General features: G+C 39.6%; 9 protein-coding genes and 1 pseudogene across 22 annotated transcripts; 5 read left to right on the top strand and 5 right to left on the bottom strand.

Moving 5' to 3' along the window:
* The first annotated feature begins 16,583 nt into the window (after positions 1-16,583).
* RNFT1 (ring finger protein, transmembrane 1) lies at positions 16,584-28,867 on the top strand. Its single transcript, XM_082860872.1, has 9 exons — positions 16,584-16,710; positions 18,004-18,461; positions 18,661-18,737; positions 19,872-19,972; positions 22,180-22,333; positions 22,959-23,117; positions 23,786-23,851; positions 26,455-26,556; positions 27,437-28,867. The coding sequence occupies exons 2-9, from the start codon at positions 18,059-18,061 to the stop codon at positions 27,569-27,571; spliced, it is 1,197 nt and encodes a 398-aa protein (XP_082716998.1). The 5' UTR covers positions 16,584-16,710; positions 18,004-18,058; the 3' UTR covers positions 27,572-28,867.
* Positions 28,868-29,539: 672 nt separating this feature from the next.
* RPS6KB1 (ribosomal protein S6 kinase B1) lies at positions 29,540-69,252 on the bottom strand. 5 transcript variants are annotated; one of them, XM_082860868.1, is made up of 15 exons: positions 69,063-69,252; positions 61,981-62,030; positions 60,640-60,760; positions 59,373-59,441; positions 49,498-49,645; positions 47,370-47,427; positions 45,815-45,915; positions 43,342-43,432; positions 43,068-43,158; positions 42,455-42,562; positions 42,091-42,153; positions 41,822-41,899; positions 38,222-38,329; positions 34,982-35,094; positions 29,540-34,019 (listed from the first exon to the last, which is right to left on the bottom strand). In XM_082860868.1, exons 1-15 carry the CDS (start codon positions 69,201-69,203, stop codon positions 33,818-33,820), a joined length of 1,542 nt encoding a protein of 513 aa, XP_082716994.1. In that variant the 5' UTR covers positions 69,204-69,252; the 3' UTR covers positions 29,540-33,817. The 5 variants fall into 5 exon arrangements, with proteins under 5 accessions (XP_082716994.1, XP_082716993.1, XP_082716996.1 ...); XM_082860867.1 differs by having other exon boundaries at positions 29,540-34,055; XM_082860870.1 differs by lacking the exon at positions 69,063-69,252 and adding an exon at positions 68,483-68,843 and having other exon boundaries at positions 29,540-34,055.
* A 341-nt stretch (positions 69,253-69,593) lies between these two features.
* On the top strand, positions 69,594-93,525 carry TUBD1 (tubulin delta 1). Of its 6 annotated transcripts, none has more exons than XM_082859923.1 (9): positions 69,594-69,696; positions 70,517-70,732; positions 72,324-72,471; positions 73,262-73,478; positions 74,205-74,436; positions 79,130-79,294; positions 86,284-86,424; positions 87,772-87,955; positions 89,963-93,525. In XM_082859923.1, the coding sequence occupies exons 2-9, from the start codon at positions 70,561-70,563 to the stop codon at positions 90,069-90,071; spliced, it is 1,368 nt and encodes a 455-aa protein (XP_082716049.1). In that variant the 5' UTR covers positions 69,594-69,696; positions 70,517-70,560; the 3' UTR covers positions 90,072-93,525. The 6 variants fall into 6 exon arrangements, with proteins under 6 accessions (XP_082716049.1, XP_082716052.1, XP_082716054.1 ...); XM_082859925.1 differs by having other exon boundaries at positions 69,664-69,692; XM_082859924.1 differs by having other exon boundaries at positions 69,693-69,769.
* Positions 93,526-102,733: 9,208 nt separating this feature from the next.
* On the bottom strand, positions 102,734-232,862 carry VMP1 (vacuole membrane protein 1). 2 transcript variants are annotated; one of them, XM_082860175.1, is made up of 12 exons: positions 232,760-232,862; positions 207,429-207,530; positions 205,402-205,537; positions 203,718-203,808; positions 202,369-202,479; positions 176,430-176,597; positions 161,667-161,798; positions 130,787-130,867; positions 126,778-126,894; positions 121,893-121,954; positions 105,316-105,418; positions 102,734-104,200 (listed from the first exon to the last, which is right to left on the bottom strand). In XM_082860175.1, exons 2-12 carry the CDS (start codon positions 207,502-207,504, stop codon positions 104,057-104,059), a joined length of 1,221 nt encoding a protein of 406 aa, XP_082716301.1. In that variant the 5' UTR covers positions 207,505-207,530; positions 232,760-232,862; the 3' UTR covers positions 102,734-104,056. The 2 variants fall into 2 exon arrangements, with proteins under 2 accessions (XP_082716301.1, XP_082716302.1); XM_082860176.1 differs by having other exon boundaries at positions 232,756-232,823.
* On the top strand, positions 151,599-152,237 carry LOC309975329 (small ribosomal subunit protein eS1-like; annotated as a pseudogene). The gene has a single exon. The product of its transcript is annotated as a small ribosomal subunit protein eS1-like (transcript).
* Positions 232,863-233,070: 208 nt separating the features above from the next.
* Positions 233,071-243,999, top strand: PTRH2 (peptidyl-tRNA hydrolase 2). Of its 2 annotated transcripts, none has more exons than XM_082860120.1 (2): positions 233,071-233,148; positions 243,114-243,999. In XM_082860120.1, exon 2 carries the CDS (start codon positions 243,114-243,116, stop codon positions 243,651-243,653), a length of 540 nt encoding a protein of 179 aa, XP_082716246.1. In that variant the 5' UTR covers positions 233,071-233,148; the 3' UTR covers positions 243,654-243,999. The 2 variants fall into 2 exon arrangements, with proteins under 2 accessions (XP_082716246.1, XP_082716247.1); XM_082860121.1 differs by having other exon boundaries at positions 233,108-233,167.
* A 4,224-nt stretch (positions 244,000-248,223) lies between these two features.
* Positions 248,224-308,867, bottom strand: CLTC (clathrin heavy chain). The gene is made up of 32 exons (XM_082861133.1): positions 308,602-308,867; positions 289,211-289,418; positions 286,246-286,514; positions 285,533-285,694; positions 283,333-283,446; positions 282,734-282,907; positions 279,672-279,869; positions 278,721-278,921; positions 276,155-276,307; positions 275,540-275,662; positions 274,570-274,707; positions 274,160-274,324; positions 273,833-274,013; positions 272,026-272,189; positions 267,641-267,766; positions 266,867-267,009; positions 265,186-265,420; positions 262,553-262,675; positions 261,369-261,514; positions 260,954-261,137; positions 260,564-260,756; positions 259,959-260,116; positions 259,598-259,762; positions 259,363-259,470; positions 259,113-259,280; positions 258,825-258,974; positions 258,602-258,733; positions 258,375-258,485; positions 257,264-257,434; positions 256,666-256,887; positions 251,655-251,730; positions 248,224-249,282 (listed from the first exon to the last, which is right to left on the bottom strand). The coding sequence occupies exons 1-32, from the start codon at positions 308,641-308,643 to the stop codon at positions 249,158-249,160; spliced, it is 5,028 nt and encodes a 1,675-aa protein (XP_082717259.1). The 5' UTR covers positions 308,644-308,867; the 3' UTR covers positions 248,224-249,157.
* Positions 308,868-319,712: 10,845 nt separating this feature from the next.
* On the bottom strand, positions 319,713-371,744 carry DHX40 (DEAH-box helicase 40). Of its 2 annotated transcripts, none has more exons than XM_082860174.1 (18): positions 371,646-371,744; positions 370,580-370,747; positions 369,409-369,554; positions 367,592-367,711; positions 367,165-367,392; positions 366,510-366,576; positions 365,407-365,538; positions 356,332-356,431; positions 354,212-354,298; positions 353,883-354,065; positions 348,801-348,881; positions 347,255-347,412; positions 332,916-333,030; positions 332,207-332,315; positions 331,405-331,499; positions 322,950-323,019; positions 322,416-322,644; positions 319,713-321,016 (listed from the first exon to the last, which is right to left on the bottom strand). In XM_082860174.1, exons 1-18 carry the CDS (start codon positions 371,695-371,697, stop codon positions 320,877-320,879), a joined length of 2,280 nt encoding a protein of 759 aa, XP_082716300.1. In that variant the 5' UTR covers positions 371,698-371,744; the 3' UTR covers positions 319,713-320,876. The 2 variants fall into 2 exon arrangements, with proteins under 2 accessions (XP_082716300.1, XP_082716299.1); XM_082860173.1 differs by having other exon boundaries at positions 371,586-371,744.
* A 29,052-nt stretch (positions 371,745-400,796) lies between these two features.
* LOC309975638 (small ribosomal subunit protein eS27) lies at positions 400,797-401,148 on the top strand. Its single transcript, XM_082860827.1, has one exon. The coding sequence runs from the start codon at positions 400,822-400,824 to the stop codon at positions 401,074-401,076; it is 255 nt and encodes an 84-aa protein (XP_082716953.1). The 5' UTR covers positions 400,797-400,821; the 3' UTR covers positions 401,077-401,148.
* Positions 401,149-499,364: 98,216 nt separating this feature from the next.
* YPEL2 (yippee like 2) lies at positions 499,365-558,127 on the bottom strand. The gene is made up of 5 exons (XM_082861434.1): positions 557,989-558,127; positions 537,326-537,639; positions 505,513-505,556; positions 504,373-504,481; positions 499,365-500,385 (listed from the first exon to the last, which is right to left on the bottom strand). The coding sequence occupies exons 2-5, from the start codon at positions 537,440-537,442 to the stop codon at positions 500,296-500,298; spliced, it is 360 nt and encodes a 119-aa protein (XP_082717560.1). The 5' UTR covers positions 537,443-537,639; positions 557,989-558,127; the 3' UTR covers positions 499,365-500,295.
* Between the last annotated feature and the right edge of the window lie 18,589 nt (positions 558,128-576,716).

Here is a 576,716-nt window from a genome sequence, read left to right on the forward strand (position 1 = left end):
CCTGAATTCCTTAAATTTTAACCATAACCACACCTTACTTTTTTACAATTTTAAAAGTTACATTTTAATTTAAAATACGGATTTATTTTAAATATTTAATTCCTCATACTAAATATTTATTAAGCATCAGCTCTGACAGGCCCAGACTCATTAAGCCACAACAATTTTTAACCTATAGAATGTGTGGAAAGTATTTTTGAACATGGAGAACTTATGGTGCTCCTTCTTTCTCATTCCATGTAAGGTCAATCTCCTACTGCCAATTATTATTCTATCAGGAAATGAAATATATGGGATCAGCTTGCCACTCAAAAATCTAATGTTACTTAGTAGCCAAAAATGCAATCTCCTAACTCCTGCCTTACTTCAGCACTGTCATTTTTTTATAGGGTACATAATATGAAGATACTGAATATCCTAAATCTTTTGTCATTAGTTTACAGGACACCTCTAGTATTATTTGCCCAGCATCCATATTGTTATTGTGTGAGCAAGCATCTTGCAAAATGTAACCTTGCACCCCTGGCCATAATTAATTCTGGAAGTGGGCATCTGGGTGGGTCAGAGCACATCTAAGAATATGTGGACCTTGGATCCAAAGAGTTGAGCCAGTCACTCTCCAGTAGCTGTTAAAGCTATAAGTAAAAAATTCTGGAGCTATCAGCAGTCTTGTTTCCCTTTGGGTGGAATAGGGAAGCAAAGGCAGTCAATCTGCAGAGACAGAAAGAAAAGAGAATTGCTCAGAAAGGAGCAGAGAAGAGATAGAAAGTGAACTCTCATGACTTTTACACCCTTGATGCCAGGTTTTTCAGAGATTGATCTATATCTTTATTCTGCCTTCAGCATTATTTTTCTGTCTGTGACCCCTTTATCTTTCAATAAAAACTTCTTTTACAACTAAAGCCAGTTTAAGTTGGGTTTTTTTTTTAACATACGACCAAATAATTCTAGCAAATACAAAGAAAGACAAATGTATAATGACTGCAGTTGGGTTTTTTTTCCCTACTTTCCATTTGTATTCTAGCATGACATTATACAACTTTCAAAATTTTTATTGAATCTGAAATTTGCCTATTCATGATTGAGGCATTATTGGTTGCATACTGAGCATTCATTCCTCTACTTCCCTTCCTAAAAGAAAACTTATTTGTTCAGGTATTCACTCCTTTCCCCCAAGTAGCACACTAACTGAGGGAAAGATGGTCCATCCTATTGCCATGCATGGCATTTCCCTAGCAACTGTGTATTAAAAGTAATTACACTACAGGGAAAGATTTTTATTCTATGGCTAGAGGAGAGGTTTTTATGTCCTTTGGGACATAACAAGGAAAACTGCAGTTTTAGCTGCTGCTAGAAGCCATCTCACCACCATGAAGAAAGCAGGCATGAGGACAAAGCCGACAAATGGAGGAGGGCAAAGGCCAGAAGAAACACAAAGAAACAGAGCCAGCATCTCAATCAAATATTCCATGAACTCTACCTCTAGAATTCTTATGCAAGATAAGTAAGATAATAAATTCCTAAATTGTTTATGCCACTTTGAGGTGGATTTTCTGTTATTGCAGCTTAAAACATCCTCATCTTCTTCATCAGCAAACATTATTTAATACCCATTATACATGGCCATGAGAAAGAAAGGAGGTATAAACCATTGTTCTTCTCTGAAGGGACTTAGGATCTAATTAAAGAGGACAGATTTATTAAAATATTATGTAATCATTTAGGTAACATGTTAAGTCCTAAATGAGCAATATGGATAAATAAATGGAGAAGATTCAATCCCTTCTATTGAAGTATTATTTTTTAACTTTAATGAAAATGTTTTTCATTTATAGAATACCTGATGCTTTTTTAAAAATCTGCCTGTTCTTTTTTCATAATATCCTATTCTTGCCTTGTGGATTCTTTTCCTTTCAGACCTTGAATAATTTAAGCATAGTTATTTTAAGGCATGGCAATGGGAATTTATGATGGATTCAGAGAAAGATAAGCAGTGCAATTTGGTTGGAAACATTTGCTACTCCATGGATGAGAATCACTGGCATAACCCGGGAGCTTATTAGAAATGCAGAATCTTGGGCTCTACCCCTAACTTACCAAATCATAATTTGCATTTTAACAAGATCCCCTGGTGATTGGGGTTATTCATATAAACATGAAAGTTTGAGAAGTCCTGCTGTAAAGGAAGAGAAAGCAATAAAGTTAGGGAGGTTACTAAGACTCCTCTGCTATTTTAGATTTAAATTTTAGTCCTTTGTGGTAAATGAACACAACTAGTCTTCATAATCTCTAGTATAGGTTACTTAAAGACTCTGAAAAAAAAGCACTTATTTAATTCAGAAAGTACTTCTACATTTACAAAGCTTCCAGATGATTATTACTATATTATTATTATAACAATTATAACTTCAATATAAACAAAAGCCAGTTATCAGAACTTTTTAGTGATATAGATAAGTGGAAATTTACTCATCCACAGGTGAATGTATAAATAAACTGTGGGCAATCCATACAATGGATGCTATACTCAGCAATTAAAAAAAAATGAACTATTGATTCATACAATAGAATGAATGAACCTCAAAGAGTATGAATGAATGAATAGTATGAATGAATCTCAAAAACATTATGCTGAGTGAAATAAGCCTTGCACAAGAGAATAAAGTTCTATAACAACTAAATCCATGGTGAAAAAAAAACCTGATTGCTTTTGGCATGGGTTAGGACAGGAATTGACTGGGAGAGAGCATATAGAATTTTTTGGAGTTACAAAAATATTCTATACCTTGATAAAGGTTAGGGTTACACTGGTGAATATATGTGTCAAACTCACCAGAATGTATACTCGAGATTTGTGCATTTCACTTTACATTAAAAAGTTGTAGAAAAATTGAACCCTAGTTAACAATACATATGCTGAAGTCTTTAAAGGTGAAGTGTACTGATAGCATATGCAATTTGCTTTGAAATGCACAAAATAATAAGATGATTTGATAGATAGATGGACTAGCTGGTTACAGACAGGAATGGTTAGTTATATGATAAAATGAATATACCAAAATGTTACCTATAGAATATAGACTGGGGGGTGGGAGGATATATGGGTGTTCACTGTATGATTCTTTCAACTAATCTCCATATTTAAAATTTTTCATAATAAAATGTTGGGGGAAGGAAGAAAGTTGCAGAAAAACACATCACTGTAATTTTGTTTAAAAGTATAAAATGTCAGCTTCCCTGGTGGCGCAGTGGTTGAGAGTCCGCCTGCCGATGCAGGGGACATGGGTTCGTGCCCCGTCTGGGAAGAGCCCACATGCTGCGGAGCGGCTGGGCCCGTGAGCCATGGCCGCTGGGCCTGCGCGTCCAGAGCCTGTGCTCCACAACGGGAGAGGCCACAACAGTGAGAGGCCCACGTACCGCAAAAAAAAAAAAAAAAAGAAAGTATAAAATGTGTTGAAGAGGAAATATTTGTATATGCATAGATAAAGATATGAAAGCTACATACAATTGCAGAAATTGTCAAGCTGATCCTAAAATTCATATAGAAATGCAAGGGACCCAAAATAGCCAAAACGGTCTTGAAAAAGAACAAAGTTGGAGGACTGACACTTCCTGATTTTAAAACATACCACACAGCTACAGCAATCAGGACAGTGTGTTACTGTATAAAAACAGACATACAGATCAACAGAATAGAATTACAGCCCAGAAAAAAATCCTTACATTTACGGACAACTGATTTTCAACAAAGATGTCAAGAAAATTCAATGGGAAAGAGAGTCTTTCAATAAAATGGATATCCACATGCAAAAAATTAACTTGAGCTCCTACTTCACACCACATATAAAAGTTAACTCATAAAGGACTGCATGGACTTCCCTGGTGGCGCAGTGGTTAAGAATCCGCCTGCCAATGCAGGGGACACAGGTTCGATCCCTGATCCGGGAAGATCCCACATGCCACGGAGCAACTAAGCTCATGCGCCACAACTACTGAAGCCTGCGTGCTTAGAGCCCGTTCTCTGCAACAAGAGAAGCCACCACAATGAGGACCACAAGCACCACAACGACGAGTAGCCCCCTCTTGCCACAACTAGAGAAAGCCCGTGCGCAGCAACGAAAACTAATACAGCCAAAAAAAAAAAAAAAGGATCACAGACCTACATGTAAGATAAAGCTGTAAAACTCTTAGAAAAAAATAGAAGTAAATTTTTGTGAACCTTGAGGAATGGTTTCTAAGATATGACATTAAAAGTATAAGCAACCAAAGGAAAAAAATAAACTGGGCTTCATCAAAATAAAAAATTTTAATGCTTCAAAAATGCCATCAAGAAAGTGAAAGACAACCTACAGAATGGGAGAAAATATTTGCAAGTCATATATCTGATATGGAACTTGTATCCAGAGTATATAAAGAAATTTTAAATTCAGTAACAAGAAGACAAAAACCCCAATTTTTAAAAAGAGCATTTGAAAAGATGTTTCTACAGAAAAGACATGCAAATGAATGATAAGCATATGAAAAAATGCTCAACATCATTAGCCATCAGAGAAATGCAAATCAAAACCACAGTAAGATTCCACTTCACATCTATTAGAATGGTTATAATCAAAAAGACAGATAATAACAAATGTTGGAAAGGATGTGAAGAAATTGGGATACTCATACACTGCTGATGGGAATGTAAAACAGTACAGCCACTTTAGAAAATAGTCTGGCAACTCCTCAAAAAGTTAAGCACAGAGTTACCATGTGACTCAGCAATTCCACTCCCATGTATATACTGAAGAAAAATGAAAACATATGTCCAATATAAAAACTTGTATATGAATGTTAATAGCATCGTTATTCCTAATAGTCAACAAGTGTGAAACTCAAATGTCCATCAGCTGGTGAATGGATAAACATATTGGCATATCCATGTGATAAAATATTACTGGGCAATAAAAAGGAATGAAGTACTGACACAGGCTTCAACATGGATAAACCTTGAAAACATTATGTTAAGTGAAAGAAGCTGTCACAAAAGACCACATATTGTATAATTCCATTTATGTGAAAAGTCTGTAATAGGCAAATCCACAGAGACAGAACATAGATTAGTGGTTGCTAGTGGAAGGGCAGATGGGGGAATGAGGAGTGACTATTAATGGGCACTGGGTTTCTTTTTGGAGTAAAGAATATGTTCTAAATTTATGATGATGATGGTTACTCTGTGAATACACTAAAACCTACTGAATTTTATACTTTAAAAGGGTAAATTTTATGCTACGTGAATAATATCTCAATAAAGCTATTATTTAAGAAACACACTTAGAGTTTGTTGTCTGGTACACAGAGGTGACTTTCAGATCTCTGCCAGTAGCAAGAGGGGGAAAAACTGCAAGCGCAGTAACCGCTGCTAAGAAAACACCAGCAGTTTTTAATTTTATGCTGTCCTATATTTTGCTGTGACTCTCGTAGCTTTCAATAATGCTATACTTGAGGCCAAAACAGAAATGCCTTTCATATTTTATTATAACAGCTAAGCTGGGAAATAAACTCACCAATTGCTTTTTTTAAAAGGAAATGAGCTAAAAACAACATAGATGTAAGTGTAGCTTAAATAAACCTTTGCTCAGTAAGATGAATGTGTTCACAGGGAAAGGAGAGTTTGGTAGTAAAAACAGTTTAAAGTGTTACATTATTTTACTTTATTTTTTAAAAAGCATTTTGTTTCATTTACTGTGGATGGTCAAACATCATTTTTTTCTTTCAAACATCATTTTAAAACAGATGGTAAATCTGTTGGATAGTAAAAAGAAATGACATCTTGTTTCCATTTTCCTATTCCTTCCAGTTCATCTCTTTATTGTAAATCATTTTCCATTGTTGGAAGATACTAAATTTAAATCAAACTGAAAGGAAAAAAAGCATGTGGCTATATTCATAAATTCGTGTTTCTTAGCACTGCTGCCTTTTATAGCCATTTTATGAAGAATATTTCAAATTGATCTATTCTTTCTGGATCTGAACAAATTGAGTTTCTTTTCTTGATCAAACAGATTTTCCAGAAACCTATTTACAAAAAGAAAAAATATGTAATTATGATATATAAACATTTACATAAATTTTAATACTCTTCCATGAGAAAAGATCTGAAACTGGTAAACATTTAAGGAACGGTATTAAGTTTAATTTGTAATGATAAATAAATAAGATGTACAGTGCTTACCATTTTCTTAGACTAAAGTGCTATACATGAGAGTGTGTATTATGTATGCGGACATACATGCATATATGTAAGTGTATAATGCTCACAATTATGTAAATTAATAAATAAAAATTCCTTACAATAGCTCATTACAATGAGGCAACAAAGAAAAAGCAAGGTTAAGCAACTTCTCCAAGCTGAATTCAGGGAGTCTGGCACTACAGATGATGTTGTTTTTTTTTTTTTTTTTTTTGCGGTACGCAGGCCTCTCACTGTTGTGGCCTCTCCCGTTGCGGAGCACAGGCTCCAGACGTGCAGGCTCAGCAGCCATGGCTCACGGGCCCAGCCGCTCCGCAGCATGTGGGATCCTCCCGGACCGGGGCACGAACCCGTGTCCCCTGCATCGGCAGGCGGACTCTCAACCACTGCGCCACCAGGGAAGCCCCCAGGGAAGCCCCCAGATGATGTTTTTGATAATTACTCTAGGTACATATCAAGAGCTCTGAAAACATTAAAGAAACCAATAGACCCTTCCTATCTTCTATTCCGAACTGCCCTTTATAAAACACGAAGAGCTTCCTTTGGACATATGATGCATCTAAAGTTTATTGTAAAGTTCTTCTACTTTAGAAGGTAACTAATTTCTGGTTTTGAACCTTCTTTCATCTGTGACAAAACTCTCTAGGTTTGATAAATCCAAATAATTTTTCCATCTAAACCACATTACTTTAGGATCAAGTATAAATACATTTAAAAAGATGCATTGGAGGGCTTCCTTGGTGACGCAGTGGTTGAGAGTCCACCTGCCGATGCAGGGGACACGGCTTCGTGCCCCGGTCCGGGAAGATCCCACATGCTGTGGAGCGGCTGGGCCCCTGAGCCATGGCCGCTGAGCCTGCGCTGCGTCCGGAGTCTGTGCTCCGCAATGGGAGAGGCCACAACAGTGAGAGGCCTGTGTACTGCAAAAAAAAAAAAAAAAAAAAAAGAGAGATGCATTGGGGATGTCACTGAGGGAAGACTGGGTCTAGAGGTAGGACCAGAAAGCCACAAAGGACTAGGAAGCACAGGACCAGAGTGGCTGGCTGCCCTGGAGGTCCTGCTCTCACGCGTAATGCTACCCTAGCCACCCATCCCCCTCCTGAACAGGGATCTGAGAATGTACCAAGAGTCCCCCCAGCCTTAGTCAGGGGACCCTATATATAGGGTCCATGTGCAATAGGGTGGGATGTCTTCTATTTTATGCTATCCCCTAGCCACCCACTGTTGGAGCAGAGTGAGAAGGTATTTTCAAGACAAAGCACAGGTACCACAAACAGAAGTTGTGAAGTTGCAAAAAAAAAAAATTGAAAATAGGTTAATAAATCCATATCTGGTCTTCCCTGGTGGTGCAGTGGTTGAGAATCTGCCTACCAATGCAGGGGATACGGGTTTGAGCCCTGGTCTAGGAAGATCCCCCATGCCGCAGAGCAACTGGGCCCGTGAGCCACAACTACTGAGCCTGCGCGTCTGGAGCCTGTGCTCCACAACAAGAAAGGCCGCGACAGTGAGAGGCCCGTGCACCGCGATGAAGAGTGGCCCCTGCTTGCCACAACTAGAGAAAGCCCTCGCACAGAAACGAAGACCCAACACAGCCAAAAATAAATAAATTTATTTTTTTTAAATAAATAAAAAATAAAAATTAAAAAATCCATATCTTTATTTTCCTGGAGGTAAAAGAGTGAGCTACATGATGGAAATAAATTTTTATATAAGGAATGTATCTACTTTGATACTTTGGACTTTTAGCTTTAAAAAAGCCAAAGAAAACATACTTTTTAATGTTATAAAGATAATCAACTTCATAAAACTAATTTCCTTGGAACAATTCCCAAAAGATATTTTTATTTTGGGAGAGAGACAAAAATTGCCTCCCTATACACAAGTTCTACAACCAGATTGCTCTATGACATTTTTCCTAAAAGCATTCATTTTAGGAAACATGGCCAACTTGTACCAACTTCAACTGAGTTATAGTTAATGCTTGGAATTTTGTGTTAAGAAGGAATCTTAGGATGAACAAGAATGAGATTGATATAAGAGGTGGCCAAGAGGCTGAAGTAGGAGGAATCTGAACTTACATCCTCCCACAGACACACCAAAATTACAACTACTTACATAACAACTATCTATGAGAACAACCTGAAGACTAGCAAAAAAGATCCTCACAACTAAAGACATAAAGAAGGAAACACAATGAGATGAGTAGGAGGGGCAGAGATACAGTATAGTCAGGACTCACACTCTGGGGGTTAGTGACACACAACTGGGTAGAGTACTACAATTGTAGAGGTACTCCCTAAGGAGTGAGGGGTCGGAGCCCCATAGCAGGCTCCCCAGTCCAGGGGCTCTGCACTGGGAAGGCAAGCCTGCACAACATCTAGCTTTGAAAACCAGGAGGGCTTATGTTCAGGAGAGCCACAGGGCTATAGGAAACAGAGATTTCGCCCTTAAAGGGCACATGCAAAATCTCGCACACTCTGAGTCCCAGTACAGAGGCAGTAGTTTGAAAAAAGCCTGGGTCACACCTACTTTCTGATCTTGAAGAGCCTACCAGAGAGGCAGGAGGCAACTGGGACTCACCCTAGGGCTGGAGACAGTGGCAACACATTTTTGGGAGCTCCTCCTGCCATGATAACACTATGCTGGCAAGTGCCATTTTGGAATCCTTCCTCCAGCCTATTTAGAGCCAGGGGCCCAGCCCCGCCCACCAGCGGCTAGCACCAGCCCTGAAGCCCCCAGGCTGTGCAAACAGCTACACAGGGACCTGGCCCCATCCTCCAGCAGGCCAGTACCAGCCCTGCACCTCCCCAGGCTACACAGTTAACCACACTGGAAGCCTACCTCACCTTCCAGCAGGCCTTGAAGCCACAGCACAAGGGATGACCTCATAGCCAACTGGGGAGGGAGCCCTGCCTACTAGCACGCTTACAGCAGTCAGCCCCACCATAAGAGGAGGGCGCACACAACCCACTAAGGGAGCACTGCTAGAGCATGTAACTCTGGTGACCGAGGAGAGCATGCTGCTGGTACGTCTCTTACATAAAGCCACTTTTTAAAGATCAGGAAATATAACCAACATACCTAACATGTAGAAATGAACAGAGAATTGGGCAAAATGAAGAGACAGAAGAATATGTTCCAAATGAAGAAACAAGATAAAACCCCAGAAAAACTGAGCGAAACGAAGATAAGCAATCGACTAGATAAAGAGTTAAAGGTAATGATCATAAAGATGCTCACCAAACTTCGGAGAAGAATGGATGAACACGAAGAGAATTTCAACAGAGTTAGAAAATGTAGAGAACAACCAAACAAGCTGAGGAATACAATAATTGAAATAAAAATTACACCAGAAGGAATCAAGAGTAGATTAGATAATAAGGAGAAATGGATCAGTGATCTGGAAGACAGAGTAGTGGAAATCACCCAAGCTGAACAGAGAAAAGAAGAAAGAATTTTAAAAATTGATGATAGTTTAAGAGACCTCTGATCAAGTGTACTAACATTTGCATTATAGGGGTCCCAGAAGGAGAAGAGAGACAGAAAGAGGCAGAGAACTTTTCTGAAGAAATAATAGCCGAAAACATCCCTAACCTGGGAAAGGAAACAGACATCCAGATCCAGGAAGTACAGAGAGGCCCAAAAACATGAACCCAGGAGGTCCACACCAAGATACATTATAATTAAAATAGCAAAAATTAAAGATAAAGAAAGAATCTTAAAAGCAGCAAGACAGAAGTAAATAGTTATATACAAGGAAAATCTGACTTTTCAGCAGAAACATTGCAGGCCACAAGGGAGTGGCATATTATATTCAAAGTGATGAAAGGAAAAAAACTACAACCAGGAGTACTCTACTCAGCAAAGAAAAAAACACTACAACCAAGAATATTTTACCCAGCAAGGTTATCATTCAGACTTGAAGGAAAGATAAAGAGTTTTACAGACAAGCAAAGCTAAAAAGAGTTCAGCACCACTAAACTGGCCATATTAAAGGGACTTCTCTAAGCAGAAAAGGAAAGGCCACAGTTAGAAACTTCAAAATTGTGAAACAAAAAAACTCACTGGTAAAGGCAAACACACAGAAAAGGTAGATCAACCACTTATAAAACTACTAGGAAGGTTAAAAGACAAAAGTAGTAAAATCCTCTTTATCTACAATAAATAGTTAAGGGATACACAAAACAAAAAGATGTTGATATGATGTCAAAAACATTAAACATGAGGAAGGGGTAAAAGTAGTGAATTGTTAGAATGTGTTTGAACTTAAGACATCATTAACGTAAAATATTCTCATATGTGTGTGTGTGTGTGTGTGTGTGTGTGTGTGTGTGTGTGTGTGTGTGTGTATGGGGGGAAGAGTTACATATATAAAACTCATGGTAACCACAAACGAAAAATCTATAATAGGTATACACACAAAAAAGAAAAGGAACCCAAACATAACACTAAAGATAATCATCACATCACAAGGGCAGAGAGCAAAAGAAGAAAGGAACAAAAAAGAACTACAAAAACAACACCAAAACAATTAACAAAATGTCAATAAGTACATACCTATTAATAATTACTTTAAATATAAATGGACTAAATGCTCCAATCTAAAGATACAGAGTGGGTAAGTGCCACAACAACTGAGCCCACGTGCTCCGGAGCCTGTGCGCCACAACTAGAGAGCCCACATGCCACAACTACTGAGCCCGTGTGCCATAACTAGAGAGAAGCCTGCACGCTGCAATGAAGAGCCCATGCACTGCAACAAAGATCCTGTGTGCCTCAACTAAGACCCGATGCAGCCAAATAAATAAATAAATATTTTTTAAAAACCAAAAGATACAGAGTGGGTAAATGGATTTTTTTTTAAAGAACCATATATATGCTGCCTACAAAAGACTCACTCGGATTTGAAGACACACACAGACTGAAAGGGAATGGCAAAAGGTATTCCATGCAAATGGAAACGAAAATAAAGCTGGGGTAGCAATACTTATATCAGACAGAATAGACTTTAAAACAAAGATTGTTTTGAGGTAGAGACAAAGATGGACATTACATAATGATAAAGGGAAACAAGAAGATATAACAGTTGTAAATATATATGCATCCAACATAGGAACACCTAAAAACATAAAGCAAATACTAACAAATGTAAAGGGAGAAATTGACAATAACAGTATGGGACTTTAACACCCCACTTACATCAATGGACAGATCATCCAGACAGAAAATCAATAAGGAAGCTCTGGCCTTAAATGACATATCAGACCAACATCAATATAGATATTAATATATCTATTAATGCCATTAATGTAGGTATTAATAGATATATAGAGAACATTTCATCCAAAACAGCAGAATACACATTATTTTCAACTGCACATGAAACATTCTCCAGGATAGATCACATGCGAAGTCACAAAACAAGTCTCAATAAATTTAAGAAGATTGAAATAATATCAAGCATGTTTTCCAACCACATGGAATGAGACTATAAATCAACTACAAGAAAAAAACTGCAAAAAAACAAAAAAAACCAAGTGGAATCTAAACAACATGCTACTAAACAACCAATGAGTCACTGAAGAAATCAAATAGGTAATCAAAAAACACCTGGGGATAAATGAAAATGGAAACAACTATCCAAAATCTATAAGATACAGCAAAAGCAGTTCTAAGAGGGAAGTTTATAGTGAGACAAAGCTACTTCAAGAAACAAGAAACATCTCAAATAAACAACCTAACCTTACACCTAAAGCAATTAGAGAAAGAAGAACAAAAAAAAGCCAAAGTTAGCAGAAGGAAAGAAATCATAAAGATCAGATCAGAAATAAATGAAAAAGAAATGAAGGAAACAATATCAAAGATCAATAAAACTAAAAGCTGGTCCTTTGAGAAGATAACGAAAATTGATAAACCATTAGCCAGACTCATCAAGAAAAAAAGGGAGAAGACTCAAATCAACAGAATTAGAAATGAAAAGGGAGAATAACAGACACTGCAGAAATACAAAGGATCATGAGACATTACTACAAGCAACTATATTCCAATAAAATGGACAACGTGGAAGAAATGGACAAATTCATAGAAAAGCACAACCTTCTGAGACTGAAAAGGAAGAAATAGAAAATATGAACAGACCAATCACGAGCAATGAAATTGAAACTGTGATTAAAAATCTTCAAACAGGGGCTTCCTTGGTGGTGCAGTGGTTGAGAGTCCGCCTGCCGATGCAGGGGACACGGGTTCGTGCCCCGGTCTGGGAAGATCCCACATGCCGCAGAGCGGCTGGGCCTGTGAGCCATGGCCGCTGAGCCTGCGTGTCCAGAGCCTGCGCTCCGCAACGGGAGAGGCCACAACAGTGAGAGGCTTGCGTACCGCAAAAAAAATAAATAAATAAAATAAAATCTTCAAACAAACAAAAGCCCAGGGCCAGATAGCTTCAAAGGCAAATTCTGTCAAACATTTACAGAATAGCTAACACCTATCCTTCTCAAACTCTTCCAAAATATAGCAGAAGGAGGAACGCTCCCAAACTCATTCTACGAGGCCACCATTACCCTGATACCAAACCAGACAAAGATGTCACAAAGAATGAAAACTACAGGCCAATCTCACTGATGAACATAGAGCAAAAATGCTCAACAAAATACTAGCAAACAGAATCCAACAGCACATTAATAGTATCATACACCATGATCAAGTAGGGTTTACTCCAGGAATGCAAGGATTCTTCAATATACGCAAATCAATCAATGTGATACATCATATTAACAAACTGAAGGATAAAAACCATACGATAATTTCAATAGATGTAGAAAAAGCTTTCAACAAAATTTAACACCCATTTATGATAAAAACTCTCCACAAAGTGGGCACAGAAGGAAGCTACCTCAACATAATAAAGGCCATATATGACAAACCCACAGCCAACATCATTCTCAATGGTGAAAAACTGACCATTTCCTCTAAGGTCAGGAACAAGACAAGGTTGCCCACTCTCACTGCTATTATTCAATATAGTTTTGGAAGTTTTAGCCACAGCAAATCAGACAAGAAAAAGAAATAAAAGGAATCCAAATCAGAAAAGAAGTAAAGCTGTCACTGTTTGCAGATGACATGATACTATACATAGAGAATCCCAAAGATGCTACCAGAAAACTACTAGAGCTAATCAATGAATTTGGTAGAGTAGCAGGATACAAAATTAATGCACAGAAATCTCTTGCATTCCTATACACTAATGATGAAAAATATGAAAGAGAAATTAAGGAAACAATCGCATTTACCCCAGCAACAAAAAAAGTAAAATACGTATGAGGAAACCTTCCTGAGGAGACAAAAGACCTGTATGCAGAAAACTATAAGACATTGATGAAAGAAATTAAAGATGATACAAACAGATGGAGAGGTATACCATGTTCTTGGATTGGAAGCATCAACATTCTCAAAATGACTATACTACCCAAAGCAATGTACAGATTCAATGCAATCCTTATCAAACTACCAATGGCATTTTTCACAAAAGTAGAACAAAAAATTTTACAGTTTGTATGGAAACACAAAAGACCTCGAATAGCCAAAGAAATCTTGAGAAAGAAAAATGGAGCTAGAGGAATCAGGCTCCCTGACTTCAGACTATATTACAAAGCTACAGTAATCAAGACAGTATGGTACTGGCACAAAAACAGAAATATAGATCAATGGAACAGGATAGAATGCCCAGAAATAGACCCACGCACATGTGGTCACCTTATCTTTGACAAAGGAGGCAAGAATATACAATGGAGAAAAGACAGCCTCTTCAATAAGTGGTACTGGGAAAACTGGACAGCTACATGTAAAAGAATGAAATTACAACACTTCATAAAACCATACACAAAAATAGACTCAAAATGGATTAAAGACCTAAAAGTAAGGCCAGATACTATAAAACTCTTAAGGAAAACAAAGGCAGAACACTCTATGACATAAGTCACAGCAAGATCCTTTTTGACCCACCTCCTAGAGAAATGGAAATAAAAACAAAAATAAACAAATGGGACCTATTGAAACTTAAAAGCTTTTGCACAGCAAAGGAAACCATAAACAAGATGAAAAGACAACCCTCAGAATAGGAGAAAATATTTGCAAACAAAGCAACTGACAAAGAATTAATCTCCAAATTATACAAGTGGCTCATGCAGCTCAGTATCAAAAAAACAAACAACCCAATCCAAAAATGGGCAGAAGACCTAAACAGACATTTCTCCAAAGAAGATATACAGAAGGCCAACAAACACATGAAAGGATTCCTGGGTCATAAAACTCAGGAAAATATTTAAGGTACATAAATGTACTAAATTTACAAATATACTAAAATTATCAATGTACTAAAACATATTGATGCCTCATTGTGGTGGTAGCTGGATTATGTGAGATTGAGTCTCTTTTTTCTGTTTCTTAAATTCTCATAAATTTTAAAGTTTAAAATAAAAATATCCATGTTGTAGTTGGAATGATAAAATATATCAATATTAAACAAATAAGTCTCCTTGAAAAATTCATTACAGCCCAGATCTTGGCTTCAGCCTTTGCTACAGACCGAATTTTTGTGTCCCCCACAAAATCCATATGTTGAAATTCGACCCCCGATGTGATAGTATAAGCAGGTGGGGGTAGGTGATTAAGGCATTAAGACAGAGCCCTCATGAAGGCGATTAGTGCCCTTATAAAAGTGTTTCCAAAGGGCTCCACCACCCTCCAACCGTGTGAGGACACAGCCGGAGACAACACTGTCTATAAACCAGGAAGCAGGACTCACCAGACACCAAATCTGCTGACACCTTGATCTTGGACTTCCCAGGCTTCTGAACTGTGAGAAATAAATTTGTTGTTTATAAGCCATCCAGGCTATATCTTACTGCAGCCCAAACAGACTAAGACAGACTCACTGACCCAGAAACCTAATTTCTCGGGAAGACTTACATTAGTGAAGCTCATGGAGACATATACACACACACACACACAAAAGCAAGTATCTTGCAATATCTCAAGGGGAAACAGATCTAATACCGGTTGGTGGGGACTGGGAGAGTGCCTTTCTAACCAAGGGAAATGGTTTGGTAATAAAATTAATATGATTTAAGTACAACCTCAAAGTGGTTAATTCAGGTTAAACAGTGGATTCAGTTGTACTCTGAAATAGGAGAAAATAAGGTGCAAACAATTTCATGATTAAGAAGCCTAAAAATTCACACACCAGCAAACTAACTTGCGCAAAGTTGTGAATGGTTTTAAATCAGTGACCAGTAAAAAGACAAAGTATCACTTTTCCCACTAGATATTCAACTCATGACATGTGTGTATATGTATGAAAATTTACCCTCTCTAGTGAGGGAAGATTGCACACCTCAAGCGTGGCACGGATTTTTAATTTCAAGACCTAACCACCAAGAGTTACTTACTTCACGTCAATTTCTAGAAATTAAAGGTAAAAAACTTGAGGTTCAAAATAGAAAGGCTATTGGTGGTGGTGGGAATGGGGCAGACTCATGGAATACAATTATGTATCATTTAGAATATATTTTGGCTAGAGACCAAGAGGCAAGGTTCTTCGTTTCTTTCGTTTAAACTTTTTCTTAATAAATCTTTTATTTTGGAACAGTTTTCGGTTAACAATTATAGCGAAGATAGTACAGAGTCCCCTATACCCCATACAAGATAAGTTTTTTAAACTCTTAACTTCTACTTCCACCCCTCCCACCACCCAAACCGTCCCCCACTTCTCTCCGATTCTATCTCCTCAGGTTTCAGCAGGGCCTTGTTCTCACAGTGCAAAGTTAGGATTGTAACGGAAACCCAGTTCAGTTCAAACTTCACCGTCCAGCCACAACTGGGTCAGCTGAGCTAGCCGACACCAGAACACTCCCGCCCCGCCCAGCTCTTTCAGAGGCGCTCCGACCCCTCGCCAACGTGGCTCCTCCAACTGAGGTCCCGGGAGACGCGAGCCAAGCGGGACCAAAGCGCTGGGCAGCTTCCAGAAGCCAGGCGCGCCGGGAGCAGGACCAGGTGAGCACCCAAGAGCACGCTCCTCCCTCGAGGGGAGGTTCCGAAGGCTAAAACATTTTTAACCTCAAAACTTCCAGACCTTTAACCGGCTTGGGGCGAGTTACACAAACCTACGCACATTCGCTTATTGTTTAACGCAGACGCCTGCGGGCGCTTCTCGGCCACAACCGCCTCTTCACAGCCAACACCCCCAGACGGCCTCTGCCCCGCCCCGTCGCCGCTGCCAGTCCCTCGGCGCGTCGCGCGGGGCCGGGGCGCGCGCGCGTGAGGACGTCCGGGAGCGCGCGCGCCCCCGCCGCTGCCGCCGAGCTGGGCGGGAGTTGTTGGCGGCGGGTCTGAAGGTGATGGCCTTGACTGAAGGCCTCGAGGCGGCATCTCCCGCTATTTCTGCAGTCGCTGCCCGGGACTCGGTGCGCTCATCGTCATGAGAGGTCAGGCCTGGGGGAAGCGGGCGAAGGAGGCGAGGGGCCGCGGCGAAATGGGCTCTGGGGAGAATAACTGAGGCACTCGAAGGTCGAACGTGGGAGGAAAAATCTGTCCTGGAGATTCCGGAAGAGCCCGTTGCGTTTACTTTTCTTCCCTTTTTCTCCCCTTTCTTGCTCGTACTTGGAGGAAAGCGGGAGGGTTCTGTTTTTATTTGTGGAAGAAGACGCTGAAATTCTCCCGTCCAGCGTCGGTCTTCAGAGGTTGGAGGAAATAAATAGCAGTCGTGGCGTTGGAGCATCAGTGAAAGCCTCTAGTGAATGGCACTAAAAACCAAACCGCCCAACAGTAACTGAAAAAAAAAAAAAAAAAAAAAAGAAAAAAAATTCCAAACCTAGGAATGAAATAGAATGACACGGAACATGCCCTGACGTCAACCCCAGCTTCCTCCTACAGAAACGGCAGAAAGGCTCTGCGTTTCGTCAGCTGGATCCACGACGGCTACCCACACTCGTCATTTAGGGATCTTTCCGTGCCAGTGTACTCTTTCCCGACGCCCCTCCCCTCAAAGGTGGCATTTTTAATGTGCAGACTACGTAATTATCCTTATTCAGAATAAAGAGTCACTTAGCAATTACATGGTGACTCCCCAAGTCTTCCTATTTTAAAGGTATTTAGGTAACATCCTTGGGGGGGACAGGAAAAGGTAATACTCTTGGTATTAATTATTGGAAACTTTTTTATTAGCTTTGGGAAAGTGTTTCAGCATAAAACGAAATTTGTAGGTCACCTAAATGAAATGTTTATTATTAGTTCTCCATGATGATACTTAATGAGGAGTTAAGATTTGATGCTTTTTTCTTCCTAACCTTTCCACACATTAAAAAAAATACTCTTATTAGATGTAGAATCTACATCAGAGATGAAACTGTTGCAGTTGAACAAAGTAAATGTACTTAAGTGTTCTAGTATGATTGAGTACTAGTACTCATTAACATCTGCTGAGCACCAATATTTTGACTCTTTTGCCAGTTCCTTCTGTCATTAGAGAACTGGAGGCACCTGAAGCTAAACTTTTTTGGTACCAGATATTCCCTAAAGCATAGTTTGCCTAGGGCAGCAGAGCCTTTGCATAAAGGGAGAAGATGGAGGAGTCTAGTAATAAGCAATAGATAACCTGGAAATAATTCATGTACTGTGACTATCAGCCTCTCCTTTAGTGAATAAATTATTCCTAGTGAGCAATATATTACCTGTACTTAACTGTTCACTTAGAATATTTTCTGCACTTTGATTTTTAGGAGACAGAGCCCTGAAGCAAAGAAATCTGGATCACAGAAAAAGTATTCAGGGGTCATGCAAGCCAACTGTAGCCAACTGCACAGCCCTTCAGGAGCTGCAGGCAGTGAGGATGCCTCAGCCTCCCAGTGTGTCCAAACAAGATTGACAGGAGAAGCTTCCTCTCTTTATTCTGGAGATGTTCATATTCAGATAAACTCCATGCCTAAAGAATGTGCTGAAAATCCAAGCTCCAGAAATATAAGGTCAGGTGTCCACGGCTGTACCCATGGATGTGTACACAGTCGCTTACGGAGTCACTCCCACAATGAAGCAAGGCAACCTGATGATACCGAGATGGAGTCTGGAGATCGTGGTAGTAGCTCCTTCTCAGAATTCCGATATCTCTTCAAGTGGTTGCAAAAAGGTCTTCCATATATTTTGATTCTGGGTGTCAAACTTGTTATGCAGCATATAACAGGTAGGGTATAATAAAACATTGAGCTGTTTCATTACTATATGCAGCTAATTTTCTTTCTTTATTGGTAATCTACTTTAACCTGTGTATTTCAGTTTCTTATTTTCTGTTAGTTTTTAAAATTGTATATGCTTCCTTTAAATTCATGTCATGTTAGCTCTTTTTTTTTCCTTTCAATTAACTGGACCTTATTTTCTAACAGGAATTTCTCTTGGAATTGGGCTGCTTACAACTTTTATATATGCAAACAAAAGCATTGTAAATCAGGTCTTTCTAAGAGTAAGTATAACCAGCAACTAAAAAATTATTAAATGTTTCTCCCTGTAGAATTATATACTCATTTTTGAGAGAAATAGGAATAAAGACAGTTTATTTGATAAATTTAAATAGATATAATGTACCATCCATGATATATTAAATGTTGTTATCTAAATGACCTGGAATAAATGATCTGTCCTAATACAGAATTGATTCACCTTATTTTCTTTGTATATTGGGTTCCTGATAAAGAAAAACTAGACAGAAGGATTAAAGGGTTTAGAACACACTATTTGATCTGATTTGTCAAGTGCTATCATGTTTTAAGTTAGTTTGACCGTACTAAGTAATATAATCATCATTAAAAACTTCAGCTGTTGTACTATAAGATTTAAAATAGTCAAATAAAACGTACACTGAATAAATGGGTATTGAACTATTTATTTAGGTTTCTCTTATTTAAAGAAAACTAAACCCAAGAAGTTTTTCCATAAGAAATTATAAAAGATTCCTATTCATGTAAATTATTGGGAAAACAGGATTAGTTTATAAAATTTCAAGCAACTTTCAAGGGTTATATCTGTGTAAAGGATCATACATTTTGACCTGAAAATTCCTAGTTAGAACCTATCAAACCATAAAAGTTTAATTCAGGGTTTAAAACTAGTAAAATTTTTAATTAAACCAGTAATTAAAACAATTATAAAACTGAGATTAAAAACATTTTATTAAATTCTTATTGAATTGAGAATTTTTAAAATTATATTTATAAACCCTGGTAACATAAATGCAGTTTTTAAAAGTCTGTTTTGTTGGGAAGGCAGAAATAGGAAGCCGCAGAAGTAAAGTTTTTATTTACGTAGGTCCTTTATGTCAGTCTGTAGAAGATTTGGCTTTGAAACATAGGTAATGTTACACAATGAGGAAACTTGTATTTTAAAAATCTGTTTAAGTATGTGTTTTGTTTTTTTCACTAAAGGTATGTAAAATAGAATGTGATGATGTACAATTTAACAAATATTCTGTATTTTTATTAAGATAAATTAATCTATTAAAATGTTCTAAGTTAATAAATTAGTCATTAAAATAGTTTAATGATATTTAAAATTCTGGCATAATTCAAAGTAACAAATTATAAAATTGTTTATTTTTCAGGAAAGGTGCTCAAAGATTCAGTGTGCTTGGTTACTGGTATTCTTAGCAGGATCTTCTGTTCTTTTATATTACACCTTTCATTCTCAGTCACTTTATTACAGGTAATTAGAGGTCCAAGTGCACAATCACATTTTTATGTAATCGTATATTCCATAGCACTTTGCATATATCTTACTTGCACATACTTAGAGTTCAATTTTTACCTATCTGTCTCTTTCCAAGATTGAGAGCTTAAAGTGACTTACTCACATTTTTATACCCAGTGCCTTGCCTCACAGCAAGTGCTCAATAAATACTTAATTTTTGATACTTAAATTTTTACTTATATAATCAGTAGTTACTAAATACCATTAGGTTGTTGTTGGTGATCTTTTTTCGTTTTTCATTTTTGATAAATAAAAATTGTATATATTTAAAATATACAACGTTTTGATATATGTATACATTGTGAAATGATTACCACATCAAGCTAATTAATATATCCATCACCTCCCTTAGTTACCTTCTTGTGTGTATGTGTGATGAGAACACTTGATCTTTGTCTCTAGAAGAAGACTTGCTAAAGGACAGTAGTTGATAAGTTTCCATGTCAGATGGAAGTGTTCTGAATTTTCAGCTTTAATCAGATAATTAGAAGTCCTGGTTTCAGTGGAGTTGGAGAGATGTGGACAAATCTGGGATATAGTTTGTAGGTGTAGCCAGTACTACTCGGATTGGATTGGGTGAGTAGGTAAGGGGGAAGAATCAAGGGTGATACTGGGTTTTTTTAGTCTAAGCAACTGGCTGGATGGTGGTGCCATTTACTGGGCTGGGAAAGACTGGGGAAGGAACTGGTTTTGAGGGAAAATCAGTAATTTTGTTTTGAACATGTTAAGTTTGAGAGGCCATGTAGAACTGTTACAGTGATTATAGATATTTGTCATGAGCTCAGAGTAGAGGTTAGGGCTGTAAATTTTGGTGTTATCAGCATATGGTTGATATTTAAAAACCAAGGAACTTGACAAGACTAGTCAGGGAAAGAAAGTATAGACAGAGGAGAGGGCCCAGGACTGGACATGCCCACAATTAGCCAGAGGAGGAGCAGCAAAGGAGACTTAAGAAGGAACCATCAGGGACTTCCCTGGTGGTGCAGTGGTTAAGAATCCACCTGCCAATGCAAGGGACATGGGTTCGAGCCCTTGTCCAGGAAGATCCCACATGCCGCGGAGCAACTAAGCCCGTGCACCACAACTACTGAGCCTGTGCTCTAGAGCCCGCGAGCCACAACTGCTGAGCCCGTGTACCACAACTACTGAAGCCCTTGCGCTGAGAGCCCGTGCTCCACAACAAGAGAAGCCACCGCAATGAGAAGCCCGCGCACCGCAATGAAGAGTAGCCCCCACTCACTGCAACTAGAGAAAGCCCGTGCACAGCAACGAAGACCCAATGCAGCCAAAAATAATAAATGAATAAATTTTTTTAAAAAAGGAACCATCAGTCACATATGACAACCACTAGAAGAGAGTGGTGTCAGAAGTCTAGGAAGAAAGTATTTCAAGGAGAGAAGAGGGGGAAAAAGTGACCTTCGAATTTAGCAAGAGGGAGGGAGTTGGCGATCTTGACAAAAACAGTTCAGTGGAAAGGAGGGGTTAGATTCCTGACTGGAGTTGATTGAAGACAGATTGGCAGCTACAGAGTATTTGTGAGTTTTTTAGATTATAGGCTAGAAAGATATCAATCATGACAAGTTAGGAAGACTCGTTCTTTATGGAGGGAAGATTTGAAATTCAAACATTTAAGAAGTTTTTAAAATAAATTTATTTTTGGCTGCATTGGGTCTTCATTGCTGCTTGTGAGCTTTCTCTAGTTGTGGTGAGCGGGGCCTGCTCTTCCCTTGCAGTGTGCGGGCTTCTCATGGCAGTGGCTTCTCTTGTTGCAGAGCATGGGCTTTAGGCGTGTGGGCTTCCATAGTTGTGGCACACGGGCTCAGTAGTTGTGGCTCACGGGCTCTAGAGCGCAGGCTCAGTAGTTGTGGTGCACAGGCTTAACTGCTCTGCGGCATGTGGGACCTTCCCAGACCAAGGCTTGAACCCGTGTCCCCTGCGTTGGCAGGCAGATTCTTAACCACTGTGCCACCAGGGAAGTCCCTAAAAGGTCTTTTTAAAATAAGCAAAATGATCTTCCATTCTATTTACATGAACTCTAGCATCTTGCCAAACTCTTATTTTTACACATCAAATTAAATATTTGGTAGCAAATTTAGAACCCCCATCGACACTTTTATCTTTTTATGTTGCTCTGGTAAGTTTTGATGTTTTTCTCTTGGTAGCTTAATTTTTTTTAATCCTACTTTGGACTATTCGAGCTTCTGGGACATACTTTGGATCGTTGGAATTACAGACTTCATTCTGAAATTCCTCTTCATGGGCTTAAAATGCCTTATTTTATTGGTGCCTTCTTTCATCATGCCTTTTAAATCCAAGGTAAGAAAGTAATATGTTTTATTGGAAAGATGTTAGCAGACCATATTAATGCTATTTAGTCTTTGCTTAAATGATTCCTTCTATAATTTTTCAGTTTGCTCAATAACCTAATTTTAATTATCTATATTATCTCAGACTGGCAGCTATTTGGTCAAAGACTTGAACCTAAATATTAATCTATTCCAATAAAATCAATTATATTTGCTTTGGAATAATCTAAAAATGAGTCCCCACATCATTTATGGGAAAATATATATTTATACTTCTGTTTTCCTCCAGGGCATTGTTAATTGATAATTGATAACTGACTTAGGCAGTTATTCAGTGTTTTTTCATATTTAATGAAAACTTTAAATTTTTATAATCAGCAAAATGTTTTATTATACATAAAACATTTTCAGTCACTCTTTAGAAATTCTTTGAAAACAGACCACTCAGTGACTGTAATATCTAAAGAACCAAGTTGAGGTTGTCAGTCATAACCATTATCATTATGAAGATTAATTTTATAGTTGTGTTATTGTGCCATATACCCATGATGTTCTCAGCCCAATATGAAGTATTTGCATTGTGCATGTAAGTACCTTGGGTGGCTCTATTTGTTTTCTTTTTTCTTCCTTTTTAGGGTTATTGGTATATGGTTTTAGAAGAATTATGTCAGTATTACCGAACTTTTGTCCCCGTACCAGTTTGGTTTCGTTACCTTATAAGCTATGGGGAGTTTGGTAATGTAACTGGATGGAGTCTTGGGATATTGCTGGCTTTACTCTACCTCATACTAAAAGTAGGTAACATAATAAATCTTATCATTTATAATGATTCATATAATACTGTTTACATATTTTACACATGACTGCTTTTCTCTTTATATATTTTATAGTTTATCTTCATATCACTAGTTTGAAGTAATGGCAGATTCTGTATCTACTTAGAAATGGAGAAATGGAAATAGGTATCTTAATCCAGTGGTTCTCAGATTTTATTGGGGGAGTGGACCTCTAAGCATGGATTATCTAAGGTGGAGGGGAACAAGTAGAATAGAACATACCCATCCCCTACAGTAGCATCTCTCATACACATAATTCTCAAACTAGTGGAGTATCTTGTCCTGTTCCCTTTATGCCTGTTCCCCTCAGCTTAATCACTTTATGAAACGTTAAATAGGTTAAGGACATGTGAACCAGATAAAATTGCCTTGCCTTTGATTTAGTTGTTTATCTTGACCAAATTGTAACTCAGGGCATTCAGATGTACTTCATTTTGGTTAAGAGTTGGCTGAAACTGATAAATTGAGTAAAATATTCCATAATTGGACTTTAAATATATTTAGAATGAAATGATCAGTTGTGATATGCAATGAGCATAAAATTAATATCAGTATTTGATATTAGCTTTGATCTCTGAGTTTAGCAGGTAAGGCTCTTTGAATAAATGAATTATTTTCTCTTTCAGCTTCTGGACTTTTTTGGACATCTGAGAACTTTCAGACGGGTTTTAAGAATATTTTTTACACGACCAGTAAGTATTTTTTAATCAGAAAAAACACTTTTTATCTTTCTTTCTACATTATAAAAATGTTTTAGTTCAGCAGTTTTACAAATGAAGATTTCATAATTACGTGTTTTAGAAAAACTTCTTGTACTTTGGCACTTGGGGCTGTGATGATATAGAGGTTTTGTTTCTGTGATAAGTTTAACTTGCACATTGACAACCACCTGATAGTTGATGAAGTACTTATATATTTGAGTTTACCTCTTGCCCTTTCAAATCACTTGACATTCTTAAGGGTTTATAAACATTCCCTTAAAAATCTTATGAACTTTTGTTTCTCTTCCTTTATTTAAGCCACAAATAGTAGCTTTGTGTATTTTCATTAACTCCTATTCAACTTCTGTGAAAGTGCTTATACTATAATTTATTGTGTATATGAAGAAAGCTCATTACCAAAAATCATGTCCCTTGAAATTTTCTTACTGGAAAAATTTCCCCAATATGCAGTTCTGTATGCACAAATAAGTTCATGACAATAACAGTAAATTTAACAATAACAAAACAATTTTAACAATAAATTGAGACTCCAATGTCAACTGTAACTTTATTATGTTATTCTACTGATGTAACAAACTGCAGAAAAAGGGTATCATAGCCCAAATGATAAATAGCTCATTTGCTATTTAGTAGCCTCAGAAGTTCTCAGTATATAAGTGTGATCACCAGGTTTCAGAGTTTGATTCTCAGTTTTGCAGTCCATTAGGTACTTAACAATTATGTGGTCAGGACTCAGGGCAATCTGATGTACAAGAATGCCAGTCTAATAATATATGTTTAAAAAAAAACAGGATTATACCAACAAAGTGGAGTAAACTAACTGGCCAGGGCACCCTTTCCTAAAGACAGTAATGTATTAAGTTTTTTTTTTTTTGCGGTACGTGGGCCTCTCACTGCTGTGGCCTCTCCCGTTGCGGAGCACAGGCTCTGGACGCAGCGCAGGCTCAGCGGCCATGGCTCACGGGCCCAGCCGCTCCGCGGCATGTGGGATCTTCCCAGACCAGGGCACAAACCTGCGTCCTCTGCATCGGCAGGCGGACTCTCAACCACTGCATCACCAGGGAAGCCCTGTATTAAGTTTTGCTGCATCCTATTCAGACTTCTTTCTTTAGATAAGATACAATAAAATTGAGACTTCAGCTTTTGAGTTTATTCAGTTGATTATGTATCGGCCACTTTGCTGTAGCAATTAATCTAGTAAGGCTTCAGCTGAAATACTTTTGATATTCTTTCTCTGTGAAGCATAAAGAGACTATCACAGATCACTGTTTTATTCCTGGGATTCTCATGTTCCTTAATGTTGCCCTGAAAATGGCAATCATCATCAGGGTGTCTTCACCTGAAGGGAGTCTGCAAAGTGCCAGACAAGAGTGCTATTTTAAAAGCTTGTCAGCATACATATCTGCAGTGTACTCTGCTAAATGACATTTATTGAAGGGAAACTGGCACCAAGATCATCCGTCAGTATCTCAGTTTGTTTCTGGAATCTTTAACATGACCAATCTCAAAAAAATCTTCATTTTCAATGTTTTCATCCGTTGAGTCTTAGTTTGATTTTGTTAACCCTCGATAACAAGAAGTTTAGGTCACAGCTTCAGGTTGCTGAGTCAAGTCATGCTTTTGCTCTCATTACCATGACTGAAACTTGGGTGTTCTTTCTTTTCCTCAGCCACCTTTTCCACATCATTTCTACAGAAAGCTGATCTCATTTGTAACATTTTGTCACATCTAGTTAATGACTAAATTCTACTGAATTTGGTAAGGAAGTTATTAAGATCTTAAAGAGATCAGAAACTTTTTTTTAGGACTTAAGAAGAAAAGGAAATTCAAAGATTTGTGTTATTATTCAGTTTGACAGTATAACTCTACCCAAGTGACATTTTGCAATTACAGTTCTTCTGTAAAATTTTACCATTCTTTCGTAGTACTAAATGCTCCAACTTTTGTGATAAGTAAGGATGATAATTAAAATTATTTTTAGATTTAGTGGCAGGATACTGTTCAGTGGTCCCCAAACCTCCTTCACATTGAACTCATGTGGAGAGCTTTCAGGAATTAGATTCCTGGGTTACATCCTGGTATGTCTGGACCTACTGAATCAATCACCAGTGTGGAGCACAGAAACCTATTTTTAAAGTAGTCTCTACATGAGTTACATTCAGCCAGCCAAGCTCTGGATTGACTTTTTTGAAAAGTGTCATAGGTAATAAGTGGGCTCAATTTGGCAGTACTGGGTCACATAGTACATGAATATAGATCGCATAATGCTGTATTATATTTCAGATCGCTTAGTCTCTTGAGCCATTTGAATTTGAAGCACTGTCATTATTTGGGAATCCAATGAATCTAACAATCTTCCAGTATCCTATTATGTATTACATAGCAAGTTAACCTTGATGCGATCCATCCAGGCATCATTCTGCATACATAGTTCAGCTCTGAAATGTTTATATCCTCTGGGAGAGTTTTCAAATGCCTAGTTCCTTGGAGATTTGAGAAATACAGTACCATCTATGTATTTAAGGAACAGAAAAGAAAGAAATTTGGAGGAACATAACTTCTTATCTTTATAGAGTCACGGAGTGGCTGCCAGCAAGAGACAGTGTTCAGATGTGGATGATATTTGTTCAATATGTCAAGCTGAATTTCAAAAGCCAATTCTTCTCACCTGTCAGGTAACTGTATTTTTAAGCAACCTCAATACAGCACTTCTCTGTGATCTGCAAACGTCACATTTATGTTACTTATAGGGAAATATACACTATTCAGCAGAAAGTAGCATTCAGGGCACATACTACTAATTTCTTATTTGTGATTAGGGGTTTGGTAGGTTAGTTAAATCTTGCCCCTTAGTTCTAATGATTTTTTTTTTTTTCTTTTTGCGGTACGCGGGCCTCTCACTGTTGTGGCCTCTCCCGTTGCGGAGCACAGGCTCCAGATGCGCAGGCTCAGCGGCCATGGCTCACGGGCCTAGCCGCTCCGCGGCATGTGGGATCTTCCCACACTGGGGCACGAACCCGTGTCCCCTGCATCGGCAGGCGGACTCTCAACCACTGCGCCACCAGGGAAGCCCAGTTCTAATGATTTTTATGTAGAGGAGTGTATAAAGGGGAAAAAAAAATTCAAATGGCATACTGGATACCAAAGTGACTGGGAAACAGACTATTTTTAATAATTGAATACTAGTCTTTTAGAATAATACCAGCATTTGTTACTGGACTGTATAAGGCCCTTTCCTATACTTTATTTCAGTAACCCTCAAAGACTTTTTTAAGCTGTTAGTCATTATACTTGATCTTAAAGTTATCACCTGAGGATAGCTTGTATTTTATTAAAAGTGGTTAAACGGATAGTACAAGTCAGAATAATACTTGTGCCTCTACCACGAACACCGCTGTGTTCTTGAATGTTATACTTTGTTTTCTCACTTGTAAAATAAAGGGATTAGTGTCCTCCAAATTCCCTTTCAGCTCTAGAGTATGATTCTCTGCAATGTGATGAATTTAAAATTGAAATGTTATCAACTATAAAATCTAGTTCTTAATTTCCTTACAGCATATATTTTGTGAAGAGTGCATTACCTTATGGTTTAACAGAGAGAAAACATGTCCGCTGTGCAGAACTGTGATTTCAGACCATATAAACAAATGGCAAGACGGAGCCACTTCATCACACCTTCAAATATATTAAGTTCTAAACTTAATATTAAGGCCACAAAACACTAATTTTATTTGGTTACAGTGACTATTGGTAAAGACATTAGAATGGATTTTCAGGGCTGGAAGTTAAGGAAAATGTTTCCAAATGGTTTTAGAATATTAATAATAAGGCAAGTGTGTAGTCCAGCTTCTCAAAAGATTAAATGAAAGAACCCTATATTTAAATATATATATAAGTAATGTTCAACATAATGCATATGCAACATTTATTCTATCCTATTTGACAGATAATTGCAGTGTTAAATTGTAAATGTGTTTTCTTGTTAATGTTACCAAAATGACAACTGGATAACTAGAACTAGTGGTTTTAGAGGAATTCAGGTATTCTTTCCTGACACTGTTTTCGGAATAAAGAATATTTTTCATAATATTTTAAGATACACATTACCTGAAAGTAGAATTTTCTTTAATATTGACTTTTATAATTACCATTCTAAAATTTCTCATAAAATTTGTATTTTTAAATGAATGCTCTAAATGCTATACTTTACCTGTACAATCAGATTTTTCTAAGGAAGATTAATTTACTGAGGATGAAATATTTTAATATTGTATTATTCTCTGTAGTGTGATTAGCAGTCATTGAGAACAGCTGGTTTAAATTCCTTTTCTTTGTGGACTTCATACATACAATCCTGCCATCAGCTTTAATGTTCATGGTCTTGCTTTTTGGAAAGTGCCACGGACTTTCTTGGATTATTAAAATAATTCACATGGATTACAAACAGCTGGCTTCACTGATGATTTGAATTGAGTGACAAACAAGAGCAACTCAAAACACTTAGAAAAGAATTCCTCAGGACTTCCCTGGCGGTCCAGTGGTTAAGACTCCGCACTTCCAATGCAGGGGACGTGGGTTTGAGCTCTGGTCGGGGAACTAGGCTCCCACATGGTGCATGGCCAAAAAAGAAAAAAAAGGGATTTCCCCGTATTAACTAGCCTTCTCCAGAAGAGTTTTGGAGTCTCATGCTTGAATCACCATTACTTGGGAGGTTAAAGCTTGCACTCAGGCCAACACAAGCTTTGGAGAGTGTGGTTAGTTTGTCTACAGGTATTTGTGCAGGGTGGTGGAAAGAGAATGAGGCACTTTCTCTCTCACTGTGAAACCTCTAAGGGAGGATGGATCTATACCAGAAATCCAAAGGACTGGTTATTATATATATTTAGATGCAAGGCCTCTGCCCATTTTCTCTTTTACCATCTATCAGTTTGCACACAAGAAAAAGATAGTGGTGGGAAGTAGAAGCTACGAGGTAGAGGTAGAAAACAAATTTGCAGTGCTGATAAGACAAAGATTAAACCAACCTGGATTAATAAGGACAGTGACCAACTAGATACAGGTTAAACCACTTTTCATGCCTTATGGCCACCCAAATTGACAAAAGAACATTAGCCTGTACCTTTCTCCCCAGGTGAATATTGCTAGATTATAAGTGCAACTGTTCCTGTTTATTCAGGATGAAATACTTAACTATGTTACGTACTTTGAGAACCACTGCAAATACTAAAAAACAAGCTTACTTGGCCTTAAATCACCTTCCTAACTTGGTGGTGAAGCTAATAGTTGTTATTTAGGTATGCAGCAGGGGATAAGTGAGAAAGACAATCTGAGATTAGAATTTGGGTGTGAAGGATATGCTGACTTCTTGATAAAAACCTAAGAATAACACCTTAAACACATAGGTTACTTCAGCCCTAATACCTACTTACCACACTTACTTACCCTATGGCCATATGGATAGCTTTGTTTCTTAATATGACTGAATAACAAAAGAAGTCCCCGGTGGACAGTGGGGTTTTTTGTTTTTGTTTTCTTAACAAACAAGAAAGCAGTTCACATATGAGTTTAAAAGGAGGAAAATGTAACAGGAGAGCTTTGCCATTCACTAGTAACATTGATGAACTAGAAGCATTTCTCTTATTTTTATTCCTTCACCTCAAAAACAGGAATAGGGATTCAAACCCCATTTATTTTGTGAATTCAGATCACATCCTCTAAAAGACTGTTTTATCAACATCAAGAGTCACTACTATGTTTTATAAAAAAGTAAGTTTGAGAACTTCTGTAGAGAAACCATCTTGGCAAGTGTGATAGAATTACCTCATAAATAAGAGGTGGTTTACACAAAACACCCATCTTACAGTAGATATATTGAGACATTAGTTAAAAACAGATTTGTCCACTATGTTATTTTGTTCATACACATCAGGTAATGTAGTTGACAAATGTGGCTGGAAAAACTGTTGTATGTTAGCACAAGAAAGTCTTCCATTGTTTTTATGTGAAGCTGGCTTTCACATAACTTTTCACATGAACTTTTTTTTTTAAGCAACCAATTCAATTCTACTATTTGACAGAACTTGGAAATCACAGATGTTTAACACCTAATATAAAATCAGTACTAAAACTTGTTATAAATTTAAATTGCTTCAATTTCGCCACAAAAACAGTTTTATGACTGTCATTCTTCACATAAATAGTTTATTAAATATGAGAATCTGAACACATCTGGCATGTTAATGGGAAAAATTATTGAAACCACATGTGTACCTGATAGTTATTTCTTCCTATCTTAGGATAATAATAATTTAAAAAAATCACTTCTATTTTATGTTCATTCAAATTTGCATTTAATTTCTATTTACATTCAATCAATCTGAAATCAAATACTTAATACAGTAAACTAAACAAGATGAAAAGCAGAAAAGGTGTTACCCTCAAAGCACTCCTAATAAGGCAGCTGAAGAATTTACTCTGGTAGATGCAAAGCCAACTTGGGGTAGGAAAAAAAATAATAGTTTAAAGAGCAAACACAGATGAACCCATCTTTCAAATGTTACTTTAGATAATCCACTGATATAATACTTGTGCTATAGTGGTAAATTAAGAATCACACATGAAGAATTTTGTATCAATCAGCAACAGACCACAGGTCATGGTGGAACAAATACTTTATGATTATTTTGTCCAGCTTGCTAGTGTCTACTCCTATGAAAAAAGGTAGATGTTTGGACATTAATGTTTTTATTTGAGGAATTAACCATTTCCACAGCCTCAAAATCCATTCTGCATAAATCGAACATTTCTCATGAGAATAATCTTAGATCTAGCCCTTATAAGCTAGGAACCATATGACTAAGTAACCAAAATAGTTAGGTGTTATATTAAATATAAAATCCAAGGCTTGGGATATTAATACTATTGAAGATGCAGCTTATTTATAATCATTTATTTCTTAAAGAATGTTGAATTTATGGAGTATCATACATGCATTCTTCCCCCCCCAATTACCTTCTATCTCAAAAAATAGTATGGAAGAATCCTTCTTGAAGGATTCAAATTAGTTAAGACCATAAAGGGGAAAAAGAAATAACAGTTTTCCTAAAAATCTGGTTCAAGTTCAATAATTAATACTTTACATTGTTAATCACAGCTGGTTTATAAATCTCAGTTTATTCTGTAATGCTACAAACCTTATAAAATCAAAATTAGTAAACTTCAGTTCTCAATGATTATATTTTAATTAAAAAACAGCATGTATAAAATAAAAAAATATCCTGTAATAGCTGATTTTAAAGAAAATAATCAAGTGATGAAAGAAAAACACTTAATCTCTTTATACACTTACCTGGAATAATCATAAAGAACTTTCTTAGAAACTCAAGACTAGTATTATTGACATATATTTTTAAACTATGCTTGGGTTTTTACAAATAAATATAGGGTAAGCCATATTGCATAGGTGTGTGCTTTCTGTCTGTGACACTAAAGTGGCACTTGACATGTTTTCACAGTCATAGTAGGAATATCCATTTATGAAACAATTTCTCAATAAACTTGCCACAGTGTAGAAAATTAACTTCACTGAATGTTAAGTTTGAAAAACTTATTTGTGTGGATGGTAGGTGTGCAATTAATACTTTTTATGCAGAAAGTTACAGTGTTTGCCACTATTGCTGGCAGTACTAATTATGAAACTGGTTTAACTATGGGGTGGTTATAGCCAGCCAATCACAGTGCAAATGTTACTAGCAAATAGGACTGAGGAGGAATATTTTGGTGTAAAACTTTCACTGGAATTTGGTCAGGCAGTCAACACTATAGTTAGTAAACTCATTTGAAAACAAGTATCAGAGTAGTACAAGCCATTTACAGTCTGAAATGAAGCCTGTACAAATCACCATAGCTTTTTGGGTTCTGTTTTTCAGACATCATAAACTGTCAGAGAACAAAGACCTGCACTTTAAGTACAATTTCTGCCCTTACCATTATTTAGTTTCTAATTTATTAGCTACAGTTATAAAGTTCTCAGTAGACTGCTGCAATAAGGGAAGAGGAGGTCTAGAGGGAGTGATTTAAAAAAAAAAAAAAGGCTTTCTGTCCGAAGATGAGCTGTTATCAATTGTTTCATTTATTGCCACAATTGAAAAGGTATATTTCCAATCATTTTTCATGGTTCTATTTTTGCTTAATGTCATAGGATTTCATCTTATCTCACTCGAACCGCCATTTAAATAAGCAAAGCTTTTTCTGACTGAATTCAACATGCATAAATAATTTTATGGCTTGGATCCTATGGCTCAAAAAGGTTTGGAGAACATAGCAAGCAGCATCTATTTAAAAAAAATCATAGGGTTGCAAAATATTACAAATTGACTTTGCACACTCAGACTGAAGACATTATAAAAGACAAACAAAAAGGTGGTAAGACTCAACTGCAACTGCATGATCATCTATTATACCAGTATGCACTGAAATAATATTTTTATAAAGCTCTGCAGATATTAAACCCTTTCACCAGCTAAAAGTCAGGGAAACGCTCTCTTTAAGGCAGAAGTATTTAAGAAAGGTAAAGTTACCTTTATTTTTATTCTTTGTACCTGTAAATCACTTATGTAGACTTCATTACAATTTTCAAAAACATAGTGTCTTGTTAACATGTTTCCTAAATTAAGCCACTGAGTTTTCTTATTCACTGTGGAAGACATTCATCAAAAGGCCATCAAATACTTTTACAATCAAAAAATGTAGCCCCAATATAGGAAAAAAAAATACCTTTTTTCCTTTTAAAACCGTTGAGGAAAAAATGTAAGGAAGGCAGACACCAAAAACAGTAAAAAGAAGTAAAACTTAAAACCTTACCAATTTGCTGTAAAGAGATTATACATAGAGGGTAGACCGCGGCAACACCCTCTTCCCCTGGATCTCCCTCCTCTCTCTCTCACTTTGCCGCCCTCGATATGCATTTTATCCTCTCTTCTGTCCTTCTTCAGCCATAGGCTGAACACATTTGACGTCTTGAACCAAATACTGGTATAAGGTGGCGATATTTTTCCAGTGCAATGCAGGCCCAGGATAAGGATGAAATGTAGGACATACAACTTATGCCCATTCCAAGGCTTCCAGTTAAGCTTAGCACATAATAGTACTGCAAGTAGAAATGATTAAATAGATTTTTTTTCCCTAGTATTACAGACAGGTATTGCAGCTGGGTTACTGAAAATAAACCCCAAGTCCACCCCAATCCCTCAAACGAGCCACAGCTGTGGTTAACAATGATTCATTTGCATTTTTATTATTTCACCAAGAGAAGAAACAGAAGTTGTCTGGCTTTCTTCACACCAATAATTTCGCATTTTAAAGTTTGGGATGTTTTCCATAATGAGCTGAATCAAAAATCTATTTGAAAAATATATATTTATATAAAAAAAGATTCAGGTTGTTTGCACGTAAAACATCAATTGTTAAGTTTCTTTCGTCTTTGATTCCATGTTGCTGGAAAGTTTGACCAAGCTTGCATGCTAATTTGTCCTTAGTTGCAAGTATTACAGGCAAACTCATACTTTGCCTAATGAAAGGATAACCCCTCTTCGACACAATCAGAACTCAACAGTGATTCAGAAGCAACATCCTACCCTTAATACTGTCAGTTTCGAGCCATCAACATGAAATCCTTGATAGGTTGAGACGATGTTGCTAGGAATCAGTAATTGATGTGCCTAAGAGTTCCGCAGTACTATTTTCACTTAAGTTTTTTTGCACCATTGATTGATTTTTTTAAAATCCATGTTTATTTTTCCTCTGTCCAATGTGTTCTATGTAATGACACTGACTCTTCGAGACTGTCATTTTGAGTCTTCTTGTTTCACCCTGCGGGATGCTCACACATCCCCTCCCCACCTTTTTTGCCTTAAATTCATTAAAAGCATTGCTCTGTCATAGATTCATACGCAGGTGTTCTGGTCGTTTGGAGATCATGGGAAAAGCTTGTTTTTTGTATGGCCCGGAGTTCGGCTGTCGTATTGGAAGTGGTGCTGAAGCTTCCCCACTCGTCGTCACATCCATCTGCTCTATTCCACTTGTTTCCATTGGGTACTCCACAGGCGCCTGAGGATTTGCCGTGCTGGCTGAAGCACCTCTTCCCCAGAAATCCCCAGGAGAAAATTTGACAGGGCTTTAAGACAAGGAAGAGCTATCATTCGTCTCAAGTACTATCTCAACAAGGAACATTTCCCTTACATTTAAAGGGAGTGGGGTAATGTGACCGTTTTTTTTTCATTTAATTTCATTTTTGTGTGGATTAGTACAAAAGCAGAAGTTAAGCCATTTCTCCCCTAGACTAATTGCTAGTTTCCTAACTGGTCTCTTTTACCTCTCTACTTGCCCTCATAAAACTGTCAATGATACTTACTTTTTAAAAAAAATCATTCTCTCCCCCACTTAAAACGGCTGCTCATTGCATTTAGAGTATTTCTCCAAACCTCTGCCATTCTCTTCCTCGCTCACCACACTTCAGGAATGTTGACCTGCCTTTCGTTTCCAAGAAAAAGGCCAAGTTTTTTCCTCCCTTAGGGCTTCTGCATAAGCTGTTCTTCTACCTGTAACATCCTTGTATTTCTGTATTTTGTATGGCTAGCTATTTCTCCATGAATAGGAGTCCCCTTGTTATTTTCTGCATTCTAGTACCACACTCTATATTTTTCGCATAGCATTTGGCGCTACTTGTAATTACATATTTTATTTCCTTCTTTGTTTATTTTGACTCTCTCTCACTAAATTGTAAGCTTCATCAGAACAAGGACAATTCCTGTCTTAATCATGTGTCCCCAGAGTGTAGCACAACCCCTGGTACACAATAAATGCTGAATGAATGGTTAAAGAGTACACTTTCCAGTGCAACGGCTTATTTTCAGGAGGGGAGGTAAACTATATAGCATATTATCATTGATTAGTCACAGACTAGTCACTTGCAATATTAGAAGGTGTAGATGCTGTGCTTATGTCAAAGAGAATGACAGATCTTCCATTTATGTAACTTGGCATAAATTTCTTAAGCAATGCTCTTCCAGGTTAAAAAAAAGAATAACAAAATCTGAATACCTGACAGGTGTTCGTGGGCTGCCAATAAATCTTCGAGGTGACCGGATTTTTGGTTCAAAGGAAAACTTTTCTTTCACGCTTTCAAGTACAGATGGAGCCACATATGTAAAACCCTGAAAGACAGTAACAGTGGACTACAGAATAGGATTTTGTCATGTACATCAAGAAAATGTGGTGGTTCAATCTCTGACACACCAAGACAATGATGTACACCTAAAATCACCAATGTAGATACTATCCAGTCTCCTCAATCTCATTTCACACCCGTTACCTTCTTTCCAGTCATTTCTTGAGGCACAGACCTCCAGAGAGCAGAATTCTATTGAGCCGCATATGCCAGCAAACAGAATTTCACTCTACTGAAAGGAGGAGAACAAAACAGGAAAATGCAGGCTCTACATAAAGATGTTAAATACAGGGCTTCCCCGGTGGCGCAGTGGTTGAGAGTCCGCCTGCCGATGCAGGGGACACGGGTTCGTGCCCCGGTCCGGGAAGATCCCACATGCTGCGGAGCGGCTGGGCCCATGAGCCATGGCCGCTGAGCCTGCGCTCCGCAATGGGAGAGGCCACAACGGTGAGGCCCGCGTACCGCAAAAAAAAAAAAAAGAAAAAAGATGTTAAATACAAAGATAAATGCAAAGAAAATTCTAGTGTTCCTAGCCACATGCATATAAACAACTAAGATTATCACCCCCAAACAGTTTCTCATTATTAGGCCAAAGTCAAAATAGAATTCTCTAACTTGGCACATGTGATCTTTCTGGTTTTATACCAATGAATGGGTAGATTCAGATTTTCCTGATGAATAAGGGTCAGCATTGTGAAAACTTAATTTTAACAGACACTAATGCAATTTTGTTAGCTTTAGTTCTTTCTTGGACCTTGCTATTAGACTACCAGCTATCATTTATCTTGCTGTTCATGTTCATCCCTTTAACAGTTAATCTTATACCTATCTTCCCTTCTGTTTATTCTTGTCACTTATGAGTAGGCATTTGAGTTATAATAAAAAGACTCAGTAAGGCTCTGGGTGAAGTCCTAAAGAGTAAGGTGCAATTCTGTAGAGCATATGCTTTGTTGTGACAGCTACATGTGGACTACGAAGGCCGTTTCCCCGCATGTTCTTGTGGGCTAAAGCTATAACTACCAAGAGGACCAGACTGTGCCTTAATCATCTTTGAATTTCCTTGAATTCTAATAGGAATTGAAATATTAATTGAACTGAAGTTACTACAGCCACAATCTCCAGATAAGTGGGCTGTTACTATTTTAAATTAATTTTAGTGCTCGCTTAAAACAGATACACGTTGTGTACAGAATTCTGGCTACAACCTAACAAATGAATTGTTCTTGTATTCATTAGTTAGCCAATTTAAGTAATTAAGAAAAGCTCAACACGGATTTCCCTGGTGGTCCAGTGGTAAAGAATTTGCCTTCCAATGCAGGGGATAAGGGTTCAACCCCTGGTCAGGGAACTAAGATCCCACATGCTGTCGGGCAACTAAGCCTGTGTGCCATAACTACTGAGCTTGTGCGCCTCAACTACAGAGCCTGCGTGCCACAAACTACAGAGCCCTTGCACTCTGGAACCCACGCACCACAACTATAGAGCCCATGTGCCCTGGAACCCGCGCACCACAACTAGAGAAGAGAAAACTCGCATGCCACAGCTAGAGAAAAGCCTGCATGACACAACGAAGAGCCTGGATGCCACAATGAAAGATCCTGCATGCCTCAACAAAGATACCGCAACTAAGACCCAACACAGCCATAAACAAATAAACAAATAAAAAGATCAGCAATACTTTAACTGGAATGAAAGCTTAGATACATAACTTTTGCCACCACAACTTTGGATTTCTTTGTAGTAAGGTGTTTCTAGACTTTTTTTTTTATGGGGGAGAACAATTGTCAAACTAGCTAAAACTCTATAATGCCCAGTTGAAGAAAAGGTCTGTATGTTAAATCAAAGGTATAAATTCCACATCAGTAGAAAACAAAATTCCACATCATGAAAGAAAAAAAGAAAGCAATGACACAATTAAAATGAATCATGCCTACTTCCCTAACTGATAAGAGATTGTACTAAGGGGGATACAGTAACTTTGCATCATGCTGACATAAATTTAATAACATGCATTCATCTTTCCCTCTTATGTAATTAAAATGCTATAAAATTATATTTTGCATGTATATTCTTATATCACCATATAATCATACATTTATAGAATTATTACTATTCAGTGTTGTTTACTGAAAAGCATACTGTACTATGGTGACTTAAGTGTTATTTTGCCCATACACAATTTTTGTATTCCATGCTAACTTTAGAACTGACCCTCCACCCCCAAAGATACAACACTACTGTGGTGTGTTATACTGAGAGCATTATTATTATTATTATTATTATTTTTACTGAGAGCATTATTTTAAAAAAAAGTTTGAAAATTAAGTTAGCAACAAATCCAGTGAACTCAGAAACAAATAAGGAAGAAAAAAAAACTTCCAAATGATTACTTTCCCCATATTCTATTCTCCCTAGGGATAATCCAAAAAGAAATGACAAAGGATAATGACAAAGGAAACAAATGATATAAAATCATTTGATATAAAATCGGGTAGATATTCACATGACATGTAATTATAGTAATAAAATAAGCACTAGGCAAATAATATGCAATGATGGTCATCAGATATAAACCTATCATTTCTGTTAATCAAAATCTAAAATTTTGTTTTTCTATCTGAGGAGACAAGGTATAAATCAATACAGATACCTCCTCCTTAGGATTAATCTGCTTACAATCACATATGAACCAATATATTTTGATGTCAAATATTCACAATCAACAGGTTAAAAATCCCCTACAGACAAAAATCTTTAGCTGTTTCAGGAATAAAATAGTTACTATGAGCTCTTCTTCTCCTACTGCTATGACTGTGTGGGTTTCAGTTAAGATGCTGAGCCAAACATTTTAAGTCAGTGGACGATTCAAAAAAAGGAATCATATACTCTGACTCTAATTGCTAAAATGGAATGCTGGATTATGAAAATGAATTTTCTAACTTATCAACAAGTTATAAGGGGATAACTCTTTAAAAAAAGCACCTCAGGTTATCTACATAAACTATAAAGCAAGCAAACTGAAATTTTCTTATTAAAAAGGGCGTTTCTTACTGAAAAGGGCCCATCCTCATACTTAAATTTCCCATGGGTACATCAGAAATTCTTTAACTCACCAGAAAGACCTGGTTGGCACTTTCACTGAGAGTTGAGTCATCTGGGCTGTCAACAGGTGTCTGACGTGTAAACTTTGAATCAAACTGACTCACATCCTCTTCAGATTGCTTTATAAAAAACAAAATGATTAGAAAATGGTGAACAGACTACATTATACATATCAATCAAATGCATTACATACATTAGAGAAGACTCTAGATAGATCTCTTTTCTCAGGGTTTGACTGTAATAAAGTTGCAAAATAGCCTTAGCAGGCACAGATTGAAAAATAAATACAGGTGAAAAGTATCAAAGGTCAAACTATATCTTTAGTACACAGTTATCATTCCTATTAAAAATCTGGGGGCTTCCCTGGTGGCGCAGTGGTTGACAGTCCGCCTGCCGATGCAGGGGGCGTGGGTTCGTGCCCCGGTCCGGGAGGATCCCGCGTGCCGCGGAGCAGCTGGGCCCGTGAGCCGTGGCCGCTGAGCCTGCGCGTCCGGAGCCTGTGCTCCGCAGCGGGAGAGGCCACAACAGTGAGAGGCCGGCGTACCACAAAAAAAAAAAAAAAAAAAATCTGGGTCTTCCCTGGTGGCGCAGTGGTTGAGAGTCCGCCTGCCAATGCAGGGGACATGGGTTCGTGCCCCGGTCCGGGAAGATCCCACATGCCGTGGAGCGGCTGGGCCCGTGAGCCATGGCTGCTGAGCCTGCGCATCCGGAGCCTGTGCTCCGCAGCAGGAGAGGCCACAACAGTGAGAGGCCCGCGTACCGCAAAAAAAAAAAAAAAATCTGAATATCTTCCCTTCTCACAAAGCTTCAGTGTGGCTAGCCCACTGGCGAAATCCCTTTTTAGAGACAATTTGCACAGTTGGCAAATTTGTAATAAACTTGAAGCAGAATTTAAACACAAAGCACATAATATGCTCTAGTTGACGTTTCTTCCCATACCTTATTTCATTCCTTTAAATTTCTCAAGGAGCAAAAGTAATATTCTACTCGGCATGAGTATATTTTCTTGTGGAGGAATATTATCACCCAGATCTAACCACCAGCTCTGTTTCTTTAATTTCTTCTCTCTGTTACAACATCAGACCATGTGGTTGTGTCAAAAGAACCCAGCAACCGGGACTTCCCTGGCAGTCCAGTTAAGACTCCACGCTTCCACTGCAGGGGGCACAGGTTCCATCCCCAGTCGGGGAACTAAGATCCCGCATGCTGCGCGGCCCAAAGAAAACAACTCAAGAACCTACACAAAGAAGCACCCAGTGTCTAAAGATGGGAAAAACTGAACATCAATAAAAATAACTGCAATGAATTGAAACACAAATATGTTAAACAGCATGAGTTCATAATTATACTAAAAAAAATCACAATTCATTGGCCAATTTTGGAAGTTAGGGAACTAATTCATTATTTTGCAAACTGGGAAAGAAACATTTATCCTGCCTTTCCTGTATAAACTGCACCTCAGGTAACCAAACAACTGATACAAGAGTATCTTTTCACAGAACAATTCCACCTAATAAAGAATGAATAACAGTATTAGAGTAAGACAATTTTGCAAACCCCTAATGAAATCTTGGAACTAGGCTATGGATTCTCAACCTTGGCTCTACTGACATTTTGGGCCTGATCATTCTTGTTGTAGGATGTTGTCCTGGGCATTATAGGATGTTTAGCAGCATTTCTGGCCTCTATCCCCTAAGTACCAGTGGCAATCCTCCCTAAGTTGTGACAACTTGTCTCTGACATTGCCAAATCAACCCTGGCTGAGAACCACTGATATAGGCAATAATCAATGACCACTAACTTTTTTTTTTTTTTTTTTTTTTGCGGTACGTGGGCTTCTCACTGTTGTGGCCTCTCCCGTTGCGGAGCACAGGCTCCGGACGCGCAGGCTCAGTGGCCATGCCTCACGGGCCCAGCCGCTCCGCGGCATGTGGGATCTTCCCGGACCGGGGCACGAACCTGTGTCCCCTGCATCGGCAGGCGGACTCTCAACCACTGCGCCACCAGGGAAGCCCCCGCTAACATTTTTTTAAAAATGTAAGTACATATTATATCTTCTGATCAAAATATATAGTACCAAAAGTTTAATCTGAATCAGATCTACCAGTTTCCAGAAATACAAGAACAGATGAACATGGCTGAGGACAACATGGGGTTAAAATCAGCAAAATCAATGTGAGGACCCCTACAGGACAAACAGTCCAGTTTCTTCAATAAGTCCTCAAAGGAGGAATTGAGAGAGGATATCTATAGATGGAGAGACCTAAGAGACATAGTAACCGAGCTATATAGGTCTTGACTGAATCCTTACTGAAACAAACCAACAGGGAAAAAAAGAAACAATTGGGGAAACTGTCAGCTTTTTAGTTGTGATGATAGCACGGTGGTTATGTTTACGTTTAAACAAGATGACTTAGTAATTTTTGAAGCTGGAGAGTTGGTATATGAGGGTTAATTATCCTTACAGTTATATATGTTGAAATTTTAAAGCAAGTCACCTTGTGCTCCAGGACCAAATAATCATCATCATTATCCTATTCCTTCTCCTCCACCATCATCTCAAGAAATAGAAAAAGAAACTATCTTTTCTCAAATTTTGAGATGGGAAAAAGACAAGAACTAATACGCTAACTCATTTACTCATAAGCATATTGTTATGGTTTGAAGTATGTCCCTCCAACAGTCATATAATGAAGTTCTAACCCCCAGTACCTCAGAATGTGACCTTATTTGGAATGAAGGCCATTACAGATGTAATTAGTTAAGATAAGGTCATACTGGAGTACGGAGGGATCCTAACCCAATATGACTGGTGTCCTTACAAAAAAGGGAAAATGTGGACACAGATCTACACACAAGGAGAATGCCACATGAACATGAAGGCAGAGATAGGATGATGTTCCTACAAGCCAAGGAATGCCAAAGATTGCCAGCAAACCACCAAAAGCTAGGGGAAAGGCATGAAACAGTCTCTCACAGCCTTCAGAAGTAACCAATCCTGCCAACACCTTGATCCCGAACTTCTAGCCTCTAGAACTGTGACATAATAAATTTCTATTTAAGCCACCTAGTTTGTGATACTTTGTTATAGAAAAGCAAATTCAAAATAGGGTTGGGTTAAGCAAAACAAAACAAAGCAAATAAACACAAAAGTCCTAAGTACTTGAGATATTTAATCATCTTAGGCAACCAACTTTAAACTAGTTAATATAGCCATCAATTGCTGCTGGCAGTAGTTCCTGAAAAGACTGCACAGAGGGACTTCCCTGGTGGCGCAGTGGGTAGGACTCTGCACTCCCAATGCAGGGGACCTGGGTTTGATCCCTGGTCAGGGAACTAGATCCCACATGCATGCCCCCACTAAGAGTTCACATGCCACAACTAAGGAGATGCCTGCCGCAACTAAGGAGCCCACCTCCTGCAACTAAGACCCGGTGCAACCGAATAAATTAATTAAAAAAAAAAACTGCACAGAATAAAGATGCTGAAGAGAGGATAGACCAAAGTTTTTGAACTATTAATAAATATAGAATGTTTCTGAATGGTCTGATATTTTCTTATTGTAAAAAAGTACCAGGTCCCTCAGATTATATGCTTTCATGAATACATACCAACAGAGGTTTAAAGGGGGGCTCTACCTTCCGAGCCAGCAGTTCTTCCCAGTTAATATGTCTGAAGAACGGATGAGCCTGGGGAAGAACAAAACAAAAGAGCAGGAAGAAAGGTTAAGGGGAACAGACTTCACTGGACTGACTAATCAGCCCATTTGAAGTTACCAATCACAAAATAAGCTATACTTATAAGCAACTACATATAACCTTCACAAATACATAAAATAGCATTATCTTCCCCACAAACCACCAAACATGCCAATCCCTACTTGAACTTCTCCAGCGTCCCCAGGACCAGCTCCAAGACGAGAAGCAGCATTTCTTTTCAGCAGCTTTAGGGAGGAAAAGAAACACACTGATGAACCTTACCTAGTCAAATTGATTATTTTTCTTTATAGAATTTGCATGTCTATTTTGCCTTGCAAATGTATGATTTATTAATTACTTCTAAATATCGTTTGGGAGTAAAAAGAAAATCTTTAAACAAACAAATTTGTCCTTTGCCTGCAAAAACTGTAGGCTTTTTTGTCAACACCTGTGTATGATTCTGTAGTCAAAATGTATATTCAGTTCTATCTATTTAAATCCTAGTAGTTGAAGCTTATGGTTTGAGTGCCTATTTTAGAACCCTACCTTTTTAAGCAGATCTCTGGCTTCTTGTGTGAGGTAGGGAGGCAAATTGAGTTTACATTTGAGGATTTTGTCAATTGTTTTCTTTCTATTCTCCCCAGTGAACGGGGGCTAAGAGTAGAAGAGAGTGAGAAAAATCAGCATAGAAAAAATCAAATTTTAAATAACAGAATTATTCATTTCCTGAATTAGTCAGTTACGCATAGAGATCAGAAATGTATGTTGTGATATGGGATGCCTGCTAAAGACCTGTAGTTTTTGAGCAATGGCACAGAGAAAATAGCAACGTCCTGGAAGCAACTGGGTTGCCACCATTAACTTGGTGTGATAATGGGTGATTTTATGCTTCACTTTCTCCATTTCTAAAATAAGGGCAGTATCTGTTTTACCTCTGTTTCACAGGACCACAGGCCATGACATAGATCATCTAAATGAAAATATTTATAAAAGTACAGAGGCCCATAATACTACTAATGAAGCATCAGTAGTGTTAGATTTTTTAAAATAACTTAATTGGTAACATTTTCAAAAAGCACAGGAAAGATCTCTTGCTGTAATGACTTAATAACTACTCAGCACAGACTATAACACATGCAACTTTTAACTGTGCACCTACTGCTCCAGTCAGCATGTCATACATTAATGCTCCCAGACTCCACCAATCCACAGCACGATTGTGGCCACTTCTCATCAAGATTTCAGGGGCCCTACAAGGAGAAAAATAATATGCCTAAAACATTCACTATTTGCCTATCATCTGAATTAAAATTTTTAAAACAATATACAGAACCAAGTGTTGCTACAGAAAATTTAGCACACTATTATTTAAACCAGGTAAAAGTTAGCTATTATCCCCAAACCAGTAATATTTCTTGGAACATGCAGCTCACATGTATTCTATTGTTCCACAAAATGTGTGTGTGACTGTTCCATCATGAATAGATTCTTTGCATAGTCCAAAATCTGTTAGTTTCACATGACCTACAATGGAAGATTATAGATGGTTATTCTGAGAATTCTATGTGCAATATTTGAATGTATCATACAAGACAATAACCTATCCTTCCATTTTACTTTTTCTGCCTTAAATTTATTTTTTGAGACATCAAGAACTAGCAAGGTTCCATCCATAAATGGGATGCTAAATAACCCTTTAAGGGTAGGGCAAAATTATCTTTGCCGGGACTTCCCTGGTGGCCAGTAGTTAAGAATCCGCCTGCCAATGCAGGAGACATGGGTTCAAGCCCTGGTCCGGGAAGATCCCACATGCTGCGGAGCAACTAAGCCCGTGCACCACAACTACTGAGCCTGTGCTCTAGAGCCCACGAGCCACAACTACTGAGCCTGCATGCCACAACTACTGAAGCCCATGTGCCTAGAGCCCATGCTCCGCAACAATAGAAGCCACCGCAATGAGAAGCCCGCGCACCGCAACGAAGGGTAGCCCCCGCTTGCTGCAACTAGAGAAAGACCGTGCGCAGCAACGAACACCCAAAGCAGCCAAACTAAAAAAAATTATCTTTGCCAATGATATAATCTATCTAGTAAAGGTAAAAGAAAGATGAGAAAAAGGTGAAAAACAGCTTGTCTAAGGCTCTAGCTTTAACTATACCAAGAATCCTTTACCATCCTGAGCAAGTAAGTCCTGGGAAAACTTGATGAAGTCTGGATTACGTACACAGACCATAAAAAAGATCTTCTGCGTGTTAAACAAAGGTGTGACACTGTACTTCAAACATATAGTTTTTATCACCATGAACTGTGACCTGACAGTTCTTAAAACAGACTTAGTCACTATAACAGGTTAGCTTATTCTGCCAATGCAGTTTGGAAAAAGAAATGAAATTGCTGTATGGCATGGAACCATCATCTTTGATCCAGAAAATGAAAAACTCATCACCTTGGGGCTTCCCTGGTGGCGCAGTGGTTTAGAGTCCGCCTGCCGATGCAGGAGACACGGGTTCGTGTCACAGTCTGGGAAGATCCCACATGCCGCGGAGCGGCTGGGCCTGTGAGCCATGGCCGCTGAGCCTGCGCGTCCGGAGCTTGTGCTCCGCAACGCAAGAGGCCACAACAGTGAGAGGCCCGCGTAAAAAAAGAAAAAAAAAAAGAAAAAACAAAACAAAACAAAAAAACTCATCACCTTACACAAAGAACATCTCAGTTCATGTTTAGCTTTAATGAACTGTCATTAGCTATCCAGTGGTTCAGCAACCCCAGGGACCCTACTGTTCCAAGTTTATTTCGAGAAAAGAAAAGGCAATGGACTATTAACTCAAATGTAGGTATGTATTTTACTCTGACACAGAAGAAGAAATATGACCTTTATTTTCACAGAGCCACCTGATACACTCAGGTTATGCATCAAAGAAATTAACTAGTCACTTCCCAATTCTATCCCTTGCCTTAGAATTCACAATCAGAATCTAAATTTGTGGCAGTGGGGGCAGAACTGGGAGAGAGAGATACATAGATACCTGTAATGTATGTGGTTAAGTACATTTCTCCAAAAAAAAAAAAAGGGGAAAAGAAAGGAAAGCAAGAAACCCCCCACTATCTGAAACATTTATTCTGGCATCAGTTGTACATAAACCATTTTCTGTACAAGAATTTAAAACCATTAACTACCTCTTGCATCATTCGATAGACATCTAAGGATCAGCAGCTGCCACCAGCCCCCAGATACCCGAGTTGGTTGGTTGCTCCTTTGGGATGTGAGTGAATTGCCAAGTCTAGCCAGCCCAGATTACTCTCACATAAGTTGAACTGTCTGTAGCAGCATGCAGTAATGATCAAGGCTCACTTTGCTGTAGCTATAGCTGCACAGAATATTAGTCTGTCTGATTTTTATGTCTGTTGTTGTTGCAGACAGCAAGAATAAACTGATGCCTACTAAATATTTTACCTCCAAAGTTATATCAAATATTTTGGTCCAATTCTAATCCTTTCCTTTTTTATCACATTAATAAAATTTACCATAAAAATATTGCTTCTAATACTTATGCATTTCATCAGTAAAGAAAACTCAATTTATAAAGTTAAGATTCACTTTCCAATTTAAGGAACCAACCAAAATTAGTATTTGGACTGGCTTCTGGCTCACCACACTTTATGTAAGGATTACAAAAGAATGACAAGCTATAAAGAGTAAGGATTAAACTAGAAAAGGTAGTTGTGGCCAGTTATCCTCAATTCTCTTTAATCTCATCAATCATAAGTACAAGTATCATGATGCTATAAGTTCTGAGGGAGCAATGTATAATAACTGACGCATAAATATGGGGCTCTGAAAATGACCATGACCTGTGTGGGAAGATTTTAAGATGATTATTTACTATAGAATTGTTTACAGTATATCTCCACCTTGGTGATTAAGCATGATATTCTCCGGCTTCAGGTCTCTGTAGATGATCCCCTTTTGATGTAAATGCCCCAAAGCCATGGAGATTTCTGCCAAGTAAAAGCTGGAAACAAAAGTGATTTAATAAAATTAAAAAGAGTAATCTACTCAAAGCAGTTTATGTATGGAGCAAAATTCCTTGAAAGAAATAGACATGCACCAAAGACCAAATTAGTGGGAGTGGGGGTGGGTATGGGGAAAAGAGATGGCATAGGATGCTGCCAAAAGGCATGGAGACATTTACGTTTCACTCGTTTAGTGAAACTATAAAATGTTTTATTTCATCATTAGAACATATTGCTAAAATTGCAAAGAAGTCCAGAATATGCCAAACTGTCAGTGGTCGTGTTTTGTTCTGTCTATGTAGGAACTAGGCCAATAGTCATTCAGATCAAAGCAAATTTCTCCCACCCACCCCCAATTTTTAAATCCCATAGGAAATAGGAACTTTGTTATTCTGAGAGATCAAGTCTTAGTTTCAAAAATACCTTATAACCTGACCCTTAGAAGCCCACGCATCCCTTACTTAATACAGCTGCATATTTATATACAGCTCATGCCCACAGTATCTGCCCTCCCTCTTGCCAGCCAGCCCACAACTATAAACTGTGTGACACTCAAATTTATCTACCTCAAAAGAATAAAGGGCTGAGTCAACCCTGTCTGGATTCGAAAAGCACAAGGCACTGCAATACTGGCTGCATAACAATGTTGCAATCCTGCAGATTACTCCAGGATGGAGAGGGTGTGTCCTAGAGGACTGAGGCAGTTTCACAGCCAGCAGGACCACAAACACAGCCTCCAACATGGCTCAGAGAGCCTCCTCCAAAAAGGGCACTTCATCCCTAAGGCTCTTAAATGCAGCTTCTGTGTTAGAAAAGGCCTGAAATTAAACAATGGAATGCAGTTTGGTAATTAAGGTAGAAAAAAACATTTAAGTGTTTTCTATTCAATTAATGTGTAGGATAAACTGATTTATTGTTACCCAATACTGTCATCTCACAAAAGGGTGTGTATATTTTTAATTTGAAGCAGATGCCATCTTAAGAAATATGAGGGTAGATCCCATCCTGGCCATTGAATCAATCCACAGATGATATGTGCAGGCTTATCACCTCCCTAAGACTGCACCTTGGGAACTGGAAAGTCTACAAAAAAAGAGGAGATGATTTCTGATACTTCCCATTGCTCCACACATAAAGTTTTACTGGAAAACCACATTCACCCAGAGCCAAGGCAGGCAGCTTACCAATTCAAGGAAAGAAAGCCCCAGTGAGAATGGTTCTGTTAGGAACTGGTGTGAAGAACGTTCCACCCGAAGCCTGGAGGCAAAGGAATGATGTGACCTCCAATGGCTGCCAAGTCCCAAAGCTGCTTCTCCCTCTTAGAGTCCTGAGTGACCAACTGGCTCCAGAACAATTTACTGAATCATCTGGCTGCCCACAGTGGGAACAGGACTTTGCTTTTAATTATATGAATTATTACCTGAATCCATACAACCACAAAAATTTCACTTACCAGGCTGTGTCTTCCATAAATATTCCTTCTCTTTCTAACTGCATAAATAATTCTCCTCCTGTAAAGAAAAGAAAAAGACATTAGAAACAAAGCAATCTTTTTTTTCCCAACAATCCATTCTAATGAGAGGGTTTGTGCTTTCCTTTTAGCCATAATTAAAAGACATCAACCCTTTAAAAATAAAAAACAGATCCTAAACATTACAGGTTTAAAACTAAGTCCTCAGTATTCCATTTTTAGCAGTGTTCTTATTCTTATGTGAAATATACAAGTTTTGGAATTCTAGGTTTTACATCTATAAACTTCAAAATATTTACAGATTCCAGGCCTGCGGTTAAAAAAAAAATCTTGATTAAAGCTTCTCTAACATTTTACCAGCATTTAGAAAAATGTTAGTATGTAATTAAACCATCCTTGCAAATTAGTGAATGCCCATATTCCACATTTTTACAACTCTTAAACTGCATGAATTTGGCAATGTCCTTGTAAATAGTATGGTACTGTTTGAATATCAAAATAAACAATGATAACAAAGTGTGATATCCTACTGAAAAATCTTAGAATCCATGAGTCCACAATGATGTAAATCAGTGAATAGATAAATGGAAAGCTCTTCGTTACAGCAGAATGCCAAATAATAAATGAAGAAGCCATGATGGAGTAAGAAAAATCACTTGGCAATCATCATAGTTAATTGTTTCAGGCAAGAATGGATGCTAAAACTGTATGTGAAAGTTCGATGAAAGATGAGATATTTAAATAATTTCAAAGTATCTCCTCAAGATACTTACTAATTACAAAAGGAAAATTTCACCAGAAAAAAAAAAACTGGCAGACATCACCTTATACATATGATCAAAGTTAACGTCAACAGTAATGGAACAAAGATACAAATATCATGTACCTCTTGCTCTGATACACAGAGAAGGATACAATGTCACTTCGATGGTCCTCCCCAAAATGCATAACCTGAATCTAATCCTGAGGAAACACCATATAAGCCCAAACTGATACATTCTACAAAGTAACTAAACTGTACTTTTCAAAAATGTCAAGGTCATGAAAGACAAAGAAAGACTGAGGAACTGTTCCAGATTAAAGGAAACTGAGAGAGATTATTGTATTAATGTTAATTTCCTATTTTGATAATTTTAGTACAGTTATGTAAGATACTGTCTTTAATTTCAGAAAAATATACATTGAAGTATTTAGGGGTAAAGGGAAATCATGTCTGTGACACTCCCTTAAAGAGTTCAGGAAAAAAATTATGAACATATATACACATATGTGTGTGTATATACCCATCTATATACACACACGTACATATACAGAGAGGGAGAGTAAGAGAATGATGAAACAAAACAATGTGGTAAAATGATAACACTTGGGGAATCTAGGTGAAGAGTACTTGGGAATTCTTTGTCCTGTTCTTAGAACTTTTTTGCGGAAATCTGAAACTATGTTAAAATAAAGGTACAAGAAAAAAACAACCGTCACAAAAAAGTGACTAAATTCTGCAACTTTCTGTTCCAGGTTACAGGCTCTTGTGAAATCTGTTTTTCAGAAAACTCAAGTGTGTTTGCTGGAAATAGATACCTGTGATCTTGAAATGCTATGGGGTACCACAAATTCCTAGGAGGGGGTAAGCCCTGGAAAAGGTGGGTGATTTCTAATGTAAAGTGCAAAATCTATCAATAAGACTACATTAAACAAAAAACTCTTCTGTTTAAAGATGCAATACCAAAAATACTCATTACCTTAAACAACACTCTAAGTTTTCCATGTCAGTTTACAAAAAAATAAATCAGTGGTTTATTTGAATTATATTATCTTACCCAAGTGTAGTCAATTTGATGGCTATCAATTAGCTGTTTGCTCTTTTAATTGATTACAATGGGATTAAGATAAAATATTACAGATGGGGAAAAAGACTTAACCTTTAAAGTTTCCTTCACATTTGTCTGCAAAAAGAAACACTTCGTCACATCTGAATTCCTTATGTCAATGTATTTGTCAATTTTAGGAACTATTTGGTCACATTGGGAAAAAGCATTTTTCTATTGGAAAATAATGTTTTGACCAAGTTTCTGGAGCTAATGCAAATAATTACACCAAGCTGTGTACTGACCGCTGAGATACTCAAGGATGAGGTAGAGTTTTCCACCAGTCTGAAAGGCATAAATTAAATCCACAATGAAGGGATGCTTTACTTCCTCCAGAATATTCCGTTCTGCTTTTGTATGAGCTGTATCTTTAGCATTTCTTACTATCATTGCCTAAAGGAAAAGAGATGATCTATAAGAACAAAGTAGTAGACATTTTTATCCTATAGTAACTGGAAAATCTATTTTGTGCTTTTCTTGCCAACATTAAACTATTAATCATAGTTCCCACTGGAGACTGAGATGGGGTAATGGAAGACATTCACTTCTTATATACATCTGCACTGTTTGGATTTTTTGTAGTAAACATGTAAATGAAAACCTAAATAATCTGTTTTAATGTAAATAGATCAAATTTATTCATATATTCACTAACTGTTGAATGTCTACTATTTTATATGCTCTTAACAAGAAAGCAGAACCAACAGAAGGAGTCTCTAGCCCACAGGAGCCCAAAGTCCCAGGGAAGAGAGATGAGTCAATGGAGCTAAGCACAAGGTGCCATGGGAACTACATCTGACCTGGCAAGAAGTCTTCCTGGAGGCGGAGATACCTAAGCTGTATCATAAAAAGTTATTAAGATGAAATGTAGAGGGTATTAAAAAAAAAAAAAAGGCATTCCCAGTGCAAAAGAGGCTTGACAGGACGGGACACGTCTTGAGGATCTAAAAGTAGTTCAGTATGGTTAGAAGTGGTTAGGACATGTATTAGGCTGGACATATAGGAAATGGAAGGCCTGGGCATCTAGGCAAAGGCATCTGAATCTTATTTTAGAGGCAGAGGAGAAATGCTGAGGTAAGGTAAATGAATAACCTTTGGCTTTAAGAAAGACAGTTCTAGTAGCAGTGTGACGTTTTAGGGAAGAAATGACACCAGTTAGAAGGCTAGTAAACTAAGCAAGAAGTAAAACCTGTAACTAAGAAAATGAAGGTGGGGAAAAAAAGGGTAAAAGTGCATCATTAGCACTCGCTGACTAAGGAGATATGAGAAGAAATGATGATACCATGGTTTCTGTGTAAGTAATGGTGTCATTCAATAACAGGAAATGGAAACAAAGAAAAAAGTTTTGGGAAAATGATATATTGCTTTGGACATGCTAAGTCTTAAATTCTAAGTTCTTGTACACCTCTAGTAACATGAAAAAGTGTATATACGTGGCCATTAGTTGCAATATTATTTGTAAAAGTGAAACATTAGAAACAACCTAAATGCCCACACATAGGATACTGCATGAAAACCCTGTGTAAGAAAACTGTAAGAAGAATGAGGAACATCTCTGAAAGCAAGGTGCAAAAGAGCATATATGGCACAGCAGTAACACAGTATGCTACCTTTTGTGTAACAGTGGAAATAAGAATATATATAATAGGTACATGCTTATATCTGCAATAATGAGCACACCTAAATTAAGCCAAAAGCTAATGATACAGGGAATTCCCTGGCGGTCCAGTGGTTAGGACTCGGCACTATCACTGACAAGGGCCCAGGTCTGATCCCTGGTTGGGGAACTAAGATCCCGCATGCCATGTGGCGTGTCCAAAAAAATAACAATAACATAAAACATCCCAACAAGAAACCTATTTTAAAAAAAAAAAAAAGCTAATGATAGTGGAAAGGCAGGAAAGGGAATGGGACCTCTGAGTAAAACCTGAAGGGTTTTATCATTCATTTCTTTTCTTACCTAAATCAAATATCATTATTGTGATTATTAAATTCTGAACCATGTTAATGTTTTATACATTTCAAAAATAAAATTAAATCTGGATGGGGGAGGGAAATAAAATTGAATACAACAGAAATACATAAATTTAATTGACTATTACTTTGATAATTTTACCACAAAAGGAAAAAAAAAGATATTTAAATAACTTTACATTGAACATTCTTAGTGACATATATGTAAGCATAAAAAAAATTGCCAAAAAATCTTAAACCACACTTAGTAGGTTTATAGCTCCTCATAGTATTGGTATTATAATTCTCAAACTATTATGCACGTATTGTACAACTAAGCAAATGAGTAAATGTACTGATGTCGTTACCAGGCTTTTCTCACTGTGGAAAAACAGAGATGCAGATGTAGGCCGAGGAAAGAAGAACCCTACGGAATTGGACTGAAATTAGGAATATCAATATGTAGCCATGATTTAAAACAAAAACAAAACTTCCTAGCTCTGTGTACTGAAAGAGCCAGGAACAGTGAGACTTCAGTAGCAAAAAGTATAGCTTGGCACCCAGATCTTGGTTTCTCTAGCAAAAAAAAACAGGGTTCCATGGAGAATAAGACGGTTCTAGGCCAGGGTCAGGGAAAGTGCAAGGTAAACCTGGAGCACGCTATTATGCAGAAAGTAAGGAACTGCTCAAAAACTAACAGGGATATGTTAAAAGGACACAGAAGCCATCTTAATGGAGCTCTCTCTAGCAAAACCTGGGAAAATTTGCGGACCAAAATTTGAATAATGAAAGAAATGGATAACACACTGATACTAGTTAAAAAAATTAAATTTAAAATTAAAATTAAAATTAAATTTAAAAAAGCAAGTATGAAAAGCTCTTCTTTACAGAAGAATGACAATATAGAAAAAAATGATAAAAATAGAAAAGTCTCCATTTTATAATCACCAGAGTATTATTTGATTTGGCTAAGAGAAAATGGATAATAAAACCATTGGGTGTAGAAGATTATTAGGACAGAATATTAACACAATCTCTAACTTTCATTCCATAGATACTTTTTAATTACAGAGGGAAAAAGGTATCGGTAGAATGGAAAGTTTGGTGGACACCACCTTAACAAAGTGATCAAACTCAGTCTCACCAAATAATGAGACAGACCAACATTATGTGCTTCCTGAGCCCATGCACTGAGAACACAATGCTCCTGTAAAATATTCCTGCAGAAAGCATTTAACCTAAATTTAAAATTTAAGTGTTTTCATGAGGAAACAATGAACCATATCCAAATTAGGGATACTCTGCAAAACAACTGGCCCAGAGTCTTCAAAAAATGTCAATGTCATGAATGACAAAAAAGTAAAGGAAACTAAAGTAAAAGAAACTAAAGACACAGTACTCTACAGTAAAGGAAACTAAAGACACAGGACTACTCAATGCAATGTGTGATCCTTGATTAAATCCTGGATGTTAAAAACAAAACAAAATAGCTATAAAGGAGATTACTGACACAACTGGGGAAGTCTGAGTATGGACGATGTATTAGAAAACAGTATAGTATATCAATGTTAAATTTCCCAAATGTGACAATTACACTGTAGTTATGTATGTAATGCCCTTATTCTTAAGAGATACATACTAAAGAATTTAAGTGCGAAGTGCCATGTCTACAAATAACTTTCAAATTGTATACCAAAAAAATTAAAACTTTGAATATACACACACATACATACTGAGAGAGGAGAAACTGAGGGAGGGGCAGACAAAGAAAATATGGCAAACCTAACAGTTGGTTATCACTGTACTATTCTTGTAACTCTTTGGGAAGTTTGAAAAATTTCAAAGATGCATTATTTTTTAACTGTTCAGAAGGTTTAAATTTTTTAAATAAATAATTTTGAGAAAGTCTGAGAAGAGGCCAAGAAGAGAAGATGAAGAAATAGTAAAGAAGAATCATAGAAGTCAAGGGAGCGGAGTTTCAAAATGCTGTGGTCAATAGCTTCAATATAACAGAGAGGTAAATTAAGGATGAGTTAAGTGAAGACCACTGGATTCAGCAATTAGGAGATCACTGGTGATATAGGGGACAAGCATTTCATCAAAAGAATAGAGTTGTGAAGTCAAAATATAGTGAGTGAAAAAAATAATAAAACATGACTTCTCAAGAAAGTCAGCTATGAAAGGCAGAGACTGGAAGCTACCATAGACCTCGAGTGAAGAAAGGATTTGTTTTCTAAGTATGGCAAAGACATGAATATATTTATATAAAGAAAGAAGTTAGGATAGAGGATGGAAAAAAGAGGCAGAAGTGACAAAGACCCTGAACAGGCAGAAAGTGATGGGATCCAAAACATGAAGAGAGTGTTTAGCCTTGGAAAGAAGGAGGAACACATCTCCCACTAAGCCTGGAGAGAGGGAAGTAAAGACAGGTGAAAACGTAGACAATATGGTACTGGGGACAAGGATTAGAACAGGAAGTTGAAGGGAATCAGATCTGACAGCCTCAAATAGAAAGAGAGGCAGTCTGCTAAAAAAGAATAGTGGGACTGATAGTATAGGCTCTAATAGTTGTAGAGAATGGAAGGAGTTGTCTAGGGACATTTGGTAAGTTCTAAGTGTCCACATGAGTTCGGGACTATGAATTTGTCCCAGTCGCCATTTAAAAGTTTCTGTGATTTCTGCCAGTGATGTTCAGTAACTGAGATACAGGAAAGGAGCATTAACAAATAAACTGATTAAATTAGAACTTTCCTGAACATAAGGTCAATGGGATAGCAGGTGACTGAAGTGGCAGATCATGTTGATTAGGCTAGATTAGGAATAAACTGAAATTAGAACGGGGCTAAGAACTTGAAGAAAAAACAGAAAGATCAAAGCACTAAAAGGGCTTAGGGCCAAAGACCAGGCATTGTGGGAATAAATAAGTGAGAATGTTACTGCTCTATTATAGTCCAGTGTTTCAGGGGTGGAGGACACAGCTATGGGGGCTGGTGAAGTGGAATGGAGGTGAATGCTGACGAGTTGGGATCAACAAGAAATTAGAAGGCTAGGCAATTGATTACTTATTTAGTACAAGGACATGGAAGACACCAGGGCAATAAGACTTGGGAGTGGGGGAAAAAAGACTGATAAAAGATAAGAAAGCAGTATAGACTTAAACCTCAGAGTAGAAAAGGTTTTGACCAGAGTAGAGGAGAAATTGCAAGGCTAAGCTTATCAGTTCTTCCCTTGAATTACACAGTGAGCAGAGCGAGAGGCAGAGACTACATTTGTCTCAAGTGCTAAATCCTAATGTCTAGCAAAATGCCTGGCACACTGGAGAGTCTCAGTTGGTTCAATAAAAGAAGGAATGAAAGAAGTATGACCAATCTGTGAGTTACAAGCCTTTGGCCAAAGGTTCTAAAATTTACAGTGTGAGCTGAACTAATGCCATGGGCAATAGTATTTTGCTTCCAGAGTACATTTTTGTTGCAACTGGTAGGGTAGAGAGATAGTTGTTGGAAATAGTCTTTTCCTCAACTTTCCACCATGAACAAGTACCCAAATGGGGCCATTCTCATAATGAGTAAACAATCCCAGAAGTGCTAAATCCAGACAGATTGTCCAGATGTAAGCAACTCATTTAAGACAAGGGGACATCTGGTTTATTCTGATTTCATCTTTAAGGCTAGAAAGAGGTATATTCTTACCCATACTCAGGTCAAGAGGGTTAGTACTCTGCTTTAAGGATAGCAAAATCAAAAGAAGAAACTCAATGGGAGTACACAGTCATCTTACCTAGCAATTTAGAAATTAAAACCTTGGACCTAACCCTAGCAACCTTTTCACTTTCATTATTTTCTGCTGTAAGCTTGTTTTCAGGAACAGCAAGGAAAGAATGAGACAGTGCTCTTTGCTCAAGGAAAGAACCTAGGCAGGCTTGGGGAAAGCAAAAACCAACAGTGGGAAGGAATGGTAACTAAGCAAAAGGAGAGGCAAGCAAGTTAGGTTTTAGATGCCTGGGCACAAAAAGGAAGCCTGACAATTAGAAGTAATTAGGTGTATGGATTTCCCAATATACCACGCCCACTCACCATCAGTATAAAAAAAAAAAAACCCAACACCCTCTTCTTTCCATTAAAGATACCACCCTCTTCTTTCCATTAAAGATACCAGTGCCAGAAACATACTTCACTTAAGATATAATTATGGGGACTTCCCTGGTGGCGCAGTGGTTAAGAATCCACCTGCCAATGCAGGGGACACGGGCTCAAGCCCCGGTCCGGGAAGATCCCACGTGCGGTGGAGCAACTAAGTCCGTGCGTCACAATGACTGAGCCTGCGCTCTAGAGCCCGAGAGCCACAACTACTGAGCTCATGAGCCACAACTACTGAAGCCCACGCACCTAGAGCCCGTGCTCCCTAGCAAGAGAAATCACGGCAATGAGAAGCCCACGCACCACAACGAAGAGCAGCCCCCGCTCGCCACAACTAGAGAAACCCACATGCAGCAACGAAGACCCAACACAGCCAAAAATTAATTAACTAATTTTAAAAAAAGATAAAATTATGACTATTTTTTGCTCAGCCGTGATTATCAGGCATGTATAAGCAACATATCAAAAGGAATGGATTATTCTAAGAATCTTGACCAGTACTCCTGTCAACATTTCTAGAACAAGCATTATTATACTGTCTTTAATTTTAGACTTAACATATTTTACAGATAAAAAATCATTAATCTCAAATTATTCCAAATGGAAAAGCCAGATAGCAGATTAATTCCAGCTTACTGATATAGAAACTGAAGTTGAGAATACCTAAATTGCTTCTTTAAGACAATCACCAATAATGTTGTGGTCATAGTATTTGTTCCTCAGCTTTTAAATTAGGAAGTCGGGACTTCTCTGGTGGCGCAGTGGTTAAGAATCCGCCTGCCAATGCAGGGGACATGGGTTCGATCCCTGGGCCGGGAAGATCCCACATGCTGCAGAGCATCTAAGCCTGTGCACCACAAGTACTGAGCCTGCGCTCTACAGCCCGTGAGCCACAATTACTGAGCCTGTGTGCCACAACTACTGACCCTGCATGCCACAACTACTGACGCCCACGTGCTCTAGAGCCCATGCTCCGCAACAACAGAAGCCACCATAACGAGAAGCCCGTGGACCGCAGCGAAGAGTAGCCCTCGCTTGCCACAAGTAGAGAAAGCCTGCGTGCAGCAACAAAGACCCAACGCAGCCCCCCAAAAAAAAAAATTAAATTAAATTAGGAAGTCATTTGTACCACTTAAGTAAAAATCAGGAAGAAGATAGGACTAAAATATTACAAATGCCATAATTTTTTTAAAAAGTCATTTTGATTGTCTTTTAATAATAGTTTTCTACTAAGATTTGTTTTAAGACAGTGAGCTCTTTTCAGAAATCAATCCCAAACAAAAAGAACAAGAAACCAAACATACATAATCCATCTTCAATAAAACTAAGAAACACGTGTAACTCCACATCTCAAAAGGTGAAGACAGAATGAGGATAAAGCGATAGTGCATGACTTAGTATACTGGTGTATGATCAAACCTAAATGCCTGCAAAGAGGCATAACAAAAGAAGTTGAATCCATCTACAGAACCCTAGCAGGGTTCAAAAATTAGAAGCAAAAATAAAAGGAAAGAAAGGAAAAAAACTGGAATCATTAGGGACTGCAGAAGGCAGAAGGTGGAGGACTGAAAACAGGGAGATTATCTGAAAATCTCTATAAGGAACAGATAGACCAACAAGATTCCCATCCCCACACTAACCAGCCAGGGAACTACCTCTTAGAGTGATGTAGTGTCCAGAAAAAAAAAAAAAAGAGTGAAGGATCAGACACAGAGTACAGTGCTAAAGTAAAAACGTGACTTCATTACTCAGCCATAAAAAAGAATAAAATAATGCTATTTGCAGCAACATGGATGACCTAGATATTATCATACTAAGCGAAGTAAGTCAGACAAAGACAAACACCATATGATATCACTTGTATGTGGAATCTAAGATATGACACAAATAAACTTATCTATGAAACAGAAAAAGACTCACAGACGTAGAGAACAGACTTGTGGTTGCCAAGGGGGGCAGTGCGGGAGGGATGATTTGGCAGTTTGGGATTAGCAGATACAAACGAGTATATACAGGATGGATAAACAACAAGGTCCTACTGTATATAGCACAGGGAACTCTAATAAATATCCTGTGAAAACAATAATGGATGAGAAAGAATATATATATGTGCTACAATCACTGCTGTACAGCAGAAATTAACATAACATTGTAAATCAACTATACTTCAATAAAATTAAAAACAAAACTAACAAAAAAAGTGACTTCAGTGAAAATCTGGTGTTGAAAGGTGAGATCTCCATCTCCTCTCTGTCATCCAGCTCCAAAATGCTTTTTCTAGGCAAGAGAATAGAAGATCTTTCTCAGTACCCACTGATCCATACCAGAAGAAAGACCTTCAGACACTGATATGTGGAAGTTCTTAGTCAACTGCCAGCTAATCTCATGACTGCGCTACAGAGAAGCCGACACACATGTAACTTTTGATCAGCTTTTCAGAGTTCCACTCTTAAAGGACACCAGCCATCTAAAGAAGGCCTCTGACATGACAAAAAACCACTAAATCAAAGTCAAAGAAAACAGGAACTTAGAAAAGAGACACATGCATGGAACAAAAGAACATTTCAAAGAATTTATAATTAAAACCCTCTGAGGAATAAAAGAAGATACTGTACTCACAAAATAGGTTGCTATGAAAAGAAAAAACAAAAAGAGCTTTGGGGAACCACAAATATGATAGCTTAAAAAAAAAAAAAATCAGTAAGGGAATTCCCTGGCAGTCCAGTGGCTAAGACTCCGTGCTTGCATTGCCAGGGACCCACGTTCGATCCCTGGTCTGGGAACTCAGATCCCACAAGCTGCATGGCACAGCCAAAAAAAAAAATCTGTAAAATGATTAGAAAATAAATTTCTAGAAAACTCTCAGAAAGTTAACAAAAAGATAAAGAAATGGACAAACGGAAAGGTAAGAAAAATAGATGATCAGTCTAGGAGGTCCAACATCCAAGTAAATGCAATTCCAAGAAAAGAAACCAATAGGAGGAAAATTATCAGAGATAAAAGAAAATTTCCTGGAGCTACAAGACTGAAACTTTCAAGATTGAAAGAGTAAAAATAAATAATAAGAATCAAAGCAAGACACATCACTGCAAAATTTTAGAACATTAAAAATAAAAAGAAAATGTTAAATATCTTAAAGAAAAATAGATCTAAGGATTGGGAATCAGATGGCAAGGGACTCCTGAACAGAAATGCTGAAAGCTAGACGAAAATGGAGCAAAATCCTGTGTGAAAATGATTTTCAACTTCAAAACTGCATCCATACAAACAAGTATAAGAATATAATAAGAAAATTTTCAAATATGCAATATTTCCCCAAAAATTTACCTTGATTCAGTTCCTCAGGAACCCACCAGTAAATGGTCACCAAAGCAAGGGAACAAGACACAAACTAAGAAAAAGGAACATATGGAATCCAGGAACCAAAGATCCAACACTGAAGGAGTCAGGAGGATTCCCAGGATTGTGGTGCAGGGAAAGTCCAGTAATGATAGCTATGCCTAGATAACTATCAGTACAGGTGAGAACAGGAGGACAGAGGTTCCTATAGGATGTCTCTAGGAAAATAAATGGAACTAGTAAATTATCTAATAAGTGTGATCATAGAACCATGGCCCGAAAGGTGTTTTACAGAGTTGATGGAAGGTGTGAGAAGACAATAGTAGATAGAAAGAAAATGAAGCAAGATGAGGATGGGAAAAAGGAAGAAAGGAGTAAAAAAGAATAAAATAGGAAGTCAATGCATAATTCTAAAACTACTGAATTAAGTCATAGCAGAACTTGCTTATTACTTAGAAATACAGAGACCAGAACAAAGGGCTAAAAGAGTTACCTCAGAGGAGAACTGAAACAGCTCTCCTCTCCACCCTCACCAAGCAGAATAAAACAAGAATAACAATAATGAAGTGTATCCCACATTCCAAGAAGACTTATAATTGTGTCAGAAACACATTTTTTGACTGAGAATTTTAGACCAAAATATGGATTTTATAGCAATTAAGAATATAGTTGGGGAGGAGGGGAGAAATCACCTTTTTAAGCACCTTCATGGCAAATATTTTCCCGGTATTTGCTCCTGTTACTTTTCGTACTTGAAAAACCTAGATGAAAATTAAAGTGTGCGTTATTAAAAGCTAAATTATGCTAGTCACAATCCCTTAATTCCTACTTATAAAAACAAACGATATAGCAGTCTGTATTCTTACAAAAACTAGTACCATGAATGACTGTGTGCAAAAATGATGAGCGAAGAGATTATATTAAAGATTTAGTAGTGAAAAGTGTTACACAACATGGGACTTTCCTGTCTGGTCTGCTGACATCTGGTGGCAAAGCTGGGCAATGACCATCCTATAACAAGCACTCGGTGTTACTTAAAAAATCCAAGTTTTCATAGAAAAAGCTATAATCAGGTTTCCCAGACACAAAGAAATTATAAAATATTTCATAAATTCTCAGGGATGCTTCACATATAACTATTTAATAATAGTTGACAGCAATTACCTATTCCTTAAAATGACTAGCTACAATACATTTTCATGCAACAGCTAAAATGTCTGATTCACAGTGCATGTGTTACACATTCAAGATGATTAGAACATATTAGAATATGTCCTTAAGCCTAAGAATAAACTACAAATGTCATGTTTTGCAAAAATGAACATTACACGATAGCATAAATAGTTCTCAAGCTTAATCCTAACTCTAAAATGCTATCCAAATTCTGTCTTTTGATAGAGAATGGGAAGGTATAAATTTTCTTGGGCAGAACACACAGAGGTGAGGTCTTAAATTAGAAAGCCTCTGGCAAAAATATGAAACTAAGAGGTTCTCTTCATTTTTCTTCTCCCCTCTTATATTCTTCAGCTTCCCTAACTCTATTGCTCCAAATACTGCAAGTCCAAGAAAACTAATTTAGATTAAGGTCTCAGTAACAGATACCAATTTAATGTGCCATGCCTCTTGAAAGTAAGCAGTAGTTTGTTTTTTTAAAGGATACCAATAGATGGTACCATTTAACCAAAGGAAGGAATGAATCCTCTAATAGCAGACTTTGCCTGGCACAGCTGCCTACTTATTTATTCTACAAATATTGACTGAGTGCCTACAATGTGCCGGGCTTTTATGTGAACGGTGGTAGGAAAAGGAGAACTTCTGTATAGCCCTCAAATAATACCAGGTAAGTGATCATATCCTTTGCTGAGAGCTAACAAAGATTGAAGAGTAGTGCTGGAATCAGGGTATAAAAATTAATCCACACAGGACAGACAACAGCTCTCATTTCAAAATACTTCCTACCTTTCCATAGCCCCCTTTACCAAGTACTCGAAGTAGCTCAAAACATTCTGGTCTGATTTTTTCTGGCCCTCTGTTCACACTAGTTTCTGAGATTTCAAATTTCTCACAATGCTCCATGCCACTGGGAAGAAAAGCAAAACCAAAAGTAAATTTGCAAAAAGTTAAACTACCTTTAGCATACTGTTAGAAAGAGAATTATAATCCAATTAAGTAAAAGGAAAAAGGTGCATGATAACAAATATAGTATCCGTGCTCTAAGTAAGCTAATGATTCAATGACATGGTAGGTCAAGATTAGGGTGGCTTGATAACTGCTTATCTGCTTGTTTACAGAACAGGCTATTGATTATTTATTTCCATAAGCATCAAGCATCCCCAAACTAAGATAAATTAGAACACGTTTATTAAGCTGACAAAGGGAAAAAAGTCTTCTAGTTATTCAAATTTAGTTCATTCAAAATGTCTATGAGATCAGCTGTTATCCAACTTCATTTGGCAACTTCAGAAAATGAGAGCTTTCTAAAGGTACCCAATTAGTTCAAGTCTTTAGCTAAAAATTCTTGCTAATAAATTATATCCATGCATCTTTCCACATCTGCTTAATTTAAAGACTCCAAAAAGGGAGGCAATTTATCTGTCACTTAAATGCTTTCTCTATGAGTGATCTTCTCAGTCTGCCCACAATCCAAGGCCTTTTACTTGAAGATGGGGTACAAAGCAGACTAAACACCATACTCACCTAATGAAGCTTGCCTAAAATGACATAAAATTGAACAGATCTCTGTTTGGATGATGTATTACAAGCAAAATAAGAAGCATCTGAGGGACTTCCCTGGTGGTCCAGTGGCTAAGACCCGTGCTCCCATTGCAGGGGGCCCGGGTTTGATCCCTGGTCAGGGAACATGCCGCAACTAAGAGTTCGCATGCGGCAACTAAAGATCCCACGTGCCAAAATGAAGATCCCGTGTGCCTCAACTAAGACCCAATGAGGCCAAGTAAATAAATAAATAAGTGTTAAAAAAAAAAAAAGCATTTGATTTGGGGAGCATTTCTAAAATTTTTATTTTTTCAGTAGGAAAAGGTGGTTCTCTATATTAAACTAATAAAAGTTCCTTAACACACGCAGACTCATATTCAGTATACTCTAAATTTGAATAATCTTTTTCTCAAAATGCATACATGATCTCAAAACCCCAGATATGTTATGATATTCGTGCCAAACTCAATAAACCAAGTCTGTATATATGACTAAATATTTAAAAACAGGTTATTGAGATCACATGATGGCTATAAACTACATAAAAGAAAGACAGCACAGTGAAACATTTTCATATAAACTTACAGTTCATATGGTCCGACTCCCCCATGGTCCATGCTTTCATTTAACTGACCCTGAAAAATATGTTAAAGTTTTAAAAATAAATAACCTCATAAACAAGAAATTAAAGAACTTACTGCTTCACCCCATTACTGAAGGACAATGAACGAAATAAACCAGCTTAAAATTCTCTATACTTTAATAACAGGTAAATGTGGTGATGAACAAAATAAGGTGCACAAACAATACTATGGGATTTCACTTTAATGTGATAACTAAGCTACAGATGCTACTCATCAAAGATCTACAAACAAAACCAGGAGCTCGGGCTTCCCTGGTGGCGCAGTGGTTAAGAATTTGCCTGCCAATGCAGGGGACACGGGTTCTATCTCTGGTCCGGGAAGATCCCACATGCCACGGAGCAACTAAGTCCGTGCACCACAACAACTGAGCCTGCACTCTAGAACCCTAGAGCCACAACTACTGAGCCCGTGTGCCACAACTACTGAAGCCTGTGCACCTAGAGCCTGTGCTCTGCAACAAGAGAAGCCAGCACAATAAGAAGCCCGTGCACGGCAACGAAGAGTAGCCCCTGCTCGCCACAACTAGAGAAAGCCCGCGCAGCAGCAACGAAGACCCAACACAGCCAAAGGTAAAATAAATAAATTTATTTTTTTTAAAAAAAGGTGACTGTTTTCCTTCAAAAATTACATTTATTCAAAATATGTATTTTGTATATTACAAAACTAAAGGTACTACATTCTAAATATGAGTTAATCAAATGATTTACAAAAAGTGCTATTCTGATATGCTTTTGATAATAAGACTAACATAATGCTATAAACCTTATTTAACTACAGCCTAACTAAGCCTAAAGTAACCACAGCCAGTCCAAGATATTGTAGTGTATGATATGGCTGATCAAAGCAAAACAATTAAGCAACACTCTCATATTGTGAGGAGTCATGCTGGCCAAACATTTATTCTGACCGTAGTATAAATGAGTGCAAAACTTAATTAACCTCTGTACACTAGCAATGAACAATTCAAAAATGAAATTAAGATAACTCCATTCACAGTTGCATCGATAAGAATAAAATACTTAGAAAAAAAATTAACAAAAGAAGTGCAAGCCTTGTATATTTGCTAACTCCAAAACATTGCTGAAAGAAATTTTAAAAGACCTACATAAGTCAAAAGACATTCCATGTTCATGGATCAGACGACTTAACGTTGTTAAGATGGCAATACTAAATAAATTGGTCTACTGATTCAACTCAATCCTATAAAAATCCCAGGTTCCTTTCTTGCAGAAATTGTCAATCTAATCCTAAAATTCACTCAGAAACACAAGGGGCCCAAAATAGTCTTGAAAAAGGAAAACAAAGTTGGGGGACTGACACATCCTGATTTCAAAATGTACTACAAAGCAACAGCAATTAACACAGTGTGGTACGCGCATAAGGACAGAAATATAGATCAATGAAATAGAACTGAGAGCCCAGAAATAAACCCTTCCATTTATGGTCAACTGATTTTTTACAAAGATGCCAAGAAAATTCAATGGGAGACAGTCTTTCAATAAATGGTGTTGGCACAATCAGATATCCACATGCAAAGATTTACTTTGGACCCCTATCTTCACACCATACATCAAAATGGATCACAGACCTAAATGTAAGAACTAAAACTATAAAATTCTTAGAAGAAATCTAGGAGGGAGTAAATCTTCACAATCTTGGGGTAGGCAATGACTTAAGACAGAACACAAAGGGCACAAAAGAGTAATGAAAAAAGTCCATAAAGTGAATTTACTCAAAACTTAAAACTTCTGCACTTCAAAAGGTATTATGAAGTGAAAAGAAAATCCACAGAATAAGAACATATAAAGAACTTCTACAACTCAATAATAAAAAAATAAATAACCAAAGTTTTAAAAAATGGGTTAGGATCTGAATAGGCATTTCTGCAAAGATGACATATAAATGGCCAATAGTCACGAGAAAGTATGTTCAACATCATTAGTCATTAGGGAAGGGCAAGCCAAAACTATACTGAGATACCACTTCATATCAACTAGGATGGTTATAATTAAAAAGACAAAAAATAACAAGTTTGGCAAGGATGTAGAGAAATTGGAACCCTCATACACTGCTGGCAGCAACGTAAAATGGTATAACCACTTTGGAAAACAGGTTGGCAGTTTCTTCAAAAATTAAACATGGACTTACCACATGATCCAGCATATCTACTCCTCGGTATCTACCCAAGAGAAATGAAAATACATGTTCCACAAAGACTTAGGCACAAATGTTCATAGAAGCGTTATTCACAATAGCCAAAAAATGGAAACAACTCAAATGAACATCAACTGGTGAAATGATAAATGTGGTTAATCCTAACAAAGTAGGCTCTAAAAAATTAGAAGTTTAAAGTTTTTATTAAAAATTTTAGAATAATTCAAAAAATATTTAAGTGAACTCATCTTTCTTCAAAGATACCAGCACACAGTCAAGACACACAAAGAAAACTGACAGCATTCTTACACAATGGATGTTCAAATGACCCCTCAAAACAAAAGCTTTTTAGTCAGAACTTGCTCACAGTGTAAACAAGTCAGGATGAAGTCTAACACCAAGGATGTATGTTTCATGATTAGACCTAGGCAAATGGAGGGGGCAGTATCAAGGGGAAAAAATTCTTGCAGTTTCAACTTGATACAGTTTCTTCTGTGTGTGGGGAGGGGCAGATAGGGGTGGTTATGGTTAAAGGGGTTTTTTTTGGTTTCTGGTGCTTCATATAATCACCTATGATGGCTTCACTTTAAAGACAAAAGGTTAACTTCTATAAAACTGATATTATGTAATTGTTTTTTTTTAATATTCGCTTTACTTACTTCTAAATTAAAGACCACAGAGTAGTTAACACTGAACTATGACTTTGAAGCCACCTAGAAAGATAATGACCTGTGGCTATGTTTCATTTCCGGAGGCAGCCAGGCCTGACTTACCACCTGCATCTGGGCTTGTAAACTACCTACCGTTACCTTCTGGAGCAGAAGCATTTTGAGGCACAATTCTTTTCTACTACTCAATGTTATCTTTAGAAGTCTTATAGCAGAAACATCAAGCTACCATATAGGACATACTGACAATTCTCCTTCGCAGGAAACTTTATTCAGATTTTTTTTCTGCCTTAAGCTTTATGACCCATCCAATGTTTTTGGTGTGTGCCACTACGACTGACAAAGTAGAATCCTCCTCATCTAAGGTACTATACAAGATACACTGTTTCAAACTAGCGCATCAGAATGACTATTCACAAAGTTTTAAATTAAAATTGTATATAAATTCAAGTTAATATGCCTTAAGTCCCAATGAAAGAGAGCACATTTTATAAAAACTTAAATAAATTGTTACAGAATGGGTGAAAAATATCCTTAATCCAAACATTTATTAAATCATTTATCTACTTTCCTGGCTGTTCACAGATATTTTCTTATAAAATAAGATTCAGTAATTCAGATACATTGGGAAAAAGGAGTAAACCTGGCCCTAAATCTTGGGCTATTTAAATATACTTAAAGGTAAGTATCTATTAAAACGCAAGATAAGCATTGATAATGAGATATTCACAATCGTGAATATTTGAATACATATTATCTATTGAATATATAGCGCTGTTTTTCAAAACACTTTTTGCTCTATAAAACTTTAATATCCCAATCTGAAATTCGTACTACTAGTAAGCCGCTGTGACTATTTCAAATTTTGAATTAGTAGAGTAAAAATTAAGGATTTTTTGGGTTTCCTTGGTGGCGCAGTGGTTTAGAATCCACCTGCCAATGCAGGGGACACGGGTTCGAGCCCTGGTCCGGGAAGATCCCACATGCTGCAGAGCAACTAAGCCCGTGCGCGCCACAACTACTGAGCCTGCGCTCTAGAGCCCACGAGCCACAAATACTGAAGCCCGCGTGCCTACAGCCTGTGCTCCGCAACAAGAGAAGCCACCACAATGAGAAGCCCGCACCGCAACAGAGAGTAGCCCCCACTCGCTGCAACTAGAGAAAGCCCGTGCCCAGCAACGAAGACCCAACGCAGCCAAAAATAAATAAATAAAATAAATAAATTTATTTTTTAAAAAATTAAGGATTTTTTAAGTTGCATTCACAATTATCTATTACTCTTTTAACCTGTGTCTCCACAGAAAGCAGACGTTTCCAACATTTTCATAATCTAATGAAAATCTCTAGAGGAAAACTTTCCCTTAGTTTCAACTCTGTTCCCAAATTATATTATCACCAATGAAACAGAAAAACAAACAAAAAAATCCTTTCACCCATTGGTTTTAATACAGTATTTAAAATGTATTAAATCTCCTCATCTTTTACTCACTGAAGAATTAACTATTCTATGTAAACACATATATTTACTAATACAGATTCACTCAGTGTAACATACCTAAAAAGGTATATATCTCTAAATAGGACCAATGACAAAAAGAAAGGAAACAAACAAACTACAGTTCTAAAAATGCAGCACCTCTAGTATAACTGTATTTATTAAGTCTCTAGGCATAGATGAGGGTAAATTTAAATGATTGGTTCCTTGGCAATGAGTTAACACTGACAAGCTATATTTCCATAAACTAGCTAACTACATAATGTGCCAGGATATTTTGAGAGTACTTTATATACTTTATCGCGTGTAAGCTTCATTTTATGGAGAAGAAAGAAGTGTCAGGGAGATTAAGCAATTTATTCTAGATCACACAGTCAGTGAGCATGGCTGGAGGGATCAGAATTCACTCTGACAAACCACAAACAGGTACATTACAAACAAAACTAGTAAATGCAATGAAGAAGCTATGCAATGAAGCTTGCTGAATTGAGTCAAGAAAATACTACCACTAGTTATCTCTGTGGTCTTGGGCAATCATCTCTCTGGCCAATGCCTCAGTTTCCTTACTATAAAATGAAGAAGTGAGGCTACTCCGATATGCACCAATGTTTAAAAAGCTTGGATATAAATTCACAAATAGCCAGAATATTAATTATGTTATTATAAATTCACAGTGGTCAGATCTTCCAAGAATCTAAATTTCTCTCATTTTTCAGAATTTTAAATCTTACTTTAGAGAAACCTGGATGTCACTGAATCTCCTTGGGTGGCCAACCCAATTCCACCCCAATTCTTTTTGCTTGTCCAGCTTGCACCTCTTAGAATAACACACTCAAAAGAAACAGTTCAACTCCAAAAGCATTGCTAAGTAGGATATATTTTGCTGAAGGCTCTTCCTCAAAATCCTCTTTAATTACCTTTGCTCTTTCCCCAAAGCTCCTCTCCCCAGGGTGGTGGCCACATTTCTTTTTCTTTCTTATTCCCAACAATTTCTCTGGCCTCTTCCACACCCGTTCAAAATTCTCAAAATCCTATTTGCTTGTACCCAGCAAAACAAATGTCCAGGAGAGGTCCCAGTTAATAACAGGAATCTTAATATAGTATTTTACTTCCAGTTCCTAATAAAACCATGGTCTGGAAATTCTGTAAGTTCAACTGATGAAAATTTTATAAAATACCCTTCCTATCATTTTCTCCCCTGCTCTGCTCCAAAGCCACTGCTATATGGGGCCAATATAATCGATGAGTATGTTATTTGGAATGAAAGTAATCCTACGTTTGTTTCAAATTGTATTCAGTGTTATCACATGTTCCATTAAGAGGCTAACTGGAAAAAAAAAAAAGAGGCTAACTGGAATTCCATATGCAAACATATTAAAAAGTACACATCTCAACACCCACCTTCCGAACTGTCTGATTTTGATTTAGACTCCTTTGATTATGAAAAGGGCAGTATTACTTTAGCCCACTTAGTTTCATGAAGTGTTCAAAATTCTTTATATATAGCATCTCAATCTTTGGTCAACAAGCAGGCAACAACTTACTTGCCAAAGGAGGAAAACAGGGTGAGGAAAAGAAAGGGAAGCCCCTTCTGTAGTTAGAACAAACATCTGACATCAGTCATTAACCCACGTACTCATCTAGGCAATGGAATTTAGAATCTAAATTACCGTGAGGTTATCATTGATGGTCATTTACCCAGAATCAGGGATTTAGCATGACAACACCATTTCTGAACGTCAGGTACAATCTGTGATTTTTCAATAAATTTATCTTGAGAAAAGAATCTTGAATAAAGAATAACAAACTACTAAGGCAGCAAAGGTAAAACCAAGCTATGCATTAGGAAAAACAATTCTAAATTTAACACCCTAAATTACAGAAAGAAAAGCCCTCACACCACCATTCACAAGTTTCAGTGCAACCAATTTATTTTTGGCAAGCCAAATCACAGCTGTCAACGCTGGTTTTTTTCCACCCCTAAATTACATCAAGTATTTTGAAAAAATGTAGACATCGCCAACTGGGGTAAAAGTAAGTTACAAATGCCGTGTGTCGTTATAAATGCTTTAAAAAAAAAAGTCACAAGGAAGGGGTTTTAAAAAAAAAAAAGCAATCAAACAAACCCTGGAAGATGCGGCAGAGCCCCCTTGCTCCCGAAATAAAACTCCTGGTGGCTGTAACAGCAGCGGCAGCGCTACTCCCGACAGAAGTTTTCAGCTGTCACTTCTAACAGCTGAGCGCTTCCTAGGAGAGAAGCGACAGGCCGAGAGAAGTGGTTGTGGGAGGTCTGAAGATGGAACACTTAGGGGAATCCTTCCACACTTCACCTGCACTTACGGGCCACCCAGCAAGCGCAGTCCCCTCCCCCCAACACTCGCGCCCCGCACACTCAAGTCCTGTAGCTCCAGGAATCGACCACGCGCCCTTCCTCGTTCCCTCCACAGACTGCTCCCGGCTGCACCGGTCTGGGGCTATAAGGGCACAAGCCGCACCTGCAAGCGCCGCAGCAGCCTCGCACCTACGGCCAGATCCGCACCGCCTGCCCCCCCGCCCCCCCGCTTCTGGCCGTGCAGCGCCTCGGCTTCTCCTGCAGACTGCTCGCGCCCCGCTGGGTCTCCACGCTCTCGGACGCGCCGCGCTTCCAGGGCGCGGGCCGCCGCCCCGGCCCTGTCACCTCGGGCCCCCCGGGACCCCGGGCCTCACCCCCTCCTCCAGCTCATCCTCAGAGCCCGCGTCCTCTGGCTGGTCCAGGTCTATGTCAAACACTCCTGCCATGTCCTCAGCTTCCCTGTCTCGGAAGTCCGGCGCTGGGTAAAAGCCGTCCCGCCTCCGTCGTCGCCTCATGGGCCCGGACCCGCCGCAGCCACCACCGCAGCTGCCGCCATCACCGGCTGCTTGGGCTCAGTGCGTCTGCGCCTAGGCCCTAGACTGGCTCCTCAAGTTCAGCGCTGGAGCATGCGTACAGGACTCTGTGAAGCCGAACCGTGGGCAATGAACATGCGTAGAACTATCGCTGGGAGCCAGGTACTGGCAGAAACATGCGCAGAAGCCCAGCCGAAGCCTCGCTCGGAAACCAGATCATGCGCATTCTCAGCTAAAGCGTCTGATGGACAGTGAGCATGCGTACCATATCTGAAGTTGATAAATTGAAATTGAACATGCGTAATTAACCTTTCGGAATAGGAAAAATAAAACCCACAACAAATCTCGTCGTCTGTGGAACATGCGCATTCGTTCTCTGTCATGTTTTTGGTATTGAAAGTGAGCATGCGCATAATGAGAAGGTTGCCACTCTGAAGTTTGAACCGGACAGAAACGGCTGATCCTGAGGCTGTCAGTGAGTGGGGTTAATGGGGAACTCCTGGGGCGGTGTAGAAAGGGAGAACTTGGCTTTGCTATTTACTAGTGCAGTGGTCTTGCGAAAGTCGCATAACCTTTCAGAACCTGTTTCCTTCTCTGTAAAATGAAAATAACGATACCTGTTTTTGCAAGGTTGTTTGATAATTGTTAAGTACAGAGTCTGGCTTAAAAGCCACAGCCCTTTCCAGTGCTGCATAGACCCGGTGTGAGGTCGTTACCAAAAATTGTCTCTTTTCAGTGTTAAAAGTAGTGGATACTTCCTCTAATATTTCATCTGGTCTTTTTTTCCCCAAGCTTCGTCTTCCTTGCTGTCCTATCTGAGCTAAATACAAAGACTTTCTTGTGTTACTGTAGTTACCAGAACAGAAAGGCGATTGGTGGAGAAAGTCATTATTTTGAAGAGAGAAAATTAATGTTAATTAAATGTGCTACTGTTGAGCTCACTTCTGCATTCGCTCTGTCCCTGTGGTGTGAACTGTACACTACGAATTCCTTTAACCAGAATTTGTTTTGTTTGTTTTAAATGCATGCTTAGGAAAATAGCGATTACAAATGAGATTTTGGAAACTATTGAGTTGTGTATGAATGGTTTTGGGTACAGTAATCCTGAATCCCGAAACCAACTTCCTTGAATGATTGGCTCCTTAGACAACATAGCTATTGTGTCTATAACACCATAGACATATATAGTACTTACAAATTATATTTTTAGTGATGTATATTCACATATATGGCATTTTATTTGTTCTTTATTGGTAATGTAGTGGCTCTCAAAGACTCTATTTTTTCTATTACAGGTTGCTCACTGTTTTGGGGGAGTAAGCCTGGTTTGTGTCTCAGCATGTCAATAGTAACAGTGCAGCTTGGTCAATGTGGCAATCAGATTGGTTTTGAAGTGTTTGATGCTTTATTTAGTGACTCACACTGTCCCCAGGGACTCTGCTCTAAAAGGGAGAATGAGGCATATCAAGCATCTTGCAAAGAAAGATTCTTCAGTGAGGAGGAAAATGGAGGTATGTGTGGTCCACAGACCTCTCCTTTACTCTGACATAACCAGCCTCTTCAAGGCCAGGCCCTCCACGTGGTGTCTGAACCCCGTCCCCTTCCATCTTACTATGGAATGATTTTGCTCTCAGCCCTTTGTTTCTATGTTAACGTTTGCCTCTCCAGTGACATCTTCTCCTCAGCACGTGAGCATGCTCAGATCATGCCAATCTAAAACCAAACAAACAAACAAAACTTAGCTCTTGACTATAGCTTTTTTCCTTCCTCATCTCTTTGCCTTCTCGTCTAAGATTCTCAAAGGAGAACCCTCTTTAACCAACTGTAATCCTACTTCTGCTCTACAATACCACTGAAGCTGTTCTATGAAAAATTCCCAATGATCTCCTAATTCCTAGAGCCAGTAACTGTTTTTCTTTTCTTAATTCACTTAACTTCTCTACCATATTTGATAACATTAACTATAAAACTCCCTCCTTGAAATTCCTTCTGCTTAGGCTCTGAACTTTTCTTCTCCAGTGGTTGCATCTCAGCCTCTCTTCTGTCCTCACTTGTATAGTTCTCTCTGGGCGATTTCAGTGACTCTCAAATTTTGCTACATCTTTTATACTAGTGACTCTCAAAACCTCTAGCCTAGCATCTCTTCCAAGCTGCAGACTGATTAGTGAACATCACCTGCGTCTCTCATGTGTCCCTCCGACTCAACATCTCCATACCCAAGGGCATTCATTATTTTTCCTTTAAAACTTAGCTCTGACTGCCCACATACCATCAGACATCAAGATCTGCGTAGTTTACCTCCTACTCATCTCTTGAAACTCTTCTCCCTTTTCCATCTTCACTTTCATTGCCTTAGTTCTGGCTCTTGTCCTTTCTCACCTGGACTGTTTCAAGACAATCCTCCTGAGTTTCCCTGCCTGGTCCTTGTGTTTATCACATCTATCGTCCACACTACCGTATTAAAAAAGACATCTTTCCTCCCCTGCTTGAACATTTTCAGTGGTTTCTCATTGCCTAAAAAGTAAATTTCAAGGTTTTTAGCATTGCATACAAGGACTTCCAAGATCTGAGCCCTGCCTGCTTTCTCTCCCCATCCATCACTTCTTATACCCCCTCTTTCTCCATCTTCTGCTTCAATAATCCTGAGATGCTTTTTTTGCCCTTGGTATTTTTATACCTCTGAATAAAAATACTACTCTGTTAGTGTGGATTTGCTGTGGGTCATATCACATCATACTGTGATTAAGTGTTGATGTATTTTATCTCTCCCACTGGTCCTCCTAGGGCTGGATTGATGTTGTCTTTGTCTCTGTGTTCCCAGCACAGTACATAGCACATAGTAAGCACTCAACAGATGTTGGTAGACTTGACCCAGTCATCATTTTAGCCCACGTTTATTCAACCTGCCTAGCACAATGCTAGGCATTATGACACATCTGCATATACCTGCTGCTGCCCAGCTGAATTTCTAAGCAGAAGGAAAGTTCTTCCTATCCTCAATCTTTGATTTTTTTTTTTTTTTGGACCTAGAAGTTTATGCTCTGAGTTAACCCAAATAAGCCACGTGCAATATTTTTCTTTTGATTTTTTTTCCCTCTCTAGTTCCAATTGCTCGTGCTGTACTTGTTGACATGGAACCTAAAGTTATCAATCAAACACTGTCAAAGGCTGCCCATTCTGGCCGATGGAAATATGGCCAGCATTCATGCTTCTGTCAAAAACAAGGTTCTGGAAACAACTGGGCATATGGGTAAGAATAATTCCTCATGATTTTCAGTTTAGATACAGCTGCATAGTTGATTAATAGTATAGTTACAACTGCACAGTTGATATACCAAACACATAATTTTGAAATTGCTGTTTTAAAATGTAGAGTGTGACTTCACCCAGAAGACGCTCATTCTGTCTCGTGTACATCTATGCTTAAGGTTCAGGTAATGATGAAACCAAGGATCTCTTGCAGCAACGTTTTCCACTTCTTCACTGTTGTTCTGCCAGCTAACTTATTGTCAATACAATATCTTTGTCTGGCAGGTATTCCAGTTAATAGGAAATATGCCAAGGCAGTAGTATTGCCTAGTGTTCTTTGGAAAATTCCAATGCCTAGGGCTCACTTCCAGAAATTCTGGTTTAATTGGTTTGGGATGAAGTCTGAATGTTGGGATTTTTCAGAGCTTCCCTAGGTGATTCTAATGTGCAGCAAAGTTAGAACCACTGCTTTAGGAGTATTGTTATGAATACTGAATATTATGTTGTACCGTAAACTTGCAGAACTACCTGGTAATTGAAGTCTCCAGCCTAAAGGAATGGACTATAAAAGAGAATTTTCTACTCTCAGTAAATTTACTCTCCTAGCGGTCCTATTCACCTGTTAAAAATATTTAACTTGTGTATCTTAAATTTCATCAATCAGGTACCTGTACCTTTCTTAAGAGTTAGTTCACTTCCATAGGTTTAAAAAGCCTTTGCTATCCTATATCTTTCTCTGCATTCCATCTCTGGTTAAATTGAAAGGTGTTTGTTTCTTTTGCATTGCATAGATACTCTGTTCATGGACCTAGGCATGAAGAATCTATAATGAACCTAATCCAGAAGGAAGTGGAGAAATGCGATTCTTTGAATGGTTTTTTCATCATAATGAGTATGGCGGGAGGCACAGGATCAGGGCTAGGAGCCTTCGTTACACAGAACTTACAAGATCAGTACTCAAACTCTTTGAAAATGAATCAGATTATATGGCCTTATGGAACTGGTGAGGTATGAACATGTCAGTTGAAAAATTTATATTTTGTATTCTTTGCAGTTAAATGTAGGTAAAAGATTGATCTCACCCTTTCTTTGGAAATGTTAAGTTACTATGTAAGGAATGATTATACAATATGGTACTTTCATGTACAATTCATTTAACTTTGCCAAACAAATGAGGTGTCCTTATTCATAAAAATTCCGAAGAAGACAATTGTGCATCTTCTCTCAGGAACCCATTCCTGGTTCAGTCCCTCTGGCTACAGCATGTAAAGCAGGGACCTTGGCCTCATCGTGCCATTGCCAACCTTCAAAGAATTTTCACTTCTTTCCATTGAAAGGAAATTTCTGTATAGGCCAATTTCCTATTGATCACCCTAGTAGGAGAAATAATTAAACAGAGGTGAAATAAGTCAGTATAGGAAATGATGTAGGAAGAAAGTGTGATAGTAATAGTCATCATTTATTGAGCCCTTACTCAATAAGGGCACTGTTCTTAAGTGCTTTACTTGCATTCTATCATTAATCCTTACAACTCTAGGAGGCTGGTATAATTATTATCCCCATTTTACAAACGAGGAAACTGAGGCATAGAGAGATTAAATAACTTGTCAAAGATCTTATAGCTAGAAAGTGAAAGAGCCAGGCTTTGAACCTAGGCAGGATGCCCTTAGAGTCTACCCTCTTAACCACTGTTCTCTCCTGCCTTTCTTATCTTTGACCTTTTTTTCCCTCCAGGTTATTGTTCAGAACTACAATTCCATTTTGACCCTTTCTCACTTGTACCGATCTTCAGATGCCCTCCTTGTTCATGAGAATGATGCTGTTCATAAGATCTGTGCGAAACTGATGAATATCAAGCAGATCTCCTTCCGTGATATAAATCAAGTCCTCGCACATCAGCTGGGAAGCGTGTTCCAGCCTACTTACTCTGGGGAAGGCTCATTTCACTACAGAAGAAACCCACTAGGTATTTGTCCTCCTGTGTGTTACTCGTAGAGAAGTCTGATGTTCTGAAAGCCTGAAGGTTGTTCTTCTATGGCTCTTCCCCTCTGCCTAAAGATACACTCAGGTCTCCCTCATTTTGAAAACCTTCCCAAAGAGCAGCTTAGCTTTATTGAATTTGTTTCAATATTGCTTCTGTTTTATGTTTTGCTTTTTGGTTGCGAGGCACCTGGGGTCTTAGCTCCCCAACCAGGAATCAAACCCACACCCCCTGCATTGGAGGGCAAAGTCTTAACCGCTGGACCGCCAGGGAAATCCCCTTTTTTTTGTTCTTTAAAAATAACTTTGAGATATAATTCACATACCATACAACTCACCCATCTAAAGTGTACAATTCAGTGTTTTCTAGCATATTCACAAAGTTGCACAACCATCATTTTCATCACTCCGTAAAGAAGTGATTCTTTTTTCAGGTTATTTGTCAAGTGGTGCTTTATCAATTCAAATCATCTAGATGCAGAGAACTCCGTAATCTATACCCCCAGTCCTACTCTCTTTCCCAAATAGTTGCCTATCCCAGTTTTCTTAGTTGCCATCTGCTTCTTCAGATTTAGCATGTTCTGAATGGATTCATCATTTTCTTCCCTGTCTTCACTCCCCAGCCCCCTCTTCCTCAATTCCTGTCACCTGGATTTCTCCCACTGTCCTCGTATCTCATCAGTATGCTCGGACTGTTGGTACCATCTCTGCCAGCTGTCTGCATTCTTCCCTACTTCCCTCTCTCTGATATTGGTTCACTTGGTCAGTATCTCTCAACTAATATTGCATACTCCCCCTGAATACAAAGTTCTCTTTATTCTCCTCTCCCTCTCCCTCTCTCTCCTTTTTTTTTTCCATGAAAACCAAAGCTCACATCTACGTGGACACTCCTGGCTTAAGGTGGTCCTATTACTGCTTTCCTTCCTGTTGCCTGCTTCTTCCCCCTGCAGTCAATCCATCTTGCACACTGGCCCCAAATGAGCCTCCCCAGTGCACAGATCTAATCCTGTACTTTACTTAACCCTTATTGTATGGCTCATGCATTACCTGCCAGATTTGTCATAATTCCTTATGCCTGAATCCTAACTTTGCATTTTCATCACCTTCTGCCGCCTCTGTATAGATTCCCCACCTACTTTTCATCCTGTCTCCACTTTTTTCTTCAATCTGGTACTTCCCTGCCTTGGTCCCTTTGCTCAGTGTTCCTTCTTCTTAGAAATCACTTCCTCCTTCCCTTCTTCACCTCTACTGAAACCTTACTCTTCCTGTAGGGTCCAATTCAAGTGATAATTTTTCCATAAAGCTTTCCTACTGAGACCTTTACCTAAAGTAACCCTTTTTCTCTGAACTCCTGTGGCATTCTGTATCTCTTTTATGTCACTTAATGTTTTCTGCCTTTATTATTTATTTAAGTGTGTTTGCTTATCTTTAAAAGTAACACACACACATTTATTCAAGGAGTACAAAAGAATATGCAATCAAAAGTAAATCTCCCTCTGGCCCCTTCCCAGATGCTGCACCATGTGTTTCCTTAGAGGATCTGTCATATGCATGTTTTATAGTCCCTACTAATTTGTAGCTTCCTTGGGGACATGTGTCTTGTTAATTTCTCTGCATTCCACAGTACTTACCATATTGTACATCTGTTCATTCAACCAGTATTTATTGGCTTCCTGCTATGTGCCAGGCACTATGCTACATGTTGGGGATTCAGTGGGGAACCAATGCAGACATTGTGTTCACATTAAACAAATAATTACACTAAGAACATATAATTAAAAACTGAGTTAAATGCTCTGAAGGAAAGGAGTACAGATCCAAGAGAATGGGTCACGAAGGAACCAGACTTGGCTGACGAGGTGAAAGAAGGCTGCCCTGAGGAAGTAACACTTGAGCAAAAAGCTGGATGAAGACTTGGAGTTGACTAAGCAAAGGGAGGGAGAAGGGAGTAGTCTGTTGGGGGAATAGCATGTGGAAAGACCCTATGGCAGAAGGAAGCGTGGCCCTTTCGGAAGAGAGAAATCCAGTGTCACTGGAGCACAGAGAATGGTGTGGGGGATGATTGAAACCTGAGGCTAGAGCGGTGAGCAGGGGCCGACCTTGCAGGTCCTTGTAAGCCATTTAAAGGCCTCCTCATTAATCTCAGAGCAGGGGAAAGCCACTGAAGGATTTTAAGGAGGTCGTTGGCATAATCACCTTTATTTTTGAAAAATCCATTGCCTGTGGAGAGCTGGTTGGAGGTTGAGTCTGCAGGCTGGTCCAGTTGTTCCTTGGGGAGATTGTGATGAACTCGGTGAACTGCCCTCAGAAAATCCAAGCCATCAGTTCCATGGGCGCTCTTTTGACTCCCACTACCATGTACAAACTATAGGGCACTGGGTCCACACTTGCCCTTCACCTTGTGTCACAGTGGGAGAAGTATCCTGCTTCTATCAAAGGCCAGCCTCTTGCTTGGGTTCTGGGTCCCATTCCCTCTCTCTTCTCAGGGACTTAATTCCTCACTCATCTCTCATCCTCACATGTCATTAACCCTCTTTCCTGGGTCACTGCCATTACAACGGCTCTCTGGCATCTTTCACGCCAAAGAAGCCCTCCCTTGACATCACCTCTCGTGATTTCCCCACTTATCTGTCATTCTTTAGAACAACTGTCCTCAAAGGGGCCTCCATTCTCCCTGTCCTCATTTCTTCACCATCTATTCACTCTTCAACCCACTCTGATCTAGTTTCTCTTCCATCACCTTTCTAAAGCTGCTTTTCTTAATAGGTCGCAAGCATGTTCACATTGTCAAATTCACTGGCCCGTTCACTGTCCTTATTTTATCTCAGTAGAATTTGGAATGGCCGATGCCTTGTCTTCTGAGTCTCCTCTTCGTCTTTTGTGACAGCCCCTCTCCTGATTTCCCTCCTTATCTCAATGACTATTCCTTTTATTCCCATTTTTTTCCTCCTTCTTTGGCTCCTCCGTTTCCTAAGCTCTAAATGCTGGTCTTGAACCCTCTCCGAAGGTGACTGACCCAGTCCCATGGTTTTCAACACCATTTGTTTTCTCCAGCTGGCCAGTTTCTCTCCAACTCTGACCAATTCCCTAAGCTCTAGATTTCTATATCCAGCAGCCTTCCCAACATCTATGTGTACACATTTCATGGTCGTCCCAAACGTAATGTGTCTAAAACAGATCTCTTAGCTTTCCCCCAGAAGAAGCCTGTTTCCTCCTCGATCCTTCAATTGCTCAGTTTTAAAAACTTAGGTCCAGGGAATTGCCTGGCGGTCCAGTGGTTAGGACTCGGCACTTTCACTGCCATGGCCCGGGTTCAATCCCTGGTTGGGGAAGTAAGATCCCGCAAGGTGTGTAGGAATATGCTATAACAAGAATTCCATAGACTGACCAGCTTATAAACAGCACAAGTTTACTTCTCACAGTTCTGGAGGCTCAAAGTCCAAGATCAAGGCACTAGTAGATTCAGTGCCTGGTGAGGGCCTGCTTCCAGGTTCACAGATGGCCGTCTTCTCACTGTGTTCTCACCTGGCACAAGGGACGGGAGACCTCTCTGGGGTCTCTTTTATAGAGACCTCATCTCCCAAAGGCCCCACCTCCTCCTGATGCCATCACCTTGGTGGTAAGGATTTCAATATATGAATTTTGAGGGACACAAACTGTCAGTCCATAACAGGGTTTGACAAAGTCAAGAATGGTTAAGATGAGAGTGGGTAAACAAGAACGCTGGGGGGGAAAGCAGATTTTAACAATTAATTTGTGCGTTAGTCCTCAGGAATTACTTGCTGACTGCTGCTTGTTTATGCATGCTGTGCAATAGAATTCAGCTCTAGGTATTTTGCAGAAGAGGATTCTTATGTTTAGAGGAAACTCCATTAGCCATAGGATCAATTTGTGCAACATTTTGTAGATGTTTGTGTCAAAATTTGTTCTTAACATTAGGACGTAGGATATGAGTTTGCACTCAACGTTATCATAAAATTTAAATTTCATGTTATGGTAGAAGATTTTTCTTTCTCCTCTAGGTATTTTCTATAAAAATATAAAAAATATATAAAATACATAAAATATATGACATATTAAAAAGATAAAAATATTTTAAAAACATATAAAATAAGCTCTGAATGAAAAACAAATTAGCCTTTCTCCTTAATTCTGTTTCATTACAAATACAAGGTTCTAAAAATAGGTGTATTCCTGTGTTCAGGAGTTACTAATCCTGTCTTCTTTCCCAGTAAAGTTTGATGTTAAGAGGTTCTGATTATTATTTAACCAGATAAAATAAATAAGAGATCTAGGAAAATTTCTAAGGGACTATTTAGTGAACACTGAATGACAGACAATAAAAGCATATTACGTCTCATGCTTATTTTGTTTTCCTGGGGTTTAGCTAAATATTTCACTCACATTTCCAGTCTCTTAGCTAAAAAGAAATTCTCGTTTCCTTTTGGCAAAGTGTGTTTTTTTCACTCATGCTAAAATAGGTGCCAAAATCAAGCAAATATGTGGTCTTTAATAGACATCGTCTCTGAAATTGTATTTACATTTTAAATTTTAAGCAATTTTGGCCTTGGAGGAGAAAACACATTTGGTTCCCCCAAGCCATCAAATCATGGCTGTGTATGAGTCAGTGGAAACAACGTGGAATTTAAAAATTTAGTTCAGATTTTTTTTCTTTGCAGGAGACTTAATGGAGAATTTAGTTCCCCATCCAGAATTCAAGATGCTGGGTGTTCGTAACATTCCTCAAATGTCTGAGAATTCACTGGCATACAGCACATTTACTTGGGCTGGCCTCCTCAAGCATTTGAGACAGATGCTCATTTCTAATGCGAAAATGGAAGAAGGTAAAGGGTATTTTAAAAATATGCAGCCCACAAGCTGGGAAAAATGCCTCTACTGGAGTTCTCAATATAAACTGGCTTGATCCAGTTGAAAGAATGGTGCCTTCTTCTGACCAGGGAGGCTCCTGCAAAAAACTCACCAGAACATCCGGGGAGGATTTCTTAATCACTTCACAGTTTCATTTCTCAAAAAAATTTCAGATGAGTGTGACATTTATTTTTATTTTATTTTTATCAAAGTAATATATGAACATAGGTTTTTTTTAAAAAATCACGGAGTCAGAACTCACTTAAGTGTCTATTTAAATCTGTCCATTGCGTTGTGTGTAAATTACATCTCAATTTAAAAAAAAAAGTCAAGTAATTGTCCAGTATGAGTTTATAATGAGGAAGAGAACAGCCTATTCCACACTTCCCCTCAGCCCAGCAGAAACTGCTTTCAGTGTTTTGAGATGTTTCTTCTGGAATTTGCCCCCATATTTCTAAATATCTTGCATATTCCGCTATTTGTTTTATTTTCCAGGTTTAGATATTATCAGTTGCCTTCCTAGCATGAAGTTGAGAACTGAATCTTCTTAACACCCCCTATATACACATCCACACACCTTTCCCTCCCTCCTCCCAATCTAGTTAAAGCATACTTTTGGGTTAGATCAGTTTTCATTGTCTGTGTTATTTTTGCTATGTAGATATTATTCATAGTTGAGCCATGTACTGTATACACAGATTACATTTTATTTCATGTACAGTTTATTTTTTCCTCCTAGAGTTAATAGTTAAATTTATTTGGTCGATATTCTTTGTACCTATTACAAATTTACCCCTAAACTTTTCCATAAAAATGAAACCCTTCTCAGCATGTTCAGACCTATCAGGTAATCTTATTACTTGCATCATCTGCTTGGAGATATCCCTTCCGGAGGACTTCACCCTCCTGTTCCAGTCTGCACTGGTTACTCTCCAGGCTTCATAAGCAGCCAGCACTGGCATCTCTGCCTCCTTCTTTATTCTAGCCCGTTTCCTAGATTTCAGATCTTCCTCTTTCTGGGTTAATTCCCTCATGGATAGTACCCTCCAGGAGCTTCCTAAGAAAGAGTACAGGGAAGGTAAAAATTTTAAGGCTGCAAATGTCATTATCCTACTTTTATATTTGATTGGCCAGGATTCGAGGCTGGGAATCATTTTTACTCAGTGTCTTGAAAGCACTGCTCGATAGCTTCCAGCTTCCAGTGTTACTGCTGAGAAGTCCCACTTCAATCTGATTCCTAATCCTGTTTTATTCTCTCTTATATCTTTTAGGATTTTCTCTTTGTCTCTAGCATTCTGGAAGTCCTTAGTGTGGATCTTTCATTTATCTCAGTACAATGTAAACTTTATGAGGGCAGAGATTTTTGTTTTGTTTACTGCTGTATTTTCACAGCCTCACCGGTTTTTAGCCTTTCCTGAGCAGAAACCTTCTTCTCGGATGGAGGGTGGGGCACTCCCTCTAGTGCAGGAGTGGGGAAGGGTCTGGGGCTCTCACTGCCTCTCATACAGATCTTTAACTACTCCTCCTTTAGAAGCGCCTGGCCTGCTTCCAGGACCTCCACTGTGGGCAGAAAGTTCAGATTTCCCTGGTTGCTAAGTCAGTAACCATTGGTTCACTTGCTTTCCAGCTTCCAAATTTTTGTTGCCATTATTTTCCTTCCATTTTTTTCTTGTTTATGCCTTTTAAAAAAATCCCTGTGTTGTTAGTGAGATTTGGGGAGTAAACTGGTATGTTCAGTCTGTTGCATTTAACTGGAAGTCACTACTATGCACTATTTGGGGAGCATATATTTTACCACAAATTACAGTAAGTTAGGTTTCAATACTATGAAAGTGGATTTCCTCTATATTTACTTGTACTACCTTACAGACTTTAGATCGTAGTGCCTGACGTTTGGACATAAGTAGAAAGTTCACATCTTAAGTAATGCTTCCTGAACTTTTTGGCCACAGGACCTGTTTTTCTGGCAATACCTATTATCAAGGAACACAGTGTTCCTCAGGGTACTGTAAGACGTGGTGCTCTGAGCCCTCTTAGGTCGATAAACCACAGTTTGTTTAGTCATTTTCCCATATAGGAATTCAGAGTGTCACCATTTTTTCACAGTTATAGAGTTTTGAACACTTAAATGTTTTCATATAAATATGAACATATGAATAAATATATTTATGTCACTAACCAGGTTGAAGGATATAGTTTGAAAACTCTTCATATGTTATCAGAATGCTCTCTATGAAGATTGACCCCATTAAGATCATCATCAGCCGTGTATCTGTTTCTACATGTCCTATAGCAACAGGAGGAATGAGTGGCCCAAGGGGGGCAAGGCAGAAGTTACAATGTCTCTTATGACCTAGCTTTGGAAGTCACATACCATCATTTTGCACCATCCTTTTGGTTGTTAAGGTCAGCCCTATCCCATGGGGAGGGGACCACACAAGGGCCTGAATACCGGGTGGCAAGGATCATTGGAGTTCATCTTGGAGGCTGGCTACCACCCTCTGCCCTCTGTCCCCTAAGGAATCATGTCCTCCCATTTGCAGAATGTACTTAACCCTTCCCAAGCACCCCCAGAGTTAGCACATCAGCCTATTAGCACATTCTATTAGCACATCAGCCTAAAGTCCAGAATCTTGTCATCTAAAAGCAGGTGCCGGTGTGGATTTACTTTCCTCAGGTGAGATTTCCTGGGTATAGCTCTTTAAGTACACCCCACCTCCAACAGACCATGGTGGAACAGGTGTAGGATTTTACTTATTTATTTTTAAGTTTAATTTACAACACCTTATTTTTAAAATTTATTAGTTGATTTATTTTTTCTAGTTTGGATCAATTTATTCATGTGAGGACTAGAGATTCAAAGTTCTAAGGGTGTATATAAACAGACTTTAAAAAATAAAACTAGCAGCACATTATATGTATTTTTTGTTCTGCAACTGTCTTTCGTCATAGTATTTTGTAGCCTTCATTCCAATTCATTCATTTAGACATGCCTTATTCTTTTTAGTAGCTACATAGTTTTCTACCATATAGGAGCCTAACTTATTATATCATAGATTAAAGAGTCAGGTAATTCTACGAAGCTGGTTGTTAAAACTTTCAGTCCATAACCTTCTTCTATTGTCTCCTTCCCAGAGGTAACCATTTTTCAAAACTCTTTTGCTATTTCTTTTACTGTTTTTATCTATTGCCATTTACAGATTTTTCAATGATTTAGGTATTACCTATTTACTTCCCACCATGGAGGGTTAGGATTTAGCTTTTTTCCAACACTGGCCCCTAAGCTCTAAAACACACTCTAGACAGGCTCATCCTTCTGATATGGTAGTAAGTGTCATCACTGGGTTAAATCGATATTCAGCTTTTCCTTATCATGACCAAGTAAATGCTATTCACAGCTGAGCAACAAAATATCCTGTGATTACTTTTCCCTTCCTGTATAATTTTTTTGTTTTCTTTGGAGTTAATAATTACCTTGTTTTCTTGTTTGCTTAGTTTTTCTATGTACCTGTCAATTATTCAACACTGTTTCTCTACTTACCTAAATTTTTTCTTGATATACAGGCATACCTTGTTTTATTGCAGTTTGCAGATACTGTGTTCTTTAACAAATTGAAGGTCTGTGGCAACCCTGCATTGAGCAAATCTATTGGCACCATTTTTCCAGCAACATTTGCTCACTTCACATATCTGTGTCACATTTTGGTAATCTCGCAATATTTCAAACTTTTTCTTTATTATTATATTTGTTATGGTGATCTGTGGTCGGTGATCTTTGATGTTACTATTGCAAAAAGTTGCTATTGCTGAAAGTTCAGATGATGGTTAGCATTTTTTAGCCATAAAGTATTTTTTAATTAAGGTATGTACATTTCTTTTTAGACATAATGCTATTGCACAATTAATAGATTACAGTATAGTGTAAACATAACTTTTTTTTTTTGCGGTACGCGGGCCTCTCACTGCCGTGGCCTCTCCCGTTGTGGAGCACAGGATCCAGACGCGCAGGCTCAGTGGCCATGGCTCACAGGCCCAGCCGCTCTGTGGCATGTGGGATCCTCCCGGACCGGGGCACGAACCCGTGTCCCCTGCATCGGCAGGCGGACTCAACCACTGCGCCACCAGGGAAGCCCATAAACATAACTTTTATATGCACTGGGAAGCCAAAAATATTTGTGTGACTCACTTTATTGTGATAATTTACTTTATTGCGGTGGTTGGAACCAAGCACACAAAATCTCCAAGGTCTGCCTGTATCCAAGTATTCTGTCAGTTTCATCTTCTTTAAGAAATCTCCCCTAGAGCCTTCTGACCTGATTCAATCTAGTTTTTTTTGCCCTCTCCAGCCAGTGTACATTTGTCCTTCTGGATATTCTATTTGCCTGTCTGTTGTGTTGGATATTCTGCTCAGAGGGTTTACACAAAGCCCCAGTGATCTGGGGGAAGAGGAGGAAGGGGACATGGTTTTCCTGGTTTGGTATGTTTCCTGCCCTTACCTCTGCCTGGTGTTCTCCAGACTAGAGTCTCTCAGTCATATCCTCTCCAGAAAGTAAACCTTTAGTTTTCTGCTAGGGTGGGGAAGAGGCAGTTGTCATAATAAACAGACAAGTTTAGCAACATTCCTTAAGCAGGAGTCAAAGGTAGATGTGCTTTACATGGTTGCAAAGCCAGTTTAAGAGCCAGTGACTTAGTGTTTTCGTGGATTCCCTTAAGGAATGCCGCACCACCTACTTTCTGGAGGCACAGAGCACAATAATGTGAAAACACATAGGCATCATTAATGCTGAAACAAAGAGTGATAAAGTCACTGAATGTGAAAAAGTTTTAGGAAAACCTTAAGTTATTTCGTTACATATATATTTTTATATATGCTCAAGAATGATATATGAGTTTTAAAAATATAAACTTACTCTAAAAGAACTCTTCAATAAGTGTAAAATTTAATAATCTAAGTGAATAATTTAATTTTTTTTCTAATCAATGGTGACTTGGATGGAAGGAAATATAATATTGTGGATTTATACCCCTTTTTTGTTACATGGATTGTAAATATTTTTGCCCATCACTTTTGTCTTTTGTATGGTATTTTTCACTATATGGAAATTTTACCTTTTTATGTGAGCAGACCTGTAAATCTTCCTTTATAGATTCTGAGCCTTACCTACTCCAAAGATATAAAAATATTCTCTATTATTTCCTAGTATTTTCATAGTTTTATATTTAATATTTAAATTTTAACCCATCTGGGATTTATTTATTTAATTTTTATTTATTTGTTTGTTTATTGGCTGTGCCGTGCAGCATGTGGGATATTAGTTCCCCGACCAGGGATCAAACGTGCCCCCTGCAGTGGAAGCGTGGAGTATTAACCACTGGACCGCCAGGGAAGTCCCTATTTTTGTTTTAATAAATTTATTTATTTATTTATTTTTGGCTGCATTCGGTCTTTGTTGCTGTGCACTCTAGCTGCGGCGAGCAGGGGCTACTCTTTGTTGCGGTGCGCCAGCTTCACATTGCAGTGGCTTCTCTTGTTGTGGAGCACGGGCTCTAGGTGCGCGGGCTTCAGTAGTTGTGGTACACAGGCTTAGTTGCTCTGCGGCATGTGGGATCCTCCCAGAGCAGGGTTCAAACCCATTTCCCCTGCACTGGCAGGCAGATTCTTAACCACTGTGCCACCAGGGAAGTCCCCTCTATTTTTGTTTTTGATCATGTATATTTTTTTTTTTGTGGTATGCGGGCCTCTCACTGTCGTGGCCTCTCCCGTTGCAGAGCACAGGCTCCGGGCCCAGCGGCCATGGCTCACAGGCCGAGCCGCTCCGCGGCACGTGGGATCCTCCCGGACCAGGGCACGAACCCGCGTCCCCTGCATCGGCAGGCGGACTCTCAACCACTGCGCCACCAGGGAAGCCCTTGATCATGTGTATTTTTAAAAAATAAATATATTTATTTTTGGCTGCATTGGGTCTTCGTTGCTGTGCGCAGGCTTTCTCTAGTTGCAGCGAGCGGGGGCTACTCTTTGTTGCGGTGCGCGGGCTCTAGGCATGCGGGCTTCAGTAGTTGTGGCATGTGGTCTCAGTAGTTGTGGCTCACAGGCTCTAGAGCACAGGCTCAGTAGTTGTGGCTTGTGGGCTCGGTAGTTGTGGCTCGCGGGCTCTAGAGCGCAGGCTCAGTAGTTGTGGCTGGTGGGCTTTGTTGCTCCGCGGCATGTGGGATCTTCCCGGACCAGGGATCAAACCTCTTTTCCCTGCATTGGCAGGCGGATTCTCAACCACTGCACAACCAGGGAAGCCCTCCATTTTCAATCCTATTTTTGCTTTGTGTTTCTACATCCCTTAACATTTTTATATGTATTTTGTTTATTTGTTCATAGAGACATACAGAGTGAAGTTCAGTCTTTATAGGTGTATAGTTCTATGAATCTTGACACACTTAAACGGTGTAACCACCACCACAATTGAGACAGAGTGTTTCCATGTTCCAAAAAGTTCCCTCACACCCCTTTGTAGACAGCGTCTTTCCTCCACTCCAAGCCCCAAGCAACTATTGATCTGAACTTTATTCCTATGGTTTTGCCTTTTCCAGAACGTCCTGTAAATGGAATCAAACAGTAATCTTTTCAGTCAGGCTTGCTTCACTTAGCATCAGGCTTCTGATATTGATCCACATTGTTACGTGTGTCAGAAGTTACTTTCTTTTTACTGCGTTGTAGAATTGCATCCTTTGCATCTACCACCATCCTTTAATATTCGATGAAGACTATTTCATGCCTTTCTCAGGACTGAGTAGTTTGAATCACTTTAGGTCAACCAGATAAGAATGTTTAAATTTTTAGAAGAACCCCACCCTGCTACAACTTTTACTTATCAAATGGAAATTTATATAAAATATACATACTATAATACATCTTTCTCTTCTTGTTCAAGGCGACTTGTAAAATCTCTTGCTCTTTTTTTTCTTTTGGTAGGTATTGATTGGCAGGTACGGCCTCCTTTATCAGGACTTCCTACGCGTGGTAAAATGTCTCTCAACAAGGAGTCTCATTTTAACACTTCCATTGCTAACTTGGTCATCCTTCGTGGGAAAGATGTACATAGTGCGGAGCTGGGTAAGCAAAGTTAATTAAGATGTACGTTTTGCACATGTACATGGTATGCATGGTAAAAAAAAAAAAAGAAAAGAGAAAAAAAAAAAGAAGTCCCTGAATTTATTCTTAAAGAAAGGAAAATAATAACTCCATATTTTAGTAACTAAATGTAACCATTGTATCAGTAAGTGTGTGACTGGATACCAAAATAGATGTGGTGTAAACAGGAGGACAAGTTTAATTCTTTCTTCCTGAATCTGGCTGACCTGTCATCCTCACCTCGTGGCTTTGTCCTTAGTGCAAGGCATCTGTTTGAACTTCAGCCATCAAATCACATAGGAATAAGCAAAGAAGGGCAGGGCAGGCCTGGTCCTCTAGGGTCACACACCACACTTGTGTTTCTATCCCTTCGACTGGGACTGAATCATGTGCCACATCTAGCTGCAGGGGTGGCTCTGAGCACAGTTAAAATTTGGTGGTTCTGTTACTAAAGAAGAAGGGGAGAACAGGTATTGCAGGACAACTAATGGTCTCTGTGACAAGCATTGGTACAACGTTTTCAGGAGGTTGAAAGAGCAGTACTCTTCTTAGCTTTCTTTGTGTTTCTATGGCAAGTCTCTGGGATTATATTATCCTTGTCTGATGATTCCAGCAGCATCCAATTGGCTGCTTCTAGCTGTGATATAAAGAAAATCAATCTCATCCCTGTAATACCTCTTAAATAAAAAACTAGTAATAATTAAAAAGAGAGCAAGTCAATCAGATGGTGTACTTTCTTCATTTTAGATTTTAAAATGAGAAAGTTAATAAAAGGATATATGAAGTAATCTAACCTCCAAAAATTTACCCACAGCAAATGATGCAGGTACACAGAGGTGTAAAGATATTCGTTGCAACATCTTTCACACTAACAGAAATGTGGGAACAACCTAAATGCCCAACAATAGGAAATGTGTTAAAGAAATTATGGTATATTCATAGAAGCTTTTTAAAATATGAGTGATATTTACTGACACAGAAAAGAGGTTTACAACATATTGGTGAATGAAAAATGCATATTACATAGGGCATGTATGTAAAATTATAGTACAAAAGCAGGTCAGCAGACTGTTCATAGTCTGTCTCTGGGTGGTAGCATTTCAGCTGTTGAGTTGACTTTTAAATTTTCTTCTTAATAAATACTTTTCTGAATGGTGTGAATTTCTTTTTTATGATGAATATGGATCATTTATCCAAAAGCAATATAAAGCTAGTTTCAAAGAGCAAAACAAAAGATTTCTGGTAAAATGGATACAAAAATATGTTTATTAATTTGTTTCAAAAACTGATGATTTATGATGTAAACAGTGCCTTGTTATTTTACCCTAGGAGCATTTAAAGATCCAGCTCTCTATACTTCCTGGTTAGAGCCTGTTCATGCTTTCAGTGTGTGGAAAACCCAGCGAGCCTTTAGCAAATATGAGAAGTCTGCCGCGTTGGTCAGCAATAGCCAGTTCTTAGTAAAACCACTTGACACGATTGTGGGCAAAGCATGGAATATGTTTGCTTCAAAGTAAGTAAAAAATAAATCTACAAACCTTTCCTAACCTTAAGCAGATAATATAATGTTAAAACACTAGGCAGGATCTGGAGTGTCTTAGTCTGTTTGGGCTGCTATAACAAATAGAGCATAGACTGGGTAGCTTATAAACCAAAGAAATTTCTCGCATTTCTCGAGGCTAGCATGTCCAAGATCAAGGTACTGGCAGATTCAATGTCCAGTGAAGACCAACTTCCTGGTTCATAGGTGGTGTCTTTTTGCTGTGTCCTCAAATGGCAGAGGGGCAAAGGAGCTTTCATGGGCCTCTAATCCCATTCATGAGGGCTCCACTGTCATGACCTAATCACATCCCAAAGGCCTTACCTCCTAATATCACCTTGGGAGTTAGGATTTCAACATATGAATTTTGGGGGAACACAAACATTCAATCTATAGCATGGAGTAAGTACTTTGTAGGTATGAAACTTTGGGCACATTACTTCAGGTTTCATTTCCTTTTCTGTACAATGGACCCAAAAGAGGATATATGTGGTGAGGATTAAATGAGATGATAATGTAAGAAACCCTTAGTACAGTGCATGACTAGTAAATGCTCAATAATTGTTCCATAGTATTATTGTTGTTGTTGACTAAACGAGTAGTTTCTTTTTAAAAAATATTTACTTATTTGGTTGCACCAGGTCTTAGTTGTGACTCCAGGACTCCTTTAGTTGCAGCTTGCTGGCTTCTTAGTTGCAGCATGTGGGCTTCTTAGTTGTGGCTCACCAGCTCCTTAGTTGCGGCCCACAGGCTCCTTAGTTATGGCATGGGAACTCTTAGTTGCGGCATGCATGTGGGATCTCGTTCCCTGACCAGGGGTCAAACCCAGGCCCCCTGCTTTGAGAGCACAGAGTCTCATCCACTGCGCCACCAGGGAAGTCCCTAAATGAGTAGTTTCTAAATGAAATAAAAGTAAAGTAGAAATTTCACTATAAGGCAAGGACAGTAAGATAGTTTTCCAAAATAAGATCCTTGAGAATGGAAGAGATCCTGATCTTGCTCAGTAAGAAACATTGCAAGTTCAACTCTACTTGGTACTAAGAAATGTCTGCTTGATTACTAAGAAATGCGTTTGTTATCCGGTTCCCTGACCTCTGCCACAATTACTTAATGTTAAAGCAGAATTTCTCAAATCATTGGGTAAGCCTGTACTTTGATTAGCTAGGATTCCCAAGGGCCCCCCATCCTGCACATGGCCATTCCATAAACCCCTACTCCTCAGGACTGTGAACTCTGTGTCCTTTGTTGGTATAGTTCTCGTCCCGCTCTCATTAAATGGTAGCAGCTATTGTTTCATCAATTTAGTTCATGTCTGCCCTTGATATTCTTTTTAACATGACTTCTCCTGCCTCAGAACATTTTGGGGGACTGGAGGTATCAACAGGATCGCCTGGCATTAGTGAAAATTAAGTGTTGTCTGAAAAACACTTGGGAGGCTTCACTTCATTCCTAGAACTGGACCAATGTGTTTCTACGGTTTCACGCCTTAGATAAAACTTCTCAGGCACTTCTTAAGAGTTTATATTGAACACAGTCATCTCCTGTAGGGTGTTGAATATGTGCTGGGTAGACAGCCAAATCTGAACATGCTTCTTTTTCCTATGTGCTGCTTCTTTTTTTTTTGGCCATGCCGTGCGGCTTGCAGGATCTTAGTTCCCCGACCAGGGATTGAACCCGGGCCCTGGCTGTGAAAGCACCAAGTCCTAACCACGGGACGGCCAGGGAATTCCCCTCCTATGTGCTTCTTATTGTCACTCTCTTGGACACTAAATAGACAGGGAGCTTGACACAAACTTTGAGAGTTTGCTAACCTTTGGAGTAAACATTGAAGCAAAGGCAAGACTTTTTTTTTTTTAAGACTTTTAAAAGAGTCTGCCATCTGCACGTGTTCATGAGCTAGGAAAGGTCTATTTATTATTTGATTTTGAGTTATTCGTTTGCCTGAGATTTTTATTGCATATTTTCTGTTTCTTTCACCAGAGCCTACATTCATCAGTACACAAAATTTGGAATTGAAGAAGAGGATTTTTTGGACAGTTTCACATTGTTAGAACAGGTTATTGCTAGTTACTGCAACCTCGGATTTTGAACAATGGGGAAAATTTACCTTAAGTCATTTTTGGACTAAAGTACTTGCAATACTACTTTCTCCGTAAGGTTTTTCAAATTCCTATCTGCTAATGTAACAAGGTTAAATGCTGATTCCTTCTCCATACTATAGCCACAGAAAAGGAGAAAAACCTTTCATGTTTTCAATGAAAACATCTACTTGAAATTTTCCTTTGTAAGAAAAAATATTGGTACTTCTTTAAAGAACTTTGGGAATACTTTGCTGAGATGTTAGAACTCTAGAACTATCAGAAAAGGAAACTTCCCTCTTTATTCCAAAAAGCGTTCACTAAGTATGAGCTAAGCTTTCATAGCACAATTTTAAGCTAAGAAATTGCAATTCCGTATTTAAATATATTCATCTTTGAAGTGAATGTTTTGAACCATAAGAGGGAGCTGTTGTCAAAAGCTACAGGGTGAACATCTATTTTTGAATATTTTATTCTAAAACGGTAAGATTTTCCACTTTAAGCAGCTATTTAAAAATAAATGTCAGGACTTTGTTAATAAACGTTATATCATGCTTAAATACAAAAGTAAATAAGCAAATGTTTCCTTTGTTTGCTGTTCTTAAATTTTCTGGGCATCAGAAAATTGGGTTTTTCTTTTAGATCTTAGAATGCCAGAGCAGAGACTGATTTTATTCAACCAGTGCTTTAAAATTACTTACAGGTATTTAGCTGGTGTGGAAGACGGTTATATTCTTTTCAGTAAAAGGGGTAAGAGCTTTCGCCAAAATTTCACTATGTTGAGAAAATTACCACCAAGTAAATATTGTCCTAGATGAAACTGACACATACAGATGTTGGTTTCATTCAGAAGGACAGAACACATTTGGAAATTTGCAACTGAGTTTGAGGGGAATGGGGTAGTTCAATAAAACACATCACATGCAATGTATTAACAAATGTAAAATGGCAAACAAATAGGAACATTTTGCCCTTTCTGCCAAATCTACCAGTGGTTTCTTCCTTTTCTTTCCATATGGAAATGATTACCTTTTTGCTGTTTTTCTTATCAACTGTTGCTATGATTTAAAATACTGAACCATATCTTATTTCTAAGGAATGTAAAAAGTGGTCTGTTCAACTGCTAAAAGGCACACCCACTGCTGTATTTTGTTAAGCCAAGAATACTAGAAAATAATGAGATTGTAATTTTTACAAAATAAAGTTAAAAGTAATAGTTTAGCATTGCAGAGATCCAAAGACTGAAACAGTTTCCCGAACTAAACCAGCATTAATGAAGATCTGTAACCAAATTACCTCACTAGGGGGTAGGCTGATTCTGAGGAACTTTGCTACAAGTTAAGCTTAAAGAAGGTCGTAAGTTGAAATCATTTTATATTTGAGAAAAGCATGCATGAGGTGCCAAATGGGACAAATATATTTCGAATTTGGCAACTCATGGAATCAATGGCAGGTGACTATTGGAAGTAAACTCCAGTTAGACAGAGCCATTCACTTATGTGAGTTGACCCTTTCTTATGCACGTTATTATTTAATGCACAACTGCATTATTTGGTGTGTGTGGATACGTAAATATTTGCAAAATTGTTTTAAATGTTTACATTGAAATTTTTTTCTTGTCTATTTGGAATAATATAAAAATTTTTGCTATTAGAGTTGTGATAACTTAAAAATTAATACAAAGAAGTTGATGCCAAAGCTTCAAAATAAGGGGTGGCATTGGAAATGTACTTTGATTTGTGTGGAGATAATGGCCCATCAGCCAGGACAACATTAGAATCATAACTTCCTGGGCATAGAGAGCCAAAAGCTTTGAACATGTAATTTCTTAGATTACTGGGTAACTGGCGTACTATGTGTCAGACATTATCCCACACAGCCAAGATGCACCCCTATAGGCAGTGAGTACAGTATAAATTCAAACTGTTTCTTATTTTCAAACCTTTTCGTTCTCCCCCATTTGTGCTTTTCTTAAGAGCTCTTTAAGCGGTAGAACCTGTTTCTTCCCATTCATTCCCTCTTGCTTCTAGCTTTGAGTACTCGCCCCGCAACCCCTCACCACTACTATTCAGTCAGCCGACAATCCCTTTTTCCTTTCTTTAACCTGTCACTTAGAACTCAGTAAGTGTGCCCATGATTCACTATTCTCAGTCCCTTCATTCATTCAACCAGTACCTATTCACTGCCAGGCACTGAACAAATGCTAAGTATATGGGGATCAATACCACAAAGTCTAAATGAAGAAGCTTACAATGTACTCAAGTTTCTTTCCATGCCTGGTGCTACGATTCTGGCCTCCTAATTATTGCTTATTATCTTGCCCATGTCCATGTTCAGTTTTTTTCTTTTTTTACAGTAAAGATGTGGTACAAGGTAAAGAACCGTGAACTGGGACCTTTAGTCTAGGCTTTAAATTTGTCTGAAGCCTCCTCACTGGCTCTGTAGACTTTACTGTGCAGTGTACATACCAGTGATTCTTCTCCTGACCACCATGTTTATCACACTTGCATTCCTGTCCAAAATTTTGTTTTAAAACATGCTCCATATGTTCCCATCCCACTGTTCTCTCCGCATGAGCTCAAGGTTTGGCAGTCAACCCTTCCTTGTTCTTCCACCTACCTTCCAAATATGGCTTTGCCCACTAACTTGTCATTTTTGCAAATAATCAGTTATTTAATTTAAGAGATATTTGCTCATGTGTATCAATCACATTGTTTCCTATGGGTTTTAGGAATGTGAGCTAAAAAATCTGGCTTTATATTTTTAACTAAATAACTTCCTACTCCTACACTCTGAAATGTCTCAGACGATGCAATGTCAACCTTATTAATAAATGGAATCCCATTTCCCCTAGCAGGAATGTTAAGATAAACAATGTAAATATTTTAAGTTTCTGGAGAACGCAGTGTTGGGTCAGTGTTGCAGAAGATATGGCATTCAAGGGAGAAGAGGGAAAAGAGAGAAAATCCTAATCATTTAGACTCTAGGGAGCCAGTGAAGCCGGGGAAGAGATGAAAAGGAAGGTCAGGGGAACTGATGATGATCCCAATGAACTGCTAATAGCTTATAAGCATTTAAAAAAAAAAAGAAATACTCGATGGTTTTTGAATTATGGACTTTACCTAATGATAAAAAATCTAAGAATAGCTTACAAGATAACATGAAAAGAAACAAGAAGCTAAATTACATGTCTCTTAGCAAATAATTCTCTGTGTTACCTGAATTTTTCTCCTTTGCCAATGATGGAGCCAATACAATGGATACTTTTATGGCTCTCTTATCCTATGAATTTAATTATTTACATGGTAAGTACACAGAAATTCAAAGAGTTTTGTCCAATCTTTTTGTCCAATATTGGCTGTCCAATAAGGTAGCCATTAGCCACATGTGGTCAGTAAGTGTAAAATACACACTGGATTTTGAAGATAATACAAATAAAATAATGTAAAATATTAATATCTTAAATCGTGGAAATGATATTTTGGACATAATAAGGTAAATAACTTATTCAAATTGGTATAATACCTGTTTGTTTTACATTTTAAAGTATGGCTACTAAAATTTTAAAAATTAGATATATGACTTGCATGATATTTCTATTGGACAGAGCTATTCTAGACACTTCAGGAGCAAAATCCTGGGAATTGTAGAAACTGGAGTTGAACAAAGCTTATCCTTACTAGGTGAGAGTTCATGGGAACATGATAGTAAGAAACATGACATGAGGCAGAAAGATGGAAGTTTTCCTTTTTTAAAAAAAGAAGGGCCTTGCTTAAGCTCAGCTCCTGTGAACAGTATGAAAGAGGCAGGATATGAGCTTAATACCACAAACATCCACTGAACACCTGCAAGTTAAGACACTGTGCAAAGATGGGGAAATAAAAAAACGAGGTAAATCTGGCCCCTGCCCTTTAGGAGTTCACCATTTGGTATATTCCTTGCTGCAGATCATATGCTTGACTCATGTAGAGACTCTCTGTTTGTTGAACAGATTAATATAAACGTCTGAAAAACTGTGGAAGAGACGTAAAGCTGCAAAACTACAGACACACAATAAAGCCTATTAAAGGTCCCATATTAGCAATAGATCTCACAACTATTAGATGAAACTAAGGACCTGGAAATGTAATTAAAAATATTCTGTTTCTGAAGTCATCTTATATAATTAAGAGCCACTTAAGGCAATATAAATTCAAACAATATATTAAAAGAGAGTGTACAACTGCCTTTGTTTGCAAGTCCTTGCCTAAAATCTAAATTCCTTGTCCTGGAATTCTAAGCCTTCTCATATTTGGCCATTTCCCCTCTCCCACTGTTTCTTTTCTGTGTGCTGTAGTAGCCAAAGCTGACAGAAATGACTGTTAAATGTGGTTATGAGAAACACATAGATTCATCTACATGGTTATGTTTAATTTTGTTCAGTAAGGACAGAGGTGGAACTATCACTGACCTGAAGATACAGATGAGAGACACGCCCCAATGATCCTGCCTGCCCCAGCTCTGCCCCCACTGCTAGGATCCCAAGACCAAGAAGAATGGGAGGCTCTGAACATTTTTGAGCAGGACTCAAAGGACACATGCTAGATTTCATAGTAATTTCTTTGGGATAATATCTTAGGGGATTTCCTTCTTTTTTTATATTATGCATTTCTTTGGCTTGCATTTTTTTTTTAAAGCAAAGCCATAAAAAACCAACATAAAGATAAAATAACTCAAAAATGATTTTTCAAAGGACGTTAAGACCTGGAGACAGTTTGAAGAACGGAGGAATAAGTCAAATGAATCAGAAGGCAGCAACAAGGGGTGGAAGTAATAGGCATCCTCATCGTTCTGTAAACTATCACAGAAATAGGGTGTAGGAATTATAGGATGCTCCAGGGGCAGAGGAGGAAGGGAGAAGTTAAAGATAGCTTTGGAGTCCTACTGTCTCAACATGTCCTTCTAATGAACATTGCCTACTGCAGGGAAGACTAGTAAATGTATCAAACACAAAGTCTGGGAGCAGCCTGAAAAGAGGTGTATAAAGTAGGAAATCATTTATGTATGAAAGAACCTTTTATTTCTTCCTTGCAGAGACCAGGGATGTCTTTTATGCTCAGACAGATTATGTTTGAAGAAGAAAATGCAGAACATCTGCAAATTTCTTTGATCTCTACATTTTTCTACAAGCACTATTTTTCAGCTTTTTTTTTTTCCTTCTAAAATTGTGCAAAGTACTCGCACACCTGTGCTTTTACCAGATAGGCATCTTATTTTGTCTGATTCCATCAGAAAGCCAGGAACAGTCACACCCCAATTCTCAAAGGCTTCAAAAACTGTGTACCTTCTTGAGAGTGGAATACTCGAGTTTTGCACCTCTCTTCTCTACCAAAGGATTATTACAGAAGTAAATCTCTCTCCTTCTGAACTCTGGTGCTTCTGGTGAATGATATGATTGTGGTCATATGTCATTTATTCTGAACTCCTATCCAGCCAACTTCAATAAGCGTAACTCACTTACTGAAACATGTAAACAACCCCGGCACCAAAGCAGCCAAATGGAAAGCCGCCTTTACCACATGCTCTAGAAGGTGTAATAAAGCCGTGACTCTGCCTTTTGGCTTGGCAAAGGCAGTTGGGAGGACGCCCTCGTACTTACTTGGGAATACTAATGACATCTGGGTTCTAGGTGGCTGCCACTGCTGTCTAGGCTAGCACTACTGGAATCTTGGACTCTAGTAGAAATATACAGGAAATCACACTGCCAAACTTTTCTCCTTATAAAGACAATCTATCCAGGAATTACCATCCTCCCAGTTCTCAGAGGGAGGAGCCATTGGCAAAGCAGGCAGGATACAACTGTGGAGAGGAATTTTAAAGCAGTTTCCTGTGGCTCCAAGGTCCAGTCACAGTGCCATTCTTCAAGAACAGTGCTACATAACAAGGTGAGGCTTAGATGATCACTTACAGGAAAGTACAGAGGACATACTACTCTAGAGAATTCTCTGAAAAAGTCAGGTTTATTCTCTGACAGGGAGTGGTTTGAGGAGTTAGGAGAACTGACATACACCCCTATACTAGGCCCCACCATTCTATTGGTATCTTCCCTTCATATGTTCAAAACGGAATAGTGACTCTCTCTCTCAAACTTGGTCCTCCTCCTATATTCCTGGCTCAGTGATCAATGATTATTGCTGTCTTCTCAGGGTTCTCTGGTTCCTCCTTCATGTATACTCCACCTCTTTCACTCCACCATTACCTGGACTCTACTTAGGTAGCACCTCCTGCCTGCCTTTGAATCTCTGCTGCTGCTTCACGTGGGCTGTTGCAATATCCATTCAGCAAATACTGTGTGTGACCCCACCCTGTGCTTGGCTCTGAGCATACAAAGGAGAGCACAATAGTGTCTGCCCTTATGTGGCTTAGGTTCTAGTGGAGGAATGAGCAAAAACAAGAAAATTGACTAGTTGTGAATTATATGTAGGTACCTTAAAGGAAACAAAACAAAGCTAGGCAGAGAATAAGAGGTAGAAGGCTCAATGGCCTTGTCTCACAGCTCCCTCACTGGCGCTTTCCTGGTGTCTCTCACAGGGCTTTTCCCTCACCCCAACCCCTACCTGGCAATTCAAGTGCCACATCCTCATGAAAGCTTTTCTGATCCTTCCTAGTCAGCAGTTTTCTTCCTCTTCCCATTTTTTTTTTTCTTATGGCCTTCATCTTACTACTCTACATTGTAGTTACCTGCATATTTGCATAACCCCCAAGAAGACTGTAAGCTCCTGGAGGGAGATCATTTTTCAACAGCTTTGCCTCTTCCCTATAGTACTTTGAACTATTAGAGAACTTTTTTTTTTTTTGCGGTACGCGGGCCTCTCACTGTTGTGGCCTCTCCAGTTGTGGAGCACAGGCTCCGGACGCGCAGGCTCAGCGGCCATGGCTAACGGGCCCAGCCGCTCCGCGGCATGTGGGATCTTCCCGGACCGGGGCACGAACCCGTGTCCCCTGCATCGGCAGGCAGACTCCCAACCACTGCGCCACCAGGGAAGCCCTAAACTATTAGAGATTTAAAAAGTGAATAAAAAAAATTTTTTTTCCCCCAACGTGGCTAATACCACTACTGGCCCTAACTGTTTCATAGGGTTGTTATGAAGATGAAATAAAACTCAAGATGTGACAGTGCTTTAAAAAAGAAAAAAGGTCTGTACCTTTGTACGGATTGCTTTGTAATCATAATTATAGCAAACATCACTCTGGGAACCTGCCCACACAGGATGGCTAAGAGCAGAGCTGGCTTTTCCAACCCTTGGTATAGGGACACACAAAAGCTGTTCATCTGTTTAAATGCAAAACTGTTTTGGCTGTGGCCTTGATTTTCTGCTGTCTCCCTTTTCCCATCACCTACCTTGTGATCACAAGATGAAACAAGTAAGCAGACGCTTGGACTTTTGCACTGGACTTTTCCGCAGAACTGAGTGGCTAAGAGCCAGAAAACCTAGATTTGAATTCTTGCTCTACTTCCTTGCTTCCTCCAGCAAATCACTGAACTTCTCTGCCTTAATTTTCTCATGGGGCTGTTGGAGGATTTAAAGATTAAATACAAAACACACAGAACAACATTAGAAACAGTGCCTGGTACAAAGCAAGCAAGCAATCATCAAAGTTACAGTAAATCCACTGTGCTTCCTGGTACAGGGCACATCAGAGGAGGTTCCTGGGAGCTAATCTTGATTGCTGGTGTTGTGTGATTGTGTACAAAGAACATACTGTGGAGGCGACATGGGAGTGGGAAGGGCCTGGTGCAAGGGACAGGATGGAGCAGTGCAGTCTGAAGAGCGTCAAGAGTGTGGCCAAACCATGTGAGGTTAGGTAGAGAAAGTTTGGCTGCTGTAAGAGGTTTAGGACTGTCAGTCAAGTGAAAGTGATTCTCCAGATACTCCGAGGTGCACTAAAAAAATGAAAGGCAGAGAAGGGCCTCCTCTCGTTATTTTTGGCTTTCATCTTTTTAAGGTGAAAAGAGGTTGAGAACAGCAAGGTTCTCTGGTGACATGGAGCGTTGGGCTTCAGCACTTACTGCCAAGAGAAGTGAACCTGAGCTGCTCTTTGTTTCCAACACCACCTGGTGAGGAGCCAGAGAAAGACAAGAGTAATCTGAATAGTCATTCCCCCACCTTTGGGGAAAGGCGGAACCCATCCCTCTTTTCAAATTCGCTCCACAAAAACAACTTTTCCCTCCATCAGAAACAGACTGGGACACAATTAGGCAAGGCTGCTGGGCTGAGTCAGTCAAAAGTGCCTGAAGGAAAAAGCTGCTCATGCTGCTCCCTAAAGGGGGATAGATGGCAACAAAGGGAAATAACGTTTGGGATTAGGTCGGGGGGGGGGGGGGGGGGGAGGGGGGGGGGAGAGACAGGCCTCCTTGAATAAACAAGGCTTTTCCCCAAAGGGCTTTGGGTGGAAGGCCATCAAAGCAAGCTGTCCATACTCCTCCCTGGAAACTCTCAAAAGGCCATGACTGTTAGCTTAGACAGGTGGCCCAGGGGTCCCTCTCGGCCAAAAATGCCCAGAATAAGCCCGAGCCTTCCCCTCAAGAATTCAGGAATACAGTTTCCAACACAAACAGATACTACATTGCCGAAATAGTGCTGGAGTGTGTCCAAGCCTTCCCTTTATGTCCTTTGAGTCATTTGGAAATGGTTAACAAACGGGTTGAACACCTGGGCTGATTACCCCAGAAGGGGATTTCCAAACAGACTCTATGCTGTAAAATCATCTCTTCCCTTCCAAAAGCAATTCAGTTCCACTTTCTCTGAAGTGTGCCCTAAAGATTCCAAATTTTCTAACTAGGATTGATTCTAGGCTTACTAAATTACAGCAGCAACTGCTGCTGACACAAAGAAACAAGGAGCCAAGCAACTCTGTGCTTTTTAGAAAGGTTTTCTTTAAATTAAGAGGAACAGATGTCCAATGTTTCAAAAAGCCACACATTTGTGGATTTGGCCGACAAACCCTCTAAGCTGCATTTCATTTCTGTTCCCAGAGAGTCAGCCAGCCACTTAGAACTGACTCACTCTCTCTGGGCCACAGTTTGGGCCAGTATCTCAACTACAGAACTAGAATCCCAGATCTCAAATAAATCCAGGGTGTTTGGGTAGATAGTGGGGGCCATATAAAACAACTTTTTTTAAAATTTTATTTTAGTAGTATCAACACCCACACAGCAAACTGTGGAAGGCTAGTAGGTCAAAGAGAATGAGTAAACAGTTGGCACTTGCCTGTCCCAGTGCCACAGTTCTAAAGGCAATGAGTAAGCAGCTATCCAGAACAGGTTCTTGTTATAATCCCTCTTATGAGTACTGGTTAAATATGCAAATACATGTAGGTTATATGCTGCAATTCAAGTCCTCACCCTCAAGGCAAATGCATTACCTTAGGTGAACTCCTGGCCTTGCTGGGAAGGGAGGGACAGGAACCCAAGCCCCTGACTACCAGATACAAATGACTCAACTGCTTCTAGAATTTTAAAGTACACTATGTGCTTTCTTTTCTTGCTGGAGAATAAAGGAACAAAACACTTCACATGCAGCAGTTTTGTGTAGCATTTCATTTACTATGTTTTGTGACTACCAGAGACGCTTTGATCATGTGAGTTAGAGACGGAATGTTACTTGGCTTTCAAAAATGGCTATTAAACTCCTGCTTAGGTTGTCTTAACTTTTTGTGAGCACATTAATAACTAATTATCAATAAAATAAACCAATCTCGTGTGTTTTTGTAACAGGAATGAGACTTTCAGGTCTATTGGGAAAGACCTGGCATGCCACCAAATCAAATTTTTCTTTTACTGTTTAAAACCTCTTTACACCCAGCAAATCTCACTGGATATTCCAGATGGAGCTTTTCCAACAAGGTATTAAAAGCTGATCATTCCTTTTTTCCTCATCTACCTTCTAGTTTTTTTAGTATTAACTGTATAATAAAAATAAATTAGAAAATGTCAACATTTAAAGCTGGTAAGATTAGACAAGTATTTCCAGTTATTCATAGTACATTTTGTGTATCTGTGCTTTGTACCTTAACTAGGCTAGCTGGGAGCCTATTTTTATTTTATTTTTTGATAGGTAAGAAGTGGATTTATTTAGAGATGCACATTCCATAGACAGAACACAGTCCATCTCAGGCTCCAGCGGCCATGGGAGAAACACACTCCACAAAGTGTGGGCCATCTCAGAAGCTGAGAGGCCTGGAGAGCTATTTTTAGAGTTAAGAAGGTTTTAGTCTTACTAATCAAGTCATTAGTTCATTAATTTCTGCTTTTCTTTTTATTAATTTGTATCTTGGATTTAATTAATAACTTCTTTAGACAGAGCATATCTACTCCCAAATGAGGGCATATATGCAGACAGCATTTATTTACTTATTTTTAAATATTTATTTATTCTTTTGGCTGCACTGGGTCTTAGTTGTGGCACACGGGATCTTCCTTGTGGCATGCGGACTCTTAGTTGCGGCATGTGGGAGCTAGTTCCCTGACCAGGGATCAAACCCCCGGCCCGTGCATTGGGAGCACAGTCTTTACCCACTAGACCACCAGGGAAGTCCCTGCAGACAGCATTTTAAATCCTACTTTTTTTTTTTTTTTTTTTTTTGCGGTATGCGGGCCTCTCACTGTTGTGGCCTCTCCCGTTGCGGAGCACAGGCTCTGGACGCGCAAGCTTAGCGGCCATGGCTCACGGGCCCAGCCGCTCCGTGGCATGTGGGATCTTCCCGGACTGGGGCATGAACCCGTGTCCCCCGCATCAGCAGGCGGACTCTCAACCACTGCACCACCAGGGAAGCGCCCTACTTTTGTTTTTGAAGTGAGTAAATGCAATGTTGTAAAATTCTTACATGTGTAGCAAATGCTGTCTTTGGTGAATTAAAAAATTGGTAACATACTAACATTTACAGCTTCTTTACATTTTATCTGATCTAATCCTTAGGACAACCTGGCTATATATCTCTATTTTTATAGATGAAATCTAGGCTCAGTTAAAAACTTTCTCAAGGTCACATTATGTTAGAGGCAGAGATCTAAACCATCATTAACAGACTAATGCATATGGAGGCAAACGGTGGGTTTCAAAATATATGGAAAGGTTTTTTGATGCTAAAAAGGGGACTCCATGAGCTCTTGACACACCGGTCAGTCAAAACACAGTTCACCGCAGTTTGTAAGAGGGCAATCAATTATTTTTTTTAGCTTAATGAGTAATTTGTACTTAAGAAATCACTTTGAGTAACAAGCCTCAAGCTGTCCTACCAAAGCTACAGACAGCACTGAGCACACTGGGAACACTGGCTGAGTTTGTTTGTAAGGAGTACTCGCTACTATATACACTGAATTAACTAGTGTAATTCAGCAATGTCACTTCCAGCCTGTCGTCTTCTGGATTTTTAGAGAATGGAAATAGTGGCCATTGTCCAAATGAAATTAAAATTCTCCCTTCCTTCTAAATTCCACACTCTGGATTATGGTTATACAGAGAATCCAGAAAACACTGCAAGTTCCCACATGGCATTGCTTGAGGGAGGTGCTCCTCAGTACTTTAGTGTATAAACCCTGATGTGTTGCACTGTATTGTGTTGCTTGTCAGTCACTGAGTTGAGACATGATAAAACATTGCAGATATTTAAGGCACAAAATGAGACTTAAACAAAGTAGAGATGGAATCAAAAGAATTCCCAGGCCCTTTCTTTTATTTGCAGTAACATCAAACCATCCATTTACAAATTTTCTGGTCTCCAATCAGCTGGAATTAACTAGGCTTGTCTTTGGGATCATGTTGTTTGCGTCCACTTTGGTGGATAAAAGAAAGGAACAAACCAACTGCAGGAACAGAAGGGTAGCAAACTGCTCCAGCTGGAATCCAGCAGAATCACCTGAACATGTCACACCTGAACACTTAGTGGAGGGAAGGAGGAGAGCTGCTCTTCATTTGTTTTCAAAGCAAATTCATTTGAAAGAGTGAACAAGCCATCATAAGTCAAATGTATTATAAATCACTTAGACCTTCAACCTAAGAAACTAGTCTTTGTTTTTCTTATACTTTACCCTGAAATAAATTTACCAACAAATCCCAAAGATTTAGTACAAACAGTACAAATCATATTTGCTTTCCTCTTTCCTTTCTTCAGACAAACATCAAATAAAATGCAGGTGAAGGAGATGAAACACAACTGGAAGCTGATTTAGAGACTTATACTAACGCTAAAGAATCTAAAAAATTATACTGGTTAATGTGAATCTGTTTAAAATAAAGCATTTGGGTACTGCTTTTCATGTAAGTAACTGTCATACTGCTAGAAAGTTTCTGGGTGGGGGGAAAAAGACTGTTAAGTAACCTTTCCAAAACCTACAAGGCACGTTGCTTGACCTTTATTTATTTAGCTTTGATCACAGAGGCTATCCCAATTTTCCATAGAATCCTCATGATACTGCTACGATATCATGGCATAAAAGATTCAAAGTGCCAGTAGACATAAGGACCAGTTTTTTTAATCGTAAACCATGATGCTCGGTAATGTTTGAATGGGAACATTTGATATGGATGGTCAGATGAAAGATACCAAAATGTCAGACAGCCCATCGACTGCTGTTGCCATGAGATTCAACAGTCAACATCAGTCTGATAAGCTACCCGACAAGGTGGTACAGCCATGGAGATGTCACGACGGTAGGCAAAACAAGCAGACATTCAGGCAGGATTTGATAAAACCAGGCATTTCTGGCCTGTTGAGACTTCAACCCAATTCTACACTCAACATAATGTCAGTACCAATTTTCCTAAAGGAAAAAAGTGAAACTGTTTATTTTTTCCCAAGCAAAACAAAATGACCAAGTTCAACCAGAAACATCCCAAAGGAAAAATCACATAAGAACAAAACACTTACTGAAGAAAGGCAAGAAAATGAGGTTACATATAAAAGTAGATTTCTGTCTGTTAAAATCAGAGTACGTGCTGGGCTAAAAATTAAGATATGAGAAAGCTTGTTTTTTTAAAAAACGAGTCATTTTTCTCTCCATGTCCTGTGATTTGTATACTATCATCCCTCCTGTTTTCACAAGCCAAGAAGTCCCCTTGATATACCAGTCCCTAAGGTGCCATTTCAGCAGTGTGTAGCCAGCTGCCCAATTCCAGCCCAACAAAAAATGCTTCGGTGGTGGCCCTTTCATGCAAATAAATGAAGGCTTAAGAAACTGCGGTTGTAGGTGGATATGGCAAGGTTGTATTTAGTTGGTAGAAGCTAAAAGGAAGTAAAAATATCAAAACGCTCAAGAAAACGGACACAATTTTGGAATGATCAAAGATGTCTTTATAAAGTTTTTTCATGACTTCATTCTAAATATACAGAATAAAAAATGGTGTCAGCTCATTTGTGAGACACCAACAAGATTTTCCTTATACTGTCTCAAAATTGAAAGATCAGTTTCCCAAGAGGGTGTGCAATGCATCATAAAATGGCCTTTTTTCAAAGGTGGGAGAGGAAGGGTTGGGCAGGATGGCATATTAAATTTTACCATGATAGACATGCAAGACTGTTATCCAATCTAGTATAATTTATATACACTTTTGATGACTTAGAAAAACAAAGAAGTCATTTGTGACAAGCCTAAAAAGCTTGACATATTGGACATACTTAGGAACCATTTTTTTTTTTTGGTGTCCGGAATTCTTTAATTGTACCATGTGGGCTTTTGAAAATAACAAGTAGAAGGCCAGTTTTTGTTAAGTTTGCTGCTTAATATCACATTCCACCCTAATAAAATACAATTTGGATTGAATTGACGGTGGATACCTTACCTTAACAAAGGAAGAGTATTGTCAGTGCAAGATATGGACTAAACTGCTTTCACGGGAAAAAAAAAAAATTAAAATTGATGCAGGTTGGAAAAGGGAATTTTCCTTCCTGGTTTGGAGTCCTCCCAATTTAAGGCAGAACCCGTCCATTTAAATTTTTGCAGTTAAAACTTTTCTGCTTATTTAGTTTTCTCCTCTGAGTTCAACCGCTGCTGGATTCGTTTGGCATAACTTTGTGCCATGGAGTTAATGATGGACAGGATGAAGTAACACACCATTACAACAACCAACTTCTCAAACATCCAGGACAACCAGTTTTCTCCCTGCAGGAAGAAAGGCAGAACAATCCACGAGAAATGCTCCATTAGTTCAGTAGTAAAAAGGGGACCACCTACCATGTTTTAACGAAAATAATGAGAACCTGGAGCTTACAACTTATAAAGCCTAAACAATTAAAAATGAAAAGTCTTGTGTCTTCAGCTACTGTGAAATCTACACTCAGGCTTTCTTACACCCAGCTATTAAGATTTCACTTTGTTAGATATAAAGTCAATGTTGAGTCATATAATTTAGAATGGGGTGAGTGTGAAGTCATCTCTTATCTTTCACTACATAATGCCTTTGATTAAATCTTACTATCTGAAGTCACCATGGAGACACTTTCAGAGAGTAGTGTCAAGATAGTTACACGTGTATATATTCTTGTTCCAGGATTAGGAGCAGCTTTTAAAATATAAATGTTATCTCTTTCTGGAGTCATGTTTGGTCAACTGAGGGCAGCAAAGGGCCACGTAAAGAGTGTAAGGCCATCAAAAATCAAAAAACAAAAAAACCCAACCAAACAAGAAAAACACTATGCTTCCTTCAAGTTTCCCATTTCAGGTTATTGCTTACTCATCCTCTTCTAGTCATTTCCTTTGCTGCAGAACTGTTTATAGAAAAGGCAGGCTTAATTTAATTAAGTTTTTAAGTTCAGTTATGTTAACAGCTTTGGTTTATATTAAAAAAATTATTTTCCCATCTGTGAAAAGAAAAATAGAGCAAAAATGAAGTAAGATATTCAAATGAACTCAGTAAGTCCAATACTTTGTTATGCTATAAATTTTAACTTTTTAATTCACTTGGAAAGTATACTTGCTACTTATAAATAAATAATTTAAGATCAAGGTAATAACTCATTCTACATAACAGATCCATTATTTTTCATTAGCCCAAGGCTTGTTTTTGGGAGAAGATGTACAAAATAGAAGTTATCAATACATTTTCTGATCTAGACAAAGGCACATTTGCCAGTAGGGAGTAAACCGAGCCTCAAACTTCTGCTAAGACTGACAAACCTCACTCTATTTGCCTAAAAATGCCAGTGAGTGCTGTGAATGTAACTTCGCCCTGAAACTGTGGGGAGTGGGGGGGAAGAGAAGATAGAGGAAAGTCTCACCTGTGGTGCGCCCGTTTCGCTTTTGTGGTGAAGCTTCTGACGCTGGGCCTCCAGGTATTCCTGGAATGGCTTCTGCAGAGATGGACCTATGCCAGGGACAGCACTGGAAGCAGGGTACAATAACCCAAGGAAAAAGATACATTTGGGAAGAAAAGCAGGAAAAATGTTAAAGAAAAATCCACTTACCGCCTCAACTCAAAAAGCAGGGATTAGATAGAAGGAGGAAAAAACCCAACAACAATCAGCAGAGCTGGCGAAATCCTGTGAACTCTTTTCAATGGATCAGAATTCATCCTTTCACAACCCCATAAAGGAGAAAAAGCTCTCCCTCCAAATGTTTAAGAAGAAAATAGGAGCTGAGAGTCCCTTCTAGTAGAAGAGTTAGTTCTCAGAGTGAGGCCAGCTCTCAGCTGATGCTGCACACTGGTGTGGTACAAAGAATAAAATGAATGACTTCTGAGAAGTCTCACATTTATCACCACCAGTTCCTGTAAGAACTGGTTTGAACCGATTAATAAGGAAATGACTTATGCTTGTGTCATCCCTAGTTGAAAAAGAAACTGCCCGCCCTCTCTCTGACTTGTCCCATCTTCTCAGAGGGGGCGGTCCTTTCTCAATCCAAGTCCTTATTAGGACAATCTGTGCGTCATCCTTATCCAAAAAGAATGCATTAGCAAATTTGGGAGGCACCTCCCACTAGTCAGAAGTCAGTGATTAACAAAGGAACAAAGAAGGAACTGCGAACCTTGAATCACTTCGTGGTTTATGGTAGGTGGTTTGCACAGAAACTACAGTACATTACTAAACAACTTGTTCTGAGATGATTGGGACAGTGATCTCTGATAAGTTTATGTACTCGGAGCTCCCTCTCACCTAGAATATGTTAAACCGGTTTGGCAACTGTAGGTACCAGGCTTCTGTTTTAGAAATGCTTGCAGGCATTTTAAAAAAATGGTAACTTGGGGCAACTTAGAAAACCAAACATCTCTATTTTCTATACCCTTTATTTTCTCATCTGATAATAATAGGGCTAAAAGCTAAATGAGCCCAATCTTTTTCCTGGGGCCAGCAAAAGGTATTTTATGTATTTGCAACAGTGCCTTATGTTCTCCTTTTTAAAGTAAGTATTAAATTAACTTCACTGCCCTTTTTCCAGAACAATTCAGTTGCTGCTTTCTGTAACAAAAAGCAGGAGTAGAGGAAGAGAAATTTCTTGCTACTATATTTACAAGAGGTGAACAAATACATAACTCCTGGCTGACACTTTTCTTTGATCCTTTTAATTATCAACCACCACGCCCTTAATGGAGTCCTTATTTTATATCCAACACTGTAATTGGTACTATGGGGAAAGAAAAAAACTGCAAGAAATAGTCTATGTCCAAGAACTTAAAATCATTACAGGGATTCAAAACACACACACACACACACACACACACACACACACACACACACACACACACGACCTGATTTGCAAACAAAAGAATTTATAAATCAATAATAAATTTCTCAACTTTTTGGTACAGAAGATATATTCCAAAGAAAGTGAAGGGAAAAAAGAGAGATCAGTGTGGGGTGAAGTTGTTTAAAAAGTCCTTTAATGAATACTGAAGGATATGTAAAAAGGCCTGGATAGACACATGTAGTAGAAGCAATGAGTGCATTGATGATTCCAGAAGACCTGTATGACAGACATCAAAGATGGAGAAGTGGGACTTCCCCGGTGGTCCAGTGATTAATACTCTGCACTCCCAATTCAGGGGGCCTGGGTTCAATACCTGGTCGGGGAACTAGATCCCGCATGCTGCAACTAAAAAATGGTCCTGCGTGCTGCAACTAAAGATCCCACATAAATAAGTAAATATTAAAAAAAAAAAAAAAGAAAACGGAGAAGGGAGGGAGACTGTGGGTTAAGTCCTCTCATAGACTTTTACGTGGCCTTACATTAGTACGATAAACCAGAAGAGCTGTCTCTGAGCTCTGTTGCTGTTTATTAGTAATGATTCTTCTACAAAGGAGCAACATAGTACAAACCTTCTCTTTAAAACAGACTTCCCTTGGGTAGTTCTTTATATAATGCATAAAGGAATGCAAATAGCTCATCCACTTACACTTGAACTAAACCACATGAATATAAAAAAAAAAATCCAGTAAAATAAATGCACAAAAAGATTGGCTTTGAAGATTACAGATTTATAAGAACTTTCCTTCAGAAATTCTTTTGGCCACAGGCACAGCTTGCAGGATCTTAGTTCCCCGACTAGGGATTGAACCCAGGTCCATGGCAGTGAAAGTGCCGAGTCCTAACCACTGGACTGCCAGGGAATTCCCAGAAATTGATTCTTTCACCCTTAATAACAATAACTTATGTCATTATTTTAAACTCCCAAGGATGGCTATAGTCAAGCCAGTTTTTTTTTTTGAAAGTTAAAAAAAACTTATTTAGAGAGGCTGAAATGATTGTATGCTTATTTGAACAGCTAGGTTGTACAAGAAATGACTTGAAAATTCCCTTTTTGATGTCCTCCAAGAGTTGGGTTCCATTATGTGTCTTGTTCTTTCTTCAGACCTCTAACCTCAGACTGACGTTAAGCAAAAATATGGCTTACAGTTTTCCTCAAATCATTCTTGGGCTCCAGGGTCAAGCCATTATTTAAAGAGAAAATTAAGAACCAAGACCCAATGGTAGAAAGGTTCTACTTTGCTGTTGTTGTTGAGGGGAATGAGGAAGGGACTGGCAACAATCATTCTAGATTCCTTTCAAAATAACTGGAAACCATAAATGATTTGCCATTGTAAGTCCATTAAGACCTACTTTTTTAGCTGATAGAGAATATATGTCATTACACATTTACATGATGTGTAACTTTCAAAGAATTATCTTGGGCTAATGCAGAGATTAATTTTTCAAGGGGCTATGGTGTTTGTTACATGCTTTAGAGAGTTTTTGGTGGTGGGATGGAAGATTCAGTTTTTCATAAGAGACTAGGAACTGGTGAAAATAGAGAAGTTAAAGTTTTTACAGCAATATATTAACCAAAACTATTATGAAAAAATGCCACATGATCTGAAAAAAATCTAAAAAGTTAACATATTTGAAAACTAGGTATTAAGTGTTACATAATGAATTATGCGTCAGGTCCTCTTACTTTTTTAAATATATTTATCAAAATTTTACTTTACTTTCATTTCTCTATGTCTACAAACCATGGCTTAAGGCCACACATGCCTCAGCTTATACAAAGCACTCTTACACTAAAGTTTTCTTAATTAACACGAAAGTTCTTTAAGTTCTTTAGATAAAAATTGAAATTACAGTTTTCACTCTTAACATACATTTAAGGAAAACAATAGCGCCATCTCACGACTTCATCCCTCAAGTTATTTTCAAGCAGCAGACACAAGTAAGAGTCCATTCTTACATTTAGGATTAATTTAAGGTACACACATGAGGAAGGAATAACTCGCATCACAGTTCAGTGTCTCTTTATAGTTGGCTCAGGAAATAAATGCCATTTTCTGAAAGCCATTGAATTCAGAGTACCTTGTGCACCTGGCTAAGGACCCTCATCTCAACCCATGGTGGGTGGGTGAAGTTCTCCATCTGTCATTAGGTGCTGATTAAGTTCAAAGTATTAGTTACTATTTTCCAGTCAGTGGTTGGATTTAAATATACTTAAACTAGCCATAAACAGCCATTTTCTCTAGGTGAGAAAACCTTAAAGAAGAAAAGAAAAAACAAAGGAAAACAAAAGCAAGAATAAAATTGATCTCATCTACTTTTCCTTGCTGTAGACCTTCAGCACAGTGGGTAAAAAAATTTTTGTGGATAGTAATATCTTGATATTTATTTTCTTGGCACACACATTTTTCAGATAATATAATTCATGAAGAAACAAATTTCCAACAACTTATTCTAATGGCAATTTTTGAACTTTTGTTACTGATTTTAATAAAGAAAGAAACAAACAAACAAAACACCTCAGAAAATGCAAACAAAAGAAGGGAGAAAAAGTAAAGAAAAAATTCCACAGAAGTCTAATAAACCCACTCAGAGCTCAAAAGTGGTTTCATGGGAACAATATTTTGCCATGCTTATATACCTAAGTATGTGTTAAAACAAAAACAAGACAAACTTCTTTGCAAAATTCTGTCAAGGGCCCTGACCATTATGCAAACAAAATCTATTATTTTTCTATGTTTTTTAATGCATCTGTGACTCTGTTTGTGGAATCACTTATCTGATAAGAAATCTGTATTTTAAACTCTCCCCATATTGACTCATTATAAATAAAGGTCTGCATTGTGTTCCCACAAAAAGCCAGAAAATCTACCAGAGGAAGCATCACAATCGGCAGAGGTTGCATAGAGTGGGTGATGTGAGTACTCCAGTTTTTCACAATGCTTAAATTTTCATTTTATGAGCATACACCTATTCCAAAAAATTCATCGGTCATTGTTATTCTGTTTTCAAGGGACTCCTTTCAAATTTTGTAGGTCTCAAACAAATTGGTCCACCAGATATAAAAAACACACCATTTGATTTACTTTGATTCTCTTCTCCATTACAGACATAGTCATCAGTCTAGGACTTGCTATTAAAAGACCCGAAATTTTCCTGTTCATGATTCTGTTTGGATTTTTCCACCCAGATGAGTGTTTTTTATTATTATGTGCCATCATGAAACTGGGGCACAGTGCTTAATGACACAGAAGTAACATAAACTTTTTAAAAATTGATTTGTCTTGTTTAGCCCTATTTACACAGGACCTATATAAGGTTAAGCAGTTGAAATGCCCATGGGAATTAAACAGGTATTAATAAAGTAAATTTTTAATACAGGCTCTGCTTTGTTAACCACTTTTTTTGAAGATCTTAGCATTAATGTGATTGTGTAAGTCATATCATTGGCGTTCCAGAAAACATACTGTCTGACATGGATTCCTAGTAAGGCTATAGGGCAGTAAGCCTTTATCTTTCTTAGAAAAAAAAAGTATGGGCAAAAAAAATTTTTTTTAACCTTCGTTTCACTATTTGTGCAGTACTTTGAGGCTGATTTATTTAACATTCCTCTAATGATTAATCAGAACATGGAAATAACACTCTCAGGGTGTGGTTAGTTAAACCACGGAAAGCTTATGAATGTGAGAAAATGTTTTTAGAAGAAGATTCAGGTCAGGGGTAGTATTAAAAGAAAGGGAAAGGAAAGGTTTAATCAAGTCTACTGCTGCTATAATTCAGAAAGCATAATAGAGATCTTTTGAAGTAGACTACTTTTTGATAGCACCAAAAGCAGCTTTTAAGGGCAGAGGAGCCTAGACCAATGGTCTGCGAACATTTTTGATATCTGTACTTACGCAAATAGTAAAATGTACAAATACAAATTAAAATGGATAAAATATGGATGGAATCTTAAAAATTTTTAAATTGTTACTAAATGTCTTACTAATTATGACAGCTTTCATGCTATCATTAGCAAATATTTCTGATTAATGGGACATAGAAAAAACAATAAATTGCAGCATGCCCACTGTAAGCCCCTTTTGTACCATGGAACTCTTACTCTAACCCTAGCCTATGTTTGTAATCCATGATTTGTGATATTCTGACATGTGGATTGAGGGAGTGCCAATCAGACTGATGGTAAACTATATCCTCCATGTATGTATAGCCATATAAATTATATGTACATATACTACCATAATAATGTTATGTACATTACAAAATACACAAAAAATAACAAAGATGAAAATAAATATAAATAGAAGTTCTATTTTAGTCCCACTCCAATGGTGGAGACCACTGGTTTAGACCAGGAAACTAAACCACAAGGGGTACAGATACTATACCTTGTTCCCAAAAGGTCAAAAATATCTTAAGGCTTAGTTAGCAGAACAACTCAAGGCAAAACTCTTAGGTAACATATTAGAGAAAAGAAAGCTATTTCTACAAAGATCCAGATTAAGTGTCTCTTTTTTGCTCATCCTTCCATCCTTTATAGTGGCTCCTATAAAGAGGGCCTTTAAGAACCTGAATAGCCAAATCTCAAGAGACTGAAATCCTGTGCCCACAGTTAAACTTATATTTATGTTTTAAATGAATATCAGGGTCTTTAGAATTTTCTTGATTGGGTGAGGATCATTGTATGTAAATCAATAAGTCAAATTTGACTCCAGAGAATTCTATCAATTGAGATTTGTCCTGGGAGCTGAGAAGTAAGTACAGCCGTAAACAGACTCTTCTAGACTGAAGCTACAGGCTCTTCTGCTAAAGAGATTAAATTTTACAATTAAGGTACTGGTAGGATATATTTTCAGGGATGAAATAAAAGCCCCTCCCTATCCCACCTCCATTACATGCTGATCTGTCTTCTGAACAAAAGAGGCAATGATAATACGGTAGGTAGAAGTTCAGTGACAAGATGGCCTAGCAAGTCCCCTTCTTGATAACAGTCTTATAAATAATTCTTTGTTTTCAGAAACGTGCACATGTTGGTCAAACACTGTAGAGTTAAACACCACACCACCATAACCAACCCCACCCCCGGCCCTGCCCCCACTGGGCAGGGAGGCCAGGATCTAAACAGGCTTAACGGTTAGTACTTTAATGAGTTGTCATTTCCTGTCTGATAAAGATTCTCACAGTATTTAACCACCAGTTTCCCTGGGGCCCCGACCAATACTAGAACTCTATTCATAGTCACTCAGAATGGATCTCAGACTCCTGACCTGATTCAACAATGATAGATTTCCCTGCAAATGAAACAAAAAGTCTTTCCTCCTTAGGTAGACTGCTCAGGAGAAGAGGCAGGCAAGGCAGAGGGGAAGTAATTTATCAAACAATCTTTCTGAAGAAGCCAAAGGCCATCATGCTAAAATCCATTAATATTTATAGCCTTTAAGTCCTCAGAGATTAGAGAAAGAAAAAAGAAAAAAAGATACAAATTGATCCCTAATTAATCCATGAACCCAGGAATATGACAAGTAAATGAACTGGTGTTGGCTGCAAATAAACATATTTAACCCGGTAAAAATGGGATCCAGTAATCCCATGTGACTGAAATGAAAGAGTTAAAATCTAGGGCTTTATCATATATACAAGTTTGAGTTGATAGTCTCTGGTACCATCTAAAATTCGTTGTGATTCAACCTCAGGATTTGGGATTAAAACATCTTGAATTTCATTCACAGCTGTGCCCCTTTCAAATTATTAAAACCTCTTTTGTACTCAAGTTAGTCCATTGTGCGCTGAGTAGAACTGACACCATGACACCATGGTGATGACACCGTCAGTTTCCTAGTGGCTGTGTAGAAGGAAGACCACTGCTTTATCCAGAAACATCAGGTGTACTGTTTCTACTGCCTCACAGCATATTTCTATCACAGGCGTCTTTCAAAAAAAAGTAACCCTCAATTGCACTTGCTTTCCTTTTTAAAAAAAATTTATTTGTTTATTTTTGGCTGCATTGGGTCTTCGTTGCTGCATGCGGGCTTTCTCTAGTTGCACCGAGCAGGGGTTACTCTTCGTTGCAGTGTGCGGGCTTCTCATTGCAGTGGCTTCTCTTGCTGCCGAGCATGGGCTCTAGGCGCACAGGCTTTAGTAGTTGTGGCACGCAGGCTCAGTAGTTGTGGCTCACAGGCTCCAGAGCGCAGGCTCAGTAGTTGTGAAACAAGGACTTAGTTGCTCCGCAGCATGTGGGATCTTCCCAGACCAGGGCTTGAACCCGTGTCCCCAGCATTGGCAGGCGGATTCTTAACCACTGTGCCACCAGGGAAGCCCTGCACTTGCTTTTGAACATTTGGAATTGTTTTCTATAAGAATCAGGATGAAGGTAAGACCTCCTCACAATTAGCACATACTCTTTGAAATATGCTATCACTAAAGGGCAGCTTTTGAAAACAAAACCTCATTTCAGAATTTTGAGTTGAGCAATAGAAGCCAAACAGGCATTTATGTTAACGAAGGAGGGCAGAGCTAAAGAAGTGGTCTCATATAAGAACCAAGTAAAAGTGATTGGCTGCTAAAACAAAACCCTGTTAAAAATCAACTGCTGCTGGTTGGATGACCCACTGAGTTCTAAGAAAGAAAGAAATCAGCAACAGGGACCCGCAGACCCAAAGGTCAAGAATAAAGAATAGTTTGCGGAATTTCAAATTTAAGGTGAAATAGCACGGAAGCTCACTGGCCTTTATATCATTCAAAGTGGCTTGACTGTGAGTGAAAAAAGTGACAGTACTGAAAATGAATTTAAATTTATCAAGAAAAATCTAGTTACTCCAACCATTAGGCAGAAACTTGCTAAATGCAGTAGATAACCTTAAAAACAAAAGCCAGGATCTCTGCCCTCAATGAACTTAATCTAGAAGGGTGATGAGAGGGAGAGGAAAAAAAAATGCATTTAAACCTACAGTACAAAACCCAGTAGGTTTCTCAAAGTAACACCGGCAGTAACTAGTTTCAGCTGTGCCAGGTCAATACAAGTGTGAACAAGGATAGTAGACAGAAAGAACTCATGCTGACTCCCTATCACATTCACGAGGCAGCCATTTGAAACTAGCACTCTCGTCCACATCTCCAACTTCAAGATTACCTCAGTAGCTGTGGCACGCGGGCTCTAGAGCGCAGGCTCAGTAGTTGTGGGCATGGCGTTAGTTGCTCCAAGGCATGTGGGATCTTCCCAGATCAGGGCTTGAACCCGTGTCCCCTGCATTGGCAGGCGGATTCTTAACCACTGTGCCACCAGGGAAGTCCCTTCATTCCCGTTTTGAAGGAAGAAGTGGTTAAGGAGAATAAATCAAACCACTCAGGCTTTTGATCCTATCCCCTTACAGCTCTTACCATTTACATGAATTTAAATATGTTTCAGTTTCCCCATGAAGACAGTGATAGTAAGTACCTTATAGATTTTATTATGCATATTCATAAAAACAAATGTAAAGCATCTGGCACACTGAGTGCTTACTAAACGTTATATCCAACCCACGTCCTTCCTTTTCTTCATTTGTATTTTCCATCTCTAGCTTTTAACCAGAGTATTTCCCTCAGCCTAAAATACACAGAGGTCTCTCCTAATAATGAATAAATGAATTCAATTAGTCAACAAATATTTATAGAACACTTAAAATGCGTCAGGTATGACCTTGGCCTGACTTTTTCTTTACCCACTATGTAGGTTAATATAATTGGGTTTTAGTTTTCCTCATTCTACAGAAATGCTCTAATTATGGTTAATAGTAACTTCCTAATACAATGTCCATTTCTCACCTTACAGTCTAACTCCAGTGTTCTTGCTTTAACCTTTAACTATCTGCCTCCCAATATCTATAAGAAAAATACAAAGGAGTTAAGAGTCAAAAGAGAAGATAAACTACAGGAAGAGGACACGAAAAAGAAGGAGTTTTCTATCTGAAGTACAGAAGATTATATTAAAATCAGCATGTACAACTGATTCTCAGCAGCTGGGGTCTTAAAACCTCTGTATCCTCCTCCGATTAATACAGTTATTTGTGTTCCACACTTCCATAACTTTTTCTGACAATGATCAAAAAAAGTCAAAGAGAATCAAATACATAAACCAGGTTTGTGTATTTTAAAATGAAAGGGTAGGGACTTCCCTGGTGGTGCAGTGGTTAAGAATCCATCTGCCAATGCAGGGGACACGGGTTCGAGCCCTGGTCCCGGAAGATCCCACATGCTGCGGAGAAACTGAGCCCATGCGCCATAACTACTGAGCCTGTGCTCTGGGCCCCGTGAGCCACAACTACAGAGACCACGTACCACAACCACCGAAGCCCGCGCGCCTAAAGCCTGTGCTCTGCAACAAGAGAAGCCACTGCAGTTAGAAGCCTGCGCACTGCAACAAAGAGTAGCCCCCTCTCGCCGCAACTTAGAGAAAACCCGTGTGCCGCAACGAAGACCCAACACAGCCAAAATAAATAAATAAATAAATAAATAAATAAAAATAATAAAATGAAAGGGTAGATTTTCTTTCTGTAGAAGAAAAAGTCCAGACCAATATGGCTCATTCTGACCACTTACAGAGTGAGGAACAAGAAACAACATTAAGATTCAAGCACTTCATTACTCACTGGTTAAAATGATCTCTCTTGCCACAGGCAAGTCTGACTCTTGAGGTCAAATGTCAAGTTAACTTAGAAATAGGAGACAGCAAAGAAGAGCATGGAACATTCTGTATCTGGTAAAAAAGTCCCTGCTCCAGCCAACCCCATCCCCCGAGTTCAATGACTGAGTTATGGAAATTTTCTTGTGTGGTAAAACTGGGGACTTTGTCTTCCAATAAGACTCTGGCAACCTGACAATGAGCCAATGTTCTGCATATGGTTTGTTACGAGTCATATGCTTAATGTTATTTTCTGGGAATTCTCATCCTCTATTTGGTGAGAATATCAGAACATGTCATTTTAATCATGATTTTAAAGTTAGACTTGGTCATGCTCTTTAAGAAATATGTCCAGGTCTCTCTCATTGGAGAAAATCTAAAATTAAATAAAAATAAGTTTAAAATCAAAGAAAGAAAGAAAGAGAAAGAAAGAAAGAAGAAAGAAAGGAAGGAAGGAAGGAAGAAAGAAAACAAAGAAAGAAAGACTGCAACAAATGTAAGGCCTTAGAAGCTCTAAAGTTCCCTGGTTCTTTGGTTCTGTCCTCTGACTTACTTCAGCTTAGGATATCAGAGAGTGAAAAACTCCATTACATGCCTAATCTTTTTTCAGAACCTTTTCTCTGTCCTCTTGCCAAACATACTATAAACCAAAAGGCTTTTTCAAGGCTATTATCTGTTCTAACCTTTCAGAATATGTAACTGATTCATTACATCTATTCAGATTTTCATATATAACTAGACAGCCCTTTGATTTAGGAATAGGTAATAGGGATACCTTTCCCTAAGCCCAGGAATACTAATGATTACTTTCCAGAACTGTCCAAGAAATAAATCTACAAATAATTATTTCTGGTCAAGGGAGGGGAATTATTTACTCTTAAAATTACAATAAATTTTGGAGGTAGGGCTTATATTCTCTCTGGGACGTTAGGACTGTCATACCATGATAAACTATACTAAAAATACCACAGTCCAAAGGCACACTTATGTAGCTGGGCCATTCCATAGTTACACTGAGACTAGAAGCCGTTTGGGGAAAGGGATATTTCTTTCAGTCATCAGTATAGCATTCAAACCTGTATAAAACTGATCCTAAACCTCACCACCAGAGATGCAATGGTCAACACTAAATAATTCTTTCCCTGACACCTGGGGAGGTGAGTAGCCTGACATGGCAGGCCACAGGCACACCTGCCTAGACAAAATTTGACCCTAGACAAAACTAAGTTAACTTATCACAATGAAGGGTTATCTTGCTTATGTCCAGTCTCTCTTTCATTCACCTTTTCCCTCTTCTATGTTGTCCCTTTTATCATATTCTAGGTTCCACTATGTGCTCATCTATCTTGCACTAAGAAATGCTCACAGAAGCATTGTCCAAAACAGCAAAAAAAGGGACTTCCCTGCTGGCACAGGGGTTAAGAATACGCCTGCTAATGCAGGGGACACGGGTTCGAGCCCTGGTCCGGGAAGATCCCACATGCCGTGGAGCAACTAAGCCCGTATGCCACAACTACTGAGCCTGCGCTCTAGAGCTGGTGAGCCACAACTACTGACCCCATGTGCCACAACTACTGAGCCTGCACTCTAGAGCCCGTGCTCTGCAACAAGAGAAGCCACCGCAATGAGAAGCTCACGCACCACAACGAAGACCCAATGCAGCCAAAGATAAATAAATAAAATAAAAAGTTAAAAAAAAAGAAGTAAATAGTAATAACAATTGCATGTAAAGTGCTCACTATGTTTAATAAATAGTACCCTCAAGAATTATTTGTATAATCTTTGATGAAAAACTTTGTCCTGATAAAAGGTATTTTACTGATCAGAGAGTAAAGAAATGGGAACTTCCTTTAAGGAGAAGTAGGCCTTCCCTCAATCTTCTCTGAGAGCATACAAAGTAGTCACCTAGCATGCTACCTTTCCATTCACAGTCAGTAGAAACTTTGGAAAATGAGATGAGAACACAGGCAACATAAAAATTGAGAGGAAAGGCATTTTAAAAATCCACATGGCTTAGAATTTAAATCACTTGATATGAGTACATTTCAACTACACTCTAAGATATTTTGAGACAGGACATTTTACATTTTGACTGGAAGTTGGAAAGATTACCAGTGGCCTCCTGAACTGGGGAAGAAATGCTACTCAAAGAAAATATATTATTTGAGAGAACAGCAGCTAAAAGTGGATACAGAGAGGAAATAAATAACTGGCCTGTGGCAGAGTTTATATTCAAACATAGATTGGTTTTGTCTAAAGCCTGTGTGTTCTTTTCATATTTCACTCCATAGCTGTGCTTACTCTTGGGATTCATTTTTTCATTCTTCCTTGCCTTAGTATCTCATAATTTTATTTTAAATTTGAACTGTTGCTGACTTTTTCTTGGTCTTTTCTTTTGATTTTTACTCTACCATGGCAATTCACCACCCTCTTAATTGTGGGCACATAGTTTTAAACATCCTTCAAAAGGATTCCAGGACCTCCCTGGTGGCGCAGTGGTTAAGAATCCGCCTGCCAATGCAGGGGACACGGGTTTGATCCCTGGTCTGGGAAGATCCCATATGCCGCGGAGCAACTAAGCTCGTGTGCCACAACTACTGAGCCTGTGCTCTAGGGCCTGCATACCACAACTACTTAGCCCATGTGCTGCAACTGCTGAAGCCTGCATGCATAGAGCCCCTGCTCCACAACAAGAGAAGCCACCGCAATGAGAAGCCCGCGCACCGCAACTAAGAGTAGCCCCCACTTGCTACAACTAGAGAAAGCCCACGTGCAGCAACAAGATCCAACACAGCCCCCCGCAAAAAAAGGCTGTATTCCAAACTTTCTAGTTTAGTTTGATGATTTGCCATATATATATATATATATATATATATATATATATACACACACCATTTATATCAGTAGTTTTTACAGTGTGAAAAGGGAGAACAATCAAAGGAGAATGTTTCTATAGCAAATTACATGTAGTATTTTCAGTTCAACTCAACAATGAGTCTAGGGAATCAATCTGACTGTTCTCCTTCCCTTTTCTGAAATAAATTGCTAAGCTATTTATTATGATATAAAAGAACAAATTTAGGTCTTCTAAAGATTCATTCTCCTGGTTTAACTTAATTTTCAGTCTAGGTTTGGTGATACTATTTATCATCATTTATTATCATCTGAACACTTATATAGCATTTCCTACTTCAAAATGTAGGAAAACAAACCATGTCAAGCTCAATTAGAGAATCTGATTAAAAGATAATTTTATTACAGACTAAGATGAAAAAGATACCCATTAGCATGTGGTAATAAAGAATTATTATTACAGCTAAGTCTAATTATTTATACTGCTTAATAGTTTATCTAGACAAGAAGTTGATGGGTAATCCCTGTAGACAGTACTGGGGAAAAGATGAAGATATCAGGACGTTGCAACATTTGTCTGTTGCAAACAGTTTTTAAAATAAGACACACGCAAAACAAAACAAAACCACCACCCATTCCACTAGGCCTTGAATATCTTAGAATAACTTTATGCAAAACCATCTTTAAGAAGAATCACTGGAATTTCTTTTTTTTTTTTTTGAGGGGCTGTGCTAGAGGAGATAGTTAAGGGGAGGGGCTACTGATTCTTTTTTAAATTAATTAATTAATTAATTAAATTTTGGCTGCATTGGGTCTTCGTTGCCACGTACGGGCCCTCTCTAGTTGCGGCGAGTGGGGGCCACTCTTTGTTACGGTGCGCGGGCCCCTCATTGCAGTGGCCTCTCCTGTTGCAGAGTATGGGCTCTAGGCATGTGGGCTTCAGTAGCTGTGGCACGTGGGCTTAGCTGCTCCATGGCATGTGGGATCTTCCCGGACCAGGGCTCGAACCCGTGTCCCCTGCATTGACAGGAAGACTCTCAACCACTGCGCCACCAGGGAAGCCCAGGACTACTGATTTTGAAAAACATAAGGAATAAGAAATTCTAACTTTAATACATTGGCCTAAGCTTAAAGATACGTTTATTGCTATTTACTGTAGATAATTAATATAATTTCTTAGAAACTCCAAAGGCTGGGGAAACAGAAGAATCTGGGCTCTACAAATGATTTGCTGATTCTTACTGACCAGATCTTTATTTGGACGCCACCTGTTCATTTATTCACCAGATATTTATCAAGCATCTGCTATGCGTCAATCAAGATGCCAGATGCTATGGACACAACAGCGAACAAAAATAGGCATGGCCTCTGCCATTAAGAAGTTTACAGGTTAGTTGTAAAAGGACAGTAATCATACACCCTCAAACATGAATGTAAAAATACAACTGTCAGTGCATGTAGTACATACTGCTGAGAAAAGAGGTCCCTAGGAAAGAGGGTAATTGTGACCTAGTCAGGGAAGGTGTTTTTGTGAATATAGTAGCTGAAATCCAAAGGACATTATCTAGGCCAGTGATTCTCAATGGGATTGGTGGTGACAGTGGCGGTTTACTTGCCATGGAACATTTGGCAATGTTTGGGGACATTTTTGATTGTCACAACTGGGAGACACTATTGGCATCTAGTGAGTAGAGGAAAAGGACGCAGCTAAATATCTTACAATGCACAGGACAGTCCCCCACAACAAAGACATCTTATCTGGCCTAAAATGTCAATAGTGCCAAGGTTGAGAAACCCTGAACAGGACAAAGGGAAAAGCCTGAGCAAAGACCAATGGTGAGAGACTCAAGCAGAGAAAACTATAGGGGATAGCTCATTCAAGGCTATAGAGACCCAGTAAGGAGTTTTAGCTTTATCTTAAGAATGAAGGGGAAAACAAGTGAAGGGTTTCAAGAAGTGGAGGAACTGCGGAGTGAGGACAGTGGTGGTGACAGGCTCAGGTATGATTTTTAAAAGGTTACTAACTGCAGTATGATGAACTGATTGGAAGGAAATGAAACTGGATGTGGGTGTTTGAGATAGGTAGCTAACTAATATAACTTCTTAGAAGCTCCAAAAGCTGGGGAAACAAAAGGTGGTAGTGGCGAGGATGTAGAAGTAGCTGGAAAACTTCCTTCTATAAATGTTCAGCATGGAAAAAGGAGAAAGAAAGAATGTAGGATGCTGCGTGCAAAGCCATTCCTACAATGTGTGGGTCTGTGTGGTTTGTGTGGTAGTCCTACATGTCCCTCAGAATTCTCTCAAGGTGGCACAATAATCTCTAGGAACGGATGAAATGTCTTCTTATTTTAAAAAAAGGGACAAGAATATTCCCTCTTTCTTTTCGAATGTGATATATGGTGACTTATAAACCACTTTGTAAGAATTCAGGCAACAAAAAACTGGAGTAATTAAAATTTAATTTACAAGCCATAATCCATATTTCTAATCAGAAGCTTAGGAAGTAATAAAATCATTAGCCTGCTCCACTGAGTATATTCTCAAGAATATGTTTTTCCTCAATTATTACATTAATACCTAAGTAGAAAATATTAAAAACTATTTTATCATAGAATATATCATACATAGAAAAGAGTAAGATAATATATAGTGCATGGTTCAAAGAATAATAAAACTAATACTCATGAGCTCACTACCAAGTGGCAGTTGTTTAATAGTGAATATTTTCATAAACGTCTTGTTTTATAAATGGCTTTTAAAATAGAGATTTGTGTTAAAACTACATAAAGGGCATTCCAACTTAACACTTTTCCACCATAGGGCAGTTAACGCTATTAAATGAAAAGAAAACCTCTCACCTGTAAACACTGAATAAAAAATCATATATTGAAAAAAAAAAGGGTTCATTTAATATCTGGTAGGATTCACATTCCAGTTGACATTAATTTGATTCACTAAACAGGTCTTTCTTTACTGTTTTATCAAAGTAAACTCCAAAAAATTTGTGACACTGTCATTTAAAACGTATGTTAAAACTGGTCTGACTTCTTTAAACACAAAAATAAATGCTTTGGATAGTTTAGCCTTTTAAAATGGCCTAATTTTTCTCTAGTGAAGTAATAGATTCAGAACACATATTTTGGTAATATCTTATCATGCCTTATTTAATGAAATATTAATATTTTATGTAAGATTTATATATAAATGAAATACAACTGTGTATCTGGCATCCAATTTTGGCTAAAAGTCATAGCATTGTACCAAAGCACCATTAAACTCTAACTATATACACATGTCTTTTACATAAAGAGAATTTCATACTTCTTTGGAGGGGCAAGTCTAAAACTGCAAAGCTTCTTTTAAATCAAGAATTATATGACTTGATACATGTTTGGTTTAAAATTAAACAAGGATAATCTGAGCTTCATCCTTCCCTGCTGTAGGGAACGAGGTTCACCTTCAATTTAAATAATAACAGGGCAAAAGATTTTTCCTTCTCAAAAAATAAAGAGCTATCACAAAAATTCTATACCAACGAAGTCTTTTTTATATATTTCTTCCCATTCAAACCATGATAATATTAGTCCTTAAAGAATTACTCACCCAATGAAAGCCACCATCTGCTCCACTATGTGTTTGCTGAATGTTATGATAACGAAGATTTTCTGTAAAGAAAATGCCAGTTAAAATAAATATTTCTCATCAAAAAAAAAAACACAATATAAATTCACAATTCTGATAATAGTCTAAAAAGGTGACCATGCTGCTGCTAATTGCAATTTAAAAAAATTTTAAGAAACAAAACAAAACACCATTTGACAAATGCTATGTACTTTGTATTTTAAAGATGTTTTTCCTTAAGTACAGTTCTAGTCTTGCCAGGATACGTGACCATGTCTGAGGGAGAAATGTGAGTCATGAAACCCAAGGCTGGGTGGATGTCCCACATGTTCTATGTGTTTTATTTTATTTTATTTATTTATTTTTGGCTGTGTTGGGTCTTCATTGCTGTGCGTGGGCTTTCTCTAGTTGCAGAGAGTGGGGGCTACTCTTCGTTGCAGTGCGCGGGGCTTCTCATTGTGGTGGCTTTTCTTGTTGCAGAGCACAGACTCCTGGCATGCGGGCTTCAGCAGTTGTGGCATGTGGGCTCAGTAATTGTGGCTCACGGGCTTAGCTACTCCGCGGCATATGGGATCTTCCTGGACCAGGGCTTGAACCCGTGTCCCCTGCATTGGCAGGCAGATTCTTAACCACTGCACCACCAGGGAAGCCCGTTCTATGTGTTTTAGAATGGTGTATACAACTAAAGTCATGGGTTCCCACATAGCCTCCACCACTGAAATTAAAGCTTATCAGCCTGATGATAGGTGTCTGGGCTAAATCTAATCAAGAGGATCTTTGAAAAGACTATGTCCTTCCTGGACAGTTCTTATAAAAGTATCATGAAAGTTCCATTCTCAGATCCTGAATGAGCTTGGAATTTCAGGTTTCAGGTACAAGCAAAGGCATCAACAAGTTTTGGGGGATCGTTATCAGAGCTGGGTCATTGTCAATTTGGTATTATTGAGGTATTCTTTATTAATTAAAGATGTTGATACGTAACTTACAAGTAAAGATGCCTTTAGGCTAACAGGTAGCAAATATTTTCAACTCAACAAATGTTACAAAAAGTATTTACTATGGATAATATAAGCATTATTAAGGGCTTTCAGGGAACACTAAGATGGGAAGAATACTTCTTCAATACCCTGAAGAAATTAAAAAATTTTTCTATACATAGTAGAAAGATGGTTAAGTACAAAAGATATAAACTCTAAATGTCATTAGCAGTGAAAACAATGTGTTACAGAAGTTGAGAGAAAGAAAAGGTCATATAAGTACAATTAATTAGAGATTCAAGAAGGTGATATTAAGGTTTAGCTTTAAAGGACTGAGAATAATTCTCTGAATAAATATGACTAATTCTAGATTCTCTCTCCCAGTTCCTGATAACAAACTCTCCAGTGCTTTGTTACTGTTGTTAAATAGTAACTATAGCCTATGTAACCAAATGGGAGGGAAGAGAAATAAAATAAATAACAATAGTCTTCTTTTTAGCCATCCATTATGAATCTCAGGAAAGTGGCTAATTCAGACTAAAGCTCATTATTTCAGGTAGAAGACTAATGAGGCAATGATATTTTCTTAATGTCCTACAGTTAACAAAGACATTGGCAGCTGCACAGCTGGATATGTGTGAGGAAATAAGACTAAAAAAATAAGTTCACAGTCCTTTTTGGTGTTTGTTTATGTATCTATTAATGTGAAAAAGGTATTTACTTATGTCATGAAAAAAGTAAGCACATATAGATATCAAACAATTACAAGATGGATGATGATTTATCAACAATCCTACACAAATGATGTATGAAGATTATGAAACTAATAAGACAATTACAAGAGATCATTTAGGGAGAAAAGCATTAATATATGGGGACTCTTCTAGTATCCATACTAAAAGCCAGTTAATTGGAGCTATAAATCTTTTTTTTTTTTTTTTTTTTTTGCGGGACGCGGACCTCTCACTGTTGTGGCCTCTCCCGTTACGGAGCCCAGGCTCCGGACGCGCAGGCTCAGCGGCCATGGCTCACGGGCCCAGCCACTCCGCGGCATGTGGGATCTTCCCAGACCGGGGCATGAACCCATGTCCCCTGCATGGGCAGGCGGACTCTCAACCACTGCGCCACCAGGAAAGCCCAGGAGCTATAAATCTTTTACTAAGAAACAGAGGTAATGGTTTGCCTCTCAGTGATTTCACCACCACGTGTTCCCTACCGTCATTTCCTAACATTCAAAATAAGCCAATGCCCAGATAATTGCACAATTAGACTTTCTTGAAACAAAACAAGACTTTCTTCTTATATATAACAGCTTGAAAATTCACTGTGCTGGGCAAGACATTTAAGAACATATGTCTCAGAATCATTCAAGCTTGAGGTCTGGGTGGGGATTCTACCAAATAAACAAAAGGCACAGATCCCCAAAGAGCCCAGTCAGCCATGTCAACCATGTGCACAGAGGAAATAAGGGTAGAGTAGGAATAATTAAAAAAATATATATATGGGTGTAGGGAACTAATGGTGCCAGAATGAACAAAGAAGAAACTATATATCTATAAAAGAAGGGTCCTCCAATGGAAAGAAGTATCTTAGACTGATTCATATATTAAATATTTACCGAGCGCCAAGGACATGTCAGATGCTATTCTAGGCACTAGAATACCTTAGGGAGCCAAGAAACAAAAACCTCTGCCCTCATGGAGCTTATATTTCTGTACACGTATGTGTGGCGGTAGGGGGAAAGTTGAAAGGCAATAAATAATACACATGATAAGTAAATTATATGGTACATGAAATATTATATGAGTATGTTGACTCCTTATTTTCTTCATCATTTAGGAGAAAGGAAATATTTCTAAGGGAACTTCTACAGGCTGAGGAATTGAACTTGTCCAGTAGAAAGAGAAATCCTTAATTAACATTATTAGGGGGGCTGATTTCAAACTTTTAGGGGAGGTTTAACAGATAGCACGATTTTGGTTTGAATTCTAGTCCCTCCCATCTATGAAATGGGGATAATAACCACCTCACAGGATTGTTCTGAGATAACCATGCAAACTGCCTGGCACAAGTCCTGATAAACAGCAGGTATTAAACAATTCAGTTTTCGTGATCATATAAATACAGTTAAGAAGGCATTGCAAAAGAGTGGAAAGAACACTGAACTTGAAGCTGACTCTGGTTCAAATTCCAGCTGTTACTTATTCTTTTAGGCAACTATTACCTATTTCCCTCTCTAAGTTTGATAATTACAAAATGGGAGTAGTAATTTCTCTATCCCAGGATTATGAGAATTAAATCGGGTGGCATACACTAAGTACTTTAAAGTGTAAAGTACTATATTAAAACATTAAGCATTATTATGATAACTTGAAAAAATCTACTGAGAATGTTAAAAAAATATACTATTTTTGAATATGCTATAATGAAAAGTCTGATAAGTTACATACCCTATAACTATAGGGTACTTTTAGCATAATATATTTTATTGTATTTTATAGAAAGTTAGTACATAAAGCAGGATACATTAAATTTATGGATTCCTAGAAAAGTTGCTGTTATAAAGGGAATTAAAATAATCTGCTATTGTTCCTTAGGTATTAATACTTTCAAAGGACTTCAAAAAGCTAAATGATTTTATCATTTGAAAAACCCTATTATAGTATTTTAAATCTTTCCCAAAGTAACTAGCATTCCAGTATTTAAAAACCCATCGTCACTGAACAATACACTTAATGTAAGTAGGAGCAATTATATTCCTTGAAGGAGGAAAAATAAAGCCTTGAAATTCTGAGTGATTAGCATGGCCAGAGAGTAGATGACAAGCTCAATAAACTCATCCTAAATGCCCAAGTCTAATATGAGAAACTGGGCAGGTAGAAGCAGCTGAAGTTTTCCTTTTTCATTCTTCTCTTCTAAGAACTGGAGGTAAAGAGGTGGTAAGCAAAAACTTGGGGGATAGATGTGCTTTTAATTATTAAGGAATCAGACCAGGGCATAGACATTACTCACTGTTCTTGCCCTTCCTTTGGTGAATGCTTCCTTCTTGCAAACTTCATTAATGAAGACATTCTTTCCACGTTAATTTTATTTTATTCTAGTAAGATTTGCCTTTTATACCACACCTATTGATTCATATCACAGTCCTAGAAGCATATATCCATTTCCTCTCATTTAAATTATTGGCCTCTTTCCTCTCCCCTATTTACACACACACACACACACACACACACACACACACACAGCCCTATCCTAAAGATTTTGTTAAGAGTGTCTTTGAAGACCAACAGATCCTCACATCTCTAACCAAAACCCACATCTCTTCGCCTCCTCAGGGCCCCTTTCTTCCCCATTGTCCACATTAACATCTGGCTGGTATTTTGTAAAGGATATTTGTGCCTTGAGAGGAAGTGTTATATATAGAACGTGAGAAAGAAAAGTAGAATTAATGAAAGGGACTACTTCCTCAGCCTATGGTCAGTAAGGATAAAACATCTTTGGACTACGTATGTTAATATGGTGTGCATTTTCCTATACAGGAACACTATTTTCGTTTGGTAAAATTCTTGGATAAACAGTTTCACAAGGCAAAAGTGAAATAAAGAAAGAAAGAGAGAAAGGAAGGGAGGGAGGAAAAAAGAAGGAAAGAAATAAAACAAGGAAAAAAAATAATAAAGGGGAACAACTTTCCAATAGGAGTAGGGAAAACCTGCTTGAAATCCACTAACTTCCAAACGATGTTCCGTGGCTGAATACCTAAGCATGCTACCAACCAAGAAGCAGAACCAAAATCTTAACAATTTGCCTTGGAGAGAGCAAGGAGAATATGTTTTCAGTGTCTTTTAAGGGGTTCATCATCATTAAACAGGGAGTCAAAAGGGTATAATTACCTGGATATGCATTTTAATTATTGCTTTTCCAATCAGGGTTGCACCAAAGAAAGTCCAAAAAGGTACAAGAAAGTGTCCACATGTTATTCCAGCCAGATCAAACAGAGGATTTGGAATCTATTTAAAAAAAGAAAAAATTAAAATGGAACGTCCATAAATAATCCAAAAAACAGTTTAATTTTACCACCTATAGGTGTGTGGAATTATGTGTTAAGCCTTGTCTACCACTGGAAAGAGAGGTATGGGTTCCCTGATCAGTACTAGACTGTCTGGATAGTTTGACAAGTATTCTAATGTCTCTATAAGTTGTGTCACATATTCATCCCAGGCAGTTGCTTAATTTGTTCAAAGCAAACACAGCTGTCCTTTTGTTTGCATTACTTATGACTAATGCCCCATAAATATACTTTTTTTCATCACATTAAAACTGGATAAAGCCAATGGATCAACAGGAATTTAATTCCATTCAGTAGATACTTGACCATTTGGTAGCTGTTTTATAAGGTGAGGTATAAATGAAGAAAAAGATTATCTAGAAAGTACTCACATCTACAGAAAACATTCTTGTAAATTCACAAATACATTTATAGGTGGCCGTGCTTTCATTTCTCAACATAAAGTAAAATACAAATAATGAATTTTTTTAATCTATGACAGCCCAAGGCCATGGGGTCATGTGATTCATTCTAGGAAGAAAATCAAGGGTGGAAATACAAGAGCACAAATTCAGATGTTGTGAATACTCAGTCCCAGACAAAGAAGTGATTCACAACAAATACCTTTTCTGAACATTCCCACGTTTCAAGAATGCTAATAGATAATTTCATGTAAAAATGCAAAGAAACCACAAGCTCTTTTTGAGCACTTCATCCATTTTTCTCCCACAGAGGTACTCTTGTCCTGTGTCTGTTGGTGGAACCATTTATAAGCTAATTAATTTATATAATTTTGTGTTTGGACTTTCAAATAAAAGCCCAGTTGTTTAAAAGATATTTGTCACAAATGTTCTTTCAAAAACAATGACATAACTAAATCAGAATTCAAGTATTCTTCTGTTAATAAAACTCAGATTCAATAGCTTAATTTTATTTTTCTTATCCAAATTCAAATGCTTTATGCAATTTCATCTGTCTTATAACCATTTAATAACAATGTCACTTCCACATCCTTACAACTGTCATTTCTTATATTTTCTCATATGACTCTCACAACTCCATGAATTAAAATTTTAATTGTTTTCCTTTATTATCAGGCTCCACAGCATATTGAAATGGAAATTAAAGTACACAAGATATGTAATCAGAGTAGATAAAAATTAGAAGTTTTATGTTGGATACTCTCAGAAGAGCATAATCAATGAATTTGTTGTTACATATGCATGTTACTTTTTTCAATTGTTAACTAAATACACAGAAAGGAAGATTAGAATTAAAAGAACTATTAAGTAGCTTTGAGATTTTCCCTCAATTAAGAGTTTTACCTTAGTTTAAATGTTAACAACAAAATAACTAACTAATAAATAAACTTCTGGGCTTCTCTGGTGGCACAGTGGTTAAGAATCCACCTGCCAATACAGGGGACACAGGTTTGAGCCCTGGTCCGGGAAGATCCCACGTGCTGCGGAGTAACTAAACACGTGTGCCACAACTACTGAGCCTGAGCTCTAGAGCCAGCGAGCCACAACTACTGAGCCCGTGTGCCACAACTACTGAAGCTCGCATGCCTAGAGCCCGTGCTCCGCAACAAGAGAAACCGCGGCAATGAGAAGCCCACGCACCACAATGAAGAGTAGCCCCCACTTGCCTCAATTAGGGAAAGCCCGTGCACAGCAACAAAGACCCAATGCAGCCAAATATAAATAAAATAAATAAATAAATTTATCAAAAACAAACTTCTTCCTACCTTACCCTCTACTTACCTTCTTACCTTAAATCAAGTACACATACTTTTAATACTTTAATATAAGTATTAACAATTTCCTAATAAAAAGTTCTTAGAGGGTCAAATCGATCTGTTAATTTATGTTGGCTATTGACTATTCCTAGTCAAATATAAAGAAGATTGGCTAGTATAGAAAGTGGAATTTTAGCAGGGAAGACACAGGCATAGATGAGTGCCAAAGAATAAATATTTTTTGCTTTAATAAATCAAAGGTTCTTGTATTTTCCCCAGGAATAATGAAAGCTAACTTTTATTGAGTTGTTAGGTACTTTTCTAAGGTTTCTACATCCTCAACTCACTTAATTCCCAAAACAATGCTATATGATATTACATCCATTTTATAGATAGGAAAAGTGAGACAGACAGATTAAGCAATTTGTCCAGCATTAATGGCAGTAGAGCATGATTTCAGGATTTCAACCCAGGCAACATGGCTCTCACACTGTTCTCTTAGCTTCTAAACTAAGGACATTATCGTTCTTTAGTCCTCTCAGCTTAATCCTATTGTGCTGGGCTTCCACAGCACCTTTCACTTATTATTGTATTTAAACTGTCTCCCTCACTAGACTTCAGGATCCTTGAGGAAAGGGAATACAGCTTTCACTTCTTCATCCAAGCAGTCAGGGGTTGATACAAAGCTGATGAATAACAATAAAAAATGGTTGAGCTCTGTCTTAGTTCACCTTCCAGGCACTGTGTTAGTTCATATATATTATCTTAAATCCTCACATCAACCTTTGTAATGAGTGTCTTACTAACTCATTAAAAAAAAAAAATTATTTATTTATTTAGGCTGCACTGGGTCTTAGTTGCGGCACGTGGGATCTTCATTGTGGCATGTGGGATCTTTAGTTGCGGCATACATGCAGGATCTAGTTCCCCGACCAGGGATCGAACCCGGGCCCCCTGCATTGGGAGTGCGGAGTCTTACACACTGGACCACCAGGGAAGTCCCTATTGCCCCATTTTAAACATTAGAAAACTAGGGCTCAAGGAGAGTAAATTGACACTGAGACTACATAGCTAAGAGGCAAACCTGGTTTAGGAACCCAAGTAAGCCTGACTCCAAAACCAATTCTCACCCACTACGTCACACTACAACATACCTACACATTGCTCAAATAGTTGAGATCAATATTGTGATAAAGAGCTTCTACACTGAAAAGAAAAGTTAGATTACAAAAATTTCTTGTATTGCCAGGGTCAAAAGATAGTAATTGAGGCACATGTATAGTTTAGAATATCTCTAGAATGTTGATATCACATTAGAAATTTTGGCACCAAATGTCTTCTCTTTTTGGCCATTTACTTTGCTAAGGTGAGGAAAGGGGTACTCAAGGATATATTCAAGTTCTAATACATAATGGATAAAGTAACTGTGGGTCAGTAGACAATAATTTTCTGAATTTTACTTATAATTGAAGCTTTTATCATACCAACTAGATACATCTAGTTATTCTGGTCAAATCTACCACTGAACTACCAAGAATTGTGTACAGACTACCAAAGAAAACTTTGACCAAAACACCCCATTTCAAATGTAACTGTATCTATTATATTAGAAAAGGACCAGGATAAACACCAACTCATCAAGGAATGCCAATTTCATAAATCTGCAATTTGAGACATTGAGCTATTTTTTTATAGAGTTATTTTTTTTTATTTTTATTTTTTGGTACACAGGCCTCTCACTGTTGTGGCCTCTCCCGTTGCGGAGCACAGGCTCCGGACGCGCAGGCGCAGCGGCCATGGCTCACGGGCTTAGCCGCTCCGCGGCATGTGGGATCTTCCTGGACCGGGGAATGAACCCGCGTCCCCTGCATCGCCAGGCAGACTCTCAACCACTGCGCCACCAAGGGAAGCCCCAGTCATGTACTTTTAAAAACAAATTGGATCGAAATATAAATCTACTATTTTTTTTTTTTTAAAGAAGATGTTGGGGGTAGGAGTTTATTAATTAATTATTTTTGCTGTGTTGGGTCTTCGTTTCTGTGTGAGGGCTTTCTCTAGTTGTGGCAAGCAGGGGCCACTCTTCATTAAATCTACTACTTAAATACAATTCACTTACCGAAGCACAGGCCAAAATTCCAAAAAATCCAACCTTCTGTACTAGGTTTTGAACTGCCAGTTTAGCCCGGGAGGCGAAGTCCTGTATAAAAGGAGGATATCAAAACATTAATGAAAAGTAGAAGGAAGAAAGAAAGATGGCTCTTTACAGAGTTTATAATATCAAATGTCTCATAATCTGAAATCATTGATTCATTTAATAAGATGAATGATTAAAAAAAATCACAGCAGGGTGCACTGAAAAACATGCAAATAAAATCTTGATAAAACATTAACTACACATCCTTAAAGATAAACTTTTATCACATTTCAAGAATAAGCCAAAACACTGTTACTTTCTTTTTGGGTTCTCTCTGGATTAGCTAGGGATGGACAAAATGTTATAAACCAACCATGAACCAACCCATTCTTTTGGAAATGCTAGTCTACCACATATCTCTTTCTCTTTCCTTTAATTAACTCATCAGACTTACTCCCTCATTAATATCAGGGTAGGAAACCACAGGATTTTTCAAGATAGCCAATGAAGATACCTCTACTGATCATTGGCCAAAAGATGGAAAAAAAACAGTTATGTGGCAATAACTAACCATTCATTACCCCACAAAACAAAGAATATCCTACATTTACACAGTTTGTGCTAGTTATATAAAACGGTTTTCACAAACATTTTATTGGAGCCTTTCAATAATTCTCGGGTGTAGGCAGAGTAGATACTTCAGGCTCTAAAATCACCGCTCTTTTTATTTCACTCTTCTACCTCCCAGGCTGAAACATGCATTTGGCTGGCCAATTTATTTCCACGATTTTCTTTTCTAGCATGAGGATGCTGTAATTACATATATTTTTTCTTAAAAGTACCAGTCTGAAATTTGACTTTACCTGTTTTCTGGTTTTGAAATGGTATATACTCCAATCAAAATTTCAATGAAAATAATTGATACAATTAAAAGATATTAGCTAATGTGTGAATGTCTTTTTAGAAGTGTTCACGTCATAGAACACTCCTCTCTCTTTAGCTCAACATACTCTAATAGTCAACAGTCTTATAGAATGGTCATAATATAAGTGATAGAAGGTTCCTTCATAGACCAGGAAGAGGGTTTAAAGCACTTCCCTAATCCACAACAGAAGTTGTAGATTCAAAAAACAAAAAACAAACACACAAAACCACTTTAACCCATAATATTATGTTGAACAGCTGTATCAAAGTACAACCGTGAAGACTGAAATTAAAAAAAAAAAAGACCTTCCACCTACTTACTTGCTGAGGATGGTGAGAAAGTCAAAGGAATTAAACCAATAATATATATTTGAAAAGATATTAACAGGGTTTCCTGGTGGCACAGTGGTTAGGAGTCCGCCTGTCAATGCAGGGGACACGGGTTCGAGCCCTTGTCTGGGAGGATCCCACATGCAGGGGAGCAACTAGGCCCGTGTGCCACGACTACTGAGCCTGCGCTCTAGAGCCCAAGAGCCACAACTACTGAGCCTGTGTGCCATAACTACTGAAGCCCACGTGCCTAGAGCCTGTGTTCAGCAACAAGAGAGGCCACTGCGATGAGAGGCCCATGCACCGCCACAAAGAGTAGCCCCCGCTCACCACAACTAGAGAAAGCCCGTGAGCAGCAACGAAGACCCAGCACAGCCAAAAATAAACAAATAAAATAAATTAAAAAAAGAGATATTAACAGATATCAACAGTTAATACAAATACTTTCAAGTTCAAACATATAGGCTATCAAAGTTAATCATTAACTAAATTCTACAATGCAATTTTGTAATTTTGCAATGTATTTTCAAAGACAGAATTTTTCTTTTTGGGATTAGGCTTACTCGTCTAGTAAATAAAATATATCAGATTTAATATTTTTAAACAACTAAATTACTGCTGCAAAAGGTTCTCTGTATTTTTTTTCATATTTCTAACTGAAGATTTAATTTTTTTTCTTAAATTAACATTGACTGCATTAAGAGTGAAATACTGATTTTATTGATTTAAAAACTGGTTAGGAATATATAATGAAATCAGTTTTCCTATATAACTTATTTAAAACTATACATCCAATTGTCTTGAATAATTTACGTAAGTCACAAATTACTAAATTTGTAATTCATCAGAGCACTAAATAAAAACTGGCCATAATGAATAGAAATGTTTTGAGTTTTAAAAATACCAAATAATACTATTATATTATAAATTAGTTATGAAATTTTAATTAATATAGCCCAAGAGTTAAAAATATAAATTCAGGAAAACGCCTTCCTTCACAGCCCTTGATATCTTCATAGCAAATCTACTTTAGTGAAAGATGGTACTCAATTGTGAAGAAAAAGTAAAACAAAACAAAAATTATACAAATTTTATTTTAAAGACAACAAAACTTTTTATAAACCTATTTGCCAAGTCAGACTAATGTGGGAACATTTTTCTATTGCAGCATTTATGCAGTCTTCAGTATATAAAATTACAAAAAATTAGTTTTTTGCATAAAATAGTGTAGACAAGATCAACAAGGTGTTGTATATAAAAGATATGCTATCCTGTTTTCCTTTATCTTAATTTCAAGGCTTTAGATTCTTATATTTATTTCAACCAAGTGACTATGATAGTGTCATCATTTTAAACTGATGGTATTTTTCTATTATAGAGATACATACACCCATACATTTAAATTGAAAAAGAGGTATGATTATACTAATTGGCTTATATAAAGGAAAAAATGTTTAACATTATGCAGATCAGCTAACATACAAACTAACAAAAATATTTAAGCCTAGAGAAGTTCAAGGAATCATTTTTAAAAACATCCTGAAAGTAAGGAACTATTTTATCCCTTGGCAGAATCTCTTTACTTAACAGAAATTAGACAAGAAAAAAATGAAAATAAACTCCTTGTTCTTTCGGATGCCTGAGTGCCCATCATCAATTATCCTTAACGGTGCTTCAAGAATCTTTGTTTGAAGGAAAAGCGTTACTCTACCCAAATAAGTATAATAGAAAGTTCCCTTTACTCTTTTGTTTTTAATTAATTTTTAGCTGGCATATTTTACAAGGAAAATAAGTTAAGTGCCTTTTTAATGGGGAGTTTTACTTTTTAAAAAGTCTGACAGTCATCTAATGAAAATGGATTTCATAAATCTTACTATGTGTTACACACACACACACACACACACACACACACACCATGAGCATGCTACTTTCACTTCCTATAATTTATTTTCCAGGTCTTTCACAATATTCTTGGAATTAAAATTACATTTATATATTAAATAATTCATAAAAGTTTATTTAAATTAAGCTAATAAGTCTGCACAGTTGCTTTCATCACAAGAAACCAACAGAAGCTGAGTATGCAGCTCGAGGAAGAATTTTCTTGATGTTTTTCCTTGCCAGAGTAATGAAAACAAACTCAAGGCAGCATTACACTTGTATTTGCACCAAATCTGAAATACTTTACAGTGGTAAATTAACTCATGTTTAGATTTCATAAACACAACTATATTTTGTTGTTTTTATTTTAAACTTATTTCACATTTAAAGTCATATTCAAAACTTATTGATATGGGTTTAAAGGCTTTGTTAACATTTATTAAAAACATCATTTTTTAATTGTCTAAAATGTTCTACATCTTAAAGGTAATTATATGTTCCTTGTTTGTTGCTCTGCAATTTTAGAAGTTATTTTTAAACAACTTCAGTACTTCTTCATTATTTGCATTTATTTGACAGCTTTCTAATGATGTAAAGCTAACATTTTCTATGCATTAAAATATTTCTGTTTGTGTTTGCTTTTAAAGTAAAGAGAGAAAAATGTACTATAGGTATAATATCAGACAATAAACACAACTCTCTCTCTCTCACACACACACACACACACACACACACACACACACACACACAAACAGGAAAAAAAACCTTCTTTTACTAAAGTTTAAAAAGAACAATTTCAAACAAAATTTGCTATTCTTTTTAGGCCATCAGATAAAATAAACTAGCCAAGAAAAACTGTGCACCAATAATAATAAACAACAATAATTTAAAGGAAAAGTTTAACAAATTAATATGTGAGATTCAAAATTCAAGTTAAATATCAAATTAATATTTCATTTTAATCGTTTTCTTTTTTTGCGTTTGTGGGAACTGTGTAGCAAGTTCAATTTGATTACTTACTTCCTCAATTGTCATTCTTCATTAAAAAAAAATCTGTACAACTAAAACCAAATTCCTTTTAATAGTTTCATTTCGCTGGATTCACATTTCACAACGCTCAAGTATTTCACAATTTTAAGTGCCTGAGAGGGGTTTCATCCTCTAGCTCTATCTAAATAAGCAACATGCATTTACAACTAGTAATCATATATCATTTTCTACTTTTTAAAAGTAAATAAACAAAATACAAGTAAATAAAATTATCTTTCCCACTCCTACTGATAGTGATTATGTACGTAACCGATCATGCTTCTGAAAGTAAGAATGAGAGACACCAGGAACATTTCTCCAATGACTACAGAAGGCAGATGAAGAAAAGTTACAATAAGTCCTTACTACTGAGATTTCAAGGATTAATAAAGAAAAACAAACAATGCCTTCAAGTATGAATATTCCTGCACTACTTTTGTTTCACATTTCGTCTTCCTAAGAAATATATTTAAGATTAAGAAAAGAGAAACTGTACAGCTAATTATAATAATTAGCTTGCAAAATACTAATTTTTGAACTGAAGAAGTCAACTTAGATCTAAATATATAAAATAATGTTTATCTTCAAATGGTAACAGAAAATCTTTTCATTTTCATGATAAGGGATCACATTAAATTCCAAGATTTCTTTCAAAGCAACAGATAATCCCTAAACATGCAAAACGAATGCATTATTACTGGAGGTAAGTATGTATTCGGTTAATACCTTATGTTAGTTTGAGCTGAACTATCACCATCAGTGTGAGGTAACTGGTCAGCAGTTTTATAAATTAACTGCCTTCTTAACATGTTATATGTTAAAACTTCTTTTCTTTAAAATATATATATATTTTAAAGGATTTTATCTTATTTTTATTTTTTTTGGCTGTGCCGTGTGGCTTGCGGTATCTTAGTTCCCCGACTAGGGATTGAACCTGGGCCCCTGGCACTGAAAGCCTGGAATCCTAACCAATGGACCACCAGGGAATTCCCTATGTTAAAACTTCTGCTAAGCTATTGCTCTTCTTGGGTTTGACACTGAAGTGGCTGCAGGGGCAATACTAAAAACCACAGAGCAACTGTTTCAATAATTTCTTGTGTATAAGAGGAATTTGTGTTAATATCTACTGTATTTGTGAAGTTCTTTTGGCATCTAAAAATGACTTGTTAATTCCTGTGTCCCAGTCAAATATGTTATGTCATATTATTCTCTATTAACCAGAAATGGAGCTAAATAGTAATGATGACTTAATGTTGTAAGCTGTTTCAGCATCATGGACAATCAGTTTGAAATATTAACTTGTTAAGATCCTAATAACCATGTAATTAAGTATTTTCTACAATGACTAATATTTTACACATGGTAAAGAACACAGTTAATGGGTACGATTAATTATTATCTTCACAGAAACTACAATGAAACATAACTCATAATTTTTAAATCTTTCTCCTCTTAAAAACAGAATAAAGGGCTTCCCTGGTGGCACAGTGGTTGAGAGTTCGCCTGCCGACGCAGGGGACACGGGTTCATGCCCCGGTCCGGGAAGATCCCACATGCCGCGGAGCGGCTGGGCCTGTGAGCAATGGCTGCTGAGCCTGCGCGTCCGGAGCCTGTGCTCCGCAACAGGAGAAGCCACAACAGTGAGAGGCCCGCGTACCGCAAACAAAACAAAACAAAACAGAATAAAATGTTTCCTAACTGCAATTTCCTACCTGTTATCAGGACTCTTTATGAGCTATTTTCACAGAAAGATATAGAGCATTAATTTATTAAATTCAAAGTGAACAAAATAGTTTACTTTAGTGTTGACATCCTCAACAATATCATTAATGTAACTGATGTTTTTAATATTGCATATTTGAGGTCTCCTTTAAATGTAGTATAATTTCAAAAGAGTCACATATCATCTATTCTTTTTTTTTTTTTTTAAGGTTTTTTTGATGTTGACCATGTTTTTGGAAGTCTTTGTTGAATTTGTTGCAACATTGCTGCTGTTCTCTGTTTTTGGCTTTTTTGGCCATGAGCCACGTGGGATCTTAGCTTCCCAATCAGGGATCAAACCTGCACCCCCTGCATTGGAAGGCGAAGTCTTAACTACTGGACTGCCAGGGAAGTCCCTGTTCTTTTTTTGAATTATAATGGACTCACACAAACTTATAAGATGAAGATTGCTAAGAAACAAACTCTAGAATTACAAGATAAAGTAGGGATATTAATTTGACGAAGTAAAGTGATTGTGACAATAGAAACTAATTAATAAATTTTTAATTCAGTACCTACAGGATGCTGGATTACAAAATACACATACATTTACCAAAAAAAGTGATCAGAACAGAGTGGTGCAACTACTTTTGAAAATGAAAGTTTCAATATCCAATTTATAGCTTTTACATTATTAAATCAGAGATGATCCCTGGAATTCCTATTTAAATTGGAAATTAGGGTAGAATTCTATAATAGAGCAAATAGAATACATCATATAAACACATTTCAGGAAAGCAATTTTATTCTAGAAATAATTTACAGATTTAGAACTTTTAATAAGAGATTAGACAGTTCTCATTCAGGATGCCAACAGAGGAAGAAGCTCTTGAACTCACCTTCTGCCATGAACACCCTGAACTCACAACTCCCATCTTCTTCCTGTAGAGCAAAAGGCTTGGCTCCCCACAAACCCACACCTGATGACCCAACTTTTAAGACTTCCACCTGATAGACAGGCCCCCAAAACATCTAGATTTGAAAGTCAACAGGACTTGTGTCCATGAGACCCACAAGATTATAGTGGACTAAGAGATACCAAAATAAGAAAGTAATATTTTTTTTAAGAAAGTAATATTAACATATCTAAAAGGAGAAATAGACAGCAATACAATAACAGTAGGAGACTTCAATACAATACTCCACTTTACCAATGGATAGATCAACCAGACTGAAAATCAATAAGGAAACATTGGACTTAAATGACACATAAGACTAGTGGGACTTAACAGACATTTACAGAACATGCCACCCAAAAGCATCAGAATATACATTCTTCTTTAGCACACATGGAACATTATCCAGGATAGATCATTTATTAGAACATAAGACAAGTATTAATAAATTTAAGAAGACTGAAATCATATCAAGTATCTCTTCTGGCCACAGTGGTATAAAACTAAAAATCAATTTCAAGAAGAAAATTGGAAAATTCACAAATGTGTGAAGATTTAACAACATGCTATTGAACGACCAATGGGTCAAGGAACTCAAAAGTGAAATTAAAAAAATATCTTGAGACAAATGAAATTGGAAACACAAAATAGGAAAGCTTAAGGGATGCAGCAAAAGCAGTTCTAAGAGGGAAATTCATAGTGATAAATGCATACATTAAGAACAAGATCTCAAGCAACCTAACTTTATACCTCAAGGAACTAGAACACAAAGCACAAACTAAGCCCAAAGTTAGTGGAAGGAAGGAAATAACAAAGATCATAGTGGAAATAAATGAAATAGACTAGAAAAACAATAGAAGAAGTCAATGAAACTAAGATGATTTTTGGAGAAGATAAATTAGACAAAACTTTAGCTAGACTCACCAAGAAAAAAGGGGGCTTAAATAAATAAAGTAAAAAATGAAAGAGGAGATATGACAACTGACACCATATAACTACAAAGATTCATAAGAGTCTATTATGAACAATGACATGCTGAAAAATTGAACAACCTAGAGAAATGGATACATTTCTAGAAACCTACAACCTACCAACACTGAATCATGAAGAAATAGGAAATCTGAACAGACTAATTACTAGTAAGGAGATTGAATTAGTAATCAAAAATCTCCCAACAAAGTCCAGGAACACATGGTTTCACTAGTGAATTCCACCATATATTTAAAGAACTAACACCACTCTTCTCAAACTCTTCCAAAAAACTGAAGAGGAGGGATCACTTGCAAATTCATTTTAAGAGGCCAGCATTACCCCAAAACCAAAACCAGACAAGGACACTACAAGTAAAGAAAATTATTGGCCAATATCCCTGATGAACACAGATGCAAAAATCCTCAAAAAAAAAAAAGGAAAAATCATCACACAAATTCTCAACAAAGTGGGTCCAGAGGGAATTAGGCCATATATGACAAGCCCACAGCTAATATCATAGTCTTGTGAAAAACTGAAAGCTTTTCCTCTAAGATTAAGAAGAAGACAGGATGCTTACTCTCTTATCATTTTTATTCAAATGGGAAATGAAAAAGTAAAACCCTCTCTGTTGGCAGATGACCTGATGTTATATACAGAAAATCCTAAAAACTCCACCAGAAAACTGTTAGAACTAATCAACTAATTCAGTCAAGTTGGAGAATAAAAAATCAATATACAAAAATCTATTGTGGGGACTTCCCTAGTGGCGCAGTGGTTAAGAATCCGCCTGCCAATACAGGGGACATGGGTTTGAGCCCTGCTCCGGAAAGATCCCATATGCTGCAGAGCAACTAAGCCTGTGCGCCACAACTACTGAGCCTGTGCTCTAGAGCCCGCGTGCCACAGCTATGGAAACCCACATGTCTAGAGCCCATGCTCTGCAACAAAGAGAAGCCACCACAATGAAAAGCCCGCACACCACAACAAAGAGTAGCCCCTGCTCGCCACAACTAGAGAGAAAGCCCATGTGCTGCAAAAAAAGACCCAATGCAGCCAAAAAAAATCTATTGTGTTTCTATACACTAATAATGAACTATCAGAAAGAGAAATTAAGAAAACATTTGCATTTACAATTGCACCAAAAAAGAATAAAATACCTGGGAATACATTTAACCAAGGAGGTAAAAAACCTGCACACTGAAAGCTATAAGACACTGAGGAAAGAAATTGAAGAAGACACAAATAAATGGAAAGACATTATATGCTCATGGGTTGGAAGAATATTGTTAGAGTGTCCATACTACTCAAAACAATCTACAGATTCAATGCAATCTCAAACAAAATTCCAATGGCATTTGTCACAGAAATAGAACAAACAATCCCCAAATCTGTATGGAATGACAGAAGACCCAGAATAGCCAAAGCACTCTTAGTAAAGATGAACAAAGCTGGGGCCATCATGCTTTCTGATTCCAAACTGTATTATAAAGCTACAGTAATCAAAACTGTATGATACTGGCTTAAAAACTGACACACAGATCAATGGAAAAGAATAGAGAGCCCAGAAATAAACCCTCACATATATGAAATATTAATTTGTGACAAAGGAGCCAAGAATATACAATGGGGTGGGGCTTCCCTGGTGGCCCAGTGGTTGAGAGTCCGCCTGCCAATGCAGGGGACATGGGTTTGTGCCCCGGTCCGGGAGGATCCCACATGCCGTGGAGCGGCTAGGCTGCTGGGCCTGCATGTCCGGAGCCTGTGCTCTGCAATGGGAGAGGCCACAGCAGTGAGAGGCCCGTGTACCGCCAAAAAAAAAAAAATATATATATATATACAATGGGGAAAGAACAGTCTCTTCAATAAACGGTGATGAAAAAAATTAGATAGCCACATGCAAAAGAATCAAACTGGACCCCTATCTTACACCACACACAAAAATCAATTCAAGATGGATTAAACACTAGAACATATGATCTGAAACCATAAAACTCCTAGAAGAAAACATAGGGGGTAAGCCCCTTGACTTTGGTCTTAGCAATGATTTTTGGATATGACACCAAAGCAAAGGCAACAAAACCAAAAATAAACAAGTAGGATTACATCAAATTAAAAAGCTTTGTACAGGGCTTCCCTGGTGGCGCAGTGGTTGAGAGTCCGCCTGCCAATGCAGGGGACACAGGTTCGTGCCCCGGTCCGGGAAGATCCCACATGCTGCGGATTAGCTGGGCCCGTGAGCCATGACCGCTGAGCCTGCGCTCCGCAACGGGAGAGGCCACAGCGGTGAGAGGCCCGCGTACCGCAAAAAAAAAAATAAAATAAAAGTCCTCTGCCTGGGGCTTCCCTGGTGGCGCAGTGGTTGAGAGTCCGCCTGCCGATGCAGGGGACACGGGTTCGTGCCCCGGTCCGGGAAGATCCCACGTGCCGCGGAGCGGCTAGACCGACGAGCTATGGCCGCTGAGCCTGCGCGTCCGGAGCCTGTGCTCCGCAACGGGAGAGGCCACAACAGAGAGGCCCGCATACCGCAAAAAAAAAAAAAAAAAAAGCTTTGTACAGCAAAGGAGACCATCAACAACATGAAAACGCAACATAACAACTGGAAGAAAATTTTTGCAAACCATGTATCTAACAAGGGGTTAATATCCAAAATAAATAGGGAACTCACACAATTCAATAGAAGAAAATCTGATTAAAAAATAGGTAGAGGATATGAACAGATATTTTTCCAAAAAGATGCACATATGGCAAACAGGTTCATGAAAAGGTGCTCAACAACACTAATCATCAGGGAAATCAAAACCATAATGAGATATCACCTCACAACTATTAGAATGGCTATCATAGAACAGACAAGCAATAACAAGTGTTCGGATTTCCCTGGTGGTCCAGTGGTTAAGATTCCACCTTTCAATGCAGGGGACGCGGGTTCAATCCCTGGTCAGGGAACTAATATCCCACATGCCGCGGGGCAACTAAGTCCGCGTGCGGCAACTACAAAGCCATGCACTGTGGAGCCTGCGTGCCGCAACTAGAGAAAAGCCCTCACACCGCAACGAAGAGCCCGTGCACCGCAATGAAAGATCTTGTGTGCCGCAATTAAGATGCGACGCAGCCAAAAATAAATAAACATTAAAAACTAAATAAAGGGCTTCCCTGGTGGCGCAGTGGTTGAGAGTCCGCCTGCCGATGCAGGGGACACGGGTTCGTGCCCCGGTCCGGGAGGACCCCACATGCCGCGGAGCGGCTGGGCCCGTGAGCCATGGCCGCTGAGCCTGCGCGTCTGGAGCCTGTGCTCTGCAACGGGAGAGGCCACAGCAGTGAGAGGCCCGCGTACCGCAAAAAAAAAAAAATAATAAATAAATAAAATAAAATAAAATAAAATAAAAAGAGAGAGAGATAACAAATGTTGGCAAAGATGAGGAGAAAAAGACGTGCACTGTTGGTGGGAATGGGTACAGCCAGTATGAAGGGTACTCGAAAAATTAAAATTAGAACTACCATATGACCCAACAATTTCACTTCTGGGTTTTGGTCCAAAAGAAATGAAATCACTATCTTGAAAAAATATCTGCAACGCCCCCCGCCCAGGTTTATTGAAATATTATTACTTACAATAGCCAAGACATGGAAAGAACCTAAGTGTCTATTGATGATGAATAAAGAAAATGTGGGATATATACATAAAGATAGAAAGACACACATTGTAATATTATTCAGTCATAAAAAAGAAGGAAATCTTGCCATCTGCAACAACATGGATAGATTTCGACGGCATTATGTTAAGTCAAATAAGTCAGAGAAAGACAAATACTATATGATCTCACTTTATATGTGCAATCTAAAAAAAAAACCCTGAGATCATACATACAGAAAACCAGGTTGGTGACTGCCAGAGGCAGATGGATGGAGGATGGGTGATACGGGCATAGGTGGTCAAAAGGTACAAACTTCCAGTTAAAAGATAAATAAGTTCTGGGGATGTAATGTACAGCATGGTGATTCTGATTAACAGGACTGTACTGTATATTTGAAAGTTAAGACTTGAGATCTTAAAAGTTCTCATCACAAGAAAAAAAAATTTGTAACAATATGTGGTGATGGATGTTAACTAAACTTATTGTGGTAATAATTTTGCAGTATATACATACATCAAATCATTATGTTGTACATCTAAAACTAATACAATGTTAGATGTCAATTTATCTCAATTAAGAAAAATAAGGATTCAGCAGTTAAAAAGAAGGAAAAAAAACCAATAAGGAACTAATGGTTCCTTAGATGGTTCACAGATGGGGCAAAAATCAAAACTGTAAATAACAAATACGAGAAATCTGTGTACTCCAATGTGTAACGAGTAAACATTTGTTTTATTGTCTTCATATCCCATCCGGTACACTACTTTTTAGGAAGTTAAAAATAATGATTATAAAACAGTATTGGATTTTCTAGCTAGAATTATCTATTGCTTGCTTTTGTCATTATCTAAAAATGGGATATGGTTTCCTTCTCTCTGACACATTAAAAATAAAATTGAAGAACATAAACACCATCTTTTCCCCTTTGAAAAAGGGGGGATTACACATAAAACATATACATATAAAAATCAAATCACACATTAATCAAAATCTATGAAGTCATGTCTAAAAATGAACACAAAGAAGATCTGTGTATTTTTTGAAATAGTAAGAACCATTTGTTTTGGCAACTAGCTAAATTTAATACGTACTAAAAACCTGATCCATCTAGAAATCTGAAAATTCAGATTTTGCTCCTGTTCATATTTATACATTTCTATTATTTAGTATGGTTTTATTAGACTGCATATTGTGAAAATTTAGTTGGTCACAAATAGCATCTTTTTAATGAACAGAATAAAAATGTGAGATCAGTACATGTGATACAAGTAAATACTGTTTCACAAAACATTATTTCAGTTACACACGCATAGGCCCTAAGTACAATCAATGTAGTCTGTAACATGGAGTATAGTAAAAAATAAAGGTCCATGAGTGACACACATTTCAGAGAGTTGTGCCTAAAATAGAAAGATATCAGCTATATCAGCTATATAATTAAATGAATTTCTACATGTACTCATATATTTATTACCAAATTTACTTTGGTGGGAGGGTGGTAAAACTATTTTTTTTTTTAGCTGTACAGCAGATACACAGTAATGTACATAAATCTAAAATATACATCTTGGTGAAATTTTACAATGAACACACCCATGTAACTACCACCAAGATCCAGATACAGAACATTACCAGAACTCCAGAAACCCCACTGGTGGCACTACTAGTAATTACTTCTTCTCCCAAAATAACCACTATCATTGACTTCTATTACTATAAATGTAGCTTGCCTATTTTTGAACTTTATATAAATGGAATTATACAGTAGGTCCTCTTTTATTTCTGGCTTCTGTAGGTCAACATTATGTCCATGTGATTCACTCCTGCTGTTGCACGTGGCAATAATCAATTTGCTGCCTTTGTATGAATATACCACAATTTATTTATTCTACTGTTGGTGGACATTAGGGTTGTTTCTAGTTTGGGGTTATTACAAATAATGCTGCTATGACTACTCTTGTCAAGTCTTCTGGAGCATCTTTCTTCTAGGTATAAATCTACAAAATGGAACTGCTAGATCGTAGGGTATGTTTATGTAGACAGTACCAAACACTTTTCAAAAGTGGTTGTAACATAAATTACTCTTAATATTGCTTCCATGTTGCCAGTTGATAATAAATCTCAATTGAAAAAAAATCTAAACCTTTTTACTTTCCTACAGATGGTTCTAATGAGTCTGTCTGTGGTAATTAGTAGCTTTGATAACTCAAACATATGAAGACTGAATAAATTCAACCATGAAAAGAGAAGGAAAAGAAAAGCTTTAAGTGCTGAGTTTTGGGAAAACTACATATAGTTTTTACCCATACAGAATTTTAGAAGACAAAATTAGAACCAAAATTCTTATTTAAAAGCAATTAAATTCAACCCAAAAAAGCTGGTAACTACCATATATATATGGTATATGCATGCATGGTAATAAAGAATATAAAGATGAGGACATTGTGGTTTGACCATTAATTCTATAAACGTTTAGCAAGTGTTTACTACAATGCCAAATGCTATTACAGGAGCAATGGATACAACACTGAATCAAACTGATAATCTGGATCCTCATGGAGCTTACAGTTTAATGGGAGGAGACAAAAACTACAAAATGGGGTGGCAGGCAAGTTGTAATTTTAAATACGATGGTTGGAGAAGGCCTGACAGAAAAGGTAACATTTGATTAAAAACCTAAAGGAGGTGAGGGAATGAGCCAGGCTAAGAATGTAGAGGAAGACTGTTCCTCTAAAAAACTCTACCAAGTTTTTTCTCTTGAGAGATAAATAAATAATCTAGTGTGTATATGGGGATGGTGGGTGGCTTGCAATTGGTAGAGATGGGGAAAGAGATGACTCAGGAAACCTACTGAGTTTGAAACGGAAACTGAAAAAATGAAAAGGAAAGCATGAAAAAGAGAAACAGAATATAAGAACACCAGTTCTACAGATTTACTGCAACATCAAATGATAGAGCACCAACTTTGTTGTTTTCAAACTTCCCTGAGCCACAGTTTCTTCATCTTTTCTGCAAAATGATGATAATAATATCTATCACCATGATAATTAAGAGACAAAACTGATTATGGGACAAAATTGATTAGACTGGTATTACTTGACATTACTATCAAGAAAGAAACCCTGAGAACCAATGAAATAAAATACCTTGTCAGAATTTTTAGACACTATGTGAGCTCAGTTCTAGGGCAACATCACAAGTTGAGGGGATAAGAGGCTTTTGTTTTGTTTTGTTTCTAATTTCAAAAAGAGAAGAGCAACATGTTAATATCAAGGAAGGAAGAGGGCTATACAGCAGGAAGGAGGAAAGGAAGGAAATGCATTAAGAATTGAAAATTTATCAAATCTGCCTTGCAGTGCAACCAAGTAGTTTACCAAATACTCCATGACAAGAGGGTAAGGATGGATGAGATTACTACACATGAATGCTAGTTCTTAATCAACATATTCTTGTCTCCAGGAAATAAGAGGAAATTCTTTAGTTATTTACATCTGTAATGGTCACCTCACCATGATTACTAACCGTAAAACTCACAAATCATCTATTAGACATAAAATATCTCTTGGGTAGTCTAGAAGCAAAGAAGAGATGGAAGAAATAAGGTTTCAGGAGACTTTCTCAGGGTCTGACCATCAGCATTTGCTAACATTTTCAGATAAAAAGTAGAGCAGTATTTTTGGAAGTTCCAGATAACTACACAGAGTTTTTTTCCTCCTTTTCACAGTCCAAGCTACCAGCAGTAAAACCAGCCAGTATCTGCTGCTTCCTTTTCCTCCCTCTATCCCTGCTTAGCTTTCTGTTGAAAAGAAACCATATGGTAATTCTTAGGAAGGCAGGCAGGCCGGCATCCACTCCTATCAGTGCCTGCCTGGCCTCTACTTGAAATAACAACGAACACTGTAGCCCAAGAAGAACAACAGCGCTCTAGACACTCAGGGAAAATGTCTGAGTATGCAAGATTTATTAGAAATGACACATTACACAAGTAATGCATTTTTCTTTTCTTCTCTCTTTTTTCCTGTATGAAGCCAATATCTCCTCATGTGATCTTCTCATGTCTCACCAGAAAGGGTATTTACCAAATCTTAGTTGATGCTAGGGGGGAAAAAAATCACCCTTCATTTTTAGCATTTATAATTGATTGTATTTTGGTTGTAAGTAACTAATGAATAACTTTTATTTCCAGATTAAAACTGGAATTTAAACAAAAAGCATATGACAATCTACTGTGTACGTAAAAACAATAATACTGTGAATGAAAAAAAGGGGGAAGAAAGTAAAAATGGTTGAGATGAACTCAGACATGCAAAGCTATGAAAACTAGGTCAGTACAGAATTTACAAAATTGTCAGGGACAGGAAACTTAAGAGACCGAAAACAAAGGATAAAGATAAATGGGATCATCTCTATGATGAGAAATGTAAATAGTGGGATTCTTTCCTAAGATAGACCCATTCTTCCCACTTAACAAGTTTATAAATGGTCCTGAAAAAAGGAACAGAGTTTAAGTTCTAAACCTACAGCTGAAATTAAAATTATAAAGTGCCAAAATCATGACAATATATTTAAAGATCATGTAAACTTGAGAGAGAAAAAGGAAACGTGGAAGGTAAGTTTCAAAGTGGATAACAGTAAGATAACACATTTAGGGAAAAATTATTTAAATGTAAAATGATGGGGAATTCCCTGGCAGTCCAGTGATTAGGACACTGCTTTCACTGCTGAGAACCTGGGTTCGATTCCTGGTCAGGGAGCTAAGATCCTGCAAGCCACGCAACGTGGCTAAAAAAAAAAAAAATATATATATATATATATATATAGATAGATAGATAGATAGATATAGATAGATAGATAGATAAATAAAGTGATGGGTTATAAAAGTTTCCAGTTATGAACAAAGGAAAGGGAACTGGGAGTGGTCTCCCAAGTAAACAGTTTATTGAAGTAAACATGAAGTAAACAATTTATTAAAAACATCAGCAAAATGCATTGCCAAAGAGACTGTGGTTGTAGAAATCTGAAAAAGCACAAGTACAGTAGTGTAGTTGTCCCTGAAAAATCATATGCAGTTCTGACAACTTCATGTCAGAAAAAATGTAAAAGGATTAGATAAAGATCCATGGGGGGAGCACGAATTAAAATGATCAAAGAGTTTGGGGTTATTAGATATAAAAAGTAAATGATTATTTTTTTAGAAAGGCTGAAAAGGTAACTGATTAAAATCTATAAAGTTATGGAAAGAGGAAAGGAAAAGTGTTTAAAAAAAATCTTACAATACTAGAATGAGGGTAGCGCCCTTTATAACGTGAAAGAGGCAAATTTAAAACAAACAAATGGAAGCATGGCTTTAAATAACAGCCTATGAACTTACTGAAGTCTTTACCTCAAGAAGTAGTAAAAATAAATTTTTACAAGTTTTGATAAATTAATGGATGCAGACCCTTATCAGGGAAAGTGCACAAGGAAGTCTAGAGTACATGCCTACTTTTGAGGGGAGCACTGTATTAATTACCATGCCTACTTCCTGGTGTCTCTACACAGCCCTTTAGTTTAAAAGCACAATAGTCATGTTTATTACATGGTGAGGCCCAAGACAGGAAAATGGGAAGAACACTCTACCAAGAGAAATTTTCTTAAATACTCAGCAAGAAAGAACTGCCTATCTGTTACGACAAACCAAGAACCTTGACGAATTAGAAACAAAAACACCTTTTGTAATAGGAAATGAGCATAATAGTTACTCTGCTGTCAATGTCTTGCACTAACTCTGATCTCAGGCCAGGATCCCTAGGAGCATTCAGCAGTTACAACAGAGGGTGGATGTGTATTTAGTGTGTTACTGATTTGCAAACTCGAGCAAAAGCATAGCATACAAACAGTCTGTTGGTCTAAGTTTCAATGAAAGAGGCCTTTCTAAAGGCATTTTACAAAAGGTGTTTGAAACACAAACCTGAGTAAAATCTTTAAATTAGTTTAACAAAGGTAACCTAATGCCTGTCTAATGCTTATCCCCTCCACCCCATAGCTGTAAACAGGTGTGCAAATGAGAAGAACGAAGCAGACATAAAACAAAACTATATTTTTCTCCAATGTCTAAAGCAAACTAACAAGAAAAATCTTAAACATTTATTATTTATTGCGCTTTGTAAATGACTGTATTAACCTCTTATTTTCATTTTTAAATCATCTAATTTCAATTAGAATGCTTCTTCATCAAAACTAGTGTTTCTCTTCTATTTTAATTTGATCACTGAGAGCTCGTGAACATTGTTAGAATATAAACAATTTTAAACTTCCATTATTCTGTAGTATTCTTTCCTGTGAGGAATAATTAGCTCAAAATTTTCTACCATGTTCTTTTCCCTAAATTTATTTTGTTACAAAAAAAGGTAAGCAGAATAAAAATGATTTTTAGGAGGTTAAGTTTAAATGTAATCTTTAAATTTATTTTTAAAATAAAAGTCTGGCCAAGATGACATGGTTAAATACAGAAACGAACGTGTAAAAATAAACGGGTTCAGGAGTGCACGATGAGCAGACAAGTTTCCCAGTGGCCATTTATTTGGCAGTTTGAATCAAATTGCGACTCTCTTTCCTGTTAATACTACTATAAGAATGGGTTAAAGAAAATGAGAAGAGTCAGAAAACGAAGAAAGATTAAAAGTCTGGGAGTGGAGGGGCAAGAGAAGAATTCAAAATAAAGTGAAATCTTCCTGAGAAAGCAAATAAAATGAGGTATTAAGAATTCCATCATAATTCATGCTAAGTGTGCTTAGAAACTACAACTACAGAACTATTTTAAGTGCTACCTTTTCTTGTTGAACCAAATGCAAGTAAGTGACCTTTGTGTACAAAAAGCTAACTGTGCTAGTAGTCGCAATATCTTGCAACAGAATCCTTCAAAAGAGACACTTAAAATTGCTTAATCTCGATGGTACTTTGTGGTAAAATTATGAGCCAGCTCTGAAAGAAGATCTAGCAGGCCTGCCTTTTCAAAAACTTAACGTTGTTGGGTGTGGTTGGGTGATTCTGAAAAAAGAAACTACAATAAGCCTTGGTAGCTTTGACACAGCCTTTAAGTGATAAATAAATGTGTTTAACATGTGTCTCTAATGTTCATTATGGTAAAGTTGATCAGTTTAACCCTTTGCAAACAAGCAAGAGATCTTGAGAACAGGAAGCTTTTCTGTGGAACTCCTGACGCAACACAAACCATAGCAGTTACTGCAAAGCTTAATGCAAACCCTCTAGAGTCCACGTTGACAAATTCTTTAACAAGCCCTGTGGTTACAGGGAAGCTGGTTTCACTCTGACTCACTCCTACTCAAACAGTTTACTGGAAATGAAGGGGAGGGGGAATTTTCAGAGAAGTCATGTGATGGCCAGACAAACCACAGCCAGTAAAGGTTCAACAGAGTCAAAAACAGGTCCCAGCAACAACCAGCACCCAGAGTGTTCAACTGGCACTAAATTATATGAAAATGAGTCCTGTTGGGTTTCTGATCATCCACACCATGAACTCTTTCATAAATCTCTGTATATAAAAGAACGGATACTTCACAGGAGGAACAACCAGCAGGCACTGACATGGTGTGTGCAACTACAAACACTTCGTAAGAAAATGTGCTTAACAAAAAATAGCATCAAAGGAAGGTTAAAGCACTTCAGCGAATGTATAAATAATCATTATTAAATGCTTTCCCATTGTCTCTAAACTCAAATGATCAAACATATATTCTATCATTATCAAAAGAATGCCAAAAACCCCCCCAAAAACCCCTTCAATTATCACCTTGTACTTCGGGGGATGTTCACTGGGTAATCTATTCTGCATACAAAGAAAATGCACTAGCCATAAGAATGAGAACTACACTATATTCAATATCTTGTAATGACCTACAATGGAACAGAATCTGAAAAAGAATATATATATACACATATAACTGAATCACTTTGCTGTACACCTGAAACACTGTAAATCAACTATATTTCAATTAAAAAAAAGATGTTACTCAGTATTCTAAAAAAAAAACTACATTACAGCTGATGAACTCTTTTTGGTTCATCACTTATGTGTTTTCACTAATAAAATAATGTAAATAACTTGAAATTTCTGAATAGGAAATGGATCCTATTAAACCCCCCCAAAAAGGTATTTTCAGCCTTAAATATATTTAATACAAGCTAGTAAAAGATATTAGTATTTAAACTTAACTTGGGGACTTAGTTTCAATAAATCAGACTAAGTGTAAGTGGCAAGTATTAATTAATTTAAATACTGCTGTCCTAAACAGAAGCTAAGAAACGTTCCCTTAAAATAAAATTAAATCCAGAAATTATAAAACAGCCTTTGAGGAACTAGTTAATCTAAGGTGGTGTACAGACTCATGAATTATACCCAATAGAAAGAGAAGCTAACCACTATAAATATGGAGGAAAAGACTATTATTTTAAAAGATAAGTTCTAAGAAATTTAAATTTCTTATTTCTAACTTAATTCTCAATTTTCTATAGTGATAATAACTTTCACAGTCAGCAACCTAATATTTTATGAAAAAGAATCCAACCAGCTAGGTCACTTGGACAGATGTCGTTTAGGAAAGCAAACTTATTCAAACCATATTCTTCTAAGTAAATATGTACAACATTCCTACACTATTGTGTAAGTTTTAAACACAAAAATACAACCACCCATGCTCCCGTTCCCCATTACTTCAATAACAGTGGCTGCCCTAATCTTTTAGGGTACATCAAGCAAATAAGTTACTTTATTTTTTCAAACTCTTTTATTCCTCATGTCTTTAATTTACCTTTTTCTTTGGTTATATAGCTTATAGAATAAACAAGTCACCACAATAACCTTTATTTTTTTCTAAAGTATAGAACTTTATAAGCACTATTTTACTTAATGTGAATTCAAAATTATAAGTCATTTAACTTAATGATGTCTACTATATTATCTTCAACCCTTGCTCTCAGATGATTTATCTTTGAATGAAAGATTCTGTAAATTCTGTAGTGCTTTACAATCAGATGATTATTAAACTCAAAGATGCAAAACAGTTCAACCTTTTTTATGTAAGATGATTTCTGTGTTCACCGTATTTTATATTTATATTTTTATTTTATATAATATTATATATAATTATATATATATTATAAATATATTTTATATAATATATATTATATTTTATATTATTTATATTTATATTTTATATTTTATTTTGCAGTGGAGTAAGACTGAATATTCCCTTTTGGCTGAGCAGCAACACGGCAGTCTGCAAGAATAAGCACCTTACAAAAGGCAGCAAAAAGGGAGCCTAGAGGAAAGTGGTTGATCCATTTTCTAAGAAAGATCGGTATGATGTGAAAGCACCAGGTATGTTCAATATAAAAATACAGGAAAAACTGGTCACAAAAACTCAAGGAACCAAAATCACATTGGATGGCCTCAAGGGTCATGTTTTGAAGTGAGCTTTGCTGATCTGCAGAATGATGAAGTTGCATTTAGAAAATTCAAGCTAATTACTGAGGATGTTCAGGGCAAAAACTGTCTAATCTTCGTGGCATGGATCTTGCTTATGACAAAATGTGTTCCACGGTCAAAAAATGGCAGCCCATGACTGAAGCTCATGTTGATGTCAAGACTACTGATGATTATTAACTTCGTCTATCCAGTGCTGTTTTTACTAAAAAATGCAACAATCAGATTCAGAAACCTCATTGTTAGCACAAACAGGTCTGCCAAAACCAGAAGAAGATGACTTGAAAGAAATTGTCAAAAAACTGATTCTAGACAGCATTGGAAAAGACATGGAAAAGGCTTGCCAACCTATTTATCTGCTCTATGATGTCTCTGTTAGAAAAGTAAACCCCAAGTTTGAAATGGGAAAACTCATGTTTCATGATGAAGGCAGTAGTTCTGGAAAAGCTACTGGGGATGAGACAGGTGCTAAACTTGAACAAGCTGATGGATATGAGCCACCAGTCCAAAAAACTGTTTAAAATTCAGACTTGTAAGGGTGACAAATAAAAAATCTTATTTGTGATGTTAATAAAAAAGACTGAATATTAAGTGAACATGTTTCATGTAATGGTACATTTTCTCTCTTAACTGATATTTCTTAGTTCATTCAAAGTATCTACTGCATGAGTAGTATGTGCAAGACCATGCAGGCGCAGCCAAAAATACAAATATTTTTGTGGCCTCCTCTCAAGGAGCTTACAAACTCCTGGGTAAGATGAGAAAAGCCCACAGACAGTTCTAAAAGAAGGCAGAAAGTGATAAGTGACACAAGAAAGATACAGCAAGAGACAATTTCCAGGGACTGGGAAGATTTTTGAGCAGCAAAGTTCCATGACCAGAGGTATTTTTCAGAAAATTGTTTTTTGTTGCTTTCTGTGGAAATAGATTGGGGGAAAAAAGGCTAGTAAAGAGGAGACCTATCAGGAAGTCACTATAAATGTTCAGTGGAGAAGTGATAAAGGCATGAACCAGCAGTGGGAAGGGAAAAGAGAGGATGAATTTGAAGATACCGTGGAGGTAGAATCAACAGGCCTGAAGAATGACTGGATATGCGAAGTGAGGAGGGAGTCAGATGATTCAAATTTTGACTCCAAGTGATTATGAGGACAGTGATATCATTAACAGAAATCAGGAACAAAGAAGAAAAAGATCATAAGGGGAATAATTAAACCTTGCATGAAACAGTCCACAAAGCACATAACAGCTCTCTAGATGTAACTCTTATAAATGGTGCTAGAATTGTTCAAGGTCATAGGAAGCTACATTCATTCATGTCTACCTCCCACAGACATCTAGTAAAAACATGATAGAAAGCCAAGAGCAAAAGGAAGTCAGCTTAGTGGAAAAATACTGCCCAATCTCAATACTGTAGTCACAAAAATAAAGTAGGTACCATAAAGAATCATAATTCAAATAAATGCATTAATAATCTTATTTTCTCTCCCAAATACCTACAGAACAAAATCCAACCATCAGTCAAAACTGGAATTTAAGTAAATACTTAGCTTTAAAATTGTTACCTAGAAACAGTTTCCTAGTAAAAGCATATACACCCTTTAACCTAGTTGGAGAGCACACGGTAAAGCAACGAGAGCCAAGGTTTTTTTCACTCTTCCTGCTGATAAACTTATTCTACCAAAGGCCTTTACCTTCAAGAATAAAAAACACATTTCCCACCCCATTTCATTTTACTTAATTTGCTATTTTAGCTACAGCTGATCCAACTTTTTTATTGCTCTTGTCAAACTGGGGGTTTTACAAAATACATGCATCTATGAGGAAATTCCAGCACCAACGTCACATAAACTTTTGGATCTTTATGAAACTGATTACTATAAAAACTTTAAAATCACAACCACAATCAATAAGCTATAACTAAAAAGATGTCAGGAAACTTATAGATTACCAAATAAAAACCTAGTATCTTTTTATATACCATTAGTAACTATTTACAAAACTATAATATCCAACTTATAACAATAAAACCTAAGAAAGGGGCTTCCCTGGTGGCACAGTGGTTGAGAGTCCGCCTGCCGATGCAGGGGACGTGGGTTTGTGCCCCGGTCCGGGAGGATCCCACATGCCGTGGAGAAGCTGGGCCCGTGAGCCATGGCCGCTGAGCCTGCGCGTCCGGAGCCTGTGCTCCGCAACGGGAGAGGCCACAACAGTGAGAGGCCCGCGTCCCGCAAAAAAAAAAAAAAAAAAAAAAAAAAAACTAAGAGAAAACTAACATGTTAAAATCACTGGAAAAATAGTGTTAGAACAATACACAAATAGGTAATGACCTGAAAAAGAGAAACTTAGATGCCTACATTATATGATTGGTAAAAATATTTTAACAGATAAAAGATTTAAAGGTAAAAGAATAAAACCATAAAAATACTAAAAGGAAATGCAGCAGAATATCTACTACATAATCATAAGGGTTCAGGAAGATAATTTTAGGCACGACTCCAAAAGGAAACATCTAAGATATTGGAATAAAGACAAAAATGTGAACTTCTTTATCCAAAAAGCAAAACATAGTAAAACACACAGTGAACAATATGGAAAAATTACTGGCAGCACATGACAAAAGGAATCCCCTTAAAAATGTCAATCAGTAAGAAAATGAAAAATACACTAAATATAAAAAAATGGGTAAACGAACCAATTAGACGAAAGGGTTTTTTTCTGTGGTTTCAACATTTTATACAATAAACATACTTTGTAGTCACAAAATTACTAAAAAAACCAAAGATGTGGAAAATATTTGATGACTGAAAAATGTTCACAGTATGCTTTTATATTCAAAACAAGTCATAAAACAATAAATAGAATATGATTCACTCAAAAATATTTACAGAGAAAAAGAATGAAGGGATTTTTTTTTAAGTATACAAATACCAATTTTCTACAATGAGCTGTACGTAATCATTTTGTAATAAGAACACAATTCAAAAAATCAGTATCAAATGTCTATGATATATATGTGAAAAAGGAATCTAAGACTAATATATACGGTATGATTTTAGCTTTTATTAAAAAAAAGTGTTCCATACACAGAAAACAGTCTAGAATATGGTGGTTATTATCCTACTTTGGGGAGTAGGTGCGTGTGCGCTTTCACTTTTTACTTTAATACTTCTGGAATGTTTCAATTTATAAGCACTAACATAATTTGAAAATATGGAAACCTGGAAAAAGTAACAGAAGCAAAGAGCCTCAGACAAATTTGTTACTAAAAACAAAAAATGTGGGCTTCCCGGGTGGCGCAGTGGTTGAGAGTCCGCCTGCCGATGCAGGGGACATGGGTTCGTGCCCGGGTCCGGGAGGATCCCGCATGCCGTGGAGCGGCTGGGCCCGTGAGCCATGGCTGCTGAGCCTGTGCGTCCGGAGCCTGTGCTCCGCAACGGGAGAGGCCACAACAGTGAGAGGCCTGCGTACCGCAAAAAAAAAAAAAAAAAAAAAAAAAAAATGTTTGCAATATCACTGATCTAGACATAAAATGACAAAACTGTTGTAAATTTATTTGCATAGTGAAAATGAAAAACAAACACAAGATGCATCACAAAAGTGTATCAGGACAGCTGAGGAGGGACTTCCCTGGTGGTCCAGTGGTTAAGAATCCGCCTTCCAGTGCAGGGGACGCAGGTTTGATCCCTGGTTGGCGAATTAAGATCCCACATGCCATGGGGCAACTGAGCCCGTCTGCCACAACTATGGAGCCCACACGCCACAACTAGAGAGAAGCCCGCTCACTGCAATGAAAGATCCTGTGTGCTGCAACTAAGACCCAACTCAGCCAAATTAAAAACAAACAAACAAAAAAAACCGAAAAAAAAGTAGGTGAGGTATCTTACTTGGATATAGTAATATTCTACACAGTGTTAAGCAAGAACAGACAAAAACAAAAACCTTATATTTGACAAACTTATTTTGCAAAACTCTTTGACTAATGAATTAAAATTAGTACTCTCTCAGCTAACTTAAAATGTGGATAACTGGCCACAGCCCCCTCCCCAACCTGCAAAATAAATAAACAAAAGTTAAAAACCTCATAACCCCTTGTCTACACCTGGGAAAAAGTATGTAGGGATAAATAAACCTACGTATATTGAAATCTATAATAAGCCACAAAACTGATGGATACTGGTGAAAAAAAGCATGAAAGGCAATAAAGAAAGAAAAGAAAAATCAATTCAAATGTAACAGAAAGAAAAAAAATTTTTTTAAATCAGTTCTTCATTTTTTGTTGCATTAACCTGGATGAAAATGTTGCTATGCTGGCTTACAGTAAGCAAAGCACTAATCTCAAAGTCAGAAAACTGGGTTGGGTGTTGGCTCTGAGATTCACCAGCTGTGTGTTCCTGAATGTTTTTCCTATTCAAATCAGGCAAAATATCTTCTACTTCATTGTGTTTGTACCAAGGCACTTCATATAAGTGCCTTACACACAGATTTTTATTGACCTTAGAAAATTAATAGGGAAGATGACAAAATTGTCAGGAATAAGTTACTCTTTTATTATATTGTTTTCTAGTTTATATAAATAATTGACAGTACATACAATTGTAATTTGGGGTAAAAATTTTAAATAAAATGTTCATAAAGAGTATATAATTTCTGACTAAAGAACATGAAACAGAAGTGTACGTTTTGCTTACTTGATTTTTTAATATAAGCAAATATGAAATTAGGGAATAAGAAATATAAAGTTTATCCTAAAACAGTGATGGTAATTATTGGCTTTATAGGATGAAAACAGTCAAACCTCATGACCATCAGAAGTATTGTGGGGACCTCCTTGGTGGCACAGTGGTTAAGAATCCGCCTGCCAATGCAGGGGACATAAGTTCAATCCCTGGTCCGGGAAGATCCCATATGCCATGGAGCAACTAAGCCTGTGTGCCACAACTACTGAGCCCACGTGCCACAACTACTGAAGCCCACATGCTCTAGGGCCCACGTGCCACAGCTACTGAGGCCGCATGCTGCAACTACTGAAGCCTGTGCGCCTAGAGCCCATGCTCCACAGCAAGAGAAGCCACCACAATGAGAAGCCCACGCACTGCAACGAAGAGTAGCCCCTGCTCGCTGCAACTAGAGAAAGCCCGCACGCAGCAACGAAGACCCAACGGAGCCAAAAAAAAAAAAAAAAAAAATCATGGCCATAAGGGATGAAGGAAAAAGATTATTACCCTAATGGTAGATAAAGATTTAGAGTCTTCAAGATGTAAAAGTCTTTGAGAGCTCAAATTACACGTATAAGATGAAGAGTGATTTACTTCTTCATCAAATTCTAGGAGACCTGAATTTTTGGAAGTTGAGCTTTTAGATGGTAACAGATTTACAGAATGTATTATTTATAATCCAAGAATAAAAAAATTGTGAAGAATGAAATGAGTCATCCAGCTAATGTTCTACTCAACGCAGGGAGTCGCCATGCATGGATCCATGAAAGGTATCACATAGAAGGAGATAAGGAACTCATTCTTTTTTGAAATAGCAATTCCATTTGTACACAATTAAAATTTATAGGAATTTTTTTTTTAATATTGAGCCAATGTGAGCCTCAGAAAACTTTCACTGGCTAATTCTAAGACAAAGTTTACCTCTATAGTTTCTCAGCATGAGTATAACTCACGAGTATAACAACTTCTGAATATTTGACAAGCTCATCAATTCCCCTTTTCAAGGAAACATGTCTAAATTCTTTTCAACAGTTTCTCACATTATATGATTTCAAGATCAATTACTATCCCATTCCCCCTCCTAGAGAAATTCTAGTTTGTATAGTAAGTGTTCTATTTCAAGATGACCAAATAAGACCGTTGCCCCGTGATAGGTTAAAGATGGCTACAAATTCTTTACTTACTCCTCTCACTGAGAGGTGGGTCTAATTCCCCTCTCTGAATCTGGGCTGGCTTTAGTGACCTACTTCACCAACACAGTGTGGCAAAGTGACTGGGATTTCCGAGGTTAGGTTACAAGAAGCCTTGCATCTTCCAGCAAGGTTCTTTCAGAACACTTGTTAGAACTCAGGTGCCATGATATGAGGAAACCCAAGAAGCCTCATGAAGAGTAACCTGAGGTCCCAAACCAACAGTCCAACTGAACTCCAAACCAACAGACAGAATCAACTTGTCAGTTATATAAGCAAACCATCTTGGAGGTAGATACTCCGATTTACAGTCAAGCCATTTTGCCTAAATTGCACAGCTGTGAGCAATATAAATTATGCTTGTTTCAAAGCACTAAATACTGGGGGGGGGGGGTTATTACTCAGCAATAGATAACTGGAACACCCTTTATCTTAATAATAATCCCAAATAGAAACACTGAACTCTGTCTTTGATGAAACTAGTGTTAATAAATGAAGACGGGCAGATGGGAAGAAAAGATTATACCAGAGAGGCTGCAGTGGAAGATATAGAAGAGAAGCAAAGTGATTTGCACTACAGAACTCCACAAAGGATCATCAGCAGAACTGCAGAAGAAACTGGGGTAGGGCTGAAAACAAGGAGACTATATACAAAGTACTTAGCACAGCCAGACAGCTTCCTCCCCTAGTCCCGAAAAAGACATCAAGTATAGTCTCTAGAAAGTATACCAAAGGTTCTGGACTCAGGATATCTTTGTGCAGGCATCCACGGTCTTACCACAAAGTAGGTTAAGTGAAAGTCTACTCAGTAAATGAAGATCTCTAACCCGCCTTCTACAGCTTAGCTTTAGAATGTCAGCAGCAAGATTTATATTCCCAAGGCAAGGAACTGGAAGATCCATCACTAAAGAAACTGAACTACCCCAAAGGAAAGATGCACAAAAACTGATATACAGAGTTTCCAATAAACCGGGTGGCCTGCCACTCCTATACCTTGCCTCCACACACATAGCTTCCATTTGGGTTTTATGTGCCTTATTCTTACATATAAATAGAAAAACAAGGCTCACCAGACTTTGAGGAAAGCTTCCAACAGGAAACAGAACAGACAAAGGGGAAAAAAAAAGAGAAATGCCTGGAGTATTGAAAACTTGAAGAAACGAAGTACCTTCAAAAAGATAGGATAAGCCATTTTTGGGGAAGTATAATACAAATTGCTTTTTGAAAATAAATATATGACAGTGGAAAAACATTTTAATATTAGATTATAGAAGGTAAAGTTGAGGAAATTGCATACAAAGTAAAATGAGATAAATATTAGGAGGAAAATTATTAAAAAAATTAAAATGATGGGTGTTGGAGCCCCAATATCAAAATAATGGTAATTCCAGAAAGCAAGAGTAGAGACCAAAGAGGGTAAACTGACACAGAAAAAATACAAGAATGGGGCTTCCCTGGTGGAGCAGTGGTTGAGAATCCACCTGCCAATGCACGGGACACGGGTTCGATCCCTGGTCCGGGAAGATCCCACATGTCACAGAGCAACTAAGCCCGTGCACCACAACTACTGAACCTGTGCTCTAGAGCCTGCGAGCCACAACTACTGAGCCTGTGTGCTGCAACTACTGAAGCCCGCGCACCTAGAGCCCACGCTCTGCAACAAGAGAAGCCACCGCAATGAGAAACCCATGCACCGCAACGAAGAGTAGTCCCTGTTCACCGCAACTAGAGAAAGCCCGTGTGCAGCAACGAAGACCCAAGGCAGCCAAATATAAATAAATTTATTAAAAAAAAAAAAAAAGAATGTTTCCCAAAACTAGTGGACTCTAGGTTCACAAGTTTCCTGAGTGCCTAGCAGAATAAATATTAAAAAAGACCCATACCTCAGATAATGAATCTGCACGCTTCTACAGAAAAAACCAAAACAACCAAAAAGATTACCTATAAAGAGGGCTCAGCATGGCATTAGGTATATCAACACCAGAAGCCTGAAGATGATTGAGAAATGCCTTCCAAATTTTAAATTAAAAAATGATTTCAACTTAGAATCCTATATTCATCTAACTGATTAAGTGTGAATGAAGAATACAGCATTTTAAGAATTTTCCTTCTACTTATCCTTTCTCAGAAAGGTACCGCAGAATATGTTCAACTAAAATTAGGGAGTAAATCAAGAAAGAGCAAGATAAGGGATCCAAATCAAGAAAGAAGCAATGGCGCAGAGGGCCAAGAAAACACCACATACAGACTAGAGCGGGAGCATGGGGGAATCCAGAGTGATGACTCCAAGAAGAAAAACAGAAATGATATTAATTTAAGTGCGTTACCAAGTGGAAAGTGATCTTGAGAAGTGTTTCACAGAGCTGGTAGAAAGAAGAGATTGAGGAAACTGTGCAAATAAAAAAATATTAATTCCAAAACAAAAAAACTTTAAGGAAAATAATCACAATACATTAGTTGGGTTAATAGAGAACAGTAGTTATACCTGTTTGGTATCCAACCACAGCATAAAAATTTAAAGCTGCATACCATCTTAGACTGATTCTACTTCAACTTGCTGATTTTATATAGATGATAAAAGGTTTTGATATGTTAAATGACATGCATTAATTAATGCCACAAATGACAGAGGTATCAGTTATCACAAATCGGGATACTCAACCACCTATGTCTATAGATGGACATTGTTTCAGTAAATGGAATTTACCAGTGATGCTGCCATTCTGAGTTCTGGTTCCAGCTCTACTTCTAAGCATATAAAACTTGGGAGGTAACAATTTCTAGTTTTGCAGTTTTCTATAAAATTAGAAAAATGGTACCTTTCCATACTACCTCAGAGTTAACACTAGGGTCAAATCAGATAATGGAGTTTAAAAAGCATTAAAAATAATTAAAAAGTATTATTAGTAATTATTAGTAATAATTATTAGCATTAATATAAACATTATGATGTGAGGAAGAAAGGCACAATATTTGGTTAAAACAAAGCAGATACAAGGACAATTTGCCTCTTTCCATGCAGAGAGATGGCCATAGCTCTCTGACTGCTTTGTTTTATGTTTGGCTATTCTACATTCATATTTGAAAGTTTGTTTTCAATTAAAAACTATAACTATCCATAGTTGATTTCCATTTAATAATGCTTTTTTAAAAAAAGGACATCTGCCATTTAAAAAATATATTTTTTTCCCTCTCTAGGGTAGTGGGTTTGGGGTTTCAGATTCCACTGAGAAGAAAACTATGAACTCATTGAACAAAAAAGTCTATGCGTACTTACGTGGGCACATGCACTTACAGAAGCACAATAATAAGACAATTTAGATCAAATCTGGGGAGTGAGATGTATTTTATATGAAAACTTTCAAGAATCTCATTTATATCCTTTTTATTTATGTCTATATTGATTTCTACTATCCTCCCTAAGATGGACACTCAATCAGTTAATAATGTTCGTAGGAATTTTCCTACAAAGAAACAACACCTATTTTGTAACACTAAGATACATGTTGATAGCAACATGTTTGTGCTCAGGTGTAAAAGGCCTCAGCCTCCCCCCACCCCACCCCCCCACCCCCTGCAACAAAGGATAAGTTTATCTTAATTTCCCCTTCTTAATTGGGAGTTAAGTTTCCTCTAAACATGGTAAACTATTTTGGTGTTATTTTCAAAAAATTAATTAGGAAGTTCTATTATTTTGGATTCAGTCTGGTCCACCTATTTATCCCCCTTACTTATTCACTGGTCTGCTTGGTAATACTTATAAACACATAATGGACAAATAATGTTTCAGCTCCTTAACCTCCCTGGCCACATGAATTTACCCTGGTTTAGTCTGAGTTGTCTTGTTGACTCTTTCTGTATTTCTCTATTCTAAGATCATGAGTATAATCATTTTCATATTTCAGCTTTTCTAAATATTTTATACTAAACTATGTGTTTACATTGGCAGTTTTCTTCTTCAGAGTAACTATTAAAAAATTTACCTTAATCATAACCTCTTTAAGGGATAATTAAAGTATTCTATTTTTTTCCCCACTGATCTTACTTGTGCAGCCTCTGCATGTTCCAGCATCTCTTCAAATTCCTGATAGTCTTCATCATCTGGTTCAGCACCTGAGAGGCGAGCTGCCCTGGCCATAAAATATGGAGGCAGCTCTCCGATCGCTGTACCAATACCCTACGTAAAAAAACCAAAATACTTACATGAGATTTTCTCAACACAGTGATACTAAGCGGATCAAATCTTTATTTTTCATATCACCAAAAGCATGTTAAGATGCATGTATTAGGGAGGAAAAGATATATTACACAATCAGGAGGACATGAGTTTAAATCATACCCTAATACCGACCTACACAATGCCAAGCCAGATAACATACATAAAACTCTTAGACAATCCCTGGTACACTGCAGACACTAAATTAATGTTAGTTCTCTAGCATCTCTACTTATATCCTCTGTTCTTACTTTTTACATTTCTTTTCATTTTATTAAGTTTAGAAATAGCAGGGGTGGGTGGGATGAATTGGGAGATTGGGATTGACATATATACACTATTGATACTATGTATAAAATAGATAACTAATGAGAACCTACTGTATTGCACAGGGAACTCTACTCAGTGCTGTGTTGACCGAAATGTGAAGGAAATCCAAAAAAGAGGAGATATATGTATACGTACAGCTGATTCACTTTGCTGAAACAACACAATATTGTTGTGTTGGGATTAAAAACCTACATTAGGACTTCCCTGGTGGCGCAGTGGTTGAGAGTCCGCCTGCCGATGCAGGGGACACGGGTTTGTGCCCCGGTCTGGGAGGATCCCACATGCAGCGGAGCGGCTGGGCCCGTGAGCCATGGCCGCTGAGCCTGCGCGTCCAGAGCCTGTGCTCCGCAAGGGGAGAGGCCACAACAGTGAGAGTCCCGCGTACCGCAAAAAAAAAAAAAAAAAAAAAAAAAACCTACATTAATTTGAAAGTAATAAACCTGTCAGAGAATAAGAAAAAAAAAAACACTGTTTTTTTTTTTTTTTTAAACTGCAGTGACATTTATTGTTTCAGCCTGGAAAAACATCCCTTTTTAAAATTTCACACAGCAAAGCAAGTTAAAAACTTCACTTGCCAAATAAATGATAATTTAAACAAGAACTTGGTAAAGAAACAGCAGAAACTAACACAATATTGTAAAGCAACTATACTCCAATAAAAATTTTAAAAAAAAGAAATAGCACATGGTTTTCTAGACTTTTGAAATGTTATTTCTTTCTTTTATTGAAGTATAGTTGATTTATAATATAATATTAGTTTCAGGTATAAAACAGTTATTCAAAATTTTTATAGACTATACTCTATTTAAAGTTATTATAAACTGTTGGCCTATTTTCCTTGTAGCTTATTTATTTTATACACAGTAGTTTGTACCTCTTAATCCCCTATGGCTATCTTGTTCCCTCCTCCCCACTTCCCTCTCCCCAATGGCAACCACTAGCTTGTTCTCTGTATCTGAAATTCTGTTTCTGTTTTGTTATAACCACTCATTTGTTTTAGTTTTTTAGCTTTTATATGTAAATATATATATATACATACACTGTTATTTTTGTCAGTTCCCCCCCTTTTCAAATATCCAAATGATTTGCTAATGAGCATTCACTAGTATAGCTGTTAGATATATAGGAAACCTTCCGATATTGAGGATGTTGTTTTAATCCCAATACAACATTTTTGTTCAGAGTTAAAGCTTTTAACACACTGTGGTCAGGAAGCCCCTTGAAATCTCAACATTAGGATGGATAAATTTTCACCACAGGAAAAATGTTGATTTCCTCAGGACACTGAGTGACTCATGTTTCAGTCACTTTGTGGATTCTTGTTTTTGAAGAGAATTTTCTTTTTAAATCAACTTAGAACATAAGGATGAAAACAAAGGTAAAAGAATCAGGAACTTGGTTTGGACATATACGGCTTAAATACAGGATAGATAATAATGCAAGAGGCCTGTAGTCTCTGGGAGAATTCTTAACTTTGAGCTATGCTTCTCTGCCTTGAGTCATAGTGAATGAAAAAGCTTTGGTAGTTTTCAGAAGCAATTTTGCTATGTCCTATGGCTCTGCCTGCAAATGCCTTGACAAAAATCCCCAAGGGACATTACGAAATTCAAACATTTTACAATCACAGTGTTATACTCCAGTGTGTGAAATCAATCATCTCCAAGTGTAAGCATTATCCACATGTGAACCAAGAGTTATGAAAAGAACATACTTAAGTGCCAAAAGAATAAGACCATATTTAGTTAAAGAACAGAGAGAAGAGGGAGAGGGGAGATATATATATACAAAGAAAGATATAGGAAGAAAACACAAATCATATTTTGCTAAACAAGAGAAGTTAATTTAGTCACCTTTGGAGGATGTTAGAGAACCAACTAATTATTTTTAAAACTGGTAAATAAAGAGAAACAATCAATTATTTATCCTGTCTTACCTATATGGAAGATATCTCAGGATAACCAAATTGGTGATAAGGAGAAGTTTCTCTTTATAAAAGTATTCCAGTCAATAACTAAAGAAAAAAATGATGCAACTGAATGCCCCCATTTTATAAACCCTAGTAAAATAATGGACTTATATAATAATGGTGTTAATATCATAAACAGAAAGACAACCAGACATTATTGCACTTCGTGATAGAATACGTAAGACTATAAAGTGTATTCTTGTAAAAAAAAATTTTTTTTCAAGCCTCTCAACCCAGCTATCAATTCACAGGAAACAGAGAAACATATTTAAATTACACCAACTGGAATACAATCAGTAAAATTCAGACTGTGGAAAACTATACTTGACAAACAATCCAGTTTCATAAATGAATATATTTGAAAAGAAAAACAAAGAAATAAACACAATCAGAAAAATCTGAACACTAACTGGGTAACTGATTTGAAGAGACTATTCCTAAGTTCTCTTCGGTGTGACAATGTTTTTTAAGTCCTAAGGTTGATATATTTACAGATAAAATATGATATGTTACCTGGAATATGCTTCAAGATAATTGTGAGCAGTGTGAGGAGGGGTCTAGATGAAAGTATTAGCCAGGAGTTAATATTAGCGGAAGTTGGGTGATAATATATTGAATTAATTATATAATTCCCTCTACTTAAAAAAAAATTTTTCATGACAGAAAGTAGGAAGAAAAGTTAATTGCAACATTTTATTCAAAACATAAACTTCTCTTAAAACATGTTAAGTCAAATGTTCAATAGTTCTGAAAGCAATCATATGATTCAAACTCATGACAAGTTTCCCTAAAGTTAAAAAGGAAGTAATAATGGATTGAAATGAAATCAAGAGCTACATACTGTATTATACTTAGTTGACCATATTCATTGTTATATTTTAATTCTGTCCATGTTTTCCCATATTAGCAAGGAGTAAGAATGGTGATCATCAGCCAGTGTTCTAATTTTTATGCATATAAATAAAAAGGAAATACAGTCATCCAGACAGGTCTCCTTAAGACACATTATATTCCAGACACAGAAGTTTGTTTGGTCAGTTATCTCAAATTAGATACTGAAGTCCCATAATTTCATGATTCTTACAAAACAATTTTATAATTCTTGCAAAATCAACATAAAAAAACAAAACTAAATTGTGGAACACTAAAAGCTGTCAGCCCAAGTTTAATTAAGGGGAAGAAATGACTGGCTTCCTTATTGCAAAAGAAAGACAAATGGTATTTAGTCAAGCAATAATTCAGAAAGCTCTTCTAAACACTGTCCATGCATATCAATTTATTACCCTGAAGTCCTTGCTTCTTGAATTGGAGAAGAGTTTAATATGCACAAAATATGCAAAACCAATAGAGAAACACAATATCTTACTGGAGTGTCAATTTTATTAAAAGATTTTGGGGAGGACAAAAATCCTAAATTTTTGTGCTTTCAAAAGTTTTGTCAACTGGATTCACAGGTAAATCACCAGCATCTTGCTTTTCTATGTTACGAACTGTAAGTTTAATGGTAAAAATCTGGGGAGTAGAAAATTTTACATATGCTGACTACTCAGAAATTACAGTAGTTTGGCATTATCAGTGTGTTAATAATCTTTAAAAACAAAACCATTTTCTATTAAATGTTCCAACTGCAAACATGAAACAGAGGTTAGAAGCCAAAGTTTGGAGGGTAACTTGGAACCACTGAGAAATTCAAGGCTTTTACAGCAATGTTTAAAAAACAATTATACCGGGCTTCCCTGGTGGTGCAGTGGTTGAGATTCCACCTGCCGATGCAGGGTACATGGGTTCGTGCCCTGGTCCAGGAAGATCCCACATGCCGCGGAGCGGCTGGGCCCATGAGCCATGGCCGCTGAGCCTGCGCGTCCGGAGTCTGTGCTCCGCAACGGGAGAGGCCACAACAGTGAGAGGCCCGCGGACCGCAAAAAAAAAAACAACCCACAATTATACCAATTCTAGTAAAATTAGCAGATTGTTTTACAAACGAAAAAAAGAGAGAAAATGTGCTTCCAGTTTCCCTTAAGGTCAGTTTTAAAATGACTTCAGAAAGGAATGAAGTTCTGATACATGCTACAACATGGATGAAACTTGAAAACATTATGCTAGGTGAAGTAAGCCAGACACAAACGGACAGATACTGTATGATTCCATTTATACTGGATATCAAGAATAGGCAAATTCACAGAGGCAGAAAGTCGAGAGGTTACTCTGTCCCCAGGGGCTGGGGAGAGGAGGGAATGAGGAGTTATTGTTTAATGGGTACAGAGTTTCTGTTTGTGGATGACAGAAAAGTTCTGGAAGTAGATATTGGTGATGGTTACACAACACTGTGAATGTACTTAATGCCAGTAAATTGTGCACTTAAACATGATTAAATGGTAAACTATGTTATGTACATTTTACCACAATAGGAAAAAAACTCCCAAAAAACAAAACCATGAACTTAACAAATAATTGAGTTTAGGGACTTCCCTGGTAGTCCAGTGGTAAAGAATCCACATTATAATGCAGGAGACATGGGTTCGATCCCTGCTCAGGGAACTAAGATCCCACATGTTGAGGGGAAACTAAGCCTGTGCGCCACAACCAATGAGCTTGTGAGCCTCAACTACACAGCCCAAGTGCTCTGGAACCAACAAGCCACAACTGCAGATCCCACATGCCCTGGAGCCTGCGTGCCACAACTAGAGAAGAGAAAACCCAATGCTACAACTAGAGAGAAGGCCGCGTACCGCAACGAAGAGCCTGCATGCCTCAACAAAAGATCCCGCGTGCCGCAACTAAGAACCGACACAGCCAAAAATAAATAAAATAAATAAATAATAAAATAAGTCTTTAAAAAAAAAAAGAAAATAAATGAGCTTAAAAGGTGATGTTCTAAAAACCCACCAGACCTAACAAATGACGAGGAAATAGGCAGTCTACCTGAAAAACAATTCAGAATAATGATAGTAAAAATGATGCAAAATCTTGGAAACAGAATGGAGAAAATAAAAGAAATGTTTAACAAGGACCTAGAAGAACTAAAAAGCAAACAAACAGTGATGAACAACACAATAAACGAAATTAAAAATTCTCTACAAGGGATCAATAGCGGAATAACAGAGGCAGAAGAGCGGATAAGTGACCTGGAAGATAAAATAGTGGAAATAACTACTGCAGAGAAGAATAAAGAAAAAAGAATGAAAAGAATTGAGGACAGTCTCAGAGACCTCTGGGACAACATTAAACGCACCAATTCGAATTACAGGGGTCCCAGAAGAAGAAGAGAAAAAGAAAGGGACTGAGAAAATATTTGAAGAGACTATAGTTGAAAACTTCCCTAATATGGGAAAGAAAATAGTTAACCAAGTCCAGGAAGTGCAGAGAGTCCCATACAGGATAAATCCAAGGAGAAACAGGCCAAGACACAAATTAATCAAACTATCAAAAATTAAATACAAAGAACAAATATTAAAAGCAGCAAGGGAAAAACAACAAATAACACATAAGGAAATCCACATAAGGTTAACAGCTGATCTTTCAGCAGAAACTCTGCAAGCAGAAGGGAGTGGCAGGACATATTTAAAGTAATGAAAGGGAAAAACCTACAACCAAGATTACTCTACCCAGCAAAGATCTCATTCAGATTTGACAGAGAAATTAAAACCTTTACAGACAAAAAAAAGCTAAGAGAATTCAGCACCACCAAACCAGCTTTACAACAAATGCTAAAGAACTTCTCTGGGCAGGAAACACAAGAGAAGGAAAAGACCTACAATAATAAACCCCAAACAATTAAGAAAATGGTAATAGGAACATATATATCGATAATTACCTTCAATGTAAATGGATTAAATGCTCCAACCAAAAGACATAGATTGGCTGAATGGATACAAAAACAAGACCCGTATATATGTTGTCTATAAGAAACCCACTTCAGACCTACGGACACATAAAGACTGAAGTGAGGGGATGGAAAAAAATATTCCATGCAAATGGATATCAAAAGAAAGCTGGAGTAGCAATTCTCATATAAGACAAAACAGACTTTAAAACAAAGACTATTACAAGAGACAAAGAAGGACACTACATAATGATCAAGGGATCAATCCAAGAAGAAGATATAACAATTGTAAATATCTATGCACCCAACATAGGAGCACCTCAATACATAAGGCAAATAGTAACAGCCATAAAAAGGGAAATCAACAGTAACACAATCATAGTAGAGGACTTTAACACCCCATTTGCACCAATGGACACATCATCCAAAATGAAAATAAATAAGAAAACACAAGCTTTAAATGATACATTAAACAAGATGGACTTAATTGATATTTATAGGACATTCCATCCAAAAACAACAGAATACATATTCTTCTCAAGTGCTCATGGAACATTCTCCAGGATAGATCATATCTTGGGTCACAAATCAAGCCTTGGTAAAGTTAAGAAAACTGAAATTATATCAAGTATCTTTTCGGACCACAACGTTATGAGACTAGATATCAATTACAGGAAAAAATCTATAAGAAATACAAACACATGGAGGCTAAACAACACACTACTTAATAACCAAGAGATCACTGAAGAAATCAAAGAGGAAATCAAAAAATACCTAGAAACAAATGACAATGAAAACACAACGATCCAAAACCTATCGATGCAGCAAAAGCAGTTCTAAGAGGGAAGTTTATAGCAATACAATCCTACCCTAAGAAACAAGAAACATCTCAAATAAACAACGTAACCTTACACCTAAAGAAATTACAGAAAGAACAAAAAAACCCCAAAGTTAACAGAAGGAAAGAAATCATAAAGATCAGATCAGAAATAAATCAAAAAGAAATGAAGGCAATGATAGCAAAGATCAATAAAAGTAAAAGCTGGTTCTTTGAGAAGATAAACAAAATTGATAAACCATTAGCCAGACTCATCAAGAAAAAAAGGGAGAAGACTCAAATCAGTAGAATTAGAAATGAAAAAGGAGAAGTAACAACTGACACGGCAGAAATACAGAGGATCATGAGAGATTACTACAAGCAACTATATGCCAATAAAATGGACAACCTGGAAGAAACGGACAAATTCTTAGAAATGCACAACTTTCTGAGACTGAACCAGGAAGAAACAGAAAATATGAACAGACCAATCACAAGCACTGAAATTGAAACTGTGATTAAAAATCTTCCAACAAACAAAAGCCTAGGACCAGATGGCTTCACAGGTGAATTCTATCAAACATTTACAGAAGAGCTAACACCTACCCTTCTCAAACTCTTCCAAAATGTAGCAGAGGGAGGAACACTCCCAAACTCATTCTACGAGGCCACCATCACCTTGATACCAAAACCAGACAAAGATATCACAAAGAAAGAAAACTACAGGCCAATATCACTGATGAACACAGATGCAAATATCCTCAACAAAATACTAGCAAACAGAATCCAACAGCACATTAAAAGGATCATACACTATGATCAAGTGGGGTTTATTCCAGGAATGCAAGGATTCTTCAATATACACAAATCAATCAATGTAATACATCATATCAACAAATTGAGGGAGAAAAATCATATGATCATCTCAATAGATGCAGAGAAAGCTTTCAACAAAATTCAACACCCATTTATGATAAAAACCCTCCAAAAAGTAGGCATAGAGGGAACAATCCTCAACATAATAAAGGCCATATATGACAAACCCACAGCCAACATCATCCTCAATGGTAAAAAACTGAAAGCATTTCCACTAAGATCAGGAACAAGACAAGGTTGCCCACTCTCACCACTATCATTCAACATAGTTTGGGAAGTTTTAGCCACAGCATTCAGAGAAGAAAAAAAAATGAAAGGAATCCAAATCGGAAAAGAAGAAGTAAAGCTGTCACTGTTTGCAGATGACATGATACTATACGTAGAGAATCCTAAAGATGTTACAGAAAACTACTAGAGCTAATCAATGAATTTGGTAAAGTAGCAGGATACAAAATGAATGCACAGAAATCTCTTGCATTCCTATACACTAATGATGAAAAATCTGAAAGTGAAATTAAGAAAACACTCCCATTTACCATTGCTACAAAAAGAATAAAATATCTAGGAATAAACCTACCTAAGGAGACAAAAGACCTGTATGCAGAAAATTATAAGACGCTGATGAAAGAAATTAAAGATGATATAAATACATGGAGATATACCACGTTCTTGGATTGGAGAATCAACATTGTGAAAATGACTCTACTACCCAAAGCAATCTACAGATTCAATGCAATCCCTATCAAGCTACCAATGGCATTTTTCACAGAACTAGAACAAAAATTTTCACAATTTGTATGGAAACACAAAAGACCCTGAAGAGCCAAAGCACCTTGAGAAAGAAAAACAGAGCTGGAGGAATCAGTCTCCCTGACTTCAGACTATACTACAAAGCTACCGTAATCAAGACAGTATGGTACTGGCACAGAAACAGAAATGTAGATCAATGGAACAGGATAGAAAGCCCAGAGATAAACCCACGCACATACAGTCACCTTATCTTTGATAAAGGAGGCAAGAATATACAGCGGAGGAAAGACAGCCTCTTCAATAAGTGGTACTGGGAAAACTGGACAGCTACATGTAAAAGAATGAAATTAGAACACTCTCTAACACCATACACAAAAATAAACTCAAAATGGATTAAAGACCGAAATGTAAGACCAGACACTATCAAACTCTTAGAGGAAAACAAAGGCAGAACACTCTATGACATAAATCACAGCAAGATCCTTTTTGACCCACCTCCTAGAGAAATGGAAATAAAAACAAAAATAAACAAATGGGACCTAATGAAACTTAAAAGCTTTTGCACAGCAAAAGAAAGCATAAGCAAGACGAAAAGTCAACCCTCAGAATTGAAGAAAATGTTTGCAAATGAAGCAACTGACAAAGGATTAATCTCCAAAATTTACAAGCAGCTCATGCAACTCAATATCAAAAAAAAACAAACAACACAGTCCAAAAATGGGCAGAAGACCTAAACAGACATTTCTCCAAAGAAGATATACAGATTGCTAACAAACACATGAAAGAATGCTCAACATCATTAATCATTAGAGAAATGCAAATCAAAACTACAATGAGGGGGCTTCCCTGGTGGCGCAGTGGTTTAGAGTCCGCCTGCCGATGCACGGGACACGGGTTCATGCCCCGGTCTGGGAAGATCCCACATGCCGCGGAGTGGCTAGGCCCGTGAGCCATGGCCTCTGAGCCTGTGTGTCTGGAGCCTGTGCTCCGCAACAGGAGAGGCCACAACAGTGAGAGGCCCGCATACTGCAAAAACAAACAAACAAACAAACAAAAAAAACCTACGATGAGTTATCATCTCACACTGGTCAGAATGGCCATCATCAAAAAATGTACAAATAATAATTGCTGGAGATGGTGTGGAGAAAAGGGAACCCTCTTGCACTGTTGGTGGGAATGTAAACTGATACAGCCACTATGGAGAACAGTATGGAGGTTCCTTAAAAAAGTAAAAATAGAACTACCATACGACCCAGCAATCCCACTACTGGGCATATACCCTGAGAGATTACTACAAGCAACTATATGCCAATAAAATGGACAACAACAAAAAGAGTCATGTACCACAATGTTCACTGCAGCTCTATTTACAATAGCTAGGACATGGAAGCAACATAAGTGCCCATCGACAGATGAATGGATAAAGAAGATGTGGCACATATATACAATGGAATATTACTCAGCCATAAAAAGGGACGAAACTGAGTTATTTATAGTGAGGTGGATGGACCTACAGACTGTCATACAGAGTGAACTAAGTCAGAAAGAGAAAAACAAATACTGTATGCTAACACGTATATATGGAATCTAAAAAAAAAAAAAAGGTCAGAAGAACTAGGGGCAAGACGGGAATAAAGATGCAGATCTACTAGAGAATGGACTTGAGGATACGGGGAAGGGGAAGGGGAAGCTGGGACAAAGTGAGAGAGTGTCATGGACATATGAACACTACCAAACGTTAAATAGATAGCTAGTGGGAAGCAGCTGCATAGCACAGGGAGATCAGCCCAGTGCTTTGTGACCACGTAGAGGGGTGGGGTAGGGAGGATGGGAGGGAGGGAGATGCAAGAGGGAAGAGGTATGGGGACATATGTATATGTATAACTGATTCACTTTGTTATAAAGCAGAAACTAACACACCATTGTAAAGCAATTATACTCCAATAAAGAAGTTAAAAAAAAAAAAAGGTGATGTTCTCTATCTGAAAGTCATCACACATGCTTCCTCTCCTCTGCCCTGCCACCATCCTGCCTCCTCACTGTACTCCTTATTATCCTTAGATATCCATTGAAACACTGCTATTTCAAGGAAATCTTCCCTGAATCACAGACTAGGAAAACATTTTTGTGTTATGCAATAAATTTCTCCTTCATAGCACTTATCTCAATTTGTTTAAATATTTATATATATAATTTTTCAACAATACTTATATATACAGTTTTCCATAATTATTTCCCTCACTAGAATGTAAAATTCCATGAGGGTAGAGACTTAAGTTTTGCTCACTCTGAATCTCCAATGCTTGGAGGTTTAATAACTATTATTGGAATTTATAACTGAAAAGAAAATTTGTGAAGCCTTACACTAGTGATATAGTCAAATTGTGAAAGATGAAAAAGATAAAAACTGAAAAAAAGGTAACCTACTTATCAGCAACACCAAACAATTCATTTTAATGGGCTCCAAAGACTTATGTGAACAAGTTGAAACTGAGGTTGACCCTGGTCTTTATCTTATAATTGGAGGTACTATGTATTTTAATGATTTTACTGATTTACTATATTTATAATGATAGTGAAGTCTGTAAAGATATTTTACTTCGTAAAGTACAAATTAGGTAAAAATTTTAAATAACATAACAGTTTTTAATCAAGCAAGACATCCCCTGAAAAAAAAATATATGGATGTGAACACAAATGGGATCAATTTTATGAAAGGGTAAAATATAAGAATCAAGGCCAATACACTCTAAATCAACATTTCTCAACTTCAGTAGTATTGACTTTTTTTTTTTTTAACATTTATTTATTTATTTGGCTGCGCCAGGTCTTTAGTTGTGGTGTGCGGGATCTAGTTTCCAGACCAGGGATCGAACCCGGGCCCCCTGCATTGTGAACACAGTGGAGTCTTAACTGCTGGACCACCAGGGAAGTCCCAGTATTGACTTTTTATGAGTGTATCCCAGTTAACCATTTTTAAATATAAAATTTAGTGGCATTAGTTGTATTCACAATGTTGTGCAACCATCATCATTATATTTTCAATATTTTTCTTCACCCAAATGGAAACTCTATACCCATTAAACATTAACTTCTCATTCCCACAACCCTAGTAACCTCAAACCTACTTTCTGTCTCTATGAATCTAAATTGTCCAGATAGCTCACATAAGTGGAATCATACAATATCTGTCTTTCTATGTCTGGCTTATTTCATTTACCATAATGTTTTTCTAGGTTCATCTATATTGCAGCATGTATAAGAACTTCATTCCTTTTTATGGCTGAACAGTATTCTATTATGTGTATATAATACTCTTTGTTTATCCATTTATCTGTTAAGAGACACTTGGATTGTTTCCACCTTTCTGATAATGTGAATAATGTTGCTGAACAATGAACTACAAGTTTCTGTACATATTAGAGTCCCAGTTTTCAGTTCTTTTGGGTATTTACGTAGGAATGGAATTAGAGGAGGGTCACATAGTAAATGTACATTTACATTTTTGAGAAACCACCAAACTCTTTCCCACAGCAACTAAATCACTTTACATTCCCACCAGCAATCTATGAGGGCTCCAATTTCTTCACATCTTCACCAACACTTGTTATTTTTCGTTTTCTAAAAAAATAATAGCCATCCTAATCTGTGTGAAGAGGTATTTCCTTCTGGTTTGGATTTGCATTTCCCCAATGACTAATGATATTGAGAATCTTTCTGTGCACTTATTGGCCATTTGTATGTCTTCCTTGGAGAAATGTTTATTCAAATCCTTTGCCCATTTTTTAATTGGGCTGTTTGTCTTTTTGTTGTTGAGTTGTGTAGTTCTTTAAACACAATGAATATTAAACCCTTATCTGACATATGACTTTTAAACATTTTCTCCCTTTTTGTGGGTTGTCTTTTAACTCTCTTGATAGTGTGTCCTTTGATGTACAAGAAGTTTTATTTTAGCTAAGTTCAATTTATCTATTTTTTTCTTTTGTTGCCTCTGCTTTCGATGTCTTATTTAAGAACCACTGCCAAATCACCAGGCAGATTTGTTTCTATATTTTCTTCTAAGTGTCTTATAGTTTTAACTCTTAAGTTTAGGTCTTTGATGAATTTTGAGTTAATTTTTACATATGGTGTAAGATAAGGATCCAACCTCTCTCTTTTGTATGTGGATATTCAGTTTTCCCAGCATCCTTTGATGAAAGGACTCTTTGTAAATGGTGAAAACAAAAGGAACGAATTTAAGCAGAACTTGATATGTGCTACCTTTTTTACATAACAAAAGACAGTTTCAAAGAAGGGAATATGAAGAACAAACAAACATTCAGACAATCAGTATTTATTGGTATTCTTTTTTTTTTCCGGTATGCGGGCCTCTCACTGTCGTGGCCTCTCCCGTTGAGGAGCACAGGCTCCGGATGTGCAGGCTCAGCGGCCATGGCTCACGGGCCCAGCCGCTCCGCGGCATGTGGGATCTTCCTGGACCGGGGCATGAACCCGTGTCCCCTGCATCGGCGGGCGGACTCTCAACCACTGCGTCACCAGGGAAGCCCTATTGGTATTCTTGAACTATGAGCAAAGCCTAATGCTGATTGCTGTGAGTAATAAATTTAAGGTACAGTCTGAATTTTTTGAGGAGCTTAAAATTTATTTGGGGAAGTAAGCCACTACACCAGCCAATTTAACTAATTTGAGGCATGCATGGAGCCAGGCCAAATGAGTGCTTCAGACGATATGCACTTTGGAAGAAGCAGTTATCACTGCCAGCTGGGATGAAAAATTTTCTTTGTTGGCATTAGTGTTAATCTAGCTACATAAATCATTTTTGAAAGAACAAAAGAACGGAAAATTGAAGGCTATATACATACTCCTTTTCTAGCATGTTCTGAGTATCTAGTTATCTTATTAATAGCTTTTCATCAAAAGACAAATGTGTAAAGCAGAAACTAACACACCATTGTAAAGCAATTATACTCCAATAAAGATGTTAAAAAAAAAAAGACTAATGTGGTGAAATTTATAATACATATGCAACTAGTATAATGAATTTGTTTCCAGTATTTATAAAAGAGTAACAGGAAATATGACAGTTTTTCCTGTCTTTCATATTCAACAAATTCAATATATGGCATTTCCCTTTTAATTCTTTTAAAACACGACATAAACGCTTGAATGTGTTTGAAAACTCTGCCTCTTCTGTGGGCATTCTATTCACGTTCATTTTAATTAAGAGTTTTAAGTGATGTGTTCCACATTTTTCATTTTATAAGAAACTGTTAGGGGAAAAAAAGTTACAGGGAACATAAAACTTAGTGATTCCAAATGATGAATTAAAAAATAATTCAAATGGTAATAGAAAGTCTTTAGCAAATGAACTATTCCTCAATGATATACATGTGAATGAATTTAAGCATATAAAAAATGCTTTGTGTGGATATGCAGATTAAAATACATCTACCATTGATCATGTAGTCCAAAATTTCCCAAAATATACAAGCCATAAAAAGAATAATTGGAACTTCTGAAAGTAAGGTCACCATATAGTCTGATACCTCCAATACAGTAAAGCTTAGTTTATTAAGAAATGTCTGAACTTACTTTAGTATTATAACAACTCAGAAAATGAAATGAGTCTTCTAAGAATAAACACAGAGTATTTAAATCTAGGAGAGAGACATATAATACTTACCTAATTTGGACTGATATATAACCATTTGCTATGTGTTTATCAAGTTTTATAAACGTTAGTAAAACTTTACAAAGTAGTATAGTTGCACCATCTATACTCCTTTTCCCTGCTATTGTCTACTTGGTATCAATGCTTCCTGGTACCTAAGGTTTCCTGCCTTCCTTCTGAATGTTATTCATGAACAGGAGAAGCTCTAAAGGTTTCTTTTACATGGAAGCTAGGTAGCTGGTAACTTTATGAATTAATTATCTACTGACTTGGTATATGTCTGGCTTCAATTTCAATGAGGTACAAAGAATCAAGACAGTGAGGTTAATTTTGAACAAATATGAAAACGGACATCTTACCCACATGCAGGCCTCAATCCTAACTTTTGAGATGATGCTCCATAAAGAAATGGTTCCTTCAGTGCCCTCTTCATCTGGACAAATAATCTGATCAGGATAGGGTGGTTCAGGGAAATTAACTGAATTGCATTCATAAGCAGCTAATGTAACTGAAGCTATATGTGGACCCTACAAAAAAATATGAGAAATCTCTGATGAGAAATATTAAAGAGAAAGCAATTATTAATAGACATGCTATTTTAATGGTACCTTAATCACTCTATATTAATAGAAAAATGTTAGCTTTTAAAGAACAAGAATCTACCTAATATTTCAAGATGCAACTGATAATTTGAAAAAATAATCCTTTCCAGAATCTCTTTGGTTTGCTTTCTTAAAAACCAATTTCAAATTTACTCAGGTATAATTTACATATAGTAAGAGCCATTTTTTTAGGTCAGTAGTTCAATAAGCTTTGACAATTATATTCAGTCGTATAACCATAACCTATCAAGATAAAGGTACAGAACAGTCCCGTCACTGCAAAAAGTTCCCTTGTGTCCTTTTGTAGTCAATCTCCTTCCCCCAACACTAGACCCTGGAAACCATATGATTTCTGTCTTGATTCTTATTTTATTTATCCACATATCTCATTTGTAAGAATACCATCCCCTGTGATAAAAACCTCCTGTGCCCCTATTCCTTTAGGCATAATTTGATAATACTATATTTTGTCCTTACTTAAAAAACAGTTGATGCAGACATAGAAAACAAACTTACGGTTACCAAAGGGGACAGTGGGGGTGCGGGTGGGAAATTAGGAGTTTGGGATTAGCAAATACACACTACTACATATAAAATCGGTAACCAAGGACCTACTGTATTGCACAGGAAACTCTACTAAGTATCTTGCAATGACCTAAAATGGAAGAGAATCTGAAAAACTATATATATATATACACACACACACATATATAACTGAATCACTTTGCTATACACTTGAAACTAACACAACATTGTAAATTAATTATACTTCAAAAAAAAAAAAGTTGATGAAGTAATTACATCACTTATCTTTCCCACTGACATCCCAAAACAAAAATAAAACTGTGGAATCAGTATCAGTTAGTTTTTCTTTGAAATTAATTTTTTCTATGGAAGCTTTTGGGCTACTTTGTACCTTTATTTAGAAATATTACAAATTAATAATAATCATATAGATTAAAATGAATTAACATTTAGATGTGTGATAAAGGTTTAAACACAGTGGTTTCCAAATTAACATGTATGCCATGACGAGGTGTCTGCATAAGAATCAACTATGGACTTTGTTAAAAATATAAATTTCAGGGTCCCCTAAGCATACGTTGATTCAATAGGTGGACATGGGAACCTGTATGTTTTATTTTATTTTTATTATTTTTTAAGATTCAGTTTTTTTTTTAAAGATTTATTTATCATTTGTTTTATTTTAGGCTGCATCGAGTCTTAGTTGTGGCATGCAGGATCTTCGTTGAGGCATGCGGGATCTTTCAGGATCTTTCATTGTGGCACGCAGGCTTCTCTCTAGTTGTGGCGCACAGGGTTTCAGGGTGCCTGGGCTCTGTAGTTGTGGCACACGGGCTCCAGAGCATGTGGCCTCTGTAGTTTGCGGGCACGCAGGCTCTCTAGTTGAGGCATGTAAGCTTTAGTAGTTGTGGTGTGCAGACTTAGTTGCCCTGAGGCATGTGGAATCCCAGTTCCCCGACCAGGAATCAAACCTGCACCTCTGCATTTTAAGGCGGATTCTTTACCACTGGACCATCAGGGAATTCCCAACCTGTATGTTTTATGTATTTATTTATTTTAACTAATTGATTTTTTAAAAAATTTATTTATTTTTATTTTTGGTTGCGTTGGGTCTTTGTTGCTGAGTGCAGGCTTTCTCTAGTAGCAGCGAGCAGGGGCTACTCTTGGTTGCAGAGTGCGGGCTTCTCATTGAGGTGGCTTGTCTTGTTGCGGAGCATGGGCTCTAGGTGCGCCGGCTTCAGCAGTTGCGGCACGTGAGCTTGCAGGCTCTAGAGCACAGGCTCAGTAGTTGTGGCACATGGGCTTAGTTGCTTTGCACCACGTGGGATCTTCCCGGACCAGGGCTCGAACCCGTGTCCCCTGCATTGGCAGACAGATTCTTAACCACTGTGCCACCAGGGAAGCCCCCCAACCTGTATGTTTTAAACAAGCTCCTTTAGAGTTTCAAATAGGTTAGGTTCAAATAGGCTATTAGGTGTCAGAAAATAAGCGAACTCAGACAAGTCACTTAACCTTTCTGGACCTCAAGCTACTGTTCTGCAAGGCTAAAGAATTAGATTCATCCTATGTTTTTAGCTGGCTCCAAAATTCAAAAACCCCTAACATAATCAAGATGTCAATAAAATCTATTGCTAATTTCCAAAGTTCTCATGAAGTGTAAGCTTTAGAAGTTGGATATTCTTAACATGTTACTGTAACACACATATAAAGTACTAGGCTTAGAACAGTGCTGGGCATATAATACGCCCTCAAAAAGTATTAGCCATGAGCTGTTATGAACAAAAGTACTGTATTTGTAGAATAAAATTATATACACACACATACATATGTATGTATATATAGATACACACACATACATATGTATGTATATATAGATACACATACAGTAAGTGATCTTTGGATATAAGAAAGCCCTTTTATTTATTTATTTATTTTTTGCGGTACGCGGGCCTCTCACTGTTGTGGCCTCTACCGTTGCGGAGCACAGGCTCCGGATGCGCAGGCTCAGCGGCCATGGCTCACGGGCCTAGCCACTCCGCGGCATGTGGGATCTTCCCACACTGGGGCACGAACCCGTGTCCCCTGCATCGGCAGGAGGACTCTCAACCACTGTGCCACCAGGGAAGCCCATAAGAAAGTCTTTTTAAACCACATGGTGAAAGAATTTGTGGCTCAAAGACAAAGTGCTTAAGATGTAGTGATGGAAATAAAACATTAAAGAACTCCTACTGCTATCTAGATAAAAGGTGACATTAAACAAATTTTCTGTTGCATGTTAATATGAAAAAGAAAGACATTCATAAATCTAAGCTACATTTCTCCCTAAATACAGTTGCATTTTGTGTTCAAATAAAAATCTAAAAAATGAAATCCTACACTTAGCACTGACTCAATTAACTATAAGGTTTTCTTCTGGACCAAAAAAAAAAAATTTATGTGAATTTTTAGTCTGTTCATCTTTTTCTTGAATTTTAATTCACAGAAATCAATAAATAGTGATAATAAGTTTAAAAAATGATTATAGAATCTCTAAAAAAGGAACTTTTATTGAAAAGTTGTGATTAACCATGAAATCTACAACTGTTTCTTTGAATATTATGTGCACAAAAGAGATTTCAGTTAAAGAAAAAAGAATTATTTTGTGATCCTACACATACACACAAACCCAAGTTTAAAGTCTGTAGAATTCAGAGTAACTAAATAATTAGTGAAAAATTTCTCACTGTACACTTACTTATAGCTAACATCAGATGCAATTTAAAAAAGTGGGGGGGGACTTCCCTGGCAGCCCAGTGGTAAAGAATCCGCCTTCAAATGCAGGGGATACGGGTTCGATCCCTGGTCAGGGAACTAAGATCCCACATGCTGCGGGGCAACTAAGCCCACACACCACAACTACTGAGCTTGTGTGCCTCAATGAGAGAGCCCACCTGCCGCAAAATTACAGCGCCCATGTGCTCTGAAGCCTGCACGCCACAACTACAGAGCCTACGTGCCCTGGAGCCTGTGTGCCACAACTAGAGAGAAGTCCACATGCTGCAACGAAAGATCCCGCGTGCCTCAATGAAGATCCTGCGTGCCACAACTAAGACCCATCACAGCCAAAAAAAGTAAAGAAAATAAATATTTTTTAAAAAACCCTGTAACTTCCACATTTACTGTTTGAAAACACAAAAGAGAAATGTGATACTACTAGGCAAAACAAAAGAAATTCAAGAGTCTGTCCATGACATCCCTACAACTGTCCTCTAGAAATGAACTCTAGGTGAAAAAAAATTGAACCATCCTAGACACTAAAATTATAAGATTTCTGGGATTATATAGGAAGGAAAAACCTACATTTCTATTCCAGAAACAAGAATAAAATATGCACCCCAACAGACTAAACAGGTTATCCAACAAGATAAAAGACTGATTCATAGTTTTAATTTTAAATGTTCTAAAAAGGGAAATTTTCAGCAATCTGATGAGAATATTTTCCCTAAAGAAAAGATGGTTCACACAGTTAAAGTGATATATACTTTCCATAACCACACTAATAGGTCATGATTACTCAGCCTTAGAGGCAGATGTGGTGGTTCCCAGACAAAATGAACATGAATAACTCAGCTTCTTGTCCTTTGTTCATTCTCAAGAGCCCATTTAACCTGTACCTTGACATTTTAGTTTAGACTGTGTTAACTGATAGGAAACCTCACAAGTTCTTTTCAACATTATAGGTTAATGGTTCCTAAATATAACAGACTTAACTGAGATAAATATTAGTTTACATGAAAAATCCAAACACAAAAACTAAAAAACAATCATTTTGATTAAGAGAATTTTAAAAGTTACACATATTCAAACTACCTTTTAAGTCTGTTTCCTAAAACCTACAATTCCTACTACAATGTATCAAATATGAAAGAATCACATTTAAACCATACTAAATGAAGAGATGAGGGATAAAGACAAACAGCTACAGTATAAGCAGCAAAGTCTACCTGGAAAGATCCACTATAAAACATAAAAATAACACAACGTACTGAGCAGGACATTCCAGCTCTCATGGGAGTATGCAAGTATTGATATATATGAGCTAGAGATTCTGGCCTGTGGCTGAGGGTTTTCTGCCTCATATCATGAAGTGACTGGTAGAGACGTACACTCCTACACTAAACAACTGGAAAACTAAACAGAATACGTGGAACAATTTTTTTCAGACACTGTACCACAGGCAGTATAATACTTCTGACTGCTGAGAGAAGGGATACAAATGAGGAAGCCTTGTGATGACTCTGGCTTTCCACTTGTAGACACATTCTGTGTCTGCAGTAAAATCCATAGTCCAAAGACAAAGACCCTAAGCAAAGCATGGTGGTCTTGCTGCACTGAGAAGAAAATCTGAGTTCAGGGGGGCTGAGTGGCTGAAATCTGTGGCGCAGAATACTAGTGAAGAGAAAGCTATGCGGAGAAAGGACTCTACATGTGTGCATGGGGTCCCCTTGAGACTCGGGCACACAAAGCTCCACTGCATGCTATGATGAGATTTCATAAGGCCAGGCAAAGTACAATTAGTGAGAAAAGAACAATAGAGGGTTGTAAGCTGAACAATTCCTAGACTTCACACAGGGCTGGGAAACACTTGAACTTCATCTAGCTAGAGTGGAGAGACTCAACATTCAGGGAAGACCTTGGAAAGAGCCTACAGTAAAAGCTACTCTAGACAGACCATAATAGGGTTTTTAAAAAAGCCTTAAATAGATCAAGTTGATCCACTGGTACTGCCCCCAAAACAAAAAATTGACACTCTGTAAAAGAAGGTAACAAAATCCATACAATCAACAACTTAATACCACATTCCAGCATCCAGTAAGGAATAACTAGATATGATGTGAAGCAGTTTGGAAAATACGACACATAACCTGGAGAAACATTAATCAATAGAAACAGACCCAGAAATGTCAGAGATTATGGAATTAGCAGACAAGGACTTAAAAACAGTGAATATAAATATGTTCAAAGATTTAAAGCAACAATTGCCAAACTTCAGCCCAGGGGCCAAATTCAGCCCACCACCAGTTTTACAAATAAAGTTTCAAAGAATGCAGCCATGTATATTTATTTACATATCATCTCTGTCTAATTCTGTGCTGTAATGGCAAAACTGAGTAGCTCTGACAGAGACTCTATGGCCTATGAAGTCTAAAACACTTATTATATGGCCCTTTACAGAAATAGTTTGCTGATCCCTGATTTAAAGGAAAAGATAAACACAATGAGGGAAGAAATATAAAGTATAAGAAAAAAACAAAATGGGCTTCCCTGGTGGTGCAGTGGTTAAGAATCCACCTGCCAATGCAAGGGACACAGGTTCGAGGCCTGGTCCGGGAAGATCTCACATGCCGCGGAGCAACTAGGCCCATGTGCCACAACTGCTGAGTGTGCACTCTAGAGCCCGCGAGCCACAACTACTGAAGCCCACGTGCCTAGAGCCCATGCTCTGCGACAGGAGAGGCCACCGCAGTGAGAAGCCTGTGCACCACAAGAAAGAGTGGCCCCTGCTTGTCACAACTAGAGAAAGCCCATGCGCAGCAACGAAGACCCAAAGCAGTCAAAAATAAAATAAATAAATTTAAAATAAAAAAAAAAGAACAGCAGATGTAGAGGGTGTATTGGATTCAGTCCACTGAATAAACCTAGTTTAAAAAATATATATATATATAAAGTATAAAAAAAACCCAAAATGGAACTTATAGAGCTGAAAATATAATATATGAATAGGAAAATTCATTGGATAATCAACAGATTAGATGCCACAGAAGAAAATATTAGAGAACTTGAAGACAAGGCAATAGAAAGTATTTGAACTAAAGGACACAGAGAGTAAAGGCTATGGAAGAAATGAACCTCAGTAACCTGTGGAATAATACCAAACAGTCTAATATACATGTAACTGGAACCCCAGAAAGAGAGGGTGAAGTGTGTGTGTGCGCACACACACACATTGGGGAAGGGATGGCCAAGTATTTTCAAGATTTGATGAAAAATATCAATCCATCAATTCACAGATTTAAGAAATTCAACAAACCTAAGTCAAGATCAACATAAAGAAAACAAAACACATAATCAAATTGCTGAGAATCAAATTCTATAATTCAGCAATATCAAGAAAGTCTTAAAAGCAATCCGAGGCGATAAAAACACATTACAGGCATACCTCACTTTAATGCACTTTGCAGACACTGTGATTTTTACAAATTAAAGGTTTTGGCAATCCTGCGTCAAGCAAGTCTATTGGCACCATTTTTCCAACAGCATTTTTTTTTTTTTTTTTTGCGGTACGCGGGCCTCTCACTGTTGTGGCCTCTCCTGTTGTGGAGCACAGGCTCTGGACGCGCAGGCTCAGTGGCCATGGCTCACGGGCCCAGCCGCTCCGCGGCATGTGGGATCTTCCCGAACTGGGGCACGAACCCGTGTCCCCTGCATCGGCAGGCGGACTCTCAACCACTGCGCCACCAGGGAAGCCCCCAACAGCATTATTTTTAAATTAAGGTATACATATATTGTTTTTTTAGACACTTAATAGAGTATATTATATTGTAAACATAACTTTTAGATGCACTGGGAAACCAAAAAATTCGTGTGACTTGCTATATATCACCATATTCGTTTTATTGCAGTGGTCTAGAACCAAACCCACAATATTTCCAAGTTATGACTGAGTCATCTACAGGGAAATACAGATAGGACTTCTCATCAGAAACAGACCAAAAGACAATAGAATTACTTCTCTAAAGTGCTGAAAGGAAAAAACAAAATCTGTGAATCTAGAATTCAGGGAAAATATATTTCAAAAATAAAGATGAAATAATAACATTTTCAGACATACAAAAGCCAAAAGAATTTGTTCCAGGAGATAAATGTTAAAGGAAGTTCTCAGATAGAAGAAGTGATACCAGATGGAAACTTTAATGTACATAAAAGAGTGAAGAGCACTGGAAACAGAGAACACCTTTTTTCCTCATTTTAAAATCTCTTAAAAAAAGAACTAGTTGCTTAAAGCAAAAGCTATGACATATGTAGAAGTAAAATACATGACAACAACAGCATAAAGTATGGGAGGGAGAAAATGGAGTATAATACTGTAATGTGGTTACATTATATATACCAAAAAAAAAAGTTCAATTCAAAAGAAGGCAGGAAAAGAATAAAAAATAGGTGGGACCAACAGTTTGATGACAGACTTAAACCCAACCATATTGACAACTACATTAATTGCAAATGGGCCAAACATACGAATGAAAAGGCAGAGAGTGTCACACTGCATTAAAGAGCAAGACCTCAGTACATGCTGTCCATAAAAAGCCCATTTTAAATATCCAGATCCAAAAGTAAAGGTAAAGGGATGAAAAAAGATAAACCATGTAAACATAATAATACAAAGAAAGAGTATTCTACATTAATACCAGATTAAGTAGATTTCAGGAGAGGGTATATTACTAGAGATGAAAAAGGACATTTCATAATGATAAAAGGGCTAATTCTCAGGAAGACAGAATAATCCTAAATGTGCAGGCACCTAATAACAGAATGTCAAAATACATAAAGCAAAAACTAATGGAACTAAAAAGAGAAATAAACAAATCCACAATTAGAGTTGAAATTTCAATACACTTCTCTTTTTAGTTGATAGAATAAATAGACTGAAAACCAGTATGGATATAGAACACTTGAACAATATGGAACACTACACCCAAAAATAGCCAAATACATATTCTTTTCAAGTATACATGAAATCCAGTCACGAAGATAGACCATATACTGTGGTATAAAATGAACCTCAGCACATTGAAAAGAATGTGCCATGTGGCAAGGTAAGTAAAGATCAATACAAGGAGTACTTCTTAAGGAAAAGTAGCAAATGATAGTCCTCAAAGGTTAATTTTTCTATTTAAGGACAGTGTCCTTTAATCTATATAGTGGTAATCAAAGGAAGTTAAACAGCTATGTACAGCCCAGGTTGTTATTCCCCAGCACAGGAAGCTCTATGAATTTCCTAGTTACCAACCAGGTCATAAGTAACATTCACTAACTGCCCCTGAGAGTTCCTAATTACTGCCAATGGAAGTTCCCTTTAATGATACGAAGGTCAAATTTTATGACTGTGATGAAAAGTTACACTCTCATCAGTGACAGGTTTTCAGGGTCCTTTTTGGGGTGGGTGGGTACTTCAGTATACTCATGCTAAGTGAAGTCAACTCAACAAGATAGTTCAGCTATTTGTGACATATCAAACATCTGGTTTTGCTTCAGTTCAAAGCCTCATATATCTTAGTCTCATGAGCTGCATTACACTATATTTTCCAAAGTTTTGATAATGGAATAATTTTGCTTTGTCCAGGATAAAAGATGTAGTGCTTGGCCAGGCAAGAAGATGGCTGGGTGAGAGCAAAACCACAGTTAGATCAGGGGGTAGGATTTCTAATAAGAGCAGATATAGGTATTTGTGGAAAGAGTATTTTAACTTCAGACATTCTTTTAAGATAAATTTTAAAAGTTACACTTCTACAATTTACAGTCATTCACGAATAGTAAATATCCTACTAGCTCTGTCAAATTAAGAGAAATTTAGAATTAAAAAAAAATTATCCTAGAGGTAAAATTATCATTCCTGAAATTATAACACACAAAAATATCCTAATCCAGTAGAGAAGAGAAATTCTAAGTAGTGCCCTGATAATAATGTAGTACCTATGTAAGCCCTGAGAAAGCAGTCCTGGTGCCACAAATACAAATTAGGATCTTTGTAAGAAAGGTGTGGGACAGTCACACCTTAAAACCTGAAAAAAAATCATATCAGTAAATGACAAACTAGTCTATGTATTGCTGCTTCATTTAAGGAAAAGTGTTTTCTGGATTTTTAACTTTATTGTTCAGTTCATTTGGGTGCCCTTTCTTCCAGAGACATTTTTTAAAAAGTGAAAACCTAAAATGATCATATTAGTTAATTATGAACCTAATTTAGCCAAGCCTTTTTACCAACCAAGATGCAGAATATGATGTCACACTAAGAGCGCAGTATGTGTATGTATGAGGGTTTTTTTTTGGGTTTTTTTGCAGCGCCCAGCAGCATGTGGGAACTTAGTTCCCTGACCAGGGATCGAACCTGTGTCCCCTGCATTGGAAATGCAGAGTCTTAACCACTGGACCGCCAGGGAAGTCCCTGTATGAGGTTTTTAAGGAAGATGAGCAGACAGACAGACAGACATTCTTCCACTGTAGGCAGCTCCCTCAGAACTGATAAAACATTCCTGAAGACTGGAGTTGTTTGCACATCTGTAATGTCAGTTCATAGCCTAATTCATCATCCACACACAAAAGTCAACTGAGATCCCAAAGGCAAAATTCCCAATTAGTTTTGTCTGGAAAGTTTAGGACAAAGGTAATAAAATCAAGAATCCTCTGCTGATTCACTGGAAAAACATTTGTTTGCCACACTCCTTCACTGAGGAACAAAAGGAGTCAGTGGTTAGTCTGGAATGTGATTCATTAGGAATATCTGGGTGATAAATAAATGAAAGGAGATGACAGATGGTTGTGTGTATGACTTGCAAAACCTTTGTTTTCTTTAAGTCCAACTTTTAGGGGAGTTTAGAAATGCTTTTACAAACAGGAATTGTACTCTTCAAATTCTTTTAATCATTGCTTTTCTCATCGCAGTCAGAAAACAACTTACCTAAGGTTATGGTATACAAGAAAAAATTCTAGAAGGCTAGAGCATAAAACTGTTGATTCCAAATGGGCACTGAGAAGTTTAACTAGTGTTTATATTCTTTTTGTGAAGAAGGTCCCAAGTTTACAAATTTAAGCCCCTGGTCCCTCCCTATAAAATGCAATGTAATATGTAAAAAAGCAGTAATTTGGCCATTAGTTAATGTGGATTTTAGTTCCTGTTAGTAACTTACTAGATGTAATCAGACTTCTATCTCACATTCCTCATTTGATGAAAAGCCTGAAAATAATGATAATAATGCCTGCACAACCTAGGTAACACAGCAATGTATGAGATTATGTAGTAAAAGTGTTATGATAAGCATAAAATAACCAAAACAAAAAATGTGTAAACTCTATAGTTCATGCTTCAGGTTATAAGGACCTATTTTTAAAGTCATTTTTATTATATTCAATCAATCCATAAATAAAGACATTTCACTTTTCTTCTCTAAACCTAAGCAATTTTTTTTTTTTTTTTTTGCGGTACGTGGGCCTCTCACTGTTGTGGCCTCTCCCGTTGCAGAGCACAGGCTCCGGACGCGCAGGCTCAGTGGCCATGGCTCACGGGCCCAGCCGCTCCGCAGCATGTGGGATCCTCCAGGACTGGGGCACGAACCCGCGTCCCCTGCATTGGCAGGCAGACTCTCAACCACTGCGCCACCAGGGAAACCCAACCTAAGCAATTTTGATCATAAAGTTGGTTTAAGTGTTTAGGAGGAATGGACCACATATTTATAAAAAGAGCTTTTAAAAAGGTTATAAATTGTTTAAAATTATACCCAACAGAACAGATTTCAGCAAAACTGAATCTTCTTAGCTTTCATTTAAACACACATTAATAAATAGTGACTTAAGGGCAGGAAGTCAGTCAGTCTGTGCATACCCTTCTGTTTGGTGAAAACTCAGCCCTATGTCCTGGAGACCCTGGTTTCTACTTTTGATGTGGTGATGCTCTTAAGAGTTAATACATGAGTCATTCCTTGGGGAAAGACAGGGAGAATAGCTGATCATGCCCTCATCAAAAAAAGGCAAACGGACCCTTTCTAAGAAGGGCCTGTTGGTCTTCCCGCAAGAGCCCTGAGTCACTGCATGCTTATAGCCAGAGTCATTATACCTATAAAGAGCAATATTAAGTCACACTAGAACCTTACTTTTGGCAATTTCTTCTCTTTTTCTGTCTTATCGAGGGATACACACGTAAGCTATGGAGAAACAATCAGAAGTCAAGCAGGAAAAATAAAGAACAGGTTGGCTAACAATTTTTAAAAGAAGTATTCCACCTCATGGCATTAAACAATTACTACAATAGTTCTCTTACTGAAACTGCTTCGCTATTTCATTTCAACCTATGTCCATGCAGTTCTCCAAATAACACTTACTTTAGGCAATAAATAGCCAAGAGTCAAAACGTGTAAGAAGCAGCTTTATATATATATATATAAACAGTACTATAGAGTATTATATACATACTATAAAGTACTTGTTCACTAAAGGAAACAGGGTGCTATAGACAGAGATATTCTTTAAACATTTGATAGTGATCAACATGTTGGATTTTTTTTAATGTAAAATTTTTACCCCATTTTAGTGATGAAATGATCCTAAACATTAAGGCAGAAACAGACCTCTGAATCTTACACAGGGGTAAATATCTCACAATTAACTTTCCCTGTACTTATTTTATAACAAAGAGCCAAAAATGTTTTTCCAAAATTTTTTTCTATTAAAATGGTCATTTTTGGGGACTTCCCTGGTGGTGCAATGGTTACGAATCCTCCTGCCAATGCAGGGGACATGGGTTCGATCCCTGATCCAGGAAGATCCCACATGCTGTGGAGCAACTAAGCCTGTGCACCACAACTACTGAGCCCGTGAGCCACAACTACTGAGCCCATGTGCCACAACTACTGAAGCCCGCATGCCTAGAGCCTGTGCTCCGCAACAAGAGAAGCCACTGCAGTGAGAAGCTCGTGCACCGCAACGAAGAGTAGCCCCCTCTCTCCGCCACGAGAGAAAGCCTGTGTGCAGCAACAAAGACCCAACACAGACAAAAATAAATTAATAAAAAATTTTTAAAAAGGTCATATTTTGTTTTTAAGTAGAATTCTTTATTCATTTATATCTTATTTTTACACCTGATAACTGCATTCTGAACTTACAGTTTTATGGCCATGGTTTCTCATGGTACTTAAAATTAAAACACTCTTGACATCTACTCACTTAATTCCAGTGAATTTAAACTACTAATTTTTATCTATAAAACTATATTCTTAATTTAAAATCGTCATATTAAACAAATGACTCATAAATACCATTCAGATAATAATGTCTTGATGTTATATCTTCTTATAAACCTTGATCTACTATACAATGTAACTGAATAGTTCCCAAACTTTTCTACATACCAACTGCCATCTAGATAGGGCAGTTCTAATGTGAAAATCCCTACCAGGGCTTCCCTGGTGGCGCAGTGTCTGAGAATCTGTCTGCTAACGCAGGGGACACGGGTTCGAGCCCTGGTCTGGGAGGATCCCACATGCCGCGAAGCAACTGGGCCCATGAGCCACAACTACTGAGCCTGCGCATCTGGAGCCTGTGCTCCGCAACAAGAGAGGCCGCGATAATGAGAGGCCCGCGCACCACGATGAAGAGTGGCCCCTGCTTGCCGCAACTAGAGAAAGCCCTCGCACAGAAACGAAGAGCCAAAAATAAATAAATAAAAATTAAAAAAAAAAAAATCCCTACCATTTTGATCCCCAAAGGTGAGAGAATTCAGTGGTTAAAATATATGACAAAGAGAAAAATTATCTGCAAAATATATTCAGCCTTCTATTTATAGCTCAATATTTGAGTGCCTTTAACAGTTTTTAATGATTGTTGATAGTTTTTGTTCTCAGAGTTCTTTGTCTAAGAGCTGGGCTTATTTTGAAAGGAATATAGGGCTTGGGAAGCCTTTCTCCGGGAAACTGCTCCACCTAGTGTCAAAAACTGTTCATGTACCACATTATTTGTAAATTCCTGCCGAAGGACTCATTTCCTTTGTTACTGTGAAATAGAACAGACTTTATAATCATTAATGGCATACAGTTTACAAACGGCTCTTAAATCATCTGCTTGTCTTATAACTTGAGGAATAATAATGTGAATGCATATAAGGAGCATGTCTGAGATATATTTCTCATTATGAAGTACCAAAGTTCCTGTTAAACTGGTTTTTTACCAGGTTATTATTATAAATATATTATGAATCATATATTCTAGTAATGGGAAATAATTTTAAGGTGGCTACTGAAATTACCCTATCACTTCTCCTAATTGTTTGTATCAATCTAAACATAATCCACAAATTATTTATTTCTCTAAATAAGTGCTGTGTTGTGAAGACCGGTATTTAATAATTGCACACATCAATGGTTTAAAACATGAGATTAGAACTAAATTTTGCTGTCATCAGGCAGCTCATTTGGAAGAAATTCTTTTACTTTTCTCTTCATGAAAAGTTGTTTTTTTTTCCCCTTGATGGTCTTACAGACCACTCAAGCACTCACACAACTATATTCTCTTCTAAAACATCATGTTAAGTCTAATATTATGACCTGGGAGAAGTGCTAATCCTTTTTTGGCAAATGGAGGAATCAAATGCATAATGTGTCACGTAAAAATCCTTAGGGGGTGGCTAGCTCACTAAGGCTCCCAAGCTCAATATGCTTCTTCTGGTGTACTACTGTCATCCCATGAGTTAGAGCAACCGTTAGCAAACTACAGCCGGCAGATCAAATCCAGTCGGCTACCTCTCTTTGTGAATAAAGGTTGACTGGAAAACAGTCACATTCATTCCTACACACTGTCCCTGGATGCTTTCTTATTACCATGACAGATCTGAGGAGTTACAAAAGAGATTGCCTAGCCCGCAAAGCCTAAAATATTTACTATCCCTTTACGGTCCCTTTTCAGCAAAAGTGCTGCCCCTGGGCTGCCTCCCCTTGGGTCAAATCATTATTAAGGTGAAAATTTTGACACATTCAAACACAGAGATACAACAAAGAGGTTAACAGCAGCCATGTTCTCTTCATTAACTTGTTTTCACTCTGAGCATTATTTCCACTAGTAAATAAGCATTCCTGGATGGCCTGGAATGGAAACCTGCTACATACATGCTAAGACTAAAATAAATTCGTTAATGGATTTCTGGAAATTAGTATCCAAGAGAAGAGGGCTTAGAAGGTATGATCTTAGAAAAATTTACCAGCCACAGAACCTTTTTTTGCATCTGATCTACTTACAAAAAACATGAGTAAAGTAAATGAATGAAGTCAGTAAACTTGCACTACTTGCCAGACAAAATTAGCTCACGAATTAAACATCTATTACAGGTGTATTTACGCAAAATGACTTCAAAATTCTAAAACAAAAGAGCAGATGTACTAAAACAGAGTATTTATTTAAGTATAGTACATATAGAAAAGTGCATAATGCAATCATCTTAATGAATTATTTCAGACACAGGTATCCTCTATCCAGATCAAGAAATATTAGAAACACACAAGAGGGACACATCCTATTGGTTGTCAAGATTTACTACAAAGCTGCAAGGATGAAAATCTTTTTTCAATTACTTTGTCAATTTCTACAAAAATACCTACTCAAGTTTTGACTGATATTGCATTGATTATGTAAACAAAATTGGGAAGAACAGCTACAATATTGTGTCTTCTAATCCATGAAAATAATATATACCTTCTGTTACCTAAATCTTTTTTCTTCCAACAATATTTTATAATTTTATATAGAGGCCAAGCACATCTTTTGTTAGATTTATTCCTAGGTATTTGCTTTTCAAAAAAATGTTATTATAAATGATGCTTTCCAAAATTTTCACTCTAAATGTTTATTGTAGTAACAATAGAAACACAGTTGTTACATACACGTTGACTGTATAGCCAGTAACTGTGTTACACTTCCCTATTCTCCAAGTTTGTGGAAGTTATCTCCTTCTCTAAATTTCTGCCAAGTTCTGCTTTCCATAAGTTGAGTATATATTATTAAATACAAATTTAGACCTGTTATATCTTCCTGGTGAACGGAGTCTTTTATTATTACCAACAAACACATTCTATCTATTAACTCTTCTTGCCTCATACTTTACTTTGATTTCAATATAACTACATGAGCTTCTTCTTGGTTGGCATCAAATGGCTCATCTTTTTCCATCCTTTACCGTTAATCTTTCTGTGTATATTTTAGGTATGAAGGCTGGATTTAGCAAATAGCTGAATATTTTAAAATATTTATTTGGATAACTGGAAGAAACATTTATTCCATTTATTGATATATTTGGATTTAAATATACCACTGAATGCTTACTACTTATCCTGCCTGTTCTATGTTCCTTTTGTCTGCTTTCTTTCCTTCTTTTGGCTTGGCTTTTTAAAAATTACTTGGTTTTTACTTGTGCCTATTAGCTTGATAGTTATATATTCTTGTACTACTTACCCTAAAGATTATAATATAGATCTTTATTAATTAATGGCATATAAATTAATATCTTACTTTTTCTAGGGCAATGCAAAGACTTTAGAATAATTTAATTTCAATTACTCCACATGTGATTTGCAGATGATGTATTTTAATTCCCTCTAAATACTTTAAATCTCTCAAAACATTATCACTACATTATCATTAAAAACATAATGTTGGGCTTCCCTGGTGGCGCAGTGGTTAAGAATCCACCTGCCAATGCAGGGGACACGGGTTCGAGCCCTGGTCAGGGAAGATCCCACATGCCGCGGAGCAACTAAGCCCATGCACTGCAACCACTGAGCCTGCGTTCTAGAGCCCGCGAGCCACAACTACTGAAGCCTGTGCGCCTAGAGCCCGTGCTCCACAAGAGAAGCCACCACAATGAGAAGCCCCTGCTCACCACAACTAGAGAAAGCCCACACGCAGCAACGAAGACCCAACGCAGCCAAAAATAAATAAATAAAATAAATAAATTTAAAAACCATAATGTCAAAAAAATAGAAAGACAAAACAAAAAAAGAAAAAAAACCATAATGTCAATCTTAATTTACCCATATATATACCCTTTTCTTAATCTTTATTCGTTCCTGAATCTGAGCTTCAATCTAGAATCACTTTCCTTCCATTCAAAGAACACTTTTTAGTATTTCCTTTAGAGCATATTTGCTGGTGGCAAACTGCTCTGTTTTTCTGAAAGTATCTTTATTTTATACTCTTCAGGGCACACTTTGAATATCTTCTGTTGGTAGTTATTTTCTTTTAGACCTTTAAAGATATTCTACTGTCAGCTGACTTTTACTCTACTCAATGTTCTGTGGTGACCTAAATGGCAAGGAAATCCAAAAAAGAGGGGATATATGTATACATATAGCTGATTCACTTCGCTGTACAGCAGAAACTAACACAACATTGTAAAGCAACTATACCCCAATTAAAAAAAAAAAAAGCTGATGCACTTTCTACTGCTATTGCTGTGAAAAATAAATTGTCCTTCATCTCTGAAACAAAAAAAAAATCAATGACAGCAAATCAGTCTTACTGAAATTCCTCTGAAGATAGTATGTCTTTTTCTCCATCTCTCCTTTTTTGTTCTGGATATTTTTCTCTGGCCGATTTTGCAGTTTATTAGTCCTGTCTTAGCTGCTGTCTACTGAAGTCCATTAATTGAGTTCTTCGTTTCAGATAATGTTTTTTTAATTCAAAATTTTCACTTGCTCTCCTCTGTAGTTTTCAATCTCTGCAAAAATACTCACATTTGTTTTTTACTTCCTTGAAACACACTGATTTTGGATTAAAGTATACATCTAATAACTTCATTAAATAGATCCCCTATGGATCTATTTCTCTTATTTCTTGTTTCGACCAAATTATCATGTTGCTTCAGATATCTCATTCCTTTTGATTGAGTGCTAGACTTTTTTTTTTTAAATATAATGTGATGCCTAGGATTATTTTATTTTCCTCCAGACTTAAGATTTAGCCTGAGCTTCAGTCCCTGTATGGGCTGATTTGTATCTAGTTCATCCTTATGTTTAAAGTGTGGCCCATCAGGTTCCAATCCAAAGCCTGTAGGTTTATTAAGGCCATATACTTAACTGGTTTCACCTCTCTGGGTTTCCCCTTTAATCTAGATGTTGGCCTTGTAATTCTCTGCTATCTTTTTATCTCTATGGTGGCTTTAAACAGATGTTTTAAATTTTTATCAACTTTTTAAGATACTTTCACAAGCAAGTTGATCCAAACGGCCTAATCTATTGTCACTGAAAATGGAACAGTAATCTGCGGTTTTCAACTATGGTATTACATTCTGCTACATTAAAATCAATTGTGGGAAATTTTGCTTATAGTTTCTTAAGAATAATAGCTAAAGCAGGAAAATTGAAAATGATTGTTTTAAAAATAAAATCAGAGCAAGAAAAATGACAATAATTATTATAATAGTCGCTTAACATTTACTGAGCACCTTATATATACTAGCCACTGAATGAAAAGCGTACATGTTTTATTTCATTTAATCCTCCAAACAGCCTTATGAGATAGGTACTATTATTATCTTTTCCATTTACAGTTGAATAAACTGAGGCTTAAAAAGTTAAGATATTTGCCAAATATCACAGAGTTAGTAATATCTGACTATGCATTCAAATCCAGCTCTGAATATGCCCTATTAAGTATCTCCCATGATAGGAATAAAAGATTTTAGTCCTATAACAAAATCACCCTCCATCAACTGCATATTCTTAAATATTAAAGAAAATGACAGAATTATGGCATTACATCTGAAACTATGCATGCCATGGGAGTATGTCCTGCATGTAAATATATATCACAATGGAAAGTCTAATAACTGTGAAACTAATTAATGAATGTGCAAAACTAGTAAGAAAACTTATTTTCATTCACATGCATTAACTGGCATTATATAGTCATAAATACAGATAAATAATAGAATATGCCTCTAATTTATTTGAGGGCTTCATATTTATCCAGAATAGAACCTGCAAATATAGTATAGTATATTGGTTGTATTAGCAATGCCACCTAGTGGCAAACTAATATAGCCATAGTTAGAAAAAAAAGTTCTATAAGAGTGGTTCTTAACATTTTATGGGTTACAGAATCTGGAGAATCTAATACTATAGGCCCTTTCTGCCAGAAAGATGCATATTTGCGAAGACACATAACACGTATAGTGTTCAGGGAATTAACAGCCCTCCTGAAGCCCATGTGTTGACTGTTAGAATTAATGGAACAAACCAACTAACCTAGAGGCCCAACCAACACCCCTTGAGCCTTGAGAAGGAGTCCATTCACTTTCCCCTTCACCTCTTCCTCCCTGGTTAGCAATCACTATTCCTGCATAAACAATATCTAACTCTTCCTTTGTGGCTACATATCTGTTCTCGGCAAACTACTAGATTTCCCAAATCAATTTACAAAATTTGATAGTAGTCATTCTTCCTTGTTGATTTTCACTAAATTTAATTTTAAAATTTAATCAAACAACTATTTTTACATCTGATGTTTAAAGAAGTGATGACAATTTTCAGGACATCTGAATTAAGTTAAAACTTTTCAATTATATCTAAAAATATAAATGAAATTGTTGATTGATAAACTTAAAAATCAAGATAACTTTTCCATTTTAAAGACAGATATATAGGTATATAATATTTTAGGAAATACAGTAACATTTGTAATCACCATTTAGTTGCGCAATGAGTTAAAATTAACTAAATGATTACTTCCGAAAGAGGTTAACTTCCATGCTGGGAAGAACGTAATTGAGAAAGTCTGTCTATGCAGGAAAAATGTTCCTATTTCACTTTAAAGCCATAATTTCCAGTAAAGAGAACCATGATCGAGAATGAATTAAATCTTTTCCCTTTGTTAAACTCAGTTTCTTTTTCACCTGTTTTGCTGTAAATTATTGTCAAAAGAAGGATCATTTTTCTGACCAGACTTCTCTCCTAATATAGTTAATTGCTTTCTTGACTGAGGAGTTATATGGGTATATGGAAAGAGTGCCTATTTCATCAGCACAAAAATGTATGACATGAGAATGTTAACGTCACATCTCCCTAAGTGATTATGTAAGGGCTCATAAATGAAAGGAGGTGTAATTAGGACTTTCCAGATACAATCACATTTGACAAATATAAAACAAAAGGAATGGTGATCTATAAGGATAAAACTGTGTCAACCATCTATCACCAAGAAAATGTTATGTTTTAAAAATCTAACCAGAGTTTTGAATAGCTTCTTAAATAATAACAGAGATCAAATTCTTAAACCTTTATTCGATTCTGCTTTGCCTTTGGTTTCCTGGCTATTTTTCTCCATAATTGCCAAAGTTCACAAATGCACAGTCTATACTTACTCATGAAATTTTTTTACTATACATTTGCTACACTATTGGTTATTGACTACCGTGGCTCTTGGGAGGACTACATGACATAATTCATGTAAAGTACTGAGCAAAAAGCCTGGCATGGGAAAACATTCAGTAAGTGTTAGCTAGTCTATCAGTCAGGATAGGTTTTAACAACAAACAGCCCCAAAATCTCAGTAGCTTAAGACAACTAAATTTATTTCTCCCTTACTCTACATATCCATCAGAGGCTAGCAAAGGGAATCTGTTCATCACAGTCAGAGACTCAGGCTCCAGGTGAAAGACAGTATGACAAACCTTGAAGCATCTGCCAGGAAGCAACACCTATCACTTATGCTCACATTTCAAAGCAAATCATATGGCTGGAGTTCAGCAGGATGGGGATGCAACATCTCCCCACAAAAATGAATACCAAATATGGATAAAAAATAATAAACTGGGACTTCCCTGGTGGCGCAGTGGTTAAGAATCTGCCTGCCAATGCAGGGGACACAGGTTCGATCCCTGGTCCAGGAAGATCCCACATGCCGTGGAACAACTAAGCCCGTGTGCCACAACTACTGAACCTGCACTCTAGGGCCCGTGAGCCACAACTACTGAGCCCGCATGCCACAGCTACTAAAGCCCACGCGCCTAGAGCCCATGCTCCACAACAAGAGAAGCCACCACAATGAGAAGCCTGCTCACCTCAATGAAGAGTAGCCCTCCCTTGCCACAACTAGAGAAAGCCCATGCACAGCAACGAAGACCCAACGCAGCCAAAAATAAATAAATAAATAAATTTATTTAAAAAAAATAGAACTGATTTCAACTAGAATTACTCTGATGACAATGATGATGAAAATGTTTGCCATTTTCAGTATTAGTAGTAGTAGTAGCTATGGTTAACTTCTTGTAATCTGACTTCCATCCCAACCAGGTAATTGAAAATAAACAAAAACCAGTGACGTCTTTTATCTTCCTTCTGTTTGACTTCCCTAAAAATTATTTTTTGCAAATGCTTGTTTTCCTTCATTTTCCGTGTTATACCTAGGGAATCCTGGAAGGAATCCTGTGTCCAAGAACTAACAGATCTAAGAACTAAAGATAATCTGCTCAAATGGAAATGGCATATGCTGGGTATCTCTTTATATTTCTTTTTAACATTAACATACTGCTCTTCAAGCCTTTACATACTGAATTTGTTTGCTATATTGGCCTTTTATCCATTTTTTTTTTTTTTTTTTTTCCAGTACGCGGGCCTCTCACCGCTGTGGCCTCTCCCGTTGTGGAGCACAGGCTCCGGACGCGCAGGCTCAGCGGCCATGGCTCACGGGCCCAGCCGCTCCGCGGCATGTGGGATCCTCCCGGACCGGGGCACGAACCCGTGTCCCCTGCATCGGCAGGCGGACTCTCAACCACTGCGCCACCAGGGAAGCCCCCCTTTTATCCATTTTTGATCACTATTGTCTAAAAAAGTGTTCTTTTGGCAAAATCAACACTCATTCGTGATAAAAACTCTCAAAAAAAAAAAAATCCCCAAAACAAACACAACTCGCAGCAAACTAGGAATAGAAGTGAGCTTTATCAACTTGATAAGAAAATCTACAAAAACCTACAGCTAACATGATACTTAATGGTGAGAAAGTAAAGGCTTCCCCATTAAGGTTGGGAACAAGGGAGAATGTCCCTCTCACCACTTCAACATCAGACTGGAAGACCTAGCTAATGCAATAAGACAGGGGGGAAAAAAAAAGGGTATACAGACTGAGAAGAAGTAAAACTGTATTTGCAGACAACATGATTATCTATATAGAAAATCCTAAAGAATTGACAACAAAGTCCTGAAACTATTAAGTGATTACAGCAAGGTTACGGAATACAAGCTAAATACACAAAAGTCAATTGCTTTCCTATATATCACCAATTAACATACACAATCCACAAATCATGCCCCTAGGTATTTACCCAAATGAGTAGAATTCTTATATACCCCCCAAAACTTGCACATGAATGTTTACAGCATCTTTATTCCTAATTGCCATAACTTGGAAACAACAATGATATCCTTCAATAAGTGAATGGATAAACAAACTGTGGTGGTACATCCAGAAAATGGAATATTATTCAGCAATAAAAAGAAATGAGGTATCAAGCCATGAAGACACAGAGGAACTTTATTTTTTTTTAACATCTTTATTGGAGTATAATTGCTTTACAATGGTGTGTTAGTTTCTGCTTTATAACAAAGTGAATCAGTTATACATATACATATGTTCCCATATCTCTTCCCTCTTGCGTCTCCCTCCCTCCCACCTTCCTTATCCCACCCCTCTAGGTGATCACAAACCACTGAGCTGATCTCCCTGTGCTAAGCGGCTGCTTCCCACTAGCTATCTATTTTACGTTTGTTAGTGTATATATGTCCATGCCACTCTCTCACTTTGTCACAGCTTACCCTTCCCCCTCCCCATATCCTCAAGTCCATTCTCTAGTAGGTCTGTGTCTTTATTCCCATTTTACCCCTAGGTTCTTCATGACATTTTTTTTTCTTCTTAGATTCCATATATATGTGTTAGCATACGGTATTTGTCTTTCTCTTTCTGACTCACTTCACTCTGTATGACCACAGAGGAACTTTAAAACCATATTGCTAAGCGAAAAAAGCCAGGCAGAAAAAGACACATACTGCATAATCCCAACTATATGACATTCTGAACAAAGCCAAAACTTATACAGATAGTAAAAGATCAGTGGTTTCTAAGGGTTTGTGGATAGGGGGAAGGAGAAGCATAGGAATAAACAGGTGTAGCACAGGGTATTTTTAGGGAAGTGAAACTATTCTGTGACACTGTAATGGAGAATGCATAACATTAAGCCCTTGTCAAAACCCACAGAACTATAGAACACAGAGTGAACTCTAATGTAAACAATGGGCTTTAGTTAGTAATGTATCAGTATTGGTTCCTCAGTTGTAACAAATGTACCACAGTAAAGCGAGATAATAGGGGAAATAACACTAATTAATCATTAGACTTGTGAAAAATATAATATTATTAATACTAATAATAGGGGAACTATCATTATGTTGTACAGCTGAAATACAATGTTGTATGTCAATTATACCTCACGTTAAAAAAAAATAGGGAAATGCTCTGTGTGCGTGTCTGTGTATGTGTAAAGGTATATGGGAATTCTATCCTTTCTGCTCAATTTTTGTATAAACCTAAAACTGGTCTGAAAAATAAAGCCTATTAATTAAAAAGAGAAAGGAAAAGAAAGTGTTCTTAGTCCTTTACAAATTTCCCTTTCCTTTCCATCCAACCACTGGCACCAGCAACCCACTGGGATCAGGTGAAGATCTCATCTACCTTGCAACATAATTACAAATCCGTTTAAATTTCTCTTTTCAGAACTTACACTGTGTACTGAATGAACAAGTGACCACATGACAGGTTTCTATTCAGTTAATGGTAACAACATCTTCTCACTTAAGTCAAAAACCAACAGTAATCTTTGGCTCCTTCTTCCTCCACACTAAACAAATAAAATTTCCCTAAGATTTGCCCTGTTTTATCCAGTGCCACTGCCACTCCAACCACTCTCTTGAAATATTAAAGGTTTATGCCACCTTTTGCCTTCACTCTGCTTAGTTTCTCTGCATATTCTTTTTTTTAGTAAATACCTCTTCCTCTCCATACTTCTTGCTACCTCCATGGAACCCTGTGTCTTCAGAAGGATTACCATTAACTGACCATTTTCTCTTCCACCTTCGATCTATCACCCACACTATAGCCAGAATTATATATTCATAAAACACAAATCTGGTTATTTTGCTTCTATTTAATTTTAGGGCATTTAAAATAATTCTAAATGCTACTCACAAACAGAAATCAAATTAACCTAATTCTGAAACACATGGCCTGATCCACTCTGGACCCCAGTTTATTATTAGCAATGATAATCCCACAATGTTTTTATATGGCTTTTATGTATAATGCAACACAGCTTCAGATGTTCCTTGATTTTATCTCCACACTTGCTTAACTAGTATAATACATATGGCCCTGAGTATAATGAGAGAGTGATACTTTCCTTCAAATAGCTCTTGAAGAATTCTTTCTAAACTTGTGAAAAATCTAACTACATTCCCTTAAACCTGCACTCTGATCAAGGGCAGAAATAACTACTTAGTTTATGGAAACAAAGACTTGACTTTTCCCGCAAATGAATTTTGTAATGAATTCTTATTTATATGTTTTAAATCCTCTACTGGATACATAGATCAGTGGAATTAAAATAATAATGTTTTCACATCAACACATTTTATAAGGGTTTCTCAAGGATATAAAAAGAAACAGGAAACATGAAACTTCCATGTTTCAAATTTCTTTATTCTTACTTATTATGGGAATTATACGGTTCATTAGAATTCGTTTTAAGATTCAGCAGAATCTGTTCTCTGGGTTGCTTTTCAAATACTTCCAAATAAATCAAATGCTACAAATGAGTTCTTTAGTCTGGTTTTCCTAAGGAATCTAAGAGGACAGGTCTAGAAAAGAACAGAAAGGTAACCTGTAACCTGTAATTCCTTTTTTTCCCTCTGCCTCAACCTCTAGTATAGCATTATACTTCTGGAATGTAGTTATTAAAGAAACACTGATATGGGTTACTTATCTAGGATTTATGTTTCTATCTGGGATAAAATCAGCAAGCAATCATGAATGGAATTCTAAAATTCCATGTTTTAAACTCCCATAAACTTACAGAAGCTATGTATTATAGGTTAATTCTTTTCTTTTTTTTTTTTTTTTTTGTGGTACGCGGGCCTCCCACTGCCGCGGCCCCTCCCGCTGCGGAGCACAGGCTCCAGACACGCAGGCCCAGCGGCCATGGCTCAGGGGCCCCGTCGCTCCGCGGCCTGTGGGATCCTCCCGGACTGGGGCACGAACCCGCGTCCCCTGCATCGGCAGGTGGACTCCCAACCACTGCGCCACCAGGGAAGCCCCTTTATAGATTAATTCTTAAATTATTCTTCAGACCATTAATTCAGCAGCCTTCTGAATAATCATTTCTTAATATTTATCATACCTGCTTCAGAAATGAATTCACGGAAGCACAGAGATTGGAAGTGTTTGAACTGTTGAACTATATTCAGAATCAGTACTGCTGTGACTTTTCACCTGTTTTCTCCATCAAGATCAAGCTGTTTTCAAATGTCAAATTGTTTTCAATATATTATTCAGAGACAGGAATAGAGTGAAACAAGAGAGGCATCCAGGGCACAAAATTTAATGAGGCATCCACTCATCAACCCCACATTTACATGACCCTAAAAGTGCCAATGTAAATTCTGTGCCCTAGATGTCTTGCTTGTCACCTCCTAGTCCTAGCCCTGCCATTATTTCAGTATATTTGCAAATATCCCAAAGAAAACCTACCTTTTATCTCTCTCATTTCAACTAAGTAAAAAAAAATATTTTTTAGGAGGGGTACATTTTATACTTTGATTTAAAAGTTTAAGAAAGAATTAGCTATACGCATGTAATACTTCTTTAACTGCACTCAATAAGATTACCAAAATAACTATCCAGTATGTACATGGTGTTTGAGGACATGAGGGAAGATACATTTCTCATTTGCAGATTAACAGAGAAAATAACTGACCAAATTAATTCTAATCTTACATGGAATTTTGTATAATTAAATAACTTCAACTATTACAAAGACAATTGCATAAGCAAGAGAACCATTATTCCAAAATCTGGAAGGAAAAAACATTTCCTGGCTGAATTAATATAAGTAAACAATCTCATTTGCCTAAGGGTTCTGCCTCCCTTTTCTTTTTAAATTCTCAACCCAAAAGGAAAAACAAAACAGAATTCCAAATCACTGCCTTGAGGATTAGAATACATATAAACCACAAAGGTAATTAAGTAAAAATCCTAGAGTTTTAACTTCTATAGTAAAAGCACCAATTAAAACATAATCTCTTTCAATCTTGCTTATTAAAATTATTCTTACCAGATAAAGCAGAAAGGTGTGCAGCCCCGTTCCAAGCCCAACAGAAGACAAAATTCCTAAGCCTATCCAGTAGGCATACAAAAGAAACTGTTTCTCTATACGTTGCACATACTGAAAAACAAAAGGGATGAGGTGAAAACAAAATCAGAATTCTTAAGCAGAAATATGGTATTTATCAACTATAATAAAAATAAAACAAACCAACTAAGTTTCCAATAGGAAGAAAGTATTAAGATTAAAAGCTCCTTGAAGATCCAAATTCCTCTAATATGTGGTAGCAGAGATGGCAAAAAAAATCATGTAACTGGACTAAAGCTCACTTCTACATTTTAAAAGTCCTATTATTACAATGACATTTATACAAAAAATGCAAATTATTGATAACTATGAGAATAAAAAATTTAAAGATACTTAAAAGTTATAAAAATTTTGTTTAAGAAAGCATGATAGGGACTTCCCTGGTGGCGCAGTGGTTAAGAATCTGCCTGCCAATGCCGGGGACACGGGTTCGAGCCCTGGTCCAGGAGGATCCCACTTGCCGCGGAGCAACTAAGCCCGTGAGCCACAACTACTGCATTTATAAGTATAAAAACTTCTCTGATTAGAGGTAAACTGCTGCTCCTCCCCATTTTTATTTTTTTTAATTTATTTTTTAATTTTTCCCTCCCCATTTTTAATGCCATTTGTTGTTCTAATTTTACAGGCAATATATGTTTATTACAGACAACTAGAAAAACATAAAAGCATAAAATAAAAAACAATTACCCATAATCTCCACCCCCCCAGAGATAATCACCATCAGCATTTTGATGCATTTAGAGGTAAACTGCTCTAAAATATGAAATGATACCATTTTAGAACTATTTCCTAATAGAATACATTAACGTTTTGCAATTTTATCAAGTTATTAACAAAATGTCCTATTTTCCCTTCATTTATGCTGTACAGATGATAGGCAAGTGAACTTCCCCCCACTCTATACATATAAAACCTAACCTTCAATCTAGGATGAGTATATCAGCTTGGATGGATCATAGGAGTATGTTACAAAAAATATGAAGACTTTGGTAGTGATTAAAGGATTCATGCTGCTTTGACTAAACACTGTTAGGAAAGTTACATTTAAATCCTTAAAGGTAAAAAGGAATGATATATATCCAATATAAATGCTGAGCAGCCATGAACTACCACAAGAATATTTTTAATATTTGGCCTTAAAAGTAAGACATTAAGATACCAGTTATGAGATAAATTTTTTTTAAAAAATCAATGAAATCCACAAAAGCTCCATTTTGAAACTGGGATTAGGGAAGGTACAAGAATAGAAACAGAGGTGCTGAACCTCTTACCTGTTGATGTGCTCCTTCAACATAATACGTAGCTATAAGCACAGCAAGCAGCAGTAAAAAAGACACCACAACGCTTTGACGATGCCATAATCTTAAAAACAAATTTAAAAAAATGAAATATGTCACAGTCTCAGTTTCAGGATTCATCACTCTCAAAACATTTCTTATTGAAGCAATTAGGTTACTTAGCTCAGCTTTAGAAGTTGTTCTTGCTGGATTGAGCTCTTTTGTTCTTAAACATTATGGTCTCTTGGGGGTACAGAAGGGGGTCAAGACCAGATACTTGGGTATAGAATCGAATTTCTTATTAGAAACCCCATTGTAGGGCCTTCCCTGGTGGCGCAATTGGTTAAGAATCCGCCTGCCAGTGCGGGGAACACGGGTTCGAGCCCTGGTTCAGAAGGATCCCACATGCCACAGAGCAACTAAGCCCGTGCGCCACAACTACTGAAGCCCCCGTGCCTAGAGCCCATGCTCCGCAACAAGAGAAGCCACCACGATGAGAGGCCCACGCACGGCAGCGAAGAGTGGCTGCCACTCACCGCGACTAAAGAAAGCCTGCGCAGCAACGAGGACCCAGTGCAGCCATAAATAAATAAATAAATAAGCAAACATAAACAACTTTATAAAAAAAGAGAAAGAAATTCCATCATAGCCTTTCCCATACCCCAAAACTAATCTTTTATACATATCCCAACTTCTAATTGGGACAGGCATTATGATATAATGGAAAGGGCACTGGCCTTTAGTCAGAGGACTTGGATCAGAGTCTCTTAAGTACTGTACTTTGAGTAAGACACTCAACCAATCTGATTCTGTTTCTTGTTTTTAAAATCATGATGATCATATACTTATTTTACCTTCTTCATGGAATTGCTATAAGGATCAAATGAACTTAAAAAGTGTTACAGGGCTTCCCTGGTGGCGCAGTGGTTGAGAGTCTGCCTGCCGATGCAGGGGACACGGGTTTGTGCCCCGGTCTGGGAAGATCCCACATGCTGCGGAGCGGCTGGGCCCGTGAGCCATGGCCGCTGAGCCTGCGCGTCCGGAGCCTGTGCTCCGCAACGGGAGAGGCCACAACAGTGAGAGGCCCACGTACCGCAAAAAAAAAAAAAAAGTGTTACAAAATGCTTTATAAACTGTGAGCACATAAAAAGGTAAGATATTATTACAGATAACTTGGAAAAGTAAACCAGAAAATGATTAAGGCAAGTAAAAGTTCAACTTGCTCTTTACAATATCAGAAACAGGGCTTACAAGCACTAAATTTAAAGATCGAACACAATTTCCATGGCAGAGTCCTTTTTTATTGGCTCCAACTATCAGTAGTGACACGTATCCTGAACCTTGACCTACTAAAGAATCAGTGTATTTAATGTACTCAGGCCTGATTTCTCCTGAAGGTAAAGCCAGAAGAAAAAACTTCTTGTTTTCAGTGTTCTCCTCTGCATAAAAGATTCAACATGAGACAAAGGTCAACTGTAACAATCCAGTGAACAAAAAAGCAACAAGTTTCCCTAATCTATTTTTCTTCAAACTACACATAAAAAGGAAAATAAGTATGTTCCTATAACATTCTAAATTTAATTAACCCATTTTGATAGAGCAGGTGGCAGGGAGACTGTTGAAGATTTCTAAAATTAGTAAATACGGTTTATATAAAAGGAAACGGAAGACTCTTTACCTTGAGGTCCATTCCTTCAAGATTACTAGGATTTCCAGAGAAAAATACTGCAAGGTAACGAGTGGCTGTCTCCACAGGACAATATTCTGCCTTTCTTCCCGATCCCTCCTCTTCTTTTCATTCACTGAAGAGGGATCTGAAAAACATTAGTGTAGAAGTTAAAACAGGATGCTCACTTTTTCCAGTTACTTTCATTATTCACCTACCTTCCCATCCCACATCTGAAGGACTGCATATAAACCTCAAAAAACAATCTGGTTCACATTGTGACAAGTCTAGGCTATGTCCTGCTGTTCTACTCTTACCATTATTTTTGGAGTTATTTTATTGTCAGGACACAAGTTTCTTTTCTTATACATTACTGGAATGCTAAATTAGCCCACTTTCTATGAAGGGCAATTTAGCAGCATATCATAGAACAAAGTGGTTTAGAGCTCAAAACGTGAATGCAAACTACTTGGTTCCAAATCCTGGCACTGCCATCTACTAGTCATGTGATCTTGGGTAAGTTAATTACCCTTTCTATGCCTCAGTTTTCTCTTCTCTAAAATGAAGATAAAAATAGTACTTACTTTTTAGTGTTTTGTAAAGATTAAATGAGTTAATACATGTATGTATATGTGCAATTAAGGTTAGTTATTATTGGTAATAATAGTAACTCTCTCAGCATCATCTCTCGAAATTATAAATGCATATACCCTGTCACCTAATAATTCCATTTCTAAGAATGATTAGCTGTAAGGAGAAATGACTTTTGTACAAGTTTATTCAATACAGTGTTATTGGTTCTAGCAAAATATTATAAACAAATGTTACCAACAGAGGACAGAGGAGCTATTAAAATATGATAGACTTGTACAATGAAATACTAAGCAGCCATAACAAAGAATAAGTTCTTCATGTACAACCTCTAGGAAATATTAAGTAAAAAACCCCAAACAACACACACCATGGTACAGAATAGAAAGTGTGTCATTCTAACATTAATTTTAAATTCCAAAGGGGTGGGCAGTAGTGGAAGAATACATAAATGTATGTGCTTGTTGAAAGAAAGGAAAGAAAAAATAACATGCAAAAGCTCCTAATGGGATGAGACTACAATATATGCAATGTCTATTTCCAAATCCTGAAACTCCTGTTGAAACGATGCAAAACTTATTGACAACCAAAGTAACCCAAAAGTCAATAAGTGCTGCAAAATACGTTCTGCAAGGCAATGCAGTGATCAAAACAAACAAATGGAAACTACTACTTCAAATAGCTTGCAATTCTACTAATAGAAGAAAATTTCTATGATATAATATTACCATGCTGAAGTATTATTTGCAATGTGTTTGAGATGCCAAACGATTTAGAAGTTAAAAAGAAAACCATTACAATTAACAGAAAAGGAAAACCTTTCATTTTCTTTTAAACAGAAAAAGGAAAGTTCCTACTTAAATCATCTATATAATAGCTGTAATTTTCCGGGTAAATGTGTGAATAAGAGTCAAATATACTGAAATTCACCACAAATTCCTAGTTTGGTTAAAATATAAATTTATTTGTTTCAAACTAAAATTTAAAAATAAATCCACAATAATCACATTCTGACTTTTTGGATAATTATAAAATTAGGATTAGCGTAATAAGTAAATTTATAATCTACTTCTAACATTACAAAATAGCATGATAAAACTAAGTGCCAAACAAAGCCAAACAAATATTTACCACACCACAAGATTAAAAAATAATAATCTTGTACCTAGAACACTGCTGATGGCCAGGCTGCTTCTGCTATCGCTGTGAAAAATCCCCTCATAGGCCCTTATATACCCATAATTTAATTTACTATGAAGATGAAGCAAAAGATAATCAATCTTTTACAAGATTTATAAGAACTTTATGTATCCTATATTATTATATAAGATATTATTTTGTTAACAAAAGATAATAAATATTAGATATAATATATTTCTAATTTATTCCAATGAAAAAGATATCATTTAAACCCATAGATCTTCTCCCTCCAAACCACCATACTTCACCTGTGAAGTTTCCATTATATTGTTCCTTGTTCATTGCTACACGTCTCTGGTCACAATTTTTTCCATTCTCTGCCATTTCATAGATCAATAACTCTTGAGGAGCTAATAAAACAAAATAAAATCCAGTGATATGTTACATACTTCTGCTTTGCATCTGTGGCTGAATGAAACTGAATACAGAAACAACATGGGAATAATCCCCACATGCTATCTCAATAATGTGTTTATACCTTAATTTTCTCTTTTATAATCAAGATTTAATAATTTGTATAGAAACTGTAGTAGAAGTATTAAAAATATAAAAGCCATGTTGTTGTAATCCTTTTCCAAACAGTTATCCCAGTGATTTTCCAGATTAAAATTTGGAGGCAATTTGTCCACACAAGGATATAAAATACTAGCACCTTCAAGTACTGATAACCTATAAGGTCTAAAGTCTTTCTAATTCAAAATTGAATACCATACATACTACCTACACAAATTTTACCAATCTTTCTGTCCTTTTAGCATTACTTTTAAAAAATGATTATATTATCAAACATGTCAAAAATGCTGACACACAGATCCAAGATCAATTTTATTTAGGAAACAATTCTACTGAAAAAAAAAAAGATATGGGCACAGAAGGTGAAAAATGTTTAAGTTTAAGATAAGTTAAATGTACTCTTTATAGCATGATTCATATTATAGGTATAGGTATAAGATATAAATTTTTACTTTAATACCTGTATTACAACATATAAATTGTGCTGACATAATTATTCTACACGAAAACACCAGATTACCTGTGCAGGTATCATTCTTTCAGGTGCTGGTAAAGCAAATCTTTCTACTCAAAAAGCATATCACTTCAAAGTCTCAATGCTGAGTCCTCTGCATGTGTCATGAGTCCTGCTACTCTTATACTCAGCTGATTAGAATATGACATGGTCATGGGTTCAATCTTCCTATGGTTTGTTAGCTGGAGCTATTTTATCTCTTGACTAAAATTCTAACCATATTTTAGGCCTCATAAAGGAAAATAAGTGAAAGACTATAAAGACAGAACAAAGAGCGTACATTCATCACTCCAACAGAAGGTCTCTCCTTTTAGACACAATCCATTTGAGGACACCTGTGTTTTGTTGCCTTCATTTCTCAATAAACAAATAAACATATTAGGAAATAAAGTATAGGTTTCCATTAGCACAGATGGATAGCCTGGAGCAGATGATTATAAGTCTAAAACCTAGATTTGCATACCAGATTTGCCACTAACTAGTTGTGTGACCTTAAGCAAGTCTCATTTTTTCTAGATCTTGATTCTCTGGATCTACAAAAGAAGGACAAAAATTCTCACTTTCACAGGATTAATGAGGATGAAAGAGTGTGTGTTTGGGCATGGAAGGGTGTGTATAACTATAAATGGCAATACATGGAAAGGGTAGGAGGTATCTGACACAGTAAACCTAGAAACTGTCTATACTAGAGAAACTACTTCATAGCACATGCCTCACTGCTACCATATCAGTGACGTCAGTGTCTTTCATTCAACACTCATTATAAAAGTTCTGGGGTCAGTAATGGGCACTGAAGATATAAATGTGAATAAGACAAGATCCTTCTCCTCGAGCAGGTCATAATCTGGTAGGGAAGCCAGATGAGCACAAGACTTCAATTATAATATAAAACAATGAAACAGATATACAGCAAATAACTTAGTGGGAAGAAAACAGGTTTTAGAATCTAACAGAACTGGATTCAAACCCAAACTTCACAAGTATCTATTTTGAGCTTTGGCAAGTTTCTAAATCTCCCTAAATATCACTTTCTTTAATTTGTAAAATAGAGATAACATGACACACAAAGGGTTACTCTGAGGATTAAATAACGTAATGTACATAAAGTACTAGTATATTTTCCCACCTTTCTATATGAACTCAATATATACTGGTTTATAACGATGATAAGGAGAAAGAAAGTACAGGAAAAAGTATGGGAGCTCAGAGGGCAATACATTCAGAGTAGTACCAGAAGCTGAAATTTGATTCTGCAAATTTAAGTCAGAGTTCTGTGAAGATGTTTTCAAAAGACAAGCAATTACAAAAAAAGAAAGACGAAGATAAATTGTGAAACTCTATAAGATCAAAGCATCACAATAAGTTCGCAAAATGTAAATCTATTCCACAAATCATGCTTTCTGGTTTTATTAATAAAATTAATAGAATATATTTGAAATTGACCATATGATAAAGGAGTTAAAGATTTTCCATCTTCCAATCATTCAACTTGAAGCCATACTTAAGTTCTGAAAACTGTGCGAACTCATATTCAGCCAAATTCTATAGGCAATTCATTTTAGAGATGAACAGCCCTTCACCTACATCACAATAAATAACATTTAATTACTCTGTGATGAAAAGATATAAGAAGGCACAAAAGAGCTTATGTGTTATGAAGAAAACACTCTAAAACCTTTCCCCTGCAAAACACTGATAATTGAGCTCATTTCCCCAGTTATACTCCTTCCCATAGTATCATCTTTAAGAGACGGAAAGAGTTTTATCCAAAACAACTTGGGTCCATTTAAGTTCTTACTTAATAAAAATGGTATTATGCAATTATTCAAAGATGTTTTTAAAGACATTTCAACAGGAATTTTTATTTGAGCAAATAATGTGTTCTTACTCAATATGCTAAAAAAGAAAACAGTCTACAGACATTTCCTACTCAAAAAATTCTCTAGAAAAAAAGTCTGGAATTTTGTTTTGTAAGAAATAGCATAGGAGACTAAGTTATTTTCTTTTAATCCGCCTACTTCTTTACAAACAAAATAAATTCACAGTATAAAAAACAATTTTGGGGGGCTTCTCTGCAATGGTTAAGAATCTGCCTGCCAATGCAGGGGACATGGGTTCGATCCCTGGTCAGGGAAGATCCCACATGCTGTGGAGCAACTAAACCCATGCGCCACAACTACTGAGTCTGCAATCTAGAGCCCATGAGCGACAACTACTGAGCCTATGTGCCACAGCTACTGAAGCCTGTGCGCCTAGAGCCTGTGCTCTGCAACAAGAGAAGTCACCACAATGAGAAGCCCGAGCACCGCAACAAAGAGTAGCCCCCGCTCACTGCAACTAGAGAAAGCCTGCACGCAGCAACGAAGACGCAACACAGCCAAAAATAAAAATAAAAATAAAATAGAGGAGGAACCAAGATGGCAGAGTAGAAGGACGTGCTCTCACTCCCTCTTGTGAGAACACCAGAATCACAACTAGCTGCTGGACAAGCATCGACAGGAAGACACTGGAACTCACCAAAACAGATACCCCACATCCAAAGACAAAGGAGAAGCCACAATGAGACAGTAGGAGGGGCACAATCACAGTAAAATCAAATCCCATAACTGCTGGGTGGGTGACTCACAGACTGGAGAACACGTATACCACAGAAGTCCAGCCACTGGAGTGAAGGTTCTGAGCCCCAAGTCAGGCTTCCCAACCTGGGGGTCAGGCAACGGGAGGAGGAATTCCTAGAGAATCAGACTTTGAAGCCTAGTGGGAATTGATTGCAGGACTTCAACAGGACTGGGGGAAACAGAGACTGCACTCTTGGAGGGCACACACAAAGCAGTGTGCGCATCGGGACCCAGGGGAAGGAGCAGTGACCCCAGGGGAGACTGAACCAGACCTACCTGCTAGTGTTGGAGGGTCTCATGAAGAGGCGGAGGGGTGGCTGTGGCTCACCGTGGGGATAAGGACACTGGCAGCAGAAGTTCCGGGAAGTACTCCTTGGCAAGAGCCCTCCCAGAGTCTGTCATTAGCCCCACCAAAGAGCCCAGGTAGGCTCCAGTGTTGGGTTGCCTCAGGCCAAACAACGAACGAACATCAACAGTCAAGAGGATTAAAGTTTTACTGAGCTCTGCCCACCAGAGCAACAGCCAGCTCTACCCACCACCAGTCTCTCCCATCAGGAAACTTCCACAAGCCTCTTAGATAGCCTCATCCACCAGAGGGCAGACAGCAGAAGCAAGAACTACAATCCTGTAGCCTGTGGAACAAAAACCACATTCACAGAAAGACAGACAAGATGAAAAGGCAGAGGGCTATGTACCAGACGAAGGAACAAGATAAAACCCCAGAAAAACAACTAAATGAAGTGGAGATAGGCAACCTTCCAGAAAAAGAATTCAGAATAATGATATTGAAGATGATCCAGGACCTCAAAAAAAGAATGGAGGCAAAGATCGAGAAGATGCAAGAAATGTTTAACAAAGATCTAGAAGAATTAAAGAACAAACAAACAGAGATGAGTAATACAATAACTGAAATGAAAAATACACTAGAAGGAATCAATAGCAGAATAACTGAGGCAGAAGAATGCATAAGTGACCTGGAAGACAGAATGGTGGAATTCACTGCTGTGGAACAGAATAAAGAAAAAAGAATGAAAAGAAATGAAGGCAGCCTAAGAGACCTCTGGGACAACATTAAATGCAACAACATTCGCATTATACGGGTCCTAGAAGGAGAAGAGAGACAGAAAGGACCAGAGAAAATATCTGAAGAGATTATAGTTGAAAACTTCCCTAACATGGGAAAGGAAATAGCTACCCAAGTCCAGGAAGCACAGTGAGTCCCAGACAGGATAAAACCAAGGAGGAAACACGCTGAGACACATAGTAATCAAATTGGCAAAAATTAAAAGACAAAGAAAAATTATTGAAAGCAGCAAGGGAAAAACAAAAAATAACATACAACAGAACTCGCATAAGGTTAACAGCTGATTTCTCAGCAGAAACTCTGCAAGCCAGAAGGGGGTGGCATGATATACTTAGTGATGAAAGGGAAGGACCTACAACCAAGATTACTCTGGCGGGCAAGGATCTCATTCAGATTCGATGGAGAAATCAAAAGCTTTACAGACAAGCAAAAGCTAAGAGAATTCAGCACCACCAAACCAGCTCTACAACAAATGCTAAAGGAACTTCTCTAAGTGGGAAACACAAGAGAAGAAAAGGACCTACAAAAACAAACCCAAAACAATTAAGAAAATGGTAATACGAACATACATATCGATTATTATCTTAAATGTGAATGGATTCAATGCTCCAACCTAAAGACACAGACTGGCTGAATGGATACAAAAACAAGACCCATATATATGCTGTCTACAAGAGACCCACTTCAGACCTAGGGACACATACAGACTGAAAGTGAGGGGATGGAAAAAGATATTCTATGCAAATGGAAATCAAAAGAAAGCTGGAGTAGCTATACACTCCTATCAGATAAAATAGACTTTAAAATAAAGAATGTTACAAGAGACAAGGAAGGACACTACATAATGATCAAGGGATCAATCCAAGAAGATATGACAATTATAAATATATATGCACCCAACATAGGAGCACCGCAATACATAAGACAACTGCTAAGAGCCATAAAAGAGGAAATCGACAGTAACACAATAATAGTGGGGGACTTTAACACCTCACTTACACCAATGGACAGATCATCCAAAATTAAAATAAATAAGGAAACAGAAGCTTTAAACGACACAATAGACCAGATAGATTTAATTGATATTTATAGGACATTCCATCCAAAAACAGCAGATTACACTTTCTTCTCAAGTGCGCATGGAACATTCTCCAGAAAAGATAACATCTTGGGTCACAAATCAAGCCTCAGTAAATTTAAGAAAACTGAAATCATATCAACCATCTTTTCTGACCACAACGCTATGAGATTAGAAATCAATTACAGGGAAAAAACCGTAAAAAACACAAACACATGGAGGCTAAACAATACCTTCCTAAATAACTAAGAGATCACTGAAGAAATCAAAGAGGAAATCAAAATATACCTAGAGACAAATGACAATGAAAACACGATGATCCAAAACCTATGGGATGCAGCAAAAGCAGTATTAAGAGGGAAGTTTATAGCTATACAAGCCTACCTCAAGAAACAAGAAAAATCTCAAATAAACAATCTAACCTTACACCTAAAGGAACCAGAGAAAGAAGAACAAACAAAACCCAAAGTTAACAGAAGGAAAGAAATCATAAAGATCAGAGCAGAAATAAATGAAATACAAACAAAGAAATCAATAGCAAAGATCAATAAAGTAAAAGCTGGCTCTTTGAGAAGATAAACAAAATTGATAAACAATTAGCCGGACTCATCACAAAAAAGAGGGAGAGGGCTCAAATCAATAAAATTAGAAATGAAAAAGGAGAAGTTACAACAGACACCGCAGAAATAAAAAGCATCCTAAGAGACTACTACAAGCAATTCTATGCCAATAAAATGGACAACCTGGAAGAAATGGACAAATTCTTAGAAAGGTATAACCTTCCAAGACTGAACCATGAAGAAACAGAAAATATGAAAAGACCAATCACAAGTAATGAAATTGAAACTGTGATTACAAATCTTCCAACAAACAAAAGTCCAGGACCAAATGGCTTCACAGGTGAATTCTATCAAACATTTAGAGAAGAGCTAACACCCATCCTTCTCAAACACTTCCAAAAAAATTGCAGAGGAAGGAACACTCCCAATCTCATTCTATGAGGCCATCATCACCCCGATACCAAAACCAGACAAAGATACTACAAAAAAAGAAAATTATAGACCAATATCATTGATGAATATAGATTCAAAAATCTTCAACAGAATACTAGCAAACAGAATCCAACAACACATTAAAAGGATCATACACCATGATCAAGTGGAATTTATCCCAGGGATGAAAGGATTCTTCAATATACGCAAATCAATCAATGTGATATACCATATTAACAAATTGAAGAATAAAAACCATATAATCATCTCAATAGATGCAGAAAAAGCTTTTGAAAAAATTCAACATCAATTTATGATAAAACCTCTCCAGAAAGTGGGCACAGAGGGAACCTACCTTAACACAATAAAGGCCATATATGACAAACCCACAGCAAACATCATTCTCAAAGGAGAAAACCTGAAAGCATTTCCTCTAAGATCAGGAACGAGACAAGGATGTCCACTCTCACCACTTTTATTCAACATAGTTTTGGAAGTCCTAGCCACGGCAATCAGAGAAGAAAAAGAAATAAAAGGAATACAAATTGGAAAAGAAGAAGTAAAACTGTCACTGTTTGCAGATGACATGATACTATACATAGAAAATCCTAAGAAAACTACTAAAGCTAATCAATGAATTTGGTAAAGTTGCAGGATACAAAATTAATGCACAGAAATTTCTTGCATTCCTATATACTAATGGTGAAAAATCTGAAAGAGAAATTAAGGAAACACTACCATTTACCACTGCTACAAAAAGAATAAAATACCTAGGAATAAACCTACCTAGGGAGACAAAAAACCTGTATGCAGAAAACTATAAGGCACTGATGAAATAAATTAAAGATGATACCAACAGATGGAGAGATATATCATGTTCTTGGATTGGAAGAATCAACATTGTGAAAATGACTACACTACCCAAAGCAATCTACAGATTCAATGCAATCTCTATCAAATTACCAATGGCATTGTTTACAGAAATAGAACAAATCATCTTAAAATTTGTATGGAGACACAAAAGACCCCGAATAGCCAAAGCAGTCTTGAGGGAAAAAAAACGGAGCTGGAGGAATCAGACTCCCTGACTTCAGACTATACTACCAAGCTACAGTAATCAAGACAATATGGTACTGGCACAAAAACAGAAATATAGATCAATGGGACAAGATAGAAAGCCCAGAGATAAACCCACGTACCTATGGTCAACTAATCTATGACAAAGGAGGCAAAGATATACAATGGAGAAAAGACAGTCTCTTCAATAAGTGGTGCTGGGAAAACTGGACAGCTACATGTGAAAGAATGAAATTAGAACACTCCCTAACACCATACACAAAAGTAAAGTCAAAATGGATTCTAGGCCTAAATGTAGGACTGGCCACTATAAAACTCTTAGAGGAAAACATAGGAAGAACACTCTATGACATAAATCTCAGCAAGATCTTTTTTGATCCACCTCCTAGAGTAATGGAAATAGAAGCAAAAATAAACAAATGGGACCTAATGAAACGTCAAAGCTTTTGCACAGCAAAGGAAACCATAAACAAAACTAAAAGACAACCCTCAGAATGGGAGAAAATATTTGCAAACGAATCAACAGACAAAGGATTAATCTCCAAAACATATAAACAGCTCATGCAGCTCATATTAAAGAAACAAACAACACAATCCAAAAATGGGCAGAAGGGGCTTCCCTGGTGGCACAGTGGTTGAGAATCTGCCTGCCGATGCAGGGGACACAGGTTCGTGCCCCGGTCCTGGAAGATCCCACATGCCGTGGAGTGGCTGGGCCCGTGAGCCATGGCTGCTGAGCCTGCGCGTCCGGAGCCTGTGCTCCGCAACGGGAAAGGCCACAACAGTGAGAGGCCCGCGTACTGCAAAAAAAAACCAAAAACAAAAATGGGCAGAAGACCTAAATAGACATTTCTCCAAAGAAGACATACAGATGGCCAAGAAGCACATGAAAAGTTGCTCAACATCACTAATTATTAGAGAAATGCAAATCAAAACTTCAATGAGGTATGACCTCACACCAGTTAGAATGGGCATCATCAGAAAATCTACAAACAACAAATGCTGGAGAGGGTGTGGAGAAAAGCGAACCCTCTTGCACCGTTGGTGGGAATGTAAATTGATACAGCCACTATGGAGAACAGTATGGAGGTTCCTTAAAAAACTAAAAATAGAATTACTGTATGACCCAGCAATCCCACTACTGGGCATATACCCAGAGAAAACCATAATTCAAAAAGACACATGCACCCCACTGTTCACTGCAGCACTATTTACAATAGCCAGGTCATGGACGCACCCTAAATGCCCATCGACAGACGAATGGATAAAGAAGTTGTGGTACATATATACAATGGAATATTACTCAGCCATAAAAAGGAACGAAATTGAGTCATTCGTTGAGACGTGGATGGATCTAGAGAGTGTCATACAGAGTGAAGTAAGTCAGAAAGAGAAAAAAGAAATATCGTATATTAACGCACGTATGTGGAACTAGAAAAATGGTACAGATGAACTGGTTTGCAGGGCAGAAGTTGAGACACAGATGTAGAGAACAAATGTATGGACACCAACGAGGGAAAATCACGGTGGGGTGGGGATGGTGGTGTGCTGAATTGGGCGATTGGGATTGACGTGTATACACTGATGTGTATAAAACTGATGACTAATAAGAACCTGCTGTATAAAAAAAAAAAACTAATACTAAACTTTCTTTGGGTTATTTGTATGGAAATATGTTAATGTAAATGTTTCAGACATTACATGAAATTCCTAAGGATCTTATATGTTCTGGTATAATGTTATAAGTCATAATTCTAATTATTACTTTAAAATGTATATCTCAGAAATAACTAAATATTACTTTAAAATGTATATCTCAGAAATAACTAAATAACTAAATAACTAAATTTCCTTGTCAATTGCATTATGAACTTCCATCAAATCTTTAACCGTGGTCATTTTTAAGTCTTTTGTCATTTACAGACAGTTCTGGGTATACTCTGACGCTTTTGCAAAAATGTTCCTATAAAAGAGTTTCATCTTCAAGGAATTCATGGAAAAGACTCTGACAAGTACACGTTTCTGGTAACTGACTATACTGCTGAACTGAATTAGTGAGCATTTTCAGAACTCTAATGGAAAACTGATGAATTCATAAAGATCAAGATAAAAAAAATTAATTACATGGGACTGAGTGAACTGATGAGGATGATTATAACTTTTGTGACTTTCTGTTTGAATAAAAAAAATGTTAAAAAGAAAAAAAGAATGGATGTCGAATTTTATTAGAGGTGTCTTTTTTATTACTTTACTGTTTACTAACAGATTTCCCAATATTGACTACATTTCTACAAAATCAGTGTCATTTTTTATACTTTTAATGTAATGTGGGACTCCGTTTGATACTAATTTATATTTACATCAATATTCAAAAGTGACTGTTTTTAGTGCTATCTTTGCTAGATTTTATCAGTGTTATTGTGGCTTCATAAAGAGAACTGGAAAACTTTCTGTGTGAACTAGAACAACTTTAATAGCAGATCCTCTTGAAAATGGGAAAAAATTTACCCATGAAATAATGTGGGCCTGGAGCAATTTTTAAAGAAGTAGCTCTCTGGTAACTTTGTTTTGGCTTTCAAATTTATTTTGAAAATGGAGATAACCCAAAGGTATATCTGCGATTATTTACTTTTCTCATTCCGAATTTTATATTTCTGTATCATCCCTTTTTCCCTTTATTCAGCTAGCATAGTTTAGTCTACCGTTTTGGTTTTCCCTTCCAAAGAACCAGCTCTTATAATTTCTGACTATATTTTCCCTTTTAATATATTAATATCAGTGTTAACTTTATTAAGTCTGTTTTCCATAGGTTTATTTCATTGTTTCCTTTTTTTTTTTTTTTTTTTTTTTTGCGGTACGCAAGTCTCTCACTGTTGTGGCCTCTCCCGTTGCGGAGCACAGGCTCCGGACGCGCAGGCTCAGCGGCCATGGCTCACTAGCCCAGCTGCTCCGCGGCATGTGGGATCTTTCCAGACCGGGGCACGAACCCGTGTCCCCTGCATCGGCAGGCGGACTCTCAACCACTGCGCCACCAGGGAAGCCCTCATTGTTTCCTTTTAATACTCTTAAGTATTTAATTTTTATTCTTTTTCAGTTATTCAAGATGTTTTCTCATAAATTTGGCTTTGGCCAACTCCCACAGACATGAATATACATTGATCTCATTATGTTATTTCCTAGATAATATGTAACTGTTTTCAATTTCCTCTTTGATACAATAAAGTATCCAGAGTTGCAAAAAAATAATAAAATAAAATAAATTTAAAAATAAACAAATAAAAATAAAAAACAATTTTTGAAAAACTTCTGCCAATTTATAGCCCCACTCCCCTACAGAGAAGTTGGGGGTTGAGGCTGAAAGTTCTAACCCTCTAATCATGCTTTGGTTTTTTTGGTGACTAGTCCCCATCCTGGAGGCAACTAGGGGCCGGACAAAAGTTGCCTCATTATAAAAGAAGATGTTCTTATCACTCACATTACTCAGGAAAACTACAAAGGATTTAGGAGCTTTGTGCCAGGAACTGGGACAAAGACCAAATATAGATTTCTTATAACACAATTACTCTGTAAGGAGAGAATATGCTAGTTATGGGCTGTATTGTACCCCTCCCCCATTCATATGCTGAAGCCCTAATCCCCAATGTGACTGTATTTATAGTTGGGGCCTTTAAGCAGGTAATTAAGGTTAAATGAGGTTCTAAGGGTGGGGCCCTAGTCAGATAGAACTGGTGTCCTTATAAGAGGAGAAAAGAGACACTCTCTCTGCATGCACACAAAGGAAAGGCCATGTGAGGACACAACAAGAAGGCAGCCATGTACAAGCCAGGAAGACAGCTAGCACCTTAATTTTGGACTTCCAGCACCCAGAACTGAGAACATAAATTCGGTGTCCCAAAGCTGCCAATATGTCTATTTGAGGGCCAAATCAGGGCAAGCAGCATTTCACCTGTACTCCACACTCCAAGACTGAATGCATCCACGCTATTCTAATTCCGTTCCCCTTCCCACCTGAAAGTAGTTTAACTTCTTTGGAGCTAAAAGGATCCTACCAACATCACTTACTAGTTGCATAGCCTTGGGTAAGTAAGTTAAGCCTCTGCACTTGAGTTTATTTGTAAAATATCCCCATTCCTATTTTCATGCCATCTTTAAATGTCTTTTGTGTTGCTTTGGGGGACTCTCGGTTATTTATTTTCTCTACTTCAAAAAACAATTATACGTAATTGTCCTGCACAGAGTCTGGCACATAGCAGGCACTTAATGTTAGCTTCTCCACACCCTTTCCATGAATGTCTCAATTTTCCAAAATAATCATAGTCAAAACTACCCAAGTGTTCACTTACAGACACTTGTTTTCCGTATTTCTATACTATAGAAGAGACTGCACAACTGATTTCTACAGAAGCATCCACAGAAAAATCTTAGTTTATGTTGGATAACAAAAATAAGTTATTTTTCATCAATGCAAACAGTTTGAAAAGTACCAAAAGGACAATCTGTTAAAAATTATTACAGGGTAGGGACTTCCCTGGTGGCGCAGTGGTTAAGAATCCGCCTGCCAATGCAGGGGACCCAGGGGCGATCCCTGGTCTGGGAAGATCCCACATGCCGCGGAGCAACAACTACCGAGCCTGCGCTCTAGAGCCCGTGTGCCACAACTACTGAAGCCCACAGGCCTAGAGCCCATGCTCTGCAACAAGAGAAGCCACCGCAATGAGAAGCCTGCACACTGCAACGAAGAGTAGCCCCCGCTCGCTGCAACTAGAGAAAGCCCACGCGCAGCAAGGACGACCCAACACAGCCAAAAATAAATAAATAAATTTATATTAAAAAAATTATTACTGGGTAAAAAAGCTCTAGCCAATGTAGGTAGGGTAAGAGGCAATAATCATTTTTAAGGAGAGCCACTTTTCACAGTTTAATGAGGTAGCATGAATTTTGGAAATTTGTTACTAAACGGTGTGAGTCAGATATGGGAATGAATCCAAAGTATTACTAGCCTGTTTAAAAGACTGAAATCTCCTCAAAAAGGAATCTAGCACATGACATATTTTGACATTCAATGCAGCCCTGTAGTGAGACTGTTGTAATATCAATTTGAACAGCATGCATCCAAGTTAGTTTTGTTTCTAAGAATGAAATTGTTGAAATAAACTCTATAGGTATGTGGATGGGATGAGAAGACAGAAATAGAAAAGAAGCATAACTCAAACATCAAATTATTTTCATTGTGAAGATATATCTAGATGCAAGAAATGCTTTAAAAGGCTGTAACCAGCAGATTTTAAATACAGCTGAAGCACTTAAAATCTAAGTTTGATATTAAAACGTGGAGTTTTTTTGTTTGTTTCTGGCAGAAGTGCTCAGAAAATACTGCTAAAATCAGCTCACAAAGGTTCTTTGTAGGCTGTATATCCAGTGTGCTAAGACTATAATACTCCATTCATTTTAAACATTAGCTACCCTTGTAATGCAAAAACAATGTAAAAGTAAATTACTGTGAGTTCCCCAAAGCGACACAAAAAACATTTAAGGATGACATGAAAATGGCAATTCACTGAGTAATATGAGTTAATGGAGAATTGACCAAGATGAAAATAAAAAGAAAATATAGTGAAGCCACTGATTCTAATTTTCTTCATCACTGAATTCCAAAATAAAATGAACAAACTTCCTTTTAAGAAAATCATGTACGGAATCCAAAAAAAAAAAAAAGGTTCCGATGAACCAAGAGGCAGGACAGGAATAAGGACGCAGATGTAGAGAACGGACTTGAGGACATGGGGAGGGGGAAGGGTAAGCTGGGATGAAGTGAGAGAGTGGCATGGACATATATACACTACCAAATGTAAAACAGATAGCTAGTGGGATGCAGCTGCATAGCACAGGGAGATCAGCTTGGTGCTTTGTGACCACCTAGAGGGGTGGGATAGGGAGGGTGGGAGGGAGGGAGACGCAAGAGGGAAGAGATGTGGGGGCGTATGTATATGTATAGCTGATTCACTTTGTTATAAAGCAGAAACTAACACACCATTGTAAAGCAATTATACTCCAATAAAGATGTTAAAAAAAAAAGAAAATCATCCATATGATTCTACTTTCTTGCAAAAATATCAAGTCAGCTTTCTCAATCATACAAGGCATGTAAAGATATCCAACTTGAGAATATTATATCTTTCGGTAACCTTTCTTGCTTTCAGAGTGTGTGTCCTTGGTTGGATTATTTAGTACATTGAGTCACAGACTGTTCCAAAATAGCTGTAGATTTCCCGTAAAACCATTAAGAAACTGCAATTTATGCTTGGAAACTTAATAAATAAATACTGTAAGTGAAGAGTAATATATCTTGACCAGTGAGGTTTTGATATAGTTTTCTGCTTGTGCAGGAGTATAAAGACAAAGATAATTCCAACACCATGCACAGTATCAGAGTGATTATCAGATCATCTGGCTTTGAGAGCCAGAGAGTATCTATCACATGGTAGCAACAGTTTAACAATGTGTTCTCTGAAAAGTCATTATTTGAATGAGAATATATGAAAAACATTCCTTGAATCTTTCTGAACTTTCTAAAGCTTTGGGAAATTAAAAAGTTAAAATTCCAAGTTAGGTAACAAAAGAATTCAAAATCTCCATAAATCTCCTAATAATGGGTTAGCAGGTTATAAGTGTATATTTTTCTGGCCTAAAACGTCCCTCAACTTAATTAAGTGAAGTATAAAGTATACTCAACTCATCATAGTCTAACTGTTGAAAAAGGCCACTGTTCCAGATCTAACTTTTAATTAGATAAAATTTTAAGTAAAAATCCAAATTTTAGGGCTTCCCTGGTGGTGCAGTGGATGAGAGTCCACCCGCCGATGCAGGGGACACGGGTTCATGCCCAGGTCCGGGAAGATCCCACATGCCGTGGAGCGGCTAGGCCTGTGAGCCACGGCTGCTGGGCCTGTGCGTCTGGAGCCTGTGCCCCGCAACGGGAGAGGCCACAACAGTGAGAGGCCCGCATACCACAAAAAAAAAAATTAAAAAAAATAAATCCAAATTTTAAAAAGATACAACCTGGAAGACACTTTAGGGACCCCCTTTTTGCAAGTCTGATAGGTTTTGGGGAAGGTTTCTTCATCTCTCACTTTTCAATATGTAAAAATATCTTATGTTCCTATGCGTAAAAACATGATTTTATTTTCACAGGGAAAATGCATAACTTGTAAAATTACAACTTGAAAAATCCCATTTTTCATTTTCTCTCAATCTACTTCTTAAATGTTCATTCAGTTTTTCATAACCAGTGCAATTTTAGCAAAACATTTTCATCAAAAAGATGGGCGAGTAAGAGTAAGGTCAAGAATTAAGGTAGTGGGCTTCCCTAGTGGCGCAGTGGTTAAAAATCCGGCTGCCAATGCAGGGGGACACGGGTTCGAACCCTGGTCTAGGAAGATCCCACATGCCGCGGAGCAACTAAGCCCGTGCGCCACAACTACTGAGTCTGCACTCTAGAGCCCGCGAGCCACAACTACTGAAGCCCGAGTGCCTAGAGCCCGTGCTCTGCAACAAGAGAAGCCACCGCAGTGAGAAGCCCGTGCACCTCAACGAAGAGTAGCCCCAGCTCACCGTAACCAGAGAAAGCCTGCATGCAACAAAGACCCACCGCAGCCAAAAATAAACAAATAAATAAATATATTAAATTTTTAAAAAAGGTTGAAAATAAAAAAAAAGACAAAAGTCATTATTAGGGAAAGAGGACAATGATAAAAGGTTCAACTCACCAGGAAGATACAACAATTCTAAATTTGAATTCACCTAATAGAATATAGCATCAAAATTTACAACATAGGGGCTTCCCTGGTGGCGCAGTGGTTGAGAGTCCGCCTGCCGATGCAGCGGACATGGGTTCGTGCCCCGGTCCAGGAAGATCCCACATGCCGCAGAGCGGCTGGGCCCGTGAGCCATGGCCGCTGAGCCTGCACGTCCGGAGCCTGTTCTCCGCAACGGTAGAGGCCACAACAGTGAGAGGCCCGCGTACCGGGGGGAAAAAAAAATTACAACATAAAAATAGATAAAGATACACAGATATATGAATAAATCCAACATTATATTGGGAGATTTCAAAGCAACTGTTCATAACTGATATTTCAAGCAAACAAAAACAAGACATTCAATAAGATAGAAGATTTTAACAATAAAATTAAGAAATAAAATATAGGGGGGATATGTATAAAATTCAGCATCTGGCAATTAGCAAATACATATTTTTTCATAAGCCACTTATCATAATTAAGCCAAGAAATAAGTCACAACAAATTCCAAACAATGGGCATCACAGACCACATTCTCAACCCAGAAATTAGGTCAAACTTTAGCAACAAAAATATAAGATTTGTACACAATTAGAAGTTAAGGCACACAGTTCTAAATAACTCGGGTCAAAATAAGAGAAAACTGAAAAATGCTCAGAACTACTAGAACGAATAAGTGAATTTTAGCAAGGTCACAGGTTAAAGGTCAAAATCAATACTCTATTATATACTTGGAAAACACAGAAAGTTGAATTTTTTTAAAGTTCATGTAGTCCCCAGATTGCAGTTTTATGAAAGATGCCAAAATATTCCTTGCATGGTCATTTCAACACAGGCTTTTGGCAGAAGTCTAAGGACATAATGTTAAATAGATTTCTATGTCCACTTAGCAAACAACGAAAGAAATATTGAAGACAACATGTTGTAAGACTCACAAACCTCCTGAGATTTTTTTTTTTTTTTTTTTTGCAGTACTAGGGCCTCTCACTGTTGTGGCCTCTCCTGCTGCGGAGCACAGGCTCCGGATGCGCAGGCTCAGCGGCCATGGCTCACGGGCCCAGCCTCTCCGCGGCAGTGGGATCTTCCCGGACCGGGGCACGAACCCGTGTCCCCTGCATCGGCAGGCAGACTCTCAACCACTGCGCCACCAGCGAAGCCCTACTGCGCCACCAGGGAAGCCCAGATCTTTTGTTTTCATTAATTCAGAAAGTATTTATTGATGTCACAATGTATATACTTGTTCTGCATGTGGCCTAGAAATAATCATGAATATCTCATCTTTAGATGATCCTTAGGTATTCATATATGATTTATATATCCATTTGGTTCTAAGGAAAAATTATGCTTACTGTCAATTCAATCTCTGAGGTATATAAATACGTGTGTGTGTGTGTATATATATATATATATATATATATATATATATATATATATAAAATTCTGTTTTCAACTACTGTTTTTATGAGATTTAGATTTTCACCTATACCAAGGGGAGGATATACAGTTAAAAAGAAAAAAATTCAATAAAAATATTTTGTGGGTCTAAAAAAAAAAGTTCATGTACTGAGAGGGACTTAGAGGTAAGTTTGACAAAATACATACAAGACCTATTCTAAAAAATTTTTTTAAAAGAAATCACAGAGGGCCTAAATAAATAGGAAAATACATATGTTCATCATTTGGAAGTCTCAATATTGTTACTATGTCAATTTCCCTCAAACTAATGTATAGCTTTAATGCAATCTCAACCAAAACTCAAGCAGGCTTTTTTTAAAAATTGAAAGTGACAAATGGATTCAAAATTATATGGAAATGCAAAGAATTTAGAATAGCTAAAACAATTTGGATAAGGAATAGAGGTGTAAGACTTGCACTAATTGATTTCAAGTCTTGCTTTACTTTAAAGCTACAGTAATCATGACAGTGTGGTTTTGGCAAAAGGATAGATACAGATCAATGGAACAGAACAGATAATACAGAAATAGACCCACATACATAGGGTCAATTACTTTTCTACAAAAGTACAAGGCAATTTAATGGTGAAAGGAATGTCTACTTCAACTGAACATTCTTATGAAAAAAGTGAACATTGACCCTCTCTCATATGTAACACCTGATTTGAAATGGATCACAGATCTAAATGCAAGAACTAAAACCATAAAGCTTCCAGAAAAAAAAAAAACCCAAAACAACACAGGAAAAATCTTGGTGATCTTGGGGTAGAAAAATATTTCTTAGGATTTAAAAAGCATGCACCATAAGAGAAAAAAATGTATAAACTGGACTTTAACAAATTTAAAAACTTTTGCTCTTTGAAACACATTGTTAAGAAAAAAAAGGTAAGCCACAGAATGAGAGAAAATACTTGCAATACACGTATCTGACAAAGTTCTCGAACCCAGAGTATATCTATCTCTCTGTACATATGTTAGAGTAATAAATAATGAAGATGTGTTTTATAGGTATGGCGATAGACAAACTGACCAAGAAACAGAAAATGTCGCTTCTCAAAAGATTCTTGTATATTTGGAACTCTACATGACAGAGATGGCAAGATAGATCAGTGGGGATCAAATTGATTATCCATAAAAGAAAAGAAAATCTGGATCCCTACTTTGAACCACACATAAAATTTAATTCCAAATGGGCTGAAGATTTAAAAGTCAAGAAGCAAAACTTTCAGAAGAAAACATAAATGCCTTTCTGCCTTGGGGTAGGAAAGGATTTCTTGAGACATACGCAAGAGCTGACCATAAAGAAAAAGACTGATAAATTGGACAACATTGAAATTAAAATTTAAATTCATCACAAGATATCTTAAGTGAGAAGACAAACCACAGAAAGATATAACCGAAAAGGACTAGTAGGCAGATAATAATTTTAAATTATTAAGAAAAAGACAAATAATCCTACAAAACTAAAACAGGCAAAAGACATGAAGAGGTATTTCACAGCAGAGGATCTACTTGACCTCACTGACATCCTAAAAATATAAACCAAGATCACAATGAGGTATCATTTGTATCCATTATCTTTTTTTGGTAAATTTTTATTGGAGTATAGTTAATTTACAGTGTTGTATATCCATTATCTTTTGCTATGTTTAACAACGTAACTCCAAAACTTAGCAACTTAAAAAATCATTTAGTATTTTTCATGATTCTGTGAATTAGGTTGGGCAGTTCTGCTCTGGGCTAGCTTGGCTCTTAAGCTAGGCAGGTCTGAGCTGAGATGCCTTGTTTTGGTCCAGCTAGTCCTCTATGCCCCAGTACGTTAGCCTGGGCTTTTCCCACCTGGTGGGCTCTGGGTTCAAAAGAGCAGTAAGAGAAGACAGGACCCAATGTACAAGTGCTTTTCAAGTCTCTCCTTGTGTCACACTTGCTGATGTCCCTTTGGCCAGAGCAAGTCACAAAGCCAAGTACAGAGTCAAGGGATGGAATAAGAGACTCTAGAAGTAAAATCATATTGCAGAGGGGTATGCATACGATGATGAGAAGAATCTATAATCCACTACATCACTCTTTACGTGCATTCTTTGGCAAGAATTAGGAAGGACGACAATAGCAGAGTTTGGGAAACAACTTGTAAAGCTGAATACTGGCATACCCTTGTTAGAATTCTATGCCTAGGTACATAGCCAAAAGAACCTCTTGCACATGTGAAGAGCCAATATGTACAATAATATTTTTAGCAACATTGGTCTTAATAGCAAAAGCTATAAACTACTCAAATGTCCACTGTCAGGAGAACAGATAAATAAATTAAGGTACAATGAAATATTACACAGCTGTGAAAATAAATTTTTCATTTACTCATTTAACAAATATTTACTGAGTACATACTATGTGCCAGGCACAGTGTGAGATGCTAGAGACACAGCAGTAAACAGACAAATATTCAAACATATTATCAGATAGTAGTAAGTACTACAAATGAAAAATAAAGAAATTTGGTATGTGTGCATATGTATGTGTCTGTGCACAATATTTAACAGGGTGGATAGAGAAGCTTTATCTGAGAATCTGACATTAGAAAAGGACCATGGAAAAATATGGGTAAGAGCACTGTAGGGAAAGAAAAAAAAAAAGTGCAAAGACTTTGAGGCAGGAGTCTGTCTGGCATGTTCCACTTACCAATAGTTATTAAGGTTACTGATAAATTCAAACACTTAAGTTTCTAAAACTTACAGTTTCATAGATATAGAAATACTATAGATACTCTCTGATTATTTTAAAAAATTAAAGAAAATTCCTCTGCCCCATAGAAGCAGTACTAAAAGCTCCTCTAGGGAATCCCCTGGCAGTCCAGTAGTTAGGACTCCATGTTCTCATTGCCAAGGGCCCAGGTTCGATCCCTGGTTGGGGAACTAAGATCCCACATCCGCATGCCACGTGGTGCGGGGCCCCCCTCAAAAAAAAAAAACAACTAAACATGCAATTATCATACAGCTACCAATCATACTCTGTACTATCTCTGCAACTTCCTATAATTACTTTAAAGTAAAAATTGAAAAATATGTATAAAAAATAATATCTCCTCTAAATAGATTTTTAAAAAAAACTTAATAAGGAGCAGAAGAATCTTGTATATTCGCTTGATTAAACGCTTTTCAAATGTGGTGACCTGAAAGTTTCTGGAAGGAACCAGACTCAAATGATGAGTTTAGGGCTTCCCTGGTGGCGCAGTGGTTGAGAATCCGCCTGCCGATGCAGGGGACACGGGTTCGTGCCCCGGTCCGGGAAGATCCCACATGCCGTGGAGTGGCTAGGCCCGTGAGCCATGGCCACTGAGCCTGTGCATCCGGAGCCTGTGCTCCGCAACGGGAGAGGCCACAACAGTGAGAGGCCCGCGTACCGCAAAAAAAAAAACAAACAATGATGAGGTTAGAAGTAGCTAGTCAGATCAACCAATTCAACCTTACTGGACTTTATTCTCTCCTCATATAGACCAGAGAGTGGCATTTGACAGACCTGACCATTTCTTAAGAGAATTCTTAATAAGCAAAGACTTCCGCATGCTCTAACATATAAAATTTTTTAAAAATGAAAAATCTTGCTCCCCTCTGTCCCTCATCTGTCTAGTACTCTCTAGGTGGAACCACTTTTATGAGTTCTGTGTACCCCATCATTCTTTCTTTAAACACTCCTTAGTCTCCTTTGCCAGCTCTCTTTTACCTGACCTGGGACCTCTCCTCTTCCCTGTTTCCCCCAAGTGACTTATCTAGCTGCACGGTTTAAAATACTAGCTTGAATTTGTATTTTTCGTCCTGACCTCTAGATTGGAACACCTAATAGCAGCACTTAGATGATTCCCAGGCACCTCAAATTCAACACGCGCTTTTTTCTCCCTCCCCAGCCCTCTTCCTGTAACAAACCTGGCCCTCCCAAAACCTTCCCTCTCCCACTACTTGGCACAACCATCCACCAAGTTACTGAATCCAGAGGCACAGCCATCCTTGACTCTTCTCAATTCCTTACACCTCACATCTAATCCAGGACCAATCCTGTTCCAGATATATGTAGTATCCACCCACTGCTCTCCACTTTTTTGCCACCACTCTGGTCCAGGCCATTTTCATCTCTCGCTTGGACTACTCAATGGACTCCTAACGTCTCTCTCCATTTCTACTCTTGTCCCCTTCAATTCATCCTTCACACATGAGCAAGAGTAAACTACTTATAAATCATACTACTCTACTTGTAACTGTAGAATGACTTCCTAATTACACTCAAAATCAAATCCAAACTCATTTTCATGGCCTGCAAAGTTCTACATAACTTGGACCATAAATGTTTCTTATCTCATCTCATGTCACTATATTCTAGGTGTACGATACTAGAGTCTTAAACAAGCATATATCCACATTAAATCTCTCTCAGACCCTTGATTGTTTCCTTCATAACATTTATGACACTGTGCTTATTCTTCCTTTTTTTTTTTTTGTGGTATGCAGGCCTCTCACTGTTGTGGCCTCTCCCGTTGTGGAGCACAGGCTCCGGATGCGCAGGCTCAGCAGCCATGGCTCATGGGCCCAGCTGCTCCGCGGCATGTGGGATCCTCCCAGACCAGGGCACGAACCCGTGTCCCCTGCCTTAGCAGGCGGACTCCCAACCACTGCGCCACCAGGGAAGCCCTTATTCTTTCATTTTTGTATTATTTTTTTCTCTCTGTCAGGCTCCTAACTAAAATATCTATTAGTTTTTGTTTCCCACTGTTTTTCCCAGAACCTGGTAAAAGGCTTAAGACACAAGATGTTTGTTCACTGATTGGATGAATGAACAGATAAATATGACAATAGATATCACTGCAAAATAATCTGCTCATGCAAAGAAAGTAAGTGCTAGAAGACATTGTTAAATATCAAACCCCCAAATTTCAATTCTCAAATTCTGTGTTGTGGCTTACACATATAATGTAAACTGTTAATAACACAAAAAGGTTGAGATAATGGCCTACAAGAATGACTCATTTGGTTAAGAATCCCGCATATGTTGTAAAACATTCACGAAATGTGAATATATACATATATATATTTACTGAAACTTCATTAATAATGAGCAAACAATAATCAAGTAAGCAGGAACACAAAGATATGCTTTCGAAAGAGGGCTGGAAAAAGTTCTTAGTAACTGCTCAGTAGGCCATATGATAATGATGACACAACAATCATGGTTAACTATATGCCAGGCACTGTTCTAAATGCTTTACTTAAATCTATTCACTTAACCCTAACAATAAAGGTGTGTACTAACTTCAATATCTAGGAGGAAACTGAGATAATAAGAGGTTAAGTAACTAGACTAGCCCAAGGGTTGCACAGTAGTAGACCTGGAATTTGAACTAAGGCAATCTAAATTCATAGCCTAGGCTCTTAACACTATCTACGTAGTCCTTCCAGGAAAATCTATAAAGACCAAGGTTTTATTGATGAACCTCTAGAACAAGAGAAAACACCACGGTGACCTACTAAGAAGATTTTTTTATTTCTGGAACACTGACAAACTCTTTAAATTATAGTCAGAGACTAAACAAGTTTTGTGAAATCAATGGAAGCAAAAGGATTCTCACCAAGACAAAAAATAAACTCTTCTACAGTGGCTATTTACCTAGAATGAAATAACTATATTAAAATTACAAACAGCTTGGGAAAATTTTTTATCAGGGGCAAAGAAATTATTATAGTTTCCTCCTATCATTAGCAATGACACTCACTCAGTAGAGACATGTGTTACAAAGATCCTCTGTCTTTTCCACTTGCCAGAAAGAAGACACCTTGATACCTGATAGTAATGAAGCATGAACTCAGAATAACTATTCTGAAGAACAGAACTAACTTTTTTCTATCCTTATTCCATTCCACCACAAATTTTGCCAAGCATAGTTTTTGTTTTCCTAGAATTTACAAGACTGAAAATCAGGTAAAAAGGGAAAAAAATGTACATACACATACAGATCCCTTTAATACATAAGAAAACCATTTTCATGCAAACCAAGAAATACTGCGAAACCAAATAAAGATGCCTGGAGACAACCTTAGCAGAAAGAAAGAACACTTGGGACCTCAGTTCCAGTTCAGGCTCTGGCGCTACCTAAGCCATATGACCTCAGGCAAGCCAATTACTGATTGTTTCTGGGCCCTAATTTTCTCCTCTGTTAGATGAGAAGAATCTAACTCTGTGTTCACAGAGGTTGCTTCTAATTCTAAATATTGCTTTCAATAGGTTTCAGTGAAATAATATAAGTAAGTAAGGCTTTAGTTAACTATATGTAAGTGCCCAAAAGTTCAACTTCCTCTGCACGTGGAAATTCTTAAGTAACAATACCTGATGGCCAAAAAGGATCAAATTTAAACTCCCAAATGCAAAACTAAACTCATTCTGAAGTCACCTACTTATAAACCAAGGTGACTAATACAGTGGATTACAGTTTCAAACTATTCCTGATTAGCTTTTATTGCGTTCAAAAGGAGGGCAAAGATCATCTCAGAAAAGTGTGTGACAAATTTCAGATAAATAACACAATATAAAACATCAAATTTTGAAATGATGCAAAGTAACAGTATTCTGCACTGATATATTTCCTGCTTTCAGAGTAAAATGACAATATCACCATATTTTCATTTACATAGCGATTTCACATTTACTATCTCCCTTCATCGCTGTAAAAATCCTATGAAGTGAGCAGTACTTTAATCAACACAATTCAGATCAGCTCAGAAAGTTAGGTAACTTGCCAACCTATGCTCAATAAGTGTTGGAGCCAAGATTCCAATCTAGGTCTTCTGATTTAAAGTTTAATGATGTTTGCAATCCTAAAAACTGGTAATTCAAGCCAAAGGCAGGAAGAAGTTGGAAAGTGAGAAAGTTTGGATAATCAGTCCCTGGATAACTGGACTGAACAAAAAGAATATAAGACCAGGTGTGGCAGTTATAAAGTAAAAAAGCAAATTTACCAGCTGTTAAAAATAGTAACATCTAATTTATATAATTCCACATTTCAAAAATTTTTTGCCTCGCTTCAAAGACAAGTGTGAAAAAAATTTCTAACTCAAAAAAGAACAATATGTAAATAAACAACAAATTGATTAAACTAGCTCTAAAGCATTAAATTGCTAAAAGGTATTAAAACATTTACTGAAGTATTTCAGAAACTTGGTTATTCTGGACTGTGAATCAAGGAATTAAACTATATTAATCAAGTAGGATATATTCCTCAAAGGAAAAAAAATGCTCCAGTGTTTTAAAATAATACAGGCAAATAAGTAAAATATAAAAGATTTCTTCTGTAGAGTCATTTCACACGTACACAAATTGGCCACATTTGTCACATTTGTCTGGGTACCACCACCTCTTCCAAAGGTCAATAAAAAAATAATCTATAATGCATAAAATGTTGCCTAGTAAATAGCAGTTTCTTACTATCATCATTTATGCTAAGAATACACAACTAAAATCAGGGCTAATGATAATACAATTAATAGGTAGTAGCAGAACATTAAATTCTCTATCATTACAACATTAGAAATACTTGTACGAACTTCTCCAAAGGATCAGTGCAATCTGTCTACAGAATTTCTGACAAGCCCCAAAGGAGAACTGAAAGACATTAAAGTTAGGAAAAGGAGCTATGTTATCAAGACAGGTAAACAGTGCCAGAGCCTATATGAGAGTTTTGCATGAATTTGCAGGAAAACAAAAGACAACAGTGCAAAACTTACTGGAGGTCACAAATAATCTTAAGCAGCGTGACACAGGGTCACATACGGCTTACTGAAAGTTTAGAGATTAAGCTAACCTTCATGTTTTATTGCAAATACCTCCACTGTAAAGAAATTCAGGGGGTCAGGGATTTGGAAAAGGCAGAGAACGCTATTCTTCATGAAAGTAGTGGGAAATAACGTGAAGGTCCTCTGCAAGAGATCTACGGAGGGAAGGCCCCATTCCCTTGGCCACCAACGCTTTAGAAGGCACTTGCACGTCTGAATTTTGTTTAGAAATGGTTACAAAACAGAATCATGTGCTAGTGGTTGGCGGGGTGGGGGGGGCAAGAAACCAACGGACAAATGCTGAGAAACAGCTTGGTCATCAGCAAGGAAGACCTTCCTCGTTTACTCTAAGGTCCTAGACACCCAGAGAGGAAGAGGAGATGGGTACTCTACAGAAGCTCAGAACGGCTTCCAAGTTCGCCGCGATGAGAGGGAATGGTTGGGAGTCCAGTATGGGTGGCCAACCACGGGGAGGTGTCCCAAATATCTACTGCCAGACTGAGACAGTCAGCAGCGCTCTAAAGCACTGCTTGAAGTCAAAATCACGGTGCCCTAGATCTGCACCGTCTAAGTGCAGAAGAAGCCAAGCTCTGAGGATAGCCTCAGGCGTCCGTCCCCAATTCCCCGCTCTCGCTTACCTACCCGCTCTGACTCCGGCTTCTCCGGATCTCCTGATCTCGGATCCTGGAAGCGGCTCACGACTGACTCTCACACCCGCCGCAGGTCTCCGGCCAACCGGAACTAGCTCACGTCACTTCCGGTCCGTTTCCCCTCCGGGAGACCGCCTCCAGAAGAAAAACGTTCCCCCCTCCTTTCGACCCCCTCAGCTGACAGTCGCGGGATTTCAGTTCGAGTGTGGGTTAGGGACTTGTGGGCGGGGCGAGAGGAAGAATGACTGTTCTCTTCGCGGTTCTTGATCCGGAACTTGTTGTCAAGGAACCCCGGAAGGGGTAACTCGCGCGAGAGAAGAGTCTGTTACCCAGAAGTGAGGAGCGCAAAGCCGCAGCTGAGTTGGAGGAGAGGTTTTCTAGGTAGGTCAGCCTCTCACAGGTAGGGGGATGTTCTTCATTTTGTCTCCAATTGGAATGTTTCTTCCTATCTAATTTTATAACCACCCCCTTACCCTTTCATCTTCTTCGTAAACTGTCTTCCGCCCAGTGGCCGCCGGAGCCACTGTTCCGGTTCGGCCAGTCGTCTTTTGGAAGAAAGGACCAAGCTGCTGGGGAGGGGAAGGACCCAGAATTTCTAGTTCCCAGGCAACGCCTCCATTGAGGCAGCATTGATGGATTCGTTCCGAATGTGAGAAAATACCGAGCAGGCCTCACACTCTGCTGAGTATTTATTGAGTACCCACAGCGTAGCAAGTTGTTGAGTCCTACGAGGAAAGAAAAGGCCTCCAAGAATATGATCGAAAAATTGCCTCCTTGTGTCACACAGACATAATGTCTAAAGGAGTATTTAATACGTTAACAATCCCAGGCACTGTACTAGACGTTGAGAATTATGCTCTACAGTGGTTATGTGTTATTGTTACAGCGGCTCTGGAAAGTAAATAATTAAGACTGACTGGGGGGTGGTAAAGACTTAAGAGACAGGTTTGGTTTGAACTACACCTTCATGGGTGAAGAGGATTTTTTGTGTGTTTAATTGGAGAAAATTATTTCAGGGAGAGATTGCTGCTTGAAAATACCTAAGTCATTTGGTGTGGCTGAATAGTACACTGTGTAGCAGGAGAGGAGGATAAAGTAGGTTGAAACCAAATTGCGTAGTTCTTTGAATTCCTGCAAAGGGATTTATGTTTTATTGTTACCCCACCGAACTTGGGTCCACTCACCCAACGGGTAGCAAACGGCTACCCAAAGGGTACTAACACCGGGTTGTGGTGAAAGAAAGCACAGTCTTTATTGCAGGGCCCCAAGCAAGGGAGTGGGAGACAAGCTTCAAATCCACTCCAACTTGGTGTTTGAGTTAGGGGTTTTTTTAAAGGGGAAGAACAAAGAGGCTGGAATTAATCATCTTGTAACATTTCTGTGACTTTCCTTAATTGTAGTTTCAGGAGTCAGGACGTCTCTGGTTTATGATTCTCTGGCCACGTGGTCTATGGCTCGAGGTCTGTTAGCTCATCTTGCCCTGGAGAAACAACCTGAGTGGTAGATGATATCTACAACAGCAGTTTTAGTGTATTGACAGTGTTATTGACAACAATTTTAGTCATCAACTCTGGTTGGTTAGTATTCAGTTAGTGCAGGATTGAGGTCACCGCGGACAAGAAAAGGGATAAAGTTTTGGTTAGAGAGATTAATCATAAACTCGGTAAGGGACTCAGTTTTAGGGGGACTTGGTTTCCTTATTCCTTAGGCTTTTATCCAGTGATTTTCGAGCAGAGAAATTACAGGATCAGATTTGTGCTTTAGAAGTACAATTAATTATAATGGCAGATGGACTAGGATGAACTAGGGCACAAGTGAACCAAATATGGAAAGATTACAGGAAGTTTGAGAGGGAAGGGAAGATACTGAGTTCAGTGTAGGACACAGTTTAGACCACTTCATAGACATCTAAGTGGTAAAATCTAGCAGAAGTTGGAAGTTCAAGTGTGGTGCCCAGGGAGACGCTCTAGGAATCCTCAGCATTTGTTAATTCAGGAATGAGTGAGATTCTTCATTTCACAAACTATTTATTGTCTATCTCCTCCTACTAGATTGTTCAGTGCGCTTCTCCAGGGTCCAGAACTGTGCACAATAGGCCCTCAGTAAATATTGCTTGATTAATTGATTGAATGGAAAGAGAGTATATAAACCAGCACTGTCCAATAGAACTTTCTGCAGTCATGGAAATGTTCCATATCTCGCTAACTCATAGAGTGGCACCTAGCCACTTTTAAGCTGTTGAGCTATTGAGCACTTGAAATATGGTTAAATGTAACTGAAGAACTGAATTTTCATTTAGTTTTAATTTAAGTTTAAATGACTACGTTTGGCTAATGGTTGCTGTATAGGACAACGTAGGTACAGACTGAAAAGAGGCCCAAATGTGTAAGCTTGGATAATACATACAGCAGGAGACAACAGAGGACATACAACCAGAAAAAGAGACTGGAAGAAAGGTATCAGAAAGATAGGATGATAATAGGGTGAACGTTGGGTTAAAGAATTCAAGGGAAGAAAGCTTAAAGAAAAGTTGTCAGTGAGTGGTGCAGAAAACTCAAGATGAGGCCTAAAAAGAGGCAGCTGCGTTTGGCAATTAACTAGTGTCTGATTCCTTAGCAGTTTCAGTTGAGTGGGGAAGGGGGACAGGTAACTGAAGAAGTTTAGAGATGAAGGGAAGAGGAAAAGTGAGGCAGTGGTTTAAGGATCAAAGAGGAAGGATTTTTAGGTTGGAAAAGGCCAAGGAGCAGTAGCCAGTGGAACAGGATAAATGGGGGTAGCATGCCTCAGAAGGTAATGGAATCATGAGCATTGGTGAAAGAGGTTTAATCTGGCTGAGAAATTAGAAGGCACCAAGAGGAGGGTTTTATAGGACATGTTCTTTTGGCAGTGCCGTCATTGCCCGGGATTGTCTATGAGACTAAGATAGTTATTTTTACCTTAGTCTCAAGCACTGGGTTTATTGATACATGTTTATAATAGATATGCAGAAAAGGGGACAGGCTGAAACACTTTTTACAGGAGTTAGATGTTGATCTGATCAGGCTGATAGGAGATTAGAACATCGTAAAGAATAGAGATGCTAGTATTAATTTCAACATTTTAGAATTAGAGACCTCATAAGATATGGGACAGAAGTGATAAACAAGCTTGGTTATTTCTGGAACTTTTTCTGCTTTCTGTTTATGATGACTCTTACTGGTATATCTGTTTTTAAATAAAGCTGAGAAAATGCGAAACTTTCCATCATGACCTTTTAGACGAGTATGTTCAACATATACTCATGTATAGTTCCTTTCTCCAGATAGTACCTGAGTCTGGTATGTGGGATATTTGGTTATTTTGCAACCTAGAAATTGGTGCAGAGAATCCTTCTAATTCTTGACATAGAAGTTTGTGTGTGTGCGTGTGTGTGTGTGTGTGTGTGTGTGTGTGTGTGTGTATATTTTTATATATATATATATAATTGAATATTTGTTCTATTTGTAGTCTGGTTGTTAGATTATCAGAGAGAAGTCCTGCTGATATGTAAGCATCATGTAGTAACTAAATGATAGATGCATTATGAGATAATGTGGGTTCTAGTAAGAATTAAATTTTATTTTCTTTTTTTGTGGCTGCAAAGGCATCTAGAGCCTTAAAGTACCATGTCAGTACAGCCCTGTCACCATTTTAGGCACACCAGTGAAAGAGGACTGAAACTAGGTGCTGATGACTTAACCATTTATGATGGTCATTCCTTGTCATTCTTTTATCCCTAAATGCTTGTTTCCTCAGGGTTCTGTTTAGCCATTTCTTCCCTCGATATACTTGACCCAGTGGCCTTACCCACTTTCATCACTTCAGTAATCTCAGTTATATATTAATTTCTTTTAAATATGTATTTCTAGCCTAAGCTTATCTTCTGACCTCTTAAATGATATATCTTTTTTTTTTTTCCTGGACATCTCAACCAGGATGTCTTTTGGTCAAACCAGACGTAATATATCTAAAACTGATTTTAGTATCTTTTACTTTCAAACCTTCTCTTTCACCAGAATCCCTTCATCAGTAAATAGTATACTTGCAGTCTCCATTTGTTCAAATCTAGGTGTCATTCTAAACTTCTCCCTTTCTTTTATCATCAGACTTCCAGTGAGTCACCAAATCATACAGGTGTGCCTCAGCCACTTCTTTCCTTTCCCATTGTCACTACTCTTCTCTGAGTGACTGTCATCTCATCTAGAGACTACTGGGAATGGCAACAGAGTAGTGTTAAGAACACAGGCTCCGGAGTCAGGCTACCATTTACTAGCTTTGTGAACTTGGGTGAGCTACTTATATTCTCTGTACCCCAATTTTCACATCTGAAAAAATGGGGATAATCTGTATTTACCTTAAAGGACTGTTGGGAACATTGAAGGAGACAATTCATGTAGAGTGTCAATACCTAATGTACACCTAATATAAAACCTAATTTAGCAATTATTAACTGTTACTATGATTACATTATAGCAGCCTCCTGATCAATCCCCTGTATCTGTTCTTACCAGCTTCTAATTCATTCTTTATACTGAAGTCCCAGGTGATCTCTTAGAAAACAAAAATCATTTCCCTGCAGCAGCTTCTCATTGTCCTTAGGGTAAATTCGAAACCATCTAACATGGCTTACAAGGCCTTCTGTGATCTGCCCTTCTTTCTCACTTTGTTCTCTGCAGCTCTTTCTCTCCATCTTCCAGCAGTCTGGACTGCTTTCAGGTCATTTGACATATTGTATTTCTCTCCTCTGGCCTGCCCACTTGGTGTTCTTTCTGCCTGAAATGATCTTCCATCCTTCTATCTTCTTACTGATCCTTTGTTTCATTTTAAATATTTCTTTGACGAGGCCTTCCCTGACCTCCTACACTGAGCTAAAGCACTTTATGTACTCCCCAACACCTTTTTTTAAAAAAAATATTTATGTATGTATTTATTTATTTATGACTGTGTCAGGTCTTAGTTGCGGCACGTGGGATCTTTCATTGCAGTGCGCAGGTTCTTCGTTGCGGCATACGGGCTTCTCTGTAGTTGTTATGCACGGGATCTCTAGTTGTGGCACGAGGGCTCAGTAGTTGCGGCTCACAGGCTCTCTAGTTATAGTGTGGGCTCCAGAGCACGTAAGCTCTGTAGTTGCGGCACGTGGGCTCAGTAGTTGCATCACGCAGGCTTAGTTGCCCCGCAGCATGTGGGATCTTAGTTCCCCAACCAAGTATCGAACCTGTGTCCCCTGCATTAGAAGGCAGACTCTTTTTTTTGTTTGTTTTTTTGTTTTTTGGCTGCGTTGGGTCTTCGTTGCTGCACGCCAGCTTTCTCTAGTTGCGGTGAGCAGGGGCTCCTCTCCGTTGCAGTGCGCGGGCTTCTCATTGTGGTGGCTTCTCTTGTTGTGGAGCACGGGCTCTAGGTGCATGGGCTTCAGTGGTTGTGGTGCGTGGGCTCAGGAGTTGTGGCTCAAGGGCTCTAGGGCACAGGCTCAGTAGTTGTGGCACACGGGTGTAGTTGCTCCTTGGCATGTAGGATCTTCCCGGACCAGGGATCGAACCCATGTCCCCTGCATTGGCAGGCAGATTCTTAACCACTGCACCACCAGGGAAGTCCTGGAAGGCAGATTCTTAACCACTGGACCACCAAGGAAGTTCTCCCTAATGCCTTTTCATAACATTTACCAGCCATGTAATTATTTGTCTTCTCCTCCACTCATCTCTGAACAACTGGCAGTGGCCTGTATTGTTCACCGTATTCCTAGTCTCACAAGGTATGTGTCTGGTACATAGGAAGTCAGCAAACATTTGGGTTTTTTTTAACTTCTCTTTGCCTCAGTTTCCTCATTTTCAATGTATAGAATTAATGCTAACTTCTTACAGTTATGTGGATCAAATGACACAATACATTCAAAGTACCATTGAAGCTTTGAGCTATGACAACATGAAGTTTTCTTAAAATAAAATGAAAGAAATTCAAAATTAGGACTGAGTCATCTCTAAACCACTACCAGAACGTAAGCTCCATGAGAGAAGGGACCTTTTCTCCTTTGTGTGCTCCTGTATTCCCCCAGATCCTAGAGCAGAACCAGTTAATATTTGTGGGAGGAAGGAGGCAATATATCATAAAAATAAAAGAATTAAGAAAGCAGATGAGCTTAATGACACACTTCTGACTATAATTCAGATAACCTATTTCTGTAGCTACACTCGGGACTTTCCATCACGTTATAATGTTCCATTTCCAAACTCAAAACCCCAGACATCTCTCTCTAACCACAGCCATCTGCCTTTCCAGCTTACTTCCATCATACCTTTTCTTAATAGCATGTGCATATCCTCTGTCACCTTCCTGTCCTTAAATCATTTTATAAGAATGTGGATTTCATGGCTTATCATTTCAAACATTCTTGCCTTCACCCTAAATTCCCTTATGCCCCTTAATCTTGGTGCTTACTCTTAGTAGAATTCAAACTTGGATAAATCCAACTATCTGTCGTAGATGGGGAGGATGAAGGAAGAATATAGGTGCAGCAGATTTAGTTTATATGTTTGGAGGCAGAGGTTATGTGGTTTTAGTCTTCTGGCTTCTATTTTCTCTGTGAAGTATGAAGTCATCTCTTCTATATTTTTACCTATACTCAGGCTGCTAAGTACTGCTGGAGAAGATCATAACTGGTAGGTATGGTACCGTTATAAAATCATTACTAATCCTAACCATGTTTTCAATGTTCCTCTGGAATCCTGCTGTGTTTTGCTGTAACTTTTATTTCAGTCTTCCTCTTCTCAACTTTGACTTTTGTACAAAATAACTCCAAGAAACAATTTCCTGCTTCCAAATCCACAGCCCTACCTGCATCTAAACCTGTCACATTGGGAAAGGTGTCCCTTCTTTCCAAGACCAAATCTCTTCACAGGGACTTAGGTGCCTCCCACCTACTGCTTTGTATTATTAATTATTCTTTCCCTATCTTGAGCATCTACCTACCTTTTCTCTGGGTCCATCCATTAACATATAAATATGTTCAACATTTGTATATACTCATCTTTCCATCCTAAGAGGGAAAAAAAAAACCTCTCCTTTTTCTTCACAGCCCCTTGTATCTGTTGCTTTTTCTTTCTGCTTTGCTTTCACTTTGTTTCTCTTTCTTGACCCCACCTCAAACTAGCTTCTGCCCCACAACTACCCCACATTAGTTTTTCCCCAAAACTAATGGACTGTCTCAGAGTGCTATCAGCTTCTAGAAATACGTTCCTCACCACATTGTCCTGGTATTCCTGCCTCTGTATCTGTAAAAGTTGACCATTTAAGAAGGCAGCTCCAGGGACTTCCCTGGTGGTGCAGTGGTTAAGAATCGGCCTGCCAATGCAGGGGATACGGGTTTGAGCCCTGGTCGGGGAAGATCCCACATGCCACGGAGCACCTAAGCCCGTGCACCACAGCTACTGAGCCTGCGCTCTAGAGCCCACGAGCCACAACTACTGAGCCCGTGTGCTACAACTGCTGAAGCCCACGCACCTAGAGCCCATGCTCCACAACATAGAGGAGCCACCGCAATGAGAAGCCTATGCACCACAGTGAAGAGTAGCCCCCTGCTTGCGCAACTAGAGGAAGCCCGTGCGCAGCAACGAAGACCCAACCCAGCCAAAAATAAATAAATTTTTAAAAAGAAAGAAAGAAAATAACAAGTGTTAGTGAGGATATGGAGAAATTGAACCATTTAAAAAAAAAAAGGTAGCTCCAGACAGGATCCAACTAGAGGAGATGCATGAACTACTATAAAATGCAGAGATTTTTTTGGTAGGTGTTCAGAAAGTAACTGAATAGTAAAGGATTCTAATGGACTCCAAGGAAGTGGAGATACAGGTTTTATAACATTAAGTAGCAATTTCAGGGAAATTCGTTTTGTTCTGGGGAGGGCAGGGTTTGAATTTGACATTGCAAATGTGGGGACATTGGGTTGTTTCACTTTTTTATTAACTGTACGTTTGACTTAGAAAAGCAAGATACATAGTATAGCAGTGTAATGTGTTAAATTATATTTTTATAGTTTGGAGACAAAAGAATTTATAGTCATTTTCTTTTCCTTCAGATATTAAGTGTACTCCATCATTCTCTAACAATTACTGAAGGTCTGTTAGCCCAATTTATCTCATAATCCTCCCAATCCTTCTTTGAGATCTAGAGACAGCCATGACTTATATGAAGATCTGTTTGCAAAGGCATTGGTTTTTTTGTTTCTGAATTAGAGACTTCAGTCATAAGGCACTAGAGAAGCGCTCTCAACCCTACCAGGCCCAACACACAGTTTTTAAAAAAATAAAGTCACTTGCAACGAATGTAAAATGATATAGCCATTTTAGATAATAGTTTGGCAGGTCCTTAAAGTTACAGAGTTGCTATATGACCCAGCAGTTAGACTTCTAGGTATAAGCCCAAGACAAATGAAAACAAATGTCCACACAAAAACTTGTATTTATAGCAGCATTATTCATAGTAGCCAAAAGGTAGAAACAACCCAGATGTCCATCAACTGATGAACAGATAAATAATATGTGGTATACCCATACAATGGAATATTATTCATCAGTAAAAAAAGGAATGAAGGGGCTTCCTTGGTGGCGCAGTGATTGAGAATCTGCCTGCCAATGCAGGGGACACGGGTTCAAGCCCTGGTCTGGGAGGATCCCACATGCTGCAGAGCAACTGGGCCCGTGAGCCACAACTACTGAGGCTGGCGTCTGGAGCCTGTGCTCCGCAAGGAGAGGCCGCGACAGTGAGAGGCCCGCGCACCGCGATGAAGAGTGGCCCCCGCTTGCTGCAACTAGAGGAAGCCCTCGCGCAGAAACGAAGACCCAACACAGCCAAAAACAAATAAATAAATTTAAAAAAAAAAAAGGAATGAAGTATTGATACATGCTACAGTGTGGATGAACCTTGAAAATATCATGCTGGATGATAGAAGCCTGAAACAAAAGGCCACATATTGTATGGTTTGATTTATATGAATGTCCAGAATAGGCAAATCCATAAAGACAAAGTAGATTAGTGGTTACCAGAGACTGGGTGAGGGAGAAATGGGAAGGGACTACTAATGGGTGTAGGGGTTTCTTTTTGGGGCAGTGAAAATGTTGTGGAATTAGATAGTGGTGATGGTTGTACAACATTGTAGATATATTAAAAAACACTGAATTGTATGCTAAAAAGGTGAATTTTATAGTATGTGAATTACATCTCAAAAAAGTTTGATTCCCTATATTCTCATTTTAAAATATTTGATAACATTGCATACGTTGCCTACCATATAATTTCAAAAACATTAATATGTTCTAATTTTAACAAAAAAGAGAATAAAAAAGAACTTTATGGTAAAATATGTATTTCCAGGACTGCCATCTATGCCACACAGATTATGCACTGTACAATTCCAAGGGCACCACTTGTAAGTTCTACAAACATGATGGCCCCATGCATTTCAATGTATAAATGCTTAGATACTATTTATTCCACTAGAAGAAACTGATGACTGTTTGTGCCTATACACTGAAGCGTCATGAATCCAACAGCCTCAAATGTAGACTGATATAAGTGCTTTATTGATGATTCAAATACCATGAACAGCTTTGCTGGGGTAATAGGAATTTCTAACATAATAAGGATAAAGGATTATCTTCCTTTGATTTATATGATAGTTATACTACTGGTAAATTGAGTGTGTTAAAACTATGCAAAAAATACTTTGTGTTCGTATGCAAAATGAAATTGGGTTCTACTCTCAGACATTAATAGTTTTTCATCTACAGTAATGTCCAGTGGGACAAATCTTCACATGTAAGGTTTTTAGCATTCCATGCCAAGGTCTAGTAAATGTCAGCAGCGCACCTCACTCCAGGCCCGTTGTTGTGACAACCAGGAACTTCTCTGAGGGGTTGGTACCATCCCCATTAAGAATTAAGGCAGTACGAAGACACAAGTAAATAAGCACTCACTATATTCCAGAAAGAGTGAGTTAATCTTGGTTTCTCTAGATCCTTTAGGCATCTTGGTAAAACAGAACATTTCCTTTCTCCACAAGACTTAGCAAAAATTGAGGAACGGAGCTTTGTTGTATCCAAGAAAGAGATGTACTCCTCACATTGAGATTCAAAATGACCTAAACCGCTTCACCTGTATTCTTGAACCTTTTCTAGTACGCAGGGGAGAAAAAATAGTACATGCCTAAGATCCAAAACATATTTTGCCTTTTTTCTGGATGAATTAAAATATTGCTGCTTATATACTGTCAGGATGTTTTATCTGATAAACCTGTAACTTTCCACTGCTAGATAGTGACAGCTTTCTTTTCCTTTCAGATGCTCTCCAAACCCTTGGTTATGGAATATTTGACTAATCCTGGTGCACTCAGCATGGCTGCCGGCATTGCTTGTGGCATGTGCCTGGGCTGGAGACTCCGAGAACGCTTTAGAATGATCCCCAAGAGCTCGGTGAGCGAGACAGACACTGACACCAGAACAGAAGCAAGCATCTTAGGAGAGGGTGGGGAGTACAAAATGATCCTTGTGGTTCGAAGTGACTTAAAGATGGGAAAAGGGAAAGTGGCTGCCCAGTGCTCTCATGCTGCTGTTTCTGCCTACAAGCAAATTCGAAGGAGAAACCCTGAATTACTCAAACAATGGGAAAACTGTGGCCAGCCCAAAGTGGTGGTCAGAGCTCCTGATGAAAAAACTCTAGTTGAATTATTGACCCATGCAGAAATTCTGGGACTGACTGTAAGTTTAATCGAAGATGCAGGACGTACTCAGATTGCACCAGGCTCTCGAACTGTTCTAGGAATTGGGCCAGGACCAGTAGACCTAATTGACAAGGTCACTGGCCACCTAAAACTTTACTAGGTGGAATATTGTATGATGATGGTCATCCAACCACCACAAGGGTTTGAAACTGTCAAATTCTAACAATAAAAGCTGAGTTTCTTCCCCCAACTTATGTATTCTTGAGATGAAAATCCATTCCTGTGTTCTTCTATCATGTACTTGGCCTGGTTACACAGTTATCTTGGGCTGAAAAAAAAAAAAAAAAAAGTTCGGTTAATAAATAGTCCTGGTGGTTCAAGAGATGGGTGCTGAAACAAGAAATATTTCAGATGAGAGGCAAAGGTCACAATAAAATTGATTACGAGGTGGGAAACAGCATTTCCTATGTGTGGTTTGGTCCCTTTGTGTGTTAATAGCTCTTCTGTTACCCACCTTGGAGGATCAGGGGTCAGGGGTACTACCATTAGGTGCAAACTGTAGTTTGTTTTTCCTGCCTTCAGTTTTTGTATGACTGCCTATATTATTAATAGATCATGGGTTTAAAATCTAACTTTGTCTTAAAGCTGAGGTTTTATAGCACTGATATAACCCACCCGTGCTGTGTTTCATGTTCACTCCCTAACCCACACTGGCTAAAGTTTCTCAGCAGTGGTCCTACATCTCTTTAGTTCCCCCCCTTTCCTAACAATGAAGGCATTGAAACTTGCGAAGTGACTTGTATGGACCTTGAAGGTGATAATGCGCCCACGTAAGAATTTATGGTAATTGTAAAGTGAATGTAGCTTAGCCCAACATCCCACTATTTCTTTACCTAGAACTTAAGAACTGGACAATTATTTAAGGGCACCTTATTTCCCTTTTGATCGTTATACACTTAGCATGACATAATTCCAATAATTACGTTATACCAGCTGCCCAGAATATGAAGGTTCCAGCTCCCAAGAGCCACATAGCTTCCTGATTGCTTTTTTGCAAAAAGGGATCCTGACAGGATTTCTAATTTCAGTATATCCCTAAGAACTATGATGATGTCAGGGAGAATTTTGGTAACAGGCACATGTTAAGTGACTGCAGCTCTCCATGGTTAACATCAGCAATTAGCATTAGTTAGCAGTTAACTTCAACATAGGCAGTAATATAGCACAACCGCAAGCTCTAAGGTCAGTGGAGTCTGGGCAGAACACTAAAGACTACTGCAGCCAGTCTTAAAGGTTCTATTTTGTCAGTTTTATAGTTTACACTGGCATCTGACAGCACAGAAGAAATTGCAACTGTGAAGGATGCTACAATAGCAACTGTTTCTAAATAGAATGTTTATACTGGATTGGAAAGTGATGCAACAGCATGTAACTGAGTTGAAGAGAACCCAATCCTAAATGTATGATTCTGGCTTCGGTAATTTCTGAGGCTTGCCTCAGAGACTGATGGTTCTAGTTTCAAAAGTGCATTCCCAACAGGATGGTCTGCCGTGGCTGATATAAGTAATTTTAATAAATCATGGCATATCTACTAGGATGAATAGTACACAAATTCTGGTAGTTATGGAAACATCATGTTTGTTTTCTAGCTCACCTGTACTTTCATATTTATTTTATAGGGTTCATAATCTTATGGTTCACAAAGTATACTCTGCAGAGCCCTTGGGGTCTCTAAGACACTTGCAGGGGGTCAAAACAATTTTCCTAATACTAAGACATTCTTTTCCTTTTCCACTGTTTTGACATTTGCAGTGATGATAAAAAAGCAATGGTGGGTAATACTGCTGGCACCTTTCACAAATTGAGGCAGGGGCACCTACCTGTACAAGTTGTCATTGTAGTTTTCACTGCCCTACACTTAGTTTAAAAAATTTCACTTCATGTCCTTGAAGAAGCAGTAAAAAATTATTAAATTTGATCCTTGACTGTTTGTTTTTATATTTTATGTAACATCAGACGCTTCTGGTGCACACTGAAGTGTGACTGTCATCTTGAGGAAAAACACTTGTGGCTGAGTCCTGAGCTGAACTAGCTGCTTTTGTCATCAAACATTTTTACTTGCAAGAACTGACAAAATCTAGTTAACCAGACCTGGATGTTTGGCAGATATAACTACACAAAGTTCACCTTCATGATTTCAGAGTCCACATTTCAACTAACCACAAGTATCTGGAAAAGCTATTAAAATACTCCTTCCTTTCCTTATTAAATATCTGTATGAGGCCAGATTTTCTTCATATACTTCAAAACATAACAGATTGAATGCAGAAGTAGTTATGAGAGTCCAGCAGTCTTCTGTTACAACAAACTTTAAAGAGACTTGTAAAAAATAGTACAATGCCATTCTTCTTGCTTCACTTTTGGTTGGGGAAATATGGTTAATTCATTATTGCTTACGTTAACGTTCAATGAGTTTATTAGTCATATTTAAATGGTTAATAGTTTAAAAAAATTGTTTTAACTACTAAAATATGGTAAGTATGAATAGATAAAACCCCACATAAACTAGAGCTCTTTGGGATCTTCAGTAATTTGAGTATAAAAAGGATCCTAAGAAGAAGTTTGAGAACCGCTACAGCAGCGGTCCCCAACCTTTTTGGCACGAGGGACTGGTTTCATGGAAGATAATTTTTAAACAGACTGGGGTGGGGGCAGGGGGTGGTTTTGGGATGATTCACACACATTATATTTATTGTGCACTTTATTATTATATTGTAATATATAATGAAATAATTATACAGCTCTCTATAATGCAGAATCACTGGGAGCCCTGAGCTTGTTGTCACTTGCCACTCATAGGGTTTTGATGAGAGTCTGCAGTCAAACTTCTCTGCTAATGATAATCTGTACTTGCAGCCGCTCCCCAGCGCTGGCATCACTGTCTCAGCTCCACCTCAGATCATCAGGCATTAGATTCTCACAAGGAACACGCAACCTAGATCCCTTGCATGCACAGTTCACAGTAGGGTTCATGCTCCAATGAGAATCTAATGCTGCTTCTGATCTGACAGGAGGTGGAGTTCAGGTGGTAATGCGAGCAATGGGGAGTGGCTGTAAATACAGGTGAAGCTTCACTCTCTCACCCACTGCTCACCTCCTGCTGTGAGGCCCCATTCCTAACGGGTCCCCAGGTGTTGGGGACCCCTGCACGACAGTGAGAATATCTGCATGACTAAATCAATTTATGGAAAATTAAAGCAGCCCTACTTGGAGATCGTCAGTCTCTTGGTATTGTACCAATGTCTGTTGAAATGACTGTCAACAATTATCAGATTTTTTTTTTGGTATAATGTCTATATTTGGATACTAGGGAGGAAGAGGAAGAAGTGTTCTTCCTAGGGAGGCAGATAACTGAAAGCATGTTTACCTCCTGAAAAGTTTCCTATGAATCTCTTTCCCCTTCTTCCCTCCTGTTTTAGTTACCTTTAGAGAGTGGTAAAGAACTCTTAGTACTCTTGGTTTTGTTTTTAGTTCCTTCTCCCAGACCATCGACCATCATCCTATTCAGAGGAAAGTTAGGGAAGATCCCTTAAATTACAGTTTATTACCAATTCATTGTCTCTTATTGTACAGCACTTACTACTGCCCTGTATTGAGCTAGGTGTTTTGTAATTTAAACATACTCCTACAAATAATCCTGAAAATTACTCATAGTGTTAACTTACAGGTGAAGGAACAAGCTCAGAAGTTCAGCTTGCTCTCAATTTGAACCTAAGTTATATGCTGCATCAGTTTCCCTTTCTACTGTAGCCCATTATGGATGGTTTTAAGGGGCAACTCAGTATCACAGACATAGCACCAGATTAAAACAAAGCTTCAAAAAACAAACAAAAAAACCTCTTAAGTATGCTGTAAGAAAACCTTTACTAAAGTATTTTAACTTGTTTCTATTAAATGGGAAGGGAAAAGAGAGAAATCTCTTGATTTTGACAAAGATGAAGGAAGGGGGCTGAGATCCAGGAGAAACAACAGGATGCCCAGGACGTGAGCAGCAAGGTGTTTTCCCTATGACAAGCCAAGGAAGGAAAAGGGATTTTTTCAACTAATACTATAATTTCCTATAGGAATATTGGGGGGTTGGGAGGAGGTGAAGGTGGGGAAAAGCAGGAGTCCTAAGTTTTAAAAAAACATTCTGTGGAGTTTATGGTCAATGGCTTGACCTAGAGTTACAGAGCAATACAAAGCTAGGTTAGGGGGCTCTAACTATTGAGAATTAACAGTGAAATGAACTTAGAGTAACATTCTCAGCCATAAGCAAAAAAACTTGAATTCAAACACTGGTTTAAAAGAAATCAACTTAAAATACCCACAATTTGGGGGCCTTTACAATTCATGCTGAAGAACAGCATGTTAACTACATGCTTGTATAGTCTTACTTCAATATAATTTAACATCCATGATCTCTTCATAAATGAAATGCTTAGATAAACACCTAAAGTGCCCCCTTGGTTAAAATGATGGAGGTAGTAGAAGTGTAGCCCACTTCAGCACTGACTGGTTCTTTAGACAACTGCATGTACCTTATTAACTACTGGAGTGCACGCAGTGTAATGCAGTGTTTTCACACGTCCCAATCTTCATTCCACTTCTGCTCTCATGCCTTCCTATACTGCCTCAGTATCCAATATGAAATGGTTCTTTTGGTTTAAGTTTGAGAGATATTTAAGTAAAACTGCCATTCTACATGTTATTTCCACAGTCCAGTAATTTATTTTAAATTTGAGTAATTTCAAATTCCACAAACAAAACTGAAGAACAGCAATATTTTGTTTGAATTCTTTCTTCTGTACACTCAGTGATCTAAAACACCACAATATCCAACATACACAAACCTCAGGGAAGGGTTAGTAAATACACACAGATTGGAATCATGGTGCTCTTTGTTCCTGAATGGAATGGTCCCACAAAAAAAGCACAGGATACAGCACAACATAAGGGCACCTGTTACATATGAAGTGAGCAAAACCACACTAGCATTTTCTATATGTGTAATGAGGAAACCTGCATAGGTTAGAGGGCCTTTTACGCTCATTTAAAAGTCAGGCAAGTTGTCTGTAATGCATTTTTCAAACAATTTGGAGAGCACTGCAATCCAGTGTAGGATATGCTGATTAGTGTTGTCTTTGTTGGCATTGACAGTCTTGCATGGTCACATACCAATATTTCTGCTTTAGCTTTTCTTTGAATAAAAGAGATTTAAATGCATTTAGACAATACATACTGTAAGCTGTTTACATACACTAAATTTAAGAGATTCAATATTAGAGTTTTTTTTTTTCTTTAAACACTACGGAGTGCAAATCAGGTTCTTCACAACAGATTGAATATTAAGCACTTCTTCAAAGAATGAGGGGGAAGAAAAAAAGCCCAAGTGAATAAAACACTGAAACTATTCCCCTTTGAAAATAAATTCTAAAATGATGTGGAATGTGAAATAAGCTTTTAACATACGTGATCCAAGTTTACAGTTAGAAACAAAAAGTAGTCCTTCATGAAATAAAGGTTACAAGAACATGTGCCTGTTTTCCCCCGTTATAAACTGAGAAGCGGGTAGAGACGATGTTTCGGTACGAAAATAGGCGACTACAGGATCAGCTTTCCGTCTCACATGCTGTACCCAAAGCCAGGCTGTGGCTGCCCATAGGGTGGTGCAGTATAACCATAACCAAAAGGTGCCTGGGGAGGGACTGCAACACTGGGTCCTGCTGTCAGCATCAACTGGGGCTGACCTACAGAAGAAAACAAAAAGGAGCAGGGGTGGGGGGCAAGGAGGTGGGAGAAACTGTTAGCATCGTAGGATGATCACACCCCAGTCTCCCTACTCTAGCAACATAATTCATTCTACTTTGAATGAATTTTGTGGGGGCACTTCTGCCTGTCTCAATTTCACCATGACAGTCACCCTGAGAAGGGTCCTGCCTAAACAGCCAACAAAAACCGTGCAGGGCTGAAGGCCAGAACTGTAACAGTGATTATGTTACTTCATACATCATTTAAAGCAATAAGCACATGCATGCTCGACATGCTTAGGCAAGACATCTAGCAATAAGCCTATCACCACACGGTGTTTGCACATTTTATTTGGTGACAATATAATTAGCACAGGGGAACAATTTTTTAACAGATATATTTTTAACACAACTGAACTTTTATAGTTAGATTTAAATTCCTGATTTGGACATGTCTAAATGGTAACAAAACCAAATGCATTTCTAGCAAAGTATCCAGTACTAAAAAAAAAAAGAAGTCAAAGACAAGGCATATTCAAATATGCATTAGGTGTGAAATACATTAGAGGATACAACCTCTTTCAAATACTAAGTTAACACTCTCATGAAGTTTAAATAGTTATTGACACATACAGGAAACGACCTGTTGAGAACCTGGCTTATTTAGAGGGAGAATACACCTAACACCTCTCCCCACCCCCTGCAAAAGAGGTACTTCTCTTAATCTCCCACTATAACATAAACCTAGGGCGAGATTTCTCCCACAAGTGACCTCATGTCTCTCCTTTTTTGTGAATGACAACCAAAATCATCTTCAGTGAGTGAACTCTTCAGGAACCAGCAGTTTATTAAAAAAACACTTCTAACCTTGATACTGACATCTACCTTGAAATTTCAACCCCATTTTCTTTTTCTTTTTTAACAACATAAGCATTTTATTTTTTCATTAAGCTTCTTAGTTTCTTAGTATCACAATGGAATGATGAGAAAACAAGAACAACAAAGAAAAACCCCATGAGTCTGCAAATCTCTGACAAACAGCAGAGACTTCAAGGCAATTGAGGGGGAGGGAAGGAGAGGCTTGAAAGAAGTGCCAAAGTAGTGCCAACATCATGCCTCTCCTTAGCCGGCTGGGCAGGTGGAATGGTGAGAAGGTGGCACTGTCACAACTGTCCTTGGCTCAATCCCATTTTCAACTGCCTACAAGGACTATGCATTTAAATACCCTGAAGATAAGCCAAATTCAGTAGATGCCCCCCAATTATTACATCCACCCTGTTTCTGTTTCTACTGTTTCCTATATCAAATATGTCAAACATCTTGCTCCCATCTCTAAGAATCTACTTTATGTTCTCCAACTTTATCAAAACTACCCTGTCCTCTAAATTCCCAAAGTCCTTATCTATAGTAAAAAACAGATAATGGCATAAGACATTTGTATACTATCATTTCCTTTAGCAGGTTGAGATACAGCAGCCATAATTTTATACCCTCCTCCCAACACCACCTGCTTAAAGTGCTGTAAACTATACCCTTCAAATTCGTTGCTCAGATCAATCTGTTCACCGTGAGTGAAATGGAAAGGGGAAGTATTTCAGAAAGGCACATGTAGGAAGAAATTAAATTGCCTTAAATATTCACTGAGAGTCTGAAGATCCTATCTCTCTGGAAAGTTCTCAAATGGAAACGCTATCCAGTTCTCTGTCCTAGTCAGAATTTAAAGAGATGTACTATTTCTGTAAAGCACACTTAAGATGACCTTGGCATGTTCTCTCACCTTTTGTACTTCTGAAAATTGAGCTCACCAACACATCTTTCTCAATAATTCATGAATAAGCAATCAGTGACCAGGCATTAGGTAAATTAGGTTATGATCTCAAGTGACTTTTTTTTTTTTTTTTTTTTTTGCGGTACGCGGGCCTCTCACTGTTGTGGTCTCTCCCGTTGCGGAGCACAGGCTCCGGACGCGCAGGCTCAGCGGCCATGGCTCACGGGCCCAGCCGCTCCACGGCATGTGGGATCTTCCCGGACCAGGGCACGAACCCGTGTCCTCTGCATTGGCAGGCGGACTCCCAACCACTGCGCCACCAGGGAAGCCCCAACTGACTGTTTTTTGAGATTACCTTTGCATTTAAGATTATCTTAGTGAGTAAAGCAACAGAAAAAAAAAAAAAAAAAAGATCATCTTAGTGAATAATGTCAATGCCTGCTTTAAGACTGTTTTCAGAAAAAAAAATAGTAGACTTATTCCTTAACTCAGTGAGCTTTTTGCACTTTAGAGCTTACTACATTTCTATTTTGAGATAGAATCCCCACAGAATGAACTGTTTGTCTACTATATTTCTGTGAGGTTAAAGAGAGAAAGAGATTACCATAAACAATAGGTTGAGTCTCTGTAGCTTGTTCTTCTTCTTTTCTCAGTGATTCTGAAGCATCTAATTTATCCACCTGGAGAAAAACAGGTAATGGTAATTAGCACCTCAAAAGTATTATAAACCTAGTTTATGGCAGAAAGTGGAAAAGCCTTAGTATGTTAAATTTTGTCAAAATAAAACAGACTAGAGTAGAAAGAACATTCTCAGCCCCCCTCAAATTCAATGGCAATGTTCATACTTCAGTCAAGGTGATTTTTAGCACTGTCATTATAAACCCTCAGGAAGGAGGGATTTATAAATGCCATAAAAGCTCACGCCAGGCTAAAACTGGGCATGCTAGGATGCAGCCAGCCTGAGGGAGGGAGACAACGAGAAGGAACCACTTTCTCAAATGAAGTTTAAACCGTATCAAAGATAATAATAATGAACTCATGACCTGGCAAGACTTCCCTCCCCAAAGGAAATGGTATTCAAAAAAGTGAAATGAGTCTAGTGACTGGATAAGCACTTGTGCAGAATGAGCTATCTTTTGCCAACTGTGCACAGCTTCTGTCAATACTGATTACGTGCGGACTGAAGTTTAAGATTCAAGTGGCTCCACATTCAATCTTTTTATATAAAGACAGGCTGCATGTGTTGATGCTCTGTTTTCTAAGAAGGAACTAGGAATGCCTGATTTTCCCCCAACTTCTTTGAGGAAGACATTTTTTGCTTTTAATTAAGCCAAAGAAGCAAGTGGCTACTATATGCTAGCCATTCTAAGTAAAACTGGATAGTATCAGACAGAAATAATACTGTAGAGGAGTCCAAATATATTAGTGGAAGAAAAGAGCTGGAATACATAGATCCTTCCACTAACTAGTTGTGTGACCTTGGCAAACCATTGTACTGACCCTCAAATTTCCTTGTCTATATAGTGAGTCAGTTGAATGAGATAATCTACAGAGTTCCTTCTAGGATTAACATGATTTGAATCTGGAATTCTGTGAAGGACTGGGGAGAATGACATTAGGACACTGGGATTAGGGAATCTCCACCATACCACTTCCATTTACCTTTTAAACTGTACTATATTTGTCTCTTAGGCTGTATTTAAAAGTCTTATAGTTGGTCTATCATTATACTTGAAGTAAAACTAAACTTCAAATCTCAATGTTATCTATTATAGTGGCTTTCCTAAGTGCGCTGAGATGGGGAGGCAGAGTGCAGGAAAGAACTTTTTTATGAATGTTCACTGCATGTTCTTCAAAAAAGGCAATAGTGAAAAATCACTCACAAAAAAAGACATGCAGACTTCAGTGAAAAGGCTATTATAGACTGGGTCCCAAAAAGGTTAAAGCAGCGCCTAGTCTCTATTTGAAATTATTTAAAATAGTGTTTCAATCCTCACATAGGCCATTAAGGTTAGGACAGTATTTTATACATATTTTAACTGTTTCTATTAAATACCATAAATGTGGGTCTAATCCATCCTAATTTGTCAGGGAGCAAAATGTGAGAAAAGTAAGCTCAGGTAGACTCTAGACATCTTCAGATAAAATGTGGTTTTTCTACCCTAGGAAGATGGGTTAGTTTGCTTTTGTATACCATTTTTCTATTTTATAACCTAAGTGCTCATGTGTTACAAATTACCCCAATATCAAATTAAAGACTACTATGCAGTATAAGTACCATGAGAAACACCCACTGTTTGGCACCCAAACTTAAAACAAAAATTACTGCAGCTTTATAATTTAAAGCACAGTGTGTGCCATCAAGGGCAGTCAGATGGGGTTTTGTTAACCTAAATAGTTATACAAAACTATAAGTATAGCTAAAGAGGTTATACAAAAAAAATATGGATGCGTGTATGTTAATAACTTCTAAGAAGAAAAATCAAACAACAACAAAAAACCACCACTGCATAATACATTTCCAGACTTTCAAGGAAAGGAATCTAAAGTGAACACGTGTTTAAAAGTTAATGTCTGAGTCAGATGTTGAAGACAGAAGTTCTATTACAGAAGTACATTAAAGACTTAGAAGAGCTAGCAATGTCACAATGCCCAGGCACAGACATAGGCAGGTTGGGCATAGGGACGAAACAAAAAGTAACAACTTTGAAGGAGTAATATCAAGCTAAGCAAAAAAATTTTTGATTTTTCTATTTAATGGGACAGCCTCTGGCACAGCAACATCCAATTATTGTTTCCACTGACCCAATTTAGACTGCTCAAAAAAGAAAAGCAGAGAAGGCTTTTATGAACACAAGCTTTTGTTAAGAGCTGTAACAAAAGTTTCTGATCCTTGGATTAAAAAAGAAAAATTACAGGTAAGTATGTCACTGAGTTCAGTTCCATCTGTACTACTGAAAATTCACTATAATGTAAAAGGCTTTTCCACAAAGACTGCAATATGCTGCAGAGGAAAAGTTAACATGCAGTCAGTTACTTTGGTGTATGTGTGCATGAAAAAAAGGCAAAAGTACTGAAGCAAGAAGTGAGATCTGAAGATGACTGTTGCTATACAGGCTCTCAAGAAACACACACAGCCCACAGCAATGCTTTAAGAGTTTCAAAAGTAGTATGATGTAATTGCAATGACTGTTGTACATGCTTGATTTAAAACAATGCATAACACTGCAGTTCAATTACCTATTTTTCACACACACGCTTTCTAACTGCCTTGCTTACTAGCTGCTGAAGGGCCTCACACACGATGCATTTTACTCAGGTTTGCCCTAAGTTCCAATGGTGACTCCAGTTTGGTTCAACATAATTCCAAGGCACTGTCCCCCCTCCAAATTCTTTTAAATTGTTTCAACTGTCCTTTACCTTCCCACCCTTTTCTCACCACAATTTGATACCAGAGGTAAGTTTGTTTCATTTATACTGGGATGGAGACAAGCCAATGAAGGAAGCAGTGACCAAAAGGTACCTAAATTTGACCTTGGACAAGCCAACGGATGGATAAGAGCAAATTTGTAGCTTCAGAGATGTACCTTATTACAGAAAGTATAAGTTAATATTGTTTCATTATATACAGAAATAATCCATGTTGCTTAGCAACAATTACAGCAAGCTACTCTAATGATTTTAAAAGTTTTGATTCCTCTTGAAAATGGACTAGCACCATAAGAACTGGACACCTGGAGAAACATGAGGAAAGTCTCTTCGGAAGCAGCTAGTATCTCTCGTATCTACTTTCAGCAAAAAATTAGTAAGAATCAAGAGATCAGAAACTGGATCACAGTCCTTCAATACCAAAAAAAACCCCAAAAAGCCTTTTAGGGCATGTATATACATATATAAATTCAGCAACTGTCAGGCACGCTTACAAAATAAAACCAGAGGCTGTTTAATTTTACTTAGAGTATTGAGAAAATCCTATTATGGTCCAGATACCCTGACAGGGAAGAGAAATTTCCTGAAACTTTGGAATTAATATGGAAACTCAACATGCTCAGTTTTTAATAATATATTTAAGAGAGACTGTGAACCAACTACTGATTAGCCTCCTGCCCTTCCTAAAGCCTATTAGCCGATTAGTAGCAAACATCTACTAATGTCCTAGAGCTCTATTATAGTTATGTTTCAAGGGACTTGCAGAGGCTTTAGTGAAAATTTATCGGGGGAAAAAGCAGCAGCAGCAGTGTAGAAAAGGAAGGAAAAAAAATCATGCAAATTCCTTAGACTTAGTCCTCCAGACTTAAAGATGGAAAAGAATCAACTTTCACCTTTTCCTTTATTGCATCAACCTGCAAAGGAATTCAGAAGGTGCAGCTTAGAAAAAAATCAAATTCCATATTGAGCATAAAAAGGTAGAATCAGCAACAAAGGTTTAGGGGAGAAACATCTAACCACTAGAAAAGGTATGAGAAAAGTGAAAATACGGGCATACTGGAAGCCAAACTTAGAATTTTTTTTTTTTTTAACTTCAGAGCTTATCGCAGAAGAGTTTATGCTAGAGTCAGTGTGAAAGAAAGCAGCTTAATCACTAGTAAAATTTACAGCACTTCGGTTAACAGCAGCTTAGAGCCAGGTCTCACAAGTTGGCATTATGCATAAGAAAAGAAGCTATTCTCATCTATGGCTAAGACACAAGGCGAATGTTTTTCCTCTTACACTGGACTTTAAGCAGTTTATACACAGAAAATGTTAATTCTTAAAAAATTATAACTAACACGTGATATCTAATTAGATGGCAGCCCAAGGAAATATTCAGTTATACTGGGGGTTGTTAGTAGTGCTCTTCCCCCTACTTTAACTCAGGCATTTTGAAGAGATCAGATATGAAACTCTGATTTTAATAAGCATGTTTTGCTTTGACAAAATGGATTCTTTAGGACCATTTAAATATGTTCTATAGTATGAAAGCTAGTAACTGTTGAGGACAGGGGTAAGTAAAAAACATCTTAACATCAAAAATGGACATTAAGATGAATAAGTGAATTTTATAAAATGATTATACCCCCAGCTTGTTTAATGCAATTTTACGAAATGTGTCATTAATTGTTAACCTCCTACAATATTTTTAAATAAGGGGTTAAACTATCAAAATATTGAGAAGATTAACAGGTTATTAAGAATATAGGTGTAGCTTCCCTAGGGGAAACAGACATACATATTAAAGTCAAGAACCGACCAAACAGAAGGGAATCTACACTACTAAGTTATGGTCATCTGAGTTACAAGAATTGATTTGAGGAAGACATTATTTTGACAAAAAGGTTTCTATCAAACATTAAAAAAAAAACAAAAACAAAAAAACCCATACAACATGGACATAATACTATTCGCCCCTCAGAAATACATTCTGAGGTATTCTGAGGGTAAACATTCTGACAAGTTATGTTTGAGTTCCCTTTCCATTCAATGTCATTTGTGAGATATTAAAAATTACTGGAGGATAGGAATATTTTATGATCAACTAAATTACTTCTACTAGAGAAAAAAACATTTGAAAACAAAGTCTGTACATGGAATTTTACATATCCTCAAAGATAATTAGTTCTCAGAGGTGCCATTACCTTTGTCAGGTATTCCTTCATGACCTGGATGAAATAGGGCATGGCAAAATCCATGATATTGTGCCTCCAGGCAGTTTCCAGGACAACATCTGGCCTTAAAAGATCATAACAAGTAAAGAGACAAGCTCCAAAGCACTCTCTTTTTTCTTCCTGCAAAAACCACTGTAGGAGTTCTTCAGCCAACTCAGTATCTTTAGATTCAGAGGCATACTGCATTGCATCCTATTTAAAGGAAAGGATGAAGGTCAAACATTAAATTCAAATACACTGAACTGGTAAACTAAGTAATACAATGGGGAAAAAACCTCCCAGTTATATCGTTTAAATTAAGGATTTCCTGAAAGAAAAGGAAAGGACAGGGTAAAGCTTTTTTTTTTTTTTAAAACAAAGAGACGTTTGACATAAACATAAGACAGCCTCCAGAATCAAGAAATCGACTTAATTATCATCTCCTCAAGCAGGAGCTTAAAGGCAGTTCTCATACTTGCAAAAACTAACACTTTTATAGACCATAACCACTTATAATATACCATTCCAGGGTTAACACAGATCATCTAGTATTTGGCTTAAGAGCCCCACCCCCACCAACTTTATTCACCTTGTACAGGCTATCTTTCTTGCACAGCTCCACACTCTGTTTCCAGCGATTGTTGCCTTTGAAGAGATAAGCAGCAATTCTTCTGAACTCAATGAGTTCATGTTTTTCCAAACGCTGAGCAAGCGAGATATTGTCAAAGTTGTCATAAGCATCTATCGATGTTCGCAGAGCCTTAAAAAATAAAACAAAGCCATTCAAATGCCAAACCAGTACTTCATTTTAGTTTAAATTTTATGTCCCATCGTTCTTGATCAATGAAGCATTACTGGATATGACTGACTGTATGTAATATGATCAATACCTTACATGACATATATGTATAATATGACTTGATCAATGAGCCATTATTGTAATACGACAGCCGAGATTCAAGAATCAAACCGCAAAGTTGTAATATGAACAAGTATCAACATTCCTCAATCTAACTGTTTAACAATAAAGTCCTTCAAGGCACTATAAAATTTCTAAAGGTACCATGTTTTTCTCCAAAGTTTTCAGTATCAAGGACTAACGCGAATGGTTATGAAATTGGAAGGATTTGTAATCTGGAGGGTAAGGTTTTATGCTCTAGGTAAACTCCTGATACAACTCAACATGATATTCAGTCATAGAGATCAGCATGGGATCTGAGACTGAAAAAAAACCATGTTGACAGTACGAGAAAGACAAAGGCAACTAGCTTAACTTTAATTCTGTTTTTGCAAAATCCTTCACAAGGGAAAGTTTACTAAGAGACAGGTACTAATATGCTCTTGGGCAAGAAAAAGAGTGACTAAAAGAGTTAATACTGTGTGTGTAAGTTTTATGGACTAGTTTAAGAGCTCAAAAACTTTTTCAACTCAGTCTACAGTCTAGATGTTTAGGTATTTTTCTAAAGCATTAACTTGGACAAGATCTAAGCAGAATTCTGCAAACTTGGCATTTAATTAGGAGACATCAGATTTACCAATCCTGAAAACTTCACTAAATTTAGATCTGTGGCACTCAAGTACCTACTATTTACAGTCCTAAGGGATGATGGGCTTTTTGTTTTTACTGCAGAACATACCAACTTTACAACTCAATGATAACCTGAGTTTTGAGAATACATGAAAGAACCAAAAAGTTTTACCTGATAATCTTCTTCTGTAATAAAGAGGTTGTTCAGTGATTCATTCACAGATTTGTTGTTGTGGTTCTGGACTGAACGCAAATATGGTTTCACCAGTGGTAGCTGTTTAACCTTTAAAATAAGAGTTTGTTACAAATGTCGTACATTGCTAAAGTTCCATGGACAAAAGTTATCCAAGAATGTCTTAGCTCCTTGCTATGAAGTTTTGAGGTTTTAAAAATTATTACCTTGCTGAAATAATTGACTGCACGAGTATGATCCAACCGTGGAGACAGCACCATCAGCAAATCATTTAACAACAGTGGCTTGAATTCTAAGTAGAATTGTATTGCTCTGTAGTATAGTTCCACATTGGCAACCTAAAACAGCAAAAATCCATACATGAGGTAGAGTTACTTCCTAATGAGCTTTCTCTTTCTGAAGACTTTCTCTTCTGAAGAAGGTACACACCTTGGTAATGATATCTTTGAACTGCCCTTCTTTCCACGCATCAGTCGGATGATTCATCATGGTAATTATGGCATTATCATATTCTTCGTACTTGTCATACAAAAACACCAATTCTGCCCAAAGATGAGCTTGTTCTGCAGCTCTTAGCACCTGCATAAGAAAGATTTAATTGCTTTAGATAGATAGGGGTCTCTAATTCTAATTAACAGCAAAAAACACCTTTCTTTTAATTAAAATTAAAGTATTCATTTTAGCTACAGAGTTGCCTTAAAATTAAAGGTTGGTTACCTTAGGAATGTTCACTCTGGACCAGAACAGCTCCAGGTGCTCCCGCATTTTCTGTGGCTTAAACTTAGAATACAGAATAGCTAATTCGGTGAACATCCCCATATGAGCTCGCTCAAGTCCCAGTGCTGCTTCCAACATGGTTATCAGCTCTTCAAAATATCCACGATCCTAAATAAGAGAAAAATGCAATTAAAGACAAGAATATCTGTGGCAAAAGATCTCAGTTAATACAAAAGACTCAGTTAATTACCTGATAGTAGTTGATAAGTTCCTCCAATTCATCTGCATGTACTACAATATGAAGCCCACACATTTGAGCGAGACGGAACTCTTTCCCATCTACACAGGCAAAGCAGACCTACAATTTAAAGAATTGCAATTATGTGAACTCAAGTGTAAACATGGCTGGTTAATTCAATTAATCAGTTTAAAGAACATTCCTAAATAGCATCTTAATTCTTCACTCAAACTGTTGTTTAGATTACCTCTTTCCATGTTCGAGTACTGTTAGCTTTCCTAGCTCCATCAACAGCTGCCTGATATTCACCCAGGTGAACCAGAGTAGATGCCAAGCGTCCAAAATTGGAAACATTATTGTACAACAACTTAGCAGCATCATACATTTTTTCATCATAACAGCGGTCACCAACCTGAAAAAAAAACAAAAACCATTTTCAGTAAGCCTAAACTTAATCTTCTTTCCAAAGTTACAACTCAATTTAATACTAAGAAACAATATTTTTCCTTAGAAACTTTCAGTTGCCACTTGTTGATCCTACTAAGCTAATGAAGTTGCTCAACTATTTTTACACTCCTAAAAAAAAAAAAACGGAACAGGAAACCCACTTGCTGGATATGAGCGTTATTTGGCCCATTGATGAACTCTTCTAACTCTGCAAGGCGGTTTGTTTTAGCCAGTGCAAATATCAATTCTGTCTCCACATAGGATTCACGAGCCTTCTTACGGGCCATCTGCAAGTACTTCACCAGTTCTTCCCAGTTTCCTAGGTATAGAAAAACAAATAAGTAAACCCAAACACTAACATAGCAACATTTATCTTTTCACTGAAGCAAATGAGAATTGCTATTAATTTCCCCTTCAAAGAGACAGTATAGAGAATAACAAATATAAACAGTGAAAGGCATCAAAATAGTGAAACTTCTATTATGCCTCTGTATTATTACTGACCAAATGAATAGCTGAATCCCCTTTTTCCTTAAAGTTATTGGATTAGAGATAGGTGAGAATTTTGAGACTTCAAAACAGAAAATTAAACTTCCCCATGGAACTTTTAAATTCACAAAACAGACTCTCTTTATCTGAACTAAGACGGAGGGCAAACAGCCATGCAGTCTCTAACTCCTACTTAATACAGAAGAGACATATAACTTAATGCTTAGCTTAGGTACATTTTCTGAGGTGGCAAACACATAAAAGTGAGAAGTCATACCACTAGTATTGGCAGCCTGAACAACTTCCATGTAGGATGAAGGATCATCTGCTTTGATGTAAGAATCAATGGCTTCTTTCACCATTCCTTTCTGTAGCTGGGCTTTTGCGAGCTGACTCCAGACTGCAGGTTCATTGCAGCGTTCAGCAAATTCATATGCCCGATCTAAGTTTCCAATATGTTCGATCAAGACCTAGGCAACCAATTTTTAATCAGAGTTACAGTACAATGAATCTTACCACACAGCAATTACATTTAAATGGTTAGGATTTTATTGCTCTTCTATTGCCACAGCAGTAAATTATGCCCATTCTCACAGGACAATACATACATTGAATCAAGACAAGGTACTACATTTAGTAAATCAACTCAGGTAATCTGTAGATTTACCTGCACTGCTGAAGTATTGACGTCAAATTTCCGAAAAATGGCAAATGCTTCTTCAAACAGCTCATTGCTGATGGCGATATTGGCAATATCTGGGGCATCATAATTATCCAGGCGGTTAATATATTCCATAACACGGGTACGGTCAGCCTTGATTGCAGTGAGGATGAGGAGGTTTTGCAGATTCCTTTAAGAAAGAAAGATTTGAATGCAATGTTTGAAAAGCTCATTAGTCATAAAGAAAAAACACTGCAGCTAAAGAGTATTTCGCCTCAGGAGGTAGGGTGACAAGAGGGTATTAGAAAAGTGAGAATTTAGACAACATTCTCTAATCTTTGTCTCTGTTCCTTCTCCAAACTGACAGGCTATAATTAAAGACTAACTATAAAGAGCCAATAGATCCCTCTTCACAGGATACCTGTGTTCACTGAATACAGAGTTATCAAGGACAATTTTCTCCAGCAGTTCAATGAGTTCATTAGGAAGGTCTGCAGTCATAAAAGCCTTGACAGTTACTGACACTTCTTCAGGGTCCTGAGTCTCAGACAAGGCTGTCTGTACAACCTGCAGAGGATATACAGTGAATAAGTACTGAGAGTCAAGGTGGTTTTGATGATATTATCTAATAAGAATAAGCTGGCCTCAGTAGAAAATGAAATAGGCAGAGAAGGAGGAACGAAATAAAACACCTTTAAATTTACCACCCAAAGGTCTTTTTACATAAATCCACATACACCTGTAACATGTATACTTTCGTTCTCTTGAAAAAAAATCACCCTAATTACATAATTTCTAGCTTTTCCCTGATTAAAATGTTATCCATAATAACCACTCCTCATTATCACTTTCATGATTACACACAATTCAACCATACAGATGTGGCATTATATACTCAGTAATTCCTCTATTTCTGGCTATTTGCATAGTTCCCAGATGCACCAATGAACATTTTTTCTAGGAAGCTTTGTATTAACTTGGGAATTTTCCTTAGAAATGCTTCCTAAGAACGAAAAATTAATATTCTTTAATTTATTCCCTTCTATATTTATACTTCTACCAACAATTTAAGAACCATTATTAACAACCTTCAATTTTTAAGGTTTTAATAAATGTTTTCAATTTTTATATAGATATAAACCCGCATCTCCTTTGCAGGTCTATGCTTACTCTATTGAGATTTATTTAACATTTACCCACTAGGTCATTTGTATTTTCTCACCAATTCTTATCCTTTGCTGATTTACCACTGTCTTGAACGTTTCTAATCAACTGAGTCACTTCTCAGGTATTAGTAAATAGCAATTCTTATTCATTTTATTAAATGTTTAATTTACTGTTATCCTTTTAACTATGATGAATTGAGGAAGTCTTATATAATTAAATTCTTTCTTTCGGGATGTATTTTCTTCGAGAAGATACATTTCACTTTTGTTAACATTTATGATATATATATATTTTAGTACAATTTTTATTTTCTTCTACTTTTTACTGCCATCTCTCATAGTTAAATATGATCCATTTGAGTATATTTGGTATATGATGAGGCAAAAGGTGTTATTCATAGTTAAAAAGATGAGCCTTAAACACATTTGCCAATTTTACCTGATCAATGAGAGGTCTCCTGTAAGGATTGCTTTCCAGCAGCACACTACCCCACAGTTCTGGATCCTTTCGCCGTACCAGATAGCGGGAAAGACTTTTGAAGAGGGAATTCTCATTGCAAACCTAAATGATATTAAAGATTAATTTCATGGTAAGAGATAAAACCTTTTTATAGACTGACTTTACTTTTAAAAGGTTATTTCCTATCATTATACCTAGTTTATTTTTTTATAGCAAAAAAAAAATCCATTACTTTTACATGTATCTTTAATAGGTCACAACCATATTTTTCTTATTAAAATTCAATCAACAGAAAAAACATACTTATTAATTTTTGGAGGCTTTTAAAAAGCACCCTGATGTGGGATCTATATTTGGACTTCATATTCTACTCTACTGGACTATCTATTCATGCACCAGGATGCCAAGTTTTAATTATAGAGGCTCTGTAATGTGCTTTAATAACTGGTAGGGCTAGTGCACCTTCATAGGTTTCTTTTCAGTGTTTTACTAACTATTCTTGTGTGTTTATTTTCCCATGTGTATATGCATACATATATTCATATATTAATGTGTATGTACATAGATGCATTATATCCTAGCTCTGACCACTGGAAGACCCTAGAAGGAAATATACCTAGAGCCTAGATCTGGGTTTCTAATGGTACTCCCCACTAAAAGGGATCAAAGTTCCCCAGAAAAATGAATGATCCAGGGCTGGGGAGGGTATAAAATGAGCATGGTATAACTTGTTGGGCCAGGAAACAAAAAAGTGCTCCAAGAGCAATGAGACCACGACACAAAGCCATGAGAGGCAGGTTGATGGGATTTTTATCAGTCAAAACTGGAGTAATTTGAAAATCAGAACAATGGATTATAACCCACAGAACTCATGAGTGCATGAATATATGCATGCTGACTGATAAATGTGGAGAAAGGGATAAAGTTGGAAAATCGTTATTTTGCAACCAACACATTAAGACTGGTTGAATAAGAATAGATTCAAAACTGGGGGGCAGGGGAGCCATACATACACACACACGCACGCACACACACACAGTAGGAGTCTCGCATTATCTTAAACGTCTCTTCACAAACTACTTAATATCTGCAAGGGGAAATATATCTGCAAGGGGAAATCTATTTATACAATAGGAGAAATTGACAACTTGATAAAAAGTGACCCCCAAAATGAAGGACAAAAGGACATTAGGTGCTTCTGCATGTTATAGCATGAGAAAAACAAAACATCACTTAAGTAATAAATTTTGGATGGAAACGTACAATCTAAATCTAATCAGGAGGAACGATAAGAGAAACTCAAAGCGAAGAACATTCTATTCTTTTAAAAAAGACTTTTCATTTATAAGAAATATACAGAATAGGTAAATCCACAGAGACGGAAGGCAGTTTGGAGGTTGTCAGGGGCTGGAAGGAGGCAGGAATGTGGAGCAACTGCTTAATGAGTACTGGATTTCCTCATGTGGCGATGAAAACTTGGAACTAGAGAGAGGTGTGGTGATTACAAACATTGTAAATGTACTAACTGCCACTGAATTGTTCCCTTTCAAATGGTTAATGTAATGTGAATTTTACCTCAATAAAAAGTTACACATAGAGAAAAAGACTATTTTTACAGTTATGTCTGTCAATAAAAGACAAAGAAAGTGTAAAGAATTGTTTTGGATTAAAAGAGACAAGATAGATATGACAAGTACATGCAATATGTAATCCTAGACTGGAGGGAAAAATTTTCTTTTAAAGGACATTACTGGGTCAATTGACAAAACTGGAATAAAACAGACTGTAAAAAGTATTCTACTTGTGTCAGACTGACTGAGGTTGCCATCTACAATGTGGTTATGAAAGAGAATATCCTTATTCTTAATAAATACACAATGAAGAGGTATAAGGCCATGAGGTATGCAATTTATTCTCATATGGTTAAAAATTTAGATGTGTCTATACATACATACACATATATATAAACATATACATATATGTGTGTGTGTACATATGAGTGTATGAGAACATAAGTGATAAAACTAGCGGGGTTAAATGTTAATGGGTGAATATAAGCTCAATCAACTACTTGAGCCAGTTTAAGTTCATAATTATCAGCAAAGTTTTTTAAAAGAGCATGTATCTTCCAAAGATGCTCCATATTACCTAAAACGACTCTGAAACTCTCAAAATTCACTAATCCAACATTATATATCAGGTTTTTAAAAAATGCAGTCTTGGGACTTCCCCGGTGGCACAGTGGTTAAGAGTCCACCTGCCAATGCAGGAGACGTGGGCTCGATCGGGGAAGATCCCACATGCTGCGGAGCAACTAAGCCTGTGCGCCACAACTACTGAGCCTGTGCTCTAGAGCCCGTGAGCCCCAACTACTGAGCCCGCGTGCCACAACTACTGAAGCCTGTGCGCCTAGAGGCCGTGCTCCGCAACAAGAGAAGCCACCACAATGAGAAGCCCGCGCACCGCAACGAAGAGCAGCACCGCTCACCACAATTAGAGAAACCCCACACACAGCAACAAAGACCCAACACAGCCAAAAATAAATAAATAAATTTACTTTGAAAAAAAAAAAATGCAGTCTTCTCTGTACACGTTCAGCTAGCAGTACTCACATTAATAAGTTCCAGATCACACTGGCCACGTTCATAAGCAACACAGGCTAGATGTGGATCTCTCTTCTCACAATACTTTCCAACAACACGACTGTCATAATAAGGATTTTCCCGAAGAAATCGCTCTGGGTTGTTATTACTGTCTATGTAGATTTTGGCTAAAGCATTGTGAGTAGCAGGCTCTTCACAGCCCTCATGAATTCTAGCCTCCAGCCAAGGCAGAAGCAGTTTCAATCTAGTAAAAAAAAAAAAAAAAAAAAGGAAAAGAAACACACAAAAAAACCCCACATATACACATATTATATTATAAATAGCACATTCTTGACACACTATGTAAGTACCTTATGGTCTATAATGTACTTTCCCATACACTATTTTGAATTCTCAACACGCCTACTACAAATTGCGAAACTAAGACTTGGAGATGGTTAAATGATTTGCCCAAGATTACACAGAAGGTATATATAAGACTGTCTTTCATACTCTCCCAGATCTATCTGCTACATTATCTAGACAGGATATAGAAAAAAGAAGATTATAGGTTCATAGATTGTTCTTAAAACTGGACAAAATGGCTGGACTTTGGATAAGTTTTGTTTAGGAGTAGGATAGAGATGTGGTATGAAAAAATAGGCCTGATTATCTGAAGTTCCTTTTAATTTTCACACAAGTAACATACAACATTACCTAAAGCCAAAAGAAATAGTACCCTAAATATATACTGGGAACAAAATCTGGTAGCTTTAGAAGCTCTAGCTTTAATACCTCTAGCAGTCATACAATCACTCCACCAAGGGCCATGGTTTTGCTAAGTTATAGCTTATATTTCAATGGTCCAGATGACCAACACTCTTTTACCATGGTTTAAATAACAAAATTGTTACAACCTATAATCACTTTAGTCTCAAACTTTAAAAATTTCTCAAACATTTTCTGAATGTTTGAAACATTCAGATATAAACTCTATGAATACCATTAGCAGAACACCTGTACCACCTCAGGTTAAAATTAAACCCCATTCTTGATAATCTTTTCATAGCTACAGTAACCTCCTACTATTATACCAACCTCCTACTATTGTACCAACCCACTAACCTCATTTACTACATCAGCACTTTCTGAACACAAAATGTCCCGGCTAAAAAAAGACTTCACGGTATAAGTATTAGAAGCACTCACACTATGTTCTCCTCTACTGGAAATTCATAATTCATATTATCATATCAAGGTTCAATTTAAAAATGAGTTTAACCCAGAGTTACACAGGGAACTCTTTTCTTTTGTCATGCTTGAGAAGAATTTATCAGAGAAGAATTAGTTATTAAATATGGTGGTATCATACCTAAACAAAAGGAGGCTTTTTACATAGTTTACATTAAAAACATATAGCTACATGGTTTGACTCTGTGTATAAATATGCAAAGAAGGTGATCAACTAGATTAACAGATATTCTATACGACAGCTGTAATAGTTCAGAAAACAGTTTTTTTTTTTTGTTTTCCAGAAATAGAGCAAGCTACAGCTAGCTTATCACTTCTAAATTAGGTATCTCCAGGGAATTAAGGTCCATGAGTTACTGAGTAGCTTTTAGGCAACTGACAGGTCATACTTCTATTCATTACCAAGCTAAAAGAGACTAATAATTTATCTTTAGTTATGAAGATTAAAACAGTACTACACCTGTTTCTTTTTTCAACCTCAGCAACAAGCTCATCAGTAGAGAATTGACCTCTTACAACAAGAATCAAGTTTTTAATGACATCTTCAGAGCAATCAACATCAAGTAATCCTCCAATAACCACAGGAAGTCGACTTGGATTCACCTATGGTTTAAAAAAAAAAAAGAAGAAGAATGTCATTACGTTACTAATAAGCAAAACCAAAAGGAGTTTTAAAAAATAAAACTCATTTCCCTCTTCAAGCTCAGTTTTAAAATTCAGTAATAAACTGAGTCTAAATTTACAACTAGACAAAGAAGTTTAGCAGGAAGTCTGCCTTGGTTAATTAATTACTTCAGCATTGCTCCAAAGGACAAATAAGTCCAAAGAAGCTAAAGTCACAGAATGACTGTGAAAACAAAAGGCCTCCATCATAGCAAAACTGCCTTTCTATTTCTGGAGTTAGAAGGTGAAGTTTCTAATATCTTTATTTAAGATGGTTTTAATACTATGCTTTGCAGCCTATGGCCTCCATACGGATACCACAAAGGCTATCAAATAAGTAGGGTGTAGGCCACTCAATTTTTTCAACTACAGCAGTTCTGTTTTGTTTTACCTACTTGGAATGCACGTAAAATTTTAATCAAAGAAAGGATTCTGCTGGAAAAAAAAAAAGTTGAAAGCCATTGTAGCAGACCACTCTTACTGGACACAGAGTTTCAAAAGGATGAAGATATCCAGTGTGAGCAGTAAAATCTACAAGATTATATTTTAAAGTTATCTAAGTATTACTTACCTTCTGTACATATATCTCTATATACTTTTGAAGATTATTTCTATATAAATAGAGCACCAAATCATGGACAAAGTCAAATCGATCACACACAATGATAAGTGGTAACTGATCTGTTAGCTTTGCTTCCTGGAAAAAAAAAAGAAACCTTAATTTTCTTCTTCTGTGAGTTTATCAGTGTAAAATATGAGAATCTGTTCTACACTTGTGGGAGAGGCTCACATAAACTTGGCTACTCTTAAAAGTGCCCAACCCAGTTTCCATAAATTTTTATGAAGTAATACCTAGAGTCACAGCAAAATACCAGGTCCTTTCCACATACAATCCTTTACAAAAAAAGTAACAAGACTTGTGAGCCATCAGTGGCGCTCAGGATATAAAATCATCATACTGGGACTACTTTCATTAATAGTAGCAACTGAATTTGTAGTTGATTTAAGAGGTATAGTCACACTGTCAAAATTAGGCATATTGGCTCACTTTTGTTTCAAACTGATGACTTGTTTTTTACCCCTCCCCATTCCAATCTATATGGCCATCTTCTAACTTATAATGAAGCCTAAAAGGAGCAGCATGATAGTGATGGCCATGAATTTAAATATACCACATGTTGCTATTAAAAAAAAAAAAAGATTTAAAAGATAAAAAGCATTTAAAGCATCTTTAAATTGCCAACTGCTTTTACCGTTACAAATACCAAGCTATAATCCTACTTACAGATTGACATAGATGTTATAGACAGGTAGGTAATACCTGTACTGGGCATTTACCTGATACATGTCCTGTTACATTCCACAGACATTAGGTACAGCACAAAAAACAACAGTTTCCATCAGGAATTCATTTATATACAGTGAAACATTCCTCAGTAAATGATTCCTCTACGGATTGTCTACTGAAGAAGAACTAAGCAGGACAGGACTTTCCTCAATGACAGCCACAAAAAACGTTATTTGCAAGGTTAGAATAAATCCTAAGTCTAGCACTTATAAGTCACCCAATTATAAACAATTATAATTAATCTATGAAGTGTTCAGAGAACACTAAACTAAATCTGGAGTCATAAGAAATCCTGAATTAAACAAACAAACAAACAAAAAAATGGCTGTAAATCTGAAGTGGAAGTCCAGCTGCAGATTTTTCCCATCAAGGAAAGTCTAAAGCAAGTATTATTTAGCACCATGGAAACTCTGTACTAAGAGCTGCTATAATCATTTCTAAAGAGAATGTTTGATCTACCTATGCAAAAGATTTTAGCAGGCCAAGTTTTTCCTACTAAACACACATCAACACACTAATCTTCTTTATCTTGTTTAATATACATATAAAATATTACCTTCTGCATTTTACCACTTAGGGAGAAAACATACTTGGCAAGTAATCTAAGATTACTTAGGTATTCTAGTCTCATGCGTGGGTGGTTTAAGATTTCTGCTGCAAAAGACAACTATTTGTATTCACAAAGAAAATTTAAATTTGAAAAAAGCAGACAAAACTGGGATACTTTCTTGATTACCTAAATTTGCATATGATTTCATATATGAAAATAATGCTATTAATATTTAAAATTTTTATTTAAAGGTTACCCTTTAGGTATTATGATTAGAAATTTTAGGATCAAAATTGCAATTATATAAACATATTCAGGTTTTCTTAAACATAAAGTTTGGAGATATAGCAGGGAACAAAGTAAGCATTCCCCAAAGAGACTTACATTCTAGAGGGAAGAGACAATGCTAAGTGTTATAAAGAAAAAGAGAACAAGACAAGGGGGAAGTGAGGATGGAACTGGAATAGATTTTATTTTAGACAGGGTAATCTGAGACATCCTTTCTCGTGACATTTGACTGGAAATCTGAAAGAAGGTAAGGGAGCAGGTCATGAAGGTCTGAGAGGTAAGTGGGAAAGGGCACAAGCAAAGGCCCTGGGGCAGCAGAGGGTTTGGGGAGTTCCAGGAATAGCAAGCAGGCCAGTGAGGTTGAAACAAAACCTGGAAAATAAGATCAAAGGTAGCAAGAGGCATGGGTCTAAAGAACAGTTTTACATTTTCTATGCAAGGCTACAGTTCCACAAGGTTAGGGCACGAGCCAAATAATGCTACTGACACTATTTCATCCTGCTTACAGGTTACTTTAAAGGAGAATTCATATTCTATCAACCTCTGTATTCCTGGTGGCTAGCATGTAATTGGCACTTGTCTAATGTTCAAGATTAGATTCAGAGAAGTATTTTTCCTATTATCACAGTTTGCATACAACACCAGTTATAATACAGCTAGTAACTCCAAAATGAAGTTTAATAACAGTGATGATGAAATGTAGCAACCTGCTACAAACTACAGATCAATAAGGAAAGTGAGTAAATGGTTTAGTATGTTCATTCTCATTACTGGGGTGAAAGGCTGAATATCCAATAGTAGCATATTAGCACTGAGCTCCCATCTCAGATTATTTAATGATAACAGACTAGGTTTTTCCCTCTAACTCAGGCTGGTATTAAAATTCCTTCAAGGAGTCAGGAATAACTTAAAACCAAAAAGAAACAAAACTTGCCTGCTAGAAAGGCTGACAATACCTTATTTCCAAGGCCCACCAACACAGCTTATTAACCACGGTTATCACTTGAACACCTATGGCATACAAGGTACTTGATAAACACAGCTTGTGGTTGAAGAAACCAAGGCTGAGGCACCTTAGTTAACTGGCCTGAGGTTAACAGCTTTATAGAAAGAAAATGAATTTGAACCATGTCTGACTTTTCAAAAGCCCATAATTCACATCCACTCTCCTCTATTAGACTTGTATCCAATTCACAAGTATGGAGGGGGATTCCTCATCTAATTAGATCTCATGGAATAAGCAATGTAAGACGGCCACATCCTAGTTTCCTGAGGGTTTTTTATGAAGCTCAAGGTCATCATAATTAGGTGAAAATAGTTAACTTAGTCCTGCTTTACATATATATGACAACTCAAATATTACAACCCAATGCTCAAGAAATTACAATTGAAGCATAAAAGCTGAGAGCTTAATGAAAACAAATCAGTGTGGATCTGGTAGTATTTTTAAAAAAAGGAAACAGTACTGTTACTCAAAGGAGGAACTGGACTGGTGTTATGGGTACACTAGTCAAGCATAGAGTATCAAATCTTTCTCATTTGGACCTTTTTTTTCTGACACCAGGAAGTCATGGGTTCAAACATATACTAGCCAGGCTCCTCAGAATATTCATGATGGCCAAGACATTATAAAGCTATACTTCTGGGGAATGTTTATCTTTTAATATAAAACATAGGGCAACTTCAGCACTTTAACTACATCATTACACTAAAACACCTAAGGGTTTAGCTATTTAATCTAGGTATTAAGTTCTTCAGAAGAAGAATCAGCTAAAACAACTATAGATTATCTAAAAATGATCAGTGTAGGAGTAAGAAAAGCCTGTTCTTTCCTACTAAATTGCACAATGAACATTTTGGTTTTAGTTTCAATCTAAAATTCTTCCAGACGAAAAAAATACTTAAGAACTTTATATACAATCTCTGGAATCATTTAATATATTTTTAATATAAATGTAAAATACGTAAATATGTATTTTGGGGAGATCTGAATGTTCTGTAGTTTTCCTAATTTTTATAAACGACTACCAATTTTAAAGTCTTACCTTCCTCACAAAGTAATTAGTAGGTATGAGAATAAAGGTAAAGTTAAGTTAACCATTAAACAAAAATTAACTGCCCTCAGGTATGCTGTAAAGGTCTAAGAATCTTCAAACAATTACTCTTCATTCCAACACAGGCAGTTCTTACTTCTCCATAACCAAATTCGTGTCACAAAGCTGAGGGTTTTTTTGTTCAATTGTACCTTCAATTTATGAATTACACATGATTAATATTTAGTTTCTAGAGTTAGGCTAATCACATGATTAATATTTAGTTTCTAGAGTTAGGCTAATCAACGACAGAGATTAACCTATGTCCTTTACACAACAGAATCCTTTGCATATAATACAGGCCCCTTAAAATAACACTGAGGGCAAGCTGATCTTAATATTCAAAAAGAGCCTAAATGATATTCTAAACACTGAGCATCTACAATCACTTTTCAAAAATTTTCTTCTAAAATTAAAGTGAAAGAAAGGAAATTCCTTAGAGATAGTGTTATTTTCCTCTTCATTTAAACAGATGGTCATTCTTAAGTATTACTTACCAATTTCCTTCCTTATTTCAAAGGAAACCACAGAATATTAAATTTGGAAGAAATAATTCAGCATACAATTTGAGAATGCTAAGAATTTCACTTTTAGGGGAAAAAAATATTTTAAAACTGTGAGCAAACCTTTGCAGAACTGCCGATCTTCAACCAAACCAGAAAATGCATTACTCTTACCTTGAGAAAATTCTTGACTCGCTCAGGATCATAGCAGTTGCTTTCTCTGCAGATTCTTTCTACTTCTTTGATCTGCCCTGTCTTGCAAGCTGCCTGAATATATTTAAAGTGCACATCTGGGTCCTGACTAAAGTTAACAATGGATCCCAGAAAATAAAAAAGACCTTAAAGAAACAAATAATTGAAATTAAGCACAGGTGTACCTTTGAGAACGACAGACCTGAAAAATACTTAAGCAATTAAAAAACATTATGTCAATTATACCTCAATTTAAAAAACAAGCAAAAACCCCCACAGTTATACTGCATAGTCCCAAATAAAAACTGGTTGCTCAAAAAGCTCAATAAGAATATTAAATAGTCCACTAATCAGTTCAATAAATGGATTTGTACTTTAATCCCTACAGAACAGAAAATTCAATGTTTTCTAGTAGTTGAGAAATAGGTGACAGCTATTTAATATCAAAGCTAATTATCATACCATATTCCATATGAGAAATTTTAAATGAAGTCCACTATAGCAGGTGTTTCTCTATACGCAGTTAATAGGAAACACACAAAAGTAGCTTAAAAAGAATTTAATGCAGTGCCGTTCAACAGAATTTTCTGCAATGATGCAAATATTCTATATCTACACTATCTAATACAGTAGCCACTAACCACATGTGGCTATTGAGCACCTGAAATGTAGCTAGTGTGACTGAAGAACTAAATTTTTAATTGTATTCAATTTTAATTACTTTAAATTTACATAGCTACATGTGGCTAGTGGCTACTGTACTGAATGAACAGTATAAATGTAGTGCACAGTTAACACAGAAACTGAAAAAATTAAGAAAACTAGTAGGAATCGCTTATTCCTTCTGTCTAGAGCAGTACTACAAGAAGAGGGAAGAAAAGGTAAGTAGAGACCAGATATTTAGCTAATGAACCTAAAAGCCACCAACAGTGATTACATTAATACTCAGCATAGGGCTTCCCTGGTGGCGCAGTGGTTGAGAGTCCACCTGCCGACGCAGGGGACACAGGTTCGTGCCCCGGTCCAGGAAGATCCCACAAGCCGTGGAGCGGCTGGGCCCGTGAGCCATGGCCGCTGAGCCTGCACGTCCGGAGCCTGTGCTCCGCAACGGGAGAGGCCCGCATACCGCAATAAAAAAAAAAAAAAAAAAAAACTCAGCACAACAGTGGTTCTCAACTGGGGGCAAGATGGTTTTCTTCCCAGGAGACATTGAGCAAGGTCTGGAGACATTTTAGTGGTCACAATTGGTGGAGGTGATGCTCCTGGCATCCAGTGGACTGAAGCCAGCAATGCTGCTAAATATCCTGCATGCATACAAAAATGTACCCCCCAACACAACAAATTATCCAGCCCAATATGTCTGTATCGCTGAGGTTGAGAAAACCTGCTACAGGGACAAGTCACAAAATTTCCTTGGCTAGAATCGTTTGCCATTATAAGAGTCAGACAATATAAACACAATCATTACATACCTGATCATTAGTATTTTCATCTTATACAATTATGACAAAGCTACTACATATATTTGTATCTTAAAATTTTGCCTTTAATTCACCTATAAAATATCCATGCAGACAGTCTTCTTCACCGCATGTCCCTGGAACCTGGTATAGAATATGCCTGGCAATAGTTACTGAATAAGACGACTTAAAATATCCCATCAAAGTAAGCTTGTAGAAAGAATTTCCAACAGCCTATGACAAGTCCATATAGCCTATGACACTGACCGTTTAACAATAACCCTCTTGGCTACCTTAAATAATTTAAAACAACTCAAACTCCTAATTACCTTCAAAACTCTTGAAAGATTCAAAAAGTTCAATCAGAGACTGAGTGGACAGTTGTTCGTGATACTTAGAAGCCACTTGCACACAGATCTGTAGATTCTGACGAATATTGGCAGATAGCATGGCTCTGAGGCATTCCAGGGAGTCTTCTACTGATAAGGACCCAAAGTAATTCACTAACCACTAGAGGACAAAATAAATAAGTAAATAAATAAATGAAACAATGTTAAACCTAATGGTGGTATGAAATTACTATCATTCAGTAACACAAACACATTTTCGGTATACCAATTAATCATAACTAATAGTTAGGTAAGAGCCTAAAATACCTCAGGGTTAAGAAGATGGGTATGAACAACTGCACGCTTTATATCATATAAGTCAGTGAAGTGTTCTAAAGCACGCTGCAGGAGGCCCGCCTTCTCACACAGCTGAGCGATATGAGCCCGGTCATAATGCGTGAACATCTGATTCCCTAGAATAGCATCTGCGACCTATAAAACCATAAAAAGGATGAGCTTTTTTTACTACTCCATTTATATCAGTAACTCCATATGCAGATTACATATTAAGATTCAACAGTGAATTAATTGGTAAAGGAGAGAAAGTACAAAAGAATGTTAGCTAAATTTTCTAAAATGAGGAACAGGCATGTCAGTAGCTTCAAATAATCTAAGAAGCTCTGAATAACTACAAAAGCAGTGTTGGAAACATGCCTAGAAAGCATGAAAACACGTACTTGAGGTGCATGCATAAGGTTCATCTCAAGCAACCTTGTCTGTAAAGGACCTTCAGATGGGCGATTATTCTTCAGTGCATCAAGCAAGAATGCAGTACACTGCTGAATTAGATTGTATTCCATAAACACATCGACAATCTGCAAAAAAAAAATTTAAAGGAAATTGTTTTAAGATACTTAAAAGCTGCTTTATGATACTGTTGACAATATATGTAAATGAAAGGAAATGAAACATTATCTCTTTCTTCACATATAAAACACTGCCAGATCAAATCCCAGATTTAAAGAATATTATTTGGACAGCATAACGTCATAATTTAAGAGTAAGTTTTTGTCTTCTGGAGTTACTTTTAGTTCTAGTAAAAACAACCACAAAATATTTCAAGATACTATATAATAGCAGAATATAAATTGATAGATTTAAAATTTTGATGACTGATTGATTGATGCATGCATGCATGCATGCATGCCACGCCACACGGCATGCAGGACCTTAGTTCCCCGACCAGGGATCGAACCCGTACCCCGTGTGGTGGAAGCACGGACTCCTAACCACTGGACCGCCAGGGAATTCCCTGATGAACTATTTAAAATATACAAAAGCATAAAAATGAAAGAGTCTGTGACTCCCACTTCATATATGCATCTCTTCCCTCTCCCTTCACCTAGTGGCAGCGGCTATCCTTTGTGTTTTATTATTCCCATCTATTTTTCATATTTTTAACACATATACCACTCTAAATGAGATGGTATTTGTTCTGCATGTTTTAGAACTGTATATAGATGGTATCTGACTGTCCACTCTTCTGCAACTTGCTTTTTTGGTAACGTACTTAAGGTTTATCCATGTAGATCAACACAGCTCTAATTTCTACAGATAAAAAAGTTAACCCATTCTTCTCCAAAGTTGTTTAAACTCAGATCTCCCCCATTCTCTATACTTCTACAAAATACATTTTAACTCCTTTACCTGTGTGATATCAGCAAGAGGTTCTTCATCCTGAACTAACATTTGAGCAAACTGCTGCCCCTGATCTGGACTGATTCGCATAACATTTCTCAGCAGAAAGATCCAGTCTGGAGTATATCCAACCTACAAAGAGACAAAAACTTAAGCCCTGCTACAAAGTTCCATTTTTATATCATTTAAAGGCTTTTTCTGCAATAGAATCTTGCTACTACAGACAGAGCTAATGGTGAAAATACAAATTCAGTTTTAACTTAGATGCTCAATTTGATCTCGGTTTATACAAGACAAATAGACACCTTGGTGATAACATATTTGAACAAATAGCTATACATTTTTATAATTGGCTTATTCAGTCTCATTGACCACCAAAAAAATCTGTTCTAACAGGTTAAACATGCCCTAGCAGCTTAAATTCTATAAGCCATGCAAGAGTAACTGTCTCCATTTTTGAAGTGTAATTCTATATGCGAGCCATAACAGCATTTTTATACTTTTGCAAGTAATTATAAATATTTAAGGAAATTCACTATTAAAGTCACTGAGAGTTACTATAAGCTAATTTCTCTCTTAATGTTTTAATGAATTTATGTGGAGAATCTGTTTCATTGAACTCACTTTTTTAGCATATAAAACAATCTTCTGGACTTGACCTGTTTCTGCAAAGCACTGAATGACTTTATTTGGCACATTAGCCCTTAGGTACACACTAAGTGCCAATGTAGGGTCCACAGATTTCACAAGGTCTCCCAGTTCTTCAGAGCATTCCAGCTGTCCAAAGGAAAAAGAGACTGTTTAGTAAGCCATGAGCTGCTGTATAAATCAGCAATTGACACTACTTCCACTATAAATAAAAACTAACATGACAGGCACTTAGTTTCTCAGTTGTCCCAGAATGTATTATAAATATGCAGGGGTTGTGGTTATAAAGACTCTTGATTTTTTAATTAATTAATTAATGTATTTATTTTTGGCTGTGTTGTCTTCGTTGCCACGTGCAGGCTTTCTCTAGTTGCGAAGAGCAGGGGCTACTCTTCGTTGTGGAGTACGGGCTTCTCATTGAGGTGGCTTCTCCTATTACGGAGCACGGGTTCTAGGTGCACGGGCTTCAGTAGTTGTGGCTCGTGGGCTCTAGAGTGCAGGCTCAGTAGTTGTGGCACACGGGCTTAGTTGCTCCACGGCATATGGGATCTTCCCGGACCAGGGCTCGAACTCGTGTCCCCTGCATTGGCAGGCGGACTCTTAACCACTGCGCCACCAGGGAAGCCCAAGACTCTTGATTTTGTATTCACAGCAATAACTCAGAATTCTCCACACATTCTACTTAATCAAGGATAAAAACCCACCAAGACTTCACATGTACAGATACTACCAATTACCTTGTTAGGAATATAAATACTTAAAAAGCAGAATCTTGCTCCTCTAACTATTGAGAGTATTCAGATATCAGACCCACATGTTCTTAATTTTTCAAGAATAATGCAGCTCCTAATGTAATGTTATGAAATGAAAATCTGATATTCAAGGAGCCAGATGAGGCTTACCATAAAGACCATTACTAAAATTAGGGTATAATCTGTATGTCTGAAGGATCTAAGCTTCATTATCTTCTTGATTTTTGGATTTAAGGTTATAAAGCAGGACATTAATTTCAAGAGGTCAAACAGATAAAAATTTTAGAATTTTTAGGTGGTATACATGCAGATACCCTCCTCTGTACTATTCAACCTGCCTTAGTCAGCTGCCCAATCTGGAAAGCAGCTTCTCTAAAAGAGTTCTGCTTTATATACTAGAGTTGATTTTCTATGATTATCACCGACATTCAATGAGAAGTTCTCTCAGAGTCTACACCTCTCAACCAAACACGCTAACTAATGAAGAGTTGACCAGTGTCCTTTTTACCACAAATGAATCCTATGTGACCATTCGCCAAAAAAGGTAATGATACCCAAAAAGCTTTCACATTTATATTGGTCAACTCAGTTACCTTGGTTGTTCCCATCCTCCCTTATCTTAAGCAATTAGGATGGACCTCAAATACTCGCTATGTGGCTAGTAACTATTCTTCAGCAGACTCCTGTCCAAGCATCCCAACTCCGAAGTACTATCCTCCAATATCCTATAAGACTGCCAGAAGCTGGGTCAAGAAACAAGGACTTACAATTAGTAATGTAAAAATATAACCAACATAACACTAAAGCCAAAAGGTCTAACATTAAAAGTTATTCACTACTCAGAGTGCTATAAAGAGTACCACCTCAGTTCTTGACACTGGCATAAGACATGGCAATTCAATATTGCCACTTTGTGGAGAAAGGCTTTCTATGGTGGTATGAAAGGAATAATACCACTAAAGGATTGTTTAAACTTGTTAGTTGCCTTACAAATAAGCCACATTTTCCATAATGTGCTCCAGAAAACATAATACCATTAGATACTCTATGTAAAAAGAAATTAGTAAGTACTGAGTGAATTTAAAAGGCATAGAGAAATCTTACAGTAAAGAAAGCTGGTTAACAACAGTTTTTAAAGATTTATAGTTAAATAATTTCAAGAAACTAAGTTAAATATTTTTTCATGTAATGCCAATTAACATTCTGTGAAATCTCTTTGGGAATCTATATCACTGCTAATTAGACAGCCCTGCTGTCTTGTTAACGTATTTCCGAGCCAACGTTTTATAACATGTTTCCCTTGCACACCCAAACATGGTTACTAGCAGCAAAGATCACAGTTTTGATACCTGGGAAGTTCTACAAGAAAAGATATGATGTTGTATGGTTGAAACTACTGGGCATATCAAGTGTGGGATGTGGGAGAAAGGAATACATTCTTAGGTCCAAGTGAGTGTTACATACGTTGACAAATATGAATGCGCAAAGCATCTCACACTAAGCTTTTCCTAAAGCAAAAGGATAGCAATTTGCTTCCAGATTAGTAGTTTTAACCACCAAGCAAGTAATCCTGGATTCCATTTTAAAATAGATATCCTACCCTCAACATGCCACAAAATAAATACATTTTCAAAAGGAAACAAGTTTATGCATCTCATGCAATGTTTATTCTTGTTCTATTCCTACAAGCAATAAATAATGGATGGAGATGTTCTGGCACAGCCTATGTTTTTAACTTGCTAACACAGTATTTAATCAAAGCAAAAATATGTTAACAGAAGTTAATATACCTTATCTTCTTTTAACCATTTCTCCAAAAGCTGTTTCCGCCCTTGCTGAAGTACAGGCCTACACAGTTCTAAGGATTCATATTTGTTTAGCTGGCCCTGGTCCAAAAGGATTCCAAAGTACTGAAGTAGGGGAGAAGTTTGACCTGGCTGAGCTGGGACACTCTGGAACCGACGGATGGTGTCTGGGGTACGAAGGATTCCCTTTAAGAAACAGAAATGTTACAGACTCCTTTTAAAGATGATCCAACATCACACTAATAACTCCATGGGTCTCTTAAGTCAATTTTAAAGGCATGATTCCATCTACTAAAACCAAACCTCAAATATTCAATATATTGAATAGTAAAGATTCAGTCACACTTCTGGTTCAATGTTATGAGATTATCCTGAATCAGGAACATACCAACCTAATTATAATAATGTCAATGTGTAAGACAATAATAGTTACAACTAGCTATTATTCCAGGTTCACATTACGTTAAGTGGAAATTTCATTACACTGCTCAGGGAGTAAGGTGTTAATTCAGTCCAACATAATACAAAGGTGATGAGGATAAATTCAGCTCAACTTGAGACAACTCTTCCTACCATAAATTGAACAGGATTAGTTTAATTTTCAACTCTTAGAAATAAAATCAGTAGTTATCACAGATAAGATCAAACAGTATAACAACTGAGTAACTAAACAGTATTACATCTATGTAAATCACAGCTTGTTAGATCTATATATCATTCTGACATCCTGGGTTTTAAAAAGCTACCCAAATCTAGAGCACAGAAAAGTAATTAAATCTAGAGGTACTGACAAGTAACTCATTCTACTGGAAAACACATCCTAAAAAAGGTTAGTTTCTCTGTGGAAAGCTGGTTCTAGTTCTAACTAACAGTATTAGAAATAGAGCATATTAGCATTAATCCAATCATGGCAACTTCACTTTCATAACTATTTACCTTTGGTGCATTAGCAGCCACCTTTGCTGCCTCTGAGTAATTTCCCTGGGCAAAAAGAGCATTAAATTTCCGGGCAAAGAGTTCTTCAGCACCAGCCAAGTTGTTACGTACAGCCATTCTCAGGGCCAAATCAGGATTTTGTAGGACATTGGTGATATAAGGAATTATGTTTTCTTCTTCCACACATACTGAGAGAACCTGCAATTTAAGATCTAATGAATAGCTGCAATGTGTTCATGTGAGCATCAGTGAAACCAAATCCATTTAGAGCTGATGACTACTGAGTCACAAAGGTAATAAAACTGTGACAGCTGCTTTCTTATTGCCATTAAAAAAAAGAAAAAAGAAAAAAAAAGAGGGCAGAAAAGATTAAAGGGTACTAAGCTATTTGCGGGTTCCTAAAATATGGCCATCTTATAATATAAATAACTCCCCACTTCATACTGTCCAAACTCTAACTGCTTTGCTACCATTCATTCATTCTTAACATGGTATGAGTTCACCTGGAAGAAGTTTAAGGTACATTCCTTCTAACTCTAGTATTTTTCAGTAATGTTAATTACATTTACATTCCCAGAGTCCAGATTATATACTCAATGAGGGGAGGACCACTGAATCCTCAGGCACCTTATATACTGCAAGGTATACAGTAGGTACTTAATAAATGTGGCACCAGTGAAGAGGAACTTCTAATTGCTTCTTTTTGAAGAACAATTATCTACCCTCAGTCCTCCTAATAAGTCACAGAACACTGCTTAAAAGCTGAATTCCTGTCAATTGCCACAGAGAAAGGGAGCCCTTCACTATGCATCCATTCCTCTCCCCAACACCAGAGCGGGTATACATCCCAGTAAACTACTTATATTACCCCTAACAGCAGTTCTCATACTATTATTTCTCATCTAAGTGTTTCTCAGTCACTATTCCACATAAGGAAAGGGACTTATCTTTGTTTAATTGTATTATTAGCACCAGGCAGTGTTTAGCACAAAGTAAATGCTTAATATTTGTTAAATAAATGAGAACTCAATAACCAAACAGATAGGTAATATCGATTTGCCTGTTCTATTATTCCTTTTGAGGAAAGTAAAAAAATTTTAACCTCCGAAATTCTTTCATTTCTACAGATCTGACCCCCATCGCCAAAAGCTTAGGACATCTTATATCTGCAATGTGTCACTCTACTCCGTATTAAGACACACCTTTTAAAAAAAGGAAGAATTACTTTCTTTATAGTCATTTGCATTCCACCCATCTTTAATTTAATACTTACCTCCTAGGAAAAATAAGGGAGATGAACAAACCCGCTTCTAACTATACTTTCTGTAGTCTTCCCCAAACACCAAACCAGTTTCATCTTTATCCTACTTTTAGACTGTACTAGCAGATTTCTAGAAACCAGTACTTAAGATCTACAGGGGACAAAGAAGGTTCCTGTACTTCTAAGAAGGTTCCTGTACCTTCTAAAGTACTCTGTTCTACCAAGTTCAGAATGTAAGCTAGATATTGGCAACAATGTCATCTTGATCACTTTTGATTTTTCAACCAACAGAAACCACACACTCATTCCTTCAGGGCATAGGTCCAGCTATAGTTGGTTGGCTCTGATCAAAAGAGTAAAGCCCTGAAGCCTAAAGGTTACTGTAAACATTCACCTTCTTATTCAAAGCAGCTGGCACAGAAAATTTGTGGGGGGAAGGGGAGGAAAACAATCAGTAAGTTCCCAGAATTAAAGTTATGAATATTAAATATATATGGTAAAATTATGCAAGATACTTTAGTTCAAATAATAGTCTCAAAAAAACCCCCAAAAAACAGTAGTCTCTGGCTTAACAAATTTATCATTATAAAATTATCACTAACCTAGTTCACCAAAAGACCCATTCATTCTTGATTTTTCCAAGAGAGACACATGCAACTGAATAGATGAACGCTACTAAATTTTTAAAGTAGCTTTTGTGCCAGACACTGACTGGTGTAGAAATACAATTAAACAAAGAAAAGCCCCTTTCCTAAGGGAGAATAGTGACTGAAACAACTGTAATTCATTGTGGTAAGTGCCATGAAGAGGGCTACCTAAGATCTGGGGACATAGAGCAGAAGCACCTAACCAGCTGTGGAATTGAGGGAGAGGATGCGTAAGTAGGGGAAGACTCTCTTTCTCTAGAGTATTTCTCTCTTCATATACATACCATTTTCTGGAAATTAACAGAATAAAGGAGAAAAAATCTATCTACTTCTTTTGCTTACCATCTAGGGAAAATACTAATTTGGAGGAAAACTAGTAAAAGGCAAGGCCAGTAACAGTACTGTTTTTGAAAATTTAACCTTTTTTTTTTTTTAGGGAAAAAGATACTTCCTGGTATATTTTAAACTACATTAAAACACTAAAACACAGAAAAAGGATCACTTGTGTTAGGTGGTATGAGGAGGTATGTCAAATGTGACAAATTCAGAACAGCTAATATACTCCCTAATTGGATAACTTTTCAAGTACCCTCACTGAACATATCATAGCTACTGTAACATATCACCTTCCAACATTAAACATTTAGTAATAATTAAAGAGGTAGGGAAAAAGATGTAAGAAGAATTCTTTTCCTTGTAGTTGATAATTTGTCTTAGAGAGATCACAAGAAGAAAACCCCTATAAAAAGTATACAATCTCGGAATTCCCGTTGGTCCAGTGGTTAGGACTTGGCGCTTTCACTGCTGGAGTCCGGCTTCAATCCCTGGACAGGTAACTAAGATCCCACAGGCCGCAAGGTGCAGCCAAAAAAAAAAAGTACACAGTCTGTCAAATGTGACCCTACTAGTTTCTTTGCATGAAGAGTTACTTCTCTTGATAATAGAGACACACACACAATCCTAGGTGGCTATACCGTATGCCAAATAGTTTCTCTCAGACAGTGTTAAAGAGAGACTGTTATCATATGCTTCTGCATTTTTAGGTATATATTATTTTCTGACATCCAAAGTTACCATTTACTTTTTGAAAAAAGCTAACACTAATAAGTGCTATTTTATTTTATCACTTAATTTAATTTTCAAGGTTTCCTTACTTGTCCCTTTCTGTTTACTCCAATTATTCCAGCTGTGGCTTCATGAGGTGCAGTGACAAAGATTGTTTCTCCACTGATTCTATTCATGTAGATGCAGGTACCAGTCTCAAGATCATACAGGTGGATATAACCATACTTAGTAATCAAGAATACTACGTCATGCTTTTCACTGATCTGTATAAAGAAAATCAACGGTTCAGTAAAATAATGAATCTATAAACAGAAAATTTAGTCCAATTCCATTTTAGAGATGGTGAAATTCTAGAACTTTGACAAGAGGCTTACATGAAAAATTAAAAGCTAGTATTTATGGTTTCCTCATTTTTACAGCAAATTCAAATATGGGATATCCCAAGCTCTTACATAAAACACAAGAATATTAATAAATTGTATAAGATAAAAGAGAAAAACATCATATTGAACAACCTGGGATAACCCAATTTATATATTACATTAAAGAAAGAGTATTACTTTACAAAGTTTCACTAACAAACTATTTTTGAGTAAAGGTACCACTTAAATTATATTGACTATCAGTTGTAGTTTTTGAATTGTGTTAAGAGGAGAGATTTTAAGTTCATTTGTTTTGCTTAAAATACCTGCATTGCAACAGGAAAGTCATTTTGTGCTTCTGGAGGAAAGAAAACATCCACTGCCTTCTTTGGAAAGGGTTGGTTCCCTGTAGGTGGTGTGCCAACTTCAATGATATGTAGCTGTTAAAAAGAAAATAAAACTTATGATCAAATGCTAAAAGGACCATAGCAGCTTTATTTGTAGCCCCAAACTAAAAACAACCAAAATGTCCTATGATAGGTGAACATTAAACTATATGGTACAACCATACCATGGAACTCCTCAGTAATAAAATGAACGTTCACGGACACTATGCCCCGTGAGAACACACACAAAAAAGGCACTCTCAGAAGATCACATACTATATGATTCTATTTACATAGCATTCTTTTTTTTTTTTTTTTTTGCGGTACGCGGGCCTCTCACTGCTGTGGCCTCTCCCGCCGCGGAGCACAGGCTCCGGACACGCAGGCCCAGAGGCCATGGCTCACGGGCCCAGCCGCTCCGCGGCACGCGGGATCCTCCCGGACCAGGGCACGAACCCACGTCCCCTGCATTGGCAGGTGGACTCTCAACCACTGCGCCACCAAGGAAGCCCTACATAGCATTCTTGAAGAGACAAAATTCTAGTAATGGAGAGTATTAGTGATTTTCAGGAGTTAAAGATGGTAAGGGAGAGGTAAGTGGTTGTGACTGTAAAGGGGTAGCAAGAGGGAAATCTTTGTGGTGACGGAATAGTATGTACCTTGAATCTATTCATGATAAAATGACACAATTATACAATTGAACCAATGTCAACTTCTGGTTTATCTACTGTACTACATCGCTATGTAACCTTTGGGGTAAACTAGGTAAAGGGCATGGGATTTCTCTGTACTGTCTTTGCAGCTTCCTATGAATAATATGTATTATTTCAAGATAAAAATTTTAAAAAGTCGGTTGAATAGCTCAATCACACCTCAATCTACTTTAAATTAAGAATGGTGAAACAATATCCACAAAAGGGCTTTTGATTATAATTTAGTTTTTCCAAATAGAAATCTAACTTAAGTTGTTAAATTCTTCTCTGCCCACACCTACTCTAAAGTATGCACTTTAGGTAAGTATGCACTTAAGCTGGCTGAGTTGTCGCTCTAATCACATACACCTCACAAATTTGGATGAGAACATTCTGATTTTAAATGTCCGATGCTTCACATCAGTGAGCGAGGCAAGAGAAAGCAAATAATGTCAATGAAAGAGTATTATATATTTTGCTTAGTCATGCCAAGAATGGACTAAAACAATAAATAATTCCGTTTCCAAGATATATAACCATATGAAAGTTATTAGGGTGGTCTCATCCTTAACTAGGATGACTAGCCATCCAGCTTAAAGGCTATTGATTACCATATTTTAGGCAATCTCTGTCTTGATTTTTAAAAACTACTTAGCATGGAAAAATATTAAGACTTCAGAGATTCTGCTATGGCAATGAGAAAAGCAGTCAAACTGAGTTTCCAGGGGCAGCAGTGCTAACTGTGGCATCCAGCAGTGCAATCATAGCAGCAGCAGGTCCGCAGAGTTCTGTGTCAGGACTTTTGGCTGCTGCCCATTCTCCCTTATTCCTCCTAATTTTCCAAGCTTGGTTCTTAACCTTCCTAGCTATTGAAAACTATCCATTATCCTTTCATTCAATTTTTTATGCTCTAATCAACCACACCCTGTTTCTGTTGTCTGAAACTAAGAACCTTACAAAGTACTTCAATTTGTCCAGGTGATTTCAATGTATAGTCAGCGTTGAGAAGCTCTGATTTAAGGCAATGGTACTGAAATTGTGGTCCACATTCTATCTAGTCACCTAGAGCTTTTAAAATGCACATTATGAGCTCCACTTACTGAATCAGACTCTCTAGATGGAAGGCACACAAATGTACATTTTAGCCACCCTAGTGATTCTTACGCACAGTAAAGTTGAAAAACATCAAATTAAGGCCTTTGGTAAAGGCAATGAAAATAAAGTCTTACTATAAACAGCTGATACAAATAAGTTGTTAAAGAACATTCATTTTGGACAAGTATCACTAGAAACAGAATTGAAACAAATTAAGTCACCACAAATCTGAATGTTAAAAACAAATTAGCAAGAAAGGGAGAATATTTTGAAATTAGGTAACAAATTAATTAGTAACAGAAAAACAAAAAAGATAAGTTCTCACTAAAACAATTTCCAAAGGCAAAACTTACCTTCCCTCCAGCTTGACCCCGTACTGCAAAACAAAATAACGTCGATTCTTCTGCATTTCCTTCCATCTTAAACTGTGCGAAGCTAGCCGCATGTCCTTCAATGGGCTGAGACACTTTCCTATCTACAGAATATAACTGCATAGCTCCTACCACACGATTTTGCTACAAAAGATCAAGCAGAATAAAGTTTGGGGACCCAATAACTCCCAGATTCAACAACTACTGAAATAACTAGAATGCTTTACAAGAATTTACAATTCCTTGTTAGTCTCTCAATGTAGATTTGATACCTCTTAATTTAAAATTTAGCTGCGAACACTCTCTTATTAAAGCGTTAACATGAATGTTTAAAATGTGCCTCATATACAACCATCTCTTTACACTATCTTTAAAAAAAGAAAGATATAGGAGTACTCATTTTGCAGTAAATATCCACAATAAATTCCAAATCATTCATACAGGAACTCACTATCCACTCAACCTGCAAATAAGACCTAAAAACACCTTGGTAAGAGTACTCTGAACTGTATGTTAGTATAAAAGCATTAAGCCAGCAACCTCTATTTCCTAAAAACAAAAAAAAAGGAAGGAAAAAAAAACAGTCTTCCAAAATAAATCAGATTTGCAAAGACAACCTAATTTCAAAATAAACTGCATTCTGAGCCCATTAATTCTCTAAACCTTTTCTTTATTAAAAACTAGAAAAATGTTACCTGTGCAGATATGCCAGTCAGAAGTAACCACTTTTGCTTTGCATCAGTACGATAATTGATAATCTGGCACCCTGCAAGGCTAGAATGACGATCAAACATTTTCACCGGCTGAGACTCTCCTTCCATACTCCAATGATAAACTGCATTGTCCGTAACAAGAGCAACCGTATTCAAAGAGATCCATTTCCAGAAGGTGACATCATCGGTCATGGTATGGGCCTTCATTTTACTTTTCATTTCAATGTTAAATATCTGAAGAGTTTTCCCAGCTAAAAACAAAATTAAGAATTATGAATCACTAAGAAAGCAAAGTTCAGGATAAATTAATATCTAGCTAGACTAGACTCCCTCTGCAGCAAAATCTGTAACCTCCAAACAAAATGGTTCTATCATGAGACTAATAACCAACTACAGAAGTCACACTGACAGACTAGCAACCATTGAAGAGATAGCTGAAACTGGGTAGTCTACACCTAACTGTGACGCAAAAACTCTATCACCTCTAATCAAGACATTTTAAACAGACAGTATGACTTCCAGAGAATTCTAAATCTCAACTAAAAATGAGTCTAAAGAACAGCTCACTTAACAATGGAAAACAAGTTGTAATCTTCATGCTTAATTAAGAATGCTTACCCATAAAGTGAGTTAGTGGTAGGTACACAGAACAAAGCAAATCTGATTCAAGCACATGGGGAAAATGTCTACTTTTTAAAAGGCAGCCGTCCCCGCCCCACCCCCACCCCCCCACCATTCAACTAAATCTCGTGGAAACTTCTCTTTGGAAGAGGATATACTTCAACTCTACCTTGTACCACTAGCACATAAGAGAAGTGCATGCTACGTTTAGTTGGTTTAAGATACAAAGGGAAGGTAGGGGTGCTGGAGAAAAGGAGAGGGAGACAAAGGAGGACAGTTTCAGATGTTAATATACTAGAGATAAGAACAAAATTCAAGCTTCATCCAATTAAGACAGCAAACATTTAGTAAAAGAAGGATGAAATTTGCCTTGAATGTTAACAGTTCACTGAGTCAGATGCAAAGGCTTGTACTTATAATTTGAAATCCATCACAGTCCGAAAAGTGATTTGGTTTAAATGACTAGAGGTCAAAAGCCCACGGCTGACACTAGGCTATCTAATTCAGATTAGTCCTTGGAGACTAAGGAAAACTCCATTACTGAGCCATAGAGAATCTGGCTCCTGAAGAACAAAAATTATAAGATAGTATGGGGGTGAGAGTGGGGGTGGAGAGAGGGATGGGACGGGACACAAAACATACAGCTTTGTACCACGACCCTTCCTAATTACTACATGGGTAAAAGCTTCTTCCATAAAACGAAGAATGTTATTCCCATCCCACACAATATGTAAACCACAACCAGACTTGAACAATTGTGAGAGTTATAGTCCTGTTTATAAAAAGAAACCAAGGGATTTGAAACTGGATTCAGAGGGAAGCAGTATTTGGGAATGACGTACTTTCCTCTGCTGTCTTCCCCAACCCCTAGTTAATTATACATTTTATTCTTTACATGAAAGGGGTTGGTGGGGTGGTTTCGGGAGGAGGGCAGGGATGACAGCTTAACTCTAATGTAGACATACAGGCACAAATCATTTCAATTTATTCTTTTTATAGAACAGGACAATAACTAATACAATCTAATTTAAGATAACTCACCATCTGCACACATAAGAAAGCATTAAGAAATGTGATAAAATAACAATAACATTAAAAATAGCAAAGAATTTTGAGAAAATTAAAACGATGGCCTTTTAACAGAGGTGTGAGAGCTGCTAAGCAGTTGAATTTAAATTCTTTAAGGAGGCTGAAGGGAGCTTAATACCTTAAAGTATAATATGTATTGTTTAATGGAAGCAAATAATAGATCACTGCCACAAAGCAAGTATCCCAGGTAAAAGCTGGACCATCTTTCCTTGAGATGAGATCAACTCCTATCTTGGATATGTAATGGAGACTTATTTGTTTGAATATGCTTGCCCCCCGACCCTCAGCCAACCAATTTAATCTCCAACCAGAGTTACTACTAAATACAAAGTATAAATCATGTGGGAAAAAAATGTATTTAAAAGTCTATTTAAATACTTCAGCACCTCTAACAATTCACCCACAAATTTATCAAGAAATTACTAGGAATCTGAACTCTTCCTCCTACAACCGAGAAGAAAAACGACAAAGCAAAAAATAGGCAATTAAATGTGCCTTTCAGATTCAGCCAGTTTGTTACCTAGCCCTCTTAAAAACCGTTTTAAACGGTCAATTTCACTCAGTCTATAGTTCAAAGGCAAAAAATTAACATAGACTCCCAGAGAGTATGAGGTTCTCTGAACTCTGTTTAGATTGACAGGCTGTACAGTTCCCTGTTGTGACAATTAAAAAGTTAGTCTGAATAAACTCTAACACCGTTGATTCCAAAAATTTAATACCCACCTATACACACACACACTTTTAAAAATGAGTGTAAATTCAAGCCATTTTTAGAACTTGATAATCTAAATGAAACACAAGCCTGAAGCATAAAAAAGGCACAGCATGAAGAGCAAGTTTATCATCACAACAAACTTCTGCAATGTTTAGGTGCTAATATTAGTAAAGTACATTTTATTCCAGAATATGAATCACTAATTTCTTATGTCTTCTGTATATGGAGTTATGTTTTCAGTACAATCTTATCACACTGTAGGTATAAAATTTAAATTCATTTAATCTAAAACGTAAAATTTTCCAAGTAGATCTTATGCGTAGAAAGTAAGACATCTCACAGAAATATGCCTAGTAAGTCATGAAAGTAGTTAAAAATCAAATACAGTAACAGCTTTAACTTTGCAGATCTATTTAACCAAATTTAATCAATATACTAAAAAAATAGATCCTAATTATTGTATTTGAATAAATTATACATGGAAAAGAGTTTTAAGAAAAAAACCCCACGATCTTTTTATACCTTTTAGTGCAATTACTTTGCTGGCTGGATTCATGATGGCGCTGTCTGCTGAAATTGGTCTTCGAATTGGATTACTTGGGTCATTCATATCAATAATTACCACCTGGGCCTGCTCTCCTACTTTCTCTCTAATGCAGATGAATTTGTCTGACTCCATAGTCAGGGTACTGAAGCCAATGTTTGCTGGGTTTATACCCAGGTTTTGGAGCTGAGGGAAAAAAACAAAAAATATTAATAAATCATATTACAAAGCGAATTAGAAAGACTTGATATTCATGTATTGTTATCATTACAAATCCTCACTTAACCATTATTGCTTCAAGGTCAACAGTGACAACTCCATTGATTCAAGTGAGGCAATTACTATAATGGACCTTCTCTCTTCCAACAAATATGGCATTCAATTGTTTTGTTATAACCTTGTAGTTGTAACTTGAGATGTATAACCCTCTGTTTACAACTAAGAGGCAGAATAAATAGATATAAAGGAAAGAGCTACATCTGAGAGCTAGCCTTTATGGGTTAAGGGACCTGAGGTAATCAATGCTTCTTGGTTTAAGATCTTTGAACTATTCCATCTGTCCTCTCTAATCCCCTTTAGCAATTAGTAGTTACTTGTTCATATGCATTGGACCTCAGGAATCTGAAAATTAAATTACAGCATAAAATGAGAGATTTAAAAATTTCACAGGGTTCTTGGTCTAAAGGAACTTGGATTAGCCAGAGCAGACAAACAATACTTTGCAAAAAGTGCCAAAACCAAGATAGGAAAAAGAGATCCTGTCAAAGGAGGCCTACAGGCAAGGGAATGAACGTGAACGCTCAACAGAAGGAAGAACAAATGCTAAGGCCTAGAGATACAAAAGTGTGGTCTGCTAAGGGAACTGTAAGTACTTTTGTAACATTGGGAACATAGACTATGAAAGGCTTTCAGAGTAGAGAATTAAGGTTATAAACACAAGCAAGGGCTAGACTGATAAGCTAAATGTACCCCAGTAAGAATTCTGAATTTATTCTATAGGTAAAGGAAGCTACTTAAGGATTTTAACAAGGAAAATAATGGAATCAGATTTGCTTTGTGTACTCAGAAGCTATTAAAGTATTTGCTAAGCGAATATATAGGACCTAAAGACAGCAGGTCTTTGAAAACTAGTTAAGTGTATTAAGAACAAAAGGCACTTGTTAAAAGAAGACTTCTACCAGAGTGGGTCATTTCTCTGAGTGACTAAATGTAGTATAATAGACTAAGTACCACTCAAAGGCTATCTGAAGGCTTTCTTAGCTTTGACCAGCCTAGGGTTTTTTGTTTTTTTCCTTTCCTCCAATAGATAACAAATTCACATAGAACAAAATCAAACAAAAATTTAAAAGCACAGGAAGCAAAAAAAAAAATCAAGTCTTCCTCCTGCCTTTGTTCCCCAGATAGCCTATTTCCCTTCCCAGAGACCATCACTGTCACTACTCTCTTGTGGACTGGCTGAGCCAAATTAAATGTATTTAACTTAAATTCTTTTGTCAAACTCTTCTGCCAATAGTGCTTAACTATAACCAGACCAGGATCTCAAAAAGATATAAGATTAAGAGACTACATTTTACTTTCACTTCCCTCTTACACCTCAATGACTGCAGGCACAACCAATTATGAAGTATAGTTACAGTAACTTAGTCACTGAATACCAGGGCAAGGAGGCAAGCAATTGTCTAACTATTACCACAAACATGGTAATAAAGTAGAAGATTAACTAGTTGTACAAGCTCAAGTATCTGCTGCAGTGCAAGGCAAATACACAAGCTGTGAGATATGTAACTTATATATGAGTTTGGTTACAACAAAACTTTATGAATTATCAATTTTAATTTCTTCCTAACTTTAACTTTTAGTGACTTTTAGTTTCAGAACTAATGGAGGAAGATAAATATAAGTGGTCCTCAACAATATATGAAGACACTGTGTGTGGGCTTAAAGGAAGCCTTGTACAAACCAAATTGTTCGTCTAGTTTCACGTGAGGTGGGTACATTCGTTTTTCTGAGTAGACCAGTCCTCAGACTCTTAAGCTTAATTGATAGTTACCTTTCCAATAATTAAAAATATATTCCAGTAGATCCTAGAGCTCCCAGAACTATATATGTAAAAGCAACAAGTTATCTTCTAGACTACTCTGTAAAATAAGAATTCTATGCTTCTAAGTCACTACCAAGCATTCACCTAAGGCGATTTTGAGTCCCAACTGTCACAGCTTAAATCCTACAATGTCTGAGAAAGTAAAAACAAATAGTGTTAGTCAAACAGTAAAATTAAAAGTAAAACAAGGATGCAGACCACAAACACTACTAATTGAACCCATAAATGATTCTAATAGATTCCTTTTCACCCCTCCACATAAGAGGCAGGTACAAGACAACTGTAAGAGAAGAAAACACTATTAGAAAAGGCAGCAAAGAGGAGGAAAAAAGGTAAGTCAAGAAATATGTGTTTCTTATTCCCAGCTAGATCTCCAGATAAATGCAGCAAGAAAGGCACATGTTGTCAAAATTCAGCACTGACCTTCAGCCTCAGAGCTGTTTTATTTGCAGAAAAGGCAAAGATCTGGTTCAAAGCGGGTGGGGTTCCTGTACTCCTCACAATTTAGGTAATCCTTATTTTCTTTTCTCATTAAACACATTCTACCAAGAAAGCTATGCATATATATCTTTTTAGTCTTCTCTATCAAGAATGTACTCCATGTGAAACATACACCCTTTATTTAAAAAACAAAATTAAACAAGAGGTAGATGGCAAATTCTCACCAATCCACATATTTAGACATTTTAAGGAGCCTACTTAAGTAATGCCCATTTATACAACTAAATAGGAAACTTCTCCTTCCTAAAAAGCCTATCCCAGTTGTTAGGATAAGTGACAGAACTTCAAGTGACCTATTCCTATCAGTTAACAGAAAGTTACATTTGCTCCCTTCTCTTCAAATAATGTCAGTAAGAATTTTTCCTTACTGGTGATACTTTTCAGTGAGAATGCCCAGGACGCTCACCAATTCTTCCCATATTTTCCTAGGATATGTTCAAAAGGAAAACATCCCAGAACAGTCATAGGACAGGTCACCATCATTAATCACAATTCTGGGTTAGGTGCACTCTTAAAATAGGATCATATAAAAGGATCATAAAGGGATCATATAAAATAGGATCATAAAATAGGATCATTATCACACATACTAGATAACTGTGTCTAGCAATATTCATACAGATTAAAACTTTAAAATACAACATAGGGAATTCCCTGGTGGTCCAGAGGTTAGGACTCCGTACTTCCACTGATGGAGGCCCGGGTTTGATCCCTGGTCAGGGAACTAGGATCCCGCAAGCCACTCAGCGCAGACAAAAAAAGCCAAAAAACACCGTAATGTTTTTAAACAGATTTCATTTTCAAAACAGCACATACTAGCCATAAGATATTCTAGTCAATCATAAAGGTCTGATGGTGTATGAGCTATCTACCACAGAAACTGAATTACAGACTGTAGAAGAAACCACTAATAAATTCAGAGACCGTATAAGCATCTCCAAACTTGCAGCTATTTACAGAAAATATACAACAATATCAGAGTTCTGGCCACATTTTTTATCCTCTCAATTGGCAAAGTGTTGCTACTGTTGAAGATGGGGACATTCTATTTTGAGATATACTTGGAAGTTTCTATAATAAAGTGTTTTTTTTTAAACTTCAAAGAACTTTTATTTTGCTGTTATAAAATAAGAATATGGAGTCAATAAACTTAGGCCCAAGAAAAGGGATTACTTTTTTTGAATAGTTATTACATGTACATGGCAAATAATTCATACTATACAAAAGGGTATATACACTATGAAAAGTCACCCACTCCACGTTTCCAGTAATACCTCTCTCCCCCTAGCAATTAGAGATACTTTTCCATCTTGGATATCCTATGCACACATGAAAGTATGTATTTCCATTCTCCCTTTAAAAAAAAACACTAATGGCACATGCACAAAACTGCTCCCCCTTTAAAGAAAGCCACCCAAACTGTGTAATTTGTTTAGTTTCCAGGCTAGATTTTGGACACTGGTCTGTAAGTGGCAATACTGTAGGACTTGACACGTAAGTCTAGTTCAGATTCCAAAAAATAAGTTCAGTTGTCCATCCCTCAGTATCCATTGGGGATTGGTTTCAGGACCCCTCGCAGATACCAAAAATCCACATTTGCTGGAAAGTCCTTCATATGGATGGGAAACCACAGATATGGAGGGGAGGGCTGACTGTAAATATTAATAGATTTACTGTTAATCAGCACACCCAAAACTCTGGAGTGCCCTGGAATTACATTTTACAAACGATAAAAAAATGATTCCTTTTCCCTCTGCTCCCCTCCTCACCCCAATTTGGATTAACATGCCAAGAGAAAAAAGTGAGACACTGCATTCTTAGTTTTGAAGTGAAAAATAGTATTTCAGATTCCCCATAACCTAGAGAACACAGAGGGTTTCTTCATTCAAGTAGACAATTACTGTACAAAAGTATAACTCTGATTATAAACTACAAGTGCTATCCAGAATTAGTTCTGTGGATTCCTCATAAGAGCCAAAATGTCTGGGTTTAGCCCTAGTTTTGCTACATAAATGATCATGGGCAAATCAATTATCTCTGTATATCCATTTCCTCACCTGAAACATGTGAGATGATAGTACATATCCCACAATTGTGAGGATTTAATGTGAAGTGCTTTCAGAGCAGTGCCTTACACATAATAAAACTTCAATAGATACTATTAGTACACATAACACATCAGTACTTAGGCCAGCTCAAGGTAAGCTTTTTTTGTATTTGCATTTTATCTGCTTAATACAGCTGTCCTAGAAGTTGGCTGAAATTCTGGGTGTGAATTTCTTTTGATTACTGATAAAAGATTACTGGTCTCTGGGTGCTTAACTTATTAAACACTGAATTTTTGTTTGTTTTTTCTTTCAAGAAAAGGAAATTACTTTTTAAAATTTCCAATTCTGCTCTTTAATTTGCCTAACTAAATTTAGGTAGAGGGACTTCCCTGGCGGTCCAGTAGTTAAGACTTCGCCTTCCAATGCAGGGCATGCAGGTTCAATTTCCGGTCGGGGAGCTAAGATCCCACATGCCTCACAGCCAAAAACACCAAAGCATGAAACAGAAGCAGGGGCTAACCTGGTGGCACAGTGGTTAAGAATCCGCCTGCCAATGCAGGAGACATGGGTTCGAGCCCTGGTCCAGGAAGATCCCACATGCCACAGAGCAACTAAGCCTGTGCACCACAACTACTAAGCCTGAGCTCTAGAGTCCGCAAGCCACAACTACTGGAGCCCGCGTGCCTTGAGCCCGTGCTCCCAACAAGAGAAGCCACCAAAATGAGAAGCCCGCGCACCGCAACGAAGAGTAGCCCCGGCTCGCTGCAACTAGAGAAAGCCTGCGTGCAGCAACGAAGACTCAACGCAGCCAAAAATAAAATAAATAAAATAAAATAAATAAATTTATATTAAAAAAGCAATATTGTAACAAATTCAATAAAGACTTAAAAAGATTTTTTTAAAATAAAGTTAGGTAGAGATCAGAATCTTCAAAATCACATAACATGGAATCATGTAACATATTCATGCTAAGTAACCCTATTTTATTTCAATTCTTATTTTTAGGGGCACTATGGAACAGTATTGCTAAGGCTTTCTAACAAACTTGGCAAATATGTCTCCTACACCTTCGTTTAGGGAGCAAGCCGGGAAAGCTAATGCAAACAAAAGGCATAAGGTCAGTATCATAAAAAATTCTTTACTGTAAAGAGCTCAAGGCTAAGAAATAGAAGGTGAAATGGAAAGCAGGCTCAGCGTTTCTCCCCTTAGTGTGCAGAAGAGTTGAAACTACCTGGTTCAGAGACATACACTGCCTCTTTCTCTTCCTTCTACCAAACCTTTCCAAAACCAAAATTTCCCAACTTTTCCTAATCTGCCCATGCCCCACAATTTCAGATCCATTTATCCAACTAAACCTTAAGCTCCTCAAATAAAAGAACTTTCTTAAAGAATGAAAGCCTCTCCCATCTCTTCTTTTCAATATGCCTAAAATTCTGGAGGCCTAAATATTCTTACACAGAAGGACAACATTCCTTTACTATATGTATACTGCTAATTACTTTTCAGGACAATTATAGATTAAAAGAGATTTATGAAACCCAGGAGTCCAACACTAATATAATAAATATAAAAGGAAAAGTTGTTTCTTGGAGAAGAAAGCTAACTTAAAAATGGTGAAAGACAGCAGAAACTAACACAACATTGTACAGCAACTATACCCTAATTTTTTTTAAAAAATGGTGAAAGATCAATGGAATTCTTTAAAAGTCAGTATTTTGCAGTCAACACAATAATTGATTTGGGCAAGGATCATCAATGGATATTAAATTAATGGATGAAATTTTGAGGAGTAACACATATTTACAAAGTCTCAAAATATCTCCCGGGCTTCCCTGGTGGCGCAGTGGTTGAGGGTCCTCTTGCCGATGCAGGGGACACGGGTTCGTGCCCCTGTCCGGGAAGATCCCACATGCCGCGGAGCAGCTGGGCCCGTGAGCCATGGTCGCTGAGCCTGCGCGTCCGGAGCCTGTGCTCCGCAACGGGAGAGGCCACAACAGTGAGAGGCCCGCGTACCGCAAAAAAAACCAAAAAAAAACAAAAAAACCCCCACTAAAGTATGCAGTGGCAAAGAGACATCACATCAGCAAACTACTTTCAAACAGTTCAGTAAAAAATGTACGTAGAGAGGCTAAAGAGGATAAGTCAAATGTAAAAAATGATAAGAACTGACACATCTGGGTAAAGTGTACAAAGAATCTTTGTACCATTCTTCAAACTTTTCCGTAAATCTCAAACTCTGTATGAATAAAACGTTTCTTACAAGAAACTTAAGAGTCGCAACTGAAAGCAACATGTAGATCTTGCTTGGATCCTGCTTTAAAGAAACCAAATAACATTTGGGGCCAATCTGAATTCGGACTGGTTTTTAGGTACTGAGGAACTGTTAACTATTAGGATGCTATAATGATATCGTGATTGTAAGAAAATGTCCTTATCTTCTAAAGATGCATGCTGGAATATTTATGAAATGTCACAACAGCCTGAATTTTAAAAAATGTTTAATTAAAACAAAAAAGCAAATACAGCAAAATATTATTAAAAATCTAGATGATTGGGTATATGCTCTTCCCAGTATTATGAAACCTTGCAATTTTTTTTTTTAAGTTTTAAAAGAGGGATGAATCTCTGCTCTTATAGGTTACAGAACTTGAAAATTACATTGCAATTGTAGGGATTAGACTTTTATTAGGCAATTTACCTGTAGGGCAGGAAGGAAGAACACAACTTCAAAAGGTAAAGATGAAAATCAAACCATTCAAAGAGTGACATAATTCCAGAGAAAGAGTTTATGCTCTGTAAAGGAGCTGTATAATGTCTGCCCTATCAGAACTGAGAGGTTTGCTACACTGTCCAGTATGGCAGCCACTGGTCCATGCAGCTATTTAATTTTGTTCAGTAAATAAAATTTAAAATTCAGTTCCTCATTCACATCAATCTCATTTCAAGTACTCAACTATCACATGTGACTACTGTATTGGAAGGCACAGAATACAGAACATTTCCATCATTGCACAGTTCTACTGGAGAGCACTGTTTTCAGAAGTTTTTCTTGGGAATCCGACAAGGAGAAAGGGAGAACTTCTTTTACATTAAACTCTGGTAAAATATAAAGGATAGTTGGCAAAGAAACACTTTCATCTTATATAAGGATTTCTGACAAGGGGAAGCAGGGAAAACTAGAACTTTCAGGTTTCAAAGTCCAGATATCTGTGGGAGGCTTTGGGGGAAAAAAATCTACAAAGTTCAATGGTAGCACAAGAAAGAGCCCAAGGAACAGCACACCTAAGTCTCGGTGCCTCTTTCAAGAAATCACTAAACATTCAAATAGCTAAGGCCCAAGTTATAAGGGACTGAGAAGTACTGAGAAGGTACAGATAATAATAAGATGTAATTCCTTCAGAGAACATGAGAAAAGAAAGGCCCATCTCTGTGCCTGAGAAACTACCACTGCCTCAGTTTCTAAGATGCTCATCAATATCATAAAGCTTTTGGGTAAAGAGTATCCAACGGTAAGATGAATCCCCAATTTCAACAATGTTAACTGTGAAAGAGATTGTATTAAAATTAAATATGGTAAAAAAAATTGTTTTAACTTCAGCAGTATTAGATTCAGAAATCTAAGTTATATACTCATCAGTTTTTAATGCTTTAAGCTTTGTTTTTTCTTGTCTTGGTTTTGAAACTGTACTCGATTTAACTGTACATGTGACAAACAGAAAAGAGAAAGTGTCCATCCCTGTTTGAGGGGGAGCAAGGCATGCCTAGGTGCTGCACAAAAGGTTTAAGTGATTTAACATACAGCAAGCACTTAGAACACAGTGGGGGCACATAAGCACTCTATTTTAGGGATTTCTATCCTTTTACAGTTATTTAGCTCTGGGACTATGGTATCATGACAACTATTCTAAAACAGGTTGGGTCTGATGTCATGCTACTAACATTACATAGTCAAATCCAGGGAAACCCAACTTGCTTTTTTCAAAATTCTTGTTACTAAAGACAGCTAGCAAAGCCTTCTTGTATCAAGGAATCAGGAAACCCACTGATGGTGAGTCAGCATCTTAGTAGACTACATTAGTGATCAAACTATGAAAATATTGTTAAAGGAACTGAATGGACTCTCTCTCTCTCTCTCTCTATATATATATATGTATATATTTAATCCAATAGTATACATGTATTAAAAAGGGTAGAGGGACTTCCCTGGTGGTCCAGTGGTTGGGACTCCAAGCTTCCACTGCGGGGGGTGCGGGTTCGATCCATGGTCGGGGAACTAGGATCCCGCAGGCTACATTGTGCAGCCAAAAGTTAAAATAATAAAATAAAAAGGGTAGAAAATTCTGGCATATGACAATTCAACCAAGGAAAACCAGATTACTTTTTCAATGCCCAATTCTCTGACTGGCTAAAGATGATACTCTCCATCAGCACAACGTCTGTCTCAGCAATCAATCACAGTTGTGTCTGTGCCTACAAATATCACATAATTAAAGGAGTAATAAGTTTGCTTTGAGCTTACTAATTTCAACCAGCGCTTATTACATGTGATCAGATAGGAACACTCATTGGAAATAGACTTCTTTATAAGCACACCCGGTAAGTATGCTTCCTAATGAATGACTAGTAGACTCAGAACAGAACTCATTTACCAGCTGAAAATCAAAATACATTAAAATTTGTGTTTATGGGGTTTCCCTGGTGGTGCAGTGGTTGAGAGTCCGCCTGCCGATGCAGGGGACACGGGTTCGTGCCCCGGTCCGGGAAGATCCCACATGCCGTGGAGCGGCTGGACGCGTGAGCCATGGCCGCTGAGCCTGCGCGTCCGGAGCCTGTGCTCCGCAACGGGAGAGGCCACAGCAGTGGGAGGCCCACGTAACGCAAAAAAAAAAAAAAAAAAAAGAAAATTTGTGTTTAGGACAGCATTATTAAGGATTATGTTTCACAATTAGTGCTTGGCTTTACACTTTCCAGTTCCTTCCTCGTTTCATCTGAATTGTTAGAATGTAAAGGAAGCATGTACAGCTACTGTATTTCAGACAAGGACATTTTGTGCTGTGCTCTATGTATAATCCTATTTCAGTTACCTTTTCTGTAAATGAATCTTGTATCTTGACAAAGACTTAAGTGCTACTGCTATAGAGTTAAGAGGTCAACAATTTTCGAGTCCTGCTGATACTTGGATGTCACCCAATACAGATATTTTTAGGTGCTTGAAGATGTGGTTAACTTCCTATCCCAAGGATTTCACTCAGCATAACTTCCTTTAAAAGTTCCAAAACATCCTCTACCTTCACTAATATTAATCACAGTGAAGAAAATGCTGACAACAGTAACTTCATTGAGCCCTTCCAGGAAACTAGCAGAATGTCAAATAAAAACTGCAGTTTCTGTCTTCTACAGGAAATAAATAAAAATGCTGAAAGTGCAGCATTCCTTTAATTCTTTCATCAACCGTATACCAGCCATTGTTTTCTATGTGCTCCACACATTTTAAGCAACAAATAAAAATGCCCTTGTGGACCCCACACTTAAACATATAGATTTATTTCTACTCCATGTTAGTGTTTGAGGCAATCATTCTCAGGAGAATTTTTTTTTTTTTTTTTTTTTTTGCGGTACGCGGGCCTCTCCCGTTGCGGAGCACAGGCTCCGGATGCGCAGGCTCAGCGGCCATGGCTCACGGGCCCAGCCGTTCCGCGGCATGTGGGATCTTCCCGGACCGGGGCATGAACCCGTGTCCTCTGCATCGGCAGGTGGACTCTCAACCACTGCACCACCAGGGAAGCCCAGGAGAATTTTTTTACTCTGGTCACTCCATATTGTTAAGTAATACATTCAGGAAGGAACCACAGTTGGAGACAGGAACTATAAGACTACTAGCTTTGGTAAACTATCAAGAGACTCAAAGAATTTTTCCTACTTGTAGCCAACTACTAACTGGAAAATTAAAAAACCTTTAAATGTAACTCGTTCTTTAAAAATAATAATCCAATAATTTGATGAAATATCACATATCAATTCTGACCAAGCTGCAGGGAAATACAGGGAAGTTTTTACACCTCAAACCTTGCAGATAGGTATGGCTCCCCAAGGTTATGCCCTTTCCTGTATAAATGCCATTCAGCTGGCACATAACAACTGAATGCTACCCAAGCTATGACTGGTTATGGAAATGCAATCTAAAGCAGGACACACGATTTAAGGGAGGGCAGAGCTACAAAGATTGGGAGAGAACACATGGAAGTAAAAAACACCAAATAGGGTATTCATTTTCCCAAGTAGACTATTCCCTGGTCATCCAAAAAAGCTTTTGATAGCTGCTGGAGAGAATGTGGAAATATTGCAACTCTCATATACTGCTGATGGGGATGTAAAGTGCTGTAGCTGCTGTGAAAAAGTTGGGCAGTCCCTCAAAAAGTTAAAATATAGAGTTACCATATGACCCAACAATTCCACTCCTCGGTATATATCCAAAAGAACTAAAAATATGTATTCAAACAAAAACCTGTAATGTTCGCAGCAGCACTATTCACGATACCCAACAGGTAGAAAGAATCCAAATGTTCATGGATCAATGAAAGGACAAATAAAATGTGGTATATCCATTCAATGGAGTATTATTCAGCCATAAATGAATAAAGTACTGATACATACTACACGGATAAACCTCAAACAGTATGCTTAGTGAAGGAAATTAGACAACAAAAGGTCACACATTGTATGATTCCATTTATAGGAATAGATAAATTCATAGAGACAGAAAGCATATTAGTGGTTGCTGGGGGATGGGAGGAGGGAGGAAGGAGACTGCTTAATGGATATGAAGTTTCCTTTTGGGGTAATGAAATGTTTTAGAACTAGATACAGGTGATGGTTGCAAAACACTGAACTTAACTAAATACCACTATATTGTTCACTTTAAAATGGTTAATTTTAATTTTAGATATGCTTAATATATAATTCATGTAGTCATTTGACAGTTTATATAGACATTTAAAATTATAAAATAATTAACTCAGAAATGTTTTTCTACTGTTCATATTTCAGAAACCATTTTAAACTCTTCATGCGCATTTTTTACATCAGTGTCTTCATTAGCAGTGGAAAGTCATCTGCATTCCATCAAAGTGCTTTTTAAAAATTCATTATGGTACCATCATGGGAAATTTATAACATGCCTCAAATTTCTATTTCTGTATTAGGAGAGGTGTTTTTACACTTGTTTTTTGGATTAGTCTCCAGAAACACCTCCCTAATGGACTGGTTTATGAGTGAAATTTAAAATGTTTGCTTACAACATCCAACAGTTGTAATTGTGAAGCCATACAGAGAGGAATAATTATTAGGTGTGTTAAATTTACCTCTTACCAATCCAGCTGATTTCAAGTCCATGGTAGCCTTCCCTGAACAGTGCTGTAGTATTCAATTCAAACAGAAGCAACTGTAAAGGACTCAGTAATACAGACACTTGGTAAGACTTTTAATATAAGGAAACTTTTTCCTGCGGAATATTTTATGGTTAAAAAAAGACACCTGCCTTAGATTTGCATAGTTCAAAAGGAAAGAATGTAAAGTACTGTAGAGAGTTGGGAAAGAGATGGATTTTGTAAACCATGTTCTCCCTATAGGTTTATTTCCCTAATTATTAATCCTCAAATAATGAGATCTACCCAAAGTTAGTTTTTTGCCAAGCTGAACATATGTGGATAGTCTTTGGCTTCCCTCTGTCCACTTTAGTGGTTTTTAAGTCCTCTTTCTCAGATGAGCAGCTGGTCAGAAATAGACGAAGGCAACTCTCAACCCAATTCTCATTTTTCATCTACCATGATTCCCAGTTTCAACAGAGGGGGGTCATTAAACACTGCAATCACCTTCCCTACTTCAGAAATGGACTGGATGTAGAAAATGAGAAGGAGAGAGTCTGGTGTAACTCTAAGATCTTGTCTTCAATAACTGGATAAATGGGTAATTTTTTCCTTGACCATAGCATATATGTTCAACTCAACTGGATAAAGAGAGACTCCCCTCCAGCATAGGGGCTAAGGATTAATATCTGTATGGGCTAAGTATCATGATATAAATACAACCACATACTATAGGCTAACTTTACAACTGCCAGAAAGTATTGTTTTAAATATAATAAAAGAGGAAGTTGAGAAAAGCTAAAAAGAGCTCGGATTAAACATGTGAAACATTTTCCACAACGGTATATTGCAGAATTTAAATTTTTTAACGTGACCATACGGTTTTAATGGACCCAGTTCCTATTCTTTCAAAAATAAGCTTTAAAATCTGCCGTACTTCAGGGGACTTCCCTGGTGGTCCAGCAGTTAAGACTCCGCTCTTCCAGTGCAGGGGGCACAGGTTCGATCCTGGTTAGGGAACTAAGATCCCGCATGCTGCATGCCGCAGCCAAATAAATAAATAATAAAATCTGCTGTACTTCAGAACTTAAAGAAAAGTCCTTACTTACCCAATGATTCAGAAAAGGAAGTACCAGTATTACTGGCAGTTCTGTCTCCAAAGCACAATCCTACAAATGTGTAACCATATTCCCCTCTACGGTTATGCTATTCAAACTGAGCAAGCATGTTCTACTCCCACTTTTCCCATCCCCCCTCGCCAAGCATAACAGTCTTCCTTGAGTTCTATTCACGTTTTACATTAGAATAAACACAAAAACATAAATAATACAGTAAAATAGAAAGCAGAAGTTTCCTGCTTTCACAAGTGGCTTCAAGCTGGAACATATTCACTCTCTTGTCACTAAGGAAAAGTCTAAGAGAAATTTGAGAAGTTTAGCCTTAGGACAGGGATATAGATAATCTTGGTTATTACAAGTTAACCTGATTCCAATCATTCTGCACAATTTTTTAGTGGGAACTTGGATAAAGCCCTTTAAAAAACATCATCTCAATAACCGTTTAAGGCATAGAAAATCCAGGTGTTGGTTCACTGGCCCCTAATTTTCTCATAAAAACTACTGACCTAAAAACATACTAGTAGAATGTATACATCAAAGAACACCACAGCATACATACAAATTATACAGATCATTCACCAAATGAGGCAATGTGCCACAATGAAAGAAGAGCAAATATTACCACCCACTCACTAGCTGTGTGACTCTACAGGTTAACTGCTATGAACTTCAGTTTCCCCATCTGCAAAATAAGGCTAACCCTACCTACCTGAAGGGATGTTCTTGCCAATCAAATGAGATCATGAACATAAAAGATTTAGCAGAGGTCTTGGCACACAGTAGGTGCTCAAATAGCTATAATGGTCAATTTATTCTGATCTTGTAGATTTCAGGACAATTAGGATTTGATGAATAGTTATTCCCTCTGAACTAGGATAAACTATCATAAATTATGTAAACTATCTTAAATTATGTCTTTCATAACACAAAAGAAGAGACACAAAAATCTGAGTCTGACAGATGGGTTTTGCATAATACATTCAGATCCAAGCCTCCTGTCACCCCCTGAGTTAAGAGCATTAGCCTCAGGCACTTGGCCAAGTAACGGTGGGGGAAAAAAAGAAAAGATACCCAAGAACTGGAAACTTTGCTACAGCTTAGAATTTGATTTTATGAAATAGCTTTAGCATGGCTATGTAAATAAATTTTAAAAAACAGCCTTGTTCTAATATGAAGGACTAAAATATCAGCTATGAACTCACTTCCTATCTAAGTGAGAACATACACTTCTGCACTACCATCTTATAGGACATATAAATACTAACAAAGGCCTGACTGGCATTCCAGGTGGGTAATTTATCAGATGTGGTTTATCAGGAGTCTGACCAAGGAACACTAATTAAAGATGTACCAACGGCACATGTGAGCACTCATGGGCTATTATAAAAGATTAATTAAAATTTTTTCTTCCTTTTGAGCAGTTTCAGAGCAGAATCAATTTTGTGTCATATGAATATTTGTATTAAATCCTGCACAATATCGAACATTCAATAACATCCATGGTTACAATTATGTGTGGACAGCCTCTGCCAACTAATCAATGCAAGCACAAATGCAAGCTGCAGTCAGTTTTGTTCACCACTTTGTCCCGAGTGTAACATAATTGTTGATACATATAGTAAATATTCAAATCTCAGGTGAGTACCAAATATTTATAAACCATAAAAATCTAGGTCTTAAATCTGCAAAATAAAATGTTGTCACTGGTTAAGAGATAGATACCTGAATAGAATATACTGGACAAAAATTATATAGCCAACAATTAATACCCTTCAAATGCTACACCAAGTACTTTCACATACATGGTCTCAGATCTTCACGGTAACTTTGTGAGGTAGCACACATATTTTACAGAGAAAAAGGAGCAAGAGGTTAGTCTTAACCTGCCTTCTCCAATACTGTAGCGACATTTCACAAGCCACATGTGGTTCTGAGAACTTCAAACGTGGCTACTCTGACTCAATTTTCAAGTTTAAGTTAATTAAAATTAAATAGTAATTCAACTTTAAGTTAATTAAAATTAAATAGTAACTGTTAATCGAGTCAATTATGGAAAACTTATGTTTGGAACAACCTACATGTGCAAACCTGCTTTTTCAACTGTAAATTTTATGAAAGCTAAATACAGGTCAAATATATCCAATGAAAATAGGGTCTGAACTGAGATGTGCTCTAAGTGTAAAATACACAGCAGATTTTGAAAATTCAGTACCCCCCAAAAAGGAATGTAAAATATCTCATCTGAAAAGTTTATACTGATTGCATGGTGAAATTATAACATTTGGGGTACACTGAGTTAAATGAGACATTAATTTCACCTGTTTTTTACTTTTAATATGGCCACTGGAAAATGTAAAATTACAGATGTGGTTCATATTTTTCTACTGGATGGAACTGGTCTCAACAACCTCCAAACCCCTGATCTGTCTACTATATGGCATCATTAACCACATGTTAAACCAGAAGAGAAGTCACCTTCTCAGGGAAAAGTCCAACAGATAAAAAAGCACACTAGGATACTAATAACTTCTCCTCTTAAGGTCAATCATTGTTTTTCTTCAAAATACTTAGTGTCAGAAGACCTAGGTTCAAATCCCACTCTGACAGGTTCCCTAGGGCACTAGTTTGAGTCTCACTTTCTCCTACTGTTTAAGAAGGATATCTGGGGGAATTAGATGAAGACGTGGAAGCACCCAGCCACATTCATAGGACACAACAGACTCTCACAAGAAAGTCTGCTGCTCCTTCCATTCACTAGTCACTGTTCATCATCACTTCCCAAAAGAGACAGTATTCAACCAACACTTTCTATTAGTGAATGTTTTAATTTTAGCAACAAAATGTTCTAAACATATAAATATAGGTGGCCAGATAAATCTTCACTCTTAAAAAGCACATCAGAATGGCCTGTAATTGCGCAGTCCCATGTCGTAGTCAATAGCTTCATGTAGCTATTTACATTTACATTAACTGAAAAGAAATAAAAGTAAAAATTTAGTCCCTCAGTCACAATAACCACATTTCAAGTGCTCAATATGGCTATGTAGCTAGTATAAATTTTCATCATGGAAGAAAGTTCTATTGGATAGTAACTCTCAAAAAGCAAAAGCCACGCAGTAACAAAGACAGAAAAACATCCTGTTAAATATAATTCAAATATCATTAAGTTAAGGTTCCTGAAATCATGTATTTCACTGCACACCAAAATGAAAATGATTGTGATTCTACACACAGTTTCATGCCTTAAATTATTTCCTAAACAGAGTGAAAGCACATTCACTAGAATTAGCCACACCCCTTTAAGTTGAGTAAACTGACCATTAGGAAAATTCTGAAAACCTTGATATATCTTAAACTCAGAAGCTATTCCTAAAGTAGACTGCAACATAATTCCAAGCAGTATGCCTCTTCCAGGAAGTACGGTTAAGCATATAATATATCCCAGTGATACTCAGCATTGCTTTCTCTTTGCAAATTAAAATAATCATAGCAAGAACCCCTACCATTGAATGCACAACACATTTATGGATCAAAGGGAAAAGAGCAGGGTTGGGAGACTTTTAATTTCAGACCCAAAGAACCCGGGAATACAGCAGAATATGTCAATTGGCATAAAGATACTTAATAAGCCAAGAAATCAGAGTTGCAGGCAACACTATAGGTAGCCTAGGATTTTTTTCAGAACCTGCAATCCTAGCAAAATCTTGCTCAAATAGGCACTCATCTGTTCACTGCTATCAGCCTCAACATCCTAAAAAAGAAATAAAAACTCCTTTATAACTTAAAATATTAAGCTTCATTTGATGTACTTCTGAGTCCTTGATGACAGACCCTTCAGCTGGCCAAAGTAGTTCCATGGTATAAAAATAAATTTATTTACAGTTCACGCTTTGAAGATTTCACAGGTTAACTCTACACGCAAGTTCCTCAATTCTTGTTCCCAATTTTTATCCTAAGTGTTTCAGAAAGTTTTCTGCTACTTAGCAAACTGGCAGGGGCTGAGAGGTCAAAGACCTAAGTTGCCAATTAAAATAATCCTTATTAATTTTTATACAGCAAGGGATAAAAATGAAAAGTCAGGAATTATATTATCCTGGAAGAAGTTGGTGACTGGGGCTCTGCACAATAATTAATCATTATCAGTTTGAGTACACAGTCACCAAAGCAAGCTTAAACTTAGTCATGGCATATATACTACTCCAAAAACTGAATGAATGAATTCTTCAAGTTTATTTGCAAAGCAACTTTATATGCAACTCTTCAAGTATTTGAGAAGGAAATGGCTTCATTCAAGTGTCTGCAAAAACTCTGAACCACTTAGAAATCAGACCCATATTAAATCTGTCTTCAATCAGTGACATGGTTGGAGTCCAGTCTTTGGAATTATTCAACAACCTTGTCTCCTCATTAATAGAAACGGAAAACTATTGCTCAAACCACCACCAGTCAAGAAACAAGATTTACTAGTGGGCTATATCTGTTTTGTAAAGTAAACAGCAACTATAACTGCTTTTCTTGTGTATGATTTTACACACTTTTGTCTGCAGGAAGATTATATTCCAGAAGCACTTTAGTGTAAGGACAAGGTTGTGTTTTCCCCTCACACTCAAAAACGTTATTTTCCTAACACTCCACATTCAACAGAAGTAACCACAGCAATACAAATTTGGATGGAGCACAAACAAAAACTTGTGTCCATTCTGTCACAATGTTTTTTAACCTTTTGTAAAATAGTGTTCTATTACATCAGATGAGTTATCTGAAAACCAAAAATGACTGAATAAAGTACATTACTTAACTCATTTTTTGAGTAAAGATTTATAATTCATTACATTTCAAGACAAAGAAGCCTTGCTGATGAAAGCAAAGGTGATACCTGTAAAAAAGATGAAATCATGTTGATAGCCAGAATATTAAACCTTTTAATTAACATTTATTTATTGTTATAACAATGTCAGAAAGTAAACAGCCTTCAATGGTAAAGTGTCCAAGAGGCCACTAGTATTAGTGTCATGTCAAACCACTGGCATCTCTTATCATTACGAATTAGTCCTTCAAATGACTGAGCTGAGACAGACCTCTTTAAGGAGGTAATTAGAAAGAAAGCATACTTTATTAATAAATTATTTCAGCCAAAGTAAAACCAGATTGGTGAACCAGGAAAATCAGAAGCTTAGAAGAGACTTAATTCAGTCAAGTCCTCCAATGATCACCTGCCCGGGCCCGCTACGGGCAAGCTGCCAGATAAGACAGTCTGTTGCCTACAGGATAATGCACCATGGGGAAGAACTCTAGAACCTACTAAAGGAAACCAATTACAGACCAAATAACCTGGCATATCTCAGGGCAGGTGTGCTCTATCCCCAGGGGTCGTTCAATTCCATGCAATCCTGAGGAAAGTACTCACGCCAAGCCAACTAGCTGCTCCAAAGATAACCTCTGAACAACTCTTTTCTCCCTTCTAGAACCGAAGAGGGGATAAAAGCCGCACCATTCCCAGAGACATCAAGAAAGTGAAAAAAGGCGAGTCCCCTTAGGAACCTTGACCCCACGCACTCTGAAATTGACACCGCCCTGAGAAATACGTTCCCCCATTCTATCCTCTTTTTTTTTCCTTCAGTGAGCTTCCCAGTTCCTACTGCCTCGGGGAAGGCAAGAGAGGAGCCACTGCCGTTCTCCGCATGGCCGGGGAAGGTGCCTTTCCCGTTGAGAGCCTCAGAGGGAGGAAGAAAAAAGGTTGCCTCTCCCCAACCCACCCGCGCCACAACTCCCGGGTGCAGACACGATGGGGGAAAGGGAAGAGGGCAATGGGAGGTGACAGCCTGCGCTGCCCTAGGGGAAGAGAATTCTTGCTCCGGAAGAAACGCGGGAGAACGCCCCCCCCCACGCCCCGCAACGTACCCAAATGAATGAACTGAATAAAACCGGGGCGGAAGGGTTATTATACGCAGTTCTTGCCATCCAGGAAGCGAAGATAGAGAGGCCTTCAAACCCAGGTATGGCCTCACTGCCCTATGCACCCCGACTCGCTTCCTTTCCACCCAAGCCCCACATCATTTAACCCTTCAAGCTTTCCAAGATAGTGCCCCATCCTCCATCTACCCCAGGAACCGATACCACCACCACCACCATCCCCCCTCCCCCCCGGTTCTCCTCTTTTTGCTTGGGCTCAGACTCCAGCTTCTTCCTTCCTACCTCCCTCTCTCCACAGCCCTCACTAGCTCGGGCCCACCGCACCTGAAGATGCTCCTGAAAACGAATTGGCAGAATCTGGGCCATGGCGCTGTCGGGGGTGTATGGTCTCCTCCTGTCACTGGGGCTGTGGGGCAGTGGCTGCCCGGGCTCTCCAAGGGAGAGGAGGAGAAGGGGGAGGGGGGAGGCTGGGCTCAGCAGGAGAGTCTCCGGGGACGCAGGAAACTGGCAGGCAGACGAAAGAGCTCAGGTCGGGGGCGGAGGCTCCAGGGTCCGCGAGAGCCGCAATGGCGGAACCGGGCGCAGCGCAGACTCCGGAAACGGTTTAGCCCTGCGGAAGGATCCTGGCGACAGAACTCCGCCCAGGTCACCTCACCCCCTCTGCCTTATGTACTCCTCCACGGAGCGCCGCGATGCATCGGAGCGCAGGAATTCGGAGCGTGGGGCGCAGGGCGCTGAGGGCCTCGCTTACTGCTGCGACACGGAGATAAATAGAGGAATCGGAGGGACTACTTTTTGTCTCATCACCTTCCCCAGCCGCCTGCTTTTCCCTCCCCCCCCTTTTTTTTTCGCATTTTGCCACATCATGCGACTAGGGGCGACCAACGTCATTTCCGTGGGCGCTTTGGGTCTCACCCACGTACTTCCGGGTGCACGTGATGCTGGTCAGGAAAGGTCTGCTGATTGCTGCCGGAATGCAGAGCGAGTTCTAGGGAAGTGCGGCGTCTCCTGGGAATGAGGTGGCTGTTGGGCCGCCTTGAGGAATGGCGGTGCTGCTCCCTTTCCCAGTGGGCCCTGCGTATTTAAACGTAGTCCCTTACGAAGGGGACGTGGCGTGGGCAGATGGGCCCAGCCTCCCGCCCTCTCCGTGACTCAGGGAAACGGCCCCCCTGCAGAGCGCTCTTGGCAGCCGGCTGCAGCGCTCCTCCCCCGCCTAGTCTCATGTGGTGGGTGGTTTGTTATAGCCCAGGGAGGGGGGCACTGAAACACTGAAATGGGGTTTAAAAATCCTATCTGTCCTTACGCACGCCCTTCTGAGGGTTGGAGAAGCTGAGGCTTAGGTTCTAACAGAACTAGTAGTCTCTTGGGACGTTAAACAATTGACTCAAAGGGCAGTGAAGGCCATTTATGAGGTATCTCAAACTGGCCTTGTGATAGCCTTTCTTAACGTTTCTGCGGACATTTTGGCGGATGTACATATATATGGGTCTAGCTGAGTAATAAATTTGGTGAAGAATTTGAGTGTCATAAATACGCTAAAGAATTGGACTAAAATTATAGCAGGATTTTTTTTCCAGCCATATCAAATAATTAATGAGCCTCAAAGATTTAAATAATTAGGTTAAAGGTGGTTTGTAAAACCTTAACGTTTTTCCTCGGTGTGGCTAAGGTACACTCTTGGAGAAAGGGATTAACTATTAGCGCTGTATTTCAGTGGGACCTCCTCAACAGTGTAAACTAGCAGTGTTTGGGAATGCAAACGCTTCAAAGCTGGGGGCATCGTGTCTTCTAACAGCATTAAGGTATCTACGGTATTCATTATCGATTAATAATCTTCCCAGTACTTTATTGCTAAAGTATAAGCTGTAATAATATTTCATAATAGCACAAATACAATAAAGCATAAAAGAATTTCGTTCCGTGCTTTTCATCTTAAAGAGATGTGATTGCTGTTCCAGAAAGATCCTGAGGAAGAATTCAAGTACACATTATTTTTAGTAACCTTTTCAGTTAAACAGAAAACTCTATTAGGTATACAATAATTTTGTGTGTTAAGCAGTTTTGCTGAGAATTTGCTTAATCATTTAAATTGCTTTTAATGTTTTTCCCAAAGTATACCTCACATACCGAGGGTGAGAGAATCTTTGGCAGTTAAGAGAGCAGACAGAGACTGCTGGGCAAAGAAAAGCCTTGCCACCATGTCATCAGAGTGAATATTTATGCTTGGCAAAATTTCATTATGTTTTGTTAAGCCAAATACTTGAAGATGTTCTGTATTCTGCAGCATTCGAAATGACCTTTCTAATACCACTTTAATAGTATAGCTACTTTGAATCTTTTTTGGAAGTATACAAATTCTAAATTAAAAATCTAAAGGAGTTACTGTTTTATTACAGTTAAAGCAGTAGCTTAATCAAGTTACATTTCCAATCTCAGAATCTGGGTTACAAGAGCTATATTATGAACTGGCCACCAAAATTTTCTTTCTTAATAACTGTCTTGCATTTTCAGACAGACCTGTAATTTTAAAGACGTTGAGAATCCCCAAAGCAATTGATTTTAGCTTGGATATTTGGTGTGGAATATCTAACCAAAACTGCACTGAGAGTGACTGCTGTGTCATCACACAGAAATCTAATGAATGCGTTGTTTTCAGAATCATTTAGAGAGAAGAAAAATAGATTACAGTATACCAGCTCATTTTGAACACTTTCCTTCAAATCAATAAATCCAAAAATTTTCAAGAGAAAAAAATGTACTAGATGATAAACGTTAAAAAAAAAAAAACCCAACCCAAAACCCAAACCGATGCCTTTTAAAGATTATTTTGGCTGAGGTAATGAGAGAGCTTTTTATGGTAGCACACTGTTTTTGCTAAAGGTGTAGAGGCAGGACAAAAGGTTGTCAATACTTGGTTTAGAAGCCCAGAAGGCTGAATCAGTGTTAACGGTTACCTGAACAGTAACTGAATGCCTTTGTTTTCAGGCACTACCTTAAGTTAGAGAAGGTAGGAAAAAAAAAAAATTGTTTTCTGGTTTATTAGGTTATCCAACTATGACAAAGTCTTTTAATAAGGCTATAAATGTATTATCATCATGGCTTTTGGTTTCAGAAAATGTTTTAGTAAAGTAGCCATGTTAATAAATCGTCAGATTCTTTGAATTTGAAGGTATTTTTAGCAGAATATTCAATAGTAGGTCCTTGCTCTGAGTCACAGCAAGTGCCATTAGCAAAAACTGCATTGCTCATCTGCTATTTTGAGGAATGCCAGTTTCTCAAAACCTATACAAGAAAACTTTATTGTGTCCCTAATTTTATATTTTACGCCAGGACCTGTTTTACATATATGTACATATATATATATCCTCCAATGGGAATGACACATCAGAAAAACTTTTCATTGTAGGATTCCTCTGTAGTTTTTCATCTTCAAGCAACCCTGGATTTAAGGCCCCTGCCTTTTAACTTGACCTTTTAAAAACAGCGTGAACTAGCTGCATTGCAAAAGCCACAAAGTAAAGGCGTTTCTCAAACATTAAGAGATTAATTTTAAAGCAGAAGTTTAAACCCAACCCACTGTACCAAATATTTAAAGTTCAGATTTTAATGAAACCAAGAGGGATATACTTTAGCATTACCTAAATGAATGGTTTTGCCATTTAAATGGCATCTTTGAGAAACATCTCAGCCCCTAGGGCCACTGATATGAATCCCAGCAGGATTAGATAAAGACCCTATCAAAGGCCAATAAGTGGCTCAGGTATCAGTCAACATAAATAACCACTTTATTTTGGTCCTGTACAAGGCACTGATTATAGGCAAAGCTCACCCAAAAAGAACATTTACAAAGCAAGAAGAAAATTTTCACGGTCTTATATTAGTATGAAATGGACCTTAACTTAAACTCAATTATCACTCACTGCTCAGGCTTGTGCTAAACCTAATTTATATACACAAGTTTTATAATGTGTCATGGACAGCAATAAGATCTGTAGTGAATCTATTCTGTGTCAGGATCAAGCATGTTCCAAGTGAACAGTCAAGACTAGCCCTGTGGAAATACAATCTGGAATCTAGCATATTATATAGGCCCCTCCCATGTTTTCTAAAGGTTAAATCAGATCCCAGCAGAGGAATGAAGTAGCTCATAACATTACCTTAAAAAGTCATTTCAGAAAAGTTGGTTCAAATATAGTGATACACAGAGCTTTGGGGAAAGAAAAACCAGAAGAGTTATAACACTGCTGATCAACAGATGCTAGTCACAACATCCCTTTCAAATGGAAAAACAAAAGGTAAAAAGAAGCTTGAGAGGATCTACAGAATGAAAGGGCCATGAGGGCCAGGATGTGGGAATGATTGTTTTGGGCTATTCCTCCCTTTCTAAATATGTAGAACTGTCTCTTTTTACCTCCTGGAGTTATTACTGTCTCCAAAGCAGGGTAGAACCCACAAACATGTTCTGTCAGCAATCTTAAAATTCTGTCACACTCCAAGGATAGATAGTTCTACAAGTAGCAGTGCACCTATGCACCCTTGTAATGGTGATAAACTCCTCCTCAGAGGAGAATATTAAGGACTGAGATTTGGTAAACAAAGTTTTCGTTAACTCAATAATAGCAAAGTCAAGGAAATGTAATTTACTCGGTCAACAAACACTTCAGTACATAACAATGAAAAGTTAAATACTTAATGTTAACATCTTTTGAAAGGCTTTAAAAAATATTTTTATATGGGGAAATAAATTCTGAATCTTAAAGGCCTCAGGTTAATCACTGTGAAGTTTTGGTATACTACTCTTGCTAGTGTATATTTAGCCTGATCTCAATATGTACCAAATATAGGACACACGAGAAATTACTGTTTTTTAAATGCCTCATACCTCAATGTGTCATGGCTGATAAAAGTGCATTATGTAAAACAAACCCAAAGCCTGTTTACTTCCTTTTCATTGTTGCTCATATTCCAAATAACTGTGAGTTTAATGTTGTACAGTATACAACCATATAATTACTGTTCATTCCATGACACTCCAGTAATGAAAAATACACCGACCTTATTTTTTTCCTACATATTTACTGATTTAAATTTTATTTTTCTTTTCTAAGCCAGCCCTATTAGCACCAAAAGGCATGAAAACGTCTCTAGGTTATGCCACTTTATAAAGTTGGTCACTCAAATATAAAGCTTTCCACAGGGTGAGAACTAACCTGATAAAGACAGTCCTTTATTGTCTCCATATTTTGGATCTATCAAGCTAAGCCATCAGATCAGATATAGAGATAAGATTATACTCTTCATTACTGCAGAGGCCTTAAAAATACCATTTCTTGAATGGGAACTAGATGGAGTAGCAAACTAGCACACAATGGCAGTCTATAAGTGCTGCACACTGTAAAAAGAAAACCCCAGTCCAAGCTGACTTTCAAATTTTTCTATCTGCAAGAATGAGTGGCACTCAAATTATGCTTCATATGACCTATTTAGTGTTAACCCTAGTTACAGAATTGGAAACCTCAAAACCCTTCATTTTTTAAAAGCCCTTCTCAAGGTGACACTGATAATCTTTCCACTGTTTATCTCTTATTCCTCTCTCCAACCACACAAATTCTGTCTCCTTTTTCATTCTAGTCCAAGTCCTACCCTTACTTAAAAACTCACCTTAAAATCTATTTACCCTACTTCTTAAGCTATTAATAGCATTTATCAACTATACTACCTATTTAATTTGAAGCCCAGGCCAACTTATGTTGTTAATAATCACACCTGGAGTTAGCACAACAATCATTTATAAATACCAACCATATACAAAAAGCACCAAATTGTGCTAGGCTGTATTTTGGGTTATCCCATCTTATTTCTTATAATTTAGCTGAGAACCAAGTAATACTAGGTTGAGAAACACATCTTAGATTTTATCTGGACAAATAATATGATTCTTCTCTTTGAAAAATCTTCAATAGCTTCACAAGTTATTTTTTTTATATAAATTTACTTATTTATTTTTTGGCTGAGTTGGGTCTTTGTTGCTGTGCGCGGGCTTTCTCTAGTTGCGACGAGCAGGGGCCACTCTTTGTTGCGGTGCGCGGGCTTCTCATTGTGGTGGCTTCTCTTTGTTGAGGAGCATAGGCTCTAGGCACACGGGCTGCAGTAGTTGTGGCACGCGGGCTCTAGAGCGCAGGCTCAGTAGTTGTGGCGCACGGGCTTAGTTGATCCGCGGCGTGTGGGATCTTCCCGGACCAGGGCTCAAACCCATGTCCCCTGCATTGGCAGGCAGATTCTTAACCACTGTGCCACCAGGGAAGTCCTCACAAGAGTTTTATATTATTCATATTTTCAGGTTAAAGGAGCAGCGAACAAGTAATACGGGTTACTTTGAAAATCTTTGCGAGAATACAGATTACAAATTAAATTTTTTGATTCCTGACATGTTCAATCCTGTCAGCTCTGCTATAAAGAAAAGAAAAAGTTGGGAATTCCCTGGCGGTCCAGTGGTTAGGACTCGGTGCTTTCGCTCCTGTGCCCCGGGTTCGATCCCTGGTCAGGAAACTAAGATCCCACAAGCTTCGTGGCGTGGTATGCATGCATTCATGCATAAATAAATAAATAAAAATAAATAAAAGAAAAAGTAAAAACCAAAAAAATTCAGTATTTCATGAAATTAAGATCTTTTCTTTCAATTGAAATAATTTGAATTAGAATGGGTTCGTGAAAAGTAGCTTTTCTGGAATAAAGTGCAAGTGGTGAAAAATAAAATCAAAAGAATATTTCCTGGGGCTCCCCTGGTGGTGCAGTGGTTGAGAGTCCGCCTGCCGATGCAGGAGACACGGGTTCGTGCCCCAGTCCGGGAAGATCCCACATGCCGCAGAGCGGCTGGGCCCGTGAGCCATGGCCACTGAGCCTGCGCGTCCGGAGCCTGTGCTCCGCAATGGTAGAGACCACAGCAGTGAGAGGCCCGCGTACCGCAAAAAAAAAAAAAAAAAAAAGAATATTTCCTGACATGTGAAAATTATATGAAATTCAAATTTCATTGTCCATAAAGTTTTATTGGAACACAGCCATATCCATTTGTTTATGTACTGTCTATGGCTACTTTTATACTACAACAGCACAGTAGCTGCAACAGAGACTGTATGCCTTGAAAGTCTAAAATACTTACTATCTGGCCCTATCAAATTCAAATCAGTTAATTTCATTAATTTCATTTCTTGAAGACAATTTAAGGAAAAAGAGCTGAATATCTAAATATGTAAATTAACATAATAATGAGGCACTTTTTTGTCTATAATTACGAAAACATTTTTGAGGGACCACAAGACAGGTAAGACAGTACAGTACAGTAAGACAGGTACTTTACAACATTGCTGTTAGGAATGTAAAGTGGTTCATCTGTTCTGCAGAGTAGGCAACAGGAGTCTCAAAAATCGCTTTTACTGATGTAAAGAATTCGACCATAAGAACATATCACAGTTTCATTTCCCTATTGATAGCTACGTATATAATTTTCAATTTTTTACTGCTAGAAACAATGAAGTATATAACATTTTTATAAATGCTGTATGTAACATAAATCATCAAACTGATTCTAAATCTATAGGAGTCAAATTTTACTAGAAACAGAGTATTTTATATACTCTCAGAGAGTTCCTAGGATATAAATTTAAAGTTGGGCTTGCTGGGTCACAGGTTGTGCACATCTTCACTTTTACTAGATATTGCCAAAATGTTCTCTAAAATAAGAGCAATTTATCCTATGACAACACTTTTTAGGCATATATTAATTGTTGCCAATCTGATGGAAAAGAATGGCATCTCACTTATTTTCAACTGCATTACCCGAATTACTAGTAAGATTCAGTATTTTATTTATTGACCATTCAATGTTTCCTTTTATAAAATGACTGACCATGTCTTTTGACCATTTTTCTGTGATAACATTCATCTTCATTTGTTTCTTTTTGTTTCATTTAGTAATTTAAAGGTCATTCTTTTAAGAACAAACTTTTCCATAATCACTACCTTTTCCTCCAAGACTCCTTCTCCTTCTTAACTGGATCCAGTATTCCTCCCATACTACTTTTCTCACAGCCCTCTCAGTAGAAATCAATTCTTCTTATCAACATCATTGTCACAGGGCTTCCCTGGTGGCGCAGTGGTTGAGAATCCGCCTGCCAATGCAGGGTACACAGGTTCGATCCCTGGTCCAGGAAGATCCCACATGCCTTGGAGCAACTAAGCCCACGCGCCACAACTACTGAGCCTGTGCTCTAGAGCCCGTGAGCCACAACTACTGAGCCCGTGTGCCCGTGTGCCACAACTACTAAGCCTGTGCTCTAGAGCCCATGAGCCACAACTACTGAGCCCGCATGCTGCAACTACTGAAGCCCGTGTGCCTAGAGCCCGTGCTCCGCAATGAGAAGCCACCGCAATGAGAAGCCTGCACACTGCAACGAAGAGTAGCCCCCGCTCGCCGCAACTATAGAAAGCCCGTGCGCAGCAGCGAAGACCCACCACAGCCAAAAATAAGTAAATAAAATAGATTTATTAAAAAAACAAAAAAATACCATTGTCACAATTACCTTAAAGATGTAATGATGACATTCCCCTCCAACAAATTCATATATAGTACAAAGTAAGTCCAAATTCCATAGTTTGGCTTTCAAAGCCTTCCATAATCTGTCCTCAACCAATATTTTCAACCTATTATTCTATTTATGCTCAATGCACCAAATAAACTAGACTGTTTGCCACCCCTCTCAAATACCCCCTGGGCTTTCTAATTCTCTGTCTTGATTTATGCTGTTCCTAGCAACCAAGTGTTTATTGGAAATTCTTCTTCGAGGAAAGCTCTTCCTTACAATATAATGTCAACAAATAAATACAGCTGACCCTTCAACAACTCGGTGTTTAGGGGTGCCCACCCTCCCAGTATTCGAAAATCGTCGTATAACTTTACAGTCAGACCTCCATATCAATGGTTTTGCATCCTCAGATTCAATCAACCACAGATCATGTAGTACAATACTATACTACGTATTCATTGAAAAAAAAAAAAAACATATAACTGGACCCACGCAGTTCAAACCCATGTTGTTCAAGGATCACCTGTATAGGGAAAAAAAAAAAAAGCACCATTTTGCAACCATAAGAATAAACTGATTCAGGCAAGAATCATCAGTTGATGATAAAAACAGAGGGTAATAATTTATAAGGAACAGGCTATTTCACATAATCTCAAAGTATCCCTCCCACAAATTACTTATTAATTATAAGAATAACTAGACTTGGGACTTCCCTGGTGGCACAGTGGTTAAGAATCCACTCGCCAATGCAGGGACACAGGTTCGAGGCCTGGTCCAGGAAGATCCCACATGCCATGGGGCAACTAAGCCTGTGTGCCACAACTACTGAGCCCGCGTGCCACAACTACTGAAGCCCACGCACCTAGAGCCCGTGCTCCACAACAAGAGAAGCCACCACAATGAGAGGCCTGTGCACTGCAACGACGAATGCCCCCCCCACTCACCACAACTAGAGAGGGCCTGAGTGCAGCAACAAAGACCCAACGCAGCCAAAAATAAATAAATTAATTAATAATAATAAAAAAGAGAGTAACTAGACTGAAGAAATCAAAAACACCCTAACCAATTAATCAAAATTAATATCAGCAATAAGGGGCAAATACCATGTACCTCCAGATTTGATGCCTTGGGAAAGACACTGTATCACTTATGCAGTATTCCAGTCACAAATGCAAAACCATGAGGAAAACATTAGAGAAATCCAAATTGAGGATATACTATAAAATAACTAACCTGTATTATTAAAAAATGTCAAAACTGTTATTCAAATGTTAAATGTGAAAGACAAAAAATACATGTAGGCAAGGACATGGAGAAAAGGGAACCCTTGTACACTGTTGGTGGGAATGTAAGTTGGTACAGCCACTATGGAAAACAGGATGGAGGTTCCTCAATAAATTAAAAATAGAACTGCCATACACCTAGCAATTCCACTTCTGGGTATTTTTCTGAAGAAAACACTAATTTGAAAAACTATATGCAACCCTATGTTCATTGCAGCATTGTTTATAATAGCCAAGATATGGAAGCAACCTAAGTATCTATTGATGGATGAATGGATTAAGAAAATGTGGTATATATATTTACAATGGAGTATTAGCCATAAAAAAAAAAAAAGAAACCTTTCCATTTGCAACAACATGAATGGACCTAGAGGGTATTATGCTAAGTGAAATAAGTCAGAGAACGACAAATACCATATGATTTTACTTATATGTGGAATCTGAAAACTAAAACAAATGAACAAACATAAAACAGAAAGAGTCATAGATACAGAGAACAAACAGGTGGCTGCCAGAGGAGAAGGAGGAGTAGGGGGATGAGTGAAATAGGTGAGGGAGACCAAGAGGTACACTCTTCAGGTCTGTACCTTCAGAGGTACAAAATAAATGAGTCATCGGGATGAAATGTACAGCATGGGGAATACAGTCAATAATATTGTAATATCTATGTATGGTGACAGATGGTAACTAGACTTATTGTGATGATCATTTGGCAATGTATAGAAATATCAAATCACTGTGTTGTGCACCTGGAAATAACACAGTGTTGTAGGTCAATTTACTCCAGTTTACTTTTTAAATTATTTTTTAATTGAAGTATAGTTGATTTACAATGTTTCAGGTGTACAGCAAAGTAATTCAACTATATATACATACATATATATTCTTTTTCACATTCTTTTCCATTATAGGTTATTATAAGATACTGAATATAGTTCCCTGTGCTATACAGCAGGTCCTTATTGTTTACCTACTTTATATATAGTAGTGTGTGTCTGTTAATCCCAAATTCCCTACACTTCAATTTTAAAAAATGTTAAATGCGAAAGACAAAGACAGAAGACCTTTTCTAGATTAAAGGAGATTAAATACAATACACGATTCTTGACTGGATCCTGAACTGGGTGAAAATGCTATAAAGGACATGATTGGGAAAACTGATGAAATTATAGATATAGACTATAGATTTAGAATGTGTGCTTAATAAAAACTTACTGAAATAAAAGAGCTGTAATTCCAAGAATCCACATACACCCCCACCACGTCTAAGGAAATGCACTGATACATACCTGGGAAGAGAAACTGATAGGACTAATGTGCTGAAACAGTGTCTTGAGCACTGAAGGTTAGAAGAACAAATTAACAATGCTAGGAATGTTCCAAGAAACCATCACCACTCACCTTACTTCAAGAACAAACATGGATTTGGGTCCTCATGTGATTTTTCAATAAAGACTTCAAGTTTCTAATATTGAACAGAAAATTGTTTAGATGCCAAAGGAAGTAACTGCGAAAGAGTGAGTTATCTATTAAAATTTTAAATTCTTAAATTTTACAGAAAATATCTAAAAACACACATTATACTGCCTTTTGAATTTGAACGACACTAATAGCTTTATTTAACAAACATTGACTACTATGTGCAAAGCACTGTGCTAGGTGCCATGAAAGATACAAAGATGAAAAAGACATAGTCCCTGCCCACAAGGAGCGTATAATCTAGTGGGGGAGACAGACAAATACACAAATAACTAGAATACAAGGCAGTAAACAACAGAGTGGACAAGTGCTGAGTGTGGCCTGAGTGTGATACTAACTAGCCTCAAGGTTCCAATTTGAAACACTGGTGATGCAGTGTTGGCTGCTTTGAAAATCCCATTTCAAGATCGGCGTAATAGATGTTTAAATGGTCCTACCCAAGCAGCTGGAGGCAAGAGAGTAGGCCAGGTGGAAGGGCTGTTTGAAACACTGTCACACCTACATACATGGTGCTGATACAAGTATGTAGGGACAGCTAAAAAAAGAACATATATATATCATCTGTCCTTTGGTTAATGGCTATAGCTACTGTTTTAAACAATATACTTTTATATAAAAAGGAATTTGTATAATCCCAGAAAAATCAACTTAAGGATTAATATTAATTCAACAAAGAATCTTGCCATAGGCAATTTTCTTATTTACTAATTGATTAAGTCTTTTCTCTAAGTATCTATAAAGCTCTGTAGCAATTAAACGGTTAGACATCTAAGTATTGCTCAGTAAAAACCTCTTTTATGTTCAGCCTTCAGAAGGAAATGGTCACATACCTGATAACCTGATATAATACTATTCTAATAGCAACAAGAAGGCCTTAAAGAGATTTAAGGAAAATAATTTTTAATGCTTCAATGCAAATGGAATACACGCTGATTAAATACAATTCAATGTTCTTTGAAAATATCTCACTGACAGCATTTGATACCAGTTAAGGCCAGCAAAATTGAAGTGAGGAAAATATCACATATATTGTCTTTCATTGGTTTCATATATCATTTCCTATGACTATGGCAGCTCAATCTTTTCTTTGAAAATTCCATTTATTGGTACTGATGAGCTTTGATTTGCTTTTAACTCGTATGCTAAAAACAGCTGCTGACCACTTCCTCTTGGTAGTGCTGTCTGACATAAATGGCAAAGCAGAAGCACATTTTCTGGCTGCTTTTCCTACTTCCTGAATTGGAGGGTTCACTGCTTAGCCTGTTTCCTTCAGGGTGTCACTGTGATCCTGGGACCTCTGCTGCTTTCTCTCAAGGAAACGAGCACGTGCGTCTGATATGGATTTATCATCATTTCTTCTTTGCATTTTCTTTAGGACTTCTTTTGGTATTCCATCTGAAACCATTACAAATTAATCCAATAAAATTTTAGTTTTGAGTTTCAGTATTAGAAACGTTAAGAGAAAGAGATGCTCTGATTTTTTAATGTTAAGGGGAAAAGAAGGAAATTAAATTTTGCCCTTTCAAAAGAAATGATATAATTGATGGATAAAAATAAGGGCATAAAAGGACTTCCCAAGTGGTCCAGTGGCTAAGACTGCACACCCAGTGCAGGGGGCCAGGGTTCAATCCCTGATCAGGGAACTAGATCCCACATGCTGCAACTAAAAAGATCCTGCGTGCCACAACTAAGACCTGGGGCAGCCAAATGAATGAATGAATAAATAAATAAAATAAGAGCATAGAGGTCTGAGGAGTCAGAAAAATTGACCCTAAGTCAAACATGTAGTGTGGTTATACACTAAAACAAAACAGAGTAGTTAACATTTCCAATGACCTTGGGCAAAATTCCCCACCATTCTATTTCTCAGTGATGTTAAATAAGGATAATACAATTTGCTCCATCAATCAGCCTCAAAAAGCTTTACTGAAAAGCTCTTTTTATTTGTGAGCTGAGAATTAAGCTTTCTGTCCTAGTTCAGTACCACAACAGTTTATGCCTCACAACTAGGGACCTAACATTTCAAGGAAAAATCTCCTGAAAAAAAAAAAAGGATGTTCTGCAGTAATAATTCACAAAATTTTATAAACAAAATAAAAATAGTAAAGCACTACTGGGAAGCAATATGGCATGATAGTTAAGAGTAGAGGCCACAGAGTCAAATTCCTTGGATTCAAAATCCAGATTCACCAAATATTAGCTTTGGGATTTTCAGCAAATTATTGTATACTGCTAAGTATTTCCTCATCTATAAAGTAGGGATATGCAGTTACTTCACAGAGTTATTGTGAATATTTAATGGGGTAATGCAAGTTGTTAGCATGTGGCAAAAACGTTCTATAGATATTGTTATTAATAATGTTGTTGGGGCTTCCCTGGTGGCACAGTGGTTGAGAGTCTGCCTGCCAATGCAGGGGACACGGGTTCGTGCCCCGGTCCAGGAAGATCCCACATGCCATGAAGCGGCTAGGCTCGTGAGCCGTGGCCGCTGGCCCTGCACGTCCGGAGCCTATGCTCCGCAACGGGAGAGGCCACAACAAGTGAGAGGCCCGAGAAATGCAAAAAATAATAATAATAATAATTAAAATAATAATAATAATAATGTTGTTGAACAGAGGGGTTAAGGAAAACATGATTAACTGGAAGGAAAGAAGGAAGTCAAAGGAAGTCTGAGACTCATGACAACTCTTTGCTTTTCTGAGGAGACAGAGCCAGAATCTAAGCTCTGTAACAGTTTTTCTGTAATTATATGAGAATTTGGACACTTATGCTCTAGAACAAGCGATTCACTCACCCTTTAGATGCTTTACATTTTCCTTATTGGTCCACCTCCTTCTTGCATCTTCTCTCATTTCACGTCGGGCCACACTGCTCAAATCATGTGCATTAAATTCATGCAACTTGGGTAACAAGTCTCTCACCCATTCATAACGGATTGGACACACAATTCTTGCGTAGACTTTGGTGGTAACTAATACCTCATGGAAAATGATCCATTCAAGTTTGGTTTCCTGTTCATGAAGCTACACAAAAGAATTCATTTAAGGATGATAATTCAATAACCTGCCTTATTGCACATTAGACCAACCAAATACCAACAGCCCAAACTCTTCTGAATTAATTTCTATATTCTTCAATCAAACAGGAGGCATAGGCCAACCAATACCTTTATGTAATATAGATATATGCTAAACTTATCCTCAAAAGAGAAAAGTAGAAGACATCTGTATATTATTTATTCCTATACCTTTACAAAAGGAAGAAATTCCTACACCTTCCTTTACAAAAGGAAGAAATTTCTTCCTTTTATTAAAAACAAGGTACTTACTGCTGAGGAAGGATGAATGTGAACTGGGCTTCCACGCCCATCCATTGTGCAAAACGTTCTCCCAACAGACCTAAGAACCAAAAAACCAAAGGATAAAGACAAGAACAGTAAAAGCAATGAAATAAGTTTAGAGCACTAAATAAGTTTCACTGTAGAGCACTAACGATGAAAAATTATATGTTCTACTACAAAGATTGCTATAAGCAGAGGTTTATATTTATTCAACTGTCACTATAACTTCTCTACCAATTGATCTTTTTTTCTTAATCAATTAATTAATTAATTTTTGGCTGCGTTGGGTTTTCATTGCTCCGCGCAGGTTTTCTCAAGTTGCGGCGAGTGGGGGCTACTCTTTGCTGTGTGCACGTGCTTCTCATCGCAGTGGCTTCTCTTGTTGCAGAGCACAGGCTCTAGGTGTGTGGGCTTTAGTAGTTGTGGCACATGGGCTCAGTAGTTGTGGCTCATGGGCTCTAGAGCGCAGGCTCAGTAGTTGTGGCACACGGGCTTAGTTGCTCTGCGACATGTGGGATCTTCCCAGACCAGGGCTCAAACCAGTGTCTCCTGCATTGGCAGGCAGATTCTTAACCACTGCGCCACCAGGGAAGTCCCCTCTACCAATTCATCTTAAAACTAATGATACAGGGAATTCCCTGGCAGTCCAGTGGTTAGGACTCTGTGCTCTCACTGCCAAGGGCCTGGGTTTGATCCCTGGTTGGGGAACTAAAACTCCACAAGCTGCATGGTGCAGCCAAAAAAAAAAAGAACTAATGATACAACTTAAATAGTCATTTTAATTAAGTATAAACATTTCTGGTCAATAAATAGCAATATTAACAATAATATTGTATTTGTGCTTGAGAATTTCCAAAATGCTTTCATAATAAAACCTCAAATAAGCCTATGAGTTTTGAGAGCCAGGTACTTTATTAAAAGCTCAAAACTGAGATTCAAATAAATTAGATAGCTTTCTCAAGTCAAAGAGCTAATGTATGATGAGGCAAGTCCTAAACATAGGTCTTCTGACTTAAATACAGTATTCTTCAGATTATATTATGCTACATCTCCTTTCAAGGGTATAGGTAATTTTCACTATTCTAAAATGCGATAATTAGAGCAGAAGCAAGAAGAACTACAGTCCTGCAGCCTGTGGAACAACAACCACATTCACGGAAAGATGGACAAGATGAAAAGGCAGAGGGCTATGTACCAGATGAAGGAACAAGATAAAACCCCAGAAAAACAACTAAATGAAGTGGAGATAGGCAACCTTCCAGAAAAAGAATTCAGAATAATGATAGTGAAGATGATCCAGGACCTCAGAAAAAGAATGGAGGCAAAGATCAAGAAGATGCAAGAAATGTTTAACAAAGACCTAGAAGAATTAAAGAACAAACAAACAGATATGAACAATACAATAACTGAAATGAAAAACACACTAGAAGGAATCAATAGCAGAATAACTGAGGCAGAAGAACGGATAAGTGAACTGGAAGACAGAATGATGGAATTCACTGCCATGGAACAGAAAAAGAAACAAGAATGAAAAGAAATGAAGACAGCCTAAGAGACCTCTGGGACAACATTAAACACAAAAACATTCGCATTATAGGGGTCCCAGAAGGCGAGAGAGAGAGAAAGGACCCGAGAAAATATTTGAAGAGATAATAGTCGAAAACTTCCCTAACGTGGGAAAGGAAATAGCCACCCAAGTCCAGGAAGCTCAGAGTCCCATACAGGACAAACCCAAGGACAGACACACCAAGACACATAGCAATCAAACTGGTAAAAATTAAAGACAAAGAAAAATTATTGAAAGCAGCAAGGGAAAAACGAAAAATAACATACAAGGGAACTTGCATAAGGTTAACAGCTGATTTCTCAGCAGAAACTCTACAAGCCAAAAGGGAGTGGCATGACTGTGATGAAAGAGAAGAGCCTACAACCAAGATTACTCTATCTGGCAAGGATCTCATTCAGATTCGACAGAGAAATGAAAAGCTTTACAGACAAGCAAAAGCTAAGAGAATTCAGCACCACCAAACCAGCTCTACAACAAACGCTAAAGGAAACTTCTCCAAGTGAGAAACACAAGAGAAGAAAAGGACCTACACAAACAAACCCATAACAATTAAGAAAATGGTAACAGGAACATACATATCGATAATTACCTTAAACATGAATGGATTAAATGCTCCAACCAAAAGACACAGGCTCGCTGAATGGATACCAAAACAAGACCCATATATATGCTGTCTACAAGAGACCCACTTCAGACCTAGGGACACATACAGACTGAAAGTGAGGGGGTGGAAAAAGATATTCCATGCAAATGGAAATCAAAAGAAAGCTGGAATAGCAATACTCATACCAGATAAAACAGACTTTAAAATAAAGAATGTTACAAGAGACAAGGAAAGACACTACATAATGATCAAGGGATCAATCCAAGAAGATATAACAATTATAAATATATATGCACCCAACATAGGAGCACCTCAATACATAAGGCAACTGCTAACAGCCATAAAAGAGGAAATCGACAGTAACACAATAATAGTGGGGCACTTTGACACCTCACTTACACCAATGGACAGATCATCTGAACAGAAAATTAATAAGGAAACACAAGCTTTAAATGACACAACAGACCAGATAGAGTTAATTGATATTTATAGGACATTCCATCCAAAAACAGCAGATTACACTTTCTTCTCAAGTGTGCACGTAACATTCTCCAGGATAGATCACATTTTGGGTCACAAATCAAGCCTCAGTAAATTTAAGAAAACTGAAATCATATCAAACATCTTTTCTGACCACAACGCTATGAGATTAGAAATCAATTACAGGGGGAAAAAACGTAAAAAACACAAACACATGGAGGCTAAATAACATGTTACTAAATAACCAAGAGATCACTGAAGAAATCAGAGAGGAAATCAAAAAATACCTAGAGACAAATGACAGTGAAAACACGATGATCCAAAACCTATGGGATGCGGCAAAAGCAGTTCTAAGAGGGAAGTTTATACCAATACAAGCCTATCTCAAGAAACAGGAAAAATCTCAAACAATCTAACCATACTAAAGGAATTAGAGAAAGAAGAAAAAACAAAACCCAAAGTTAGCAGAAGGAAAGAAATCAATGAGACAGAAACAAAGAAAACAATAGCAAAGATCAATAAAACTAAAAGCTGGTTCTTTGAGAAGATAAACAAAATTGATAAACCATTACCCAGATTCATCACGAAAAAGAGGGAGAGGGCTCAAATCAATAAAATTAGAAATGGAAAAGGAGAACAGACACCACAGAAATACAAAGCATCCTAAGAGACTACTACAAGCAACTCTATGCCAATAAAATGGACAACCTGGAAGAAATGGACAAATTCTTAGAAAGGTATAACCTTCCAAGACTGAACCTGGAAGAAACAGAAAATATGAACAGATCAATCACAAGTAATGAAATTGAAACTGTGATTAAAAATCTTCCAACAAACAAAAGTCCAGGACCAGATGCCTTCACAGATGAATTCTATCAAACATTTAGAGTAGAGCTAACACCCAACCTCTTCAAACTCTTCCAAAAAACTGCAGAGGAAGGAACACTCCCAAACTCATTCTATGAGGCCACCATCACCCTGATACCAAAACCAGACAAAGATGTCACAAAGAATGAAAACTACAGGCCAATATCACTGATGAACACAGATGCAACAATCCTCAACAAAATACCACCAAACAGAATCCAACAACACATTAAAAGGATCATACACCATGATCAAGTGGGATTTATCCCAGGGATGCAAGGATTCTTCGATATAGGCAAAACAATCAGTGTGATACATCATACTAACAAACTGAAAAGTAAAAACCATATGATCACCCCAAAAGATGCAGAAAAAGCTTTTGACAAAATTCAACACCCATTTATGATAAAAACTCTCCAGAAAGTGGGCACAGAGGGAACCTACCTCAACATAATAAAGGCCATATACAACAAACCCACAGCAAACATCATTCTCAGTGGTGAAAAACTGAAGCATTTCCTCTAAGATCAGGAACAAGACAAGGATGTCCACTCTCACCACTATTATTCAACATAGTTTTGGAAGTCCTAGCCATGGCAATCAGAGAAGAAAAAGAAATAAAAGGAATACAAATTGGAAAAGAAGAAGTAAAACTGTCACTGTTTGCAGATGACATGATACTATACATAGAAAATCCTAAGAAAACTACTAGAGCTAATCAATGAATTTGGTAAAGTTGCAGGATACAAAATTAATGCACAGAAATCTCTTGCATTCCTATACACTAATGGTGAAAAATCTGAAAGAGAAATTAAGGAAACACTACCATTTACCACTGCAACACAAAGAATAAAATACTTAGGAATAAACCTACCTAGGGAGACAAAAGACCTGTATGCAGAAAACTATAAGACACTGATGAAAGAAATTAAATATGATACAAACAAATGGAGAGATATCCCATGTTCTTGGATTGGAAGAATCAATATTGTGAAAATGACTATACTACCCAGAGCAATCTACAGATTCAATGCAATCCCTATCAAATTACCAATGGCATTGTTTTCAGAACTAAAACAAAAAACCTTAAAATTTGTATGGAGACACAAAAGACCCCGAATAGCCAAAGCAGTCTTGAGGGAAAAAAACAGAGCTAGAGGAATCAGACTCCCTGACTTCAGACTATACTACCAAGCTACAGTAATCAAGACAATATGGTACTGGCACGAAAACAGAAACATAGATCAATGGAACAAGATAGAAAGCCCAGAGATAAACCCATGCACCTATGATCAACTAATCTATGACAAAGGAGGCAAGGATATACAATGGAGAAAAGACAGCCTCTTCAATAAGTGGTGCTGGGAAAACTGGACAGCTACATGTAAAAGAATGAAATTAGAACACTCCCTAACACCATACACAAAAATAAACTCAAAGTGGATTAAAGACCTAAATGTAAGACCGGAGACTATAAAACTCTTAGAGGAAAATATAGGAAGAACACTCTTTGACGTAAATCACAGCAAGATCTTTTTTGATCCACCTCCTAGAGTAATGGAAATAAAAACAAAAATAAACAAACGGGACCTAATGAAACTTAAAAGCTTTGCAAAGCAAAGGAAACTACAAACAGGACGAAAAGACAACCCTCAGAATGGGAGGAAATATTTGCAAACGAATCAATGGACAAAGGATTCATTTCCAAAATATATAAACAGCTCATGCAGCTCAATATTAAAAAAAACAAACAATCCAATCCAAAAATGGGCAGAAGACCTAAATAGACATTTCTCCAAAGAAGACATACAGATGGCCAAGAAGCACATGAAAAGCTGCTCAACATCACTAATTATTAGAGAAATGCAAATCAAAACTACAATGAGGTATCACCTCACACCAGTCAGAATGGGCATCATGAGAAAATCTACAAACAACAAATGCTGGAGAGGGTGTGAAGAAAAGGGAACCCTCTTGCACTGTTGGTGGGAATGTAAATTGATACAGCCACTATGGAGAACAGTATGGAGGTTCCTTAAAAAACTAAAAATAGAATTACCGTATAACCCAGCAATCCCACTACTGGGCATATACCCAGAGAAAACCATAATTCAAAAAGACACATGCACCTCAATGTTCATTGCAGCACTACTTACAATAGCCAGGTCATGGAAGCAACCTAAATGCCCATCGACAGATGAATGGATAAAGAAGGCGTGGTACATATATACAACGGAGTATTACTCAGCCATAAAAAGGAACGAAACTGGGTCATTTGTAGAGACGTGGATGAATCTAGAGACTGTCATACAGAGTGAAGTAAGTCATAAAAAGAAAACCAAATATCATATATTAATGTACATATGTGGAACCTAGAAAAATGGTATAGATGAACTGGTTTACAGGGCAGAAATTGAGACAGAGATGTAGAGAACAAATGTATGGACACCAAGGGGGGATAGCGGCGGTGGAGTGGGCGGTGGTGGTGGTGGGATGAACTGGGAGACTGGGATTGACATGTATACACTAATATGTATAAAATGGATAACTCATAAGAACCTGCTGTATAAAAAAATAAAATTCAAAAATTCAAAAAAATATATGATAATTAGAACATTTCATCTGCATTTTTTCTAATTCGTGTTAACTTTAAATTCTTATCCTCTTCTATACTTCCCTATATATATGTTATTCCAAAAACTTGTCAAAATTATGCCTTAGAGCTCAATCATCACAACTGATTTCCTACAGAACTTCACATATATTCCTATTATAACCCAGATCAGACTGCATTATAATTATTTGTATATATATCTACACAGTACATATTTGGACAGTACAAAAATCTTTTTTTCTTCAACCATTTGAAAGTTAGTAGCCAAACTTATGACCCATCATCCCCAAATACCTGAGTGTGCATTTCCTATAATCAAGAATATTCTCCTATATAACCATAATACAACCATCAAAACCAGGGAATTAACACTGACACATTACTAGCATCTAATCCTCAGAACCCAATGAAGTTTACCAAATGTCCTAATAATATCCTTTATAGTAAAAGGATCCAGTTCAGAATCATTTACTGCCTTTACATTTTATGGCCCCTTAGTCTCCTTCATTCTGGAATACTCTCCAGTCTTCCTTTGACCTTCATGATCTTGACACCTTTAAATTATCAGCTAGTTATTTTGTAGTATGTGCCTCAATTTGATTTTGTCTGTTTTAGGATGATTAGATTCAGGTTACAGATCTTTGGCAGGAATATCACAGAAGTGTTGCTGTGTTTTCATTATATCCTATCAGGAGGAACATGATTTTGATTTGTTGCTTGATCTAGGCAACATCTGCCAGGCTTCTTCAGTGAGAAGTTACTTTTTCCCTTTGTAATTAACAAGAGTTTTGTGGAGAGGTGCTCAACTATGTAAATAATTCTATTTGTCATTAAACTTTTAATTTACTCATTTATTAATTTATATGATTATAGACCCATGATTTCACATTTTATTCAATGGGTTATATAATCCATTACTATCATTATTTATTTCAATGCTCAAAATATCCCATCTTTGATCAGCTGGGACCTATTCAAGCTGGCTCCTTTGTACTTCTGACATGGCCTCAACCTTCACTGATCACTACTTTGCTTGCTGGCAAAATAAGATATTTCGGGCTCATCATGTACTTTCCCAGCCCTATTTCTCCAAAGAGCCCTGGGTCTTTTATGTGGCAGATGGTTGTTCCAAGTCAAGATCTGGGCACAAAGTATATTCATTGCTATTAAAGAGTCATTGCTTCCAGTCCATCTCATAGTTAGGTTACATATTTACATACATACAAATACATATTACACACACACACACACACACACACACACACACAGAGTACCATCTATTTTTATTACCATATCTATCTATCCATCCATCTAACTATAGTAAAAACTGTATACCAGACTTTCCTGGTGGTGCAGTGGTTAAGAATCTGCCTGCCAGTGCAGGGGACATGGGTTCGAGCCCTGGTCCGGGAAGATCTCACATGCTGCGGAGCAACTAAGCCCGTGCGCCACAACTACCGAACCTGTGCTGTAGAGCCCATGAGCCACAACTACTGAGCCTGTGTGCCACAACTACTGAAGCCCAGGCGCCCACAGCCTGCACTCCACAACAAGAGAAGCCACCGCATGAGAAGCCCGCACACCATGACGAAGAGTAGCTCCCACTTGCCACAACTAGAAAATGTCCATGTGCAGCAACGAAGACCCAATGCAGCCATAAATAAATTAATTAACTAACTAATTAAAAAACCCATAATACCTGAAATTCCAATCAACTCCACAGGGCTCATTCTTGTTTTCTCCCTTTCAGCATTTCTAACTCCCTTCACCATTTGCCTTAATATATTCAATTATGTGATCAATTCCCCTGTATATAACGAATCTCCCATCACCACCACTCTTACCCCTTTCCCTACAAAGATGGCCTCCCTCCCTACACTCAGACTCTGACACTCAATACCAAATAACTCCCATGTAAGTACCTTCCCCAATCCTGCTCAAGACCTGACATTCCACACCAAACTACCCTTCCTCAGGGATGCCATCCTCAACCTATTTGGCTTTCACACTCCACAAAGAGCCACCCCTCTGCAAGAAAACCAGTGTCACTCAACTTAGGCACTAATACCCCATGCTGGACAGCTGTCCTACAGACTCCCCTCCTGCCCCACAAGAGCTTCAATATCTTGCTCTCAGCCACTGCAGCTCCCCTTGCACAAGTGACAATTATGAAAAGGGTCACTGTAATTGATGTCATCATAATTTGATTTAAACAGAGTTTAAATCAAACTGTTTTTAATATTAAATATTTAATATTATCATCAAATACGGTTGTATTTCTCTATCCATCTCTCAAGCTCTTACTGCTTACCTGCGAGCTACATTTTTGAAATAACCTGCACAAAGACATCTTCGCAGTACTTCATGTTTAGGGCCTTCAAAGGTCTCTCTTGGGAAGTCACTTTGCTATAGAAAGAATACATGTACAGTGGTAAATCTCACAGAACAATTTGAAATAATCTTTTAGTTTGAAAAATCCACATTTCTAAAGACTTCTGTTTCTGGCCAATATGGAGTAAGAGGGACCAGATTTACCCTTCTGCTTGAACCAACCAAAAAATGGACAAAGCATATGAAATAATCATCTCCAAAACACTATATATCAAGCAATAAAGGACAGTGACCTCTGAGAAATAAATGAAGTAGGGAAAATAAATGAAGTAAGTCCAACAACTGCCCCAGCTTACAGTCAACCTTGAGAAAGATTCTGGACGAAGGTGCAGGAAAGGAAAAACCCAAGTGGAACGTGGAGAACTCCCAGAGTTAAAGAGACTGAGCTGAGAATCCAGGAAGACCAGGATGGCTAGAGTTCCCAGGCCAGAGTTCAGGAGAGAAGAGATCTGCATAGAGAACTCCAGAGATATGCAGAAGGGCCTCAAGAGTTCAACTGAATAATGGTAAGCATATGAATGTGAGGAAATTACCCAAGGCCAGGAAAAGAGCCTCCCAAAAGGATAAGGGATAACAGAGCTGTGTGCTCGCACAGGGTCAGGAACGGTGCCTGTTCCTACAAACCATTCTTCAACACCTTACAATATATATGGTTTGGGGTAGAGTACTCAGAAGGCCTTACCAAAATGCTACTCAAGGAAAAAAAACATTATAGCAATCACCTGTTTAAGCTTCCTGATCAGTTCTCTAAGTTGAGCTTCAACACGAAATGCAGAAAATAAGCACCTCCAATGAATCCAATGTTTCTGGCACCACGAAGCTGGAGCTCCACTGCAAAACAAAAATATTGGTGTCTCAAAAATATCTTCTATGAGTGAAAGACAGTCTAACGTTCTCATTTCTATTACACAACTAGAAACCCATAGGCAACTGTCAGCTCTTTTATGAGACCTGTCCAATTAATAAAAAAGCACTTTAAGGAATTTGAAAAAACAAATTAATGCAGGTGCCTGTAAGTGAATTAAAACATGATTCGTAAAATGGGTTTCTTTTTATTCATATATGCTTTAACAAGTTAATGCAGGTGCCTCTAAGTGAATTAAAACATGATTTGGAAATGGGTTCCTTTTTATTCATATACGCTTTAACAAATATCCAATCATTTTCTCAACTAAGCTACTTATACAGAGCCAAAATTCTATAAGGTCAGTTTTCAGGAAAGGTTTAGGGGGAGAAGAAAGAAGAGAACTAATGTTATGCAATAAATGACTACTAAGTCATAGTCACCTGACAGAGAAATCCCACTAATGTTCACAAAAATACCTTGAGGTCAGTATCATTCCCACTGAACCTTACTGTCTAAAATAATATACTATATTGAAGATATATTTCAAACTAACACTTTCCAGTACGAAGAACTATCTCACATACCTTGATTTGCACTGTTCAAAGATGACAGCTAAAGTTGCAAAGTCATTAAATCCTCCAGCTTTAGCTGCCAATTCTCGATGTCTCTGTTCTGCTTCCTTCTGGTACTCTGGATCAACTAAAACGACAATTGGAAAGGCAGTTTAGTTCTACTTTACATCAAGTGCCTATATTCACTTTGTTTATTCAAGTTCATTAAAATCTGCCTCGCCCTCTGAGGTGCAATAAGGGAGAAGTACATTAACTCTTCTGGGGGGTCTCTACTCCCACAATTCCTTTTCTTCTTTAATCACACTTTGGAGATTTTACCAGAATAGCAACATTATTCCTCCCAAAAAGTATTTAGAATTTAGTATTGGTTTTACCATAAGAGTAACCCATGCTCACAGTAAAAAATACTTACGTAAAAGTTCAATGTTCCCCACTTTGTTACATTACCCATAAACCAATCCTCAAGGCTAACCACTGTTAATTATTTAGTGTGTGTCCTTCAAGATATTTTCTATATATATACAAGCATTGTGTATAATCGTTTATTTTTACATAAGTGGAATATACCTTCTGAAATTTCCTTTATTAGTAACAGCTTAATGTAAGTACATATAGAATTATTCATTCTCAAACATACCTACATTGTATTTCTCAGGGGTATAAGGAACACAACACAATTTAACCAGACCCTATTTATCCAATTCCTAATTATGGACAATTAGGACCATCATATATGCAGAAATGAACTACGACAAGCTTTTCTTTTTTAACTTTATATTGAAGTATATCATGCATACAGAAAACTACACAGGTCAAAAGTGTACAGGTCAATGAGTGGTCACAAATATAACATACCAATGTACCCAACACCCAGATCAACAAGCAGAATATTACCAGTATCCCAGAGCCCTTTTTTTGCTCTCCTTCCAATAACTACCCATTCCCGTCCACAAGGATAACCCATATCCTGACTTCTAACCCCAAAGAAGTGTTTTGCCTGTTTCTAAACTTAACCCCCCCCTTTTTTGTCAAAAGGTCCTAGGGCTTCTTCCCTCACTGTAGGGCATCAAACCCCCACCCTACTCGTTCAGTATGCCCATCGCAGCTAGATTTGGCAGAGGCACCATGCTGCCCCATTCCAGGCAGCAGCACTTAGACAGACTACAACGTGAATGTGCAAAGCATCAGTTCCTGGTATTAGGAAGAAAGCAATCTGATTAAATGAAACACTCACGATGATATAAAGTCTTCTATCCCAGGCGTTAAGTGGCTTCCACCTATGTGACCTGGGTAACAACTGAAGGAAGCAGCTAGAGACAAAAGGAGAGCAAATATGGCCATACAAATGGCCCTGCCAAGGTGAAGATATAATGACTATCTCTTGAACCAGTCATGGATATTGATTTTTAAGCCAAAACATCTAATTTCATGCACCCAAACACCACTGCCCAGAAGGTACTATGCACTAGACTCAAGCATCAACTCTGTCTTGGCTCCAACACTAAGAGACAAGCCTACCTATCAGCCAGGGGCTGCTGCATCCTTGAACTGTGGTATCCCTGCTATACAAATGTAAAGTCCCAGCCTCCTCCGACCTCTGGGCTATGAAGCCTCAGAGAAGCTTCCTATTATGGTTCAGTTCTTCTCTTCTCTGCCTCCAGCTGACCCTAGAAATGTTCAATTTAGCTGTAATACCTACTACAACAATTTACACAAATGGCTTACCATCTCTTAATAAAATGTCATAATAACTACAATAAATTTTAGTGGATTACAATTCTAAACTCAGTTTATATTTTGTAAAGATTAACTCTGCATGGTTAGTGTTGGATCTCTGTTGTTTAAAGAGTGGCTACCTGCTCACACTTTAAAAAATGTAGAGAGCACACTGCTTTTCTGGCTGTCCTTCCCACATTGCTACTACCTTCTCTCTGTCTCTCTCTCTCCCCCTGTTACTCTCAAAGTCAAGAGAAAATACAGAACATATTTTTGTTCCTTTTCCCTATCTCTTCTCTTAAAAATAACCTAATTAATTAAAATTAAAACTGGCAGAAGTCCCATAGTAAATTCAGGATTTCTATAGGAAAGTAAAAAACCATATCACACAGTTCCTACAATCTCAGCAAGTTTATACTCTGACTAAACAGTAGTTTGACTATCCATCTTTAATTACTTTCCCAGCAGACTTGTCATTTTCTTTAGTTTATTATCTTTCCCCAGATTGAAATTCTATTATCAGTTTTAACTCATGCAAATAATGCTACTGAGGCAAAAACTAAATGAGAAGCTGAAGCAGCAACACAAGGCTCTATCAGCTGAACTTCTCTCTTTGGGAAGATAAGTTAATACTTTTCTATATAACAACCAATCAGAAAATAAAACTATTACACAGAAAGGGTTTTAATAACAACAATCCTCAGAGCTGAAGCAGGGGAGTAAGGCTGTAAGTGACACATACACATAAAGTATGATTTATTTCTAAAAATGTCACAGTTAAAATAATTAAAAACTTAAAAACCAACACAATGTTATTTTAAATTTGTTCCATTTTAAGGTGATGCTGTTTACTACCTTAAAAACATTTAAGAGCCCTCACTCCATTGTCTGACTTCTAAAGCAATATCTATACTAGCAGACGCTGTGTACACAGTTTACTAGAGCAAAATCATCATTTTGATGTTTAAAATCTTTATTCAATGTTAGATCTGAAAATACTAGCCAGTTTTACCAATAAGTATATAATAAACTAAATTAGGTGATCTACAATGACTAAGACGCAAGCCAGAAAGAAATGCTTAACCTATAAAGACTATAAATGCACTTAAAAGCAGTTGGACAATGAATACATATTTTAGGGTGTAGCAAGATCTCAGCAAGTCACATGCTCAAAAAGTGAAGCTGCATTTTGTAACAGCTGAAGCCTGCTTCATCAATCCAGGTTTAAAAATTAAGCCTAGGGGCTTCCCTGGTGGCGCAGTGGTTAAGAATCTGCCTGCCAATGCAGGGGACACGGGTTCAAGCCCTGGTCCGGGAAGATCCCACATGCCGCGGAGCAACTAAGCCCATGTGCCACAACTACTGAGCCTGTGCTCTAGAGCCCGCGTGCCACAACTACTGAAGTCCGCACGCCTAGAGCCTGTGCTCTGCAACAAGAGAAGCCACCGCAATGAGAAGCCTGCACACCGCAACAAAGAGTAGCCCCCACTCGCCGCAACTAAAGAAAGCTGTGCACAGGAACAAAGAACCAAAGCAGCCAAAAATAAATTAAAAAAAAAAAATTAAGCCTAGGTCATATATGTACATATAGCAAGAGTGTCTCTTTAAGTATGAATAAGAAACAGGTAGCAATTGTTGCCTCAAGGAATCAGACCTGGATGATACCAAGGAATGCTCTTGCCAAGGTGCCTAACTTTATTTGGATCAGACTATGGAGCAATTTATGCCCCAGGGCACTGTCAAAAACAGATCAATCAGCTACCAATCCATGGAGAATGACAGCTTGGCGTAATATCAATAGAGGCAGACCAGCAAAAATTGAAGTAGAGCAGCCAAACTATTTTTATTGAAGCATGGTTGACTTACAATATTATAATAGTTGCAGGTGTACAACAGAGTGATTCAATATTTTTATAGATTATACTCCATTTAAAGTTATTACAGGGACTTCCCTGGTGGCTCAGTGGTTGGGAATCCACCTGACAGTGCAGGGGACGCAGGTTCGAGCCCTGGTCCTGGAGGATCCCGCATGCCACGGAGCAACTGGGCCCGTGTGCCACAGCTGCTGAGCCTGCGCTCTGGAGCCTGCAAGCCACAACTACTGAAGCATGTGTGCCTGGAGGCCGTGCTCTGCAACAGGAGAGGCCGCTGCGGTGAGAGGCCCGTGCACCGAACGAAGAGTAGCCCCCACTTGCTGCAGCTGGGGAGGGCCTGCGTGCGGCAGCGAAGACCCAACACAGCCAAAAATAAATAAATAAATTTATTTAAAAAAATAAGTTATTACAAAATAATGGCTATATTTCCCTGTGCTGTAAAATATATCCTTGTTGCTCATTTATTTTATACATAATAGTTTGCATCTGTTAATCCCACACCACGATATTATCCATCCCCCCTTCTCTCTTCCCACTGGTAACCACTAGTTTGTTTTCTATATCTGTGAGTCTGTTTCTGTTTTGTTATGTAAATTCATTTATTTTTTAGGTTCTACATATAAGTGATAACAGAGTATTTGTCTTTCTCTGTCTGACTTATTTCATCCACATTGTTGCAAATGGCAGAATTTCATTCTTTTTTACAGCTAAGATATATCCCATTGTGTGTGTGTGTGTGTGTGTGTGTGTGTGTGTGTGTGTGTGTGTGTGTGTATATGTATATATATATACACCATATCTTCTTTAACCATTCATCTGTTGATGAACACTTAGGTTGCTTCCATATCTTGGCTATTGTAAATAATGCTGCTACAATGCTATAACTGGGATACATGTTACCTTTTCAAATTAGTGTTTTCATTTGCTTCAAATGTATACCCAGAAGTGGAATTGCTGGATGATAAGGTAGTTCTATTTTTAGTTTTTTTTGAGGAAACTCCATTCTGTTTTCCACACTGCATGCACCAATTTACATTCCCACCAACAGTATACTAGGGTTCCCTTTCCTCCACATCCTCGCCACATTTATTATGTGTAGACTTTTTGATGATAGTCATTCTGACAGGTGTCAAGGTGATATCTCATTGTGGTTCTGATTTGTATTTCTCTGATAATTAGCAACGTTGAGCATTTTTTCACGTACCTGTTGGGCCATCTGTATATCTTCTTTGGAATAATGTCTATTCAGGTCTTCTGCACCCCTTTTTTTGCTGCAGGGCTTGTGGGATATTGTAGTTCCCCAACCAGGGACTGAACCCAAGCCCTCGACAGCAAAAGCATGGAGTCTAAATCATTGGACAATCAAGGAATTCCCCGCCCATTTTTCAATCAGGCTGTTTGTTTTTTTGATATTTAGTTGCAAGCACTATTTATATATTTTGGATATTAACCCCTTCTCAGTCATATCACTTGCAAATATTTTCTCCCATTCAGTAGGTTGTCTTTTCGTTTTGTCAATCATTTCCTTTGCTGCATAAAAGCTTTTAAGTTGAATTAGGTCCCACTTGTTTATTTTTGCTTTTGTTTCTTTTGCCTTAGAAGACAGATCCAAAAAAATATTGCTATGATTTATGTCAAAGAATGTTCTGCCTATGTTCTATTCTATGAGTTTGATGGCTTCAGGTCTTTAATCCATTTAGGGTTTATTTTTATACATGGAGTGAGAAAACGTTCTAATTTCATTCTTTTATACATTCTTTTTCATACATTCTACATGTATATAGCTGTCTAGTTTTCCCAACACCATTTATTGAAGAGACTGTCTTTTCTCCATTGTATATTCTTGACTCCTTTGTCGTAGATTAATGGACCATAAGTGCATGGGTTTATTTTTGGGCTCTCTATTCTGTTCTGTTGATCTATATGTCTGTTTCTGAGCCAGTATCATGCTGCTTTGATTACTGTAGCTTTGTAGTACAGTCTGAAGTCAAGGAGTATGACACCTCCAGCTTAACAAAGCTTTTTTCTCAAGATTGCTTTGGCAATTCAGGGTCTTTTGTGGTTCCATACGAATTTTAGGATTATTTGTCCTAGTTCTGTGAAAAATGTCACGGGTATTTTGAAAGGGATTGCATTAAATCCACAGATTGCTTTGAGTAGTGTGGACATTTTAACAATATTAAGTCTTCCAACCCAGGAACATGAGATAACATTCCATTTCTTTGTACCATCTTCAATTTCCTTCATCAATGATTTATAATCTTCACAGTATAGGTCTTTCACTTCTTTGGTTAAGTTTATTCCTAGGTATTTTATTCTTTCTGATGTAATTTAAAATAAATTAGTTTCTTGCTTTCTATTTCTGATAGTTCACTTAGTGTATAGAAAATCAACAGATTTCTGAATACTAATTTTGTATCCTGCAACTTTACTGAATTCATCTATTAAGTCTAATAATTTTTTGATGCAGACTTTAGGGTTTTCTATGTACAGTATCATGTCATCTGCAAACAGTGACAGTTTTACTTCTTCCCTTCCAATTTGGATGCCTTTTATTTCTTTTTCTTGTCTGACTGCTGTGGCTCAGACTTCCAATACTATGTTGAACAGATGTGGCTAGAGTGCACATCCTTGTTTTGTTCCTGCTTTAGAGAAAAGGTTTTAGCTTTTCACCACTGAGTATGATGTTACCTATGGGTTTGTAATAAATGAAACCAGCCAAACATTTAACAGAAATATCAGAGAAAACTGCAAAAACCATAGTTTGTCCTGATGCTCTGGAAGACTGTGCAGATGCCCAAGAAGCAAAAGGAGAGGGAACATCTGAGCCTCTGTCTTTGGCTGAACACAGGACAAACTCATAAACTCCCTGAACTGTGAAAATAGTCTTCAAGCCACACAACATAAATCCAACAGTAAAGGGTGCAAACACCAGTGGCTTAAGGGGGTTAGGAACAACCTCCAACCAATCAGTGGCTGACTGCTGAAATGGAAATGTACAATAAACAAAACGAAAACTTCACTAAGTGGAGCTCGACAGTAGATTTGGACTCACAGGAGAAAGAATCAGCAAAATATAGATCAAGAGAGATCAGGCAATCCAAAGAGTCTCAGAGAAATACGGGACATCATTAAGCACACCAACATATGCATAACGGGAGTGCCAGAAGAAGAGGAGAGAGAAAGGGGCAGAAAATTTTTTGAGAAAATAATGGCTGAGAAATTCCAAAATTTGATGGAAAACATTTATCTACACATTCAAGAAGCTTAAGGAACTCCAAGTAGGATAAAAGCAAAGTGATCCACAGACATATAATAGCCAAAATATTGAAGGGAGCAAGAGAAAATTTACTTGTTGTGAACAAAAGAACTTCAATAAAATTAAAAGTCGAATTTCAATAGAAATGATGGAGGCCAAAGGACTGTGGGATAATATAATGCTGAAAGAAAACCACCATTAACTAAGAATCCTATATCCAGCAAAACTATCTTTCAAAATGAAGGCAAAATAAAGGCATTCCTGGAAAACAAAACCTGAAAGAATTCATTGCTAGCATACCTGCCTTACAATTAATAATAAAAGAAGTTATTCAGGCTGAAGGAAGTGACACAAGATGGTAATCTGAATGACACTAAAAAAGAGCACTGGTAAAAGTTAAAATGTAGGTAAATTTTTTTAAAGAGTATGATTATATTATTATTGATTATTTCTTCTATTCCCTTATGTATTTAAAAGAAATTGCATGAAACATTATCTATAAAATTGTATTGTTGGGCCTATAACATAGAAATGTAATATATTTGACAATAGCAACACATGTATTACCTACTTTTTAAAAAGAGGGCCTAGGTCAGTATCTAAGGAAAATAAACTTAATCTTAAATCTGACAAGACAATAGACAAGGCCATTGCTTTACAGTTATGTTTTCATTGCATGGAATTTAGAAACACTGATAAATCTATGTGTTACCTGAGGGCTTTCAGGGTAATTCATGCTTCATATCCATTAACATCACTGATATCACGCGCTTCAAAAAGGCAAGACTTACTCAAAAATTTCCCATCAAATCAAAGCACAGAATACAAGACGTATTCCTATTGGCTATTATCTCAATATTCTAAAGAATTAGAATGACCTATGTCCCTAGATCTCTAAGGCCAAGTATTAGGCTAGCAAAGGAAAGTCTCCCTTTTCCTGGAATTGCTAAAGTGTAGATCCCAAATAAAGGCCTTCAAGATACCAAAAACCACCTCAAGGACTTAATAAAAAAAAAACAAACAAAAAACCACATAATCAAAACTTAAGACCTGAACAACCTGAAAGGCTAAAAAACTGAGTCAGCAGTCCACCCACAGATAGAGGGTTCTAAATAAGAGTTTAAAAACTAACACCTGGACTTTTACTTCTAGCTATGGAAAAGACTTAATTTTTCTCTTCTTCTCTTAACTTCTTTCAAAGACATATGAAGGTTTAAGGGAAAAATTACAATACTGTATTGTGGGGTTTATAATGTATGTAAATATAATATATATGACAACAATAGAACAAGGATATGTTAAGAAATGGCAAAAAGCCAGCAAAGTTTTCAATACAATCTCTATCTAAATTCTTAGCAGGCTTATTTTTAAGAAACTAATATGCTGATTTTAAAATTTATATGGAAATATAAAGAATATAGAATAATCAAAACAATACTGAAAATATAAATATTCTGCTTCTTTTTCTAGCTGATTTCAAAATTTATCATAAGCTATGTAATCAATACAAAGTTGGCACTGACATAAGGATAGACAAATAGATCTATGGAATAAAATAAAGTCCAGAAATAGACTATTACACATATACTTTCTGCAGACTTTTTTTTAATAAAGTTTTTTTTTTTTAACTTCTTTTTTTGGCCGCGCCACACTGCGCAGCATGTGGGATCTTAGTTCCCCGGCCAGGGATAGAACCCGTGCCCCCTGCAGTGGAAATATGGAGTCTTAACCACTGGACCACCAGGGAAGTCCCCCTACTTTTCACAGATTTTTAACAAAGGTGCCAAAGCAACTCAATGCAGGAAAGTAAATCTTTTCAACAAATGTCCTGGAACAAGTGGATATTCACAGGAAAAAAAGTAATCTAGACCCCTACCTCACACCATATACAAAGCTTAATTTCAGATGGATTACTGTCCTAAACTTAACGGCTAGAAACTGTAAAGCTTCTAGATCGAAGTATCAATAGAGATACAAGAGAGAAGCATATTTTTACTATCTTGGGGCAGGAAAACATTTCTTACCATGCAGAAAGCAATAACCACACACACACAAAAATTGATATTGTAAGACTTCTTCAAAATTCAAAACCTCTCTCATCAAAAGACACTGTGAAAAAAGCAAACAGAAAAGCCACAGGCTGGGAAGAAAATATGCACAACTCATACCTAACAAATAACTTGTACCTAGAATAAAGAACTACCAGATTCAATATATATATATTTTTTTAAATTTAAAACATGGTCAAAAGACTATAATAGATACTTCACAAAGACAGATAAATGATCAATAATCACACAAAAAAGTGCTCAAAATTATTAGTCATCAGGAAAATGCAAATTAAAACCACAAAGAGGTATCACTAATATATAACAGAATATATAAAATGAAAGTGACTGGCAACACCAAATGTTGAGGAGGACACGTAGTGCAAGTTGCACTCTCAAACACTGTTGATGTGATTTTTAAATGGTAGAGACACTGTGGGAAAAGATTTGGCAATTTCTTAGAGTTAAACTCAGTAATGCAGCTATTTTTCTCCTAGGTATTTGTCTCAGAAAAATAAAAATATATATCTACAAAAGACTTGCACAAGAATTTTCAAAATAGCTGTATTTATAAATGGCGTCAAACAAGAAACAATTCAAATGTCCATCAATAGGATAATGGATAAACTAATTGTAGTATACAACAGGATACTACTCAACAATAAAAAGAACAAAGCACTGATACATACAAGAACATGGATGAATCTCACACACAATATGTTGACCAAAAGAAGCCAAACACAAAAAAGCACGTACTGTATAATTCTATTTATGTGAAGTTTCAGAAGGGGCAAAACTAACCTGAAAAAAGTCAGAAAAGTGGCTTGCTGAGGGGAGGTAGGATGGAATCTGAGAACGGGCACTGAGAGAATTTTCTGGAGTGATAAAACTGTTCTATATCTTGACAGGAGTGTAGGGTACATTGGTAAATATATTTCACAAAATTCACTGAATTATACACTTAGGATTTATACTCTTCACTACATGTAAATTTTGCCTCAAAAAAAAAACAAAACTCAACTATAAGCAAATACTGAACTCTACTTATACAGGACTGCCTTTCACAGTGGTATAGCTTAACAATTCTGAAACTACTTTTGTATATTCTAGGGACAATGGACAATTTGAATATGGACTCTGGACTAGATAACAGCATTGTATCAGTTAACTTTCCTAATTTTGATAAATGTACTATGGTTAAGTAAGAGATTGCCCATGTTCTTGGTAAACGTACATGTAAATGTTTTGTGGTAAGGGAGCACAATGTTTCCAATTTACTCTCAAGTGATTCAGAAAAAGAAATAAAGTGCATATTTATAAATACATATATGTAGGGACTTCCCTGGTGGTGCAGTGGTTAAGAGTCTCCTTGCCAGTGAGGGGGACGTGGGTTCAATCCCTGGTCCAGGAAGATCCCACATGCCTCGGAGCAGCTAGGCCCATGAGCCACAACTACTGAGCCTGCACTCTAGAGCCCGCGGGCCACAATTACTGAAGCCCGTGTGCTCTAGGGTGCATGTGCCGCAACTACTGAGCCTGCATGCTGCAACTACTGTAGCCCACACGCCAAAGCCCGTGCTCCACAACAAGAGGAGCCACAGCAATGAGAAGCCCACGCACCTCAACAAAGAGTAGCCCCCGCTCACCACAACTAGAGAAAGCCCACACACAGCAACGCAGCCAAAAAATAAAAAATAAATAAATACGTATATGTATACATGCACAGAGAGAATTATAAAGCAAATGCAGGAGAATGTTAAAAACTGCTGAAACTAGATGAAAGTTTAAAAAAAATTCTTTTACTACTCTTTCAACATTTCTGTAAGTTTGAAATTGTATTACAATAAAATGTTATACCCCACCTCCACACACACAAAAAAATGTAACACCAAACTAGTTTCATCTATTTCAATATTCCAACAAGGAAAAACGTTTCCTTTTTTCTGGCATTACAAGACTGTTAGAGTTGGATCACCTTAATCCAGTTCCCTGGTTTTACAAATGAAGTCCAGAAAAACTAGGCCAACAGTCAGATAATTAGGTAGCAGTGAGTCAGGTTAGAATCCTGAGCTCTTGACCCCCATTTCAATACTCTGTAATAGTTTTTTTAAATAGTATTTTTAGCTTTGATACTACCTAATGAAAGCCAGCCAACCTTATTTACTGCATATAGTATTATATTAGGAAAAAAAAAAAACCCTGCAATTAGGGTACTACTAGAATCAAAATTCTGACACTTAAAAACTACACTGCAATCTATTTGGGATAGGTAGCACACTAATTAAACTACAGAGTATTTTTATAGAGAAACGTATCCTCCATTATAACCATCACAATAATAAACCAATCTGGACCCAACACTCACAGTCATAAAGGGATTTGGCCAGTGAGATAGCACACTATTGTTAGTCTTGGTTGCAGGTAAGATATACTATCTACTCAGAAGCTCTTTGGAAAAAAAAAATTGTGAACCACCCCCCCAACCCTCCCCCCCACGCACTAGAAGAAAGCAAAGCTCACGTGTGATGAACCAAGTTGTATCCTGTACTGACACACTAAGAAAGGAAAGAAGCAGAAGGCTAAAGACATGGAAACTTCAAAACAATTCTCTAAGTGTACAAGGGCTGACCTACCATTTTTTTTTGATTGTAGAAAAAAAAAAAGGTTAATATATTACTAATGTATTATAACAGGGCAAAGGTTCACCATACTATCTTCCTTTACCAGTGAAAGGAAATTAACTTTCAGCCAGGAACGTTATATACTCCCTATTTCAAAAAACTAAGTTAAAGAATAACAAAATGAAAAAAATTGTTTATCTTCAGTTTCATGTTTCGTAGGGCTAGTTATATGGTAATCAAAAAAATGTTCAGTGAATTACTGGGGATCTAAATAAACAGATATTCCTTGTACATGGATAGGAAGACAATACTGTCAAGATGTCACTTCTTTCCCATTTGATCTATAAAGTCAATATAATCTCAATTAGGGGCTTCCCTGGTGGCGCAGTGGTTAAGAATCTGCCTGCCAATGCAGGGGACACGGGTTCGAGCCCTGGTCCAGGAAGACACCACATGCCGCAGAACAACTAAGCCTGTGTGCCACAACTCTGAGCCTGCGCTCTAGAGCCTGTGAGCCACAACTACTGAGCCCTCGTGCCAAAACTACTGAAGCCCACGTGCCTAGAGCCCGTGCTCCACAACAAGAGAAGCCACCGCAATGAGAAGCCCACGCACCGCAACAGAGAGTAGCCCCCGCTCGCCACAACTAGAGAAAGCCCGTGCATAGCAACGAAGACCTAACGCAGCCAAAAAAATAATGAGTAAAATAAATATTTAAAAAATCTTATTAAAAAATATATAATCTCAATTAAAGTCTCAGAAAGTTATTTTGTGGATATCAACAAACTGGTTTTAAAGTTTATATAGAAAGGGAAAAGACCCAGAATAGTCAAAACAATACTGAAGGGAAAGAGAAAAGCTGGATAAATGATTCTATCCAGGTTCAAGAGTTATTATAAAGCTTCAATAATCAAGAAAGTGTGGTATAGACAGAAGAATAGGAAAACAGATCAATGGAACAGAATACAAGGCGCAGAAACAGACCCACACAAATTCAACCAAATTAACTCTGACAAAGGAGCAAAGGAATTACAGTGGAGAAAGGAGTCTTGAATAAATGGGGCTGGAACAAAAGGACATCAACTCCTACAAGATGACATAGGAGAAAATCTAGATGAACTTGGGTATGGTGATGACTTTTCAGATATAACACAAAGGCATGACCCATCAAAGAAATAATTGATAAGCTGGACTTCATTAAAATTAAAAACTTTTGCTCTGTGAAAGACAATGTCAAGAGAATGAGAAAACAAGTCACAGACTGGGAAAAAATATTTGCAAAAGACATTTCTGATAAAGAACTGTTATCCAAAACATACAATGAACTCTTAAAACTCAACAATAAGAAAACAAATAATCTGATTAAAAAAGGCTGGAACAGACACCTCACCAAAGGAGATACACAAATGGCAAATGAGCATATGAAAAGACAGTTAACATCATATGTTATCAGGGATCTGCAAATTAAAACAACAATGAAATACCACTACACACCTATGAGAATAGCTAAAACCCAAAACACTGCCAACACCGAAAGCTGTTGAGGATGTGGAGCAACAGAAATCTCAGGCTCATTGCTGGTGGGAATGCAAAATGGTGCAGACACTTCGGAAGATAGTTGGGCAGTTTCTCACAAATCTAAACATGTTCTTATCATACAGTTTGGCAATGAGTTGACAATCGATGTTCACACAAAAACATGTACACTAATGTTTAGAGCAGCTTTATCCATAACTGCCAAGACTTGAAAGCAACCAAGATGTTCTTCAATATGTGAATGGATAAACAAATTGCACATGATGGAATTTTATTCAGCAATAAAAAGAAATGAGCTATCATGCCACAGAAAGACATGGAGGATGGTACATATATACAATGGAATATTACTCAGCCATAAAAGGGAATGAAACTGGGTCATTTGTAGAGATGTGGATGGACCTAGAGAGTGTCATACAGAGTGAAGTAAGTCAGAAAGAGAAAAGCAAATATCATATAATAACACATATATGTGGAATCTAGAAAAATGGTATAGATGATCTTATTTGCAAAGCAGAAATAGAGACAGACGTAGAGAACAAATGTATGGATACCAAAGGGGAAAGGGGTGGGGTGGGAGGAATTGTGAGACTGGGATTGACACATATACATTTTCAATACTATGTATAAAATAGACAACTGACGGGAACATACTGTATAGCACAGGGAACTCTACCTAATGCACTGTGGTAACCTAAATGGGAGGGAAGTCCAAAATGGAGGGGATATCTGTATGTGTATGGCTGATTCATTTTGTTGTGCAGTGGAAGCTAACACAACGTTGTAAAGCAACCATACTCCAAAAAAAAAAAAAAAAAGGACATAGAGGAACCGTAAAAGCACATTGCTAAGTTAAGGAAGTCAATCTGAAAAGGCTACATATTGTATGATTCCAATTATATGGCATTCTGGAAAAGGCACAACTATGAAGACAGTAAAAAGATCAGTGGTTGCTAAGGGTTTGGGGGAAGGGATGTAGGAATGACTAAGTGGAACATGGGAAACGTTTAGGGCAGTGAAACTATTCTGTACAATATTCTGATGGTGAGTATGTGTCATTACAGATTTGTCAAAACCCACAGAATTCACAATACAAACAGTGATCCCTTAGTTAATAATAATGTATCAATCAATATTGGCTCATTAATTGTAATGAAGGTACCACACTAATGAAAGATGTTAATAATAGGGAAAACTCTGTGTTTGTACTTTCCCTCAATTTTTCTAGAAAGCTAAAACTGCTCTAAAAAATAAAATCTATTAATTAGAAAAGAAAACTCATCAATAAACTTCTTACCAGGTCTAATGAAGACATTTTCCACAGACAGCATTGCTGCTATTGGAAGTAATAGGTCTTCACAGTCCAGAGAAGCAGCCTTTATTACTGCACATGTCAGATGTGGAGGGAGAGGAAATTCTACCATAGACAAACCCAATCTGGTCACATGGCCACTCCTTAATGGAAAGAAAAAGTTTTTAAGTCTTTCTACCTTGGGAGAGTACAAAGGAAATGTTTATCATTCAGAATAAGTCAGATATAATTTAGATTACCTTAAATTACCTCCAGAAATTCAATTCAAGATAAGAAATATGATACACTGTGTTCATTGATAAGAGAAATATAAAGATGATAAATTCCTTGCTCTCAAGGGCCTATATATCCAAAAAACTAAACAATGAGGCAGAATAAAGTAGTATAATAAAAGACACACAATGCTACAGAAGCACGGAAAATGTCCTTAAAGAAATGAGACAGTGATAATTACCACATCTTTTCCTATCACACAATCATGAGAACAAGGACTCTGGGTCTCATCATTTTGATGTACCCAGCATAATGCCTGGCACTGAAGTGGTACTCAGAAATTACTTGTTAGGGAAAAACATAGTGTTGTAGGTCAATTATACTTCAAAAGCAAACAAACATACAAACTTATAGAAAAAGAGATCAGATTTGTAGTTACCAGAAGTGGGTGAGAAGGGAGGGAGAATTGGATGAAAGCAGTCAAAAAGTACCAAAAAAAAAAAAAAAAAAAAAGAAAGAAATTACTTGTTAAATAATACCAATAATAAACAAAACAGTTTTATGGTACAATTTCAGAACTGTGGTGAAGAAAGATTGAGGACAACTTTTAATTTCAGGGAAAACAATCCACTCAATTCAAACAAATCACTTACTAATGATAAAGGAAAGTATTAAAAACCCTATTTTAGGGCTTCCCTGGTGGCACAGTGGTTGGGAATCCGCCTGCCAGTGCAGCGGACACAGGTTCGAGCCCTGGTCTGGGAGGATCCCACGTGCCGCGGAGCAGCTGAGCCTGTGTGCCACAACTACTGAGCCTTCACTCTACAGCCCACAAGCCACAACTACTGAGCCCGCGTGCCACAACTAATGAAGCCCACGTGTCTAGAGCCCGTACTCTGCAACAGGAGAAGCCACCGCAATGAGGGGCCCATGCACCACAATAGCCCCACCTCGCCACAACTAGAGAAAGCCTGTGCGCAGCAACAAAGACCCAATGCAGCCAAACATAAATAAATAAAAAATAAATAATTTAAAAAAAGAACCCAGGGCTTCCCTGGTAGCGCAGCGGTTGAGAGTCCGCCTGCCGATGCAGGGGATACAGGTTCGTGTCCCAGTCCAGGAAGATCCCACATGCCGCGGAGCGGCTAGGCCCGTGAGCCATGGCCACTGAGCCTGCGTGTCAGAGCCTGTGCTCCGCAACGGGAGAGGCCACAACAGTGAGAGGCCCGCGTACCACAAAAAAAAAAGAACCCTATTTTAAAAAGAGATTAATATCTATTGTGGTTGGTTTTGTTTTCGTTTTTTGTTTGTTTTTTACCTGTCAATAGCATCACACTGGTAGAGTTGTTTAAGAGCTTCCAAAATAAGTCTCTCATTAGGTGGATCCAAATAGGGAAACCTGTGTGTTTAAATGAGACATAAAATGAGATTCCATTCCTTGAACATGGCAAGATTTTACACAGATTTGAAAATTCCTTTAAAAGGTTTTACTTCTGTTTTTCAAGTCTTTCTTTTCTCTTTTTTTTTTCTTTCAAAGCATTCTATGATTGTGATCAGCATTCAGCAAAGGAGGAAATTTTTTTTCTGAATCACACTCTTCTATTTAATTCAAGAAGCCCTTCTTGGGCTTCCCTGGTGGCTCAGTGGTTGAGAGTCCGCCTGCTGATGCAGGGGACGCGGGTTCGTGCCTCGGTCCAGGAAGATCCCACATGCCGCGGAGCGGCTGGGCCCGTGAGCCATGGCCGCTAAGCCTGCACGTCCGAAGCCAGTGCTCCACAACGGGAGAGGCCACAACAGTGAGAGGCCCACGTACCGCAAAAAAAAAAAAAAAAAAAGCCCTTCTTTTTGATTCCCCCTTAGCTGGAACACTCTCACCATTCCTCTCTACTTATCTTAACCCTTCCCCATTCTTCATAGCCAATATCAAGTCTACTCTGTTCTGTAATCTGTAATTTTTATTACAATTTTATAAAAGAGTGAAGGAAAATTAACTGAAAGTGGCTAAAAATTACAAATTATTTAATAGTACCTCAAAATGGTTTTTAATGAAATGATAAATATCTTAAATTAATTTAACCAATTTACTTTATTGTATGTATGGATGTGTATGTACTTATTTTCTCCTGAACTACCTGCAAACAGGTTGCAAATGTAATGCCAATTTACCCCCAAAATATTTCAGAGTGCATCCCCTGAAAATAAGGACATTCTCTTACATACCATAATATCATTTATAAACATAAGACAATTAACAATATTCACAAAGTACAGTATGACTATTCAGATGCCTCTAGAACATGGATCTATTTCACACTTGAAAATAAATATTTCTTTAAATATGGAAAAAAATAATATTCACAAAGGACAGCAGAGTGGCATATAACCAAGTGTGAATATATATCCCCCCACCCCAGGAACAATAATCACTTAATATTATTCTGCACTGGATTTTTTTTTTCCACCATTAGTTTTGAGATGTTAAATCATCTACTCCAATTTCCCACCTTGAAAAAGGTCCAACAGAGGACAAAAGGTCTAATACCTTACACAAAAGTCCATTCGAGGATTGACAACTCTATTTATAAACAAAAATCTGGTAGACTGTTCTACCGTCAGCTTTCCTACAACTTGTACCAACAAGTCCTGGTATCTGCTAGAGCAAGAGTTGGCAAGCACTTTCTAAAGAAGGCCAGATAGTAAATATTTTAGGTTTTACAGGCCATATGGTCACTGTCACAATTACTCAACTCTGCTGCTGAAGCAAAAGCAGCCATACATTAATGAATGGGCGTGGCTGTGTTCCAATAAAATTTTATTTACAAAAACAGTCAGTGAGCCTAGACCATATTTTACGTCCCCTATCCTAGAGCAATACCAGACTAGTCAGCTTCCTCTTCTAGATAAGAGCCATTTTAGATTTGTAAAAACTACAATTATTTCTCTCCCTTGATTATACCAATTACCAATTCTGTCAAACTCTCCTTGTATTATTTGGTTTCTAAGAGACCCACCAACCATATTTAGCATTTTTTAGAAACAATCTAGTTCGTCAAACTCCTGATAAAACTCGATGACATGCAAAATTGAACTCCAAATGTACAGTGACCAACACAGAACAGGAATGCTATAATTCCCAATCACCTGGACACTGTGGTTTATTAATATAACCAAAGTTTATGCCAGTGGAATTTTTTAAATTGTTCTTTAAACATAATAATAATTGCAAGCTCATATTAAGTTTGTGGTGATCTAATAATTTCAGATCTTTTCCGCACTGAATTTCTTTAATGTGCAACCAAAATGTAACATTTAAGGTGTACCCCTTCAGACTTTTACCTTGTTGATTTTTGCCCAAGGTTCTGGCCTATTGAGACGGTTCTAAATCTTGGTTTTAATCATCTACCCATTAGAAATGAAGATATTTTCCAAAAATCTGGTAATCATGACTTCAATATCTTTATTTAATATTTTCATTAAAACTGCTTAGCAGGAAAGAGTGAAATTCAGCATACTACCAGTAAAACCTTCATCAAGGCTTGGTGAGCAATTAATCAGTACTTTCTGGATTCGGCTATTTGGCAAATATACCCTAATTCAGCAGTACTGTCACATCTTATTCACAAATACGTCAATGTAATCTTGTTAAATATTGTGTTGAAAACAAGAGACATTAGGTTATCAATCAATAAATCCTTGTGGTGCATCCATTAAGTGGATGGTCCTGCCTTCAAACTGAAAAGAAAATGGTTTATGATAACATATTCTTTGTGAACCATTTTGAGTCACATTGATGATTACAAATCAACATTGTATTCTCTTAGGGACTTCCCTGGTGGTCCAGTGGTAGAGAATCCGCCTTCCAATGCAAGGGACACGGTTCGATCCCTGCTCGGGGAACTAAGATCCCACATGCCGCGGGGCAACTAAGCCTGTGCACCACAACTACTGAGCTCGCGCACCTCAACTAGAGCCCGCATGCTGCAAACTACAGAGCTCACACGCTCTAGAGCCCGCTCCACGACTAGAGAGAAGCCCACACACTACAAGGAAAGATCCCACTTGCTGCAACAAAGACCCAACACAGCCAAATAAATAAATAAATATTTTAAAAAATATATTATATTCTCTTAAACCATTTTCCAATAATCTATGCTAGAATTTGCTAAGAATCATGTCAAGCTTACTGGGCAGTTGTTTCTATAACCTGCCCTCTTCTTAAATGGAAAATTGATTTTTGAGTTTCTCACAATTTTCTGGTAACCTGTTCTGCATAATTTCTCAGAGACGCCCCACGATATCTCTGACATTATATCTGCAAGTTCTTCTGGTACCATGGAAATAATGTCTAAAGCCACAATACAAACTCATTTATGGTCATTAGGTTTTCTCTCATTATTTCCTAATCGATATTGGTCATTAATTCCTTCTTATCTAGACTTGTTCTTATCTTTTCAGTTTTAAAATCATTCCTAACGGAGGAGAAAGGGGGAGGCAAAATAATAACTGAAAAGTTCCATTTTCTTTCTGTCACCTATGAATACTATACCACCTATTCCAAATTCTGGTTGTACCTGCCCATATTCTGCACACATCTTAAAAAGAGCAGGGAGACACAACATGATAAATATAATTATCACTGCTGTATGTTATATACAAAAGCTGTTACGAGAGTAAATCCTAAGAATTCTCATCATGAGGTAAAAAATTTTTTCCTATTTCTTTAGTATTTTATCTGTATGAGATGATGTTCATTACACTTCTTGTGGTAATCATTTCATGATGTATGTAAGTCATTATGCTGTACTCCTTAAACTTATACAGTGCTGTATATCAATTATATCTCAATAAAACTGGGAGAAAAAAAGGGGGGGTGGGGGAGAGAAGTCTTTTTTTTTTTTTTCTGGTCTCTAGCATTTTAAGAACTTTCATTACATTCTAAGTCTTAAAACTTAAGATGAAAAAATAACTCATGCAGGGCTTCCCTGGTGGCGCAGTGGTTGAGAATCCACCTGCCGATGCAGGGGACATGGGTTCGTGCCCCAGTCCGGGAAGATCCCACATGCCGTGGAGCGGCTAGGCCCGTGAGCCATGGCCGCTAAGCCTGCGCGTCCGGAGCCTGTGCTCCGCAACGGGAGAGGCCACAACAGTGAGAGGCCCGTGTACCGCAAAAAAAAAAACCTCAGTGCAGATGATATTGAGTAAATATTGTCCCTATTTTTCTAATATATATTTATTCTTGATTATATGCTGCTGTTAGCCTTTATAAATAATATTTTTAAATATGGGTTCATCTGTTTGGCCATTTAGATTTCTTTAAATGGCTTTTCTTTCTCATTAGTATTATTTATGATATCAGTTAGAATTTTACATATTTGCTTTCCTCTTTCTAGGATTTATATTCTCATCTAGAAAATCTCTAGTCTCGGGATTTCCCTGGTGGTCCAGTAGGTAAGACGCCACACTCCCAATGCAGGGGGCCCGGGTTCAATCCCTGGCTAGGGAACTAGTTCCTGCATGCATGCCGCAACTAAGAGTCCACATGCTGCAACTAAGAATCCCACATGCTGCAACTAAAAAAATATCCCACGTGCCGCAACTAAACATGCCGCAACAAAGACCCGGCGCAGCCAAAATAAATAAATTTTAAAAAAAGAAGAAAACCTCTAGTCTTATGATAATAACTATAAAAAAATCTTAGATGGCTTTCTAAGAGTATACAATACATATTTGGATGCACCTAGTAATTACTTCCTTTCTTATTATGCATTTAAAGAATGCATGGTCACCTTCTCTCAACATTCCTCACACTTTAACATTTCCAATTAAGACCAAAATTAAAACCAAGATAATACTTTCTTTCATTATTTCTTCTACCATAAATTTCATAACATGAAATTTCAAGCCCCTACAATATTCTGTCCTATACTAATTATATTCTTTAACATTTAACTAATTTAACAGTTGTTCTATTTTTTGCTTCGTGTCGAATCTCGTTTCCCCATTATAATTTAAGCTTAGTGAAAGCAAAAACCTACTAAAGAGTATTATTCTGTCTCTCATCGTACTTGGTACCATGCTGGCCGTACAAAAGATGCTACCAAAAAAAAAAAAAAAAAACAACACTTTCTGAGTGGCATTAGGGTCACTGTACACCTTTCATTACAGATAAACAGTGGTCATTAAATTATCCAAATAAACATCAGCATGAAAACTCCATTAAGCCAAGGTTAGAATATGAGCAAGGGATCAAATCCCAGTAAAGCAATGCAAAGAAGCCCTGTATTTGGGTTTAGCTGAACCTTGAAACGTAGGGACATACGAGTCAAATACTTCAAAAAAATTTCTGAGGAATAACCTTACTCCCTAACAAATTTTTCTTTTTTTCAAGTTGTCTACATACCTTATTACGTCGTGTATGGCAAGGCACTTTAAGGTCAGAACTACAGATGTCAAACTAGTTCTCTTAATCTCAGGGATCACATGGTCAGGCATACACTGGTTCCAAAAATCTTTACTATAGATGCGAAAGCATTTTCCTGAGGAAGTCCTGCCAGCTCGGCCACTTCGCTGTAAGGCCTCACTCCTTTAGAAGAAAAAACAAACAAACAAAAAACAAAGTCCCCAAAATGTTCTGTGATTTTTCTAAGTAATTCACTTCCTTCCCCAAACCAATCAGAAATTATCTAATCAACTGTTCTTTGAACAAAAAGGCTTAACACAGAGACTTACTTTGAAATCGGAACCACCTCTAGGATGTCCAATCCTAGTCTGGGATTGTGATTTAACTGCTTCACGAAGCCACCGTCTACCACATATCTAAGTACAATGAAAAAAAGGTAAGTTTCTATAAAATAAGGAAAGACTTGTAATTTTTAACCACTTTGGGTACTCCTTTTCTACCAAACGAACAACTACGTAACAACTTTTAAGTTAAGTGTAAAACTTGAAAGTCAAGAAATTGGAAACCCCATACACTGCTACTGGAAACGTAAAATGGTTCAGCCAATGTGGAAAATGGTTTGGAGGGTCCTCAAAACATTAAACATAGAATTACCATATGACCCAGAAGTTCCATTCCTAGGCTGGAATTTTCAAAAGAACTGAAAACAAGTACTCAACAAATACTTGTAGCCATATGTTCATAGTAGCACTGTAGGAGGACTATAAGAGCCAAAAGGTAGAAACAGCCTAAATGTCCATTAACCATTAAGGGACGAAAGGATGAACAAATTATGGTATACACATACAACAGAATATTATTCAGCCACAGAAAGGAATGAAGTACTGATACATGCTACAACATGGATGAACCTCAAAAAACATGCTGAGTGGAAGAAACCAGGCACAAAAGGTAACATATTGTATGATTCCATTTATATGAGCTATCTAGAATAGGATATCCATAGAAACAGAAAGGGGTGGTCGCCAGGGGCTGGGGTGGAGGCGCAAATGGGGAGCAACCCCTTAAAGTGTACAGGTGTTTATTTGGGGGTGATGAAATGTTTTAGAACTAGATAAAGGTGGTAGTTGCACAACATTATGTATGTAATAAATACTACTTAATTATTCACTTTTCAATGTTAATTTTATGTTCTCCCATTAAAAAAATAAACTTGAAAATCAGCTCTAAACCATTCTAACAGGTTCAGAACCTAATTCCAGTTAGCCTTTAACTATGCCACTTTAAGCCAACTAAACGGAGAATAAGTCAGGTAAAAAACTAAGTTAGGAACAGTATTAAGTCTATCATTCACTTAGGGAACATTCTGAAACATGCTATTTAATGACTTTTGCCTTTGCTGGAAACAGAAAATGGCAGAGCTTAATTTACTCAAGACAGCTGCTTACCTAAGCCCTTAATGAAACCATTATTTTTAAAGCAAAGAGAAAAGCAGAGGAAATTAAACTTCCTCTTAGATCTGGATGATCATTTTACCCAAAAGAAACATATAGGATCTCTGGGTCAGGTCCAGCCTTCCTGTGGCAGAGGCAGACTCAGTTAAGGACATAAAATATATTGGGTAAAAGATAAATATCCAGAAGGAATGTGGTTCAACAGTCTGAAAGAACTTCACATTAGCTATCAGTCTAGACTTAGACTGATAAGTGTTTCACTACAAAATTTACTCCAAAATTTGATGGCATCACTGATTACATTGAAAAATAAAAGTCCATTTCACAAAAGGGTGAAAAGCAAGCAACATTACCTCCAGATAAACACTTGGATATACAAAGCTTACTATGTGAAGTGGAGCTGACAGGTAAGAAGGGAATATCAGATCATCTTAGGTACCTGCTGGTAATGTAATATAGAAAAAACAAGTTTGGCTTCCCATTTAAAGAAACCCATGAAACATCACATATAATCTTAAATTTGGGAAGAGAAAGCTACATGTTACCAAGTACCAGTATTTTAAAAGTGTGAACAGGCTTCCCTGGTGGTGCAGTAGTTGAGAGTCCGCCTGCTGATGCAGGGGACACGGGTTCGTGCCCTGGTCCGGGAAGATCCCACATGCCGCGGAGCGGCTGGGCCCATGAGCCATGGCCGCTGAGCCTGCACGTCCGGAGCCTGTGCTCCGCAACGGGAGAGGCCACAACAGTGAGAGGCCCGCGTACCGCAAAAAAAAAAAAAAAAAAAAAAAAAAAAAAAAAAAAGTGTGAACAGAAATACTATGTGCACCTCCTACTCCATTTCCTATTCAGAGCAATCAATAATTACAAAATATGATAGGTGATTACAGGTTAAAAAAGTGAGAAGGGAATTAGTGGAGGGCACAGAGACACAAACTTAATGCTTTATGATTAGCTAAATGGCTTCCTCGGCTTTAAAAGGAATTTTAAAGTTATACCTGATTCCATCTATTGTCAAAGATGTTGCAGAAATATTGGTGGATATGACGCATTTTCTAATTCCAGGTGGAGGTGGCAAAAATATTCTTCTCTGTTGATCTAAAATATATGTAAAGAGAAAATACTAATTTACAACATGCATTTGTCAAACTGAAGTTTTGAAAAACTCATTTCTTTTCATTAAAAGTTATTTTCTTCACTCTTTAATTATCTTGAATTCAAAATATAATAGCAAAAACTATTTTTCCTCATCTTTCACTATTAAGATCTCTAGATCCATGGCATCACAGATGATCATTGCTAAAATAAACCCTACAGCAGAGTCCTTTATACAGGTCATAGCTCCCTTAGAGACTATTTAAAAACTGTGGGCCTTGTCTCCATTAAAAGTCACATATGTACATACACAAAAAAATTTTCAAATAACAGGGTGTTTAGGACTCTGAAGTCTATCCACGGACAACAGATTAAGAACCTCTCTATGCTTTAAAGACTGATTAGCTAAGGCAGTTTTTACCTCTTCAGGTGTTTGCCCAATTCATCACTCCAACTCTAAACAAGTAACACCACCCTTATTTCCACTATCCACACATTCTGAAGGGTGGGCCTCAGCAGCGATGCTTATAGTATGATACCTTGCTCCTCTGGCCATAGTTTGTGGCACCAAAGATAAACATCTCCCTTCAAGTGGGCCAGTCTCATTCTCCTGTGAATTTGGAATAAGGTCCAAGAGATGCTCAATTTGATTAAGCCAGTTTCTTGCAAAGAGAAAGAATTAACTTGTGAACCATAGGGAAGTGACTAGTGTATATGCAGGAAAGCTAGTTTAAAGAGAATAAAAAATGAATCATCCATGAGAGTTCACAAGAGAGTATTTCTGGGTTGCTGGCAATTCTCAGGCCTGAGTGTAAAATAAGCAGAAAGGTGGATTTGACCAGACTTGCCCTCCTGCCAGGTTAAGCAGAGAACAGGACAAGAGAGTTAATGTTTGCAAGGAAATGATTACGGCATAGGCAAAAGGAGATAAGTGATAAGACAAATCTCAATGCAATCTGAAAATTGTTGAATTAGGAACAGAAGAGTGAGCTGGCAGAGACAGGAAGTAATCATCAGAAAGAGGTTTAAAACTGAGATCAGAAATGAAGATAATGACAAAGTCTACAACGTTAAATTTTTGAAGGGGTGGCCATGGTGGGATGAAGGAAAAGATCACTTAAGCTAGAGAGGTCAAGCAAGGGATTTGGGTAGATCATCTATTTCAATGACATCCAAAAATTAGGAGTAATAATTCCAGGGAGTATACAAGTCAATCGATTGGGGTATGAAAAGAAATCATTAGCATGTCTATTTATATTTCTCATAACATCCTTTTAAACTTTTTATTTTATATGTGTTTACTATTTTATGTTATACATTAGAACAGTAAGTACATATATATCCTTTAAAAAGAGAAAAATTTTAAATGCCTGGCTGCAATTTCCACGAGATATTTGGAAATTTGTTCAGAAAATTCACTCTTTCTACCTGAACAACCTCAAGTTGTTTTCTTTTCAGCAGCCAAGAAAATCTTAACCAAACCTGTTTTTAAATAAAGTACAAAATCTGTTTCCAAAGAAAATTTTAAAAAGATCCATGTATCCGCAATATATAAAACAGACCAAAGTTGAACTATTATGAAGGGGAAAAGGAGTGGCACAGACAATCACAGTTTTAAAATTATGTTACTAGGCCAACTATCTCATTTTATAGATGAGAACACTAAAGCCCAGAGAGGTCAAGCAGCTTGCCCAGGATTTACATATAGACAGGCAAGTTTAAAACCAAGTCAAGTATTGCTGCTATTTTTCTAAAAATCATTCTGAAATTAATTTCACAAGTAAAAAAGTGCTAGAGGGCTTCCCTGGTGGCGCAGTGGTTGAGAGTCCGCCTGCCGATGCAGGGGACACAGGTTCATGCCCCGGTCTGGGAAGATCCCACATGCCGCGGAGCAGCTGAGCCCGTGAGCCATGGCCGCTGAGCCTGCGCGTCCGGAGCCTGTGCTCCACAATGGGAGAGGCCACAACAGTGAGAGGCCTGCGTACCGCCAAAAAAAAAAAAAAAAACGTGCTAGAAAGGCAGCTTACACATAAGTGATAAAAATTATTTTTTAGGTGTTTCTTAGATTTAGGTAGCTCAGACGGTTCAAAGGAATCATATACTACTTTGCAGTTTAAGTTATATGTTTACACATTTATTTATTATTTATTGTCTATTCTACTACAATGTAGCTCTGTAAGAATAAGGACTTTCTTTTATTGTTTGTGGTGGTAGTTACACAGGTATGTACATTGTCATTGTAGGTACATATGCCCAGTACCTACAATGGCTGGACCATAGAAAGTGCTCAGTAAAGTTCAATGAATTGATCAATTTAAAAATGCATGATATAAATAATAAATTGAGATCCTTCTACCTTTGAAATTCCACATTACCCTAAAATTTTACATAAATTAGAAATGTCCAGTCTGAGCATATTTATGAGTAACTCTGTTTTTCAATTAACCCATGTTTAAAAGTACCTAATTTTAGTCTTCAGTTCAAGCAAAATTTCAGTTTATCATTTTGTCCACTACAGTCAATTAAAAAGTCCTGGGGCTTCCCTGGTGGTGCAGTGGTTGAGAGTCCACCTGCTGATGCAGGGGACACGGGTTCATGCCCTGGTCCGGGAAGATCCCACATGCTGCTGAGCGGCTGGGCCCGTGAGCCATGGCCGCTGAGCCTGAGCGTCCAGAGCCTGTGCACCGCAACAGGAGAGGCCACAACAGTGAGAGGCCCGGGTACCGCAAAAACAAACAAACAAAAAAGGCCTGAAACTGCTGTTTTGACAAGACTCACGTTTGTTTCACATTTACATTTTACCCACATACTTTCACCATATTCCACAAGTATAAACACATGCCAATTTTATGTTTGTTTATAAAGGTTTGGGAAAAAGTTAAATACATATATCCTAAAGCACATTCTCACTTTCCACAAAGAAAAAGGGAAACTGAATATTTTCATTAAGATGTAGCAATTCTCCTGATTACCTCCATGCACCTAATAAGGTACTAGAGTATAAATTAACGGTGGGGGGGGGGGATTGGCAAAGAGGCAGAAAGGTTTTCCAAAATCTACCAAGAAATAAGGATACTGAGGAGAGACCACTGAACGCTCTTAATGGAGTAATGCTACTAAGATACATGTATGTGACATATGTTAAGGCCAACTGAAACGTCCTCAAAGAATTTGTTCCAAATTGATCCCAAAGCAGAAACGTGTTTGAGAGAGAAAGTGTGTGTGTGTGTGTGTGTGTGTGTGTGTGTGTGTGTGTGAGAGAGAGAGAGAGAGAGAGAGAGAGAGAGAGAGAGAGAGAGAGAGAGAGAGAGAGAGAGAGAGAGAATATGTGTATAAAAGGAACATAAAGCTATAAACAGAAATTGTCAATCAAAGGGGGAAAAAAGATGATTCTGGAACAGAATAAAAGAGGTACAACACTGCTCAGCTCAAACTCTACACCCCCCGAAGTCATTTTTGGGTAAGTCAAAAATATCTTGAGAATTCTCACTAATACAGCTGAAATCAAACTTCTGACATAGAGAAAAGGCTTGAGATAATCAGTAAGTGCAGTTGAAAAGATAAAGTAACTAGAAGGAAGCTAAAAAATATGGAAGACATGCAATCCAACATAAGAATAATTGGTAACTCTGAAGTAGGAAACCAATAAATAGACAAGAGTTATATACAAAGATATAACCCAAGAGAATTTCCTTGAAATAAAGAATTGAATTTGCAGATCAAAAGAGCAACTAAGAATAATTTATCTTGTTTGTGGTGGTAGTTACACAGGTATATACATTGTCAAAACTCACTGAACTATATACTTAAAGCAGGCACAGTTTATTGTATGTAAATTATACCTCAATAAAGTTGATTTTTAAAAAGAGCACATAAAATTCCAGGAAAATTTTACTATAAAACACTCAACACCAAAAAATATTCTAATTAAAAACTATTGAACTTTAAGGATAAAAATAGAAATTTTCAGGCAATCAGACAGAAAAAGCAAATCACTTACAAGGAGGGGAAAAAAAATCAGGTTGGCCTCAGACTTCTCCGCAGCAACATTCAATGCCAGAAGACAACTGGACAACGTCTACCAAGTTCTAAGGAAAAGAAAGTGTGACCCAAGAACATAAAACCCAGCCAAGATGTAGCTCAAGTATAAAGGCAAAAGCCAGACATTCTTAAACAAAAGAACTACAAAAAAAAAATAACACCCAAGAGCTCTTCTATTAAAAAAAAAAAAAAAAAGGTTAAAATCTAGCCAATCTATAATTAACTGAAAGTAACTTAGGAATGGAAAAACCATGGTAAAAGGATTGATAGTAAATACTGAATACAACTGAACAATGTAAAAATAACTAACAAAAATCAGAAGGGGAGGATATAGAAGAATATCAGTACTTAAGTGCTCATCTTTCAAATCAGGCAACAGATAAGATCTCCAATCAAATATAGTCTAAAAAGAAGATATTAACTTCAGCTTAATATTTTTCATCCTTTTAAACTTTAAAGCACTCTTTTATAAAATATTATCTCATGTGGTAAAGAAAGATATTCTTGAAGTTAACAATTCCTTCAAGTAAATTCAAGAAAAATTAAATACTTTTTTAAAAAGCAGCTAATAGTATAATCTCTCTCTTAAAAAAAGTATTTGTCAACCTATCTAACTACTTACTTATCCTTCTATATGTACACACATACATACACACACACACACACACACACACACACACACACACACACACATACACAGATCTGAATAATGTTTTTTCTAATGTTAAAGACGGTTATTTCTGGATGGAGTTTGAGGTGATTTCTTTACTTTTACCTTTGTAAAACTGTACACTGCTTGAATTCTTTATAATGAAACTGTATTATTTTCCCTCAATTGAGTAATTTTTCTTAAAAGAGAGACACCAACTATTAGTTCTGCATAGTGGAAAATGGATTTTTTTTGTACTTTTCTATACTTTTAAAACTTCTACAAAGGGCAAAAAAGAAAAATGAAGGAGCATATGTAAAATAAATCCATTTTTGTTAAAAAAAACACTAAACAATAAAATATATCTAAATGCATAAATAAAAAGGTCAGAACAATATGCCTCAAAATATTAATACTGATTATCACTTAATCATGTTGGTGGCATCTGAGTAAGTTTATTTTTCTTTGCTGATTTTATTGTTTTTAAAAAGTATATATTTCTTTTTAAGACAAAAGAAAATTTTTCCCATTTGGGGAGACTCCACATAGACTAAAAGTTTTTATGTGAAACTCATTAGCCTTATTCCCCCACATCTTTAATCTTAACATTTAAGGAAACTATCTTAGACACTTGGTACTTGCTATATTGAAGTAATAGCTTTGGTTTGCAAGCAGAAGGAAAAAAAACTATTTTTGGATTTATGCAATAATCTGAATGAGTAGGTTTTCCCCTTTTAAAATGTTGTACACTAATCCAAGGTAAAACTCCTCTCCTTTTCTTCATCTATTCTGGAAACACATGTACTGTTAGATTCTCCACTACTGAATAAATAACCAGTTATCAAATGTAGATTCACCATGTGACCTCAGGAACATCACTTAGCCTCTATCTGTAAAATAAAAAAATCTGATTATGCAAATATATATATATATATGGGTATATGTGCATTTTTCTAGAAAAACAGCCAGGCTTTCATTACTTAAAAATAAAAATCTGAGATCCCCACCCTCCACAAAAGGCTAAGAAGCACTGAATTAGATAATTACGTCAGTGCTAAAAGTGTCTAATTCCATGCAAATAACTGTCACTTATGAAGTAACAGGTATATTTCAGTTCATAAATTTTTGTGAGGGTTCAGCTTTCCCTAAATGCCATGACCAACCTGAAGGAGTGTAAGACCTAAACAAAAAGGGGGAAGTCAGAAGAGGGAAAAGGTTTGAGAGAAACAAGAAAAAGGTTCAGACATACTGTTTGGTGTAAGACATTAATAGAATATCCAGCAGAAAGTAAAAAATCTGGAACTCAATTTAACAAATACTTAGTCAGAACTTTTTCAGTGTTTAGTACTTGACCTCAGGAAGTTCACAATCTCATAGAGGGGATGAGACAATCGTAACACAAGATAAATGTGTTAAGTGCCACAAGAGATACAGTAAAGCACAATGAGGTTCAAATGAAGAAGAGAGAAAAACCAGCTGTGAGGAGGGAAATCAGGAAAGGTTCTTATGGAGTTGGTTGCACTTGTGAAACAAAATAGCATATTTCAACCAGTGAAAGGGGAGAATAAAAGGGAAAGGAGGAGTACAAGTTCAGGAAAGAGCAAACACAGAGTCACAAAAATGTTGTGGGAAGAAAAGGAATCAAAAATCTCTCTTACATTTTGAGTTTGAGTGAACATTGCAAAGGCTGGGGCTTGGGGGAGTTCAGCCCAGGGAGCAGGGTCACATGACCCTGGTAGTACAAGGGATACCACAGCACCTCTTCACATTTGACAGATGAGAATTTTTTATGTCAAGTAGGGAGGTATTTTAAGATGTCCCTTTGAAACAGTCAGCCACCCTCATGGCTAGCCCAGAAATAAGAGCAAATATAAAATATCCACCTCATAATTTTTACTTATTCACTAAACCTAGGTCCATTTGTACCCCCTCACTCCAGGCTATAAGCAGGAAACTCTTCTTCCCACTCCTCACTCCCCAGTGCAAGTTTTCTGTTCCTGAAGCTAACAGGAAATAAAGGAAATAACATGATAATGTTATGTGTCTCTCTCCACAACCCAAAGTAGCAATAATAAAGAAAATAAGTGCTATATTGTATTTACCAGGCTTAGAAAGAAAGCCTTAGATCCCAGGAACCTGCCACCCTCTCCCTACTTCATCCAACTCCACCTCACCCATTACTTAGTACCTCATCAGCTCCATCTGAATGCCTCTTTGCACTGTTATAAACTGCTACAATAAATATTGTTATGATCATAATGGATCACCAGTAGCTCACCCTTACAGTGTCCTTGGAACCGGAAGGGAAACTAAAATGAACAAACAAAACCCTTTAATAATGGCTCTACTCACACCCAATCCCACATCTTTACCATTTACGCATATACACCAACAAAGAAAATCACATACACTGGGAATTAGGGCTGAAAGCTGGTAGAAGTCATACTGGAAGGATAATGAATACCAAGTTATTAAGTTCGCATTATAATTCAGTTGGCAATAGGAAATGGATGAAGGTACCCAACAGGAGACTGACACAATCAGAGCTGTGCTTTTGGAAGATTATGTTTATCATGGCAGGTAGGATGGTAGATTAAATCAGGGAAAACAAGTTAGCAGGATATGTTAACAGCTCAGGAAAGCAAACTGAGGATCCCAATTCTAATGATGACAATGAGGAAAAAAAAAAGAAAAATGAGTGATCTGGACAAGATAAAGGTAAAAGAAAACCTGTAGGAGTTGCCACTTGTTTGGATTGTATGATCTAGGATGCACAGACCAGAAAGCCCTGTGAGACCCACCAGGTCTAGAGTGCAGGAGACTGAACTAGAGACAGCTTTCAGGAGTCATCACAAAGTGACAGATGAATCCTAGGGGCCAACCTCTCCAAAACAGAGAATTCTAAGAAAACAGCAAGCTAAGGATGAAACCTTAGGGAACAGTCACATTCAGAAGGGAACAAAGGCCAGGGAGCGTGGGAAGACAGCAGCCTTATAGAAATAGTGGTCAGGAGAACCAAATAATTATCCTAAACAACAGCATTTAAGGAGACTTATATTAACACAAAATCAAAATACAAATAGAAAAAAGCCATGGTATTTGAGGAACAGGAGGCCACTAGCAACCTTTAATAGTACAAAAACTGAATTTCAGGAAGATAATCAAGAAGCAATGGCAGACAGAGAACATTATTTTCAATATGGCAGTAAAATGGAAAGAATGAAATTATTTACTTTATATAGAAAAAGAAAAAATATATATATTGTTAATAGTTAACAACAAAGCAACTGCAACAGGTTTTGAATTATCTTATCAGTTATAAAGTAAATTATAAAAGTTAGTAGATAAAATCTCAAAAAAAACAATGAGAACATTAAATATCTAATAATGACCCTACAAATTCCCTTTAAGATGTAAAAATCTAAAATAGATCTCAATGTTGAGAGCAAGGGCCCAATATCATCACAAAAAAGATTTCCAAAATAGCACATGGTCTATGGTTATTTACCAACACATATATTCCTGAACATTTTTCGTTAATATAAGGATAAGAACCACCTACTCAACAAAAACAAAACTACACGTAAAATATAAAAACATTTAAATGCTTTTTGCAATACATTAAATGCTAATCCCAATCAAACTTCAAATAAGAGGCTGCAGGTTAACTTCCCTTTGCTTTTACAAGTCAAATTCCATAATAAAATAGTTTTATAAAACAAATTCTAAACCTCATTCAACAATATTATGAACAAATAGAATAAGAGTTTGCATTTGCTCTTTGAACTTAAAAAAGAACAACATCGCACTTGAAAAGTAGACTAATGTGTGTAGCTACATAAAAAGAAAACAATCCACTGGTTTGTTTCAGATATATAAGGATATACAAAATTTCTAGAAATTCCGTGGCAGTGGCAAATCAGATTTGACTTATGGTACTACTATCAAGGAATTATAGCCTTAATTTCAAAAAATTACCAACAATATTTTTGTTCTGCTGGGATAAGACATAGGCCACTCTTAACAATAGTAAGGGGGATAGATGTCCAAGGTCTTGAAAAAGTGAATGTGAAAAGATTTCAAGAAAAAAAAAATCACTTCTCTCAAAGGGATGCTGATTGGTTCTCCTAATGCTCTGTTTCTTGATCTGGGTGTTGGTTACAAAGGTGAGTTCACTTTGTGAAATTCACTGACCTAAACACCTAAGATCTGAACACTGTTCTGTATACATGTTATTATTCAATGAAAAGTTTTAAAAATCAAATTTTCTGTTCTAGTGAGGAATTACCTGTTGTCATAGATCCATAACACGGCAATATTAGCAAGCCATCTAGAGTGGTATCTTGGACATCATAATCATAATCAACAGACTCTGCCATCTGAAAAAGTAACTCACAACTTTTTTCGATTTCAAACTGACCTGAAATGAGGGGAGAAAATAATGTCAGCAACTGAACAGCAAAATCAATTTAAGAATTAAAAAAAAACCCTTCTAGATTAATACTGGTTTTACATAATAGTTATTTTAAATCTCTCATTTGATCTAAGGTAGATGAACACATAAATTGTACTCAATCTCAACAATAATAAAATTAAAAATAGAAGAAAGTTTCCAAGGAATTTAAATCTCTAAAGGAATAAAAATGTTTATAATCATAAAGCCTTTCATCTTGCTAATATGGTATATTTGAGGAAGACTCAATAAAGTTAATCATTACCATAGGGGAGGCTAGTCCAGGAGATACTACATTTAGGTGTATTTCAAAATGCTTAATTAAGTACCTCAAAAAGGCTAAGAGATTGTTACAATGTCTCACTTCTGACAGGGGTACAAGGCAGTGTAGGAGGTGAGCCATGAAATTACTCATATCTGTTAGTAGGATGCTGCTACTTGAAAAATCACACTAGTCTGAGATTTAACTATTTCTATTTTTGACCTCCAAAAAGGGCCTGTCTATGAGACATGGATTCTACACCTTATGTACTGCTACCACACAGTACCATCCCACCACTCAAAGAAGAAAGGAGCTAGTAGTATGTCTTTTGAAATAATGAAATTAATCATTCAGATCCAGGCCTGTTTAGTGTGGTTAACAGCTCTATATAAGATAGAGTAATAAAAATATTAATATTTTACCATTTAATATCTTTCTACTAAAAGTCAGTGTATTTTACCTATGTTTACTAATGAGACTCATGGTTTTTAGGGCAGTGTAGAATTACCTTATATATCTTGTAATAGATATAATATCTAAAACTACTCAGAAAATCATAAAAGGCTAGGATAACATGAGTAGAGCCTAGATTTTCCAACAAAGGTAACTCTCTATCATGGTGCCCCGCTCCCTTGTACAAATAGTAAAATTTTTAAACCTGGTACTGAATGCTCACCAGTCAGAAAAACCAAGATGTCTCCAGCCATTTCATTCAAATGGATATCCATGGTCACTTTCACAATCTAAAGCAAGAAACACAAGCATAATATGCTAGTGGAAATACAGTCCCCCCACCACCACCACCTCCCCTAGTTCCACAGAAAAATTAAACTTGATTCTCGAAAGTCCTAGGACCTGGGACTTCCCTGGTGGTCCAGTGGTAAAGAATCCACCTTCCAATGCAGGGGATGCAGGTTCAATCCCTGGTCAGGCAACTAAGATCCCACATGCCGCGGGGCAACTAAGCCCGCGTGCCACAACTACTGAGCTTGCATGCCTCAACTAGAGCCTGCGTGCTGCAAACTACAGAGCCCACGTGCCCTGGAGCCTGCGTGCAAACCACAACTAGAGAGAAGCCCGTGCACCACAAAGAAGAGCCCACACGCCACAACAAAAGATCCTGCGTGCCTCAATGAAGATCTTGCGTGCTGCAACTAAGACCCGACACAGCCAAAAATAAGTAAATAAATAAATAATAAATCTTTTTTAAAAAAAGTCCTAGGACCTATGAGGGCTGCCATTAAAATAATAGAGACAAATAAATTATCAAACTACTCAATCAACTAGAATCATAGATACAGAAAAGACATAAAAAGGATGCCAAGTAATACCGCTTGAATATATGCAGTATTTTCTCTATCTCGTGGACCAATCAAATTGCAGAATTTTTCTCTGACCGGATAAAGCCTTCCAGGTATATCAAATATTGGACAATTTCCAAAGAATGCAGAGAGCTTGGCTAATTCCATAGTTGCTGACATCACTACGACCTTTAAATGCTCTTTCCTATTAGGAGACTTCTCCTGAAACAGCTTCTTCAATAAACCAAATAAGATGTCCTGAAAGAAAAGTAAATTTCTAATAAGTCACAAGTGTACATAACAACCAATTTATTTTAAATATTTTGCTCTCCTAACCAAAGGATTCCCATTTGAATAGATTAAAATGTAAGTAAGAGAAGGCAATTCACTATACAGTACAAAGCTACCCAAAAGAAGTAAACTGTCTAATAAATAACCGATACAGTAAAATACTCACTGTAGTTAGAGTTCTCTCATGGGCTTCATCCAATATAATGACACTGAACTTGGTAAGATTTGGATCTCCCAGAATATGTTTCAGTAAACATCCATCAGTCATGTACTTGATTGCTGTTTCCTAATGTTCAAACAGCAGAGTACATTAACATATACATAAAAATAAAATCACAGAAATTCATCCCTGCTTTGCAAACTAAATTTTCCCCCTCAGATGTACAGATATTAAGTGACCAAACTAATCTGATGAAATAAGAGTACATAAAATAGTCTAATAACATGTCTACTAACATGGATGGTAAATTACGAAACTTGTGATCTATACAGAGACAGGGATAAGGAACTAAGGTGAATATTCTGGAATAAAGCAAACAAAAGTGACCAATAAGGAAATACAATGAAGTCAGTGGAAAGTGGTTAAGATAATGTAATGACTTCAGATGAGCAAGTTGTGGGAAAACAATAATGAAATGGAATTCATCTCCCTGTCTCAGCTGCTATTTTAGAAGACTCAAGAGAAAAGGTAGGTGCACCATTTCTCTCACTCTCTTCTTCCTTGACCACTTTCCTGTTACAAAAATACGGTCAGTCGACTAGAATTAAAACAAGGTGAGAGGGCTTCCCTGGTGGTGCAGTGGTTGAGAGTCCACCTGCCGATGCAGTGGACACGGGTTCGTGCCCCGATCTGGGAAGATCCCACATGCCGCGGAGCGGCTGGGCCCGTGAGCCATGGCTGCTGAGCCTGTGCGTCCGGAGCCTGTGCTCCGCAACGGGAGAGGCCACAACAGTGAGAGGCCTGCGTACCGCCAAAAAAAAAACAAAACAACAACAACAAAAAAAAACACGCTGAGAGTAAGGTCCAGAGGAGGAGTTAACAGCAATGATATCCATAAAACGAAGGAAGAAAAAAAGAAAGAAAAATCCCCAGCAGTGACCACTAGGAAGGCAAAGACAGTATTTTGGGGAGTCATTCTTTGCCACTGTTGATGGCCATTCCTATCAGGGACCATAGGCAAATCAGAGATTGTTTTGTATCTGGTACAGGATTAAGAAATCCTGAAGGAATATAAATTTTAACTATGAACTATTGCCATGAATACAGAAGATGCTCAATAAATACTTGATCAATGACTTTGTTCATTAAGCTGTCAGTTTTCCACTGACTTTAAGAATATAACCGTACAATATGGATGAACCTTGAAAACTTCAGCTAAATGAAATAAGCCAGACACAAAGGACAAAATATTGTACGATTCCACTTGTACAGGGTACTTAGAATATGGAAATGTATAGAGACATAAAGCAGAATAGAAGTTACCAGGGACTAGGGGCGGGGAGATGTGAATGTGGAGCTACTGTTTAGTAGATACAGAGTTTTTGTTTGGGATGGTGAAAACATTCTGAAAATAGATAGCAGTAGTGGTTACACAACACTATGAATGAACTTAATGCTACTGAATTGTTGCACCTAAAAATGGTTTAAGAGTAATACAAATGGTAACTTTTATTTTATGTGCATTTTACTGCAATAAAAAATATTTTTAAAGAATACAAATGTAATTTACATGCCAAGGATCCTTACAGCTAAAATACATGACAGTCCTGTGAAAAATCAACGTAACTGTCACATAAACTAAATGGCATGAATTAGACACCCCAGGACTAGAGCATTAACAATGGGCAACACAAATTAATTCTAATCTGAGGCTTTGTTTCTTTAAAATATAAATGGAATTTTGAAGTCAAAATCTTTCATCACTTTCTCACTCTTTCTATAAATTTACAGTACTTAATTAAATACAAGCAAAACTTTTGTACCTTAGAGCTGCAATCGTCAAAACGAACTTGGTATCCTACTTTGGATCCCAAAGTGCATTTCATTTCTTCAGCAACCCTCTGAGCAACAGATATGGCAGCTACTTTTCGTGGCTGAGTCACACCAATCATACCATGTTGTGAAAACCCTATCAAAACCAGAAGTAAAAACACACAAAAATGTTAACAATTGCTTCCCATTAGAGCTAAATTGTTTCCGGTCAATCAATACAAACTGTTCAAGTGTTTCTAAAAGAAAACTCTGCCAATTAACAACACACTGTGTTACATGTGCACCATGGAAATTTAAGTATTAATTAAAAATAAGACTACATATTAATAGCTGTTCTAAATGTATATATTTTAATTAATTTTTTTCAATTTCAGTCTAAAGATTTACTCTAAAGAGTAAGCCAAGAATTTTTAACCCCTAGGAATCCATAAAATTCCACACACTTCCTAAAATGGATTTAACTTTGCCACAGAAGTTTAAATATACCACTTTTCATAGATTCTACAAGCATATTTTACTATTTTAATATCTTTGAAAGGGAGATGCATCTTATAACTGATGGCATTTTTTTTCATTAATAGTATGTAAAATAGTGGTATGTCTTAATAGACGGCATCTTAGATTTGATGCATTAGAGTAAGTTAATATACACTACGAAATTTTTATAATATCCAACATAATTTTGCTCTATACCAACCTTATGATAGAAAGTTTTACCGTATTGAAGGGAAAGACACTGTAAGGATAATTTGTTAGCTGGCTTGGTGTTAGGAGAGTCAAGGAATAAACAGTTACCTGATAACACTCTGGAGATAGAACCAAGAAATACTAATGTCAGCAGCAGATATCAATATATCCCTTCCCTCGGAAAATTATTTCAGTACCAGTGGTCAACAGTCTACTGCAAGACAACCTTATTCTATAGCACAGAATCAACATCTACCTATAATTCTATTTGGAATTATTCTGATAACTGAAAATGCCATTTCAACTAATCTGAAATAAGACCGTAAAAAAGCAAGGAAGATGTAGGGACAGTGTGCCAAGACAAGAACTGGGACTGTAAAACAAATGATGGGCATTTGTGTAATACAGAAGTCCTATTAGCTTTTAAGAGGATATTTTTTAAGTACTCCCAATATTTTCCCAGAATAAACTTACCTGCTTCATATAGATATTTTGGGAGTTGAGTTGTTTTACCACTTCCTGTATTTCCAGTAACAATAAGGAATGAATTGTCCCTCACAGCTTGAATAAGCTTTTTTCTTTGTTTTTGAATAGGAAAAGTTGGAGTAGTTCCTCCCTCCTGTGATGTGCATCCTTTCTCTTCTGTAATGACAGGGGGAAAAATTGTGCAATTCAAAGGCCTGTAAAGATATCTCTCATTCAATCTCCCAAAACTGAAAAGGGAATGACAATAGAATTTCAGGGCTGGAAATAATCAACCCATGACTCTTCAGTTAAATCACCTACATCCAATTTGCAAGCGAGGGTTTATAAACCCAGAGCAACTTTTTAGTGAAATCAACTTGAGTATTTGCTAATGCATGACTCAAAGTAGCTGACAAAGTTAAGCCTAGCACAAGGCAATGTATTTGCAAGCATACCTATACAGAAGCACAAAACCCAATTTTATTAAACAATAGACCAAAACCTGGAACACAGCAGAAAAACTCTCAGCTGAATTAAAAGCCACCTGTGTTTGCTTCTGATTCACGGTTCAAGTTAGGTCCCTGTTCAGAGTGACTGATATCCCAGAAGGCCAAGTGGTGGGTAACCATGGAAACTGGCTCCTGGAAACTGGCTCCCTCATACCGTACCCAAAGGCAGGCTGGCGGCCCGACGAAGGGGCGGAGGGGGGGAGGCGGGAATGGATGGGTAGAGAACAAAGGCTTTATGAGCCCATTTAAGAGCAGAACGCGTTTCGGCGTTGGGGTTCACTTTTTTGTCCCCCAGCAGGGTTTTCACCCAACTTGGGTCTGGGACCGCCCCCCTCTAGACCAAAGTCCTCACTGGATGCAAAGTTCCCCTCCGGCTTGAAGAGCGACAAGAACGCTGCGGCCTCCCCCCCTACTCTTCTCTGCCTGCCTAAGGCGGACTTTTATCCGCCCCCAGAACCCCCATGCCATAACTCCCGCTGGCCTCCGTAGTGTCCCGCGGACCGCACCTCTATCCGCGATGGGAACTGCCGAAGGCCGCTCTTCTTGGACGTCTCTTGATCGCTCACCTTCCTCCTGCCGCCTTGGCGCCCTGCCCGCGACGGCGGGAAACCGGGACATAGACCTGGCCCAGAGCGGAGGTGAGCACGTCCACCGTTCTGGGAAGATGGGAGGGGAAAGGCGAAGACGCGCCCTGATGACGTCAAGGTGTTTACTTCCGCGCGTGCGACTCGAGCGAAGGGAGGAGGAGCTGTTCGATGACGTGGCGCGAGGCAGCCGGAGAGGTGCCCAACCGTTGAGACCCGGCCGCGAGCAGAGGGCCCACGCTCGAGTGTTTCCCGCCAAACGCCGACGTGCGCTGCGGCTCCGCCGGCGAAGCCAGCCCAGAAGTCCCGAAAGGACCCCTCCTGTTTCCCCTCTTGTGCGCAGAAGGGCCAGGCGACACCTTTTTTTTCTCAGTGGTCACTGCAAGCCTATCCTACCTTCACACACCTACCGTGATGTGACCCTTTGCCAGGAGCTGGAACCATCCTAGAGTTCGGCGTTCCACGACATTCTCACCTTGCTCATCCTGAAATGACCTGTTCAAGGCACACAGCTCATGAGTTGCAGAGCTGAACTTCTATTTCCGTAGTGTCCAAAACTTAGGTCCCCCACGCTGTCCAGTTCCTTCATAGGACCCTGTATTTTAATTTATTTCCATGTTTATTTTCTTGCCCTTTCCCCCAACTAGACGCAAGGGCGACAACTTTAGAAAATCATGGTACATGGAGCACAGCAAAGTGATTCAAACTGGACCGTCAATATTTTTTGAATTCGCTGATGGATGAATGAATGATTGACCTCCAGAGGAGTTAAGCTCATTTTTAATGGTTGTGGATTCCTTGGAAACCACAAGAACTGAAAAATTAAACAGATATGCAGCAATCGGGGTGGGGTGAATTTTCAGAAAAGGTACTTTGGGAAGCAGGTCTTTCTGTTATAGAACCTTACAATTTTGTAAGTAGTGTCAATCGTAACAAAATCCATGCGAGAAGATTGTTTCTTGGACTTTTCAATCATTCCTGCTGTTAGAATTAACCAACACTTACTGCCAAAAAAGACAGCTCAAGTTGTCACTTTAACTAAAGTTCACTATTCTCCTATCCAACCAGGCTTCAAAAGATGTCATTGGACCCCAAGATTTTTCTGTGCTTATTTAAAATATATGTATATCAACTCCTTTTAAATGGGACTGATTAACGTCTCCTAAAATGCAAGTGAGTGAGAGCAACTTTCTAACAACTTTATATCTCCAAACCTGGGAGCTACAGGAATAAATGAGATAATAGAACATCCCAGATTTCTCTCATCCATTAAAGGAATTCCCCAACATCCTGCATTCTGTTAGAATTCAAAATATCACAACTCAGAAAAACCACAAAAAAAGCAAAAATACATTTGTAGTATAGGCAAGGTATTGGTGAGTACAGGGCATGGTAGTCACTTTTAAGAAAATGAGCAGAATAATTTCAGACCAATGACAGTTACCATTTATTAAGCACTTAGCAGTCAAGCATGTAATATAAATTTTTTCACTTATTCTTCACAAAAACCCATACAAGTAGGTTATTATCACTAATTTTCATATATGGGAATCAAAGCTCACATATTTGCCTCAAAACAGAGGTAATACGACTAGATTTCAAAGTCACACTAATACCACTGTACTGTAATGGGAGATGGAATTATCTAAATCTCGGTGGCTAATATATTTTCTTCCAATGTTTGTAAATCAACTATTATAGAATGACTCCATTCTCGTATGAGAACCACATAGTGAGAGTATCCAGAATAAAACCTGCAAGCCAAGAATAAAGAAAAGTAAAAGTGAAAAACTCAAATGATGTTTAACATTGTTGATTTTAAAACCAAGGACGTTTAAAACATGTCACCATTAATAACCATGTGCTTAGGGCTATTCCAAATTGAAAGAACAACAACTATTTCCTGCTCAGTAAGTTTACAAATTGCAATGGCAAACAAGATACAAATATAGAATGAAACCAGAAAATACATGGTTTAATCTGAGAAGAAAAGTCAGTGTTCTCAACAACATTGAATCTATTTCCTTTTATCTTTGGGTAGAAAAAGAAAAAGCTGAAGGAGGACTTCCCTGGTGGCACAGCGGTTAAGAATCTGACTGCCAATGCAGGGGACACCGGTTCGAGCCCTGATCCGGGAAGATCCCACATGCCGCGGAGAAACTGAGCCCGTGTGCCCAGGGCCCATGCTCCGCAACAAGAGAAGCCACCACAATGAGAAACTGGCTCACCGCAACAAAAAGTAGCCCCCGCTCACTGCAACTAGAGAAAGCCCGCGTGCAGCAACGAAGACCCAACACAGCCAAAAATTAATTAATTAATTTTAAAAAAAACCTGAAGGAAATGATATTCAAAGAAGTGTGAAAAGTATGACTTGCACCCTGCTGCTATTGCTTCATAAGCAGTCTTTCAAAATGTTCTTGAATCTAAGCAATCTACTTCAGAGCATCCAGAAGACAGGAAAGAGGCTCAGTATTAGATTTTACAAAATGGAATAGGATTTTAAATCCTCTTCAAGAAAGAAAGGAGAGTATAGAACCACTGTTATAGTTTAACTGGGATAGAAAGGAAAATGATCAAAGATATTCATACAATGAAATACAGAAAGTCAAAAACACCAGACAAATGGCAGCATGTAGAAAGCTAATCATAACTGGAAGTCAAGAGAGTGAGCAATAGTGTCAAAGTTCATGGATTTTTTTTTTAATCCATGAACTTGACCAAAACGATAGTTGTCTGGTAAAGAGAAGTAGATAGGAGCCAGACTGTAAATGGGTGGGAAGAGAAATAGAGGGCAAACTGAAAAGGTACTTAAGGTATTTAATGCATTTGGAGATGTATGGTTAGAATCAACTAAGGTAAATGAAAGGAGAGAAGAGAATAGCCAGAAAAAGGTGCTGCTGCTACAGTGTATGTGTGATGATTCATGGTCAATGGTATCATTGGGGTATAATTAGAAGGTGTGTTTAGGAGACTTGAAACACAGAGGTACTGATGAGGGAGAAAAAGTTCACATTTTGAGAATGAATGCAGGTCTGGAAGAGAGAGAACAAACTTTTAGTCAAAGTAGGTATAATGAACCTGCATTTGTGACAGATTTGTATCCCAAAATATGAATCTGATTGTTCCTCCCTATTTCCCTCCTTTATTTCTGTCTTACTTGTAAACTAAAGACTTTTCTTCTGCCCAGCCCTCACCAGAGCAGAAACAAAGATCCAATGACACTGCTAACCTAAATGCCGAGATCAGAGCCACCTGGGCATGCTTGAAGAACTGGTTATTGCCTCTCTCAGACAGATAAGACTGAGCCTAGAGAGGGCAGAGAGAAGAGAGAATGTAATGAGAAAGGAAGAACTGATCGAAGGAATAAGGAGCCCTCAAAGTAGGCAAGAGAAAGAGAATCTTTCGTTAGAAAGTTCTAGCGGCAGGCATTCAAGAAGATAAGCCATCTGAAGTGTGGACCATTCCTCCTTTTAAAAATAAATAAAAAACCAAAGCTGTGACTAGTTAGCCACTTAGCAGTCCTGGATACATGTAAGCCTGGAAAGAGAGAGGGGAGCTTGTATGTTCTGGAAGGAATGGAAGCATGAAGAATCTCACTCCCTAACCAGAGTTAGACAGAAACAATAGGGAATTTTCCTATGAGTGAGGTAGTGGACCCCATGCTAGTTACATATTCTATTAACATGCATGTAGGATGTTAGCAATTTAGGCATTTGGAGGAAAATATTTAGATGGCCATACCATAGAACTTAGAGAAGTACCCACCTTTCAGTTCAAAAGTAAAAAACAACATCATCCTACTTTCTTCTCTCTTTTTTTTTTTGGTGTCCAGATATTAATATTTGAGTAAGTATCACAAGGCCACTTACCAAGCAGTCATTAATCATTCATCAATAATATTATTTAATTGAGAGGTTAATAAAAATTGAGACACTTTTAGTCATTATCAATGAAAATTGATGCTTTACACATATGCATATAATCGTGCATGAATGTGTGGCATTCCCATTATTCTATCAGTAAAATAGGAACTCTTTCAAATAAAAGCTCAATGGGTACTCGAACTTCCTATTCATTCATTCATGTGTTCACTCAGTAAACATTAGAATGCACAACTATATTATTTACCCTTCTTAATAGCCATAAAGAGGCATAAAAATATGCGTAAGAGATTATCACTACCTGCAAGCAGTCAAGGAGCTAAATATTTAAAGGAGGAAAAACTAGCTAGAGTGATGAGGAAAGACTTTTTGGAGTTAATGTCATTTGAACTGAGCTTTGAAAGTTGGAAAGATTTCAGTAAATGCCAGGGAAAGATTCTGGATAGAGGAAATTTCACAAAGACACTAATAGGGTGACCAAAACATTATTAATTATGGATGATTGAGAAATCTGCAAAATTGATGTTCTGTCACTGGTGATGGTCTCTGTAAATCTTTCATTTGCCTGAAGGTGGCAAGCTGGGTTTATTTGAGAAACGTCAGCATCAACATTATTTGAAGGAAAAATGAAACAGTACTATTTCTCTAGAAAAAAAAAAAACTTTCATTGACATTTAACTTGTAAAATCAAAAAGTGAAAACGATTGAAATTACCAGCAAGTAAATACCGTGCATATTTAATATTACTTATTTCAAAGCACATAGATTTTGTATTGCAAGTATTTTACATTTAAATTTTTTAGTTTTTGTTGTCCTTATTGATTTCTTATGATACAATTTTCTCGTAGGAGAAAGAAAGGAGCTTATACTTTCAAGTATGACCATTAAAATCTGTGATAGAGCCTGTGTATAAGTCTTTGGGGGTGGGGTAAGGTTTATTGAGGCATAATTTCCAAGTAATAAAAAGCATCATTTTTAGTGTATAGTTGTATACATTTTATGAATTTTGACAAGTGTATATGATATGTAACCACCACTATAATAAAGATATAAAACAGTTACATTATTCTAACAAATTACCTTGTGCTCCTCTGTAGTCAATCACTTCTTTCACCTCTAGGCCCTGGCAACCACTAATTGGTTTTCTGTCTCTTTAGTTTTGCCTCTTCCAAAATGAATGGAATCGTACAGTATGTACTCTTCTCATCTAGCTTCTTTCATTCAGCATAATTACTTTGGGATTCAGCTGTAGTCGAATACAGTTGTAGTGTGTATTAAAAATGTAATCCTTTTTATTGCTGAGTAGTATTCTGCTGTATGGATGTATCACAATTTATCAATTCATGAATTCAGGGACATTTATGTTGTTTCTAGTTCTTGGTGATTATGTACAAAGTCACTATAAACATTCACATACAGGTTTTTGAGTGACCATATGTTTTCATTGCTCTTGAGTAAATACCTAGGAGTGGACTTGCTGGGTCGAATGATAAATGTATGTTTACAAGAAACTGCCAAACCCTTTTTCCACAGTGACTGGTCTCTTTTGTGCTTCTACCAACCATGTGTGAGAATTCCAGTTGCTCTGCATTCTTGCTAGGACTTGATATTTTCAGTTTGTTTGTCTGTTTGTTTGTTTTACCCATTCTAATAATAGGTAGTAGTGGTATGTCATTGTGGTTTTAATTTGCATATCCCTATGACAATGATTTTGAACATATTTTATGTATTTATTTGTAGTCTGCATATCTTTGGTGAGATGTCTGTTCAAATCTTTTGCCCACTTGTGTGTGGGAGGGAGAGGTTACTTATTTTTATATTAAGTTTTGAGAATTCCTTATGGATTCTGGATTCAAGTCCTTTATCAGATACGTGCTTTGCAAACATTTTGACCTAGTCTGTGGCTTGCCTTTTAGTTTTCTTAATTGTGTCTCTCAAAGAGAAGTTTTTAATTTTGATGAAGTCCAATTTATCAGTGTTTTTTCTTTTGACTGTGTTTTTGGTGTGGTACCTAAGAAATCTTTGCCTAATCCAAGGTCAGAAAGATTTTCTCATGTGTTTTCTTCTAAAGTTTTTTTTTGTGGGGGCGGGGGTGGTGTACACGGGCCTCTCACTGCTGTGGCCTCTCCCGCTGTGGAGCACAGGCTCCGGACGCGCAGGCTCAGCGGCCATGGCTCACGGGCCCAGCCGCTCCGCGGATCCTCCCGGGCCGGGGCATGAACCCGCGTTCCCTGCATTGGCAGGCGGACTCTCAACCACTGCGCCACCAGGGAAGCCCAATTACACCCTATTTTTAAAGAGCAGTTTGGATAAACAACAAGATCCTACTGTATAGCACAGGGAACTATATTCAATATCCTGTGATAAACCGTAATGGAAAAGAATATGAAAAAGAATGTATATATATTATAACTGAGTCACTTTGCTGTACACCAGTAATTAACACAACATTGTAAATCAGCTATACTTGAATTTAAAAAGTTGTTGAAAGCATGGACGGACCTTGAGACATTAGGCTGAATGAGATAAGTCAGACAGAGAATGACAAATACTGTTTGCTATCCCTTATATGTGAAATCTAAATAAATGAAAAAAGGAAAAAACTGAATCAATCAATCAATCAATAAAAAGAGCAGTTTGTGTCTCAGTTTTTCTGTCTCTCATTTCATTTCATTTAGTAGTGTCAGAATTTTGAGGTATTTTCCTATGACACTATCTATCTCTGCACTACCTAGAATTATGGACTTTTAAACTGTAGAGAGTGCTAGCCTCCCTTTTAGAGATGAGGAAACGGGGACCTTAATATCTCCAGTGACTTGCCCATGGTCATACAGCTAGACAGAGGCAGTGCAAAGTCCAGGGTACAGCTTTCCAAATCTCAGGCCATTGCTCTTTCTGCCAACTGTTTGTGGCCTCCTTATTGAATGTGTCACTAGCTTTATTTTTATTAAAACTTTTTAAATGTTTTAAATTATTAAAAAGATTTTTAATAGATCAATAATGAAACAAGAGAACATTACAAATAGGAAGGTTTATAAAAATAATAAAATTAAACATTAAAAAATTAAAAATAGGGCTTCCCTGGTGGCACAGTGGTTGAGAGTCCGCCTGCCGATGCAGGGGACACGGGTTTGTGCCCCGGTCCGGGAAGATCCCACATGCCGCGGAGTGGCTGGGCCCGTGAGCCATGGCCGCTGAGCCTGTGCGTCCGGAGCCTGTGCTCCACAACGGGAGAGGCCACAACAGCAAGAGGCCCGCGTACCGCAAAAAAAAAAAAAAAAAAAAAATTAAAAATATATTCATTGAAATTTAAAAGTCCATGGACAGTTTAAACAAGTCAAGAGAAAATCATAAAGTAGAAGACAGAGCTTAAGAAATCGCTCAGAATGCAGCACATAACTATGAAGAGTTGGAAATATGAAAAATTAAGAGATATGGACACTAGAATTGAGAAGACCCAATATATATTGAAAAGGAATTCCAGAGTGATAGAATAAACAAAATAGGAAAGAAGCAATATTTGAGTAGATAATCACTGAGCCACAAACAGGAAAAAATAAAAATGATATATACCTAAACAAAGTGAAACATAGAACACAACAGAAGGAGAGAAAATCTTAAAAGTAACAAGATAAAAAACCTTTCCTACAAGGGAAAAATAAGACATTATCAGCAGATTTCTCATCAATAAAAATAGAGGAAAGACAATAGAATGACAGGTATTCCCACATTGTTAAGGGAAAATAATCAAGAAGTCTATACTCAAAGTATCATTTCAAAGTGAGACTGAAGTTATTTTCAGACAAATACTAAAATAGTTTAATAATAATAAATTGTTGCTTAAAATATGCTCAAGTATATACTTCAAGATGAAGGACAATGAAGCCAGGAAAAAACATTGGCTAAAAGTACTAATTGTGGACATAATAGTTAGTAAAAAATATTGGTAAATCTAAATTAATATTGAGTGTTAAAAAGCAATATTGACACTTATTTCTAAGCTGAGAGGATATTTGAAAAGGTGAAACCAAATTACTATAATAACATAAATGGGGTTTCCCTGGTGGTTCAGTGGCTAAGAATCCATCTGCCAATTCAGGGGACACTGGTTCGAACCCTGGTCCAGGAAGATCCCACATGGGGTGGAGCAACTAAGCCCGTGCTCCACAGCTACTGAGCCTGTGTTCTAGAGCCACGAGCCACAGCTACTGAGCCAGCATGCCACAACTACTGAAGCCCACAAGCCTAGAGCCCGTGCTCCACAAGAGAAGTCACCGCAATGAGAAGCCCGAGCTCTGCAACAGAGAGTAGCCCTCATTTGCGGCAACTAGAGAAAGCCCGCACCCAGCAACAAAGACACAAGGCAGCCAAAAATAAATAATAAAATAAATAAATTTAAAAAATAAAAAGAATGATGGGAGGGTTGAAGCTTCTAAGATTTCATATTGTTTGAAAGAGGCAGATGATATCTTAGGCTAGGTTGAGTGTGCATGTTATAAATTTAAGGGTAAACACTGAATGAATAAAAAGAAAGAAGTGTATATTGTTATATAAATGTAAAACATAAGCAAAGTTAAGTTCTTGTTAGTTTTACTACTATGAAAAAAATATACTTGACAACCATGAACTTCTCACCAAAAGAGAAAGAATCCAAGGAAAAATAAATAAAACAAAGTTTAACGCTTATATATAACTACAGTGAAGAAAAGATAGATTTCAAAATGTGTAAGCCTATAAGAAAATAGCATAGTTTGTTTTCTGATACTTTTTATGTATCACATAAATGTTTATGTAAGTAAATCTGAAACCCCACCTGTTTACCAGAGAAAATCCTTTTTATTCCCATAATAAATCAAGGTTAATTTTTTTTTTTTTTTTTTTTTTTCAGTACTTGGGCCTCTCACTGTTGTGGCCTCTTCCGTTGCGGAGCACAGGCTCCGGACGCGCAGGCTCAGCGACCATGGCTCACGGGCCCAGCCGCTCCGAGGCATGTGGGATCCTCCCAGACCGGGGCACGAACCAGTGTCCCCTGCATCGGCAGGCGGACTCTCAACCACTGCGCCACCAGGGAAGCCCAAGGTTAATATTTTTTAAGGTGTAATGTTCAAGCCAGCAAAAGTGGGGAAAAAGATAACTCAGTAACATAATAGAAGGCAGGAAAGTATAGAAAAGGAAGAGAAATAAAAGCATGATAAATAGAAAACAAAAAATAAGAAAGTAGAAATAAACTCTACCATATTAGTAAAGTTGCAAAAGTGTACTTACAGCATGATAACATTTAAATAAAATTTTAAATACAAAAAATAATAACATTGCTTATGGACACATCTATGTAGTAAAATTACAAAAAAAATATGGGATACATACTAACTTCTGGACACTGGTTGCCTGTGGTAAGTGGGAAAGGGAACAAGATGATGGGATGGTTGCTTCAACTGTATTTTTAATTTTTATTTCTTTTAAAAGAATCTGAAACAAATATGGCAACATGTTAAGATTTGCTGTTAAGAGACTTCCCTGGTGGTGCAGTGGTTAGGACTCTGCTCTTCCACGGCAGGGGGTACGATTTCGATCCCTGGTGGGGGAACTAAGATCCCACATGCTGCTTAGCGCAGCCTAAAAACAAAACAAAACAAACAAAAAAGACTTGCTCTTCAGTACAGAAATGTTTATCATGTTATTTTCTATACTTTTCTATATATCTGACATATTAACGCTACATTAAAAACTCTCAAAACATTTCAGAAATATCTCAATAAATAAGCCTATTTGTGCAAATCAATAATTAAATATTTATAAGCATCTTACTGGTTATGAAGACATTGAAGGAGACAGCAAAGTTGTCTTTTCCACATCAGTTGTGAACATAGCTCATAGGAGAGACAATGTACCATGTCACATGTCTTCCTGGTTATCTCTTTGACCCTCTACTGCAGAGAAGTTGAAGGTGGAAGATCCTTGAGATCCAATGCTGTATTTCTGCACATATTATGATGCATCCAAAACACTCTTCTCACAAAGGTTCAGTAGTTTTCAAAGGAAGGAAAGAAATAGAAGCAAGTAAAAGGTATACACTTCCTACGGGAACTTTGGTGCTTCCATGTTTTTGTTTTTCTGACCATCCATAGGTTCAAGGCAATTGTGGATCTTTTGTCATTGGGAGAGTTATATGAATCTTTGATGTTGGAGAAGACAGAGAAGAGAGGAAAGGGCCAAACAAAAAAGAAATGGGATTAAAGTCCTCCAAATAAGAACTGGAATGCACTCTTCTTTAAAGTAACCTATCTCAGGGTTCAAATAGAAATTTTTTGAAAGTCTTTTTGAAATTCTGTTTTCATAAAAGGCCTAAATAATGAGCAGCCTAAAATATGAAATCACAAATTTCTTCTGTCTCTCCTAGGTGGTCATAATTTTTGAACACTATGGCATATATAATTAAGGAGCATTTGCCATGCTCCTTCAAAAAGAAATTGGAACAATATTTGGGAAAAATAAATATTTTGTAAACCCCCAGTTCCCAATTGTCTTGCAGGGGAAGACAACTTACCCTATTAGGATCACTCCTGTCTGCCATTAAGGTGGAACCATCCAGTGCCCACCTCCTTCTAGTGAAGCAGGAGGATATAGAGAAAGCCTGTTCAGAGAGAGAGAGAGAGGGAGTGGAAGGTGAATGGTGGCCCTGAAAGGGGAAAGAGGAGTTAGTCCCCTGTGTCTTGAGTGCCTTTCTCCAGGGCAACCTTCTAGAGAAGGAGCATATGCTAGACAGAGTGAGGAGAAAGCTGAAAAGAAAAGGGCTCATGCCCTGCTTCTATTTGACTCAGTGCAAAAGGCAGTACGGTGATTGTACAGCAGTGACAGAAGTCGGTGGATGGATCAGCTTGAAGCACTGGTCCTGGCTCCTGTGTGACTTGCAGGGGATCCTGGTGAGAGAGCACAGAAATGAGGATGAGTCTAGTGCAACTAAGAGGCTGCATGCAGTGTATAGAGCAAATGGCAAAACACAGACCCAGTGATGATACCAGCACACTGCCCAAAGGTCAGGTGAGACCCGCTACATCTCAAAGGGGCCTTCAATGGCCACCAGTCAACAGAGATGCTGTTCTGCCACAGGGACAAACTTGCATCCTGAGACCGCACAGACATCTGAGGCCTCTCCTCTCCTTGCCACCACTAGGTCACAAATCCTTCTATACATCTAGACACTATGTTGAAGAGAAGCAAGGATAAGGGGAAAGAAATGTGAAAGATTTTTGCACCGACCCAAAAGAAAACGTATTATTCAAAAGTGACTATTATTTAAACTAGAAAAAAAAGTTATTTTGAATTGACAAGCTTAAAGTTTGGGGGGTTTTTTCCTCCCAGTATGGAAGTTTGCAAGGAAAATTAGGTCCATCAAAGAAAATACAGAACAGCATTTTCTGTGCATATTGAAACTATATTGTGGATAAAATTTTGACCCCTCTACACACATCTTCAAAGGATTATTTTTCCAGATTGTTTTTTCTCCTGATGTTAATACTTCTCCTCAATCTGCATGTATTACCGCTTTTGAAATTACCTGTAGTCCCCATTGTATTGGCCAAGGAGGCTCCAAATGCAAATACCAGCTTTGCCTGTTCTGGAATTGGCAGGTGTAAAGCGGGAAGCAAGGGGCAGTAAGGTTAAGGATAGACTCGGTTCTTTGTAATCACAAGAAAATGCCCACCCAGCCGTTCTGCCCTTCTTTTTAATTTGTTCCTTTCCTCTGGTCTAAATGCACTTACAATTAGAACCATAGAAAGCCACGTGCACTGCGACCACCGTTCCTCACCACTGTGACTGTTCCCCTGGGTAACACGAAACATTTAATAGGGCAGTCCCAGCAACTAATAACAAAGGAAAACCACATGGCAGATCACAATAATGATTTTGTGTCTTTCTGTAGTGATGAAGGAGAAACCCGATCCTGCACAATAATCACTTTGTTATTCATGGAATTTAACTGGCATTTCCTCATGAATTTTAATGTGCCGTCCATTTTCTCCGTTCATTGTGCCATCCCACAATTCTTTGTGAGCCTTTGCAGAACATTATTCTCTTATCTTTTTCTTTTTTTCAACGATGTAATTATTCTACCTAAACCAAAAGGCTTTAGGATGTTGCCTTTTTACTGTATTGGTCAGAGAGTTGGTCTAGGTTGACATTAAATAACCTGGAAAGATCAAGCTGCACACTTACGATTTCTACACTTTTTTCTGATATGTTTGTTACTTAATTTAATTTAATTTTATTTTTAAAAATAAATTTATTTATTTATTTTTGGCTGCGTTGAGTCTTCGTTGCTCTGCACAGGGCTTTCTCTAGTTTCGGTGAGCGGGGGCTACTCTGTGTTGTGGTGCACGGGCTTCTCACTGCGGGGGCTTCTCTTGTTGCGGAACACAGGCTCTAGGCACGCGGACTTCAGTAGTTGTGGCTCGCAAGTTCTAGAGCGCAGGCTCAATAGCTGTGGCACACAGGCTTAGTCGCTCTGTGGCCTGTGAGACCTTCCCGGACCAGGGCTCGAACACGTGGCAGGCGGATTCTTAACCACTGTACCACCAGGGAAGTCCATTTGTTACTTAATTTTAAAAACAGTTTACTTTTAAATAATTATCTGGATCATGATGCAATCACAAATTTGTGCCTTTTTAAAGAAATCATAATTAGTGTCATTCATGAAGGTACCTGTTCTCATTCAGTGTTCTAAAAAGTAAGGGAATCATTTGCAATATTTGTTCTTCCTATTCCTTTTTAGTAGGCATAATAATATACATACAGAAATTCAGTCCCACATTATTTGTAGACAAGTAATCTCAAAATTACATAAAACTAGACTAGATTTTAAGCTATTTAAGGACACACACTGTCTTACTTATCTTTGTATTCTATGAAGTGTCTAGCTAAAGGACTTCCAAATAGAAAGACTTCATAATTATTTGCTTAATAAATGAAAAGTATCTTTTGCCGAAAACAATTCAGTGGTTGCCAGGTCTGGAGGTAGAAGGATGGAACTTCCTGCAAAGGCGGTGTAAGGGAACATTTGACGGTGATGTTAATATTCTATGTATTGTTTGTGGGGGTGATTACACAACTGTATGCATCCTTCAAAGACTATACGCTGAAAATTGATTAATTTTATTGCATAGAAATTATACCTCAATAAAGCTGATTAAAGAAAGAATCTTGTGAGAATATCATGGTTTCATTATGGGAAATAACTAATAACAAATGCTGTTAACAAAAAACTAGCACATTCTTTACATGATCAAATAAACTGGTCTAGATTAACCTTGAAAATTCCTTATACCTTGGTTACCAAAAACTCATTAAACACTACCATGTGTCTGGTCCTATCCTAGATGATTTATGTTCCTTTTTTAATTCTTACACCAACAAGTTCTGTGAAATAAGAATTATTTGTATTTGCCCTACAGTACACTGAGGCTTAGGGAGGTTAGGTAAACTGGTCCAAGACCACATATTTTATTTTTTTTAATTAGTGCATGCATAAATATAGTTTCAAAGAGGCTAAACTAAACATTTATTTGTGATTTAGGCATTTTAAGAAGTCAGATGATTTTGTCCCCAGTAGTACTTATGGTAATAAAAATAAAAATTTAAGTTCGACAAATAAGTATTTGCTGACTCTATGATAGGCACCATACTAGGTATTTCAGGAAATATAATGCTGGAAATATATAGACTTTGCTTTCAAAGTGTATACTATTTTACATGGATATGAGATGCATAAATAAATAGCGATAACGGAGCTAGAAAAGATTAGAAACAATCTTGCAGTGAAGTATCTTCGACTTCTAATAAGTTGATTAATTTAAAAAAAACAACTAGCCACCAAGAGGAATTTAGGAGAGGTTCAGGCTTAGATGATTTTGAGATAAAAAGGAAAGGCAGAAACTTCTCCTTCCCTTACTCTGTTTATTTATTCTCAGTTCAAAGTTAATCTAACAAATAGCTTATGAGCGTGCAGAGCTGGGTGCTAGTCCTTGGAATTTCCCATGGATCCCTCTCCGACTTCATGAAAGTCTCTGCTTAGGTTTTCTTCACAGAGAGGCCTTCCCTGACCATGATACCTAAAAGAGTATTTCATTACTCCCTATCCATCCCCTGCTCTTTATTTTTCCTCACATCATTTATTACCATCTGACATTACATCTGACAAATATTATATTAAATATTTCTTAGTTGTCTCCTCCAGTAGTATTTAAGCTCCTTGGGGAAGAAGAGTCCATATGTCTTGTTTTCTACTGTATCTCCAGCACCTAGATTAGTGCTTTATATTCTTTGTTGAGTGAATGAATAAATTTTAAACAAGTTTTTCTGACTACAATACCTCATCTCCATGTCTTTCAGTCTTCATTTGAAATTCTACCAATTTTTTACTTTATGGTTATTTGACTTTTGCTAGGTAGTGTCAACTACAAATTGGCATTTTCCACTGACACTTGCCATCTACCTCTACAAGGAGTAAATCATGTGCTGCTGCAGCTGCTGACTTTCAACACCCCCTGAAAGGAGTTCGGGTGGAGAGCGGAAATGAGGCGCTCTGTGCTCTGGGAAAAACTGGCAGAACAGGTCTTCAGATAGATATTTTCAGGAGCTAATTTTATGAGCCCAATTCTTATATCTCCTCATATCTAGAAAAGCACTAGAATCCTTTATGGTGACCACTGCTCCTCATGACTGACAGAAACCCTCTACGAAAAAAATATGTGCTCGATTGCATGTATCCCCCTTCACCAAAATCACATATATACTGACTTTCCCCCGCTACCTCTTTGGAGCAGTTTCTCAGAGCTATCTGAAATGCTGTCTCCAGGGCTGCAGTCCTCCTTTGGCTCCAAATAAAACTTAACTCGCCACTCTCACGTTGCGCATTTTTCTTTTTTGTGTGTGTGCATTTTTTTAAAGTCGACAATAGTAATATTTTAACTATTTTGAAGTTGAAACATACTTTCCTTGCCATAAGCATGAGAGAAGGACTTGAACACTAAGACATGTCTATGGTTTAGTGTAATCTTTTTGAAACTGAATTATGACAAATCCTCCCTCTTCTTTATGGCCTAGCCTGGGTTTTCTAGAAAACAAAGCCTGAGACAAAGCTTAGCGAGTTCATTTTTATTGCGCATAGGATACGGGCGGAGAGGGGAGTTGAGTGCAATTCCAGGGAAGGAAGGGTAAGGAGGAAAGGGCCCTAGCTTCTCAAAGAGACACAACTGGTTGCTTGGTTGACTGGGACCTCTCTGGAGATGATGTATGGGCCTCAGAACAATCTGTTGAAGGACAGGAAAAAGGGACAAACAATTAATCTCCCATGCATTTCTGAGTTACCTGCTTCTCCAAGGGACCCCTGGAGAAACTAGAGCCTGCCTGGGTCCAGTCAGGTGGAACCAGGTTCCTGAAACTGCTGTTGCAACCCACTCCTCACCCTCAGGAGTCTGCGTTGCCCCATTCCCATGGTTATAAAACCCTGACTCTGCCAGTATCTCCTAAAAACCTCTTTGGCAAGGAAGCAAACCAAGTGGCCAAGCCCCAGGGACAGGTGAAGCCAAGAAGATCATGGATGGCAGAAACTCCCAGAAATTATTCAGGGCAATTATTTCTAGCAACCAAGACCCAAGCTGCATGTGTGATATATAGCTATATCTAACCTGTCCCCAAGTGCTCACTCCTCCGTGGTATTTCTAGTCTAAATTCCCTAATTCCATACCTCATTTCTTCCACATGTGTACATTCTCTTCCAAAGTAGTGGGTTGTTTTGTGTGTGTGTGTGTGTGTGTGTGTGTGTGTGTAAAACTTTGAGAATTTCGTTTCACAATTTGAAATGACGAACTGCATTAAACCCTATACACGATATAGTTAATCTTGGATATATTCTTTGTTCTATAGGTTGGGCATCATTAATTTTATCAACAGATATTTATTAAGCCCCTACTATGTGTTAAGCACTTTTCTAAGCACTAGGACTACAACAGTAAATAAAAGAGACAAAAATTCCTGCATTAGAGAGCATGCATTTTATTTATTTATTTATTTATTTGGCCACACCCTGCAGCATGTGGGATCTTAGTTCCCCGACCAGGGATCGAACCCACGCCCCTTGCTTTGGAATCTTAACCACTGGACCACCAGGGAACTCCAGGAGCATGAATTTTAGTGAGAGGAAACATACAATAAATCCTGGGAACAAATAACATTTATTACGCTGGATGATGATAATTGTTACGGAAAAAAACACAGTAGGGAGGGTTGTTTTTAAACTCTGTGCTCTTTTGAATAGACAACTATGACGACCTTCAGGAAGAAAGAGAAAGAAGATGTGACTGGGGTATTTAGGGAATGAACATTTCTTTAGTATTAGAACTCTGGGTCAAGCCTGTGTGGCCAGGGAGTAAAGAAGTAGCCTGAGAGATGTAGAGCATCATGGCTTCTCTGAGCAAGACACAACTTCTGATAACAACTTTCTCCGAGCAAATTATAGGCAGGAATTGTACAGAGAATTGTACCCCAGGAGATACAATTGATGTTAATTCAGCTTTACTTCCCAAACAGGTTTCATGAAGTACAGAGAGCCGGCAGTTCCTTCTATATAACTGCCTGGTGACTACTCCTCATGTGTACATGAGGTATACAAGGTACAGAAATGAATGAGATTCAGAGAAGAAAAACTTTATTCTCCAAGAAGATTTCATGAAGTTACATGCTGCACAGAGTTATGTTCCTTCTCTATGTCAGATACAGATACTGGAAAGTGAGCCCTCATTTCCATGGAGGGTACCTGAAGTGTCCTTAACCAGGTGAAGAACTTGGAAAGTCTGAAAAAGGACCCTGGCCAAGAGGGCTCAAGAGGAGAATTCTCATGTAGTAAATATCAGGTTGAAATTAGGTAGAGATGAAAGACTTCTCAGAGAATGAGACAGCAGATGTCAATTATTGACGCTTATCTTGATTGATAAGACATCTAAGAATGAGGAACTCCAAATAAGATTTCACTTAACCTGGACAGGTATTTGACCCCAGAATTGAAGAGTTGAATGGTCTTCACCAGGTTAGATGGTCAATTCTTCTTTTTTTAATTAATTAAGTAATAAATTTTATTTTTGGCTGCACTGGGTCTTCATTGCTACGCACAGGCTTTCTGCAGTTGCGGGGAGTGGGGGCTACTCTTGGCTGCGGTGCGCGGGCTTCTCATTGCACTGGCTTCTCCTTGTTGCAGAGCACGAGCTCTAGGTGCGCGGGCTTCTGTAGTTGTGGCTTGCAGGCTCAGCGGCTCGTGGGCTTAATTGCTCCACGGCATGTGGGATCTTCCAGGACCAGGGCTCGAAACTGTGTCCCCCCGCATTGGGAGGTGGATTCTTAACCACTGCGCCACGAGGGAAGTCCTGCATTGCTTTTTAAAGTGAACTTTATAAGAAGCCTTTGTCCTTCAGTCTCCATCTCCTTTTTTTTTTTTCTCCATCTCCTTTTAAAAGCCTTGTTTATAAGGACATCCAGCCCTTGCAACTCTGAGGTCACAACCCCCAAAACGTGGATAACTAAATGTTTTTAAATGGTTTTGCCTGCATTTTTACCAATTCCAACAGAATATCTCTACAAGCATCCAGCATTTAATGAGGTCATTTCAGGCTGATGTGTGTTCCTTGAACGGTATTTTATAGTTTTGAGTAAAATCATTGCGAATATATACCACAATATAAGAGATTTTGTAAGAACTTAAGTGAAAGGTGGTTTCCCCTTTTATTGGAAGATTCTTTAAGAAAAATCTTGCCTTATACTCAGTCATATATGTCACCTACTTACTATGGATATTGTAAGAACGGGGGGATGCAGTGGTGAAAAATACATAGTCCCTGCTCCCACAGAAGTTATATTCTACAAGGGGATGCAACTGGAATAAAATATAAAGTACTAAAACATAAGAAGTACAGCAGACTAGGGACTTCCTTGGCAGTCCAGTGGTTATAACCCCATGCTTTCAGTGCTGAGGGCCTGGGATCAATCCCTGGTCAGGGAACTAAGATCCCTAAATGCAGTGTTGTCTCCTAAATTGGATCCTGGAACAGAAAGAGAACATTAGTGGAAAAATTAGTATGTAGTTTAGTTAATAATATCATATCTGTTTTCATGTTTTAGTTTTGACAAATGTACACTATTATGTAAGATGTTCTTATTAGGGGAAGCTGGGTGAAGGGTATATGGGAACTCTACTATCCTTGTAAGCTCTTCTATAAGTTTAAAATTATTTCAACATAATATGTTTATTTTAAAAAGAAGAGGCAGGGTTGGCCTCTAGCGGGGGCACCCAACCTAATTTGAGGTTCAAGGAAGCCTTTCAAGGGAAGTTATATTTAAGTTGAGAGCTGAGGGACAAATAGAAGCTAACCAGAAAAAGAGATATAGGAAGAGATGTCCAGAAACTGTACGCAGAATATTTAAAGGGCCAGAAGCAAGAGAAAGCATGACAACTTATAGGAACTGAATAAATTTCAGTATAGCTGGAGCTTAGAATAGATTTGGGTGGGGGTGAGAAGGAGAGAAGTGGTGGAAGATAAAGCTGGAGTGGGAGGACACAACGGTCTTAAAAACCGTACTGACAAGCTTGCATTCTGGGGCAATTCCAAAAAATAAAAATAAAAATGACTAATAAATATATATTGTTTAAAATTTCCTTTACCAGTAGTCAAAGAAACATAAATTAAGATAAATGGATAACATTTTAACTTATTCAACTACCAAATTTTTTTTAACAGCTCTGATTGCCAAAAACTTCTTATTTTATTTTATTTTATTTTATTTTTCGGCTGCGTTGTGTCTTCCTTGCAGTGCGCGGGTTTCTCCTTGCCGTGGCTTCTCTTGTTGTGGAGCACGGGCTCTAGGTGCGTGGGCTTCAGTAGTTGCAGAGCATGAGCTCAGTAGCTGTGGCTCGAGGGCTCTAGAGTGCAGGCTCAGTAGTTGTAGCACATGGTCTCAGTTGCTCTGTGGCATGTGGGATTTTCCCAGACCAGAGATAAAACTCATGTCCCCTGCATTGAGAGGTGGATTCTTAACCACTGTGCCATCAGGGAAGTCCCCCAAATCAGCTAGGTGGTTTGTGACCACCTAGAGGGGTGGGATAGGGAGGGTGGGAGGGAGGGAGATGCAAGAGGGAAGAGATATGGGAACATATGTATATGTATGGCTGATTCACTTTGTTATAAAGCAGAAACTAACACACCATTGTAAAGCAATTATACTCCAATAAAGACGTCACAAAAATATATATATATATTTTTTAATTATAATATTTTTTGCTGTTGAGGATATGAAGAGAGAGTTTCTTACACTCTTCTGGTAATAGTATTCCTTCTGGAAAGCTATGTGGCAATTTAAATACAAAGTTCCAAAAATGGTCAAATCTGTTTATCCCTTCAGTTTTACTTCTGGGATGTTATTTTAAGGAAATAATTAGAAATACATTTTTAAAATAATATAAAAAGTTGTTCCTCATCTTTATTTATAACAGTATAAAATTTTATACAATCTAGGTACCAAAAATAGGAACGTAATTAAATAAGTGATTATGTTTCCATATGATGAAATATTACTCAAATATTAAAAATAACATTTGCAGCAACTTCCCTGGTGGTTCAGTGGTTAAGACTGTGCTTCCACAGCAGGGAGCGCAGGTTCGATCCCTGGTTGAGGAACGAAGATCCCACATGCCGCGTGGTGTGGCCAAAAAATTGCAGTGGGATGAATTGGCAGATTGGGATTGACATATATACACTAATATGTATAAAATAGATAACTAATGAGAACCTGCTGTATAGCACAAGGAACTCCACTTCGCTGTACAGTAGAAACTAACACAACATTGTAAAACAACTATACCCCAATAAAAATAAAATGAAACAAAGTAACTATACTCCAATAAAAATTTTTTAAAAAGAAAAAGAATTCTAGGATTTTAATGACAGATTATAAATATATTGTATACATGCATGTAATATATGTATATACAATCAGTATGTGTGTGCATAAACATTTATAGACAGAACGGGCCACATAATTTGCAGGACCCAGTACAAAATGAAAATGCAGAACCTGTTGTTCAAAAATTATCAATAATTTCAAGATAGCAACAGTAGAGTCTTAAGCCAAATGTAGGACCCTTCTGAACATGAGTCCTCTGTGACTGCATAGGTCTCATGCCCTTGAAACTGATCCGATCTGTAGAGAAAAGACTGAAAGAAAATATCCCAAAATGTCAATAGTCATTACTTTCGGGTTTTGGAATTACTGATGATATAAATTTTCACAATAGATATATATTTCTTTTATAATCAGTGTAAAAAGTGTGTGTCTTTAACAAAAAAAAATTCAGATTATACTGAAAACAGCACTACAGTGAATTGCAGTCTATTTTGCTTTTTTTAAAATTAATTTATTTATTTTTGGCTTCGTTGGGTCTTCGTTGCTGCACCTGGGCTTTCTCTAGTTGTGGCAAGCAGGGGCTACTCTTCATTGTGGTGTGCAGGCTTCTCGTTGTGGTAGCTTCTCTTGTTGTGGAGCACAGGCTCTGGGCCTCGGGCTTCAGTAGTTGTAGCATGCTGGCTCAGTAGTTGTGACTCACGGGCTCTAGAGTGCAGGCTCTGTAGTTGTGGCACAGGGGCTTAGTTGCTCTGAGGCATGTGGGATCTTCCTGGACCCATGTCCCCTGTGTTGGCAGGCTGATTCTTAAGCACTGCACCACCAGGGAAGTTCCTGCAGTCTATTTTGCTTTTAGACCCTTTTAAATATCCATTTTGGGCCACTGGAAATAGATAACTCTTTTGAAAGTTTCTATAACCTATGTTTCTAAGTCACTGTAGAGAAAAGAGCAGGATATAAAAATGAAATCAGTTCTGTGCTGTCAAAAAAAAGCAAGCCAAGCTGAACCACAAATAACACATTCCATCTATTTTTGTCCCATATAGAATGAGCTCTTGGTTGGACATTAATCATTTGTTTGAATGGTCTGAGTCTGAAAATTTCTTCTCCAGTGTCCTTAGACCTACATTCGTGTAATTGGTAGCCCACATTGGCAAAAGGAAGGAAGACATGCAGGAGGCCTATTGTATCTCAAGCAGTTACTAGTTCAGTGAAGGATTTAGCAATACATTTTTTTATTGGAAAAAAATTGCATCTGGAAGACAATAAAAGACACCTTAAATGAGAAAGGATTAAGTGAGTTAATCATACAGAGGTTATTTGTAATGCATTCTTTTAGAAGTTATGTTACTGGAAGGGAATCCCCTTCCAGGGCCCGAGAGTGGGCTCTTGTCTAACACTTGGAAATGAATTGTCTGAGGAGACACACATACTGACAAACAGAAGACTTTATTGGAAAGGGGTGCTCAAGTGGAGAGCAGCAGGGTAAGGGAACCCAGGAGAACTGCTCTGCCGCGTGGCTTGCAGTCTCAGGGTTTCTGGTAGTGGGGTTAGCCTTCCTGGTTGTCTCTGGCCAATCATCTTGCCTGGGCCCATATTTGGTCTGATTCAAGGCCCTTCCTTGGCAGTATGGGCATCTCTCAGTCAAGATGGTTTCCAGCAGGGGGGTTTCTGGGAGGTTGGCAGGACATATTATGGGCTGGCATCTCCTCTCTCCTTTTGACCCCTTCCAAATTCTTCCAGTTGGCAACAGCTTGTCAGTTCCCTGTTCTTATCAGGACCTTATCACAACTTATCAACCTTATCACACCTTATCACAACCTTATCAAACTTATCAACCTTATCACAACTCACGCAGTGGTTATTATCATGCCTGGCCAGGGCAGGCAGTCTTGGACAATGGTTCCCTAACAGTTACCCAGAGAAGCCTTACCTGTTGATGTGTTAATGACTTATAAACTAGCCATTTTGGCATTAATGAAGTACAAAAGCCAAGACAAATCACTTAATCCTTTTAGTGCCCAACTGACGATCCATTTGGTACAAATGATTGTCCCTGCAGACCCCTTAGGTGCAGGCTTCATATTTTGTTGTTTTCTCTAGTGTATTGCACACTCAATTTCTCACTTTTTGCAATTTCAAACAAAAAGAATATGAAAAAGAAAAAGAAAACAAATCAGTTATTTGCCATCCCTTCTTCTCTCCCATCTTCTATTAATGATGGAAAGCCTTCAGAGTACCTACTGAGGAGGTAGGGATGTAAACTGAAGAAGTCAAAAGAGGGCCACTTGGGGACTTCCCTGGTGGTGCAGTGGTTAAGAATCTGCCTACCAATGCAGGGGACACGGGTTTGATCCCTGGTCCGGGAAGATCCCACATGCTGCAGAGCAACTAAGCCTGTGCGCCACAACTCTGAGACTGCATGCCACAACTACTGAAGCCCGTGAGCCTAGAGCCCGTGCTCTGCAACAAGAGAAGCTACTACAATGAGAAGCCCACGCACCGCAACGAAGAGTGGCCCCTGCTCGTCGTAACTAGAGAAAGCCCGTGGGCAATGACAAAGACCCAACATAGCCAAAAATAATAAAAATAAATAAATAAAATCAAATAAAACAAAAACAAAAGAGGGCCACTTGTTCCACTTTAGAAATGGGAAGAGACCCAAAGGCAAAGAACTTGGGGAGAAAGAGGAGGAGAAGGAGAAATGAGAGTGTCAAAGGCAGGGAGGGGGGGCTTCCCTGGTGGCACAGTGGTTAAGAATCCGCCTGCCAATTCAGGGGACACAGGTTCGAGCCCTAGTCCGGGAAGATCCCACATGCCGTGGAGCAACTAAGCCCATGTGCCACAAGGGTGGCAAGAGAAGCCACCACAATGAGAAGCCTGCGCACTGCAACGAAGAGTAGCCCGGCTCACCACAACTACAGAAAGCCCGCGCTCAGCAATGAAGCCCCAGCGCAGCCATAAATAAGTAAATAAATAAATTTATTTACAAAGACAGGGAGGGAGGTTGAATGGATTTGAGAAAGAAAAATGAGAAAGACAAGAGGCTGATGCTGGAGAAACTTCAGGGAGAGAGAAGTGTTCAGGTAGGTATTTAAAAGATGCTGCTGATAGTTAGGGAGTTAGGGATTGACATGTATGCACTGCTATATTTAAAATGGATAACCAACAAGGACCTACTGTATAGCACAAGGAACTCTGCTCAGTATTATATAACAACCTAAATGAGAAAAGAATTTGAAAAAAAATAGATACATGTGTATATATAACTGAATCACTTTGCTGTACACCCGAAATTAACACAACATTGTTTATCAACTATACTCCAATATAAAATTAAAAGTGTTTTTTTTAAAAAAAAGATGCTGCCGTGGTATATTACATAACCACCTCTCTGTCTCCCATGAAACCTTCAGTAAAAAATTATTACGCATCAACATTTTTGCAGTGGGATTCCTGTTGTTTGGATGAGATGACATTTGAGAGTAGCCTCCGAGGGGCCAAGGAATGTCAAGTGTTACAGTTTGGAGAGAGAAAAAGGGATGCCTTTCTTTTCATGTTTATTTTTCACAAGTGTAGGGGAGGAAAAAATTTTCTTCAACCTTCTTAGGGTCTCCTTCTGGGTCTGAAAATTAATCTGACAAAGACAGATTAACAAGAGAAAAGAATACAAATTTAATATAAGTATTGTGTTTCATGGTATCTTCATATGGAAATGAAAACCCCAAAAAACCAGACCTGTGTATACTTATGCTAGGTTTGATGAAGTGTGGGCAGTTGTGTAGAAATATGATAGGATAAGGAGTAGGAAGTAAGGGTCGTAAATTGAGCGAAAATTAGCAAGTCCTGTCTGTTAGGATTCTTCTTCAGATCCCTTTGTCTCAAGAGGTAAGGATGCTCCCTTCCTCCAGGTACAGGGAGTGTAACCAAAAGGGCGGTCTGGCTGCTCGCTGCTCAAAAGCCAATAAATAGGCAAGGTTGGTGGAAAGGAAGGTTTGCTTTATTTTGGATGTGGCAACTGGGGGGTGGAGGGGTTGGACTCCTGTCCAAAGGCAGATTCCCCCTCGCCCCTGACAATCAGGGGGCAAGAGCTTTTATAGACAGAGGGAGGGGGCTACAGGCAGAAACAGCACAGTCAGCTCTGACAGTCGTCTTGAAATTGGTCATGCAGTGGTCTGACCAGCGTCATTTTGATTGTTTTAAGTACAGTTAATCTTCAGTTCCAGGGTCAGTTTGTTTCCATTTCTTTGAGGCATATTCTTGGAATTGTGGCAGCTTATGTCATGGCTACAGTCTGCATCATGTAGTTAACTTCTTCCACCTGCTGGATGTTTCAGTATCTGTAAAACAGCTCACAGGGTATGGCTCAGAATATTATCTATAGCCCTTGAGAAGGAACTAAAGGTTCTTGACTATGCTTAATGACTAAGCTATTATTATTTAGTCTTGTTAGACTGTTTCTATTTGCTTCTGCATTTTCTCATTTCTCTGATTAAACATATTCTTTGGCTGAAGTTTTTCCACAGACAAAAGGCAGGCTGAGGACGTTGGGGGCGAGGACCATAGGGTCTTGCTCCGTTTCAGGAGGGCATCTCTTACCTGAGGGTTTTATGACAAGTTTCAGGGGAGAAGGGCAAGGGGAAGGTCAGTGTGACCTTACTGCTTTTGCCATTTTTCTCAAACCCTTTCAGTTTAAAATATTCAAAAGCCAAGGTGCCACATTTTGGGGTAACTTGTCCTGAATCCCACCACAAGAAAAGAGGAGATTCACACTAATTTTTATTTAAATGTATCTACTCTATAAATGGGCACACATTTAAATTTTACTCACTCGCTTATTACTGATTAATTTAACAAATATCATGGCAACTCCCACTATTTACCAGGTACTGTGCTAATTTTTCCTGGAAATAAGTAATACAAACCTGGTCTCTGTCTTATTGGAGCTTACAGTTTCATAGGTTATGGTCTAGTGCAAGGAAAAGACCAGAAACAAGTTATGAACAAATATAGCAAGTAAAGATACTATAAGATGTTATTTATTTTATAGGAAAATAGGTTAATCATTTTTAGATCGAATATAAAAGAATGTTTATTTAGGTCACTCTACTCAGTTAAATTGATAGGTGACTGGTTTTTCTAGAATAAGTTCTAACCAGTTAAATTTTAGAAAACTCCTTAAGCATTTTATTAGGAATGCTAATTTCTTCCCCATCCAGGTTGGGGACCATTTTTCTTTTATAGTGTATTTTTAAAAGATATGTCAATTTACTTCTTCATCTCATTTTTAGCAGTAAATATATTCTATTTTCTTACATCAGTTTATATAGTGATCATTTCTTTTTGTTGTAAAATAAGGGGCTGAGATGGAGATCATAAGGAAGATCCTAGCTTCAATAGAACTGTCAGGGAAAACCTCTCTGAGGAGCTGATGTTTAAGCTGAGGAAGTCATATTTGAGGCATTGACCAAAAAGTTAATCAATAGTCTATCTAAGAAAAGAATGGAAAATTTTATTCGAGCCAACCTGAGGATTATAACCTGGGAGACAGTCTTTTAGAAAGCTCTGAGGACTGTTCCACCCATTAGAGGTCAAAGCACAGTTATACATTTTTGAGACAAAAAGTTATACATCAAATGACATATTGACAGTTTACATGATCCAGACCTGCATGTACAAAGCAAATAATGGGTCATGCTGACCCTTTACAAGATTAAGAGGGAATGTTATCTCCTAAGGAGGGCTGGTAAACGTGAATGCACAACACACATTAAAGGGGGGGGGGAGGAGGCCTAAACGGGCAGAGAAACACGTTATGCTTAAATTTTTGTCTTGCCGTAAAATATGAATTTTATTTCATCAGAGGCTTAAAGAAAGACAAAAGGCTAGTCAAATGAGATGACAGGGAAAAGCATTCCATTTGAAGCAACAGTTTGTATGAAGGCCCTGAGAAAGGAGAGTGATTTGGAAGGTGGCATTCTCTGAGGAAGGGGGCATATTCTGTTGTAATTCTGTTCAGAGTCAAGAGACGAGCTCTGATTGTACCATCCTGAGCCTTATGCCAACCCCTGTGGGTAAAGTATTATGAATAACATGGGAGGAGCTAGGGCAAGGTGCTAAGGAAGGGACAGAAGGACCCAAGAAGGGGAGTGACTCTCCTTCACATTCCAGAAGAAGAAAAACGTCTGTAGAAATTGATTCCCTGAGAGCACCATCAAGTAAGAGTGACTTATGTAATTAGTGACATCAAGACGAGACATTGGAAGCAGAAACTCTGCACTGAAAAGGGGAGTCCAGAGGCTTCACTATTAACTGTGGTTGTTATGCTGTCTGCTCTGCAGGTGACAGGATTTGTGAGGCAGGTCATGACCCTAAGCACCACTGGTTGAGGGAGTGTCTTCCTTGCAGACCCAACCCTCCCTAAAGATGGGTTGACAGGCCTAGATAAGTGGGGAATTGAGATTAGCCCTAATTTAGCCTCAGGCTAAAGCCAAATTATATTCACACAGTTTATTATTATTGGCCATACAATGCGGCTTGCAGGATCTTAGTTCCCTGACCAGGGATCAAACCCAGGCCCATGGCAGTGAAAGCACCGAGTCCTAACCACTGGATGGCCATGGAATTCCCAACACAACTTATAAGGAAACAACTCTCCCTACATCTCCTTTCCACTGGGTTAGAACTTGAAAGGGAAGATAGGGGAGAGATTAGCTCCCAGACCTTCAGCAGATGGGTTTTGGTTAGATATGTTAATATCTTGAAATAGAGTTCTATTAGTTGGGACTCTTAATTATAAAGACAAAAATTCAACTCAAACTAGCTAAAGCCAAAAAAAAAAAAAAAAAGCAGCTAACCGGTTCACGTACTGGGAAGAACAGGAGTGTGTTAAAAGTTTCCATATCTCATTTCTCATCTCTACTTGGCTTGACTTTATTCTCTGACTTTGTATCTTCATATCTTGGCTTCATCTCTTCATTCTTGGTGTCTTCAGCCTTTTTCTACATGGTGGTTAAGACAGCTCCAGTAGCCCCAGGCTACATCACAGCACAACTACCCCACTTTTCTCTCCAAACTTGAATACATCAAATCCTAGGGAAGGTCTCTCTAGCTGGCCAGTCAGGGGAAGGGACTGATCTGGTTAGATCATGGCCAGGTCCTGGCCATGGGTTAACCCTTGGGACAAAGACCGTCAGAGTTCTGTGACTCAGTCCTATGAAACCGGAAGGGTCAGTTCCCCAATGCTAAAGATGCTGGAGAGACGAAAACAACAAAATCCGGAATGGTAAGGGAAGTTAAGGATAAATTATTTGTATGAGTGTAGCACAAAAGAAGTATAAAAATTCCTACAATCCAGCTTGGGCTTCTCCTCCAAGCACCCAATTAAATTACTCTTCTTAAAGAGTAACTTTTTCATGAAGTGAAACTCAGGATATTGAGAAAATTGCAGCAGGATAGGAAATAATCTTGCTCTCCTCAGACGTATAGAGAAGGGCTGTAAGCGGGTTCCCCCCACGGAGGTAAAATAGGCATAGGAAGGGAAAGACAGAGCAACAGAGGCTGAGACTAGGTCTACCTCTGGAAGGCTCAGTAAGAGACAGCAGGCTACAATCCAGGAAACATGGGCCCAACACAAAGAAGCTGGAAGGTCTCAGATGGTAGATTTTTTTTATTAAATGTCTTTATTGGAGTATAATTGTTTTACAATGTTGTGTTAGTTTCTGCTGTATAACAAAGTGAATCAGCTATACGTATACATATATCCCCATATCCCCTCCCTCTCGTGTCTCCCTCCCACCCACCCTATCCCACCACTCTAGGTGGTCACAAAGCATCAGATGGTAGATGTTTAAGGTTTCTCTACATAGATCTCCAAATATTGACAGTCACTTATCTGTCAGGTATTCAGGCTGAGGTTATGGTGCTGTAAAAATTTAATAAACAGAAATCTCAATTGAGTTGGGAGGCCAGAATGGGGAGATTCTCACACCCTGTGCCAATAGCAGAGCTCAACAGGAGGAAGAAAGACTCCTTTCCTGGCAAGGACTCAGCCAATGAAAAGTCGTGGACTCTTTGTTTACCACAGCCCTCCCACCTTCCTTTTCCCCTCTAGAAAAGCGTTCTCTTCCCTGGCTGTGCGGGGACTTGCACGTGGCTCGCCATGGTTGTAGACCCTGAATTGCAATTCCCTGCTGATTCTGAATAAGCCCATCTTTGCTGAAGAAATATCTGGCAGTCTATTTGTTTCAGATCAACAGTGCGTACCTTCAGTCCCTGGTATGAGAAGAATGGGGAGTGATAAGAACAAGGCAGACTCAGACATAGAGAATGGACTTGAGGACATGGGGAGGGGGAAGGGTAAGCTAGGATGAAGTGAGAGAGTGGCACGGACATATATACACTACCAAATGTAAAATAGATAGCTATGGGAAGCAGCCGCATAGCACAGGGGGATCAGCTCGGTGCTTTGTGACCACCTAGAGGGATGGGATAGGGAGGGTGGTAGGGAGACGCGAGAGGGAGGGGATATGGGGATATATGTATATGCATAGCTGATTCACCTTGTTATACAGCAGAAACTAACACACCATTGTAAAGCAATTATACTGCAATAAAGATGTTAAAAAAAAAAAAAAAGGAAGGGCTTCTCTGGTGGCGCAGTGGTTGAGAGTCTGCCTGCCGATGCAGGGGACATGGGTTCGTGCACCGGTCCGGGAAGATCCCACATGCTGTGGAGCGGCTGGGCCCGTGAGCCATGGCCGCTGAGCCTGCACGTCCGGAGCCTGTGCTCCGCAACGGGAGAAGCCACAACAGTGAGAGGCCCACATACCGCCAAAAAAAAAAAAAAAAATGAAAGAAAGAACAAGGCAGACCCTCCAGGTCTAGAGAGAATGTGATTTTCAGCAGGTTTCTAAGTCAGGGATTCTGGCACAGGAAACAGACAGAGATGTAGTTACTAGAACTGATAACCAGAAAGTGTGGTCTTGAAGACAAGTCAGAAGCCCAGTTACTGAAGCATGAGGTCAGAGCTAGTCTAGCAGTGAGTATAACTTTGTGTGCCAAGTCCCTGGGTGATGGGCAGGATGCCTTCCAGAAGCTGAGGTTTATTTTAGGGGCTAGATAGTTGGTATCTGCGGGGAGAGGGAGGATATAGAAGTTGGAAGTCAGGCAGGTTCTGACAGATACAAGAGAACATGATTTACTATGCAAGTTTAATAGAATGTGTTTTGGTCAGATCAAGTTCCGGAACTGTATTAAAGTAGTAGAAGAGAGATATTTTTTAAAAGAGGAGGAGTCCGCCTTTCCGACGATGACGACCTCCCCATGAGAACATGCCTCTCGCAAAGGATCTCCTTCATCCCTCTCCAGAAGAGGAGAAGAGGAAACACAAGAAGAAGCGCCTGGTGCAGAGCCCCAATTCCTATTTCATGGATGTGAAATGCCCAGGATGCTATAAAATCACCACCGTCTTTAGCCATGCACAAACAGTAGTTTTGTGTGTTGGCTGCTCTACCGTCCTCTGCCAGCCTACAGGAGGAAAAGCAAGGCTTACAGAAGGGTGCTCTTTCAGACGGAAGCAGCACTAAAAGCCCCTGGAATCAAGATGAATGGGAAACCATCCGAATAAACACATTTTGGATTAAAAAAAAAAAAAAAAAGAGGAGGAGTCCACATCTGATTTGAAGAACCCAGGGTTGTGAGCATATCATGACCAGCAAATATTAGGTACAATTTTTGGGCACATTTGAACAGGAATAGTTTGAGATTTGTACTCATCTCCCAAGATGTGCCTCTCTGTGTGAAGTTCTATGGATAAAGATGTGGCTTTGGTTTCAAACTAGAAACCTGGCACCATTTACTTACAAATTAAAAATACAAGCAAATCTTTTACATATCTCCTAGAAACCAAGGATGTTATACCTCCAGTAATTTGGATAATATTGTGGGTTGAGTTTTTTTCTTTTTTAAATTCTAATTAAGCCATCCATCACTTCAAGGTGACAATTTTCTCAAGTATGCCCTTCATAAAACCATTGAGTTTTATTTAGTCTCCTATAGCATGAAGAATTTTGACTCCTAGGGGAAAATCTCATGTAAGTGGCCATCTGTTACTTTTGGGGTGGTGGGTATGGAGGAATCTTCTCCCATTCTTTCCTTTTGAAAGCTCTCTCCCTCCCACTCTATGGGATTCTGGTGGGCCTGTCAGTTGAATGGGTTTATGAACCATGCTGCCCAATCAGAGTACTTAAGTCCCCTAGACACACACTCGGTTCAGGAGGGAGCAAGTGACATAATGTAAGTTCTTTCCAAAGACTGATGCAAATGCTGGGGCAGCAAAAGTTGCGCTCTTATCTTTGGAATGCTAGTTGTGTGAATTATGTAAGCCTGGACTGTTTGGTGGCTACCTTTGGTCCCATGTGGAGACAGCCTGCCTGAAAATGCAGCCACACAGAGAAAAATAGAAGCAAGAGGGAAAGGTGCAAAGAGAAAGGTAGAAGGAGAGATCTAATGATGCGATTTGCACCCTTAGATCCAGTTATGCTAGAAGCAGGACCCACTCCTTGGACTTTCTACTTCCTGGAACATTCTCTTCATTGCTAAAATTAGTTGAGCTTCTATCATTTACAACTGAAAGGGCCTGGACATTCAAAAATCAACAATCCAGACATGTGGAGCCTCGTGGCACTATCACTAGCCCTGGTCACCACATGAATACTAACTAGAGATAAGCGTTATTAGTTTTTTTACTTTATTAATAAACATTTGAGAATCAATTCTGTATTGTATAATTTCCACTTTTTGCCTCCATTTTCTCCTTGTTGCAATTGCATACAATGAGGGCACATTCGATAGATTGACTAGTTAACGGGTTTAATTTTAATTGGCACCACGGAATTATATCAAGCCACAAAACTTAAGATGTGAACTTGCCTTTCATCTTTGGTGACAAAATTTTGAAAGAATTTAGTTTAATTTAGTTACTTGCAAATAGGGACTAATTTTACATGATATTAAAGTAGATTGCTCTCTGTCATTGGGCATGAGTGAAATAGGTTTCTCTGTAACATAGGACATTTGAAAGAATGTATAAAAATCACATGATGATAACTCCTAACTGATGTCTGACACAGTTCCTGCTTTGCTCTTGGGAAGTTCAAAGCAGCTCTGATTCTTGATCTTTTGCATGTTTTTTTTTTTCTTCTCTCTGGAAGCTTTGTCTCTGATGTTCTAAAGTTTCACAATCATGTATCTTGATGTGGGTCTTTCCCCATTCCTTATGCTAAGTGGATCTTTTTAACTCTGGAAATTATGCTGAAAATTTTCTTTGATAACTTGCTCCTTTCTACTTTCCCCGTTCTTATTTCTTGAACGCTTTTCATTAAAATATATGCATATTGAGGACCTACCCTGTGTCTGGTTTTGTTCTACGCAATATACAAAACGTAAAAAACCCTTACCTTGGAGGTGTTCACATTTTAGGTGGAAATTGGATGTTCTGCAGTGATCCTATACTTTTCTTCTCTCCAATTTCCATCTTTTGGGTTTTTTCCTTCTTTCTGGAAGATTCCTCAACTTTATCTTCCAAATCATTTATTAAAATTTTTGCTCTTGCTACAAAGTTTTCAATTTCCATGGGCTCTTTATTATTTCATGAGTGCGTATCCTCCTTTATCTCTCTGAGAATGTTGTGTTTTTTTTGCGGTACGCGGGCCTCTCACTGTTGTGGCCTCTCCCGTTGCAGAGCACAGGCTCCAGACGCGCAGGCTCAGCAGCCATGGCTCATGGGCCCAGCCGCTCCACAGCATGTGGGATCTTCCCGGACCAGGGCACGAACCCGTGTCCCCTGCATCGGCAGGCAGACCCTCAACCACTGTGCCACCAGGGAAGCCCTATTTTATTTTTTAATATTTATTTATTTGGCTGTGCTGGGTCTTAGTTGTGGCACGTGGGATCTAGTTCCCTGACCAGAGATCAAACCCAGGCCCCCTGCATTGGGAACATGGAGTCTTAACCACTGGACCACCAGGGCAGTCCCAGAACTCATATTTTAAAATTTCGTTAATTATACAAAATAAACTGAAGTGGCTTTATCTATACAGATTTTAAGATTATCTTCTCAGCAGGAATAAAGATTTATTACAATGTTTCTTTACAGACATTCACCTCCTTATATGAAAAATTAATGTATTCACGACATTGTCTCTCAGGCAATAGCTAAAATAAGAAGAGATATTTTACTAGACAAAATATGTATTAAAATGAGAGACTGTTGCAGAACCTAAAGCACATCTTTTCATAAACATAGATTTATTCAGAAATTTTCTCTCTGGAGAAGATTTGTAAATTAAGTTAATACCTTACTTACAAATGTGAGAACTTATACATGGAGGATTAAATTTTAATGTTGAATTAAAATTATTACTGTATATTGCATTTATAACTGGAATGATTTCAATTGACTAGAAATACAGAGGATGGTAATAGAAAAGGTAATATTTATTGGATGCTAAGTATATGCCAAATACCCTTCCAAGCACTTTCTATGTTTCTCACATTTAATCTTCACAACTCTTTGAGACAGGTACTACTATTAGCCCGATTTTATAGATGAGAGCCTAGTAAGTGATGGGCCTAGGAGGGAATTTAGGCAGCTGAACTGCAGGGCTAGCCCTTCTCAGTGATGAAATACATACCTCCCTTGGGACAGCACTAGTGCCGCAGAGAAAATCTAAAGAAATAGACATCTTCCCTAACTTCCAATGGGATCCATTCACATTCTTTGGTTGCAAGAAATCGAAACTCATTCTGGCAACTCAAGCAGAAGGGAATTTGTTGGAAGTTAGGTGACAAGCTGACAGAATCCACGGGAAGGCTGGCAAAGCCAGCTTGGATCCAAGCTGGAAACAGGGCAGATCTGGAGGGTCAGGGACTAGAATTGAGGAAAAGTTCGTGGCACGGGTGGTCTGTTAGGATATCCCCTCAACCAGGATGCACAGACTCCAAACATTTGCAGCCTTTTTTCCCATGACTTGAGACAGGAATTATGGGGAGGGAGTGTTCAACTGGCCTAGGGTGGCCCAGCTTGGATCAGGGGAGAGGGTGAGGGCCCGGTTACTATCTCAGGAGGTTCTATCCAGTAGAGAAGAGGTCACGACTGTGACTTCCGGAATTTAATATTGGCTTTACCACTGACTTAGTGGGCAACATTGGTAATTTATTAAGCTCTCTGTGGCTCAGTTTATACATTTGCAAAACAGGCATAAGAATAGTACTGATTTCTTAGGGTTGTTTAAGGGGTAGACAAGCTAATACATGTGAAACTCTTAAAAGAGGGCATGGCACATGGAAAGCCTAAGATAAATGTTTACTTTGATTATATACAAATTAAGTACTAACAGATATATTAATTAGCCATTAAATAAAAAGAAAAGGCAAAACAGGTTTCTTTTTCCCCCTTCCTCTACCTCTCAAAAAACCTTTAGGCCTTTTGATCAGAATCAAGATATGCCTCAGGAATGCAACTGGGAACACTATCCTACTAATATTTTTCCATTTGTGTCTGCAGTCTTTTATTTAAGATATATTTGCATACTCTGAACTTGAAAAATTTTCATCTGGGCCCCACACTGAGAACTGGTAAGCTTTTCAGTCATAAAAAATACATAATGCCTGTAGGAACAAGAAAATATAAAACTGTTTCTGATGGTCACATTGTACAGAGTTCTGTACTAAAAACGAAAATGGCTCCTATGCGTTCCTTTGGGCTGATCTGGGACATATATTTTTCAGAACTAAAGTTTTTACAAGTTATAAATGCTTTAGTTTGAATTTATTTAGAGAGACATACAAAAGGATATGCATGACTCTGAAATATTAAATGTAGTAGAAACTCTAAGAATCTCATTGGTTGAGATGAATTGAGGGGGGTACTCAATAAGTAAAAATTTTTTTATTAAAGATTTAGGAAGTAAAAGATTTAATAAAGGAAAATAGTTTATTATTACATAAAGGTCTCACATTGAGTAAGATAGATCTATTCGTAATTAACAGCATTTCTTACACGTTCCTCATTAAAATGAGTAATTTAGAGAACAAGAAAAATGAACAATTTGTCCTTCAAACCTAAGTAGTTTAAATATCACCCTTCCAATATCGTTTTCTTTAAAGGCTGTTCAAGAGTAAGTATTACCCCAGTCTGGGTGACATGATCACAGATTATGAAAAGGGGGAATTTAGTTGTCAGGATTGTTACCTGTGTCAGGAGATGATAAGCCATTTTCATCGAGAAGGTCAGCCTCAGTATGCCAGTTGTAGCGACCAAGACTGCTGTGTTGTGCAGCATTTCAAGACCCTTCTCAGGGTCAGTGGGAAGGAGAGCCATGATCAAGTACTGATTTTTGCCAAGCTGGGCAGGAAGATGTGGTACCATCTCTGCCAGAAGCTGCTATCCATTGAAGAGCTCACAGGCCTTACCTTAGAACTCACAGTGGGAAGACTGGAATAAAAGAAGTGAATATATGTGTCTAAGCCAAGAAAATAAGCATTTGGGGAGTAAAAAGTAAAAAAAAAAAAAAAAAGAGGAGTAATGAAGGGGTAGAAAACTGATAAAAAGAGAAAGGGTATAGTAGTTATTTTGATGTGTAAAGCAAGGAGAAGATTATAGGGGTGTTCAAAGTCTCCCTACCCGTGGATTAGTGGGCAAAAGAGTATCTTCTTAGGTACTATTATTTTAAAGGTATAATTCTTTTTTTTATTATAGAAGTATTCCATGTTCACTGTAAATTTTCAGAAAATACAGAATAAATTTTTTTCACCTAACACCTAGTCATTCTGCAGGCACCAGCTTGCTTGAGAATGTTTATGAGAGGAAGGGGGATGAAGGCAATGAGGAAGCAGAGCGGTCAGATAGGGACCACAGCCTAAATCTCTGAAACATCACCAGATGTTTCAAGCTTGCCAATCAAAGACCACCAGAGATACAACTGCTGTCAGATGAAGTTAGGTTTATAAGCTTGCTACTGAAGCAAGGGGGAATGCACACTCCAGGACCTGGGTGTCTAGGTTAAGAACGAGTAAGGAGGGTCTTGTTAGGATTTGGACTTGGGCTGGTTGATTTAGGAAGAAACAAGGGTTTGCTCTAGATTTGAGTTCTGTCAAGAAGCCTTCGATGATTGGGGATCTTAATTTTTACCTAAGAAGTAGGTAGGTAATTCATTCATGTAGCTAGAATAGGAGAGTGTTTGGATATTTTTGTGGTGGCTTAATGCCCTTATTTCTGTGTTTAGATATGATTATGGTGTGGTCTTTTTCCACCATTATTGTGTGATAATTGTTACTCTTTTTTTTTTTTTTGCGGTATGCGGGCCTCTCACTGTTGTGGCCTCTCCCATTGCGGAGCACAGGCTCCGGACGCGCAGGCTCAGCGGCCATGGCTCACGGGCCCAGCCGCTCCGCGGCATGCGGGATCTTCCCGGACCGGAGCACGAACTCGTGTGCCCTGCATCGGCAGGCGGACTCTCAACCACTGCGCTACCAGGGAAGCCCCAATTGTTACTCTTTGAAACTGTTTATCTTCAATAGGGGAACACTATGGCCAGCTATCAGCTGTCAGGGGTATTTTTTTTTCCACTTTCTCCATCAGTTGTTGTTGTTGTTGTTGGTTTTTTTTTAATTTATTTATTTTATTTATTTATTTTTGGCTGCGTTGGGTCTTCGTTGCTGTGCGTGGGCTTTCTCTAGCTGCAGTGAGCGGGGGCTGCTCTTTGTTGCGGTGCGCAGGCTTCTTATTGCAGTGGTTTCTCTTGTTGCGGAGCACGGGCTCGAGGTGCACGAGCTTCAGGAGTCGCAGCACGCAGGGCTCAGTAGTTGTGGCTCGCGGGCTCTAGAGCGCAGGCTCAGTAGTTGTGGCACAAGGGCTTAGTTGCTCCGTGGCATGTGGGATCTTCCCGGACCAGGGCTTGAACCCATGTCCCCTGCATTGGCAGGCGGATTCTTAACCACTTTGCCACCAGGGAAGTCCTCTCCATTAGCTGTGAGATTTGAGTTCTCTTGGATTCGGGCTTGTGCTTGAGTTTCCACATGGGACTCTAGAAACCCAGGTGACAAAGTGTGACCAAGAGTATGGAAGACGGATATTCCCCTGTTTCTTTATAGTAATTGCTGTGCAGCACTTTGAGAGTTTGCTCATTCAGAAATGCAGTTGGGGGACTTCCCTGGTGGCACAGTGGTTAAGAATCTGCCAGTCAATGCAAGGGACACGGGTTCAATCCCTGGTCTGGGAAGATCCCACATGCTGTGGAGCAACTAAGCTTGTGCACCACAACTACTGAGCACTCTAGAGCCCGTGAGCCACAACTACTGAGCCCACGTGCCACAACTACTGAAGCCTGCGCTCCTAGAGCCCGTGCTCCGCCACATGAGAAGCCACTACAATGAGAAGCCCGCGCACCGCAACGTAGTGTAGCCCCCGCTCGCTGCAACTAGAGAAAGCCCATGCGCAGCAACGAAGACCCAATGAAGCCAAAAATAAATAAAATATAAATAAATTTATTAAAAAAAAAAAAGAATCCTCCTTCCAATGCTGGTTACGCGGGTTCGATCCCTGGTGGGGGAACTAAGAACCACATGCTGTGGGACTACTGAGCCTGTGAGATCTAGAGCCCGTGCCACAACTAGAGAGAAGCCCGCGCGCCGCAACTAAGACCTGACACAGCCAAATAAATAAATAAATAAATATATATATGTTTAAAAAGGACTATACTTCTCAATTATCAACATTAAAAAGAAAGAAAGAAAGAAAAAGAAATGCAGTTGGCCTGACTGGGACTTACTCCAGGGCTAGTGTAAGGGGTGGGCATGAGCTGCCGCCCTCCAGTGGCTTCCCAAGGAATTACATCAGTGACTATACCCCAGCTCACGTAGGGGTTTCTTGAGGACTTTCAGGAATACCTCAGGCAGGGCAGATTAGGAGGAAGGCAGACTTACAAGAGGCAGTAAAATTTCAGATACTATTGTTACTGTGGCCACATCAGTACTCTCAGCTTGGTGAAACCTGGAGAAATGTGGATTATATGAATTGTAGGTCTTGAATGAGTACATATTGCTTTTATATTCAGAGAAGGTAGATGTGTGGGATAGAAGAATAAGAATTTGAACATTTATATTGGGCTGAAAAACAACCATGCAACCTGGAAATGCAGAATAATTAAAGATGGAGGGGTTAGAAACTTCTTAATATCAAGAGTTATATAAATAAAGGTTAAAATTTTGCTTAAGTTGGAGAGTATTTGAGAAATTGGAACCCTTGTGCACTGCTAGTGGGAATGTAAAATTGTGCAGTTACTGTGGAAAATAGTAAGGCAGTTCCTCAAAAATTTAAGCACAGAATTACCATATGATCCGGCAATTTCACTTTTAGGTATATACCCAAAGAATTGAAAGCAGGGATTTGAACAGATATTTGTATACCCACATTCATAGCAGCATTATCCACAATAGCCAAAAAGTAGAAACAAGCCAAATGTCTATGAACAAATGAATGGATAAACAAAATGTATATACATGCAATGGAATCTTATTTAGCCTTAAAAAGGAATAAAATTCTGACATGTGCTGCAACATGGATGAATCTTGAGAGCATTATGCTAAGTGCAATAAACCAGACACAAAGGACAAATATTTTATGATTCCATTTATCGGAGGTACCTAGAATAGGCAAATTAATAGACACAAAGTAAAGATGTTACCAGGAGCTGCAGGAGAGGGGAAAGGGAGTTAATGTTTAATGGGTACAGAGTTTCTATTTGGGATGATAAAAAGTTCTGAAAATAGATACTGGTGATTGTTACACAACACTGTGAATGTACTTATTGCCATTGAATTGAACACAAAAACGGTTAAAATGGTAAATTTTATGTCAAACATATTTTACCACAATAAAAAATTTATATATGTAAAATGAATTTATTATTTTATCTTTAAAGAAATATGAAATGTTCCTTTTGTTTGCTTTTTTAAGTTGTTTTTTTAGACTCTTGGAGGATTTTTATTATACAAAAGTACATTTTAAGGGCACTGGTATTATATACTTTAAAATAAGGTTATAATTTCATGGCCTTAGGCATAAATTCTTTGGATTTTTCCTATGGCCAGATGAAATCAAATTGAAGGCTGGAGCTTTCCCACCCATCTTTTAGAGAAATAGCATTTTAAGGCTTTTCTCTTATTTTTTTATTTACCAGGTAGTTCTTGGTCTAGAGGGTAAACTTAAAGTTACTGTAAATCAGCTCTTCTCAACTAAATTAATAGTTTGGCTTGATTCATGATTACTATATTCAACTTTGATTATAATTAGAGAAAGTAAAATGATTCTAAATAGAACTCTAGATAAAAGCATATTAAAAATTGGTTCCCCAAATAGCCCCAGAGTCTAAAATACTATTTTACTGTTGTTGAAGTTTGAAGTTTTTCAAACACAAGGAAAGGGTGTATTATAACAGGGCAACCTGTGAAGCTTCCAAGAGTTCAAATTAGAAGATGTGAGTCCCAATTTACTCAGCCTTGTGTGAGTTTAAGTAGACCCAGCGCAGTGCCTGGAACATGGTAGATGGGCAGAAAGTATGTGCTGAATGAGAGGACAAGTGAATGTCACTTCCTCTCTCTGAACCTCAATTTTCTCATCTGAATATAAGGAAGGAGTTGGATGAAATGAGTGGGTCTCAGCTCTGGTTGCACGTTAGAATCACCTGACGAGCTTTTATTTTTCAATTTTATTTTATTATTATTTATTTATTATTTTGGCTGCAATGGGTCTTTGTTGCTGCACGTGGGCTTTCTCTAGTTGCAGCGAGTAGGGGCTACTCTTCGTTGTGGTGCACAAGCTTCTCATTGTGGTAGCTTCCCTTTGTTGCAGAACATGGGCTCTAGGTGCACGGGCTTCAGTAGTTTTGGCACATGGGCTCAGTAGTTGTGGTTGGTGGGCTTAGTTGCTCCATGGCATGTGGGATCTTCCTGGACCAGGGATCGAACACATGTCCCCTGCATTGGCAGGCAGATTCTCAACCACTGCGCCACCAGGGAAAACCCTGGGGAGCTTCTTTTAAAATAAATTTATTTATTTATTTATTTTTGTCTGCATTGGGTCTTCGTTGCTGCGCAGGCTTTCACTAGTTGCAGCGAGCCGGGGCTACTCTTTGTGGTGCGCGCACTTCTCATTGCGGTGGCTTCTCTTGTTTTGGAGCACGGGCTCTAGGTGCGCAGGCTTCAGTAGTTGTGGCTCACGGGCTTAGTTGCTCTGCGGCATGTGGGATCTTTCGGGCCAGGGCTCAAACCCGTGTTCCCTGCATTGGCAGGTGGATTTGTAACCACTGCACCACCAGGGAAGTCCAACCCTGGGGAGCTTTTAAAACTACTGATGCTACCAGCTTGAAAAGGAATGCATTCTGATACATGTTACCATGTGGATGAACCTTGAAGACATTATGCTAAGTGAACTAAACTAAGCCAGATACAAAATGATAAATATTGCATGATTCCACTTATATGAGATACGTAGCATAGTCAAATTCATAACAACTAGGATGGTGATTACCAAGAGCTAGGAGGAGGAGGGAATACGGAGTTATTTTTTAATGGGTACAGAGTTTCTGTTTGGGAAGATGAAAAAGTTCTGGAGGTGGATGGCGGTGGTAGTTGCATAACAATGTGGATATACTTAATGCCACTGAACTGCACACTTAAAAATGGTTAAGATGGTGAATTTCATATTTTGTACATTTTAACACGCACACACACACATACACTCATATTGATGCTGTGCCCCATGCCAGACCAGTTGAGTCTGATGGTTGGGAGATGGGAGGCAAAGTGTTGGGGCCTGCATATGGGCATTTTTTAAAGCTTCTCAGGTTTTTTTTTTTTTTTTTTTTTGGCCATGCCTCGGCTTGTGGGATCTTAGTTCCCCGACCAGGGATTGGACCCTGCCCCCAGCAGTGGAATCGCAGAGTTGTAACCACTAGACTGCCAGGGAATTCCTTCTCAGGTAATTCTGATGCACAATAAGTGTCAGGAATCCCTGACCCAGATGATGTCTAAGAATCTGTTTTATTTCAACCATCCATGATTCTAAATGAGATGGTCCAACCAGAGAAAATGAAAACTATCAACATTTTGCCCTGATTTCATAAGTGCAAACAACTATTTCCTTGGATAAATTGCCTGAATCCAAATTGTTAATGGACTCACAGGTTTTTTTTCTTCTAAATATTTTGTTCTGTTTAGTAATTTTACTTCTTTTCCTAAAATGAATTAACTTTTTCACAAAAAGTCATTGGACAGATGTACAATTCTCCACTCAATTAAGATTTGTATAGATAACAGTACCTTCTAATACATATTGTTCTTATAGAGAACACATGTCCACATTCAGCATCATATCTCTTCACCAAAGCCAATCTTTTCTGAAGCCTGACATTTTCATGTCACATGTTTTATGTTTCAGTTGTCACAAATATCCAAATAACTTTTTAACCCAAGGCTTTATTTTAAAGTAATAATTGTAAAATAATTGTTTTTTTCTAGAAAAATTATTTAAAAATAATAGATTTGTAACCATTAAAAGAAAATGGAAAGTTTTCAATAATGAAAATTTGAAGTGACCCCACAAAAGAAAAAAGCATGGGTTCTTTTTCTATAAATCTAATTGTTTTACAAAAGAAAGGTTGTTTTGAAATATTTCATTGTGTTGATACAATAATCACAAGATACTAAGCCAGTCTAAAAAATCAGGGCTAAACCAAATTAAAGATGAAATGGAAACTATTTTTAAATGTTTCCCATCTAAATTGAGAGAATCGATAATGTGAAATACAAAATAATAGCTTTCTGTTCTGGAGTTTTTATATATGTTACATATCAATCTAATGGGTTTTGAGCAAAAATTGTTCTTAGCAAAAAGCATAAGTGGGTTAAAATTCTAGAAGGCAATATTAATTTTTTGCCTTTCTCTCCTTTAGAACTTCTGACTTGAAATGTCCTCCTTAAAACATATATAACATTATATGTGATCTGTGAGCAGTGTGGCTTAAATGTGATATATACCAACCCTAGTTTTGAAATTACTGCACAAATTCATACTAACAGAGGAACTGTTATCTGTGCTTTTAAACCACATCAAATACAGGCTTCCCTAAGTTGTTGAGAAAAAGCATTTATTCATCCATTCAGTTCAGAGTAGTCAAAAGTCCTGATAATAATATGGTTTCAAAGAATAAACACAGTATTCTTTCTCTCTCTCTCATTCAATCTCTTTTTCTTTCATTCAAAAAAAACACTAACTCATTTTGTGCCTTTGCTCATTCCCATGGATATAAAGACAGACAAATAAGCATGTAATATGCAATAATAAACATATAAACAAATAAGGATATAATATGCATGTGCGATGTGGTTAGGCCCACACAGGTTATTACAGAAGCTTGGAGGAGAGGCGCCTGAACTAGGGCGAGACAGAGGAAAGAAGGCAGAGAAGGTTTCCCTGGAACAGGGGACATCTGAGCATGTAGTAGTCCTTGGAATTAATGTAGAGGGTTCCTTATCCTTAGTGATCAAATATACATTTTTTTTTTTTTTTTTTTTGCAGTATGCGGGCCTCTCACTGCTGCGGCCTCTCCCGTTGCGGAGCAACAGGCTCCCGACACGCAGGCTCAGCGGCCATGGCTCACGGGCGCAGCCGCTCCGCGGCACGTGGGACCCTCCCGGACCGGGGCACGAACCCGCGTCCCTTTCATCGGCAGGCGGACTCTCAACTACTGCGCCACCAGGGAAGCCGTCTCCCCAGTCTTATCCTTTGCTATTTCCCTTTCTATCTTTTGTGGTCCAGTGGTGTCTAATTACTGCCAGCGTCCTAGATAGGTTAGTGCTTTCTCTCACTTCCATACCTTGGAACACATGGGTCCCCTTGCTGAAGGATGGAATACCCCCTTACCCCACACCTCCTCTCCAGTTGCCATCTCCTCTGTGAAGCCATCCTTAACGCCCCAGGCTGGGAAGACACCCCACCTCTGATCACTCAAAATACTTGGGCACACACCCAAACTTTCCTGAATCTAAGACTCAACTATGGTGCTTGTTAAAAAGCATAATCTAGGACCTCAGAATTTCTATGGGAGAAGGCTGATAATCTGTATTGTCAAGTCACCCAGGGGATTCCTTCAGAAAAGTCTTGGAAACATTGCTCTATATTATAGCACTTATATTATTAATACCATTATTTGAATTATCTGTCTTTCAATAGCCTGCAAACTGCATTTGTTCATTATCATATTCCCAGTCACAATATAGGGTCCAACTCGTGGAAAGAAGCAAAATGTGAATGAATAAAACATCTAATGTCGGTGGGGGAGGCATAAATTAGAAGTTTGGGATTGACATACACACTACTATATATAAAACAGATAACCAGGGCTTCCCTGGTGGCACAGTGGTTGAGAGTCCGCCTGCCAATGCAGGGGACACGGGTTCGTGCCCCGGTCCGGGAAGATCCCACATGCCGCGGAGCAGCTGGGCCCGTGAGCCATGGCCACTGAGGCTGCGCGTCGGGAGCCTGTGCTCGGCAACGGGAGAGGCCACAACAGTGAGAGGCCCGCGTACTGCAAAAAAAACAAAAACAAAAACAGATAACCAACAAGGACCTACTGTATAGCACAGGGAACTCTACTCATTATCTTGTAATAACCTATAATAGAAAAAATCTGAAAAAGAACATATATGTACAAAAATTATGTGTATATATATACAGATATAACTGAAGCACTTCGCTGTACACCTGAAACTAACACAACATTGTAAATCAACTATACTCCAATAAAAAATTTTTTTAATCTAATGTACATGTTTCTTTTCATCAGAGCCCTGGAAACAGTGGGAAAGCACTTTTCTGAGCTCTGCATCCTCTTGTTCCATGATAACTACACTCTAGCCTTTGTTAAATTGCTCTTAACTGTGTTTGTTTTTCCTTCTTAGCACCTCAGCTAGTCACTTATTTCCCACTAACCAGATGCTGCACATCACAAAGGTCTTACTGATACTGGGATTAAGCCTCAGTTTTCCTTGTATGAAGTGAGAAGGTTAATAGTGCCGATCTCATAACGTTTTCCTGTGAGAAGTAAATGAATACTATATGTAAAACAGCTAACACAATGTCTAATATTAGGAAGTGTTAAATAAATGAGGTAATAATAATGGCAAAGACCAGTGAGATTTAGTAACTTGGGAGATGTTATTGCCCTTATGAAGCCCAAGTACAAAAATGGAATCCACAATGTGATGCTTTGAGCCATTTCCATGAAGGGAACACTAAGTCTTAAAAATCTTTTTTCTTATTGCCACATTTTGACATCCTTTCTGAGTCAGTCTCTCTTCCCCTATCACTAATAACCCACATTTCACAGCAAAAGGTAGTATTATCAAGAGAGGTAGAAGACTTGGCATGCTAATACAAACTCTGTCCCCATTTGGAAGTTTACCCTTGGAGGTTTTCTCTAAATAATTTGTCTTTCAAGTTCTTAGCATCTTGTAATGGCTATTACCTGTCCATGAGCACTAATTTCCAAAGAACCAGAACTTCAGTCATCGCCACCCCAAGATGTCCAGTATCAATACATCAATACCAAAATGTCATCCATTCTGGGCACCTACTAAGGGTACGGTGTTCGCCAAATACTCTGGGTCCAAAGGGACTTCAGGTTATCACCTGTTGACTTGTTTAACAGACAAAGAAATGCAAAATGACAGAAGGCTATGTTGTTGCCTAATCCTGGACAAGAAGGGAAAAGAAATATTAACCCAAGAGGTTTGGCTGCTTGCCCAGGCTGCTTAAGTGATAATCCAGAACTTAACTCGACTTGTTATCCCACCTCTTCACTCAGCACATTTTTCCCCTGCTAAAGGCCAATCTCTTTTAAAATATAATCTTTACTTATTTTAAACCGACAAGATCCTTTAAGAACTTCCTAGTTAACCTTTTAAGGTTAACGCTTAGATCACAATGAATTTGCAGTTTTTCCAAGCCTTGGCATCTGCTCTAGCCAACTCTGTGCCTTCTTTAAGATTCAGATCTGGGCAATCTAGGGAAAGGTGTAGGTCTAGAGGTAGTGGCCTTACCAAAGTCTACCTATCTTAGATCTATAGTATAATGGTACTTGAACTATAGAATCTACAAGACAAAAATACAAAAAATAAAAAGCATCAAAGCTATTACATTTCAGTGTTAAACAACCATAATAGCAAGACTAATCTCAATGTATTATGGCCCTTATCTCATCCTGAGACACACGCAAATGCTTTTTGTTGGAAATGCAACCTACTAGCAACATTTCCTTTTTTCAGACTCCTCAAATAAATGAAACTTCCCATGTCAAACCACTTATTTATCTAAAATAAATTTGCATGTCACTGTGTTCTGGTCCATGTGACCCCTTCAGATTTACAAAGCATTAATTGAGTACTTATGGGACATTTTGGGGGGTACATTCTCAAACATATTATTATCACTCTCCTTTTACCAATAAGCAAATAAAAGCTTAGTGAGGTTAAATCCCTTGCCAAATTTTCAACATAATTCAAAACCGAATGCTATACCATTACTTCCTCTGTCGAAATATAGAATACAAGCTACCTACATACAAAGGAATAGAGAAATAAAATGCAGGTTTTTCTTGTTTTTCACATTTTTCCATTCAAGAGATACTTTTTGAGAAATATTTGTTGACCACTTACCATATACCAGGCACTATTAGGCACTAGGAATGTCGTAGTGAACAAAACAAAATGTTGCAGAGGTTACATCTAAATGGGAGGAGATAAAAAATAAACAAATGTCAATTGATAGTATGCAAGACTGCAGTAAGTGCTAAAAGCTCCACATTGCTCAATCCAGTAATAAATTTCTGGCCCTCATTTTCCTTGTCCCAGCAATCAGTACCTTTTGTACCTTCCTACAGCTGATCACTTCCTCCTTAACCCATTTTCTTCCGGGTATACAAAAGCAGCTGCTGCAATAGCCGTTCCTTCTCAGTCTTCATTACTGGTTCCTCCTCAACTCTCTGAGCTCTGAACACAGGAATGTCCCACGACTCAGCCCTCATATCTCTTCTCTGTCTATACTCATGTTTCATTCAGTTTCACAGCTTTAAATACCATCTATGCACTGGGACCTCCCTGGCAGTCTGGTGGTTAAGACTCCTCGCTTCCACTGCAGGGGTCACGGGTTCAATCCCTGTTGGGGGAAATGAGATCCTGCAAGGCAGGCGGCACGGCCAAAAAAATATATGTATATATACCATGTATGACTGATGACTCCCAAATGTCTATCTCTATTCTATGCCTCTACCCTGAATGTCTCGGCAGCAGACCTTGGGTATCTCAGGCATCTCAGACAATAAAAAAAAGGACTGCAATTTTATCCCGAACTTCCAGTTGCTCAGGCCACAAACATTAGAGTCATTCTTGACTCATCTCTTTTTTTCCATCCTCACATCCAGTTCATGAACAAATCCCATCTGCTGTACGTTCAGAATATACCCCACGTCCGTCCACTTCTCCATGTCCCCTGCACTACCTACCCCTCCCTAAACCACTATCATCTCTAATCTGGATTACTGCAATCTCCTACCGAGATTCCACTCTTCTGCCCTTGCCCCCTCCATTCAACACCCAAATTAATTCTTTGAAAATATGTTAGCCCATGTCATTCCTTTTCTTAAAACCCTCCAATGGATTCCCATCACACATGACGTAAAACCACAAAGCTCCAACGGCTGGTGAGGGCTTGATAGTTTGAACCTGATACTTTTCTCACTTCATCTTCTACCCACACCTCCTTGCTCACCACAATCCCAACACTGGCCTCATTGCTCTGCAAGCAAACTTCCTCCTTGGGACCTTTGAACTTGCCGTTTCCTCTTTCTGGAACCCTCCTACTGCTTCTCTCGTGGCTCTCTCCTTCAACGTATCTTAGGTCTCTGCTCAAAGTTACCGTATCAGTGAAGCTGTCCCTGAGTCCCCTATAACATGTCCTTCCCTTTACAGGGCTTCATTTTTCCCACACAAAGCTTATCACTAATCGACATATGTCTATATATTTACCTTTTTCTTCTTCTTCAGTTCTTCCCACAAGAATGTAAGTTCCAGGCCAACAGACAGTTGCCTGTTTTGTTCACTGCTACATTCCTGTACTGGAACAATGTCTGAAATGCTGAAAATATTCAATATTGACTGACTAAATGAATGACTATCAGAAGTTAGTTATTTCCAAGTGATAGAAAACCCAGCTTCAATGATCTAAAAGAAGCAAAATGTACGTATTGGCTTATGTAACTAAAAAAGTCCAGGAATATGCTGACTTCAGGCGTATCTGGAGTCAGGGGCTTCAGTGATGTTATCAGGACCACAGGTCTCTTGATGTCTCTGCTTTTTCTCCCTCTGTGCTGGCTTTATTCTCAGGCACACTTTCATTTCATGGTAGGAAAATGGTGACCAGCAGTGGCAGGTTAATGTCCTTAGAGCTCCAAGCAGAAGAAAAGAACACATCTCATTCCCTTTGTAGCTTATAAAGAGGCCCTTATTCCGCCAAGGGGGGAGCAGAAAAAGCTGAAGACCAAACTACAGATTTAATCATTAGAGTTGAAGAGCTTTCTTTTTTTCTTTTGAATTTTATTTAATTTATTTTTTTATACAGCAGGTTCTTATTACTCATCACTTTTATACACATCAGTGTATACATGTCAATCCCAATTGCCCAATTCATCCCACCCCCCCCACCCCCCGCCGCTTTCCCCCCTTGGTGTCCATACGTTTGTTCTCTACAACTCTGCCTCAATTTCTGCCCTGTAAACTGGTTAATCTGTACCGTTTTTCTAGGTTCCACATATATGTGTTAATAAGCAATATTTGTTTTTCTCTTTCTGACTTCCTTCGCTCTGTATGACCATCTCTAGATTCATCCACGTCTCTACAAATGACCCAATTTCATTCCTTTTTATGGCTGATTAATATTCCATTGTCTATATGTACCACATCTTCTTTATCTATTCATCTGTCTATGGACACTTAGGTTTCTTCCATGACCTGGGTATTGTAAATAGTGCTGCAATGTACATTGGGGTGCATGTGTCTTTTTGAATTATGGTTTTCTCTGGGTATATGCCCAGTAGTGGGATTGCTGGGTCATATGGTAGTTCTATTTTTAGTTTTTTAAGGAACCTCCATACTGTTCTCCATAGTGGCTATATCAATTTACATTCCCACCAACAGTGCAAGAGGGTTCCCTTTTCTTCACACCCCCTCCAGCATTTGTTTGTAGATTTTCTGATGATGCCCATTCTAACTGGTGTGAGGTCATACCTCATTGTAGTTTTGATTTGCATTTCTCTAATGATTAGTGATGTTGAGCAGCTTTTCATGTGCTTCTTGGCCATCCGTATGTCTTCTTTGGAGAAATGTCTATTTAGGTCTTCTGCCCATTTTTTGATTGTGTTGTTTGTTTTTTTAATATTGAGCTGAATGAGCTGTTTATATATTTTGGAGATTAATCCTTTGTTGATTCATTTGCAAATATTTTCCTTTTTTAAATTTTATTTATTTATTTATTTATTATTTATTTATTTTTGGCAGCGTTGGGTCTTCGTTGCTGCACATGGGCTTTCTCTCGCTGCGGCAAGCAGGGGCTACTCTTCCTTGCGGTGTGCATGCTTCTCATCGTGGTGTCTTCTCTTGTTGCGGAGTACAGGCTCTAGGTGCGTGGGCTTCAGTAGTTGTAGCGCATGGGCTCAGTAGTTGTGGTTTGTGGGCTCTAGAGTGCAGGCTTAGTAGTTGTGGTGCACGGGCTTTGTTGCTCCGTGGCCTGTGGGATTTTCCCGGATCAGGGCTTGAATCCATGTCCCCTGCATTGGCAGGCGGATTCTTAACCACTGTGCCACAGAGAAGTCTCTCTTCTTCTTTCTTTCTTTTGAAAATATATTTATTTATTTGGCTGTGTCAGATCTTAGTTGCACCCTGCCAGATCTTTAGTTGTGGTGTGCAGGATCTAGTTCCTTGACCATGGATTGAACTCGGGCCCCCTGCATTGGGAGCGCAAGTCTTAACCACAGGACCACCAGGGAAGTCCCCATTTTCTTTCTTTCTTTCTTTTCTTTTTTTGGCCGCACCATGTGGCTTGCAGGATCTTAGTTCCCTGACCAGGGATTGAACCTGTGTCCTAACCACTGGACTGCCAGGGAAGTCCCTGCCAGGGACTGCCAGGGAATTCCTGAGTTGAAAAGCTTCTAACATGATTGAAGCTGAGTTTGTTATGCCATGTATGGTCTGTTATGGTCAGGGCCCTGGTATATGAAACCTGGGACCCTGACACATGAGATGAGAAGATCTGGAGTACCCCCTGACTATTTTGATTCCCTTGACTCTGCTGGACCCTCAGAGACTGCAGAGGTGCTCCCCTCCCTACTTAGAGCGAGCACTCCCAGGGGTAAAAAGACACTGTAGAAGCCTCAGCCTCACAAGAAAACAGGGATCTCTCTCAGCATCTACCTCGCCTTCTCTCCTGGCTGAAAGGTCCACAACTATGTTAAGTTGCAGCATAATTCAGCTGGGTCTGAGAAGAGAGAAAAAGGACTATCCCCCAACAGAGCTGCAAAAACAAGTCAGCATGTCCCAGTAGGAGCCAGAGTACTGGTGGGACTGTATTTTGAGGGTGTGTGACTAAGGGTCCCAGAACATAACACTGGTGAAAAAAATTTCTTGAAATCCAATGTCCTTATTCTCCCAGCATATGGGATTTAACCCTTGGCAAGGGCCTCAGAGGAAGGGGAAAACTCACTGCTGAGGTGGCTCTTTGAAGTACGTCCACTCTCAGTGAAGTCAAAATGTCTGCATTGCCCTGACAGATGGCAGAGGAAGGAATAAAGAAGCTGAGAGAGGGGACCTTCCCTGGTGGTCCAGTGGTAAAGAATCCACCTTCCAATGCAGGGGATGTGGGTTTGATACCTGGTCAGGGAATGGGATCCCACATGCATGCCACAACTAAGGAGCCGCCGAGCCACAACTAATGAGCCCAAGAACTGCAACTAAGGAATGTGCCTGCCACAGCTAAGACCCAGCGCAACCTAAATAAATAAATCAATTAATTAATTAATTAAACTGTACAGTGTCTTTAAAAAAAGAAGAAGCTGAGGGAGGTAAGCATGTTGGAATAGATATTTTATGTGAGGCCGAAAGACCCACCAGAAGATTATGTTACACACATAGGCCATGGATCGAACCAGATCGAACCCCACATACACTTCATTTGCCAAAGCCTTCAGGAATATGGTAGAGAGAGGGATACCTGAACAGTAAGAAGTTCAGGGACGGCTAAGGCTGCCAGTAGGAGAGATTGTCACAGAGCTTGGCTTACGGACAGAAATGGGCCTCATGGGGCCCTGAAGCACTAGAGGTCAGGGGGCAGCACTTAACCACCAGGATCTGGGGGGTCACATTTACTGTAATGACCAGCAGAACAGCAGTCAAGGGGGCTTGACCCAAAGAGAACTGTGGGGATGGTCGATAGAATATGACATCCCGGGAATTCCCTGACGGTCCAGCGGTTGGGATCCTGCACTTTCACTCCCGAAACCCAGGTTCAGTCCCTGTTTGGGAAACTAAGATCCCACAAGCTGCAAGGCGCAGCCAAAAAAATAAATAAATAAGAGAGAGAATATGACACCCCGCTCGAGCCCACCCAGGGGTACCAGAAAAAAAAAAAAAGAATATGACATCCCAAGGGGCATCCCAAGGGGCAAAATAGATGGACACCTAATGTGGGTATTGCTTAATATATAGTCAAAAGAAAGCAAGAAGCAGGAGGCTGAGATCAGTTGCCCTAATAAAAAGTCATGGGGCTTCCCTGGTGGCGCAGTGGTTGAGAGTCCGCCTGCCAATGCAGGGGACACAGGTTCGTGCCCCGGTCCGGGAAGATCCCACATGCCGCGGAGCGGCTGGGCCCGTGAGCCATGGCCGCTGAGCCTGCACGTCCGGAGCCTGTGCTCCGCAATGGGAGAGGCCACAACAGTGAGAGGCCCGTGTACCGCAAAAAAAAAAAATAGGGGCAAGGAAGGATATGTGTGGAACTCGGGTGACCCATTTGGGTACTCCCTTGCCCAACTAAGAATGTATACGGACAAATACAGCAACCTCAGCCTGAGAAAGGTATGATTACCACTGGGTCAGACCCCTCAGAAGTGAAGGTTGTGTTCCACCACCAGGTAAGTTGCTGAAGCAAATAGAGATGATAGCTAAGGGCAAGTAAATTTAGAATGGTTAGTGGAGAGAGGAAAACATGAGTACCAGTTGTGGCCCCAAGACCAACTGCAGTGATAAGGACTATAGTTTATCCCACTAATATCCCTCTTCTAAGTTTCTCTGCCAGAAGAAAGGTGCACTGGAGCCCTGGAGGAGCTGTTCCCAAATGTGAAAGAAGAAGTGGGTCTACATGGTGCCAGGGGGTAGACTGTGGCCATCAGAAAGATGCACCACTTGGATCTCCCTTCCAGAAAGTACTTCCAGCTGCTAGGAGAGCAATTGGCTTGACAGCATCCAGCTGCAGCATCTTCAGAATGTACCTCAGTTTTTGAGCTGAGGCCACACTCTTCCTGAATCTCCCCTAGACAATAACTGAACACGGTTGTTTAACTAGGGCCTGAACTACTTCTGCCCAACATGGATCTCCTCTAATTGGCAATCTTCACTTCAGAGCATCCCACTGAGTTGGTCAAAACTTTGTCAGATCTGCACTGAGTTCCACGTCACTCCTTGTTCAATCCTGTTTCTTCTCCACTTTTCTTTCACAAGTGTCAGATTTGAATCATTGCCCAAAGTCTTTCCTTATCTCATTCTGCTTCCTCCCCATTTTTTATTTCACAGGCACTTTACCCAAATCAACTCCTTGCACTCTTAGCTTCCTGGAAGACACAGCTGACACAGATGGTTACAAGAGATGACTTCCTCCCTGCGTGATTTTGGGCAAATAACTTAAACTCTCTAAGCTTCAGTTTTCTCAGTATAAAATGAGGCTATTATTACTTCTCTCATTGGATTGTGGGGGGGCTTAAATATATAAAATATTTAAGATTTTTATGAGAATTAAGTGAGAGAATGCATGTAAAATGTTTAGCAGACACCCTTGCACATCTGGTAAATGTTAGCTGTTATGTTAATGAAGAGATAAGGCAGCCTATGTATGAATGGGAATTCTTTAGCTTTCCTCCATCCTGGTGGATATGTTCATTTGCCTAGCAGTAGAGAACCGTTATTATCTTTTTTCCCATTACCATTAACATCTCCACCTATGCCAAACCAAGAAGGTTTTTAAAAGAAACAATGCAAGTACAAGTAATGGTAATGGTTTCTAGAAATGTGATTTTGTATTGATATGATAATGGTCATCAAAGGTGAGATGGAAATTGAATTGTGATTATGTAACCAAATGTAAACCTACATGTTAAGACATGAGGAACAGTATATATTTTCCATATTTAAAAACTCTATTACAAGGGTGGGTAATTTATCCTCCACAATGAGTTTTGATGTAGCATTCACAGGTCTGTTACTGTGATACATTTCAGTTTTCAATAATATGTGGTTTCCTTTTTAAATCAACACTTTTCATTTGATCTCATTCTCATCTATAAGCATGTACACATCTACCTGGGCTAAAGTTTTCATAAAGGTAGAAAGAAGAATACCATTAGGAACTTTATCCAAAAGGTTAGAAAATTCTAACTCATCAGAAACAAAAATACCAAAAAACACTTACCAGTCCAGTGCTTATAAACTGTCTATGATTGGGCTTATGCTGACTTTGTCACATCTGAACTAAACTTATGGTACGGGACATTTATTAAAGTACTTATTACTTCCTCTGGTGAGTCCTTCAGCTACTGGAATTTTAGAAGACATGTAACCTGAAGGATTTACTTAATTATATTCTGCATTTGATTTTAATGGAGACACTAATCCTTACAGTGCACTAAGCCATGAAATAGAAATAACCATCCTTTAAGAGAGAAGCTGACACTCTTTTATGTTTAATTTGGTAATTTTCTGACAGCCATGCCATTTTCTGCCTCTGTTGCTTTTTAAATTAATTTTGAAGAAATTTCCTTACTGTAGGTGGACAGGGTGAGGATGAAAAATTCTCACCTCCTGGAAGCATCCAGAGTACTTTATTTAACCTTTCCACCAAGAACTCACCCCCCAACTCAGATGAATGAATTCACAAATTGTAATGCACATGCTCTTTCTGAAAAAAAATTTTTTTAATCTCTGTTGATCTAGTCAATTAGAATGAAAATGATTGTTCTTCCTGTTTCTTAATATATCATCCTAAATTTCTCTTACAACCAGTGTCCTAACAATCTCCTTGATGATCAGTTGAATATAAAATCATAAAGACACACCTGATCCAAAATAACATACACATTGCTCCCACATCTTCTACTTTAAAAAGACATTAAAGGGACTTCCCTGGTGGTCCAGGGGTTAAGACTCCATGCTCCCAATGCAGGGGCCTGGGTTCGATCCCTGGTCAGGGAATTAGATCCTACACGCCACCCCTAAAGATCCCGCACGCTGCAATGAAGATCCCGAGTGCCGCAACTAAGACCCGGGGCAACCAAATAAATAATTTAAAATATTTATTTATTTATTTGGTTGCCCCGGGTCTTAGTTGTGGCAGGTGGGCTCTTTAGTTGTGACGTTCGAACTCTTAGTTGTGGCAGGCATGTGAGATCTAGTTCCCTGACCAAGGATCGAACCCAGGCCCCCCCTGCATTGGGAGCTCAGAATCTTAACCACTGCACCACCAGGGAAGTCCTTAAATAAATAAATATTAAAAAAGAAAAAAAAAGAATTTAGGTAGGTTTTTCTTAAAAAAAAAAAAAAGAGAGAGACATTACAGCTTAACATTATATACGTAGTCTACATATTCCATACCTAGTCATTAGTTGCTATTTCACAAAAGTAAAGCCACTGGCCTGTCATATAACATTTCTTCCTGTTCCACTGCTACTCCTGCAACTGGTTAGAAGCTCTTCCTATCCCATATTTGCTTCCAACATTGCACAAATTTTCTTCTTATGCTTAAAAATAAATGTCAAGTTCCTGATCTTTTGTTAAAGATTCATTGCCAAAGATGGTTTCACAGCAGGAGCCTTCCTAGGGAAAGAGTTAGCTCACATTCCTGCTAAGAACGTAACCTGGGAATGATGGAAAAATAATTATAATCAATGTCATAGATCATATGGGTTTCTGCCGAGATGCCTGCCAAGTAGGACCTGCACTAATCTTTTCCATCCACTATCAGTCGGTTGACTCTAGCAAATAAATGCCTCATATTTGGATAAATGAAAGCCCAAAGCTCACACATATTTCTCCTATATCTGAGAGACTTCTGAGAGAAACCAGTGAATGCCTTGCATTTCTTAAGCTTAGTTTCCATAAAACTACAGTTACTGTGTTTTTGTGTCTATAAACATGGAACCGCCTTATTTCTACTTCATCCCTCATCCTGGGTGACCCATTAAGATCAGTCCACAGATAGTGAAAGAAATGAGGCTATATATATATACATATATGTTTATATATGTATATTTATATATATTTGGGGAGAGAGAGAGAGAGAACACATTCTAAAAGCATTGTACTTTATGTTGATGTGTGTTTCAGCTGGATACACCCCAACAGTATGTGTCATTTCTAAAAGAGGAACAATGCTGAGCTGATTAAATGGAAGCAGAAACACCTGGTGCATATCATTATGGAATAAGGTCCTGGGTGATTTAGTTAAGATCTTTATTGTTATGAAGTGGCTTTCCAAGTATTCTTCCACTGAGCTTATATTTCACTCTACCATCCACCCTGCTTTGCTTCTCTCAGGATATGTGCCAGGTGGTATGTACTTCTTTTAGGAGAGAATTTTCTGTCTGTGGAATCTCAGAACACAAGGAAATCAGAGGCAGATTTGATTTTCCTTACAAGCCTCTGTGTTTCAAGCATTTGAGAGCTTAGAGCAATTTGACTCTTTTCTACATTCTCTACACAGAGGGAAGATAAAATGCAGCCTCTCTTAAACTAGCATTCTATTACTTTCTGAGCATAAATTAATCAATAAACACAGTAAGTATATTTTATGCTTTCCTGTTACACCATGCAGAGTAGACAAAGTGGGGACATTCCAATTAAATATTGGTAGTTTTTGTTTCCAATATTTAGAACATTCTAAGCAAGAGAAAAATGAATTGAAAATGAGGTTGTTGTTTGCTACTATGATGCTCCATCCACAGATCTAGCACTTAATTAACAAAGATACAACAAATTGGGCAGCTGCTCCTCTGTCCTAAGACCCTTCTGCTCCTATTTAGACACTCAATATAGCTGTCTCCGTGTTCAAGTTGTACTCTAAAATAAAGGTTTCTAGAGAGAAGCTGTATATTAATATTGTGATTCTCCCCAGCCATACAACCCAACTCCAGCTCCGACTGCTAGAGTTATAAAGATGAAATGACTTTTTTCCCCAAGCAGCATTATCATCTTTCAGGAAGACTTGCATCTCACTTCTCATTTTTCCCCCAGCATATGTCTGTAAAACCTTACGAAAACTCCAAGATGACCAATATCCTTAAAATCAGCTGGTTACAAATATTACTCAGCCTTAAAAAGGAATGAAATAACGCCATTTGCAGCAACATGGATGGACCTAGAGATTACCATACCAAGTGCAGTAAGTCAAAGACAAATACCATATGACATCACTTATATGCGGAATCTAAAATGTGACACAAATGAACATATCTCTGAAACAGAAACAGACTCAAAGACATAGAGAACAGACTTGTGGTTGCCAAGGGTTGGGTGGGGGAGGGAAGGATTGAAAGTTTGGGATGAGCAGATACAAACTGGTATATATAGGATGGACAAGCCACAAGGTCCTACTGCACAGCACAGGGAACTATATTCAATATCCTGTGATAAACCATAAGGGAAAAGAATATGAAAAAGAATATATATATGTATAACTGAGTCACTTTGCTGTACAGCAGAAATTAACACAACATTGCAAATCAATTATACTTCAATAAATTTTTTTAAAAAATCAACTGGGTGCAATTCTGTGTTACTCTGGGTACAGAGTAAAATGAGTCCGAGATGGACATTCTCACACAACAGCTGTTCAGAGCAGGATGGAAACTAGAACTCAAAGACTTAAAGCTTTTTGCCTCAGAAAAAATGTTGTAGCTACATTTTCTCTGTAATTGGTTTGAAAGAAACTAGAAATCAAATTTGCCAAATACTGGTCCCATCTATTTTGCGAGGATACTATGGATAGCACCAAAATGCTCCATAATTTGATTTATAGGTAGCCAGATAAGATTATAAGAGTTTTCTTTTTCTGAGTAGGCTGTGCTGTGCTTATTAATAATAAAAACAACTCACCCACTCATTCACTCTAAAGGCAGGCTCCGATGCCCTAGTGAATTGTGTTCCCAAGTTTATTACTTAGTTGGTTGTTTCAAAATCCAAATGTTTTTTCCTTAAGCATAATAGTATAAGTGGTAGTTAAATTCCAAGCATAAACTCCAAATCTGATTGACCTCTAGGTCAATAGGAGCAAGACCATCCTGAGTTCCAGCTGCTAGAAGACAACATCTGTGCCGATTATTCTCCATTTATCACCTGCTCTGTGCTCTGGAAGACTGGGCTACAAATGGATTCACTTATCTGGGTTCCTTCGCTTGGCTTTGGCCAAGGAGGGGCATGGATCAGCGACAAGCGAAGAGGAGAGAGAGGATGGGGTGTTTCTTCATCTGTTCCTGCCTTGCATAGCTGCTGCCAATCTGGCAGGGGTTACATCTCTAGCTGGGCAGCCCCTCCTCCACAGCTCTAGCTCTTACCGGGCTCTGGGAACATCATTCATTCACTCCCCTTCCCTCCCCCCCTCCATCCCCTCCCCTTGTCTTAGAGGTATAACCTCTCCCTGCTCTTGCTACTCTTTGGTATCTCAACAACCTGTGTTGGTTCTCTTAACCCCACCCATGCCTCAGTTAAAAGTCTCTTCATAAAAAAAAAAAAAATCTTCATTAACATCTCTTCATTTGTACCATCTGAGTGGAATTCCATCCATCAATACCCTGACTGAGAGAGGGAAGGAAGAAGAGGAAAAAGCGTTTCTTATTGCTTTCCTGGGCGCAGAATTTCAGGCAGGATCCTTCATGTATCTAACAGATATTATGCTCCTCCTATGTGCCATTGATTGTGAATAAAACAGATCTAGTCCCTGCCTTCAAGAAATTTATTTTCCTAGCTGGGAAGGCAAACTTAGTAAATACACAAATGAATAAACAAACGAGTTGGATATTCTGGGAAATATTATGTAGGAAATAAACAGGGTGTATTGATAGAGGATCATTGGTGGAGAGGGTAATTTTGGATCGGGTGGTAGAGAAGGCCTTGCTGAGAAAGTGACATTTAACTTAGACCTCAAGGTTGAGAAGAAAACAGAACTGTGCAAAGACCTGGCAAAGGGCAGGGGGAGGGCTTCCCTGGTGGCACAGTGGTTAAGAGCCCACCTGCCAAAGCAGGGAACACGGGTTCGAGCCCTGGTCTGGGAAGATCCCACATGCTGCAGAGCAACTAAGCCCATGGGCCACAACTACTGAGGCTGCGCTCTAGAGCCCGCGAGCCACAACTGCTGAAGCCCACGTGCCTAGAGCCCGTGCTCCGCAACAAGAGAAGCCACAGAGATGAGAAGCCCCCGCACCGCAAAGAAGAGTAGACCCTGCTCGCCACAACTAGAGAAAGCCCGCGTGCAGCAACGAAGACCCAATGCAGTCAAAAATAAAAATAAATACATACATTAAAAAAAAAAAAAAGGCAGGGGGAAACGTGTTTCAGGCAGAAGGAGCTGAGAATGTAAAGGCTGAGAGTTGAGAAAAGAGTTTGGTGGGAAAACCAGGACTATGGCAGCTGTTCGACTTTGGAGGAAATTAAAGACAGATATTTGCAAGGCACGTGGGGAGCTGAAGGAAGGGAAGTGTGAGTGGAGTGCGGGCCAGGTGGAGAGTGGCACCCAGTGAGGCTGGACAGTTGCTCAGGGAACTCAGGGCAGGGCCCTGTAGGCCAGGGTGAAGAGTATGGATTTTATTCCAAGTATAATGGGAGGCACAAAGAGTTTTAAAGAGCACAGTGAAATGGTCTGAATTTATCTTTTTCAAAGGGCACTCTAGCTGCTTTAGGGAGAAGGGCTTCGGGGAAAAACAAGTAGAATCAGAATGCTATTATAATAAAATAACCCAGGCAGAAGATGACTACATTTTGTTCTAAAGAGGTGGAGTGGAGATGCAGAGAAGCAGACATCTTTGAGTGTTTGTAGAGGTAGAGCCCATAGGATTTGGGGAGGGCTAGGTATGGAGGGAGGCAAGAGAAAGGGAAGAATCAAGACTGACTCCCAGTTTTCTGGCTTGGGCCACAGGCGTATTGGAGCTGTTTATAGACAGGAGGAAGTAGAGGGATCTCCCCCAGGCCTGGACGTACTTACTAGAACTGGGGTTTAGATGTGAAGTCCCACTTAGTAAAAAAGCATTCCTATACCTTGATTTGTCATTAGTGAACATATTTTCTTTGAAGATCTCAAAGAAAGAGATGACCAGTTGAAAGAAAGACTTGAGAATTCTTAGGTCCTTGACTAAATACCATCATAATCTTGCCTCTAGGGTTCCCATTTGAACATGACTTAATGGTATATTTAAAGAACAGCCCCTAGAATCCAGTGTGGCTGATGTACAATAATGTCCTTATAGGGAGGCACATACCCATAGTAAGATAAGATTCTGAGGCTTTTCCATTCCGGTTGTCATGGCAACAGCAACAAGGGCCCTGGAGGTAGAAAGCAGGAAGAGGGAGGAGAGAGGAGAAACCAGAAGCTGTGGTGGCTATTAGTCTTTGAAAGATAATTAAAGGCAGATATTTGTAAGCTGCATGGAGAACACACCTTGCAAATCCAGGGCAGTTATAAGTACGCAGTTTGTTAGTGGACAGTTTGTTCATTTTAAGAACCAGAGATATACATGAAAGCTTTATCAGACTCGGGGGCTAGGAACACATCACGCACCTCTTTTATTCCCGTGCCCATTGCACTGCCTGGGCTTCCAGGGACTTGAATGAATGAGCAAATGAGATCCCCAAAGAAGAATCTCCTTATTTTGTATGGGTTCTAAAGTTGCTAGGTGGACAGATTCTTTGGGTAAAGATTCTATCTTATGTTAAAACCATAATCATTCAGTGATTATAGGGTGACAAGCCTGAAAGAAAGACTCACCTCCAAACCAAAAGACCAAGTCAGGAGGTCTCACTCTCTGGGGTTGATTCTGACAGCCATTCACTAAACATGGATGGGATATTATATAACTATATACTTCCCACGAAGATCCATGGTAGAATAGACTTTGGATTAGATTCTTGAGGTGATTAAATTTCATCTCTAAACTGAGAATCCTCAGTGCATCGAAAGTTGTGGCAGTGAGGAAAGGTGACAGTGTGATAAAGAATAAAGACAGCACTCCCCTGGCTGTGCAGTGGTTAAGAATCCGCCTGCCAATGCAGGGGACACAGGTTCAATCCTTGGTCTGGGAAGATCCCACATGACGCAGAGCAACTAAGCCCGCGAGCCACAACTATTGAAGCCTGCGTGCCCTACAGCCCGTGCTCCACAACAAGAGAAGCCACCGCAATGAGAAGCCCGTGCACCGGAATGAAGAGTAGCCCCCGCTCGCTGCAACTAGAGAAAGCCCGTGCACAGCAACAAAGACCCAATGCAGCCAAAAATAAATAAATACTTTTTTTTGTAAAAGAATAAAGACAAATCGGGACTTCCCTGGTGGCGCAGGGGTTAAGAATCCGCCTGACAATGCAGGGGACACAGGTTCGATCCCTGGTCCGGGAAGTTCCCACATGCCGCAGAGCAACTAAGCCCATGCACCACAACTACTGAGCCTGCGCTCTAGAGCCTGCGAGCCACAACTACTGAGCCCACGTGCTGCAACTACTGAAGCCTGCGTGCACATAGCCTCTGCTCCGCAACAAGAGAAGTCACTGCAATGAAAAGCCCTTGCACCGCAATGAAGCGTAGCCCCTGCTCGCCACAACTAGAGAAAGCCTGCGTGCAGCAATGAAGACTCAACATAGCCATAAATAAATAAATAAAATAAAATAAAATAAAAACATTAAAAGTAGTTACTACAGCTTATTTTTTTAAAAAAAGAATAAAGACAAATGGACAGTCAAACCTGAAAAAGAAGGAAACCTGGGGACTGAAAATTTGTTCAAGGAAAGGTAGTTTATCTGTTGCTCAAATATCCAGACACTGAAAAGGGAAAATCCCCAATGGTGTGGACCCTTCGGTAGCCCATGTAAAACATCCCTCAAGACCTTTCACTTACCTTTGCTCTAATTCTGTTCTCACCAAGCAGCCAATATTTTAATTACTAATTCTGTTTTCTTTAGATGCTGAAGAGAGTAGTACCCTGGATGAGAAACATGCATATCTGATCCCTGGAAAAAGTATTTCCCCCTCTCTAAATTGCACTGAGCCAAAATTCAAACGCGATCTCCAGCCCTCAGGATGGGGCCCCTGCTGATTTCTCTGACCTCAATTCCTGTCATTCCCCCCCTTAACTCTAGGTTCTAGTCATGTGGCCTTCTCTCCATTCCTGTAACACCCCAAACCTTCTCCCACCTTCCAGTTTTACCTGCCAGCAGCGCTCTTCCTTCAACGCTCCCCATGGCTGCTTATTTCTTACCAATCAGGTCTCAGCTCACATGTGCCCTCTCCAAAAAAGGCCTTCCCTGACCTCTGTGCTTGTGGTTGCGACCTTTCCCCTTTGACACCCACCGCCTCCCCACCAGCAGTCATTAGCTGCACTTAGCCTGTTTTATTTATCACTATATAATATCTTATTTGTTGATTTGTTTATCATCTGAGTCCCAAACTAGAATAAAAGTCCAACATAGCTGCAGCCTCAGCAATGAGCAGAGTCAGTACTCAATATACATTTGTGGAATGAGTTGAATGTGAGGAAAAAAATGAAATATGAGTTGCTCTAGACTAGAGAGAGGAGATACAAAGAGAGAGAGCAATCTGAGGTATATGGAACCTTCACCTGGGCCCACACTGTTACTTTTACAGAGCACCATTAAAGTACAGTCATTGTATATGTTTTATTTTTGTTTTTGTATATCCCTTTACCCCCATTCCACTTTAGACCATGAACAACTTGGGACAAGGACAATCTTGTTCATTTTTACATCTCCAGTGTCCAAATAAATGCTCATAGGATCTCTCAATGCCCTGCTGATGGAAATGGGCACTTCAGAGAATAATTAAGAGACTTTCCGTTGGGTGAGCTTAGCTTAACTGGCTGGACAAGTGCATGACAGAATAAGCAGTGTCTATAAGACAACAAACAGTTATATACAGGTAGTGACAGCACCAAAAGATAGCCTAGGGTGAGCTCTTTAGCCCTCCCTCCTCTGTAGTCTCCAGCGCACCCTCCAAGTAACCCGCCAAAAGATTCCAGGCAATTCCCCAACCAGATTGCTGCCCTGAGCTCTTCCTGCTTAGAAAAGCTAAAGTCATCTCAGTACGAGGAAGTCAGACAGAAGCAGCTCCCACTTGACACAAGTCCAAAAAGAGACTTATGAAAACAGACCAGCTGAAAGTAAGGGTGCACAAAGGAGGCACTAGTAAGGACCAGCGTCCAACAAGGAATGACTGGCAAGAACTGTTTAATGTTTCAAACATTGCCAAGCTGAGTAACATGACACCGAACTGGCTTTTTAGCTCAACTATATGTAGTTTGCATCCTGGAATTCACTCATACTATATATAGTAGAGTTTTATTCATGCACTCAAACTGATTATGTGTCCTGCACTGAAGTGTTCGAAAATGGAAATCTTCCCCAGACCTATGGGCATCTTCTTTACGCCTCTGTCGTATTCACTAATGTGTGGTGGCACAAAGCTAATAGAGACCAGCCATGGAATAACAGGGCAGAGCCTCCCCTGGAAAGAATGTCTCCTTTCAGTCTTTCCCTTGTGGAGTATTTATTTATCTATTTATTTAAAAACTGGCTATCGTCATCATTCAGAAATAATACACATTAAAAGGGGGTTTAAAGGCCCAAATAATTACCCAGGTTTCATAACAAAAGAATCACACAAAGAGAGTTTATTGTCTTGTCTAACTCAAGAAAGGCAGCTCTATTAAACTGTTCATCGTGACCTGTTTCATAAATTTCAGTCTTTGGGATATAAACAATTTTTATTTAACTTTTACTCTTTCTTGATTAACACAGCAATTTTTCTGACCTGCTTTGAAAAGTAAAATGTTATCTGCATAGCCTAATTCAGGCTGAGAAACTCATTTTAATTCCGGAGTCTCAAACGTCTTTTAAAAGGCTACTTTTAGTCATCTCTCCAAAGCGGGAGCTGTCTGGTGCGAGCGAGCACTGAGAGTCCCTAAGGGGATGAGGAGTCTTTCTGAGTGCGTGTTGTGGGGAACTTTTTTTTGGCTGCATTGCCGCGCAGGCTTTCTCTAGCTGTGGCGGGCGGGCGCTACTCTTCGTTGCGGTGCGCGGGCTTCTTATTGCGGTGGCTTCTCTTGTGGAGCAGGGGCTCTAGGCACGCGAGCTTCAGTAGTTGTGGCTCGCGGGCTCCAGAGCGCAGGCTCAGTAGCTGTGGCGCAATGGCTTAGTTGCTCCGCGTCACGTGGTATCTTCCTGGACCTAGGGCTTGGACCAGGGCTCGAACCCGTGTCCTCTGCATTGGCAGGCAGATTCTTAACCACTGTGCCACCAGGGAAGTCCACGGTGAACGTTTTGACTGCCCAGCATTTAACATCCTTCCTGACAGTATACCCTGGTTTCACTCTGGGGGATTACTCCTCTCCTTCTCTGTGCCTAATGCACTTCAGATGAAGCTCACTTGCTCCTTCTCCAACAGTGGAACATGTGACCTAGACTAAGCCAATGATGGCATGCTATCATTTTGGTTACAGTGATGGGTTGGGAGATGGGCACATGATTCAACAGAGGCCAATCAAAACCCATAGAACTTAATTCTGGGACTTTTATTGGAGCTATTAGAGGAAAAGTATAATTAGTTGTCTTGATTTTGATAGCCTGTAGTGGCCAGGGACCATTCCTTGGCAACTACAGAATAGAACTAATTATGAGGAAGTAAATAGAACAGTGGATCCTAGTATTCTCTAGTTTAATGCCTGAATCAAGTTGTGCCTGAAGATCTATGCCTGGACTTTTTGGCTTACCACAGTCAATAAATTCCTTTTTTTGCTGAGATCAATTTGAGTTGAGTTTTCTGACACCTGCAAATACAGGTGCAGAAAATTTAGTACTTGAGCAAGAGAGGAGAGTAAATTGAGAATTCATGGGGCTGGTGGACGCAATTGGCATGAGAATCTACCTGGGACAGCTAAAGATAACTTTATAGATCCCAATCTACTGATTGGGGATTCTGATCTTCCAGGTGATTTTTAATTTAATTTAATTTTATATTTCATGATTCAAAAGTCAAACTAAATACAAAAATGTTCTTTTTTATTTTAAGTTTTGGTTAATTTTTTTTTTTGGCTGCATTGGGTCTTAGTTGCTGCGCACAGCTTTCTCTAGTTGCGGTGAGCGGGAGCTACTCTTCATTGCGGTGCGCTGGCTTCTCATTGCAGTGGCTTCTCTTGTTGCAGAGCACAGGCTCTAGGCGTGTGGGCTTCAGTAGTTGTGGCGCCAGGGCTCAGTAGTTGTGGCTTGTGGGCTCTAGAGCACAGGCTCAGTAGTTGCGGCACACGGGCTTAGTTGCTCCACAGCATGTGGGAGCTTCCCCGAGCAAGGCTCAAACCTGTGTTCCCTGCATTGTCAGGCAGATTCTTAACCACTGTGCCACCAGGGAAGCCCACAAAAATGTTCTATACCTTCCCTTTTCCCCTTTCAGCTCTTTTACTTTATGGGTAATAATTTTTATTGTTTTTTGTTTATTCTTCCAGTGTTTCTTTATGCAAATATAATCAAATATGAATATATATATTTTAATTCCCCCTTTTTGTTATACAAAAGACAGCACGCTTGGCTCTGTTTTACATGCATTTTGTTTCTTCAATATAGGTTCATTCAGAGTGCCTTTCTTTGATATTCTATAGTGCCTTTGATTATTCCTGGTTGTTTTCCACACAATATTTGAAATAGCTCAGAACCTTATTTAGCATATCCTACCACTTCTGTGCTCTGTTACCCTGGAGACATCTTAGTTTAATATTGGAGAATCCTATCTCACCAGAGTTAGAGAATTCAAATCAAGGAGCCAAAATAAGGGTCTAACTCTAAAGTTAAAAGAAATATAATCTAGAAAGTCCAATCTGAATACTAACAAATAGACTATTGCCGGTGGTAGAGGGGGGTATAGCTATGAAAATTAAACTGCCAAGAAGTCTAAATTTTTAGACCAAAAAGAGAATTTAGCATTAACAAGGACATAGGCAAATATCCCAGAAAGAGAGTATATATTGCTACCAAATGATTCATGGTTTTGAAAAATGTCAAACTTAGTCCTCTTGGTTGGGCAAAAAATCTCTCATCAAAGTAATACACTGACCTACATGATCTTACATTCATGGATACCTTACTAAACTTTTCCACAGACAGTGGCTTAAGCAGGCCCAACAGCCTCAGAACTCAGCCCTAAAAAAATAGAATAATTTACTTGGAACAATGTGAAAGAGAACATTTTCAGATTAAGCCTATATGGTGGAAGATCTGAAATTAACCTTTTTCAGGAATTCCAGTGGTTAGGACTCAGCGCTCTCACTGCTGGGAGCTCAGGTTAGATCCCTGGTTGGGGAACTAAGATACCACAAGCAGCTCAGCACAGCCAAAAAATAAATAAATAAAATTAACCTTTTCCTAAAAATTATACTTAGCCTTCAATATGAGAGAAAAGTGTCTAAAAGAATATGAACGTCAAGGAAACAATAGGTTGAAAATGAAAGGCTATCTACAGATACACTTATAATTTCACTGCAGAGAGACACGATAATTCACCTTATTCTATTAGGCATTTGACACTTGGATAGACAGAACACAGTGCTTGGCACACAACTGAATGCTGAATAACTGTGAGTGAATAAAGAAATCAATTTCTCTGCACAGTGTGTTCATTATTGTTTTCTCCTAATACGTAGAGGCAAACCACCGTCTGTGAATGTTCATTTGGGTACTCATGTATTTAGTAGAGGGAAATTATTTTAAGAAAGGGACTAACCTTTGGATCTTATTTTTCGGGTTACTTTTTCTTTTCTTATATTACAAAACTGTGTATTGACACACCCAGTGATGGCTGTTTTCTCTGGATTGGTTAGCTTTTAAGTGGGTTACATAAACACATTTCCACTTTAATGGTTTCATGCAGACCTTAATTAGAAGTAAATGAGCCAGACATTTATCCTTTAAAAAAATCAGCATCTATTGCTTACTTTCCTTTTGATCTTCTAAAATTTCAGTTGGGCAGTTAGAAGAGTCAGGAGAAAAAAAATTTTTTTTAATTTTTAGATAAATGCACTTGCCACTGTGTTTTACCAAACCACAAACCCCAAGGAATAAATGAAAATTCAAAGCAGACATTCACAAAGAAAAAAAGAACTTAAAACAATATAGTATAGTTTCTGTAAAACATAGCCTTAATAATTAAGGGTTAAAACTTCATCTTTTCAGTCCTAAAAATGAAATATTTGTTTGTTGGTCAGGTGATGTTGTGAATGCATTTTCAGATGCTTGAATCTCAGGGAACAATTACTGAACATACTTTATGCTCAAATATGTGTTATTATTAATTAAGGTAAATGTTTTATGCTATGGTCAAATTTCACTAATTTTGTTTTGGGTGCAATAAGGCAACCAAAGAACATATAATTTGGAGCTAATGCTATTATTCTAAGAAAGCACATTTTATAAGAGCTAATTCAGCATTAAACTTATCCTAGTCATGAATCCTTAGGCTCAAAATGTGATTTAGCTCACAGATTTACACTTGTAAAATTAGCAAGCTTTCAAGCAATAGGTTATGCCTGAGCATCAATTAATTTTTGCCCTGGGGCACCTACCATTTTCTACCTAATAGAAAACACTTTATTTTCAAGGTTTCATTTCTTCACTAACACACCATGTGTGAAAAATACATTCTTGGCACAATATATTATACAATGGAGTTTGACTGCTTACATATGTTTCTGACGTTTACAATACCTGCATTGTCCTCAGAAGGTAGTACAGAACACATGAGGCCATAAAGTACAAGCAACAGAAAAGCAAGTTGGTTCACAATTTGAATAGACAGGAATGTGTAACCAAAGAAATGGAAACACTCCTTTGTGGCATTTTTAGAATGTAGTAAACAACTGTCTTTCATGTACTGGTCACCAACCAGAAATTGCTACAAAACAAAATCTTTAGGAAACCTTGCAGAAGAGAAACTAGTCTATTAGATGACTAAGACAAAGAGAAAAATAAGGGAGACAATGAAATCCACAAGAAGATTTGGCCATCAAGAAATCTGAATTTACATACATTTACCTCATACTAAAGGCCTTTGATTCTATCATGATGCACATCTAAAGATCAGTGGAATTAAAAATGAACAGCAACAAAAATTACAACCTTCCTTTGTTTTTCTTCTCTCTTAACAGCTGACAACCCCATTACAGCTCCCACTTCTCTATCTTTGCTCATCGAGGACTTTTGATTCACTTTTACTCTTTATAAATTTAATTGATAATGATGCTGTTATAAATATCAAATTACTCTTCATGAAATTGTCTGCTTTATAATGACTAAATGTCACCATTAAATTCTAAATCCACTTCGCTTACAAAAATGCATTTATAAAATGAGTCATTTTTCTTTCAGGGGTTCTTAGAGCTGAGAACATCACAATTTTTAAAAATAGTATCAGAGCACAGATCTTCTATGTCTCATATCATTTTATTGGGCATTGAAGTCTAATGCATTTGTGCCTCTGTCACATTTGTGTGTCATGTCTATTGTTTGTATTAGACCTGAGGTTTTACAAAGTAATCAATGAGGGATTAAATTTAATTTAGGTCAGGCTTTTAGCCACTGGCTATCATGGTACATTTTCTACCTCGTGCGTTTCTATGTACAGTATTTCCAGAAATACTGTTTACTTTGTGTTGTTTACTTTGTTGAATTTGCAACTCCTTCAATTATCTTATTTTTTTAATCCTTAAAACAAGATTAAATTGCTTACATTAAAATATATATAATACATATATTTAAAAATAAATATATACATTATGCCACTTTTGGAGAAAGAAGGAAGAATTCCAAACTAAACTCAAGGAGATTGGGAAATTTCTTTGCCCTGGATTAATTGACTTACAACAGAGAACTTTTTGTCGGCGTCTGGTGGCAAAAGAGAAATTCTCATGATCAATATTCCACAAGATTCTATCCAACAAGTCTGAATTGGATTGCTTTGTTTGAATGTTGTTTGCATAGTTTAGGTAAAAGAGGAAATGTCTAAAGAGGAGGGGTGGGGGAGGAGATAAATTCCTGTGATGTTAAGTTCGTATTCGTGCACTTTAACGATTTAAACATTACTCCACACACATGCTAGTCTGCTCAAGTTGCTAACTGAATGTAGGTCCCAGGAGATTAATAAATGTACCTATCACCTTTGGAGAACTCTAGTTCCCAGGCAGCCATTTCCTCTTCCTGTCCCTGCCTCTCAATAAGTGACTTCTGTTTCACATTATCCAGAGTGGCCAAGTCCAACTTAAGTAAAACATCATGGCTCTTAATGAGAAGAGTTTCAAATGCATCTTGCCTTCATAGTTAGCTTTCAGTGAACAGCCAGGGCTAAAGAGCTGCTCTTAAAAGAGCTATATTTTCTTTATAGCCAGTTCTTGCCCTGAGACTAAAGCATATTTGGTTAAGGATACTAAATTGAGACAGGCTCCTTCATTAAAAAAAAAAAGAACAAGTTCTGCAATGTTTTTATAATAATTCAAACTGAAAGCAAATGAATGTTCCACTTTTTAGGCACATACGAAAATATGAGTGTATGTTTCATCCTATTTATTTTTTCAATGTATTGCCAAGAAAAGGCCACTGTTTTTTTGGCTGAGCCTTGCAGGATCTTAGTTCCCCAACCAGGGATTGAACCCAGGCCACGGCAGTGAAAGCGCCGAATCCTAACCACTGGACCGCCAGGGAATTCCCAAGAAAATACCATTTTTTTACACAATCCTGTTTGGATTGGGTCTTTGGGACCCAAAGAAATGGATTAAGTATTTGTCTGAAGAGGGACAATGCTACATTCAAGAAGAAGAAAGGACTAAGAGGGATTGATGAAACTGTTAGTTGCTCAGACTTGAAGGGGACTGTCCCTGATTTGAGAGATACTCTAGGATATGCGGTTTTTTAAAAACTGGCTGTTCTGGTGGTGTTTATCTTTCATACCGTTCTTCTCTGAAAATTTGCACAACCAAATTCAATTATTATTTTTATTCTCACTCTTGAACAGATATGTGTTCCCTTCCCCACTCCCTTTGCCTTCCCTCCACTTCCTCTAATACTTGGCTTCCTCTGTCTGTCTGCCCATTTCACCCTCTCTTTGCTCTTTCTTACCCTTCCTCCTGAACTCTGTTTATTTACTAAGCTGTGTTTGCAGGTTGCCTGCCACGTACCAAGCACATTTCTCACGAGGTCTCAGGCCTTTTCATCTGCCCACCATGGGCAGCCTATGTACCTACTGCCCAGTCCTTTTATTCTGAACCCCTCTTGTTCTATTCATCCCTTCTCAGAAGATACAGCAAGGTACTCTAACACTGAGAACATATCCAACCAGAATGAAAATGAAAGCCAAAGAAAATGTCCCCGTTTCCCCTTCTCATAGTTATGAGGAAATATATGATGTAGGTCTACATCTGTGTTATCTCACTTAATTTATACAGTTCGTGAAACAAAGAGATTGGATTCCTGGCTCTGCCACTTATTGTCTGGGTAATCTTGGACAAGTTACTTAACCAGATGCCTGAACTCCTTTCTGGAACAAGGCAATGGTATAAATAAATGATCCTGCTCAGCCTTAATTTATTAATTATAGAGGAAAAATGGTTTAGAGGTTAAAAGCACACAGGCTTGACTTAAATATATTGGGTTGGTCAAAACGTTGGTTCGTTTTTTTTCCATAAGATGGCTCTAGTAGCACTTAGTTGTCTTTAATCTCATTCGAAACAATTTTGTTAGGTTGTATTGTGACAGCTGTCATATCCTGGTGCATTTTTTTAAAAAAACTGTCAAAATGAGTGAATTTTTGTGTAGTCATTTTAATATTGAAGATGGAAAAAAAAAGCAACATTTTCAGCATATAATGCTTTATTATTTCAAGAAAGGTAAAAATGCAACCGAAATGCAAAAAAAGATTTGTGCAGTGTATGGAGAAGGTGCTGTGACTGATGGAACGTGTAAAAAGAGTTTTGTGATGTTTTGTGCTGGAGATTTCTCGCTGGACCATGCTCCACTGTTGGATAGACCAGTTCAAGTTGATAGTGATCAAGTCGAGACATTAACTGAGAACAATCAACGTTATACCAGGTGGGAGATAGCCGACATACTCAAAACATCCAAATCAAGCGCTGAAAATCCTTTGCAACAGCTTGGTTATGTTCATTGCTTTGATGTTTGGGTTCCACATAAGTTAAGTGAAGAAAACCTTCTTGACCATGGAATTCTCTGCTGAAACGTAATGAAAACATTCCATTTTTAAAACAAATTGTGATGGCCGTTGAAAAATGGATACTGTACAATAATGTGGAACGGAAGAGATCGTGGGGCAAGCGAAATGAACCACCACCAACCACACCAAGGGCTGGTCTTCATCCAAAGAAGATGACGTTGTGTATATGGTGCGATTGGAAGGGAGTCCTCTATTTCCGGAACGATTAATTCCAACAAGTACTGCTCCCAATGCACGCGATGAAAAGCGTCCAGAATTAGTCAACAGAAAACGCATAATCTTCCATCAGGATAACGCAAGTCTGCATGTTTTTTTGATGACCAGGCAAAAACTGTTACAGCTTGGCTGGGAAGTTCTGATTCATCCACCGTATTCACCAGATTTTGCACCTTCAGATTTCCATATATTTCGGTCTTTACAAAATTCTCTTAATGGAAAAAATTTCAATTCCCTGGAAGACTGTAAAAGGCACCTGGAACAGTTCTTTGCTCAAAAACATAAAAGTCCTGGGAAGATGGAATTATGAAGTTGCCCGAAAAATGGCAGAAGGTAATGGAACAAAATGGTGAATACGTTATTCAATAAAGATCTTGGTGAAAATGAAAAATATGTCTTTTATTTTTACTTAAAAACCAAAGGAACTTTTTGGTCAACCCAATACTTGGGTGGGAGTCTGGGACTTTCCACTGACTCAATATAAGTCCTTAGTGTCCTTATTTATGAAATGCGGCCAATAACAATATCAACCTCATAAAGTTGTGGTGAGCTTTGAATGAAATTATGCATAGACAGCTTTTAACATAGTGCCTAGCACTCCATAACTGTTAATTATTATTATCACTGATGCTACTATTTTTAATAAGGTAGCATCATGACAGTTAAAATCTTGGAGGCTGTGTCACAAAGTTAAAAGTGAGATACCATTTTATAGAAATAATCTACTGTGAAATAATACTGCTCCTGGTTCTTGGCATAGAGTTCCTAAGATCTATATAATTTCCTAAGTGATAGGAGAATCTGACACCGATCTTCTAAATCCTTTGAAATTTCCTGGGTGATAGGAATGTCTTTTGTTCTAACGAGTTGACTCTTGGTGGGCTCCTGGATGGGGGCTGGTCTCCAGAAAGATCATGCCATGAACAGAAGCTTGGAAATTTCATCTCCCTCCTCCCACCTTTCTCCAGAGAAGGGAGAGAGCCTGGAAATGTAATTAATGATCGATCATGCCTCTGTAATGAAGCCTTCATAAACATCCCAATAACACAGGGTTCACAGAGCTTCTGAGTTGGTGAATGCATCCATGTGCCAGGAGGTTGGTATACCCAATTCCCCAGGGACAGAAGCTGCTGCACTTCGGACACTTTCAGACCACATCCTATGTATCTCTACATCTGGTTTTCATTCATATCTTTTATTATATCCATTATAATAAACCAGTGACCATAAGAAAGTGTTTCCTTGAGTTCTGTGATGGTTTTTGCAAATTTTTGAACCCAAGGAGGGGTGCATGGGAACCCTGACTTATTGCCCATGGGTCAGAAGTACAGGTGATTATCTGGGACTTGCAATTACAATCTGGAGTGGGGAGAGTTTTGTGCGATTGACACCTTAACCTGTGGATTCAACAGGTTAAGGTAAATCCAGGTAGATGGTGTCAGAACTGAATTGAATTGTAGGACACTCAGCTGGTGTTGGTAGTTGCTTGATGTGTGGAAAACCCATACATTTTTTGTCAGAAGTATCGTGTGGTAATAGGGTGAGAATCAAGGAGAAATACAGGAGTGTTTTTCCAACTCACCTGCATTAAAAGAATTCTAAGCAGGCTTTCCTGGTGGTGCAGTGGTTAAGAATCTGCCTGCCAATGCAGGGGACTAGGGTTCGAGCCCTGGTCTGGGAAGATCCCACATGCCGCGGAGCAACTAAGCCCATGTGCCACAACTACTGAGTGTGTTTATAATGAAAGAATTTTACACACTGATATATACATATACACACACATACATATACATACATACACACTGGATTAACATTATAAAATTAGTGGGGGTTTTTTTAATGAAACCACAGTAAGCAAACAAAATTTTTGAACTGGAGCCCAGGTTGACCTTGGACATTTCTTTAAAATTCAAATTAATTTCTCTTAGGCCCACATTCTCATCATTTTGCCTAAGCAAAGAAGACATTAACTTATCATTTCATTTAGCTCTTCTCATTTCTAGCCTAAGAACAAAGCCAGAACTCCAAATGTCAGTCCAGAAATGTACCCTAAGATTACCAAACAGCACTGCATAAAATAATATTGTTATTTATTTTTGTAGCAGTTTTGCCATGGAGCTACCTAGAATTTAAGGCCAATTTCCTCCATATTTATGTACCCAAGCCAATTTCCTTGAGATTTATATACCCAAATGAACAGAGTTCAGTATTGTATATGGTAATTTCTGAATAAAAAGGCATTTTCTTCAGAAAAGATTTTAAAAAACATGAAAAGAGTGTTTTAGTGCTGACTCTAGTAAACCTGCAAAAACACGAAGGAGGTTGGGGGGAAGGGGCAATTGGGATGTGGACCAGTTTCTCTGCTTATGCTATGCCTAAATTTGGATCAACAAGTTCCCTTAGGAAGTGGAGGGGGTAGGTATAAATTAGGAGTATGGGATTAACAGATACACGCTACCATATGTAAAACAGATAACAAGAACTCACAGTATAGCACAGGGAACTATGTGCAATGTCTTATAATAACCTACAATGGAAAAAAAATTTTAAAAAGAATAAAATATATACATATATATGTATAACCAAATCACTTGGTGTACACCTGAAACTAACAATATTGTAAATCATCTATATTTCAATTTTAAAAAAAGGTCAAGTTCCCTTAGATGATGTAAGAACATTGCTCAGCACTTAGCAACAGTGTCTGAGTCAGATATTTGTTGAAAAATTTAATAAATGATGCTGTTTAAGACTCACAGATATAGAGAACAGGCTTGTGGTTGCCAAGGGTGTGAGGGGGTAGTGGAGGGAAGGAATGGGAGTTTGGGATTAGCACGAACTATTATATATAGGATGGATAAACAACAAAGTCATACTGTATAGCGCAGGGAACTATATTCAATATTGTGTGACAAACCATAATGGAAAAGAATATGAAAAAGGGTATACATGCATATGCATAACTGAGTCACTTTGCTGTAAGAAGAAATTAACACAACATTGTAAATCAACTATACTTCAATAAAAAATTTTTTAACCATGCTGTTTAAATAAAAGATAAGTGAAAAACTGGATGAGTAATGTAAAAAAATTTGCTTATTTGTTATTACTGATTAGAAAACGCTAGAACTAGAAGGATTCTTAGAAGTGACCTAAGTCACTTCCTATACCTCAATTCATAAGAGAAAATATGGATATCCAAATAGATTAATGGCTCTTTCAGACACAGTACTCATGTTTTCAAAAAGTAGATCTGGGTAGCTGCTAGAGCCTCTGTCTTCTTGACAGTACCTGCTTTCCAGAACTCTACCTCTCAGCTTATCAGAAGTCAGGGGTGGTAGCCTTTGTAATAAAAGGAGACATGGAAAAGAATACCCAGCAATGGAATTCCTGGAGATCCAGTGGTTAGGACTCCACTGCTTCCACTGCAGGGGTCCCGGTCTGGGAATTAAGATTCCGCAAGCCACGCAGTGTGGCAAAAAGAAAAAAAAAAAAAAAAACCTCAGGGGGATAAAAAAAGAATACCCAGTGAGAGGCCCCTATGCACAAACCCAGCTTCCCATTTCTTTATTTTGTAGTTTTAAAGCTCCCTGCGCCCCCCCCCCCCCCTTTTCGAATATTCCTGTGGAAAGTTCTTGATTCTTCAGCCTGGGGGTTTTGTCTGTTTTTCAAAAAGGAAAATATTAAATCATAGAGGTTTAGCCACTGTACGTGCTAAACTGTAAGTTATGTTTCAAGCTGTGGGGGAAAAGAATTGTTTTAAAGACTGAAATAAAACCTGAAAAAAAACCCTCTCTCCAGCAAGGTGGTCTCACAGTTGTCAGACTACTTAAATGGTGGCTGACTTCCCACAGAGCCGTGTCCCAAGAGTACCTGGAGGAAGCTGCAGCGCCTTTTGTGACCCAGCCTCAGACGTCACATACCATCACTTCCTCTGAATTTTATGGGGCAGAACAATCACAAGTTCATCCAGAATCAAAAGGCAGAGAAATAGAAGCCCCCACTTAATGGAGAGAGTATCAGAGAATTTTGGGGCTATGTCTTCAGAATCACCACGGCCAGGTTGATAATTTGGAGCATAGCTTACCCTTTATAAGATGTTTCATTTAGTTTGGATTGTAACTATCTCAAGGTTACATTTTTAACTTTTTATTATAGAGAATTTCAAACATACGAAAGCAAGCTGAATGGTATGATGAACTCCTGTGTGCCCATTACCCAACTTCAAAAATTATAAACTCAGGAATTCCCTGACAGTCCAGTGGTTATGAATCAACGCTTTCACTGCCATGGCCCGGGTTCAATCCCTGGTCAGGGAGCTAAGATCTCATAAGCTACGCACTGCGGCCAAAAAAAAAAGAAAAATTATCAACTCACGGCCAACTTTGTTTCATCTATACCTCCACTTGCTTCCCCAACTCCCGTATTATTTTGAAGATTAACAATAATCACTTAATATCATATTTAGTTGGCATTTAAACTTCCAATATCTCATAATGTCATAATTTTCTTTAATATGTTTAAATCAGGATTAAAATAAAGGTCACATACTGCAATTTGTCAATATGTCTTTAAAATTCCCTTAAATTTCAAAATCCCCCACCATCCCGTTTTTCTATTTTTTGCAATTTATTAGTTGAATAAACTGGGGTGTTTGTCCTATAAACTTTTCCATAATCTGGATTTTGCTGACTGCATCCCAGTGGTGTAATTTTTCCTGTTTGTTTGTTGTTTTTAATCTGTATTTCCTGTATATTGGTAGTTGGATATTGATGCTAATCAGATTCTAGTTTGATTTTTTGGCAACACACCTTCAGAGGTCGTATTGAGTTTTTTCATCGGGAGGCACATAATATCTGGTTGTCTCTTTTTTTGTGACATCAGTGGTCATTGATGCTCAATGCCTAGATCCATTAATTTATTAAGAATTACAAAATGGTGGTATTTTGTTTCAAAGACTCTTTTCTTCACTTGTTATCTGAAAGAGCTCCATAAAGAGGAATCTTTCCTTATCTATATTTGGCTACCCAAGGATACAGTTAGAATAGGCAAAGCAGAATGGCAGAATAATGCTTGGTTCGTTCCCTTTATTTTCCAGTATTCAAAATAGTTAGTAGATTACTTTATAAAACTCAAATAGGAATTTATTATGCAAAAAAAAAAACTTCAGAAGGTATAGTGTAGAAGCATCAGCGATTTTTTGTTTTGTTTTTTACTTTTTAATGACATATAAAAATAAAAGGCTAGTTGGGCTTCCCTGGTGGCGCAGTGGTTGAGAGTCCGCCTGCCGATGCAGGGGACACGGGTTCGTGCCCCGGTCCGGGAAGATCCCACATGCCGCGGAGCGGCTGAGCCCGTGAGCCATGGCCGCTGAGCCTGCGCGTCCGGAGCCTGTGCTCCGCAGCGGGAGAGGCCACAACAGTAAGAGGCCCGCGTACCGCAAAAAAAAAAAAAAAACCCAGAGGGCTTTAGTAAACAAGGACCAAAAGGTGGTAATGCCCGTGAAGTGCTTGGTGTAGCACCTCCTTAATAGGAAGGGGCTCAGAATCTGCCAGACAGTAGTACTAAGTATGGCTGCTGCTCTGCCTCTGCCTTCATGACCAGCTCTAACAGCTAGGCTTCTGACTTGCTTCTGAGACCCAGTTGCCGATGGTATCCCACGCGGGTCATTGGATCCAGGTTATTTTCAGTGTGCCAGAGGCCCTGTCTTTGTTATTTGCCTAATCCTGGAGCCTCCTAGGAATGAAACCTTGCTGCATGCTTGTGGGTAACCATGGAAACCCGCTGCTTTCATCAGGTGGCTGGAAGCAAGTTGGTAACAGCCTGATGAGAATGACGGGGAGAGAGTCTGAGAACAAAGACTTTTAGGATCCAGATTAAACAAAATCCATGACTTGGGGGTTGAATACTTTAATCCCTCAAGAGAGTTAGCACCCAGCTCTACATCTGGGGCCCCCTCCTTCAGGCCATAGTGCACATAAGACAGAGTGTCCTCCAAGTGCAAGGCAGGTTTGGAGGTCTCCGCGCCGCTCTACTTGCTGACTTCCAGTGAGCTCTGCAGCCCTTGCAAGCTCTGCAGGGCCATTTTGTTTGAAACGTTCTCTTCAGAGCCACCGCCTCTGAGGCCTTGGTTCAGGAAACCAGGAAGCAGAGTGGAACCGCTCTATAATTTTAGAGAAAGGGAGTGTATCTGTTTTCTAGGGCTGCTGCAATAAAGTAACACAAACTGTGTGGTTTCAACAACAGATATCTATTGTCTCACATTCTGGAAGCTAGAGGTATGAGCCCAAGGTGTTAGCTGCATTGGTTCCTTCTGAGAGCTGTGAGGAACATTCTGTTCCGTTCTAGCTTCTGGTGCTTTGCTGGCAATCTTTGGCATTCCTTGGCTTGTAGAAGCATCACCCTGATCTCTGTCTTCATCTTCACATGACATTCTTTTTGTGTGTGTGTCTCTGTGTCAAACTACCCCTTATAAGGACACCAGTCATATTGGCTTAGGGTCCACCTTAATGACCTCAATTAACTAATTCTATCTGCAAGGATCCTATTTCCAAATGAGATCACATTCTGAGACACTGGGGCTTAGGACTTCAAGATATGAATTTTGAGGAGACACAACTCAACCCATAAAAGGGGATATAGGTGGGGAAAGGCCGTCCCATGACACCTGTCCTGTATTCCTAATCTGCCAATGCTTCTACTGTTTACCTGAGCGGACTTCCTCAGGCCTCACCTCAGAGCATGTGCTAATCCAGGCCCCTGCTTTTTCAGCTGTGCCCCAACCTCTGCAGGTACTGGGGCTACACCCAGCTGCATCCTGAGGGAAGCCAGCAATGTTTTTTTAGTTTTTTTGGCCACGGGGATCTTAGTTCCCCGACCAGGGATCGAACCCACGTGCCCGGCAGTGGAAACGCGCAGTCTTAACCACTGGACCGCCAGGGAAGTCCCAAGCCAGCAATGTTTGAAGTTCATAGAAGTGAGAGCATTTAGAGCCAGACAGGCAAGGTTCAGAACCAGGTGGGAGAATGCACAGGTAAACAGGGTTATAGTGCAATTTGGTAGATCTAAGTGTGTTTATTACTGCCCCTTGTATGGACAATCTGGGCCTACAAGGCTAGACTATGGTCATATAAAGGTCTGCAGATGAGCTGTGCCCCAGAGTAAAGCAGGAACAGTCTGGCAGTGGTTATGGGCATGAATATTGCTCATTAAGCCTCAGCTTCTGCATGCATAAAATGAGGCCCATAAACCAAATATATCTTGTGGGATTTTTGCAGAAATTAAATGAATAATGAATATATAGCCTTAACCCAGTGCCTGGTAAAATGTGAACATTCAATAAGATAACTATGGGGACCATGATGGCCACTTTAGACATTTTACTGCTTCCACAAACTTCCATGATGTTGCTGACTAAGTAGTTTCTGGGTATGACCTATTAGAACTTCTGCTCCTTTCTTCTTGAAATTAAGCGCCCATACAAAATTACACAAACCCTTGGGGAAATGCTGGTATTCTCTGGGATATTTCTACACAACAGTATAGCTGAGTTATGACCACTGACCCAGGCTAGGGCTATCAGTTTGCCATCTACCCAAATATTTTAAGTAGCTTTTCTGTAATGAGCAGGGAAAGGGTAACAGAGATCTTTTCCTTTCCCTGCAGGGAGAGAAGGAATTCTGTGGGTTCCTGAAATTTCAGCACTGGGCTAGAACTAGGTCCTCTGAGTGCTAACAATTATCCTACACGCTTCCTAACTTAGCTCAAAAATACCCACACTCTCTCGAACAGGGTCAGAAGCACCTTGATCGTTTTGAAAAGATAATTTCCTCAGATGAGAAGTGAACCACTTAAGTAGTCATTATGTGCATCCCCTCCTGCCCCTCCTCCAAAGCCAAAGTGTGATTTAATGTATTTTAGGAACTAAAGTTCAAAATGTGAATTTCCTGTGTAGAGAAAAATAATCTGTCAGAAAGCACTTAGGAAAAGGCAGAGCAGACAGATTAAATATGTTCAAAGATCTGTCCTTGGCCTCCTTTTCTGTTTTCCTTGACAATGCCATTCAAACTCTGGCCTGTGATGGAGGCCACTCCCTGCTTGTGTCTGTGACCTCGCTCTGTCTCTGACGGCCTGGGTTTTCCATCCCTAGTGCCCACTGGAAGGTCCGCCTACAGCATCGTGAAAGCAATAGATATCAGAGGGAAGGGATCATCTCTATTCTCTTCCAGCCAACCCCACCTCCTTATTTCTTGCCTTGGGACCTCTTTTGCCTGACCACTATTGCCATCCTGCTGGTCATCTGGGCTTGAAACTGCTCAGCCAGTGGTTTCTAGCCCTTTTTGAAGTATCTACCTTTGTGATTGGATTGAAGTTATGGATTTTCTCCTCCAGAAAAAGAAATCTATGGGTATTCCCACAAATATTTACTCAAAATTTCAGGGGTCCTTTTGGTTCCCCTATCTAAGCAACCTTTATTCTTCTCTTTTATTTTCTAATCATATCTGCTCAAAAATCTTTAGTGATTCCTCACTGTCAATAAAATAATATATGTCCATATTTCCTGGCCTGGTACTTAGAACATACCACAATCCAACTGCAGACCATCTTTCTAAAATAATGGATTAATGGGGCTTCCATGGTGGTGCAGTGGTTAAGAATCCACCTGCCAACGCAGGGGATGTGGGTTCGAGCCCTGATCTGGGAAGAGCCCACATGCCGCGGAGCAACTAAGCCTATGCGCCACAACTACTGAGCCTGCACTCTAGAGCCCACGAGCCACATATACTGAGCCCGCATGCCATAACTTCTGAAGCCTGTGCACCTAGAGCCTGTGCTCCGCAACAGGAGAAGCCACCGCAATGAGAAGCCCGTGCACCACAGCGAAGAGTACCCCCGCTCGCAGCAACTAGAGAAAGCCTACGCACAGCAACGAAGACCCAACGCAGCCAAAAATAATAAATAAATAAATAAATAAAATTTTAAAAATAAAAAAAATAGGTTAATGCATGCAAAGCACAGAATGTGGCACAAGGTGAGCACTATGGAAGTGTTGGTTATTATTATTAATTATCCTTGTTTCTGTCCAACTAATCTCTCAACTTCTCCCTTTATCCTTGGTGTCCCATGTTTCATTCCTTTTGTGTCTTTTTATTCTCTCCCTACCAGTAATTTATTCCCCATGTCCCTAAGCCCTCCAGCCTTCTCAGATCACAATTCCCTTAACTCAGGCCCCCATCCTATAAGAAAGTCAATCTCTTCCTCAATAATTCTGAATCCACCCAGGGTTATTTTATCTTCTTCCAGTTGGGGCTTATCACCTCCTGCCCCAAACCCCTGTCCTCGTTTTTTCTCTATAGAGTCTGGGTGTTGCACAGCTGTGGCCATGCCCCACACCTCATCACCATAAGCATGGACATAGCCCCCCTCCTTCATGTCCCCACTAACACCATGTTAATTGCATATAACCCAGCAGCCAGAGCAATCTTTCTAAATTATCAGTCAGTTCATGTCATTTGTGTAATCAAAAACCTTTAATAGCTTCCCATCATACCTAGAAGAAAATCCAGATCCCTCCCTTAGCCAACAAAGCCAGACCTCATTTTATACCCATGGGCAGATTTAGGTTTTGTGGAACCTGAAACTTATACAATTTATTTGGGGGGAAGGAGAGTAGCCTCTTTAAGAAAAAATATAAAATCACAAATAAAAAATTAAATTGAGGGCTTCCCTGGTGGCGCAGTGGTTGAGAGTCCGCCTGCCGTTGCAGCGGATGCGGGTTCGTGCCCCGGTCCGGGAAGATCCCACATGCCGCGGAGCAGCTGGGCCCGTGAGCCATGGCCGCTGAGCCTTCACGTCCGGAGCCTGTGCTCCGCAACAGGAGAGGCCACAACAGCGAGAGGCCTGCGTACCGCAAAAAAAAAAAAAAAAAAAAATTAAATTGAAAGCACCTGATCAATATGTGCACTAATTCACAATTACCGGAAAATAATATGTATTTTATTATGATCCTTATAAAAAATTGTCATTTCAGCTACACTTTATTATTATAAAGTAATGAACAATATTATATATTCTAACTCTTCTTGTCTGATAATAAATAAATAATTTACACTAGATCTATACCACTTTAATCTGAATTTAAATGTCTTTGTTAGTCCATTTCACATAATACATTCAAAAAGTTGGGGTTAAAAAAATAAATTAAAAAAAAAAGTTGGGGTATTTTTACAAAAAAATTAAATTGAAAATGAATAGTTATTTAGAATCCGTTTGGAAACTACAATAAATTTCAAACTTACAAAGGCTTACAAATATTACAGATATCACAGAGTTCAGAAAAATAACAGAATATGATGTTTTTATGAATTAACTGATTAACACAACTATAATACTTTTTTCTACATTTTTTGGCTACCAATTCTTTGTCCCTTCAAAAGATAACAAATTTTTATATCATCTTGAATTTCATTTCCTAAAGAGAGGATAGAAAGATAATTCATCCTTCCTCCAGCTTTGTTGCTCAAAATTTTGTTTTTTATCATCATTTAGAAGAGCTTCTTTCAGCTTCACGACTCATTATTATGTAAAATTTTAGGACTGATGTCAAATTTAGCAGACGAGCTATAAGATTTCGAGCCATTTCATGCTTTCCTGTTAAAAATTAATCTTAAATATTCTTTGATTTGACAATAACCATTTAACTGGTTTGTTGTTTTTCTTTCTTTGTTTTTAATTAATTAACTTAGTTTTGGCTGCGTTGGGTCTTCGTTGCTGGGTGCTGGTTTTCTCTAGTTGTGGCAAGCGGGGGCTACTCTTCCTTGCAGTGCGCAGGCTTTTCATTGCGGTGGTTTCTCTTGTTGCAGAGCACAGGCTCTAGGTGTGTGGGCTTCAGTAGTTGTGGCTCACAGGCTCTAGAGCGCAGGTTCAGTAGTTGTGGTTCCCGGGCTTAGTTGCTTCACGGCATGTGGGATCTTCCCGGACCAAGGCTCAAACCCGTGTCCCCTGAATTGGCAGGCAGATTCTTAACCACTGCGCCATCAGGGAAGTCCCCGGTTTGTTGTTGAAATCCTTATTTTAGTGGTAAATTCCGAGTGTTATGCTATTTTCATTGACATTGATATTTCACATCAAATCAGCAAGAACTCAAAATCTTTTTTTGATGGGTTCTTATGATTCCCTCATTTTCTTTTCTTTTTCTTTTTAATATTTATTTATTTGGTTGCGCCGGGTCTTAGTTGTGGCTCCCGGGCTCCTTAGTTGTGGCATGTGAACTCTTAGTTGCGGCATGCCTGTGGGATCTAATTCCCTGACCGGGGATCAAACCCGGGCCCCCTGCATTGGGAGGGTGGAGTCTTATCCACTGCGCTATCAGGGAAGTCCCTCCCTCATTTTCATTAACTAGATTATCAAACAATCTAGGAGTTTATTTATATCTTCTATTCAAGTTTTGTCTCTTCCTTCTAACACATTAGTATTTTCTGTAGAATTGCCCACCTGTCTTATCCAAGATCATGCCCCTGTCCTTGGGGGTATAGCCACTTCGAACGACTGGCCAATGATGGGAGGTGGGGGGATGGGGGAGATCCCGAGTCTTTAGGTGCTCAGTGAGCAGACTGTGCTGGGGAGGAGTGGGCTTCGGGTTCCAAAGAAGCTGAAGATTCCAGGACAGGTCAAACCTTCTCCCCACAAGCAGCCGCACCAGCAGCTGCAGGCATTCCAGCCCCACTGCTCAGCGTCCCTGAAAAAAGACAGTGTGTGCCTGGGAGTGTGTGGGTCACTACCGAGGCTGAAAGCAGAGAAGATGGCCTCACTGACTTCACAGTGCTGGCTGATGCTGGCTGAAGTTGCTTGCCCTCACCTCTAACTGGACAAATAGAAGTTGCAGACAGAGATATTTTATGACTCAGGGCTATGTGCCAGGAACGGTATCATTTAGCCATTATGAGGCAAAATAGCTCAATTTTACAAGATGTTTTAGGTTTTGTTTTTATTGTGGCTTTCTCACTAAGAGCCAGACACTGTGTGTGCATTATCTCATCTAATCTTGACAACAGCCCTTTGACACCAGGGTTGTATCAAATGATTAAAAAACTGAAGTTTAGGGCTTCCCTGGTGGTGCAGTGGTTGAGAGTCTGCCTGCCGATACAGGGGACACGGGTTCGTGCCCCGGTCCGGGAAGATCCCACATGCCGCGGAGCGGCTGGGCCCGTGCGCCATGGCTGCTGAGCCTGCGCATCCGGAGCCTGTGCTCTGCAACGGGAGAGGCCACAACAGTGAGAGGCCCCGAGTACCGCAAAAAAAAAAAACAAGAAACAAAAAACTGAAGTTTAGAAAGACTAAGGAATTGCCCCTGGGACTCAGAGCTAGTAAAAACATTTAGCAAGTGGGAGCCAGTTATATCAGGGATTTTAGTTTGACTACTGCTCTCTGCTGACTCCCCATGAAGTTGTAGCCCACCATCATCTTTGTCCAAAGAGCTTGTGTGATCAAGGACTTCCCTGGTGGTCCAGTGGTTAAGACTCCACACTCCCGATGCAGGGGGCCCAGGTTCAATCTCTGGTCAGGGAACAGTTCCCGCATGCATGCCACAACTAAGGGCCCTCATGCCGCAACTAAAAAGATCCCGCATGCTGCAATGAAGATCCCAGGTCCGCAACTAAGACCTGGTGCAGAAAAATAAATAAATATTTAAAAAACAACAACAACAACAAAGAGCTTGTGTGATGAGCTTAAAAAAATCCAGCAAGGATCTTCCTATCAGCAGTGCCTAGCACAGTGTTTTGTACATAGAAACGGAATTGAATTGAAAGGTGCTGACAGATTTCTTTAATACCAGATGTCAATGTGCTAGACACCACAAACATACTGAAAAAGGCGAAGTAGACTTTTTATTCACGCCATGGAGAAGAACTGAAGTTCCATCCTCAGTTATCAGAGCTTTCTATTTCCTGTAACAAAGCAGAACTCGCAAAATAAGGATCCCAAGGTGATGTATTTTTCTCTAACTAAAAGTACAGATGAGTCAGACGCTGTCATTGCTGTTTCAGACAAATGGTTAGGTGGGCTCATCTGCCTGCGTGAACAGCCTTCTGAGCAGTTCCCCTGCTGTGAAGGGGGAGGGGGCCTCAACTGCCTGCTTTGGCTCCTGACTGTATCCCCAGCTGCTGACACAGTTCCTGGCACAGATGAGGCTCTGGGTAAATCTGTGTTGAAGATCAATGCACTGTCCGAGGGACATCTCAGGGTACAGGGACCAGGAAAGAGAATTAACCTTTATTGAACACCTATAGAGCGTCAGTACTGTTCTAAGCGCTGAGGTACAAAGGTGGATTGAGGACAGCTACAAAATTTGCAAAGCCCAGTGCAAAATGAAAATAGGGGTGCCTGCACCTTGTTCAAAAATTATTAAGAACTTCAAAACAAAAACAAAACAAAAAACACCAACAACAAAAAAAGAATTTCAACATGGTGACAGCAGAGCATTCAACCAAATGTAGGGCCCTTCCGAGTATGGAATCTTGTATGACTCACAGGTTGAACACCCAGGAGCTGGCCCTGGGTGAATTAGAAAGTTGTTATTATCTAAGGGCAAGACAAAGGCGTACTGAGTGGTGATTTGATATGATAATATGTGTTGGGGAGGGTGGCATGAGGCGTTATAAGAGCAAAGACTCATTTAGATCTCACACAGGTATTTCAATCTCCTTTTTTTAGCCTAAAATATTTAAAAAATATTATCGGTTTGGGAATTCCCTGACAGTCCAGTGGTTAGGAATTGGCGCTTTCACTGAAGAGGGCCTGGATTCAATCCCTGCTTGGGGAACTAAGATTCCACAAGGTGCAGGACATGGCCCCCCCCAAAAATAACATAGACTTACCGTATAACTCAACAATTCAGCAATTCCCCTCCTAAGAATAGGCAAATCGGGGCCTTCCCTGGTGGCAGAGAGGTTAAGAATCCACCTATCAATGCAGGGGACACAGGTTCAAGCCTTGGTCCTGGAAGATCCCACATGCTGCGGAGCAACAAGCCCATGTGCCACAACTACTGAGCCTGTGCTCTAGAGCCCGCAAGCCACAACTACTGAGCCCACGTGCCACAACTACTGAAGCCCGCGCTCCTAGAGCCCGTGCTCCGCCACATGAGAAGCCACCACAATGAGAAGCCTGCGCACTGCAACGAAGAGCGGCCCCCGCTCACCACAACTAGAGAAAGCCCACACGCAGCAACAAAGACCCAAATGCATCAAAAATAAATAAATAAATAAAAAAGAATAGGCAAATCCGTTGAGACAGAACGCAGATTAGTTGTTGCCTAGGGCTGTGGAGAGATGGAGGAAAATGGGGAGTGACTGCTAATGGGCATGGGGTTTCTTTTTGGAGAGATAAAAATGTTCTAAAATTGGCAAGTTCACTGGTGGCCTAGTGGTTAGGATTTGGCATGTTCACTGCAGAGGCCGTGTTCCATCTCTGGTTGAGGAACCATCCTGCATGCCGCCAAAATATGAAAAAAAAAAAAAGTTCTAAAATTGATTGTGGTGATGGTTGCCCATCTCTATCAATATAGTAAAAACTATTGAATTTTACTTAAATGGGTGAATCGAATTGTATGGTATGTGAACTATATATCAATAAAACTATTAAACAGGTAATTTTTTTTTTTGGCTGCACCTTGCAGCTTGTGGGATCTTAATTCCCCGGCCAGGGATTGAATCTGGGCCCTCGACAGTGAAGGCGTGGAGTCTTAACCACTGGACCACCAGGGAATTCCCGGAAGCTTTATGTTACTGAATTTTTAAAATAACAGCTTTATTGAGATATAAATAATATGCCACAAAATTTACCCTCTTAAAATGTACAATTCAGTGGTACATTTACAGAGTTGTGTGACCACTGATATCTAATTCTAGAATATTTTCATCACCCCAAAAAGAAATCTCATACTCCTTAGCAGTCATTCCCCATATTCTCCCTCCAGGCCCTGGCAACCACTAAGCGGCTTTCTGTCTCTATGGACTTGCCTATTTGGGAAATTTCATGTAAATGGAATCACACAATATGTGGCTTTTGTCTAGCTTCTTTCACTTAGCATAATGTTTTCAAGGTATATCCATGCTGTAACATGTAGATAATATCCTTTGTATAGATGAGGAAGCCAAGACTCTAGGAAGCTAAATGATGATTTGCTCAAGGTCACATAGGTGACACAGGTCGCAGAATGGTTGGGATGACCAGCCATTCCAGTTTGCCCAGGACTGTCCCTATTTTAGCCTTGATTGTCCCATGTCTCAGGAAATCCCTGTCCTCTCTGACACACACACACACACACACACACACACACACACACACACCCCATACTTTAAAAAGTAGGATGCAGCCATCATGACACTTCACCCCTAAATATCTCCATATGGATCTCCTAGAAAAAGGACATTTTAGCAAATAACCACAATACCATTACTACCACACTTAAGAAAATTAACATTAGTTCAATAATATACTTTAATATCCTATCTATATTCAGATTTCTCCAGCGGTCTTTAAAATTTATTTTACTGTTGGATTTTTCCCTCCTAATGCAAAGTCTAATAAAGGTTTACACATTGCATTTGGTCGTTATCTCCTTAGTTTCTTTTAATCTAGAAAAATCTCCAACTTTTGGTGTTTTCCATGACATTGAACTTTTCAGAGAATCCAAGCCAGTGGTCTTGCAGATTCTTCCAAATTCTGGGTTTGCCTAATTGTTTCCTTATGTTTAGATTCAGGTTAAGCATTCAAGAACTCTGCATAGGGGGTATTGTGTACGTCTTAGTGCATAAGATCAGAACACTGCCTGTTGTCTTACTATTAATGATGCCAAGTTTTAGCTCTTGGTTAAGATGGTGTCTGACAGATCTTTCCATGGTAAAGATACATTTTCCCAGGGGCTTCCCTGGTGGCGCAGTGGTTGAGAGTCTGCCTGCCGATGCAGGGGGCACGGGTTCGTGCCCCGGTCTGGGAAGATCCCACATGCCACGGAGCGGCTAAGCCCGTGAGCGACGCGGAGCCTGTGCTCCGGAAAGGGAGAGGCCACAGCAGTGAGCAAAAAAAAAAAAAAAAGAAAGAAAGATACATTTTCCCTTGGGAATTATTAATTGACCTGAAGGATGCTACTTTGCCGCATTTATTTATTTGTATTTATTTATTTATTTGGCCACGCCATGCGGCTTGAGGCATCTCAGTTCCCCGACCAGGGATTGAACCCAGACCCTTAACAGTGAAAGCGCAGAGTCCTAACCACTGGACCGCCAGGGAATTCCCAATGTAGGATGCTACTTTGAAACCATATGATTATCTTGTTCCCCAAAATCCTTTCACTCAAAGGCTTTATCATTCATTAGTGATCCTACCCTGAATCAATTATTACATTGGCAGTTGCAAACTCTAATTCTATCATTTGTCTACATTTATTAGCTGACATGCTTGTGAATCACTGTGAATTCATAGATTTTTTTTTACTTTTCTTTTAATGTGTTACAATCTATTACCATTATTAATTTCTTTTTATGCTGAAATTGTCCAAAATTTGGCAACTGGGAGCTCTTAAAAACCAAAATTTGAAAGGTCTTTATAATAATCTAATGTATATGTCACAAAATATGATGGTTTTAGGGGCCATGAAACTTTAAAATGTAAAATATACTCATATATTTTAACTACTTTTTGGATGGTTTCTTGGCCTAAAATATTTGCTACCTAACTAGTTCAGAAAGAATCTGTTGACACCTTTGATTTCTTAGAAGCTGTATTATAGAACATTTTCTTTGAAGTTGATGCATTATAATAGGACTTCCTAAGAAAACCAATGAATTTTGATCATTACATATTATTTGGGTTTGTAACAAGATTTCAAATGTCTTTAACCCAACTCTTTAAAGCGACATAGGAAGAGTTGGAGAATTAATATGACTACATTGGATGCCAGAAATTTCATTTCCTGAGCAATGGTGATGAAGTATGAGGATAGAAAGAAACTCTAAATAGCCCCAATTAGATAAGATTGGGTTGGGTTGCAAGTAATAAAAGACCAGATAATAATGGCTTTACCCCTCAGGGACTTTTTTTTTTCTTATGTAATAAAAAACCCGGACTTCCATGATGGTGCAATTGTTAAGAATCCGCTTGCCAATGCAGGGGACACGGGTTCGATCCCTGGTCCGGGAAGATCCCAAATGCCACGGAGCAGCTAAGCCCCTCCACCACAGCTACTGAGCCTGTGCTCTAGAGCCCGCGAGCCACAACTACTGAAGCCCGCGTGTCCAGAGCCCGTGCTCCGCAACAAGAGAAGCCACCGCAATGAGAAGCCTGCGCACCACAACAAAGAGTAGCCCCTGCTCACCACAACTAGAGAAAGCCTGCGTGCAGCAACGAAGACCCAATGCAGCCAAAAAAGATAATAATAATAAAATAAATAGAATAAATTTTAAAAAAAAGAAACCCAAAGGTGGTCAGTTCAGGGCTAGTGGAGCTGGAATTTCCCTGGTGGTCCAGTGTTTAGGACTCTGCACTTCCACTGCAGGGGGCAAGGGGTTGATCCCTGGTTGGTGAACTAAGATCCCGAATGCTGCATGGCACAGCCAAAACAAAAAACAAAGGGCTAGTGGAGCTGCTCAGTGATATCATCAGACCTTCCTCTTTCTTTCCACTCCACCATCCTCAGTCTGTTGCTTTTATCCTCATGGTTTCAAAATGCTACTGAACTGCTAAGGTACTGCATCTATGTTCTAGATTAGGAAGAAAAGAGAAGGGATATGAGGGCAAACTGAATCAGTCCCTATTAGGGAACTTTCTTTGAAGACCCCAGCAGGTACTTGGATTTATAACTTGTTGGTCAGAATTGGAATATATGGTCTCCTTACCTACATGGGAGTCTATCGTAGAAGAAAGCAAAGGAGAAAGAGGTTACAAATACATTTCAGTAACCAATACACAGTATCTACAGCCATATAAACAGCTAGGCATCTTTAGTTGATAGTTCATAAAAGTTACATCAGAAGAAATTAACTTGGCCACAATCTGTATGCCTCCCATTCATAAAGCAAAAAAATTTTGAGCATCTTCTATGTACTATTACTTCACTGAGAATATAAAGATGAAAGAGATATATTGCTTCATTTGTCCTCTTTTTAGAACATACTTATGAAAGTTCCAAGTAGTAAATCCTAGGACTCAGGAAACAAACAGGTGTGTTCAGCTTTGTGTTGCCTCTTCACAACAGTTTCAAATCCAAAAAACAAGCATTGAATCACTCCACTGAGGTAAGTGGCTCAGTCAAATATTCACTGTTCTCCTATGTAAATGGTTCTCTTTATGAAGAATTATCCTACATTCAATTCATATTCAGACAGCCTTGCCAAGCTAACTTCAGTAGCTAGGTAGGACCAGAATTATTTCCAGTGTTTATAGTAACTTGCTTATGTTTACAGAATAGTTATGATAGTTTATCTTATACTAAATGATAATAGAGAGCTGTTTTGGGCATCTTACTTACAGCAACAAGTTTAAAATCATAGTGATACCACCCTAAACCCGTGTCTTAATAGGTAAAGCATAAACATGTAGGACTCCTTAAAGAAAACTGTTGCATTAGGCTGCAAGCTCTCAGATATTCTAGATCAGGGATTGGTAAACTATGGACTATGGGCCAAATCTGAACCACTGCCCATTGTAAATAAAGATTTTTTGGAAAATAGCCATACCCATCTGTTTATATACTGTCTAAGTCTGCTTTGCAATTCTAATGGGCAGAGCTGAGTAGTTTTGTGGGGGACTGTATGGCCCTCAAAGCCTAAAATATTTACTCTCTGGCCCTTTACAGAAAAAGTTTTATTTATCATTACTTAGCACATATTAGGTGCTCAATAAATGCTTCTTGATTTATTGAATGAATACACTCAAGGCTTTCCAGCTGGATATGAAAAATTAACAAATGAACAAATCTAAACACAAAGCATTTTATACTTCCTCGATTTATCTGGTGTTTGCTTGTTGGACTGTAGTTTGCTATTGTTGACAGAAGACCACATGACTTGCCAGGAGCATGTTAGTGCTTTAAGATTCTAGAATGCAAATTGCTCTAGATCCAACTTTTCAAAGAGCTGGACTTTGGGCTAAATATGTCTCATCAACATGTTTTATTTGGCACACACAGTGCTGCTGTTTGTTTTCAAAGCAGCATTAGTGGCCAACATTAAAAAATAAGGCGACTTCACTAATAATTCAAATTTCCCGCTTCTCTTGAAAATCTGAACGATCAGGCAATATGGGTACATATTTCGGTTAGGGCCATAACCACCTGGGGCTGAGTAGCTGTTACCTCCTTAGATGGAGTAAGTGCCCTCCAATTCACCACAGTCCCCACTACTCCCTATAGCCTGACCCCAGGCTGCCCCCATCCAGGTACCTTATCTGCCTGGCATTTCTGTAGACATTTGCATCTAGAATCCTTACTCTAGAGGAGTCTCATTTGCTACAAAGGCCCCTAAACTACAACACTAGCTATACATTTGCTTCGTTTCCTGAGCTTGAAAACAGACTGGTACATCTGAAGACAAAATAGGAAAGAACAACAATGCTATTAAGACCGTTCCCTTCATTCCAACTAGAAGGCAAGTTCATTCTCCCACCCCCTCTTTCCTTTTTCAAGCAAGCCTGCGGACTCAGCCTGCTTTCCTTTCAGCTATTCAGCTCCCTCCACCCACTCCATCTCCTGGAGTTGTTTACCTCAAACCCTGGAGTTCAGTTTCCCCAGCTCCCTGCTTCCTCACTGTCCTTGAAAACAAACACCTTGGCCCTTTTTGTTTTTAGAGTTTTATTGCTAATCACTACAGGGAAACAGACAGGAAATAACAATAAGGAGGAAATGACAACGTTTAAAAAACCCTTATGGTTCTTACCGTCATAGTCCCTGATTCCCTTAATGAGACGGCACCTGGAAGTACCCTATTTTTATTCTCTTTTGTTGATTCTCATAGCTGATGGATTATGTATAAAAGGGCCTAAAGATTGTACAATATCCAAATGGTGCTGAAGAATCACCTTGATAGAACAGGAACCGTTAGGTGGCAGCACAGGGCATATCTTTTCTAGTCTTTCTACAACAGGCTGGCGGATGTGAGGCACCAAATTGTCTAGGAAGGGATAACTTAGCATCATCTCAGGGCAAGCATTTGGGCTGAGACCAGGCAGAGGATAAGAGCCCAGAGGCTCCCAGTCACACTGTGCCCTCAGGCAGCCAGGTGTAGAATTCTTGTCTCCTTCTGTGCCTTTCCCTGATATGCTGATTAGAATCACAGACTTTAAGGGCTGATAAGAATCTTCCAGTCCAACACCTTGACTCTATGACAAGTAAACCGAGGTTTTGAGAGGTTGACTTGAGTCTAGGTAGCTGTCTTTGCACTTTCAGTGGTGCCAGCTTATCCTTCTGACCTGTCCCTCTGGTTAAAAAGCATTTACTGAGGTCTGCTTAGAATAAAGACTAATTTTCCTAGTTTCGAAGGTGAAGTGAAAAGGCGCATATATAAAATAGATAACTAATAAGGACCTACTGTATAGCACAGGGAACTCTACTCAATACTCTGTAATGGCCTGTATGGGAAAAGAACCTAAAAAAGAGTGGATATATGTATATGTATAACTGATTCACTTTGCTGTATACAACATTGCAAATTCACTATACTCCAATAAAAATGTTTTAAAAGAGAAAAGGGGTGTCGCTGCCTGTAACAGAGCAGGACTTAGGAAACAGAGACTTACCGGACACAGGTAAACACTGCTTCTACCTACCTAAACCACTGGGGAGAAAATTCAGGGCCCCTATGCCAGAAGGGGAGTAACAGCTCTCAGCACTCTGTGCAGTCTGGCGTGTGCTCCCTTTTAAGGCGCCAGATAGTATCACTGTGGCTCTTATCAAGGGTGGCCTAGCTTGGCACGGCTGGGCTATGTACACCCAAATAACTCACCAAGCCTTTCAAATTACATGAGTAAGACCGCTCATATTCCTGGAATTTAAACACAAATCCAAACTGCACTATAATAAAATCATGTCCTCAGGCTTCCATTGGTTTAGGGGACAGTCTAGTGATCAAAAGATACGGCCTTATTGCAAGGTAGCATGTGCTTGAAGGGGTCAGGCCCCAGAAGAGGCATTTTCCCAGAACTCTTACCAATAGAAAGTGTTACTTGTTTATTTTGAAACACCTTACTGGGTGTTATAGGGCCTTTCCACTCAAATTGTGGCCTTCCAACCAGCAGCAACACCTGGAAGCTGGGTAAAAGTGGAGAATCTCTGGCCCAACCCATTCCTGCTAAATCAACATCTCCATTTTAGCAAGATCCCCTGTTGATTCCCATGCATGTTAAAGTGTGAGAAGTGCTGCTTTAGGACATCCTAGAAAAAAGGCCAAAACCAACAACAGACAACAACCTCCCTCTCCCCAAATAGTCCCTACCTCAGGGAGCTTATAGATTAACAGCTCAAACCACATTTTTCATGAAAAATGTCATGCAAATGACCATTAAGAAATGTGTTACTGGGGGCTTCCCTGGTGGCGCAGTGGTTGAGAGTCTGCCTGCCGATGCAGGGGACACGGGTTCGTGCCCCGGTCCGGGAAGATCCCACATGACGTGGAGTGGTTGGGCCCGTGCGTCCGGAGCCTGTGCTCCGCAACAGGAGAGGCCACAACAGTGAGAGGCCCGCGTACTGCAAAAAAATAAATAAATAAGTAAATGTGTTATTGGGACTGCCTGGTGGCACAGTGGTTAAGAATCCACTTGCCAATGCAGGGGACACGGGTTCGATCCCTGGTCAGGGAAGATCCCACATGCAGTGGAGCAACTAAGCCCGTGCGCCACAACTACTGAAGCCCGCGCGCCTAGAGCCCAGGCTCCGCACCAAGAGAAGCCACCACAGTGAGAAGCCTGTGCACCGCAACGAAGAGTAGCTCCCACTTGCCGCAACTAGAGAAAGCCCGCGCGCAGCAATGAAGACACAACGCAGACAAAAATAAAAAGTAAAATTAAAAAAAAAAAAGAAATGTGTTATTAACGCCATGTGGGCTGCCCTAGGACACATATTTTGAGAGCGTGCAAAAGGATGATTACAGTTAAGAGGGGTCAGCCTGGGCAGTCTTCCCACAAGCGGTGAAATTTTGATAAGAATGTATGAATGGAGAGGAAAAGGCCTTTCTTTTGGACAGATCAGGGGCAAATTGTAAAGTCTAGGCAGTGGCCTATAGATACTTGATTATTTTATGCCTGTGTCCGGACTCTCACTGGATCCTTCCAGCATGTCACAGGTTGCTGTAGCTGCACACACATATAATCTCATCTCATGTTACGTATTTTGGTTTAATCAATGGCTTTCATGGGAATTCTTCAAATGTTCTCACCAATATGCAAACTTTCTTTCCTTTGAATTCTGAAAGGCAGGAGATCCTCACCCCTTTCTTGGGTAGTTGGCTGTGATTTCTAGCTCTTCTTTTATAATTGGGTAAAAGGAAATTCCTTATATGTGCACTCTCCCGAGTTGCTAGAGCCTTTCTAACGTGGTGCAAATCTTCTCTGTAAAGCTCTTAATCAGATCTCATAAACGATTAGCCCAAATATGTTTACAGTTTCTAGGTAAAGTTAATCATCCTTGAAGGCCAGGAATTAACATGAAAATGGGGGACTTAGTGGTTTCCCTGTCTTTATGTCTAGATTTAGTTTGCAAAGCAAAAGTGATTGCACAGAAGATGAAATCCAGAGTTTCAGTGTTCATTTTCCAAATGGTGTGATTGTAACCCTCTCCTCTTCACAGGCATATCGGATAAACCAGAGTTGTTCCAGGGATGAAACAGTGGGGATGAAATGGAGGGTTATGAGAGCACCCCCACTGGATGCCTGTGGGAAAGCGCATAAGGAGAACCTGCCCCCCCTCGCCCTTTCCCCCACCCCAATCCCCAGCTTCCTGAAGTGGCACAAGGAAACTGGAGACTCCAGAAGAGAAATGTGATCATTATGAGGAGCTAATACGCTTTAAATAATTCTTTAGAATAGTTCCACCGTAAGCTCAAGGACTCTTCCCCTTATCTGAGCCCTGGTACGGGTCACTGAAATCAGGATGGAGCCCTGAGTCTGTCCCGGTGGGCATCTACCCCTTGGCTTCAGGGCTGCAAGTTCCTCTGCTCAGTAACACTCTGGCAGGGAAGACCCAGATTGCCCAGCAGCAGCTGACTGTTCGTCTCTGTCAGAGCCTATCGTCAAGGAACTTGTCACCAGCTGCCCAGCACACCCAGGGAAAAAAATGGTTCCTATAGTCACAGAGATAATTTGGGTTGATAGGAACAGCATCAGGGGAGAGAATGGCTTCACCAAATCAATACTTGAGCCTTTACAAATTAATGCCTTAGCTGTGACTCTCAGTTTGTATTCAGGAGGCCATTGCTCCCAGACAGAGATGCTAAATGGAACAGACATTTCGCTCCAAACAACAGCAATTCCCTTTTCTTAATGAGGAGTCAACTAGAGACTTGACATATTAAAGAAAATTCATTTAGAACATCCATTAACTGTGAATTTTATAATGTTCCTTGTGGTATGCTTCTAGGAAATAATGTGGATGAGCTGGGAAAGGAGAGCTGCCTTCCTGGCATGAATGCCTGGTTATAAGAATGAATCTTTCTACATCCACGTTCATAGCAGCATTATTCACAAGAGCTAAAAAAATGGAAAAAAACCCAAATGACCACCGATGGATAAATGATAAATAAAATATGGTATATACATATAATGGAATATTATTTAGCCTTAAAAAGGAAGGAAGTTCTGATACAAGCTACAGCAGGGATGAACCTTGAAGACATTATGCTAAGTGAAAAAGCCGATCACAAAAGCACAAATGCTGTATGATTCCACTCGTATGAAGTACCTAGAATAGTCTACCTCATAGACACAGAAAGCAGAAAGGTGGTTGCCAAGGGACATGAGGTGGGGGAAAGGGGAGTTATTGTTTAGTGGGTACAGAGTTTCAGCTTGGGAAGATGAAAAGTTCTGGAGATAGATGGTTGCATAACAATGTGAATGTACTTATTGCTACTGAATTGTACACTTAAAAATTGTTAAAATGGTAAATTTGTGTTAGGTTTATTTTGTCACAATGGCGTGAAAAGATGAATCTTTCACCCATCAGCCACAGGGCAAGCCCTTCATTTAAAGGGATCTCAACCTCATTGACTCCAAGGAGATTTCTTGGAAATGTTTAGTGGAGTACCAACAGTTTAACCCCCGATCGAGTTTACTTTTGGACATAAATCATAATCATAGGGGTTGACAAACTGATTACATGTCACTTAGCCCTGCAAAAAAAACTTAAGATTGCAACATTGTGACAAGTTCTACCAGCTAAGCAGTTTTCCTATCTTGTAAATCAGGACTTTTCAAACTTGAATGTACCTGGGAATCACCAGGGCATCTTGTTTTTGTTTGTTTGTTTTTAATATTTATTTATTTAATTATTTGGCTGCATTGGGTCTTAGTTGTGGCTTGCGGGATCTTCGCTGCGGCGCACGGGCTTCTCTCCAGTTGTGGCGCTTGCGCTCTGGAGCTCACGGGCTCAGTAGTCGCCCCGTGGCATGTGGGATCTTAGTTCCCCAACCAGGGATCGAACCTGCATCCCCTGCATTGGAAGGCGGATTCTTAACCACTGGACCATCAGGCAAGTCTCCCGGGCATCTTGTTAATAATGCAGATCCTCATTCCGGTTTGGGGTGGTGCTTGAGATTCTATTTCTCTAACCAGCTCCCTGGTGATGCTGATCCCACCGGACCAGGGACCTCATTTTAAGCAGCAAGAGTGTAGACCTCTCTTCAGTTAAGTTTCCTGTCCACACCTTGGAGGTAACAGTACCTTTATTAAAACCCAACACATCTCCAGATTTGACTGGAAGGAAAGTCTCTAGGTAATATAAATTATTTCTGGGATCCTCTCACTCTGTTTGCCAACAAAAGTCAGGACTCAGGGATCTATAACTCCTTTTTCTCTAGCCCAAGCATGGACAAATCATAAATAATTCCCTTATTCTTTAGGTATAGGCCAGATCAGTTGCAATTTCCAAAAGCATGCTTGTGGGAAGGAGGGAAGGAAGGAAGGGGGGGGAGGAAGGGAGGGAGGGAGAGAAGGAGGGAGGGAGGAGGAAAGGAAGAAAAAGGAAGGGAAGAGGGGAGAGAGGGAGAGAGGAAGAGAAAGAGACAGGGAGAGAGAATGGGAAATAAGAAAAATGTCAAAAGCAAAAGACTTACTTTGAAGTCTTCTATAAGAATCCTTCAATGGCTCTGTTGCTTTCAGGCTAAAAGTTCAGACTCCACAGAAGGGCTTCTAGGGGCCTAATAAAGTCCTCGTCCACATCTCCCAGCTCATCTCTTGCCTTTCCCCTCCATGTAGTCTATGTTCAGCCATAATGAATTCTGTTCTTCCTTGCCTTTACAGTTGCTCTCCCCTTGATCTGCAACCTCACCTCCTCCTTGTATCACATGGCCCAGGTGTTGTTTCTTCTGGAAAAACTTCTCTAACCATGTCACCACCCTCACTTCCTACCCTCTGCGTTCAGTTGTCCTTCTCTGTCTTTAATTGCATACGGTGCTTACCTCTACCATAGCACGTCACAGTATATTTGAATTGTATTCCCTTCTCTATATCCCCCTACCCACCTCTACTGGACTGACTATGAGCTCTTTGAGGGATGGGAAGATGTCTTTTGTCCCTAGCACAGCATCTAGAACATGTGAAGTGCTCAATGTTGGAAGAATGAGTAAATGCAAAAGAATTGTAACACTGTATGACATTTTTAAAATTAGTTAATTAATTTATTTATTATTTTTGGCTGCACTGGGTCTTCATTGCTGTGCACGGGCTTTCTCTAGTTGCATCGGGGCTACTCTTTGTTGCGGTGCGCAGGCTTATTGCAGTAGCTTCCCTTGTTGCGGAGCACGGGCTCTAGGTGCAGAGGCTTCAGTAGTCGTGACATGCAGGCTCAGTAGTTGTGAGCGCACGGGCTTAGTTGCTCCGTGGCATGTGGCATCTTCCCAGATCAGGGCTCGAACCCAAGTCCCCTGCATTGGCAGGCAGATTCTTAACCACTGTGCTACCAGGGAAGTCCTGCATTGTATGACATTTGATGAAAACATTGCTTAGTTCCTAAAACACCATGAAGTTGCCCTCAGAATGACTTTGCTGAAGGTCAAACACATTGACACCAATTTCTGTGTTCCAGCAACTGCGACTGAACTCCCCTATTCTGATAAACTGTGTTTCCCCAGCTCCTTCATTTTATAGTATTAACCATTCATCTTCTCTGAAAGACCACTGCAAAGGTGATAACAGTACTTTTCAATGGAATTAGGGGGAAGGCTAAAATCTCTTTGAATATTAGTATGCTAGTTGTACTCTTTTTTATTGAAGTATAGTTGATTTACAATATTATATTAGTTTCAGGTGTACAACATAGTGATTCAACAGTTTTTATAGATTATACTCCATTTAAAATTATTACAAAATAGGGAATTCCCTCGTGGTCCAATGGTTAGGACTCCGCTGAGGGCTCAGGTTCAATCCCTGATCAGGGAACTAAGATCCCACAAGCCACAGTGTGTGGCCAAAAAAAACTGTTACAAAATAATGGCTTTGTTTCCCTGTGCTGTACAGTATATCCTTGTTCCTTATTTATTTTATATAGAATAGTTTGTTAGTTGTACTCTTCTTATTGCCCCTTTGCCCTAAAATAAGTCTTTAAAATTGCAGTGGCTCCAAATTTGAGGTCTCTGGGCATCTAGCTATTACTAGCAATTTCCAAACTTGTATGTCTATGTATGTTTCTGTAGATTTTTACATACATACTGCCTGCTTTATGCAAAGTACTTCACCAGGGGTTTTGGGGACTATCAAGCTCCTAATGTCAAAAGCTTTGCCCTTCAGGGGTCTGGTCTGTGCCATTTAATTCCATGGCCTCAGCACCTGCCTAAACCTTAGTCCATCTCTAGGCTCAACTCTAGACAGATGTTTCTAACAGATGGGCTTGCCTATCTGAATATCACGTGGGCATCTTAAAGGCAGCATGTCTTTATCTTTCCTCCCAAACGTGTTCTTCTTGTATTACCTACTGTAGTTAATGGAACCCTCATTTCCTCAGCTGCCCTGGCTACTGATTCTTAACCTTTTTTTTTTTAATTTTATTTATTTATTTTTTATACAGCAGGTTTAACTTCTTTTTTTTAATTAATTAATTAATTTATATTTGGCTGCATTGGTTCTTCATTGCTGCGCGCGGGCTTTCTCTAGTTGCAGAGATGGGGGTGCTACTCTTCATTGTGGTGCACAGGCTTCTCATTGTGGTGGCTTCTCTTGTTGCAGAGCACGGGCTCTAGGTGCACAGGCTTCAGTAGTTGTGGCCCGCAGGCTCAGTAGTTGTGGCTCGCAGGCTCTAGAGCACAGGCTTAGTAATTGTGGTGCACAGGCTTAGTTACTCCGTGGCATGTGGGATCTCCCCGGACCAGGGCTCGAACACAGTCCCCTGTGTTGGCAGGCAGATTCTTAACCACTGCGCCACCAGGGAAGTCCAGGTTTAACTTCTTAAGTCATCTTTAACTTCTTCCTTTCCCACATTAACTCCCATCAATCATCAAGTCTTATTGTTTGAGTCAGTCTCTCAGTTCTTCCTTGAACCCATTCTGTTCCCTCTTTTCAACTATCAAGACCTTATCACTTCTCACCTCCCTGTTGATTTACCTGCTGAAATATTTCCCTGTTGATTTCTTTGCCTCCAGTTCCTCCCCACAATAACGCTTCCTTCAGACCGCTGCCAGATTGTCCTTCTAAAGCCCAAACCTAATATTATCCTTCCTTTACTTAAAGTCTTTCAACAAATCCCTTTGATCTGTAAAATAAAGTCCAAAGCCCATAGCGAGATCTATGCATGAAGCTCTGGCGACTTACCTCTTACCCCACATACCTTTTCAACCTCCTCTTCTGACACTCTCCCTACATACCTCAAGATCCCTCCATACCAAACTATTTCCCATTTCCTCACGCACCATGCTGGCTCCTCCTTCAGGGACTTTCCAGATAATCTGGAATTTCAGCCTAGAAAACTCCTGTTATCTTCAAGATCAAATGTAACCTCCTTTGTAAAGACTTCACCTCCAAGCACTCAGTGCATGCTTCTGTTATGGTACCTCTCATGTTATAGTTATTTTTTTATATGCCTCCTCCCCTCCTGGACTGAGTCCCTGGAATGTAGGGACCACATCTCACTCTGTTTTGTATACTGGGCTTTGACACTGTACTTGGTGCATAGCAAGCCTGCCTTAAATGTTCAATGAGAGGCTGACCGAATAACTGAATGAATAAATAACTGACTGTGATACGAGTCAGAATAAGAACGATAAGAAAGGTGCAAATAAACTGTTGCCGTTGGGCGTTCAAAGGACTGAGACTGTAATTGATTGCAATCTTTCAATGTAACCCTATATATTTGTTTATGTCTTAAAACAAGATTCACTTAAATCCAGCCATGGCCCACTCCTTCTCCAACTTTCGCCCCCAAATGAAACTAGTTTTACATTCTGTCACTTAGCTGGAGCACTCTTCCTACCCTGCATGTTTGATGTCATTTCTGTCCGTTTTCAACTCATTTGGGTTATATATTGTTTCACACAGACCTTTTGAACTTAGTACACTGAAGTCCTGTGGCTCCTATGGTGCTAATCTACTCCCGTGTGGTTAATGTTTAACCCCTAAACCGCTGGCTGAATGTCCATAAATCTGAGAGAATAACAAGCAGAGGCCAGCAGATAGCTTGGGTTTATTTAGTGACCGGTGCTGTGTGGCTATCACCTCAGTCCTCTCAGGCACCTTATCCTCCTTTCCATAAAGAAAAAGGGGACCACAAAGCAGGAGAGTCCAACTGGAGGGCAGTTCCTAAGGGGCCAAATCAAGGAGCAAAGTCTATTAACCTCCATGACTTAAGGGGCCTGTTGTTAATGGGGCCCTGCACAGAATTCACAATCCAGATCTCTGATTCCTAGGCCTGTGCTTGACTCACCAGGTAATAACGGGATATCTGTGTTTTCTGCAAGCTGAATTGTTCCCTCCGAGCAGAATCATTTTGTGTATTTTCTTTTCCTTCTACAATATTATGGACAGTTATTGCCTGCTGCCCCTTCTCTCTTCCTAATAGGTCCCCCAATTTTTCTTCCTTCCTTCCTTTTTTTTTTTTTTTTTCCTTTTCTTTTTCTTTTTACACCCACGGGAAGGGAGGACACTAAGTCTGGAGCACCGGCTTCCCTGGTGGCACAGTGGTTAAGAATCTGCCTGTCAATGCAGGAGACACGGGTTCGAGCCCTGGTCCCCGAAGATCCCCCATGCTACGGAGCAACTAAGCCGGTGCACAACTACTGAAGCCCACGCGCCTAGAGCCCGTGCTCCCAACAAGAGAAGCCACCGCAATGAGGAAGGCTGTGCACTGCAACGAAGAGTAGCAACCAGAGAAAAGCCCGCGTGCAGCAACGAAGACTCAAAAGCATCCAAAAATAAAACATAAATAAAATTTTAAAAAGGCTGGAGCACTCCCTGGGGCCATACCCTCCCACGCTGCCTCGAGGAAGGCCGTTGGGCCCATCCCATTCCTAAGCAGGCCCTCCCACCCCTCCGGCGGCCCCAGGGGCTCCTGAGACCCCCCTCCGAGAGCCCCCCACAGCCCAGCCTGAGCCCCACCACCGCGCTCACTACGACGGCGGGGGGCGCTCTGCTCGCAGCCGCCTGGACGCCCGCTGTCTCACCGCGCCCGCAGCTCTTCGCCCCCTGTGCCCGTCCGCACTGAGGGTAGGGTCCACGAATTTGAGTCACGTGGGATGGGCTCCACTGGGTTTAAGCCCATCAGCGCATCCCATCACACTGAGCCAGGTCGTTACTTTAAGGATGGTCTGTGACCTAGAATGGTCTCGTCAGAATGGACCTCATAGGTGTGCAGGGGATGCTGGGACTTGAGCTCTTCTTAGGCCAAGTGGTAAATGACGTACCCTATTTCCGCTGCAGCCGTAGTGGAAAGGTTGAAGCCGCCAGGAGAGGGGAGGGCTTCCATCATGCCGCCGCGACAGGACGCATCCCCCCCAGGGGAAGCAGAGCCAAGCAATGGAGCCCTGTTGTTTGATTCCTGGATCCCCGGTGAGCCAATAAATTTTCTTTATTGCTTAAGCTTGTTTGAAGTTGTTTTATTTCACTTGGAACATTAAATTTCTAATTGATACACCCTAGTTACATTATAAACGGTGTGACAACAGAGAGGGTCCATCTTGATCACCCTTGGCACGTAGTAGACATTCAATAAACAAATCTTGAATGGACACATTTCAGCTGGAAGGAACACCCTATAAACTCCCCTTTACCCATTTGACAGCTAAGGAACTTGGTGATCTGTAGAAAAGTAGTGATGTGGATCTAGACACCAGGATCTCAACCCAACACAAGGCTTTTTCTAACCACCAGGAAGTCTCCCAGGAAATGTTGGGGGCTTCGAGGAGGCCCCAAGATAGCAATCACCCCCTTTTCTCCGCAAGTTTTTGAACTAAATCAGAGGTAAGATAACAGTAAGCTAGATGAGGACCCCAAATGCCCTTTATAACTGATAAACCTGACATTTAGAGAATGTGGCTTATATTGTCAGGTACATGAGCTTCCCAATACTCAAACTCAGCATTAGACAGACCTGGCCACTCAGTGACACGCAGCTGGGCCAAAATGGGCCACCCCTTCCCACCCTGCAGGAGCAGTGTGGGCTCCCAAGAGGAAAGGAAGAGGAGATGCTAAAGAGGCACAGATTCTCCTCGGAAACTCCACAGTCCTATTAAACCACTCCTCCTTCCCAGGGAAGAATGAGAGGGTGGAGAGCAGTCGGGAGTGTTATGCTAATTGGGCTTCTTTCACCAGGAAGAAAACTAGCAAGAGTGGAAAGACGGCCTCTCTCTAGCACAAGTCAAGCGTGGTTTGGTCAGGTCAGTTGATTCTGCTTTCTTTTCAATCAAAATGGGTTCTTTTTGAAAGTGATGAAATATGTTTGCTGTCTAAAATATCATTCTCCATGGAATGACCTCACACACCACAGTAATATCAAGCTCCCAAAGGAGTTAAAGATCTTCATTTAAAATCATGCAAAGTTCAAAGGAAGAACCAAGAATTCATGATAAAAGTACACAATCGAGGGCACTCGATGGCAATCATCCTTGTGCTCGCATACCATGCCCATCAAAGGCATTTGAAGAGCACTGAAATCTCACACACTTCCCACGCCGACTGTCAGTTTCTTTCTCGCTGATCTCAGAGCCACACGGTACCTATTAGTCACCAGAGAGCAGAGCCAAAGTTTAACTCCTTGGTGGCGTAGGGGAAACGGCACTTCAAATTGGATTCCAGGAATCTAGGGAAATATTAGACAGGAAGTCTGTTACAGTGTTCCCAACTTGCCCAATGTCAAGGCTGGAACTGGAAGCATTTTTCGAAACAAATGGTCAGTTTAGCAATATGACTGTCTGCACATGCTTTTCATTTTCTTCACCAGGGCACTTCTTCCTGCTGCAGGTTTTTTTGTTTTTTAAGGTAAACATTTACTATTCAAGCTTCAAGAGGCATTCCAAAAAACCCATTGTTTGTCAATTTGAAGTTTGGTGGACAAAACAATTACCACATCAACTGGACAACAATAATCCCCCAAATTAGCCAATAATACATGTAAAATTCAGCGGGTTTTACTGCAAGCAGTGGTGTTGGCTGTTTAATGTGACTGAGCACAGTTAGGGCCAGGATGCCCTGAACCCAGCACGGATCTCTTCTGGTCAGGCTGCTAAGAAAAAGCTTTGATCTCATCCTGAGAAGCTCTCTGGCAGACTTCTTGCTGGAGGTCAGGAAGCAGGTTTCATTGGCCGGTCCCCGGAGAGAACCCAAGCTAACAGTGGAAACCCAGATTGAAACAATATGTTCCCATCCTCTCTTCTCCAAGGCAAAGCTGTTTTCTCATCTATTACCTGCCCCTATTTTTACCATGAGAAGCTCTCCAATGTCCCTTTAGCTATGATAATTGGCAATGAGTTTTGCAATTAACAGCAGCCCAGAATCAATTTCAAGGAGTTACACAGAAACCATTTCCAAAAAAGCACATTTGGGGATTACTCACTGCTTGCCTTTCCTCAATCCTTTTCCTACCCCACACATCATCTGCTGGAAGAAACTGAAACTTGAACCATGTGCCTGAATGCCCAGTTCTGAGTGTGTGGTAGATCTTTGAGAAATTCTCTGATTGATACGTATGTACCTAAGGAAAGGAATGGGCAGTTCCATAAGGAGTTGCTGTGTAATTCATAACAAAGAGCTGACTCATAACTCCTTTCTAATTTCAGACCAAAGCCCTCAGGGAAAGATTTGGGTAAAAAACTTGGCCTCAGAGAAAAGCCACTGAAGTTTATTTGTTCCCCGAAGAAAAGCAATAGAGAATTGCCAACTGCGATGGGCACAGCTCAGTCTTTGCTGGTTTATCTTGCCCATCAGCCACACCAAGGAGGGCCCTCTGTGAAGCTGAACTTCCCACCCACCTCACCCAAGCCACGTGGAGACATAACCCAAGGCTTTGGTGAGTTTCTGAGCTTCTGCTCACACGTGGCATGGAGGGAGCCAGCGCTCTCACCAATGCCCTCCAAATGACACTTCCAACGCTGAAGACTGCGGGGCCTCCAATCACTTGAGAACCAGGAGGCGGATATTTTTAGAGACATTCTGTCATCTGGGCAGCCTGGAGTGGATTTTTTTTTTTCTGTCTTTCTTCAGCTCCTGATCTGGTGGGTTTGGGGCAAGGAAGCCTCCAAGGGCAGCAACCTCGGAGGAAGTGCTTGCTAATGCAAGAGAGGTGGGGTAAGGGGGCAGTCAGGGGGAGCTCAGGCTCCTGGAACCCTCGGCAGCTCAGGCCAGGACTTCCCCTCCTGATTCCACATCGAGCTTCCTTAAATCAGCCTCAGCGGAGCAGCTATCACGGGGCCTGGTGTTTACAGCCGAGCCCGAGACAACAGAGCCATGGAGATGCCGCTCCTGTTTCTACCCTGACCCAGTGGTCAAGGAATCATCCCCTGGGCCCCAGGACAACCTCTGTTGCTTCCTCTCTGCAAAACACCAGAATGCCTTTGCCTCGAAGAGGTCGACTCTGTTGTCAGCTGTGGGAAAAAACAGCCAGAGTTGCTATTTACACCCTGAATGGCAAGCTGGGTAAAAATAGCACTAGCAGCTTTTGGTCCAGCTTCAAACCCCGCTGCAGAAAGAGATTATTTCTGGAAGAGAAGATTTTCCTCCCCACCCACAGATCTGAAAATGGTCACCTCCCTGGGGGAGAAGAGGAGAGACAACCCCACGCAAAGGTGAAATATACCCACTTCTCCACGTCCCCTGCCCAGGACGTGCACCAAGAGCCAGACTAGAAATGCCCTCCCCTTCAGGCCCCAGCACAGACGCGCAGGTGACCTAGTTCAAGGTACAGTGGGAATTAATTAACTGTGACTCCAGGGAGAGGAGGCTGCTCTCTGAACCTAGATGCTGCCATCATCCTGTTGACTATTGTTGCTGGTAGGCTACCTGTTTGCCTTTCCAAAAAGGGAAGAAAAAAAGAATTGACCAAAAGAGTACCTAAGACCCCAAAACAAGAGCCTAGATGATCTACTGCCTGAGGGCTTGGAAACTACCAAGCTTCGTCTGGTCCCACCTCTGTATTTAGGGTGCCCTGACTGCTGGGGGCTGAAACTCTTCCCTCATGTAAGCGCTAGAGTTTAGGACCTGGAGTTTGGGATCCCGGAATTTCTTTCAAGTTCAGGAAGTGGCCCATATGACAATCAGTGGAAGGAAAGTCACTTCTTTCTTTTCTGTGAAGAAGTATTTCATAGCTACATATAACTGTGTAGATTATGACACCTTTGTAACTCTAAAGAGATATACACACATGGATAGTTCCTAGGATACGTGAAAAACAGCAGAGAAAAATACCAGATCAATGGTGTCATTCAATTGTCCTATAATCTGAGAGTGCCCAGGCCACCCAGAGCTGAGCCCAATAGGTACTTAATAAATATATTTAGGAAGGAAGGGGAAAAAAGTCTCCCACATCCTATCTGCATTCTTCAGAGATCCAGGAACCAAAATGAATCTTCTACTTTGAGGAAACATACCTCAACTAACCAACTAACCAACTAAAAGAAAGGTGAGAAGATTGTAACATATCACTCCCCCACTTCTCAGCACCTCCCAGCAACACACATACAGACCTTTACCACCTTGACCTCAGCATGAGTACTGGAGTAGCAACAGAGGGGAGACAGCTGGGTCAAGGTAGAAGAAGCAGAAAAGATAGGGATGTGCTTTGGGCACAAAGGCAGGAAGCCTGGCTTTTCCTCTGGCCTCAGACAGACCTAGTTTTTAGTACTATCTTTGTCACCTACTGTGTGACCAAGTCACTTTACCCTTCTGAATCTCACTTTTTTCCCGTTAGAAGAGGGGTAATAATACCCCCGTGTGGGGGCTGGTGCAGACTAAATGTAGCAACATATGCAGAACATGTGTTCTTTCAGAGCCTGGCACAGAGTAAGGGATATGCTGAACCCAGCATCCAGGAGCACTTCTATTTTTCCAGTGGCATGCCATAGCCAGATTTTGGAATCTATCCTGCTTCCAGCTGCCAGAGGATGGCAAGTCTACCAAATGGCTAAAGTCTTAATTCCCTGAAAAAAGCATCACATCAACAGAAATTACTAAAAACTTTCTCCCACATTATCAGGCCCTTCTGCACCATGCCCTTCATTCTCCCCTCGCACCTTTCTGTAACGCCCACTTTCCCAAGCCTTATCAAGAAGCCAGAAATAGAATCTCCTGCTCTGACGTCTCTGTCAATGGGAAGGTCTGGCCAGCCAAGGGCTGGGTCAGCACTGGCTTCTCAGTTGAGGGAGACCACAGAAATGTAGCCCCGGCACCTTTCTGAGACGCACCGACCGATGACATCGTGAGGGAAGGGTTGCAGCTCTGCTGAGTCGTAGCTATTTATTTGTTCTCAGGGCTCTGAGACTCCCCAAGGACCTGGGAAAGACAGCTGTATATCCCTTTGATCAGGACTGCTTCAGGTTTCTATTTCCAAAGTTGAGAAATCCAGACAGTGCTGACTCTGGCCCAGGAACGAAAAGAGCTCAGGTCTCTCTCTCTCTCTCGCTGACCTCTGGCCAAGGATTGTAGGCCAAGGTGGCCAGGCTCGCCCCTCCAGTCTAAGTCAGCTTCCTCCTGAGTCAGCTTTCTTCACCTCCCTATTAATAGCCACTGCTTTGGCTGGCTCCTCTCACAGTATGATCACAGTTTAATAATACATCTCAGATAAGGAAGCAGCAAACTTCCTGGAGCTGGGCTGCCGAGGGCTGGGAGAGCTCAGGCTCCATCGCAGATGGCAGAGGCAGAGGCTTGTCTTCTGCAGAAGGATAGAGGTCCAGGTGACTAAGTCACTGGTCTCCGAGACAAGACACTGCTTTGGGGTTTCTGTCTTGCTGAGATGCCTCTGGTTTAGGGCAGGAGACAATAATACAGGCTAACTTTCATTTTATTGGAGCTTTTATCCCCACAGATATTCCTGGACTGAAAAAGTGTGGTTCTTATCCAATGATGCAGATCCTTCAGCTACCTTGGATGGAAGTTTGGGCCAAGTTAACATTAGTCCCTACAGAAGTCACCTTTTCTCTGACACTACAGTAGCAAGGTGGCCTACTTAGAGAGGCTCGGGTTGTCTGGACAGGACAGGGTGCCGAGAGCCGATTGAACCCCAGCGAAAGAAAAATGCCCCCCTCCTCCCCCTCCTCTGTCACTTTCCAGTAAAAGCAAACAGCTAAACAATCTTTAGTGTTAGATTCATACTGATGAGTAATGTATTTGGGTTACCCTGTAATTTGTTCCAGCATTCTTGTTCTTCATGGGTCCTGGATGGGAAGAACACACAAATTTAGGAGCCGGGCAACCTGAGTACAAATTATGACTCAGTCTCTCAGCTGAGGGGCTTAGTAAATTTATTTTATTTTTCTGAACCTCCATCTTCTCATGTATATAAAAGAAATAATAATCTAGCCTGAAATGGTTTTATACCAGTGAAGTGAGACAACTTTGGAAAATATGCCGAGTACAGTGCCTGGAATATAGTAGGTGATCAATAAACAGTCTTAACTTTATTTCCAGAAAATAAAATGTGGGGCTTCCCTGGTGGCGCAGTGGTTGGGAATCCACCTGCCAATGCAGGGCGCATGGGTTCAAGCTCTAGTCCGGGAAGATCCCACATGCCGCGGAGCAACTAAGCCCGTGCACCACAACTACTGAGCCTGCGCTCTAGAGCCCGCAAGCCACAACTACTGAGCCCGCATGCCACAACTACTGAAGCCCACGCGCCTAGAGACTGTGCTCCGCAACGAGAGGCCACTGCAGTGAGAAGCCCGCACACCGCAACGAAGAGTAGCCCCTGCTTGCCGCAACTAGAGAAAAGCCCGTGCACAGCAACAAAGACCCAATGCAGCCAAAAATAAATAAATAAAATAAAATAATTTTTTAAAATTAAAAGAAAATAAAATGTGAGGGCAAATCAAGGTCATCTAAGCCCCTCACACTAGTGGGAAAAAAAATGACCATCATCTCTATATGTGCAGACCCACGATGGGAACATCTCTGATGTGAAAGCCCGTAAGAACAAGCAGAACTTTGTTTCCCTTCCTTAGATTCCTACCATCTAGAAGTCCCAAAGAGAGGCCCAATCTGGACTGTGATGCATCTTGCTGAGGCCATAGTGAGGAGTCTCCTGGCTCCATTTATCTTCTCTCATGACGTTTATCGGAGGTCTCACAGTTGATAAAGGATGGCACTGGGAAGAATGGGTAGGCACAGTGTAGGGTCTGTATGCTCAGCTACATTTCAAGGTCCCCCTTAAAAGAACCAGGTCAATCAGACGTCGTGGGCAAACCCTGCTCTCAGGAAGGCCAAAGGAGAAACAAAACATCATGCCTGCCCCGTTTTTCAACCTGCTGAGAAATAATCTGACCCTCAAACACCTGCTTATAAGATGGTAAATAATGGTCCCCTTAACCCGGTACCAGCTGGCTTCCCTCAGCTACTACTTGCAGTCTAGGAGGGTGACAGACTTTGTTCTTGCAACAGCTCGCTTCCTTCTCGCTTGCCAACAGCCGGCATATATCTGATAGGAGCTGGCGGGAGCTCCTGGCAGCACAACGTGGGGCAAGCCCCAGCATGACCTGCCCCCCGCTGGGCACTGAGTGGGGGCTGGTGTGGGGAGGAGAGACCAGGGCTGAGCTGACTTAGGCTCGTTTCCATAAAAGCAGTCCCCAGGGCTTCCCTGGTGGCGCAGTGGTTGAGAGTCCGCCTGCCGATGCAGGGGACGCGGGTTCGTGCCCCAGTCTGGGAGGATCCCACGTGCCGCGGAGCAGCTGGGCCCGTGAGCCATGGCGGCTGGGGCTGCGCGTCCGGAGCCTGTGCTGCGCAACGGGAGAGTCCACAACGGTGAGAGGCCCGCGTACCGCAAAGAAAAAAAGCAGCGCCCAATGCCTTGCACCTCAGTCGGCAAAGGGGTAGGACTTCCTCAGACACCTCTTGGGGAGTGGTCCTGACTTCCCCTTTGGACCTATCCTTGGTATTAACCTAACATGATTTTACTCATACGCAGACGTTGAGGGGAATGAGCACACCGTGATTTATTTCCATGCCACAGAGACCACCCGTCTGAGGATCAGCCACCCAGACACCATTCATTCCTTCGCTCGTGCAACAAATAGCTGTTGAACATTTCCCTCACACCAGCCCCGTTCTGGTTCTGAACACACACTGGTGAATAATAAAAATGATGGTCTTTGCCCTAGGGGGAGAATTAGACACAGAATGTGAAAATTAGTAAGTATGTAATTCCAGTTGTGAGAAATGGTGGTAAGAGAAGTGCTCGGAGTGCAGTAATAGAGAATGATAGTGGGGGGAGTTCCCTGGTCGTCCAGTGGTTAGGACTCCAGGCTTTCACTGCCGAGGGCCCAGGTTCAATCCCTGGTCGGGGAACTAAGATCCCACAAGCTGCTCAGCTCAGCCAAAAAAAAAAAAAAAAAAAAAGAGAGAATTATGGTGGGGGTGAGGGTTGTCTTATTTAGAGGAGAAGGTCAAGGGAGGCCACTCTGAGGAGGTGACATTTAAAAACTTGGTGGGATTTTGGTGGCAATTGTCTATGGAGGTCCCCCCTCACTGCTCAGCTAATTCCCTTCTCTCCTAATGAAAGACTATAAGAACAAAAGGGTACCTCAGCCAGGGATGCAGTGAAGAACGTCCTGGGAGAAGGAAGGGGACTACAAAAGAAGTAGATACTGTGGGCATATCTACTTCTTTTCTCTCTCCTGCACCCCAGCTCCCATTTGTCCTCTGTCCAGGGCCTTCCTGGCACACATGTTTCCCTACAAACCCTTCCTTGTTCCTCTCACCTGACAGGTTCTCATTACGGTGAGGACATTGCCCACCACTGGCACAGCCCAGAGGAGCCCATCATGGGCTCACTGTCTTTGAAAACAGTTTTCTCCAAGGTCCCCACAGGCCTGTCCTCGAATCTCCAGAAGCCAAATAGCTCTGACCTGCAATAGATAAAACCCATCATTCCTGCAGGGCCAGCAGGCTAATTACAGAGTCTTCCTTCTCCAACTCTTCATCTCAGGATTGTTTTCCTAAATTAGTATCAGCTAGGTTGGCATCAGTGCCATCTACCGCCTACATTAAGGAGTTGGCCCTCTAGACCAGCGGTCCCCAACCTTTCTGGCACCAGGGACCAGTTTCGTAGAAGACGATTTTTTCACGGATGGAGGGGGGGCAATGGTTCAGGCAGTAATGCGAGCGGTGGGGAGCGGTGGGGAGAGGTGGGGAGCGATGGGGAGCGGTGGGGAGCGGTGGGGAGCGGTGGGGAGTGGTGGGGAGCGATGGGGAGCGGTGGGGAGCGGTGGGGAGTGGTGGGGAGCGATGGGGAGCAGTGGGGAGCGGTGGGGAGTGGTGGGGAGCGATGAGGAGAGGTGGGGAGCGATGGGGAGCGGTGGGGAGCAGTGGGGAGCGGTGGGGAGCGATGGGGAGCGGTGGGGAGCGATGGGGAGCGGTGGGGAGCGGTGGGGAGCGGTGGGGAGCGATGGGGGGCGGTGGGGAGCGGTGGGGAGCGGTGGGGAGTGGTGGGGAGCAGTGGGGAGCGGTGGAGAGCGGCAGGTGAATCTTTGCTTGCTGGCATGCCACTCACCTCCTGCTGTGCGGCCTTGTTCCTAACAGGCTACAGACCCTTACTGGTCTGCGGCCCGGGGGTTGGGGACCCCTGCTCTAGACTGTTGGGGAACCAGCCCAGATATCAGAGCCAGACAGACGTGGATTTGAATCCCAGCTCCCCACTATTTTTTTTAATATATATATATTTTTTATATTTATTTTGTCTGCCCCAGGTCTTAGTTGCAGCACACGGGATATTCCTTGCAACATGTGGGATCTTTTAGTTGCAGCATGTGGACTCTTAGTTGCAGCATGTGGGCTTCTTAGTTGCAGCATGCATGCGGGATCCAGTTCCCTGACCAGGGATTGAACGCAGGCCCCCTGCCTTGGGAGCACGGAGTCTTACCCACTGGACCGGGGAAGCCCCCCAGCTCCCCACTCTAACCAGCTCTGTGACCTTGGGCAAGTCGGGGGTCTTCTCTGGGCCTCAGGTTCCTTACATGCAAGACGAGGAGGGAGAAATTGCTTACTCTGCAGACTGGATGTAAGAATTAGCCAAGAGGGAGGCAAGGTGGATGAAATGTAGTAGTGCACTACAAATGGGAGCCTTTGTTATGATATCAGCTATAAAATAACCTCAGTAGAGTTTTGGCAGTGCCTCTTTTAGGAAGGTGATCCATGACTCTTTCAAGAATGGTGGCCAGGTCTCCATTTCACCAACCATTTGGCCACAGCAGCTCTTTAATACGAGTATTGCTAAGAACCAGGTGAAAGGAGGACACTTCAGGACACAGTAAAAGGCATGGATCCCAGAATCTCGGATTGGAAGGAATCCTAAGAAAATTCTAGTCCAAGTTCTTGCTATCAGGCAGGACTGAATTTCAGTTTGAGACAGATGGAAGTCTTTTCCAGTACATAGTTGAGCAGGCATCACCACGCTGCCCCAGCCATACTGTTCTTGTGATCACACAGACTTTACTATTCACTCAGTCCTTCAATCATTAATTCAGAAAATATTTATGGAGCAGTTACTATGTGCCGAGTACTATTCAAGGCACATGGATACGGAGGCAAGAAGACAAAGTCCTGTCCCTCATGGAGACCAGTTATATGTAGAGATTTTTAAAAGAGGGAGGGAGAAAGAGGAAGGAAGGAAGGGAGGAAGGAGGGGCGAGAGGGAGAAAGAGACAGAAAAAAAGAGAAGTGATATCAAGAAAATAAAACAAGGTAAGAGGATAGAGTGATGGGGGTGGGGGTAATGAGGTGCAGTGGTCAGAGATGCCCGTGTGAGGAGATGCCATCTGAGCAGAGGCCTGGTGGGTGAGGAGGAGGCAGGCATAGGAGGATGGAAAGAGCTTCATGCTTCAAGGCACAGAATGACTGTCCAGGTGGCTGTGATAGTGTGACCGCAGGTATGAGAGCAAGTAGGGCCTTGAAGGTTGAATTTTATTCTAACTGAAGGGTTTTAAGCAGAGGACCGGCAACATCTGATTTATGCTTTGATTTTTTTTTTTTTTTTGGCTGCGTTGGGTCTTTGTTGCTGTACGCGGGCTTTCTCTAGCTGCGGCGAGCGGGGGCTACTCTTCCTTGCGGTGCGCGGGCTTCTCGTTGCAGTGGCTTCTCATTTTGTGGAGCACAGGCTCTAGGTGCGCGGGCTTCAGTAGTGGCACATGGGCTCAGTAGTTGTGGCTTGCAGGCTCTAGAGCACAGGCTTAGTAGTTGTGGCACACAGGCTTAGTCGCTCCGCGGCACGTGGGATCTTCCCGGACCAGGGCCCGAACCCGTGTCCCTTGCATTTGCAGGCAGATTCTTAAGCACTGCACCACCAGGGAAGTCCCTGATTTAAGCTTTGAAAAGATCCCTGTGGCTATTCTTGGAAATGTGCTATAAGGTGCATGAATGAAAGTAAGGAGACCAGTTAAGGAGGTCGTTGCCATGAGTCCAGGCAAGAGGAGATGGTAAAAACTGGCCAGATTTGAGATATCTTTTGAGGGTACAGCTAACAGGACTTAGCTATGGGTTAGATATGGGGGCTGGGTGTGCGGGGAGGGGGAAGGGGGGGTTGATAGGAACCAAAGATGACTCCTAGATTTTGAACCTAATAAACTGGGAGAATAGTAGTACTGTTTAATGAGATGGGTTTGTTTGGGAGAAATGATAATTCCATGTCTTTCTCCTCTTCTAGACTATACATTCCATGAAGGCCGGGCCCCTAACTCTCTTGTTCACTGCTGTGTGCTCAGTGACTGGCACAACGTCTGGTTTGCAGAATAATAAAGGCAAACATAGACCAATGACTGAGCGTGTAGCCCATGCCCCGTGCTGTGCTTCATGCTTAATAGTCATTCTCATTGAATTCTCACAAGACAAATGCGAGGAGATACTTGTTTGTATCCTCATTTTACAAACAAGGAGTTGGGTTCAGAGAGGTCACATGACAGCCTCAAGGTCTTGTAAGTACTAAGGGGTAAAGTTTAATAGTGGTGTTTCTGGCTCCAAACTCTAGGCTCTTCACCAGTGTACCACACAGTCAAAGGGGCTGGGTGGGTATATGGATGGGTGGGTGGGTGGGTGGATGGATCCAAGGATGGACGAATAGATGGATGGCTAGAAGGCAACACCACATGCTGAAAATCATTTATACCATAGTGTCTCTCTGAAAGTAAAAGAGATTCAAACTGGAAGGAGTAGATTCAGATCTACTCCTGAAAGGAAAAAATAGAAGAGCCAAGCATAAATTCCCACTAACGTTACTCCCAGGAATTCAGAGGAGATAGAATTCACCTGGGGGGGGGGGGGCGTGCAGGGGAGACATAGAAAGTTCTAGAAAGCTTTGTTAAATTTTTTTTTAAACTTAGATATTTGAAGAAATTATCTTTTCAGGCAGCATTTCCTAGTACCTAGTACTTTTTTCAGTGACCTGGGATTACTTTAAGAGCATTAGGATCACATGAAATATTTTTGATATTTGAAAACTATCTTCTGAGAACAAAGGCAGAAAATCTTGCTATGAGTCAGGCAGCCCAGAACCTGGAGCTACTCAGGAGTGTCACTTATTACTTCCGTGGCTCAACAAGTACATCAAATCTTAGTTGTGGCCCATTAGGAACAGTTTCACAATGTTTTTTCAGTAGGTGCTCTATTAGATTACAACCTTCTCAGGGAGAGTAGCCTGCACCTAGTTGACATTGACAGTGACCCAGGTCAGGAACCCGGGACCCAGCCTAGATTCCTCCCCTTCTCATACTAAAATGATGTATACAGAAAATTTGTTGAGCACTTACTGTGCCAGACACTGTTCTCGACGCATGGATCTCATCTGATGTTAGCCACAACCCTTTGCTGTAAGTACTATTGTGTCCTCATGTTACAGATGAGAAGACCGAGGCAGGTGGGTTTAAGTATTAATACCTTGGCCAAGTCACATTGCTATGAAGTGTATGCAATCAGTGCAGTCTGGAGCCACATGCAGTTAACCATTACATTACCTCATGGTGAAGCAGTCCTCAACTCCAGGGATTCTGTCTCCTTAATCATACTCCTGTTGTCCCCTCCTCCCCGTCCCCAGGGGCACTGCCCCAGGTTAGGCATTTTATCTTTTCTGTTCTTCGAAATTGCCCCATCGTCCTAAATTATCTCCCTGTCCCCATGTCTCCTTCCATAACTGACCAAGTTGGAATTTGATACCCATCTTTTTTTTTTTTTTTTTGGCCGCACCATTTGACTTACTGGATCTTAGTTCCCCAACCAGGGATTGAACCTGGGCCCACAGTAGTGAAAGCGCAGAGTCCTAACCACTAGAGCACCAGGGAATTCCCTTGATACCCATCTGACTATGTCATGCTTCTGCTCAAAATCCTTTAATGGCTTCTTGTTGCCTGTGAGTTAAAGGCTCTTGTAAGGCCCTTCAAAGACCCGGTCCTGACCTCCTTGTGCAGCCTCATCCTCCACTCCTGCTGTTTCCCTTGAACCCTGTGTTCCAGGCACACCAAACACCTGCTCTCAGGTATGAACACTATGCTTCCTTTTCCCCTCTGTGCAGTACCCCACCCCATATGCACAAGCACCTGTACACACATGTGTGCACGCACACACACAAATACACACTTTGTCTATTGGGTGATTTCTCTTTATTCTTTGAGACTCAGCTGCTTTTCCTCACTCTCACAATCAGATGTAGGCGCCTCTTCCTTCCCTTTGGCATTGTGCCTTCATAGCTCTGATAAAATACATCATTTTTTACTGTAATTGTCTCTCTACAAACTCTCTTTAAGATTGTCAGGTCCATGAGGGGGGGAACCCCAGCATCTGTATATGTTCATAAATCTTTGTTAAATGAATAAATGAATGACTTGTTGAAATGAACTGATTTTCGAAGTAGAATTCAAAATCTGGGAAATTTTGGTCTTCACATTTTCCCGTTGTTAGACTTATCTACCTGTGGATTTTTGCTGCAATGGGGCTCTAGTTGAGATAGAATTTAGTAGTTGTTAAGAATGAAGACTCACATCACCTGGTTTTAACTTTTTTTTTTTTTTTTCCTGCGGTACGCGGGCCTCTCACTGTTGTGGCATCTCCCGTTGCGGAGCACAGGCTCCGGACGCGCAGGCTCAGCGGCTATGGCTCACGGGCCCAGCCGCTCCGCGGCACGTGGGATCCTCCCGGACCAGGGCACGAACCGGTGTCCCCTGCATCGGCAGGCGGACTCTCAACCACTGCGCCACCAGGGAAGCCCTGGTTTTAACATCTTTAAAAAATATTTATTTATTTATTTGTTTTGGCTGCACTGGGTCTTAGTTGTAGCATGCCTGCAGGATCTAGTTCCACCGACCAGGGATTGAACCCGGGCTCCCTGCATTGGGAGCACAGAGCCTTACCCAGTGGGCCACCAGGAAAGTCCCTCACATTACCTGCTTTTAACTTGGCTCTACCATCTGCTATGGGCCCTTAGGTAAAAGTCACTCTCTCACTAAGCCTCAGTAAAACTGAGTTAATAATATCAATAGGACCTATCATAGGGCTAATGAGAGGGCTAATAAAAAAATAAAGAACAGGTGGGCTTCCCTGGTGGTGCAGTGGTTGAGAATCTGCCTGCCAATGCAGGGGACACGGGTTCGAGCCCTGGTCTGGGAGGATCCCACATGCCGCGGAGCAACTAGGCCCGTGAGCCACAACTACTGAGCCTGCGCATCTGGAGCCTGTGCTCCACAACAAGAGACGCCGCAATAGTGAGAGGCCCGCGCACCGTGATGAAGAGTGGCTCCTGCTTGCCGCAACTAGAGAAAGCCCTCGTACAGAAACGAAGACCCAACACAGCCATAAATTAATTAATTAATTTAAAAAAAAAAAAAAGAACATGGGAATTCCCTGTCGGTCCAGTGGTTAGGACTCAGCACTCTCACTGCCTGGGCCCCAGGTTCGATCCCTAGGCAGGGAAGTAAAATCCCATAAGCCGTGTGGCGTGGCCAAAAAAAAAAAGACCATGTGGAGCGTCTGGTGGCTGGCACAGAGCAAGTGCTCAATACATATGAGCTATTATTAGTAGCTATCTTCCTGACAGCATCGCTTGACCCCATTGTGTCACCATCACTTTTTGAACCAAATGTCTAGAGTCTGGTTCTCAAACATGAACGCTCCGTTTCCGCATGCTCTCCATTTGCCAAAGTATTGGGTCACCCTGGATACAGGGCCTTGGGGAGTATGGTTGCAGATGACGGCTGAAGCCAGGAGTAGCCTTCTGCTTGTAAGTCATGATTTATTACCTAGAAACCAAAAATAAGCCTTGCCAACCAGTCAGCAGATTACCTGAATTCTTCAAAATTCCCACCCCTCTGCCCCCTTGTTGTCCCTTGCATTTGGTAAAAGAGAGGTGATAGGTGTAAGCAGCTTTGGATACAAGCAGCCATTTCTCCTTGGATGAAAGGAAGTGAGACATAGACTGTCAGGGTAGGATGTGGGGTGTTTTGTTCCTTTTGCTGGCTGCACAGAGGTGCAACCATGGATAAACAAAGCCCCTGGTGTGTGTCCCAAATACAGCTGGAAGAAATGCCTTCCTTTCAATTTTCATGCATAAGGAGGGGGTTGTAGTCTCTATTTCAGACCTGAGTTTTCTGGATCTCGATGCAAACAGCCTCTTTCAGAGGCCATAATAGTCTCAATGGAGCCTGGAACTAAATGACCGAGATATAAGTTGCAAGATTATCCTGAAAATGTGTGTGCCAATGAAGTGAATGAGGAGTGACAAGAAAAAAAAAAGATGAGTCCTCAGAAGAATTCAAAGACTCTTCATGTCAAATCACTTTCTAAAGAACTAAAAAATAACATAATTTTCAGTCAAGGGTGAGGTCTTCCTTTGCATGTGTAATCTTTTATAATCATTTTCCATGTGGCTATTTTAGCAATGCCATTGTCCCACCCATCTTTCTGTGAGAGCTGGCATTTCTGGTTTAAAGGAGACTAAGGTGGAAAATAGGGGTTAACAAAAAGTGGTGGGTTTTATAATCTATGCTGAGAGCAGAAGTGAATTTTTCCCAATGGATTAATCAGAAAATCTGGCCAAAGGTATGTGTCCTACCTAGATGGGTAACAAAAAGGAACCATACTGGAAAGGTTGAGACCCCATACCTCAGTCCCTCTTCCCAACACCTGCTCCTCACATCTTCATTTTTTCATTCTTATCTTTGTGTTTTCTTATGAAGCAAAATATATTTTTGCTTATTATGTAAATTTAAATTTCCTCTTGGCTTTATTTGGTCAGATAGGATTTTCTGCACATTTATCCCAAAGGAGAAACGTGTCAGTAGAAATCAGAAAGAAAAAAAAAAGGAGTATCCACATCTATCAGAATGACTAAACTGAAAAATAAACAGACAGGCAATTCTGAGTACTGACACAGATGTGGAGCAACCAGACCTCTCACGCACTGCTGGCGGGAATGCGAAACGGCACAGCCCCTTTGGAAATAGTTTGATGGTTTCTTCTAAATTTAAACATCCACTTGCCATGTGACCTAACAATCTTACAGCTAAGCATTTACCCAAGAAAAGTGAAAATATATACAAAATACATAACAAAACCTGTCCACAGATGTTAATAGCAGCTTTTTCATAACAGCCAGAAACTGGACACAACACAAATGTTCATCAACTGGTGAAAATACTGTGGTCTATCCATAGAATGAAATACTATTAAGCTATATAAAAAGGAATATAAAAAGGAATGACTTACAGATACATGCCATAGCGTGGATGAACCTCTGAAGTATTATGTTAAAGCGTTAGGAAAGAAGCCAGATTCAGAAGGCTACTTATTACATGGCCTTCTGGAAAAGGCAGAACTATAGGAACAGAAAACAGATCAGCGGTTGTCAGGGGCTGGGGATGGGAGAAGTGGGTTCATTAGAAGAGGGACATGAAGGAACTTTTTGAGGTGAAGGAAATATTCTCTATCTTGATTGTGGTGATGATTAGTTACATGACCGTACACATTTGTCAAAACTCATAGAACTGTATACCTAACAAAGTAAATTTTGCTGTCTGTAAATTACATCTGATTTGAAAAAATATTTGTATTTCTTTAGCTTTTGAGTTTCGAGTTTCAAAATCCTAGGTCATCAAGGGTAAGAAAAAAGGACTTTAGGCAAGAACAAGGTATGTGGGAGAAAACACCATAAATGAAAGCAAGATTTCCTCACTTCTGTCCTTCACTTGAAAGGGATTCCCTAGACCCTGAGAGATACGGAAGAGAGAGGAAGAGGAAATGATTAGCGGGGCCTGGAGATGTAGAGGCTGAACTTCATGGGACCCACAAGAAGGATTAGAGTCCCTGTTCACCAGCTTCCCAGCCTATGACTGAGTGATAGGGAACTACAACTTGTTGGCATCCAGGCCATACTGGTGAGGACTTTCCTCGGGCAGCAGACTGCTCATCACCCTCTGACCAGACAGCTGAAATAACTCATGTTTGTTCCCCCAAGACTGCCCAGCTCTCTGTCCGGCCTACCCCAGGTGGAGAAATCCTCCTGCCTTGCTATTACATGAGTGACTGCCCGCCACCCCACGCTCCCCACCACTTGTAGTTGGTTAGACTGAATGAAACCATTTAAGAACCTTCACTCCCACCAGGAGATGTAAAACATGCCCACTTTAGGGCTTCCCTGGCGGCGCAGTGGTTGAGAGTCCGCCTGCCGATGCAGGGGACGCGGGTTCGTGCCCCGGTCCGGGAGGATCCCACATGCCGCGGAGCAGCTGGGCCCGTGAGCCATGGCCGCTGAGCCTGCACGTCCAGAGCCTGTGCTCCGCAACGGGAGAGGCCACAACAGTGAGAGGCCCGCGTATCGCAAAACAAACAAACAAACATGCTCACTTTAGTTACCTTTCCTGTCTTCTAAACTTTTCTCGGGAATTCCCTGGCGGTCCAGTGGTTAGGACTCCATGCTTTCACTGCCGAGGGCCTGGGTTCAATTCCTGATCTGGGAACAAAGATCCTGCAAGCTGTGCGGTGCGGCCGAAAATAAATAAATAAATAAATAAAAAGTAAACTCTCATTTACCTTATTGTTTCCAGTGGAAGGAAGGTAAAAGGTGAAGCAATCTTTCCTTTCCTCCACGTACGTTCAATAAATATCATGTTTCCTTTTGGGTTGGGATTGAAAGGAATGATACTTTCGTTGGCTGGCTGACCATCCCTTACATCCACACAATATTTTTTTTTGGCCACGCGGCTTGCGGGACCTCAGTTCCCCCATCAGGTATTGAACCTGGGCCATGGCTGTGAAAGCCCGGAATCCTAACCACTAGGCCACCAGGGAACTCCCCACGATTATTTATTCATTAAACATTCACTGCTCGGCTATAAAGAGTCTGGGTCCCTGCCCAGGAAGGAGTCCTAAGGAAGGAGATAGACAATAAACTTGGTAAGGGCTAAGGAAGGAGATAGACAACAAACTTGGTAAGGGCCATTGAAGAGGCCTGAGTCAAGTGCTACAAGGACCCAGTGGGAGACAGGCAGCAAGGGGCTGCTGTGAAGCCTTTCTAGAACTATACTTTCTAGCCCAAGCCAGTAACTGCTGTGGTAACTCTGAGCTTTTCTTTACTGGGCAACCTCTCTCTCCCTTGTTACACAGCACTCGCTGAAGAGATTGATGAAACTCCCTGAAGGCAGGGACCTAGTCTAGTTATCCCTAGCACGATGCCTGGCTCAAAAAGACTTGCTGGGGGGCTTCCCTGGTGGCGCAGTGGTTGAGAATCTGCCTGCTAATGCAGGGGGACACGGGTTCGAGCCCTGGTCTGGGAGGATCCCACATGCCGTGGAGCAACTAGGCCCATGAGTCACAACTACTGAGCCTGCGCGTCTGGAGCCTGTGCTCCGCAACAAGAGAGGCCGCGATAGTGAGAGGCCCGCGCACCACGATGAAGAGCGGCCCCCGTTTGCCACAACTAGAGAAAGCCCTTGCACAGAAACGAAGACCCAACACAGCCATAAATTAATTAATTAATTAATAAAATAAACTCCTACCCCCAACATCTAAAAAAAAAAAAGAAAGAAAGAAAAAAGACTTGCTGGGGCTTCCCTGGTGGCGCAGTAGTTAAGAGTCCCCCTGCCAATGCAGGGGACACAGGTTCGAGCCCTGGTCCGGGAAGATCCCACATGCTGCAGAGCAACTAAGCTCGTGTGCCACAACTACTGAGCCCATGTGCCATAGCTACTGAAGCCTGCGCGCCTAGAGCCTGTGCTCCGCAACAAGAGAAGCCACCGCAATGAGAAGCCCGCGCACCGCAGCGAAGAGTAGCCCCCGCTCGCCGCAACTAGAGAAAGCCCACACGCAGCAACCAAGACCCAACACAGCCAAAAATAAAATAAATAAATTTATAAAAGAAACAAAAGACTTGTTGAAAGAATGGGTAAGTTATTGTCCTTGGGGATATTTAATATTTGCCAAATATACAGAAATAAAGAAATATAAAATAAAACATGTTCAGAAAGTGCATGCAAAGAAAAAGGATAATTATAAACCAGCCTACTAATAATCCTCGTCATTTGACTATTGGTGCACATGCACTTTTCCACTTTGAATAGCACACATCCGTGCTTTGCCTTTACCACTATTTAAGCAACAATAACCAACATTTCTTCAGCTCTGGGGTGCCAGGCACTTAATGTACATCATCTCACTTAGTCCTTACAATAACCCTCTTTTACAGATGAGTCAGCTGAGCCTCAAAAGGTAACCAACCTATCCAAGGTCACACAGCTAACTAAAGCCTGGAAGCCTGCTTTTGAATCCCCAAGTGCCTGGTAGTCTCATGCCCACAGGCAGAAAAGATCTCTCCAGGAATTCCCCTGTGGAGTTCAGTCTGCCTTATCTGCTTTTTCAGGTAAGTCTCCCTCAGGCTGAATCTAGCTCTACCCAAGGCAAGATGAAATATCTGATACATTGGACACAACAGGTCCAAACCAGTTATGTCAGTGGTAACTGACCTTTTCTTTGCAAGATGACTACCCAACTCCCCCTGGTTAGGCAGAAACTCCCGGAGCTCCCTCCTATAGCCAGGGCCCCAGAAGGTTAGTGGCTTTCCCTTTCCTCAACCTGCCTCCCTCATGTGGCTGACATTCTCGCTGGTACTATTTCTTTATAATATTGTTGAGATATATACACGAAATGAAACCTGAGCCCTGGGTATGTCTCGTCACCATGGAAACGACTTCAAGCCTGAGTGCCTCCAGGAGATGTGGGTGCTATTCTTCCAATGGCCGTGGAAATAAGGGTCTGGGAACTGGACAAAGCTAAAACAAGCCCCTGTTGGACTCATGGCAGTTTTGGTAATAAATACCATGTTCAATATAGGACTGTGTCATCAGCAGCGTGATCAACCTCTATTCTCAATTTCTGACACTGTGCTGGCTTGGTTCAGAACATACCAGCCCAATGAACATCAGCTCAAATTATCCTTCTTTTGTGAGGGGATGTTTTAAACACTACTAAGGTGGCTCAAAGACTATGGTAGACACACACACAAAAAAAACATAAACAGTAATAAATTTCAAGAACATTCTGTAGATGAATTTTTGCTTCTGGGAATGGGAAACCAAAATTTTCCCAAGAGACTTCATTATTAAAGCCATAAATAAAACATCCCTGATTCAGCTGCTTGGTTGCTGCGCTTGTGTGGCCGCGCTTTGGAGAAGTGGCTCAGAATCGGAAGCAGGCAGTCCAGGGAGGCTAGGGAGGTGAGCTCATCTGAGAACATCCTGCTTCTTCTCCCACAAGTGGCTAGCACATCAGTCCAGGGTGTAAGGATAATGAGCAAATTTTGCTTTATTGAAGACGACCCAAGGATGGTTACTACAAACATTTCAAACAGGATCCTAAAATGCAAGGATGTTTTTCTAGCTGACACCCTTTTTTTTTTTCTTTCCCATGAAAGTACACACTCTTCTCTCAAAATAAAAGCAATAAAATAAAAGCAGCGTGGTGCAGGGACCACTCACCTGATTGCCTAGGTGCCCTGGGTTTCAGTTCCAGTTCTGGATACTTACCAGGCCCGTGACCAAGTGCTGGTTTCTTAACCTCCCTGGGTGTCAGCCTCCTTTGTGGAGGGATGACTATTGGGTGCTAAATATCCTATGTGCTAGTAGTGCCCATAACAGTGAGTTCCAATCACTCAGCAAATAAAAAAGGACAAGTGACACATGTTAAGCCCTGTTTGGTCTGGGCAATGTGCTGGGCCCTTTATGGCTGCTATCTGATCCTCACAGTAACTTATGCATCGTTGCTGGTACCCCCAGTTTACAAATGATGGAAACTAGTCCTGAGAATTGCAGTGACTTCCTCAGAGTGATCAATGGATAAGCATGCAGTCAGGCTTCAAATCCCCATCTGTCCAACTCCAAAGTAACCTTCTTTCTATCTGACCTGGCTAATACCTGAGCTTGGGATAAATCATTAACATGATTTTAATTCAAAGTAAATATAACTCGCTAGTTCTGTCATAGCTTTCAAATAATTTGCTCATGCCTTGAAAAATTCAGCTTCTCTAGCCATTCTGTCTCTCATAAAAAAACGATCCTACATCACTTGGGAATTAGAAGAATCTTCCTGCAACATGAACTTTTAATCTTGGCTTGTTCAAGCTGGCCTGGAGCATCACCCCCAATGGCCCCATAGAAATGCCATGTGTTAGGATACTTTACTCACTTCTGCGTGGGTACGTTTTTGGGTTTCTGTCTTTTAAATCAGTCTGAACAACTGAAAGTAACACTTTTTTTTCCCCTCAAAAGAAATGAAAAATAATAGTGCTGCAATCAACAGCCATGAAATCCTGTAAAATAAAGGTATAATACAACAACTCTTCCTCGGTTCTAAGCTCTTGGCTTCCAGTGGAAAAGCCAGGGTTTCCATTTCATGAAAAAAGAATAAAATATGAGAGAGCAAAATAGCCATGACATTTTGGGTGTGTGCTTAGTCAGATCTGCCAGAAAGTTTCCTATTTGGTAGTTATTCGTTTTTCCTGAACAGCAGGCTGGGGACACAGATATGGTGTGGGCTTCAGAATCAGAGTTAAAAAAAAAATCCCAGCTCTTCCATGGACATGTTATTTATGCTCTCTGAACCTCAGTTTCTTCCTCTGTAAAATGGGGATGCTTCGTGGGATTGTTTTGAAATTCAACAAAAAATATACATAAAAAGCAAAATACAATAGTCTTTACCCCACTCCAAATGCAAAACAGACTTGAGCAATTCATAATGATAACAATCATTTTATTATCATTGACTCTTTACCAGGCACTGGGCTAGCCCTTTCCATAGATTACCTTTTTATTAAGGGAAACCAGTATTTGAAACCACGTGTTCTAATTCCAGGACTTGCCCTGTGCCCTGCTCTGGTACACTATTATTGGGTTCAGATTAAAGGATTTATGAGCAATTGCTTCTGCAGGAAACAGCTGCCTGAGGGTCGTGGTCCATGTGGCTAGATATTCGGCCAACAGTAGGGAGAGCCATGCATAATCCTTTGTTCTCACTCAGCACAATTAGTACCCCTGCTTTTCTGCTCCCTGGGGTTAGTTTCCTGACTAGACTAGGCACATAATAGATGCCCCCAAAGTACTTGCTGAATAAATAAATGCAAATTAGTAAACTGATTGCTCATGGTGTAACCATTTATGTAATATTTAATGCTAACCTCTTCTCCATTCTTCTCTTAGGGAAACTAACATGTTAAAGAGAATTTTTCTTAACCTGTTAAGTCTCCACATTAATTCAGTGTTCACCAAGCACTTATTAAGTACCTACTATTAATCAAGGGGCCAAGGATTACATATGTAATCCATTACCGAGTATTAAAAAACAACAAAGCCCTGCTTATATTCAGCTGTGGAATACACAATACTTTGTAGGTAGCATTGACCTTTGTGGCTTTGTTTAATTTTCTAATTTGCATTCCCTGAACCCTATTTATTAGGAAGTCATGGTGGGCAGACTGGGAAAGTGTCTTTTGTTTTTTCTGGAGTATAATTGCTTTACATGCAATGTTGTGTTAGTTTCTGCTGTACAATGAAGTGAATCAGCTATACGTATACATATAACCCCTCTCTCTTGAGACTCCCTCCCACTCCTCCTATCCCACCCCTCTGGTCATCAGAGAGCACAGAGCTGAGCTCCCTGTGCTATACAGCAGCTTCCCACCAGCTATCTATTTTACACAAGGTAGCGTATATATGTCAACGCTACTCTCTCAATTCATCCCCCCCCCCCCGCCCCACTTCCCCGCTCCCGGGTCCACAAGTCTGTTCTCTACGTCTGTCTCTTTTCCCGCCCTGCAAATAGGTTCATCAGTACTGGGAAAGTGCCTTGTGAAGCCACACTAGAATTAAGGCTAGAGAGGAATTCCCTGGCGGTCCAGTGGTTACGACTCCACGCTTCCACTGTAAGGGGCATGGGTTCAATCCCTAGTCTGCATGCAATCCTGCATGCCACATGGCGCGGCCCAAAAAAAAAAAAAAAGAAAGAAGAGGCTGGAGAAGAGAGAGGCTGAAATTTGGAACATGGTGTAGGGAAAGAACAAAGAACATAGGGCTGTGAAGTCCCACGGACTACGATTCCTGATCCTGTCACTAGCAAACCTCAATTCTGTCATCTACAAAATGAGGATGATCAGCATTTGTCACTGTTCTCCCACAGGGCGGGAAGGACTCCTAGAATGATACGAGGAAGTAAGTACCTCATTGTGAAGATCCTACGTGAGGTCACGGAAGCAAAGCACCCAACACAGGGTCTCACGCAAACCAAGCACTCCATGAGCATCTTTGCTCTCCCCTCCCTTTCTTCCAGCGTGATCTCCTGGACAGCCACTGTGGGCTATGAGAGCTTGGAAAGGTGAGAGGATCCAAGGGCTGCTGGTTTGAGACTGGTTGTCTCCTGCACATGTTATCTTTTCTCTCCTCCCTGCCTGCCAAAGGCAAACAAGAATGAAATGATAACAGGCATAGGCATTGAAGCAAAACAGGTCACAGGAATAAGATAATGCATTCAAGGACAAATAAAAGTTAACTGTAGCTGGGCCCAGAATAGGTAAGTAAAAAGTCTAGGGAAGTAGAGAAGGTATTTCCTATTTTATAGGGAATAGGCTTTTCAAGTATTATCACCAATGTGAAAACTCACAAACACATACACTTGTGTGGCTTTAATATCCTCTTTGCTACTTTGGTTGCCTGCACAAGGTGGGAACGCTATAAGTTATGGATGCAAGCTTTTGAAAAAGTGCTTTAAAATATAGTATAGGGCTTCCCTGGTGGCGCAGTGGTTGAGAATCTGCCTGCCAATGCAGGGGACACGGGTTCGAGCCCTGGTCTGGGAGGATCCCACATGCCGCGGAGCAACTGGGCCCGTGAGCCACAACTTCTGAGCCTGCGCGTCTGGAGCTTGTGCTCCGCAACAAGAGAGGCTGCGACCCCGCTCGCCGCAACTAGAGAAAGCCCACGCACGGAAACGAAGACCCAACACAGCCAAAAATAAATGAATAAATAAATAAAAATTAAAAAATATATATATATAGTATAAATTGATGATGTCTAGGCAAATATGTTTAGCCTTGTTAAAACTGTACTTATAATGACTGGCTATGCAAGGTTGTGTGTACCTATGGACGAGACTAGAGGAAAGGTACTTGGGGAAAAAAACAGCTGCTTTATTAGGATGGTCGAATTGCCTTACTCAGTGGCTAGAACCTAATAGATGTTTAATATTTGTTCAGTGAGTGAGAAGACTTGATTTTCCATATATTATAACTGTGAATATGTATCTCCCTTTGTTAGGCAACCATTCAGAGATAGTGTTGCCTCTTTTTGACATTATTTTGTTGTTTTACTTTTTTTCCCCTTCACCTAATGTATTTCTATCTCTAAAGAAAATTGATATTAACAGAAAAGCTTGCAGAGTCTAAGAATATGGGGCTTCGTAGACAGAAATGATACATTTCTGCATTTCTGATCTCCAAAGCCAGGAGAAATGTTTGTAACTAAACAGAAGACCTGATTTGTATTCATCAATCAGCCAAGTGTCCTTAGGGAAAATAACCCCTCAGGGCCTCAGTTGACAGATCTGTGAATAGGGTTAGACAGATGACCACCTACAGGTCTGTCAGTTACTTTAAAGGTTAAATGTCAAGATAAAACATGCTGGGTCAATTAAGACAGATGAGCCCTCCAGAGAATTAATATTTGAAAACTTTATTTTCTCAAATGAGCACCAACACAGATTGGAAATATGACAGAAACAATGCACTTTTCTCTAATATTGAATCACTATGTACAAATACAGGAAAAGGTGAAGACAAATTACTTGAAAATAATTATCTTTGTTATTGAAGCAAAGTGACCTGAAAATGCCACTGAAAAAAAATTTTTAATTAAAAAAAAAAAAAGAAAGAAAAACAAAACCCAAACCCAACAAATACAGTTTGTAAACACAAGCATAAATAGAGTCTGTATTGAAAGATAGTCTCTGCAGGTTGGAAAAGGGAACTGACTCTCACTTTCACCAAAATGTTATACAAAAACACAGGGACAGACAGAATTTGGTAATATGAGAACAGCTTGTTTCTTCTTGGCTTTACCTTTCACTGCTGGCCAATTTCACGACTGTATTTTATTTTTAAATATTAAATATCTCTTTCCTTGAACTAGACCACTAGCATGTTTTCTCATTTGAGCAGACTCTTTTTTTAAAATATGTAAGATGATTGTGTTCAAGATTTGATTTCCCAGCCTCTTACTGAACCTGAGGCAATCTGACCTTAAGAAAAAAAAAAAAAAAAAGGTGTTTACCTCCAAGGTATGTGTATTATTTTATTGACGTTCTTTCTACCCAAACCAGTTTAATGTTTAACATGATGTGGCTTCCACAACAGCTGGAGCCCTGGGTTCATGATGAATACACTCACATCTCAGTGAGAAACACAGCTTTGACTCTGCTTGATCTTCACTACAACAGATTTCCTTTACAGTCTGTAAAAGTTGAGCACACAAAGAAAGACAAAAGGAGCAAACAGGCAACAGCTCCATGCTCAGGAAAACAAAGTCCTCGAGGGCTGTGCTGTTGGTCCGCTCAGAAACAAAACCACCGGAGAAAAAGAGAAGAAAAATCTTATGTGCCCAAGGTGTAAACTGTAGGTACAGTGTCCCCAATAAAAACGAAAACAGGAGGCACAATCCAAAGTGCTTTACACACACACACACACACACACACACACACACACACACACACACACGTAAAAACAAGACTCCGAGACTCCAAACTGTTGGAAATTCTTCCAACAAGAGGAATCACTCTAATTTGTTACTAAATTTATTTGATTTTATCTATTTTCTTTTCTAGCCAATAGTGGTGCAAGAAAATATTTCAATTCTCAACTTGGTAATGTACTGCAGAGTCTGTTCCTTTGGGAAGAAATGCAGAGAGGCATTGCTTTATTGCCTCCGTCCAGACTAAAGTGATGGAGATCTTTTTTTTTCTTTTTTCTTTTTTAAGAGTATATTGGTGATCACTGTTTCCCTTAAGATATACTTCAAGAAATGCAGAGGAAACCACAGCATTTAAAAATGAAAATAAAAAGTGCTCTCAGGGGATCTGAGAAAACAGCACCAAATATATTATTTAAAAAATTAAATATTATTTACAAAAGTATATTTCACAAGCAACTGTTTCTTATATATCCACTTGAAAATCTTTTTGTCAAGGGGACACCTCTCTTTTACACACTGATCCACCAGTAAAGATTTACTCTGCTGTCTGGGGAATCGGGGGAGCACTCAGGCAGGCCCAGCTGACGATCGGTGGACATCGGCAGCCCGAGACTAACATCCCTCCCGGCAGGCTGGGTGTAATCCAGGACCGCGGAGGCCATATGACCTAGGGAGGTACAGGGGAGACGGAACTAGAGTCTGCCGGTTGGACTTCGGTTGAAAATGAAGGCAGCTGCTGGCTGAGGTATAAAACTTCTTCTGAACCTCAGTATAAATAAAAGGTTTTATACCTTTTCCTTTCTCACTTCTTCTCCCCTTCCCTACTCCCTGCCCCCCACCCTAGCTTTATCATTGAACTCCAATTCCCCGAACCTCCCAGGGGTGAATGGATGAGGTCTTTGGTTATGCTCTGAGTCAATAATTTGGTGAGGAAACTAAGAAAGGAACTGACTGAGGCCTTGAGTTGACGCATCTCCATCGCTCAGCTGCGGTCTCTCCAGTACTATAGACGGTAGATAGACAAGCATGAATGAAGCTAAAGTTATAAGAAGTACTTTTGGTTGACACAAAGGGAAAGCCTAATGAGTTGGGTTTTCTTCCCCTGCTGCAACATTCTGCTCAGATCTCTGGCACCAAGTACAGTGCCGTGCGCCCATTGGATGCTCAACGGATAGTAATTGAAAACAATACCAGAACCGGGGTCTAACTGGAGCCTGCTCTGATCTGTGTAAGAGTCAGAGGCCCCATCCCCACAGACACAGTGGCACATCAGTCTCCTCTGCCCCTTGAAAATTCTAGGGGACCTCATGTCCAGTTTCTATGTCACCACGCTCCGTTCTTACACACCTACCCATGTCCTCCCCAACCCCCCATACCGTCTTCTTTTTATGGAAAGGATTATCAATAGCCAGGACGTTTCCTGAGTCAAGGGGCTAATAAAAATACAGAAATGATTTTGTTATCCCTTCAGCAGGGATGGGGAGGGGAATCTATGATTTCTATGCTGGCAAGCCAGCTTAGGAATGTGAAAGTTGAAATTTTTTTTTTTTAATTGAGATCTGGGGCCTGGGAGCCAGAGGAACTATTTCTCTGGGATCGGAAATGAAAAGACTTCTTCTGAACCTCAGTCTGCTTTTTAGTAACGTGGAGAGAACAACTTAATCTCCCAGGCTACTAAAAGCACCAAAAGATGTGGGCAAGAAGCCTTCGGGAACAAAATTTGATTTTTAAGAATCTTCTTCGTCTTACAGAAACTGTCTGCTGCTAAACGTGTGGCTGGGCAGGACCACACCCATCTCAGCCCCTCGTTCCACAATCAGCACACAGAGACTCAAAAAGGCATTTCCACAACAGACTCGCCCCCTCTGGGAATTTGGCTCAATTCTGAAAATGTCCTGGGTTGGCCGCTTTAATCTTGGTTAAGAATTTTACAGGTTCTCATCTCCATGAACTCACTCTTTTGTGACTTTTAAGGTGAATTTTCCTATGGGATCAGTCTACTTGGGGAATGAGATGCTGAGAATTACCTAACATAACCTACACATATCTTAGCAATAATAATATTTTCAGTCTAAGCAATGAAATTAACTCAGTTAAATGAGTTTCGGTCATGCACCGTGTACTGGCTAAATTGCTGTAGAACAGACTTCACAGTGTTGATTAAACGTAACAAACTCCTCTCTCTCTCAAGAGCCTTACAGGGATTTGTTCTCCACTTCCCTAATATAATGAACTTTGGATGGGGAGGCGGGGAGTGGGGTGTAATACTGGAATTTATAACTTGCCGTTTGACATCAAATCTGAGACCTTCCCATCGCTGGATCACATTGACAGATTTGTCTCCACACAACACACGCAAGTAAAAGAGAACAGCTAGGGGCATGAGGAATCTACCGGCCAGGTTATCACTAAGCTCGAAGCCTTGGGACTTTGTTTTCCAGGATCTACAATGATAGAACTGGAGAAAAACACCCAAAACTCTACGTACAAAGAATTGCTGATCTCAGTGAAGCCACTGCATACCAAAGAAGAAAGATGCACTTAACCTGTTATGGTTCAAACCTAAACTATTCCCGGCACTGCCCTGCCCCACCCTCCCTTCCTTGCCACAATGCTCTTCTCTTACTAAGGTTCAGAAAAAAAGGTCAGTCAGAACTGCTAACTGGTTCTACTTTTATTTTCTCTGGCCCAGTATCAGAGCCATTTCTGCAGGAGCACCTAAACTGCATCCCCCTTTGTTCCCTGTTATCCTCAATCACTGATTTGACTCGGTTGCTGGTCAAAGCCTTTGGGACGTTTGGATCTTGCACCCATTGCAAATGGCAGTCCCCTCTCCTGTCACCTACAGTGGCTGAAGAGGCAAAGATGATTACCCAGAGGAGCAGTGAGGCATCAGAGTCATCAAAACCATGTGGGCTTTTCCCGAGTCCCTCATTGCTGCCAGGACACCCCCCAGCTCGGCCCAGGGGAACCAGGCCGGCCCCTGCCCCGCCAGCTAGAATTAGGGCCACTTCTTGTGCTCATTTGCTAACCTGGCACATTTGGTGTCAGGAACAGAAGCTTCTGATCAGAGAGAATGCAGTCATGAGGTATTTTTTTTTCTCTTTGTCCTTTTAGACAAGTCGATTATTTCAAGCCTAAGTTCCCAGGTCTCCAGGAGCAGCACAAGTTTGTTCCTACCTCTACCCTCCCGTCCCCTACCCACCCGGGACCCTCCTGGTTCCCCTCTTCCTCACACCCCTGTGCTGTGCCACTGTTCTCCTGACAAGAGGCCATCAGGCAGCTCTTCAAGGGCCCTGGGCCCTTTATCAAAGTGGGCTGCCGCCATGCGGGCAGGCATCTGTTCCTTTTGTTGTTTTGCTTTCAGCCAACACTAGAACAGAGAGAGAAGCCAGGATCAACTCACAAACAGATACAAAGCAAAGAGACAGAGAGACAGCAATTTAGAGGCTGGTCACCAGAAAGATGGTGGCAGGGTGGGAGAATGCCCCAGATGGCAAGGCCCCTAAATGGATGGAACCAAGTGTTCAGTCACTCTCTCACGCTTGGGTAGAATGTTCGGTTGGATGGCATTCACGTGGACACTGGGTTGGGTAGATGCTCTCCAATCAGTCCCAGCCATTGTCCTTGATCATGTGTGCTAGCTCAATGATGTATTTGCCTTCTTTATATTTCTGGCTGCTTTCAAAGGCATGTTCCTAGGAAACACAAAGGAAGAGAAAAGACACTGAGTGACCAAAGACAAGCAGATGACTTTTGGGAGCATAGGAACCAAGGCGGGGCCAATGACAGGTATCAGGACCACTGAAGTCTGGCTCCGGCGTCACCCAGACTCACTGAGAATTCCTACCACTCAGCACACTAGGTCCCCGTGGCTTAACTGCAGCACTGAGGCATCAGCAGGGCTTTCTCCATATTTACAATAGAATTTAAATATTTTTAAATTTAAATGTTCTGAATTTAAACATTCTAAATATTTTCTCAGTATTTGCAATAGCGTTTCTTCAGGATCTTTGCTCATTCAAGTCTCTGGCCAAACGTCACTATCTCAGTAAGGTCTTTACCGAAAATCACAGCTTCCCAGGCAGCAATCCCTCCCCGCCCCGCTCTTCTCCTGCTTTATTTTTCTCCACAGCACTTACCACATTCAAACATGCAGTATAGCTTGCATATCTATTTTGTGTTTTGCCTGTCTCACACTACCGCAAGATAAACTTCATGTTTTGTCCATTGATAGATCCATCTGTGTGTGTGTGTGTGTGTGTGTGTGTGTGTGTGCGTGTGTGTGTATAAAATCTTAGGGGCACTTGGTTTCTGATGTTTACCAGAAATCTGCCCTATGGAGGTATCCATAAAGTTTCTGTGTCATTATTTTATTATTATTTTTTGGCCGGTCTGTGTGGCTTCTGGGATCTTAGTTCCCTGACCAGAGATTAAACTCGAGCCCTCGGCAGTGAAAGCCCGGAGTCCTAAACACTGGACTGCCAGGGAATTCCCACTGTGTCATTATTTTAAACTGTGCTTGTTAGGCTTAGAGAAAAGACATTCAGGGACAGAAACAAAATAGATTGTGAGGCCAAACAGGTCTCTCTTTTATTTCTTATCTTGCTATTTCCATGTCAGATGTGTTAAGTTTGTTTTTCCATCATTGCTTTTCTCCAGGGAAAAAGGAGCTGTATGAACTCCAGGCTGAACGACCTGGCAGCCCTTGAGCCCTACCCAGCTGCCAGGCCTCCAGAGAAGGGCAAACCCAATGCAAACCAGCTGGGAGGTTACCAGCTGAAACTTACAGCACTGCAGGCTCTCCCAGCTAATAAGCCCCACAGAAATAAGTCCTGCATAGGTGTAGGATCAAGGTGACATTCTATTTGCAGACACAGATACAAAAAACCATCTTGGTATATCATCTGAAAAACACTGGGTATCAGGGTCATCAGATGGCAAAGCTCATTGTGCAGAGCAGTGGACATCAGCTCTCCCTCCCGAGTTCCTAAATTAGGAAGGAGTTAAATAAATCCAACTGTCGATAGATTCCGGGCAGCATTTGTATGGACTGTATCTTCTGTTCTAGAGCTCAGGGGCTCCGGGTCTCAGAACAAGAGTTCAGACTCGAGCCTCTTGTTGAGAGAGGAATCATTCCACATAGCGGAGAGGGGAGGGGCACCGAGAGAAAGTGCAAACACACCACACACATACAAGAGCTGTGGGCTCAGCAGTAATTTCCCTGACACCTCATTATTCCCCAGCTCCGTTTGTGTGTGTGTGTGTGTATGTGTGTGTGTGTGTGATGTGTACACAACCAGAGGAATGTGGTTTGAGAATAGGACCTATTGTTCCACAGTAGTGTATTCAGGATAGAGAGGAGGAAAAAACAAAACTAGCAAAGTGACAGTGTGTCCCTATTAAACAAAAAAAAAGAAAGAAAAAAGTCAACACCCCCCAAGCCACAGGGCACTTACAAAATGTCACAACTGGATTCCAGTAGACAGCACTAGATCTGGAATTGAAACAAACATCCCCCCAAACCCCACGTCTACTGCTTCCTAGCATCAGAAGCATCATTTAAGCATCTGACTTCCTTTTACAATTTACAAAATTATAAACTTTCTGTTTACAAAATGGGGATAATTACAAGTACTTCACAGGGTTATGATAAGGGTCGGAAGGAATAATCGAACGAAAGGTTGGAGCACTGGGCCTGGCATGTGAGAGGTGATCAATGAATGTCTGGGGAGATGGATGTTCCTCTGCTGTCCTGTCCAGCTGTTGTAACTTCACCTGTGGTTTTCCCCCTTGGTATCATGACTATAAACACCCTGAGGGCAAGAACTAGATCTCATTCACTTTTGTATCCAGCACAAAGGTTCTTAATAAAGCTTTGTCAAAGGACTGAATCATTTTACCTGAAGAAAGGAGCAAAACCAACCAAGTCAGATTTATCTTCTGTATATAAATCCAGCACATGTTCAAGGAATAAGACAGCCAAGAAGCTGGGAAACAAAGAAGCAGCAGAACACTTTTGGATAATCAAGACCAGACCTGTGGCCCCCAGATCGCTCAGAGGGGACCAGTGGCCATACAGGGGGAGAAGGGCCAAGGCCAGTTTCTCCCGTAGGAAGCTGTGGTTAAACCTTCTTGGCATCATGAAACACAGTGTCCAGGTTTTTTCATTCTCATTCTGAACATTTCAAGGAAGACATGAAAAGATGGAATCTAAAGGCCATGCTGCTGCACTGCAGACTCCACCTGCAGCAGTCTTTTAGGTCTGCACTTTTTTTTTTTTTTTTTTTGGGCCAAGCCACGGAGCTTGTGGGATCTCAGTTCCCCACCCAGGGACTGAACCCGGGCCACAGCAGTGAAAGCCCGGAATCCTAACCACTAGGCCACCAGGTAACTCCCCAAGATCTGCACATTTTTGAACTTTATTTAAATGGAATCATACTTTCATGTCTGGCTTCTTTGGCTCAACATCTTTTTTCACATACACTCATATTTTTAGAGCAGTTTTAGGTTCATCACAAAAAGGAGCACGAGGCACAGAGATTTCCCCTATGCTCCCTGCTCCCACGTGTGCACGAGCTCCCCCACTATCAAAGTCCTGCAGAGTGGGGCATTTACTGCAGTCAACAAACCTACACTGATGCAACCTCAACACTCTGTGGGCGGTTCTGACTACTCCTTCAGGCTCCTTCCCAAGCTAGCTAACGGCAGGTCCTATGAGCCAGCCCCACACTGATGCTCTGCAACGGACAGGACAGGGGATTTGAGGCATTTTACATGGAATAAATTGCCCTCCCAGAAACAGGAAGACTCATTTTTCAATATTCCCACAATGAGAGAGAGGGCAGAGAAAAGCACTGTGAAAAGATCTGCCAATAATAATAATAATAATAATACAGGTTGACTTTCACTGAACACATATGCCTCCTCTCACCCTGGCAAGGGACTGCCTACTCTCCTAGGTACCAAGGAGATGTTAAAAATATCTAATGAGTTAAACAGTGCAGGAATAAATGTCCAGTTGGGCAAGTCCAGCCATGACTATATCTGACAGTGGACATTAATTAACACAATATTTGATGATGCCTAGCACAGGGTCTGGGACCTAAGAGATGTTTTGGGGACATTTACTGGAGCATCAAAGAACATGGGCTCTGCAGTTGGACCACCACCTGGACTCCTATCCTCGTTTGGCCATGTAATGGCTAGACAACACTGGACATACTATTAACCTCCCTAAGCCTCAGTTTCGTCACCCATAAACTAGGGATTAAAATGGGTAAATCCTTATCCTCTAAGGATTCTATGAAGAGTAAATAAAATAATGTACGTCTGGAACACAGTAAGTTGTCAGGAAATGTTATGTGCCATTGTTATTATTACTATTACTATTATTATTATTAATTAAATTGAGAGGGGGTGTGTGTGTGTGTGTGTGTGTGTGCGCGTGTATCAGGAGCAGGTGAAGAAAGGAGTAGGAGGGGTGGACTGTCAGTGAAAAGGGGATGAGTGTGGCAAACAGAAGTGTGCCAGGAACTGCTCTTTGAGCTCAGTTTCCCATCCTGGTCAAAGATAATCCCACAAGGCCACGGGAGGCAAGTAGAAGAAAACATTCTTCTAATGTGTGGCTCTCAGCTAGTTCCTTCATGGCCCTCACTCCACCAGTCAGACTCTTTGGTACTTACATATTTCCAGCCCAGAGTGGTTTTGCAGTTTTCACAGTAAATGTCTGCGACGGCGTGCAGTCCTGTTAGCAACACGCGCTCTTCTGCCGGCCCGCAGCCCACATTAACTCTGTGCCAAGGGACAGAGAGAGAGAGTGGGGCGTCAGGCACGTGCTCACCATCAGTTGTTCAAGCTGGACTCCCAGCAAAAAATTAACTGAGTACAGCTGCCTGAAGGGAAGCCAACATTGAGAAGAGCATCATCTCTAACTGAAACCAGGAATAACCTCCGAAAAGGTAGCCACATGCAAACGTCTCCGTTGAGATGCATTTCAGATCTGCAAGTTCTGATTCAATGAGTCTACTAAAAGAAGTCTTTATGGTTGAGACTTTGCTCAGGATTTTTCTAACAAATGCTTTTAGCCTTGTGATTTAAGGGGACAAACTGACAACCACACTGAAGTCCACAGCCATGAGCACAGGTCCTCAGAGCTTCCTGAGGACTGATTGCAGCCAGAGATGTCAATCATGACGGCACAGTCCTGTCCTGATCACAAGGATGGGTGAGCCCCATCTATCAAATACATAGACTCCTTCACAGAGCACCTATTATTTTAGACTGAACACGCTAGATTTCCATTTTCACAGTTCATCAGGCTTGCTTTCCTAGAGAAAGCTGTAAGCAATGCTGAGGGCTGTGGCAGACTGTGCATCTGTAGGAGGGGATGAAGGCTCTTCACTAACTCCACTTCATGAAGGCTCCTCCAACCTTAGTCCTCCAGCAGATCCTGGGTCCTCTGTTCACCCTCCTTCTCTTCCCCAGAGACACATCTCAGGTCTAGTTATGAGACCTCCCATGTTGAAGCTCTCAGAAGCACTTCAGCTTCTTCCCTAGGAGACTACAGCCCTCTGTACTTACTGGGGGTAGTGACTATATTATTTTTAGCCAAAGATGATGCCCACCCCCCCCCCCCGCAAAGTCCCCAAGGATGACTGGCTACAGCTTGTGGTAAATAATGCTCCATGGGTGTGTGTGTGTGTGTGTGTGTGTGTGTGTGTCAGAGAAGACAGGTTCCATTGTTTAATTATCATTGAGCGTTGCTTTTCCCCACCCCTCAAAATTTGCACCGAACAATGGATGTACCATTCAGAGACACTCACACTGAGTTAAAGAGGTATGCTCGTCCTTGACTTCCTTGGAACGACTGAAATGCAAGAAGACAAATCGATAGTTAGAGATCCGTTTCACCCACCCATTCGGGAAACCAGCCCCAAAGCACAACAGTCATGACCTTGCAGGGCTGACACGGCTAAAAGGGAGCAGCGAGCCAGTTAACCCTCCAGCTAGCAGATGGCATGGTGGGAGGAGGAGAAGGCAGAACAAACAGAGCTACAGAGCCCGGGTCAGCCCACGCTCGGACTGTTTTCACCAGCCCAGGTAAGAAAATATCATGAATCCACACTGGCCTTTCCTGGACCCACTGGATTTCAGCCACCTGTACTGCCCACAGCTCTCAAGGTCGGCTAGGGCATGGAAACCAGCACAAGCACCTCTGCTTGCCCTCTTGGTTCGACCCTGCAGACAGCAAAGAATCCCCAAGGTAAGAATAAACCACCAAACCCACACTTCTCACTGGTCTTGCTTTCTTGGAGATCTTAACTGCTGGATGAGTTACCATCCTCCCAAACGGCAGCACGAAAGCTCTCCTTCTGAGGTGTAAGCAACGTCAGCTCTAGATCACAGGAATGCTCATTAAACAGTAATCCCACTTTCACTTCCAGCTTAAAGAGGAGCTTCTTTCTTCTGGCTGGAGGATGGCAGGGAACAGGAGAAACAGGAGCCAGAGCTTGCCGTGCGACTTGGCATCTACTTCCATTAACACAGGCCCTATCCGTGTTTTCCTCCTCTGGTTACACTGAAACGTCTGGCTGACATGAGCCGTCCATGTACTGCATTTCTGCCTGCATTTTTAATGTGGCCTGACAACTGTACCCTGAATTACACATCCTGGTCTGCTCTAAGACCACTCTTAAAATAAATAAACAAACAAACAAATAAAGGACTCTCCCATGACCTCTGCTATTCAGTGGCTGGAGAAATCGATGGGTGACTGGTTAACAGATGACCAAAGGGTAGGAGAGAACCAGACGGGACACAGATCACTGCCCATGAGACAGCTGTTGTCAGAAGCACAGGACTTTAGGGATCAGTGCTGCCAGCCGGAGAGAAAGGTAAAATTCTTGACTTGTGGAAAAACTGCCTTTGGGGAAGCTAGATTGTTGGTTGCCTCCAACATACAAATGTACCAGAAGCCTTGGCTCCCAGGTGCAGCTCTGAGGAGCAAGCAGATGTTCCCCAGCTGCTGCTCAGGCTGAAACCAGCTCTCTTTCCTTTGGGTCTTGAAACATCCCCGGGGAACATAAGAGCTCCAGGCTAGCACTGAGCATGAGTAGGAGTGTCACAGCCTCGAAACCTGGAACCCGGAAGTCCATGTCAAGTGTTTGGATGAGACAATGTCCCAGCAACACAGACCCTATATTTGGCCAACCTGTTAGTTCAACTTTGGAGCACAAGGCATCCAAGCAGCGCCAGGATAGCAAAAGCTTCACGATCTGGTCCCACTGACCTCTGCAGTCTCTTCTCTTGCTACTTCCCCACTGTGTCCTTTGCTCTAGTCAGGCCGAACCACGTGCAATTCCTGGAACTTGCATTTCACCAACTCTGACCACCATCTTCCCTGAGATGGGGAGTCTCCTCCACTTGACCAATCCTAAGCCTGAGCTCAGCTTCCTCTCTTTCGTAAGGCTTTCTCTGACCTCCCCAGGAAGAGGTACCCATTGGTACCCATGTACTGGACTCCTCTTGTTCCCTGCCTGTTCCTTTTTCTTAGCTCTTAGCATACTGGATTTAAATTGTCTCTCTGTCTAACTCACTTACTAGATTGTGAGCTCCCTGAAGGCATGAACCATGTCTTCAATCTCTCTCTGAACCCACAACACATAGCATGAATCTGGCATCATTTATAAAATATTTATTGCATGAGTCAATTGCCTCTAATTTCCTTTTTTTTGTTCTTTAAATGGATTTATTGGTATATATCTGACATACAATAATAAAGTGTGTATATTTAAAGTGTACTATTTGATGAGTTTTGATACCTGCATATACCTGTGAAATCATCACCACAACCAATATTATGGACTATCTGTCACACCCAAAAGTTTCCTCATGTCCCTCAATCCGGCCATCTCTTCTCTCCTCACTCTCTTCCCACTCTTCCTCAGGCAGACACTGTCTACTGTCACTATAGCTTGTATTTTCCATAATTTTTAATAAATGAAATCATACAGCATGTAGTGTTTCTTGCCTGGCTTCTTTCACACAGCATAATTCTTTTAAGATTCATCTATGTTGCTGTATATATCAATAGTTCATTCTCTTTTCATTGCTGAGTCATATTCCAGTCTGTGAATTTACCAGAGTTAATTTATTTTTGGTTTGATTTTAATAAGGGATTTGGACTAGTTGACCTCCAAGTCTCCTTCCAGCTCCAAAATTATATTCTCGTGTAATTCTGTGGTCCTACATTATGGATAATTGGGAGTGCCACCCTCGAGGAAACTTTTATCAAGATCTTCAAGCTAGAGCTTAGAAGAACATGGTTATGGGAAAACAAATTCTAGAAGAAAGCAGACTGGAAAACGACAACATGAAGTAACAGCTTCACCATTTATGGCAGGAAAAGACATTCACTTCTCAAAGACTCACAGATCACCTGCTACCTGCTGGGCACAATGGGAATGCAGGGAGAGAGGCAGCACTGCAAAGCTTTTCAGGGCAGCAGTCTCCCCAGAAGGTACACCAGACAATCCTTCAGGGTAGGGGGAAAATACTAGAAATTTTATCTATTTAAGTTTATCTTGAAAAAAAAAGTTTCACTAAACAGTATTTAGTAATGCTTTCATTTTATATGATCTTTGGAGTTCAGAATTGATATGCCCATACAAAAACTAAAATGGAGGATATTCAAAAGAAAATGCAGGAGAAAATCTTTGTGACCTTGCGTTAGAAAAGATTTCTTAGATACTACACCAGGAACACAATTTATAAAAGAAAAAACTGCTAAATTTCATCAAAATTTTAAACTTTTGCTCTGAAAAACACTTTTAAGAGAATGAAAAGATAAGCCATAGACTGGGAGAAAATATCTACAAATCACTTGTCTAACAAAGGACTTGTATCTAAAATATACAAAGAACTCTCAAAATTCAATAATAAAACAAGAAACCCAATTTTAAAATGGGCAAAGATTTGAACAGACTTCACCAAATATAAACAGATGGGAAACAGGCCCATGCAAAGATGCTCAACATCACTAGTCATTAGGGGAATGCAAATTGAAAAACATAATTGAGATATCACTATACACACATTAAAATGGTCCAAAAAATTTTTTTAAACTGACAAAACTAAGTGCACTCAAGAATGTGTAGCAACTGGAATTCAGGCATTGCAAAATGGCACAGCCATTTGGATAAGAGTTTGGCAGTTTCGATTACTCAAACGAAATGAAAACCTATGTTAATACACATAACATGGATGAATCTGAAATGCTTTAGCTAAGAAGATCATTGGTTGCCAAAGGTTATAGGTAAGGGGAAAGTGTGACTACACAGGGGTAACACAGGAGTTGGAATTTTCTTATCTTGATTTCAGTGGTGCATAAGTCTATGCATTTGTCAAAACTCATTGGATTTTTTAATTTTTAATTTTACATACAGTAAAATTCACTCTTGTTGGTGAAATCCAATAAAAATTTTAAAATAAGCCATCTCTAAACTCTCCTATATCTGAACGTTGTACTCCTATATTTGTACAATTAGGAATTGTAAAAAATTTCCTGATTTAAAAGTATTCCAAACAAAGAGCTTCAGAGGAGTTTGAAGTCTCGTTAGAAGGTAGTTTTCTAAACTACAAAGTTCAGCAAAAACCCTGGGTGGGTTGGAAAATGGGGATCATGATTTTTGTAAGCTCAAGGATGCAAATGTTCCATTTGAATCTACCTTTGTAAGGAAGTTTTCATTACGGGCAACTGTTAAAATGAAGTATAGAAGTATACTTTCCTAGGGACACACCTCTGAATCACTGAATCACAAAGTGATAAACCAAGATTTTTTTTTTCCTAAAAAGAGGGCATATTCAATCATATATACACCTTCAATAAAATAAGATTAAAAGCAAATTTACAATTGTTTTATTTTTTCTTCCATCCTTTTAAATTACAGAAATTATTAAAGTTTTCTAGTATTTGTTTATAATGTAGGTATTACATAGTAACCCATGTATACCATTTATAAGTAAGTAGACGTATTAGGAATACATGCTCAAACACTTTACTGGTAGGGGTATGTGATTTTAAAGGTTTGGAGGTCACTGTTCTGGGGGTTCCAATCTGTTTCAGGCAGGGCCTGAGAGTCGCTTTCTCTGGCCTGACACAGATTCGAATTCCTAGAGAGTAGGGTGGGGGAGGGCACATGGCAGGGAAGAGAGTTGCCAGCCAGGCCCAGAGGCGCCTCACAAGGCCACCACGGTTCCTCCAGGCCTATTCTTCGAGAGAAAGTGCTGGCAGAGGTCCACACTCTGCAAAGGGTGCCGAACCCAATCAGGGCCGTCTCGGTGGCAATACCTACAGAGGTACCTCCCCAGCGACAGTATCTATGAGCCTGTCTCCTCAGCCTGGCACTCAGGACCAGCTGAATCACTGGGGCAGGATTCTGGAAGCTTTTCCACCGTGGCTTCCACCCTGGGCCCCTGCCAAGCCAACATTTATGATGAGAAAAACATTCACAGAGAACAACAGGCATCTTGCAAAGAGACAGAGACAAGAATAGCCCGGCTGGGTCACTGTCTCCTGTGGGCCCCAGCCCAGCCTGGCACAAAGAGGCACGGTCTGGCGCTCCCTTGAGTGAGGGTGGTACCCAAGGTGGGGAGACTGAAAGGAAGTGAAGGAAGCAATTAGAATGAAGCAAACAGAATTTCAGACCAGGAGATCCCAAACAGACTGTCGGACACATTTGTTTGCTGTCATTACTGCCAGGCAACAAGGCAGCTCTCTTCCATGTTGTATATCAATGAAGGCTCGTATTCAGGACTCCAGAAAAGGTTTTCTTGTTTTTGTTTTTTAAATTATACAAAACTTTTCTTCTGTCCTTTAAAGGAAGGTAATAGTTCCAGGCCCAGCCCTTCCAGCCAGCTCAAAGGAACGGAAAGGGCTTTGAGTTTCCTGTTTAGTAGCCCAAACCACTGATTTCTGGCCCCTTTGAAAGTCTGGAAGGCAGCAATTCCTTTTAAAAAGTAGGAGGACCATTGAAAAAAAATGAATACTTGTGGGGGGAAGGTGGCAACAGAGCAAACATGTGGGCTCCTCCTTCACTTGAACAGGCTCAGGCATGAAGTCCTCCTAGCATGAAGCAGAGCCCTCAATCTCCTCTCTCTTGGAACGTCAACCATCATCAACCGAGTATGTGCCCCAGGAAGTGCCCAGAGATGAGGGAAGCAGATACCCACCTGACTACTCAGCTGTAACATCTGGGAGCTAGACCAGCCCTTGCATATCTTCGTATGATAAGAGGATCTCACCTTGGCTCAGAAATTCAGGATAAAACCCTGGTTTTACAACTTCAACTTAATAGCTACTTGACCTTGGGAGAATTATTTAGCCTCTCTCGGCTTCCACATCTTTTACATCTGCAGACGGAAACCATGCCTATTTTCCAAGTTGTTGAGAACAAGAAGTAAAACAAGGTAAGCAAAAGTGCAGAGTAAAAAGATCAGTTCCCTACCTTCCCTTTTTGACCTTTTCAGGAGCCTGGAGAAGAGAGAAGAAAAGGCTGACTCTCATCTATTTGGTTCTTCAAAATTCTTTTCTTCAGTGACTTTGGTGTCCCCCTTTCTCTATATTATGGCATAAGGCCACTCTTCCACTCTTTGTAACTCAATATCCATAAAAATGTAGGGATGGAACTGAAGCTCCCCATGAGCCTTTCCACTTGTAATAATACGAGTATTTTAAAGCACCTGGTGCTTACTTCTCCAACCTACCATCCATAGGTACAGCGTTCATTACATGGGCTTTGAAGAGGCAGGACTGCCAGAGTTTGAGCCCCGGCTTGGCCATATACTCACTGTGTTACTAACTTGGTCAAGCCAATTAATTTCTCTGAGACTCAATTTCCTAATCTGTAAAATGGGCACAATAATATAGTATTCACACTCACACCAGATCTGTATAAGAAATAAATGAGATACTATATATGAAAGAGGTACTCCATAAACTTCAAGGTATGATAGGTAGATAGATAGAACCTTACCATAAAAGTTACCTTTTTAAAAAAATAATTAATTTATTTATTTTGGCTGTGCTGGGTCTTCACTGCAGCACGCAGACTTCTCTAGTTGCGGCACGCGGGCTCTAGAGCACACAGGCTCAGTAGCTGTGGAGCGCAGGCTTAGCTGCGGTATGTGGGATCTTAGTTCCCTGACCAGGGATAAAACCCGGGCCCCCGCCATTGGGAGCTCAGAGTCTTAACCACTGGACCACCAGAGAAGTCCCAAAAGTCACCCTTAATGTATACAATTCAGGGGCTCTTGGTGTATTCACAAGATTGTGCAACCACACCACTATCTAACTGCAGAGCATTTTCACACCCCAAAAAGAAATCTTGCATCATTACCGGTCACCTTCCATTTCCCCTGTCCCTGGCAACCACAAACTTACTTTCTGTCTCTATGGATTTGCTCAAGGTACTATATGCTATACTATGTACCATCTCAGTGAGAAGGTAACAGAGGTATTAGATAGAGATACAATGGAGGATTTGTAAAACTCCTGCCTTGGGGTGTTGGCTAAATGTCCCACCTCAACATTTTGCTGGGGAAAGTCAGGTCAGTCCCTTTTCCTTTCTCATTCCTTTCTGCATCCATGGTAAAGCCTGGTAGAGTTTGCTATTCAGGGTCAAAGTAAACCACAGGTTCCATTCCAAAGAGCTGAAACCCAAGCAAAATAATACTGGATCTTGTTTGGATTTCACCCTTGAGGAAGCATATGGAGAAAGTGGGAAGGGTGGTAATAAAGAACAATGAAAATGATGAAAACTTCCACAATTCGAACCTGGTGCAGTTTAAAGAAAACTGAACAGTTAGCTAAGAGGAAAGAAGATTAAAGGGGATTTCTTCCATCTTCTCTGCAATAAGAACAAGAGGAAATAGACGGAAATAAGAGAGACTTGGGTTAATTATAAGGGAAGAATTTCCTGACTCTGTATGACTTCCACACTAGGACACAGGTCACCAGGAAAGACTAGGAAAGAACAAAGCCATTTGTATGTGTTCATGGCTTACAAAAAGTTTTCACACATCTGTCTAGAAACTTCAAGATGGGGTAAAAAGCCATGTGTGTTGCCTAGGGGCAGAAGCATGGCTGCTTCCAGCCCTCTTTGGCTGACTTCGAGCTTTGGTAGATCTCAACTGCTCTCCCATTCCTGAAACAGATGGAGGGAGGGGCAGGGAAGGGACTGGCTCTAAAGGAGGAAATATCTGCTGTGTGGAGTCATAAAATTCCAAGGGCATGGGAGCATACACGATGCAAACTATGCAAGGAACTGAATGGCAAAAACAAAAGGTGGTGTAGGGCCTGGGGGCCACGTTTAATTGCTGAAATGTGGAGATTTCGGGATCTAAGTCACTTAAGTCATTTAAGGATCAGACCTTTCAATTCAGCAGATGCCAGTCAGCTCTCAACAACCTGCACTCCCTCCTGTTCGCCATAGAGAAGGCCTGGAAAACATGCATTCTCCACAGGGTTAAAGAGCAGGGGATTCGTATGATCAGACAAGCCCCATCCTCTACAGAAGAAAGGCTGACATGTCTGTTCCGGGAGACTGGCTTCCGAGTTAGAGAGTGAACAGGTGGAATCAGGATGTAATGGCAGCCAGTTGTTAATAGCTGGGCCCTTTGCAGTTCAAATATAAAACTAAAACTTCTAGGGGCTGAAATAATGGAGCTCAAATTTCTCTCAAAACCATCAGGCTGGGCTTCCCTGGTGGCGCAGTGGTTAAGAATCCGCCTGCCAATGCAGGGGACACAGGTTCGAGCCCTGGTCCGGGAAGATCCCACATGCCGCGGAGCGACTAAGCCCGTGCCCCACCACTACTGAGCCTTCACTCTACAGCCTGCGAGTCCCAACTACTGAAGCCCGTGTGCCACAACTACTGAAGCCCACGCGCCTAGAGCCTGTGCTCTGCAACAAGAGAAGCCACCGCAGTGAGAAGCCCGCGCACCACAACAAAGAGTAGTCCCCCCCTCAGCAGAGAAAACCCACATGCAAGCGAAGACACAATGCAGCCAAAAAATAAAATTAAATGAATAAATAAATTTATTAAAAAAAAAAAAACACCAGGCCCTTCCACTTCCACCATCAGGTATATATTTGAAAAAACCAAAACACTAATTTGAAAAGATACCTGCACCCCAATGTTCACAGCAGCATTATCTGCAATAGCCAAGGTATGGAAGCAACCTAAGCGTCCATCAACAGATGAATGGATAAAGAAGATGTGGGGGCTTCCCTGGTGGCGCAGTGGTTGAGAGTCCGCCTACTGATGCAGGGGACACGGGTTCGTGCCCCGGTCCGGGAGGATCCCACATGCCGCGGAGCGGCTGGGCCCGTGAGCCATGGCCGCTGAGCCTGCGTGTCCGGAGCCTGTGCTCCGCAACGGGAGAGGCCACAACAGTGAGAGGCCCGCGTACCGCAAAAAAAAAGCAAAAACAAACAAACAAAAAGAAGATGTGGTATACATATGGAATCTAAAAAAAGAAAAAAATGGTTCTGAAGAACCTAGGGGCAGGACAGGAATAAAGACACAGACATAGAGAATAGACTTGAGGACATGGGGAGGGGGAAGGGTAAGCTGGGACAAAGTGAGAGAGTGGCATGGACATATATACACTACCAAATGTAAAATAGATAGCTAGTGGGAAGCAGCTGCATAGCACAGGGAGATCAGCTCGGTGCTTTGTGACCCACCTAGAGGGGTGGGATAGGGAGGGTGGGAGGGAGATGTAAGAGGGAGGGAACATGGGGATATATGTATATGTATAGCTGATTCCCTTTGTTATAAAGCAGAAACTAACACACCATTGTAAAGTAATTATACTCCAGTAAAGATGTTAAAAAAAAAAAGAAGATGTGATATAGATACACAACGGAATACTAGTCAGATGTAAAAAAAGAGTGAAATTTTGCCATTTGCAGCAACATGGATGGACTTGGAGTGTATTATTCTAAGTGAAGGAAGTCAGACAGAAAAAGACAAATACTGTATTTCACTTATATGTGGAATCTTAAAAACACAACAAACTAGCAAATAAAACAAAAAAGAAGCAGACTCACAGATATAGAGAACAAACTAGTGGTTACCAGTGGGGAGAGGAAGGGAGGAGGGGCAACATAGGGGTAGGATTTTTTTTAAAAGGGTTATTATGGGATTATATGAAATCATGTGTGTGAAACTTTTGAAAATCATCAGGCCTTTGAAAACAATTCACTATGAGCTGCTGAAGTTAAGAAGACAATGCAAGTTAATACACCTAGGAAGAACACAATCAATTTCCTGGATTTATGTTTCAATCTACACCTCTGCTCCCAAAGCCACCTGGGCATTGGCGAATGAAAATGTCCTGACACTACAGAGGATTTCTGGAAAGTCAGTGGGCAAAACCTACAGACTCTCAAGGCAAGTCTTCCCCTGTAACCAATCCAGGCAGAAAGGCCGAAGAGGTTTTCCTCCAAGACTAAAGCCACATGCCGTGGAGGGGGCTGCTTTTTAAACATTTTCTAACAAGCAATCACTACAGTGAAACTGGAGGCAGTTTACAGATGAGATTAAGGTGGCTCATTAAAATAAATTGGAAATGGTGAAATAACAACAGTCACAGCTCACAGTTATACAGTGCTTACTATATGCCAGACAGATTCAAACTGTTTTACATAAGCCAAGTAATTTAATCCTCTCAACAATCTGATGAGGGAGGTACTTTTATCGTTCCCATTTGACAGATGAGGAAAGCAAGGCAGAGGTTAAGACGTATGCCCAGCATCAAATACCAACACATGACAGAGACCCAGGCAGTGTGGCTCCAAAATCTAGGGAAAAATGAAGATGGCATGACAAGGGTGCTGTCCAAGTGACTTCCTAAAAGAAAGGAGCTCAACAGAATTAGACTAATACTGGCACGCTTACAGGACCTCAGAACGTACAAAGCACTTTCACATATATTAACTGATTAACCTTCAAACCAACAGAGGAGGAATCTGAGGTCCAGAGCTGTTGAGTGACTTAGCCAGTTTCACAAAGCTTGTAAGTCAAGGTCAGAACTTAAACCAACAGCTTCTGACTCCAGGTCCCAAGATTTTTCTAGAATGTGTTCACTTGGAAAATCTGTCTCTTTGAAGAAGAAGGATGGACTAAGCTGTCAGAACTGATGAAAGTCTCTTAGGTTATTCACCTTCCTCTGCCCTGACTCCATATTTACTTAGCAACTGCCTAAATTTAATTCTCTCACTCAGTGGGTTTACCTTCAAGGAAGATAACACACAGTCCAAGCTTTCGGGATTATCTGCTCCACTGTAAATTAATTAGAATTCTGGTCTACCAGTTAGCTTCCTACGAGTTGTGTTAGGGTGAATCACTTCACCAGAGCTTGGTCACTCTTGGGTGAATGGATAAAATTTAATTTGTAAACTTACAATGCTTAAGGCTGACAGGACCACCAAGAGAATGTTCTCTGCAACCTAACCTGAAAACAGCCTTCCCAGCTAACTACTGAATGAATGATTCTCATTTCAAAACTCGTGGGAAAAAATAATTAAAGCAAAGAAGCCCTTTAAAGTCCCCCCCACCCCCGCCCTGCTTTTTTTTTTTGGCACCTGGACTTCATGGCAAAGAATGAGCAGAGAACCCAGAAGAATGCTTTGGGGGGTTTTCAAAAAGAGAAATACTTAACTAATTGCAGTCTGCAGGAATCCCATGCAGTGGATTGTAGGTTGGGTAGAGTGGAGGATCTCAAAACAAAACAAAATATACTTATGACTTTATCCAGTTTTAATTTCATAGGTCACTGGAATTTGAGGAGCCCCAAAGTCAATTACACACCTGATGCAAAGCTCTTGTCCACAATTCTACCAAATCTCTGCTTAAATACTTTCAGGGATAGGGAATGCCTCCTCAGAAAGCCCATTCCACTGCCAGCAGTTCTGACAGTACCAGAACTCCTCCTACGAGCTCTACTCCTGAGAGCTCCCTGAATACTCCATCTTTACATCCTCTGGTGCCAAATAACTTTACAGCTTTGCCCATACCAAGGCCTCCTTCTGTGGGCTAAGCCTCTCCCAGTTCAGTAGATGAACTAGATTCAAATTCCAGTTCTGGCACTTTCGCTATTGTATGCTCTTAGGTACATTCACCTCTCTGTTCTCAAGTTCCTCACCTGTCAAATGGGCTAATAACACCCACCTCACAGATAGTAAAGTGCCTGGCATACGCCCGGCCCTCGAGAAGCGGTAGCATCCTTCCTTCTACCAGCTCCTTCAAATTTCCTGTACACAGCACGGTTTCACCCTCGTTGAGTCTACCACTGTGTTTTTTGTTGTTGTTGTTTTGTTTTATTTATTTATTTGGCTGCATTGGGTCTTAGTTGCAGCACGCGTTATCTTCGCTGCGGCATGTGGGATCCTCAGCTGCAGCATGGGAACTCTTAGTTGCAGCATGCGGGATCTAGTTCCCCGACCAGGGATCGAACCCGGGCCCCCTTCACTGGGGGAGTAAAAAACCACTGTGTTTTTAACCTGATTTTTCCTTTCATACTAGGTATTCCCTAAACACTTTCAACACTCTCCTCTCCTGGAAATGCTAATCAAAACACAAGGCCTTGCTTAAACAGTCAGGCTTCAGGTTGTACATACAAACTGAAGTAGGCCAAGTACTGTGTTCTCCCCCACCCCTCATGGCAGATGTCCAGCACTAGACTTTCCACCTGTGGCGTATTAGCATATATCTACATTTAACCTCTGTATTCATATACCCCCAGGGACGGGGCTGAGTTAGGAGTAGAGAGTTATATGAAATAGTTACGAAGGAAGAGACAATGTTATTTAAAAGGGCTTGAAGAAACCACAGCCAGAGAGCTCTTATGAAAGAGACTTGAGCATACAAATGTTAGAAAGATGTGAGCATAAAGGGCTTGCCAACGTGCAAAAGTTGGGCACTGGTGGTTCTCAGTATTCCCTCTAGAAACAGAACACGACTGGGTCAGAACAACGAGCTGACCCCCTCCCACCCCTGCCAGGCAAGGCTAGATCATCTGCCTCCGACCAGCATGACTTCCTCAGGCAGACCCCTGATCCTCTGAACTGGGAGTTGCATCATCTGTGAAATGAGGGGGTTGAGTGAGGTTTCTTACGAGGGCGAATATTCCATGAGGCCATATTCTCAAGAGAGCAGACGCCTTGCACATTAAATGAACATTTCTGAGTCAGAGTTAGACCTCTTTTCTTGTGTTTTTAAACTTCCTGTTTATCTGCATAAAAGGGCTTTTCTGCTCATCAGCTGGTCTACCTTATCTAAGTCCTGGCTAAGACTCATCCTCAAGACATAGAGACTTATATCCCTTTCACCTATTCTGGTGCTCAACATTTTCCCCTGGCCAACAAAAAAGCCTGAGGTACATTGTGAAATATCAGGCACTAGAAAATCATCTCCCAAGCAAAAAGGTTTTGTCACACTAAAGCAGTCTATGATAGTTTTTAAATGGCGGGGGGCGGGGGGAAGGGGGGAGATCTAAATCAACAAATATTTAATGTCCCAGACCTTCCTCAGCCCCAGAGTGTGTAGTGAGCAGCTCTGCCCAGAAGATGCTTCAATTCCAGCAGAGGGCTCTCCTGGGAGACAAAGTAGGGTGAAGAAGATGGCGAGGACCTAGCATAGCCTCAGCACAGCCTGTCTATATGCCCATCTCTTTCCCAGGGGAAGATAATAACTCCATGAGAAGTCAGCAGTGGTCCCTAGATATTTGCTACATAATAAGAAAAACAGTGCTATCTTTTATCTCCCATAGTTGGATACCAAGTCAGGGCATTGCCTCAGGTATTATCCCTGTTTTATAAGGCAGCTGATGGGGACAGAGTCACACCTGGAAGTTCAATCTCAAAAAGGCCCTGTCTCTCTTCTGGAGAGCTACTTCGTCTGGAAGTGTGTGTGAGCGCTGTCCATTGTGTACACATCACTCCCCTCTCCACTGATCTTTCCTGTGGATGGGAGCGGACAGGGCGTGGGATCCTTAATAGCACTAGACAGCAAATTTGAAAGCAGACCTTGTTAGTTTTAAAACAAGGATCAGCCAGTTGGACCACAGAGTGGGTGTTCCCATGCAAATCCCAGCACTTTCAAGTTGCTCCCTGAACTGAGCCCAGCCAGGACAGCAAGCCGTGTTTTTTTGCAACCAGCACTTTGATTAGGTCTAGAGAGGGACTCAATTAGCATCATGGAAACACAGAGCAGATTTCAGAAAGGAAAGGTCAGCTGCAAGCCCTAGCATTTGCTATCAGCCATCTGCCAAGCAGGAAGTGCTACTCAGATCTATTTTTAATCGTCTTCCCTAGGCAAGGGTTCCTGGGAGAATTCAGAGGCCAGGCTTACTCCAAGAGAAACATTTAATTGCTACCTTTCTGTACACGTTTTTAAAATAGTCTCTGGATACTCTGGATATCATTTTAAATATATTCTGGACACCAACTTGTACACAGAGGCCCAGTTCTATAATGGAGTGAGTGTACTAACTCCAGGGTTCATTTCCCAAACCAGTGAGACTGGCAAAGCTAACTGTGCAAACTTCCTGGTCACTCTCATTTTTATTTTAAGTGCATCTATCACTTCAGAAAGGTAAACTAATACCAGTTCATCTGGCAGTAACTCATTTGTGACTCAAGATATGGACTGGCTAAAGAAAGGAGAAAGGCTTCATCTCTCCTCCCAGGGACCCAGCCTGTGCTGTGCTGGTCCACCCAGGCGCAGGAACGTTTTGTCCACTGGCTTCTTCCCCCTCCCAACTCGCAGCAGCACTCGTGTCTCAGTTCCATCCAGCCCGAGGAATGAAACATCTCTGCGAGGTCTGGACAGGGAGTCTGGCACGGCCATTGCAGATTATACAGAAACAGAGCCTGGCTCAGGAACCCCTGCATTCTCCCAGCCCACACACTGAACACCGAGTTTCCTTGTCTCTTGACATTTACAAACGTTCAGCCTCCAACTTCCAGCCTAAGGTAAAGCTTAGCATATGTACAAGTATGCCTTAGCCAAGTCAAGCTCCATTTGCCAATAAAGGACAGGGGCCAGGCAGCTGGCCACCACCCAGGGCTTGCCCCGCCAAACACAAAGCTGGGGAGCTACAGGACCCACTGCACCCCATGACAAAGGGACAAAGGGGTCTGCCCCAGGTTTTACCCACCTCTCCACCCTCCCTCTTCCCTCCTCTTAGAAGCTTATCTGTCAGCGAGCAGCCGATGGGAAAGCTAAGCTGAAAGGGCACCTTGGCTGTGGGATCTTTGCCTGAGGATGTGAAATAAGAGACTGGGTATTTGGGGCAACTTAACACCAGTAGGAGCCCAGCCAGAGGGCCAGGGAGGAAGGGACTGAATAGGTAGACATGCGCCTCACAGGAGATCTAACCCCTCTGGGCTGGGGGGCTGGGAGTGTGGGGCAAGGGAGCAGGGCTGGAATCCCTCCCCTCAGTGGCATGGAACTCTGCTCTAGTGAGCTGTGGCATACAGGTCCCTGGGGGGAAGAAAAAAAAGGCCACTGCACAGGGTCACTCCCCCTGACCCAGTTGGACCACAAATCAATTGGGGCTTCTGAGCTCTGCTGAGTCTTGAGTTCCTCTTCTTTCTGGTTTCAGGAGCAAAGGGAGTTAATCAGTAAACAGCTTAAGAAAGAATAACTCTTCTTCTGCCCCTGCCAAAGATCACCTGTGCCCTTCCTCTGCCCCTTCCCCAGTTTGCCATGGCTGTACATGTCAGGAAACCCATTAACACAAACAAAAAGACACCCAAAGGAGAGCTGGGGTGTCATGTTTGGTCCAAGTGCTAAACCCCAGGTATAGGAAGTTACCTGGAGATTTCAGAGCCAGGCAGACTGCCTGGGAAGGACCAAGAGAGGGGGCTGGGCTAAGTTCCTTTGCTAATTCAGAGCAAGAAATAGGCCCTGTGGTAGAGCACTTAGGGGAGTGGCCTGGTGGGTCACACCTGAGTTCCACCTCTGGTTCTACCATTTCCTAGCGGAGTCCCCTTGATCAACTCAATTTGCCTAAGCCTCACTTTCTTCATCTGAAAATGGGAACAACAGGAGAAAAGGGAACCCTTCTACACTGTTGGTGGGAAATGTAAATTGGTGCAGCCACTATGGAAAACAGTATGGAGGTTCCTTAAAAAACTAAAAATAGAGTTGCCATAAGATCCAGCAATCCCACTCCTGGGCACATATATGGAGAAAATTCTAATTCAAAAAGATACATGCACCCCAATGTTCACAGCAACACTATTTACAATAGCCAAGACATGGAAGCAACCTAAATGTCCATGACAAATGAATGGATAAAGAAGACGTGGTACATATATACAACGGAATACTACTCAACAATAAAGAAATAATGAAATAACGCCATTTGCAGCAACATGGACGAACCTGGAGGCATTATGCCAAGTGAAGCAAGTCAGAGAAAGACAAATACCATATGGTATCATTTACATGTGGAATCTAAAAACATGATACAAATGAACTTATTTACAAAACAGAAAGAGACTCAGGCAAAGAAAACAAACTTATGGTTACTTAAGGGGATGGGGGGTGGGGAGTGAGATAAGTTAGGAATTTGGGATTAACAGATACACACTACTACATATAAAACAGGTAAACAACAAGGACCTATTGTATAGCACAGGGAACTATACTCAATATCCTGTAACGACATATAATGGAGTGAGTGCCTCCTTAAATCTGGTGTCCTAGGTGACTTGTTTCTTTCCCCCATTAGGGGCTCTGATTCCCAGTCACATTCAGACCTACAGAATAGGAATTTCTGGAGGTGGGACCTTTGGATAAAAACCAGCTTTTTTATCCCAGCTCATTCTGATGTACTGTCAGATTCGGGAATCGCTGCCTAAGAATCCCCACTTTCCAATGCCAGTTTCAACTACTCTTAGGCCCTGAAAGACATGACTACTGCAGAAGCCACTTATTTTCCGCCTTCACTTTTCCCTGTCCTAAACTTCAAAACTACACCAAAGGCACCTGAATTCTGCAACTCAGTTCTCCCTTTAAAGTAACAGAAAAACTCAGACATGTGGGGTTGCAACGGCCAGCTTATGATGACTCAGTGAGTGAGCCTCAAGAAGCCAGGAGGGTCACATGAGAGGGAGTATCTTACCCAGAAAAGCAGGGAATCCAGGTCCTGGAGCACTCTGAAGGGCCCTCTTCTCAGTTATGGGTGCCTGGTGTTTGCCAATGATTTATCTGGTTGCTGTTTAGCTGAAGGCATCACCAGGAAGGGACTGACCCTGGTTATTAATTACAGCCACTGGCTTAATTATCGGTGCTTATTAACTTTATACAATATCAACATTCCTCTTCACACAAAGCTCACGGATATACAGTCTGTAGAAGTTAGAGAGAAGTCGAGTGAAGTATGAACCACATGCTATCACTCCCTTGCTTAAAAACTTTCCGTGGCTCCCCAGAGCGTGCAGCATACACAATTGAGTCTAAACACCTTAGCTGGGCCTTCTGGGCGCTATGTGACCCATCCCTGCTGACCTCCTGCTTCCCTCTACATGCCCTCTCCATCTCTTACCTGTGGTCCCCAAGGCTGGATCTCCTCTAGAATGTTTCTAGGCCTCTGCTCAGAATGGACTCCCCTTTCTTCTTCACTTAATAAACACTCATCTTGCTCTTTGCCCCCACAGCAACCTGAATAATCACCTACTCAAAGCCTGTGTTTCACTACCTCGTATAATAGTTCACCTATTTGTCTTCCCCACTAGATCATGAGCTACTTAAGGGCAAGAATTTTGTTGTGTCCATTTCTGTATCCCCAGTGCCTCATACAGTAGTACTCAGTATATGCTAAATGGTCAGAGAGCGGTCATTATCCAATGCCACCCCCAACAGTTAGTGGCGGGATTTCCCTGGTGGTCCAGCGGTTAAGAATCCACCTTCCAATTAAGGGGACGTGAGTTCGATCCCTGGTCGGGGAACTAAGATCCCACATGCCACGGGACAACTAAGCCCATGCGCCACAACTACTGAGCCCGTGCGCCGCAACTAGAGAGAAGTTCCCACGCGCCACAATGAAAAGCCCACGTGCCACAATGAAAGACCCTGCACGCCACGACGAAGATCCCACGTGCCGCAACTAAGACCCGACAGAGCCAAATAAATAAATAAAAAAGTTAGTGGCAGAGCCAGGCCCTAGAGCAGAGGTGGCCTGACCCTTTATTCAGGGCTTTTAAGGTGGTGCCAATGACTTGCCATCCACAAGGCCCCATATTGTTTTCCCACATAAGTGATAAGAGTGTATGAAATTGTGTGCTCTGTCTGGCTTGGTTACCCTGTAACCTTTGGTGGGAACCAGCGTGCTAGATGGCTGAGGTTGAAGTTTGGCCTGTGCAGTAGAATTCTCTGGTGTCAATCAGACCTTGCCATTGAGCATAGTGTATCAAGTCCTATACTATCCCTACCAAGTGAAGCCACTGTGTTGATTTGGGATGCCTCCTGAAATCACATAAACTCATTTCTCCAACACCCATTTCACAACTGTCATTCCAATCTTCTATTCAGGGGTCAGCAAACAATGCACAAGGGCCAAATGGGGCCTCTCACCTGTTTTGTAAGTAAAGTGTTACTAGAACAGAGTCAGGCTCATTTGTTTATATATCCACTATGGCTGCAGAGTTGAAACCCTATGGCCATCAAAGCCTGAAATACTATTATCTGGCCCTTACAGGTAAAGTTTTGCTGACCCCTGATCGAGCTGAAGGGAATGAAAACTCCAAACAGCCCTTCCCTTCTACCAAGAGTCTGGCTGCTCCCACTCTGGAAGTTAGTGGACCAACTGGCTTTTGCATGATGTCATTTCTTTTTTTAGCACTGGTTACAGGCCTGGGATCCAGGAGGAGATTTTGCCTACCAGAGGCACACAGGGGCCTGGAACACCTAAGCACATGACCTGGCATTTAATGGTGATCAAGAAATGTGTATTAAATAAACAAACAAACAAAGGCCTGGGAAGTCAGCTAGTCTGTGCCCTGAACAAAAGTCCATCCTCCCTCCTGTCCGTTTCAAGGTGACTAGTCACACAGGTGCCTGGAGCAGCCTGGTGACCTAGATTTGTCAGACCTTATCTTATCAGCTTTCCTTCCTCGCGTACTTACCCAGCACCTGGCCCCATAGTGCCCAGGGCAGACTGGCCTGTTGTTCTTCCAGAGAAGGAGACAGACTGGGAGGAACTCTCCTCCCCCACCGATACACTTTGCTGTTTTTCTTTCTCCTGCTAAGGGGAGGATCAAGATATACGGCGACTTGGAGCTTAAAGGAGCTCCAAGAAGTCTATTTTTTCTCACTTCCTCTCTCCTTAGGTTTCCTGGGTGAATGTGTCTAGGATGAACCTTAAAGGTTCCTCAGAGCCTTACCTGTCATTTAGAACATTCAGCATGTAAAGGGGAGGGACCGGCTGTGAGTAAAGTAAGCAAACCAGCAAAGAGGCCTGGTCCTAAGAACAGACATTCCTCCAAAGACATATCAGAGGACAGCAGGTCTGATTCGCTGGCCACCTCAAGCTGCAAGAGCCCAGCTGGCAGCTTTACAGCTTGGGCTGACACTGCAGGGGAAGCAGGGGTAATCAGGGGGAAAGCTGTACACATTTGGGCATCTCATGAAAATCAGGCAAATTGGGTAGAAAACAACATGGAACAATATGCCGGCCTCTCAGCTGCTCCAGACAACCCTGGGTACCAGGCTCAGGATGGATCTCCCCACTTGTACTGCTGCCAGGTGCTTCTTCAGACTGGAGTCTGGGTACAAGTTGGGTGAGGGCAAATTATACATCTGTTTGCCACTGTATCTCTCATATCTAACAGGTCAGAGGAGCTCACTGAAAGCAGAACTGGCTGGGCTTAGTGCAGTAGGCTTCACACCAGGATCTTTTGTTTTGGCAAGGGAATGCTCTTCCAGGCCCCTCATTTACCTGTTAGAGTTGAAGTTACAGTGAATGCTCTTGGTGGGACCAGTCCTGAAAGGGAAGAGAAGGAATTTCCTGCCACCCCTCCCCCCGCAAAGAGAGATAATTTTCCTTTTGACAACCATAAATTGTCCCTTCAAAGATCCAAAGGCATTAGGGGATAGGGGGAGGGGAGAGTCCATGCCACCTGCTCTGCCTCTTGACATCACTGTGCTCCGGAGGGGAGGGAGTTTATGGACTGATTAGATGTTGTTGTTTTTAGCAGCAGCTGGTGGAGCTGTCTCCTCCTCTCTTCCTCTCCTCCCTCCTCCTCTCCTGAGTCACTGTCCAGCCACCAGCAACAGGCAGGGAGGGGAGGGAAGCAGAGAGCTAAGGTTCTCCTTGGCTAAGCAGCCCTGACCCCAGAGATGATACTCTGGGTCACCAGGTCAAACCCTCCCCTCAGGAGTTGGCTGAGTGCTTTGGAAACAAAGGCATCAGAGATTCTTTTTTGGGTTTGTTTTCAAAGATAAGAAAAATGGCAGGGACGTCCCTGGTGGTGCAGTGGTTAAGTATCCACCTGCCAATGCAGTGGACACGGGTTCAAGACCTGGTCCGGGAAGATCCCACATGCCGCGGAGCAACTAAGCCCGTGCGCCACAACTACTGAGCCTGCGCTCTAGAGCCTGCGAGCCACAACTAATGAGCCCAAGAACTACAACTTTTAAAGCCCGCGTACCTAGAGCCTGTGCTCCGCGACAAGAGAAGCCACTGCAAAGAGAAGCCTGGGCGCCTCAACAAAGAGTAGCTCCCGCTCACCTCAACTAGAGAAAAGCCTGCATGCAGCAACGAAGACCCAACACAGCCTAAATAAATAAATAATGAAAACCATCTTTCTGTAACCAAAAAAAAAAGGAAAGAAAGAAAAATGGCTTCATTCAAAAGAAACTCGCCCCAGCCCCCCACCGTGGAGCGTCACAGGGTGAACCAAACTGAGAAGCAATTCTCAGCTACTGCTGCAACACTCAGGCCTGGAATTCTCTTCCAGCTGCCCGGGCTGCTGTTGTCACGGTAGTTTGAGGTTTCTGTAACTGGTTGATGTGTGGTTCACAGGCAAAATAACCACCTGGCAGACAGGAAGGGAAGGGGGGTAGGGGGCAGATTTTTCCATTTAAATTCTAGAGAGGCCTCCCAGCTACTTGCAGGTAAGGCCCCCCAAAAGCAGAATGGAAGCTGTTGCTGCTGCTATTCAATTACCTCCAGAAACGTGTTGGTCCCTTTGGAATTACTATAAAGAACCAGAGACTTATATGGGTCTCAGAAGACTACTGACAACACCGTATAGCTACAGGGCAATACCTGAGACTCAAAAAATGGAAGGAGTGAATATGCCAGAACTGTTATGGGTGTCAGGACCTGATTATGTTTGAGTGCCACTTTCTGTTTTTTGCTTAACGATATTCATAGATAGAACATTTACTGAGCATTTACTATATGTCAGGCACTGTGAGAAGTACTTTATATTGATTGCCTCACTTAATTGCCACAAAAATCTTATAGGTATCTAACATTAATATGATTCCCCCTTTCCCAATGAGGGCACCAAGACACAGAGAGGTTACTTAACTTGCATAACTAATAGGCAAAGAAGCCAAGGTTTGAACCCAGGTAGCCTGACTCAGACGTTACACTGTTAACCACTAAGTTACGTTGCCTTGTATCATCTGCTGCTGCTATATTAGAATCAGAGGATGGGGGAGGTGGAAGGAACCTTTAATGACGGTCTAATCTAATGCCTCATTTGGATTGGGTGGATGAAGGAAAGGGAGAGCCTGAGAGAACAATCTTGCCCAAGACCTCACAGCTTGATACTTTCATTATCCCGGCTGCCAGCCCTCTCCTCCAGGGCTGCCTCTAGCATTTTCAAGCACCCCTTATGTGTAAGGCAGTAGGTGGCGTGTGTGGCAGGGAGGAGGTGGCAAAGCACAAAGTTAAGAGGCACTCGGTTTCCTAATCTGTAAAATGAGGAGTTGAACTAGAAAAACCCGGGGCCAAGGGCATTCGGAAAGCCTGTGACTCCAGGTTATTCAGAATCTTATTAGGAAACAAGACAATTACACATAAAAGCGCATGTAACCACGAAAACATAGACCGTATTATTACAAGAGTCATTACTAATTGCCAAATGAACAACCAGACAGTGAGTACTACAGATGTCCAGTGGAGGGAGAGAATCCTATAGTCCAGGAAGACATCCTAGAAAAAAATACTTAAGCTGGTCTTCAAGAATGGGTAGAAATTGAATAGAGAAAAAGAAGCATTCTCCAGGCAAGAGAAATGATAGGAGGGGAGAAGGGGTAGGATTTACCACCAATAGTACTGAGACCCAGAAAATAGTCAATGCCAAAAGGAGCTACCTAGGTCAAGCTATGACAAAGAGGGTACAGACCTATCTAGACCTGTATCCCATATGTTTTTGCTACCCCATGGCTTTAGGCAAGTCACTTAATCCCCACCTTGAAGGGATGTTGTAAAGTAAGGAGTCCCTAACACACAGTAGATCTTCAATAAATAGTAGTTAATAGCAGCAATGTAGATTTTTCATCCTGGCACCAGTACAACCTCATCTGTACCATTCTTCTGCCCTCCGTAGTGAGGCTTACATTCCCATATACCCCAAAGATCACAGGCTCTCTGAGTGTAGGAATCCTGCTGGCTTCTCTCTATCCCTAGCACCCAGCCTAGGCCTGGCACGTTGTTTGAAACACAAAAAATATTATTGAACTCTATACAGCATCGCCACCAAAAACCAAAAGCTGTAGCTACACATAACAAGATGAATAAATCTTTAAAATGTAATATTGAGCAAAGGAAGGAAGACATGAAAGATTTATACAGAGAAATTTTATTTATGTACATTTCAGAAACAGGCAAATCTAAATGTTCAAGTACTGAATATACACCTTGGTGGTTAAAATATGAAGAGAAAGGAGGAAATTCCTACACAAATCAGGATAATGGTAACATTCAAGGGGAAGGTTGAGAATAACTGTTGGCTTTTAGAGTTCTGTCAATGATCTACATTCAGTTACTTGAACTGGGTAGTGGTTAGATGAGCAATTCTTTAAGCCATACATTTGTGTTCTATGCATCTTTTTCTGTATATTTCATAATAAAAATTTAATGTATATCCTTAAAATACAAAATATATATATATATATATATATTATTGAACTGAACAATTAGTGTATAATGGTAGATTCCAGTCAGACCCCAAAATACAAACAGCCAAAGAAGCAATGGTGCAGCTTTACCATTCCAGAGACCTAGGGAGTGCTGGTGCTCAAATAAAAACACAGGGGCAGGGGTTCTGCATCTACTTCTTGCTTCCCAGGGAGAACACCCTGCTGAAAAGAGTCCGGATTTTCACGAGAAACACAGGCTTGCAATCACCAGCGTCCTTGCTGAATGCTGAGGCACGAACATACAAACCAATCTTAGGACTGGAATCTTACAGGCATTTGCAAACCACAGAATTAATTTTCAGGGTATGCCTCATAGCTCAAGTCAACATTTCCTTTTGGTATTTAAAGTAACCACATAGAAAGGACCACATTTGAGCAGATTTGTGCTCCAGCTGCCTGCAGTCCACAGCAAAAAACACAGATGATTCACTTGACTTGGTCCCTAGCAGTTCCTTTGGTAATAAATTGGTGAACAATTCTACTTATGCCCACCCAGATCATCAATTTTCACAGACTGTAGGACAGGTCTGCCTCCCAACCAAAGAGTGTGACTTCCTGAACTCAATTCCTCTTGTTCATGGCTATAAATGATAGAGAGAATTTTTCTAAGCCCTAGAATGCTTGTAGTTCTTTCCCAAGTGGTGATTAACAAGTATGTACTGAATGACCACCATGTGCCTGGACCACCTGCAGACCACTGAGGTGCATATACACTCGTTTCCCCACTTCTAGTCTCTTCTTCAGCAGTTCACCTAGGATACCACGACACCTGCCATCTAAAAGCAAAGCTCTGGTCATGTCATTACTTGCTCAAAAGTCTTCAGTGATGGGACTTCCCTGATGGTGCAGTGGTTAAGACTCCGCACTCCCAATGCAGGGGGCCCAGGTTTGATCCCTGGTCAGGGAACTAGATCCCAGATGCATGCCACAATTAAGAGTTTGCATGTCACAACTAAGGAGCTGGTGAGCCGCAACTAAGGAGCCCGCCTGCTGCAACTAAGACCCAGCGTAACCTAATTAATTAAAAAAAAAAAAGAAGTCTTCAGTGGCGCCCAACTGCCAGCAAAATAAAGTCCGAACTTCTATTCTCCCAACAACCTGGCGTCAGCCTACTCTTTCAATCCGTTTTCGCACAGCTCTCAATGTTGCCCAAAAGAATGGCTCCTCCCCACACACTCCTGGCCTCTACTTCTTTGTTCGTGATGCTCCTTTTACCAGTCCCTCCCCATCCATTTCCACACGTCTAGGTTCTTGCCTCAAGGTACATCTCAGTGTCACTTCTACCAAGTCTTCCCAGAACTTCTGTTTCTAGACAGATGGATCTTAAGGGGGTTTTTTTGATCAACAATCCTTTGAGAACCTAATGAAAGCTATGGAACCCTCCCTAGAAAAATATACATACACATAGAATTAAACATACAATTTCAGAAATCCCTTGAAGCCAGCCCATGGACCCCAGATTAAGAACCCCTTATTCTGTCTCTATCTTAGAGAACTAACAGTTATTTGCTCAGATATTCACTGAAAATTTACCAGTCTTTAGGAGCTGTGCTGGGTGCTAGAGACACAAAGATGACGTCACAATTATCTCCACAAGTAGTTCACAGACTAATGGGAGACATTCATCGTTATACTGTGATAAATGGTTTAAGATAAACATAAGGTGGGGAATTTCCTGGCCATCCAGTGGTTAGGACTCGGTGCTTTCATTGCCAGGGCCCGGGTTCAGTCCCTGGTTGGGGACCCAAGATCCCACAAGCCGCGCAGTGTGGCCAAAAAAAAAAGAGACAGACCACATAAAAAAAACATAAGGTGAAGGACAGTCATCCCACTGTGTCCACAGGGGACTGGTCCCAGAACCCACCTCATATACTGAAATTCAAGGATGCTCAAGTCCCTTATATAAAATGACATGGTATTTGCATATAAACTACTATACTTTAAATCACCTCTAGGTTATTTATAACACCTAATACAATGTAAACGCTACGTAAATAGTTGCCAGCGTGCATGCAGCAAATTCAAGTTTTGCTTTTTGGAACTTTCTGGAATTTTTTTCCTGAATTTTTTTTTTTTTTTTTTGCGGTACGCGGGCCTCTCACTGTCGTGGCCTCTCCCGCTGCGGAGCACAGGCTCCAGACGCGCAGGCTCAGCGGCCATGGCTCACGGGCCCAGCCGCTCCGCGGCATGTGGGATCCTCCCAGACGGGGGCACAAACCCGTGTCCCCTGCATCGGCAGGCAGACTCTCAACCACTGCGCCACCAGGGAAGCCCCTGAATTATTTTTGATCCACTGTTGGTTGAATCCTCAGATGTGGAACTGTGGATACAGAGGGTTGACCATACAAACTTCAAGAAGGGACAACTTATGGGGGAGGGGCCAAGAGAGTGGGGTAGGAAGACCCTGAGCTCACCTCCTCCCATGGGCACACCTAAATTACAACTATTTATAGAGTAGCTATAATGACCTGGGGAATGACCTGAAGACTAGCAGAAAGGATCTTCTACAACTAAACGTATAAAGAAGGAACCACAACCAGATGGGACTTGGAGAGCGCCCAGAAAACACCTTTACGGGTCCTTTATCAGAGGCCCTTAGCTGTGAGAACTCACACCATTCACTCTATGGAGACATGCTATGTGGATGGGCATCGTTTTTGCCTCTATCTAAAGATTCAAGTTGGAACCTACAATAGTTTGTACACGGAGGCTTTGGAAGAACCAGACCGAACACTGACTCTGATTAATGTGACTGCAGACATTCCTGAGCTGGATGTTGTGTCTATAGAGGCTGACTGGCCCCCTGCTCTGGAGGACTAGCTTTCAAATTTGGAAACAAAGAGTAGGGTTTTGTGGCATGATGTGGACATCCATTCAGTATACACTATAAAATGGTTGTTGGGAGCTTCCCTGGTGGCGCAGTAGTTGAGAGTCTGCCTGCCGATGCAGGGGACACGGGTTCATGCCCCGGTCCAGGAAGATCCCACATGCCGCGGGGCGGCTAGGCCCGTGAGCCATGGCCGCTGAGCCTGCGCGTCCGGAGCCTGTGCTCCGCAACGGGAGAGGCCACAACAGTGAGAGGCCCACGTACTGAAAAAAAAAAAAAAATGGTTGTTGAACCACCATAACGGTGTCTTGGAAACGATTTGGATCATGTTGATCTACATATTTTAAATTTGTTGTAACATCTCAGGAGCTATACATGTGTATATTTTGTGTTAAATTGTTCTAAGGGAAAAAAAAGGGATGACTTATGAACCTTTTATCTCCCCAGACTAGAGTGAAACTTCTTGAGGGTAAAATCCTCGAGGGTAGTATCATATCTAGTACAGTGCACCCCACCCCATTACATATTTTGTATTCGTGCAATAATAGAACAGAGCCAATGAGACAAAAGAGCAAGTTATAGGCACAGTCCCCACTGCCATCACCCACATGTACCAGAGGCCTCTGAGATCCAGTTAAGGTGGTCCCAACTTTGAACACTTACGCTGTACAAATTGTACCAGCCTAATTTATGATTTATCTCACCCTGACTTGATTCAACCTCTGAGGAGAAGATATCATAAGATGTTCTATCTTACAAACTCTAAATAGTTTCTTTTCACCAAGAAACACTGTAATCTAACCACATTCCTTTAGAGATTTGCTGTAGACGTGGTTCACCTGTCACCCTTCCTGGGTGGTCGACAGATAGCTTATCTGTACCCCTCCAGAACTAACACTTCATTAGTAGGAGATTAGGGCTTTCAAAGATCAAATAGCTGAGGGAAAGAAGTAAGTAGTTTTAGGTTGGATATGTGATTTTCTTTACAAAAGCTAAATTGATTGAATGTGTTTTTAAACTGGGCTTATTGGTGTATGTTGGAACTCTTCCATAATTTATTAATTCTGCCTTTACTGCACCTCAGAAATGCTCTTTAGGAAACTGACAAACACATAACAGTGTCTTGCAAACACTGCAAAAGAAGCAAAGGTGCCCACTATATGGTATGGGTCCTGCAACGGTGATTGTTCTCAACCTTTTGTTTCTTAAAACCTAACAATCACTCTGGCCCTAGGTTTCCACTATTTTGGAAACAAAAAAATGGGCACTTATAATGAGACAGACATTTATAGGTTTACATGCAATCTGGCTTTTTTCCCTCTCCTGCTAGAATAGAAAAACTAATTTTACTGAATTATGGTTTTTGTAAAAGTAATTGTCATCCACTGGATACCAAAACCTCTCAATTAATAAAACTACAATATGACATATATTTTGCAAGATAGATAAGCTCACAGAATTATCTTCAAAAGCCATATCTTATTGTATACGTTCTTTAGGAATTATGCCTTTTAATGGGACACAGAGGTCACTAACACAACTAATACAATCTGATGCTCACTGTAACATTTTCCAGGGCACCTAGAGGAAAAGAAATGAATAGATTTTTAGAAGTTCTGTTCCTGTATTTATTTTTTACATGAAGTTTTTTCAGGACAAAATAACTGCATTAATATTTTGGAAAGTTAGTTTTATTGCACATTAAAGACAAGCTGGTGGGTAGTGGGGATTAAGAGAAACAAATACCTGAAACGTAGAGTTGACAGGATGGGACGGTACTCCCTCTTTGCCCACAACCTCTAAGTCACTGTGTTGGGGTACAAGACTTTTTGAGAGTCACTGGTGTAGAACGCTAGTGCTCAGAAGCAGAGGTGGGAGGCCGAGGGCAGAGTGGGCCTCTCAGCAGCCACCAGATCAATACAAGTCTTCAGGCTTCACAGCATCTTCCTCCCTGACACTTTTCTCAAAGCTATGCTGCGGCTTATGTCTAGGCAGGAAGGAAAAACCAAAATGTCACCACTGTGAGCCCAATGGAACCCCACAGGGAACAAAAAGAACCTGCCTCCTAATTAGACTGCAGCCTCAGAAGGAGGCCCAGCTCCTCACACAGACAGCAGCTGAGGGGTGTGAGGTAGAGAAGCCCGGCCCTGAGGCTGTGTAACCCCAGGCTGTCACTGAGTTGCCCACTCCACAGCCTCCAACACCTTCCCTCTAAGGACCCAGGGCACTTAGTGCAACCTGTGTCTTGGAATGAAGCCACCGTGCCCAAAGTGGGTTCATGATAGATTAATCCAATTCACCATTCTTAAATGGCCTACTTGCAACACCACTGAAGGGCTAGCAGGAGGGAGGCAAGGGAAGGACGGACTACAGATAATTTTTATGGAAAGTCTTGCAAAGATCCAGGTTTCCATAATAGATAGTATCCACTGAAATGAGCATTAGATTGTTTTCACTGGGGGCAACTAACTGTTCCAATTGAAACTATTATTATTTTATAACCAAAGTATATTTTTATACTGTGACTTGCACCATTAAGTGAGAAACAACAGCGTGAGCAATTCCTCGTGCCAACTCAAAATACCTCTGCGTGCAAACACTTCAGCATTTAGACCACAGCACCCCCGAAGAAAGAAATTGTAGGAGGCCTCAGCACATTCCCTAGATAGTTCTGTCATCGATTCAAAAAGCACCCCCAACGCCCCGCACCCCCCAGCGTCCTACAGAGCAAATGCTCTTACCTTTCTGCCAACACACACAACTTGGCTGTCCTTCTCTTCCATTGCCTTATTCTCTCAAATCCAACTCCTGTGCTCCAGGTTCTAAAGTGAAACTATCTTGGCTAAAGTAAAGTTGCTGAGGCAGTAACAATCCCCTCCACCCCACCTCCTTGCTTTGTTTTTGTTTTTTTTTTTTGGACATCAAGGCCAAGAGAAGCAGAGGGACTACTTTACATGTGCATAGAGCTTTGTGATTTGCAAGCCACCCACACATCGATGATCTCATCCAGCCTCCTAACAACCCAATGAGGTAAGCCTACTCCCCCCACTCTCAAATAAGGTAGGGCTACCTCCTAGGACTGTTCCGGCCGTGGCACACAGTAAGCACACGAGTGCTAACTACTAGCCATTAGACACAGCAAATATTATTTAACTCATTTTATTAGTGAGAAGCTGAGACTCAGAGGTTGGACAGCTGATTCCAGGCCTCTAGGAATCTGAAGCAAGCTGGGAAGACAGAAGGGCCTAGTGCAGGAGTCTTTCCACCACATCAGTACAGACCCTAACTGTTTAAAACTTGACAACTACACATTTCCACGGCGGCTTAGCCGTGCTGATAAGACGGGAGCCCGAAGTCCTGATTCTGTTCCCAGTTCTCTGCTAGCCACGTGCTCTGAGCTTTAGTTCTCTGGACCTTTGTGTTGGCTTCTCCATAATGAAGGCAGACTCACTTTTTTTAAAAAAAAACAACAAACAATGGAATGTCAAGCTTCCAGATGAAAGGCTCTGTTACCAGTACAAAGTATCATTTAATTACACTGCTGCTCCAGTTAGCTGCTTCCCAGCTCCTAACTCCCACTGGGTGGATTCTGAAACCGCATAGGAGATTATGTCAAGAGGGGAGAACAGGAGAAACATTCTCTCCCTGAACTTTCTTAAATGGAAGAGAGGAACAAAATGAAAGGCCCATTTTCCAAGGAGGGGGCTGGGGCAGTGATCTTTCCATTAAGTGGACCTGCATAAGAATCTATAGATTATTTAACGCCGGGGGTGGCTGTGGAATGAAATAAAGGAATCTTTGTGCAATGCCAGCCACAGTTCCCTCACTCTCTCCCCACCGTCAGGCATTTAACACAACTCTTTAATCATCAAGCTCTAATGCACCCCATCTGTGCACGGGTTGTAGCCAATGAAACTGCAGCCTGTGCTGACTTTGGCCTGGACTTGTGAAGGAGCCTTTCTGCCCCAAAAGGGGCAGAAAGGAGGACATGAGGCCAACAGTCTTCTTTGCTCATCACTTGTCTTCTCCCAAGGCTCAAGAGCCATCCATCTGTTTATCTGACCATTTATTGAGCTCTTGCTATGGGTCAGATTCTGACCCAGAGATACAAAGCTAATAGGACATGGCCCCAGGAGGAAAAGGATGTGTAAGAGCTACTGTGAGAGAGGAAGGAGGTAAAGAAAAACGGATGCTTTTGGCTGAAGCACAGAGGCCCGAAACACCCCTATCTTCATATTCAGGGAAATGCTGCTTAGTTCCAAGTGGTTGGAACATAAATCAAGGAAGCAGCAGGGACCCTAACTCAAAAGCTAGGCTCTGCCAGATCATCCAAGGCCCTGTGTACCAGCCAAAGAGGTAAGACATCAACTCTGAAGGCCACTGTCATCCCCGCATACTCCCTTCTGACCATGTCACAAGGCCCAGCTCAAATACCACCTCTTCCAGAAATTTTTCTTGAACACGCTCAAAGTAATTGCTCTCTCTTCTTTGAGAACTCAAGACCTGAGTTCTTAGACAACTTGTATGAGTCTCAGCTTCTCCATCCATATAATATATGACTAACATCACCTACCTTAAAGGCTTCTTATGAGGGTTAAGTGAGATAATATTTATAAAGTGTTAAGTAGCAGTTTTTAGCACACAGACGTGCTTAAATACAGTTTACGGTTACCTCCACTTCTTACGATACACAGTACTTCTTTTTTTTTCTTTTAATAAATTTAGTTATTTATTTTTAGCTGCATTGGGTCTTCGTTGCTGCGCGCAGGCTTTCTCTCTAGTTGCGGCGAGCGGGGGCTACTCTTCATTGCAGTGCACGGGCTTCTCATTGTGGTGGCTTCTCTTGTTGTGCAGCATGGGCTCTAGATGCGTGGGCTTCAGTGGTTGTGGCTCGTGGGCTCATTAGCTGTGGCTCGTGGGCTCTAGAGTGCAGGCTCAGTAGTTGTGGCTCAAGGGCTTAGTTGCTCCGTGGCATGTGGGATCTTCCCGGACCAGGGCTCGAACCCGTGTCCCCTGCATTGGCAGGCAGATTCTTAACCACTGCACCACCAGGGAAGTCCCCACAGTACTTCTGGATATTAAAAAGACGTCTTGGCTTCTACTCCTCTGGAGATTTCCAGAAGTAGGACAACTCATATTTTCCCTCCAAGCTTCCAAAGTGAAGAGGACTGACTCCCCTCTCCTCTCACTGACATAGCCTCCCCACATCCAAACTTCCAGGCTCCAGGGGTTCCCCAAAGGTCCAAGAGGAATCTGAGACAAGATGAGTTAGCTGACAGAGAAGGAAGCTATAGGCTGGCTGGAACACAAATAGCATAGAGGAGAGTAATTAGCAGAAACCTAGAGAAGGGAAAGTGGGCCAGAGACCAGGACTCTGAGAGCTGCAGGGTTCAAGCCTTTTGGTAACCCTAGACCCTAGAAGAGGCCTAGAAGGAGGAGTTCTTCCATCTGCAGTCCTGATTTGAGAATCCCCACTAACAGACGTGGTTGTTCAAGCAGCTTCTCCACTTCCTGTCAGATCAGCCAGCTGGACAGGGCTGTTCTGTAACTGCTGATCCTTCCTCCGGCTCTGCGCGGGGCTACCGAGCCAGAGGCAGGGAAAGTGATGCCACCTTTTCTAGCAGTTGTTGTAAACAGATCAAGAACACTAAATTTTTTTGTTTTTAAACTTTGTCTGAGTCCGCATAAATTTTTTTTTTTTTACTTTAATGGCATGAAGTCCAGGTTCTGAAGAAGGATGCTTTTTAAAGCGAAAAGTCCCCCATGAGCTCTTTCTCCTTTTCCTGCAGCCTACTAAAGCTGTTTCTCCTCCCTTGGCAAGAAGCTTGGGGCCAGGAGGGAGCAGCTCCCCTCTGAACGCTGCCTGAAGGAGCCAGTGTCTGGACTGCTCAACGGGACATTAGGTTTACTTATTTGTTAATAATTCCCCCACCCCAACTTCAGGAAGCAGGTGCCAAGGCTCCCCAGGGAAAATGGGGTTCCACTCTTTCTTCTGATTGTGACCAAACATCATGCCACTTCACCTCACGTAGAAGCCCGAAAGGTCCCGACAAGCCAGTGGGTCAGCTCTTCACCAAGCCATTTTTGGTCCTCCAAAGGCCACCCATTTTAGTAACTAAATCATCTGGTAACCTTCCCTAGGGGCTTAAAAAGCAATATTCCCCTCTCTCATTTCAGCCATTAACCTCTCCTACAAGAGACCACCTTTCTCAGAATTCCTTTCTAGGCAGGCAGCACCCTACATCGCATGCACCTGCCAACACAGCCCAGGCAGGCAGAGCGCAAGGCTCCAATCCCTTTAGCCCCTCTCCCCTCCGGCTCGCGAGCCCCCAGCCCCCACAGACTCAACAGGGATGACATTTACTTTCCAAAGTTACAGATTAAACGAGTACACTCTCCCCCTAACTCCGAGTTATTTCTCAGCTGAGTGAGACAGCCATTTGGGTCAGCCCTCCCTGGACAAAAGAAGGAATACAAATGTTCCGGGCCCTTTGGCAGAGCTCATAAACGTCTGCAAACCTAGGAGCCAGAAGTGCCCTCCCCCAAGGTAGGCAAGGAAGGCCTGCAGGGAACATGTACCTTGGAAATAAGTTCATCATGATTGGCCAAGTGGGCTCTGCAGTGAATGCAGCTGTAGGTCCGGTGGCAAGAGGGCAGATATGCCTGGAAAGTCTTGGATCTTGTCATCTTCACCATTGGCGCTGCTGAGTGTGGGGTGAACTCTGGGGCGGCCCACGAGGCACTCCCACAGGATGGGTCGCACGGGAAACACCGGAAGACACAGGTAAAGGCCGTGGTTTGGCAGGGGGTGGGTGTGGGGCGGGCTCCACACACTGGTGATGTCTTCAGAAGAAGGACCCTCAAGCAGAGGTCTAGGGCTGGTTCTCAGCAGCCTGCAGTGCCAAGATAAGGAATATCATTAGCTGATGGGGCTGGGCTTCCTGCAAAGCCAGTACAGTAGAGTCCAACTGCCACCCGAGAGAGGGCAACATTTACAGGATAAAATGACCCCCCTCCTCTGTTCTTACACTGTGCCAAGATGCCCCATGAATAAGAAAGAAACCAATGGAGATCCCAACATTGCTGCAATTCTAGAGTCGGAGGTTCAGTATCAACTCAGGGCTCTCAGGAGTTACCCTACCAACATCTAGCAAACCGGCATGATCACCATTCCTAGGGAGCCCTAGAAAAGGCCAGGCTTAAAGATATGCTACCTCCAACCCCAGGGAGAGGACTCCTAAGGATCGCCTGATCCAACCAAGATAAATGGCTTGAAAAGTTTAGTCTCTAGAGATTTGCTACATCAACAGTCACAAGTGGATTTCTCACCCATTTCCAGATGCCAGGAGTCCTCCAGCACTTGCAACCACCATCTGAAGAGGCAACATCTTTTGCTTATGAGCCAACATCTTTTGCTTATGAACCAAGCATGGGATACAAAGGATCAAGTTCCCAGCCAGCAGGATCCCTCGCGGCTAGCCAGTACTTCTAGGAGAAGTGATTCTGTTTGTGATACCTCTCACCCAGAAGTAGATGCTCAGCACATTTTTTTAAAGCAAGTAAATTAATGAAACTAACGGCATAATCAGGATCCTGCATCTAAAATTCACGACGACAGTGAATCTGACCAGAATTTCTCTTCAACGCTCAAATTTTCCATTACTCATCCCACAGTACCCAGCATTTTTCCTTCCACAGCCTCAGCTTTTTTATTCTAATGGGAAAGAAGGAAACTGAGATAGAGGGGTGGCTCCTAGGGCCACCTAGGGTATGTCCGAGTAAAGGTCTGAGGGCAAAACCCCGAGGTCTGAGATCCGCTCGTTTCTCTGTGGCTCACATACCTGAGGCTCCTGGACCTACCTATTCCCTGGGCTTCACTGACGGGGGTGGTGTTCTCACTTGCCTACCTCCCAGGAGAGCCAGAGTGTTAATGAACGCCTGCGTCATGCTTTGAAGATAAAATTATTTAGAGAGACAGGGGAGGAAGACAAACAGAATCAGATCTTCCTTGCTGGACTATGCCTGGGGCCCATCTGGATGTTTGGAGAAAGCCCACAGATCATAGTCCTTTTTTTCCTCTGAACCTCACTGGAACCGAATCTTCAGCAGGGAAGCTGCCCTCTTCCCCGACATCCTTCCCACCATAATGTCACCGAAGGCCACTATACCCCTGGGCCTCCACAAAGCTTCCTGAGTGGCCAACACCACCGGCCAGCACTAGGCTGCAGGACAGCAGGGGTCACTATCCTTTACCCTGCATGTCCCTTGAGGAGCTGAGCCAAGCAAGCTCCACACCCAGGGTGACCAATTACACAAGATGTCCAACTGTTGAAGGGATTCACACCTACAGGGGCCCAGGCATAATGTCTCCCCTGCTCGGTCTCCCACCGCTAATTTCAAAGATGAGTAATCAGATTAAACTGAACATCACAGAAATACTTCAAGAATATGGGGGTGAGAATTAACCTCCCCAGCTTTGCCTCGGAGGTAGGCCTGGCCATAACAAGAGATAACACGACCCCTTGGATCAGAACCCCTGCGTCTCACCCAGGCATAGTGGAAGTGGAAGTGGAAGTGGAAGTGGAAGGTGAGTGGTCAAAACGAAAGCCCATGGTAGCCCAATGTTGTTGGGTGTTGAAGTGGAAGAGGTGGTAGAAAGAGCTAAATACCCCACTTGGGGGTTCCTGAAATATCCTTGAACCTTCCAATACTCCTGTTCCACTCTCAGGAAGGACGGTATTTCCAGGAAAGGAAGGGGTGATAGGTCAGGGGGTAAGGAACAGGAAAGACGGGGAAACAAGCGGGAGGCTTGCCCCAGGCCAGCCACTCCTGAAGTCCACAGCCTCAGCTGCCCCGTGGGGAGCCGGAGGGGCGCTGGCCCCACTCGCCTTATACAAACGCTGAAGGAAGGAAAGGAAACAATGAGCCCTGGCTGCCAGTCTGGGTTTACAGAGCAGCCACAGAGTCTGTTTTCTTACACATGCTGACGGCTTCTAAATTATGCCTTTCCCCAGAGTAGAATTATTTCTTTTCTCACTTCTCTTCTGTAGGAAACCCGAAAACAGTTCACCGGCAGGGGTTTCTGCCGGTTTATGCTCAGCTTCAAATGTGAATCTCAAAACTTATTCATGGCTACCTTTGGAGAAATCATCATTCACAGTCTGCATTAAATGTGAGTATGTCACATACAAACACATTCATTGCACACCACAGCTCAGAACTTAAAAAGAGGCCATGCAAGCAACATCCCAGGCTGCCTGGTGTTGGAAAAGCCCCAGAGAGCCTAGGCTGCAGGCCTTGGACTTTGCCCTATGGTCATTCTGGTCCTCTCACTCTTTGCTAGGGATTGACAGGCACCCACAAAAGTGAGTCCTTACCCAAGAAGGAAGAAAAGAAAAAGTGGCTTGCTGAAATATGAATCTTGTCCCACTGGTACAGGGCAATCAAGAAGGAATGAGAGGGCTTCCCTGGTGGCGCAGTGGTTGAGAGTCCGCCTGCCGATGCAGGGGACAGGGGTTCGTGCCCAGGTCCGGGAAGATCCCACATGCCGCGGAGCGGCTGGGCCCGTGAGCCATGGCCGCTGAGCCTGTGCGTCCGGAAAAGCAAAGTGAAGGAGAATCAAGAGGGGGTCAAGAGAGAACAGGATGAGTGAGAAAAAACGTGAGAGCTAGGGGCCAAAAAATAATCACCTATTACTGTCTTCTTCCCTCTTAAGGGAAAATATTAAAAGCTGCTTTAAAAAGAAGTCTGTTTTTAAAAAGGAAGTAAAAAAGAAGTCAGTTTTTAGGAAGGAAGATGAAACAGATGTTTGTTTGGGTTTTTTTTATGGAAGAAATTAAGGGTATGGGGCTGTAGAACTCACCACATTTTAATTTTTGGACGCTGGTACCTGTTAATGGGGCCACAGGCTCCATGGGGCTTCATGAGTCCAACCCGCTGAACATACTGTGGAGTCTAAACTGATTTCCAACAATAATCAAATGAGTTCGCTTTTTTAAAGCCTCAGGGCACGTGTACAAATTAAACACCATTTTAAATGAAGTAATAATCCATCACAGTGGAAATTAAAGGAAGATTTGCTACCACCTCCAGCTGGCTCCCGCTGGGCAGCATGGAAAGCAAAGATGTGAACTATTATGATTAAAAACAAAGACCTTAGTACACCACTCTGAGAGCCAAACGCATAGGGAGCACACAGCAAACCTGGCCGTCCCACCTCACGGACTGGCCTTTTCCACAAGGAGCCACAATTTCAGGTGGAACTCAAAACAGAACCTTCTGAGTGTCCCCAGGATGGAGGGGTATGAGGTACGAATTCCTCAGATAAGTCGGGAAGGAACTGGAAAAATGATGTGGGAACAAGATTGTACCGCCACACACAGAGCCACAGAAACCGAGAAGGCAGAACTTGCCAGGGGAAGTGGCACCTCCAGCCACAGGACAGGACCACCCCTAGATGTGCCTCAGCGTTGCTGTTTTTGTGGGGTGTATTGGAGGAGGGTAGGTAAAGACTCTCTGGAAAAGAAGTGGGCTCTGGAATCAGAAGCCAGCTCTACTCCGTTCTAAATGAGTGACTTTGGCAAGTTATTCAACCACTCTGACCCTCAGCTTCCCCAATTCTAAGAAGACCAACATACACAGGGTTATGAGGATTAAATGAGACTGATGTAAGTACATACACAGTGCTGGCACACAAAACACACCAAAATTGTAGCTATTATTATTTTTAGTGGTTAATGAATTTTTAAAAATATATGTTGCTACTTAAAAAGAGAAGAAAAAGGAGGCCGAAGAGTTCAGAGACATACATAGTTTTCCTGCCACTTCCATTAGGACTCTCTAGCTTGTCTTCAAGCAAGGTAGATGGTACTACTGGGATGACGTTTCTCTAAACCTAGAATTCTCTTCTCAAGGTAAGACAAGGTGATGATGACCCTGGAGGAACCATAGGAGTATCCCCCTAAGAGGTGGTTTCCCCAGTGGCCATGCTCCCAAAGGCCCTAAAAGCACTGCCAGGAACACAGCATCTCTGATTCACACAGCCCTGGCAGGCCCCTGAGCCTCCTTTGCCCCTTAAATCCACCCTCTGCATTTCAGCCAATGTTATGCATTTAAAAAGCAGATCTCACAAACAATAAATGCTGGAGAGGGTGTGGAGAAAAAGGAAGCCTCATACACTGTTGGTGGAATGTAAATTGATACAGCCACTATGGAGAACAGTATGGAGGTTCCTTAAAAAACTAAAAATAGAATTACCATATGACCCAGTAATCCCACTACTGGGAATATACCCTGAGAAAACCATAATTCAAAAAGAGTCATGTACCACAATGTTCATTGCAGCTCTATTTACAATAGCCAGGACATGGAAGCAACCTAAGTGTCCATCAACAGATGAATGGATAAAGAAGATGTGGTACATATATACAATGGATTATTACTCAGCCATAAAAAGAAATGAAATTGAGTTATTTGTAGTGAGGTGGATGCCCTAGAGTCTGTCATACAGAGTGAAGTAAGTTAGAAAGAGAAAAACAAATACTGTATGCTAACACATATATATGGAATCTAAAAAAAAAAGGAAAAAAAATGGTTTTGAAGAACCTAGGGGCAGGACAGGAATAAAGACGCAGACTGCATAGCACAGGGAGATCAGCTTGGTGTTTTGTGACCACCTAGAGGGGTGGGATAGGGAGGGTGGGAGGGAGATGCAAGAGGGAAGAGTTAGGGGGATATATGTATATGTATGGCTGATTCACTTTGTTATAAAGCAGAAACTAACACACCATTGTAAAGCAATTATACTCCAATAAAAACGTTAAAAAGAAAGAAAGAACTAAAGGAGGAGGAAAAGAAAAAAAAAAGCAGATCTCACCATGTCATCACTTTCATGTCCTTCAGAAAGGCAATACGGGACAGTGGGTAAGCAGATGGGTTCTGGATATTTAACTAAAGAAAACAAAAACACTAATTCAAAAAGATCTATGCACCTCTATGTTCATTGCAACACTATTTACAATAGCCAAGACATGGAAGCAATGTAAGTGTCCATCGATAGATGAATAGGAATGCGGTGTATGTGTGTGTATATATATATATATAAAATGGAATATTACTCAGCCATAGAAACAAATGAAATCTTGCCATCTGCAGCTACATAGTTGGACCTGGAGGGTATTGTGCAAGGTAAAATAAGTCAGAGAAAAACAAATACCATATGATTTCACTTACATGTCTAAAATACAAAGCAAATAAACCAACATAATAAAACAGAGTCGTAGATACAGAGAACAAACTGGTGGTTGCCAGAGAGGAGAGGAGTGGGGGGGACAAATGAAATAGGTGAGGTACAAACTTCCAGCTATAAAATAAATGTCATGAGGATGAAATGTACACATAGGGAATATAGTCAACAATACCATAATTACTTTGTATGGTGACGGATGATGACGGATGGTAACAGGTCTTATTGTGGTGATCATTTCATAATGTATAAACATATTGAATCACTATGTTGTACACAGAAAATGAATATAATATTGTACGCTAATTATAACTCAATTTTTTTAAAAAGACAGGTTCTGAAATCAGACTTCGAGGGTTTCAAATCTCAGTTCTATAATTTTCTAGCCGTGTGACCTTGAACAACTTACTTAACCTCTCTGGACCTTGCTCTTCTCATCAAAACCTAGGAACACTAATATTGACCTCATAAGGCTCTTGTGAGAATTAACTAAGCTAATACACATACAGTACTCAGCATATGCACCTGGCATGTAGTAAGCACCCAGTAAATTCCAAGTGTGTATTATTGCTGACAACCATTGACATCCATGAATGGCGTCCATGAGAGACTCACCTCTCATACTCTGTATACTCCATCTTTTGAACTGATACTTAAGGGTCTATTGTGTGTCAGGAACAGTCTCCTAAGTGTTCAGATTTGCCAACCAAACTCTCTGTAGTTCCCCCGAATACACCACACCTGCATTTCACCCTTCCGTGGTTTTGTTGACGCCATTCCCTCCATCTGACATATCCTTCCCACCTCCTCACCAGGCCCTTACTTGTCCATTAAGACTCAGCTCAAATATCCCCTCAGCATTGGACTTCTTGACCCATCCTCTGTGCTCACCTCCATCTTAACATTTACCCTGTTGAAACTGAAATGATTCTGCCTCTGTATCCTCTGCTAGAGGTAAGTGCCAAGAGTAGGGACCACATTTTAGTTGTTTCTGTACCCCCTGAACTCGGCAGCACAGAGCACACAGTAGCGGCCACTGTTGCACTAAACCACCCCTGCTTCTCCTTGGGCTGCTGACTAGACCAGTCTACTCATCCATGTGGGTAGCACAAATGATTGAGGCTCCTCCCTTCCCCCTGCCAGTAACAAAGCAGGACGCAGAATGACTCTGGCCCCATGGAACCCTATTCTCCCCCATAGCCCCCACTCAGATCCTGTGCTGAGATGCCTGTAACTACAGTTCTTCTAGGCAACAGAAGGTTTTTTAAGTCCTGGATGTTAATCAAAGGCCTGTCATTGGCATCCATGCCCATTTTTCACACTCACAGGGTCTAGGTTAAAATATACTATAGTAAATATTTATATATATAGATACACATACATACACATATATATATATATATCTGTTGAGGTAACAGCTTAACCATTTCCCAGCTTTCTCCATCTCTTACTTATTGTAGGAACTCTTAGAAAGCCTGAAGAGGCTTTAAGGACAGGAGGGTAGGAGCATGACTGTGTAGTCTGTTCCAGGAGCAAAGAGAGAAGCCCTGATTGGAGGCAATAAATAGGTGACAGTGGAAGGGGGATAGGTAAGCCATTTCTGGGACTGGAGACAGAAAAAAACAAAGAGACAGAATGGCTGTGGAAAGCCCCTATCCCAAGAGGGTAGTCCTCCTTCCCCATTCCTAATCTCATCAGAATCCTGGACTCAGACCAGGGAGCATAGAGACCCAGTTTCCCTGGGCTGCCACAAAGAGAAGTGGGTGGTGGTGTCGTCCACTGGTGAGGAGGACAGCATTAGAGACAGATGGACTTGGATTCTGTTTTGGTTCTTCTCACTAGCTGCATCACCACTGGGCAAGTTGCCTGAAAGGGAGTAACAGTGCCTACTTCATGGAGGAGACAAAAGCGTCAAATGACATAAGGCAAGTGAAGCATTCAGCATAGCACCTGGCACATCATTAGTACTCAATAACCTTGATTAGCTGGGATCATCCTTACCAGGAAGGGAGAAAAAGCGTGGGAACTGTTCCTGTTCACAAGACCCAAATGAGCAGTGCTCCTGTCTGCCCGGTTGACTCATGGTGGCTAGAGGGTTAGGCCTAAATTAATCCACTTAAAGGTATACTGTGGTTTTAGTAGGTTTTGGTGGCTTAGCTGGGAATCTGACATTATTGCAATATCATTCCAAACAACAGACCATTCCATCACCTACTTAGTGAAGTGGAAGTTACCTCTGCAGTCTGCACTGACTCTACTAATCCCAGGATGAGGCCACTACTGACAACTTTACTGAAACTCCGCTATCAAAACTGCCACGATCTGATGTGCAAGACGTACTGGGAAAGCAATGCTATCACTTCATAGTTAACAACTTTATAGCTCTGGACCCAGGTGGTACTTCAAATCCATCCAGCTGATAATAAAAACCAGTTTGGATAGTCAAGAAACCACTCTTGGGCTTCCCTGGTGACACAGTGGTTACGAATCTGCCTGCCAGTGCAGGGGACATGGGTTTGAGCCGTGGTCCAGGAAGATCCCACATGCCGCGAAGCGACTAAGCCCGTGCGCCACAACTACTGAGCCTGCACTCTAGAGCCCGGGAAGCCACCGCAATGAGAAGCCCGCGCACCGCAACAAAGAGTAGTCCCCGCTGCCGCACCTAGCAGCAACAAAGACCCAACACAGCCAAAAATAAATAAAATTAAATTAAAAAAAAAAAAAAGAGAAGCCCGCACACCACAACGAAGAGTAGCCCCAGCTCGCCACAACTAGAGAAAGCCCGCGTGCAGCAACGAAGACCCAACGCAGCCAAAAATCAACAAATAAAAATAAATTAATTAATTAAAAAAAAAGAGAAACCACTCTCTTTCATAAACAAAACAAACCATTCATCTCTATGCTGGATACAGGGCCTAGTCTTGATTTCAGGAGCATTATCTGTCAGATGATAATCCTACATGATCTCTAGGGTTCCTTCAGCTCCTGAAGTCCTGATTTCATGTTGTAATGATGTCTCTGCCAGCTGAACCCTGCCCCAGAACTGAGTACCCATCCACCCACCTTTATTCTGTTAAGACCTTGATTTCAGCGAGGTCACAGGACCTGCCAGTCTCGCAGAGTCCACTTGGATATGGCTGGACGGTGCTTTGAAACATCTGTTAGCAAAGCAATATATTTATCACATGGTCCTTAGTTCAGCACTCTGCCTGCGAGGCCCCCATATGAGGCTTACATCTGTTAGAACATGGCACAGAGAAGAGGCACTTCCCCTTGAACATTCTGAAACCTGCATGTAATTTACTAGTTATTACATAGAAGTAGCTGTTGCTAGCTGGCTATGAAGAGATCAGATATCACTTTGGGTTGTTTCTACAATTTCAACCAAAAATGATGTGTCCGAAGATTTATTACCAAGGACGCTTGGCTAAAGTTCATCAATGGCTTTCTTCTTTTTCTTATACAACTCCAAGGTCCAAAAAGGATTTAAGGTGGCTTACAAAAACATGAACAATACTATACTATTAAAATAGATTAAGAAATTACGATAGGAGGAATAAAAGAACAAAAGGAGGGTTAGGACACAGAAATGCATACTATTAAATTGCTTAATATTTACTGAATTTCAACTGCAAATTTGGCTTTGAGCTCCCCAGTAACCAAGGCAGGAAAGAAAATACCAGCAGTTATAAGGTTTATATTTCCTATGAAATAAAAGCATCTTGGTTGTTCAGGATACAGATTTTCTGAGAGACATTTATTTCTCCTGTGGGTGGTCACAGGAGACAATGAACAACCCAGCGGACAGAGCCCCAGTGCACATCAGCCCTCCCCACCATGGAACCCTCTTGGCAAGACTTTCTTAGAGGCCCCTCCATGAAAACGGCCAGCGTAATGAACACCAAAGAGCAATTCAGTAAAAGGGATTCTACATGGGGTCAAATCAGGGCAGCCCAAGGACGTGGCAGCCCAAGGACCCAGATCCTGATGGTCTGGCTGGATCCAGTGATATCAGCTCTCCAGAGGAATGGAAGAGCTACAGAGCCTTCTGGCAATGCTCCATGAATATCATTTATCACAACCAGGCTTTTGAGTAACAAAAATATGGGCAGCCTCCAACATGCCAAGTCCAAACACTAATACTTTTGAATGCTAACGCTATTTGGCCCTGGTGCTGCATTCAGCTCTCTCATGGGCTGTTTTTTCTCTGAAACTCTCCCTTATGGGCCTCATCTTGTCTCTCTGGGTTCTTCTGTGTCTCTGACTGAGCCTCAATCTCCCTGGCTGCTCTTCCACCATATGCCTAGGTGCTTCCCACCCCCAGCTTTCTCACCCATACCCAAGTCTTCTAAACACCTCTGTCCCCTGCTCCTGAACCCTGGATTCCTTTCTAAAGGGGGCCTCTTTCTGGCTCCTAGGAAGGCACTTCAAACTCCCAAAGCCAGCACCATCTTTTCCCTTCCCCCTGATCCTACCCCCTTCACCCCCCTTCTGTTCCTTCCTCCTGAAGGTCCAGCTGCCCAAGCAGGAAACACCCTTTATTCTCTCTCTCTTCTATGTCACACTCCATCTGTCCCCTAGACAGTTGGTTGTGCCTCTCAATCCCCCCTCCCATTGCCATCCCCAGTCACAGCCAGCACATTGTGTGAGCCCCGTCCCCTCTCATCCTGAACCTCCTAAACTGGTCTCCCTGACTCAGCTCTTACCTCTCCAGCCCATTCTAGAATTCTATGTATACAGCACAATCTGATCACATCTCTCTCATGTTTCAAAGCCTCCAGTGGTTTCCTAGCAGCCTACAGGACAAGGTCCAACCCCTTAGGTGGCACCGAGAACCTGGGCCCAATTCTCCTTATCTTCTCATCACCTTCCCACCCCACTCCAAACCTGCATCCCCAGCTGACCAAGCTCGTTCACTACCTTTTCTCAAGTTATTTCAGCCTCCTGCAAAGCCTTAACCTGTCTTCTCTGCCCGGGAAATGCCTGCTCATCCCTTAATATCCAGCTCAAATAAGACCCTAAGCAGAGCTGGGGACCCCCTTCTTCCAGCATGAAAAAAACTGTTCTCTGGAATGGCACTTTAACACACCACCGTTGTGTGTCTCCCAGACTGGAAAATTCCTGCGGTCAGAAGTCCAGTCTCTACCCGCCTTGGTTCCCCAGGACTCCTAGTATCCAGCACATTGGAGATGCTTGATAAATGTTAACTAACTGAGTAAACTGAATGACCATCACTGGCACCGTGCTGCCCTGTAAAGCTGATATTTTTTAGTCTCCTTGCTTTGCCACTATCCAGTACAATTTAAAATACTGAATTCTGAGCATTACATGGGACTCACACGCCATTAATGCTCCACAAAGTTTGAAAACTAGCAAACTCTTATGATGTAAACTTACTTGGGCTGCAAGTCCTCAGGACTGTGGAGCCATATCTCTGATGGGCCACACCACAAGAACCTCTGATGGTTTTACCCAGCTGCTGTCTGGCGGCAGAAATATTTCCCATGCTGTCTCACCTGGCCCTTCCCACCATTTCTGTGTGTCACCTAGGGCAGCTTCCCAAGGGACCCTCCCCAGGCTGGCAGTGGCTTCTGGACCCCTAGAGAAACCCTTCCAGGTTGATCCCCACAACCCCCCCACGGCAGTCTGAGCTGCTGTTCTAGGCAAGACTGAGCCAGGGAAAACGCAGTGGTAGACTTGGTGCAGACTAAGAGGGAAGGGGTCCCTCCATCCTGCCTCTGCTCCACATTTCAAAGAAACCAGATCCACCCTTTTCTGCTGCTCCCAGAGACTGCCGCCCTCGGCGTCCGTCCTGCATTTTGTATTTGGCCATGGTCAGAGATGATAATCCTGGTCAAAACAAAGCGAATACTTTCTTCCCATGATCTGGGACCCAAAGAGAGATTGGGTCCACTCCTCTGTCCCCAGACAAGGCTACACTTGAACTGTAATGTAAAAACAGACATTTAGAAGATCTATCAAGAAAACAACGTCTTGAAAAGCAGAGGAAGAGATGGCCAGTCTTCAGGCTACTTCACCAGGGAACCCTCCCTTTAGCCTCCTCCAACACCCACTAAGTCAGGCCCCCAATTCCAGAGGCATAGCACTTTTCACAGTTGTAGTTTTATTGAGATTATTTGATTGTCATCTGTGTCCCACACACTCAAATATCCAAGATTATTCACTGACTAAATGAATGTCTTTTGGAATATGGGCACTGTGTGACCTTGATTTCTCTTTAACTGCTGCTCCCCGAGGGCACAGCTGGGGCCTCAATTAATTACAAACCATCCATCCCAAATCTGCCAATACAATTCTATTGTTCAGCTGTCAGCATGCCTTTGGCTTTCTCACTTTAATCTCCCATTTCAAATAAATCCAAAACTCTAGACTCTCACATCTGTGGCTGGGCTCCCTGCCTTTCCACGACTGGAATTTGGAAATTGAACTTAAAACTCAAGAGAAAAAAAGGGCAGAGGCACTTTCAAAAGGATGCCTGTTGTATGTCCAAAGTCCCAGCCATCACCAACCCAAAGATGGATGCATTTTGTTCTAAGAATTAAACTGTCATCTAACGTTGCCATTTATTGAAGCAGCGGAAAATGAATAGGGAGGGGAAGACAGACTGATTCTAGAGCAAATTTCTGGATTTCTCCTACTATGGGAATGGGAGATAGATTTTAATAAGAAAGACAGCTTCTTTTCCTTTCAGGCCTGGCACACTAAGGGGAGCCATGCACATTGCCAGTGCAGCTTTTTCATATAATTTAGAAACCTCCACAAAGCTAGTAGTTTATGGGTCAATCTTCCCACTAGACTGTGTGCTGTTCCTGACCACATCCAGAGACCATGTCTGGTTAATCACCCATCGTAGCTAGCCCAAAGCCCCACTGGCACTAAGAGCTCAGAAAGTGTTGGTTGAAGGAGGGTGGGAAAGGAGGGGAGGAGATAGGGAGAGTCATCTGAGGCCCTTCAGCAACTGTCAGTAAGCCTCCCGGACTCTACAATTTATTAATTTCGTACTATGGGCCCATAAGGGGCCAAGTACTTGATATGCATTATCTCAGTCCTCACAACAACCCAGAGAGGCAGGCATTATTACGATTACTCCTATTTGAAAGATGAGGAAAAAGCTCAAGAGAAGTTAAGCAATTTGCCCAAGGTCACTCTACTAGAAAGTACCGTAACTGGGATCCTGGGAACAGCCCCCCTCAACCTCCACCCCCCAGGGGATCCTTCAACCGAGACATGACAGAGGGGGGTCTGAAGATGTGCATCCTTGGTACTTGAGCCCTCTAAAACAAGCAGACTATCTCCCAGAGGGAGAGTCTAAGTCAATTAATTACAACGCAAAACAAAGATGTCAAGTTCTCTTAAAACATCTTCAGGCTGTCAGGGTTGGCTCAATGCATCAACTTTTAATTGCAGAAACCTGAGAAAACAAATAAGTGAAGGGAATAACCTGAACCAGAAGGTGGGACAACAGATTAGGCACAAAAAAAAGCTAGTTTTCAGTTCTTATCATCTCTTCATGCTAACGGGATATTTAGCTTTAAGGCTGCAGGCATGTGCGGGATACTTCTTCCCTCCAATCCTAAATAAAACAAATTAAGAATCATGTAAGCAAAACTAACCAAAAGCCCTATCTAATTTATATTTACATAATACACATGTTTATACCATTAGCACAGCAAATGCTGAAAGAGAATTCATTTCTACTTTATGGTCCATTTGGTCGTGGGTCACCTTAGGTAGGGACCCCCAACAGACAAAGACCAAAATGGTGATAAAAGAAGACATAAAGGGAAAACAAACATAATGGATGACACACAGGAACATACAAACAAAAGAAGAAAAGGAAGAGGCAAAAATAGAAACTCAGGGAAAGGAGGCCAAAGGTTAAGGATGTTTAGTAGTTGGTATCTGCCAGGGAGAGCAACTACCTTAGTGATGACCAGAGCTCAGACATGTGTGGGGTGGTCTGCATTAGGAAAACCTGGGAAATTGGGGTGGGGGGGAAGTGTAGGTATTAAATTCTGATTTTATAGGCTTTTGGCTGGGCCAGGAATTCTTAAGGCAACCAGGTTTGAGAATCCCTAGGGATAGTCTCACTTTTTTTTGCGGTACGCAGGCCTCTCACTGCTGTGGCCTCTCCCGTTGCAGAGCACAGGCTCCGGACGCGCAGGCTCAGCGGCCATGGCTCATGCGCCCAGCTGCTCCGCGGCATGTGGGATCCTCCCGGACCGGGGCATGAACCCACGTCCCCTGCATCAGCAGGCGGACTCTCAACCACTGCGCCACCAGGGAAGCCCTAGTCTCACTTTTGAGGATGCCTATTATCTATATCAGCTAGCCTTCATCCTCCAGAGTTCTACTGCAAATGTAAGTCACGGTCCACATCTATGGAGCTCCTCTAAACTGTAGCAATGGTAGGTAGCCCAAGCAATATCTCCTTCCTGCATCTCATATGCCTCCTGAGCATTCCTCATACATTACCTGTCATGTCATTACCTCGGTGCCTTTGCACACACTGTTTACCCTGGCATGTTTCTGCATGTTTAAATCCTCTTCATTCTTCCCAGCCACATCTCCAAAATGCCTACCCTTCTTTCTGTATCTCTGTAATGAACTTAAACTCTTTCTACCTTGTACTCTGGTTATTGACATAGATGTCTTAATCACTCCTATTTGAGGATATGCTCTTAGGGGCAGGGGCCATATTATGACTTACCTTTTTCTCCCAAAGGTCTAATTATCTGTTGAATGATGAATACCCAGGAAAATAAAACAAAACAAAAATAAAACAAAATAAAAGATTGAGTTTCAGCCCCAGGCCAGAGGTTCCTCTTCTCTATCTCAAAATAGGAATCAAAATTTTCCTCAGGCAGGATATGTTCCAAGCCTATGCTCTCTTGCCCCAGGTACTCCCACCCAGAACACCATGGGGAAACAAAACAAATCATTAGGCAGGTCAATATTTCCTATAACTAAATTTCATATCAGATAGAATAAAACCACTTTCTTCTGCCCAACCAAACTCAACCACTGTTCACACCCAGCAGATCCTGTTTGAGCCTCAGTGGCATCCATATGCCATCTGGATATCAAGCCTTCCTTTCATGGCAAGAAATAGCCGAGGGAACTCCAGACACTAGAGGCTAATTTCATTCTGAGCAGGCAAGCTAATTTCACATAAAACCCACTAAGTCTGGACATACTACATTCTCAAGACCATGGGGGAGGGCTGACTGCCCTGCAACTCAGGAGACAGGAGAGCTCAGTGCTGCTGACCTAGCCAGGAAACAGGAATCAGAGTGGTAGTGCCACACCTCATTGGCAGATGTTGCTTTTTCCCATCACAGAGGGAAGGAAGGCTTTGCCTAGTATTGAGACATTATGGGTAATTTAGAGTTTAAGTCAGAAGTTGGTACTTTTCCAGAATGTACGGGAATAGTAAGAGCCTTGGACCTGAGAAATAAAAGATATGATTTACAGTCTGTGCTTTGCCCAAATTAGTTCTGTCCTAAGCAAGTCCTTTTTGCCTGTTTGGGCCTCAATGTTTATATCTCTAAAATGTAACACCTAAAGTGGATTTTAATACCCAAACCAGCATATATCTAATCAATAGAGTTATAAACCATTAACTTGAAAGCAAAGAAAATAAAATTATAGGGTTAACACTGGAAAAAATTGGGATGCAGGGCCCGACAGTTACTAAAGTCAAGCCACAAATTTGTTTCTCTGCTTCCTGGCAGCCAAAGCAAAAAAGAGAAACATGATCAGTTATATCCAATTGTCCACAAAGAAAAATCATGCCAGTTCCTTGGGAGAGGCAAAGCTTTTCCTAGCACTGGGTTCTGAAAGCAATTTCTCTGATTAACTTAACAGAGACATTAAGTGAAGTTGTAGCTTAAGTCTTCAACAATATAAATTCTTATAAGAAATGTAGTAGCAAGTTATATAAAGCTATTTTGGACAGCGTCCCTCCATAAAGCAAAGGGCAGGACACCCAAGTTCATCTCAGTGAAAACAATTCTGGAGGGGCTGAGGTAACATGGCCCAAGTATGCAGCTTTCAGTTGGCCCGGCTTAATTCAAGGATAAAACTAAGATCAGGTAGACAACATATTCTTCCAAACACTTCTATAAATATTACTTCTTCCACATGGATGTTTATTAAGAGTTGGGTAGCAGTGTGCAATTAGATGACTTCTAAATTCCATTCCAGTTCTGATAAATCTAAGTGACATTTTTGGTCTTCATTTACTTACACTAATTTAAAATTTGGGAGTTTTCCCCCTCTTACTGCCCACTCCCAAGTCAATGGATAGGGAATTCCTGCCAGTGAGAGAGGGAATCTAACTATTAATATTAGTCTTGTTATTAATAGCTAATACCAAGCGCTTATGTGCCAGGCTCTGTGTCTGGGTTCCCGTGCATTCTCTCATTGAATCTTCCCATCAATCCTGTATGATAGTAACTATTATTAGTCCCATTTTACAAATAAGGAACAGAGATGTAGAGAATTTTAGCAAATTGTCCTAGGTCACAGAGCTAATTTTTCAGATCTTTCTGGTTCCAAAGCCAAGGCTCTTAGCTCTACTTATAGTGCCTAGTATTAATGAAATGTGATTACTGATAGAAATGCTTGTTTGTCAGGAGAACAGTGAAGCCTAGAACAAGGCTTGTAGGGGAGGCAAGAGTTATTAACAACAACAAAATAACAATGGAGCTTTTAGAGACTTTGGCAACCCATAAAAAAAATAAAAGGATGAAAAATATGGTGAAAAGCAGAAATCTCAAAAGAAAGTAATTCCAAGGGAACAGGAATTCCGAGGAAAAGAGAGAAAACTTCTTTTCCTCCTCTTCTCTTGAAAATAAGTATTATTTCTTACTCTTAAAGACTCTAAACCTTGGCTCTCTTGGTCATTCATTCATTCCACCAACAATTAGATATTTATCCTGTGCTACTCCCTGCTAGGCACTGTCAGCAGTGAGCAAGACAGAGGGGCTTCCAATCCAGCCATCAAGTAGACAATGCATTTCCAGATGGTATTAAAGTGCTTTGGAAAAAAAAAAAATTAAGGGGATTAAGAAGGGCTGAGGGGCAGGGATGGAGGACTGTTCTAGATAACAGGTCAGGGAGGGGCTCTCTGAGACCCAAGTGTAGGAAGCCAATCATGCAAAAATTTGGAGACCAGTGACTACCAGTAGAAAGGCCCAAGGACAAAAACAAACCTTACTTGTTTTAGAAATCTCAGGAAGGCTAGTGCAGTTGGAGCTGGACTGAAGCAGAATGGACCAGGTGAGGGCTGGTAGGAGCTGGGGGGCGGGGGGGGGGGGGGGAGAAGTTGGGATGGGACGGGGGAGAGGTCTGCAATGCCTACAGGGAAAGGGGGTGGATTATTTCTGAAGGGCAATGTGAAAGTTGTAAACATGGGAGTGGCATAATCCTATTTACTTTATAAACCTCCAGTGCTGTATTTACAGCTCCCAGGGAAATTCAGGTAGGTGCAGTATCACCTTTTGTTAGGGATAATATCACTAAACTCTTAACAGAATCCTGTAGGCCCCTGGCTTTCCATTTAGCCTGCAGGCCCTGGCCTTCCATCATTGGATGCTAAAATTCAAAAGGACACTTCCTTTTCCAGAGCTTTATACCCCCTCATCATGCTAAGAGAATGCAACTGTCAGAGCAACTAGTGGTTTGGTTGACAGACCCTAGGGAAATGCCAAGATAATTTACAAAGAAAATTGATCCAGACCTCAATTTGAATCCCACCTGCTTTTCCTATCCTAGGATATGCCATCCTTTTGTTGTTTCCTTTTTTTTCCATAGGCTCAAAACTAAACTGTTAATGTGAGCTGCTTGACCAAACTGAACATTATTAAAGTTAATTTCAACAATCCTACAGTTAGTGTTCCCATATAAGGCATACCCTTGGCAGGAAGGACCACAGTTGAATTTGAATTTGGATAATTTAGAGTTCTCTTTGAAGCTAAATTGTAGCTTTGATAAATTCAAGGAAATTTCTTTTACCAACATGTTTGGACACAATAACTAAGAGGGAAACATACAACATGTGGAAGCATCAGGTGTGTGTATGTTTATGCTTGAAAGTAGAGACAGAGGTAACAGCATCAGAAACCGGAATACTAACAAGATCCACCTGCACACAGGAGCTGAGCTGTTACACAGGAAAGAACCAGGGCTGAGGCAGGCAAGGGGTTGGGGAAACTTGCACCTCTTCTTATTAACTGTTGACAGACAAGCCCCTGGCTCCCCTCCCCATGCCTAACAAAAATAAAATCACCAGTCTGCCCTTCTCCTAGATTACACAGCCTGGAATACCCAGATATTAAAATCAACCTTTTCTGCTGCCCAAACTGTTCATGTCCCAGGCGCAATGACTGTGTCATTGACTCAAAACCATTAAAGTCATTAAAATAGTGAAAATTCACACAAATCTGTGAATAATACAGCAGGCTCAACAGCACTACTCATGACCCCAACCCCACACACCTAGAAACATCCAGTGGTACAGAACCATGAACAGCAGCCCTCAAGTGGGCTGGAGTGGAGTGATGTGGGGAAGGAAGGGGGGCTATCTCTTAGGGCCAATGCCTCATGACAGCTGAAATCAAACAACACTATACCCTTAGACTAGCCTGGGCATGTGACAGATGAGGGATCCTGGGTTTGCATAGAGTATGGCTCACATATCTGACTAAGGCTTTGCATTCTTCTTATCTAAGTTAATGCCTTTCATTGTACATTGCCCCCAATTCCCACTAGTTCAGGGTTTCTTATCAACCACCTGTCTCACAACCTCATGGCCCATTTATTAAAAATGTGCCCCACTGGGAATAAACATCTCCAGACTGGACTTACATACTGCATTTTTAAACACTACCTGGGTCATCTTTATGCAGATTTAAGTTTGAGGACCTCTGCTCTACAGCAATGTTTCTTAAACTGTGGGCCGTGACCCGTTTGGTCAAGAAACCAAATAAATGAGTCATGACCAGCAGTTGATTTTTTTTTTAAGTAAGTAGGAATAAATTATAAATAGAACACACTGCAGGTAGTCAGGGCAATTATTGTTTCTGGGAACTTATGCACTTGTGGACCTCTGTGCAGGGATGTAAAATGTATTCCTCACTGTGGATCCCACTCAGAGTTTGAAAACCACTATCCTAGAGGGAAAAAGGAAAACAATATTCTTGCACATGCGTTTATTTTCATTTTCCACCCCTAATTCCAAGCTTCTGGAGTTTAGTTCAAGCACAAGATATCAAGACAGAAAGGCTGTTATCAAATCCTAAACGGATAAGGCAAAGCCAAACTAAGGAGGGGGATGAGCCCAAGGCCCCCACTCTGCTCCTGCCTGAGACCCTTATCATGGAGCTGGGGATAAGGAAAGGTGCCAAAGAGAAATTTGCACAACTCTCCTCAGGCTGGACCTGTTCCTTGGTAAAGAACCTGTAGCCACTCACTGTCACAGTTTAGAGGAATTAAAATGTTCCCCATGGGGGGGAATGGGGGGTCAGAGGAGGCTCAGTCTCAGTATAAGGTATAGACAGAAGTCAGGTTCAACCCATCTTTGCAGTCCTGTGGCAGTGACGAGGTCAAAGGAAAGTCAGGAAAGGGTGAATGGTCAAGTCTCACCCCAGCACCAGCGACATGAGTTGCCTTGGACAAGTCGCGTAACCTCTCAGTCCCCTAGGTTCCATGCATGGCTAATGTTCTGGGAGCAAGTGGGGCACAGGCAATCAGACAGCTTCCCTTCTTGCCCAATGCTCTAGGACAGGGAGTCCCATCTTGCACATCTTGCCTGACCAGAAGAGAGAACATGGGAGGAAGGGCAAGGGGAAAAAGATGGTAGCTAGCTGTGTTGTTAGCTTTCAGACTCACCAGAAGCAAGGACTTACTGAAAAGAGCCTCAAGAGAGGAGAGCAAATTGACAAGGAGGCCAGAGAGCAAAAAACCCAGCGAAGCCCAGGAGCATTTTCCCGTGCCATTCACAGCCGCGGGACTGCGGGAGGGTCAGCTACATAACAGAAATAAACGGAGGACACTCACTCACTTGGCTTTGTAAGCTCTCGTAAGCTGAGAGTGAAGTCAGAGGTGGCAGTCTCCTGGGTTGGGTCCAAAAGAACAGGTGGTTCCCCCCACCCGCCAACTAGAGAAAAGCCACCACTTGGGTAAAGACATCCAGAGGAAGTCAGCGGCCAAGGAGGGTGAACTGGAAGCAGTGAGAGATCGGCGCTGCCCCTCAGCGCAAGTTCCCGAAAGGTACTCGCTGGAGAGGCCCCTTAATTCCGTCGGGCAGGAGTGAACTCGCGCCCACCCCTTTGGCAAGGGCACTGGGGAGGCGCCGGGAAGCGGCCAGGCAGGAACTCGGCTGCGGTTACCTCGGCCCAGGGCCGGCCAAGCGCTCCTCGGAGTCTTGAGAGCAGCCAGTCCCCCAAAGGCGGGGGCACCGAGGGCGGCGCCCCCGGACCCAGTGTCTCCAGCGGACACCCAGCGACACCGGGGACCGAAAACGCCCGAAGCTCCCACCCTGCCCCCCACAGACTCCGAACCCGCGGGAAGAAGCAGCGACCAGGTCTCCAGGTCACCCCCCTACCGCCCCGCCAAACCGCGCGCGCCCTACTAGCCCCGCTCCTCGCACAGGTCCCGGGCCCCCGACCTGGGAACCCATGCCTTCTCGGCTCCCGCCGCGGGCCGCCGCCAAGGCCCCGGCAGTGTTTGTAAACAAACCGGTCACGTGGCCCCGGCGGCCCGCTCCCCGCCCCCTGTGCCCGCGGCCCCCAGGGTGACCCCCCCACCGGACCCCGCCTCGGCCGCGCTGGGCAGAGGGTGCCGCGCGCTCCGGGGGAGCCGGGCCGCAGGGACCACGGGACCTGCGCCCAGTGATGGGGGGTCGGGCGCCCGCGCTGACAGCGCGCCCCACGCCCACGCACGCCCGGCTCGCGCAGTGCTCGCGTCTGCTTACCGGGCAGCAGGCAGCCCGGTCCGGCCAGCTCTGAGCTTGGCTCCGCGGGGGTGCGCAGCAGCAAAGGACCGCCCGGCCGGATCCCGGGCTCTGGGCGCGCTCTTAAAGCCACAGTCTCCGCCACTGCCGCCGCCGCCACTCCGCATCCCTCCGGGTCGGGGCCGGGGGCTGCCTGGTGACGGACGCGCCCCCGCGCCTATCCCCTCGGCTCAGCACATAGCAACACGCCGCGGGTTGGCTGGGCCCGGCCGCAGCCCATCCGTCTTGAGCCAATCAGCGAAGGACGGAACTCCGCCCCCTGCTTCCCCTACCTCCCACCCCCCCACCTCTCGGCCCTGGCAGGGCTTGGGTGAGGGGAGTGTGGCGAGTGCCGGGCCAGGCCCTATGAGGCACAGCCAGCGGAGCCTGGCCAAGCAGGGCAACTGGCCGGAGGAAGAGGGAGAAAGGGTGATGAGGATGGGTAGGCTCTCGGCGCTCGGGAGGAGGCCGTCTATTTGGGTTTGGAGTTTGTCCCCGCTTCAAGGCTGGGATTTCCAGAACCCGGGGTAGGGAGAGGGGAAGCTTTATAGTGCTTCTTCTACTCTCTATAACTCCCTCCTCCCACCTTAGGTATCCCTAACTCAGAGGCTAAGTTACCTGAGGAAGCTCTTGGGAACCGGGGCAGTTGAATTAAATAAGACAGTGCCAGCCCGACGGGGCCCAGCCAGGACCTACTCAGAAGCAAGGCATTTCCCCTTTTCTCTCTGCTCTCTCAAATTTGGCGAATTAAAAGTAGGAACGAGGCATTACAGGAATTGGAAGGTACCTAGCCCCCAGCTGCTGCTGATTTTCCAAGGCTTTTAAAGAGAAATGGTACGCCCGGGAGAGTAGGATGGTCAGTGATCATAGGGGAGGCTCCCACGTTCTGGGTCAGTGGAGTGGTGCTTTTCAAGGAAGAGAAGGTTAAAAAAATAAGCCCAGGGCAGTCAGGAAATTTAGGGAGGCACCAGGTGGGTGGAGTGGGGCAGTCTCCCAGCAAGAAAACAGGTCAGTTTGAGAAAGAATGCTGCCAGGGATCAGGGGCAGAGAGCAACCCAGCCTTTTCAGTTGGCCACTGTTAGTTCTGCAGTTCCTCAGAGAGCAGTAGGAAATGCGATGTTTTATTGAGCTGCTGTCAGAATGCGAGATGCTTCTGGGGGTGCTACTGACTTCAGCCCTCTTCCCCACTGGTTTGCACATAAATGGAGAATGGTACGGGGTAGATCCCCAGGTGGCTCAAACTTCACCGCAACGCCACCTGGCAGTCTTTAAAATATATTTGATTCAGGGACTTCCCAGACGGTCCAGGGGTTAAGACTGCGCTCCTAGTGCAGGGGGCATGGGTTTGATCCCTAGTCGGAGATAGATAAATAGATAGATATTTGATTCAGTTAATATATTTTGCATTCAAATTGTATTCAGTTAATATACCTTGCATGGTTGGATGTGAATCCAGTCCTAATGTTAATAAAACGATAGTAAAAGCAACAAAAAATACCTCAAAAAATCGGTATCATACACATGTATCAGTCTCAGTGTAAGCAGTTTCAGTGTAAGCAAGAACACCTTGTCACTGTTCACAGTTGACAAAGTTGGAAAGTTTAAAACAGATTTTTTTAAAATGCTTTTCAGGTGAGAAAGAATCATGAACAAGAAACGTTTAATACTTAATCTATGAAGAGGTGGTGGATTCTTTAGAGTTTGATTTCTGCGCTCATCTGCCTCTTGGGCAAATTTCTTTGTCTCTCTAGGCCTTGGTTTCCACAGTTTAAAACAAAGAAAATTGAAATAGGATGATCTCTAAAGTCCCTTACCTCTCCAAAATCTAATCAGGGCCAGAAAGTCAAACTCCTTACAATGTTTCAGCAATATTCTCCTAGTGAATATTCATGTTGCCAGATCACCACTCCCCAACAGTAGATGTTGCATTAGTTTAACACCCTAGGATATTGGTATGTTATGTAACAAGATTGGTGGCTACCGTTTTCTGTTTAAATAAAAGATAATGTGAGCTAAGGAGGACAAGCCTGGTGGGGTGGTTCAAGAGGGAGATGTGAGGACCCCTGCAGGCCTGCCGTGTGTATGCAGGGAACTGGAAGAGGCAGCGGGACTTGCAAGACCTGGAGACGATAGAACCAGCCGGCAACCAACCAAAAAAAGGGTGTACTAAGGCTGATGGTGCCTCCTCCCAGGCAGAAGAGCCAAGCACTGTGAGTTGTTAGGCCAGAAGGTAGAAGTGAAACAAAGTAGGAGAAGCAACTTCTCTTCCTCTCTGAAAGCACCTCGAATGGCCCCTCAGTACACATTTACTCAGTGCCTATTCTGTGCAGAACTTCCTGCTTGGCTTGGATGGTAGTTTTCTGAAGAATCTACCACGAGGAGAGACCCTGAGGCCTAGGGAGAGTGTGTGAGAACTGACAGATATTTATCCCGTAGGGCAAAAATGAGGTGGAAAAATATAGGGAGAGAAGTAAGTAAATTTGTTCAAATGTAGCCAGAGAGCTTTTTTTCCCCCCAGCAGTAAAAGTTTGAGAAGTTCCTAGCCTCGCAGACAGGATATCAGCTTGGCTTTGTCAGTGGCCCAGGACCCTTGTCTCCTCTGTGTGTGGCCAAATTCATTCATTGCCAAAGCCTTCCCAGCAACTATTTTCCAGCATCCCCTTTCTCCAATCCCACATTCCTACTGTTGCCACATTGACATCACTACTACCATGAAAAGGTCACTTTTATGTGCTCATCTTAACTTCTCATAGCATTTGGCATGATTACATCCTCCTTTCCCTCAACCCCCACCACCAGTGCATCAGCAGGTCCTGTCAGCTCTACTTCAGAAATATATATTTGCTCTGAACACGTCTGTCTCTGCTGCTACCACCCTGGTCAGAGCCACCAACACCTCTTGCCTAGATGTTGCAACAGCCTGCCAACTCACCTCCCTGCTTCCAGTCTCTACACAGCAGCCAGATGGTAGTTCCTCAAAACAAACTCCTTACGATGGCCACAAGGCCCTACTAAGCCAACCTCTCTGGTCTTTCCCTGTTGCTCCTTCGCTCATGCTGCTCCAGTCAAGCTGGCCACCTTTCTGTTCCTCAAATACGCTGGGCCTGGTCTTGTTATAGTGTTTGTATTTGCTGTCCCGTCCACCTAGAACACTGTCTCCAGAAGGCTGCCTCCTCACCACTTGGTTTTCAGGTCAAACATTTCCTCCATAGAGGCCCCCCTGATACTTACATGCCCCCCAGGGTACCCTCTATTCTACCTACTCCCAACTTTTCTTTCTTTTTTCTTTTTAAATTTTATTTATTTATTTTTGGCTGCGTTGGGTCTTCGTTGCTGCATGCGGGCTTCCTCTAGTTGTGGTGAGCTGGCTTCTCACTGCCATGGCTTCTCTTGTTGCGGAGCATGGGCTCTAGGGGTGCCGGATTCAGTAGTTGTGGCTTGCAGTCTCAGTAGTTGTGGTGCACGGGCTTAGTTTGTCCGCGGCATGTGGGATCCTCCCAGACCAGGGCTTGAACCTGTGTCCCCTGCACTGGCAGGCGGATTCTTAACCACTGCACTGCCAGGGAAGTCCTGCAACTTTGCATAACACATATCTCTCCCTGAAATTACTTTCTTCGTGTTTTTATTTGTTTTCTGTCTCGCCCACCTCTGAAGTGTAAACTCCATGAGAGCGTCCGGGACTTTGTCTGTCTTGCTTCCTGTTGTATCCCCAGTGCCAGCAACAGTATCTGGCACTCCACCAATACTTGTTGAATAAATAACTGAACAAATGAATGAATATACGCATCACCTCCTACACCATCTCCTGCAGTTTCTGTCACTTTCCTTTATCTCCTTTCCCTCTTTGCTCTTTCCTCATTCCATCTCAAAGCCTTTTGCTTGATGACTCAATCCAAAGATCAGATCAAGTGTCACTTTTCTGGAAGAGTTTCCCCTAACCTCTCTAGAAAAACTAATCTTTCTCTTCTCAATACCTTCCATAGCACTGTATTCACAACTCTATTACATCACGCAGCACTCTACACTCCTTAGTAAGAGTTCTCAGTTATCCATTCTCTCTGCCAGTTCCTCCTGGGCTGCAACCTTATCAGATCGTCTTTGTATGTTTAGCACCTGGCACATGGCAGGCCCTCCCTCCAGCTTTATATTTGAGTTGAATCCAGTAGGGATCCAAGCAGGAATGGATAGGTTCTGTCCTCAGAGTCTACTGATTAACAGATAACAGTCTTACTTCATAGTATGAAAAGATTAACCTGAAACTTTAGGATATTCTATAATGAAAGGAGCTGCCTACATTTTAAAATCACAGCACAATGGAAACTTCCTGAATGCTAAAGGCTACAGGCTGTCACACTACCATACCACCTGGGAAAACATTCCCCTCTGCCTGTCTGGGGAGGGGGAGTTTCTCCTCCCAGGCTTCACTCCCATCTCCCCCCACAAGGAAAGTCCCATGACATTACATCACAGAGGAGGGCCTGGTGCCATTTTCCTGCAAACACATCATGGCAACAGTGCTTTGTTTCTTTATGTACAATAAATGCTTTCTCTGATCCTTGTCCAAGTTCCTCACTTTCAGTCATGAAAGTGGCTGATTATGTGCTTTTCAGACTGTAAGTGGGTAAGGGTTATACATCAGCCCTCCTGAACACACTCTGAACAAAACAGCTGCTCTAATTTATTGAGCACATGTTGTGGACAGAGCAGTTTCTATTCTATCTTGTTATATTTAATCCTCAAAGCAACCTGCAAGATAGGTATTTTCCCCCATTTTTTAAAGAAGCTGATCCTATGGAATTTGAACCCTAATCTATCTGGCTTCAAATCCCATTCATTCTCTTTCTTCTGCACCATCAAAGAGAACAAATGCTTCTCTCCTCTTCTCTTCAAATATCCCAATCCCTTTTACAAGGAAACTCATCTGAACATCAGACTACCCAACAAAGCAAAATTCAAAGTGCCCAGAAACAAGAGGTGTAAGGGCTTAGCACTTCCATCCTGAAAACAACAATGGAAACTGTAATATTTACGTGGTGTTTCCTATGTTCTGGGAGCTGGTACAGACACTTTACATGCATTGCTTAATTTAATCCAATCTTCACAACAACCTTATGAGGAAGATACCAGTGGGTCTACATACCTTAACCACAGTTCCAAAATCCAAAAAGCTCTAAAAGTTAAAAGTAAGTTTGACACAGCTCATATGGAACAATAACAAGTCAATAGTATTCAATAACTAAAATCTGGGGACTTCCCTGCTGGCACAGTGGTTAAGAATCCGCCTGCCAATGCAGGGGACACGGGTTTGAGCCCTGGTCTCGGAAGATCCCACATGCCGTGAAACAACTAAGCCCGTGTGCCACAACTACTGAGCCTGAGTGATACAGTACTGAAGCCGGTGCGCCCATGCTCTGCAACAAGAGAAGCCACACAGTGAGAAGCCCCCGCACCGCAATGAAGACCCAACACAGCCAAAATAAATAATAAATAATTTTATAAAAAATAAAATAACTAAAATCTGTAGGGTAAAAAATATTTGGGAGGATACAGCAATTGTATTTTCCTTCTTTATTTTCACAAGCTACTAATAGTACTCTCATTGAGTATCTTTTAATTTCCAGTCCTTCCCATGTGGGCTAGTCTCAGTATTTGTCTAATCAATATGTTATACGTTATAATCAGTTACAGTACCATTGAGGATGTCTCTCTTCTGCACAATTTTAAAAAATTTATTTTTATTTTTATTTTTGGCTGCATTGGGTCTTCGTTGCTGTGTGTGGGCTTTCTGTAGTTGTGGCGAGCGGGGGCTACTCTTCATTCTGGTGCGCGGGCTTCGCATTGCGGTGGCTTCTCTTGTTGCGGAGCACAGGCTCTAGGTGCGCAGACTTCAGTAATTGTGGCGCTCGGGCTCAGTAGTTGTGGCTCACGGGCTCTAGAGCACAGGCTCAGTAGTTGTGGCACAGGGGCTTAGTTGCTCCCTGGCATGTGGGATCTTCCCGGGCCAGGGATCAAACCCATGTCCCCTGCATTGGCAGGCGGATTCTTAACCATTGTGCCACCGGGGAAGTTCTCTGCACAATTTTTAAATTGATGTAATAAACCATAGAAGATTTTCTTATGCTCCACTTTCAAAAAACAAAAAATTTGACATAGCTCATTTGATGGCAAACTTCAGCTGACATGAGGTCATCCATAGGCTTTATTAATCTCATCTAGTATGTTCATATGTTTCTTAGAGGAATATTAATGTTCGGAAGAGCTCATACTCCCTAGTGTTTTATGTAATATGCAGTATATGCACTGAAAGTTTCTAGAATCTAAAACACATCTATGCCAGCGTTTCAAATATGGGATTGAGGACTACATTATTAACCCTACTTTACAGATAAGTAACTTAGGTTCAGAGAGGTTAAGTAACTTGCCCAAAGTGACACAGCTAGTAAATAGTAGAACTACAATTAGAAATATGTCTGAATCTGTGAAAAAAAATATTTGGAACACATGTGACAGACTAAGGGCTAATTCTTCTGAAGGCAAAAATAGGAAGTGACAATTCACAGTAGAGGAAAAAGAAATAACTTGTAAAGATGTGAAAAAATATTCAGCTATAGTTATAACAAGAAAAAAAGTAAATTAAAATTACAATGAGGTACTATTTTTATCTTATCAGATTGGAAAGTAGTAAAAAGCTCAATAACACTGTGTTGGAGAAGATGTGACAGAATAGCCACTCATATGTTGTTTGCAGTAAAGGTAAATTGGGACAGTTTCTATGAAGGGCAATTTGACAATCTCTCTCAAAATATACTCAGAAATTTCACTTGTAGGAATTTGTCTTTAAGATAGACTCACGCATGTGCACAAAGATGATATTAAAAGATATTGTAATATTGTTAGTATTAGCAAAAACTCTGACTCTCTGGGAAATGTAACTTTGCAGTTGATTAAAGCCCAGAAATTTTTTTTTTTTTTTTTGCGGTACACGGGCCTCTCACTCTTGTGGCCTCTCCTGTTGCGGAGCATAGGCTCCCGACGCGCAGGCTCAGCGGCCATGGCTCACGGGCCCAGCCGCTCCGCGGCATGTGGGATCTTTCCAGACCGGGGCACGAACCCGCGTCCCCTCCATCGGCAGGTGGACTCTCAACCACTGCGCCACCAGGGAAGCCCTAAAGCCCAGAAATTTTACAACGCTCTAAAACTGATAATGGGGGATGATTATTTTTTCTGGTCAGTAGAAGAGAACCTCAAATGTTATTATTTTCACCCTATAGGACATTAGCCAGTTATCTACCAAAATTAGCAAAGTTATTTCAGAATTTCTTTTTATCCACTGACTTTACGATTTTCAACTTGCATATTATGTTTTGAACTCACTTGTCATCCTGGTTGTTTCTTCATTAATGAGTTAAATAAAACTTTAATATACAGTTTCTGTGCATTTATATTGGAAGTATGAGTTTCATCTTTTAAAACTAATGCTTTGAAATGACCTAAATCCATCCATAAAGGACTGGTTGAATACATTACAATGCCTCTACATGAAGGAATACTCTGCAGCCTTTAAAAAGAGGCAGGTTTATACATAGCTACTCCATGGGGGCAAGGATCTTTGTTTGGTTCCCCAATGAACCTAAGCACCTAGAATAGTACCTGGGCACATAGTGTTCTCAGTTTGCTTCTAGCTGTGATAACAAACAATTCCAAAATATCAGTGGTTAACCCACACATACACACAAAACACATTTATTTTTTTCTCATGGATATGTCAGGTAGCTATGGTGACACTGCTCCAGGCTGAGGGTCACAGGCTGGGTTGAGGTTGTCTTCTAGTGTCTTCTTGTTTAGGGACCACGGATGTATAAGTACATGGTAACATAAAATGCCTCTTAAAGCCTCTACTTTGAGTGACACATTGTCACTTAGGCCTGCAATCCACTGGTCAAAGAAAATCATATGGCCAAGGGCTTCCCTGGTGGCGCAGTGGTTGAGAGTCTGCCTGCCGATGCAGGGGACGCGGGTTCGTGCCCCGGTCCGGGAAGATCCCACATGCCGCGGAGCGGCTGGGCCTGTGAGCCATGGCCGCTGAGCCTGCGCATCCGGAGGCTGTGCTCTGCAACGGGAGAGGCCACAACAGTGAGAGGCCCACGTACCGCAAAAAAAAAAAAGAAAATCATATGGCCAAGTCCAAAGTCAAGAGAGAAGAGAAGTATACTTCACCTTCTTTACAGAAAGAGCCTCAAAAGTCACATGGCAGAGAGCAGGATGTATAACCCTCTTATGAGGAGTGGAGAACAATATTTCAATCTAGCATAATGCTTAATCAATATGTTAAATGGATGAATTGAATGAACAAACTCCAAGAATTCAGGGGGAGAAAAAGGCATGGGGCAGAACTATGGTACAAAGTATGCCACCATTTAGTTTTTTTAATATAAATATATAGAGAATGTATAGAAGTATGCTTGAATATGCCTTTACTATCTCTAGGAGAAAGCTCAAGAAGCTGGTACCTGTGGTTGCTGCTGGGAGAAGGACTAGGAGCCTGGGGGTGAGGAATGGGAGGGAGGCTTACCATTTAGTATCATGTGTATGTATTACCTATTAAAAAGTAAAGTTAAGTTCTCTACGGAGGACATAAAAAGAACAATTCAACACAGTCTGACTGTAGAGTCCAAACACTAAAACCCTACGCTATGATATCTTTGGGAGAAAGCCATGGATCAGAAGACTTCCTTTTGTTCTTAATTCATCGCAGACAAACCGTGCATGGCATCTTCTTTGTTTCAAGTTCCTGCAGACTCGCCTATAGCACCACACCAATTACAACAAAATTCCATCTCAGCCAATTTTTAAATGTTCCAGAACCATGATTTTCAAAACCAGTGGAAAGCTTCAGGAATGGAAGTCTCTGAAGAGAGAGGGGTGAAGCTAGTTCATCCTGATCCTTTCAACCAAATTAGCTCTGCTTTTAACTGTTTTGCTTCTGAGTTTAAATAAAACCCTTCTCCTAATAGTAAAATGAGATGATGACTATAGCTCTCTCATACTCACTTTGTGGTTCTGTGTGGAGCAGTACAGTCCTTAGGCGCCCTCAGAGCTTCAGGTAAAGTTCCCCTCCAGCAGTAACAATAAGGAGAATCAAAATGTGATGGAGGAGGGCTTCCCTGGTGGCGCAGTGGTTGAGAGTCCGCCTGCCGATGCAGGGGACATGGGTTCGTGCCCCGGTCCGGGAGGATCCCACATGCCGCGGAGCGGCTGGTCCCGTGAGCCATGGCCGCTGAGCCTGCGCGTCCGGAGCCTGTGCTCAGCAACAGGAGAGGCCGCAACAGTGAGAGGCCCACGTACCGCAAAAAAAAAAAAAAAAAAAAAATGTGATGGAAGAGATTGGACATCTACACAAAAGACTCCCTTCGTCAGCAAATGGGTAGATAGAGATTTAGGAGTGTCCATATTCAATTAGGGATTAGGGCATAATTTCTAAGTAAGAACGATTGTATACGTATTGCTATTGTACCCAAAGCTGTAAAATATTCTAGTCTCTGAGTAAATGCATTGTGTTATATATTGTCTGAAGAATAGCCTCCTTCATTACTGAGATATCCCAGCAAAGAATGGGAATTCCATGACTGGAGGGTTGACAGTGGCACCTCACTCAATGGTTTCCTCTCAGCAGAGCCTGGGGAAACTTGCAGTTTAATGTGCCCTGTTTAATGGATTTACAGATTGTATTATACTACAGTGTTCAGTTTTCACTAAGTTAACCCTCATAAAATGGACAAGAGCGTCCCGAGTTTCCTGCAAAGAAACAGCAAATTAAAGATAATGCTAATAATTAAAGCCCAAGCCAGCAAGAAAGTGGTGGGGTTGACATTTCTCTTACCCTTAATATAAGCTGTCAGCCACATTACTCAGTAAAAAGCAATAACCTTCTTGTCGGATCTGACAAGAAGATACCAAAAAAATTCAAAATTATCCACAGATGATTTGAAAAAATGGATTTATTTTTGTTGTTGTTGTTGTTGCTGTTAGGAACGTATAACCAGAAATGTTTGGAGACCCCTGGTTTGAAAAAATGACCCCTGAAGAGCAAGAATTCGTCAGTGACTCTCCAATGTGATTCAGACAGAAGGTGCCCAGCCAGAATCTGGGATATTTTATTCTGCTAATGGGTCACCCCTACAGAGAGGCTGAATGAATCCAGCTACTGTAGCTTGATGATACCGTCTTGTAAGATCACCTAACTCATTTCTCAATTATATTCTTTTTATTTTTTTATTTTTTGGCCACACCAAGCGTCATGTGGGGTCTTAGTTCCCTGACCAGGGATCAAACCCACTCCCCCTGCATTGGAAGTGCGGAGTCTTAACCACCGAACCGCCAGGGAAGTCCCCTTAATTATATGCTTGATTTTCAAGTATAATTTATGGTTCTGATGTGGCTCCACATGTTGTCTTCCTTACAGATGTTTGAGAACGTACCATACAGTGTCAATGCCTGGTCATTGCATTATTCCAATATTGGACTCTTGTGAGCTTGGTTAATGTGGGTCCAACCCCGAGAGGCTGCTCACCTCTAAGTGTTATGACAAAATGAATTCCTGGATTGGTCAGAGTGATGCCCAGACCCTAGAAGACAGGGACCCTCAGTTTCCCCAGATGACTTCATCTCAGTACTCTCTCCTGGCAGTGCTATAACCTAAATTCTTTTAACGAAGACCCTGAAAAGTGATACATATAGGAACCTGGGCCTTGTTTCTAAAAGAAGGGAGTTTCTAGCTCTGAATTGTATTCATTCTGTAGCACATCTAATGCTCTTCTTGCCCAACAACTTTTTCTTCTGTGCTCTCAGTTTTTGAACAGTGTTAATTCACTAACTTGAAAGCTGATTGTTGCTTTGGTCTGCCAGGCACCAAGGCCCAGGCTCTCAACAAAGGCTCTTCAGACAACACAATAGCCAAGATAAACTGACCCGCAGAGCTGAGTTTACATAGGCTCCAAACTGCCTCTCTGCTCTCCTGGCCTGCTGCTGCAGCAGACTGCTAGATGATTGCACAGCCGGCCTCCGAAGCATTCTCCCTCCCGGACTCTTCCTTCTTTGAATAAAACTGACATAGATCCATTTCCTTTAGTCAAATGACAATATCATCAGCTGTCTCAGCAGCTTGGCTGACCAGACTTTTATTTTTGCCTCACTGCCTGATGGCAATATTCCAACTCCAGCAATTTCTAGGAGTGAAGAGCAGCCTATGCAGGAAAGGTAGGGTGGGCCCCATGGAACTGGGCTGACTTTAGATCAATTAGGACTGCCTGCGTTCTCAGCCTTGGTTGCATATTAGAGTCACCTGGAGAGCTTTTCAAACATAGCAATGCCTGTGCTGAACTCCTAGCAATTGTGATTTAATTAGTCTGGGGTGGAACCTGGGCATGGATGCCTTTAAAAGCCCCCCAGGTGATAAGTGCAGTCAGTGGTGAAGACCACAGACTTGGGATCTTATCCTCCAAGGGAGGATTTGAGGCTGATACAATTCTTTTCTAAGCTAAAGCTAGTAAAAAAGCTTCTAGTCTAAAGCTCCCTCCAAAAAGCTTCCATTTTGCAATTAGCTCACAGAGATATTTGCAAAAAGCTGCACAAGTAAACATGTGTTAATGATACAATGCCACACTCCACAGGTTCCAAGACATTTTCTCATATATTCTTTCCTTTGACTCAAAATAACCCAGTGAGGTAAACAGGACAGGTATTATTATCCACAATTTTCTGGTAAGGAAATTGGTATCCTGAGCCAACTGAGGACACAGACTTCTGGTTTTTGTTCAGCACTTTTTTTTGGCTGCATTGGGTCTTCGTTGCTGCACTCAGGCTTTCTCTAGTTGTGGCGAGCGGGGACTATTCGTCATTGTGGTGCGCGGCCTTCTAATTGTGGTGGCTTCTTTGTTGCAGAGCACGGGCTCTAGGCACACAGGCTTCAGTAGTTGTGGCACGCAGGCTCAGTAGCTGTGGTGCACGGGCTTAGTTGCTCTGCAGCATGTGGGATCTTCCCAGACCAGGGCTTAGAACCGTGTCCCCTGCATTGGCAGGCGGATTCTTAACCACTGCGCCACCAGGGAAGCCCCTGTTTAGCACTTTTTAAATTACGTAATATATACTCTACAGTGACATGCATAACCTCAGCTGTCACATATAGGGAGGAAATATTACACAGGAGTTAAAAGCAAAGTTGTAAAATCAGATGTAAAAATTTGAGTTTTAGTTTTCTCACATATTAGTTTTATGATATTGGGCAGATATATAATCTCTCTGAGACTCAATTTTCCTCTACTGGATATTGTCCTGGAATACCACCTTCAAAGGGGGTATCAGTGAGATATAATTGTTGATATTCTCATTATATGATCATGACACATTTACCTACTTGTGAGGATAGAAATAATTTCCAAGAATTATTTAAAGTCGGGACTTTCCTGGTGGCGCAGTGGTTAAGAATCCTCCTGCCAATGCAGGGGACACGGGTTCAATCCCTGGTCCGGGAAGATCCCACATGCCATGGAGCAACTAAGCCCGTGAGCCACAACTACTGAGTCCACATGCCACAACTACTGAAGCCCACGTGCCTAGAGCCCATGCTCCACAGAAAGAGAAGCCACCGCAATGAGAAGTCCACACACCGCAGCAAAGAATAGCCCCTGCTTGCTGCAACTCTGAGAGCCCGTGCGCAGCAACAAAGACCCAACGCAGCCAAAAATAAATAAATAAATAATTTTTTTAAAAAAGAATTATTTAAAGTAGTTGACCTCCTTTATTCAAAGTTCTCTGCAGTATCAATCTTTGGCTTTCTTACCTGATACTCTGCAGAAAATGAGGGGCTTGATTGATACTTGATAGTGGCATTTCTCACTACAGTCATCAAATGATTCCTTTTAAATCGGAAATCAGAATTCTAGCAAATCCACCATTTAAAATTTTTCTTTGTTTATTTTACCAAGGCAGGGCTTGATCAGGTGCTTTTTAAAAAAATTTTTTTGGCCATACCACATGGCATGTGGGATCTTAATTCCCTGACCAGGGATTGAACCCGTGCCCCCTACAGTGGAAGCGCAGAGCCTTAACCACTGGACCCACTGGATCGCCAGGGGAGTCCCCAGGTGCTTTTAAAAAAATTAATAGACCTAATTTTTAGAGCAGTTTTAGATTTACAGAAAAATGAAGCAGAGGACAGAGTTCCCATATAATCCTTCCCCTGCACACAGTTTACCCTATTATTAAAAATTTTTATTAGTATGGTACATTTGTTATAATTAATGAACCCATGTTGACACTTTATTATTAATTAAAGTTTGTAGTTATTCCGGTTTCCTTAATTTTTACCTAGTGCCCTTTTTCTGTTCCAGAATCTCATTCAGGTACCACCTTATCTTTAGTTGTCAGGTCTCCGAGCTCCTCTTGGCTACAACAGTTTCTCAGACTTCCCTTATTTTTAATGACCTTGACAGTTTTGGGCAGTCCTGGTCAGGTATTTGTAGGATGCCCCTCTATTGGAATTTGTCTGATGTTTTTCTCATGATTAGACTGGGGTCATGAGGTTTGGGGAGGAGGATCACAGGGGTAAAGTGCCATTTTCATCACCCATGTCAAAGGTACATACTATCATTATGATTCATTGTTGTTGACCTCTGTCACCTGGCTGAGGTCGTGTTTGTCAGGTTTCTCCACTGCAGTTACTCCACACTCCCTTTTCTTTGGCAGCAAATTAGCATGTACAAACTACACTATGGGAATTAAGCTCCCCTCCTTTAGAGTGGCATATCTACGTAGTTTATTTGGAATTCTTCCGCACAGAAGATTGATCAAATGCTTTTGTTCATAAACCTTTTGCTGTCGTCACCCACCAAGTCATGACAATTAACCTACTTGGTAGTGGCCATAGTCCTGTGTGTTCCAGAATAGAACCATAATGGGGTCTAGGGAGACCTCTTGTGGCTAAATAAGGGCATAACCAGTCAGCTACAGGTTCTCACTATGCCACCAACATCCCTCCAGTTGTCCAGTGGTTCTCAATCAAGAGTGATTTTGGCCCCCAACCCCAGGGAACATTTGGCAATATCTGGAGATGTCTTTGGTTGTCACACTTTTGCGGGGTGATGCTACTGACATCTAGTATGAAGAGGGCATGGATTCTGCTAAGCATCCTACAATGCACAGGACACATACAACAAAGAATTATCTGAGCTGACATATCAATAATGCTGAGGTTGAGAAGCCCTGTGGCCAACAGCTGTATACAGGTGTATAAAGGTGACAGCTATGCTCAAAGGAATATTGTTATAACAGGGACGGGGGGAAGACCCTTTTTTGTGGGAAAAGTAAAAGAACAAATTCTTCAATAAAATATGCAGCTCAACACTACTGATCACAACAGAGATAGAAGAAATGGTGAAGTGACTTCTAGACATGTGCAGTTTCTTTTCTTTTCTTTCTTTCTTTTTTTGGAAATGTGCAGTTTCTTTTTGGGCCAATCTTGTGCACATGGACCTGAGTGGCAAGAGCTCGTGCTATGGAGCTCAACAGAAGCAAATGGAAACAGGGAGCTGTTCTGAGCAGAAGAGGTACAGGTAAGAAAGAAATTAGACTGGGGCCAGTGTTTTGAGAAGGGGATTATGTGATCAAATTGTTCATTTCAGATAATTGTTTTAAAACTAAGAACAGTCTTGAGGGAAAAAATTTTAGCCAGTCCAATTGAACAACCACAATCCACAAATACTTTCAATTGTATTTCCTATACATACATATTTTTATGCTGTGGCAACTGATGAATATGACCATCCATATTCTGCTTTTTTCACTGAGTATTTTATCTGAAATCTTTTTCATATTCCTAGAGTCTCTATTATCTTTTTTAATGTCTCTATGATATTCCATAACATAGTTGCAACATACTACAGCCATTCTTCTATTGTTAGACAATAACATTGTGTCAATTTTTCCCTTTTCTAACACTGCAACATAGTGTTTTTCTACAGTTAAAGTGTTTCCTTAGGTTTCCTTTCTAGGAGTCAGATTCTAGGGTCAAAAAGTATGAACAGTATGGCAACGTAGCAGAGCGGGTAGGAACACAGAATTTGAAATTACACAACCTGGGTACAAAATTCACTCCTGCCCATTACCACCTACATGACTTGAATGATTTGCTTAAAGCTCCCAGGTCCTCTGGGGACTGATATGATCCTGTATCTTTTTCCATCCCCTCACTTTCAGTCTGTATGTGTCCCTAGGTCTGAAGTGGGTCTCTTGTAGACAGCATATATATGGGTCTTGTTTTTGTATCTATTCAGCGAGGCTGTGTCTTTTGGTTGGAGCGTTTAATCCATTCACATTTAAGGTAATTATCAATATGTATGTTCCTATTACCATTTTCTCTAATTGTTATGGGTTTGTTTTTGTAGGTCCTTTTCTTCTCTTGTGTTTCTCACTTAGAGAAGTTCCTTTAGCATTTGTTGTAGAGCAGGTTTGGTGGTCCTGAATTCTCTTAGCTTTTGCTTGTCTGTAAAGCTTTTGATTTCTCCATTAAATCTGAATGAGATCCTTGCTGGGTAGAGTAATCATGGTTGTAGGTTCTTCCCTTTCATCACTTTAAATATATCATGCCACTCCCTTCTGGCTTGTAGAGTTTCTACTGAGAAATCAGCTGTTAACCTTATGGGAGTTCCCTTGTATGTTATTTGTTGTTTTTCCCTTGTTGCTTTCAATCATTTTTCTTTGTCTTTAATTTTTGTCAGTTTGATTACTATGTGTCTCGGCATGTTTCTCATTGGGTTTATCCTGCCTGGGACTCTCTGTGATTCCTGGACTTGGGTGGCTATTTCCTTTCCCATGTTAGGGAAGTTTTCGACTATTATCTCTTCAAATATTTTCTTGGGTCCTTTCTCTCTCTCTCTCCTTCTGGGACCCCTATAATGCGAATGTTTTTGTGTTTAATGTTGTCCCAGAGGTCTCTTAGGCTGTCTTCGTTTCTTTTCATTCTTGTTTCTTTTTCTGTTCCATGGCAGTGAATTCCACCATTCTGTCTTCCAGTTCACTTATGCGTTCTTCTGCCTCAGTTATTCTGCTATTGATTCCTTCTAGTGTATTTTTCATTTCAGTTATTTTATTGTTCATCTCTGTTTGTTTGTTCTTTAATTCTTCTAGATCTTTCTTAAACATTTCTTGCATCTTCTCAATCTTTGCCTCCATTCTTTTTCCGAGGTCCTGGATCATCTTCACTATCATTATTCTGAATTCTTTTTCTGGAAGGTTGCCTATCTCCATTTAGTTGTTTTTCTGGGGTTTTATCATGTTCCTTCATCTGGTACGTAGCCCTCTGCCTTTTCATCTTGTCTTTCTGTGAATGTGGTTTTTGTTCCACAGGCTGCAGGACTGTAGTTCTTCTTGCTTCTGCTGTCTGCCCTCTGATGGATGAGGCTATCTAAGAGGCTTGTGCAAGTTTCCTGATGGGAGGGACTGGTGGTGGGTAGAGCTGGCTGTTGCTCTGGTGGGTAGAGCTCAGTAAAACTTTAACCTACTTGTCTGCTGATGGGTGGGGCTGGGTTCCCTCCCTGTTGGTTATTTGGCCTGAGGTGACCCAGCACTGGAGCCTACCCGGCTCTTTGGTGGGGTTAATGGCAGACTCTGAGAGGGCTCACATCAAGGAGTACTTCCCAGAACTTCTGCTGCCAGTGTCCTTGTCCCCATGGTGAGCCACAGCCACCCCCCACCTGTGCAGGAGACCCTCCAACACTAGCAGATAGGTCTAGTACAGTCTCCTATGGGGTCACTGCTCCTTCCAGTGGTTCCTGATGCACACACTGCTTTGTGTGTGCCCTCCAAGAGTGGAGTCTCTTTCTCCCCCAGTCCTGTTGAAGTCCTGCAATCAAATCCTGCTAGCCTTCAAAGTCTGATTCTCTAGGAATTCTTCCTCCCATTGCCGGACCCTTAGGTTGGGAAGTTTGATGTGGGGCTCAGAACCTTCACTCCAGTGGGTGGACTTCTGTGGTATACGTGTTCTCCAGTCTGTGAGTCACCCACCCAGCAGTTATGGGATTTGATTTTATTGTGATTGCGCCCCTCCTACCATCTCACTGAGGCTTCTCCTTTGTCTTTACATGTGGGGTATCTTTTTTGTGAGTTCCAGTGTCTTCCTGTCGATGATTGTTCAGCAGTTGTGATTCCGGTGCTCTTGTAAGAGGGATTGATCACACCTCCATCTACTCTGCCATCTTGAACCAATCTCCTCTTTGCTTGGTTGGTAGTTCTATTTTTTATTTATTTTTATTTTTTTATTTTTGGCCTCAACGCATGGCTTGTGGGATCTTAGTTCCCTGACCAGAGATTGAACCCAGGTCCCAGCAGTGAAAGCACCAAGCCCTAACCCATCGACCACCAGGGAATTCCCATATTTTTAATTTTTTGAGGAATCTCCATACTGTTTTCCATAGTGGATGCACAAATTTTCATTCCCACCAACAGTGCGTGAGGGTCCTCTTTTCTTCACATCTGTTGCCAACACTTATTATTTGTTGTCTTTTTGATAATAGCCATTCTGACAGGTATGAGGTCATGTCTCATTGTGGTTTTGATTTGCATTTCCCTGACGATTAGTGACGTTGAGCAAAGAAGCTCATGCATCTGTTGGCTGTCTGTATGTCTTCTTTAGAAAAATAACTCTTCAGATCCTCTGCCCTTTTTTTTTTTTTTTTTTTTGCGGTATGGGGGCCTCTCACTGTTGTGGCCTCTCCCGTTGCGGAGCACAGGCTCCGGACACGCAGGCTCAGCGGCCATGGCTCACGGGCCCAGCTGCTCCGCGGCATGTGGGATCTTGCTAGACCGGGGCACGAACCCATGTCCCCTGCATTGGCAGGCGGACGCTCAACCACTGCGCCACCAGGGAAGCCCTCTCTGCCCATTTTTTAATCAGGTTGTTTATTTTTTTGATATTGAGTTGTGTGAGTTCTTTGTATATTTTGGATCTTAACCCCTTACATAATTTGCAAATATCTTCTCACATTCAGTAGGTAGCATTTTTGTTTTGTTGATAGTTTCCTTTGCTGTGCAAAAGCTTTTTAGTTTGATGTCATCCCATTTGATTATTGTTGCTTTTGTTTCCCTTGCTTAAGGAGGCATATCCAAAATTTTTTTCCTAAGACTGATGTCAAAGAGCATACTGCCTATCTTTTCTTCTAGAAGTTTTATGGTTTCGGGTCTTACATTTAAGGATTTAATCCTTTTCAAATTTATTTTTATACATGATGTGAGAGAAAGTTCAGTTTGATTCTTTTGCAGGTAGCTGTCACGTTTTCCCAATAACATTTATTGAAGAGGCTGTCTTTTCCCCATCTTTTCCCAATTCTTGCCTCCTTTGTCATATATTAATTGTCTGTTTAAGTGTGGGTTTATTTCTGAGCTCTCTATTCTGTTTCATTGACCTATGTGTCTGTTTTTGTGCCAATACCATACTGTTTTAATTACTGTAGCTTTGTAATATAGTTTGTAATCAGGGCATGTGATACTCCAGCTTTGTTCTTTCTCAAGATTGTTTTGGTTATTTGGGATCTTTTGTGTTTCCATAAAAATTTTAGAATTATTTGTTCTGGTTCTGTAAAAATGTCATTGGTATTTTGATAAGAATTTCACTGAATCTGTAGATTGTCTTGGGTAGTATGGTCATTTTAACAATATTA

Source organism: Leucopleurus acutus, assembly GCF_964270905.1.
Source record: "Leucopleurus acutus genome assembly, chromosome: 19".
NCBI lineage: Eukaryota > Metazoa > Chordata > Mammalia > Artiodactyla > Delphinidae > Leucopleurus > Leucopleurus acutus.

Bases quoted from the DNA above. Each gene is read 5' to 3' on its own strand.
- YPEL2 (XM_082861434.1), bottom strand. From the start codon at position 537,442: ATGGTGAAGATGACAAGATCCAAGACTTTCCAGGCATATCTGCCCTCT. The intron at 505,557-537,325 runs GTACATGTTCCC...CTTGCATTTCAG, and splicing joins ATGATGAACTTATTTCCAAG to TCGTTCCAAGGAAGTCAAGG. The intron at 504,482-505,512 runs GTGAGTGTCTCT...CCCTTGGCACAG, and splicing joins GCATACCTCTTTAACTCAGT to AGTTAATGTGGGCTGCGGGC.
- CLTC (XM_082861133.1), bottom strand. From the start codon at position 308,643: ATGGCCCAGATTCTGCCAATTCGTTTTCAGGAGCATCTTCAG. The intron at 258,486-258,601 runs GTAATAATTTTT...CTTATTTTAAAG, and splicing joins CAGTCAATTATTTCAGCAAG to GTTAAACAGCTACCACTGGT. The intron at 251,731-256,665 runs GTAATGGCACCT...GTTTTTCTCCAG, and splicing joins TGAAGGAATACCTGACAAAG to GTGGATAAATTAGATGCTTC.
- RNFT1 (XM_082860872.1), top strand. From the start codon at position 18,059: ATGCAAGCCAACTGTAGCCAACTGCACAGCCCTTCAGGAGCTGCAGGC. The intron at 18,738-19,871 runs GTAAGTATAACC...TTTATTTTTCAG, and splicing joins TAAATCAGGTCTTTCTAAGA to GAAAGGTGCTCAAAGATTCA. The intron at 22,334-22,958 runs GTAAGAAAGTAA...CTTCCTTTTTAG, and splicing joins TCATGCCTTTTAAATCCAAG to GGTTATTGGTATATGGTTTT.
- PTRH2 (XM_082860120.1), top strand. From the start codon at position 243,114: ATGCTCTCCAAACCCTTGGTTATGGAATATTTGACTAATCCTGGTGCA.
- VMP1 (XM_082860175.1), bottom strand. From the start codon at position 207,504: ATGGCAGAGAATGGAAAAAATTGTGACCAGAGACGTGTAGCAATGAAC. The intron at 105,419-121,892 runs GTGAGTAATTCT...CCCTGCTTCCAG, and splicing joins CAGATGGTGGCTTTCATTGG to TGCTGTCCCTGGCATAGGTC. The intron at 104,201-105,315 runs GTGAGACTTTCC...TTCTTCCTGCAG, and splicing joins GCGAAACGGGCGCACCACAG to GGAGAAAACTGGTTGTCCTG.
- LOC309975638 (XM_082860827.1), top strand. From the start codon at position 400,822: ATGCCTCTCGCAAAGGATCTCCTTCATCCCTCTCCAGAAGAGGAGAAG.
- TUBD1 (XM_082859923.1), top strand. From the start codon at position 70,561: ATGTCAATAGTAACAGTGCAGCTTGGTCAATGTGGCAATCAGATTGGT. The intron at 72,472-73,261 runs GTAAGAATAATT...TGCATTGCATAG, and splicing joins GGAAACAACTGGGCATATGG to ATACTCTGTTCATGGACCTA. The intron at 74,437-79,129 runs GTATTTGTCCTC...TTTTCTTTGCAG, and splicing joins CTACAGAAGAAACCCACTAG to GAGACTTAATGGAGAATTTA.
- DHX40 (XM_082860173.1), bottom strand. From the start codon at position 371,697: ATGTCCCGGTTTCCCGCCGTCGCGGGCAGGGCGCCAAGGCGGCAGGAG. The intron at 354,066-354,211 runs GTAAGTCTCTGT...TTTCTTCTAAAG, and splicing joins GAGGTGGTTCCGATTTCAAA to GAGTGAGGCCTTACAGCGAA. The intron at 331,500-332,206 runs GTGATTGCTATA...TTCTTTCTATAG, and splicing joins TGATCAGGAAGCTTAAACAG to CAAAGTGACTTCCCAAGAGA.
- RPS6KB1 (XM_082860867.1), bottom strand. From the start codon at position 69,203: ATGAGGCGACGACGGAGGCGGGACGGCTTTTACCCAGCGCCGGACTTC. The intron at 42,154-42,454 runs GTAGGGTTCTAA...TCCTCCCTAAAG, and splicing joins CCAGAGATCTGCTTAAAAAG to CTGCTGAAAAGAAATGCTGC. The intron at 35,095-38,221 runs GTGAGTTAAAGA...ACTGTCTTTCAG, and splicing joins GTGCCAACCAGGTCTTTCTG to GGTTTTACATATGTGGCTCC.